We start from the raw sequence: 495,200 nt of genomic DNA, 5'->3' as shown, positions 1-495,200 counted from the left end.
CATCTGTAGCTGCCGTGCAGAGGGACCCCGTTTGGAGGCCGCGGCCACTGTCTTCTTCTTCCCTTGAGGGCGTATCATCAGGAAAACAAATTTCCTGGTTTTGGAGATGATCTTACTGCATTGTTTTGCAGTAATCAAAGAGATGGCGGCAGGTGGTGCTACCTCTGGTATCCTGAACAACTTATTTCCAAATGTAATAATAACAGCACGGGGCCTTGATTCATACACAGCATGTCGCTTCCACAAGTATGGTTGTCCTAGTAATACATCACAAACTTCAAGGGGAGCAATGTCACACAATACCTCATCCGTGAAGGGCTTGATGTTGTATGGAAGGTGACACTGCTGGCTCACGCGAAGATCTCGCCCTTGGTGAAGCCACCCAATGGTGTATGGTTGTGGATGTGTTGTGGTCGGTAAGCCCAACCGCTTCACGACCTCTGCCGAAATGAGGTTCTTTTGACTCCCGCTATCAACAATGAACTGTATCGGGGAGCCCTTTACCCACATCTGGGAGTGGAAGAGACGCTCCTCCTCCTCTGGATCTTCGGGTTCATTTTTCTGGATCTTTGCGGTAGCAACAGTGGTGCTTGGATCCGCATCGATGATCTGCTTCCCTTTTTCATACCCCTTATCGGGTTCTGACTCAGAGTCGGAACATGCATCTGATTCTGAAACCTTTAGCTCAGCCACCAGTGACTGCTTGGCCCGACACTCACTTGTGTTGTGAGTGGAGCTCTTATGGAACTCGCACCATTTTCCAGTGTCCTTTCTCGGCTTCGCGGCGTTGCTCTTTGCTTGCGGCTTCGGCTGGTTGTCTTGGGCTGTCCCGCCTTGGCTTTGTCCTTTGTTTTGTGGTTTAGGGGCACCTTTCCCCTGCTTTGGATTCGCAGATCCAAAGTCTCGCTTCTTTTGTTTAAACTTCTGCTCGACTTTGACGGCATACCGGTATGCTGCGCCGAGCGAGGGGATGTTTAGGAACTGTATTTCTTCCTGGATGTACTTGTGCAGGCAGCCACGGTATTTGAGTATCAAATGTTGCTCTGAATCCTTGATACCCAACTTTGTGCGAAGGGTATGGAAAAGATTGGTGAACTCTGGCACGTCTTGGTCCCTTCCCTGCCGCAGCGTGGTCCACTTTATGTATTCATCCTCATAGCTTCCGACAGGGTAGTACTGTTCCTTGATGGCATCCCGGAACGAATCCCATGTGGGTGCGGCTGAAAATAGTGAGCCATTACTTTCATCCTTCTGCTCGCAGTAGGTTTCCCACCAGTCCTTGACGTGGGGGGCTGCTTTGAGAAGAGCAAAAACAATCTTTTCCCGACTCGAAAATTCATGAACAGAAAAATAACCCTCTAGCAGATTTAACCATTTATCTACGGCATCGGCGTCTATCTGACCCTCGAATATGGGGATTTCAAAATTAACTTGTACCTTAAAGGGTGTGGCGTTTCCAGAGGAGCTCCTGGAAGCCGATGCACCGCTTCTGGGTAGTCGCTGAAGGATCTGCGCAAAGATGTCCATCATCGCGTTCCGTTGTCGCTCGAGCGCTTCTTCGAGCAAGATTTTGATGGGATCTCCTGCCCCCTCGTCTTTCTTCTCGTCCGCCATGGGAGGCCGTCGAGATTTGCGAGGCTGGTCTTGCAAAGGTTCAACCAGTTCAAGCCCTAACTCCTTATATCCCGACCTTGTTGGGGACATGCAAAGAAAAACAGAGAAAAAGCAGACCGCTCTTATACCACTGATCCGGATTTAAACAGGAACGCAACAAATTACAGAGATAACCATATACACAAAGATGCAGCGGAAATAATACTTCATTTCATTAATGGAAAATACTGAAATATGCTTACAAACAGAAATGGAAATAAACTAACTAGGGCGATGGTAGCTTATCTCTGAGAAGAGATGTGGTGGCTACATGCCTCTGAACTGTGTTACAATGAGGCTCGAAGGCCTATTTATTGTTGAGAAACAATGGAAAAACCCTTAACATTCCAAAACCTAACCCTAGGAGATGAAACGCCAAACTGTGGGCCCCGTTTGGGGGTAAGTTGGTACATCAACTTCCCGGGGTCGTAACTTTGGCATATGATCTCCGTTTGACGCGTACAATAGCTCATTAGAAAGATCTATCCGAGCACTATCATTGTTGGAACGGGCAACACCAGTCCATTCCATGGACTCGTGTTGCCCTCGGATTCCCCAAAAAATGTCGTTTAGGGCCTCAAAATGGCTTCGGAAGTTCAGGACCCGAAAAACTGCTAAAAATAGTAAGTTGTGCTACAATTAAGGAAACTGAAAATGCTGAGAAAGACAATGGTGGGGGTCCAGGTGGACTTGGCAGGTGGCCACCAATATCCACCTGGATCAAAAGGTGAAGTAAACTGAAGGGAAATTATTTGTTTGGTGGATGGGATGGTGATTTGTATGCAAACATAGGTATGGGATAGAAATTTTAAAGTTTGAAATGTCATAACTAACAAAACCCATCATTTGAACTAACTTTGTCGCATGGAATTTCACATAAACCCTAGATGAAGAAAACTCACATTTGCACTTATTTTGTCAAAGGAAAAAAGTGAGTTAGATGATGGTACTTACTTGTTGACCAGATTATAATAAAAAAAAGTAGGAATTCAAGCTCAAATTTTAATTTTGGGTGAGTTTTGGAAATTTTCAGGCTACTCTATCACAAGCGCAGCGCAGTTCACAGAATCGTAGCACAGTTCACAGAAGCGCAACACCAACTTGAAACCCACTTTTGGAGCCCTTAGACTGCTCTAAATTGTGAAATTGATATCTCGTTGGAAATATCTTCAAGCCTGCTACAAGATGGACACCTCAAGCATGTACTTTTGACACTATAGCAAGGAGAAAAATTTAGTTTCCCAAGGTCACTCCAAAAAAACGTGGTGTCTCTGACAAAAGCGCAGTGCCAACTTGCAGAGAACTTTTCACTGCCTTCCTAGAGTATTTTTGGGCTGAAAGTGGCATGGTTGGAAAGCTTATGATGTCTATTACACAATAGAGTCCTTAAGCACTGCCAACACCTGCTCCAAATCCCTGAAAAAAATGTCCTAATGTCAAGTTGTCTAGAAGTGGAGCAACTCTCCTGTAGCAAGTGTAGTTTGGGTATTTCTCTCAAATCATAATACATGTGCATAAACTGAAGGAGGTTTTTGTTCCTTGGACTATAATGGACAAAAACCTCTTTCACTTTTGTAAAATTCTTCTCCATTTGGTCAGAAACATATTTTGAAGAAAACATGTCCCTATGAGAAATGATGAGGCAAGGTAGTGTACTGCAACATTGTCTTATTTGAAATAAAACATTACCTTTACCTTTATTTTTCTTTCCCTAAGATGCTAACTCCCTTTACCCACTGAATCACATGATGGACATGTTTTTGTTTTGACATATGGTATCATGATGACACATGGAGTGAAACCCTAGACCATGACCTAAAATGAGGAATTTAACCATTTCATGACCCAAGACACTTAAATGAAGATATGATACCTCGAAGAAGAAAATGACCATGATGAGTGATGAAGACCATGAGTAAGTGAAGGGAGCAGCAGTGACCTAGACATCAATAGCCAGTGACCAAATTTTTATTTGAAGATTCATTGAAATGACAAAAATTTGACTTGACACCCTAACAACACCTTGTAAGAGCATATTTGATCATTGGTGACAAGCTGAACTAACTGACGCTAACAGAATGTTATGGCCTTGGTTTAGATTTTGGTTTCGAGTAGGGCCATCTCCTCCTCCCTCTAATTTTTGTTGTTGTGTCTGGTTTCCTTTCTATTTATTCTTTCCTTTTTTCTTCATATTATTGGAAGGGTTTCCAATATTGAAATGTCGAAACACATGTTGTTGTTGGGGGAAATAAGGTTGAACAAAGTTCACCCCTGCATTCTATTAAGGATGTGGGGGTTAGTTTTTTGTTGACCTTGGAAAGGGAAATATTGTTTTCCTTGTGTCATATTTCCATAGGAGGGTTGGGACGTTGACACGTCAAAATTACACATAAGGTAATTTGCCCCTACATGGGGTGGTTATTGACCTCAACACAAGCACTGTGTTAGTACCTTGTCATTGTGTTTGAGGGGATTGATGACATCCCACTTACTTTGGGGAATGATGAAGGTGGTCCATATGAACTTCCATGATATAGAATTTGATTCCTTTGTTGGTGTTGGTATTAGGTAATTAACCCAATTAGGCCATCAACAACGTTTGATGCCCTCAATTTTTCTTTGTTGAAATTTTGAGGTCGTGGAGAATTTGGGATTACCTTATAAATGTACCTTTACTATTATTAAATAAGATTAAATTGTTGAACCCTGCTTATGGCTTCTTCCTCATTTTGTGGCATGATAGTGGCAACGTCCTTTATTATTAGAAGCAATAGGGACTTGAGTATAAAATCTAAGAGAAGTTATTTAGGAACTTCGATTTTGAAAATGCTACAATGTCTACACTACTCATGGATATGGTCGATGATGTGAGTGGAAGATGCTTGACAAAAATCTGACAATAATTGTCAAAAATTTAATAATAATTCTAACCATGTCTCATGACGAACAGGGAGTTGGAAACATGTGAGAATGACTTGATTAGGGATTTGAATACATTGTGGAATCTCACCTTCTCACTCACGTACCATTTAGTCGAGGAACCAATTAGGATGCATTGGAAGAGCTTTAGTCAAACTAAGTCGCCAATGATGTTATTTGAGGAACACCATAGATGAAAGTTCACCACATGGTTTGTGAGATCCTCCCCAAGTTTCCCTTCAAAATTTGGTCTTTCTTGGGGAAATCTGGTAGGCATGGATTTCCATGTAACATCATGAGCTATGGGATCATTTTGTTAGGTAAACTTGACTCAGGATAGAGTCAAAGTTGACTAAGTTAAACAGTGATGGTTTTGGGGCACATGGTATTGTGCACCCATAGTATTCTGCCAGTGGTATTATATGTAATGGACCTGTTGGGTGTGGAGCCTGATTATCTTATATATTCAAAGGTATCGCCACATTGGACCCCAGTTCGAAACGTTGCCGCCCGTAAAATATTCGCTGTAGGGGGGGTCCAGGGGGGGCCGTTCATTAGGCGGATGATCTGATGGTAGAACTTATGTTTAGTTTAGGGCTTTTTGCCCTATAAGGCAACCCCTCTCTTTGTATGAGGGAATTATATTTGAGGCTGTGTAATAGATGTGTATTCTCTGAGCGAGAAACAGAGAGGTGAGACTGTGAGAGAAAATAGAGGATATTACAACGGATCTGCTGTAGGTTGTGTCTCTTCATTTTTCTGGATAATAGAAAGGAAGGACTGGCTGTTCGGGGTGGACGTAGCCCAAACTAGGTGAACCACGTATATCTGTGTCTCTCTTGTTTGTGCGTTTTCTATGTTTATATTTCTGCAATATTTTATGTGTTCCATTGCTCCGTAATATATAATTTTCTAACAACTGGTAACAGAGCCAAAGGTCTATTTGGCTGATAAACTCGCACGAAAGAAGGGTTCCTCGTTCGAGTGGGAGCAATGGCGGAAGATGGTAAGTTTAGGGTCGAGAAATTTAACGGCCAAAACTTCTCGCTATGGAAGATGCAGATGGAAGATTATATGTATCAAAAAGATCTGTACCTACCATTGAGCGGAAAAACAAAGAAGCCGATGGCTATGACAAATGAAGAATGGAACCTTCTCGATATAAACGCACTCGGAACAATACGGTTGCGCCTCGCAGCGTCGGTCACCTTCAACATTTCGAAGGAAACAACAAAAAAGGGTTTGATTAAGGCGTTGGAGAAACTATATGAAAAACCCTCGGCCTCAAACAAGGTATTTCTTATGAAACGGTTATTTAATATGAAGATGTCAGAAGGTGGATCTGTTGCAGATCATTTAAATGATTTTAATACTGTTACAAGTCAGCTATGTTCTGTAGCGGTAAACTTTGAAGATGAAGTTAGAGCTCTGTTATTCTTGTGCTCATTACTAGAAAGTTGGAATGGTTTGGTAATGGCCATTAGTAACTCTGTGTCTAGATCTAGCACTTTAAAGTTTGATGATGTTGTCGGTGCTATCCTTAGCGAGGAAATGCGACGGAAAAGCTCCGGTGAGACATCGGGAAATGTTTTGAGTGCAGAGTCTAGAGGAAGAAAAATGGAAAGAGGAAAGAGCTCAGGATATCGCAGTAAATCAAGGAAAGGCAGATCTAAGTCCAGATCGGGGATAGTGTTCTAGAAATGTGGAAAGAAAGGACACCTAAAGAAAGGCTGTAGATCTCAGAAGGGAAAAGAAGGAGATTCACAGCAAGAAAACAATCATGAAGCAAATGTGACAGGTGAGGTGTTACAAGATGCCTTGATTCTTTCTTTTGGAAATATTACTAATTCTTGGGTGGTAGATTCAGGGGCCTCATTCCATGCCACACCTGATAAGAAATACTTTCATGACTATGTTCAAGGAGATTTAGGAAAAGTTCGTTTGGGTGATGATAAACCCTGTAAAATTGTTAGAATGGGTAAGGTTCTTGTAAAACAAAAGAATGGAAACCAATGGCTACTAAAGGAGGTAAGGCATGTTCGAGATCTAAAGAAAAATCTGATTTCAACAGGGCAGTTAGGCAGTGAAGGTTGTGTGACAACTTTCACAGATAAACCTTGGAAGGTCACCAAAGGAGCCCTGGTAATAGCAAAAGGCGAAAAGGTTGGTACATTGTATTTATGCAATGGTATTTCTAACTATGTTAATGCTTTAACTTCCAAAGGAGTGGATGCAGCGTTATGGAATCATAGGCTCGGACACATGAGTGAAAAGGGGATGAAGATTCTTCACTCAAGGAATTTGTTGCCAGGTTTGAAGAATGTTGATTTGGACTTCTGTGAGAACTGCATTTATGGAAAACAGAAGAGAGTCAGATTTCTCAGAGTTGGGAAAGAAAAGAAGAGCGAAAAATTAGAGCTTGTGCATACAGATGTATGGGGACCTGCTCAAGTATCATCTCTCGGTGGCTCTCATTATTATGTTACCTTTATTGATGATGCAACTAGAAAACTTTGGATTTATTGTATTAAGAATAAATCTGATGTATTTGATACTTTCAAGAAATGCAAAGCTTTGGTTGAGATTGAGACAGGGAAGAAATTGAAGTGTCTTAAATCAGACAATGGAGGTGAATATTGCAGCAAAGAGTTTGATAGGTACTGTTCAGAGCATGGAATTCGTAAAGAGAAGACAGTTCCAAGAACACCACAAGAAAATGGTGTCAGAAAGGATGAACAGAACAATCATGGAGCGTGCAAGGTGCATGAGATTGCATGCAAGATTGCCTTTATAGTTTTGGGCAGATGCTATAGATACTGTTGTTTATCTAATAAACAGAGGGCCTTCAAGTTCCTTGGATGGTGGTGTTCCAGAGGAAGCATGGACAGGTAAAAAGGTAAACTACTCCTTTTTAAAGCCTTTTGGTTGTGAGGCCTTGGTCCATATTGATAAAGAAAATAGAACAAAGCTTGAGGCAAAGTCAAAGAAATGTACCTTTATTGGATATGGTGTTAATGATTTTGGTTATCGCTTATATGATTACGAAAATCACAAAATCATTAGGAGCAGAGATGTAATATTCAATGAAAATGTCTTGTGTAAGAATCAGTTGCAGGAAAAGAAACAGGAAAAAGAAAACAAGGAATACGCAGTTCTTGATGAAACCACTGAAAAAGTAAAGGTGCCTGAAAACAATAATAATCAACAACCACAACAACAGCAACCACCACAACAACAACAGGCACCCAAAACACCTGAAAGTGGTGTTAGAAGATCTACTAGGATAAGTAGACCCCCTGAACGATACTCTCCTTCATTGTATTATTTATTGTTGACTGATTCATGTGAACCTGAATGTTATGAAGAAGCAATGCAGGTTGAAAGCAGGAAGAAGTGGGAGGTAGCCATGAAAGAAGAGATGGACTCTTTAATGCATAACCAGACTTGGGACTTAGTCAGGTTGCCTGCAGGTAAAACTACATTGCAGAATAAATGGGTTTACAGGCTGAAGGAAGAAGATGGAGGAAAACAGAGGTACAAAGCTAGACTTGTGGTGAAGGGGTTTGCACAAAAGAAAGTTATTGATTTTGATGAAATATTTTCTCCTATTGTTAAAATGACTTCAATCAGAACTATTTTAAGTCTAGTGGCAGTTGAAGATTTGCATCTTGAGCAGTTAGATGTAAAGACAGCCTTTCTCCATGGGGATTTGGAGGAAGAGATATATATGCAGCAGCCACAAGGATATGAAGTAAAAGGGAAGGAGAAACTAATGTGAAAGTTGAAGAAGAGCTTGTATAGCTTAAAACAGGCTCCGAGGCAGTGGTATCTAAAATTTTACAAGTTTATGTCTGAACAAGGTTATACTAGATGTCACTCTGATCATTGTGTTTATCTGAAAAATCAAAATGATGGCAGCTATATTATATTGTTATTGTATGTAGATGACATGCTTGTTGCAGGATCCAACATGCAGGAAATAAATGTGCTCAAAAGAAAATTGGCAAATTCATTTGCAATGAAGGATTTGGGAGCTGTAAAACAAATCCTTGGTATGAGAATAACTAGAGACAGGAAAAACCGTAAATTAACATTGTCTCAGAATGAGTACATACAAAAGGTGTTGAAAAGATTTAACATGCACAATGCAAAACCAGTTAGTACACCTTTTGCTAGCCATTTCAATCTTAGCAAGGAAATGTACCCAAAGACCTAAGAAGACATGGATTATACGTCTAAAGTTCCATATGCATCAGCAGTTGGAAGCTTAATGTATGCAATGGTCTGCACAAGGCCTGATATTGCACATGCAGTGGGATTTGTAAGTAGGTACATGAACAATCCAAGAAAGGAACATTGGATGGCAGTGAAATGGATTCTCAGATATTTGAAAGGTACCACAAATCAAGCATTATGCTTTGGTGGTTCAAACATTTCCCTACAGGGATATGTTGATGCAGATATGGCAGGTGACAGAGATAATAGGAGGAGCACTACAGGATATGTATTTACTGTGGTGGAACAGCTGTCAGTTGGGTTTCAAAAATCCAAAGTGTTGTTGCACTTTCAACGACAGAAGCAGAGTATGTTGCTGCTACAGAGGCTAGTAAAGAAATGATTTGGTTACAAAGGTTTATGAGTGAATTGGGTAAGGAGCATGATATGGGCACACTATACAGTGATAGCCAAAGTGCCATTCATCTTGCAAAGAACTCAGCATTTCATTCCAGGACTAAACACATATAGCTCAAGTACCATTCCATACGATCAGTGTTGGAAGATGGAGAGTTGAAGCTGGAAAAGATACACACTAGCCAGAATCCTACAGATATGCTAACAAAAGTTGTAACCAGGGTGAAACTGAGAATATGCTCAGTTTCAATTGGTCTTCAAGGATGACGATGAAGATGAGAAACAATCAGGTCCAAAGAGGAGTCATTGTCCAGCAAATGGAGCAGCGGTGGAGTTGCTACAATCAGTCTCCAAGTGGGAGATTGTTGGGTGTAGAGCTTGATTATCTTCTATATTCAAAGGTATCGCCACATTGGACCCCACTGTAAAATATTCGCTGCAAGGGGGTCCAGGGGGCGGGGGGTCCAGGGGGCAGCGCCCCCGAAGCTAAAAACAGCTGTAAAATTGCCTTGTAAAAGTATAGTAATTTCTAGTCAATCTGGGCCGTTCATTAGGCGGATGATCTTACGGTAGAACTTATGTTTAGTTTAGGGTTTTTTGCCCTAGAAGGAAACCCCTCTCTTTGTATGAGGGCATTGTATTTGAGGCTGTGTAATAGATGTGTATTCTCTGAGCGAGAAATAGGGAGGTGAGACTGTGAGAGAAAACAGAGGATATTACAGCGGATCTATTGTAGGTTGTGTCTCTTCATTTTGCTGGATAATAGAAAGGAAGGACCGGCTGTTCGGGGTGGACGTAGCCCAAGCTCGGTGAACCACGTATATCTGTGTCTCTCTTGTTTTGTGCATTTTCTGTGTTTATATTTCTGCAATATTTTATGTGTTCCATTGCTCCGTAATATATAATTTTCTAACACATTTGTCAACTTCGAAATATCAAAGATATTTAGTGAAGATACAAATGGAAGGCTACATGTAAGGGTGGCCATACTTGTGTAACATGTGTGAGATGAAGGGTTGCTTTAAGGTAATTACATTCCTAATAATATGGAACCAAGGATGCAAGAGCCTAGAAAAGTTGGATCAAGAGGTGATATTTGAGGGGAAGGTCGAGTAGGTCAAGCTACAAGTCTTGGTACTCCTACCAAAGGTGGGAGGCCTTGAAGGCGTCTAGAGAAATGGGGTGCTAAGTGGTTTCCTTTAGTGCCCAAAGGGGTGTATGAATGATGAGGGGGATATCAAGTATGAAAATCAATGTATCAAAACATAAAACAAAGCAAAAAACAAAGGGTTAATTACCTTTAATGATGTTTAAATGTTCAAAACAATCTAATGTTTTTTACGTGGGGGTTTCGCGCATGAAATCTTAAAATATTTAACATCCTTATACTCATAAGTCACTATGCCTTTCGAAATTTTTTCAAAACTGGGGTATCAATCCTCTGAAAGAAAATAGAGAAGGTATGAAAGGAGGTTAATAAAGAAGGGTACTATACCACATCTTGAAGAAACTAGCGATGTTTCTAGTAGTTGTCCAAAATATCCACCTGGTGCAAGTACTCCTGCACCCACCTACTTTGGTAGGATGCCCTAATTTTTTGCTATTAAGCTACCTTTTCCCAATGCAGGAGAGAGAATCTTGGATTTTGGATATCAACTGTAGATACATAGCACCTACCAAGAGTCAATAGAGTCAAGTAGGCTTGCGATAATCTATCGTCTAAGCCTTTCCCCTTCACAAGTTTCTTCTCACCATTGGTTTGGTAACACTAGATTAAGGAGGATTTAAAGTTCCTTAAAAGACAACATTATATGTTTCAAATGAGAACGACCAAGGGGGCTTATTTAGATGCCTGACCCCTAGGTCCTAAATTTTAATATTTTTTTTTGTTACCCCACAATGGGCATGAATTAATGTGTTTAAGTTAGGTTGCTTTTAGGAGGTTGTGAGTTTAGGATGATGGCCCAAAACTCATGTGACTTAGGGTGTGAAAAATGGTGAATTTCAATTAATCTAAACTTGACATTTTGATTTCCCCCATATCACTTTGGGTGAAAGGGGAAGAGAATACTAATCAAGTAAGAATTAAGTGAAATTTGTGTGTCTGGGCTATAGTGGGTGCAAAGTGCCAAGTGAACATCACAAATGTTTATCAAATTGTAGATATGGACATCGTGGGATCCATCACTTTCCAATATAATTATGCTATGTTTGTTGTACCTTGCAAAAAAATAAAATATGTGCATATGATGAGACAATTACTTTCCTCCTATTACACTATGTGGTTTAACCTCTAATCCTATAAGGGGATGAAAATGGGTTTTCAAGATATTTTTTATTCCCCTAGATTGCTACATGTGAAAGGGGAAGAGAATACTCCAAAGTGACTAGCTTCACTTCTAGTCTTGATTCTACAATTTGTTTGCAAAAAGAAAGGTCATCCACATGGAAAAAGAATCAAATTCTTCTACACTAGTGGCTAACTAAAATGAAAAGAAGCCTAATTAAATTGCCAAAACATATAGGAGTGGGGGGAAGTCGTTAAGGTGTTGAACATGATTGTTATTGATGTCAAAGGTTGTCCAAAGGAAAGAAAAATTACATAGTCAAATAGCACATTCTGAGACCTGTTAGTGCCTAGATTTACCTTAGGTTGAAAAGGTAGGATCCAGGGCCAACATCAAACCACGCTCAGCCTCGTAGCTAGCCCTACGAGGATAGGAGAGGGATCTCTCCGGGTCAATCTCAGCAAAAGATGAACAATGGGGCTTGAGATAACTGAAATAAAACTAATTTTAGGCTAGGTATGAAGTACAAGGATTTGATTTGATTTTTTGGGGGTTTTGTTGGAATCAAGAGAAAAGAAAATTTTGGGGTGCGGGGATTGAGGCTCAGTTCTACAGAGATCTCGATGGGGCAAGGTAGGTGATATTTTTGGCACTTAAATTTTAATGAGATGGAGGGAAAAGACAGGTGAGATGTTGAAGATGGCAAGCTAAATGATGAATCCTCCTCAAACAGCTGAAAACATCAACAACTAAAGCAAAACTCAAGTAGAGCATTGCACTTTCAATGAATTCTACTTACACTCTTGTTTGTTTAGTTTAGAAGAAATAAGATAGATGATGGAATACATAAAAAAAATTCACAATTACAAAGAGAAGCACTGTACCAATACAAATTGCCACATGAATCCCAAAGAGTGCTGCAAATCTTGGTCTCAATTCCTTAGCCAAAATACTGAAAATGAATGTACAATGAAGCTCCAAGCTTTCTCAAGAGTCCAACCATGTTGATGACTGAAAAACAACATAATATAGACAAACATAGCTCATCCTTGCCTCTAGGGGTCGAGCTCATGAGTTTAGGAGCTGATCCAACTGATTCTAAACTAAGAACTAGAAACTAGGCAAGATAACAGTATGCCTCAAAAAACAAGGGAACTGATTCATTCAGTTTGAAACAATCTCTAAACTGATGAATCTACCTCTACAAGTGAAAATCAAACATATTTACATCATAATCCATCACTTTTCATAAAATTACATCATCAATTTTCCATTAGGAAAGTGAAAAAGTCAAACTAGGTGAAAAACATAGCAAAACTTTGTTGGGTCCCTATAATACTAGTGATTACCCCATTACTATTGTAGTTATACCCCTTATTTATATTGATGTACCCATGTAGTGCCCATATTGTTACTATTGTGCCACATAGAAGCCCACTATTGTTATTGTTGTGCCCTGCAATATTATTGTTATGTAGGCTTTGATTGTATTGGGACCACTTAGACTCCTATATATAGAAAGGAGGTATTTTCATTTGTAGCATCCAAGAATTGTTCATTTATGTAATGTAAAGGAGGTTGCCCCCTCGAAGAGGCTGAATTCTAAGGCGTGGATCTCTCTTTTCTATCTTTTTTTGAGCTGGTTTCATAACATTTGGTATCAGAGCTTTGGATTCTAGGGTTTCGCTGCTCCAAACAGGTCATCGTGGCATTTTCGCTATAACTTTTTTTTCTGTGACGTTTCAGAAGTCGCAAAAAAAAACCCATTTGAGAAGAAATCGCGCTGAACCTTGGGTCCGAATTTCAGAGTTTTTCGCGCGATATTTGCGGAGATATGATCTGAGGAAGTTGGTCTTTTTGCAGACTCTTGAATTACACTCAAAACAGGTGACCTAGGGAAAATCGTCATAACTTTTTTTCTGAGCATCGGATTGAAATTTCGTAAGAAGGTACAGAAAGAGGACGGACTGTAGTTTTCTTTTATATATTTTTCAGAGTCAAAGGTTGAAACAGTGACACGTGGCACGTCGTCCAAGTTCGCTCTACTGAACTAGTCTATAATCAAGTAACTGTGGGAGATTTCGCATAACTCTTCCTTGGAGAATCCAATTTGGGTCAGACTTGTGGCATTGGAAAGAGGACACAGAGGGCTACTACAGGTCACAAATTCAGAACTAGATAATCAGAAAGTATAAAGATACATCGGAGGCAATATCGAGCTCCTACAAAGTGAAAAAAGGTGTGTAGATTTTCTTTAATTTTTGCTTAAGCTTGGTTTGAAAATTTATTTTGAAGGTATTCAAAGGGAATATTAGAGAATTATTATCGGTAACTGATGCCACGAGGAAAGAAAATGCAAACACCTAGTAAGGAGCCTGAAAGCTCTAGCATGACTCATGAAGAAGAAGAAGAAATGCTATATGATATATCAAAATTACAAGAACAAGTGCAACAAGTGTCACTTGCACAAAAAGCAACAGAATCTAAAATGGATGGTTTAAGGAAAGATGTAGAAGCTAAGATGGATGGTTTAAAGAAAAATGTAGAAGCTAAGATGGATGGCATGGAAGCTAAAATTGATGGCATGGATGATAAGATGGATAAGTTGCTACAAGAAATAGTCACTAAGGGTGAAAGAGTACCAAAGGAAACTCATGATGAGAACAAAAGAAATGTTAATCATGATTCCATAGACTCTAATGTTGGATCGAAGACTCACCATGTTCCAAAAATCGATATGAGGAAGTTTGATGGCAAGGATCCCGCCACATGGATATTACAGATGGAGCAATTCTTCGATCTCAATAATGTGCAAAACACACAAAAGGTACGTATGGCAACTTTATATTTGGAACCAAATCAGTTTGTATGGTATCAATGGCTTTGTTCTCGTAAACAATTTATCACTTGGGCAATTTTTACGGAAGAATTGATAGCACATTATGAGGATACAAAAAGCAACACTTTTTTTAGCCAATTGATAAGTCTCAAACAAAAGGGTTCAATAATGGAGCACATTGAGGAGTTCCAAAAATTGAACATAAGGGTAAAAGATATTCCAGAGGAGCATAGGATTGATGTGTTCATAGGGTCTTTAAAGGATAATATCCAACATGATGTGCGCCTTTGGGAACCTGATTCATTAGAGAAGGCATTCAGGTTAGCAAGAAAAATGGAAAGCAAAATTATGGCAACTAGGAAGCATACCATTCACAACTATAAAGATGGAAGTGTTGTTGCCCATAGTCTTCCACAACCTACAAGGTTGACACCACAACAATTGGAAGAAAAAAGAGCAAAAGGGCTTTGTTACAATTGTGATAGCAAATACACAAAAGGTCATAAGTGTGCTGAGAAGAAATTATTCTACATAGATTGTGAAGAGGAAGAAGAAAAGGAGCAAGAAAGGTCAAAAGAAGAGGATATATTCCAGGAACAAAGCCTAGATGAAGAACAAATAAATCCGACCATATCTTGTAATGCATTGGCGGGAATTACCACTCCTCAAACCATCAAGATAGAAGGACAAATCAAGAAGAAAAAGGTAATAGTGTTGATTGATTCAGGAAGCACCCACAATTTTATTCATTGTAGGGTAGCAAAAGAATTGAATTGCTTCCTATATCCAGCACCAGAGTGTCAAGTGATGATTGCAAATGGAGGAACAATAAATTGCTCTGGAAAGTGCCATAATATCAAGCTATCCATGGGAGAATATGTATTGACTAGCCCAATGCTTTCCATTCCAATGGGAGGTGCTGATGTTGTACTAGGAGTCCAATGGCTACAATCCTTGGGTACAATAGCTTTTAATTTTCAAGAACTTTTCATGAAATTTTCTGTGGAAGGAAAGGAAGTTGAATTAAGGGGTATTGCAGGGAAACCAGGAAAGATAATCAGCTCTAATGGTATGACAAAGCTTCTAAAAAAGGAGCAAAGGGGTGTAATTGCACAATTATGTTCGCTAGATGTTTCCACATTGGAATCATCTATTTCTCCAGATCTCCAAAAAGTCCTGGACAATCATTCCAAGGTATTTGAGACTCCCAAAGGTCTCCCACCTATGCGTGATCATGATCATGCTATTCATCTGATTCCAGGAAGTGTTCCTCCAAACATCAGGCCGTACAGATATCCCTATGTCCAAAAAAGTGAAATTGAACGTATGGTTGCAGAAATGCTAGAGGCTGGTATAATTCAACCGAGTCAAAGTTCTTTCTCTGCTCCAGTAGTATTGGTGCACAAGAAGGATGGATCATGGCGCATGTGTCCGGATTATAGGGAGCTCAACAAGCTCACTATTAAAGATAAGTTCCCCATTCCTGTCATTGATGAATTACTGGATGAATTGCATGGATCAATTTACTTCACCAAGTTGGATCTTCGTTCAGGATATCATCAAATCAGAATGAAGATTGAAGACATTCCGAAAACGGCATTTAGAACTCATGAGGGTCATTATGAATTTTTGGTCATGCCTTTTGGCCTTACCAATGCACCTTCAACATTTCAAGGTTTGATGAATTCAATTTTCAAACCATTCCTTAGAAAATTTGTGTTAGTATTTTTTGATGATATACTAATCTACAGCAAGTCTTGGAAGGATCATGTTGAACATGTTGACAGGGTGCTACAACTATTGGAGGAGAAACAATTATATGCAAAAAGATCCAAATGTTTCTTTGGAGTCCAGGAGGTGGAATATTTGGGTCATATTGTATCTCATGAAGGAGTTAAGGTAGACCCTAGCAAAATTAAAGCCATTAAGGAATGGAAAATCCCCACATCCATAAAGCATCTGCGAGGATTTCTTGGGTTGACAGGGTATTATCGCAAGTTTGTTAAGAATTATGGGAGAATAGCAGCACCTCTAACAACATTATTGAAGAAAGATGCATTTTCATGGACTCAGGAAGCAACAAAGGCCTTTGAACATCTTAAAGAGGCAATGTGCCAAGCACCGGTCTTAGCTACACCGGACTTCACAAAAACCTTTATTGTGGAATGTGATGCTTCAGGAAATGGAATTGGTGCTGTTCTAATGCAAGATGAAAGACCCATTGCTTTTGAAAGTCGTCCAATCAAGGGAAAGTTTTTAAGAAAAGCTATTTATGAGAAGGAAATGTTGGCAATACTCCATGCACTTAAGAAATGGCGACCCTACCTAATGGGAAGACACTTCAAGGTAAAAACAGATCATGATAGCCTTAAATACTTTTTAGAACAAAGATTATCCTCTGAAGAGCAACAAAAGTGGGTCACAAAGATGTTGGGTTATGACTTTGAAATCATCTACAAAAAAGGGAAGCAAAATGTGGTGGCAGATGCACTCTCAAGAAAGGATGAGGATGTGGAAGCATTGTTGTGCGCCATTTCTATTATCCAACCAGATTGGATAAATGAAGCAAGGGAGGAATGGAAGAATGACGAAGAAGTGTGGGCACTTATTCGAAAGCTACAACAAGATTCCAGTACGTCTGATACATTTAGCTGGAAAAATGATTCGTTATGGTACAAAGATCGCTTATACCTCTGTAAGAATTCCCAGCTAAAACAAAAGATTCTTATGGAATTGCACACTTCTCCCTTAGGAGGGCACTCAGGATTTTTAAAAACTTACCACAGGGTTAAGAAGGAATTTTTTTGGGATGGCCTTAAATCAGATATTCAAAAGTTTGTGGCAGAATGTTTGGTTTGCCAACAAAATAAAGTTGAAACAATTAAGACACCGGGTCTATTACAACCTTTATCCATTCCAAGCCAACGTTGGGAGGAGGTTTCAATGGATTTTATCACAGGTTTACCCAAGTCTGAGGGAAAGAGTGTCATCATGGTGGTAGTTGACAGACTTACCAAGTATGCACACTTTTGTGCATTATCACATCCATTTAAAGCCAGTACAGTTTCTACTGCATTTATGGAAACAATTCAAAAGCTACATGGAAACCCAAAGATTATTGTAAGTGACAGAGATCCCATTTTCACTGGAAATTTTTGGACAGAATTATTTTCTTGTCTTGGTACTCAGTTAGCTCATAGCTCATCTTATCATCCTCAATCTGATGGGCAAACTGAGATAGTAAACAAATGTTTGGAAGGATATCTTCGTTGCTTTGTATCTGATAAACAGACACAATGGGTCAAATGGTTGCCTCTGGCTGAATGGTGGTATAACACTTCCTTCCATACAGCAACAAAAATGACCCCATTTATGGCACTTTATGGGTATCAACCACCATCCATCACATCATATTTAAGAGAAAATTCTAAGGTTCAGGCAGTGGAACATCACATCGAACATCAACAACAAGTCCTCCAACTCTTAAAGGATAACCTTGTGTTGGCACAGAATAGAATGAAACAACAGGCAGATCAACATCGCAGTGAAAGAAGTTTTGATGTAGGTGATTGGGTATTCCTACGGCTACAACCATATAAGCAAATGTCCCTCAAGCAAGCTAAGAAGGATAATAAATTATCACCAAAGTATTATGGTCCGTACAAGGTGTTGCAAAAGATTGGTACTATGGCATACAAATTGGAGCTTCCTGCAGCTTCTCGATTGCACCCAGTTTTCCATGTTTCATGCTTAAAGAAGGTTATAGGCGACAAGCTCCCAGTTCAAACAATATTGCCAGAACTTGACGAGGAAGGAAAAATTATATTGGAACCGGAAGCAGTTATAGAAACAAGAACTCGACAGCTACGAAATCGATCAATTTCAGAGTACCTTATCAAGTGGAAGAACTTATCCGCTGAAGATTCCACATGGGAGGATGAGAATTTTATGCAGAAGTATCCTGAACTACTCAAGCGTTGAGGACAACACTTTTTTGAAGGAGAGGGGCATGTTGGGTCCCTATAATACTAGTGATTACCCCATTACTATTGTAGTTATACCCCTTATTTATATTGTTGTACCCATGTAGTGTCCATATTGTTACTATTGTGCCACATAGAAGCCCACTATTGTTATTGTTGTGCCCTACAATATTATTGTTATGTAGGCTTTGATTGTATTGGGACCACTTAGACTCCTATATATAGAAAGGAGGTATTTTCATTTGTAGCATCCAAGAATTGTTCATTTATGTAATGTAAAGGAGGTTGCCCCCTCGAAGAGGCTGAATTCTAAGGCGTGGATCTCTCTTTTCTATCTTTTTTTGAGCTGGTTTCATAACAAACTTGGTCAAACTGGCAATTTTTCCTCTATGTGTAGCGCCTAATTCTCTATGCGTAGCACCTGTTTGGACCCACTTTTGAGGCCTTCCCAATGTCCAAATGAGCTCCAAGTGTGCTTGCTGGAAATTTATATCTCTCTACTTTCCAACCCAAGTGGAATTTTTCAATTTGGCCTCCATTTTCCCCTCCAAAAGTCCATTCTCCCAACACTGCTTCTTGTGTGTCAAAATAGGGGCAGTGAGGTCATTTTTTAGTGTTTTTTGACCTTTTGAGTGCCGAAAACCTGCCCAAATTTCTTGGCCATAGGTAGAAAAGTGTAATTTTGCATGCCAAATCCAAAAATGCAAAGTTTTTGTGATTTAGAGCCCCCTAGCAAAAGCGAGCGCCACGTGGCGCGGCGCATAGGGAGGAAAACCATGTGTTAAAAATTTCTGTGCGTAACGCCTTTTTGCAGACCCGTTTTGAGGGCCTTCCCAGTGTCCGAATTGGGTGAAAAATAGCTTGTTGGAAAGATTATTGAGTCTAATTTACAACCCAACTTGAATTTTTCAATTTGAAGTTCATTTTCCCTGTCAAAAAATCAAATCTCCCAAGACTAGTCAAAATGTGCAAAATGAGGTTGCCAAAAGACAGAGTGCTGTTGTAGTCAACTTTTTAAGGTCTTCCTCAACCCCAAATTGAGCTCATGATAGCTCATTGGAAAGATATTTGTGTCTACTTATCATTTTACTCATCAATCAAGTCATTTGGTCAACCAAGCTAGGAGAAAACTTGATTTTCCCAAGGTCACTACAGAGGTGCATCAATTCTCCCGAGGCAACTGTATTTTTGACATTTCTCTAAAACCATGACACCTGTGTAAAAAGTGAAGGATTTTTTTCTTCCTTGGCCTATTTTGGACAAAATCGACTCTCAGTTTTCCCAAATTCATCTTTTATTGCTCAGAAACATCATTGGAGTAAAACCTATCCCGATGTGTGGAACAGGGGATTTGTCGAAATGAAGTGAAATGAAGGGGATAAAGGGCTTCTAAATTCTTGAGAAAATTTTGGGAAGTAGGGAGGGATGCTAGGAAGTAGGGGAAAGTGGAATTTCAAAGATTGAGTGAGGGGAGGAGGTCCAAAAGGGCAAAACACAGGCCTAGTCTAGAAAATTGTCAAGTTGTAGCAAGAAACTAGGGTTTGTGCGAAAATGAGGAATTTGGGGGATCTTAGTGACGGGAAGTGTTTAATAAGGAACATTAAGGATAGGGGAAGGTGTATGAACATCAGGATACAAGTTTTGCTGATGATTTGACCATCCAAGAGAAATTAGCTTCAAAACCCTAGGAGAGAGAAATGAACCTTACCTAGGCACAACTGAAGCATGAACAAGGTGTAAAATGATCCAGTGGAACTTGACATGATGATTGAAACTCTCTGAATGATGGTACACTCAGCTGAATGGTGATATGAAGCTCTTGGGGCAACAATTAGGGTTTGGGGATTTGTAATTAGGATTTGGGAAAAATGGGAATTGGGGATAGGGATGATTGAATATGGAAGTTGGGGAATGGGTGGATAAGGTGAGAAAATAAATAGAGAAGTGAAAAGTGAGGGAGTGGTAGAATGAACTTGGCAGCCAAAATAACCAATGCAAACCCTAGGCAACAGTTTCTTGAGAAATGGCGAGGAAGTAGGGTTTGATTTTTCTTTTACATAACCACCATAGATTGTATGAAAAACTCCTTCACTAGCAAGGAAAAGGACTTAACTTACTTGCAAACTAGAAGACTTGAGTGATTTTGGCAATTTGAGGGAATTTTTAAGCAAATCGGGCTTTGCAGCTCTATGAGCCGTGCCTCAAACCCAACGCGCCGCGCCTCCTGTGTGCGTTGCGCCAGTGCAAATTTACACTAAGGAGTGAGGCCCTATGCGCCGCGCCTCTCACCCAATGCGCCGCGCCTCCCACCCAATGCGTCGCGCCTCCAAATTTGCACAGTTTTTCTCCAAACTTGCTTCCTTTGCTCAACACGACCTTCACTTTCCTCAATCTTTGTTATTTGAATGAAAATGAGCTTTTTGAATCATGAAAAGTGATTTATATACAAGAGCTTTTAATTTTTTATTCATGAAACTCACTTTTATAATGTTTGCATTGTAGCTTTACTTTTTCAACTCTGTTTTTTGGGCAATTTATTTTCTTTGTGCCTTTGATGAACTGAATGCTTTGATTTTTTGTTTGCCTTGTAGGGGATGGAGCAGCTGAAGCTTGGCAAGGTGACCGGGGTTGCCACTCAGCTGAAACTAGACACTCCAATATGACGAAAACAAAATATGACTCAAGACTTAACTGAAACAAGTACTTACAAAGCTTTTTAATGGCAACAGAGCATCGAGATTTGAGAGCTTCAAATCATGATGACAACCACCTGCCTACTGATGAAATATGTACAATCATGTGTAGTGAGCCTTCCAATGTAACCAATCCAGTAGATGTCTACTCAATGAAATTCTGCTCTCTCTTTCCTCGAGCAGGAAGAACAATGTACATGTAGGAAACTCGCAATAACAATTGAAACCAAGGCTTATGCTAACAAACCAGCCAACATTCATATTCTCTAGTGCTTGCAAAAGAATGCCGAAAGGATCTTAAAAATTCTGAAGCACTAGCTTGTCTTGAGATCCAGCAGCAAAAATACAAGTACTCCCTTCATTCTGATCTGAAAGAATAACTAGTTACTGAGTGATAGGAAGGCACAGAGAGGTATAATCTTCTGCCATCTCAGTGTTAGTTTTAAATTCCTTAACCGTAAGAAATTCTGGCATATTGTCTCTCTCAAGCTCATATTCCTCAACTTCATGGTCTAGTTCATTCTTAAAGAGAAAACAATCTTCAAGATTATCAAACATGACAGCCTTATCATCTTCATGAAAGAAAATATTATCTGTTTGCTGATCTATAAAGCTAATTACAAGACTATCATCATTTTCAAAAGAGGAAGAAGTTCCACCATCACATTCTTGACCATGTGCACACTGCAGATCTACATTAACTTGAGTTGTAACATGACCTTTCAGGAGTTGATCTATCTCATCTTCAGACAAGGAGATAAGACTTTTTGTTTCCTTTTGCTCAAGCAAGTATTGTCTTCTTGAAATAACATTTCTAAACATGAAAAACCTGAATGACAGTCCTCAATTCCTTGATCTTCTGAAATTTGAAAACATTGTTGATCATCTTCATATGACATGGCAATCAAATTATCATTTACCACTGAGTTATCGAAAGAGGATTTTTCACTTACTTGAACAAAGATCTCATCTTGTTTTTCATAAAATGACTGGATTACCTCCTCATGAAGGCTTTGTTCAATAACTCTGTCTTCTTCATTCCAGATGATCTCAACAGCAGAGCTCTCCTTCATGGGATTCAGAACAAGGTTGTCTTGATCATCACGATCTAAATCTAGATCTGAACTAGCCGACTTGACTTTATCACATTCTGAGATTGAAACTTGACTTTCCTGCATGTTGTCTTCTTCTATGGATAGATCTGAAATAACACCTTCTCTTTCATCATCTTCCATGGTAGTAAGATCTTGATCCAGCTACAAATTTTCCTTCGCATCTTGATAAATATCCTCTTTATGCTGCTAAAATGGATATTCATGTAGGGCTCCCATGATCTCGTCATCCATGAAGTCATCATCTTCATAAACTTTCTCAAGATTTTCAATAAAACTATAAGCATGTTTGCAACAGTTCTGAACTAGATTTAATGATGGATAAGATTCTTTGTACCTTTCAATGAACATGGTATGAAAATATTTCAAACAGTAAATACAAGCAGGCGGCAAACTTTCATACCAAGATCGAGCTTCACCTTCGAAAATGGCCATGAATATCTTCATCAAGCAATCTTCAGGAAAATCAACCTTCAACTTGCGAATATGTATGTGAAATCTAACCAGATGTAAAGCATCATCCTTCCTATCATCATCTTTAAACATAGGAAAATTCCTTTGCCAATCTACCTTAGGAATTTTATTTGGGAAACCTGGAATGTGATCTCGACTCATGGTAGCATACCTTCGATCCAGCGAAACCATTTTGATAACAATGAGTTGACCAAGAAATCCTTCACGCTAATGGTTCTTGAAGAGTAGAGTCACCATAACAATTCTGAACCTTGGGATTCTTCGACACTGGAGTCGCCAGGTGAATGATTTCAGCCTTCATATGTGTCTGACTGTTGTCCACCATCAACAATCAAATCTGAACTTGATTACATTTTACTGAGGAAATTTGCAATTCAAATGTTTCCGTTTATAAGACTAGACCGGAGATTGACTGAAGCAGCGTTTATCTACTTTCGCTAATGCAAAGCAAGAGCGTTTCGAAGGCTACCTGGCATAACTTCAGGCTCCGTCTGTAGTTTATAAAATAAATAACACTAACAAACAAATAAATTTTTCGTTCCCCAGTATGGTCGCCACTATGTTAGTGCCTAGATTTACCTCAGGCTGAAAAGGTAGGATCCAGGGCCAACATCAAACCACGCTCAGCCTCGTAGCTAGCCCTACGAGGACAGGAGAGGGCTCTCTTCGGGTCAATCTCAGCAAAATATAATCAATGGGGCTTGAGATGACTGAAATAAAACTAATTTTAGGCTAGGTATGAAGTACAAGGATTTGATTTGATTTTTTGGGGGTTTTGTTGGAATCAAGGGAAAAGCAAATTTTGGGGTGCGGGGATTGAGGCTCAGTTTTGCAGAGATCTCGATGGGGCAAGGTAGGCGATCGTTTTGGCACTTAAATTTTAATGAGATGGAGGGAAAAGACAGGTGAGGTGTTGAAGAGGGCAAGGGCAATCATGAATCCTCCTCAAACAGCTGAAAACATCAAACAACTAAAGCAAACCTCAAGTAGAGCATTGCACTTTCAATGAATTCTACTTACACTCTTGTTTGTTTAGTTCAGAAGAAATAAGATAGATGATGGCATACATAAACAAAATTCACAATTACAAAGAGAAGCACTGTACCAATACAAATTTCCACATGAATCCCAAAGAGTGCTGCAAATCCTGGTCTCAATTCCTTAGCCAAAATACTGAAAATGAATGTACAATGAAGCTCCAAGATTTCTCAAGAGTCCAACCATGCTGATGACTGAAAAAAAAAATATAATATAGACAAACATAGCTCATCCTTGCCTCTAGGGGCCGACCTCATGAGTTTAGGAGCTGATCCAACTGATTCTAAACTGAGAACTAGAAACTAGGCAAGATAACAGCGTCCCTCTAAAAACAAGGGAACCGATTCATTCAGTTTGAAACAACCTCTAAACTGATGAATCTACCTCTACAAGTGAAAATCAAACATATTTACATCATAATCCATCAATTTTCATCAAATTACATCATAAATTTTCCATTAGGAAAGTGAAAAAGTCAAACTAGGCGAAACTGGGCGAAAAACAGAGCAAAACTTGGTCAAACTGGCAATTTTTCCTCTATGCGTAGCGCCTGTTTGGACCCACTTTTGGAGGCCTTCCCGATGTCCAAATGATCTCCAAGTATTCTTTCTAGAAATTTTTGTCTGTCTACTTTCCAACCCAAGTGGAATTTTTCAATTTGGCCTCCATTTGCCCCTCCAAAAGTCCATTCTCTCAAAACTGCTTCCTGTGTGTCAAAATAAGGGCAATGAGGTCATTTTTGAGTGTTTTTTGACCTTTTGAGGGCTCCAAACCTGCCCAAATTTCTTGGCCATAGGTAGAAAAGTTTAATTTTGCATGCCAAATACAAAAATTCAAAGTTTTTTTGATTTAGAGCCCCCTAGAAAAAGCGAGCCCCATGTGGCGCGGCGCATAGGGAGGAAAACCCTGTGTTAAAAATTTCTGTGTGTAGCGCCTTTTTGCATACCGGTTTTGAGGGCCTTCCCGGTGTCCAAATTTGGTGAAAAATAGCTCGTTGGAAATATTATTGAGTCTAATTTACAACCAAACTTTAATTTTTCAATTTTAAGTTCATTTTCCCTGTCAAAAATCAAATCTCCCAAGACTGGTCAAAATGTGCAAAATGAGGCTGCCTAAAGGCAAAGTGCTGTTGTAGTCAACTTTTGAAGGTCTTCCTCAACCCCAAATTGAGCTCATGATAGCTCATTGGAAATATATTTGTGTCTAATTATCATTTGACTCATCAATCAAGTCATTTGGCCAACCAAGCTAGGAGAAAACTTGATTTTCCCAAGGTCACTTCAGAGGTGCATCAATTCTCCCGAGGCAACTGTATTTTTGACATTTCTCTAAAACCATGACACATGTGTAAACATTGAAGAAGTTTGTTCTTCCTTGGCCTATTTTGGACAAAAACCTCTCTTAGTTTTCCAAAATTCATCTTTTATTGCTCATAAACATCATTGGAGTAAAACCTATCCCGATGTGTGGAACAGGGGATTTGTCGAAATGAAGTGAAATGAAGGGGATAAAGGGCTTCTAAATTCTTGAGAAAATTTTTGGAAGTAGGGAGGGATGCTAGGAAGCAGGGGCAAGTGGAACTGAAAATATTGAGTGAGGGGAGGAGGTCCAAAAGGGAAAAACACAGGCCTAGTCTAGAAAATTATCAAGTTGTAGCAAGAAACTAGGGTTTGTGCGAAAATGAGGAATTTGGGGGATCTCAGTGATGGGAAGTGTTTAATAAGGTACATTAAGGATATGGGAAGGTGTATGAACATTAGGATACAAGTTTTGCTGATGATTTGACCATCCAAGAGAAATTAGCTTCAAAACCCTAGGAGAGGGAAATGAACCTTACCTGGGCACAACTAAAGCATGAACAAGGTGTAAAATGATCCAGTGGAACTTGACATGATGATTGAAACTCTCTGAATGATGGTACACTCAGCTAAATGGTGATATGAAGCTCTTGGGACAACAATTAGGGTTTGGGGATTTGTAATTAGGATTTGGGAAAAATGGGAATTGGGGATAGGGATGACTGAATATGGAAGTTGGGGAATGGGTGGATAAGGTGAGAAAATAAATGGAGAAGTGAAAAGTGAGGGAGTGGTAGAATGAACTTGGCAGCTAAAATAACCAATGCAAACCCTAGGCAACAGTTTCTTGAGAAATGGCAAGGAAGTAGGGTTTGATTTTTCTTTTACATAACCACCATAAATTGTATGAAAAACTCCTTCACTGGCAAGGAAGAGGGCTTAACTTATTTGCAAACTAGAAGACTTGAGTGATTTTGGAAATTTGAGGGAATTTTTAAGCAAATCGGGCTTGGCAGCTCTATGCGCTGTGCCTCAAACCCAACGTGTTGCGCCTCCTGTGTGCGTTGCGCCAGTACAAATTTACACTAAGGAGAGCGGCCCTATGCGTCGCACCTCTTGTATGCGCCGCGCCTCCAAATTTGCACAGTTTTTCTCCAAACTTGCTTCCTTTGCTCAACATGACCTTCACTTTGCTCAATCTTTCTTCTTTGAATGAAAATGAGCTTTTTGAATCATGAAAAGTGATTTATATACAAGAGCTTTTAATTTTTTATTCATGAAACTCACTTTTATAATGTTTGCATTGTAGCTTTACTTTTTCAACTCTGTTTTTTCGACAGTTTATTTTCTTTGTGCCTTTGATGAACTGAATGCTTTGATTTTTTGTTTGCCTTGTAGGGGATGGAGCAGCTGAAGCTTGGCAAGGTGACCAGGGTTGCCACTGAAGTGATTTACATACAAGAGAACTGAAATTACATGAATTTATACAACAAAAACCTAGAATACTCTGTTTTTCCTCAAAACAGAGTTTTGAGGAAAAATACATTGCTGAGAAATTCATTATGAACTTTATTGGTACTGGAACCTCCTCATGTGCCTACTGGCTGTTATTGGACATTTTGGAGACCTTTTTGATGAAACCCTAGACCTAATGCAACTGAAACCCTAAAAAAGGACTTTTGCAAATTCGAAGACAAAAAGTGACTGCATATGATTTTGATGAATGAAAAAGGGCCAGCAGGTAAAAGACATGAGGGAAAATGTACAACAAGCCACTACCGTCAGATGATCCATGCTCCTAATGGAATGCAGCTGACTGAGCGAGATACCTAATATGCAATGCAACAAGAGGATTTGATCTCTGACGGAGGGATGAAGATACCGACACTAACAAGACCTTTCCAATGGTATATGTTACTCCCTCTAATTCCATAGGAATGAGGAGATGTGAAATATTTTGTCAAGAAGACCCAACTAAAGTACGAGTAGGCCCCATTTGGATACCCTATCTTTGAAGGAATGTTTACTCCAATTACCTGGCTCAAATGGGAGCATAGGATATATGCCTGGAAAAATTATTCTAAGACCTTTCACATGACATATGGAATGCCTTCTAACTCCTCACAGTTGAGGAGAAGTTATTTTTTTAATATTCACTATACTTCTACCTATTGTACCAGTTGGCCCAGCCAGTGGACAAGTTGGCCCTAACCCAACGTGTAAACAAACTATAAATAGGTGTGAGAAGGAGCATTTCTACCCACTTCACTAAGGAATTTTTTTATGTGCTTAGAAGAGTGAAGGAGCAAGTCTGAAGTTCATATGCCATGAACTAAGAAGAATTGAAGTGAAGCCAAGTTGAAGCAACTTTCTCTGAAAGGGTTTTGGCACATTTTTTGAAGGGTTTTTGGCATTGTTCTTCAAAAGGGATTTTTGTATGTTTCAGGTCTATTTTTCAAGGTTAAGTACTTCCATTTTGAAGGCCAAGTTTCGATGGATAAGTTATGTTGTTAGAAGGTTGAGTTTTAGGGGACGAATTTTGTTGTTTGAAGGTTGAATTTCAAGGTTGACTTCTGTTATTTGAAGATCTAGTTAAGGCCAGATTTGAAGTCCATGTTATGGTGTATAGAAGGCTAAGTTCAGGTTAGATCCTACAAATATTGTAAGTTGGTTCTTACTAAGGATTCGTGTCCTCACAAGATATTGTAATAAAATAAAGATTGTTTTCAAGTATTTCTTCTTCAAATTTTGATTTTCACTTTAATCTTTGTGTTCATGTATTGTGGATGATTGATTATGTGATGTGAATCCAGTTTCAAGATTAACTAAGTGAAATTTTGTCCAAAGTAATGAAATATTTATTCACCACCCCTGTTAGTATTTCCAACAATTGGTATGAGAAAAATCTTCTTCAAGAATAATCTAACAACTAGAAGAAGATCTTCCAAGAGGCCATGGATAGTTGAGAAGCATCAACCATAATTCCTTTCTTTGATGGAACAAATTTTGTGTTTTGGAAGATAAGAATGAAAATGCACTTGATGTCTCTTGGTGTTGAAGTTTGGTGTTATATTATAGATGGATATCAGGTCTGATTCTCTCCTCCAAATGATCAAGATGGGAGAAAGGCTTATGCATTCAATGCAAAAGCTATGAACTCCATTTTAAGTGGCTTGTTAGATTTAAAATTTGTCAAAATTGTGCAGTGTGATTCAATTAAAGAGATTGGGACAAGCTTATAAGCAACTATGAAGGAGAATAAAGTAAATAAGGCAAAGCTTCAAACTTTCCAGAGGTAATTTGAAAGCCTTAAAATGAATGATGAAGAAGATATTGTTGCTTATTTTCTTTGAGTAGATTAAAGGGTTAATTCTCTCAAAGGATTTGACAAAGAAGTTAAATAAGCAACAATTGTTTAAAAAAAATGGAGGTCCCTTCCTTTGCATTTTGATGCCATTGTCTTCACCATAGAATAATTAAGAGATTTGGAGAATTTCAAAATGCACGACCTTCATGAAATTCTCAATGCATACAAAATTAGGATGAGAAAATCATCACATAAGGAAGAAACATTTAAATCATCTAAGAAAACAAAAAAATTCAAGTTTGGTGATTGTTCCAATGATGAATATGATACAAAAATGGCTTAGCTAGTCAGAAAACTAAAGAGAAAATTCAAATTCAAAGGTAATTTACCTCTCATATATTTTAAATATGGTGTGATAGGGCATTTTGTCATTATGTATCCTTATAGGGAAGATAGTGATAATGAAAAAGTACCTAGAAAAATGGTCTTCAAAGGGAAATCTCTAAAAAAAGAAAAATATATATTCCAAAGAGGATAATGAATTTTCGAAAGAAGAAGAATATGATTCCAATGATGATAGAAGAGAGATCATATTTTTAGGCACACATGAGGAACCCAGCATAGACAAATCAGAGGAAAAAAATAAAAGAAATAGAAGAATGATAAAGTGTTGAAGTCATAGAGGATCTTGAAGTAGAACTTATTAGTGCATTAGAAGTAATTAATAACCTTAGGAAGAAGAACAAGAGACCATCCAAAAAAAAAATCTTCATAAACACTCAAAAAGAGGAAGAAAAAAGAGTTGAAGAAGTTTTGAACAATTAGCTAAAAGAAAAGGAAGAAAATTGTGAAAAGCTTGAAGCAAAAATTGTCTCACTAAGGAAAGATCTAGATAATCTCAACAAAAACATGAAAATCTCTCAAACTCTCAATGCTATTCTCAGCAATCAAATATCACCATATGAAAAGACCGGTCTTGGTTATATGGGTGAGACCCCATACAAAGAAGATGCAAATACAAAGTCACCAGGTAAGGAAGTTAAAGAAAAACCTCAAAGCTCTGATCTCAGTAAGAGCAAGGACATCAGACGAGAGGAGTCTAGAAACACTTCTACACCAAAATGCTATGTTGATACTCTGAACGGGTCCATTCACAATGCATAAATCAATATGATAAGGGGAAAGGACTAGAAAAGATTTGTATTGTCTACAAAGCATATAAACTTTAGAACAACTATTCCATTGAGGCAACCATACTCAACCAGGTATCAACTATTTTTCTCGGTCATCGTTTTTCATGCAAAAATTGTGGTCATCAAGCAAGACATTATAAAGTTTGTGTGAAAAATGATTACGATAGTTCTCATAAAACCTCTAAAAAAAAGCTTTTATGCATCATAATTAGAGATACTAATGACAACATAATTCATAATTCATTTGCACCATTATTCAAGTATAGTATAGAGTGTTATAGATGCAACAATTTTGGACATGTGGCACGAGAATGTCCTACAAGATCAAGAGAATGGTTTTGGGAGATACACCAATAGAAGAATGTGGACTATTCATATATGCTGGAAACAATCAAAGTTAGTGGTTTGTTGATAGCAGGTGCTCTATACACATGACAAGAGATCAAAAGAAATTTATTAATTTAAAACAAGAAAAAAGGAGGAAATGTTTCTTTTGGGGAAAATGGATTTGTGATAATCATTGGAAGAGGTGTCATAAGACTTGAAAATGGTAGGAATAAAGTACAAAATGCTTTGTATTTTGAAGGAATCAAACATATTCTTTTAAGTGTCATCGAGATGTGTGATCAAGGTTATGATCTAACTTTTCACGCTAAAGATTGTGAAACAAGGAACAATAATTTGGAATAATTAATGGGAAGAGCACTAAGGACTCAAGGAAATGTATATATAATTTATAAAATTCAAGGAGAAAAATGTTACATTGGACAGACAAATGAAACTTGGTTATGGCATAAAAGATTAGGATCTTGATCTTTGACGATTTGGCAAAACGTAACAGAACACAAGCAGTAAGAGATATGCCCAAAATATCAAAACCAACAAGCACCATTTACGGATATTTCCAACATGGGAAATAAACAAGAGTGAGCTTCAAGTCAAAGGAGTGCTCGACATCAAGACCACTAGAGCTTGTTCACACAGATCTATACGAACCAACATGAACACGAACCCTGCAAAGTGAAAGGTACTTTATGATATTTATTGATGATTATACTAGAATGGTTTGGGTTTAATTTCTTAGAGAAAAATTAGAAGATCTAAATACTTTCAAATCATTTAAAGCCTCAATTAAAAATGAAACTGACCGAAGAATCAAATGTCTAAGATTAGATAGAGGTGGTGAATTTACCTCAAATGATTTTAATGATTTATGTGAGAAGTTTGGAATCAAGAGACAAATTTCAGTTGCAGGAACACCAAAATTGAATGGAGTTGTGGAAAGAAAGAATAGGTCAACGTAAGAAATATCAAGAACCATGTTATTAGCATGCCAAATTAACATATAAATTTTGGAGAAAGTAGCTTCTGCAACAATGTACATAATGAACAGGACACAACTCCAAGTTAACCATGAAAAGACACCATATGAGATAAGGAAAGGCAGGCCAACTTTAGATAAATATTTTAGAATTTTTGGAAGCAAATGTTACTTGAAGATAAATGATGATAAACCAGGAAAATCTGATTCTAGAATAGGCGAGGGATCTTCCTTGGATACTCAACAAGAAGTAAAGCTTACAAATGCTACAATGAAAGACTACACAATGTTGTGGAAAGTATTGATGTAATAATAGACGAAGCATGGCTAGAGAAAGAAGGAGAACAAACAAGTGAGAATTCAAAAGATACAATTTATGTGGACCAAGAAGAGATTACTACAAAGGAATGACAAGAAGAAGAAGCGCAATCTCCATCAAAAACAATTTTCGAATTTGTGCAAAAACATCACCCAGAGAAACAAATCATTGGAGATGATGATGCAGGGATACAAATCTAAAGAAGCATGACCAACACACTAGGAAAAGGCAATTTTGCTTTTCTATCCAAAACAAAGCCAAAGGATTTTGTAGAAGCTAGTAAGCACCAATAGTGGGTTGCTATGGAAGAAGAATTGAATTAGATCAAGAAAAATGGAAAATGGGAACTTGTTCCATGACCAAAAGATAAAAATGTAATTGGGACTAAGCGGGTATCCAAGAAAATGATGAATGAGGAAGGAAAAATTATTAAAAATAAGGCAAGGCTTGTAAGTAAGGGCTATGCACAAATTGAAGGAATTGACTTTGAACAAACTTTTTCTCCACTTGTAGACTGGAAGCAATAAGATTTATCTTGGCATTTGTATGGTCGAAAGGCTTCAAATTTTATCATATGGATGTTAAATCAACCTTTCTGAAAGGATATTTAATGGAAGAGGTATACATTTGTTGATAGTGTTGGACTCGCCAACATTCAGGGGATCTCCCCAATATGAAGTCCCAACTAGACCTCATACTGTTTGGAGTAGGAGTTCCCAGCAATGGGTGGTAATGTTATGCCTTGACTGTGAAAACGCATAGAGTGAAGTACGGTAACTTTTGTGAGAGCAAGTGTGTGACCCACCGAAAGGCAAGTGTGATGCATGAAGGTTCCAACACACGAAGGGAAAAGGAAGTGCACCCATTGGAAGCATGTAATAGTACGCAGCTTGCAAGGAACACACGAGCATAATGACACCACAAGCTAACATGCAAAATAGTCCACAAGTTAAGGTGACGAATCAATACAACAACACACATTCAACAAGATTCATACAAATGCAAATGAAATAGTTCATAAGCATAAGCGTAAGTTAAAAAGCATACATTGAAAATACAACAAGAATAGTGCTACTATATTCACAACATATGCATGCAAGTGTGTCGGCTCTGAGTTTTATTATAAGTGAAAGTTCCATTGATACACACACCATTGACGGACCACTAGCCCCAATAGTGGAACATTAAAGTCAATAACACCTACTCCTTCAAAGAAGTATACTCACTCTATGCTTACGGAGAAGTCAAGGCTCTCACAAAACTCCCAAGCTCTTCAAAAGCCTAAACCTAGCCAAAATATTGGCTCTCAAAAGCCCCTTTACATGAGTTGTGAGGTTCTATTTATAACAAGGGGGTGGGTAACCCTTCAACTCCCCTTTGTGAACTTTGGACAACCCTCGTGACTCTTTAACTTATTTCAAATGACTCATTACATTACATCATGACTCTTCACAGTCCAATATTGAGATTTGGAATTTCACTTTATAAAATATTTACAAATAATATTACATTTTACACTTGTACCCATATAAGACAAAATAGGGTAGAGACAACTTGATTGCCTAAAAAGACAAAATACTATGATGCTTGAGTTTTGGGAAACTCTAGCTCAACAACTTCCACTTGATGCTTCTTGCTCACATATTGGTGTCGAGCTTGGTACTGTGTGATGAAATCCCCAAATTGCGTGATGGTGTTTGGTTGGAAGCAGACTCTAGCCTCCATGGCATCTGGGTACAATGACTTGGAACCAGTTTCAACTTCCTCTGAAACATGAGCAACATTGTTCTAATTTGGACAAGAACACCAATGTAGTTCTGCATGTTTTGTCCCTTCAGCCCCAAATCTTCTTTGGTGGCAATCTGTGTCAGTTTCTTCAAGTACTCTTGATCTCCTGTCGGACCTGGTTCCTGGGTTTGGCTTTGGTGAGCGAGCCAACTGATGGGATATTGTGTGTTTTCACCAAGACATCCAAACTACTAAATAACCGTACATATGAGGCCTAAATTCTACCAATAAATGAGGCGAGTTGGTTGTTGTTCTAAATCAACATCTAAACTCTCGCTCTCTCCAGCTCTGCCTGTGGCTTCATTTTCTTCCCTAAGTCAAGTGGTGCCCCTTTGTATCGCATTGTCCATTCTTGCACATAGGTAATGGCAACTTGTATGTTCTTGAGATTTTTTAAAAAATCTTTGTTATGCTTCTTTAGGCCATGCAAACGGACCACTGTTTTATCTACTGTCACAAACTCCTCATAGAAGTTTCGCATGCTTTCTCCAAGTGTTGATATTTTAGCAAGTATCGTTTCTCTCATCCCCTCCATGTAGACATGTGCGGAAACTGTGTTAGGTGATGTCATAGAGTTGTTCTGCCTCTTGCCTGGCAGCCTCTAAGTTTTTTGCCAATTGCTCATTCTCGATCGTCAAATATTGAATGTTTGATCTTGTTGCACCTGCAAAGGCCAATTTGGCTTCGGCAATGGCATTTCGATTCTTCCTAGTGTCTACCACTATCACCCTTTCTCTAACGAATGCAGGTGATCTGTGATCATTTGGAAAATTCTTTCTCCGTGCTTGTACAATCTTATTTTGGAACTCATCAAATGATATATTGTACACATCCATTACTGGATCATCATCAATAGGAAAAACATCCCCTTCCTCGCTCAGGGTTGGCTTTGTTATTGGAGGTGGTGGAGGCTGAATGGTGACATGTGGTGCGCTCGACATCAGATCAACATCTTCATTTTGCGACTCTTGTTCCATCTCCATATTTGTAACTTCAATCAAGTGCTCAATCTGTTGAGTAAGCTCCCGATCCTACATCTGTTCACCTTCCTCCTCATCTACTGGATGGTTATATTCCTACTCTTCAACCTGTATTAGCATTATTTCTCCTGCCATTGCGCCTTGCCTTTCTTCTTCTTCCTGCTTCTGCTTCTCTTCTTGTTCTTTCCTCCTCTTCTCTCTTTGTTCCTTCGGATTCTATTTTGCTTCCTACAACTTCAACTTTTCTTCCTGTAACCTCTGGTTTTCTCTCTTCCTCTACTCTGCTCTTTATATCCTATGCTTCCTCTTCACTTCAACTGCTAAAGTTACTTTCATAAGAATAGGATTTTCTTTCATCTTACATCTTTGTTCTCCCCCTGAACTGTTGGTAATCTTTCTCTTTCCCTTTTCCTGCATGGGATTGTTGCCTTCTACTATTGTTTCTTCCGGTGTTGATGCCCTCTACAAAGTAGCTCGTGAATTCCCTGCTAAACTGACGAGCTCATGGAGTTTGGAGGCATTGTGGCAATTCCTCCATGGATCCTCCTATGGCTAATGAAAAGCCCCGCTGATCTACTAGAAGTGAATTCTCGCACAGTTGTCTTTGCAAACACTACGGGGATCATACAGATTAAAGTCTCGAGTATCGAATGCAAACTTCACTATCTACTTTCCCTCGATATCCGCGACTTTCAAGTTATTTATCTCGTATAATCCAAGTTTCAAAGGAAGAGTGTGCCATGGTGCTTTCTTCATTATGTGCAAAGCTGTTGACAACCCTGTGGCGAGATGATATGACACTTCTTGCATGACAAGCTTGTTGGTGGCATACCTTGGTAAAACATGTGCTAAATTCTCTCTGTCGAACACTCTAAGGAAGGTTCCACCTAGCGAGGCATACTAATTTGTGATCTCTGTTATTGCCTCCATTTCTCCTCATGACATGTAAGGTGGTTCTTCTTCAAAGATGAGCTTGTAGAGGGGGGTGATTAAATGGTCAGATTTTTTTTCCATTGCTCCTCGATGATTATAATCTGATAATAACTTGCAATAGATATGCATGATAGTTTCTCATGGTGTCCATGTCCAGTTCATGCCAGGAAACTGATGTTGTGCACAGATTGCATCCAATAAATATGCAGACATATAAAACCTTGCTTGCTCACCCTTGGGAGGACTCTGGGCCTATGCTACATGGGCTCTCAACTGTTGAGCCAACATATATGACCAGTTGAATGACTTCCCCTTGTTCACAACTTGGTTCAATAAGACTGCCCACCCTTCAGGAAAGGTCTTCGTGCTCTACTGACCATGGATCCTGCAAGCTAAGATAACCAAGAGATGGTAGGCCTTCTTGAGAGACTTTGTCTTGTATGAATGGGTGGGTGTATGTCGAAACTTCGATGGCTCTTTCACCCAGCCTTTAACAATATCTCTTGTGTTCACATAGTTGTTGGTGGCATATAAAAATGAGTCCATGAGCTTCACTGGCTCAGGCAAGTGATACATGCGCTAATAATCTTCTACCAGAAAGGTAGCAAGCTTATGTTCACTGGCATTACTCAATGTCATGGTCTTCTCATCAATGTGTGAAACAATCTAGCTGATGACATCTGCACATGGGAAGGTTGGATATCTGCATGCAACCCTGTGTAGTCCTAACTACCAGATACTGAGATAAACCTGTCATTCCTCTATATCCACCTCAAGGATCTTTGCTGAAAGAGCTTCATTAACTTTCTGCCATGTTAGTGTTGAGGCCTTTTCTATAAACAGTTGAGTGTCTGCATACACTAGAAAGTGTACTAGTGTTTGCTCAACTACTTCTCTAGTACTGCTTTCAGTGGTCTCTTTTGAAGCATCTTTCTTTGGTTCCATGGTAACAATGACTATTGGAGAGAAGTGCTTCACAAGTGTGCTACCTGTGGGACAAAAATGACATTCATGGCAAGGAAACATTAGCTTTTGCAAATCTACCTTCAAAGCATGATCAAGCAGTAAACCAGGAACTGGTGAGATGGATTGCGCATTTTTCATCAACAAGCAAGGGAGACTAACCGTGGGAACTGCGTATTTTGCAGTTCCAGTAGCCAAGTGTGAAGCATGACGCTTGAGACTGCGTAATGCGCATTTTAGCTTGGGCAGAGACTGGGATACATAGCGCATTGCATAGTTTCAGTGGCCATGGTAACAAGTTCAGCCCTGGAACTGTGTAATGCATAGTTGAGTTAGCCTGTACTGTGCACTGTGCAGTTCCAGAGGCCAAGCTCTCAGCTTGATCATTAGGATTGCATAGTTCCCAGTTGGGCAAGACAAAATTTGGCCAAGGAAAGTGTAGATATGCCCAGTGGAAGTATGGAAAACAAGTAAAACTAAGTGATGGCGTGACCTTGAGTGAAAAAATGACTAATTATGAGTAAATAAATGTAGATCAAGTACAGAAACTCGATAAACATAAGAAAAATTAAGTATGTGAGGAGAGTCGTCGCAACTACGACCATCAGTGCAAAAACAACAAAACCGATGTGACACTTGTGAAAGGAAAATGACAACTTAGAACAAAATGTTTACAAGGTAAAATAAGTTGAAACACCAGCAACCATGAAGAGAAATAAGAAAAACAACACCCACATAAGCAAAACGAAAAAAGCGAGAGAAAAGCGACAAAAGACGATAAAAGCGAAACTTACCCAGAAAAGCGGTGACGATTGCATTGAAGGTTCCTTGATCTCCTCAAGAATGAGATCCAATATCAAATGTTCAAATTAGATCTAGAGGTGTCGATTAAATAGATTTGAGTGAATGAGGGCTTATGACACGTATGCCTAAAATCAAGGAAAAAGCAACACTTAGCAGAAGTTTTTAAAAATAGTGAGTGTGCCTCCTTCCGGATACTAATAATGGATCCCTATTTTTTACGGATGTTTTTTTTTCTTTTTAGCTCTTTTGTTTTTTTTTTCAAGGAAACTTTCCATGCATGCTACTGGGAAATATTGTGCAATTCTGAGGAATTTGGCAACTTTTCGGCTTGGTGCACTTCGCCGTATCTGAGCTCAGTAAGGGATTGCACAGTTTCTGGGCTCAGTGTTGGGCTACCTTCCACGACTACGCAGTTTTTAAGCTCAAGGCCGACTATCATTTTGAACTGTGCAATTCCAAACATCAAGGTTGCTTCCCCTTAAGCATTGTGTAGTTTCTGGAGGCAATCCCAGAACTATTGTAAGACCAAGTCAGAAGATTAGCTTGTGAGTTAGAAATATCAGTTAAGAGTGGAAACAAGAAAAAGCAAGCACAAATGAAAAAGATAAGTCTCAATAGAAGCATGAATACTTGAATCAGTGCAAGATAAGCTCCCGTGGATAGAAAGGAAGGCTCCAAAATCAATGCATAGGCAAAATTTTGGACGGTGGTTGTAGTCGCTACAACACTAGAGACACACTGGTAGAACTCTAGTTCCCTGTATGGATATTGTCTCATGCAAAACATGTCTAACTCTTCTGTAAGTATTGTTCATTTCATTGATTTTCGTAGTTTCTTCGCTTAGCTTGAGTTAAAGATATATTCCCTACCATTCTATTCATCGGAAATACACATACCAAACCAAGTCAAAATGATTTGTTTTGATTGGGTATGAGGAGTATATAAATGCACAAGTAAAAGAAAATTCAGAGTCTTAGTTTTCATCTCTGGTGTTGCTCTACTGCCAATAGGCCTGGACGGTACCCTGGAAGAGTCACTTCAGGAACACAAACATTGTTCTATTGCCAGCGAGCTTGGAAAGTACCCCAGTTATAGTCACTTGCTTCACCCCTCTGCATAATAAGCCTCTCTTCTTTCGCCCTTTATTTCATTTTTTCATTTTTATTGTTCAAAGAACTATGAGCAGGCACTTATTTATTTCATGGGGGCAGAAGAGGGATCTTGACTTATTGAGAGCAAAAGAGGTTGTCACTCCAGAGAAGCATGTTTATATACACCTCTAACATACTTGTTAAGTTTTTCCTTCCCTCCTTTCTCTACTTGACTTAATTGACAAGGATTAACCAAAAAATAGAAAATTGATTAGAGTAAGTGGTACTAGTTAAAAGTGCAAGCATCGTGATTTCACTGTGACTATCTCCGAAAGGAACGTATTTTCCATCAAAGTATCGACTAAAAGAAATGCAAGGTTCACATAAAGAGAGGGAAAAATAGATAAACAAGTGTTGATAGCAGTACAACTTCCTCTTGGACTTCACCCTGCTTGTTTGAGAAGCCAAACATGGTCTCATGCGAAAGATATCCTATAACTGAAAGAAAACAAACAAAAGAAAAGTGTGGAGTGGAAAGTAAAAGAAATCAAATCACATAAACAAACAAGAAAAGCAACCAATTACTCCTACTCCTAACCTAACATTGAATAGGCCAAACTCACATGAAATGATACTTCCAATGTAGCCATTGGCACATTGGATGGCCTATGTACGCGAGGGAATGCATGTCAAGAAAGATATACAAGCATAACAATAAATAAAAAAATATATAGGACAATGCAAACCAAAACATTCAAAGTTTGGAAGTACACGTAGAAAAGTAAGAATGAAATGCACATGGAAGACATTTTGCGAATGCATTGTGGTGTCTAGACACACTACGACCTGAAGAGATGCAAGAACAAACTTCCAAACTATAGAAACGGGCGAACATAAAGAAAGAAGATTTTTTTTTTTTTGCAATTGTGCTCACGACGTATGACTCCTCTAATGACTAGGCTATAGTATCGTGTGATACAGATGGAGGATGTGAAAATTGTAAAACAGATTGATTTTCATTGTGTGAGATAGAATGATGAGGAGCCTTGAAAGATTCAAAGCTATTATGATCGGGAGTGGAACTGACCTCAAGACTACGAGAACCTGACATAACCATCAACTCGGGCTAAAGTGTGTCAACAACTTAGGGGATTTCTGATTCACCAGAAGATGGATCGTCGAAGATTGGTGGCTTAGAAAGATTGACATTGGAAAATTCAGAATTGTGATCAAATGAATCAATGTAATGATCACGACAACCACGATCAGAAAGTTCAAGAATACAAATAGAGGCATCCTCATGATCTGACGAATCATAATAAGGGGATGATGGAAAATGAAAAATTTCATCCTCTATATTTCTAGAAAAATAAGATGAGAGATTGGATAGATCAGGAAAAACAGATTTGTCCTCTCTTCGTTTAGATGAAAAACTGGAATTCCACTTGTTTTGAGAATGATCAGAAATTGATTTTTCATAAGATTTGATAGGGATGACAGGATCATGGAAAATGTCAGTATAATGAGGGAGAGGTGTGGAAGAAGAAGAATCATCCTTCATCGTTCATTCTTGTTCAACTATGGGCTCCCACACATAATCATCATAAATTATATCGCAAGTTGGTTGTTCAACACTAACTCCATCCAAAACTCGATCCTCATGAACATCAAAAGAAGGATTCAAAATAGGTGAACACAACAACTCACAATCTAAAGGATCAAAGGAACCAAAGGGTGGGGGACGAGAAGATAACACTTCATCATAGCCATCAGATTCATAGTCCAAACATACGTTGAAACTCTGAGTATGTGGGGTGGGAGAAGAAGGTGATAGATCAACAGGTGAATTCTCAACTTCTCCCACCTCAATCTATAGAATTAGAGTTGTTTGATGAGAAGGGGGTGGAGGGTCACTTGGAGTAACGACCTCATCCGTCACATATTTAGAAGCTCTAATATCGAGGTATGTTGGGAGAGGTTCAAAATATTAGAGCTCGTGCAGATTTTATGAAATTTGAACAAGACATAGGAATTTGTTAACCAAGAAAGAGAAATTAACATCATCTTCTGTAAATTCAAAGAAAAAATGAATAAACGATCGTGAAAATCCTAGATATATTCATTAGGTGATTTTCACAACTTCGGAATTTTCTTGCACATAGCTTTATGATCATACCTATCAAAGGCACGAAACAACTCTGTGACAAGGTGTTCGAAAGATAGTATGGAGTCATTAGGCAATGTGTTACACCATTCTTGTACGTTCCCTTTAAACGTGAGAATGAACAACCAACAACCAACATCCTCACAGTGGATATTGTGCTTCGTGTAGAAATGAAGAAAATGGGCAATGTGTTCAAATAAGGTTGTTTCACCCTCGCGATTGAATTTCAAATTTGACAAGTAAGCAATAATTCTCATTGACACTTACATATTTGTGTGTCTACAAAAACATTTCAGGGTTATGACTTAGGAAGAAGTCATTAAATGAGTGCATAAATTCAAAACAGACTTCAAGGGCTCAACTTGTCATTTGGCCCTCCTTCTAGTGCCAGAAATGTTGACGGTGCTCGACCCGCCAACATTCAGGCGATCTCGCCAATATGAAGTCCCAACTAGATCTCACACCGTTTGGACTAGGAGTCCCAGCAGTGGATGGTAATGTTATTCCTTAACTACGAAAAAGCGCAGAGTGAAGTACGATAACTTTGGTGAGAGAAAGTGTGTGACCCTGTGGAAAGTTAAGTGTGATGCATGAAGGTTCCAATACATAAAGGGAAAAGGAAGTGTGCCCCTTGGAAGCCTGTAATAGTACGCAGCTTGAAAGGAACACATGAGCATAATGAAATCACGAGCTAACATGCAAAATAGTCCACAAGTTAAGGTGTAGAATTAATACAACAACACACATTCAACAAGATTCATACAAATGCAAACAAAATAGTTAAATAAAACAAGACTATTCCTATTATATTCACAACATATGCATGAAAGTGTGACGGCCCTGAGTTTTATTATAAGCGAAAGTTCCATTCATACATACATCATTGACAGACCACTAGCCCCAATAGTGGAACATTAATGTCAAAAACACCTGCTCCTCCAAAGAAGTATACTCGCTCTACGCTTACGTAGAAGCCAAGGCTCTCACAAAACTCCCAAGCCCTTCTTAAGCATAAGCCTAGCTAAAATCTTGGCTCCCAAAAGCCTCTTTACATGAGTTATGAGGTTTTGTTTATAACAAGGGGGTAGATCACCCTTCAACTCCCCTTTGGGACCTTTGGACTACCCTCATGACTCTTCAACTTCTTTCAAATGACTCATTACATTACATCATGACTCTTCACATTCCAATATTGAGACTTGGAATTTCACTTTACAAAGTAATTATAGATAATATTACATTTTACACTTTTACCCATATAAGATAAAATAGGGTAGAGACAAATTGAAAGCCTAACAAGACAAAATACTATGATGCTTGAGTTTGGGGAAACTCTAGCTCAAAAACTTCCACTTGATACTTCTTGGTCACATATTGGTGCTAAGCTTGGTACTGTGCGACAACATCCCCAAACTACATGATGGTGTCTGGTTGGATGCAGACTCTAGCCTCCATGGCATCTAGGTACAATGACTTGGAACCAGTTTCAACTTTCCTCTAAAGCATGAGCAACATTGTTCTAAGTTGGACAGGACCATCGATGTAGTTTTGCATGTTCTTTATGTTAAGCTCCAAATCTTCCTTGGTGGCAATCTATCTCAGTTGCTCCAAGTACTCTTTGATCTCCTGTCGAACTTGGTTCCTGGGTTTTCTCTTTGATGAGTGAGCGAACTGATGGGATCTTGTGTGTTTCCACCAAGACATCCATACTACTGAGTAACTGTACATATGATTCCTTAATGCTACCAATAAATGAGGAGAGCTCCTTGTCATTGTGAATCAACATCTGAACTCTCACTCTCTCTAGCTCTGCATGTGGTTTCATTTTCTTCCCTAAGTAAAGTGGTGACCCTTTGTATCACACTGTCCATTATTCTCATAGGTAATGGCAACGTCTACATTCTTGAGAGTTTTAATAAATCTTTGCTCTGTTGTTGTAGGCCAAAACAGACAACTGCTTTATGTATGGTCACAAACTCCTCATAGAGGTTCAGCATGGTTTCTCCAAGTGTTGATACATCATCAAGTATCGTTGCTCTCATCTCCTTCAAGTAGACCTGCGTTCTGTGATGTTGCGCTCGTCCGAGTAGAAAATGGCATCAACCCATGGTATTCATCCACCCATGGAATTTACCCATGGTATTGTAAGTGACATCCACCCATGGAATTTACCCATGGTATTGTAAGTGACATCCACCCATGGTATTCATTCACCCATGGTATTTTCCCATGGTATTGTGACATCCACCCATGGTATTCATTCACCCATGGAATTAACCCGTGGTATTGTGACATCGACCCATGGTATTCATTCACCCATGGAATTGACCCGTGGTATTGTAACTCAAGAAGACTATAAGTAACAAGTCGCATTTTGTAAAAGGACAGATTGTCCGCCACAATGTAGCCTTGATAGTTATTATCAATTTTAATAAAAAGTTTCTTTGTGGTTTTATTTACTGTTTGTTTTGTCATTTTCTTTCTAGCACTGCAATTCATCAGATCTTGGGGGCCTCCCCCACAAGATCCATTTCAATCTTTTAGATCTTGGGGGCCTCCCCCCAAGATCCGGATCAATGGTATCATAGCAGGTTATGATTCCATGGGAATGAGGGTTTGATGCATATTTCAGTTTCAAATTTTGCAGCAATATTCAATAAACTTCAGGCATGTGCTACATCCTCTACAAAGCATTTTCTTGGGCCAAGCAGGAATAATTTTTCATTTTTTTCATTTTTTTTGCAGGAATGTTTTTGGGCGGCGCGTTTGCAGACCAGATCTGAAATTTTTGGTGCAAAATTTACAAAACAAAATAACATATCTAGATTCCTTGCGAAAAAAATACCCAAATTAAAAAAATAATAATAATAATAATAAATAATAAATAAATAAATAAAAATCGGCTGAATCGGAGTCCAGATGAGGGAGATATCACTGATTTAAAATCAGCTATGTTGTAGAAATGTTTCTGACGACAATTCGTGGACAGCGGCTCTCCTATCTTTCTTTTTTTTTTTGCAATTTTGGTGCAAAATTTCAGAAAAGTGATTGTATATCTGAGCTACTCTCAAAAAATTGCTCCATTTAAAAAAAAAAGAGGGTCAAATCGGAGTTTGGATGTGGAAGATATCGCTGATTTAAAATCAATGATTTTTTTTAAACTTTTGTGACGGCAGAAAAGTTGCAGCGCGAATATGAGATTCTAAAGTGTCCAAATAAGGATTTCCAACACATGGGAAGATGAAAAATGGTCATTTTGTTTCCAAAAATAGGTTATAATAAATATTCTGAGTTATATTGACCGAGTTATGTCCATTTTAATTCTGGAGCAGCATTCAGAGCAGGTTCCCTTTGGAGACGTGCCCTCCCATCCCACTTTAGTAGGCACCTGCTTCACATTCATCAGTTTCAGCATAGCAGCATTCGGCTTGGGTTCTTTGGAGACGTGCCCTCCCATCCCAAGCTATGTAGGCACCTGCTACTTCATCAACAACCAACATCACGGTTATGGGTCAACCGCACAAAATCCTTGTCATCGAAGTCCATTTGCTAGGCCGCACACTATTAGTATCACAGTTGGTCACAAACATTATAGGGTATCTCTATCCTTGGATCTTCATTTGTCATGGTTATGGGTCATCCACAAACCCACACTTCATCGAAGTCCATTTGCTAGGTCGCACACTGTCAGTATCACAGTTGGTCACAAGCATTACAGGGTATCTCTATCCTTGAATCTTTGTTCATAATGGTTATGGGTTAAACACATAAAACCCTTCTCTTCAATGGCTCTTCATATTCAACAAAGGCTTCGCAGGAGGGAACTTCACGCAATGGGGACCATTGCTTCTTAAGGAGGGAGGAATGATCTGAATAGAAAATGGTATCAACCCATGGTATTCATCCACCCATGGAATTTACCCATGGTATTATAAGTGACATCCACCCATGGTATTCATTCAGCCATGGTATTTTCCCATGGTATTGTGACATCCACCCATGGTATTCATTCACCCATGGAATTAAACCATGGTATTGTGACATCAACCCATGGTATTCATTCACCCATGGAATTGACCTGTGGTATTGTAACTGAAAAAGACTATAAGTAACAAGTCGCATTTTGTAAAAGGACTGATTGTCCGCCACAATGTAGCCTTTATAGTTATTATAGGTTTTAATAAAACGTTTCTTTGTGGTTTTATTTACTGTTTGTTTTGTCATTTTCTTTCTAGAATTGCAATTCTTCAGATCTTAGGGGCCTCCCCCACAAGCTCCATTTCAATCTTTTCGATCTTGGGGGCCTTCCCCCAAAATCCGAATCATGCGCAGAGTTGTTCTGCCTCTTACCTGGCATACTATAAGTTTTGTGCCAATTGCTCATTCTCGACCGTCAAATACTAAATGTTTGATCTTGTTGCGCCTGCAAAGGCCACGTTGGCTTTGAAAATGGCATTTGGATTCTTCCTGGTGTCCACCACTATCACCCTTTCTCTAATGAATGCAGGTGATGCGCGATCTTCCGGAAAATTCTTTCTTCGTACTTGTACAATCTTCTTTTGAAACTCATCAAATGGCAGATTCTTCACGTCCATTACTAGATCATCATCAAGAGGAACAACATCCCCTTCCTCACTCAAGGTTGGCTCTGTTTTTGGAGGTGGTGGAAACTAAATGGATGCGATCGACATTAGATCAACATCTTCATTTTGTGGCTCATGTTCCATCTCCATATATGTAACTCCAATAAAGTGTTCAATCTGTTGAGAAAGCTCCCGATCCTACATCTATTCACCTTCCTCCTTAGTTGTTGGTTGGTTTCGTTCTAGTTCTTCAACCTGCATCGGCTTTGTTTCTCCTGCCATTGTGCCTTGCCTTTCTTCTTCCCGCTTCTGCTTCTCTTCTTGTTCTTTCCTCCTCTGCTCCCATTCTTCCTTCAACTTTTGTTCTGCTTCCTGCACCTTCAGTCTACTTCTTGCATCCTCTGCTTTTCTCTATTCCTCCACTCTGCACTCTATATCCTATGCTTCCTCTTCACTTCAGTTGTTAAAGCTGCTTTCATAAGAAAAGGATTTGCTTTCATCTTGCAGTTTGTTCTCCCCTTGGATTGTCGACAATATTTCTCTTTCCCTTATCCTACATGGGATTGCTACCTTCCGTTGTTTTTTTCTTCTAGTGTTGTTGCCCTCTACGAAGTAGCCCTAGAAGTCCCTACTAAACTGAACAACTCATGGAATTTGCAGGCATTATTGAAATTCCTCCATGGATCCTCCTCTAGCCAATGAAAAGCCTCATTATCCATTGAAACTGAATTCTCACACGGTGATCTTTACAAACACTACAGGGATCATACAGATTAAAGTCTCAAGTACAAAATGAAAAATTCACTATCTCCTTTCCCTCGGTATTCACAAATTTCAAGTTCTTTATCTCGTATAATCCAATTTGCAAAGGAAGAGTGGGCTATGGTGCTTCCTTCTTCCTGTGCAAAGTTGCTGACAACCCTATGGTGAGATGATATGACACTTATTGCATGACAAGGTTGTCGGTGGCATACCTTGGTAAAAAATGCAGCGAATTCTCTCCGTCGAACACTCTAAGGAAGGTGCCACCCAGTGAGGCATACCAATCTGTGATCTTTGTTATTGCCTCCATTGATCCTTGTGAAATTCAAGGTTGTTCTTATTCAAAAATGAGCTTGTAGAGCGGGACGATGAAATGGTCAGTTAGTTGTTACATTAGTCTTCGATGACTATAATCCGATAACAACTTGCAATAGATATGCACGCTTGTTTCTCCTGGTGTCCATGTCCAATTCATGCCAAGAAACTGATGTTGTGCACATATTACATCCAGTAAATATGCAGACATATAAAACCTTGCTTGCTCACCCTTGGGAGGACTCTGGGCTTGTGCTACATGGGCTCTCAACTGTCGAGCCAACAGATCTGACCAGTTGAACGGATTCCCCTCATTCACAACCTAGTTCAATAAGACTTCCCACCCTTCAGGAAAGGTCTCTGTGCTCTACTAACCATGGATCCTGCAAGCTAAGATAACTAAGAGTTGGTAGGCCTTCCTGAGAGACTTTGTCTTGTATGAATGGGTGGGTGTCTGTCGAAACTTCGATGGCTCTTTCACCCAGCCTTTAAAAATATATCAGCCCTTGCAGAACACTCATCGAAGACCAAACATCATGTGTGTTTAGAAGACACCAAAATCATTGCAAGAGAGGATCATTATCAAAAGAGAAAAATCAGAGAGGCTATTGAAATTATGAAACTTCCTCAGAACCTTAACAGGGATAATGGGAGTGAGATTAGTGGAAATTGGCTCCCCCTGATTAGACAGAAAAATCCCTTCAAAACTTTAGAACCATAGTTTCAACCCAAAATTTTAAATTAATCAATTAATTAAAAATAATTAATAATAACTAAAATTAAAATTAAATAAGATTAATTAATTAATCTAATTAATTAGTTAATCAAATAAATTAAATTAAATAATTTATTAATTTATTAATTAATTATATTAATATATTAATTAATTATATTAATTAATTTATTGATTAATTATATTAAGTAATAAATTAATTTATTATATTAATTAGTTTATTAATTAATTAATTAATTTATTATTTTAGTATATTAATTAATTTATGAATTATTTATATTAATTAATTTATGAATTATTTATATTAATTAATTTATTATTATATCATATTAATTAATTAATTAATTAATATAATTAATTATTAATTAATTATATTAATTAAAATTAATTTAATTAATTAGATCATTTACTTCTCAGATAATTAGGTTTAATAGTAATAATAAAATTAATTAAAACAATAAAACTAATCTATAATCAATGGAATAAAATAGACTAAAACATTATATAAATTTATCTCATTACTTTAATTAGTTATAAGGGATTAATAATTAATTTATTTAACATTTAATCAAAATAATTAATTATATTAATTAATTTATTATTTTAGTATATTAATTTATGAATTATTTATATTAATTAATAAATTAATTATATTAATTAAAATTAATTAGATCATTTACTTCTCAGATAATTAGGTTTAATAGTAATAAGAAAATTAATTAAAACAATAAAACTAATCTATAATCAATGGAATAAAATCGACTAAAACATTATATAATAAATCCAATTTATTTTGTTGCTTTGTGGACTTTAGAAAGGCTTTCGATACGGTTCCTAGATACAAACTTTGGAATAGATTAGAAGAGCTAAATGTTCCTCTCGAGTTGAGAGTTGTCGCTATAATGGTTATACGAGAATGTAATTGCCAAGCTAAAGAGCAATGAAGGGTGGTCGAAAGATATTAAGTGTAACATCGGAGTTAAACAAGGTTGCCCCCTCTCCCCTACCCTATTTGGCATTTACATCGAAAAGCTCGAAGGCTATTTAGAGGAAGCAGGAAGTGATGGCACGATCTTAACTGGGATAGTCATCATCCTTCCTCTCTATGCTGACGATATTGTTCTTTTGGCAAGGTTCCCATCTGATCTTGATAAGCAACTCAGGCTTCTTAAGGATTTCTGCTCTACCATGGGTATGACTGTTAACACTGACAAAATAAAAGTTATGATTATCAAATCCAAGAAGGACACTTACGCTAATTTTATGTATGACAATAATAACTTGGAGGAAGTGTATTCTTACAAGTACCTGGGAATTGATATTCATCACAAGCTCAACTGCAACCATAGCATTGAGAAAAGGATTAATGGGGGGTGGAAAGCTTATTTTGGTCTTGAAAATAATTGTAAAACAACAAACCTCGTAATGTGGGATAAAAAGAAGTTCCTCTTTGAAACTTTAGTCACTCCTGTTATCTTATATGGCTGTGAGGTTTGGGGTTGCAGCATCTCTAGAGAATCATGGAGAAAGATTGAGCAAATCCAGAAGCGTTTTATAACTCATAACCTGAAAATTAAAAGTAATACACCCTATCCTATTCTCCTTATAGAAGTAGGTCTTTCCCCTATTGAGAGCCTAGCTATGATTAGGTTTCTGTTGTACAAGCACAAACTCAATAACATAGACGATCATAGACTTCCTAAGCTAGCTTTAAATTCCAGCCAAAACCACCTAAGCCTCAATCGGGGGCGGCATAAAGACACAAGGGCCTCGTTAAACTATTGGGAGATCAACGAGAATGATGCATTGCAAAACATAAATAACATTAAAGATATTGTTACTTCTAAGTTCAAAGAAAAAATGTGGTGTGAGAAAGATCTAGCGGCTAAAAGAAAATTAAGTTATTATAAGAAGGTCATCAACCCCACCCTAGAAGATCAAAAGTATCTCTCTATTTTAACTAGCTCAAAGAAGAAAATTAATATAGCAAAGATTAGAACGAATTCTCATGAGCTCCATAGTGAAATAGGTCATTGGGCAGTTCCTAAAACGCCATGGATGGAAAGGATATGCCATATATGTGAGAATAGAAACATCGAGGATGCAAACCACTTCCTCTTAGAATAATTAAAATAATTAATTTATTTTAAGTTTAATTACTTTCGTTATTAATTATTCTAATTTTAATTATTTGTTTTGATTAAATGTTAAATAAATTAATTATTAATCCCTTATAACTAATTAAAGTAATGAGATAAGTTTATGATGATGATGATGATGATGGTTAACGTCCGTTGAGACCAAACATTGGTCTATCGGACCTAAAGAATCAAATTATTTATTTTGATTTAAGATTTTATTCCTATGCTCAAAAAGCTTGGAGAGAAGCCTCCCGAGCTCACTATAATTTTGACATTGTAAAAGGCTAGGAAGGTCAGTATTGTAACAAAGATTATGAAACTGAGATCTAATGTGGTTGTACGCGGGGCACTCTAAGAGGAAGTGGTTTTCATCCTCGATGTTCCTATTCTCACATATATGGCATATCCTTTCCATCCATGGCATTTTAGGAACTGCCCAATGACCTGTTTCACTATGGAGCTCATTAGAATTCGTTCTAATCTTTGCTATATTAATTTTCTTCTTTGAGCTAGTTAAAATAGAGAGATACTTTTGATCTTCTATATGTAAGAGTCGGCTTCTATATAAAAAATTTCTAGGTTTTTATATATATACTATGGTCGGAAGATTCTTCTCTCAAAATAACTGTCATTCATATTTTATCAATTTTGGTCCTGATGATGGACCCTCTTTGGGGTTCGAAACGTCGACATAAGAAACATAATACTATGGATAATCCGGATCACGCTCCAAAAAACTACCACAGAAGCTTAAAGTTTAACAAAACAATATATCTTGTTTTCACATAACTATTGGTGGCATAGAAAAATGAGTCCATGAGCTTCACTAGCTCAGGCAAGTGATACATGCGCTAATAATCTTCTGCCAGAAAGTTAGCAAGCTTTTGTCCGCTGGCATTTCTCAATGTCATGGTCTTCTCATCAATATGTGAAACAATATAGTTGATGACATATGCACATGGGAAGGATGGATATCTCCATACAACCCTGTGTAGTCCTGACTATCATATACTAAGATAAACCTATCGGTCCTCTAGATTTTCCTTAAGGCTCTTTGCTGAAAGAGCTTCATGAACTTGTTGCTATGTTAGTGTTGACCCCTTTTCTATAAACAATTGAGTGTCCGCATACACTGGCAAGTCTATTGGTGTTTTCTCAACTGCTTCCCCAGTACTACTTTCATTGGTCTCTTTTGAAGCAACTCTCTTTGGTGCCATGGTAACAATGAATGTTGGAGAGAAGTGCTTCATAAGTGTGGTACCCATGGGACAAAAAGGACACTCATGGAAAGAAAACATTAGATTTTGCAAATCTACCTTCAAAGCATGATCAAGCATCAAACTGAGCAACTGATGAGAGGGATTGCGCAATTTTCATCAACAAGCAAGGGAGACTGACTGTGGGAAATGCGCACTGTGCAGTCCCAGTAGCCAAGGGTGGATCCTGAGGATTGAGATTGCGTAATGCGCAATTCAAACTAGGCAGGGACTAAGAGAGACTGCGCATTGCGCAGTCTCAGTGGCCAAGGTGACAGGTTGAGCCCTGGAACTGTACAATGCGCAGTTGGGTTAGCCTGTATTATGCACTGCGCAGCTTTAGAGGCCAAGCTCTTGGATTGAGCATTAGGATTATACAGTGCCCAGCTCGGAAAACAAAATTTGGCCAAGGAAATATGCCCGATGGAAGTGTGGAAAATGAGAATAACTAAGTGATGATGTGAGATTGAGTGAAAAACTGACAAGTATGAGTAAATCAATGTAGATCAAGTGTAGAAACTCAAAAAACAGAAGGAAAATTAAGTATGTGAGGAGAGTTGCCGCAACAACAACCATCGATGCAAAAACAATAAAATCGATGTGACACTTGTGAAAGGAAAACGACAAATTAGAAAAACACATATACAAGCTAAAATAAGTTAAAACACCAGCAACCATGAAGAGAAATAAGAAAAACAACACTCACACAAGCGAAACGACAAAAAGCGATAGAAAAAGAGGAAAAAGACAATAAAAGCGAAACTCACCAAAAAGCGACAACGACCGCAACGAAGGTTCCTTGATCTCCTTGGGAATACTAGAGCTCCAAAATCCTTGAGCGAATGAGGGTTTATGACGTGCATGTCTAAAATCAAGGAAAAAGCAACACTTGGCGGAAGTTTCTAAAAATAGCGAGTGTGCCTCCTTCGGGATACTAATAATGGATCCCTTTTTTATGGATTTTTTTGCTTTTTAGATTTTTTTTTTGCTTTTTTGGATTTTTGGGGAAACTTGCCATTCATGCTACCAATAAATATTGTGCAATTCTGTGAAATTGGGCAACTTTTTGGCTTATTGCACTGCGTAGTTTCTGAGCTCAATGAGGGATTGCGTAGTTTCTTGGCTTAGTGATGGGCTACCTTCCATGACTGTGCATTTTTTCAGCTCAAAGATGACTGGAAGTTTGTACTACAAAATGCTAATAATCAAAGTTGCTTTACCTTAAGTATTCAATAGTTTTTGGAGGCAAGCCCAAAACTGTTGTAAGACTAAGTCGGGAGATTAGCTTGTGAGTTAGAAAGATCAATTAGGAGTGGAAACAAGCAAACACAAGCACAAATGAAAAAGAAAAGTCTCAATCAAAGCATGAATACCTGTATCAGTGCAAGATAATCTCCTTTGGATAGGAAGGAAGGCTTCAAAATCAAAGCATAGGAAAAATTTTGGAGGGTGGTTGTAGCCGCTACAACAACATCAAACAACTAGAAGGCTTTCACTTGTCCAAAAATAAAGACTATGTGGGCAAATTGAAGAAAACTCTTTATGGATTAAAACAAGCCCCAAGAGCTTAGCATGCAAAGTTGGACCACTATCTTCAACAACAAGGCTTCAAAAGAGGGGTCGCTAACAATAATATCCACATCAAGATGGAAAATGACCAACTTACTAATTACACATGTATTTGTGGATGATCTCATTTTTGGAAGCAATAACGATGATATGAGTCATGGATTTGCTTAGGAAATGTCAATGATTGGAGAATTGTCCTTCTTCCTTCAATGGTATGTTTCTCAAAACAATGAAAGAATATTCATTGGCCAAACCAAATACCTAAAAGAGATGCTAAAGCGATTCAAAATGGAAGAACGTGCACTAGTTAGTACCCATATGATTATAAGATGCAAGTTAAGCAAGGATGATGAATCTCCTGAAGTCAATTCAACACTTTAGAGAACTATGATTAGGAGTCTACTATACTTTACAACTTTGAAACCAGACATTATGCAAGCAATTACAATGGTTGCAAGATTTCAACCAGCACCAAAGGAATCACGTATTCAACTAGTGAAAAGGATATTTTGATACTTAAATGGCACACTAGATTTTGGGCTTTCATATACCAAGAGTAAATTTTTTACATTAACATCACACAAAGATGTTGATTGGGTATGTAACATATGTGATAGAAAAATCGCTAGTAGGAGTGCATTTTTCTTGGGATATTTTCTTGTATCTTGGTCAAGCATAAAACAATCATGAATTTCTCTTTCTATAGTTGAAGTCAAATACATGGCAACAACAGAGCGTTGTACCCAATTTCTCTGGATGAAATAAACTTTACAGGACATCAAAGTGGAATATGATCAACCAAATTTTATTTTCTGTGACAATGCTAGTGCATTCAATTTCTCAAAAATCCTATCATGAAGCTCAAGAACAAATCATGTTCCAATCAAGTATCATTTCCTCGGGGAATAAGACATCGAGGAAAATTTCAAGATGGAAGATATTGGCACCAACGATCATATTGTTGACATCTTTACCAAACCTTTGCCAATAGCAATTTTTGAATATCTCGGGTAGAAGTTGGGAGTGATCTCTCTTTTATCTCAATAAAGGAAGCACAAACTTGGGGGAATCACCCTTTGATATTGATGTCAAAGGGGGAGAGAATGCAGATAGGGGGAGAAACTCACAAAAAGTATGAAGAGAATGAAAACATTGGAGTAAATGAAAAAATGTATGAAGAGAATGCAGACAAGGGAGCAACTTACAAAAAGTATGAAGAGAATGCAAACAGGGGGAACAACTGACGAAAGGTATAAATATAATCCAAACAGGGAAAGAAACCATTAGAGGAATCATATATCAAAGTATTTCCATCAATAAGAAAGGGGGATATTGTTGAAAATGGTTGTTATTAATGTCGAATATTGTCCAAATGAAAGAGGAAATCACATAGCCAAATAGCATATTCTGGGGCCTTTCCAACAATATATGGTACTCCCTCTAATTCCGTAGGAATGAGGAGATATGGAATATTTTGTCAAGATGACTCAACCAAAGTGCAAGAAGGCCCCATTTGGATACCCTAACTTTGAAGGCATTTTTCTCCAATTCGCTTGCTCAAATGGGAGCATAGGATATGCAGTTGGAAATCTTATTTCAAGATATTTCCAATGGTATATGTAACACCTTCTAACTCATGGTTAAGGAGAAATGTTTTTTATTAATATTCACTATACTTATACCTGTTGCACCAGTTAACCTAGCCAGGGGACAAGTCAACCCTAATTTAGAGTCCTGATGTACTATAAATGGGCATGAGAAGGAGTATTTCTAACCACTTGACTCAAAAATTGAGTTCTGTGTTTAGGTGAGTGATGGAAATGGTCTGAAGTCCATACCTCATGAACTAAGAAGAAATAAGGTCAAGTTGAATTGAATTAGTGTTCTATGAAAGGGTTTTGACACATCTTTTGAAGGGTTTTTGGCATTGTTATTGGGAAGGGTTTTTGGTATGTTTGAGGTTTATTTTCAAGGGTTGAGTATTGTTGTTTTCAAGGCCGAGTTTCAAGGGATGAGTTTTGTTGTTTGAAGGCCAAGTTTCAGGAGATGAATTCTACTATTTGAAGGCCAAGTTTAAGGGTTGAGTTCTGCTATTTGATGATGTATTTCATACCTAATTTGAAGTACATGTTATAGTGTATTAAAGGTTGAGTTTAGGTTGGAGCTTGCAATTATTGTAATTTGGTGCTTATGGAGGATTAGTGTCCTCATCTTCTTGACAGGTTAGAGCCAGAAATTTTTGTAAGTTGGTGCTTACATAGGATTGGTGTAGAAATTCTCACTGTAGATTAAACTGATTATGCAATGTACTAAAGCAAAATACTTAATCTACTTCTACTATCAAACTTGCGGAAGCTTAATCAATTTGAGCAAGATCAAACAGAACACATATAACAGAGAAGAAGAATCAATACTCTTGAAACACAAAAGAATACTCTGGGAAAGCCTCAGCTAAAAACCCCGCTATTTGTATTATCATACAAGTGGAAATATATCAGGATTACACAAAGCTTTAGCTATCACAGCTATCCAGCTCTCAGTACAATCCCTCACTACTGCTCATAGATAGAATAGACAACACATATGCCTTCTCCTTTGTCCTCCAAGCCTCCTATTTCCTTGTGCTGTTCCTCTGGGATGATTCACCTTCAACCAAGTGGAACACTGCTCTTACACACTGTAAAACTGTGCAATCCTCAAGGAATGAATTCCTTCTGCATGCAAGAGATTTTCTCATAGGAATATTCTTGCAACTGATAGTACATTGTCCCTGCCTTTAATCTCAATTGGGTCTTTGTTTGAACTGACATGCATGAGTTATTTATGAGAGAATATTCAGTTATCTGGAGTACACTAGTTGCATGCATGCATGCATTAACTGACTAAACTCACAATCAGTTCCACAAATTGTTTGGAACTAATCTAACTGGACTTAACTCGGTTAACTGAGCTAACTAATTACAACTCAAATACAACTCATCCTTATCTCCTTAATTAAGGGATAACTTCCTCAATCAAAGGGATAATTGTTGCATGTCTTCACAAAGACTTCATGTTTGAATTTCTCCAACTAATTAACTCAAGATGAATTAATTAATTATTTTTCAAATAGTTGGTGAGACTAAATTTGAATTTTAATTCTCAATTTTAATTCAAGGACAAATTAAAATTGGAATATATCCTAAAATGCTATCTATAGCAATGCTATTTTTAGCATTTCTTGTTGCTATTTTCAACACTCCCTCTCAACAAGAAAGGGATTATCTGCCACCCCGATCCTGTCTCTATGGAACTTGAATTTACACTTTGATAATGCCTTAGTCAAAATGTCAGCATCTTGCTCCTCGGTCGAAATATACTGCAACAACATGATCCTCCTCGCCACACAGTCTCTGAGATGATGATATCGAATGTCGATATGCTTGGACCTGTCATGAAATACTGGATTCTCAGAGAATTTGATACAAATCTGATTATCACAATAGATCACAGTTGGATCCATCCTCTGATCAAACAAACCAACTAGAATCTTCCGCATCCAAATGGCCTCACATGCTTCCTGACTTGCAACCATGTATTCAGCCTCTGCTGAGCTGAGTGCAACTGACCTATGTTTCATGTTGTACACAGAAAATGCAGCTGAACCAAGGTTGAAAATTCCTCCTGATGTGCTCTTCCAATCTGATCGACTCCCTGCCCAATCTGCATCTTTGAAGCCCTGTAGCTTCACTCCCTCTGATCGTCGGTACCATAATCCATATTGAGATTTGCCTCAGAGGTATCTCAAAACATGCTTAGCTGCCTTCAAAAACAGCTTGGTAGGCTAAACCATAGCTTGACTATGCTGGTTCACTGCATAGCACAAATTTGGTCGTGTGTTCACTAAGTACATCAGTGAACCCTCACGCTGACGATACACAGTAGCTTCTACTACTTCTCCTGAAGTAGCATCCTCCTTCCTCCAGTTACCTACTAGAGGAGTCTGCATGGGCTTTCACTTCTCCATGTGGAATCTCTTCAGTATCTCATTGGCATACTTGCCTTGAGACACAAACACTTCCCCATCCTTCTGCCAAACTTCCATGCCTAAAAAGTAGTGCATGAGACCCGTGTCTTTCATCTCGAACTCTCTTGCAAGGTCCTCCTTACAAGACATGATCAACTGATCATCACCTGTCAATATCACATCATCAACATAAAGAACAATGATCAATTGCTTACCTTCCACCATGATGTGGTACAAGTTCGTGTTCGCTTCACTCTTTGTGAAGCCCAACCCGGTGAAGTAGTTGTCGATCCTGGTGTGCCAAGCACGAGGTGCTTTCTTCGGCCCATACAAAGCTCTCTTGAGTCGGCACACATGAGACTCACAATTGAAGGCCTCAAAACCTTTTGGCTGCTCTATGTACACCTCTTCCTCAATCTTGCCATTGAGGAATGCAGTCTTCACATCCATCTGATGGATCTTCCAACCCATCTGTGCTGATAGTGCCAACATCGATCTGATAGATGAGTACCTTGCTACAGGAGCAAAAGTCTCATCATAGTTGATCCCCTCGACCTATGAGAAACCACGGGCAACAAATCTTTCCTTATGTTTCTCCACACTACCATCAGCAGCTTGCTTTACCTTGTAAAGCCAACGGGAACTCACAACTGACTTGTTCTCTAGTCTTGGAACCACATCCCAAACATTGTTCTGAACTATGGAGTCATACTCCTCCACCATAGCATCAACCCAAATCGGTTGTTGCACTGCTTCCTCAAAGGAAGATGGCTCGGTCTCAACACATTCCCCAATAAGGGCCATGTATCCAGTTTACCTATCACATGACCTCCTTTGTCTGCACTGAGAAGATGGTTCTCCCACATTCTCTCTTGCATCAAACAACAATCTGTCAGCTTCTCTCGTGCACTTCCGCCCATCTCTGGAAGACTCTGCATGAGTGGATGTCTCCACTCCTGGAACTTCTGCATGCGGCTGCTCCGCATCAGTCTGATGCTCCTCCTCCTTAGGAACCAAAAGTTCATCCACATCCTGTAGTTGGAGCTCCCTCTCAAGGGAAACTCGCATGGCCTTCTGCTCATCAAACTTAAGATCTCTCCGAACCACTATGTTCCAACTCGTAGGCAAATACACCCGATAGTTGTGAGGTGTATCAGTGTACCCCACAAGTATCCCCAACTCAGTTGTCGGCTCAAGTTTCTTCCAGGCATCCTTGGTCACATGGAAATATACTGATGAGCCAAAGATCCTGAAGTGACTCAAATCTAGTTCCTTCCCGGAGAAAGCTTCCTCTTGTGTCTTCATCCCAAGAATGCGATGCGAGCTTCTATTATGCAAATAGACTGTTGTGTTGCATGCCTCAACCCACAAATGAAGTGGTAGGCCTTGGTCATGCAACATCGCCCGAGCTACCCCCACAATCGTTCTGTTCTTCCTCTCGGCCACCCCATTCTGTTGTGGGTTATGAGGTGTCATCAACTCCTGTTTAATTCCTTCCACTGCATAGAAGTCCTTAAACTCTTGAGAGACATACTCTCCACCATTGTCGCTTCTCAAGGCCCTGATCTTCTTCCCTGATTCTTTCTCAACCAAATCTTTGAACTCACAAAACTTTGAGAAGGTTTGATCCTTCTTCTGCATGAAATAGATCCAGCATTTACGAGAAAAATCATCAATGAAAATCACATAATACCTTTTTTCAGCGGTGGAGGCTGTCGAGAATGGTTCACACAAATCTGTATGAACTCGCCCCAAGATTGCTTCAGCTCGACTGTCTCGATCATGAAAGGAAGATTTTGCATACTTTCCCAAGGTACAACCTTTGCATGTGTCCACTTGCTCAAGTTTACCTTTGGGAAGTCTGGTAGAAATCTGTTGCATTATCTTCAAGGCCCCATGATGCAAGTGGCCCAACCGCCTATGCCATAACTCGCCAATATCTTGGCTTTGCACCAATTCTGCTTTGGAACTCAATGCAACACAGTCATCTACCTCTAGCTTGTAGAGATTCTTCACTCGAATCCCAATCCTCTTGGTCTGACCCGTGGTTATGTGTCTTAGGAACGCCTTTCCTTTGTTGAAGACTACATCATAGCCTTTGTCTTCCAACATTGCGACCGATACCAAGTTCTTCTTCAGTCCAGGCACATACTTTACATCAGTCAGGGTGAGAGGAGCTCCATGCTCCCTCTGAAAAACAACCGTACCTTCACCTGAAACACGATACTTTCCATCATCGCCCATCTCTATGCGCATCTTGAGGTCTTTCTCCTCCAAGGTACTGAATAAACTCTTATCGTCGGTCATGTGGAATGAGGCTCCACTGTCCAGGTACCAAACACAACCCACCATCGATGAAACCATGCATGCGATGAGGGTAAAATCCAATTCGAACTGAGAGGCTAGTGCCTCACCTTCTGATCCTTTCGAGGATCCCTTCTTGGATTTCTTCAATGGACAATTAGTTGCATAATGGCCCACCTCATGACAATTAAAGCATCTCACTTTAGATTTGTCAATCTTCTTCCCACCATGGGAAGAACTCGATTTGGAATGGGAAGCCTTCCCTTTCCCTTTCCGCGCCTTACTTGCTAAGGCTAGATTTTCTTCATCATCATGCTTAGATGAAGAACCATCTCTGGTGCTTCTCTTGATCTCCTCCTGCATCAGATCCGACCACAGTCGTTCCCAATCTCGCAATTTCTCTCTTCCATTCATTGAGTCTTGGTAGCTATGCCAGCTCTTAGGAAGATTGAGGAGAGCAAGACTCACCATATCATCATTGACTATCATTATTCCTACACTTCCAAGCTCATCTCTGCAAGTGGTGAGCTTGTTCAGATATGTAGAAATCGTGTCGCCCTTTTCACACTTGATTTTCCGAAGCTTGTCCTTCAGCGCCAGTTTCCTCTGGTCGGTGTTGTTCTAATATAGATCCCTCAATGTCTTCCACATTGAAAACGGAGTCTCCTTCTCATGGAGACTCAGGACAATATGGTCTCTAACTCCCTCCAAAAGAATCCTCCTCGCCTTCGCCACACACTTCTTCCATTCCGCCAATTCTTGGGCATTAGTTGTGATCCAGGTCTGAGTGTGACAAAGGACCCTTCCAAGACCTTTTACTTTCGTGATGTGTTAAATTTCATTTTAAAAGAACATGAATGAATACATCTGCATGTTGTAAAGAAGAGGAACAAGACAATCATCAGCTCATGAAAACATAAGCCGTTGATAACGGAGTTCGTCCAGGAGGGCTTACATCTCCGGGCCTCGGTGTCAAGATGGTGTAGGCCGCTGCATTAAGTGCTATCAATAATGGTGATGTACACAAGAGATTATGTCGTGATCATACTAGGAAAAATTCCCTCACGCATGAGTGGCTCTAAGAGATGTTCCACAACAGGAACTCTCAATCAAAAGACTCCTATTAGTATGACAAAGAAACATGCATGATGAACATCCCGCCAACATGGCACAAAAGGGATCTCAATGCAAAATCATGCATGACGACAACAAGAGTATCCCAGCAACATACAACAAGGGATCTCAAAGCATAACATGATGAGTTATGACAACAAGTACATCACATAAAAGATTTTGCATCAAATCAAGCAAGGAACCATGACAACATGTAATAAACAAGATCCCGCATCAACATCAATCAAGGATCTGTACAGCATAATGCATAAAGAAGAAGTACATGAACACATCATATACCTCACAACCAAGGGCCATCTGAAGAAGTGGATTTCACACTACTGAAGTTGCTCGGACCATCGATCTCAAGGCATCAATCATATGAAGATGGCTGCTCGCACATGAATGTGGACATCTGCACTGGCACTTAGAAAAGTGACGAGAAGAATAAATGAGAGAATGACAAATATGAGTGTACCATTAGACTTGTGGCACTGAGTAGTGCTGAATCGACTGTCCAAAATCTGAATTCTGAGAAGTTGAGAATTCTAGGCTCGAGGAATCTTTTAGATTCCCCCGGGATTACTCAAAGATTCTACTCCATGGATGGACTGGAAATCTGCAACTCAAAGGGCGAATCTGATCTTGCCATTGCGATCCCTGCTGAAAACCATGAAAAACAAGTATAAACTTGACTATATTCTGAAATGTCAAAATTTTACCTCCTTGGAAAAATTTCATGGCTTATGGCTTTGCTCGCTATTTTCGCTGAAATCATGGTTCCATGTGCATTCTGAAAATAACTGAAAAATGTAGAACTCTGATGAAGAAATGGACAGCACAGTTGTTCTTTTGGCGAGGAGAGGTGTAGAATCCGTATAAAATTTGTCAAAATCTGACAAAGTGAAAATTTTGCCCTCTTGCAAAATTCATGGTCCCTGCATTAAAAAATAATTAATTTGTCTCAAAAAGCGTGCCCACTTCTAGTTCCTCCAACTGTCTCAAACTCTGTGCAATGGTAAAAATGTTGGGTTTATATAAAAAATCACCGGCAAAAATACCAATGTAATTAGTTGGTGCGTTGGTTAAAGTACTCGGTTAATAGGGAGGAGGTCGGGCTGTCAAACCCCAGCTCCTCCTTTTGTTACAGCAACATCGTTTTTTAAAACAAATTTTTGGGTGGTTGGGCCCACCTTGGGTGGCCCGCCCTCGTACCCTCCTTCGCATAGATGTTAGGCATATCATATTTAAGGTTGTATAACGTTTTAAGTTTTGGCGCATTTAATATATATTTGTTTGGTTTATGGTTCACGAGGCCGTCCAGTGGGCCGACTAACATGGCTGGGTGGGTTCAACTCTCGCCGGCCTCACTATTAATGGTACGTAGGTTGGCTGGGGGTGGTGGGGTTGGTGGCCCCCACCCCCTTAAAATATATTTTTTGTTTTAAATAATAATAATGCACTTTTTTAAAAAATTCATTTTTGACCGTAGGAGTCAAATTAACGACCCCACAATTTCACTCGGAATCCAGCCGGAGTTGGCCAGAATCAAGTGGTTGGGTTCGGTCCAAATTGTGGCCTCCTTAAGTTGCCCAGTCATCAAAAATTCAACCCAACTTTGACTGCTTCTAACTTTCGCATCCGGGCTCGGATTGATGAACTGTTCGCACCACCGCGATCAGGAAGACAAGATCTACGCTCTGGTCCTAGTTCAAGCATAATCCAAACACTTTTATTTTCAAGCGTTCATAAGCCCTCTTTGTCCTATGTGTCCCTCTGGAGCCACCTGGATCAATCCTCCCCACTGAGGAGCTTTTGGTCCTCCAAAAGAATGAATAATAACTTGCAACTTCTTTGTACCCTGTCTGCATCACAAGCATCTTGAAAAGGTCTTGCTTCCATCTCCTTCACCTTTGTTCTTCGGAGCCTTAAGCGACAAGCCGACACCTGCTACCTCTGCAACCTATAGTACATTGTTTGCAAATTACATGCTTGATTGACATGACCAACTAATGACCCAAACGTCCCACACTTGCCACGAGTTTATAACACATACTCGGTGGTCAAGTTTACATCAAGATGGACGCAATACCTCAGCTATGACAACAAGGCCAATCTATCATTGTTGCTTCAACAAGTGATGGAGAACACATTATCACTGCAACACATGATTTACAAACATAAGGCCAAACACTTTTGTTTCACAAGTGATGGAAACATAACATCACTTTCATAGTGTAAAATATGACTCAAAACATGACCAGACATCATTGTTGTTGGACAAGTGATGGAAAGCACATCATCACTTTTACATTTTAAAATGAAACAAATGATTTACAAAAGAACGACCATGAAACGACAACATGTCTAGAAACCATTTTTCACTTATCAAGGTGAATGGGTCACCTCCTTGAGGTCGTTTTGCTTGGCGAACAACCGCTCTTCTTGGTTCACACACCGACGTTTTGTCTTTAAGGCGCTACTCTGGATGGAGCCTCCAACAAGTGGCTCTTTGATGACCATTTCTGTTGCAATGACTACAATACATCTTCTTTCTCCATATCTGTTTAACTTGCTGTTGAGAGGGTCTTTCACGCCTCATCCTTTTGTGTGCTGCCATTCTTTTCCAACACTTGGAAAATGTATGGTTATGTAATCCACAAAAGGTGCATGTTTTTCGATGCCATGTTTTACGTTCATTATTATCAACATGATCATAATCGAAATGAACATTCGAATATCAAAAGTGGTTATACCTTCCCTTGTTGTCTCTGATGTCAGTATGGCAATGAGAGCTTGCCTCAGCTCTCTCCCTGCAATGGAAACTGCCATGGGATGATGGGGATGCTTTCCCATCATTCTCCTTCCTCGATGATTTCGATGATGCCTCAGACGAATCTGACACCTTCAAGCATTCTCCCTTAGTGTATCTCGAAAATCGATGTTCGTGCACAACCTCCAAAGGTTGAGTTATGCCTTGGTTATTAACACCAAGTTCTTCTTTCTCCTCGTGCCTCATCCTTGTAAGGAGCCTCACGTTTGTTCCTGTAATTGGGATCTCCAAATCTCCAACAAGCATCATATAATGTGATGACGAAACTGAAAGGAAATCAACATCTTTTACCTCCTCTGTCGACTTGGAAAGAACTAATGAGGATTTCTCATCATCTGTTGTTGGTGGTTCGCTAACAGTCTCAACGCCTTCCCCAACTTCTTTCCTAACATACTCAAGTCCTGCCTGACGGGGTAATTCCTCTACTTTGATGGGATTGACAATGCCTTGGCCATTAACGCCCAAGCCTTTTCCTTCATACCCCATTCTCTTCAATAGTTTAGAGTCAATTCCTGTGGTGTGATTTTCAAAAATAGCAAAATCATCATCAGGAAACATACATGAAGATGGAGAACTACTTTTTACCTCGCATGGGTCACGCTGCAGCTTTTCCAAGGCCTCGTCCTTTGCTTGCAGTTGTCGTAGCAAACTTTTTTTTTCCTCTTTCTCTTCATGTAGACGCATCTTCAATTCATCATTTTCTGTTTGAAGATTATGTTTTTTTTGCTTCAGTTCTTCCATGGCCTCTTCTGTGGCTTGCAACTAAAGTTGCAATCGCTCCTTTTCCTCTGTCTCTTTCTGTAGAGTTTCATACATGATTTCCACTCTTTTGGAAATGTTGACCATGGTCTCGTACATCGCTTTTTCATTCTTTGTCGTTGCACGTTCCATTGTTCACGCTGCAATTCACATACATGTAAAGACCGCTCTGATACCACTTGATCCAGGTCCGGGTGTGACGAAGGACCCTTCCAAGACCTTTTACTTTCGTGATGTGTTAAATTTCATTTTAAAAGAACATGAATGAATACATCTGCATGTTGTAAAGAAGAGGAACAAGACAATCATTAGCACATGAAAACATAAGCCGTTGATAACGGAGTTTGTCTAGGAGGGACTACGTCTCCGGGTCCCGGTGTCAAGATGGTGTAGGCTGCTGCATTAAGTGCTATCAATAATGGTGATGTACACAAGAGATGATGTCATGATCATACAAGGAAAAATGCCCTCACACAAGAGTGGCTCTAAGAGATGTTCCACAACAGGAACTCTCAATCAAAAGACTCCTATTAGTATGACAAATAAACATGCATGATGAACATCCCGCCAACATGGCACAAAAGGGATCTCAATGCAAAATCATGCATGATGACAACAAGAGTATCCTAGCAACATACAACAAGGGATCTCAAAGCATAACATGATAAGTTATGACAACAAGTACATCACATAAAAGATTCTGCATCAAATCAAGCAAGGAATCATGACAACATGTAATAAACAAGATCCTGCATCAACATCAATCAAGGATCTGTACAACATAATGCATAAAGAAGAAGTACATGAACACATCATATACCTCACAACCAAGGGCCATCTAAAGAAGTGGATGTCACACTACTGAAGCTGCTCGGACCATCAATCTCAAGACATCGATCGTATGAAGATGATTGCTCGCACATGAATGTGGACATCTGCACTGGCACTTAGAAAAGTGACGAGAAGAAGAAATGAGAGAATGAAAAATATAAGTGTACCATCAGACTTGTGGCGTCGAGTAGTGCTGAAATGAGAGAATGAAAAATATAAGTGTACCATCAGACTTGTGGCGTCGAGTAGTGCTGAATCGACTGTCCAAAATCTAAATTCTGAGAAGTTGAGAATTCTGGGCTCAAAGAATCTTTTAGATTCCCCTGAGATTCCTCAAAGATTCTGCTCCATGGATGGACTGGAAATCTGCAACTCAGATGGCGAATCTGATCTTGCCATTTCGATCCATGTGGAAAACCATGAAAAACAAGTATAAACTTGACTATATTCTGAAATGTCAAAATTTTACCTCCTTGGCCATGGCTCATGGTTCCGCTCCCTGTTTTTGCTGAAATCATGGTTCCACGTGCATTCTGACAATGACCAAAAAATGCAGAACTCTGATGAAGAAACGGAAAACACTGTTGTGTTCATGGCGACGAGAGGTGTAGAATCCATTTAAAATTTGTCAAAATCTAACAAAGTGAAAATTTTGCCCTCCTGCAAAATTCATGGTCCATGTATTAAAAAATAATTAATTTGCCTCAAAAAACATGCCTGCTCCTGTTTCCTCCTTCTTTCTCAAACTCCGTGCAATGGTAAAAACATTGGGTTTATATAAAAAATCACTGGCAAAAATACCAATGTAATTGGTTGGTGCATTGGTTAAAATTTCCGGTTAATAGGGAGGAGGTCGGGCAGTCAAACCCTGCCTTGTCCTTTTGTTACACCAAAATCGTTTTTTAAAACAAATTTTTGGGTGGCTAGGCCCGCCTTGGGCGGCCCGCCGCCGTACCTTCCTCCGCATATATGTTAGGCATATCATATTTAAGGTTGTATAACGTTTTAAGTTTGGGCGCGTTTAATATATATTTGTTTGGTTTATGGTTTACGAGGCCATCCGATGCGCCGACCTACGTGGCCAAGCGGGTTCAACTCCTGCTGGCCTCACTATTAATGGTACATAGGTTAGCTCGGGGTGGTGGGGTTGGTGGGCCCCACCACAATGCACTTTTTTAAAAAATTCATTTTTTGACCGTAGGAGTGAAATTAACGACCCCACAATTTTGTCCGGAATCCGGTGGCCGGATTCGGTCCAAATTGTGGCCTCCTTAAGCTGCCCAACATCAAAAAGTCAACCCAACTTTGACTGCTTCTAACTTTCGCATTCGGACTCGGATTGATGAACCGTTCACACCACTCCGATCAGGAAGACGAGATCTATGCTATGGTCCTAGTTCGAGCATAATCCAAACACTTTGTTTTTCAAGTGTTCATAAGCCCTCTTTGTCCTGTGTGTCTCTCTGGAGCCACCTGGATCTGCTGCTGGCTTGGGGATTTCTTGATCAATGAAATCCTTCAAACCATTGTCTTCTAATACTGCTTCCATGCGATCCTTCCATGCTATGTAATTCGAGCTGCCATCCAGGGCATACTCAAGTCTCAAGCCATTGAACACCATTGGTGAACTTTGAGGTGTGATAAGAAATCGATTTTGTACCTACAATCAAGAACTTCAAACTTCGAACTTTTCCCTTCTCAATATGTTGTTCACAGCTCTGATCACCTTTGCTCCGATACCATGTAAAAATTCTCACTGTAGATTAAACTGATTATGCAATGTACTAAAGCAAAATACTTAATCTACTTCTACTATCAAACTTGCAGAAGCTTAATCGATTTGAGCAAGATCAAACAGAACACATATAACAGAGAAGAAGAATCAATACACATGAAACACAAAAGAATACTATGGGAAAGCTTTAGCTAAAAACCCTGCTATTTGTATTATCATACAAGTGGAAACATCTTAGGATTACACAAAGCTTTAGCTCTCACAGCTATCCAGCTCTCAGTACAATCCCTCACTGCTGCTCATAGATAGAATAGACAACACATATGCCTTCTCCTCTGTCCTCCAAGCCTCCTATTTCCTTGCGTTGTTCCTCTGGGATGATTCACCTTCAACCAAGTGGAACACTGCTCTTACACACTGTAAAACTACGCAATCCTCAAGGAATGAATTCCTTCTGCATGCAAGAGATTTTCTCATAGGAATATTCTTGCAACTGATAGTACACTGTCCCTGCCTTTAATCTCAATTGGGTCTTTGTCTGAACTGACATGCATGAGTTATTTATGAGAGAATATTCAGTTATCTGGAGTACACTAGTTGCATGCATGCATGCATTAATTGACTGAACTCACAATCAGTTCCACAAACTGTTTGGAACTAATCTAACTGGACTTAACTCAGTTAACTGAGCTAACTAATTACAACTCATCCTTATCTCCTTAATTAAGGGATAACTTCCTCAATCACAAGGATAATTGTTGCATGTCTTCACAAAGACTTCATGTTTGAATTTCTCCAACTAATCAACTCAAGATGAATCAATTAATTATTTTTCAAACAGCTGGTGAGACTAAATTCGAATTTTAATTCTCAATTTTAATTCAAGGATAAATTAAAATTGGAATATATCCTGAAATGCTATTTATAGCAATGTTATTTTTAGCATTTCTTGTTGCTATTTTCAACAATTGGCATCCTCATAAGAGATTATAATACATTAAATAAATTTTTCAAGTATTTCTTCTTCAAATTTTAATCTACACTTTAATCTTTGTGTTCATACATTATGGATGATTGATTATGTCATGTGAATTTAGTTTCAAGATTAACTGAGTGACAATTTGTCAAAAGTAATGAAATATTGACTCACCCCCCCTCAGTATTTCCAACATAAGGGTTGCCACCCAACTCTGAAAAGAGGAGAAAATACAATGAATTGAAATTTTATAGACCCGTGTAGGTATTCTACTAGTAGTCATGGGGAAAATACCACAAATGTTTCTTCGATATCCTTGTGGTTTAACCTGAAAAATAAATAAAGTCAATTTTTGGTGTACACATGCCAAGAGGAGGCTTGAAATGATTGTAAAAGAAATTTACAAAGATGATAAATGAATTAGAGCTTAGAGGAGAACCTACAAACTGTAACAACCCTGGTTAAAATTCCATGTAAAATAATGTATAAGGCCACAATTGATGGGACATGTATTCCAAGCTGAATGGTGGGGGAAACATCCTAATGGGTGTTAATTCAGTTTATTATGGCTAAGGAAATTGGCAAAGGCAATGGCAAAGGATTTGGAAAGGCATGAGGCATTTATTGGCATTTTATTTATGAAAAATAATGGAAATTAGGAGAAAAGGAGGGTGAAAGGTCACAGGTTGCACTTGAGGAGGAAAATGAAGGAAACAATGGAAAATGAAGAAAATAGAGGCCTCATTAATAAAAAGGCTTCTGAGGATCAGTGGGCAAGGCTTGGTTAGTTCAGTATTTGAGCTCTATCGTTATTCTCTCTCTCTCTCATACTCTTGGACACTTAGAGTTTTCTTGGAGCACTCTTGGAGGGTGTGGCATACTTGGGTTTTTGGAGCAAGAAGGAAAAGGAAGAGCAGGAAAGTGCAAGAGGGCATCAATATCAACAACTACATCGGGTTTTTCTTTCAGGTATTGAGTTGCATGTATGTTTTCCTCACTAGTTTTGGCATGCATGTGGTTTCTTGGTCATGATTTGTCACTGGCATGGAGAATTGCCTGGATTGACAATGGATTTTCCTAGCCTTGCCATTTTCTAGATAGCCATGGTGTTGTGGGTTTATTTGCTTTGTTTTCTGGTTGGTTCTCATGTTTCCTTAGCTTGGGTTGAGTTATTAGTTCCTGGAGCCTTGGTTGGACAAACGTTTTGGAGCCTTGTAACAACTTGGGTTGAGTTAATAGTCTTGGAGCCTTGGTTGGAAAAACACTTTGGAGCCTTGTAACAGCTTGGGTTGAGCTACTAGTCCTGTAGCCTTGGTTGGACAAATGCTTTGGAGTTCTTGGTGGTTGAGTTGCTAGTCCTAGAGCCCTGGTTGGACAAACGCTCTGGAGCCCAATGAAAGTTGTGGGTTGAATTACTAGCCTTGGAGCCTTTGTTGGATAAATGCTCTGGAGCTCAGTAAAAATTGTGGGTTGAGTTACTAGTCCTGGAAGCTGAGTTGGAACAAACACTCTAGAGCCTTGGAAGGCTAGGATGGAGACTGACCTGATGTTGTTTTTGTGATGTCCAACCATGAGGTGGAATCACTATTTGATGGGTTCAGGTGGATGGTCCCTTGAATCCCTATATGAGTTTTGATTGATGTGTTCTATGAGATCCTACATTCATGCTTGGAAGATGGCACGGGGGTGAATGGATGAAGAGATATTTGGCGCAACCATTCTATGGTCGGGTGGAACGTGGAAGTCCCATCCCAGGTTTGGATTTTACATCATTAATGTAAGGATATTTCTCTTTGTATCTCTATGACCATTATGATGGATTATATGTGGTTTATATGCTATGATATCATTGGTATTTATGCTCCTATTATGCTAGTTATTTACATGTTTTATGATAGTAGCCATGAGTGGCTCTCATCATGTTCTTACTTGTTATTGAATGATCAATATATCTGTGACCTAATGGATGAAATAGCAATTAATGTGATAAGGATACAATGCTTCATAGTGAATCTCATATAAGTATGAGACCCCTATGCTCAGATATGTTATTTACACCTGTAGATTACACATTTGCAATATGTTTGACAAAATGCCTATCATGGATAGTAGGGGTCCAGTCAAGATCTTGAACAACTATTTTCTTTAGTACTATCATTTCCATGTTATTTTACCGATTTGAAGAGATGGTTCAATTATGGGAAGTGACCTGGGCTCTGGGCCTGAAAAAGTGGCTCAAATCTTGGAGTCGCTGGCATAGCACTGACAAGTTGGGTCTCTGGTCGCTGGCAGGAAAGCCTGTGAGAGAGAATTTAGGGTTACAGTCGCATGCATGCCTTGTCATCGGAGCAACTTTGGGTTTAATTCATCTAAATGCTAGGTTAACTCGAGGGTTGGGCACTTAGAGTGGTGAATTAGTTCCTGGGGGTCCTGGAGCACATGAGGGAGGTCCGTGTGTTGTGTTTTCGTCGATTCCATTTCCTTAAGGTCACCTAGGAGGTTGAATCATATCATAGTAGCCTCTCGTCACATGTTTACCCCGGCTGGTCGATTGCTTGGGTAGATGTGGGAGGAGGGTGTACCACAAACAATAAAAAGAATAAAGAAAATACAATGGAGTTGTCAATTGTTGTGTGCCTTTTGGAGTATGCATGTACTAAAATACACTCTATTATAAGGCTATTGTTCCCTACATAGAACCAACAAGAAAATGGTTAGAAAGAAAATCACATAAATAAATGAACAAAGCAGCTAAATCTATACAAGATTATTAATCATAATGTAATAATAAAGAAAATGAACAATGGAGGTCAGGAAGCAAGAATTCTCTTTATTTCTTGATGAAAAGAGTTACAAACTAATCCTAGAGACACTAAAGGGAGTTGATAGTGCAATGGATCCTGTGACTCTCGTAAAGGAAGGCCCCTTTTCCCTCTCCTTGCAATAATGATCTCTCCTCAAAGAAGTCCTATGGGAGCTCTCAAATGGTGAGCTCTATGAACACAATAAATGCTAGATTGCTATATAATTTGGTAACATATACTTGCTTGGGCTTCTCTCTTGTTTTGGTCGCAAATATAGTGATATTTATAGGCCAAAGCCCATGCCTTGCCTCTCCCTGGATCATTAATGAGATTTGATCTTTGACTGAGCCAGTGGGAGATAATGGGAGTCCTTTAGAGGCTCCTTGGTGACACTTCAATGGTGTAGTGGCTTAAGACTGAGCTATCAAACCTTGTCCTTTCACCCAATAGTTGCCAATTTAATTTAGCTTGGCCCACAGACTACTATGATGTCATTTATACATATCTACGCAACCCTTGAAGAAACAATCATGATTCGTGCACAAACATTGAGGTGGCTTTGAGTGGTTTGATTTTTGATGTTTTACAACAATCACTAGTGCATTTACACACACCATTCTTTAGTGTTAAGTGCCCTAGCTAGTGCAATTGAGTGCATGATTTTTTAGTGATAACAAAGGGCTTCTCACATAATGGAATATGATAGATATATGATGGGATTGTTGATTAGCAACACCATCATTCTTCATAGCAACTGCATATTATACATAGTATGCATTATATATACTTTTTTTTTTTTTGGCGGGGGGGGGGGGGTTCTTCCCACTAGGTTTTCCCTCTTTACCTCACCTTTTTTATATTGTGTTTTGCATAAATTATTTTGTACAATAGTACCTAACATGGTTGCAAATTGTTGGTACTCATATAATTTTTTTGTACTTGAGTACCTAACATGGCTAAAATTTGCCAGGATATTTTTCACATCCCAGTTGTGGTTCACGGGGGTGTTTGAGTACATGCACCTTTCCTACCTTTTAGGAGGAATGTTATTTATAGTATTTCTTATTTTTAATATGTTATTTTACCCCCTTGTAGTATCTAATATATTTGAAAGTCTCGGTAGGAACCTGGGGAAAGCTTGAGTGAATGGATAGTTGATGGGATTAAACATTGCTCGAAATGTAAAGTTGTAAATCATTCACAATTTGAAGATGATATTATCCTTCTGGGTGGGGCATCAAAAATATTTACAAAATGATTCAAGACCATCCTAGAAATATATCTTGATCTCTCAAGGGGAGTGGTGAATAAAAGGAAAATCCAATTGTATGGTTGGAATTGCACAAAAGCAATATTATGAAGAATACCAGCAATTTTAGACTTTTATGTGGAATTAAATTGGAAATCATTCAAATATTCGGGAGTTCCAATATCAATGGGCACTTCCAACTCAAAGTAATGGGATGAATTTATTCAGAAGATTAAAAAAAGAATTAAAGGGTGGGGGGCGAATTGGCTCAACACTATTGGGAAGGTGGTTCTAATCAAATTGGTTCTCTCTTCTATGTCGTTACATTTATGTTTTGGCCTCCTCACTCCTAAAAGTGTATTAAATCAAATAGGGGGTCTGATCATAAATTTTTTGTGGTATGGAGGTGAAAGTAATGAAAAGAAGTTTCATTTGGTACATTGGAATATAGTTCGCCTCCCAAAATCGTATGGAGGCTTGGGAATAAAGGATTAACAATTATGAACTTAGCTATGGGAGAAAAAAATGTTTAGACATTGCTCTCTGACACCAAGGAATGGCGAAAGCAATTTTTTTTTAGGAAAATTCCATAAAAGTAGGTTCCTCGGGGCTAAAAATGCTAACTAGACTGAGAAAGGGTCCATGATCTAGAAATTATATAATATGGCAGCTCCAATAATTTTAGAACACTTGGGATGGTGTATAGGAAACAAAGAAAGAATCAAATTGCAGAAAGATAAAATATCCACAGCTAAAAGTTTGGAAAAGAGGGAGGATGTCAAAGAATTAGCCAATTGGATGGCCAAAACAGGACAAGCCAGAGTTAAAGGTATTTCCCAGTGGGATGAGAATGGTGCATGGAAATGTTGGGTTTGCCTTGGGATACCTACACATATTCAAAAGAAATGAGAAACCTTAATTAATTCCTTGAAAGTATTCACACCCATATATACATCGTTTAGAGACCTTTTCTCGTGGATACCGGGAATTCAATAAAGACACTCAATCAACATTGGTTGTAACTTCTTAATGCGAAGGATCCCGCATCCTGCTCCTTCGAAGATATGGAAGAAGGTATGGCATAAGGATGTGATTCCAAAAGTCAATATCTTTTGCTAGACCCTCGATTCATGGAAAATACTTATAGACGGAGAATATAAAAATATGTAACATACAAGGCTCGTCGTGGTGAATATTATGCAAAACCGATGAAGAGAATATCCCTCGTCTTTTTCAACAATGCCCGTTCTCTTTATTTGTATGGCGAATGACATTTGATTTTTTTTATCAGTGGACTCCATCCTTGACAATTGGTCAAAAATGTTTGAAGCATGGAAAAACAAAATCCCTTGGGTTCATAAACCCTCTCATTATCCATGAGAGCTTGGGTGACTCCGCTTAAGTTCTTGTGTTGGGAAATTTGGCTAGCTCACAATGGAGTAATTTTCAACAGATACTAACCCCTTCCAGCTCAAGCAACAGGAAAAACATTAAATTTATTATTTGAAACTATATTAGAACAAGTCTTTAAGACCTCAAATCTAGAGGAACTATATCCTCTAGAAAAGACCTGGACTGAAGTGAATAAAGTTCCAAATCATGTTGTCAACTTCATTTCTTGTTCCGTCTTAAATAATATAATGAACATAAGGTTGGAAAATGAGGATTTTCACAATTAGCGACGAAGTAAGAGCATTTGTTCTTTGATGGTGCATTGAAAGGCAATCTCAGGTTGGCAAGAGCAGGAGGGGTCATTCTTCACCCCAATGATGAAAGAGTGATTCAATTCACCTAGTGATTGGTAGATCAACAAATAATCTGGTTGAATAATTAGCTCTTTGGAAAGGATTGGAATTAGAAATTACCAAAGGTATAAGGAGATTATTAGTTTTCAGAGACTCATTAATCGTAATAAAACAAGTCAACAAGCTAAAGTTGGGGTAGATGCCAATGTAGCAATACTCCAAAGGATTGCCTTATCGCTGAATAAATTTGAAGTGATAGAGCTATATAATGTATACAAATATTTGAATTCAGAAGCAGATAAGCTAGCTAATCAGGGAAAAATTATGGATCAAGACATAATGGAGCTAGATTATTCACAAATCGTATTTTCCCCTCTTACATGGGGAGTCCAAAGTGGTTTATGGTTTCCAAATATGGCCATTACAACCATAAAAAAATGTGAAACAATCCATCGAGAAGTGATTGGGGGGTCTGAAGAATTCAACACCATATATTCGAATTCTGGCCATTTTTTTGTTTAATGGTAGGCCTTGGTATTTAATATTGTATGCCAAGTATGTGTACAATAGGAGCCTTGATATTCACTACAGAAATTGAAGGGCGAGCCAAATGGCTAGGGAAAGGACATACCTGGAGAAGGGTAGTGAACATGCTACACTCTCCATTAATCACTTGGAACAAAGCCTTCAAAATTCGTGCATTGGATTTAAATTTCACCCAATTCAAAACATGTTGTGAATTGAATATCTTGGTAGGAATGGATTGCCCCGGTGGTGATTTGATTTGGGTAATTGTGGCAATAAATTCTTTTTGCAGGCAATGTTGACTCAAGCATCGATTTCGGTTTGTTTATATAACAAGTGTAACTATCAGTGTAGTTCAAGTTGCAGGAGGGAGTTGGCTCTTCATAATGTAAGGGGTATTGAGTTACATGTTGATGGGAATGGCTTCCACAGAGGAACATCTAAGTGTGCAAGACCAGGAATTTTGTGCCAATTCATTAAAAATCTCACAAATATGGTGATGTCGTTGATGGAATTAACAAACAAAAGCAGTTAAATGGCAAAGTAGGAGAAGGATGCAAATCTGGAACTATTAGAGAAAAAATTGAATAGTTTCAGAAAAAAAGTGGATAAGAAAATGACAATTATAAAGGCAAATATGGTAGTTCTTAAGCTTAGATTGAATGAAGTGGAAGCATCCTAAAACAAAGCAATTGCGCTCAAGCAGGAAGAGCTGGAACATAATGAAGACTACCTAAGGAAAAAAGTGAGACGACTAGATGCGCAAGGAGTAGCGGTGCACACAGTAGCGAAGGAAAAAATGGACACAACAAAACTTGTGGATGTACTAGAATTGTGAAGTCTATGGAAACACTAAAAGATGTAAAATGTTTTGGGCTTGAAACCAACCCTTACATACATACATACATACACACACACACACATAGATATATACAAACACACACATATAGATATATATAAAATGTTTGCATGTCGGATGACATGTGGTAGTGATTGGGCATTGACCAAGGAGTGACATAACACCTATAGCACATTTCCTTATCCTTATCGTCCTCCCACACAAGTGCACACTTCCTTTCCCATTTCTAGAGATAATATTATCCATCTACTTTATCCACTTATCCCTTTGTTCTTGGAAACCTTATCTCCTAATTTTTATTCCTATTTTTTGGGTTTATCTATACTTATGGGGCTACGAGTTGCATGTGCGAGTTCTTTTTTCAATTCTCACTTCTTTTTGGCTCATCTTACTCTTGCTTAAATATTTTATTGGCACTAACTCCATTTTGGGGCTAGTTAATTGATACTGGGAAGGAGTTGTTTTTTTTTTATAAATTTGTGCATGCACAAGAAACCACACCTACTACGCATTGATCCTTTCTCAAGAGAGTGTTATTTAATTATACTCTAGTTAAGCAATAACACACAATGAATTCAAATTGGTCATTTAGTCTCTTAGTCTAAAGAGTGATCTTTTATTCTCACTTCTCTCTTTTTGTCTTGCAATTAGTGTAGCTTTTTGTCGCAACTAAATTATTGTGTTTGTGCTTAAAATCCTACAGGTTCAAGTAAGTGTCATATGTTCATTTACACCATGCTTCACATATGTTATGCATTCACAACATAAGCTTGAATTGTTACCCACATGCCAAAATTTCACATTTAAAAAAGCATGTTTAAAGAAAATCACATAACTACCACATTAAGAACATAAAATGGTAAAATATTATATATTATCAACACATAATCAGATCAAATTTCCACACAACGATAGCATTTATCAGATACCAAGCAAATGAAATAATAAGATGTACCATAATATAATTCTAGTTGTTGAAAGAAAAAACTTAGGACATTATATATATGTTGTTCATATGAAAGGGTATGTGCATTGAATGGATGTTGGTAGTAGTTGTCTTCCCATAAATGACAATTGTCCATATACCATTCGTCACAAGCCTTCTCTAAATCACCCTAGCTCGATATATCTCTTGTATAGCCTTCTTCAATATGTTTCCAAAGTTCCATCCTTTGGATTGCTTCACATTCTTCTTGCGGTGTTTGTACTTGGTTATCCACGAGGAGTGGTTGCATACAAACTACTTCAAGATTTGCATAATGTGGGTGTGCCTTGTAAATTTCTTAAACTTCAAGAATCCACTTCTTCTAATGTTTCTCATACTCCAAAGCAAGTTGAAGAAAGCTTATAAGAAATGTTTATTCCACGTAAGTGTCATACTAACAACAATATGCCACAATGACGAGGGCTAATATATTGATGTTAAAAGCAATATTCCATTGTAAGTAGGAGACCTAAGGTTTTAAACCACAAATGAGAGAAAATTACATTCAATGGAGCTCCTTTGGTGATCATGGTTTCGTGGTTATAATTTATTAAGGGTTGTTGTGCATTGAATATTATTAAAAAGTTTAAATATAATATAACAAATCGAAGCCCCATAAGCCCTTAGTTAGAATGGTGTTGATGTTGTTGCAATCTTCATGCTTTTGCAAAAAGATCTTTGCTTTGTAATGCTCACGATTGTCACTGAAAAATGTTTAAGAAAATTTTTAGACTTTAATATGTAATTTGTTGAATGTTTGATTCAAGCATTTCTTTTTTTAAATTGTGTGTTTTTATGAGAGGATGATAGAGTAGTGGTTGGTTTTTTAAATTTTTATAGAAAAACACTCATAAACAAAATTAAATGCCATGGTTGTAATACAAAATCCCTAAAACAATATATTTTCAAAGTGTGATATCTCCTTTATCTTCTTTGTCCTACCTCTAATTTAAGCTTTTTCTCTATATTATTTGTTCAAATAATCTAGATATGTAATTAGTCTATGGAAATTCTGCATAGGAAGCTTTGGAAATCCACTAGATTGTTCCAATATCAAATTTGCAAGAGAGAGAGAGAGAGAGAGATAATTGAACCTTTTACATTGGAAACTGTTATAATACCACTTATTATGATTCTTAGCTCTCAAGAATGAATCACAAACAATATATCATAAATACTTAACACTTTATTCAACCTCGAAACCTTTGAATTAGGGTTACACCATATAACACTTTTATGGAAGGATCCTCCTATTTACTTGCTTATTTAAGGGGAAAATATCCCATTGAGCTAGGGTCCAATATACTAATATTCCATTACATGATCACATAAGGACTGTATCATTATTTATAGCTACCTAACAAAACTTGATCATCATCAAATTTATGCTACCTAGCAAAACTTGATCATAACCAAATTTATGCTACCTAGCAAACCTTAACCATAATCAAATGCTAACTACTTAGTTCACCTTCTCTAGTAAGATTGCATTACATTTATTTAGTATTAACTACTTACTCAGAGTTATTTAATAATGGGTTTAGTCTATATCACATTAATTGGCAACCTTACTTGTTTTAGTATCACTCTAATGGTCTATTACACCCATAGAGAGGATTCCACCAAAATTGACTTATGTAAGCCAACAAGGCTATCCATAAGTAAAAGGTTTCAAGTTCTACTACAACCTCTTAAATTTAAAGGTTATGACATAGACTAGTATAGGCTTCTTGTCCAACAAACATACAACACATGGTTTAAGGTACTCATCAATGCCAATTCACTAAATGAGTGTTGATGTCAACTAGTATGTTGTGTTGACCCCGTTTGCCTTGTTGTGTACATGTGGTCAATGCTTAAATTAATGGTTATGACATAGACTAGTCTAGGCTTCTTGTCCAACAAACATACAACACATGGTTTACACTCATTGCCTTACAAGTTGTCAGTTGTCCAGAATGCCTAACAACAGTGAAGTTGAAGCCATTTCCAATGCCACAAAATCTCCCAGAGATAAATCAGACCCTCTCCATTTCCTAGTGCTCGGAAAGAGATTTCCAACGGTATATGGAAGTCCAAAAATGGACTCATGGAGCAGAAGTTAGATCACGTTGAAGTTACCATTGTAAAGCCAAAAAAACAAAGAGAAATGACCAAGTATGAAGGCAAATCGCAATATCGGGGACCCGAGAGCGTATTGCAATCGCAAATCGGCTATCGAGGGGTCCCGGGCATAGGCTTACGGTTTATCGGTGGGTTATGCTACCGATCACCAATATTATAGTCCCGAATCATCGACACATTGGCATATTGGCGTATCAATGATCGATGGAGTCCTAACTTTAAAGTCTCATGGTGTTGCGATATTGTGTAACATCGCCGGGGGAGGCCGAAAATAGTTTATAAAGGAAATGTGGGAAAAAACCAAGGCAGGGCCTCCCCCTTCTCTCTCCTCCACGTGGCGGTATGACTTATCGATGAGCGGTGGTGGGCAGTCCCGCACATCGGCCATATCGCATTCCCACAGTCTCACATATCGGCCATGTCGCATTCCCGCATCTCGTAGTCTTGCATATTCGCAGTCCCGCAGCCCTACGATATCAACAATCGACGATTGATGGAGTAAAGGGGTTATCACTGTAAAAGCCTTGCGATCTGCCAATTTTGTGATCCAATGTAACATCATCGGGGGAGGCCGAAAGGGTTTACAAAGGAAATGCATGGAAAAATCAAGGTTGGGCGGACCCTTTCTCTCTCCTCCATGTGGCGGTACAGAAGGTGATGTAGCCGCACAGGGACACGTGTCACTCAGTTTCGGTGTTTTTAGGGATCCTATAGGGCCATTTCCGGGTGACACGTGTCACCATCCTCAGGTTGACACGTGGTAGTGATGACGTCACCCCACAGATCGACGATCGCATGAAGTAAAAGCTTATTCTTCCGTCGATACTCCTTCCTAGCCGGCGATTGCGATATGCGGGGGGATCCTCCCGAATGTGATATGTCATGGGTTATATTTTATAAGCATTTTGCGTCTGGGATATCGGCTAGCGTAGTAAAAGAAGTATCAAAGGCTTTCTATGTTATAAAGGAAATGCCCCCCTAGACAATAGTGGAAAACCTTAGCGCCTAAAGGGCTAAGCACTTGTTTCAAGCCCTTGATCATATGAAGGAAGTCATAGAAAGGGGCTGAAAGCATGAGGGCTTAAAGGGAAGTCAGAACTCGCCTGTTTCGTCTTATTTCTGTGTTAAAGGCCCACACCTGACAGACTGCTTGTTACATCATAAAACACATCCCCAGGTGTATCAAAGTGCCGAAAAGGATTGCGCAGAGCTTTAAAGGACGTATGGGTTGGCAACTGGGGTGTTGAATGGAAGTATGGAGCATTCAAGCCAAGTATGGGCGCATTCAAGATAAGTCCCTCTCGTAGCACGCATCCAGAGTTGGCGCCGAAGGCATTTAAGGGAGAATGGACAGTGAACCGCCTCAACAGCAGAAAAGAGCATGATGATAGAGACGTGGCTTGATTAAAAGCCTTCACAGGAACTACAAAGGACCTCTTCCTCCATCTTCCTCTTGTTTCTTATTATTTTATGTAGTTTCTTATTTCCAAGAAAGGGAGCAGATCTCGATTGTAATCTTTGGGCAACAGAGCCTTACATTGGCCGAGATATCTAGTCTAGTAGACAGCTGGAGCTCAGGCCAAGATATTTGTTTTAACTGTAACCCAAGCTCTTCCCCTCTTCTTATAAATAGGGGAAAGCAACATTATACAGAGGTTCCGAAATTTCTCACCCGATGGGTCTGAACTCTGTGATACCAATTTGGCTCATAAATCTGTAAGAGAATGGCTTTGATTTCAGACTATATTATTTTACACAGGCAGATCTTTCAGATTAAGAAAAGAAATGGTGGTGATTCCCCTTCTAAGTATTACAGTATGTTATCCTCCTGTTTAATTCCATTATGTTCATATTCTTCTCTGCATTCATGCTATAATAGCTGCTAGAAATGATTTCATGCTTCCTTGCAGATCCATGTGTGTTGATTTATTAATGCATATGCCTGAATGAAGGGCTGAAATTATATCTTTAAACTACTCTATATGAATCATAGCACCCATCCTCTCTTCAGTCCATTATCTCTGCTTGTAACTCAAACAAGTGTAGAATTTCCCATTGCTTGCAGCTCTATGTGTTCACTATAGAATTCTGGATGTTTTGGGCTCTATATGATGAGTTATGCTTTCTCCTAATCCTCTCTCATTTACTCAACAAAGCCTATTAAGTTGTAATCCCCTTTGAAGTAATCAACCTTCGCTGTTCTATGTGATACTTCTGGGAACTGTGTGTGTGAGGAAGTACCTGAAATACATAACTCATACCTTTGGAGGAATGAACCAAGCCCCCTTATTATCTTTCATTATGTGACAATTGGAGTGCTGCAAACCCCTCACATATAACCTTTCATGCACTCCTCTATTTAAGATGTCCTAGGCACTGGTCTACAATCAACCCAGAGGTTGTCTCTAGGAGGCTTTCTATCTCCCCTGCAGCACTTGTGCCATAGGGTGCTAGATTTAGCTACAACATCTTTCTGGCGTCATTGCCGAGGAACGAATTAGAATATTTTTCCCTGGGTACGACAAAATTTTACATTTCCTCTGTTAGGTGAGCAAGGGAAGTGTGGGTTGAAGATCTCTCACCTTGGCAACTCCACCGTTTCAATTTTATGGTAAACATCCTGGCGATTCCACTGTTTCAATTTTATGGTAAACATCCTGGCGACTCCACTATCCATATCTCTGTTTGATCATTCTGGCTTTCAAGCAACCCCATACTCACTCTGATGCTACAACAGTTGAAAAATTCCCCTACTTTTGAAATTGAAATCACTCATATAGGGAGGTTTTCAAGATGGCCCTTCCTGCATTTCTGGCCAACCAATTTGCCCCACTAGATTTCTCTTCTATTGTTGGTTATCCCAATCATGTCCCTGCGTTTCATGAGTGGAATACCTATTTTCCTAGATTCAGTGGGAACACAGAGAAGACCTGACCAACACCTCAAATACTTTCATGAATGCATGGAGCAACAAGGTATTCTTCTTGAAGATGTACAAATGAAGTTGTTCAAATTGTCTTTAGATGAGGATGCTAGAGTCTGGTACAGAACAATACCTCGTGGCAACATATCTTCCCTAAGAAGTTTTCATACAACGTTCAATCACTATTACAAAGGATTATATCCATTGAATGCTCTATTTAAAGATTGTTGCGCATATTTTAATGATGAAAACATTTATGGGGTTGATGACTCTATTAAAGATGGTTGTGGTTTTGGGTTGTGTTATATTCTTTCCACAACTAGCCCACGTAATGAACCAGGGGGTTAGAGGGGGGGCGGAGGCCCCCATTCGTTGCGCCGATTACGCAGCGGGGGGGTTTGAGGGGGGCAGGTAGCCCCCCTCTATGGGGTCTAGGGCAGCGCCCCGAGAATTTTTTTTTTGGACCCTATATTAGGTTGGGCAGACCTACCTATGGTTTTCGGTCCATGGTATTGGATGCTTCGGCATGTATAAATATGTATTGTAACATTGAAAGGAACATAATGAAAAATCAAGCTAGTAGTCCCGGTTTTTGGATCGAGGGGAAAATCTCTGTGTATATGTGTTTTATGTGTTATGCTCTCGCATTGTTTATTCTCTGTTCTTAGCATTCGTATGCAGGTAATTTCTGTACAGGGTTAAAACCTACATTTGGTATCAGAGCTGTTTTGGCTTCAAGTGGACGCCTTTGTTGCTGAGGGGTTTCGCTCGAGCCTATGGTAGACCCTGTTCAGTGGGAGATATGCGATATCAATTCTAGTGGTAAAAGAAGATGACGAGCAATGGAAAGATAGAGGTCGAGAAATTTTATGGTCAAAGTTTTGAGTTTTGGAAACTCAAGATGGAGGATCTATTGGTGGATAAAGATCAGTGGATCGCGGTAGATCTGGGTACTAAACCAACGAGAGTGACCGATGAAGAATGGAAGAAGTTGGATCGGAAGGCAAAGAGCACAATACAATTGTGTGTCTCAGATTCAGTATTGCTGAATGTATCAAGGGAAGCTACAACGAAGGCTTTGTGGGACAAATTAGGGACTTTGTACCAATCTAAGTCTCTGGTGAATAAACTATTCCTACGGAAAGAGTTGTATAACCTGAGGATGAAAGATGGAGACTCGGTGACAGAGCATCTGAATGCATTTAATACTGTGGTAAGTTAGTTATCGTTTGTTGATATCAAAATTTCAGACGAAGATAAGTGCATTAGTTTGTTGTGTTCTCTACTAGATTCGTGGGATAGTCTGATTATTGCAATAGGTAGCAATGCAACTGCCTTGCAGTTTGATGAAATAGTCTCATCCTTGCTGACGGAGGAGATGAGATGAAAAAATATGGAGAGTCAGAATGGTGATGCCTTGTCTATACAAGGACGGTCTCAGAACAGAAACAAAAATAAGTCATCGAGTGGGAGATCTAAATCTAGAGGGAGATCTAAATCTCCAGGAAAACCTGTAAAGGTGGTGTGCTGGAAATGCGGAAAGGAAGGGCACCACAAAAGGGATTGTAAATCTAAAGCTCCTGACAAAGGAAATGGATTTGATTATGCTCCTTTTGCAGAGGCGAAAACCACCTCAGATGAAGGTGGGGATGTGTACTTGGCTTCTTCAAGTACACATGTAGATCATGAGGCATGGTTGATTCACTCAGGTGCATCCTTTCACTTCACTCCCCATAGAGAGTGGTTCTTCGAGTATGAGAAATAAGATGGTGGTGATGTCTTCTAAGGGGATGATAGGAAGGCTAGAATCGTTGGTTGCGGAAAAGTAAAGTTGAAGTTGCAAGGTGGAAGGGTTAGAACACTTCCGGGTGTTCTACATATTCCTGCATTGGCCAGAAATTTGATTTCTGTAAGCAAGCTGGATGATTTAAGTATTGAGGGTCTTTCGAAGTGCATTATATTAGATAAGAGTGAAGGGAGCTCTACTTGAATGGTTCATGAGGCACAATACTTGCTAAGGTTTTGCAAATGGGGTAGTAAGCTAAGTGGGTTTGATTGTGGGTAAAACTCCACAGTTAAGCGCGCTTGAGCCAGAGGCGGTCTGGGATGGGTGACCTCCCGTGAAGTCCTGGTTACCGGGTGCAAGCCCCGGAAGTGATGATTGACGCTATGTGATTCATTTCACTAGTTTCAATCCCACTTCTTCACCCCTGTGAGCATCACCCGATGCAATGAGTGCTAAGTGGACTATTCAAAAATCGTGAGAAATAAGTCAGTTACGATTACCTCTCATGGAAATGGTCATAGATGAATGACTTTCTTAACGTAGTTGAATCCCAAAAAATGATATCTAAGCTGGATGATACAGGTGTAAAAACAGTGTTCGAGAAGGATACTTGCAAGATGGTTCAGGGAGCACTGGTATTGATGCGGGGAGTTCAGATTGGAACTCTATACAAGCTGCAAGGTAGCATTGTTGTTGACGGGTGCAACAGTTTTGTGGTTCCTGAAAGTGGAGCAGAAAATCTAGTGGTCTCTAGAGAGAAGACCATGTTGTGGCATCAAAGGCTTGGACATATTGGAGAGAAGGGCCTTCGAATACTTCATGGTAAAGGTATGGTAGAAGGTATAAGTAATAGTTCTCTGGATTTTGATTTCTGTGAAAATTGTGCATATGGGAAGCAAAATTGGGTGAGTTTCCCCTCTGGTGGTAAGAGGGCGAAACAGATATTAGAGCTTGTGCATAGTGATGTGTTTGGACCTGTGAAGGTTCCATCACTGGGTAAGTCTGTGTAGTATGTATCATTTATAGATGACATCTCAAGGAATACATGGATATTTTTTCTTAAGAAGAAATATGAAGTCTTTGACAGGTTTAAAGAATTTAAGGCTCTGGTGGAAAACCAGACAGAGAAGAAGATAAAGGTGTTGAGGATAGATAACAGTGGAGAGTTTTGCAGTAAGGAATTTGAAGAATTATGTAAGAAGTGTGGTATAGCACGACAAAAGACTACTCCAAATACACCTCAGCAAAGCGGAGTTGCAGAAGGAATGAACAAGACGTTGATGGAAAGGGCAAGAAGCATACTCAGTGGTGTCAGGTTAGGACAAGAATTATGGGCAGAGGCGATGGAGACAGCGTGTTACCTAGTCAACAGATCACCTTCATCAGCGTTGGAGGATAAGACTCCACAAGAGCTATGGACTGGTAAGGAACCCTCTCTTTCACATATGAGGGTATTTGGATGTGATGCATATGTACATGTTCCAAAGGAGAAACGAACCAAGTTGGATAGTAAATATGAAAAGTGCATCTTTATTGGGTATACGGATAGTTTAAAGGGTTATAAGCTTTGGAACCCAACAAAAAGGAAGGTTGTGTACAACCGAGATGTGGTGTTCAGAGAGGTGAAAGATGTTATTAAACATGAAGGCCAACCAAAGGAACCTGAGAAGATAGAGTTTGAGTTAAAGGAGGAAGAATCAGACTCTACAGCAGAGGAGGAATCAGAAGAAGAAGAGCCACAAACTCCGGGTGTAAGAAGATCAGTTCGAAAAAAAGGCAACCAGAAAGGTATAGTCCATCTACTTTCTGTTCAAATTTTGCTTTATCTATTACTGATGACGATCCCAGAACTATGAAGGAAGCAGTAGATTTAGAGGATGGAAAACTCTGGAAAGAGGCCATGGTTGATGAAATGGCATCTTTGCACAAAAATGAGGCTTGGTATCTGGTGGAGTTGCCGGCTGGAAGGAAACCCATTGGCAACAAATGGGTGTTCAAGAAGAAGACAAATGCAGAAGGAAAGGTGGAGAAATACAAAGCTCGGTTGGTAGCAAAAGGTTATTCTGAGGTGTCGGGAATTGATTTTGGTGATATTTTTTCTCTTGTTGCCAAGGTAACTTCTATTAGATTACTTTTATCTGTTGCTATTGCTTTTGATTTTGAGGTAGAACAGATGGATGTGAAGACAACATTTCTTCACGGGTATCTGGAAGAGGAGATCTACATGAAGCAACCTGAAGGCTTTGCGGTGAAGGGTAAGAAAGAACTGGTATGCAAGTTAAAGAAGTCTCTGTATGGGTTAAAATAGTCACCAAGGATGTGTTATTAGAAATTTGATACATTTATACGAGGACTTGGCTTCACTAGAAGCAAAGAAGATCACTATGTGTATTTTAAATTAGTTGGTGACCGTGTTATTTATCTGGTCTTGTATGTGGATGATATGTTGCTGGTTGGAAATGACAAAGAAATTATCCAGGATTTGAAGACCCATTTGTCCTCCAAATTTGACATGAAAGATCTTGGTGCTGCAAACTATATTTTGGGCATGGAAATTAAAAGAGATCGGACAAAGAGGAAGCTCTAGTTAAACCAGAGGAAGTATGTCGAGACAATATTGCAGAGGTTTAATATGCAGGATAGTAAACCAGTGAAGGTTCCTATTCCTGTAGGTGTAAAGTTATCTGCTAAACAGTGTCCCAAGACACAAGAAGAGGAAGAGGACATGTCCCGTGTTCCATATGCAAGTGCAGTCGGTAGCTTGATGTATGCGATGGTCTGTACTAGACCAGACATTGCACATGCAGTGGGAGTATTGAGCAGGTTTATGTCAAAACCAGGGAAGGAGCACTGGACAAAAGTGAAGTGGGTTTTCAGGTATTTGCGTGGCACTAGTGATTATGGTTTGTGCTACTAAGGAAGACCAGGAGTGGACAGGGTGTTGGATATTTGTGGCTTTGTTGATGTAGACTGGGCTGGAGATCTGGATTAGAGAAGATCTACAAGTGGGTATGTTTTTAACCTATTTGGAGGTGCAGTCAGCTGGATGAGTAAGAAACAATATATAGTGGCATTATCAACTAAAAAGGCAGAATACATGCCAGCCACTCATGCAAGCAAGGAAGCAGTTTGGTTGTAGAGATTGTGTTCAAGTATGGGGTTAGTACAGGGAGCTATAAGGATAGACTGTGACAACCAAAGTGCAATTTTCTTGGAAAAGAACCCTGCTTATCATTCAAAGACAAAGCACATTGATGTTCAGTATCACTTTGTGAGGGATATGCTAGAAGAAAAAAAGGTGTTGCTAGTAAAGGTGGACACTTTGAAGAATACTGCAGATGCATTGACAAAATCTGTGAGCTCTAAGAAGTTCTCTTGGTGTAGAGTAACAATGGGTGTTTTCAGGGCTGGATAAATGACTAAGCTCTCCTGTGGAAAGAGAACAACAAGTGGGAGAATGTTGGGTTGTGTTATATTCTTTCCACAACTAGCCCATGTAGTGAACCGGGGGTTAGAGGGGGGCGGGTAGCCCCCCTCTACGGGGTTCGGGGCAGCGCCCCGGGAAACAATTTTTTGGACCATATATTAGGTTGGGTGAACCTACCTATGGTTTTTGGTCCACGGTTTTGGACGCGATGGTTTTCAATCCATGGTATTGGATGCTTCAGCATGTATAAATATGTATTGTAACATTGAAAGGAACATAATGAAAAATCAAGCTGGTACTCCTGGTTTTGGGATCCAGGGGAAAATCTTTGTGTATATGTGTTTTATGTGTTAAGCTCTTGCATTGTTTATTTTTTGTTCTTAGAATTCGTATGCAGGTAATTTCTGTATAGGGTTAAAACCTACATGTGGAGCTCCACTCCAGGAAGACACCCTCTCGCATCAAGAAGCATCACCCACTGAGCAAGAAAAAGAAGAAGGGAATGTCATCGAGCTGCCAACAAACCCTCAGGGATCTGATTCAGCCGAATGTGATGTTTCCCCTTCTTATGATGAATACAACTTTGGTGAAGAGTCAAGTGATGCAGATCCACAACGCTTTTAGTTAGGGGAAGCTGCACAAGAAGAGGAAGCCCATCAGGAAGTTAGCAAAGAGCCTCCACTTTGCAATGCTCATCTTTCGCCTGGAGAACAAGACCAAGACCCTCCTCTAAAGCATGATTCGTATTATTCAGAGGAGGAAGAGATGGTCACTGGGGTACAAAAGGATATGTTTACCAACAAGTGGGGAGAAAGCTCGCAACAACAAGTTTTTCAAGAAGAACCCAAAGCTAAAAGACCACACAGAGTCTGTTGCTGCCTGTTGCAGCAAGATGTCTGCCAAGAATTCTCAATAGACCCTCCAATCTATGACTCTTATAGTTCAGACAGTGAAGAGTCTATTGCAGATTTCCAAGAGGGTTAGCTTATTGAAAAATGGGCAGTGAAAGATCAATGAGAAGTTTTCCTTGAAAAGGTTGAAGTTGAGGAGCTGGAAAGTGTTTGTGGCTTCCCTGGCCAAAAGGATATTGGCCAACAGATTGCTTATGAAATTAAGACAATTGCAAACTCTCCTTGTCTATTCCATGACCCCGTGGCTAAATACATGAGCCTATTCTTAAGTCAACAATAGAGGTTATGCTAGCAACATGCATCAAACTTTTCATTTGTAGATTTTTCATGTTGCATGCTTGTTTTAATTTTTAATTTACAACAGTATGAAGGCATAAGGTCCAGTACTCAAATGTTGGCCTAGCTCCATTGGAGGGTTGAACTCACCTAGGTGAATTAAGCTCTGGTGCATAAGTAGGAATGTACATAAATCAGATCACAAGATGAGCATTTTCTTTTCAGTTATTAGAATTTTTATTTCTGCGTTTTTTGATGAGGAAAGTCCCATGGAGATTTTGCTGGTTACAAAGTTCATATATTACTGACTCCATGCCCAATAGTGAAGGATGTTAGTTTGCAGGTTCTCAACACCTTGCTAGCAAGGCACTGTCCCCAGTTGGAGCCAATGTTGTCACTCACTGCTTTACAAGTTGTCAGCTCTACAGAATACCTAACAATAGTGAAGTTGAAGCCATTTCCAATGCCACAAAAGCTCCCAGAGATAAATCAAACCCTCTCCATTGCCTAGTTCTCAGAAAGAGATTTCCAACGGTATGTGGAAGTCCAAAAATGGACTCTTGGAGTAGAAGTTAGAGCACGTTGAAGTTAGCATTATAAAGCCCGGAAAACAAAGAGAAATGACCAAGTATGAAGGCAAATCGCAATATCGGGGACCCAAGAGCCTATCACAATTGCAAATCAGCTATCGGGGGGGTCCCGGGCACAGGTTTACAGTTTATCGGCGGGTTATGGTACCGATTGCCAATATCGCAGTCCCGCATCATCGACACATCGACATATCGGCAGGGTCCTAACTTTAAAGTCTCACGGTGTTGCGATTTTGCGATATAGTGTAACATCGCCGGGGGAGGTCGAAAATAGTTTATAAAGGAAATGTGAGAAAAAACTAAGGTAGGGTCGCCCCCTTCTCTCTCCTCCACCGGGCGGTACGACTTATAGACGATTGGTAGTGGGCAGTCCCGCATATCGGCCATATCGCATTCTCGTAGTCTCGTATATCGGCCATGTCGCATTCCCGTATCTCACAGTCCTGCATATTCACAGTCCCGCAGTCCTGCATATTCACAGTCCCGCAGTCTTGCATATCGGCCATGTCGCATTCCCGCATCTTACAGTCTTGCATATTTGCAGTCCCGTAGTCCTGCGATATCGACAATCGACAATCGATGGAGTAAAGGGGTTATCACTGTAAAAGCCTTGCGATCTGCCGATTTAGTGATCCAGTGTAACATCGTCAGGGGAGGCCAAAAAGGATTTACAAAGGAAATGCATGGAAAAACCAAGGTCGAGCGAACCCTTTCTCTCTCCTCCACGTGGCGGTACGGAAGGTGATGTGGTTGCACGAGGACACGTGTCACTCAATTTTAGCATTTTCAGGGATCCTATAGGGCCATTTCCGGGTGACACGTGTTACCACCCATAGGGTGACATGTGGCAGTGATGATGTCACCCCACGGATCGACGATCACATAAAGTAAAAGCTTATTCTTTCGCCGATACTCCTTCCCGGCCGGCGATTGCGATATGCAGGGGGATCCTCCCGATGTGATATGTCATGGGTTATATTTTATAAGCATTTTGCGTCTAGAATATCGACCAGTGTGGTAAAAGAAGTATCAAAGGCTTTTTGTGTTATAAAGGAAAGGGCCCCTCAGACAGTAGTGGAAAACCTTAGTGCATAAAGGGCTAAGCACTTGTTTCAAGCCCCCGGTCATATGAAGGAATTCGTAGAAAGGCGCTGAAAGCATGAGGGCTTAAAGGGAAGTTGGAACTCGCTTGTTTCGTCTTATTTCTGTGTTAAAGGCCCACACCCGAAAAACTACTTGTTACATCATAAAACGCATCCCCAGGTGTATCAGAGCGCCAAAAAGGATTGCGCAGAGCTTTAAAGGACGTATGGGTCGGTAACTGGGGTGTTGAATGGAAGTATGGAGCATTCAAGCCAAGTATGGGCGCCTTCAAGATAAGGCCCTATCGTAGCACGCTTCCAGAGTTGGCGCCGAAGGCATTTGAGGGAGAATGGACAATGAACTGCCTCAACAGCAGAAAAGAGCATGATGACAGAGACGTGGCTTGATCAGAAGCCTTCATCCATCTTCCTCATGTTTCTTATTATTTTATGTAGTTTCTTATTTCCAAGAAAGGGAGCAGATCCCGATTGTAATCTTTGGGCAACAAAGCCTTACACTGGTCGAGACAACTAGAGCTCAGGCCAAGATATTTGTTTTAACTGTAACCTAAGCTTTTCCCCTCTTCTTATAAATAGGGGAAAACAACATTATACAAAGGTTCCAGAATTTCTCATCCGATCAGTTTGAAATATGTGATACCAATTTGGCTCATAAATCTGTAAGAGAATGACTTGTATTTCAGACTGTATTACTTTACACAGGCAGATATTTCAGACTAAGCAAAGAAATGGTGGTGATTCCCCCTTCTAAGTATTACAATATGTTATCCTCCTATTTAATTCCATTATGTTCATATTCTTCTTTGCATTCATGCTATAATAGTTGCTAGAAATGACTTCATGCTTCTTTGCATATCCATGTGTGTTGATTTATTAATGCATATGCTTGAATGAAGGGCTGAAATTATATCTTTAAATTGATCTATATGAATCATAACACCCATCCTCTCTTCAGTCCATTACTTGTAACTCAAACAAGTGTATAATTTCCCATTGCTTGCAGCTCTATGTGTTCACTATAGAATTATGGATGTTTTGGGCTCTATATGATGAGTTATGCTTTCTCCTAATCCTCTCTCATTTACTCAACAAAGCCTATTAGGCTATAATCCACTTTGAAGTAATCGACCTCTGCTGTTCTATCTGATACTTCTGGGAACTGTGTGTGTGAGGAAGTACTTGAAATACATCTCATACCTTTGGAGGAATGAACCAAGCCCCCTTATTATCTTTCAGTACACGACAATTGGAGTGCTGCAAACCCCTCACATATAACCTTTCATGCACTCCTCTTTTTAAGATGTCCTAGGCACTGGTCTACAATCAACCTAGAGGCTATCTCTAAGAGGCTTTTTATCTCTCGTGCAACACTTGTGCCACAGAGTGTTAGATTTAGCTACAACAATACTCATTAATGCCAATTCACTAAATGAGTGTTGATGTCAACTAGTATGTTGTATTGACCTGGTTTGCCTTGTTGTGCACATATGCTCAATGCTTAAATTAATAGTTATGACATAGATCACTAAATGAGTATTGATGTTAACTAGTATGTTGTGTTAACGCTGTTTGCCTTGTCGTATACATATGCTCAATGCTTAAATTAGTGGTTATGGCATAGATTAGTCCAGACTTCTTGTCCAACAAACATACAACACATGGTTTAAAGTACTCATCAATTCACTAAACGAGCGTTGATTTCAACTAGTATGTTATGTTGAGGCCGTTTCCGTGGTTGTGTACAAGTGCTCAATGCTTTATCACTTTTCTCCATTAATTCCTCTATGCTAATCGCTAAACAATCTAGTATATAAAATATTTTGGATATTGAGCCGTTAATTAGGGAATTGTGAAAGATATTCATTGGGATTGCGGAAGAGAAAACCCATCCTCATAAAGGTGGAGGTGACGAAAAATATAGAAAAAAATATAATCTTATATATATTTAAAAAAATCTAAACATATTGTTGTTTATAAATAAGAGTATAATGTGAAACTAAAGGAAACTGTCTAATTTTATAACTTCTTTCATCATATTGCTAAACACGACCCTACAAAAAAATTGGACTTCCAATCAATTCATAAAATTCGATGAAACCCTGACATATTATTTCACTAACATAGAACATAAATCAGGGTGAAATGCCGATCATCGGTAACATTTTACTAAATTATCGTCAAATATGTGATTTCAAAAATATATTTTAATTGCAAAAATAACTTCAAATTTCAATTAAAATGTAAATAAATACTACGATTTAACAGATTCAAGCATGTCTGTTTTAACTTATTTTTTATTTAACATCGTTAATATTTACTTATAGTTACAGCTTGATACGGCGAAGGAACATGAATCGGATGGAAAACGGGAACGATCGATCGAGTCACTTCAAAGGAAACCGTTGACCAAATGACTACCCACTAATTGGATTACTGTGGAAGAATGAATAATTTCTTGACCAGGCTTCGGTATAAATTCCTCTGGACTCCGTCTGGTGATTTCATTCATTCAGCATTTAAAACCGGGGCCAAAGTTATTCGTGAAAATTGCGAAAGGAAAACAAGGTCGTTCATCTGTGATTGTGGGGGAGGGTTTGTAAACAATTTGTAACTGAAGAAGAACAGAAGTCGGAGGAGAATAAAGGGATAGGCGTCTGATGGCTGACGGAGATTCTTCCTCTTCTTCATCATCATTCCACGGGGATTTCAAAGCATTTCGCCAAGTCACACGCGAACGTAAGTTGTCTCCAATATCCCCAATTTCAATTTTATTTGATGCCTTTGGCTCCTGCTTCATCCACTGATGTTTCTTTCTGGAATCGATTTTGAATTTGCTTGCACAATGCCTTTGCGATATTTATCGACCAAGTTTCTCTATTTTAACCTCTAATTAGGTTGCTTCTCTCGTTAATTGTGCCAGCCCTGGAGGCTTCCCGGTAAAATAAGCCCCGATTTGGCCCTTTGCATAATATCTTCAGATCTCTTTGAATTGGGATCAAATTAGGTAGCTTAAATCCAAACATTGATCGGACGTTTATGTTTATGTTTACTTTCTAAATGACCAGCGAGACTACCTTTTCACTGAGAATCAAGGTGAAATAATGAAATTGATTAGAATTTAATAAGAACTTTGCTTAAGGGTGATGCTGTAGCATTTGGAAGCAAACGAGACACCAAAAAGATTCACAATAGGAAATAATATCAGGATTGGAATACTTTGCCACCTTGAGGGGGGAACCTGCCAATGCACAACAGCCATACTTAGCATGACTTCTGTTACATACATCTATGTTTTTGTAGTTGGAGGTAGATTGTGGTAGGTGACGCATTCATTCCCTTGGCATGACAAGCAGAGAGAGAACAAAAGTTATTACGGATAAGAGTCTAAGTGGAAAGTGCTAATAATATACCTAACCAGATCTACTAGTAAGATTGTTAAGCAGAAGAGTGGAAGGTGTTAGTAAGAAAGCGAACCTAAATAGAAAGAAAGAAAGTGGGGTGTAACACATGCATCATTAGAAGAAGATAATAAGTAGGCAGGGTGGGAAATATGTCTTAACAGATTGGAACATAAGAGTTTTGAAGATCTTATTGAGCTTTATGATTGATCACATCTGCCCTCCTTGTCGAATCAAAAGGCAACTCTAAATTTGTGTAAACCCACAATCTGGGTTGGTCTCTTTGCCATTTAATCCAAAAATTCCATAGCAACCTGCCTGCCCATGGAATTGAGGTTTTGTATGCCACTGAATTCAGTGATCTTGTATAAAATATCATGGTAATCTAGAATAAATAAAATCTACTGATGGGATCGTGGTTCAGCGGTGAAGATGATGGTGTGTCAGGCCATTCACCATGGTTAATTCCCTCAAAGCATGGAGAAGCAGATGGGGCCATGTACGATCCTTAGGTGATTTTGACAGAAGGCACCCCCTGTTGTGACAGTTCAGTCAAAGGAAAGTGCTTGTGATTTATTGTTCATCCTTTGAGGATTGTCTTGTCCATGAAAATTGGCTCTCATGCTGCTTGATATATCCAGGAGAATTGTAATGCTTCTGGAGTTTAATGGAACCACTCTCAAAAATCAGTTGTCGGGATTTTATTGTGGAACTTAGTATTGGACAATATATTACTTTAAGTTGAAATTCATATATAATGAAGGCACTGAAAATGCTTTTGTCTATATTAGTTTGTACAATTGTCCATCATATAGTTCACAGTTTGCAAAGTTGCACCAATTTTAGCATACAATCTAAAACATTCAAAGCACACCTTTGTCCACTGGATATGTCTTTAGCAATGGGGTGTAGGTTACCTACTGCATTTCTAGGACCTATAATGCATTTAATCTTGTCAACTATATGGCAAGTTTCCTCTTGCTAAAGACTAGGACATGCCTACTTGGTTTCTGTGAATATTTTATCCAATCTGTAGCCTGTGGCTAGTATGTACAAGACATGAAAAGCTCGTTCACAGTATGGTTTTTTGTTTTGAGTGTAGTAAATTGAACGGGGGGCTTTTTATCGCAATGGTCCTGGAAAAGCATTACATTTAACTGATTGCTTATTCAATGTTGAAGGTATGTACTATGAACACTGAAGATTTAGCTGCCATGTTTACAATATTGGTTCAATGATGTAAACTGACTGTCTTTCTTCATATGTTTCATACTGAAATCATGATTAACATAACCACCGTGGGAGTTCTCTCTTGGTTGACTAATTTTTACTTGACAACCAATGGTCATTACCTATCTTAGTTGAGAGTACAAGTCGAGTTATAGGAATTGTTACCCCCCAAACCTGCACTTCAAATATTGCGAAGTCTTTTAATAGAGTGCAATCCTAAGGGCACAGAGGAAGATTGTCAAATGTCGCCACAACAATTTTTCCTCTTACTTTAGGCCGGTTCTTTTTTGGCATAAGGGGGAGACCCTATCAAATACTATTTTCATGATGTTTTCTTTTGAATAAAATGGATGGTGGAATTTTCCAAGACCAATGCCTATCCAATTCGGCTATGGAGTCAAGATCAATGAACAAGCCTATCCAATTTGGCTATGGAGTCAAGATCAATGACAAGAGGATTTGAATACGATGAAGACTAGTTAGGCTATAAACAATACACTCTAACTAACCACTTGGATCTTTTGCAATACACATGAAATTAAAGGAGTGTTGTTCCAAAGATGCAATTTACAACATTTATAGAACAACCAAGTAATAATGTGCAACCATGAACAAGAAAGGGACAAATGATGGCTGGAAATTAATCTCGTAAATTACTTGTGTAATCATTGATGGCTGGAAATAAATCTCGTAAATTACTGGTGAGGAAGGTACAAATGATGACATGGCAAACATGTGGGAGGAAAGAGAAAGCCCTTAAGAGACTTTAAAATGTTGTAAATTCTTGCTCGAAGCTCGAATTTGAGCAAGAGTATAGTCATTGGAAAGATCTTTATGAATAGAATGCATCTATGATTTTATATATGGCTTTAGAGTGGTCCTTTGAAAGGATGATTTAAAGGAAAATTCGATTACCCGTCGTAATGATGCTTAGGGGGTTTGGTATGTGACATATGGATTGGAGAAGTTAGTTGGTCACATTTGGGGGTTGCAGAGAACGATTGAGGTGCCTTTGGGCATGAGTCGTTGCATACCACAATCGTGGTTACACTCGTTAGGCATACTCGATCATGTGTCCATCGGGTGTGCTTTTACCAAATGCCTTGGTGCACTTGAATAGACTCGGGTGGAGTGTGATAGCCAAATATGGCTCACAAACTAATAATCTAGAATATTTGGAATATGAAGACATCCACTTTAGGATAAATAACAATATATAATTGTATGAGAGAATTTATATGGTTCGGTTACAAAATGAGGGCCTTGTATATATATACTTAGGTGGGATGCCCTTTCATGAATAGTCATCTCTTTTCATAATTATTGATTATATTTAAATTAATTATTATTATTATTATTTATACACATTTATGTTTATAACATTGCCTTCCATTTTAGAAATGCTTTATCCTCAAAGCATATTTATGGAAAGGATTTACATCTTTGACTTTTGTTTGTAATAACTGCATTTGCTTCTTGTTTTTTGATGCTGTCAAGTTTGATGACAATAGATAATACACACATCTAAGAACTAAGCAGAATTGTCGAACTGTAACATGATCTAACCATCCTAATTTGATCCTTTGTGGAATGTTGTGCTTATAGGCTTCCCAATATGAATTTTTATCATGAGACTTGATACTATTGGTATCAATATTTTTCGAGAGATATGTTAATTGTTTTCCTTCTAATTGATGTTGATGCTCTAATTGGTTAATGCAGTGTTGCAAACATCTCAATTTTATTGCGATAAAATCCCAAAATATAGATTTTTTGGCCTAGCCGATGTGTGCCAATTTTTATCGATATTTTCTCGATTTTTACGATATTTTTGTTTTCTCGACCCTGCCGGATTTTATCCCGATGCCAATGTTTGCAACAATGGATTAATGTACTTTCTCTTGTGATTAGGATGTTAATAAAGTTTCTTAGTAGTGTTTCTTTGCTATGTTTCAGGAGTTTTATTTTCTCTATGCATTGATGTTGCATCATTAATTGTTGAGCTTTTATTAGTAGGTACACTCAGAATTTCTATCGTTTGAACTTTGTACTACAAAATCTGAGTATGTTTTTACTGCAACTAGTTTGACATTTTTTTGAGTTGTGATATTTATTGGATTTGTATTCATTCCCTTTTACTCAACTTCTATTTTCACTTTTGAATATTTCTATGCTTCCTTCTCAATAAGTTGTTGTACTTTGTTCTCCAATGGCTTCTTATCCTTTTTAAGATTCTTAATCTGCGTAAGTAATTTTTCACTGTGGTTCTTGAGGTGAGAAATTTCTTCATTTTTGTCTCTGACAATTTTGTCAATTTTTTTTGTTTGCATATTTTGCATTGACTTTTGATTTTCTTGAAGGATTACCTTTCAGATATCTTTGAAGTCCTTCAATGTTACTAAATTTGGCTCCAACTTAGTATCTTGTAATGCTATTTTTTCTTCTTATAGAAAAATGATAAGAACTTCTTCTTCATGTTTATGATGCTTCCATGCAGGGCGATCCTAGAACTATGTCACTATCATCACAAAATAAAGATTTAGCGATCAATTGTGAAATAAAAGTATAGTCTCCATTACTCATTGTAAATTGCTTATGTCATATTGTTTTTCATCCCTGTATATTGTTTCAATTCGATTCGACTTAAGAACCAATAATTGGTTAGCACATTTGGTACTAACATAATCGTTATCTTTAGTAGGAATTAGAGACAATAACATCCCTTCCTACACTTGTTCCTTTGGTTTTAAATAGTGCAAAAACAACTTTCCTAAAAGCTATAAGAAATCTTCCATTACTAGTCTCCATTTTGCGTTTTCAAAATTTCGTAATATTTCACTTAATCTTTGAACACTTTTGTGATTTGGGTATTATTGATATAATATGTTAATTTTAGGTATGTTCTATGCTTAGAGAAATTTATTTTAATTTTCACAGTTAGCTCAATATCTTTTCCAGATTAGCAATCACATCAGCGTAATAGTAAATTGCAGATAGAACATAAACATAAATCGCAAAAGACAAGCCAAGGGAAGAGGACACAAGATGTGGCGCTAGCCAGGGACAAACCCTAATGTGGGGAAACGCTTGATCAATTTTTCTTATATGTTCTTCAATAGTTCAGCAGAGAGAGAGAGATACTTTTACAACAAAAGTCAACACTTTGACTTATTTAAATAGGAGCATAGATCATCTCTAAGAAGATGATACATGAGGTAGCTGAACTCAGTTGAAGACATGCTGCTTCAACTGATTCTCCACGATGACTCCATCACCATGCTACACCTATCATTGTGTTGCACCTCATCATCATGCTGCACCTCATTGTGCTGCTCCATGCTGCACCCGTCATCACAATGCTGCATTTCATCATGCTTCGCTAATCATGACTGTACCCATCACTGTACTGCATCATGTACCTTTGCTGTCCCTTGTGCCATTGTTGCACCATGTTGCCACACTGCTGTCCCATGTGCCATTGCTGCACCATGCTGCCACACTGCTGTCCCTTGTGCCATTGCTGCACCATGCTGCTACACTGCGGTCCCATGTGCCATTGCTGCACCATGCTGTTAGGATACACACAAGGCTGCCATCAACATGTACAATGCTGATCTGTGTGTTATAGGAGCTTCTTCTCATCAAGATATTTGAAGAGACCTCTCCTATCAACCTGATCCAAAACAAGTCAAAGAAATGACCCAACACAAGTCACTAATGGAGAAGAATACATACTTCTGCACTTCTATTCATGGGCAGTGTTTTGGTCACTGGTTAGGGCTCCCACTGTAACCTACAACAACCCAACAATCATGCCCAAAAAACACCTTAAATTATGTGGCCTCCTCTCCTCTCCAAGTTAAGTGATCTCGTTATTAGAGGAGGCACCTACAACATGTTTGACCCTCAAAACAGTACCTACAGGCCTGCGGCCTAATCACAACAGGAAGGTCCCTTTACTCGGCCTGTTACAAGAGAATATCCCTGCGTTTTCTAGCCCAGAACAGTCCCTAGTTATAGCGGCCCTCCAGCAAGGTACTTTGGCCCTCCTTCCAGCACTCGGTCACTTGAAAATGTCCCTTCAAACCGTCGCTGGTCTGTCTTCCTAACTGGGGCTAGGGCAAGATACACCTGCGTATTTGGGCAGCGTGAATAGACCTTCTTCACTGTGCTATATCTCTCCTTTAGGCAGCGTAGAGGGCAGGTTGGGCAGCGTATAGAAGTAGGGGTCTCCTCCCTTGAACTGTGGCTAGACCATCCTCTTTAGGACTGCGGCTAGGGCAGCTTGTTTAGCCTCCTTTCCTCCTGCGTCTAGGGCTTCATCCTCCTAGATTTCTCTTCCACTAAAACCCAAAGCAAGTGGAGAGAAATCAAGAGTGAAGTGTGTCCAAATGACTCTCAAGTCACCTCCTTTTATACTAAAACGTGAGCATACGTGCGGGTGATTTGGTTGTTGGCCGACCTTGACGATTTGTCCAATAACACAAATAAATTCATATCTCCATGAATACTTATCGGAATCGGATGATCTTGAGATCAATCCTACACCTCTCGATGAGAGAGATCCAAGAAAAATATCAGCTGCCATAAATAAGATGACTCACATGGATTTTGGCCCTAGTTGCCAATTTTAACACTCCCTCTCAACTAGGGAGAACTCCATCTGCTGATCCATCTGCCAGAATGTACTATCTCTGCCATCAGTGCCCTGCCCTGCACTGCTCTGCTATGCTGAACTATGAAGAAGAAGAATTGATCGAGAATGTCTCATACCATTCTCTACTGACCTGAAGTCAGTCCCATATGAAGAGAGTGTGTCATACCACTCTTATTGATCCTAGATCAGTTCCAAAAGAGAGTGAGTTATATCACTCTTACTGACCCGAAGTCAGTTCCAATTGATCCTAGATCAATATCAAAAGAGTGTCTCAAACCACTCACACTGACTCGAAGTCAGTATCTTTGATCCCAGATCAATATCAAGAGCGTGTCTCAAACCATTCATACTGATCCCAGATCAATTCCAAGAGAGAGTGAGCTATATCACTCTTATTGACCTGAAGTCAGTTCGAATTGATCCCAGATCAATGTCGGTCATCCTAGCATAGGGAGTACGGTAGATACACGATGCGTCCATCAGTACTACTATGGTCCCTAACCCCATTTCCCTACTCATTGGCCAAATGAGAGGTACTTCCCATGAGTCCCAGATTGCATGGGTAGGATGCCTTGACAAAACCACTCATCCTGTCCATAAGTAGCCAAGGGGTATCACAGGGGAAGGCTGAACCATTTACCCTGTACACAGCGCATCACTAGGGGAGGGTGAGTCGCCCTATGGTCGCTTGTCGCTCCAAGAAGTACCCCAAGCCCCTCAGAGCTCCCAGAGCTCAATGCATGCATCATACAAGACCCTCATAAGAGGGTCTCTCAATGACTCCAAGTCATTTTGGAAAGTCACAAATTTGACCTTTCCCCGGGGCTTCGACAGAATGTCTGTGACCTGCACATCAGTCCCAATGCGATGGAGCCTTCTTGCTCATCGATGTACCATATCGCAGATAAAGTGGTACCTTATGTCTATATGCTGGAGCAATCATAGAATATAGGATTCGTCAATAATCGAATCCCCCTCTGGTTGACACAAAAGGTCATGTTGGTATCCATCATGTGTACAAACAACTCATTGAAGAGCTTCCACAACCAGGCAGCTTCACATGAGGTCATACTCGTAGCTATGTATTTGGTCTCAACGATGCTTAAAGCAACCGTCTTCTACTTCCTGCTCATCCAAGATATCGAAGCAGAACCCAAAGAGAACTAGCACTCAGAAGTGCTCTTGTGATCCTCCACACTGCCTGCCTAGTCAACATTCGAATAAGCATGCAGCTTCACATTTCTGGCAGTGTATCTCAATCCATGAGAGATTGTGCCCTGAAGATATCTTAGAAGATTCTTGGCACCAATCTAGTGAGGCTCAACCAAATATGAGCCCAACATGCTAACTGCAAAACATATATCCGGACGGAAGTTCACCAAGAACATCAATGCGAATGAGTTTATGAAACTTAGAGGCATTTCCCAAATCTGGTCCGACATCCCTACCACATAACTTCTAAAAGTTAAGCTCCATCGAGGTAGTCACGGGTTTGCAGTTCACCATTCCAAATCCGGAATCCAACTCCCTCTTACTTTTGCAAATGAGAGGGTTTGCACCTGTCAGAAAGAGGTCGTCCTCATAAGGTGCCAGTATGAGAGGTCTATCATCCACAACCTTCAAGCAATGGTTTGGATCGGCTTCACTCCTAGTGAATCTCAACTTCATAAGACGACTATCAATCCTCTCATATTAAGCCCAGGGTGTTTCTCTTCAAGTCATAGAGGGCTTTCTTCCACCTGCATTCATGAGATTCCCGATCATGAATCTCAAACCCCTTGGGTTGTTTCAAAACTGTGGTCCTGGTACATGAGGGGAATGGTCCCCTTGTAAGATTTTCCTTCGGTACATCTCAGACATGTACCTTCATGCTCTTCTTGAATTCAGGCATCCCTGTCACCATCTGACTCACATCTGGTAGGGCCCCATAATAAGTAGACCTCCGGTGCTATAGATGAGATGTCAACTGACATGGTCCCCAATGGACCATCCTGTAACTTGATACAAATTGCTAATCCTGATCAAACACGTACCTTTCCATCGATGAATGCCACCTTGAAACCTTTGATTTCCATTGCCGAAATGGACACCAGGTTCTTCTTGTGATCAGGTACATAAAGAGATTCTTATATGTAATATTCCTAATTAGCCATGGCTAATTGGAATATTCGATTTTGTTCAATTTTTGCCTTCTATAGTTATTTGTAAATAAAAAAGTGAGGACGGGAGACATAACTCACTTTTAGAATAAAAAGTCACTTCCTAGTAGCACAACGTTGTGACTTAGAGGGGAGCCAAGGGGGCCAAAGGGGGATGCAGAAATGGAGCCCACGCAGACACATGGAGGGACTGCGCAGGAGGGAAGAAACACGTGGCAAGAGAAGAATCACGCAGGGGGAGGTGAGCCTTGGGATTGAGAGAGGCAAAGGCTATAATGGAGAGAGGAGCCCCCTCATTTTGATCATTCGGTTATGAGCATTTGTGATAGTCATTTCGACTTAGAGCACGCTGGCTGTTTAGCTAGTCTGCAGCACTATTTAGTGCATTGAGTGTCTACGTTCGGAGATCTCACCCTTAGCCCTGGTGGACTTCGAGTGCCTACTCGGGCAAGGTATTTCCATTGGCATTCCAGCAGTAGCTTCGTCAGCATTTCAACAGCAGTTTCATCAACGTTTTGGAGGACTGTGCAGCACTGAAATGAGGACACAGTTCTTTCTAGCAGGAGTCTGGGTTGAGGGTTTGCAGGAGGATTTGTGCTGAGAGGTAGAGTAGGGGATCAACCCTTGCTTATTGGTGAGTTTTGGCAAGGGTTTCAGGCAAGTTTCTGGAGTGTTTCATCTAGTGGCAGCGCAGAGCATTGAGGGACTGCGCAGAACCCCAAGGGGGTGATTTTCGAGGGTCGGCCATTTCAGAAAATCTTTCTGGGCTTTTCTGGGTTTCTTGAGTAGAGTTCAATTCCAGAGTTTCAACCTTTTTTGAGGAGGGGAGCAGCCCCAAATCCTCGTTTGATTTCTAGCAGCAGCAATAGCACAACATTTCTCCAATAGCTTGGATGCAGTTCAGAGAGGGGCCATTCCTTTGCTATTCTGAGTGTATTTCTTCACTTGCCTTGTGCAAGTCGAGGTGCCATCTTCTTGATCACCTCCTGTACTCATTCTATTACTCAGTATAATAAAATGGCTTAGCATTCTCTCTGCATTTCTTGAGTATCTGCTTATGGTTTTATTGTTATACGTTGCATCATTGTTATTTGTATCTCTTTGAGCATTCTTGGCTATTATACCACTTGTGTGTTTCTCTTATACTCTTAGACAGAGTCTAAAAAGGGCCAGGTAGCCTCCAGATCTCGTCCTCTTTTCAGAGGTGGCATATCTGGTAAATGCCCTCCCAGTCCATCTCTGGTTGGAGTTTGCTTGTGTTTGAGGTATATTCCCGATAAGGGATATTACAGTGGTATCAGAGCATAGATCTGGCTCAACTTGTGGAGCTAGCAATTTATGACACCAGGGGAAAAACCCTATATCTGTTACAGAGGTTGAAGATACAGAGACACTGGGCGTAGGTTGGAGAACACTTACGGAGAGGGAGATTGTGTTCCGGTAGTGGACGCAGAACAGGAGCTTGTGGTGGACGCAGAACAGAGGGAGCTTGTGGTGGACGCAGAGCAGGAGGTTCCGATGGCAGATGATGACGGGAAGAGATTTGTGGATATGCTCCTCAAATCAGTGCAGGATCTGTCGAGGCAGATTGAGGTGATGGGGCAGAGATTCACGGCAGTAGAGGCTAGACAGCGTGAGAGCCCACGGTTTTTCCAGGTTGGTGAGGGATCGGGCACATCCCACCTTTTGCCAGAGCAGCGTGATACTGCGTAGCAGGTGGCCTCACATGCCCCTACACGTTCTACCATGCCCTCTTTCTTAGGAGCAGACATGGGTGCCATAGCCCAGCAAGAGGCAGAGCCCGGACATATGGGCGATTATTTTGCAGAGTACCAGGCCTATGGGTAGGAGTTCAGGGAAGCCCTCTCATTCAGAGATTTTGTTCAGCTCCAGCGGGATAGTAGACCCCGCGACCATCATAGAGGGTACCAGCATTACCATGATGGTGACACCCATCGTGCAGCGAGTAGATTCCACGTGCCTATGTTTGATGGTTCGTCAAACAGTTCGACAAAGTCTTGGGTGGAGAAGCTGGACACTTATTTCCAGCTTAACCAAATGTCGGAGACAGAGGCCATCAAGGTGGCAACATTGCATTTGGATGGTGAGGCCCAGGATTGGTGGTTTCATGGGATGGTTACACTCGGGCACTCTACAGTGACGACATATGCGGAGTTTACCAGGAGATTGATGGAGCGATTTGATCGGAGGGATCCAGAGCAGCATTTTGTTGAGTTGACGAGGCTCAAACAGATAGGGAGCCCAGAGACCTACATTGCAGATTTCTTGAGGGTCTCCGTGATGGTGCTAGACCTATCCACGGCACGGAGGGTCTATATGTATGTTGAGGGGTTAGCAGAGCCACTTCGGGGTCTAGTCCGATCCACTAGACCAGCCACACTCCAGGATGCTATCAGCAGGACCCGGGACTTACAGGATGTCTTACCCAGGACCCAGACACCTTACCCCCAGAGACAGACTTTTCAGTCTAAGGGGAAGGATGTGAGGATTCCACCTCCAAAGGGGAATCCAGGACGAGTACAGATTGATGACGATGTCAGGAGGGAGCTGAAGAAGAAGCGGTTGTGCTTCACATGTCAGGAGCCGTGGGCACCGGGACATAGATGTGCTGCTGGCAAAGCACATTTTATTGAGGTCTTCTCCGAGAGCAGTGGAGAAGAGGATGACGAGGATGATGTGGAGGCAGGAGATAGCCATGCCATACAGGGACCTTTGCCACCTCCACCGCCAGCAGCAGGTGGTGCATCTTTTGCACCCACCGGAGGGGCCCTTGCAGCATTGCGAGGAGTTCCCAAGTATCTGACGCTACGCGTACGAGGGACAGTACGTGGCCAGCGAGTATCAGTTTTGGTTGATAGTGGGGCGACCCACAACTTCATTGATGCACAGATGGTTGAGCGAAGAGGTATACAGACATAGAGCTTTGATGGGTTTTCAGTCTTGGTCCCAGGAGATCAGACCATGACATGTGCTCGTTATGTTCCAGAGCTTTCAACGACGATGGGCACCTACACATTGACTGACCACTTTTTCGTGGTCGATATTCCAGACACCAACATGATACTGGGTGTTTAGTGGCTTATCACTCTAGGGAATGTCACGACGGATTGGAAGACCCTAGAGATGGAGTGGGATGATGAGAAGACAGGGAGGCATGAGAAGATACGGGGACAACACACATATCCGCCTCAGACTGTTTTGGCTCATCGGATGGAGGCAATCTTCTGGAAGGGAGACATAGAGTGGGCAGTGGAGCTGCGTGCATCAAAGGCAGGGACTACAGTGCAGACGGTGCATCCAGAGATACAGTCCATCCTTGATCGGTATGCCATAGTGTTTGGGGAGATTCCACCAGGACAACCACCGGATCGGGGGTTTGAGCACACCATCGAGCTTGAGCAGGGCATACAGGCAGTGATCACCACCCCCTATAGGCACCCCAAGGCCTATCGGGATGAGATTGAGCAGGCTATCCAGGAGTTGCTGGCTCTTGGGCATATTTGACTGAGCACGAGTCCTTTTGCTTCTTCTGTGGTGTTCGTGAAGAAGGACGGTACCTTGAGGATGTGCATTGACTACAGGGCCCTGAACAAGAAGACCTTGAAGAACAGGTACCCCATACCCAGGATCGATGAGTTGATGGATGAGTTGAGAGGAGCATGGTTCTTCTCAAAGATTGATTTGAGATCTGGGTACCATCAGATTCGTGTGAGGGAGCAGGACATTCCCAAGACCGCTTTCAGGTGTCACTATGGGCACTTTGAGTTCTTGGTGATGCCTTTTGGGCTAACCAATGCCCCTGCTACATTTCAGTCCTGCATGAATCACATCTTCCGTAGTCATTTGAGGAAGTTTGTGTTGGTATTCTTTGATGATATTCTCATTTACAGCAGGACTTGGGAGGAGCATCTCCAACACATTGAGACAGTATTGCGTATCTTACAGGAGCAGCAGTTCTATGCCAAACTCTCCAAGTGTGAGTTTGGGTTGACGGAGATGTTGTATCTGGGACACATCATAGGGGTGGACGGAGTGAGAGTCCACGAGGAGAAGATCAGGGCCATCAGAGAATGGCCAGAGCCGAGAAATGTGACGGAACTTCGAGGATTCATTGGCATTTGTACTTACTACTGGAAGTTCGTCAAAGGTTTCTCACAGCTCGTTGCACCCTTGACAGATTTGACGAGGAAGGAGGCATTCAGTTGGTCGGATACAATGCAGCGAGCCTTTGACAGGCTCAAGGAGGTTATGAGCAGCTGCCCAGTGCTTGCGTTGCCAGATTTTACGCAGCCATTTGTTTTGGAGTGTGATGCGTCGGGAGAGGGGATCGACGCAGTATTGATGCAGGGAGGTCACCCTATAGCCTTTGAGAGCCAGAAGCTCCTTCCGCACGAGAGGTTGTATTCTATATATGACAAGGAGATGTTGGCCATCATGCATGCATTGGCTAAGTACCGACAGTATTTGGTGGGTAACAGGTTCGGGGTGAGGACTGATCACAACAACCTCAAGTTCTTTTTGGAGCAGAAGCAGCTACAAGAGAGGTGTCTAGTCAATTTAACGCCTTAAATTGCTCTACATAAATTATCAATCCGGGTATCGTAAACTGATGAAGTGTGGTGCACCATATGTGCTTAGTTAACCTTTTTCTTGCTTCGTTGTTTTATAGATTTTATTTTGTTTTGGGGTTTTGTTTTTGTTGGTTTCCTAAAGTGTCTAATGCAAATGGAAATCCTATTCTAAGGTCTTAAGAATACTTTTAAAGGACAAGTATGGATAGAGATTCTAAGACAAGGCCTAAGGCCTAAGTCCCTAATGGTAACTTCCAAAACTTTAGCACTTTAAAAGATCTCAAAACATGTTATTGGTGGAATTAGTACTTGAACAAAAGTGTAAATATGCAGCTACTTCAATGAAAATGGAATGCAACAACCAATCAATGAGCTAGTGACTATGAAACCCAGTATCATTGCTGCTGTATGAAAAAGAAAGTAAAAACTGAACTTAAAGCAACTCAAAGACTGAAAGCAAAGCAACTAATTCATCACACTACTTCAACTCTTCTGATCCTTTACCCTTCAGCTCAATCTACCTTATGGGAAGCAACCATGAACAAGTTAAGCAATATGATATCTAAATTGCAAGAAATTAAATTGCATAAAGGAAACTAATCACACTACTTCAACTCTTCTGATCCTTTACCCTTCAGCTCAATCTACCTTATGGGAAGCAATCATGAACAAGTTAAGTAATATGATATCTAAATTGCAGGAAAGTAAATGAGCAAAACAAAACTGATTGAAATAACAATGCTGGAATTAGAACTCAAAAAAAATAAATCAGCAGAAGGACAAGATGGTTCCGTCATGTCATTAGTCATTAAAAAGCTATGTGCATTACTAACCTACAATCAACCGGTTGAACACACTTGCATGAATTAAAATTGCATGAATGAAAAATCTAATCTATCAAACTTGAAAACAATCAAATGACATAATGAAATCAAAGCAAAATTTACAAAATGAAATCTACTCTACCGTACATTCTAATATGCTCCATGACATCTACTTCACATCTCCTTCCATGTTGAGAACATCAAAGCTTTATTCAAATTCTTCAAAATTACAAAGTACAACAAAGTTCTCCAAAGCTTTCAAAAGCCATCAAGGAAGAACTACAAACTCACAAGCTAAAAAGACTTAAGAACTCCAAACTCTAAGATAAAAAGGACTAACAAATGAAGGAGAGAGATCTCCTATTTATACAAAAAGATGAGAAGCCATCTCATTAATGAGAATCCATGAATCTCTCCCTCTACCTCTAGAGTCCTAATCAAAATAGGAACTGATAAGACACATGTCTTCTTAGAGTTACAATACAATTAGGAGATGTGACACATATCCTCATGATCCCATGATTCTTTCCACTCAAATTCGAATTTGGCCTTAGAGTGCCACATAAGAGTCTTCTAGAAGCCTCCTTCAACCTACACATGTCAACAATCTCAACCCATTTGTTAGGTATAAGCATATGCACATTATTTTCTAATGTTTAACCACAATTCACTTAAAAGGCTTAAAAATAATAAAGATTGGAAAAACATAAAGGTGGCCCAATGATAATGAAAGTGGGATGAATGTGGTGACATAGTAGTGAAATGGAGGTGATATAATGGACATAATAGTGAAAGTGTAATGGAAATGAATAACATTTTCAAGACTCAACAAGAGGCAACAGAAGTGGATCAGTAAGATCCAAGCATATGACTTTGACATTGAGTATGTCAAGGGTAAGAACAACGTGGTAGCAGATGCCCTTTCACGTAGACCAGCCACGTTGTCTCTTATGAGCTTGGATACAGACTGGAGGGCTCGACTCTTAGTAGAGTACTCCAAGGACAGGTTTGCATGTGAGGTTCTGGATGGGCAGGTGGCAGATGACAGGTACAAGGTGGTCAATGAGATCATCCATTACAGGGATCGGATCTTCTTGACTGAGGGGTCTCAGCTCAAGAAGAAGATACTCCAGGCATCACATGATTCACCATTGGCAGGACATCAGGGGTTTACCAAAACCTACAGGGCCATTAGAGAGAGGTTCTCATGGAAGGGCCTCAAGGAGGACGTACTCCAGCACATCCGGGAGTGTGATGTTTACCAGAGGAACAAGGGAGAGATGAGCCATCCCGCGGGTTTATTGTAGCCTCTTTCCATTCCGAAGGGGAAATGGGAGAGTATTTCGATGGACTTCATCACAGGGTTGCCCATGGTACAGGGCAAGGATTGTATCTTTGTCGTCGTTGATCGACTGATGAAGTATGCACATTTTTTTGCCATATCCGCACACTATACAGCAGCACAGGTGGCCGAGTTGTTCTTCAGAGAGATCTTCAGGCTACATGGTCTTCCTAAGACCATCGTCAGTGATAGGGACAGCCGTTTCATGGGCGGGTTTTGGCAGGAGCTTTTCCGGTTGGTGGGGACGGAGTTGACACCGAGTACCAGTTATCACCCACAGATGGATGGGCAGACAGAGATAGTTAACAAGTGGCTGGAGGGCTACTTGCGTAACTATGTCAGTGGGCAGCAGCGAGCATGGCTGAAGTGGCTGCATCTGGGGGAGTATTGCTACAATACTTCACATCACATGTCCATTGGTATGTCACCATTCTATGCCTTATATGGGTATCATCCTTTATCTTTTGCTGACGTGATGTTTGGTGATAGCAAGGCTCCTAGAGCCAAGATTTGGATCCAAGAGAGTCAGGATATCCTCCGAGCTCTCAAGGATAACATGGCTACAACGCAGAACCAGTAGAAGCTGTATGCCGACAGGGGTCGGGTGGAGAGACAGTTCGAGGTAGGGGACATGGTCTACCTACGATTACAGCCATACTGACAGTTGTCACTGAAGCAGAAGGGGGCTGAGAAGCTCAAGCCCCGCTTTTATGGGCCATATAGGGTGATACGCAGGATTGGACAGGTTGCATATGAGTTGGAGTTGCCCTAAGGCAGCAAGATTCATAACGTTTTTCATGTATCATGCCTGAAAAAGGCATTGGGGCAGCAGCTGACAGTGACAGATGAGCTACCACCCATGGATGATGAGGGGCATTTGGTATTGTAGCCGGAGGCCATCATTGATACTAGGGAGAGGCAGCTGCGGAGCAGGACGGTCCGGGAATTCTTGGTGAGGTGGAAGAATTTGCCGGATGAGGATGCCACTTGGGAGAGTGAGAAGATCTTGCAGCATCCATCACTTCAGTTGCTTGAGGACAAGCAACATTTTGCCGGGGGAGACTGTAATATTCCTAATTAGCCATGGCTAATTGGAATATTCGATTTTGTTCAATTTTTGCCTTCTATAGTTATTTGTAAATAAAAAAGTGAGGACGGGGGACATAACTCACTTTTAGAATAAAAAGTCACTTCCTAGTAGCACAACATTGTGACTTAGAGGGGAGCCAAGGGGGCCAAAGGGGGACACAGAAATGGAGCCCACGCAGACACATGGAGGGACTGCGCAGGAGGGAAGAAACACGTGGCAAGAGAAGAATCACGCAGGAGGAGGTGAGCCTTGGGATTGAGAGAGGCAAAGGCTATAAAGGAGAGAGGAGCCCCCTCATTTTGATCATTCGGTTATGAGCATTTGTGATAGTCATTTCGACTTAGAGCACACTGGCTGTTTAGCTAGTCTGCAGCACTGTTTAGTGCATTGAGTGTCTCCGTTCGGAGATCTCACCCTTAGCCCCGGGGGACTTCAAGTGCCTACTTGGGCAAGGTATTTCCATTGGCATTCACGCAGTAGCTTCATCAGCATTCAACAACAGTTTCATCAACGTTTTGGAGGACTGCGCAGCACTGAGAGGAGGATGCAGTTCTTTTTGGCAGGAGTCTGGGTTGAGGGTTTGCAGGAGGATTTGTGGTGAGAGGTAGAGCAGGGGATCAACCCTTGCATATTGGTGAGTTTTGGCAGGGGTTTCAGGCAGGTTTCTGGAGTGTTTCATCCAGTGGCAGTGCAGAGCATTGAGGGACTGCGCAGAACCCCAAGGGGGTGATTTTCGGGGGTCGGCCATTTCAGAAAAGCTTTCTGGGCTTTCTGGGTTTCTTGAGTAGAGTCTGATTCCAGAGTTTCAGCCTTTTCTGAGGAGGGGAGCAGCCCCAAATCCTCATTTGATTTCTAGCAGCAGCAGCAGCACAACAGTTCTCCAGCAGCTTGGACGCAGTTTAGAGAGGGGCCATTCCTTTGCTATTCTGAGTGTATTTCTTCACTTGCCTTGTGCAAGTCGAGGTGCCATCTTCCTGATCACCTCCTGTACTCATTCTATTACTCAGTATAATAAAATGGCTTAGCATTCTCTCTGCATTTCTTGAGTATCTGCTTATGGTTTTATTGTTATACGTTGCATCATTGTTATTTGTATCTCTTTGAGCATTCTCGGCTATTATACCACTTGTGTGTTTCTCTTATACTCTTAGACAGAGTCTGGAAAGGGCCAAGTAGCCTCCGGATCTCGTCCTCTTTTCAGAGGTGACATATCTGGTAAATGCCCTCCCTGTCCATCTCTGGTTGGAGTTTGCTTGTGTTTGAGGTATATTCCCGATAAGGGATATTACATTATAAATGAATCGAGTTACCCTCATTCAATTGAGGGGTAACATTCCTTACACCCTTTCCGGGATAGGTGGTATTGGCTCCAAGTATAATCCCATGATTGTTTCCATCTCTACCAAATTAGAGAGAGCACCCTTCTATCCGATGAAGTGCCTTGAAGCACTACAATCAATAAGCCAGAGTCCCAAAGAGTCTGAAGGAGAGGGCCAATATAAGATAATGCTTCTTTATCAGTAACAACATTTGATTCTTCATACCTGGGGTTCCTTGCTTTCTTTGAAGAGTTAGCTATTTCCTTGATGACCTGCATTACCTATCATTCCTCCGATCATTGAAGATGTCCCTGGAATGATTGTTATCATCATCAAGTGATGTGTCCCTACCATTTGGACACTCCTTCGCATAATGACTGAACTTATTACAAACAAGGCATCTACCTTTCCTTCTACCCTTAGATCCGGACTTCCCATTGAAGTGATCTTTAGGTGGGCCAATAGAAGCTTCTGCTGCGCCATTCTGATAATATTCTCTGCTTCGACTTCACCTTTCGTGAATTTGAAGAGGGATGAGGAAACCATTGAGCCTTTTGTCCTTTCCCAACTGTCTTCGGTGATTGCTCTTTCACACTTGCTTGGGCTTTGTCTTCACCTCAGCTCTGATACCATGTTAATTTTAGGTATGTTCTATGCTTAGAGCAATTTATTTCAATTTTCACAGTTAGCTCAATATCTTTTTCCAGATTAGCAATCACATCAGCATAATAGTAAATTGCAGATAGAACATAAACATAAATCGCAGAAGACAAGCCAAGACAAGAGGACACAATATGTGGCGCTAGCCAAGGACAAACCCCAATGTGGGAAACCCTTGATCAATTCTTCTTATATGTTCTTCAATAGTTCAACAGAGAGAGAGAGATACATTTACAACAGAAGTCAACACTTTGACTTATCTAAATAGGAGCATAGATCATCTCTAAGAAGATGATACATGAGGTAGTCGAACTCAGTTGAAGACATGCTGCTTCGACTGATTCTCCATGGTGACTCCATCACCATGCTACACTTATCATTGTGTTGCACCTCATCATCATGCTGCACCTCACCGTGCTGCACCATGCTGCACTCGTCATCATTATGCTGCATTTCATCATGCTTCACTAATCATGACTGTACCCATCACTGTACTGCATCATGTACCATTGTTGTCCCTTGTGCAATTGCTGCACCATGCTGCCACATTGTTGTCCCATGTGCCATTGCTGCACCATGTTGCCGCACTGCTGTCCCATGTGCCATTGCTGCACCATGCTGCCACACTGCTGTCCCTTGTGCCATTGCTGCACCATGCTGCCACACTGCTGTCCCATGTGCCATTGCTGCACCATGCTGCCACACTGCTGTCCCTTGTGCCATTGCTGCACCATGCTGTCACACTGCTGTACCATGTGCCATTGCTGCACCATGCTGTTAGGATACACACAAGGCTGCCATCAACATGTACAATGTTGATCTGTGTGTTATAGGGGCTTCCTCTCATCAAGATATCTGAAGAGATCTCTCCTATCAACCTGATCCAAAACAAGTCAAGCAATGACCCAACACAAGTCACTAATGGAGAAGAATACATACTTCTGCACTTTTATTCATGGGCAGTGTTGTGGTCACTGGTTAGGGCTCCCACTGTAACCTACAACAACCCAAAAATCATGCCCAAAACACACCTTAAATTAGAGGAGGCACCTACAACATGTTTGACCCTCAAAACAGTACCTACAGGCCTGCAACCTAATCACAATAGGAAGGTCCCTTTACTCGGCCTGTTACAAGAGAATATCCCTGCGTTTTCTAGCCTAGAACAGTCCCTAGTTATAGCGGGCCTCTAGCAAGGTACTTTGGCCCTCCTTCCAGCACTCGGTCACCTGAAAACGTCCCTTCAAACCCTCGTTGGTCTGTCTTCCTTACTGCGGCTAGGGCAGGATAGACCTGCGTATTTGGGAAACGTGGATAGGCCTTCCTCACCGTGCTATATCTCTCCTTTAGGCAACGTAGAGGGCAGGTTGGGCATCATATAAAAGTAGGGGTCTCCTCCCTTGAACTATGGCTAGACCATCCTCTTTAGGACTGCGGCTAGGACAACTTGTTTAGCCTCCTTTCCTCATGTGTCTAGGGATTCATCCTCCTGGATTTCTCTTCCACTAAAACCCAAAGCGAGTGGAGAGAAATCAAGAGTGAAGTGTGTCCAAATGACTCTCAAGTCACCTCCTTTTATACTAAAACGTTGAGCACACGTGTGGGTTATTTGGTTGCTGGCCGACCTTGACGATTTGTCCAATAACACATATAAATTCATATCTCCATGAAAACTTATCGAAATTGGATGATCTTTAGATCAATCCTACACCTCTTGATGAGAGGGATCCAAGAACAATATCAGCTGCCATAAACAAGATGACCCACATGGAGTTTGGCCCTAGTTGCCAATTTTAACATAATACCTTTTATCAATTTCAAAATAATTAATTTCACCCAAACTTTAGCCTCTTAATTGAAGAGTAACACCTTTTTGCACTTCAAATTTTTAATAATGACGAGTGTCCTTTTTTTGGCACTTGAACTTGTTACTTATAGCTTAAATATTACTTTTATAATACCCTTTTTTATATCTATACTTGGAGACTTTCTTTATACACCTTAATTCTGTTATCACAAAATCTAGCAGGCCTTAATGAGGGAAACTCTACAAGACAAAGAGCTAGACGAAGTGATAACAATGGGACAATGGCCCACTGTCACCACAGCTAAGGTCCCTTGTTCTTTATGGACTTTCACCGATGGGAGGAGTCCTGGTATGATTATGATCACCTATAATAGATATTCTAGGTTTGAAGGTACAAGGTGATGGAGCTAGAGCTCATTCAAAAGAGAGGCTCAATAAAGGTACATGGCTTCAAAGAAGCAAATCGCTCTCCAAGACAAGCCCTAGAAAAGAAGGCACAAGACCTAGGGTTTTAGGATTTTTCGATGGTGATAGGTATTCACAAGGTCAAGGCTTGAGAGAAAAGGCTTCTTGAGATATACTTCAACAAGTACTAAGCTCATACAACCTTCAAGGAAGTCCTCAAGTTGAGGGAGAAGAACCTAGGGTTTCCCTCTTGGAGCAATATCTAGGGGAAGATATTTTATGGATGAAACTCGAGTGGATGCCCACCAAACTTGGAGCAGAGGTAGCCTAGACCCTAAGCTTGATGTTTGGGCTCTCGAATTCCCAAAAAATCTCCTTCCTAAAATTCGTTGCAAGCCCTAAATTTTCACCCTAGCCTTAAAAGGACAAAATTTTGCCCTATCCTTAAAATGACTGAATTTTAAGAGGAAAAATTATGGCTGAAAAGTAGAGATGACCACCAAGGACTTGGATTAGTGCTTTGTCCTTCAGGCATATGGAGTCTTAGGATGTTCAAAAAAATGTTGTGAACATTGGCATCGGGATAAAATCGGCAAGGGTCCTTAAAACCAAAAAATCGTAAAAATTGGGAAAATATCTGTAAAAAATCGACAAACATCGGCAAAATTAAGATACCATAAAAATATTTTTAAAAATCGACAAACATCGGCTAGGCCAAAAAATCGTGATTTCGAGATAAAATTGGGATGTTATCGAGATGTTCGCAACACTGGTTCAAAATGAGCTAAATCGTCTCTAAGGAGGCTTAAAAATTATGCCCTAGGCACCATGTTTAACCATTTACCCACTTCAAAGATAATGGGATTTCATGGAGAGTTCAAGAATTTCCTCCACTACAAACATTCATTACCTGCCATACATTGAATAACATATAGAAAGTCTTCCAAAATTAATTTTCAATAATTAGGGCACAATTAGCACATTCTAGAAGCAACAATTCCATACATTAAACAAATTCAAGAGAAAAATTCCATCAACATTAAGCACTTACAAGATGACATGCAATATATCCATCCAAGATCCAAGAAATAGCTCCAAAGAAGAAATGCGAATTAGCTCCAAATGTCAAAATGCATTCCAAAAGATTCTCCAATAGCCAAAGAAACAAGTGTGAGTTCTTCTCAAGAGATCCAATCCAAGTGTGATGATGATGATAACTCAAATGAGCTCTCATATATTTACACGTGATCTAGCCTAGAAGCCCCTCAACATAATAAAATTGGGCAAGATACATCCCTGAAGAAATTCCAACCCCCACTCCGGTTATCAGTTTTCCTTATCACTCCATGCATTTAGTTTTAAATCCAAGCATGATAAAAATTCTAAAATCTGGAAATGATAATATTTTTCTGAAAACACAAATTTAGAGATTTCACAACTGCTGAAATTGCAGAAATAAAACACAGCAAAATTATGACAGCCACACACAGAAAATAACACAGTGATTTTTGGTCAATGTGACCTTGGAAAAACCCCCTACAACTCTTGGGGAAAACCAGTTTGAGACTCGTCTTTATTTCTGAAAATGATTTTACAGAGACTAAAATACACAGTAAAAATTCCAGCCACCACAAATTACAACTTATCTCGATTTTCGTGCTTGAACTCCACCTCGAAAATCGTGCTAATCAGCAAACAGCCAAAACAAAAATTTTTACAGCAATAAAACAACATTAAACGCTGTATGATCATCCTCGAAAAATGTGCACAAAACTTGTTGTCCCTCTTCCACGATTTCTGTGCTTTTCTCCTGCTGTACGATTTTTCCTTGGGATGCGTGCCAATAAACGCTGCTGCCCAGATTTGCTGAAATGTCTTCTTGCTGCTCTCCTTCACTTCCTCACTGCTCAGAAATTCTCTCCTTGCTCTCTCTTCTCTTTCTCTCAAATGCTCATGAAAGTATGAATTGATATTTTTCTCTTCTCTTCTCCTTTTATTCTCTAAATGACCTTTCGGGTTACCCTAAGATCTAATGGCTCAGATTCATTTAGATCTAGGGATGAGAATAAATATGCATTTAATTCTCACTTTCTATTTTTTTAACTCACCCGCTTAAATAAAGACCCACTTAGCCTTTTATTTCCATAGTCACTTTTTCACTTTCTAATTCTTCATTCGCTTTAATAAAGTCACCTTTAAAGTAGAATGTAACTTAACGCTTATAAAGTCACTTTTAAATTAGAATGTAACTTTACCACTTATAAAATCACTTTAAAATTAAATTGACTTTACCACTTATGAAGTCACTTTAGGAGAAAAGTAAAAAATAAATTTGGACACTTTTCCCTAGGCCAAAGATCAAAGCCTTAGGGAACCACTTGTCCTCTGGTACCCAAATTTTAACACTCCCTCTTATCGAGGAAAGTGTTCCTCACCACTCCCATCTTGTCTTTGAAGTATACATGCTTGCCCCGTGGTAAGGCTTTGGTGAAAATGTCTGCTACCTGCTCATTTGTAGAAATGTACTCAAGCTTACTCAAGCTTGACAACTCCCTTTTGGACATAGTCTCTAATGAAGTGATACTTGATCTCAATATGCTTTGACCTGTCATGAAAAACTGGATTCTCCGTGAGTTTTATGCAACTCTGATTATCATAGTAAATTACTGAAGGTCTCAATGCCCGACTAAATAAATCAAACAACATCTAGCGAAGCCATATGGCCTCACAACTAGCCAAACTAGTAGCCATATACTCTGCCTCAGCTGAGCTCAATGCAACTGACTGTTGTTTCCGGCTGATCCACGACACAACTGCCGAACCCAACCCAAAACAACACCCGGAAGTACTCTTCCTATCTGAAGCACAACCTGCCCAATCTGAATCTGTGTACCTTGCCAGTCTCACTCCATCACCCTGTCTATAATCCAAACCAAAATCCACAGTCCCCTGCAAGTAACGAAGAATGTGTTTTGCAGCTACCCAGTGCACTCTCCTGGGCTCACACATGAACTGACTCATAGTGTTAACTGCAAAACATATATTTGGTCAAGTGTTGACCAAATACATCAAACAACCAATCAACTGTCTGTATAGAGTAGGATCCACCAACTTGGAATCAGAAGCGTGAAGCTTAGGTGTAGACATGGGTTTGCAGTCCTCCATGTGAAATCTGCTAAGAATATCCACAATGTACTTCCCTTGTCCCAGGAATAAATGCCCCTCCTCCTGCGACACCTCCAACCCCAAAAAATAATGCATCAAGCAAGATCTCTCTTGTAGCCCTCAATGAGTCTCTCTGCACCAGTGATGATCAAGTCATCAACATACAACACCAGAATGAGAGGCTCCTCACCCACCACAATGAAGTATAGGTTCGGATCAGCCTCACTCTTTGTGAAACCCAACTGCTGCAAGTATGTATCAATCCTCGAGTACCAAGCTCTAGGAGCTTGCTTCAGGCCATAGAGTGCCTTTTTCAATCTGCATACATGGGACTCCTTCCCATGCACCTCAAAGCCCTGTGGCTGCTCAATATAAACCTCCTCCTGAATGAAGCCATTGAGAAATGCGGTCTTCACATCCATCTGGTGGATCTTCCAACCCATCTCTGCTGCAATCGATATAATGGAGCGAATAGATGTATACCGAGCTATGGGAGCGAAGGTCTCCTCATAGTCAACTCCCTCTACCTGTGAGAACCCTCTTGCCACAAATCGAGCCTTGAACTTCTCGATGCTGCCATCTACAACATGCTTTATCTTGTAGAGCCATCTGGAAGTAACAACTGATTTACCTTCAGGCCTCGGCACTACCTCCCAAACATCGTTCTTCATAATAGAAGAATACTCCTCCATCATGGCCTCTCTCCAGACCTGCTGGCTGGCTGCCTCCTCATAACTAGAAGGCTCAGAGTCAACAATGCTTGTTACCAATGCCATGTAACTACAGAACCGCTCAGGTGGTTTACTCTCTCTAACCTGTCTCTTTGGCCCAGCAACTAATGTGGCCTCGCGCAAGGTATCTTGAAGCCACTTGGGCTTCCTCTTCCCTGAGCATACTTCTCCCACTAGAGTGAAAGAATCCTCATCATCATCAGAAGCCTGAACTCCTAAAGGCCTGTCAACTGACCTCATGCCTGAACCTGTGCTTGTAGATGCTGAAGTACTGTGCGAACTGTCCATTAGTGGACTACCCTGTGAACTGCTCTACGGATTGCCCTGCATGCTGCCCGAAGAACCACCCACCTGACTTTGAGAGCCATTGCTCACTAATGGACCTGACACTGTAATCGACGTACCTCCTGATCCCTGACCACTGGATCCCTGTGACTGACTCAGCTACTCCTGAGGGTCTGGTGACTCTGGATACTCTAACTCCCGTGACCTCTTGAAAGCTCTCTCCTCCTCGAACTTCACATCCCGCCTGACAACCACTTTCCTTTGCGCAGGAATATAAATCCGATAAGCTTTCGAGGTCTCGCTATAACCCACAAAGATGCCCTTGTCTGCAGTGGGCTCTAGCTTGGTCCTGTTCTCCTTGGGGACATAGGAATATGTAAGGCACCCAAAGATACGAAAGTGCCCAACATTAGGCTTCTTCCCAGAAAAAGCCTCCTCTGGAGTCACATTCCCCAAGGCACGATGTGGACTCCTGTTCTGCAAGTACACAATAGTGTTGCAAGCCTCTGCCCACAAAAATAAAGGTAACCCTTGATCATGAAGCATGGCTTTGGCAGCCCTTGCAATGGATCTGTTCTTCCTCTCTGCAACCCCATTCTGCTGGGGGTAGTAAGGAACTGTGAACTCCCTCCTAATGCCTGCCTCAGCACAAAAATCAACAAACTCACCAAGGGTATACTCCCCTCCATTGTCCGACCTGAGGACCTTGATCTTCCTACCTGTCTAGGTCTCCACAAGAGCTTTGAACTCTTGAAACCGCTTGAAGACCTCACTCTTGGTCTTCAAGAAATAAATCCAGGTCTTCCTGGAGTGGTCATCAATGAATAAAACATAGTACTCATAGCCACTCAATGATACATGAGACATCCGACCACTCACATCGGTATGTATCAAGTCAAGGATCCTGGTCGCTCTGCTGTCACTGCTGGGAAAAGGGGATCTGGCAAACTTCCCCATAGCACATCCTCTGCATACATCAAGGTGATTAGAACTGAAATCTGGCACACCAGTGTTGATCTCCCACAATCTACTCAAGGCCCCATGATACATGTGCCCCATCCTGCGGTGCCAAATCTCACACAACTCTGAACTGCTAGATCTGCTGTCGGTTTTGTCTCGGGTGCTGCTACTGAATGCCATCAAGGGCTGGAATGAGAACTTGTACACCTTGGCATGGCGCACACCAATCTCTCTAGCTGAAGAAGCTGGAGTTCCCCTAGGATATATAAGCACCTGCCCTCTCCTGAACAACACATCATACCCTCTATCCTCAAGTGCTGAGACGGATATCAGGTTCTTCTTCATTCCAGGCACATATAGAACATCTGACACTTTCAAGGGAGGTTTGGGTCCCCTATCAAATGTCAATGTCCCCACACCGACTGCTCTAACAATGTTGTCATCACCAAGTACTACCTCCATATCAGTATCACCCTCTGAAAGCTCTGAGAAGTACTCTCTGACTCCTGTCATGTGGCGGGAAGCGCCACTGTCAACATACCAAATGCTAGAAGATGCTCTGCTAGTAGCGGGGAATGCACACTCCCTCTGAACCTGTATGGCAGGTGATCCTGCACTAGTGGCCTCACAAGCTATGAACCCAAACTCCCGATCAAATCTCTCTGAGAAGCTCTCTATCTCTGCAGAAGTTGCCATGGGTTTGTCTTTCCCTTTCTTGTTCTTCTTCTCCGACACACAACAACATAGTGTCCCAACTTTTGACAATTCCAACATTTGACTTTGGAATAGTCCTTCTCCTTGTTCTGCTGCTTGCCTTTACCTTTGCTTTTGCCTCCACTGTTGGAAGCTTGCTTCTTTGCTCTGCCCTTCTTGCCTCTTGCTAACAATGCCACATTGTCATCCTCCTCCACCTGTTTGGCTGCCCCAAGATGGTTCTTTCTGATCTCATTTTGAATGCAATCATCCCACAACCTCTCCCAATCGGGAAGGTTTTCCCGTGCAACAATGCCATCCACAAAATTCTCCCAAGTCTTGGGAAGACCATTCAAAGCAATTCTCACCAACTCAGTGGGTGCAATGATCTCACCTACGACTGCCAACTCATCTCTCACTGAAGTGATCTTTGTGAGGTATGCTGTAGCACTGTCAGTCTTATCCATTTTAATGGCCTTTAGTTTCTCTTTTAGGACCATTTTTCTGTTTTCATTTGAGCTCTAGTAAACACTGGTCAAGGTTGTCCACATTTCATGTCCATAAGTCTTTCCTCTCACATGAGGAATGACATGGTCTTTGATTCCTTCCAGAATCAACCTGTCTTCAACTCTCAAACCCAAAGACATGTTTCACTGTCCTACCAAATTGAAATTTTCAAATCTGTGGTAAAGGTTTCTGTTTTCTGTGTAAAAATCAGCTTGCTGTAATTTTCACTTTGCTGTCCCAAACTACACTTTTCAGCGAACCAAGCTCTGATATCATGAAGAAATTTCAACCCCCACTTCGGTTATCAGTTTTCCTTATCATTCCATGCATTTAGTTTTAAATCCAAGCATGATAAAAATTCTAAAATCTGGAAAGATAATATTTTTCTGAAAACACAAATTTGAGATTTCACAATTGCTGAAATTGCAGAAATAAAACACAACAAAATTATGACAGCCACACACAGAAAAGAACACAGTGATTTTTGGTCAATGTGACCCTGGAAAAACCCCCTACAACTCTCGGGGAAAACCAGTTTGAGAGCTCTTCTTTATTTCTGAAAATGATTTTACAGAGAAACTGAAATACACAGTAAAAATTCCAGCAACCACAAATTACAACTTATCTCGATTTTCGTGCTTGAACTTCACCTCGAAAATCGTGCCAATCAGTAAACAACCAAAACAGAAATTTTTACATCAATAAAACAACATTAAATGCTGTACGGCCAGCCTCGAAAAATGTGCCCAAAACTTGCTATCCCTCTTCCTCAATTTCTGTGCCTTTCTCCTGCTGTATGATTTTTCCTTGGGATGCGTGCCAATAAATGCTGCTGCCCAGATTTGCTGAAATGTATTCTTGCTGCTCTCCTTCACTTCCTCACTGCTCAGAAATTCTCTCCTTGCTCTCCCTTCTCTTTCTCTCAAATGCTCATGAAAGAATGAATTGATCTTTTCCTCTTCTCTTCTCCTTTTATTCTCTAAATGACCTTTTGGGTTACCCTAAGATCCAATGGCTGAGATTCATTTAGATCTAGGGGTGAGAATAAATGTGAATTTAATTCTCACTTTCTATTTTTTTAACTCACCCACTTAAATAAAGACCCACTTAGCCTTTTATTTCCATAGTCACTTTTTCACTTTCTAATTCTTCATTCACTTTAATAAAGTCACCTTTAAAGTAGAATGTAACTTACCACTTATAAAGTCACTTTTAAATTAGAATGTAACTTTACCACTTATAAAGTCACTTTAGGAGAAAAGTAAAAAATAAATTTGGACACTTTTCCCTAGGCCAAAGATCAAAGCCTTAGGGAACCATTTGTCCTCTGGGACCCAAATTTTAACAATCCCTTGGTCACAAGCTGATCAAGTAGCTTTACAAAAATATGAATTAGCCATCCAAATGCCTGCTGAAATGATGATGTCATGCTGATGTTGGGTTGTTGGAAGGCAATGTTGTCCTCTTTGTGCCAAAATGTGAGAGAGGGCTCCATAAATCTTGAACTAGAGGATGGACCCCAACTCTCCATGTAAGTCATCACGTGGGACCCAATTTTGTGTTTGGGGCACAAAAAATGGTCTCATGGGTTTCCTGATGATAAAATAGCCTGTAATGCTCCAATACTAAGGGCTATGACGATGGTGCTTGCCCTCCCATGTCTTAAGGTGTGAGACAAACCTCCTATGTGCCTTGGGTTAGCTGCCACACCATGTGAAAATTTCATCCATTGCAACAACTGGAAATTATTCTCCTAACTGTAAATTAAATTGTGCAGTTTATTTGATACGACGAATAATGAATAATATCACAATTGCAATTTTCACCATAAAAATACTGCGGAAAATAAAATATTGGAAACTGAGAAGTTCTAGTACACAAGAATTTTGACACAATTATTTTTGGACAATTGTCCCTGGAAAAACCCAATGTGGGAAAACCGGTGCAACAACGAGGGTTTTTATTATTATTTTTCAACAACAATTCTGAGTACAATGATTTAGATGCTCTATTGGCAATCTAATCTTAGGAAAATACTGACAAAATTATTGTGAGAATTTTCTCTCACCCCACAGTTAATTTCTGCCACCGAAATTGCCTCCCTAGCCACATGCTGAGCCTTCTGTGTCACCGTCTGCATAGTGCTTGCGCATAACTTCTTTGGAATTCAACCTTACTCTCATTGCTTCTTCCCAGGACTGGAATACTTCCTCCTAGGAATGATGCTACGCGCTCTGCCACCTGCTACTCACCCTCTGGCTCTATCTTCTTTGCTGAATCTCTACCTCTGAGAAAAATCGAATTGCCTCGGCAACTGAGTATCTACATTGCTGTCCGCTCCATCACCACATCAATCCCTTCTTATATCTTCCTGTTAGGACTCCAACGACCAAGATTAAATCTTAATCAATGGCTCAGATCCTTTCTGGATCGATCTGTGTGATTTTCTAGATGATTCTCACCTTAGCTCAATGAATACTGATTAATTAAGCATATTCCCTAAGTTTAGACTTAAGAAATATTTAAAAATCGGCTAAGAATCTAATTGAGACACTTCTAGGTGGATTTTCCAAAAGCGATTTCTGGGTTTTGGAGATCTCATGCATTCTAGCCTCTCCACTAAATTTCGTGGCTAGAGCACATCCGATGCTATAAAAAATAACACTCCCTCTTAGCGAGGAATGTGTTTTAGTGTTGCACACCCTGCCACAACACTCTTTTTCTGTATAATCTACTATCACGCTATTGATGTCTGGCTGCTGCTGCCCACCAACTATTGCGAGACTCTAATGCTGCATCTGTGCTACTGCTGATCCTGCCATATTGCTGCCAACATTGCATCTGCACTGCAACTCCCTCTCATCCGTTGCTGCTGCAACTACAACACCGCAACTGAAAATCTGTCCTTGCTAATGGAACGGGTTCTCCACCATACCCATATGTTCTTTGAAATAGATGAACTTAGCTCTCCTTAGAGCTTTTGTGAGTATGTCTACAACCTGCTCTTATGTGGGAACATACAGCTGGACTTACCCACACTGTACACAATCTTTGATGAAATGACGTCGTATATCTGTTGATTTGGGGTAGCATCGGATGTGCTCTAGCCACGAAATTTGGTGGAGAGGTTGGGGCACATGAGATCTCCAATACCCAGAAAGGGTTTGGGCAGATTCTAAACAGATAAGGAGATATTAAAATAATTAATATTTTTAATGGAGTGCCTAAGTCTAAACTTAGGGAAAATAAAATATTAATGTGTATTAATATGAATTTGTGTTAGAGTGGTCCAAAAGACATGGATCAAGCCAGATCTAATCTTAGCCGTTGATTAGGGACTTAATCTCAGCTGTTGAGATGTCAACAGGAAAAGTATAAGAGGAGGCTTGAGGGTCACTTGGAGAATACACCAGAGTGATCAATCATTCTATTCTCTAGAGCGGGGTTTGCTAAGAGAGATAGAATCAGTGATCGAGAGAGTAGTTGAGGGGCATTGAGTACAAAGAAACAGAGAAGGTAGAGATTGTGCCGGGAGAGCAGCGCAACATCCAAGGAGGGTGATGCAGAGCCAGCAAGGGCTCACGCAGGGCCACACAGAGGCAGCCAAGTGCTGTGCAGAGCACCAGAAGGGACAACGTAGCTGACGCAGGGCCTCCGGGGACATTGGTCCAAAAATAATGGTGTCATGTGGTGTGTTTGTTCTTGTTTCTTTTAGTTGCTGATCTGTAATATGTTGAGCATGCACTGGTGTTTATTTTCAGTATTTACTTTGTAAATTACTTGTTAAAGAAAAAGTAACAAGTAGGTAGGAATAAATCAGAAAAAGTGCATGAAAGGTTTCTAACTAAGTAAACTTAGAAACTTCAACATGGTATCAGAGCGTGATTGCAGATCACAGGAGGACAAAAAGACATCAGCCGAGCGGAGAAATAACAACTGTCGCGAGGTGACAGAAGCTGTTTCTAGCAGCACAAAAGCCAAGGAAGTGTGACGCAGAGCCAGCTAGAGCCATGCAGAAGAAGCCGGGAACTGCGCAGAGCCTCAGAGAGGCCAGCGTTGCTGACGCAGAGGGCTAGAGGGCTGACGCAAGGCATCCCAGGGCTGACGCAGACCCATCCGGGTTGATGCAGCGCCAACGTGAGGCAGAAAGGGGTTGACGCAGTTCACAGAGAGGTAGTTGCTGGGGTCTAGAAGGTTGCAGGAATATGCAGAGTGGAGCTAGTGAGGTTCTGCAGTCAGAACAGTACCTGACAAAGCAGCGCTAGAGGAGTCGTTACTGAGGGTTTCTAGCCGAGGAACCCGGATCAGCAGTGCAGTTGCACAAGACGATCAAAGTAGGGGGCATCTCGACAAGTGTCAGAAGGATTTCCAGGAGGGAAATCAGGACTCAGAGGGAGTTCAGAAGAGAACTTCCAGACGGGAAGTAGATACTTAGAGGAGTCGAACAGAGAACTTCTTGGAAGGAAGTAGAGGAGCGTCATGGCACTACACGGGGTAAGAGACCAGGATAGACTGGACGGAGCATCGAACTTTGCAGTCTGGAAGGCCAGAATCTTATCAGTGCTTGACAGGAATCGTGTCAAGAACTTTGCCTTGAAGGTTATAGCTATCCCAGTCGACTTCAATGATAATGACAAGTACGAGGAGGCAATGGCGAGGGTCAAGTGCATTATCCTTGACGATGTCAAGGATCATGTGGTACCACATATAACCGAGAAGGAAACGACAGTTGAGATGTGGGAGGCTCTCAAGAACCTGTACCAGCATACTTCTATGCAGAGAAGAACGTTGCTCAAGAACCAGATGAGGTCGTATTAGATGAAGAAGGGTCAATCGATTGACACCTTCCTCGGAGGACTGAATGAGATCCGCGACCAGTTGACTGCTGTAGAAGCGACATCGGATCAGGAGCTTCTGGTGAGGACAACCCTGAATGCTATCTCAGAAGATTAGGAAGTGTTTGTCCAGAGTATCCTGGGCAAAGGGACTCTCCCACCTTGTGACGAGATGTGGGCGGCTCTTTGTTAGGAAGAGATCAGACGGCAGTTGAAGACAGGTAGCAGCAGCAAAGGGATCAAGGTCAAGTAGGAGGAGGAGGAGGATGTGGCCCTAGCATCTGAGGGAAAGCAGGAGAAGCGGAAGAAGAAAGATCTCTGCAAGATCAAGTGCTCCCACTGTGGGGAGATGGGTCATTATGCGACTCAGTGCCCAAGAAGAAGAGTAAGGGAGAGTCTTTCGAGACTAAGGCAGCGCCAGCACGGGCAGAGAAGGAAGTTTTGACAGACGATGATTGTGCCATGAGTGCACACACGCCACTTGAGTGGAAGTGGGGAGACATCAAGCTGTAGTCAGGCAGACTATAGGCGATGTCTCCCCACTTCCGTTCAAGTGGCGTGTGTGCATTCATGGCACAATCATCGTCTGTTAGAACTTCCTCAAGATACCCAGCCTCTTGGATTAGACCTTGCTACGGGAGCCTCGATGAGGAGTAGCAGGACTGGTTGAGTGGGTAGAGACGGATGTGGATGGAGCGGTAGATAGAGCTACAGTGCAGGAGTCCCAAGACAGCACAGAGCTAGCAGGCTGCAGCAGTGCGAGAGGCACAGGAGTGTTGCACCAGTGCAGGAAGGCACAGAGAGGTGTGCAACGATGCGAGATGCAAGGAGTTGTTGCAGCAACGCAGAGGTCAGAGAGGGAGCACTTGTCAGCGGCAAAGGGAGCTTTAGCATCAGTGGGTGTTTCTAGCCCAATAGGGAGGTCAGTTACTTACTTCTGAGTAACTGAGTTGTAGTGCAGCAGTGGGCAACACGATGCAACATGATGAGAGGAGGTGCAGTGCGGATGCAATGCTGGGAGAAAGGACCAGCAACAACACGGATGCAGAGGGAGCTGTAGTACAGATGCAGCAGTGGCAGTCGCAGAACCATGAGCAACAATATAGGATGCAGCAGTGCAGAGGATGTTGGGCAGGGAGGCTTAGCATTAGCACAAGGACCAATGCCGGATGATGGGGGTGATACTCAGTGAGGAGTATTACTAGAGCACAATGCTCGCTAAGAGGGAGTGTTGATTTGGGGTAGCATCGAATGTGCTCTAGCCACGAAATTTGGTGGAGAGGTTGGGGCACATGAGATCTCCAATATCCAGAAAGGGTTTGGGCAGATTCTAAACAGATCAGGAGATATTAAAATAATTAATATTTTTAATGGAGTCCATAAGTTTAAACTTGGGGAAAATAAAATATTCATGTGTATTAATATGAATCTGTGTTAGAGTGGTCCAAAAGACATGGATCAAGTTAGATCTAATCTTAGCCGTTGATTAGGGACTTAATCTCGACCGTTGAGATGTCAACAGGAAAAGTATAAGAGGAGGCTTGAGGGTCATTTGGAGAATACACCATAGTGATCCGTCATTTTATTCTCTAGAGCGGGGTTTGCTAAGAGAGATAGAATCAGTGATCGGGAGAGCAACTGAGGGGCATTGAGTACAAAGAAACAGAGAAGGCAAAGATTGTGCTGAGAGAGCAGCGCAACAGCCAAGGAGGGTGATGCAGAGCCAGCAAGTTCTCACGCAGGGCCACGCAAAGGCAGCCAAGTGTTGCGCAGAGCACCAGAGGGGCCAACGTAGTGGACGCAGGGCCTCCTGGGGCTGACGCAGGCCAAGGAAGGCTGACACAGGGCTAGCGCTGGGCTAAGAGAGGCTGACGTAGTCTAGATTGGGCAGACGCTGGGGTTGCAGAGCAGTTTTGTGCTGAGGAACTGTCGGAAGGATTTTCCGGGGTTTCAGCCAGGAGATTTCTCTCAAATTGTGAGGTATAGCTGCTAAGGAAATTCTCTGTTGGGTAGGCCAGTTTTGGCACCCAGATTGTACTCTGATATTGCTTAATAAGAAAACCCTCAGATAGCTGCACCAGTTTTCCCGCATTGGGTTTTTCCGGGGACATTGGTCCAAAAATAATGGTGTCATGTGGTGTGTTTGTTCTTGTTTGTGTGTTTTGTCATGCACTGGAGTTTTTTTTCATTATTTACTTTGTAAATAACTTGTTAAAGAAAAAATAACAAGTAGGTAGGAATAAATAAAAAAAAGTGCATGAAGGGTTTCTAACTAAGTAAACTTAGAATCTTCAACAATATCTATGTGTTTCGACCTGTCATGAAACACTGGATTCTTAGAAAGCTTGATGCAACTCTGATTATCATAATAGACTTAGTCCCCTCCATGCTTTGCCTGAACAAGCTTACAAGCAGCTTTCGAAGCCATATAGATTTGCACATAGCTGTGCTTGTTGCCATGCACTCTGCTTCTGCAGAGCTCAGTGCTACTGACTTCTGCTTTCTGCTGCAACACGAAACCATCCCTGATCCAATGCTGAAGCAGTACTGGGAGGTACTTTTCTTGTTTATTGAATTGCTTGCCCAATCTGCATTTGTGAACCCACTCTTGACTGTGCTACACAAATACTTCAGAATATGCCTCACTGCTGCCCAATGTACGCTCTTCGACTCTACCATGAACTGACTGAGAGTATTAATAGCGAAGCAAATATCTGGCCTATTGTTGACTAGATACATGAGAGACCCAATAAGTTGTCTATACAAGGTGGGGTCGACATCCTTGTCATCTGATGCATCTATCTTCTTCCAGTTGGTGATCATGGGCATAGACATGGATCTACAATCTTGCATTCTGAACCTCTTCAGAATATCTGTAGCGTATCTTCCTCGCCCAAGGAAGATCTTCCCATCCTTCTGCCACACTTCCAATTCTAGAAAATAGTGCATCCACCCCAAGTCCTTTATATCAAACTTTGCTGCCAGGTTCCTCTTGCAATCCTCTATGGGCCCTGATGATCCTATCAGAAAAAGATCACCCACATACAAAACTTGGATGAGTGGCTCACCCTCTACCATTAAATAATAAAGTTTGGGATCTGTGTCACTCTTGACAAATCCCATTTGCTGCAAGTAGTTGCCAATCTGACCATACCATGCCCTGGGAGCTTGCCTGAGTCCGTATAGAGATTTCTTTAGTCTGCACACATGAGTGCACTTCTCATGAGCCTTGAAACCCTTTGGCCGTTCTATGTAGACCTCTTCCTCTATCACCCCGTTCAAGAAAGTTATCTTGAGGTCCATCTGGTGAGTTGACCATCCCATCTGAGCTGCTAAGGATATAACTGACCAGATATAGGTGTATTTGGAAACTGGGGTGAAGGTCTCTTCATAATATATCCCTTCCTTTTGTGCATACCCCTTTTCCACGAACCTAACCTTGTAATTTTCCACACTGCCGTTTGCAACATACTTGATCTTGTAGATCCATCTAGAACCTACAATTGACCTGTCTTCAGGCCTTGACACCACCTCCCAAACATTATTCGTCATGATAGAGCTATACTCTTCTACCATGGCGTCTACCCACACCTGATTCTGTGCAGCCTCCTGAAAGCTGGAAGGTTCTACAACCAGAGCCACCAATGCTGGGTACATGTCAGGCTGTTTGCGCTAATGTCTTAAAACTTTGACTCCGGTTCGGAAATGGTCGAGGGTCGGCTCCGACTCCAACTCCAACTCGGTATCGACTCGGTTGGTTTGATTTCAATGACTCGGTTGTTGTAAAAATACATTAAATATTTATTTTTTATAAAAAACATAATTTTGAAGATTTTCATTCATGTTTCCAAACTCAAAGCTTTAGAATATAGAGAGAAGACAACATATGATCAAAGTAGGCTCATGAATATATCCATTATATCAAAATGGCACCTAGTGCATTGTCCAATACAAAGTTCATACTTAGCCACCAATGCTGGGATTCGTTTCTGCCTCAGCCTAAGGACAATCACTAGACTACAACAAGAATAATACCAATTCTCTGCTCCTAATGAAGTCTCAAAACCCTTGATTTAATTCTAGTCAAGCTCCAGAACAATCAGAGGTAAATATGTATTTATTAGTCCATTGCTAGAATGTTTGCCTTTTTAAAAACATTGTATGGCTCAATGCATTGTTTCGGTTTTCTAATTCATGCCACTAGGATAACCATACTTCGGCCTTGTAATTTTCAAAACTTTCTCATAGTGTTAGATTACTTTAGGGCTATAAATATGCAATAAACAATAACCCAACCATTGATATGTAGGAGGCAGAACAACTTTTGACAAATGTGCTTTAGGTTTTTTGTCAAAAAGCCAAGTCGGCCGAGTTGTTACCGAGTCGGCCGAGTCACTACCGAGTTGGCTAAGTTGTTACCGAGTCGACCGAGTCAATGATTGGCTCGGTAACAACCCGGCTAGCCGTTCCGTTTCGGCCACTGAGCTGACCCGACCAGGCATTGGCTTGGTTTGACTCGGCCGAGTCGGAGTCGACTCGACCGTTTTTTAAAACAAACTTTGCATTCTCTTTTGTTGTTAAAATTGGAAACTAGAACCAAACTCCACATGGATCATCTTATTTATGGCAGTTGATATTTTTCTTGGATTCTTCTCTTTGAGAGGTGTAGGATTGATCTAAAGATCATCTGATTCCAACATGTACAAATAAAGATATGAATTTATTTATATTATGGTCAAATTGTCAAGGTCGGCCAACAAGCAAAACAAGCATTCAAACCCCCAACTCATCCTCAACGTTGCATATAAAAGGAGACCTCAAGTCATTTTATCATCTTCTCATCTTCACTCATCTCTCTCTCCTCATCTAATTGGGTACGCATATCTGGGCAGCTGTCTCTCACACGTGCGAAGGAAGAAGGACGAATTTTGTTGATTGCGTTGATTAGCGTTGACCGAGTTGTAGGATTGTTGTTTGATTGCGTTGACCTGTTTTGACTGTTGTTTGGGTGAGGTATCTCTGTCCTAGTAGGTCGCAGATTTGGGCACTGAAATCGAGGCAATCTGACCTCTCATTTGACCAACGTTGACTGCGTTAGGGCTGGCTGCAGTTTGACTTTTGTTGACCAGTTTTTGACTGGACTTTTTTGGACTGTTTTGGGTTGATTGGGCTTGTTGTTGGAGGTTGAAGCTGATTGGGTTTGACCGAGCTGATTAGAGGAAGAATTTTGCCCCGTTTGACCAACGTTGACCTTTCTGGTTAGGGCTTTTTTGCTGCTGTCATAAATTATGAGATTTGTAAATTGTCAAGGTCGACCAACAAGCAAAACAGGGATTCAAACCCCCAACTCATCCTCAACGTTGCATATAAAAGGAGGAGACCTCAAGTCATTTTATCATCATCTCATCTTCACTCACCTCTCTCTCTTCATTTGATTGGGTGCGCATATCTGGGCAGCTGTCTCTCACACGTGCGAAGGAAGAAGGATGAATTCTGTTGACTGCGTTGACCAACGTTGATCGAGCTGTAGGATTGCTGTTTGACTGCATTGACTTGTTTTGATTGCGGTTTGGGTGAGGTATCTCTGTCCTAGCAGGTCGCAGATCTGGTCACTGAAATCGAGGCAATCTGACCTCTCATTTGACCAACGTTGACTGCCCTAGGGTTGGTCGTAGTTTGACTTATGTTGACCAATTTTTGACTGGACTTTTTTGGATTGTTTTGTGCTAATTGGGCTTGTTGTTGGAGGCTGAAGTTGACTGGGTTTGACCGAGCTGATTAGAGGAAGAATTTTGCCTCGTTTGACCAGCATTGACTTTTCTGGTTAGGGATTTTTGCTGCTGTCATAACTTATCAGATTTGTAAATTGTACTATCTCTCTCTTTTCTAAACTATTGAAGAGTATAGAAGAATTGATCAAGGGTTTCCCCACATTGGGGTTTGTCCCTGGCTGGTGCCACATCTTGTGTCCTCTTTGTCTTGGCTTGTCTTCTACTATTTATGTTTATGTTCTATCTGCATTTTACTATCATGTTGATGTGATTGCTAAACTAGATATTGATATTGGGCTAATAAAGAAATTGAAGTAAAATTGCTCTTAAGCATAGAACATACCATTGTTACCTAAACTTAATAGTTCGTCCTAGGGGTTCCAATAAAGTCCTCTGCATCTCTCAATGTGTGACGAACTTCTCTGCTGGCTCGACCACTAGTGGTGGGAGGTTCAACTAGCTCCTCCTCATCCTTCCTCTACTGCTCCGTTTGTTGAGAACTCCCCACATCTCCTGCACCTGAGGAAATACTGGTACTAGTCATTGTACTCGATCCCTGTGATTGTCCTCCACTGGTCCCACTGGCTACCCTTGCACCTGCCCTTGCTGTTGGACCATGGGAGCTTCTATTGACTGATTTTGATCACCTGCAGGCATCTCACGAGATATCTTGAAAGCTCAGTCCTCCATGAACTTCATGTCTCGTCACACCACAATCTTCCTATTGCTAGGAATATAGATCTTGTATGCCTTTGAGGTTTTGCTATACCCAACGAGAAACCCCTTCTCTGCAGTCTGATCCGACGGCTCATTCTTTCCTCAGTATTATCCACACTTGATTCGTGGCTTAACACCCGATTAGTCCATGATCTTTGTTTAAAGAGCATGGAGGATCATTTGTTAGGTGACCATTCATGAGAGAAGCTTATGTAAATTTTCTTTCTTTTATATTAATAAATTGCCTGAAGTGGAGGTATTGGCTCAAGCCGTGGACTGTTTCCCTCTTTGAGGATTTGAACCACGTCAACAATACTGGTGTATTGATCTGTGATCTGTTTGTGAGCGGTGTCCTTTGGTGTTCTATTTTAGGAACTTACCCTGTAAATTCCTACATCTAAGCCGACTTGACTTGTGGATGACAAAATTGACTTTTTGACTTAATACAACATTCTTGTTCTTTTTTCTTCCAAGAAGTCCAAATGGGACTTTGACTCAATTATGTTTTTTTGAGTCATAATAAATTTTCTTTTACTCAAATGACCCTACAAGCATGAAGAACATGCCTTGACTAAAAGTGAAAACAATCATATAATAATTTTTTTTCTTCTTTTGATACAAGTACAATGATAATTCTGAAGACCAAACCTAGTTACATTTCCAACACCCATCACCCTTTAACATCAATAACAATTATTTATTTCAACACATTTGGGGCATCAATCTTCAAAAAATAATATCTCTCCAACCACAAGGACTCACAAAGCGCGCCACCTATCAAACGAAATGGCGTGACAAGGGCTACCAATGTAGAAGGTCTTTGTACCCAAATTCACTTGATTTGTGCACTCAAATCATCAAAACAAATGCTGGCCCATTCACTGTTTGACATAAATGACAATTTTTTCCAACAGTTTGAACTATTGCATTTACACACAATATAGTAGATGACAATGATAATAGAATACACGTTAAGAAGCTATGCTAGTGATGGGATGGACGTTCGAATAGCTTACGTCGCATCCTCTATCATGTTCAATATTCTTGCATTTTATTAAGGTCCCTACAATGTGCCTTGGGTGAGATCTTCTTGATAAACTAGGGATTTATATGTTGTCACTACACTACAATGCCTATGTTGGACACCTTAGTCAACCTTTGTTCTACATTTCAAGCCAACATTTGGTTTTGTTTCCAATACGCAACCATGCTTGGTTTATGTTTCACACTCTAGAGGAGAGACTGACTTACACAAACCTGCAAGATTGGTTTGATAAATAGATTGACCTCTTTGTGAAATATGAAGTTCTGTTGATTGGGTAGAACATGCGAAAGTTGAAAGATCTACTATTGGAAGATATCTATGAGATTTTCTAGGTGGCCATATATCTATCCAAAGTTTATTTCTTTCGACCTTGAATGACAGTGAGCCAGTGCCCAGTTCACCTCCCTGGCCATTGGTCATTAGACTCAGGAGCCCCTGACATCTTCAGCTCTATTGCTAGATCTTCCTATCTCACTCACTCTTTTTTTGGCAGGCTAGTGATTATCTTGTTTCGCGCTAAAGTCTTTTATATCTGTGTGACAACAAAACTACTGCTTGTTTCTTTCTTTCTTTATGTTATTTTCAGCATTTTCTAGGTGTTGCACTCTCACAATGTATTCATACTGATTGTACTCTGATTCAGTCCCGCTGACCTACTTTTGTGGTCGTTTGTTGGACATTCATAAAATTATCTATCTTATTATCCAGGTAGACTTGAAAGTCAATCTTTATGAATGGAGACAAAGAGAAGAGGAGAGCGCAATGTTTCCTAGGGAAAGGGAGGAACTATCATCTAGCATGATTGGAATCTGGTAGAGCTAGAGCAATGTGAGGAGAGTTGTATATTACTGGCTAAAGACCACCATATAGGGCTAGATCTTGGAATTTATAGTGGAAACAAGCCAATAATTCTTACGAGCTTCTAGAACTATAATGTAAACATTATTGGAGTTACCAGCTTGTTGAAGTCAATTAGGTTTCTGTTTTTGTCTTAAATTGTACATGTTTTCCTAGATACAATATTGGTTATATTTTGACATTAGAATGAATAGATAAGAAGTGGGATACTGAAGAATGTGTTAGTAGTAGTCAAGAGAAAACTAGATTTAACCAATGCTTGTTTGTTCTTCTTGTGAGTATCTTGTTTAGGTTCAAAAATATTTTACAGTTTAAAGGGAAAATCTGTGCAAAATTTAGTGGGAAATGATTTTTCGCTGTGTTATTTTCCGAATGGTCATTGGGTAAATATTTTCATGTCTACATGTTTGGTTGATACATTGTGTTTATTCAAATTGTTAGTGGTTGGCTGACTTGGGTGATTCATTTGTGATTCGATTGTTTGGGAGAGTGCAGGATTATTACATGAAATGCTTCGATCAACCAAGTCAAATGAATCAAAATCAAGTTGGAAGGTAGATTTTCAACCTTGTATTTACTATTTTTCAATATGTTTGTTCTTGACATATCTTTTGAGAGATTGCTTCTCTTCCAATAGCTAACTTTATCCTGTCCTTTAGTTTCACTAATTTAGATGGGTGAATGTGTGCCATTCAAAATGACATAACTATTAAAGTAATGCATACAATTTTTTCTCAAAACAGTTTGAATAAAATTCAAGAAGATGCAAACCCTTACATAATTCAATGATTCATGAATTTAGATGAATTACATGCATGGCACAATACAAGTTTAGGTGGTGTGTGTAGTGGACATACTTGTATATTTTTTTTATTAGCCGTGACACAAATAAAATATATAACTAACATTGAATAATAATAATAATTATAATTAAATAACCCAAGAGACACAACCCTTCAACCTTGTGATTAGTCAGTAGTATTTATACAATCATGAGAGGTCTTGTAGAACATCACATTCATTATTAATACTTTATGTCCAATATGGATATCTTTACATCATCCTAGTTATTTTGGATATTTAGTTGATGAACTAGTTTGGTCCATTACATTGGTATCAAAGCCTCTTTGATTTTAGCTTTTGGCCATGTATATTTTTTAGAGCCTGTTGTCGCACAAAGTGTCTAGGCACCGTGACAACGCTCAAAGTAAGGGCTGTCACTCTCGATCCTTACTCACTCCGTTTAAACTCTCTCCTAGGCAAGTCAAGGGGGTTAGTCCCTAAGGTAAATGGACGAGAAAGCCTATGGAACACAGGTTCTAGGAGACTTAAAGATGGAAAACATGACGAATGTAAATGAATCTTGATTAACTCAGATGAATAAATTAAACGCTAATGTAACCAAGACACGACCACACGTTAAAATTGACAACTAGGGCCAAAGTCCATGTGGATCACCTTATTTATGGCTTCTGATATTTTTCCTAGATTCCTCTCATCGAGAGGTGCAGGATTGATCTAACGATCATCCGATTCCGATAAGTATTTATGGAGATATGAATTTATTTTGATTATGGACAAATTGTCAAGGTCAGCCATCAAACTTATGTAGGCTCAGAAGCCCAACAGTCACGTCTATTCAACGTTTGCATATAAATACAAGGAGCCTTCTCCTCATTTGGACAATTCATTCACTCATCTTCTCTCTCTCTCTCTCCTACGCATAAAAGGAGCCTCTCTCTCTCTCACACGTGTGGCTGAAAGGAAGACGTCCTAGGGCAAGGAAGACGCAGAAAGAAGGACGCTAGGGCAACAGGTAATCTCTTTGACCAGCGTTGACTAGTTGTTGACCATCCAGAAGTGTGGATTGGGTGTGGTTGCCTCTCCTTGGCAGGCCGCAATTTTTGGCACGAAAACCGAGGTGATCTGACCTCTGGTTTCACCAGTGTTCACTGGCCTAGTTTAGGGCTGCAAGTTGACTTCAGAAATATGCAAATTGACTGTACTTTTGGGGTTGTTTCTTCAGGCTGTTCAAGGGCAAGTTGACTGGAAATTGACCTAGCATATTAGAGGTCAATTTCAACTAGTTTGACCAAGTTTGACTTTGTTGATCTAGGGTTTGCTGCTGATATAAAATTACAAAATTCAGATTTTGTACTATTTCTCTCTGTTGAACTATTGAAGATAAAAGAAGATTTGATCAAAGGGTTTCCCCACATTGGGGTTTGTCCCTGGCTAGCCGCCACATCTTGTGTCTCTTGTTTTGGTTTGTTTTCTGTTGATCATTTAATGTTCTATCTGCACTTTACTTAATGTATATGTGATTGCTAATCTGTGACTAATAAGAAGAAAAATAAGTAAACTGCTCTAAGCATAGAACATACCATAATTTAACATGGTATCGGAGCTGAGGTGAAGACAAAGCCCAAGCAAGAGCAAGAGCAAGAGCAATCACCGAAGAGAAGGATTGGCAGGCAATCTTAAAATCATGGGGTCCTCAACACACTTCCCTGCTGAAGACAAACTCCGTGAGAAGTCTGACTATCACGGATGGAAGATGTCTCTCGATCTAACATTAGAAGAGCAGGAAGTGTTGGACCATGTGAGAGGCAGAATTGTTGAGCCTCCATCAAATGCATCCGCTGCTGCTAGGAACAAATGGACCAAGGGAGAAGTCAAAGCAAGGAAGATCATCTGGGACTCTTGGTGGCCTATGTTTCCGAGTTGATGACCTCCAAGGAAATCTACGATAAACTGGTGAGTTTATTTAAAGTTAATGATGCAAATCAAGTCTTGTTTCTTAGAAATAAGCTGAAGGAAGTTAAGAAGGGCAAAGATGAGAGCATGCAAGCATATTTCTTAAGGATCACCGAGATCAAGAACGATCTCCTATCTATTGGGGAAGTAATTCTTGACAGGGAAATGACACTCACAACTCTTAGAGGACTGCAATCTGAATGGTATATATTTAGGACTACTCTTCTCAACAATAACGTAATTCCTGGATTTGAGGAATTGATGGCCAGATGCATTCAAGAAGAAACAAGGATGGAAGAGCAAGAAATGCCCATACTTAAAGGTCATCCCTATGCCTTTTCTTCTCATGCTAAAAGAAGAAACAATTCCGGGGCTAAATTCAAAGGAAAGGCTGGACCAAAGGGTGGAAGAAAAGGACGATGTTACAATTGCAATAAAACGGGTCACTATGCAAGGGAGTGCCCTGATAAAAAGGACTCACACCGGGACGATGATCAAAATCCCTCTCAAGGCAATCAAAGGAATGGCAGGTCAAATGGCAGAGGTAAAAGAAGTGCCGGAAATCAAGGAAGAGGACAACCATTCAAGAAGGCAAGAAATTCTAGGTATGAATCTAACATTGTTAACAATAAGCAAGATGAATATTATCTACCAGCAACTCTATCTACCACTGCTCCCCCGGACTCGCTGGGAAATTGGCTTATTGATAGTGGTGCCTCAAGGCACTTCACTGGTTACAAAGAAGCTCTCTATAATCTGATAGAGAAGGAAACAAACCTGGAAATTGTTCTTGGAGATAATTCAAAATATCTCGTGAAAGGCGTAGGAAATGTCACTCTTCAATTGAATCAGGGTAATACCATCCACTTACAAGATGTATTATATGTACCTAATCTAAAAAAGAACCTGGTGTCCATTTTGGCAATGGAAGACAAAGGCTACAAGGTGGCTTTCAACGATGGCAAGGTACGTGTATGGAAAAAGAAATTTAAAGATGCTTTTACTCTTGGGTTTCGAGTTGATTCATTATATTAGGTCGGAGGAAGTCTACTGGGTGTCATGTCTTGTGACACATCTCTTCAGTCCGAACTATGGCATCGGAGGTTTGCTCACCTTCATTATAAAGCTCTACCCGATGTAAGGAAAATGGTGACCGGGATGCCCGAGTTCAGATTAGAGCAAGAAGATGTATGTCCAGGATGTGCCAAAGGAAAGCTCAAAAGGGGACCATTCCCCTCAAGCCAAAGCAACACCTCCGATATATTGCAGTTGGTTCACTCAGACATATCCGGTATGATACCTGTGAACTCCTTGGGAGGATATTTATATTACCTCACTTTTACAGATGATTATTCTCGCAAGACTTGGATATACTTCTTGAAAAGGAAGGATGAAGTGTTCTCCTGGTTTCGACACTTAAAAGCCTTGATCGAGAATCAAACCGAAAAGAAGATTAAGACCTTAAGGACTGATAATGGGACTGAATATGAATCCAATGAGTTTCATGACTTTTGCAAAGAGGCTGGCATTAAGAGGAAGACTACTACAGCATATACTCCTGAGAAAAATAGTGTGGCGGAAAGGAAGAATCATACAATTGTGGAAGCTGTCCGTGCTATGCTCCATGATCAAAGACTTCCGAAGTTTCTATGGGCCGAAGCTGCAAATACCGCTGTATATGTACAAAACTGATGCCCTCATCAAGCATTGGGTTCCAAGACTCTCGAAGAAATGTTCACCGGTAAGAAACTTGGCGTATCTCATTTTAGAATTTTTGGAAGCCTTGTATATTTTCAAGTGCCTAAAGAGAAAAGGAATAAATTGGGTGCATCTGGAAAGAAAGGAATCTTCGTGGGCTATAGCGAAAATACTAAGGGCTATAGAATCTATGTAGCTGGTCAAAGGGAAGTCAAGATTAGTCATGATGTCACCTTTGACGAAGATATGGCTCTTAGCAAAATAGACAATCTTCCTACTTTAAGGGGATCTAAAGAAGCTGACACCGGGGAACCGAAGGAAAAGGAAGATGAGACGATGCCCGATGTGGAAGAACCTATGGATCCTATTAATCCTCCTTCGCAAGAGCCTTCCTCTTCTAGGAAGAGGCCTTCATGGCTTAGGGGGACACTTGATGATGCTGAAGGACACATTGCACCCAAAGGAACCTTCCATGAAAGTAAGAAGCCGAACAGGTATCAGGGATACTTGACCATCATGAGCACGATCATCCAAAATGAGCTTTCGTCATTCACAGATGCTGTCAAGCATCAAGTATGGAAGGATGCTATGACCGAGGAATATGAGTCCATTATGAAAAACGATGTTTGGGATGTGTTCCCCAGACCCCAGGACAAAGTAGTTGTCACTTCAAAATGGCTTTACAAGATAAAGCATGTAGTTGATGGAAGTGCGAAAAAGTATAAGGCTCGTTTTGTCGCTCGTGGCTTCTCCCAGAAGGAAAGTATAGACTATGACGAGATATTTGCACCTGTTGCCTGATATACCACCATCCACTTGATCATAGCCCTTGTTGCTTCGCAAGGATGGAACCTACATTAGATGGATGTCAAGACTGCGTTCTTACATGGTTCGATCAAAGAGGAGGTCTATGTGGAGCAACCCGAAGGATTTGAAATTTATGATCGAGAATCTCATGTGTGTAGGTTGAAGAAGGCCCTCTATGGGCTAACGCAAGCAGCCCGAGCATGGTATGAGAGGATCGATAGCTACTTGATGAAGCTGGGATTCACTAGGAGTGAAGCCAACCCTAACCTTTACTTTAAGGTTATAGATGACAAGCCTCTCATACTGGTGCTATATGTTGACGACCTCTTTCTAACAGGTGCAGACCCTCTCATTCACGAATGTAAGAGGGAGCTGGCTTCTGAGTTCGGGATGAAAGACCTAGGACTTATGCACTATTTCCCAGGACTGGAAGTTTGGCAAAAACCAGGGGAGATTTTCCTATCTCAAGGAAAATATGTGGTGAAGATATTGGAGAGATTCGGCATGGTGGACTGCAAGCCCGTAACTACCCCGATGGAGCTTGACTTCAAGAAGTTAAGCAGTAGTGCTGCTGGACTTGTTTTACGAAATGCTACCGATTATCGTCAACTCGTCAGAGCACTAATGTTCTTGGTGAACTCCCGTTCGGATATATGCTTTGCAGTCAACACATTGAGTCAACATATGGTTGAGCCTCACCACTCACATTGGGTTGGTGCCAAGAATCTGTTGAGATATCTTCATCGCACAATCACTCATGGGTTGAGATACACTGCCGGAGATGTGAGACTACTTGGGTATACTGATGCTGATTGGGAAGATAGTGTGGTGGACCGAAAGAGCACTTCCGGGTGCTGTTTCTCTTTGGGATTTGCCTCGATATCCTGGATGAGCAGGAAGCAAAAGTCGGTGGCTTTGAGCACCGCCGAGGCAGAGTACATTGCTGCTAACATGGCCTCCTGTGAGGTAGTCTGGTTGCGAAAGCTCTTCAGTGAGCTATTTGGATTTACATTGGATACCACCATGATCCTGTGTGACAACCAGAGTGGGATCCGTTTATCAGAGAATCCCGTCTTTCATGATCGCTCCAAGTATATCGATATCAGGTACCACTATATTTGGGATACGGTGCAGCGAGAAGCAATAAGGCTCCAACATATCGGTACAGATGAACAGGTCGCCGACATTTTGACAAAGCCCCTAGGAAAGGTCAAATTCCTGACTTTCCAAGAACGACTTGGTGTCATTCAGAGACCTTCTTATGAGGGTCGAGTATGATGTATTGAGCTCTTGGAGCTCCAGGGGGCGCGGGGTACTTCTTGGAGCGACATGTGACCACAGGGCGACTCACCATCCCCTGGTGGTGCACTATGTACAGGGTAAAGGTTCAACCTTCCCCTGTGACACCCTGTGGCGACTGTGGAACAGGATGATTAATTTCCTGTGGGCCAGGGTGATTCGTTCTCCGTGACGATTGTGGAGCAGGATGATTAGTTCTCCTGTAGGCCAGGATGATTAGTTCTCCTGTGGACAAGCTGATTAGTTCTCTGTGGAATCCATTGGATAGGATGATTCGTTCTCCTGTGGACAGGATGATTAGTTCTCCTGTCGAGGCATCCTACCCATGCAGTCTGGGACTCATGGGAAGTACCTCTCATCTGATCAATGAGCAGGGAAATGAGGATAGGGACCATAGTAGTACTATCTATGGACGCATCACTGTGCTAGGATGACCTCCATTGATCTAGGATCAATAATACTGATTTGGGATCAGTAAGAGTGTTTCACACTCTGAGATTGACTTCGGGTCGGTGGAGGATGGTATGATACATCCTCGATCATTTCTTCTTCTTCATAGTTCGAGCAGAGCAGAGCATAGCAGAGTGGGGTCAAGCTGTACAGGACATCGCATTTGATGGATGGATAGTAGTGACGGTTCGACGGATTGCAGATGAAGTTCTCCCTAGTTGAGAGGGAGTGTTAAAATTGACAACTAGGGCCAAACTCCATGTGGATCATCTTATTTATGGCTTCTGATATTTTCCTAGATTCCTCTCATCGAGAGGTGTAGGATTGATCTAAAGATCATTAGATTCCGATAAGTATTTATGGAGATATGAATTTATTTTGATTATGGACAAATTGTCAAGGTCAGCCAGCAAACTTATGTAGGCTCAGAAGCCCAACAGTCACGTCTATTCATCCTCAACGTTTGCATATAAATACAAGGAGCCTCCTCCTCATTTGGACAATTCATTCACTCATCTTCTCTCTCTCTCTCCTACGCATAAAAGGAGCCTCTCTCTCTCTCACACGTGTGGTTGAAAGGAAGACGTCCTAGGGCAAGGAAGACGCAGAAAGAAGGACGCTAGGGCAGCAGGTCATCTCTTTGACCAACGTTGACCAAGCGTTGACCATCCAGAAGTGCGGATTGGGTGTGGTTGCCTCTCCTAGGCAGGCCGCAATTTTTGGCATGAAAACTAAGGTGATCTGACTTCTGGTTTGACCGGTGTTGAGTGCCATAGTTTAGGGCTGCAAGTTGACTGGAAATTGACCTAGCATATTAGAGGTCAATTTCAACTAGTTTGACCAAGTTTGACTTTGCTGATCTAGGTTTTGCTGCTGCTGATATAGGATTTCGGGTCCGTCCAAATGGTTAATAGTCGATCTCTTTTTGGCCCGAAATCTGTTGGATGACTGAGGCCAAAAGAACCTGTGGACTGCGACCATTCAACTGGCGAACGGGTTAAGCAGAGATTTATTCCCGCATTTCTCTTGAGCACCGTCGGTCCATCCTGTCGATCTATCATTCTAGATCATTACCTTTGTTCCTGATCCACCCGTGTTTAGACTGAAATTCGTTATTCATTTTTGAAACCCTCCTGAAGCAGCTCATCCAGAACAACCCACTACCTCTGTTCAGCCAGGAACTATATAACCGCTTCCCTTCTTCGATCTTCTTTTCCTTGAGTTTTAATGATTGGGAGAGACCGCAACCCAAGGACCTCCTTTCTTCTCGCCTTTTTCTAGTCTTCCTCCTCTCTGTTGAAGGTCTGGAAGTGTTCCATATCTTTGGCAGCCTGATAGAGACAATCATCACACAGTTTACCTGGGGGTATCCACTCCCAAACGTGCCGAGTACCACTTCCCTTACTAATCACTCCTTCATTCGCCAGATGATCAGCCAACATATTTGCTTTTCTTTTCACATGGACAAAGTTGACGGTTCTTAAGGTTTGCAGGTGGGTGTGAATACGGTGAAAGACCTGCGATAGCCTCCAATGTTTCGACACTTTTTCCGGTGCCGTTCCATTGCACATTTTCTTGGCCGCTTTAATAATCAATTCCGAATCTGCTTCAATGATGACATTGTGTGAATTTAAATCCACCAGGATTTCCAGGCATTGCTCTAAGGCCATGAGTTCCACCATGTTATTAGTGGCCTTCCCCAAATGACTATAAAAGATCTCCTTTATGCGTCCCTGCTCATCTCTTGTAACACCCCCAAAACCAGCTAACCCTGGGTTGCCCTTGGACGCTCCGTCTATATTGACTTTTAAGAAGCCATGTGGAGGGGGCTTCCAAATATCCATACCTGCATTTGTTTGGCTCACACCCTTGTTTATGCCCTGTGGGACTATTGACTAGAGACCCAACTGTAGTAGTATACAGGCTTCCTAGGGCAGAGGAGGATTCTCCGGAAGTTTCCACAACAGACCTCTGATTGTGTCTTTGAGCTGTCGTAGAATTTGTGCAATTATGTGTTGGGGCGTGCTTGTCTTGCTCTTGAAAATCCTGCCATTGCGTTCTTTCCAAACATCCCAAATGACAAAGCCTGGAACCAGAATCCAAGCTTTATTGACGATTTCATTGCCTGAGAAGTTTTTCCTCCAATTCTTCAGAGTGTTGGTGATGCTAAGTCTGTCCCGATCAGTATGCCTGAAGATTGAGGCCACCCAATCCCACACGGTGGAGGTGAAAGGGCAGAGGTTGAGTAGGTGATTCATCGTCTCCTCTTGTAAGCCACATAGAGGGCATTTGGATGGGCCGACAAAACCCCTTTTCAGCATATTCTCCCAAGTTAGTATTTTCTTTTGTTGAACAAGCCAAACAAACAACTTTATTTTCATCCAGTGAGGGTTCTGCCAAAAGTTCTTCCATACCTGATCAGGGTTTTGGTCGTTAAACCATGTGACTATTCTTTTAGCTTCTTTGAGGTTAAAGTTTCCTTCGGTGTTCCTTCCCCATCTTAGTTGGTCAGACAAGGAGGACACCAAAATCTTCCTTTGCTCCAAATCCCGAGCAAGAGAATCTGCCTGGGCTTTCAAAGGACTGTCTTCACTGTGACCTAAATCCTTCCAAATTCTCCATTTACAATTGTTCCCTACCTGATCCCAGAAGTCACTTACCATAAGTAAACCTTTGTTGTCAGTATCATTTTTGAGAGCGGCTAATTCGTCCTTGAACAAATTGGGTTCCTGTTGCCAGTTATCCTCCCAAAATCGTGCTAGGTTCCCAGCTCGGATCTCCCAGAAACTATGCTGCTGGACAATACCTCTATTCTCCCAAGCAAGATTCCAAATGTGGGAGCCCTTAATGCACCCTGACATTCGGATGTGATCCCTCTCCTGCCAATTTTTTGCATATTTTTGTTTCCAGAGCTTGGCCCAAGGGGTTGTCGATTCCTTGAGCCACCTCCACCAAAGTTTCGCTCCTGAAACTTTGTTGAGGGTTTCAGGGTCATGAAGCCCCAAACCACCATGGGACTTGGGTTTGCAGATCTTGTCCCAAGCTACTAAAGCCCATTTCTTTTTCTCTTCCCCTCTGCCCCATAGAAAATCCCTTTGGATGCTTCTGATCTGTTGCAGAACTCCTTTAGGAGCCGGAAGAGTTGAGAACATGAAAAAGGGAATAGCCTGCAAGACAGCCTGTGTGAGCACAAGGCGTCCCGCCAAATTTAAAGCCCTACATGTCCATTTCCTGATCTTGTCCTGAAGCTTATTCATTATCGGCTCCCACACTCCCTTGCTTAGAGGTTTGTTTGTAAGAGGCATTCCCAGGTACTTGGAAGGTAACTGGTCCCTTTGAAACCCAAGAATTCTGGTAATGTTCCTCTGAATAGCAATGTCAGTGTTAAAGAAGAAAACTTTTGATTTGTTGAGGCTTACCTCTGTGCCAGCCGCCATTGCAAAGTCGTTTAGGATTTGTTTGATCGCTCTGGCTTCCTTGACTGTGGGTATACCCTGCAGCATCGTGTCATCCACAAATTGTTGGTGAGTATTTGCCGCTCCATCCAGGGTAAGTTTGAGACCTTGGATTCTTCCTTCAACATTTGCTGTTTTGATCGCTCTGCCTAGCCCTTCCATCATAAGAACAAAGAGGAAGGGAGAGAGCGGATCCCCTTGTTTGAGACCTCTAGAGGGCATGAAGGTTCTTGAAGGAGCGCCATTAAGCAAGATGGAAAAACTGACTATGGATACTAGTGCCATAACCCATCTTATCCAGTTGTGGTCGAAGCCATAAGCTCTTAGTACTGCCCTTATATAAGACCAACTTAGCTTATCATAAGCTTTCGCTAGGTCCAGCTGAATGATCATACCAGCTTGTTTATTGCTTTTGAGAGAGTGTACCACCTCATGAGCTTAGATGATGTTATTGAGAATCTGTCTTCCCTCCACATAGCCTGTTTGCTCCTCTGAGACGAGAGCTAGAAGAAGGGGTTTGAGTCTGTTGGCGATAACTTTGGAAATAATTTTATACACCACATTACATAAAGCTATGGGTCTGAAACCATCCAGAGTCATGGCTTTTTCCTGTTTTGGGATCAAAGCTATGAAGGAGGCATTAAGAGCCTTCAGAACCGATTTGGATCTTCTTGAGTCTTCCACAACCTCAAGGATATCCTGCTTGACTGTTCTCCAGCAAGCTTTGAAGAAGTCCACATTGAACCCATCCGAGCCTGGAGCTTTGCCATTTTGCATTTCATTGATCACATCACTGACCTCCTCTTCCGACACTGGCCTGTTGAGATTGTGGTTGTCTTCTCTGGTAACCAGCTGAGGGATGTACTTTGTGAAATTACTGATGAACCTAGATCTATCAACCAGAGGCTCCTCTGCTATGTTGAGGAAGTGTTGAACAAGGACAGATTCCATTTCTTTATGAGAGACGAGCTCTATCCCTTGAGAATCCTTGAGTTTTGTGATTCTGTTGTGTGCCCTGTGATCTATGGTAGATTTATGAAAGAACTTCGTGTTTCTTTCTCCCTCTCTAATCCACTGCACCCTCGATTTCTGTCTCCAGAAAATCTCCTCTTGCATGCATCTATCTTCCCATTCTTTCTACAGAGAATCAGCTAGATTTTTCCGCTCCTTAGTGAAGCCATCTGTGATGATAATCTGATTGATCTCCTGGAGTTTTTGCTCAACTTATTTTTTGGCTTTGAAAATATTACCAAACTCCTTTTTGTTCCAATCTTTAAGCCTGGATTTGATGTGTTTAAGTTTTTGCTGGAGCAAGAACATTTTAGTGCCTTGAATGTTCAGATCCTCCCTCCACCATGTGTCGATATTGTTGGTGAATTTAGGGTGAGAGAGCCATGCATTTTCAAACCTGAAAGGTCTGTTTCTAGGTGTGCCCATAAAAGTGGCTTCAAGCTGTACAGACCAATGGTTCGATCCTCCAAAGGGAAGAATAGAAGCTGACATGGCAGGGCTTGACAGAAAGAGGTCCTCTGAGATGAGAAATCTATCTAGCTTAGAGGCGACTTGAGAAGCCCCTCCCCTCTTATTGTTCCATGTAAAGGTGCCATTTGAAGCTTCAATGTCCACTAACCCCATGTTCATTATGAAGTTTTGGAAGGCAGTGGAGTCTCTGCCTAGTTGTCTGATACCCCCTTTTTTCTCTGTAAGAGATCTGATCATATTGAAATCCCTTGCAATAATCCAGGGCACATCAAGGTGTCTCACTCTTAGCTCCTCAAGGGAGGTGAGAAGCTTGAGCTTGTCTTCTTGCTTTTGAGGCCCATAGACGTTTGTGATCATGTAACTCTCCTGATCCCCTATAGGTTGACACACCAATGAAAGATAGTTCCTGGACGCTTCAACATCCAGGATTCCAAGTTTCTGGGGATCCCAGAGTGTAAGAATCCCCCCCGCCAAGTTGTTTGCTTTGACCTCTAGATACTCGTACTTGATTAACCATTTGTTATGTATTTCTCTGATTTTGTCCATCGAACATTTTGTTTTCTGAATAAAAACCATATCTGGTTTTTCTTCTTTTATTCTACTGTTCGGATTTCTTTGTTTCCTTCTACTTCTTAAACCTCTAATATTCTAGGTTGTAAGCTTCATTAAGAAAGATTTGTAAAGGAATAACTAGTGAGATCTCTTATCTTATCTGAGTTAATCATGAGTTTCCCACATTCGTTCAGTAGCTCATTCTGTCTTTTTCTTCCTCTCTTCCTACCCGGGTTCTTGGGAGATTGTATCTGTGAGTCCTCCACCGTTTTGACCCCCTTATGCTCCTGGCTTTCATGATTTCTTTTGACTCCAGAGCCCTTCGATTGTGATCTCCAGAGGAAGAGCTGTTGCACCCTATCAAAATCCTCCTTTGGCAGGGAATCCACTCCTCTGGTGATACCTTGTTCCAGAAACTTCTCTAGATCTAAATTCTCCCTTTCTAGAATCTCCTGCAGTTCATGGTCCTCCGTTCCAGCCTCACTTGGGGTCATCTCATGGTCCCTACTTATCTCCATACTGCTTGGCAGATCCTCCTTTTGCTAGCTGTTCTCTGTCATATCTTCCATGCTTGCATCCCTTTCCTTCTCAGTGGGAGTGATCTCCGATTCCTGGTTTGTTCCTTTGTTTTCAACTTCTTCTTCTGGGATCTTGAAACCATTTTGGCTCAGTTGTCTGTCCTCATCAATCTTCTTTTGCTGTCACTTCCCGCCTTTCCCTTTGCCCCCGACCTTGGTGAAACCCTCAGGATTTTTATTTGTGGTGATTTTGACGTTTCTTTCCATTTTGTTTGTTGGGCAATCTCTGTATAGATGCCCATGTTCATGGCATTTACGACACCTAAATGGGACATGTTCATAGTCCATCGCCTGCACCCATTCTTCGTCATACACTTCTAAAATGATCGCGTTCGGAAGTGCCCCAGATAAGTCCATTTCCACACATATCCGAGTGAAGGAGGTATATTTTCCTTTCAGAGTCGCATTTGAAATCTTTATAAAATGCCCCAGTTTGTTGCCTATTATCTTTAGAGACTCCGACAACCAATAATCCAGAGGAAGGGAGTAGAGTCTAATCCATACTGGTACCAATGTGAATGTTTCTTCTTCTGGGACAAAGTTCATCATCCACGGCCGCATGTAGAGGCTTGCGGCAACGTAGAAATAAGGTCCTCCCTCGAACACTCTGTCCTTATCCTCTAGGCTTGTAAATACCGTGAAGAAGCCCTTGGATCCGAGGTGGAGGTTTATCTCCCCTTGGGTTTCCAGTGGCTCCTTATCCATACGTGCAGCGCCTTCTCCGTCGGCCATATCCCCATGAATTTGCATATCACCGCATATTCCGTCATGTGATCTCTGTGCGCTTGTAGCGCTGGGTCGCTTAATATGACCTGAGGAATTATGGTCGACTTGGGTTTGCAAACCCCAGTTGTGCTCATGGGAGCAGTTTTCTGATTGCTGCCCCTTGTCTTCTTCTCCCTACTGGATTCCTGCTGATCCCCTTCTTGTTCATTAGGTCTGTTTTTTCCCAGTTTTTCCGTGTTAATGGCCTCTGTTGCCATCTCCATAGGTTTCTTAAAACGATGCTTTCCAGTGTCCTTGCTTCTGTCCGCCACTATTTGACTGTAGGAGGGAGCGACACCCCCCCTGCGCTTCCCGCCATGGTACCCAATGATACAACCCTAACGTCAACCCTAGATCAAGTTGCAGAGCTTGGTCTTCAAGCCCTAAATCGCCTAGTCCTTCATGTCCAGGAAATTCGATTTTTTCAATTAAATGCATTTTAATTAATTCAGAAAATTAAAATTTTGAATTAATTTCCCCAAAATTTTGACATTGACTTAACCCCAGGGCCAAAGGCCTAAAATTTAGCAAAATAATTAATTTACCTTAGTCTCTGGACCTCTTAAAATTTAATTTTTAAGGACCGACGAATTTTGCCTTTGGAGAATTTAAATTTACCTGAGACCTAGAATTAATTAAATTTCTGGTTTAGGATTTTAAATAATTTTGGCCAGAAAATTTAATTAATTAACCTATGAGGGGATAAATTATTTTTCCAACCCTCAAGGGACTTTACATCATAATTTCACATTTTTTACATCTCAAGGGGGAAAACTCGTTTGCCAAAAGACCCTTACAAACTACCATGTTCTGCGACACATATATAATCTAGCAGATCAAACAATTTGTAATAAAATAACCTAACCAAATAGTTAGGATTATTCCCAATTCACTTTTACATAGACTCGATCTAGAACACTAGGACTCCCCTAAGATCCCAGTGACAAAATCCATTCCGGCTTTGGGGTAAGGCTGAAGGAAAACTTTGCCGACCATTCGAGAATGGATCAGTGAGACAAAAAAACTCCTGGAATGTAAATCTTCACCAGAAAAGTAGGTTTACCTAGGTAATTACATACACGACACAGATTTGCTGAGATTATTTACATTATACACATGCAGAATGGGTTTACATTATAACATGATCCTCAGGGTGATAATGATAGCTGGATGGTAGGAGCACATCGGTCAGGCGCTATCCCTTTTGTGAAAAAAATGGGTGTACTGCTATGGGTTGTTGACACGTAGTGGTCAACATCTGGCTCTACTTGGGGACACGTTGCTGCACTGGAGGAATGTGAGAATCCAGAATCTGCATCCATGCAACACACAACAAAACATAAGTAGCATCCATCCAAAAATCATCATATAACGTTAAGCACAGGAAAGATATAAGCTCTTCATTTATTAACTAGTTTAACAACATGAAAAACCAAATCTAACTACAAAATGAAATACTGAAATAATAGGGCATAAGGTTAGAAATACAATACAAAGATGCCCCATGGCATCAGATGCGTTCAATATAGTGCATATTGAGCATTTGCCTGCTTTCAGGCAAATATGTCGGCTTTTTCTCGGATGTGCCTTGTCTAATTCTGCATATGGAAGGACTTTTTCCTGCCCAGAAATCAAGCTGTTCGCGACCATTTGATGCATCAAATTGCTTTCTCATTCTCTTTCTCTTGCTCTTTTTCTTTATTGCAGGTTGTATCACTGATGATGTCGAACATTCTGCTTCAAAATTCTCAGATGAAGTATGTAAGATATGCGTGACATGTCTCTCTTCATTCTGCATCTGCTCTGTCAAGAATGATGGATCAGTCTCACAGGTGTCATGAGTTATAACTTGATCTTCTATGACTGGTGGATTAACCATGTGAGCGTCAACCTGATTCTTATCAATTTCAATTTTATCCGGGTCACCTTCAATTAACCACTTTTCAATGGAACAAATGACCTCCTCATAATAAGATGGAGCTTGCTGCAGCAGATAAGCAAGCTTCTAATCTGTTGACGTTTCCTTGTTTCTTTCATCCTTTGACTGATGCTGAAATTTCTGTACTTGTATTGTTATGGCATCCATTTGGCTAGAGTGTTCAACCTTCATAGCACTGACTTCGTTGGCATGGTTTTCTTCCATGGTCAATAACTTATTCTGAAGACATATCTGACTAGCTTCCACATCTTTTATTACTTTTTCATTCTTTGCTTTGCATATAGTTTATCTCTTTCTTATGATTTGCTTGCATGGTAGCTAACTGATTATTATAATCGAATCTCATGATGGTCATTTCTTCATCCGTAGTTAATAACTTGCTTTGCATAGAACTGATTTCTCTGCCATGATTAGCTTTCATGGTTTGCATTTCCTTCTGCATGTTGGTCCTCATATCCTCCATATTCTGAGCACACTTTTCTACTACGGTGGTTACGTGATCAGAGTGTTTAATTTTCATGATTTCCATCTCCTCATCACGTTTTTCCAGTTGAGCGTATAAAGTTCTCATATCCTTGACGTAATCAGTTACGAATTTTTCTTGATTAAGCTCCATATTTTTAACTAGCTGCGTTTGATTGAACTGCATGTCTTTAACTAACTGTTGAAGTTTCTAAGTTTACTTAGTTTAGAAACCCTTCATGCACTTTTTCTGATTTATTCCTACCTACTTGTTATTTTTCTTTAATAAGTTATTTACAATGTAAATACTGAAAATAAACACCAGTGCATGCTCAACATATTACAGATCAGCAACTAAAAGAAACAAGAACAAACATACCACATGACACCATTATTTTTGGACCAATGTCCTCAGAAAAACCCAGTGTGGGAAAACCGGTGCAACTATCTGAGGGTTTTCTTATTAAGCAATATCAGAGTACAATCTGGGTGCTGAAACTGGCCTACTCAACAGAAAATTTCCTTAGCAGCTATACCTTACAGTTTGAGAGAAATCTCCTGGCTAAAACCCCGGAAAATCCTTCAGGCAGTTCCTCAGCACAAAATTGCTATGCAACCCTAGCGTCTACCCTATCTGGACTGCGTCAGCCTCTCCTACCCCAACGCTGGCGTTGCATCAACCTTCTTTGGCCTGCGTCAGCCCCAGGAAGCCCTGGGTCAGCTCTGGGAGCCTTTGCGTTAGCTACGTTGGCCCCTCTGGTGCTCTACGCAGCACTTGGCTGCCTCTGCGTGGCCCTGTGTGAGCCCTTGTTGGCTCTGCGTAACTCTCCTTGGCTGCTGCGCTGCTCTCCCGACACAATCTCTTCCTTCTCTGTTTCTTTATACTCAATGCCTCTCAGCTGCTCTCCCGATCACTGATTCTATCTCTCTTAGCAAACCCCGCTCTAGAGAATGGAATGACTGATCATCTGATATGTTCTCCAAATGGCCCTCAAGCCTCCTCTTATACTTTTCTTGTTGGTGCATCAACGACCGAGATTAAGTCCCTAATCAACGCCTAAGATTAGATCTGGCTTGATCCATGTCTTTTGGACCACTCTAACACAGATTCATATTAATACACATTAATATTTTATTTTACCTAAGTTTAGACTTAGGGACTCCATTAAAAATATTAATTATTTTAATCTGTTTACAATCTGCCCAAACCCTTTCTGGGTATTGGAGATCTTATGTGCCCCAACCTCTCCACCAAATTTCGTGGCTAGAGCACATCCGATGCTACCCCACATCAACACCCACTGCTTTAGTTCTTCTATAATTTGCTTGTCATTTTCCCTTTCATTGTTGACACTGATTTGACAACTTGTCCCTGTTTTTCCATTGTCATGGATTTGACTTGCAACGGTACAAGTGGATGGCACATTCTGATATGGAGAATTATCTTGAAATCTTTCATTGACAGCTGGATCCTTCACAAGATCACTTTGATTCTGTTGCATAATTTTAGGGGCACAAGCCGAGCTACTTTGATAACCATATCTATTTGTAAAAGCATTGACGTGTCTTGTAAAGAAGCGAAAGAATCTCCGGGACAATTATTAAACCAATTCAAAGCATCACCCTCTAAAGAAAAGGCAAATAGACGCATTTTGACATTTTCATGATCATATTGGGGAGAACTACAATATCTGAGTATTGCATGAGTAAACTTGCATAGATGCATTCTAACAACGACTGAATCAACACCCGAGAACAAAGACAATTTATGAATGGCCACTTCCGGAATATCATGGAGAAAATCAGTAAAATGACACGGGGTAAACGAATCATCCATGATGACTTGCCTGAAGGAATAATGAGGGACCAAATGGACGCTAGAGAGAGACCCCTTCTCATGATAATCAAGAGATCCACAAGAAGCAAGCCTCTAGTAGAAATTCTTGTAAGAAATGAAAGAAGTGGAGGCGCCACCTGAACATGAATCTAGCTCTAAGATCCAAAAGACAAACAATTGGATACAAGGGAGAGTTTCTTGTTTGAGAAATAATAAATGAAAGAAGTGGAGGCGCCACCTGAACATGAATCTAGCTTTAAGATCCAAAAGACAAACAACTGGCTACAAGGGAGTGTTTCTTGTTTGAGAAATAATAAATGAAAGAAGTTGAGTGGCCACCCAAACAGGAAACGAACCGAAATGTCCAGGTGCTAAAAGTGCAAATGAAACGATTAATGAGATGACGAAAGACAAGGCGATGAAAAGATCAAATGATGCCAAGAAATGTTGTGCTGATGGGATAAGAAATGATGAAAGATTAGATGAACGTCGCCAAAAAATGTTGTCGTTGCCGACTTAAATGAAAAGACGAGAAATGAGAAGAATGATGAGGAAATGTCATTGAAATGTTGAGAATAAAATGTTCCTGCAACAACGCCAAAAAATGTTGTCGCACCAAGTGTCTAGGCACCGCGACAATGCTCAGAGTAAGGTTTGTCACTCTCGATTCTTACTCACTCCGTTTAGACTCTCTCTTAGGCAAGTCAAGGGGGGTAGTCCCTAAGGTAAATGGATGAGAAAGCCTATGGGACACAGGCTCTAGAAGACTTAAAGATTGAAAACTCGACGAATGTAAATGAATCTTGATTAACTCAGATGAATAGATTAAACGCTAATGTAACCAAGACACGACCACATGATATAAATAATTATAGACCAGTGCTTTTAATATTTGAATTAACCATCAACTACATAAAACAAGTTATGCAGAACAATTTTCCAATATGTGACGAATAATGACAATCATGAATAATCAATATAAACACCCAAAACTTTAACATGCAAGAGATTTTAGATTTAAAATGATTTTCATTAATTTTCCAGATCTGGATTCAACTAACTTTCTCTAGCAATCTATATGATTTAAAACATTTATCGCACCTTGACCATAGAGAAGTATAAAAATGCATTTAATCACCAAATAGTACTAATAAAGAACTTTAGGCTTAAATTTTATTTATTCCTTAGGCCATAACTTAAATGTGAAACAAGTAAAATAAATCAAAGGGTTTAATGAATCGAATTTTCAATGGGCCGTAGGCATTAAAGGGTAATTCCTTTAATTTATTTTATTCCAAATTCTAAAGTCACCAAAAAAAAATTAAGATTTTTAGATTTTTTAAATGTTTTTTAAATCTTTAGGATTTTTTTTTTAATTTTTATGATTTTTTAAATTTCTTATAATTTTTAATGTTCAGATTTTTTTTAATGTTTTTTAGATTTTTTAAAGGTAAATAAAAATCAAAACCAAAATCCAAATTAAAAATAAAAAAATAAAAAATAAAAGATCAATTTTTTTTTAAGTTATTTTTTGAGATTTTATGGACAAAACACAACCAAACAAAATTCGAATCATTAACCAACCTAGACCTAGTCAAATAAATAAAAAGAAGTAACCTAAACTAATGCACAATCGGATAAAAATAAAGAAAAAAGGAAATGAAAACCGAAAGATAAAACCACATCAAAAGATCAATGAAAACAAAAAAATACTACACAAACTCTAAACTAATACATATGAATACAAAAAGAAAAGGACGAATAGAATGAAACTAACCCTAACTTAACCTATACATAATAAAAGAAAATCGATTTTTTTTTTTTTTTTTTTTTTTTTTTCATGTGAAGAAAGAAATGTGAGGAGCGGATGGCCGCGGGAGAGGGTTTGGAGCAGTGGATGAAGAATCGTAGGGAGGACGCAGGGATGCGAAAGGAGGCAATGAAATGAGGCTGCGAGGGTACACGCAGCAGGTAAAACGTGTGAAGGATGGAGGTGTAGGTGGGCAGCGTTGGAGAAGTTTGAGCTGCAGCGGATAAGGATGGAAGAGCAACTGCGTGGAGATGAGGGTGAATGATGAAAGTTGCGAGGATTGGAAAGGGTGTTAAGATGCAACAAAAGAAATAAACCAGGCCGCGAAAGGAATGGAGCTGCGGATTGAGGGAGAAAGGCAGCGTAGGGAGTTGCTTGAGCATGGAGGGAAAAGGCTGCATTAGGGTTTTTAGGCACAGAGAGAGGTTTAGTGGAACTGCTTGCTGGAGGAGGAGAAATTGTGGATCTGAGGGGCAGATAAGCTATGGCAGTGGCAGAGTGTTTTGAAGGTCACTGTTGGGAGTATAGATAGAAGAAAAAACGCAGGAAGAAACCCAAAATTTTCCAGATCTTAACATTTTTAAAGAAAAAACCCAAACTCAGACAATAAAAATAATTTCGAAATTTTCTAGAAAACGACAGTGAAAACAAATTCGAAATTTTCTACTTAGGAAACCCCAGGTAGCAGAGAAATTGCAGCCCAAGAACCGAAGAGAAATTTCCAGATTAAGATATTATACATCTGCTTAAGATTTACCAGTGAAACCCCGGTGAAATTACTTCCAGATTAAAAAGTTTTAAATTTGAAACCCTGAATTGCAAAATGTCTAAATAATACCTATGGAAAACGATTTTAATGAACCCCAAAGATCTAGATCTGGACTCTACACAGTTTTCTTCTTTAGATCTGTAGCTCCAAGACAACAATAAAACACCCAAACGATATATACATAAACTCAGAAAGACCCAAGTCAGAAAACCAAAAATATTTACAGATCTATTTTCATGAATGGCAAATTTATCAGATCTAGGGAGTGAGAGTCCAACTCCGCTCCCAGATCTGATAATCTGAGGCTCTCAATAGCCAGATCTATCGATTCAGCACAAAAAAATTTAAATTTTTTGAATTTTAAAGGAGGTACTGAGCTCAAAACCCTTCATGCATCACCCATAAAAAATATCTTATGATAAGCCCGAGATCAAATCTAAACTGGGCTCTTCAGAAAACACGGATCAGTGGTTGGATGGTTCAACCGAGAACTTCCCCGAACGCCCGATGATTTAGAAATCAAGGCTTTCCTGCAAAACTCAGTTCAACCATCAACATAGAGCGAGAAAATGATAATAAAATTCAGATTTAATAGAGATACTTGCTATTATATTCAAAACTTAAATTATTATTCAAACCCCAATGATTGAGCAAGATTCTTGTACTCAAATCAGACTTCAGAAAGCTATCATCAATGGCTAAAAAGAAATCTATGCATGAAAATGACACATCTTACAGTATTTCCACGAAGAGTAACACCAACAGAAATTAACTCCAATGTCTTTCTTTATTGCTCATAAAAAGATTACAAGAGAGCTTTTCGCTTAGTACACGATCCAAAGATCGGATGAACTGACTGACAAATGATCTCCTATTTAAAGATAAATCCTCCAATGGCTAGTTCGAGTGATCCTCGTTAAAGCAATCTCGACCGTTGATGAGGGTCAAAATTTCTTTTAATCTCATCCGTCGAAATTTCAAATTCTTGAGGAAATTTGAATTTTTCAATTAAATGCATTTTAATTAATTCAAAAATTAAAATTTTGAATCAATTTCTTCAAAATTTGGACTTTGACTTAACCCAGGGACGAAAGGCCTAAAATTTAGCAAAATAAATAATTTACCTTAGTCCCTGGACCTCTTAAAATTTAATTTTTAATGACCTATGAGGGGATACATTATTTTTCCAACCCTCAAGGCACTTTATATCATAATTTCACATTTTTTACATCTCAAGGGGGAAAACCAATTTGCCAAAAGACCCTTACAGACTACCCAGTTCTGCGACACAAATATAATCTAGTAGATCAAACAATTTGTAATTAAATAACCTAACCAAATAGTTAGGATTATTCCCAAATCACTTTTACATAGACTCAATCTAGAACACTAAGACTCCCCTAAGTTCCCAGTGACAAAATCCTTTCCGGCTTTGGGGTAAGGCTGAAGGAAAACTCTGCTGACCATTCGAGAATGGATCAGTGAGACAAAAAACCTCCCGGAATGTAGATCTTCACCAGAAAAGTAGGTTTACCTAGGTAATTACATACACGACATAGATCTGCTGAGATTATTTACATTATACACATGCATAATGGGTTTACATTATAACATGATCCTCAGGCTAATGATGATAGCTGGATGGCAGGAACACATCGATCAGGCGCTATCCCTTTTGTGAAAAAAGGGGGTGTACTGCTATGGGTCGTTGACACGTAGTGGTCAACATCTGGCTCTACTTGGGGACACGTTGCTGCAATGGAGGAATGTGAGAATCCAAAATCTGCATCCACGCAAGGCATAACAAAACATAAGTAGCGTCCATCCAAAAATCATCATATAACGTTAAACACAGGAAAGATATAAGCTCATCATTTATTAACTAGTCTAACAACATGAAAAACCAAATCTAACTACAAAATGAAATACTGAAATAACAGGGCATAAGGTTAGAAATACAATACAAAGATGCCCCATGGCATCAGATGCGTTCAATATAGTGCATATTGAGCATTTGCCTGCTTTCAGGCAAATCTGTTCGCTGTTTCTCGGATGTGCCTTGTCCGATTCTGCATACGGTAGGACTTTTTCTTGCTCGGAAATCAAACTGTTCGCGACCATTTAATGCATCAAATCGCTTTCTCATTCTCTTTCTCTTGCGCTTTTTCTTTGTGGCAGGTTGTATCACTGATGATGTGGAACATTCTGCTTCAAAATTCTCAGATGAAGTATGTAAGATATGTGTGACATGTCTCTCTTCATTCTGCATTTGCTCGGTCAAGAATGATGGATCAGTCTCACATGTGTCATGAGTTATAACTTGATCTCCTATGACTGGTGGATTAACCATGTGAGCGTGAACCTGATTCTTATCAATTTCAATTTTATCCGGGTCACCTTCAATTAACCACTTTTCAATGGAACAAATGACCTCCTCATAATAAGATGGAGCTTGTTGCAGCAAATAAGGAGGCTTCCGATCTGTTGACGTTTCCTTGTTTCTTTCATCCTTTGACCGATGCTAAAATTTTTGTACCTGTATTGTTATGGCATCCATCTGGCTAGAGTGTTCAACCTTCATAGCATTGACTTCCTTGGCATGGTTTTCTTCCATGGTCAATGACTTATTCTGAAGACATATCTGACCAACTTCAACATCTTTAATTACTTTTTCATTCTTTGCTTTCATGCCCATGAAACAGTTTTGCATATAGTTTATCTCTTTCTTATGATTTGCTTGCATGGTAGCTAACTGATTATTATAATCGAATCTCATGATGGCCATTTCTTCATCCATAGTTAATAACTTGCTTTGCATAGAACTAAGTTCTCTGCCATGATTAGCTTTCATGGTTTCCAATTCCTTTTGCATGTCGGTCCTCATATCCTCCATATTCTGAGCACACTTTTCTACTACGGTGGTTACGTGATCAGAGTGTTTAATTTTCATGATTTCCATCTACTCATCACGTTTTTCCAGTTGAGCGTATAAAGTTCTCATATCCTTGACGTAATCAATTACAAATTTTTCTTGATTAAGCTCCATATTTTTTACCAGCAGCGTTTGACTGAACTGCATGTCTTTAACCAACTGCTTTAGTTCTTCTATAATTTGCTTATCATTTTCCCTTTCATTGTTGACACTGATTTGACAAATTGTCCTTGTTTTTTCACTGTCATGGATTTGACTTGCAACGGCACAAGTGGATGGCACATTTTGATATGGAGAATTGTCTTGAAATCTTTCATTGACAGCTGGATCCTTCACAAGATCACATTCATTCTGTTGCATAATTTTAGGGGCACAAGGCGAGCTACCTTGATAACCATATCTATCGGTAAAAGCATTGACGATGTCTTGTAAAGAAGCGAAAGAATCTCCAGGACAATTATTAAACCAATTCAAAGCATCACCCTCTAAAGAAAATGTAAATAGACGCATTTTGACATCTTCACGATCATACTGGTGAGAAATACAATATCTGAGTATTGCATGAGTAAACCTGCATAGATGCTTTCTAACAGCGACTGAATAACCACCCGCGAACAAAGAAAATTTATGAATGGCCACTTCTGGAATATCATGGAGAAGATCAGTAAAATGACATGGGGTAAACGAATCATCCATGATGACTTGCCTGAAGGAATAATGAGGGACCAAATGGATGCTAGAGAGAGACCCCTGCACAAGAAAGTCAAGAGATCCATAAGAAGCAAGCCTCTAGTAGAAATTCTTGTAAGAAATGAAAGAAGTGGAGTTGCCACCTGAACATGAATCTAGCTCTAAGATCCAAAAGACAAACAACTGGATACAAGGGAGAGTTTCTTGTTTGAGAAATAATAAATGAAAGAAGTGGAGTCGTCACCTAAACAGGAAACGGACCAAAATGCCTAGGTGCTAAAAGTGTAGATGAAATGATTAATGAGATGACGAAAGACAAGGCGATGAAAATATCAAATGACGCCAGGAAAGGTTGTGCTGTTGGGATAAGAAATGATGAAAGATTAGATGAACGACGCCAAAAATTGTTGTCATAGCCGACTTAAATGAAAAAACGAGAAATGAGAAGAATGATGAGGAAATGTCATTGAAACGCCAAGAATAAAATGTCCCGGGCAACGACGCCAAAAAATGTTGTCGCACAAAGTGTCTAGGCACCGCGACAATGCTCAGAGTAAGAGTTGTCACTCTCGATCCTTATTCCGTTTAGACTCTCTCCTAGGCAAGTCAAGGGGAGTTGTCCCTAAAGTAAATGGATGAGAAAACCTATGGAACACAGGCTCTAGGAGACTTAAAGATGGAAAACCTGATGAATGTAATTGAATCTTGATTAACTCAGATGAATAGATTAAACGCTAATGTAACCAAGACACGACCACAAGATATAAATAATTATAGACCAGTGCCTTTAATATTTGAATTAACCATCAACTAAATAAAACAAGTTATCCAAAACAATTTTCCAATATGTGACGAATAATGACAATCATGAATAATCAATATAAACGCCCAAAACTTTAACATGCAAGAGATTCCATATTTAAAATGATTTTCATTAATTTCCCAGATTTGGATTCCACTAACTTTCTCTAACAATCTATATGATTTAAAACATTTATCGCACCTTGGCCATAGAGAAGTATAAAAATGCATTTACACCAAATAATACTAAGGAACTTTAGACAGTTAGGCTGGCATTTGAGAAATTGGTTTGATATGGAATCAACAGGGTAGTGATAGGAATTAGCGATGGAGCTACGACGACAGTTTGAAAACGGTTAGGGTTTCTGCAGTAAACTGCACCTCACCTGCACCTTACTTGTCATTATGTTTTCTCTGGATACTTACACCATGGCAGTTACCGTAACACGTCCTGGCTCTCCGTAATAGCCTTGTAACCCCCGTCTTATGCTATGTTTTACTGCCTACCTGCCTTCTACCTAACATAACATCGTGGCGACGGTTAAGATTGTCTCGGAGGCAGTTGGTGGAGATCTCCTCGGAACAATCATAGAGTTGGATATTGTAGATTATTCGGAGGATCCGTTGGAGGACGTCAACATCTGGACAACTCCATGCTCCGCCTCGGAAGATCTGCTCCCCTTCTGTTGCGATCTAACGACCACCATCGCAGGCCAACCCTCGATCTCGGGACCCTCCAGCTCCACGGTGACCTTTTCTGAGCCCCCTCCAGTCTGGTCGGTACCCTCCTCCCCTCCCCAGTCTCCCTCCGCATTTAACTTTGCGACTGACTGTATTAGCCCTAACCCTATAGCTGAACCCTCGCATTACCCTCCCCCTCCTCCGTTTGTCGGCTCCCTTAACATCCCTCCCCACAACCCCTCGAACCGGGTATAAGGGACTCCTCAGGAAAATTCATCAGCGGCACCTCCATCGGGCAGTTACACTGCAGTCCCCCAATTCTCGGAAGCTATCCCCGCGGACGCACATCTCAGCCCCGAAAATCCTCCTACAAACCCTACTCTGCTCGAGGAACGACCAGACTCCTCTAAAGCTGCTGCAAGGCCAAGCAAGAAGCGCAAGTGCTTCAAATCCAAAGGCGAAGACGTCATTATCAGGCTTGGGGAAGATATCCAGTGGGGCAACACCATGGACATGGCGGACCGCATTCTGGTTGGAAGGATCCGAGGCAGAAGCTACACAGTGGCTCGATTGAAGCTTTGGACCTCAGAGGTATGGGGGCAGCACCTGGCCGACCTACCTTTTGTACAAACTTTTGTTAGGGGTTGGTTCACTCTGCATTTTGCCAGAGCCGAGCACACGAATTGGGTCCTGTCCTCCTTCTGGCATTTTGAACAAGCACCTGTCCTTCTCCGCCATTGGAACCCTCTATTCGATCCGGAAAAAGAACAGATAGGAGTCGGGCCTATTTGGGTTCGGCTTCCGGGATTGCCCCTCCAATTCTGGTCGGAGGACATATTTCGGCGCATCGACAACACCCTAGGCACATACCTTGAGCACGATAGATCATACTTATCTACTGGAATCATGGCATATGCTAGGGTATTGGTACATCTAGACAGAAGGGGGGCCTCCAGGAGCACATCACATTACAATGGAGATCATTCTCTCGACAACAAACTCTGAATTACGAAGTGGTCCCGTTCTGTTGCAGACGGTGCCATAAGGTGGGACATCTATTCAAGGATTGCCCTATGAATAGGAAGGCGCGAGATGGAGAAAAGGATAAGGTCAATCTGCAAAAGAGCTCACATACACAGGGAAGCCCCCCCTCGGCTGAAGAGGCAGTAAACTTGGCACAGGCTGTTGCAGAGAAAGCACCCTCAAAGGAGGCCAGGAAGAAGCGTGGTAAAGCACCATTCAGGCCACCCTCTCCTCCTCTGACCAGAGCAAGGGCGACTGCTGAGGCTGCATTCTCCACGGGTATGTTGGATTCATCCTCCTCCTCTGCTTTTACTACTGCTTCATCATTTTGCATTGCATCGAATAATGTTCAGTACTCTGTCCCCTGCAATATACCTCCCATTACCCTGGCATGCCCCCTAAAACCCCCTTCTCCCTCCTTATCTTGCACCCCGCCATCTTTTCCTGAGGATCCCCCAGCCATCACTTCCATCCCTGTACCTGTCCCTCCATCTTCCAGATACCCTCTTCGATCCCGGACTCTATCTCAGGCTCCTGATTCCCTGGGAATTAGTCTGATTTCCTCCCCCCAACCTCTGAAACAACCTCGAGGCAGACCCTCCTCCTTATCAAAAGCCATTCTACAAGCTAGGGAAGAGATTGCAGCTGGCAGACAACATTCCATTGATTGGGTACTTAGAGCAGTGAATACCCTTGTGCACCCCCCTCCATGAAGATGCTATCCTTCAACTGTCGAGGGTTGGCTAAAAATTGAGATGATTGATGTCCTCTTTCTACAAGAAACCCTGGGTCAGGCTAGTGTTATCACACACCTACTCGAATCTTGGCTACCTGGGTGGATTTTTCACTCTCTTGATGCAATTGGTCGCTCAGGGGGTTTGGCCCTGGGGATAAACTCCCGTTCCATCAGAATCTGTAACATATGGGGAAGCTCTGGACACATCGGGGCAGACATCTACTCTTCTGAACTTGATACAGAGCTCAGGATCATTAATATTTATGGTCCCTGTCACAATAGGGAAGAATATTGGAACAGGTAGCTAAACTCTCAAATACTGCAACAGGATAAGCTCATTTGGGGGGGGACCTAAATTTTTCCATTGGCTTTGCGGAATCATGGGGGCATAATGCACAAAGGGACACCCTCTCGGAATTTTTTGAGAACATTCTGGAGGAACATAATCTTATTGATATCCCCTCATCCAAAATTCAACCTACTTGGAGAAACAACAGAACAGGAGAGGACAACCTATCCAGGAGACTCGATCGGTTCCTCATTAAGGAGCGTCTGCTGAACATGGGACATGGAATTAGATAGTGGGTTGGTTCAGGGGGCATATCGGATCATAGGCCTATTTACCTGGAAATAAGGGGAGGAATGAACAATTCTAGAGCCCCCTTCAAATTCAACTCTTCATGGCTAAGAGATGCAGACTACACCAGGCTAGTCACTGAATTTTGGAAGGCTCACCCCCCAGCGGCAAGAGGGAACATGACAGAAGGGTTTGCCCACAACCTGAGAGAACTGAAAAAACTTTCCAAAATATGGGCGCACAAGAAGTGAACCCTGGAGGACCTTATCCTCAAGACTACTGAAGAAGAAATAGAGGATTTTGAGAATGAACATGGAGGGATCTATTCCTCCCTAGAACACAAGGACAAAATTACATCCCTTCTGGCAAAAAGGAGTCAGATACTTAAGGATCGAGAGGAAAGTTGGCCACTGAGAAGCAGATCCATTTGGCTTATGGAAGGGGATGATAATACTAAATTCTACCACAAATTTGCGAATGGGCGCAAGGCTATTAATACAATTTGGCAGCTAACAGATGAGCAGGGAGAATCAGTGAATACCTTCCCAAGATTAGCTACCCTGGCTACATCTCCTTTAAGGAATATTTACAAGGCTCGTCAAAATGCTACTCTAGTAGAAGTTATGCAAACAACTCAGTTGTTTCCCAGGTTCGTCGACCAAGAGGATGCATTGGAACTGACAAAGGAAGTCACTTTGGGAGAGCTTGAAGCCACCCTAAAATGGTTCAAACGAGACAAAAGCCCAGGCCCGGATGGATGGAATGTGGAATTCTATCTGGCTTTTTTTGAAACTCTTGGAGGGGACCTCTTAAAAGTTATAGAGGAATGTAGATCCAACGAAAAGATGTATGAGGCCTACAACTCAACCTTCATCGCTCTCATCCCCAAAACTGACAATCCCACCTCCTTCAATGACTTTCGTCCCATCTCCTTGTGCAATTGTATATACAAGATCATAGCCAATCGCCTCCGGCCGATCCTGTCTAACCACATCTCAGCTGAACAATTCGTCGCCTTGCAAAACATACAAATCCATGAGGCTATCGGAACTACACAAGAAATCTTGCACTCCATCCAGACAAAGAAACTAAAAGGTATGGTCTTAAAAGTAGATCTCTCGAAAGCTTTTGACAGAGTAAATTGGCTCTACATTAGAATGCTTCTAACTCATTTAGGCTTTCCATACGAGTTCATAAAATGGATAATGTGCTGCATTACTAATGTATCATTCAATGTCCTTGTAAATGGGGCGGCATCACCTTTCTTTCACTCCGAGAGAGGTCTCAGGCAGGGATGCCCTCTGTCACCATACTCTTCTTACTCATCATGGAGGGTCTCAGCAGAATCATAAAAGAGGAACATCGACGGGGAAGGCTAAGAGGTATCAAGATCGCAGATAGGTGCACATTGACGCACTTACTCTTTGTAGACGATGTTCTGCTCTTCCTAAATGGGAGTATTGGTGATTTGACCTCACTACAAAACACTTTCTTTGTCTTCCTATCGGCCACAGGCATGATGGTAAATAATGCAAAGTCCACTATAACGGCTATTGGATGCTCCCCACACGAGATACAATATGCCTTGAATAGATTCCCTTATACCCTTTTGCAACTAGAGGAGGGACTTAAATATTTGGGCTACAGATTAAAGCCTCATGGATATAAAATCGCAGACTGGATTTGGCTCATTACCAAGATGGAAAAGTGGCTCAACATTTGGTACCACAAATATTTGTCGCGAGCAGGCAGGCTGATCCTCATCAAAGTAGTTTTGGAAGCCACACCAGTGTACTGGATGTCGCTAGCCTGGATACCAAGGGGTATCCTATCTAGAATACAAAATCTTTGTTGTAGATTCTTGTGGAAAGGGAAGCAGTCGGGGAAAATATTTGCATGGGCCAAATGGGAATCCCTAGCTCTTCCAAAGAAGTGGGGGGGTTGGGGAATCAAAAGGCTAGGAAATTTCTCTACTGCCTTGGCGGCCAAACTAGGATGGCAGCTAATCACCTCACACAACTTGTGGACAACGGTGGCCATCTCTAAATACATTGCTCCTCAAAGTCTCATGGATTGGCTCTGTCAACCACAGTGGAATTATGTTGGCATATCAATCATATGGAAAGCATTTACGTAATCAATGTCTCTTATTCGGGACGGACTCACATGGAGAATACATTCGGGAGCATCTGTCAGACTAGGGATAGACCCCTGGATCGGATGTGGAAATGCCCACAGGCTCCCTGAGGAGCTAAGGACCCATCTCTCTGCCAGGGGTATTACTCATATCAGACATATAGCAGATAGAGAACACTCTACTTTTACACAACAAGCCTGGAAATCTGGGTGGGCACTGCAGATCCCTCAACCATGGCAGCAGCATTGGAAGGAATACACGGAGGCCCTTACTGAATCACACATAAGAATTCTAGAAGGAGAGGATGAGCTTATATGGGCTCCAACAAAGCACGGGAGATACTCACCAAAAGAAGGCTATATAGTATTAATGGACTCTAAAAAGCCACCACTATGTGAAACTTGGTGGAGCAGTATATGGAAGTTAAAAGCACCACCCAGAATGAGGCTCCTCATGTGGACTATTCTGAGGAACAAGATACCCACAGGAGACAACTTAAGCAAAAGGTCTTTCCATGGACCCTTCTGGTGCAGTCTATGCAAATCTGATAACGAAACTGTGGATCATCTCTTCCTCATGTGCCTGGCTATAAAAGATCTATGGAGTTCTATACACTCACACCTACCCTCTCTCCCTTAATCGCAGGGCATGACAATATGAGAGGCCTGGGACTCATGGTGTCCACTGCCTCACACGCTGGGCTATCTAGATTGCCTGAAATCGATACATTTTTCAGAACTCTCCCCCCTACTGGTCGACTATCATGGCCCGCATTCTATCTGATTACCAAATCATTCCCGAGGATGAATCAATCTCTACTCCCAGACATATTATCCCTGAAAGCATAAATCATTCACATCCTTGGGCTTATTTTGATGGCTCAACACAAGACATTGGCTGTGGGGGTGGTGCCATACTACACCTTTCAAAATCTCATTCTTTCAAAATACAAATGGGACTGGGCAGGGGCACAAACAATTTTGCTGAGCTTATCACAGCCAAATATACCATACAATTTGCACTGGAAAAACATTGCAGAAACTTACAACTATATGGGGACTCAAAAATTGTATGCAATTGGATAAACAAAACTACAAATTGCAATGCATATTCACTGAGACATATTATGGATGAGGTTCATGAACTCATCAATATTTTTGACACTTCTGTTTGTCATTATATATACAGGGAGCGAAACACAATTGCTGATCTCCTATCCAAGGAAGCAGTGCACAGGCCTGTGGGGATATGGATGATCCTGGAGCAGAGGGATGGAACCTTCCATCAGCACTACCATAGACCTTATATAGACATTACAGATTAAGTAGCTTTGAAGGAGCCTGTCAATACTTTTTTGTTTATATAATTTTATTTATGCATAATGATACTAGACTTATATATGACAGTTTAATACTCTCTTCGTAGAGTTTTTTTGAAGCCTCAATGACAATGCAATGTCTCCCTGCGTGGAGTACACCATGATGGGCTTTATGCCTCACATACAACATATGCTTTTGCATCTACAAAATGTAATTTTCTTTGCTTAATGAAAATTAATTATTCCTTAGGCCATAACTTCAATGTGTAACAAGTAAAATAAATCAAAGGGTTTAATGAATCGAATTTTCAATGGGCCATAGGCGTTAAAGCGTAATTCCTTTAATTTATTTTATTCGGAATTCTGAAGTCACACAAAAAAAAATTTAAGATTTTTAGATTTTTTAAATCTTTAGGATTTTTTTTTAATTTTTATGATTTTTAAATTTCTTATAATTTTTAATGTTCAGATTTTTTTTTAATGTTTTTTGGATTTTTTAAAGGTAAATAAAAATGAAAACCAAAATCAAAATGAAAAATAAAAAAAATAAAAATAAAAGATCAATTTCTTTTTTTTTTGAGATTTTATGGACAAAACACAACCAAACAAAATTCGAATCATTAACCAACCTAGACCAAGTCAAATAAATAAGAAGAAGTAACCTAATGTAACGCACAATCGAATAAAAATAATGAAAAAAGGAAATGAAAATCGAAAAATAAAACCACATCAAAAGATCAATGAAAATAAAAAAAATATTACACAAACTCTAAACTAATACATACGAATACAAAAAGAAAAGGACGAGTAGAATGAAACTAACCCTAACTTAACCTATACATAATAAAAGAAATCGATTTTTATTTTTTTTTTATTTTTATGTGAACTGTGTGCAGGTGTGCGGAAGAAAGAAACGTGAGGATCAAATGGCCGCGGGAGAGGGTTTGGAGCAGCAGATGAAGAATCGTAGGGAGGACAAGGATGCGGAAGGAGGCAATGAAATGAGGCTGCGAGGGTACACGTAGCAGGTAAAACACGTGAAGGATGGAGGTGTAGGTGGGCAGTGTTGGAGAAGTTCGAGCTACAGCGGATAAGGACGGAAGAGCAACTGCGTGGAGATGAGGGTGAATGATGGGGGCTGTGAGGACTGGAAAGGGTGCTAAGATGAAGCAAAAGAAATAAACCTGGTCGGGGAAGGAATGGAGCTGCGGATTGAGGGAGAAAGGCTGCGTAGGGAGCTGCTTGAGTGTGGAGGGAAAAGGCTGCGTGAGGGTTTTCAGGCAGAGAGCGAGGTTTAGCGGATTTTCTTGCTGGAGGAGGAGAAATCGTGGATCTGAGGGGCAGATAAGCTATGGTAGCGGCAGAGGGTTTTGAAGGTCACTGCTGGGAGGATAGACAGAAGAAAAAACACAGGAAGAAACCCAAAATTTTCCAGATCTTAAATTTTTTTAAAGAAAAAACCCAAACTCAGACAACAAAAATAATTTCGAAATTTTCCAGAAAACTACAATGAAAACAAATTCGAAATTTTCTGCGTAGGAAACCCCAGGCAGTAGAGAAACTGTAGCCCAAGAACCAAAGAGAAATTTCCAGATTAAGATCTTATACCTCTGCTTAAGATTTACCAGTGAAACCTCGGTGAAATTACTTCCAAATTAAAAAGTTTTAAATTTGAAACCCTGAACTGCAAAATGTCTAAATAATACCCATGGAAAACGATTTTAATGAACCCTAGAGATCCAGATCTTACCCTCTAGGACCAAATCTGGACTCTACACAGTTTTCTTCTTCAGATTTGTAGCTACAAGACAACAATAAAACACCCAAACGATATATACAAAACCCAGAAATACCCAACTTAGAAATGTTGAAATTTGGTACCGGAGGATAGGTGGTTCCCTTAGGCTTTGATCTTTGGCCTAGGGAAAAGTGTCCAAAAGAATTTAATTTTTCTCCTAAAGTGACTTTATAATTTTATAAAGTTAAATCTAATTTAAAAGTGACTTTAAGTGATAAAGTTATTAAGTCTAATTTTAAAGTGACTTTTATAAAGTCATTGAAAAATTAGAAAGGAAAAGTGACTTTGGAAATAAATGACTAAGTGGGTCTTTATTAACGTGGGGTGAATTAAAAAATAGAAAGTGAGATTTAAATGAGCATTTAATCTCAACCATTGATCTAAATCTATTTTAGCCATTGGATTTAGAGATCACCCAAAAGTCACTTGGATCACCCAAAAGTCACTTGGAGTTATATTACAGGAGGAAAATGAGGAAAACGTCATTCATTCTTTCATGAGCAGATTGGGAGAAGGAGAGCAAGAGATATTTCTGAGCAGGGAGGAGAAGGAGACAGCAGCTTGGCACACATTCCAAGGCAGCAGTTGAGCAGATTTGTACAGCTGATTCAGCACATAGTGAAAGGCAGATTTTTGCACAAAAATTCAGGAGCAGTTTGCTGATTTTTCTGCACACAAAACGGAGGTCGTACAGCATTTATTGCTGTCCTGTTTGCTGTAATTTCCAGATTGCTGTGAGGCACGGGAAAGGAGATAAGTTGTAAATTTGCTTGCTGATTTTTTGCTGAATAATTATCACTGTAAAAAGGCAATTTTCAGAAATAAAGAAGAGCTCTCAAACTGGTTTTCCCCAAGAGTTGTAGGGGTTTTTCCAGGGTCAAGTTGACCAAAAATATCAGTGTTTTAATGTGTTTTAATGGCTGTTTTTAATTGCTGATTTTTATTTCTGCAATTTCCAGCATTCTGAAAAATTTCCAGAATTTGTGTTTTCAGCCATATTTATTTTTTTCAGTCTGTTAAATGTATGGTTATGGGAATGGGCATTTAACTACATGGGAGAAATAAGGTGAAACTGAAAACCGAGGTGGGAAAACAGAAATTTTTACATGGTATCAGAGGTTGAGTGCTGAAGGGCAGTTTGGGACAGCAAAAGGAAAAATTACAGTTGCTGATTTTTCACTCAGAAAATTCCAGCAAGCTGATTTTTTCATAAACAACAGTTTTATCTTTACTACAGCAGTGCTTTTTTTCAGTTTTAGGACAGCAGGATGTCATTGGGATTGAGGGTGGAGGATAGGCTGGATGGGCATATAAATTACAGCGTTTGGAAGGAGAGAATGCAGAGTATCTTTGAGGAGACAGAAGTCTGGGATATCATGGTGCATACCGCACAGAACCCTGTTGTTGTGCCCACTGATGTTACTCAGTTGGCTGAGTATAAAAAGAAGAACAATAAGGGTAAGAGGCTGATTCTAGACGGAATCAAAGACCATTGCATTCCTCATGTGAGAGGAAAGAGCAATGCCCATGAGATGTGGACAGCATTGTCCAATCTCTACCAGAGTACCAATGAGAACCGGAAGATGGTCCTGAAGGAGAAGCTGAAGAACATTAAGATGGGGAATGATAGTGCAGCTGGATATCTCACAAAGATTACCAATGTGAGAGATGAGTTGGCAGCGATTGGAGAGGCCATTCCATCCACTGAGTTGGTGCGTATTGCAGTGAATGGCCTCACCCTTCCCACATGGGAGAGGTTTTGGGATGATTGCATTCAGACAGAGATCAGGAAAGGACAGCTTGGGGCAGCCAAGCCAGTTGAGCAGGATGAGGATGTAGCACTGGTGGCAGGAGGCAAGAAAGGCAAAGGGAAGAAGCAGGCTTCCACAAGCGGTGGTGGGGGCAAAGGCAAAGGTAAAGGTAAACAGGGGAACACACAGAAGGACTATTCCAAGGTGAAGTGTTGGAATTGTCAAAAGATGGGACACTATGCAGTTGTGTGTCCGGAGAAGAAGAAGAAGAAGAAGGGGAAGAACCAGGACGTGGCAGCTTCAGCAGAGATTGAGGACTTTGCAGGTCGTTTTGACCGAGAGTTTGCGTTCACTACGTGTGAGTCCTCTCGTACAGGATCACCTGCCACACAGGTTCAGAGGGAGCATGCTTTTCCCTCGATTAGCTGAGCATCTACAGGTATCTGGTATGTGGACAGTGGGGCTTCACGTCACATGACAGGAGTCCGTGAGTACTTCTCAGAGCTTTCAGAGAGTGGCATTGATATTGAGGTAGTACTCGGTGATGACAGAGTTGTTAGAGCAATCGGGGTGGGGACAGTGACATTTCAGAGGGAGTCCAAACCTCCCTTGAAGGTGTCAGAGGTTCTTTATGTGCCAGGGATGAGGAAGAACCTCATATCCGTCTCAGCTTTGGAGGACAAAGGATATGAGGTACTGTTCAGGGGAGGACAGGTGTTGATGTATCCCAGGGACGCTCCAGCTGATTCAGCTAGAGTGATAGGTGTACGCCATGCAAAGGTGTACAAGTTTGCATTCCAGCCCCTTTTGGCATTGAGCAGTAGTACCAACAGCAGAGCTAGCAGTTCTGAGCTGTGTGAGATTTGGCATCGCAGGATGGGACATATGTATCATGGATCCTTGAGGACATTGCGGGAGATCACTACAGGTGTGCCAGATTTCAGTACTGATCACTTTGATACTTGCAGAGGTTGTGCGATGGGCAAGTTTGCCAAATCCCCTTTTCCCAGCAGTGACAGCAGAGCGACGGGGATACTTGATTTGATTCATTCCGATGTGAGCGGTCGGATGTCTCATGTTTCCTTGAGTGGATATGAGTACTATGTTTTATTCATTGATGATCACTCCAGGAGGACCTGGATTTATTTTTTGAAGACCAAGAGTGAGGTCTTCAAGCGGTTTCAGGAGTTCAGAGCTCTTGTGGAGACTCAGACAGGTCGAAAGATCAAGTCCCTGAGGTCGGACAATGGAGGAGAGTACACCCTTGGAGAGTTTGTTGATTATTGTGCGGAGGCAGGCATTAGGAGGGAGTTCACTGTTCCTTACAACCCCCAGCAGAACGGGGTTGCGGAGAGGAAGAACAGATCCATCATAGGGGCTGCCAAAGCCATGATATATGATCAGGGGTTTCCATTGTTATTGTGGGCAGAGGCCTGCAACACAGCTGTTTACTTGCAGAACAGGAGTCTGCATCGTGCCTTGGGGCACATGACTCCTGAGGAGGCTTTCTCTGGGAAGAAACCTGATCTTGGTCATCTTCATATCTTTGGATGCATTACATACTCCTATATACCCAAGGAGGAGAGGACCAAACTAGAGCCCACCGCAGAGAAGGGTATCTTTGTGGGCTACAGTGAGACCTCAAAGGCCTTTCGGATTTACATTCCTGCATAGAGGAGAGTTGTTGTCAGACGAGATGTGAAGTTCGAGGAGGACAGGGCCTTTAGGAGGTCACGGGAGTTAGAGTATCTGGATCAGCCAGACCCTCAGCAGCAGTTCAGTCAGTCGCAGGGATCCAGTGGGCAGGGATCAGGAGGATCCGGAGGTACATCTATGAGGATGTCAGGTCCATCAGTGAGCAGTGGCTCGCCGAGCCAGAGGGGTGGTGCTCCGGGCAGCATGCAGAGCAGTTCACAGAGCAGTTCACTAGGGAGTCCACTGATGGACAGTTCACACAGTACCTCAACTTCTACAGGTTCAGGTGCAGGCAGGAGGACAACAGACAGACAGTCAGGAGTTCAGGCTACTGATGATGATGAGGAGGAGGAGTTTCATTCTCCGGTGGGAGAAATGCACTCAGGGAAGAGGAAACCCAAGTGGCTTCAGGACACCGTGAGAGATGCCACATCTGTTGCTGAGCCGAAGAGGCCGGTCAGAGAGAGTAGACCACCTGAGAGGTTCTGTAGCTATATGGCGATGGTTACCAGCATCCTTGACTCTGAGCCTTCTAGCTATGAGGAGGCAGCTAGCCAGCAGGTCTGGAGAGAGGCCATGCAGGAGGAGTATTCTTCTATCATGAAGAATGATGTTTGGGAGGTGGTGCCGAGGCCTGAGGGCAAATCCGTGGTTACTTCCAGATGGCTTTACACGGTAAAGCATGTTGGAGATGGCAGCATTGAGAAATTCAAAGCGAGGTTTGTGGCTAGAGGGTTCTCCCAGGTAGAGGGAGTTGATTATGAGGAGACCTTCGCTCCCGTGGCTCGATATACTTCGATCCGCTCCATTATATCGATAGCAGCAGAGATGGGTTGGAAGATCCACCAGATGGATGTGAAGACCGCATTTCTCAATGGCTTCATACAGGAGGAGGTGTACATTGAGCAACCACAGGGCTTTGAGGTGCATGGGAAGGAGTCCCATGTGTGCAGATTGAAGAAGGCCCTTTATGGCCTGAAGCAAGCTCCCAGAGCTTGGTACTCCAGGATAGATGCATACTTGCAGGGGACGGGTTTCACAAAGAGTGAGGCAGATCCGAACCTTTACTTTATTGTGATTGGTGAGGAGCCTCTCATTCTGGTGCTGTATGTGGATGACTTGATCATTACAGGTGCAGAGAGACTCATAGAGCACTGCAAGAGAGATCTTGCGGCGGAGTTTGAGATGAAGGACATCGGCTTGATGCATTACTTTTTGGGTTTGGAGGTGTGGCAGGAGGAGGGGAATTTCTTCCTGGGGCAGGGGAAGTATATTGTGGACATCCTTAGCAGATTCCACATGGAGGATTGTAGACCCATGTCGACACCGATGATCACCAACTGGAAGAAGCTTCATGCTTCGGATTCCGAGTTGGTGGATCCCACATTGTACAGGCAGCTGATTGGTTCCTTGATGTATTTGGTCAACACTAGACCAGATATCTGTTTTGCAGTCAACACGATGAGTCAGTTTATGTGTGAGCCTAGGAAGGTTCACTGGGTGGCTGCAAAACACATTTTGCGGTACTTGCAGGGGACAGTGGATTATGGTCTGGACTACAGGAAGAGAGATGGAGTGAGATTGGCAGGATACACTGATTCTGATTGGGCAGGTTGTGCTTCTGATAGGAAGAGCACTTCAGGGTGTTGTTTTGGGTTGGGTTCAGTAGTAGTGTCATGGTTCAACCGGAAGCAGCAGTCAGTAGCACTGAGTTCAGCGGAAGCAGAGTATATGGCAGCCAGTCTAGTTAGTTGTGAGGCTATCTGGCTTCGCAAGATGTTGTTTGGCTTATTTGGTCAGCCGTTGAGACCTTCAGTGCTTTACTGTGATAATCAGAGTTGCATTAAACTCACGGAGAATCCAGTGTTTCATGACAGGTCAAAGCATATCGGGATCAGATATCATTTCATCAGAGACTATGTTCAGAAGGGAGCTGTGAAGCTTGAGTATATTTCCACTGATGAGCAGGTTGCAGATATCCTTACCAAAGCCTTACCACGGGGCAAGCATGTCTACTTCAGAGACAAGATGGGTGTGGTGAGGAACACCTTCCTCGGTAAGAGGGAGTGTTGAAATTTGGTACCGGAGGACAGGTGGTTCCCTTAGGCTTTGATCTTTGGCCTAGGGAAAAGTGTCCAAAAGAATTTAATTTTTCTCCTAAAGTGACTTTATAATTTTATAAAGTTAAATATAATTTAAAAGTGACTTTAAGTGATAAAGTTATTAAGTCTAATTTTAAAGTGACTTTTATAAAGTCAATGAAAAATTAGAAAGGAAAAGTGACTTTGGAAATAAATGACTAAGTGGGTCTTTATGAAAGTGGGGTGAATTAAAAAATAGAAAGTGAGATTTAAATGAGCATTTAATCTCAACCATTAATCTAAATCTATTTCAGCCATTGGATTTAGAGATCACCCAAAAGTCACTTGGATCACCCAAAAGTCACTTGGAGTTATATTAAAGGAGGAAAAGGAGGAAAAGGTTATTCATTATTTCATGAGCAGATTGGGAGAAGGAGAGCAAGAGAGAAAGAGATATTTCTGAGCAGGGAGGAGAAGGAGACAGCAGCTTGGCACACATTCTAAGGCAGCAGTTGAGCAGATTTGTACAGCTGATTCAGCACATAGTGAAAGACAGATTTTTGCACAAAAATCGAGGAGCAGTTTGCTGATTTTTCTGCACACAAAACGGAGGTCGTACAACGTTTATTGCTGTCCTGTTTGCTGTAATTTCCAGATTGCTGTGAGGCACGGGAAATGAGATAAGTTGTAAATTTGCTTGCTGATTTTTTGCTGAATAATTATCACTGTAAAAAGGCAATTTTCAGAAATAAAGAAGAGCTCTCAAACTGGTTTTCCCCAAAAGTTGTAGGGGTTTTTCCAGGGTCAAGTTGACCAAAAATATCAATGTTTTAATGTGTTTTAATGGCTGTTTTTAATTGCTGATATTTATTTCTGCAATTTCCAGCATTCTGAAAAATTTCCAGAATTTGTGTTTTCAGCCATATTTATTTTTTTCAGTCTGTTAAATGTATGGTTATGGGAATGAGCATTTAACTACATGGGAGAAATAAGGTGAAACTGAAAACCGGGGTGGGAAAACATAAATTTTTACAAGAAAACCAAAAATAATTACAGATCTATGTACATGAATGGCAGATCTATTAGATCTAGGGAGTGTGTGTCCGACTCCACTCCTAGATTTGATAATCTGAGGCTCTCAACAGCCAAATTTATCGATTCAGCACAGAAAAATTAAAATTTTAAAATTTTAAAGGAGGTACTGAGCTCAAAACCCTTCATGCATCACCCATAAAAAATATCTTATGATAAGCCCGGGATCAAATTTAAATTGGGCTCTTCAAAAAACACGGATCGAGAGTTGGCTGGTTCAATCAAGAACTCCCCCGAACGCCCGATGATTTAAAAATCAAGACCTTCCTGCAAAACTCAATTCAACCATCAACATAGAGCGAGAAAACGATAATAAAATTCAAATTTATAGAGATACCTGCTATTATATCCAAAACTTAAATTATCATTCAAACCCCAGTGACTGAGCAAGATACCTGTACTCAAATCACTCTTTAGAATGCTATCATCAATGGCTAAAAAGAAATGTATGCATAAAAATGACACATCTTATAGTATTTCCACAAAGAGTAACACCAACAGAAATTAACCCCAAAGTCTTTCTTTATTGCTCATAAAAAGATTACAAGAGAGCTTTTCGCTTAGTACACGATCCAGAGATCGGATGAATTGACTGACAAATGACCCCATATTTAAAGATAAATCCTCCAATGGCTAGTTTGAGTGATCCTCGTCAAAGCAATCTCGACTGTTGATGAGGATCAAAATTTATTTTAATCTCATCCGTCGAAATTTCAAATTCTTGAGGAAATTCGAATTTTTCAATTAAATGCATTTTAATTAATTCAAAAATTAAAATTTTGAATTAATTTCCTCAAAATTTGGACTTTGACTTAACCCCAGGGACAAAAGGCCTAAAATTTAGCAAAATAATTAATTTACCTTAGTCCTTGGACCTCTTAAAATTTAATTTTTAAGGATTGACAAATTTTGCCTTTGGAGAATTTAAATTTCCCTAGGACCTAGAATTAATTAAATTTCTGGTTTAGGATTTTAATTAATTTTGGCCAAAAAATTTAATTAATTAACCTATGAGGGGATAAATTATTTTTCCAACCCTCAAGACACTTTATATCATAATTTCACATTTTTTACATCTCAAGGGGGAAAACCCATTTGCCAAAAGACCCTTACAGACTACCCAGTTCTGCAACACATATAATCTAGTAGATCAAGCAATTTGTAATAAAATAGCCTAACCAAATAGTTAGGATTATTCCCAAATCACTTTTACATAGACTCGATCTAGAACACTAGGACTCCCCTAAGATCCCAGTGACAAAATCCATTTCGGATTTGGGGTAAGGCTGAAGGAAAACTCTGCCGACCATTCGAGAATGGATTGGTGAGTAAAAAAACCCCCCCGGAATGTAGATCTTCACTAGAAAAGTAGGTTTACCTAGGTAATTACATACACGACACGGATTCGCTGAGATTATTTACATTATACACATGCAGAATGGGTTTACATTATAACATGATCCTCAGGCTGATGATGATAGCTGGATGGCAGGAGCACATCGATCAGGCGCTATCCCTTTTGTGAAAAAAGGGGGTGTATTGCTATGGGTCGTTGACACATAGTGGTCAATAGAGCCTATTTGACCTTGGCATTGGCCACAACCTGACATTTGGCTTCAGTGTGTAGTTGACTTCTTCTAAGGTCTAATTCAAAAAATAAGAAAAGGGAAGAAAATAAGTAGTGATTTTTTTAGCCAAAAAATTGATTATCCTGTGAAAATTGTTTCATTGCTAGAAGAAGTTTGTCATTACGCTCATTTTTGTTAGCTTTTGGTTGCACTAAAAGTTTTTCCAGCTAGCTAGGAGAGTGCTTCCTGGCATGTGAAGGGCTTGTCATCTTCGAACCCCTTTGTTTATTTTTGACTTGCATTTAGAGAGCTTAGTTTGGGTGTATACTTGCCTGAGATCAATGTGAAGGAGGTGCACTTCTTAATGTGGTAATTACCACCTTCTAAAAGGGCATCCTTGTTGAGGAGGATGAGCGCTTGGCACATGCAGAGTAACGTTGGAGGGGCGTGTTAGGCACTTGGTCTTAGGAGCATGTAACCTGTAACGAATAAGGTTCGTATACTTAGAGGAATGCTCTGATACTAATGTAATGAACAAGGTTCTTATACTCAGAGGAATGCTCTGATACCAATGTAACGAACAAAGTTGGTATACACAACGAAATATTCTTCAAAAGACTTGGAAGACGTAAACATCCATAATAGGACAAGTAATTGTATATTGAGTAGTATATAAATAATTGATGTGATACTACAATTGAGAATGAGGCCTGCTTATATACCCTACGAAGGTACCTCTTCACAATGGTTATGTCCTTACGGACATACCTCTTCATTATTGTTAATTTTAGGTATGTTGTAGGGCAATTTATTTCAATTTTCACAGTTAGCTTAATATCTTTTCCAGATTAGCAATCACATCAACATTAAAGTAAACTGTAGATAGAACATAAACATAAATCGCAGAAGACAAGCCAAGACAAGAGGACACAAGGTGTGGCACTAGCCAGGGACAAACCCCAATGTGGGGAAACCCTTGATCAATTCTTATTATATGTTCTTCAATAGTTTAGCAGAGAAAGAGAGATAGAGATGGTAAATTTACAACAGAAGTCAACACTTTGACTTATCTAGATAAGAGCATAGATCATCTCTAGGAAGATGATACATGAGATCGATTGAAAACACATTGCTTCAACTGATTCTCCAAGGTGACTCCTTCACCTATCATTGTGCTGCATCTCGTCATCATGCTGCACCTCACCTTGCTGCACCTTGCCGCACCCATCATCACAATGCTGGACCTTATGCTACACTGCTGTACCTTGCTGCACCAAGTACCATACTATTGTCCTAATGTGCTTGCAGCGCTATGCTCACTGCACCTTGTTGTTGTTGTTGTCCTATAGTGCCACTGCTACACAATGTCATAGTTGTCTTAATCATTGTGCTGTCCCAATATGCTGCTGTCCCATCATTGTGTTGTCCAATGAGTTTGCAACACTATGAACCATTGTTGCTATGTACAACGACATTGCTATCCCAGTGTTGCTGGTTAGGGCATATTTGCCTGCTGTAATAACCCTTGATCAGGTACTAAAACAACCCTTCTAGACTATGGCTTAACCTTGGAGAAGTGGTGGCTCCCATTGCTGTTGTTTTGGGCATAGACAACCCCCAATACACCTTCACGTTGCCTTGTTTTGGAGTGGCTAGGCCTGCGGCCTACCACAGACCTCCACTGCCACCTACAACCCACTCAAACCACCATACGTTGCCCTCCAAACAGTTTGAAGGGCTGCGACTTACCCATAGCAGTCTACACTATCCTTTACCAAGTGTTGGGCACCTAAGAACTCCTCCACGCAAGCTGCAACAACCTTTCCTTGTCTCAGCCCTTTAGGGAGTAATCTCGGCCTCCCTTACGACAAATTCGGCCCTCCAAAAGATCATGAAACAAGCCTCTTCAACCACGTTGTTCAGCTCTCCTTTGCTGCGGCTAAGGTAGAGTTCCCTTGCCTCCAACTTAGGGCTATCTCCTTCACAACATGACTGCGTCTTCTTGGATTAGGGCAGATTGCGACTAGACATCCCTTAGGACTACGACTAGGGCATCCTCCTTGGGACTGCGTTTTCCTTGCTAGGGCATCATCTTCTAGGGCAACTCCCTTAGTCTTCTTTCCTCCAACGTCTAGGGCTTCCACTCCTAGATTTCTCTTCCACTAAAACCCAAGACAAGTTGAGAGAAATCAAGATAGAAGTGTGTGTGTAGAAGTGACTCTCAAGTGTGTGTCTAGAAAACGTTGAGCACATGTGGGGTTTATTTGGTTGCTAGCCGACCTTGACGTATTGTCTTATAACACAAATAAATTCATAACTCCATGAATACTTGTCGAAATCAGATGATCTTTTGATCAATCCTACACCTCTCGATGAGAGGGATCCAAGAAAAATATCAGCTGCCATAAATAAGATGGCCCACATGGAGTTTGGCCCTAGTTGCCAATTTTAACACTCCCTCTCAACTAGGGAGAACTCCATCCGCTGATCCATATGCCCGACTGTACTATCTCTGGCATCAGTGCCTTGCACTGCTCTGCTATGCTCTACTCTACTTTACTGTGCTCTGCTCTGCTAAACCATGAAGAAGAAGAATTGATTGAGAATGTCTCATACCATTCTCTACTGACCCAAAGTTAGTTCCATATGAAGAGAGTGTGTCATACCACTCTTACTGATCCTAGATCAGTTCCAAGAGGGTGAGTCATATTACTCTTACTGACCCGAAGTCAGTTTCATTGATCCCAGATCAATATCACAAGAGAGTGTCTCAAACCACTCAAACTGATCCCAGATCAATTTCATTGATCCCAGATCAATGGAGGTCATCCTAGCACAGGGGGTACGGTAGATACAACGATGCATCCATCGATAATACTACTATGGTCCCTAACCCCATTTCCTTGCTCATTGGCCAAATGAGAGGTACTTCCCATGAGTCCCAGATTGCATGGGTAGGATGCCTCGACAGGAGAACCATTCATCCTGTCCCTAAGTCGCCTTGGGGCATCACAGGGGAAGGCTGAGCCATTCACCCTGTACACAGCGCACCATTAGGGGAGAGTGAGTTGCTGTATGGTCGTGTGTTGCTCCAGTAAGTACCCCAAGCCCCCTGGAGCTCCCAGAGCTCAATGTAGGACCCCTATAAGAAGGTCTCTCAACGACTCCAAGTCGTTCGGGAAAGTCACAGATTTGACCTTTCCCCGGGGCTTTGACAAAATATCTGCGACTTGTACATCAGTCTCAATGCGATGGAGCCTCCTCGCTCATCGATGTACCATATCCTAGATAAGGTAGTATCTGATGTCTATCTGCTGGAGCAATCATCGAATACAGGATTCCTCAACAATCGAATCCCCCCTGGTTGACATAGAAAATCATAGTGGTATCCATCATGTGTACAAACAACACACTGAAGAGATTCCATAGCCAGGGAGCTTCATACGAGATCATACTCGTAGTTATGTATTCGGTCTCGGTGGTGCTTATAGCAATCGATTTCTGCTTCCTGCTCATCCATGATATTGAAGCAGAACCCAAAGAGAACCAGCACTGAGAAGTGCTGGTGTGATCCTCCACACTGCCTGCCCAGTCAACATTCGAATAATCATCCAGCTTCGTATTTTCGGTAGTGTATCTCAATCCATGAGAGATTGTGCCCCGAAGATATCTTAGAAGATTCTTGGCACCAATCTAGTGAGGATCAACCAAATATGAGGCCAACATGCTAACTGCAAAACATATATTTGGACGAAAGTTCACCAAAAACATCAAAGCGAATGAGTTTATGAAACTCAGAGGCATTTTCCAAATCTGGTTCGACATCACTACCACATAACTTCTGAAAGTTTAGCTCCATCGAGGTAGTCACGGGCTTGCAGTTCACCATTCCAAATCCGGAATCCAACTCCCTCTTATTTTTGCAAATGAGAAGGTCTGCACCTGTCAGAAAGAGGTCGTCCTCATAAGGTGCCAGTATGAGAGGTCTATCATCCACAACCTTCAAGCAATGGTTTGGATCGGCTTCACTCCTAGTGAATCTCAGCTTCATCAGACAACTATCAATCCTCTCATATTAAGCCGGGGTGTTTGCTTCAAGCCATAAAGGGCTTTCTTCCATTTGTATACATGTGATTCCCGATCATGAATCTCAAACTCCTCGGGTTGTTCCAAACCCGTGGACCTGCTACATAAGGGGAATGGTCCCCTTGTACGATTTTCCTTCGGTGCATCTCAGACATGTACCTTCATGCTCTTCTTGAATTCAGGCATCCCTGTCCCCATTTGACTCACATCGGGTAGGGCCCCATAAGTAGAACTCCGGTGTTATAGATGAGATATGTCAATTGACATGATCCCCCAATGGACCATCCTGCAACTTGATACAAATTTCTAACCCTGAACCCATGAAAAAAGCATCTTCGAAAACCTATTTTCAAACACTTACCTTTCCGAAATGGACACCAGGTTCTTCTTGTGTTCAGGTACATAAAGAGATTCTCGTAAATGAATTGAGTTACCCTCATTCAATTGAAGGATAACATTCCCTACACCCTTTCTGGGATAGGTGGCATTGACTCCAAGTATAACCTCACGATTGTTTCCATCTCTACCAGGTTAGAGAGCAACCTTCTATCCAATGAAGTGCCTTGAAGAACTTTAATCTATAAGCTAGATTCCCACAGAATCTGAAGGAGAGGGCCAATACAAGATAATGCTTCTTTATCTTATCATAAACAACATTTGATTCTTCATACCTGGGGTTCCTTGCTTTCTCTAAAGAGTTGGCCATTTCCTTGATGACTTGAATGATTGTTATCATCATCAAGTGATGTGTTCCTGCCATTCGGACACTCCTTCGCATAATGGCCAAACTTATTGCAAACAAGGCATCTACCTTTCCTTCTGCCCTGAGATCCGGTCTTCCCACTGAAGTGACCTTTAGGTAGGTCATCAGAAGCTTCTGATGCGCCATTCTGATAATATTCTTTGCTTCGATTTCACCCTTGGTGAATTTGAAGAGGGATGAGGAATCCATTGATCCTTTTGTCCTTTCCCAATTGTCTTCGGTGATTCTTTGTCACTCTTGCTTGGGCTTTGTCTTCACCTCAACTCTAATACCATGTTAATTTTTGTTATGTTCTATGCTTAGAGCAATTTATTTCAATTTTCACAGTTAGCTCAATATATTTTCCAGATTAGCAATCACATCAGCATTAAAGTAAACTGCAGATAGAACATAAACATAAATTGCGGAAGACAAGCCAAGACAAGAGGATACAAGGTGTGGCGCTAGCCAGGGACAAACCCCAATGTGGGGAAACCGTTGATCAATTCTTCTTATATGTTCTTCAATAGTTCAGTAGAGAGAGAGATAGAGATAATACATTTACAATAGAAGTCAACACTTTGACTTATCTAGATAAGAGCATAGATCATCTCTAGGAAGATGATACATGAGATCAGTTGAAGACATGCTGCTTGAACTGATTCTCCAAGGTGACTCCTTCACCTATCATTGTGTTGCATCTTGTCATCATGCTGCACCTCACCGTGCTACTCCATGCTGCACCCATCATCACAATGCTGGACCTTATGTTGCACTGCTGTCCCAGTTTTTAGCACTGTTGTACCTTGCTGCACCATGCTGTCACCCATGTGCTTAATGCACCATTGCTGCTTTGTGTACTCGCTGCACCTTGTTGTTATCGCTGTCCTATAGTGCCATTGCTGCATAATGTCATAGCTGTCTTAATCATTGTGCTGTCCTAATATGCTGCTGTCCAATGAGTTTGCAGCACCATGAAGCATTGCTGCTATGTACAATGACATTGCTGTCCCACTGTTGTTGGTTAGGGCATATTTGCCTACTGTAATAACCCTTGATTAGCTACTAAAACAACCCTTCTAGACTGCGGCTTAACCTTGGAGAAGTGGTGGCTCCCATTGCTGCTGTTCTGGGCATAGACAACCCCCAATACACCTTCACGTTGCCTTGTTTTGGAGTGGCTAGGTCTGCGGCCTACCACAGACCTTTGTTGCCACCTACAACCCACTCAAACCACCATACGTTGCCCTCCAAACAGTTCGTAGGGCTGCGGCTTACCCACAGCAGTCTACACTGCCCTTTACCAAGCGTTGGGCACCTAAGAACTCCTCCACGCAGGCTGCAACAACCTTTCCTTGTCTCGGCCCTTTAGGGAGTAATCTCGGCCTCCCTTATGACAAATTCGGCCCTCCAAAAGATCATGAAACATGGCCTTTCAACCACGTTTTTCAGCTCTCCTTTGTTGCGACTAAGGTAGAGTTCCCTTGCCTCCAACTTAGGGCTATCTCCTTCACAACATGACTGCGTCTTCTTGGATTAGGGCAGACTGCGGCTAGACATCCCTTAGGACTGCAACTAGGTCATCCTCCTTTGGACTGTGGCTAAGGCATCCTCCTTAGGATTGTGTTTTTCTTGCTAGGGCATCATCTGCTAGGGCAACTCCCTTATTCTTCCTTCCTCCAATGTCTAGGGCTTCCACTCCTAGATTTCTCTTCCACTAAAACCCAAGACAAGTGGAGAGAAATCAAGATAGAAGTGTGTGTGTAGAAATGACTCTTAAGTCATCTCCGTTTATACTAAAACGTTGAGCACATGTGGGGTTTATTTGGTTGCTGGTCGACCTTAACGAATTGTCTTATAACACATAAATTCATAACTACGTGAATACTTATCGGAATCGGATGATCTTTAGATCAATCCTACACCTCTCGATGAGAGGGATCCAGGAAAAATATTAGCTGCCATAAATAAGATGACCCACATGGAGTTTGGCCTTAGTTGCCAATTTTAACAATTATTAACTATTTCATTATTAATTGCTAGTTAATTAATTATTATTTTATTATCATTTACATTTTTATTAGTTTTACTATAAATTATATTCTTAACATTGCCTTCCTCTTCAAAAAGCTTTGTCTTCAAAGCTTACTGATCAGAGGCTTGATCTATTTTCTTGTTTCAAATATCTTCTCGTCTCAATACTTTCATCTTCGTTGATACAAGACGATATGATGCTTTGAGTGATAGACGAAATTGTCGGACTGTGAATGGATTGGACCATCCTAGATTAATCTTTTGTTGAACTTTCCAGTGATTGGAAATTTGTAGTGAATTGTTATCATGGGATTGAACTTTGCAAACTTCAGTATTCCTTGGAACATAAAGCTATTGTTTCCGTTTTGAATGGTTCAAATATGTAGGTTGACTTAGTTGTTTGCTCTTGTGATTCAGATGTTGATAAGGGATTCTTGCGGTTTGACTTTCCCTCATCATGTGTGTGGCAATTTCCTGATTTACCTCAGATACTTTCATTGAGTTGGTTATGAATCATCACTTGAAATTTCCATTGTTTGAACTGCAATATCTGAATTGGTTTTAACTTCTATAGGATTTTCTTCTTCTTGAGTTGTGATATTGACTGGATTGGTATTTATTCTTTATCTTCAACTTGGACTGAAATGATTGGAGACTTCAATACTTCTTCTTGCAGTTGTTCTAACTTGTCATTTAGTGACTTCTTGTCACTTTTAAGCTTCTTTATTTGCGTAAGAAGGCTTTGGTTATGATTCCTTAGACGTAAAAGCTCTTCCCTTCTGGATTGTTGTCCTTATGTTTAGTATCCTCCTCATCTTTTAAACTTTGGATTTGTTCTAATAATGTTTGATTAAGGTTCTTTAAACGTAAATTTTCTTGTTCTTGTTCTGATAAGCACTTCTTTAATTCCTTCTTTGTGGCCTTAGCTTTCTTGACTTGTTCGAGTAGCTTTTCATTGTGATCTCTGAGGTGCGAAATTTCTTTGTCTTTACTGGAGATTACTTCTTCGAGTTCTTTCTGCTTTTTTGGTATAGTTTTTTGATTATCTTGAAACATTAGTGTTAAAATATCCTTAAAGTCTTATGATGAAGGCAATATCGATTCTAACTTCATTGACATGTCTTGGAAGGTGATCATCTTTTTATTATAAGGAAACATCAAAATCTTTTTTTCTATGTTTAACTTGAATGTTCCTAATTCTTTTAACCAAGGTTGACAAAACATTATGTCAATCTTTGGGTTAAACATAGTTACGACACGAAATTGAGAGATGCAGTCATAGTGGTTAATTATTACTTTTAAATCATTAATTTCATACTTCTTGTTGCCTTTTTTTTTTTGCCACCTATGCTTGACTCTGGAATTAATAGTTAATTCGCCAAATTAACATTGATGTAATCTTTCTCGTCACTTGTGCTGATAGCGATATTAATCTCCTTCCATTGGGTATTTCATTTTAATGTAATTAATCTACAATCTGCAATTCGAGGACTTTATAGGAAAAAATTCCTTCCTTCCTTTCTAAATTAGAATCCATTCTTTTTTTGTCATTAATAGATTCCATTTTACTCTCAAATATTTAAAGATTGTTGAATTTTTTGTTTGTTTGTTTGCGTAAATATTTACCCTTTTTTATAAGTTTCAACTTTATTCCTTCCCATCTTTTTTGTTCAATAATTCTCGTTATTTTATATTCTTTTTTTTTCATAATACTTGATGAAAAATACTTTAATACTTTATTAAGTATTTCTTTTTAGTGCCCTTTTATACTATTTATATAACTTCCTTTTTCACTTTGATATACTTACTATTCCTCCTTCACTTATGATTTCACACAATTATATTCAAACTCTTTTTTTTTAACCACTTATCGTATACTTTCCCTAATGAAATCGATTTGCCTTTCAAAATTTAATAACCTATTTCCCTACGACTTTAGTTGCTTTTCACTTAATATAAACGTTGGTCTATTTATTAAATAAGCTATACGCTTACCCTTAGTGATTTGTGATTTGTGAAAGGCCAAACAGTGGTATTGTATCCGCACAATGAAATTGATCCACAAGATGGAGATAAGTCGGGTCAGTCGGCAATGATGGTAGATGCTATGAACAACAATTGCAGTTTAGGAGGCAAGCATAGGGTCGACTGTGGTAGTACTATGTTTTAATCGGCGACACGATAGAGGTGTTTTGATGGATGGCAGTCTACCACAATTGGACGATGGTGATAACAGTTGTGGCGGTTCAGGCGACTGCAACCGCAGTAAACGATGACTGCAATAAACGACGACTGCAGTAAACGATGGTAAAAAAATAGTTGCATTGGCTGGAAGTGTTGCCAGTGGAGGCCACAGCCTGATCGGTTAGTCAACGACGGACATAGCGAAAATGGTTGGCGTGGTGTGTGGGGCTCAACGAGCAGACGACAGAAATTGCAGCAATAACGACAGGGGCTGACAGCGTTACGACAGGTACAGTTATGGAAAACGGAGAAGCCAATTGCGGATGGCAGTAACAACTTTGTGGCATCTGACTAGTGGCGATGGAAGAGTGCATGGGGACGAAGGCTACGTGAGCATAGTCAGTGGCTCAGTGGCGGAGGCTTGCAGTAGGGTTTTCGGACAACATTGCAGGCAGCTGACCTTTTTTATTTTTATTCAATTTTTTTTTTGATGATTGGCGTTCTACGAGCACAATTAAATTTTTATTTTATCACCTTTGTTTTAATTTTTTAATTTTTCTATATATATACATTTTTTTTTGAATTTTCGGGTTTTTTTTAACCTTTTTTTTTTTTTTTTTTTTTTTAATTTGATTTTTCAATATAATTTTTTTCCTTTTTTTTATAATTTCTTTTTCTTAAATATATATATATATATATATATATATATTTTTAGCTCTTTTAATTTTATTTTCTTCTTTTAATTTTAATGGCCAAAGGCCTAGCAAAACAAAGAAACTCCAAATTTGGTGTAGTGAATGCTTCGATTGTGACGACAAAAAGGTTGACGAAGAGTTGATGGCCAAAGGTTGGGATCTCCCAATGTGTGGCTCTGATACTAATGTAACAAACAAGGTTTGTATACTCAGAGGAATGTTCAGATACCAATGTAACAAACAAGGTTCGTATACTCAGAGGAATGCGTTGATACGAATGTAACGAACAAAGTTCGATGTAACAAACAAAGTTCGTACACACAGCAGAATAATCTTCAAAAGATTTGGAAGACGTTAACATCCATAGTAGGACAAGTAATTGTATATTGAATAGTATATAAAGAATTGATGGGATATTATGAATGAGAATGAGGACTGCTTATATACCCTAGGAACGTACATCTTCACAATGGCTATGTCCTTAGGGACATACCTTTTCATTATTAACTACTGGTTAATTAATTATTATTGTTTACATTTTTATTATTTTTACTATAAATTATATTCATATCATAAACACTTTACACAATTTGAGGAGGAGCACTTGAATTGAGAAAACATTGATTGGAGGGCACACACTCTTGGAGTTGGACAAACCCTAGTGTGAGATGTGGACACGTTGCTTTGAGTACTCCATTTGGATGTGTGTGTGTTCTTTTAGCATAGGGTGGAATGTGGACTAAGTCCATGCTTTATTCTTTCTTCCCTCACCTTAGTTTATAGTATATACAATGGGAGGAGAGCATATTTTTTATTTACAACTACTTTGTATCTTAGAGATTGATAGTTGGTGTGATGGTAGCTATATGGAGAATTTAGGAACATCATGTATCACTCTTGTAACAAGGATTAGTGTTGTGGGATGCTGGTGTTATGGTTCTTTGGCTTGTGAGATGCAAGTTTGAGTATTGTAGCTTGTGGGATGCAAGTGTGTGAATCTTCTTGATATTATGTATGAGGAAAGTGAGAGATCTTGGTGTTTTACAGTTGTTGCGATGCTAGCTTGTTTGAGAGCTTCAAGGATTGACTTGTAGGGTTTGGTGGGATGCCTTGCTTGGCCTTTGTATTGCTGCTTAAGTTTGTAGTGATTGTGAATGTTGTTAGTTTTTGGTAGCATCAGATAGGTGTTATAGTCTCTATGGTGTCTATGAGGCTAAGGAACACATTTTCTCGAATACGCAGAAAAGGTTTCGCAAGAAGCACCTCAATTAGATTAATTATTCAATTATTATTTTTTTTTCCTAAGTCTAACATAGGAAAACTGGTTAATATAATCAGATTAATTGAGGAAAATCTTTTTTTTTTCTAGAGACTACTGGAAAAGTCATTTGATGGGGCCAAGATGATCTTATCCATTGATTGTGATTAGATCATGGCCATTGGTTGCTCAACGAGAGATTATAAGAGCAAGTTGATGGGACATTGGAGATCAATTCAAGCAGTTCGACTTACCCAGTTGCAGTGATTAGCAAGGGCGTAGTTGAAGTAGAATAGACACGAACAACAAGGGTTTCAACAAGAAGAATTGAGGAGTGATTGCCGAAGGAATTCTTCATGAGATTCTAGCATTCCAAGAGAAGGGAATAAAGGCCAAATTATTCTGCAGAGAGGCCACACTAGCCAGTGTGAGTTAGCCAGTGTATTACTTGATGAAGATAATAATAATATTAAGCCAACAAATACTCTTAAGTAACTATCAAGTTAAGAGAAATCATTATCATCTACTAGCTTATTGATTTCTCAACATTGTGATTGCAGGAGGTTCCTGTAGCTGCTGACTTTGCAAGTTAGTGACATCAGTAAATGTTTCTAATTAATATTTATAAACTAAAAAGAGGAAATTTCTCCACGAAGGATAATTACCTTTATTATGCCCTTTTCATGCGATTACTCTCATAAATCTGGTAAAAAGGAAGAGTTTTTGGTTGAAAGCTGAGGATAAAAAAGTTGAATAGGATGGTAAAAAGTTTCAAAATTAACATCCAACAGGCCACAGGTCTCGGTTCTTTGTACTTGCATCCATTTCCATTCAGAGAAAGAAGGAGCAGAGTAGCCTCACCTTCCAGCTGGGTTTTCTCTCATAAGGGTTTTCCAGATCATATCTTGTGTTATTATGGTTTTGAGTGCTTGTATTTTGGTCTGTTCTCTATTTTCCGCATTTTATATATTGCATGCATGAAAATAGTAACTTAATAAATCCAAGAGTCTAAGGAAAATAACCCTCCTAGTATAGATTTTGAATTTTAAGTTGTTATGAACTGTTCAGTGGAATATCCACGGTATTTTATGTATCATTCTTTCTTTGGTGTGATATCTTTGTTGGGTCAACTACCACCAATTTTAATCGACATCATTTGACATTTATGTTTTGCATTAGTGTTCATGTAATGTATTTGGTAGCTGATTAGTTTGCTTCGATTACTTCTTCAAATCGGAAGGACTTGCAGTTGTCTACCATTATACCATTTACTTGACTTTTTGAATTAATTCTAGGATCACATCATACATTCTTACCTACTTGTTATTACATTTTTATTGTAGCTTGATTTTCACACTCAAGTTTCATCTTATGAGTGGTTTGCAAACTGCTTTCCTATGTTATGTATTAAGGATGATTTCCTATGATGGCTATAATGTTGCATTTTGTTTTGTATGTCATGTAATTTTTTTGTCTCATGATGCACTAATTTGATCTTCGATGTAATATATGCAACATTCTTCAAACGAAAAAATGGTGCATTTTATTTTAACTATTAGTTGCAGCTCTACTATTTATTTTTGAATTTTTCTGTCTTGATAGTTTCATTTAGTGTCTAAATGAACTTTAGGGTTGATTATCATGTTGTTGATTGTACTTTCAGGTTCTTATCATGGACAAAGTAACAACCAAAGTGATGTCTTATACATGCAAAATGGCTGACATTACAGAGGAGGGCATCTCAGGTAAGATGACATACGTTTGTTTCTTCTAGATGCTTATATATTATTTTAACAAATAGAAGATTTAATAAAACTGAAAATTTACTGATCTCCAAACATGAAAAATATAAGTCAATCATACTTGAATATACAACTAGAATTAACAATTTAATAACAAAAGGAGAGTGCATGAGGTGTCTCAAACATTGAAAATAGATAAGGTAAGAAAAGATAAATATGTTAATATCCAACAAGGGACCACAAAGTAGGTCAATGGGATTGCTGAATAAAATGATATTGATACAAAGTAGGAGAACCAAAACATCTCCTATATAAATAACAAATATGGAGTGTATAGATGTTTCCCAAATGACAAAAGAAATTAAATCCAATATGAAGCAACAATAAAGTGTTAAAAATATAACCAACAAATAGAATAGAGCAAGGTAGGTAACCCTATAAACTGTTAAGAAACGACCATAAGAGTATGGTCTTGGCAAGTTGTGCTAGGAACCCAAATAAATATTTATAGCCATAACAAAGAAGCCAACCTTCGACAACCATTGTTAGCTATGCCATAAGCACAAACCATAAGTGAAAACAACTGTGAAAGCTTAAAGTAGCTGACATTAGGAATGTTTAACACACATGGATGTAACAGAGTAGGGAAATTTTTACACATGGATGTAACAGAGTAGGGAAATTTTTCTTTGCAATAAGATTTGTAGGGTTTCACAAAATTCTTATTTCAGTACATAATTAATCCATACCAGTAACATTTTTTCCAATAAACAATGTCTATTTACTTTGAGCAGAGTAGGGCAATGAATTTCACAGTAGTAAATCTTAGCAACACCAAGTATTGTGTGGAAGAGTGTAACTAGGTTCGGTCTTCATAATGGCATGTAACTGTGACTTTTTTAAATGATGTAAAGAAGGAAAATAAAATTATTATTGTAAGACTTGCTTCATGGGTGTTGTGAGCAAGGAATTTTATTTTAGATGGCTCTCATTGTGAGCCTTTAGGAATCGTCATAGAGTTAATGTTATGTATGGAAAGTATACAAGTCTACAGAGGTGTCTCGAAGCCCTCCAACGACAAGCTCTAGTCCTCTTCCTATGTTGGCCTCAAGATGAATCAAAACTCATGTCGGCTTGCCTCAAATAGACACACCTTTTCAGATAAGCATAGGTAGGCTTATTTATGGGACAAACCACTATATATGTGGGCAGACTCTTCACATTTCCACAGTGAAGCAATTCGGATATCTCTCTCTGAAGTTCGGACGAGGTTACAGTCAAGTTTGGATCTCTGAATTCGGGTGGACAATCACAGTCAGAATTTTGCATATGTCTCTAAGATTTTCGGATGGTAATTACAGTTAGAAATTCGGATGTCTTTCTGTGATTTCGGGAGAACAGTGGCAGTGAAGGAAGACTCAGATCTCTCCAAGTTCAGGTGTCAAAAGGAGCAGAGGCAAGTTCGAGTATATTGCAAGAGACAGGTCCACTATAGGAGATCGGATAAGGAGACAAGTTTACAGAGATAAGATCTATGCTATCTCTCAGTCAATAGATCAGGTTTATCTCTGAGATTCGGATGATAATGACAGTGACAAATTCGGTGTCACTATAGTTCGAAGCTGCCACAGTGAGGAAGAGTTTGAAGGGCTCACAGTTCGATTTCTTTTTGATGCTTCCACAGTGAGAAGGGTTTGCTGCCTCTTCGCTTTAGTACCATTATAGTTTATGCAGTGATGAAATTCTCGATGAAGTAGTAGGAAGAGGAATCATGAAGAAGAGGAAAGGAGTAGAAGACAGTCAAGAGAACTAGTGCCTTGGTCTTGGAGTGGCTAATAGGTCAACAGTCTTGGTCTTGGTATTCATCAATTAGAATCTCTATAAGAAGAATTTGTGCGGGTTTTCCTCTCAAAGAGTGAGAGGTTTTGGCCCTGGCTGATAGCCTGCATTCTGTGTCTCTCGTCTATTTATGTTCATGCATTGGTTATTGTTTGATGAAGAAGAACACTAACAATCTAAGAGGAAGAAGATCCTAATCTAAAGAAGTAAAAGCATTCACAAGCAGTCACTAATGGAAGAGAAATCACCTAATGCTAATGTAGGAATTCACAGGGTAAGTTCCTCAGAAAGAACACCAAAAGGACACCGCTCACAACCAGATCACAGATCAATACACCAGTATTTTTGATGTGGTTAAAAGTTAAAACCCTCAAAGAGGGAAACAGTCCACGGCCTGCGCCAACGTGGCTACTACAGGCAATTTATTAATCAAAGAATAAAAATTTACATAAGCTTCTCTCATGCACGGATTCCTAGAACAATGACCCTCCATGCGCTTTAAATAGAACTCATGGACCAATCGGGTGTCAAGCCACGGATCAAGTGTCGGTAATACCGAAGAGAGAGTGAACCGTCGGATCACTACATATCGTGACCGTCGGATTGTAAGTTACAAAATGTACAACGGTAAAGAAACACACTTTACCTAACTCTATACCTAACTCTATACTAGACCAAGTTGAACTTAACTATTTCCTATGTGTCGGAATATCCTAACATCCCCCCTTAAGAACAACTTGGGATAGGATTGAAGGATTTACAAATATGACACAATAGGAGAAGGAAGGAGGCACTAGAGCCTATCCCCCCTTAGTGACAACTTCCTGAACTCCAAGCATATATCGAAGTTTAGTGAACTTCGCCTTTGTGAGAGCCTTTGTGAAGATGTCTGCAACCTGATCATCTGTTGAACAATATCGCACTTCAAGAACATGGTCATGAATGAGCTTTCTGATGAAGTGCATGTGTAGTTCAATGTGTTTACTGCGCTGATGCTGGACTGGATCTTTGCATAGCTGAATGACACTTTGATTATCACACCAAAGTGTGGTTGGATGCTGCTGCTCAAAGCCAAACTCTGATAGGATCTGACGAAGCCACAAGGCTTCCTTACTAGCTTTCACGACACCACGATACTCTGCTTCTGCTGACGAAAGAGAAATGGCAGCCTGTTTCTTACAAGCCCATGTAATAGGTCCTGAACCAAGAGTGAAGACATAACCGGCAGTAGACTTCCGATCATCAGGGTCACTAGCCCAATCAGAATCAGTGAAACCAACTAATAGAGGAGCTTCTTTGGCACTGTAATGAATCCCAAACTGTACTGTACCTCGAACATAACGAAGTATTCTTTTGGCTGCTTTCCAATGACTTTCATGGGGGTTTTGCATAAAACAAGCAACAAGGCCAACAGCAAAGGAAAGATCAGTGAAACGAAAGGGGTTCCTCACTGGAACAGATGCTCCGAACGCAACAGAGCAGTCCTCTCGGCCCGAAAGCAGTCAGAAACAGCAGATCTAGGAAACGACAACCGCATGCAGTTCTACCGGCTTTAGATTTGGATCACCAACGGACGCGCCCCTCAAATAGCTCTGATACCATGTAGGAATTCACAGGGTAAGTTCCTCAGAAAGAACACCAAAAGGACACCGCTCACAACCAGATCACAGATCAATACACCAGTATTTTTGACGTGGTTAAAACCCTCAAAGAGGGAAACAGTCCACGGCCTGCGCCAACGTGGCTACTACAGGCAATTTATTAATCAAAGAATGAAAATTTACATAAGCTTCTCTCATGCATGGATTACCCGAACAATGACCCTCCATGCGCTTTAAATAGAACTCATGGACCAATCGGGTGTCAAGCCACGGATCAAGTGTCGGTAATACCGAGGAGAGAGTGAACCGTCGGATCACTACATATCGTGACCGTCGGATTGTAAGTTACAAAATGTACAACGGTAAAGAAACACACTTTACCTAACTCTATACCTAACTTTATACTAGACCAAGTTGAACTTAACTATTTCCTATGTGTCGGAATATCCTAACAGCTAATGCCCTAGATTTCTCAACATGGTATCAGAGCTAAGGTGACTAAGTCAAAGGAAGGGCATCTAATTAAAGAGACACTCAAGGATCGGGTTTCAAGAATGTCATCAAAACAAGTTGAAGGATATCAAAGCGAAAGTTCAAAGATCTACAATCAAACCCTAGATCAAAGAAGGAGGTCTACTTCAGAGGAATTCTTGGTATCATCAATCAAAATAATCAAGGCCAAAGCCTTATTTCTACTCAAGGCAAATATATCTACAAATCAAGGCAACTACAAGTCTACACCAACAAAAGTGTTGGATCCTATAGTCATCATCAAATGACCACAAAGACCCTCATCAAGTTGAAGAGATTTACAAAGAAAGGTAGCTCAAAGTATAGACATTCAAGAGAAGTATTTTAAGGACGAAGATCACATCATCTTGGAGAAAGTCGAAACCCTAGAAGCATTTCTGATCTATACTCATTCACTACCAAAGAAGTTGAAGTATTTTGAAGGCGAGAAGGCATTGTCATCATCTTCAAAAGCTATAAGACAAGTTCCCTCTCATTGAAGCAAGGATCCCCTCCTTATCCTTGAAGAAGATCATCCGAGGAAGCAACAAAACATCCTCATCAATCACCATCAACAAAGAGAGCTAGATCTAAAGGCGTTGCCATCATAAAAGGAGCAATCTCCTTTCATTGAAAAAGGGATTTTCATTTGGAAGATCATCCAAAAGGGCATTATTATATCTTCATCAATGACCATCAAAGGGATCAAGTTGAAGATCTTCACTTATCAAGTACCATTATAGTTTATGCAGTGATGAGATTCTCGATGAAGTAGTAGGAAGAGGAATCACGAAGAAGAGGAAAGGAGCAGAAGACAGTCAAGAGAACTAGTGCCTTGGTCTTGGAGTGGCTAATGGTCAAGTGTCTTGGTCTTGGTATTCATCAATTGGAATCTCTATAAGAAGAATTTGTGCGAGGTTTCCTCTCAAAGAGTGAGAGGTTTTGGCCCTGGCTGATAGCCTACATTCTGTGTCTTTTGTCTATTTATGTTCATGAATTGGTTATTGTTTGATGAAGAAGAACACTAATAATATAAGAAGAAGAAGATCTTAATCTAAAGAAGTAAAGAGCATTCACAAGCAGTCACTATTGGAAGAGAAATCACCTAATGCTAATGCCCTAGATTTCTCAACATATTGTTGACAGGTTCATCCAACGAGAGTAATACAATTCCACATTCAGTAATTGACACAACCCTAACCCAAAATTCAACTTCTATCAACTGCTAAATCCTAACTGAAACCTTGAACGTATAGTGATTTTGCCTCTGGTCAGGAGTAGTTCTCTGTCTTATTTATAAGATCCGTCCTACTGCTTTGTACTTTCTAGCCGCAGAATCCTTTTACAGGATCATTCCCATAACTACTTTAGTGAACAATCTAACGTTCATGAAAATGGTCACAGCGGGACCCACTTTTTAAATATGGAAAACTTGCTTCACTTAGCGAAGTCACTACAGGGACTTACCTGATTTCAATGATCCGATTTGCCAAGAATTAATTGTCTCGTGTGACCAGACGTATCCTTACTTGGTGCGTCTGCTTCAGTGCAGTCCGTCTATGCTCTAGATCAATTCGCAGGGTTGTGTAAACTAATTATTCACAGACGTGAGTTCCTTCCTATTTCATTTGTCATTAAGGACTTGGCGTCTAATAAGATTACTTTCGTAAGCCAGATGTTGTTGGTTGCGGATGCGGTTCTGCTGTTGTAACAAGATAGAAGCCCCGTGCTTCTTGAAAAAGGTTATTCCTGTTGCAGCACATTGAGTGGGTTTCATAAATTGGGCTGCCGTCAAATTAACCACCCGTTCTGCATAGACCTCAACCCCCAAAAGTATCGATTTGGACTAAGATGCTTCTCCATATCAGTGGTGCTGTTCAGAGAGGTCCGCCCAGATTTAGGTTGCCTTGCCACTGCTCAGATAGAATCGACTTGTGCTAGAAACAGGTTTTAATGAAACCTTTGCTATCTTGCCTTTTGGACGATGATCCTGTGCCCAAACGAACAACCAAAACGAACAGAGAGCACGCTGTCTTCCAGATAGTCTTCCTATGCCTAACAAAAATCAAAGTTAACAAAATTCACTGCCTTTCCAGATATCCTTGTGCCAAAACAAAGAAAGACCCACACTGCCTGAAGAAAATAGAAAGTGTCAACTAGGGTGGAATCTTTCACCACTGAAATTGACAATGATAGAAGGGGTCTTAAAACCCTCAGACCTAATGCTCAAAAACAACATCAAATGATCCACATTTGATGCTCCAAAATGAATTCAATCTTCTTCTATTTATAGATTTTCTAGAGGGGTTTCATCTTCTTAAACGATTGAGTAAACCTTACTCAAAACCTCAGTTTTGGGTTTTTTTCGCCCAACTGCCCCAAAACTTGCCCAACAATGTGTATTTTGGGGTTTTCCCCCCTTTATGGAGGACTATAGCCTACGGGGATGTATAGGCTAATAAGTCCCATTGGAAATTAATTTCCTTGAAACATTACAGTCCCCCCTTCCCGACATTTCTTGTCCTCAAGCAATGACAAGTTCCATTGCTGCTTTTGTCTGTCTTCCTTTCTATGCCCACTGTGTATGATTCCATTATCATGCACAGTGTCTGATTTTGATTTTCTATTTCCATGCACATGTTCCTTGTAGCATAAAAACAGGAAGATGATAATATCAATGAAGAAATTAAAAAAGATCAAGATGATGGTTCAGATGAAGTTGATGTTGAAAGTAAAGAAGAAGGAGTAGATACCGAGCCAATTAGGGAACTAAGTGATCAAGGTGATGATCACCATGTAACTCGTTCAACAGTAGATATGCATGATGTTTTTGGTTATTCTGGCAAGGAAGAACAACCCGAATATGCTTCTCAGCATAGTCCAGAGCAAAGTGCTGGTAGGGTTACTTCAGAGGAGGGAGGAAGTGAACAAAGGGGATTACATCAGGATGATATAATACATGATGAAGTGGATCAATATGAATCAGAAGAAGAACAACAATATGAGCAAAGGAAAAAGGAGAAACCTGTAGTCCCTCCCTTAGAGCTGGAGTTTCCATTATGCCCACCTCCAGGTCAGCTAGAACCAATGGATATTCCAGATGAGGAGAAAGAGAAGGCGACTCAGAAAGCAATGGCATAGAAAGAAAAGAAAGATTTGGGACAACGGGAAGATTTTGATCCAAAGTTGGCAGATGAAAGAGCGCTTGAAGAGGAGAAAGAAAACCTTGACAATGTGTCAAAATCACTAAAGAACCTTGAACTTCAAATCAAGGATAAAAAAGAGCAAGCTACATATCTCAAGGAGGTCTTGCTTTATGAAAGGAAGACATCAAGGAAAAAAGACACTAACCCAATTGCTTCTTTCAACGAAAGGCTGAAACACGAAGACTGATAGCTTGTAGACTTGAATGTAAAAATACACACATGTATTTAATAATAATAATTTATTATATATAAAATGTATAAGATTTATATGATGATTTGAATGTTACAATGAGGCCCTGCTTTTATACCTCAACAGTTGACCTTTCGTGAATGGGCATGTCTTTTAGACATGCCTTTTCACTTAACTTAATGACTATTTTAACCTAATTATTTAATCTTTATATCTATTTTATTTATTTAATTGTTATAAATATATTCATAACATAGCCTCTTCCTTCCGAAGCTTTGTCCTCAAAGCTTTAACGCTGGGGGTTTTCTTCTCTTAGTGTCTGTCGTCTCGTCATCGATTCGTCATGTAGCTTATCAGTACTCTTTCCTTGTATATATATATATATATTTTTTTTTTATAGCTCTATTTTTTTTAATATATATATATATATATATATATTTTATAACTTTAATTAATAATTTTTTAACACATATATATACCTATAATTTGATATATATATACGTATATGTTACCATTGGAATAACGCTCATTGTTACCACGGGAATACCATATATATATATATATCTAATTTAATATATATACATATACGTTACCACGGGAATACTGCACATCCACACTTTGTATCAATTTGTGGAAATCTCACTGTCGATTAAAAAAAAGAGACGTGAATATATATATACACACCGAGCCCACCACGCACCGCTCCAGGTCGAATCGATGTCGAACCCGTTGACGCTTGACCAACGGTCACGATGCTTGATTGCGTGGACAGATTCCTGTAAGTTGGTTGTCGACTGTCAGACAGCGAAGCACAGGTAGTATAGCGGGGTTTAGAACGAACGGACGTGGGTTTTATCGAGCAATGGGGCACAATCTGCGATCTGCAGGGGTTGTTGGGAAGGTGAGAAGGTAGAGCTACGAGACATAGAAGTCGGACAGTCGGGGAAAGGGTCGACTGATGTATGGATTTAGCCACAGATGCTACGTTGGGCACAAACCTGACGGAGTTTGTTGGGCTATCAGAAGGGTGAGAAGGTAGAGCAGCTGGACAGAGGAATCAGATGATATGTTGCCAATGAAAAACGCAGTGTAATGCGTGGAAGTTGAACACACAAAGGGTGGACATGGATGCGTTCAGTGGAAAGAGGGTTTTATTTATCCAACATATCAGAGCAGTTGTCTTTCCGCTAGCCTTTACTTCACTTTCAACCATATTCCCAATCCACGTTCGTGCTTGTTCACTGAAGAGACACAGTCTATCAAGAATTTTGACATTGATCGTTATTACTAGAATTTGACCAAACTCTCCTAGAGCCAATGAAGCTGATTCTTTGTCTGGATTTTTTTGCAGAATGCGTTCTCTAAAACAATTTAAGATTGTAGTAGACCAGGTTTCGTCAATCTCCCACCTGTCTTGCCATTTGGAAGGAAATTTATAACGTCCTATATCCATCGTTACTCTCTTAAGTTGATTAACAAGATATTGGAAACGACCTCTCAACTCCATTGATGGATATTTCTTGCACAAGTGACCCCAAAATGATGCTAGTGATTGTAACCAGTCTGACAAGTTAAGACCGTCTTCTTTCAGTTTTTCACGCCCTCCTTGAGCAAGGCGCTCTATTACAACGTAATCTACTACATCATTTTCAAGCTGTCAAATACTTAAAGGCATCCACAACAGGAGTAATCATATCCTTATAAGCTTCAATTTGATGCACTAAGGTACAGTTATCTGTTGACAACGATGGCTGCATGCCAGTCAATTCATATCTTGCAGGTTCATCATCAATGGCCAGTGCTTCAGTTAATTCTTTGGGTTTTATGGGAATAGAAATGTTTTTAGCAACAAATTCTGGTACTGATGGATCTGCTTTGACTTTCCTATTTTTACCATCTTTAACTTTATGTGGTTTCTGAGCACCAGTTACTCCATTGTTTGCAAGACGTCTCCTCTTGTTGGCTGGTTCAACAACAGGTGTGATCAATGTACTATGATGCACTTTGAAACCTGACATTGTCTGCATACCTGAAGGCTGTAGTCCAGTCATTTTAGGTGCAACGCAATCATCTGTTGACAACAATGGTTGCATCCCAATCAATTCATGTCTTGCAGACTTGTCTCCAATAGTCGGTGCTTCAATTGGTCTATTGGGTCCTCTGGAAATGGTAATGCTTTTAACACTGTATTCTGGGGATGTCAATAGATCTGCTTTAAAAGATTCATTGAAAGTTTGTGTAGTTGTGAAATCCTCATTTCTGACCACCATCTCTGAATCCTTATTATCGATTTCCTTTCGACACACTTTAACTTTTGCATATGATTTTTCTAAACGCTGAAATGCTTCTTGAATTTCACTAAACTGCTCAACGCATTCAGGATGTGAACGTAATGGCACATTGTGCGGCAAACTGCGTTCAAAGGCCCGCATGATTATATCGTGTGCCATGGCTCTAATACCACTGTAGCATAAAAACTATGCTGAAACACGAAGACTGATAGCTTGTAGACTTGAATGTAAAAATACACACAGGTATTTAATAATAATAATTTATTATATATAAAATGTATAAGATGTATATGATGATTTGAATGTTACAATGAGGCCCTGCTTTTATACCTCAACAGGTGACGTTTCGTGAATGGGCATGTCTTTTAGACATGCCTTTTCACTTAACTTAATGACTATTTTAACCTAATTATTTAATCTTTATATTTATTTTATTTATTTAATTGTTATGAATTATATTCATAACATTCCTGCAAATATTGACGTTCAACCATCAACTGCTGGACCTGCATATCTCCATATTCAAGATCCTTGTTATGGTTTCTAAAGCACTCTCCAATTCATTTGACTTGTCCGATTGCTGGAGAATTTGCTCTATAGCTATTGAGAAAATATTGATAGTTTCACCATGCCTTCCCATAAGCTCTTGAACCGGCGAAGGCTTATTTGTTTCTATCTGCTTCTCTTCTCCACCAATCAAACCAGATGCCCATTTTAGAAGTCCTTTGCTCCATCCCTTCTGCTTACCCCACTTTCCTTCCTGTGTGTGACCATCATCATCAACCTCATCTGCACTGATAAGTACTTGTTCCTTCTCTTTGCCTTTCCTTTTCACTACGTTGAGGTGAATCAAATGTATGCTTAAATTTTCAATTACTATCTTTTTGGTCTTGGGGGCCTCCTCTGTTCCTTCATGTGTCCCTGCTTAGGTGTAAAGGTTAGCAGATCTTCCTGGAGCAAGTTGTAGATTCCACACTCGAGGAGAAACTATTAGCTGCCAATAGCCCAAATTAGCCATCACAACAATATCAACTACGTGTGGCCTCTGTTTCGTCCCCAGAAGCAATTGAAGACCTCGAGGTGGCTCATGGATTTTTTCTAAGTAATGCCTAGTTAAAACAAGTGCTTCCAACTCAAAAACAACTGCTAATGTCCTTGCAACTCTGCGACTTTCAAGAACAGTATTGTCTAAATGCTGAGTTGCAATGATGGTCTGAACTAGCCATGGCTCAGGAACATCCAAATTCATGGTTAAAGTTTTAGCTAAGGGCATGTTTGAAAACCAAGCAGGAGGGTCAATCATTGATGCACAATTGGAACAAAAATTATCCTTCAATGGAGCAACATACCTGTAGAAGTTCTTCAGTGGAAGGTTGGCAAGAGAGCTCATGGTGTTCATAACAATGTGCAGGCTAGGTTGAAACCATCTCTGAAGAAGTGGAGCAAGCTTTTGACCAGAGGAGCTCAAAGGATCAATCATAATACCCATGTGTATATTGGCATTCTCTTCCTCCAGGATAATAGCTCTATATTTTGCATTTAGAATTTCAAAATGAGCATTATCAGTACCTCGGGAATGAATAGCCATTGCAAATGAAATCACCATTATTGCATCACTCAGAAAATCTTTTGTAAGGTCATCAGGATCTACTATTTCCCACTCAACTTGCTCAATTATAGTTGCTACCGATTTGATTCTTCTATCATATTCGATAGTTTCTAGAAGCTTCAAATCATCACGAACAAAATTGTCTTCCTTATGAAGGACCACGACCACCCTTCCATTTGTACTGACAACAGTATCACCTGATCCAAGTCCAAACTCTGACGATAAAAAGTCAGAAACCTGCAAAAATAGATCCTTCTTATAGGGTTTTACTCTTTGTTGTATCCAAGGTGGCAGAATTTCAAAACCTTTTGATGTTGCTCTCGGTTTCTCCTCTTCAAGCCGAGAGAGATGATTGGTCAAAATCTTATCTAAACTCTCAATACTACCCTCATCACTTTGGCATTGATTTCATTGAATCCTATGAAATGCCTCTTGTTCTGCTGTCATATTTTCATCCTTCTCTAGTTTAGGGACATGTTTCATCGAAACCTTATCTAAACTATCCTCATTCTTACCATGGCACTTACACTGGCCTTTTTGTTCCCTCTCAGATTCTTCTTGCTTTGCTTCTAATTTTGCTTTTTCTAGCTTAGAGATGTGTTTAACCAAGACATTTTCTAAACTCTCTCCAGTAACATCATGGTGTTTCAGACTTCTTTGCACTCCCTGCAATGATTCCTTTTCTGATGTTACTGCTGCCAGTTTGATATATGCTTGACCAATGAAGCGAACAAAGTTCCTTCTACAGATTAATTACTCCAAAACAATTGGAATATAAAGATATCCATGAGGATACAAATATTATATATTAAAATGTCTGAATAAGAATGATCTTACAATGAGAACGAGAGGCTTGCTTATATACCAAGTAGGTGTCTCTTCATGGGGAGTCATGTCTCATTTAGACATGCCTCTTCAACCTAATTACTAATTAACTAATAATTATTTATGATTATTGTCATTTACATTATTTCCTATATATTTATTCATAACATTGCCTTCCTCCTCAAAAAGCTTTGTCCTCAAAGCTTGTCAATGAAAAAGGCTTGATCTCTTTTTCGGCTTCGAATGTCTTTCTGTCTCGGAACTGTCATCTTTGTCGATACATGTTGATATGATCCTCTAAGTGACAAACAAAACTGTCACACTAAGAAGGGATCAGACCATCCTAGATTAATCTTCTGTGTAATATTCTGATCATTGGAATTTTGTAACGACTTGTCATCATAGGACTGGATTGAGGTTACATCACTCTTCTCTGGAACATCAATTTGTTGTTTCTGTTCTGAATGGTCCCGATATGTAGCATGGTTGAGTTGTCTACTCTCATGATTCAGATGTCGATAGGGAACTTTTTTGGTTTGACTTTCCCTTATTAAGTGTGTGATTTTTTTTATTATTTACTTTCGGTGATGATGTTGTTGAGTTGGTTACAAAACCTTCACTTGGGATGTTTATCATCTGAACTGCAACATCTAAGTGTGTCTTTTCTTCAACTGACTTGTTTTCTTCTTGAGTTGTCATATTCACTGGATCAATATTCGTTCCCTTATCTTCAACTTGGACTGTTACGTCTGGAGACTTTGATACTTGAGTAAGTTGCTCTAACTTGTCTTTAAGTGATGTCTTATCACATTTAAGCTTCTTTATTTGTGTAAGGAGGTTTTGGTTATGATTCCTTAGACGTAAAACCTCTTCGCTTTCTGGATTGTTGATTTTATTCTTAGTAGCCTCAACATCCTTTAAACTTCTGATTTGTTCTAATAATTTTTTATTAAGGTTCTTTAAACGTAAATTTTCCTCCTCTTGTTCGGATAGGTGCTTCTTGAGTTCCTTCTTTGTTACCTTAGTCTTCTTGACTTGTGCTATTAATTTTTCAACGTGGTCCTTGAGGCGAAAAATTTCTTCATCCTTTTCCATTACTTTTTTGTAATGCATATCCGCAAAGTCTTTATATTCCTGTTGTAACGCTTTCTTGTTTTGCCGAAGTTTGGTTATTTTGTCTTTCTCTTGATCTTCCAATTGCACTTTCTCGGTACAATGGATTACATCAGGACAAATGAGAAGGACGTTTCTTCAAAGAGATTTACAATTGATAATCTTTTCGAAACAAAGGACCTCGCCAACAGACAAGTGGATTCTCCTCCTCAAGATAGCTCACGAATTCTCCAAAGATCTGACCTCAAAAGCTTTCAATTTGTCAACAAGTTGATGACAATGATAAGGTTCTTGGCCTAGCAGAAGAAGAATGCAACTTTCTTCTGTCAAATACCAGTTATAAGATGCTTATGTCAACGCTGACTATCTGTGCAAAACAAAAATATCAGTCCTTGAAATGCCTTTATATTAGTGACAAAACGTTGCACGGCCATAAGAGAAATAAGTCTAAAACCCTCACTGCTGGCTCCCAGAAATTAATTAGATCTGAGTTGGATTTTAGTTAAATTTAAAGGGAATTTTTATAGGTTTCAAGGCTTCAAAATTTATGCAAGTGACTGAATTCTTCAGGCCTTTTCCACCAAGTAAATGAGATGAACTTATGCTCACGCCAAGAGGGAATTAGGCCTCCCAACGAAACCTTCTCGGATCTGTCAAGACAGCAAGGTTAGCCCAATGAACTCTATGCCAAAAATAGATGATAAACCCTCAAAAAACCAATGCAAAATCCCTGCAAAAAAAATTCAATGATCAGAGGCAAAAATTAACCCTTAAAGTCTGTTTGCAAAAGGTGATGATAGAAACCCTTGATGAATAGCTTCAGATCAGTGAAGCTTAATAATCTATATGCCTCACGGTAATGATAGACATAGGCCTTTTAGGGTCTGCATTTGCTCTCAAACCACTCGAAATGACCGACATTTGTAGGAGGCCACTCCTAGGCCCTAAAACAAGCGAATCAAACCCTCCTATGATGAATGCTATACCTGCACTTAAGAATATTAGCCTTGCAACCACAAACGTTAGTTATTAAATGAATTTTGCAATGATAGATAGGCGTAAAGAGCTTGCGGATGGCTGTTAGACAACACAGGAGGTTCTATGATGATGGGAACTTGATCCTTAGGCTTGAACCAAGTGATAAATGTCTTCTTATGGTGAGCGCTGGCCCTGCAACCAAAATCGTTAGCATACAAAAAGTATTGTATTGAAATTCTATGCTCAAAACCCTTGTGGCTAGTCCTAGAGGCTAGCGGATCACAAAAACTTGTTAATAACGCTTGGATCTATAAGATAATTGCTAGATCTACATTATTGAAGCAATCTACAAGAAACCTATCCTTCTATATACACAGTAGTCAACATATGGTGAATCCAAGAAGCATAGAAGTTGTGGGGTTGATATGAACTCCAATCTTTCTTTCGTACAAAGACCTTTAGTGCATGTGCTGGGAGCTGCTGCCAGAAGTTATTTTATATAGATCTATATCTATCTATATACATGTGATTTGTATTTTTGTGTGTTTATTATAAATTATTAAATTATAGAGATGTATATATCTGTATCATTTTGTATATATTAAATGTATTTTTAATTTTTTATAATGGCCATATCTAGATGTATCGTAAGTTTATGTAACTCTGCCATATCCATATCTGTATTTGTGTCTTGGTAGCTTAGCAGGAACACTTTTACTCAGGGCCATAAGGTTGTTCACACCAAAATTACCTTATATAAATATTATAGTCCATATATGTTGAATCCAAGAGGGATAGAAGCTGTCGAGTAGATATTATGATGAGGATGATATTTACTGTCTAAGACTGACAAGGTCTTTTGGACAAAGAAAGGGAATTGGAGTAAATATTCTTTAAAATGTCTTTTGTATATTGTGGAAACTAAAGTATCAAGGTTATTATGGTTTTCGTAAGCCAGGAGGTCCTGAAGAGTACATGTGCTGGGAGCTGCTAGAAGTTTTCCCTTTTTCTTTTGTGAAACGTAAGATTAGTGAACTTGAAAGTGATACCAATGGCTTACAAAAGCATAATGATATAAAAGAGAAGACGGATAGTTGATAATTGATTGTCTTTACTTTGTTAGTTGATTGACCTTGTGTCCATTTGTTAACAGTGGTGGAGGACCTCAACAGGCGGAGGCAACCATTCCCTGCAATGGAGGCTGTCTACTTTATTCAGCCGTCAAAGGAGAAGTAACCAATATCTCTACCTAGTTGAGTTTTTTTTTAGTTCAAAATCTTCTATTTTCCCACCTGAATGAAAAGTTTAAGATCCCTAACATATGAGAAATTGATCAACGATTTAGGTAAGGAAGCTCATACAAAGGAAGACTCTTTTGTCCGAACGAAGTTGAATCTTTTTCTTGGTATATATTAAATAGAGAGATTTGTGTATGAATAATCCACGGTGTTAACAAGTTTGGCTTGATTTTAATGGATAAGTGGTATGCTTCCATACAATCATTCATAAACCATTCTGTTGTAAGTTCAGTTGTGGTCAATTTCTCCTCACCATAATCCTAGAACGAGATACTGTGTTCAGAGCATTTTTCAGGCTAAACACACAAATTCCTTTTCTGCTGTGCTATATTAACTGAACAAAATGGTTCTTATTTCTTGAAGGAAAATTTCTGTACAGTGAAACAGTTTTTATGTCTAAGCTAAGCTAGAGGACTGAATACATATCGACAGTGATGGAAATGCTTCTGTAGCTTGCATTCTTTGCACTGTCTTACAGACCATAATTATTTTCTTTCTAATTTTGTAGGTGTTTTCATTACTGTCGTTGAAAACATATATCCACAGAATATGATTTTTTCACATTTCTCTAATCCATGTCTTTTATGTAGGTTACCTTTCGAATGCTCAAGTGTTCTCACCTTTCTGTTTGCATAAATTTTAGGGTTGTGAACTTTTGGTTTTGCTATTCAGTCAGATTGATCATCCAGAAGTGCTCTAAAAAATTATGCTGCATTTTGATGTAGTATTCATTTTTTCTTTCCTCCTCTTTTCTTCTAAAAATTTAGATGACAGGTCAAGGTTTGACTCCGTTGTTAGTTTTTGTAGCATCGGATGTGTTATAGCCATGGAATTTGGTGGAGATGTTAGAATACATAAGGTTTCCAAAACCCAAAAATCGTTTCTAGAAATTCTGCCTAGAATTGTCTCAATTAGATTATTAACGGTTTTTTAAATATTTCCCAAGTCTGAACTTAGGGAATATGGTTAATTAATCAATATTAATTGAGATAAGGTGAGAATCATCTAGAAACTCACACGGATCGATCCCGAGATGATCCTAGCCGTTGATTAAGTTTTAATCTTGGTCGTTGGTGCTCCAATGAATTATAAGAGGAGATCGATGTGGTGATGGAGAATACACCAGTGCAGATACTTAGTTGCTCAGGTAGTAACTCAGCAAAGAAGATAGAGTCTGAGGGTGAGTAGCAAGTGGAAGAGGAGGGTAGCAACATTCTGGGAGGAAGGTTTCCAGTTCCAGGAAGAGGCAAAGGAAGGAAGACCGATATCCTCACAGGGTCAGCGTAAACTCTGCGCAGAGGGTGAGGTAGGAAGCACAACATAGAGGCTAGGGAGTTAATTTCGGAGGCATAAATTAGCTATGGGGTGAGAGAAAATTCTCACAATAATTTTGCTAGTATTTTCTTCAGATTAGATTGCCAGTTGAGCATCTAAATTATTGTACTTCAGAATTGCTGCTGAAGAATAATAATAAAACCCTCATCTGCTGCACCGATTTTCCCACATTGGCTTTTTCCGGGGACAATTCTCCAAAAATAGTTGTGTCAAAATTCTTGTGTGTGTGCTATAATTTCTTAGTTTTTAGTGTTTTATTTTCCGCAGTATTTTTATGGTGAAAATTGCAGTTGTGATTTTATTCATTGTTTGCCGTAGCAAATAAACTGCAGAATTAAATTTAGAGTTAGAAGAATAATTTCTAGTTACTGCGATAGATAAAAAATTTCACATCGTATCAGAGCACGGTTGATTAGTTGCAGAGCTCAGAAATGAAGGAAAGGAATTCTTTGCTCAACAGGCCAAAATTGCCAAGGGTAGCGCAGTGTTTTTGCTAGGAGGTTGAGTTGCTTGAGGAAGTTCGATTTTTCTGAGAAAGGGGTAGAAAAATTCGGTTCTTCCAGTTCGAGTGATTCCAGAGGCGGAAGGAGCAACTCAGTTATTTTGTTGGGCAGATCTCTAGCGAGACACAAAAGGTTTTGTAGCAGATTGCTAGTGCAGAACCAATGTCGGGTGAAAGAGGAATAACGCACTAGAAATTCTTTAGCATAACCATGGACAGACGTGACATTCAAGAGACTTCAGATTTGTCTTCCAGGTTGGAGGACAAATTTGCTTTCTTATCAGGATCAACTTCATAGGGTGTCTGGTATATAAACTGTGGAGCATCAACTCACATGACAAAGGTTAGAGAATATTTATCTAGCTACAAGGAGGAGCAGGTGGACTTCCAGATTATTATGGGAAACATGATGAAATGTACTCCAGTGGGAGAGGTACCATGGATTTTCAAAGGGAGTCAGGAGAAAGCACCGACGCTACAGATGTATTGCATGTGCCAGGATTGGGTATGAACTTGATTCCAGTATCCCCCTTACAGGATAAGGGGTATGATATTCACTTCGTAGGGAAGAAAGTGTATGTCAAACACCCAAGCTGGAAAAAGGTAAGGCAGATTGGAGTTCGAAGTAACAGATTGTACTGGTTACAAATTGAATCTCCAATTGCACTAATAGGCAGTGACAGTAGTAGTGGGAAGGAGCTGAATGAGTTATGACATAGGAGAATGGGATATCTACACCATGGAGCACTCAGGATGCTAAGAGAAACTATAATGGGGGTTCCAAAACTTAGCACGAAACACGATGATGTGTGCAGAGGATGCGTATTTGGGAAGTATGCTAAGGAAACATTTCCAAGAAGTGACAACGGAGCTGATGGCGTGTTAGGGCTCATACATTCAGATATTTGTGGCCCGATGTCCACTAGAGCTCTCAGCAATGCCGAATATTTCGTCACCTTCATTGATGACCATTGCAGGAAGACTTGGATCTACTTCTTGAAGACCAAAGATGAGGTCTTTGATTGTTTCAAAGAGTTTAAAGCTCTCGTGGAGAATGCGACAGGGAAGAAGATCAAAGTGCTTCGCTCAGATACTGGTGGAGAATATATTGAAAAAGACTTCACATATTTCTGTGCGAAGGAAGGTATAAGAGAGAATGGACAACTCCATATAATCTATAGCAGAATGGTATAGCGAAGTGAAAAAAAAAAGCCATTGTTGGAGTTGCAAAGACTATGTTACATGACCAGGATTTACCCAGATTTCTATGGGCAGAGGCATGTAACACGACAGTATATATTCAAAACAGGACTCCTCATAGAGCATTGGGGAAGAAAATGCCAGAAGAATTCTTCATAGGGAAGAAGCCAAAAGTTGGTCACTTCAGAATTTTTGGCAGCATTGCTTATTGTCACGTGCCAGATGAGAAACGTACGAAACTGGATCAGACTGCAGAGAAGGGGTTCTTCATTGGGTACAACGAAACCTCAAAGGCATACATGATCTACATTCCTAGCAATATGAAGATTGTAGTAAGGCGAGACGTGAAGTTCATGGAGGACCGAGCTTTCAGGAGATCTCGTGAGATGCCTGTAGGTGATCAGAATTAGTCAGCGGAAGCTCCTTTGGTCTAGCAGCAGGGGTAGTCAGAGGGACAGACAGGAGGACAGTCACAAGGATCGAGTATTGTGACCAGTATCAGTATTTCCTCAAGTGTAGGAAATCCGGGGAGTTCTCAACAGATGGAGCAGTAGAGAAAGGACGAGGAGGGGCTAGTTGAACCTCCCACGACTAGTGGTCAAGCCAATAGAGAGGTTCGTCAAACATTGAGTGATGCAGAGGAGTTTATTGGAACTCCTAGAATGAACAAAAGACAACGTAGACAACCTGACAGGTACCAAGCATTGGTGGCTCAGGTTGCAAAACCTTGCAGCTTTCAGGAGGCTGCTCAACATCAAGTATGGGTAGATGCCATAGTAGAAGAGTATAGCTTTATCATGACGAATGATGTTGGGAGGTAGTGCCAAGGCTGGAAGACAGATCAGTTGTAGGTTCTAGATGGATCGAATATGTTGCAGACAGTAGTGTCCAAAAATACAAGGTTAGGTTTGTGGCAAAGGGGTATGCACAGAAAGAAGGGATAGATTATGAGGAGACCTTCGCCCTAGTTGCCAGATATACTTCTATTCGGTCAGTTATATCCCTAGTAGCTCAGATGGGATGGCAGATTCACCAAATGGACGTCAAGACAACTTTCTTGAATGGGGTGATAAAGGAAGAAGTGTACATAGAACAACTAGAGGGCTTTGAGATTCATGAAAGGCGCACTCGTGTGTAGAGTCTAGACTGAAGAAAGCTCTATATGGACTCAAGCAGGCCCCAGGGCATCGTATGGTAGGATTGACAGCTACTTGCAGCAGATGGGATTCGTCAAGAGTGACACAGATCCCAACCTTTACTATTTGATGGTAGAGGGTGAGCCACTCATCCTAGTTTTATATGTGGATGATCTCCTTTTGACAGGATCATCATGGCTCATAAAAGACTGCAAGAGGAATCTGGCAGCAGAGTTCGACATGACGGATTTGGGGTTGATGCACTATTTCCCAGGATTGGACGCAGAAGACTGGGGAGATCTTCCTTGGGCAAGGAAGATACACTACAAATATTCTGAAGAGATTCAAAGTGTAGGATTGCAGATCCATGTCCACGACCATGGTCACCATCTGGAAGAAGATAGATGCATCAGCTGACAGGGATGTCGACCCCACCTTATATAGATAACTTATTGGATCTCCCATGTATCTAGCCAATACTAGGCCAAATATTTGCTTCGCAGTCAATACCCTTAGTTAGTTCATGGTAGAGTCGAAGAGGGTACATTGGGCATCAACAAGGCACATTCTGAGGTATGTGCATGGCACAGTCAAGTATGGGTTGAGATATACTCAAGGAGATGATGCCAGATTATGTGGATTCACAGGTGAAAATTGGGCAGGCAGTTTAGTGGATAGGAAAAGTACCTCTGGGTACTGCTTCGGTGTTGGATCAGGGATGGTTTCTTGGTGTAGTAGGAAATAGAAGTCAGTAGCACTGAGCTCTGCAGAAGCAGAAGTCAGTAGCACTGAGCTCTGCAAAAACACAACTACGTGCGTAGCTATATGGCTTCGGAAGCTGCTAGTGAGATTGTTCAGGCAGAAGATGGAGGTGACCAGTGTGTAATGTGATAATCAAAGATGCATAAAGCTCTCTGAGAATCCAGTGTTTCATGACAGGTCGAAACACATAGATATTCGATGTCATTTCATCAGAGATTGTGTACAACGTGGAGTAGTCCAGCTACAGTATGTTCCCACAGAAGTGCAGGTTGCAGATATACTCACGAAAGCTCTAGGAAGAGCTAAGTTCGTCTATTTCAGAGAACAAATGGGTATGGTGGAGAACCTGTTTCAGTAGCAAAGGAAAATTACCTTGGATGATTCTTAGCTGCAACAACAAAAGATGAGAGGCAGTTGCAGTGCAGATGCAACGTCAGCAGCAACACAAATGCAATGTATATCATAGTTGCGTAGTGGTAGGTGGGCAGTATGGGTAGACATCAACATCGTCATAGGAGATGACGCAGAGACATGGTGTTGTGGCAGGAAGTGCAGCTCTAAAACACATTCCTCGCTAAGAGGGAGTGTTAGTTTTTGTAGCATCGGATGTGTTCTAGCCACAAAATTTGGTGGAGAGGCTAGAATACATAAGATGTCCAAAACTCAGAAATCGTTTCTGGAAATTCTGCCTAGAAGTGTCTCAATTAGATTATTAACCATTTTTAAAATATTTCCTAAGTTTAAACTTAGGAAATATGATTAATTAATTAGTATTAATTGAGATAAGGTGAGAATCATCCAAAAACTCACATAGATCGATCCAGAGATGATCCTAGCCATTGATTAAGTTTTAATCTTGGCCGTTGGTGCTCTAATAGTGGATTATAAGAGGAGATCGATGTGGTGATGGAGAATACACTAGTGTAGATACTCAGTTGCCCAGGTAGTTTGATTTTCTTAGTGGTGGTAACTCAACAAAGAAGATAGAGCCAGAGGGTGAGTAGCAGGTGGAAGAGGAGGGTAGCAATATTTTAGGAGGAAGGTTTCCAGTTCCAGGAAGAGGCAAAGGAAAGATGGCTGAAATCCTCACAGGGTTAGCGTAAGCTCTGCATAGAGGGTGAAGCAGGGGCGCAACGTAGAGGCTAGGAGGTAATTTCGGAGGCATAAATTAGCTGTGGGGTGAGAGAAAATTCTCACGATAATTTTGCCAGTATTTTCCTCAGATTAGATTGCCAGTTGAGCATCTAAATTATTGCACTCAGAATTGTTGCTGAAGAATAATAATAAAACCCTCATCTGCTGCACCGGTTTTCCCACATTGGGTTTTTTTGGGGACAATGGTAATTGTGTCAAAATTCTTGTGTGTGTGTTATAATTTCTTAGTTTTCAGTGTTTTATTTTTTGCAGTATTTTTATGGTGAAAATTGTATTTGTGATTTTATTCGTTGTTTGCTGTAGAAAGTAAACTGCAAAATCAAATTTACAGTTAGAAGAATAATTTCTAGTTACTGCAATAAATAAAAAGTTTCAGATCCATCTCATACATCATGTTCAAGCTCAATAGAAGGTAATGGAATTTGCAGTGTGGTTATCTTGTGTTTATAAGTAGTTGTTCTTGGAAGTCTTTAATTATCTTGGATATAATGACTTCATAAAAAGAAAGCAACACATATAGGAATGCCATAAACAAGTTTAATCTCTTAGTGATTTTAGCTTCATCGCATTTTCTGGAAAGCAATTGTCTAAGATGCTCTTGAATGATATTCATATTAACATAATAGGCATGAGAGGCCCTTATGCCAAACTTCTACTTCAATGAAATGAGATGCCAAAACCTTTTCCTTCCTTGATGTTAATGGTCCTTCTATCGCTGGAGCAATGTGCTCAAGAATAAAGGGGTAGATGTTATCCTTGATTTAGTCACTATCAATGTTTTTAAATTCAGATTCGAACTTGGTGTGACAAATAGAGCTCGTTCACAAACAAATATATTTAGAATATTTAGAATATGAGAATATCCATCATAGGATGAATAATATTTATATATAAATGTTTGAATGTAGGATTGATATAATTGAATACAATGAGGGCCTCATATATATGGCTAGGCGGGAGTGCCTTTGCATAAGGAATCATGTCTTTTGGGACATGCTCTTTTATGTACTCATTATTAATTATGCTTGTTAATCATTATTTATCATTACTATTTATAAAATTTTATACATAGTTATGTTCGTAACATTGCCTTCCCCTTTTGAAATGCTTTGTCCTCAAAGTATATCGTTGAAAAGGTTTGTTATCTTTTTCTTTGTCTTGTAATGTTGTCACAATTTTTGCAATTCTTCGATCTGTCATTTGTTGAAGTTGTAACTAGTGTCAGTCTTCATAATGTAATATAATCTATCATTGATGTATTTATTATATTCATTATTATATTTTTATTTTGGTCAAAGCATGTTCTTCATGCTTATAGAGTAAAAAATAGTCAAGAAGAATTTAGTATGAGTCAAAGAAAAATGTACTTGCGTCATGTCCCATTCGAACAGTTGTAGAAATTTGATTTTTATGTTGAGTCATTAGTCCACAAAATGTCAAGTCGGCCCTCCTTGGAACAAGTTGGCCTAACCCTCTAGAGGGCACCCATTTGACCTCCTGGATAGATATATATAGAAAGGAGTTCGACTCACTTGAGAGATCATCCAAACGCACAAAAAGAACATCTGAACCGTGCGAAGAAGAACAAGGAGCATAAGTCAAAGGAGAGAGAAAGTCAAGGTAAAACAAGAAGAATATCCATTTTTGTTGACCAAATTTCTGATGTGGACAACTTGCACGTGTGAGGACAAAATTCTATGAACAAGCCGAAATTTTTTGTGCTACTGCAGGCCCAAAATTTCAGGATGACCAGAATTGGACCAGGTTTGACCTGCGTTGACTTTGACTCTTGGAGGTGACCTGGAGGAGGCTTGGACTTGGCATTCTTGGTGGCAGTTTTGTCTTGGTCTTGGATATCTCATTTTGATCTGATTCTATAAGAGAAGGATTGTTGGGTTTTCCCTCGTGAGGTTTTGCCTTGGCTTGGAGCCTAATTTTGGATTTTATAACAATGGCCCTTGTGCTCCCTCATTGTGTTGATACTATAATACGTAGCAGTACAACTGACCTATTTGTGGTCGTTTGTTGGACATTAATAAAATATCTTATCTAACCACAAGTGAGTTTATTTAGACTTTGAATAATCAAATTTGTTAATTTTCCTGCAAACTTAGCACCTGGCAATTCATTAGCCTAGCAGATTGCATATCTACTAAATCAAAGTGTTGCACCAAAATCTAGCTGACCTAGAAAGGGGAAGCTTTACTATGCAAACACTAGACGAGGATACACCAATGGGGTAGTGGTTGGACTTGGCATTCTTGGTTGCAGTTTTGTCTTGGTCTTAGATATCTCATTTTGATCAGATTCTATAAGAGAAGGATTGTTGGTTTTTGCCTTGGCTTGGAGCCTAATTTTGGTGTCTCTTGTCTCTTTACGACCTAGGATAAACCCAATTAACAAAAAAACATTTTCTAGCTTTTAGAGTTTAGTAATTAGATTAGATATAATTTTGGATTTTATAATAGTAGCCCTTGTGCTCCCTCATTGTGTTGATACTATAGTACGTAGCAACGCAATTGACCTATTTGTGGTCGTTTGTTGGACATTAATTAAAAATATCTTATCTAACCAACACTGAGAGTCTATTTAGATTTTGAATAATCAAATTTGTTTATTTTCCTGCAAACTTAACACCTATCAATTCATTAGCCTAGCAGATTGCATATTCGCTGAATCAAAGTGTTGCTCCAAAATCTAGCAGACCTAGAAAGTGGAAGCTTTACTAAGCAAACACTAGACGAGCATACAACAATGGAGTAGTGGTCTGTTATCCACCATCAATAGGTGACCACTATAGGAGAACTTTTCTCCTAGATTTGTTTTCAGCCGGTAGCCAATAGGCCCTTGCAGCCACCAGATAGCTCGATGTGCCACCATTCTCCGCCACCTGAGCCAACTATTATGTGTCCTCGCCCATCTGCTATGATCGTATGTTTTAAGGTTTGCCTTCCAACCCTGAAGGTATGACTTTTCATTATGTGATGGGTGTTTATGCTTGGTTCCCTTGGATACATTTAGACATGGATTAGTGGGGGGATTTAGCAGAAACAATGGACTTGGATTGTACCCTGGTTCCCTTGTCACAACTTGGTGGTTAATCTTGTATCCTAGTCCCGTGGGATCTCCTCTGTTGCCAACTAGCTTTAGGAATGACACTACATGAGAAAACCCGATTTTGGTTGCATGGTCCTGCTTCTTGACACCATACATCTCGATCCCCTCCGCTTGTTATACCCCCTTTTCACACCTTTCCTGTCCGGGTCCACATTTTTCCATTGGGTATGTTACCCACCATTTTGTGGGTGATATCCCTATGAGATTTTTTTTTCTCCATGATGGTCCTCAGTCGACTGCCAACAGCCCCTTGTAGCCACCAACTAGTTCATTGTGCCATTTTTCCGCCACCTGAGCCAACCATGTGGTTCCTCGCCCATCTGCCATGATCGTATGTTTGAAGGTGCACCTCCCGAACCTAAAGGTATGCCTTGTCATTTGGTAATTGAGTATTGTAGTTTGCTTACCATGGACACTTCTAGGCATGGATTAATGGGGGGATTCGGCGGAAAGAATAGGTTAGGTCCGTGTTCTTGTCCCGTATACCCCTCTTGGATATTAACCTTGGATTCTAGTCCCGTGGGATCTATTTTACTGACCATTTAGATTTAGGGATGGTATTACACGGTAAACCCCGATTTTGGTTGCGTGGTCCCGCTCCCTTATTTGCTTATATTACCTCTTTTCTACTCATTATTTCTCATTCACCATTTCTCCTACCTAGGTCCACATTCCTCCACTGGGTCCACATAGGGTTAGCTCACCCCTTCCCCTTGCCAACACCTTGGGTAAAGCTTGGAATGATTTCTCGGAGGTTGATGCAACTAAAAAGAAAGACAAAAGCATATTTGGCCACATTCAACAGGAATATGTACCACAGAATGCAAAAGATGGCTAGGACAAACACATTTAGCACGTGGGCAAAAGCCAATACATGAGCTCTACCCTATCATCATGGCCATCACCCTGGTTCCTACAGGTTCTATGAGCCTCCTTCATCATATAGGAACCCATGATTGTCCCAACCCTTGGTGGGCAATGAACCGCCCCACCTTAAAAGGGGGTATTCACTGCTATATCTTATGCATCATGCTCTTACCCCTTGAGCCCCGAGCAGTTAATCAAAGAAAATCATAAAAAGGCAAAAGGCATATAAAGAAGGGTGGAAAAATCAAGGTCGGGGCACCTCATGTACCACGATTTCTCCCTCCTATACATTATAAACCCAAGTGTGGGCTTCCCTCTTATTAGCTACCCTTGTACCCCAACATGTGGCGTAGTGTTGCCCCTTCTCATCCCCTACTTCATTCACCTATCTGTCACATGCCACCACCTTTTGAAGGATGTACCTTGAACATATTATCCCCTTTAGAAGTAGAAACCACCTAATAGGATACTTGGTTAACCCCATTTGGAGTTTAGGAGACATTGGCACATCCCGAAGCCCATTATGGAAGGGCAGGCCATTATGAAGTCCCCACCTGTGGTCCATGGTTGGTAAGCTCATTTACTCGATTTCCCTAATGACTTGTTGTATTGGAAGGCTAGGGGATGCATTGGATCTTATGCAGGATTGCAGATGGTTTCCATCTTGGGTTTGGTCTCCCTATACGGGGTCCTAATCCTCCAGAGGGCTACATTGGCACATGTAGGGTGTGTGTTGAGAGCCATGGGCCTCCATAGTAGTAGACAACACTCCATGGATCCTCGAGGATGGTTAGAGATGCTCGAGATACTCCCATTGGATGAGGAAGATGCACCTGGTTCACTTATGCCTAGCCGGCCCCACAGATGTACCATGCACTTGGCAGCTGACCCAAGACTTGTAGGACGATGTGGCATCCCCTACACCATCATCAGAGCCCTTGCAGACGATCTACAGGCATCTTCGACTCATTTGGAGACCCATGAGGTTATTATTGTGCCCCCACACCCATTGGGAGCACCATAGGTTTATTGTTTGGAGAACAAGGGGCCAACCCCTTGTCCATCACTTTTGAGGGTCCTACTCTTCATTATGGCACCCATGGACCTCATCAAGCCTCTTAGAGGGCCCTACGACATGCATAGATTATTATTTGACCTCTTGAGAGGCTTATTCTTTCATTTGTGAGTTAGTTTGGTGGGCTTGTCACGAAAAGTTAGATTATTAGCACATTATATTATTTTTGGGGCTTACGTAGGTCAAGGAGACTAATTTGAACTCCTCTTTAGTGTATAAATACAAGTGAGATGAGTTCATTTGCTCATCATCACTTTGGATTGGATCACTTTTCTCTCTTGCGAATTTTGCACTTTTTCTTAGTGGATGAATTGGAGCTTTATGGATGAATTTTGATGTGTGAATTTGGTCTATCTTATCTTGGAGCTTCTCTCTTGTCAAATGAAGGCTAACAAAGTAGTTTTGAGGCCTCCTTGACCAAGAACCAAAGGTCCTCACTCATATTCATCATAGACTCCATTCTCCAAGACTAAGGCACTGATCTACCAATAGGTGGTCACCTTAAACCAACTTCTTTCAACTTTTCCTGGGTCTAGCAAAGTTGGGTCACCTAGGGCATCATTTTCCCGGTGAACTAGCCCTCCAAAAAGTTTGATCTCCTAGCCCCTCTTGCGTTGGTGTTTCTTGAAGACCTCCTCCAAATTTGAGGCCATTCCGACGGTGGAGTTGTGAGAAAAGCCAAGCCCTATCTTTGAGATCAAACTTTGCCCTAACATCCCCAAAGGCTAGTACCTTATTGGATCAATTCAACACCTTTAAGTGAATATTCTTTCTTTGATCCTTTCCCTTACCTTGTTTAGGCTAAGGACATCATTGCTTGCTAAACTCCTTCCTCCTGACCTAGACTAGGTCCCACTTTGGTCCCGTTCCTTTGAAAAGGAAATTCTTCAAGAACCATCCAGGGTCCCAATTTCAACAAGGATTTTTAGGGTTTGGGAACTCTTGCACAAGTCATATCCCATAAACCTAACCCTCAAATCCTCCCTCCCTTTTCCTAGAAGACATTGTACCTTACTTAGAAAGCAAGCAAGTTCTATCTTTCATACTCTTCTGGAAAGGGATTATATTGGGTCACTCCACATCCATTCATTTATTTATCCTTCATCAGTGACTACATAATATACCGGGTCTCCTCCCATCGATGAAAGTCCGTAAATAGAAGGGAGCCTTAGCTAAGGTGACAATGGGCTAAGTCTCCATTTGTTGCCCTTGGTCTAGCATTTGCCCTTTAGGGATTCCCTTTAGGTCCCTTGCTAGTTTGAGCGGTAACAGGGTCCACAAGGAGTTAGCCTCCCCCCTCCCTTGTCCACACTTTGGATAGGGATTGGAACGATGCCCCAGAGGTTGATGCAGCTAAAAAGAAAGTTACAAGCATAATTTGGTCACTTACAACAGGAAATTTACCATAAAATGAAAAATATGGCCGGGACATAAAAATATAGTACGTTGGCAAAAGCTAAGCATGAGCTCTACCCCTATCCCTATGGCCATCACCCTGGTTCCTAGGGCCCCTATGTGTGCCCCTTGCATCATTAAGGAACCCATGATTGTCCCAACCCCTGGTGGGCGATGAACTGCCCAACCTTAAGGGGGTAATCACTGCTTTATCATACACATCATGCTCTCATTCCCTGGAGCCCCGAGCAGTTTAAAGAAAGAAAAATCAATAAAAGGCAAAAGGCATATGAAGAAGGGTGGAAAAACAAAGGTTGGGGTAACTCATGCACCACTATTGCTCCCTGCTATATTCATACACCTATGTGTGGGCTTCCCTCATTATAGCTGCCCTTGTACCATGGCATGTGGCCTGGAGGCTTCCCTGTTGCCTCACCCCACTCCACCATCATTTCACATGACACCTGCCATTTGATGGATGTACCATGGACTTGTCACTCCCTTAGAGGTTGAAACCACCTAATAGGGTCCTTTATTAACCTCTCTTGTTGAGCAAGGAAACACTTGTACCTTCTAAAGCCCATTTGGAAGGGCATGCCACTATGAAGTGTCCACTTTTGCCCCTGGTTTGCAAGTTTATTTACTCAATTGCACTAATGAATTGTTGTATTGGAAAGTGAGGAGACACATTGGATCTTATATAGGACTGTAGGTGGGTCTCCTTTTGGGTTTGGTCTCCCTATACGGGCTCTAAGCCCTCTAGAGGGTCATAATGGCACTTGTAGGGTGAGCGTTGAGAGCCATGGGCCTCCACCACAACAGAGCATTGATTTCCACACCATGGGCTTCTTCAGCACCACATATTACTTGTTCATGCCCCAACCATACAGAGATGATGACGCACTTGGACCACGTTGCCCAACCAACCACACATTTGCACGACACTTGGCAGCTGATCCAGGGCCCAGATGGGGTGTTGTATGATCCAAAGAGACATGGGAGAGCATGTGTCATCATTATAGCCCTTATTTATGGAGCATCGGCATGTTTAACCCAATTGGAGACCCATGAGACCCTTGATCATGCCTCACAACCACTTTGGGGCACCACAGATGTTTTGCTTGGAAACCAAGGGGCCACGCCCTTGGTCATCATTTTTTGAGCCCTTCTCTTCGTCATGGCACATGGAGGACTTTTTTTGGCCTTCCAACGAACCTTTACACCATGATTTTATCATTTCGGCCTCAATAGGAAGGCTTTTTTATATTTTTGAGCTATTTGGTGGGCTTGTCACCAATAGGGTTGTTATTTGCACATTAAAGTTATTTTTAGGGGCTTATTGGGCTATTTAGACCAAATCGAACTCCTAAAGGCTCATATAAATTAAAGAAGAGCCTCATTTGTGACTCTCAATCATTTGGATTGGGATTTCTCTCATAAAAAGAATTCATACCTGCAATTGATGGATGAAATTGGATGTTATTAATGCATTTTGATGTTTGGGATTTTCGCTATCTTATCTTGGAGCTTCTAAATGCAATTGTGATGGATGGATGTACTTGCATTTCCTTGTGTGTTTTTTATGCTATATCTTTACGTTATTACATGTCTAATGTATGGGATATCTTGTCATAATCTTGTTTGTGACCTAAGTTAATTCATGAAAAGCACTAGATTAGTGAAAGTATTGTATGCGTTACTCATTAATGAATGAATGTTCCTAGAGGCTTGTTAATCTTGTATCCTCAAAACTCCATCCTTTCTTGCCCAACGAAGTATAAGTTCCTTTTTGTAGTCAAGTCGCTGCCTGCTAGGGTTAGCGAAAGCTACATAAGACTCCTTGGTAGAGCAAAGTTCTTTCATCAAAGCTAATCTTGATTCTATTTCTCCCAATTGTCTAGGCACAGGTCCTAATCCTAGTTGTTCAATCCTAAGCCATCCTCTTTTCCTCTCTTTACAAATTTTATACCCTAACCGTAGAAGGTCACCTAGGGCATAGTGCAAATTACTTTAGGAGGTGTGTCTTTAAGAGTGAGTTGTTAGGAAATTGCGTTGGTGAGTCCTCAACTTTCCCTCTAAATTCGAGGCAATTCCTGTGGCTAGTTGAGGAGAAATCCTAAGCCCTACTTCCAACATCAATTTTACCCTTAAGCTTCTTTGGTTAGCAACATTCCAAAGGTCATTTTCTCTTGAGAACTTGGAGGAAGTTAATCCTTCGTTGTCCTTTTTCCATCCTCTTGCTTGACCTAGATATCTCCCTGAAGATCATCTTTTAGCCCTGAGCCTCGCTTGGATTCCCTATAGGTTTCTCTTGTGGTCCTTTATATGGTTGTCATCTTACATAACCCTAAGAAAGACCTCGCTTCCTTAGGAAACCTTTGGTCTAGGAATATCCATTGAGATTGAATAATCCGTCCTCTTAGGTCTAGGTCTCGTCATAAGCCTTTCTTGGAGAGCCATTAGCTTCTTTTTGATGCAATTTAGCCATTATTTGAGCCTTTCCTCTGAATGGGCCTTGGAAATCACACCATACCTAGCTATTGATTCTATCATGCTAGTGATTTCCCTTATACCGGGACTCATCATCTGTGAAAGTCTGTAAAGTGCAGGGGGCATTGATTGAGGTGACAATGGGCCTTTGTCTTGTTACCCACCACTAGTGGGTGACCCCTATAGGAGAAAATTTCTCCTAGATTTGTCTTCAGCCGACAGCCAACAGCCCCTTACATCCACCAGATAGCTTGATGTGCTAGCATTCTCTGTCACTTGAGCCAACTATTGTATGCCCTTGCCCATTTGTTATGATCGTATGTTTGAAGGTGGGCCTTCCAACCCCAAAGGTATGGATCTTCATTATGTAATTGGGTTTTTTTGCTTGCTTATCATGGACACTTTTGGACATGGATTAGTGAGGGGATTCGGTGGAAAAAGGGGCTTGGTCTGTACTCTTGTTCCCTTAGTCCCAACTTGGTGGTTAGTCTTGTATCCTAGTCTCGTGGGATCTCCTCTTTGGCTACTAGCTTTAGGAGTGGCACTGCATGGGAAACCCCGATTTTGGCTGCATGGTCTCGCTACCAACACCACATATATCACTCCCCTCCGTTCATTATAACCCCTTTCCACATATTTCCTATTGTTAGTTTTTGTAGCATCAGATGGTGTTCTTGTCTCGAAACTTTGTGGAGAGGCTAAAACACATGAGCTCTCCAAAACCCAGAAATCGTTTTTGGGAATTTCACCTAGAGATGGCTCAATTAATTTAATTGACCATAACTAAAAATTTCCTAAGTCTAACTTAGGAAAAATGGTTAATTAATAATAATTAGTTGAGAAAGGTGAGAATTCTCTAGAAACTCACATAGATCGACTTAGAGACGATCTCAACCACCGATTAAGTTTTAATTGTGGCCCTTGGAGTCCCAACTGGAGATTATAAGAAGAGGTTGATGGGTAGATGGAGAACACACCAGTGCAGATACTCAGTTGCATAGGCGGTTTGAATTCTCAGTAGTAAGACTGATTCAACAGTGGAGATCGAGCCAGTGGGTGAGTAGCAGGTGGTAGAGGAGCAACATAGCAGTATTCCGAAAGAGTTTCCAGTTCCGGAGAGTAAGAAAGAGGAGACAAAAATTATTCTCTAGGAAGCAGCGCAAGGACTACACAGTTGCTTTTGCAAAGCAGTTCGATTGGGTTGAAGGGAAGGTCATTTTCAGTTCCAAAGGCCAGGAAGATTTTCTAGAGTGCTAGAGAGACAGTTTCCCAGTCAGCAGCAGACAAAACAACTTGATTGGTAGCAGTTCTAGGCTAAGCGTGAGAGGGTTTGCGCAAAGGTGATAATGCCTGCATAGAGGGTTGGACGACTAGCTTTTCAGACGCAGTTAGGTGCCGGGATTGCTCGGAGAGAGGGTGAATCACTCAGTATATTTTCGCCAGTATTTCTTTTGGTTAGAATCACCAATTTGGTGACATTTTATTGTGCTCAAAAATTCTGCTGCTGTATAATAATAAAAATCCTCACTGCTGCACCAATTTTCCCACATTGGTTTTTTAGGGGACATTTGTACAAAAAAAAACGGTGTCAAAATTTGTGTGCGTGCTAGCTTTTCTCAATTTCCAACATTTTTATTTCCGCAATGTTTATTTTTATTTGTGAAGAAATTGCAGTGTGATTGGAAAATTAATAAATTGAATAATTAGTTAGGAGAATTAATTCCAGTTGCTGTATTTCAAGGAATATTCACATGGTATCAAAGCTCATTTGATCAGACAGGAAGCTCAGTGGCGGAAGAAGGAAATTGTCCAGATTCAGAGGGAGTCTGGTAGTTTGATTTCCAGATTTGCACATACGCTGGCTAGGTAGTTCAAACTACTGGGTAGAGGGTTCGATTTTTTTAGTGCAGGTGGCAAAAAAATTCGCAGAGCCCAGTAGTAGTTATAGCAGGCTGTGGTGAAGTCGGGAAGCAATTTCGGTAAAGTAGATCAGTATTTTCGCTGAGCAGATTTCTTGTCTGGGTGCAAAAGGGTTTTGCAGCAGATTGCTAGAGTAGAATTAGCGTCGGGTGGAAGAGAAAGTGCACACAAAGAGGGAGATTTCTCTTAGAGGGTTTCTAGTTCAGAAATCCAATATTTCTAGTTGCAGTAGGCAGTAACAATAGGAAGGGGGTGCGAATAATAGAGCTAGCAGCCGAAAGAGGGAGATTTCCATCCCAGTTTGAGTTTTTTGCAGAGATGGCCACAATTGGGCTTAGAGATCAGGACAAGTTGGAGGGAGCTTCCAACTATATCATCTGGAAGGCTAGGATGTCCTTCCTGCTAGATGAGCAAGGCTTGAAAACCTATGTAGATAATGTTGTGGCAATACCTACTGATGCAAATCAGCTGAAAGAATACAGGAAGGAAATGGCCAAGGTGAAGCAGATGATATTGGATGGAATTCGGGACCATAGAGTCTCACACATATTGGCCAAGCATATGGCCAAAGAGATGTGGGATGCTCTCGCAGGGTTATATTAGAATCCTTCTGAGCAGCAGAAGATGTTCTTGAAGGAAAAGCTGAGGAACACTAGGATGCAGAAGGGTGAAGGCATTGATCCCTTTCTCAGCAGAGTACAGGATATCCGAGATGAGCTTGCAACCATTGGAGAAGCGCCTCAGGATATAGAGTTAGTATGTTTGGCTTTGAACAATGTCTTTGAGGAATGGGAAGTCTTCGTCCAAGGAAATTTGCGACGAGATACATTACCAGGATGGGACAGGATGTAGTCAAACCTGCAATACGAAGGGATGAGGCGAACACTAGTAAAGGTCTCCATCAGTGGCATCAACAACAAGGGATCGAAAGGTGCGAAGGAGGAAAGACAATGTGACCCTTGCATCAAAGGGGAAGGAAAAAGGTCCTAGTCAGGGACAAGGCTTGTAGGGCTATGTTGCACGAAACTTCTAGGAACCCAGCATTTCGGGCCGTACCTGTACCCGAAACTCCGAAACTTGATTGAAACTCGGCCGAAACTCCACCATCATGTAATCATCTATGAGAGATAATATAGACTTGTTTTTCCTTCTAAATTGTCATCTATGGGTCTTATTCCTTTTTCTTGCAAAGATATTGTGTTATTCACTTATTTATTTATATATATATTTTTATATATGCATATATGATGTTTTGGATGACGTTTCGACTGACGTTTCCATTTTTGGGAGGTGACGTTTCTAAATGTACCCGTTTCGGAAACTTCGAAATGTTTCGGCGTTTCGTGCAACTTAGTTGCAGAGAGAGAAGAAGAAGAACAAGGATCTATGTAAGATCAAGTGCTTCAGGGGTGGCGAGTTTGGCCACTACAATACTCAGTGTCCTAAAAGAAAGGACACGCATGAGAAGCAGGATTAGGCGGCAACATCTGCAGATATAGACAAGTTTTCCTCCAAGTTGGAGGAAGATTTTCCCCATGTTTGCAGCTATACTTCCAGGATTGAGGTGGGGCGATATGGAGCTATAGTCCTAGAGTTGCTCAAAGATTTGGGCAGGGTCTAGTGAGGCGAGCATCGGATGGTGTTTCATTGTGGATCATTACCTTGCTACAGGGGCCCACAACATTCAGTAGCAGGAGGATCAATGTCAGTTGCTGTAGTGAGATTTCTCAGTGGAAAGTGCAGAAGCTAGTAGCAGTCATATACTCAGGCATCACAACACAAATCACATCATCTTCATTTGGTTCATACACTTCTGAAATTGTAGGCTCAAGTCAACACGTGCGAAGGAGAGAGAGGAGATTTCTGTTGACTGTGTTTACTTTCTGTTTTGGCATCTTTGACTAGCCTTTACTTTGGGTGATTTATCTTGGTTTGACTAATTTTTGGATTTGTTTTGGAAGGCTGAATTCAGGGAGAAGAACATCCAACTTTTTTGGGAACTTTGACCATCTTTGACTGTAGACCTAAGGCTATGGTTGACCATAGGTCAACTATTTACTTTGACTGAGTTGTGGAGGGAAAATTGGATCTGTTTTGATAGAGTTTGAATGAGCAAAAGAGGCTGCATTCTTTGATTGGTTGACTGAACTTTTGGAGCTGTTTTGATCGTTGACTTGGACTGGTTAATGCTGCGTTCATTGTTGTTAACTTTGACTTTGACAGGGCTGAAAAATTGCAGCATTGGTATTTGACTAGATTTGACTTTTATGCTCATCTTTAATTGGATATTGGATTGTTGAATTGGATAGTCACGACTTTGACCTTTGACTTGTTGGATGTACTTGGACTATGTATCTCTGCTGAACATTTGAACATCTAATAGAAGAAGAATCTGGTTGGGTTTTACCCCTTGTGGGGTTTTCCCCTAGTCTTCGACATAAATCTCTGTGTCTCATTGATCTTGGTTGTCTTCTATTGTGCATATTGTTTATTGTTCTATCTACAATTGCTTACTGTTATTGGATGATTGAAATTAATTGGAAAAAATGATTGCTACTGAAAGAAGAAATTGTTAAAGTGATTGTGTTGATTTAGGGTAGCATCGGATGTGCTCTAGCCACGAAAATTGGTGGAGAGGCTAAAGCACATTAGATCTCCAAGACCCAGAAATGGTTTGGGTAGATTCTAAACAGTTTGGGAGATATTAAAATAATTAATATTTTTAATGGAGTTCCTTAGTCTAAACTTAGGAAAAATAAAATATTAATGGGTATTAATATAAAACTGTGTTAGAAGGGTCCAAAAGTCATGGATCAAGCCAAATCTAATCTTCGCTGTTGATTAGAAATTAATCTCGACCGTTGATGGACCAACAAGAAAAGTATAAGAAGAGGCTTGAGGGTCAGTTGGAAGATACACTGAGGGAGACCAGTTAGTTCGATTTTTGGAGCGGGGTTGGCTGAGAAATTCGAACTAGTGGTTTGGAGAGCAGCAGGAGGCAACAAGTACGGAACAAAGAGTCGAGATCAACAACAGAAGACCAGCGCAGAGGCAGGAGGGGCAGATGCAGAGCCATTCAGGCAGACGCAAAGGCAGTAGGAGACTGCACAGTCACTAAAGGGTCTGTGTGGGTGATGCAGAGAGGCCCAGGGATGACGCAGACAAGCAGGGTCTGACGCAGAGTGTCTGGGAGCTACGCAGAGGTCAACCATGTTGACGCTGGGACTGGGAGAAGTGTTGGAGAATTTTTCTCTCTGATGGGTAAGCCAGTTTGGCACCCGGTTGTACTGAAGAATTGTTGAATAATAAAATCCTCCCTTGCTGCACCAGTTTTCCCACATTGGGTTTTCTCGGGGACTGTTGCCCAAAATATCTTTGTCGATGTGTTGATTCTTGTGCATGTGTTTGGTTCTGTATTATTGTGTGATATCTGCAACAAAATTTATTTTAATGTTTATTGAAGGAATTTCATAAATAACTTATTGGAAATAAGTAGGCAAAGTAAATCAGGGGTTGCAGTGATAGAATTTTCACATGGTATCAGAGCAAGTAATCAGAGACAGGAAGGGAAAATCAGTTATGGGTCGAGACCATGATGTAGAGGCATCCACGTTAGGGGACTCCAACAAATTTTCAGAAAATTGCACTAGAGAAAGAGATTTCGATTTCTCTATGTTGGCTTCCATGCTGGAAGAAGAAGTGGCTTGTATGACTAGTTCTGTATCATCAGAAGTATGGTATATAGACAATGGAGCCTCTTGGCATATGACAGGAATCAGGGAATGTTTCTCAGAGTATCGAGAAGAGAAGATGAACTTTCATATCACCATGGGGAACAAGGCAAAGTGTACTCCAGTAGGGAAGGGTACCATAGTTTTTCAAACAGAATCGGGATAACAGTTCCGTGCTACAAATGTGCTGCATGTACTAGGATTGGGGATGAACTTACTTTCCGTGTCGCAAGTTCAAGGCAAGGGCTATGACGTCTACTTCATCAAGGAGAAGGTATACGTCAAACACCCGAGCTGGAAAAAGATTACAACTAGAAGGTATACGTCAAACACCCGAGCTGGATCAAAAGTAACATGTTGTATAGATTACAACTAGAATCACCAATGGCACTAATAGGCAGTCATGGAGACAAGGACTTGAACGAACTATGGCACAGAAGAATGTGACATTCGCACCATGGGGCTCTGAGAATTCTTAGGAGCACTGTAACAGGTGTTCTGGATCTTAGTACGGAATGAGATAATGTATGCAGAGGATGTGCTCTAGGAAAGTATGCAAAGGCAAAATTTCCTAGGAGTAAACACAAGGTCAAGAGTGTACTAGGATTGATACACTCAGATATCTGCGGACCTATGTCCACCAAAGCTCTTAGTGGTGCTGAGTATTTCCTTACCTTCATTCATGACCACTCAAGGAAAACTTGGTTTTATTTTTTGAAAACCAAGGACGAGGTTTTCTATCGATTCAAAGAGTTCAAGGCTCTGGTGGAGAATCTGACTTGGAAGAAAATAAAAGTTTTGCATTCAGATAATGGTGGAGTGTATGTCGATAAGGACTTCACTGATTTTTGTGCTAAGGAGAGCATCAGAAGAGAGTGGACAACTCCTTACAATCCAGAGTAGAATGGAGTAGCAGAAAGGAAGAACAGGACTATTGTAGAAGCAGCTAGGGCCATGATGTATGATCAGGGTATGCCAAAATTCCTGTGGGCAAAAGTATGCAACACAACAATCTATGTTCAGACCAAGACTCCTCATCGGGCGTTGGGCAAGATTACTCCAAAGAAAGTTTTCTCAGGGAAGACGCCTGAAGTTAGTCATTTCAAGATATTTGGGAGTTTAGCATATTGCCGCATACCCGAGGAAAAGAGGAAAAAGCTGGATCAAACTGTGGAAAGAGGATATCTAGTGGGATATAACGAGAACGCTAAGGCATACAGGATCTATCTTCCAGGGAGGAGGAAGGTAGTGGTTCGACGAGATGTAAAGTTCATGGAGGACAGGGTTTTCAGAAAATCTCGTGAGATGCCTTCCGAGGAGCAGTTAAAAGAAGAGCCGTTGGTTAAACCTCTTCAACCAACATAATTAAAGAATTCTTCCACGGATTAGGAAGATTTTCACAGGATGAGGAGGAACTAACAGAAGCACCCGCTGGCAGAGGAAGAACTAGCAGGGAACTTCGTCAAATTCTGCGAGATGCAGAGGACTTCATCGGTGCGCCAAGAAAAAATAAGAGGGAGCGAAAATAGCCAGATAGATATCAGGCATTAGTAGCTCAGGATGGGGAGCTTGCCAGTTTCCAGGAGGCAGCTCAACATCAGGTTTGGCTAGATGCGATGGTAGAGGAGTACAACTCCATATTGGTGAACGATGTCTGGGAGGTAGTGTCAAGGCCTCAAGACAGATCAGTGGTAGGTGCGAGATGGATCTACAAGATCAAATGCGCTGCAAACGACAGTGTTGAGAAATACAAGGCCAGGTTTGTGGCTAAGGGGTATGCTCAAAAGGAAGGAATTGACTATGAGGAGACCTTCGCCCTAGTAGCTAGGTATACATTTATTAGGACCGTGATATCTCTTGCAGCACAAATGGGGTGGGAGAGTCATGAGATGGATGTCAAAATGGCTTTTTTGAACGGGGTAATAGAAGAAGAGGTATACATTGAACAACCAAAGAGACACATGAGAAGAAGTCTCATTTATACAGATTGAAGTCTTGTATGGGCTGAAACAGGCACCTAGAGCATGGTATGGTCTAACCAATGGCTACTTGAAGAAGAGGATTTGTCAAGAGTGACACGGATCCGAATCTCTACTATGTGGTTGTAGAGAATGAGCCGCTAATCTTAGTATTGTATGTGGATGATCTCTTTCTGACAGGATCATCCAGGCTCATTGTGGATTGCAAGAAGAATCTAGCCACATAATTCGATGTGAAGGATTTGGGACGAATGCATTACTTCCTAGGGTTGGAAGTTTGGCAGTAGAAGGGAGAGATCTTCCTTGGGCAAGGGAGGTATGGTACAAAAATCTTGAAAAGATTTAGGATGGAGGACTATAGACCCATGGCTACCCCAATTATCACCAACTGGAAGAATATTGATGCATCAGAAGACAAGGATGTTGATCCCACCCTATACAGGCAGCTCGTAGGGTCCTTGATGTATCTGGTCAATACCAGGCCAGACATTTGCTACGCTGTCAACACCCTCTGTTAGTTCATGGTGGAACCGAAGAGGGCGCGCTGGGCAGCAACCAAACACGTTCTCAGGTATATACAGGGAACAGTCAATTATGGACTCTGGTACACCAGGGGTAAGGATATCAGATTGAGTGGGTTTACTAATGAAGATTGGGAAAGAAGTTCAGTGGATCGGAAAAGTACCTCTGGGTACTGTTTCAAGTTTCAACATTGGATCATGAATGACTTCCTGGTGCAGTAAGAAACAAAAGTCCGTGGCACTGAGCTCATCTGAGGCAGAATATATGGCAGCGAGCACAACTTTGTGTGAGGCCATATGGCTTAGAAAACTGCTTGCGAACCTATTCAGAAGAAAATGGAGGCGACCAGGATCATGTGTGATAATCAGAGTTGCATGAAGCTCTCTGAGAATCCAGTGTTTCATGATCTGTCAAAGCATATTGATATCCGGTGTCACATTGGCAGAGACTGTGTCCAACGAGGAGCTGTATAGTTGAGTTACACTCTACAGGAGAACAGGTGGCGGACATCCTCACCAAGGCCCTTGGAAGGACAAAGTTTGATTACTTCAGGGAAAAGATGGGGGTGATTAAGAACCCATTTAGGTAGCAGAAATGGGGGTGATAGCAGTGTGGATGCAGAGGGAGTTGCAGTGCAGATGTAGTGTTGGGAGAAAGGACCAGCAGCAACACGGATGCAGAGGGAGCTGCCCTACAAATGCAACGGTGGCAGTAGCATAGCCATGGGCAGCGGTACAAGATGCAACAGTGCAGAGGATGTTGGGCAGGGAGGCTTAGCATCAGCACAGGTACCGATGCTGGATGATTAGGGTGATACTCAGTGAGGAGTATTACTAGAGCACAACCCTTGCTAAGAGGGAGTGTTGATTTGGGGTAGCCTCAGATGTGCTTTGACCACGAAAATTGGTGGAGAGGCTAAAGCACATGAGATTTCCAAGACCTAGAAATGGTTTGGGCAGATTCTAAACAGTTTGGGAGATATTAAAATAATTAATATTTTTAATGGAGTTCCTAAGTCTAAACTTAGGAAAAATAAAATATTAATGGGTATTAATATAAAACTGTGTTAGAAGGGTCCAAAAGTCATGGATCAAGCCAAATCTAATCTTAGCCGTTGATTAGAGATTTAATCTCGGTCGTTGATGTAGCAACGAGAAAAGTATAAGAGGCTTGAAAGTCAGCTGGATGATACACCGAGGGAGACCAGTCAGTTCGATTTTTGGAGCGGGGTTAGTTGAGAAATTCAAACTAGTGGTCTGGAGAGTAGCAGGAGGCAGCAAGTACGAAACAGAGAGATAGGATCAGCAACAGAAGACTAGTGCAGAGGTAGGAGAGGCAACAGGAGACTGCGCAGTCACTAGAGGGTCTGCGTGGGTGACGCAGAGAGGCCTAGGGTTGACGCAGACAAGTAGGGGCTGATGTAGAGTGTCTGGGAGCTACGTAGAGGTCATCCAGGCTGGCGCTGGGACTCAGAGAAGTGTTGGAGAATTTTTCTCTTTTTTGGGTAAGCCAGTTTGGCACTCGGTTGTACTGAAGAATTACTGAATAATAAAATCCTCCCTTGCTGCACCGATTTTCCCACATTGGGTTTTTCCGGGGACTGTTGTCCAAAATATCTGTGTCGATGTGTTGATTCTTGTGCATGTGTTTGTTTCTGTATTATTGTGTGATATCTGCAACATAATTTATTTTAATGTTTATTGAAGGAATTTCATAAATAGCTTATTGGAAATAAGTAGGCAAAGTAAATAAGATGTTGCAGTGATAGAATTTTCACAGATTGTTACAACATAGAACATTGAAAAATTAACATCAAGGTGTTGAGGAAATTCTTCAATTTCATGGCTCCCAAGGGATTCATTAAGAGGGGCATCAGGCTCTTCTTGGATACTAGTGACACCATGATTATTTGATTGAGGTTCATTATTATGAAACATGTAGAATAGGCCCTTTCAGTGAGCCATGTTAAACCTTCATAATATTTAAATGTAGAGTTGCGAGGCGAATTTAAAATGCCTTGAGAAATGCTTGTTTCACCCTACAAGCATTGAATTTGAGGTTCAATGAAGAACAAGGCCTTTGTTCTTCCAATGGAGTCACCATAAAAGGATATATCTTGTCGTTATAGATGAAGCTAAATGTTGGTAGATTCGCTTCGTCCTCGACAACGACGCCAAGGATGTTGTTGCAGAATCTAGCATATGCCTAGAAAGGGGAAGCTTTGCTAAGTAAACACTAGACAAGGAGACAACAATGGGATAGTGGTTGACTATCTAGTATCACCACAACCGAAACTCCTTGCTCTTTATGGATTTTCACCGATGGGAGGAGTACCGCTATATGAGGAGGTCACCTAATGGATTTTCAAGAGTTAAGGTGTAAGGTGACTTTGTTAGACCTTCTACAAGGAAGGCACCATTTAGGTTCAAGGCTCCAGTAGGAGGCATTCTCTTTCTTGACAGAGGCCTACTTGATGAGGCACAAGACCTAGGGTTTGATTACTGAATTGAGTGTTGGTGTAACCAAAGGTCAAGGCTAGGATAAAAAGTTTCGAATAATGTATATTGGCAAGTCCAAGGCTCATGAAACCTTCAAAGACGCCCTTAAGTTGAAACAAACTAGACTAGGGTTCTCCCTTAGGGCAAACAACTAGGGCAAGAAAGTTACGGGAAAAATTGAGGTGGTTGCCCTTCAAAAAGATAGATTTTGTGTCAAATACAATCCCGTTGATGTTTAGGTTCTCTACTCCCACAAACTCACGTTGCCTAGGGATTTGCACCAAGCCCTAGTTAGCTTGCTTGGCCTTAAAGGGGGTTGAATTTAGAAAGAGAAATTATGGATTAAAAGAAAGCTTGATCACCAACCAAATGGACTAGTCCCTTGTCCCTTGGGAGTATGGAGTCTAGGATGAGGTAGATCAGGCAATAAGTTTCCAAGGAGGTCGAAATTTTGATGCCCTAGCAACAAGATTTCGAGCAATTACCTATGCAATGGAAAATAGAATTTTCATGGGAGAGCTACAAAGAGTTCACCAATAGGACATTCACGAACATGTTATGTATGAGTAATGCACACAATAAATAATCTAGATAACATTAAATATGTCTTCAACAAGTTAGGGCACAATTAGCATAAACCAGAATCAACATTATTCCAGACACTAGACATGAAGAAAATAGATTATCAACAATTAAGTACACTTACAAGATAACATGCAAATATTACATCCATTAAACCAAAGAATAGCTCCAAAGATAAGCAAAATCAACTCCAAAAATTGAAATGCATCTGCAACATCCAAATCTTCCACAAGAGAACAAGTTCAAATTCAAATTCAACTAACTAGGCCGAAAGTCCAACTATATTGTAAAAAAACTGTGTAAGAAACACCCTATGTCACAAGCCGACCTAATAGCCTATGAAGATCATAACAAATCTCCATATGTGAGGGCCAAATTGTTGACGTCATGCTAGCATGTGCCCTTCTAGGGTTGACGTTGAGGACTATGAGTGCCATCATGAGTGTAGAAACCCTCTAAAATCATTCTTTAAGGATTGGCCCCCAGATCTCTTACAATTTCCCTATGTGGACCCCAGTCTTGGCTTTGGGGCACAAAAGTGGCCTTATGGGTCTCCAAGTGGCTAAAATGCTTGTCTTTGCTATAACGTTGAGGGGCCTCAAGGTGTTGCTAGTGATCCCATGTCCCAATGTGTGAGACGATCCTCATATGGGCCTTGGATTGGCTACCATCCTATCTGTTTAGTGCTAAGCTGGCTAGGGGCATGCTGGTCTAGGTGCATTATCCCATAAAATCAACAATATGGGGCAAAGTGTTGGAATGTTGTTGGTGCTGGAGGTGCCCACAGATGTAAGTGATGCTCTACAACTGTTTGGAGTCCCATGGCTCTCAATGCCTCACGTGTGGGTGCCAATATGTTCCTCTAGAGTACCTAGACCCCAATTAAGTTGCCCAAACCTATAGATGGAACCACCTACCAATTACACACACTATCCAGTGTTGCAACTTTTACCATTAGGTTCATTTAATCATTGTTGCATGTAAGTGAACCAAGCTTGAAAGTAATGGGCAAATTAACACTTTATACAAGGCTTCCCTATGGTCAAAGGTACTAGCTATGATGGGCTCGTCATCTTGAGTGTATAATGTTAGGTGTGAGTTATATTCTTTCCACAACTAGTCGTACATGTAGGGGGGCGATAGCCCCCCGTGTTCGTTGCACTAGGCGCTGTAGCGGGGGGGGGGGGTTACAAGGGGGGCGCAGCCCCCTTGTTGGGGGGTTTTAGGGGGGCGGTAGCTCCCCTGCACGTGGTTCGAGGTAGCACCCCGGGAAATTTTTTTTGGACCCTATATTAGGTGGCCGGACCTACCTATGGTTTTGTGCATGGGTTTTGCATATGGTTTTGGGCATGATGGTTTTCTGTCCATGGTATTTTGTAGGTTCGGTCAGGGGAACTACGATTATGTTCTAATCCAAGGTTAATGGATTGGGGTTTATGAATGCTTCGACATGTATATATATATGGATTGTAACATTGAAAGGAACATAATGAAAAATCAATCTGGTAGTCCCGGTTTTGGGATCCAAAGGAAAATCCTTGTATATTTGTTTTGTGTTTCTTGCCATTATATATTTTATGTTTTTTAGGAATTCGTTTGCAAGTAATTTTTGTATAGGGTTAAAACCTACATATAGATGTGGGGAGGGAGCAATCGTGGATGCATGAGTTACCAACTCAGCCTTTGTTTTTCCACCCCTCTTGTGCGCCTTTTACTTTTTCTTGATTTTTCTTTGTATTATTTCTCATAGGTCAAGGGTTAGAGCTTGCTTTGTATGATGTATAGCAATGACTACCCCATTAAGGGTGTGGCAACGCATTGCCCACTAGGCGTTGGGACATGCAAGGGTTCCTTCTCATAATATGAAGAGCAACATGTGCTGAGGAACCGAGTGATGGCCATAATGAGTGAGGTATAGCTCATGCTAGGCTTTTGCTCATGGGATGTTGTGTATGTCCCGACCATTTTTTGCATTTTGATTCTTCTTTTGTTTTGATTGTGGCCATCATATGCTCTTTTTGTTTCTTTTCGCTGCATCAACCTCCCAAGGCATATTTCCGGGCCCTAATCATGTATGAGGATGTGTGAGTGCCGAATCCCAGTGAACCAATGGTCAATTGAACACGAAGAATGGAGGTGGAATGGGGCTTGTAATGTAATATGTAAATTGGTAAGTATGTAATAGGGAGAGATGGAGCTACGCAATATCAATCATCGCTTCCCAAGTAGTGCCCCTCCTATACCCATTGAACTATTAGGGGAGGTCCCATTGGACTAGGATTGAAAATTAACCCCCCATTTAAGGTGAGGGAACATGATCACAACCAAGACCCTTCTTTCTTTCAAGTTATCCCATAATCCATGTCAAATGCCCAAATACAAACATGCATAAGCAATCAATTGCAAGATGAATAAAGTACCTTTTGATCAAAAACCCACCTTCCAACATGTGCTCTTGCTAGGTGGGCGAGGAAGCATATGACTAATGCAATGGCGGAGATGTGAATGGCATGTCGTCATCGGCTACTAGTGGCTGTCAGGCGCTATTGGCTGGCCGACTAAAGAGATGATTGGAGAAGAAATTCTCCTATGCGGTCACCCACTTTTGGTGGGTAATGTATACCACAACTAAGTTCTTAACTTAATTTGCGGAAGCAAATTTCAAACGACCAATCTCAATCACAATGAGTCAAATAGATTCTACCCAATCAACTTTTCTTTATTCATATTCAAAGCTTACTTGGACTCCTAACTTAGGATAATGGCCCAACTGATAAAAATTACTGATACAAAAATGTCTTGGAACTGATCCAACAAATTAGGCCCTAGATTGGTTGTTTCTCCCCTTGGCTGATTTCAATCTCCAAGATGTCCTTTTGCACTTCCTCGAACCTGGCACTGTAGTCTATCACACTCCTCATTGAGATGCCTCTTTCATTGTCTTGTGTTGCTATATGGTGTGTCTTCTCCTCTCCTTAGCCTTGCTTTTTTAATTTTACATTGAGTTAAATCCCTAACCCTCATTTCCAAAGTGATTGACAACCGAGATTAAATCTCGCCTCACATTAGATCAAGGGCTGAGATTTAAACATAATTGTTGAAGTAGTTTACTTTACTTTTCCTAATTTTATTTTAGCTCAATTAGGCAACATAATAAGTATGTGCTTTTCCTAAGTTGGAAATTTAGGCTAAGTTACATTAGCAACTTGCTCACACTTGAGCTAGTGTTCTAAGTAGATCTTGGGCAACTTCTGCACGCCTAGACACTTAGGCTCGAGCTACAAACATCAACAAGAATTTCAATATGGTTAGGAGCCAAAATTGAAGAGATAATTAAAGTTATAATCCAAGAAGATCCATTTGAGACCTCTGTCAACAAACAATCCTAGAAACAATCAACCTAGGATGGATTGGTCTTTCTGCCATGCAATAATATTGTTTAAAATTCTGAATATCTCTGTCTCGTTTCTAATTCTTTGAGGAGGGGTGACATGTAATGAACGTAATTACGCTTATATTTAGTCTATGGGTATGCCCCTTAAGTGTGGTTGTATCTCTTAGGCACTAATACAAGCAGTCTTGTTGTATTTCCGTTTTCCTGACATTTATGGGCTCACGTTCCAGTTTTTTGTGATGGCTATGGTAATCAACCTTTTGGTTAGATTTAGTGTAAGGGGATGCCCTTAGCGTGGTTGTATTTCCACTCTCCTGACATTTATGGGCTCATACTCCAGTTTTCTGTGATGGCCCTTGTAATGAACCATTTGGTTGATTACAGGTCGTCTCTTCTGGGCATTCTGGTTTGACTCTTCTGCAAAATATGTCTAATTTTTTTTTGTGTTTTGGTCTGCTCTGTTTCCTTGCATTCTGGGTTTTTTATTCTGCGAGCGCATGCATCTGCCATGTACACTTGTCATGTCTGATGTTACTGTTTTAATGGCTTAACAGATATGAAAACATCTTGTCTGTATCGTCTCTATCTGCAAATGATACATGCACTGTGTGGAAGTAATTCTGTAAAAAATGTTTTGTGTGCTGCTGACATCATTTAATTTTAAACTGATCTTAACTGCCACTGGACATAATTTTTTGTATACTCCACAGGTCTAAATTTTTTATTGGCATCTTCCTTTGTCACGTCTTCCAAGTTTGATGGCTCGCTAGTTGAAGATAATGTAGAGATGGGGTTGATGGCTCCCCAGGGATCAATATTAGTATTTACCTTTACAAAAAAGGATTTAGTTCAAAATTCGTATTAGAATATGGATTCTGATGTAGATTGCACAGGTTGCTAGTTATGGATTAATCCTTCAAACCACAGCTGTCTAATATGCTGCAACATGTCTTATCTCTCTAAACTAGGATCAAGACTTGTTTGAGATTTTATTTTAAGTTTAAACAAAACATGTTTCATGTCACCTAAATGCAGGTCTAAACTATGGGAAATTGACACAGCTGATTCAGAATATGTGATACTCAATAAAATCTTGATTGGATTTGGTGTATCACGTTGTTTATATTTTCAAATTGCAACTGCGAAACACACATTGTACATTGCACATTTCAATTCTGACTCGTAGATTCTTTCCGCAGTTTCAGAATCTCAGTCTTAGGACATATTTTTTTAGTATCAAACCAATCATTGGTCGAAAATATATTGATTATGATGCTTGTATTTTTTTATTTGGTCACCTATATATATGTGTGTGTGAACATGAAAGATGATTTTACTTAATCATATTAAAACTTGAAATGTTTTTTATAACTGGTTTATCATGCTATAGTGTTTGGAATTGGTATAGGAATATTTGGAATCTCGTTTTCTGCAGTGTGATTATGTTCATGTCTGATATGTAAGGAAAGTATGTGTGTGTGTGTGTTATTTTTTTTTTCTTTCCCTATAGATGTGAGTGAACAGGGAAGATGATTTGTACTTTATCATATTAAAACTTAAAATGTTTTTCATAAGTGGTTTATTGTGCCATAATTTTGGAAATGGTACAAAAATATTTCGGATCTCTTTAACTTTATTATTGTTTTCTGCAGTGTGATCACGTTCATGTCTGATATGTCAGGAAATTCTCCTTTATACAAAAAGTACGTAGATGTCTTTGATCCTTTTTCTTTGTTAAAGGGTTTTTATTTTTTTATTTTTTTTCTCATTTCTCTAACTACAATTCCAATCAGAAATTGAGGTCATATAGATGTTGTTACCATTGTTCCACAATAACGGAGTTTTCTGGTTTCTTTGTGAAGTAATGAGCTCTATTATCTTCTTTGGCCCATCTCTTCAACTTCCTGACAGGAAAGTTTTCTCAGGGCCTATGTTTTCTTCAGTTCGCCTATCCCTAAAGATCTGGTTGGCCATATTAAAAGGGATATAAGTATTCTATCACGAATAGCTGCTTTAAGAGAGGTATTTTTATTTAGCATTACTTATCCCTTTTTGGGAGTATCTTCTATTTCATATTTTATATTTTTGTGCTGTGATATTCACAAGATATTCAATACCAGTAGGCATTCTTTACATCATAGCCAAGTTTGACGTTACATCAGTAACTAAAACATTTCTTGGTAAAATTATGGGCAGATGAACTTGGAGTACTTTTGTATTGATTCACAGGTATTGAGTTATATTTCAAAATTTCACTCTTTTGTAGAACATATCAGGTGCATTATAGTTATAGTCATGCTTAAGTGGCTTATAGTTATATAATGGACTTCAGAGTTTAGATACTCTGGCATTTGGTAATTTTTTTCTTTTTCTTTTTGTGTTTATACTATTTGAATACTTACACACTTCTTGAATCATAACTTTCCAAGTTGTAAGGTTTTCAAACATTTTGTCAACTCAGTATCAAGATTCATCTTTGTAATATACACCACAGGGATTTTCTACAGATCATGAGATGGCATTGGAACAACTTTTTGGAGAGCACAATGAGAATAGTCGAGATTATGAAGTTTGTCTTAATACTATGGCTTCTCGACTTGCGACAGTTTTTGCATCTCAAAAGGTTTTCTCTTTCACTACTATCTTAAAATTTCACACTCCAATCTGTTGAAACTTTTTCCTGTCAGAGCATTTGAAATTATTGCATGGATATTCATGCCACTAATTTGTTGGACTTGAGTAGAATTTTGGACTGTATATACTGTGTTTTAATGTTTATTTTGGTTGTTACAAACAAACACGTTCGATAACTATAAAAACATCCAATCCAATTAGGAGAGGGAAAGGAAATCCATATAGGCTAGAATAAATGCTTGTAATGATGAATATTATGATTTACAAGACCTCTTGTGATGCTATAGATATCTTTATTGGTCAGAAGGGTGAAAGGTTATGATCTTTGGTGTTTAATTATTATGCAAGGTATATAATATATTTATGTACAACATAGTCACCTGGTTCGTGTTTGTGTTCGAATTTGACACCTAAGAAATTAAAAAAAAATCAGTACTTCAAAAAATTTGAGTTTATATATATATATCTAATCATTTTTTTAGATTATAAAGTTATATATAATTATAGGTTATATAATATATGCTATAAATATAAATATGTTATGTAAAAATTGAACCTTAATATATTCATTATATATATTTTTATTTTTATATTTACCTTTTTTATATGTTATTATATTTTAATTTTTGTATTTATTAAACCTTTCATATATATATATATATATATATATTTTTTTTTTTTTTTAAATTTTTACATAACATATTTACATACATATTTATATTTATAACATATATTATATAAATTATTATATAATCTATAATTATATATAACTTTATAATCTAAAAAAATGATTATATAATTTTATAATTAAAAAATGATAAATTTCATTTGTTAAAGATATGTTTACTTATGGATATAAGTTCTATTCTATTGTAAATACTAGATATTTGCAAAAAATTCCCTAAGATGTAGGAATATGAACAGTTCAATCACTGGCTGGTCTTTACACGGGAGTGAGATTGGGGATGACAAGAAACAAATAAAAGGTGACCAAGCAACTGCAGAACCATGCTTATTGGATCCATTCTTCATCGCTTTTCTGAGAATTGACCTCTAAATTAGAAAACCCAGTGAAACACCAGAATTTTGTTATAATTAAAAAAAAAAACTGACAAGCTTTAAACTTAAAGATTTAAAGACATGTTTTCCGAGATTGGGATGACAAGAAACAAATAAAAGGTGACCAAGCAACTGCAGAAGCATGCTTATTGGATCCATTCTTCATCGCCTTTCTCAGAATGACCTCTAAATTAGAAAACCCAGTGAAACACCAGAATTTTGTTATAATTAAAAAAACTGACAAGCTTTAAATATTTAAAGACATGTTTTCCGAGATTAACTGGGATATACATTTATCAGAATTTAATTGACATACAATTTACCAGAATTTGGGAATTTACTGGAGAGCTTTTGTAATACATGTAATATACACTGTATAGTAATATGTGTTTAAGGTCCCTGACTCCCTGCCAACATGTTGAAAGAGCAGTAGGTGTTTCGTGTCCTGGATTCCTTGCGAACAAGTGGATTGTTGAAAACTCCTGTGTCGATTTCATACAAAAGTTTGGCAAATTTAATGTGGTATTTTAAGATTCACCTGAATTTGAACTCCATTCTTGAAATTCGATGAACATGGTGATTTTGTTGTAGATCACATGTCTGCTGTCTTCAAGGATGCTTTGTCCTCAAAGCATAGTTAGGAGAAGTGTATGTCTTTTCTTCAGCTTGAAGTTTCTGCTGGAAATACTGAGAGGTGGGGTGAATCATTATTTATTATTACAATTAGTATTTATTAATTTTCAAAGCATTTACAACTAAGTTACCAGGATTCAGATCCGGATATGGATACTGATCCGGATTCGGATACGGATACACCAACTTTTTGAAAAGCCAGGATCCGGATATGACAAGGAAATGGCAAATATAAAATATTTTATAACTATTAAATTTAAATTTATATAAAAATAAAAAATAAAAAATAGAAACACATTTTTTTAAATATATAAATTTTAGTACTTATCAAAATAATTATTACAAGAATAATATCAAAATTAATGTATCATTTATAAATATAATTTAATTATATAAAAATATTTAAATTTTAAATATATATATTTTTATATAGTTTTTTTAAAAAATTATTAATTTAATCAAAATTAATGTATCATTTATAAATATAATTTAATTATATAAAATAATTAAATTTTAAGTATATATATTTTTAAATTTTTTATTAATTTAATAATATTAAAATTAATACATCGTTTATAAATATTTAAACTTGAATTTATAGTTATTATATTTATATTAAATGGTTATGAAACTTCATTTATAAAAGTTACTTTTTTACACTTCAAAAAAACTTTAAAATTTAATTAAAATATCTAAATAAATGTTTGGTGGCTTACCATATATGCATTAAAGCTTATAATAAGGAAAAACTTAAAAGTAACTAGCGGCAAACTAGAATAATCTATTATTCGCACCTTTGATTTTTTTCATTTTTGTTGACGCTCAATTTTCTAGTTTCACTAATACTCGTTAATAATTCATTTCTTAACCATAATCCATTTCTTAACCCGATAATGGCTTATTATTCCCTTTTCTGATTTTTTTTCATTTTAGTTGACGTTGAATTATCTAGTTTCGCTTACACAAGTTGAAATTCATTTATTGACACATATTAGTGGGTTATCCATTAACTTGTCCGCATATTTTTTTTGATGTTTGCGATGACGTCTGCTTTAGAATTTTGCGTTGACGTTTGCTTTAGAATTTTGCGCTAACGTCTGACAAATTAACCCACCCACCGATGTTGGGGCCAGATCTCCTCAGATCCGGATCCGAGTCCGTCTGTGATCCAGGGATCCGCGGATCTAGCCCTTTGCCTTGGCGGATCCGGTAACAAAGAAAAATTCAACACATCAAAAGAACAATGTACAAGAAATTTTTAAATGGAAACCCTTCTGGGAGAAAAACCACCAAACGTTTTTCTAATGTAGTTTATGAGTACAATGCTTCAGCTTTAACTGAAATGGAAGCCCTATGAAAAGTCGGTTACCTGATTCCTACTGCAACAACTGATGCTAATTCTTCTAATTATTTATTTGATTAAACAATTTACTTGCTGTGTGCTACGACAAATATCGAATTAAATACACTACAACCTACACAAATATACAGATCAAGTATTGAAAATAATTGAGATAATCATGCAAAAGACACTTATTTTTAGACTAAACGTCCCTGGAAAAACCCAATGCGGGAAAACGGGTGCAACAACTCTGAGGGTTTTCTATTTATTAAGCAGAAGTTCTGAATACAAATGCTGGTTGCCCTCCCGGCAAACCAGGGACAGAAATATACTGGCGAAAAATATGAGTGAGTTTTACCTCACTTCACCCTGCAGATTCCGACTGATCCGACAGCAAAACTGGCTAGCCCCAGCTACAACTGTGCTGCACCTTCGCAGTAACTGCGTGGAGCTCTCTGAGGCTCTCTGTCAGCTCTTTTGCCCACTACGTCAACTTTCTCGGCTGTTTTGGCAGTTCCCGATACTCTGCGTGGAAGGCAACTCTCCCCCTCTGTGCTGGCCCTTTTGGCCCTGTGTCACAGCTGTATGGGCCCAAACTGGCCCAACGTCAACTCTCCTAGCTCCTGCGTTGCCTCCACATGCTTCTCTTCACCTCTCTGTTTGTATTCCCGAACTATCATTGCCCCTTAGCTACAAGATCTCCCCAATTGATTTCCCTCCTGAGAACTTCTCACCTCAGAAAATCAATTTCCTCAATCTCTCTATGTGTCTTCTCCAACTGACCCCAAGCCTCCATTTATACTTTTCCTGTTGAGAGATCAATGACCGAGATTAAGTCTCTAATCAATGGCTAAGATTAAATTAGACTTGATCCTCGTCTCTTAGAAGCTTCTCACCCATATTTTCATTAATACCTATTAATAATTTAATTTTCCCAAGTTTAGACTTAGGAACCCCATTAAAAATATTAATTATTTTAATAAAATACAATCTAGGTGGAATTTCACCAAACAATTTCTGGGTCTTGGAGATTTCATGTGTTCTAGCCCCTCCACAAAATTTCGGAGCTAGAGCACATCTGATGCTACCCAAAAATCAACACCCCTTCTTAGCGAGGAATGTTCTCTAGCAATACTTCCTAGCAGAAGTATCACACTGATCCACGACATTGGTCCTCTGCGCTACTGATGCTCGGCTAGCTGCCCTTCATCCACTGCGTTGCTGCAATTTGTACTGCTGCCCATGACACTGCCACTGTAATTGCTGCGTCTGTACTACAATTCCCTCTCAATATGCTGCATCAGGCTGCCCATAGCACTGCCACTACTAACTATTACACTGCAGCTCAGTTGCTGAGAAGTAAGCAACTGAAAAGCCACCCAAAAATTGACATGTTGGTCAGTCTGGATACCTTGTGATGCTGAAGCTACCTCTACGACTAATCTGTGCTGACCCTCGGATGCTACTGTGCTGCTGTTGTCTCTCTGCCTCCCACACTGCTGCAACACTCCACTGCGCTGCTTCAAAGTTTGGCACTCCAGCTCTACCACTGTTGCTCCATCATCCCTCATACCAACTGACTCCCATCATTTTGCTTCTGTCATTAAGGGCTCCTGTAGCCGTATGTGATCCAAGAGTTTGGGCACATCAAGGATCTTGCCCCTTACTGTAGTCCTCCTCCATATTGCCCACCTCTTTTCTAGAGGTGCATGAGCACTCATGGCGCAATCGTCATCATCGTCCTCTCTGTCAACTTTCACTGGAGCAACCTTTGAGTCAGACTTCTCTTCTTTACCCTTCTTCTGAGGGCACTGAGTGGCAAAATGATCTAGTTCTCCACATCTGAATCATCTGACTTTGGATATATCTTTCTTCTTCCGTTTCTGCTGCCTTTGCTGTCATGCTAATGCGAGAGCTACATCCTCCTCTTCCTCCTTCTTGACTCTGATCCCTTTGCTGCTGCTTCCCGCCTTGGTCAACCGTCTGATCTCTTCCTGTCGAAGAGCTGCCCACATCTCCTCCCAATTGGGAAGAGAAGCCCTGCCCAAGATGCTTTGGACAAAGGTTTCCCAGTCTTCAGTGACTGCATTTAGGGCAGTCCTGACCATGAATTCAAGATCTGGTGTAGCCCCTACGGAAGTTAGCTGGTCATGGATCCTTTGCAACCTGAGAAGGAAGGGATCGATTTCTTCTCCCTTTTGCATCTGAAACTGTCTTAGCTAACTCTCAAGCAACATCTTCCGCTGAACGAAAGTTCCCTCGTACAATGTGGTCAAGGCCTCCCACATTTCTCTTGCTATGTCCTTCTCAACAATATGTGGGATCACATGATCCTTGACCCCATCCAAGATAATGCACTTTGCATTAGCCTGAGCCTCCTCGTACTTCTTGAGAGGATTAGCATCGACTGGACCAACAACCGTCCTCAAGGCATAATCCTTGATGCAATTTTTATCCAAAACTGCCAGGATCCTGGCCTTCTAGATGACAAATTTGGATGCTCCATCCCACTTGTCCTGATCCCTCAGTCCATTAACGACCATCTTTGCTCAAAAGAATGTCAAACTGGTTCTCTTCTTCCTCTTTTGCTGCTGCCCCAACAAAACTTGGATCTGGATTTCTTTAGCGCTAGAAATCCTCTAAGGAACGAGCTCCCTCTGAATTTTGATTTCCTTCACGAAAATCCTTCTGCCAACCACTGTCGAGGCACCCCTCTCTAATCTCTCTTTGCTGCTGCTCAACACTGTATCTAGATTTCTCGACAAGAAATCTTATGAGGAACTGGTTCCCTCTACTTTTCTTCTGCTCCACTAGGCACTGTTTTGCACCAACATAATCAACATCCCACCAACAACTCTAGATGAAATCTGCGTTGCTCCTCTAGCCACGGAAACTGGAAAATGAGACTCAACAATCTTCACGTTGGCCCCAACAACCACTGCGCTATCCTCTGCAACCACAATGTCACCCAAACAGGCTGATGCAGGCTCTGTGTGAGCCTCCCTTGGTGACTGCGTCACCCCTCCTCTATTCTCTCGGCCAGAAACTGCGTTGTCACTCGGGACAACTGCTTTCACACACAATTTATTTTGTCCTTTCGCAAATGGCTTCAGTCCTCCTTGATCTGCAATTTCTCTAATACCATGTGAAAATCGGTTAAGCGATTCCTACTGCAGCAACTGATGTTAATTCTTCTAATTATTTATTCGATTAAACAATTTACTTGCTGTGTGCTACGACAAATATCAAATTAAATACACTGCAACCTACAAAAATATACAGATCAAGTACTAAAAAATAATTGAGATAACGCAAAGGACACTTATTTTTCGACTAAACGTCCCCGGAAAAAACCCAATGTGTGAAAACCGGTGCAGCAGCGCTGAAGGTTTTCTATTTTTAAGCAGAAGTTTTGAATACAAATGCTGGTTGCCCTCCTGGCAAACTACTGACAGAGAAATATCCTGGCGAAAAATCTGAGTGAGTTTTACCTCAATTCACCTTGCAGATTCCGGCTGATCTAGTAACAAAATTGGCTAGCCCTGGCTGCAACTGCGCTGCCCCTTCGCAGTAACTGCGTGGGCTTGTGTGGAGCTCTCTGAGGCTTTGCGTCAGCTCTCCTGCCCACTGCGTCAACGTTCCTAGCTGTTCCGGCACTCTGCGTGGAAGGCAACTCTCTCCCTCTGCGTTGGCCCTTCTGGCTCTGCGTCAAGGCTGCGTGGGCCCAGACTTGCCCAACATCAGCTCCCCTGGCTCCTACGCTGCCTCCCCAAGCTTCTCTCTGCCTCTCTGTCTGTATTCCCGAACTATCACTGCCCCTCAATTGTAAGATCTCCCCAATCAATTTCCCTCCTGAGAACTTCTCAACTCAAAAAATCGATTTCCTCAATCTCTGTGTGTCTTCTCCAACTGATCCCAAGCCTCCATTTTTACTTTTTCCTATTGAGAGATCAACGGCTGAGATTAAGTCTCTAATCAACGGATAAGATTAAATTAGACTTGATCCTTGTCTCTTAGAAGCTTCTCACCCATATTTTCATTAGTTCCTATTAATATTTTAATTTTCCTAAGTTTAGACTTAGGAACCCCATTAAAAATATTAATTATTTTAATAAAATACAATTCGGGTGGAATTTAACCAAACGATTGCTGGGTCTTGGAGATCTCACGTGTTCTAGCCCTGTAAGAACCGAAAAACTGAAATGCAGATACAGTAAGAACCGAAAAACTGAAATACAGATACAATAAGAATTTTAAAGCAGGTACCTACCTGAACTGCTACAGATGATGTTGCCTGCGGCTATGCTGCTCTAATTACCGGGAAACCAATTCCACCCAGCCAGACTGAGCAGAGCCTGACTGCTCAATCCAGTAAGCTTCTCAACAGAAGCTCACTGTCCCCCATGCCCAGAACCTCAGAATGTGCTTAAAGCTCTTCCAATGGTCAATTTTCTTCCTCCTGGTTTGTCCTCCTGGTTTTCTCCTAATTTCTGTCCCCCCCTTCTCAGCCCATTATCTGCGGTTTATAGCCTGCGTTTAGCGGTGGCCGCCCTGCACACCAGCGACTCCACCGCTTTCTCTCGTGGTGACAGCATTCCTCATGAGCGTGAGTCACACTCCCGTTACAGGTGTTTATATGTAGCATTAAGGTATTTAACGTTTAAACCTTATATATGTGTTATTGTCATTATAACACTATCACGCCTCATTATAACCATATAGCGTATCCTTTATAACTTTATAACAGTTATATGTACTTTATCATATTTGTTTGTCATTTAACTTTATGATATTCATATATACTTTTGTTTTATTTATATTTGTTTTTAATATAAACTTTATTTATATTTGTTTTTAATATAAACTTTATAACTTTATATTAATTAATTATTGATACTAATACTTAATCCTTATTCTATTTTATTAATATGATTTTTTTTAATATTCTGGAGTGTATAATATATGTATTTAGAGATGGGTCGTTACAAGCCCCTCCACAAAATTTCGGAGCTAGAGCACATTCGCTGCCAAAAATCAACAAGCCCCAACTCCCTAGTACTCTAGAAAAACATTCAAGTTTTATTAGGGAGCTTCGACTCCAGAAAAGATGCTCCTACACTCTGTTTTACCAGAGTCTACTGGAAGGATGCTCTAATGCCTTGCAAGATCTAACTTGCCCTAGCACCACCCTGCCACCCTGAAGTATTTTCAGGCTACAACCTGAAGGAGACTTCACTCTCTGACCTTACACTACTTAACCACCCTTGAAATTTAAAGAAGAAGAAATAAACTGTGGATTCCCGTACCACGTATCATGACCCACTTACAAAGATGTTTTTATTACCTGCTGATAGTTGTACAACGCTGCCCAACTTTAGAGCTAATCAAACTGTTGATGTGCAAACAATTATAGAACTGCTCTTAGGAAACAAGTCATACCTTAAATGCCACTTCTGCTGGTTGCCAAGAATGTGCAATACAGATCTGCCCTTTACTGATGACCTTGCCTTGAAGATGTATCTTTGTCACTATTGTGCTTGTAGATGTCTACATAATTTGTCAGTTGCTTGGAGTCTCTGAAAGATGCTCTTCTTCACTCTTCTCTGTTGGAATCTCTTTGTAAGAAAGTAAAAGGAATATAATTCATACAACCCTTTGGTGATACCCTACTTTGTCCACTGTGACAAGCTTCAATTCTACCTTTAATACTTGTTGAAGTTTCTAAATTTACTTAGTTTAGAAACCCTTCATGCACTTTTACTGATTTATTCCTACCTACTTGTTATTTTTCTTTAACAAGTTATTTACAAAGTAAATACTGAAAATAAACACCAGTGCATGCTCAACATATTACAGATCAACAACTAAAAGAAACAAGAACAAACACACCACATGACACCATTATTTTTGGACCAATGTCCCCGGAAAAACCCAATGCGGGAAAACTGGTGCAACTATCTGAGGGTTTTCTTATTAAGCAATATCAGAGTACAATCTGGGTGTCGAAACTAGCCTACCCAACAGAGAATTTCCTTAGCAGCTATACCTCACAGTTTGAGAGAAATCTCCTGGCTGAAACCCCGGAAAATCCTTCCGGCAGTTCCTCAACACAACACTGCTCTGCAACCCCAGCGTCTGCCCAATCTGGACTATGTCAGCCTCTCCTAGCCCAGCGCTGGCCCTGCGTCAGCCTTCCTTGGCCTGCATCAGCCTCAGGAGGCCCTGTGTCAGCTCTGGGAGCCTCTGCGTCAGCTGCGCTGGCCCCTCTGGTGCTCTGCGCAACACTTGGCTGCCTTGCGTGAGCCCTTGTTGGCTCTGCGTCACTCTCCTTGGCTGCCGCGCTGCTCTCCTGGCACACTCTCTGCCTTCTATGTTTCTCTGTACTCAATGCCCCTCAGCTGCCGTCCCGATCACTGATTCTATCTCTATCAGCAAACCCTGCTCTAGAGAATAGAATGACTGATCATCTGGTGTATTCTCCAAGTGACCCTCAAGCCTCCTCTTATACTTTTCTTGTTGACATATCAACGGCCGAGATTAAGTCCCTAATCAACGGCTAAGATTAGATCTGGCTTGATCCATGTCTTTTGGACCACTCTAACACAGATTCATATTAATACACATCAATATTTTATTTTTTCTAAGTTTAGACTTAGGGACTCCATTAAAAATATTAATTATTTTAATATCTCTTGATCTGTTTAGAATCTGCCCAAACCCTTTCTGGGTATTGGAGATCTCATGTGCCCCAACCTCTCCACCAATTTTCGTGGCTAGAGCACATCCGATGCTACCACAAATCAACACTCCCTCTTATTGAGGACTGTGCTTTAGCAATACTCCTCACTAAATCTTACTCTGATCATTCGGCATCGGTACCTTTGCTGATGCTAGGCCTTCCTGCCCACCATCCTCTGCACTGCTGCCTCCTGTACTGCTGCCCATGGTTCTGCCATTGCCACTGCTACATCTGTACGACAACTCCCTCTGCATCCGTGCTGCTGCTAGTCCTTTCTCCCAGCACTGCATCTGCATTGCAACTCCCTCTGCATCTGTGCTGTTGTTGGTCCTTTCTCCCAACACTACATCTACACTGCACCTCCTCTCATCATGTTGCATCGTGCTACCCACTGTTGCACTACAAATCAGCTACTGAGAAGTAACTGATCTCCCAACTGACCTCCCTGTTGGGCTAGAAACACCCTCTGATGTTGAAGCTCCCTCTGCCGCTGACGAGTGCTCCCTCTCTCTGACCTCTGCGTTGCTGCAACAACTCCCTGCATCTCACATCGTTGCACACCTCTCTGTGCCTTCCTGCACTGGTGCAACACTCCTGTGCCTCTCACACTGATGCAGCTTGCTAGCTCTACGCTGTCTCGGGACTCCTGCACTGTAGCTCTCTCTGTCGCTCCATCCGCATTCGTCTCTACCCACTCAGCCAGTCCTGCTACTCCTCGTCGGGGCTCCCGTAGCAAAGTCTAATCCAAGTGGCTGGGTACCTCAAGGATCCTGCCCCTCTTCGCCTGTAGTCCATCTGACTACAACTCGATGTCTCCTCACGTCCACTCAAGTGGTGCATGTGCACTCATGGCACAATCATCGTTTGTCAAAACTTCCTTCTCTGCCCGTGTTGGCGCTGCCTTAGTCTCGGAAGACTCTCCCTTACTCTTCTTTCTTGGGCACTGGGTCACATAATGACCCATCTCCCCATAGTGGACGCACTTGATCTTGGAGAGATCTTTCTTCTTCTACTTCTCCTGCTTTCCCTCAGATGCTAGGGCCACATCCTCCTCCTCTTGCTGAACCTTGATCCCTTTGCTGCTACCTGTCTTTGATTGCCTTCTGATCTCTTCCTGGCGAAGAGCTGCCCACATCTCGTCCTAAGGTAGGAGAGTCCCTCTGCCCAGGATACTCTGGACAAACACTTCCCAATCTTCTGAGACAACATTCAGGGTTGTCCTCACCATAAGCTCCTGATCCGGTGTCGCTCCTATAGCAGTGAACTGGTCTTGGATCTCATTCAGTCCTCCGAGGAAGGTGTCAATCGATTGACCCTTCTTCATCTGATACGGCCTCATCTGGTTCTCAAGCAACATTCTTCTCTGCATAGAAGTATGCTGGTACATGTTCTTGAGAGCCTCCCACATCTCAATTGCTGTTTCCTTCTCGGCTATATGTGGTACCACATGATCCTTGACCCCATCAAGGATAATGCACTTGGCCCTCGCCATCGCCTCTTCGTACTTGTCATTATCATTTGGGTCGACTGGGATAGCTATCGTCTTCAAGGAGAAGTTATTGACACGATTCCTGTCTAGCACTGATAAGATTCTGGCCTTCCAGACTGCGAAGTTCGATGGTCCGTCCAGTCTATCCTGGTCTCTTACCCCATGAAGTGCCATGACGCTTCTCTACTTCCCTCCTGGAAGTTCTCTGTTCGACTCCTATGAGTCTCTACTTCCCGTCTGGAAGTTCTCTTCTGGACTCCTTCTGGGTCCTGATTTCCCTCTTTGAAATCCTTCTGCCACTTGTCGAGATGCCCCCTACCCCGATTGTCTTGTGCTACTGCACTGCTGATCCAGGTTCCTCAGCTACCTCGGTAACAACTCCTCTGGCCCTGCTGTGTCAGGTACTGTTCTGACTACAGTACCTCACCAGCTCTACTCTGCAATATCTCTACAGCCTTCTAGACTCCAGCAACTGCCTCTCTGTGAACTGCGTCAACCCCTCTCTGCCTCACGTTGGCTCTGCATCACCCTAGATGGGTCTGCGTTAGCCCTGGGATGCCCTGCGTCAGCCCCCTGGCCCTCTGCGTCAGCAACGTTGGCCTCTCTGAGGCTCTGCGTAGCTCCCGAATTCTTCTCTGTGGCTCTGGCTGGCTATGCGTCACATTTTTTGGCTTCTGCGCTGCTAGAAACAACTTTTGTCACCTCGAGACAATTGTTTTCCGCTGCTACTGCTCTGCTCGGCTGATGTCTTTTAGTCCTTCTGTGATCTGCAACCTCACTCTGATACCATGTTGAAGTTTCTAAGTTTACTTAGTTTAGAAACCCTTCATGCACTTTTTCTGCTTTATTTCTACCTACTTGTTATTTTTCTTTAACAAGTTATTTACAAAGTAAATACTGGAAATAAACACCTGTGCATGCTCAACATATTACAGATCAACAACTAAAAGAAACAAAAACAAACACACCACACGACACCATTATTTTTGGACCAATGTCCTCGAAAAACCCAGTGTGGGAAAACCGGTGCAACTATCTGAGGGTTTTCTTATTAAGCAATATCAGAGTACAATCTGGGTGCTGAATCCAATGCGGGAAAACCGTTGCATCTATCTTTGGGCTTCCTTATTAAGCAATATCAGAGTACAATCTGGGTGCCGTAACTGGCCTACCCAACAGAGAATTTCCTTAGTAGCTATACCTCACAGTTTGAGAGAAATCTTCTGGCTGAAACCCCGGAAAATCCTTCCAGCAGTTCCCCAACACAAAACTGCTCAGCAACCCCAGCGTCTGCCCAATATGGACTGCGTTAGCCTCTCCTAGCCCAGCGCTGGCCCTGCGTCAGCCTTCCTTGGCCTGCGTCAGCCCCAGGAGGCCCTGCGTCAGCTCTGGGAGCCTCTGCGTCAGCTGCGCTAGCCCCTCTGGTGCTCTGCGCAACACTTGGCTGCCTCTGCGTGGCCCAATGTTTTAAAAATCTGACTCCGACTCTGACTCGGCCGAGGGTCGACTCCGACTCGGTATCGACTCGGTCGGCTCGATTTCAATGACTGGGTCGTTGTAAAAAATACATTAAATATTTGTTTTTTTTTATAAAAAGGACATAATTTTAAAGATTTTCATTCATGTTTCCAAACACACAGCATTAGAATATAGATAGAAGACGACAGATGATCAAAGTAGGCTCATGAATATATCCATTATATCAAAATGGCACCTAGTGCACTGTCCAATACATACATGATGATGATATAGAGATCAAAACAAAAATACATAACCAAGGAGGTTAGAAATGGCGTTACCCTCCAAAATAGATTGTAAGTCATCAAGGAACTAATACAAGGGTCCAAGGGTGTTCCTCACTCCAAGAAAGTCCCAAAGTGCATGTGTACATCTTCAAAAGGTGCATCCTCCACCATGATGTCATCTAGGAGAGACCCTATGTCACCCTTTTCAAGCATGTGAGTGACATGGCACCCCTAAGGGTAAGCATTGGCATCAAAGAGGGATGTGCTAGCCCTCCTAAGTCATCTCAATGATAACCATCCTCATATGTGCTTTGGAAGAAGGCACCATCCACCAAAACAAGGTTAAGGCCAGCCAGGGGGCATGTTTAGTCCATTTGGGCATATCATCAAATAGTCCAATGTCCAAGCTTTTAAGTTTAGTGTTTTAGCATTTGGAGGCTCATCAAGGGGTGTAGCATCACGTGGAATCAACTCAAGGCTCGATGCTCATCTTTGGAGGGCCAAGGTTGGGGCCACAAAGTTAGGTTTGCTTTAAGAAAGGGGCAAAGAACCTATTGGAAGGTTTTGAAGAAGAATGAAGCTATCCCTTAAGGAATCTCTATTACATATGTGATACCACCTAAGCAAACCTCTCAAGATAAAGTGAGATAAATTTATCTAGGGACAAAAAACCATTAAAGTATCATAGTGAAAACTTTGGAGTCCCCCAAAAGCAAAAAAATAAAAAAAATTGTTGTTTTTTAGTTCACAGGCCGCTATCATCCAACCCGGTCGAGTAGGCTCGGACTCGGCCGAGCCGACCGGGTTAGTTATTACTGAGCCGGCCGAGTTGTTAGACAACTTGGCCGGCTTGGTAATAACCTGGTCAGCCGAACCGGTTCATTGGCCAAGTCGACTCGGTGAGGCCTTGACTCAGACCAACTCAGCTGAGTCGGTTCCGAGCCGACCAAATCTTAAAACACTGGCGTGGCCCTGCTTGAGCCCTTGCTGGCTCTACGTCACTCTCCGTGGTTACTGCGTTGCTCTCCTGACACACTCTCTGCCTTCTCAGTTTCTCTGTACTCAATGCCCCTCAGCTACTCTCCTGATCACTTATTCTGTCTCTCTTAGCAAACCCTGCTCTAGAGAATAGAATTACTGATCATCTGGTGTATTCTCCAAGTGATCCTCAAGCCTCCTCTTATACTTTTCCTGTTGACATCTCAACGACCGAGATTAAGTCCCTAATCAACGGCTAAGATTGGATCTGGCTTGATCCATGTCTTTTGGACCACTCTAACACAAATTCATTTTAATACACATTAATATTTTATTTTCCTTAAGTTTAGACTTAGGGACTCCATTAAAAATATTAATTATTTTAATATCTCCTGATCTGTTTAGAATCTCCCCAAACCCTTTCTGGGTATTGGAGATCTCATGTGCCCTAACCTCTCCACCAATTTTCATGGCTAGAGCACATCCGATGCTACCCCAAATCAACAATACTTTCCACAGATTATCTTAGATCAGCTATCAAGATAGTTATAGTTAATGCTACTTTTAAAACCTTTACAACAAAATATAGAGACTTCAACCAGTTGGGGTTTTCTTCTTATATATGCCAGGACATGTGTCTCAATCTTCTATGAACAAGGCTGTATTATAAACTTTTGCAACAAGGATTGAACTACTGTTAAAATTGGCAACTAGGGCCAAACTCCTTGTGGGTCATCTTATTCATGGCTGATAATATTTTTATTAGATTCCTCTCGTCGAGAGGTGTAGGATTGATCTAAAGATCATCCGATTCCGATAAGTATTTATGGAGATATGAATTTATTTTGATTATGGACTAATTGTCTAAGTCGGCCAGCAACTTATGTAGGCTCAGAAGCCCAATAGTCGCATCTATTCAACCCCAATGTTTTCATACAAATACAGAAGGTCTCCTCCTCATTTGGACACGCACATCTCATCACATCTCTCTCTCTCTTGCGCAAAAAAGAGTCTCTTCTCTCTCCTGCGCAGTAAGGACTCTTCTCTCACACATGTGGAAGGAAGGACGCAAAATTTAGGGCTGCAACTGCAGATCGGAGGTTTTACCAGCGTTGACCATCATTCTCTCTCTCAGAATTGCGTTGTAGGTGAACCTGATTCTCTGTGGAAGGCCGCATTTTTTGGTGAAGGAATCAAGCCAATCCAACGGCCGGTTTGCAAGATATTGACTGCCCTAGTTTAGGGCTGATCTAGGGTTTGCTGCTGCTGATGTAAATTAGATTTCTGTACTATTTCTCTCTGCTGAATTATTGAAGATAAAGGAAGATTTGATCAAAGGGTTTCCCCATATTGGGGTTTGTCCTTGGCTAGCCACCACATCTTGTGTCTCTTGTCTTGGCTTGTTTTCTGTCGATCGTTTAATGTTCTATCTGCACTTTACTTAATGTACATGTGATTGCTAATCTGTGGATAATAATAAGAAAAAGAAGTAAACTGCTCTAAGCATAGAACATACCATAACTTAACAACTACAATCTAGGGTCAGATTAGAGAGGATGTATGGTAACCCAATATAATACCCTCGAATCAATCTCTGCTGAAGTGAATAGAAGCTATCAGAATAGCCCGAATACAAATCTTTAGGAATGTATTGATTTTGTCCTTGATGGGAGGCCTAGAAATCCCAAGAACACCCAGCACAGCCTTTGCTGCAAATGCTTAGGGTTTGAATGTTATGTAAAATTTGTAACTCATAATTATAGTTAAATTAGGGAAAGGGCACGATCAAAAGATCACGCTCTTTCACAAAAAGGCACCCGAGGCCGTATATAAGCCAGGGCTCTCTATGTAAAATAACAGTGTACAATAAATTTTTAGGTGGAAACCCTTCCGAGAGAAAAACCACCGAATGCTTTTCTATTATAGTTTATGAGTACAATGCTTCAGCTTCAACTGCAAGTGAAGCCCTAACCTCCCGGCTCCAATCAACTCGTGCTGTCAAACACCGATTTCCACACTTGTCAAAAACGCTACGCTGTCCATCTGTTGACATTTTTCCCATGATCATTTCGCTGTTCTTTTCTTCTCCACTGTAAAGTCACGTTGAGCGATACATCATTCCGTTTCATAGTTTAAACATAGGTTAAATAATAAATCATATATATATATATATATTATTTAATTACCATTTTAATTAATTAATAGTCATATAAATAGTTAATTATAAAATTAATTATTTATATAATAAAATTAATTAATTAAAAAAATGTTATTATCATATTATGAAAAAATATTTAGTTTCAGGTGAAGACTCGAGTTAAACTGGATTGTTATACACCACGACACACTCGATCAATGTCGGCAATGTTGATGAGCGAATTGAGTAAAAAGTTGACAGAACTTGAGAATACGGTCAAAGGAAATGTCGAGGACATTAAGCAGCTCAAGGATACAACAAAAAGCATGAAGAACCATCTCCAACAAGATTTTGATGGCCTTCGAAGGGACCACACAACCCTTTCAAATAAAGTTGATCAGAATCACACTCAAGAAATGGGGTTGTTGACCTTGATCTGTCAAAAATTTAATATCCCAGTTGATCTGCAACATCAGAATAATGAAGCAACTCAACAACCAGATTCTTTAAATACATATAATCCATCAGACTCACCTCGTATCCCTGAATCTCCACATACATCTTCCATTCCCAATCCACAAAATAGTAACACCAAATTTTCAAAATATGCAGATATCGACTCAATTTCCCTTCTTCGCTCCACTGATTGCCTCATATCAAATAAGAGTAAAACTTGAGCTTTCCAAATTTGACGATAACAAAAAAAATGTTACATGGTTCAATAAACCCGAGGAGTATTTTAATATTTACGGTATTGACAATGATGATGAAAAAATTGAGCATGCATCCATGCAAATGGAAGGTGAAGCTTATAATTGGTATATGCGGTGGAAGAAAATGACACATGCTATCAGGTGGAGGAAATTAAAAAATGCTTTCTTTATGAGGTTCCAAGGTGTCAAAGAAGAGGAGCACCAAGGTACAACAAAAAGGAGATGTGGACGAATATATTAGAGAATGGGAAACTCTAGCTACACGAATACCTGGGTTATTAGAAACGCCCCTTATTCAATCATATGTCACGAGGCTTAAGCCACATCTCCAAGATGAGCCTAAGCTTCATGACATCACCTCTATAGAAGAAGCAAGACATAAAGAAAAAGCCATAGAAAAGAAGCTTGAAAGAATATAACTGCCAAAAGTTGAAAGAGTATATTCGAGACAAAGGTTTCCCCAAACTTCTAACGTGGAGGATACAAAGTATGTCCTGCCACAACTACGAGGAGGAAAAAGTAATTTGGAAGTGCAAAGAATGAAAGAGTGCAAGTGCAAACTTTGCGGCAAAAATGGGATTCTAGACATAAATGTGTTAAAGGAAAAGAGACCAAGAACCTGTATACATTGAAGCAACTAATAATTCAAATAGTGAAGATTTAGATAGAAAAAGTTGAAGATTCTCCACAATTTTCCCCAAAATCAGACAACGAAAATATTCCAAAAGTATCATTATCAGCTATGACAGGGATATCCCAGTCCTAGACCTTGAAGTTAAAAGGACATATCAAGAAGAACAATGTAATGGTTCTAATATATACATGAAGAACTAACAATTTTTTCGACTCAAATATTGCGAAAAGGCTTAACATCTTCACATACCCAATGCCTAATATGAAAGTAATGGTAGCATATGGAAAGAAAATTGAAAAATTAGGGAAATGCCATAAATTCAAATCGAAGATTTAGGACTACAATCTAGAATCTTTATTTTACACTGTACCACTAGGAGGAGTGGATGTGGTCCTAGGTATCCAATGGTTACAAACTCTAGGAACTTACTTTGCCAACCATCAAAAGCAATTTATAAAGTTTAGATGGGAGGGGTAGAAATATAAGTTATATGGTTTTTAACCTCCTCAAAATCAAATTGTACCATCCTACCAGAAGAAGAAGCCTCTTGGGAGATGGAAGCGTTTTGTCAACAACACCCATCGTTACGTATGGTTTGAGGACAAAGCATCCTTTCGAGAGGAAGGAAATGTTATGTAAAATTTGTGACTTGTAATTATAGCTAGATTAGGGAAAGGGCACGATCAGAAGATCATGTCCTTTCACGAAAAGGCACCCAAGGCCGTATATAAGCAGGGGCCCTCTATGTAAAAAGCATCATTCATTGTTTATATATATATATCTGTCAATTGCAGAATAAAAATTGTCTGTGCTCCATTGAAAATATTCAGCAGTCTTCAAAAGGCACAAACAACTTGTATTATGTTCTGGATTAGGCCTCAAAAGGCTTCATCATTCACACATTGCCTTAAATGACTGTACTGGAACATGCTTCATTTTCAGATATACCACTGTGTGGATACCCTTGTCTTGGATTAGTCTCTAAACGCTTGCTTCAAACTTGATGGATGCAAACGTATCAAGGGTTGACTGTGCACAGCACAAAGCCTAAAAGGATCCACCAACAATTTGTCAAACATAACACAAGGTTTGTTTCTGAGACAGGCTGCAGAGATGCCCTACCACAGGGCCGAAAATCCTCCTTTGATTGGTCCTTAACGAATCATGCAAAATGGGTCCAAACTTTGCTGAGAAAATCACAACAAGTATGTACACCGGGCAACAAAGATTTGCTTCAGATTTATGCCAAAAACAACCTTCAATTGGATCGGATCTGCCTCAGGAAGAAGGCTGAAAATATTTTGCAGCTGCCTTCAGGACCTTTTCTCAAGGAGGGCAAGAGACTAGTGTCGTTTAGTCACAGAGAATGACTGCAATTCCATCAAGTTGATCTTAGGCCTGTTCTTACTTTGACATGCAAAGAGACTTGATTTATAAAATTCTTCTGCAACAAGAGCTCTCAAGGCCAGCGAATAACCACAGTCTGGAAGTTAAGAAGATTAGCCCAAGATCCTTCGATTCTACCCTTCAAGAGGGGCTGAGATGTCTCAGAAAACTTTTAGAAATTACTTGCCCAAAACCATAACCCAAACTGAAACCATAAGCCCAGAAACTTCTCAAGAAATTCGACCTCCTCCACAAGATGTTCAGGACTACTCAAGGGCCGCAAATGCTTAGAGAAATATCAATGCATAAGATGCCTTTGGAGGACTAAAGTGCATTTGTATATATACAAATTTGTGGAGGCATTTTAGGAGAGGCCAACTTGCATTTTAGGAGGGAAAATTGAATTTAAAATTATATTTCGAAGCCAAAATTTTGATACCAAAATTAAAATGTGACAAATCCCTCAATAAAATTACTTTATCCACAAGGTATTTAATTTGATTTTCTTAAATAAAATCCCTCTTGGACTTTATGATTCTAGTCAATGATAAGCTGCCACATCATCAACTTTTGGGGACTTTGACCACAAGAAGGGGGGGGGGGCACCAACCTTGATTGGGCATATCTCTCAACCCGTGAGGAGTCTCTTGATGAGCCATATACCGTTGGAATTGACATGTCGAAGGCTATCTAATGATGATGGTCATGAGCCCAAGAGACTTGAATTTCCCAGCCATTTTTATCCTTGAAAGTGGGGCTTTTTCTAGCTGCTGCATGGGTTGACATCAATGACAACTGTTATGTAAAAAATTAAAAATTAGTTAATATTATGTAAAAATTAGTTAGTGCAGTTTATTCCAAGAGGCACCTAAGGCGATATATAGCCCGGGCCTCTCACAAAATGTAAACATCATCATTCAATTATTAATAAATATTTATTTAATTCTGTTTATTACGGAAGTTGTTACATCATCTGGTATTAGAGCACGTTCGCTCCTCGGGCTCTATTGATCTACTGCCATCGGTTTCCTTACCCTCTGCCGCATCGACTTCCATCTCATCGCATTCACATTTCACGCCCGCATATTCTGCTCTGCCACGCTGCCCATACAATCTGTGTTATCGTCGTCGTACTTGTTAAACACACTCAGCCGCATTCAGAGTTTCCGTGACCTTCGCTTCTCCATCCTCCGCTGAAGTGGGCCACCACTGAAAGTTGGCACACTGCTATCGGATCAAACGCGACTCCCCCACGTGCGACTCCTCGCACTGTGTCAACATCTTCCCGAAACCCTGCCTCTGCACCGCTCGTTTGACGTCCCTAGTGCACTCAGTCCTCGTGTCTAAATTCCCGCTGCTGCCTGCTATCCCCCACACCATCCACGTGTTCCACCCTGTCACTCACTACACAACTCTGTCTCACCCTCGCACTAACTCCGTCTTGGCCCACTGATTGGTTCCTTCAGGCCACTCCCTTGTTCCATGTCCATGACATCCACTTTCGTTTTTTTGTTTTCTCCCACGGGTCAGTGAATAATGGTTGGTCAAACAATGTAGCGTTTCATTTTTCATTTCATTAAACTGTTATATTTCAGAACTATATATTACATATAGTTACAATATTATTTAATTATTTACTATATAGTTTAAAAAAAAATAATTTAATTTAATTATATATAAAAAAAATTAAGCTCGCAGACAAATTTACACTCCCACAAACTCGCTCAATGTCAATGTCAATGGCCGATTTCAATAAAAGATTGATTGAATTGGAGAATAGGATTACTAGCCACTCCGATGATTTCAATAAAAAATTAATCGATTTTGAGAATAAGTTTAATGGGCATTTTGACGATATCAAGAGGCTTCAGGATACGACAAATCGAATAGAACTACAGATGGGGCAAAACCATATCCAAACCAAATTGAATAAAAAACAGACATTGGCATTGCTGAACCACTTGTGTAAAAAGCATGATATTACACCCGAACAACTACTCCAAGAAGATGGAGAAAATCAAGAGCACAATCCATCAGACTCAACAAAATCAACAGATTCTCAAGAAAAAGTTGAATCTCCAAAAAAATCGCGACTTTTTCATTTCAGGACTATATATTACATATAGTTACAATATTATTTAATTAATTACTATATAGTTAAAAAAAATCAAAATTTAATTTAATTATATAAAAAAAATTAAGCTGGCAGACAAATTTACACCCCCACAAACTCGCTCAATGTCAATGTCAATGGCCGATTTCAATAAAAGATTGATTGAATTGGAGAATATGATTACTAGCCACTCTGATGATTTCAATAAAAAATTAATCGATTTTGAGAATAAGTTTAATGGGCATTCTGACGATATCAAGAGGCTTCGGGATACGACAAATCGAATAGAACTACAGATGAGGCAGAACCATATCCACAAACCGAATTGAATCACAAACTGACCTTGGCATTGCTGAACCACTTGTGTAAAAAGCATGATATTACACCCGAACAGCTACTCCAAGAAGATGGAGAAAATCAAGAGCACAATTCATCAGACTCAACAAAATCAACAGATTCTCAAGAAAAAGTTGAATCTCCAAAAAAATCAGTGATGCCCCACTAAGAAAATAGTAACGCGACTTTTTCATTTCAGGACTATATATTACATATAGTTACAATATTATTTAATTAATTACTATATAGTTTAAAAAAAGTAATAATTTAATTTAATTATATAAAAAAAAAATTAAGCTGGCAGACAAATTTACACCCCCCAAGCTCGCTCAATGTCAATGTCAATGGCCGATTTCAATAAAAGATTGATTGAATTGGAGAATAGGATTACTAGCCACTCTGATGATTTCAATAAAAAATTAATCGATTTCGAGAATAAGTTTAATGGGCATTCTGATGATATCAAGAGGCTTCAGGATACGACAAATCGAATAGAACTACAGATGGGGCAGAACCATATCCAAACCGAATTGAATCAAAAACTGACCTTGGCATTGATGAACCACCTGTGTAAAAAGCATGATATTACACCCGAACAACTACTCCAAGAAGATGGAGAAAATCAAGAGCACAATTCATCAGACTAAACAAAATCAACAGGTTCTCAAGAAAAAGTTGAATCTCCAAAAAAATCAGTGACGCCCCATTAAAAACATAGTAACGCGACTTTTTCAAATAAGCAACTTTGGGATACATTTACCAATCAACATCCTTTTTTTGCTCAACCATTAGCGACATATCAGAGAAGGGAAAAAGTCGAGATGCCTAAATTCGATGGAAACGAAAAATACAATGTTGCATGGATAAATAAAGCAGAAGAATACTTCGAGATTTATGACATCAACGATGATGACGAAAGGCTTAGGCACGCATCCATGAAAATGGAAGGAGAAGCATATAATTGGTATATGTGGTGGAAGAAGACGACAATCGCCATCAGTTGGAGGAAATTTAAAGATGCATTCTTTAAAAGATTCCAAGGTGTAAGGGAAGAAGAGTTTTTTTCATCACTCATCAAATTACGACAAAAAGGAAGTGTGGATGAGTACACTCAAGAATGGGAGACCTTAGTGACACGAGTACCTGGGTTATCAGAGTCTCGTCTAGTTCAATCATACATCTCCGGACTTAAAACTCATTTACAAGTAGAACTTGACCTTCATGACATTAAGTCAATAGAAGTAGCAAGACGAAAAGCAAAAACTGCTGAAAAGAAATTTGAACAAATACTGTGGTCAAAACTGGAAAAAGTATATTCAAGACGAAGAGTGCCCCAGTCTGTGGATTCAAATAATACAAGATATGTTCCACCACATCGTCGTGAAGGTGAAAAATCTAATGTGGAAATACAAAGGATAAAAGAAGGCAAATGCAAATGCTGTGGTGAGAAGTGGGACCCCAAACATAGGTGTGCTAAGGGAAAAGAACCAAAGAACCTATATAATTGTGAAGCAACTAATGATTCAAACAGTGAGGATTCTGACATAGAAGAAACAGAAGATGCCCCAAAATTCTCACCAGAATTAGATGATGGAAGTATTCCGCAAGTGTCACTATCAGCTATGACAGGTATATCACAACCTCAGACCATAAAGTTGAAAGGACACATAAAGAAGAACAACGTGGTGGTTCTCATCGACTCTGGTAGCACACACAATTTTTTAGATGCAATCGTGGCAAAGAGACTCAATATTTTTTCATTTCCCTTACCAAACATGAAGGTGATGGTAGTTGACGGTAAGAAGATTGAAAAGGTAGGGAAATGACATAAGGTCAAATTGCAGATTAAAGACTTTAATTTAGAATCTCCGTTCTTCACTGTGCCATTAGGTGGAGTAGATGTAGTCTTAGGTATCCAATGGTTACGAACTCTAGGCACTTATGCTGCCAACCATCAAGTACAATTCATAAGATTTAAATGGGGAGGTCAAAGGTACAAATTACACGGATTCCAAGCACTAGAGAATCAAATTGTATCATCATCTTAGATGATGAAGATGATTCGAAAAGGAGCACCCGCTTATGTAGTACAATGTCACCAATTAGAATTGTTATCTGCAAATATGATCAGTGAAGAGTCACCAGAGATACAAGATCTATTTCAGAAGCATGAAAAAGTATGAAAATGCCTCCTAACAGGGAAATTGGGCATAGAATAGAAGTCAAAGCAGGGTCAAACCCCGTCAACATCAAGCCATACTGATATCCACATCACCAAAAAACGGAAATTGAGAGGTTAATCCAAGACCTTTTAAAGTGCGGGATCATCTCGAAAAGTAAAAGTCCATATGCTGCTCCAGTGGTATTGGTAAGGAAGAAGGATGGTTCATTCAGGCTATGCATTGATTATAGAGGATTAAACAAATAACAATTAAAAACAAGTTCCCATTTCCCTTTATTGACGAAATGTTGGATGAGCTACATGGCACAAAATACTTCTCAAAATTGGACTTAAGGTCAGGCTATTATCAAATCAAAATCAGGCTGGAAGACATACCAAAAATGGCATTCCGAACACACGAAGGTCACTATGAATTTAAAGTAATGCCGTTTGGGTTAACCAATGCACCAGCGACGTTTCAAGCAACTATGAACGAATTATTTCGTCCACATCTTAGGAAGTTTGTATTAGTATTCTTTGACGATATCTTAATTTACAGTAAAATTTGGAAGGAGCACTTACAACATCTGGATAAAGTTCTTACACTACTAAAAGAGCATCAGCTTTATGCGATAAAATCCAAATGTACCTTCGGAAAGGAAGAAGTAGAATACCTTGGACACATTATATCCCATGAAGGCGTAAAGGTGGACCCTAATAAAATCAAAGCTCTAAAGGAATGGACCAAACCAGTTAATGTATCCAAGCTAAGAGGGTTCTTAGGTTTGAATGGGTATTACCGAAGTTTTATTAAAAACTATGCACATATAACTGCACCTGTGACAAACCTTTTAAAGAATAATTCATTTCTATGGGATGAGGAAGCAGGAAGGTGTTTTGAAAAATTAAAGGAAGTTATGTCTAATGCCCCGGTATTGGCAACACCAGATTTTTCTAAACCATTTATCATCGAGTGTGATGCTTCTGGATTCGGTATAGGTGCAGTGTTAATGCAAGAAGGGCATCCAATAGCTTTTGAAAGCAGGAAGCTCAATAAAAGAGAACGCCTCAAGTCCACATACAATAAAGAAATGCTCGCTATTATGCACGCACTAGCTAAGTGGAGGCAATATCTTTTGGGAAGTAAGTTCTCCATTCGAACATACCATAACAGTCTCCAGCACCTCCTTCAACAAAAAACACTTTCCAAAGAACAACAAAAATGGATTGAAAAAATTGTCGCCTTCGACATGGAAATACTACATAAAAGGGGAAAAGACAATTTAGTAGCAGATGCCCTATCCAGGAAAGACGAAGAACCAACACTACTTGCAGTTTCGGTTGTTGTTCCTGAATGGCTTAACGAGATTCGAAGTGAGTATGCCAAGGATCCAGTATTAACAGAGATAATCAATAACCTTCCCAACAACTCAAAGTTTGAATGGAAGAATGATATTCTATGGTACAAGGGAAGAATTTATCTAAATGCAAATTCCAAGTTTAAATTTAAGATACTCAAGGAGTCACATGATTCACCGTCAGCCGGACATGTAGGATTCTTTAAGACTTACTACAATGCACGTCAATCATTCTTTTGGAAAGGAATGAGTTGTGATATTTAGAAGTATGTAGTAGAGTGTGACACATGTCAAAGGAATAAAAGTGAAAATATTATGACACTTGGATTACTTCACCCTTTAAACATTCCAAATCAGAAATGGGAAGAAATTTCGATGGACTTTATTGAAGGATTACCCGTATCTGAAGGCAAGGACAAGATTTTCGTAGTGGTCGACAGACTCACCAAATATGCTCACTTTATGGCAATAAAGAAATCATACTCAACTAAACAAATCGCTGAAATATTTTGCAAAAATATATATAAATTACACAGTTTTCCGAAAGTCATTGTGAGTGATAGAGATGCCAAATTCAAGGGTAATTTCTGGAAGGAGTTGTTCAACCACATAGGAACCTACCTAAATATGAGTTCCGCTTATCACCCTCAAACAAATGGACAAACAGGGATTGTCAATAAATGTTTGGAGGCCTACCTACGTTGTTACGCTACAGAAAAACAAAATAAGTGGGCTCAATGGTTGCATTTCGCTGAATGGTGGTATAATTCTACTTATCATATGTTAGCAAAAATGACGCCATTTCAAGCTTTGTATGGATATGAGCCACCACCAAAATGGAAGGATCTAGTTGTTGTCCGACAAATCTACCTGCTGTTAAAAATCAACTAGAAGAAACCCAAAAAATCGTCCAAATACTGAAAGAAAACTTGAATAATGCGAGGAATCGTATGAAGCAACATGCAGACTGAAACAGGACCGAAAGAGAATTTGAAGTCGGAGAATGGGTGTTTGTCAAGCTCCAACGATACAAACAATTGTCCTTAAAACAAAAAGGAAAAAATAAATTGGCACCAATGTTCTATGGACCTTATCAGATCAACAAAAAGATCAGCCAAGTTGCGTATGGTTTAAACCTTCCAGAGAAAAGTCGTGTTCACAACGTCTTCCATGTCTCCTGCCTTAAAAGTGCATTAGGCGACCATCAATCAGCGCAAACAACGCTTCCCTCTCTGGATGATGAAGGAAGGGTCATTTTAGAACCAAAAGGTATTTTATCTACTAGAGAAAGAAAGCTTCGACGTCGTACAATCAAGGAATACTTGATCAAGTGGAAGGACTTACGCGAAGAAGAAGCTTCTTGGAAGTTGGAAGCATTTTGTCCTCAAAGCATACGTTAATTCATCACTTCTTCATTGTTGTTTTATTGGTTGAAGAAACAAGTTGGTAAGATCTTTGAAACTTTGAATAATATTGTCTCATTGAAAATGGGTCAATCCATCTTAAGTTGATCTTCTTTGGTACTATATGATAAGAGTTATAACTTATAAGACATTTGATTGGGAAAATTTTGATTGCATTTCTTTGTATACCTCTGTAAATAATACAGATTAGTGTCCTAATATGTAGGAATGTGGAACGAGTTTTGTTTCAGACATTGTTAATTGTTGCATGTGACAATTTCTATGAGTAGGGTAATGATAAGGTCTAATAGTTGAACTTCATTTTGATATATTGAGATTGGAACTGGTTTTTGTATTTATTGATTTGTTGATCCCTTTGGGTTGACCACAACTTCTGTATATATATGAAATAATAATAATAATAATAATAATTATTATTATTATTATGATTGTTATTATAATAATCAATAATTAGTGAAGAGACATCCTAATGAAAGGATATGTTTCTACTAAGGGACATGACTCTTAATGAAATGGCACTCCCGCCTAGGTATTTATATGGAGCCCTCATCTGTAATGGATTTCTTTATATTCCAAATATTTTGGATATTTAATTGGTGAGCCATATTGGTTGTCACATTTGGTATCAGGGCTTCCTTTTCTAATCCTGGCCTTTGGACATTCTCTTGTTAGTGTCATTCTGATTCGACCTTTGGCCGTATAAAATTTCAAAATTTCTTTGATCTACAAGTCATTTACCATTGTTACTCACCATATTGTGGGTAACGGTATAACCCTTAGGGAAATTTTTTCCCTTATTTGATCTAGGAAGCCAACCAACAACCCCACATTGATCCACATGTAACCATCTTCTTTTTCCTCTCAGCAACTCTCTAATCTGTTACCCCTCTTTCAGCAGGGGTACTCCAGAACTTTTGGCCATGCGATATAAACCCAAATGATGTGCCTTGTAGCCTTGTAAATCCATGTGGGTGTGTGTTACCTTATGAAAGTGACTCTTAGATCCCTGTTGGTGTGTACAGCCATGGCTGTTCTTGGCATTGTTTGTTTCATGATATGTTTGCCCTAATGGCATTGCCGACTTCCCCCTGGTGGGCGGTAACTCCTTGCTTTGATGGATATTCTTATATCTTGGGATGGTGTGCGGGTATCATGGAGTACACATTGTTAGGAATCATGGTTTAAGGGAGCACTTGCTTCAGTAAAGCCTTGTAAGGGTGATCACCATATGTACTTTTCCTTGACACTATCCCTTTGAACCCGATGCACCCCCTTTCCCACATGTGCCATGTATCGTATGTATTTTACATTCCCCTTTGGCCTTGGTTTTGCATCTTGATAGTCTCTTAGTTTCCAATGCATTTGCATCTCCCAAGGCATCATGCTACAGGTTTCGAGGCACAAAAGGTGTCCATTTGATTCTCTATTTGTAGATTAAACACTTGTCTTTTGAAGGAGTTGGATCCTCCTCATAGAACTCTCGTTATAGTAGTATACCCAGTTTTGGGGCAAGTGGGCTTTCCATGTGGCAGAGCAAGAAACATAATTTTGAAGCTAGGTGATGAAATGGACAAGGAAGATGAGGCATGAAGACAACTTGTACAAGTCAAATCAGCTCAATGCTCAAGCCAAATTAGCTCAATCCAAGCACTTGTACCACGTGTGCCATGGCATCATCTTCTTTGCGGTCATTTTGATGTAGTAAAGAAAGAACATGAGGCTAGTATTGGAACGTTGGAGCTGAAGGTGTAAATTTGGAGCCCCCAAGGGCTAATTATCAAGCATGAAGTGTAATCTACTCCAAGAAAGGGCAGTATCCTCCCAATCAAGCTAGCCGTTAGCATTCGAAGCAAGATGGGCAAGCGAAATTCATAGAACAAAGCCACAAGGGTCCTTCCAAGGTGGGCGTTGTAGCAATTGGTGAACACGCAAGCCCCCAACGGCTAATACCACCTAATCAAGGGGCCATTACAAGTGCAAAAATCAGGCATAACAATGAATTAAGGCAGCCATTGGAGTCGTTCAAGGTCAAAGAAGGGAGGTCAAGTTCTCTTGAAGGAAGGATTAGTCCACATAAAGCAATGTTAAGGAAGCATATTCATGAAGTAAGCTCCCCAAGGGCATTTCAATGTCAAGAAGCTAATTTTAAGGCCTATTTTCAAGTAAATGTCACCTCAATCAGCTAGCCGTTAGCAAGAAGAGAGGCCGAGTCCTCAATTTTGGAGCAAAGAAGGTCAAGTGAGCCAAGCAAAGAATAATGGAGTCTTCCCCAAGCCAAGAAAAGGGTCTTCAAGCAAAGAAGGACAACATTCAAGGCAAAATTTGTCAAAAAGCAAGATACGGTCACCAAGGAAGCCGTAGGCATTCGCCCACATATGTCTGAATGCACAAGGTCTAGAATCCCCTATGATCTACTGTCACTCCTTGGAAAAGTTGTTTTCACAAACTTCCCCAAGACACATCCTATGAATACATCGTCATGCTCTGTGCTCACCTCCGGAACACCTGTCACAGTCTCACGAAGCAGGCTAAATGCTCCATGATGAATATGGCCCATCCTCCTATGCCTTAGCTCCCCCCTGGTCTCTTGGATTACTATTGACAATGTTGGCATTGATGTCAAATGGTCATGGTCATTATGTTGATGAGTTATGTTAATGTTAAGGATGTGTGTTGATGAGTTTGCTGCATGTTGAAGAGGTAGTTTGCTTGTTAAGGCTGATTGTGTTGAGGCTTGATGTGCAAAGGCTGATCAAAGTAATGTGCAATAAAAGGCTGATTAAGTGATGTGCAAAGGAAGGTATTGTAGGAAAATGTCCATAACAGATGGAGAAAATCCTGTCCAGTTATAATGATTATTATCCTTACATTCTGATTTAGATAGCAACCATGGCTTGTGTCCAAGTCTTCAATGTATATTTAATGAATGGGCTTTGGCTTTTGATTACATAGTGGTTCATTTTCATATAAGTGTCTCATATTAGTAAGTCTCTGTGTGTGTATGTGTATCTACACACACACATTAAGCTACTCAACATCAAGTGTTTCTGAAAGGATATATTTCATTTTAAGCAACCCTTTACATATAATCATGACACTTTTTATTTTTTAGTCATTTTGTCTTGTAACCTCTTACTCTTGTAATTTTTTTGTGTCTTATATTAAGGATGGCGTGTGAAGCAATCAAACTTTTTTCTGATTGTCAGTTCTATTTCTTCCTAAATTTTACAATATTTCAGGAGTTTCCAGTTGTAAGATTTCGTGCTGCCAGGTCAGCCATGGATGCAACAACAACAACTACCTTTCGGGATTTAATGCCAACAAAACTTGCAGCAGCACTCTGGGATTGTCTTGTCAAGTATAGATCAACAGTACCAAAGTTTCCTCAGACAGAAACTTGTGATTTGCTCATTGTTGACAGATCAATTGATCAAGTTTGTTATCCTTTCCTTGTTTCCTGAGTGGATTATGTTGACTTTTCTATGATGCATCATTGGCAATAAAAAGTTGCATTTCTAATTTATCAGAAAGATTTCACTTCTGCTTTTTGTTTGTTTTGCTGCCTTATTGGAAAATTAAAAAAAAATTGCACGTGAATGTCTTAGATTGCTCCAGTGATACATGAATGGACATATGATGCAATGTGCCACGACTTACTGAACATGGAAGGCAACAAGTATGTTTATGAGGTACATTTTTTGTAATATTTTTCAGTTAGAATGTTTGCTTAATGCATGTTTATGTTTTTCCTTTTGAGTTGTCCAGTGTTTCTATATTGTAATAGTTATGCATCCCCAATTGATTAAAAATGATAACTTTGACCAATCTGTTGATGTTCGAATGACAAAACCTCCTGCGGGGATGCGTTCCAGATTGGTAGTAAGAGGGTTTCATATCCAAGATTCTTATGGCCTTAGAAAAGATAAAAATAAGAGCATGGCTTATCTCTCTGCAATAGTTCAGTGCCTTGACATCATAATAGTTTTTTCATTGTACTTTGGTCATTTTCTATCTGGAATAGCAATGCACATTTCCTTCCTGTTGATAAAATTCTCTTTGGATGTGATTAATGGTTTTGCTCATGGGCAGATTACAACACAGTCAGGAAAAATGGAAAAGAAGGAGGTTCTTTTAGAGGAGCATGACCCAGTCTGGTCTGAACTGCGTGACCTACATTTTGGAGATGTAAGGTTTTTGTCATTTTACAGGAGAATTATCCATGTTAATGTGCCATAATTCATTTCAGAGAGTTTTCCTTATATTGTGATTCTTACCTTGTTAGGCAAGCATGCGATTGCACGATAAAATGTCTCAATTTGGGTCGAAGAACAAAGCTGCTCAAATTCGCCTTGGAAGGTGTGCTAAATATATCCATTTTTCTTACCTTCATAACAGTTTGTCATTTTAGACTTCAATTGTTTTGTAACATGATGGAAATCAAATATCAAGATATGCTGGAAAGCTCTATCATTTCATTACCCTTGTTTTTGGACTTAATCCTCATATTTTTAGGATATCAACGAAGAACACATTTTTCTAGCTGTCATAGAATTGGCTTGGGATGAAAGTTTTTGTTTTTTATACTTTATTCACACTGAGTAGTGTGTTGAATTTTCTTATACTAGAAACTGATTTTTTAATCTGATAATTACGAATGTTCCACCAAGACTCCGAGATGGGGGGACGTGGGTTCGAGGAGACGCACAGGGGGGACATGTGGGAGTACCCTCAAATTTTAGGGAAATTTGGGGGAGATGGGGAGATGTCGGGCTATATAATTTCTTTTTAATATATATATATATATATATATATTCAATAATGAAAGCATAAATATATTGATCCATACATAATTGAATTAAATAATGAAATACACTGATCCATATTCATCGTTCATACTAGTACATACATCATTCATCCATACACCACGAGATTCAATAATGAAATACATTGATCCATATTCATCATTCATCATTCTAGAATCAACATTGATTTAAAAATTAAATTTATCACTCATCATTTTAGAATGTAAATTGATTTAAAATTTAAATTCATCATTCTAGAATCTAATTAGTACTAAGCAAAATAGGCTATAGTAGATACCAGTGTTATTGAAACTAAACTGGTGATCGAACCAAAAAACCCTCAGAACCGAGAACTAGTTGAAACAACTGGAATCAATAAAAAACCAGACTAAAAAATTGGTTGACCAAAACCACCTAAAATATTCAAATTTTAAAGAAAAACATATATATTCATGTGCATCCATATGAATCCAAACCATTTATACCCAAATAAGTAAAACTTCTCATTTACATAGCATGTAACTTTGTAATGTTGAAAAATGTAGCTTCGGTTGGTACTTTCATTGGCATATTATTGGAGACAATTAATTTTTTATTTTTTTATTTTTTATTTTGGTCAAGTCGGATTCTTAAAGATTAGGTCGGCTCCATGGTCAAAAGGTGGCTTTTCAAGGGTCGCGACCCTTCGCATTGACCACTATAAATAAAGCCCCATTGGAGGTCATTTGACATCGAATTATCACATCAAAAACAACATGGTATCAAAGCTATGGTTTGAAGGAGGCCTAAAGATCAATCTGTTGGCAGTGTTTGTGACAAGTTTGTAAAGCATATTCATGAGTCCTCTATGGTGAATTTCAGATATATGTGGTAGATGAAATTCAATCTTCTTCTTTGTAACTAGACAAATTGTTAAAAGGCTTCTCTCTATGATTGGATAGGTTGGATGTTATGCGAGCTTCTGTAATATTTCTCTGTGATAGAATGCGAGCCGCCTATGGTGGTTTTTCGAAGATTGTATGCTAACTATTGTGGAACTCTTTTCTTAGTATGCAAGTTGTTGTGGAGTCTTGTGAGCCAATTATGGTGAATCCTTGTGATGTCTTATGATGGGACCTATGGACATATCTGTGAACGTTGAAGTGGTCTAAGACTCTGATTGAAGAGGCCTGCAAAATGATTTACTGTATGGTTTGCACATTGTACAATATTGTTCGAATATATATAATTAGAACAACTCATATTGGTGGATCGTTCTTTTCTTTATGGCTTGCCCTCCTTTGTGGTTAGCATCATTGGCATGCCATGAGATGGTATTTAATCAACGAAGGCTCGGATCTATTTTTGGAGAAGTGTAATTGCTGTAAATATGTTGGCGAACTCGCATTATAGTGCGACCGTGCATCTGTTTCAAAGACTTACATCTGAGGTTCGTATTTTCTGTGTGTGGAGGCTCGTATCGATGGCTTGCCTTTTGTGACTCTCTTCTTGTTCGACTCGCTATCACTATACTCAATATCCAATATGGGTCGATATCTCTATGGTTCGAATATATATCTTTCTGAGAATCACTTTCATTACATGGCTCATAGATGGCCCATCCCTCTTTCAAGCACGCTATATTCTCTAAGGTCGTTACAATTCTTTATGGATCATAGTAATTTGCTTATTAATCTTTACGTAATGTGGCATGTACTATTCGCTCTATGACACACATGATCTTATGTGACATCGCAATGTTATAAAAGTAATGGCTGATATATACAATGTGTGACAGACTCTGTGGTATTGTTATGCGACTCGCATCTTCTATGTGTGTCATATGCTCTTCTCTATATATCACAATATGACTCTATGACCAGCAGAGCAATGTCTTTGTGACTTCAATATATAGCAACTATGTCATTGAAAACTACACTTGAAAGATGAATGAATCACTACATAAAGCCAACCCATTTGTTTGCATTGTCTCTATGACTCCGTGGCCTACAAACTTGAGATAAGAAAAATTATATACATGAAATAATAATGATCATAATGATGATGGATGATGAGTATTCTTTAATGATGATGTTAGCACTCTGTGATATCCCTAGGCTGAAAAAAGGAATCCCAGAGGTAACCACAAGCCGCTTTAGGTTAGAATCTAGCCCTTCTAGCCTGGAGAGGGCTCTCTCACTTAGGTTACACATCAAATATGATTTTAGGCTAGGTAATAAGCTCAACAAAGTTTGATTTTTAGAGGTCTGTTGATGAGAAAAGGGGTAGATCCATTGGGCAATGGGGTCATGTCAAATCTGATTTTTGTCCAGTGAGATGAGGGAAAAAGAAAGGGTTTTTTCCACAGGGGAAAGGTAGGCAATTTTGGTGGTGGATTTATATCAAATTGCTGTAGGAGGTGAATGTAGAAAGGGTGAAAGACAAACACATTAGAGCATCAAACCATGGATGAATTCTAAAGTGCTGCTTTAAGCTGAAAACATTGATAACTTGGCAAACTAAAACATAACATCATTAAAGATGAATTCTGAAATAAACATTTGGTGTTCCAAGCAAGAAGATGCACATTAATAAGATGTAAACACATAGATAACTTATAAGATCAAAGGAGCACAAAACCACCAAAATTCTGACTCAGGAATCCCTGCAAATCACCTTCTATTTCATTCATTCATTGGCAAAGTTTCTCAAAATACAATGCACAAAGGTCTTCTTCTCAAATCTCAACCAACAAAACATACTACATTGTTTTTGATCTCTTGATATACATCATTAGGTTCATTTTTCCACTCTATGTGGTCGAAGTCATTGAAAGCAACCAAATTCTAACAAAAAACATCAAAATTTAGCTCACATGCTTAAAAATAGGGTTGGTTTCACCTATTACCAATCACTGCCTAATGTATCATTGACTCTAAATATTTGCAATTAAGCCTTAACAACACCTTCTAAAACAGTATGCCATCTATCCACATGATCTAACTACTTCTAGGAGCCAAAATTCGAAATTTGAAACAAAATGGAGTTGACTGTCTAGACTCGCAGAGCATTAGGCAGACTCACAGCGCATTAGGCTGGCTTCCATGCTCTGTACGATTGCAGCCCCTGTCTGTCAAAAAGAAGCAAATGGGTATGCTTCAAATACCCCTGTGATGGTGCTGGACATCCTAAACAAGATTCAAAACGCCTGCAATCATCCCTTTGACCTATTCCCCACTTTTGCAACACTGATTGTTTTCGTAACACCTCCAAAAACTGAACACATGGTGACTTTTCCTTAGTGTGAAATGTTGGAAACATCAAAACGGATGCTGGAACCTTCATAGAACTCCCTGATGACAGAAAAACGTGCAAATTCACTATCTCACAATTATCAAAATTTATATATGAAAAGCGCAACAAGCCCCTTGCTACGTTTTTGCAAGTTTCATCAAAATTTTACCTTTCTGATCTCTTGAGCCAAAAACAAAGTTTCAGAGTTGGGTTGAGGTTTCCTGCTGGAGATTCACCTTTGTACTAGCCTCTACAAGTAAGTCCAACTTACCTCTCTTCCTCTTCCTTCCAACTTCCTTGACTTCAGTGAGCTTCTTCTTCACCAACCTGAGTCTTCTTTTTAGGACCAAGTTTTGTACATATAATTTTTTCACTTGCCTATGCAGAGGCAAGTTCCACTTCAGTTTATACTTAGCCCTGTCAAGGACTGGTATAACAACCTCTACCTCTCTAAACAAGGCCAACTTATCCCTATGATATTTCTCTGCAAGTTGATCTACTTGATGTTGTATTCCTTCAAGTTGTTCTAGTAGCTTCTCGAATTCCTTCTGCTCATCAAAAACCATAGGCTGAACAATCTCCTTTACTTGCATATGCACCTTGGCAGCAAACCTAGTCCTAGGTCTCCTTGAATACTCAACTGGCTCCTTCAGCTCTTCGACATCAATGACCATTTTACCTTTTCCTTTGGCAACATGTGCCAATGTTTCCTTTGATGGCTCTTCTCTTCTAGGCTGGATAGTTTCTTGAGACACTTTATGCCTAAGCTCCCTATTCTCCTGCTGCAAGTAAGCTATTGTCACATGGGCCTTGTCCAACTGATCTTGTAACTCCCCAATTTTTTGGTCCTTTTCATCAATTTCCACTTCTCTTTGTGTGCTCTCTGATTCCATAACTTGAATTGGTGATGATGGAGGAACCATAGGTAATCTCTTGGCTGCAACTCTTGTTCTTGGCACCCTTACCACCTTTTCTACCTCAAGGGAAAATTGTAGCTTCTTAGCACTTTTGTTACCAACCAATTTGCTTTTAGTCAAAGGTTTCTTGACCAAGCTTGCTTCTGCAGGTGAAGCTTCTTCAACTACAACTGAAGGAGTGTCTTTCTTAGTCCTTTGACTGTTTGAAGATTGTGCTGCCCATCCTGAAGAAACCAAGAACTCCTGCCATGTTTGCTCCTCCTTCTCAAGCTCCATCATTACCAGCAATTTAGTTAATGAAAACTGAAATAAACTAGCCCCAACTTGAATTCCTCTTGTTTGAACTTGGTCAACCGTCTTACATAGACTCCTAAACAGATAATAGGGAAGATTAAAAGTTTCATGCCAGTGAAATGCATTAAGAGGCTAATGTGATAGTGATATACCCTACTGAATCTCCCCTCACATGTGAAGTATCTTTGAATGATCTCCAACAATTTGCTATGATGATCTTGTAAATAACACCTTGGAATAGATGAACCATACTCCTTCCTATGTTTTGGCTTGAGAAAGTGTTATGAATATAATTCATAACAAAATAAATAAAAATAAATAAATAAATAGTAAATACTAAGTAATCAAGTAGTGATTATGTTAAGAAGTCATTAGTTAACTAAAAAGGCATGTCTAAAAGACATGCCTAATCGTGAAAGGTCACTTGCTTAGGTATAAAAGCAAGGTCTCATTGTAACATTTAAATCATCTTATATCATCTTGTACATTATATATAATAAATTATTATTATTAAATACCTGTGTGTATTTTAACATATCAAGTCTACAGTCTATTAGTTTTCTTGCTTCAACCATAGTTTTTATGCTACAGTGGTATCAGAGCCATGGCACATGATATAATCATGCGCGTTTTTGAACGTTGTTCGCTGCACAATGTGCCATTACGTTCACCATTACGTTCACGTCCTGAATGCGTTGAGAAGTTTAGTGAAATTCAAGAAGCATTTCAGCGCTTAGAAAAATCATATGCAAAAGTTGAAGTGTGTCGAAAGGAAATCGATAATAAGGATTCAAAGATGGTGGTCAGAAATGAGGATTTCACAACTACACAAACTTTCAATGAATCTTTTAAAGAAGATCTATTGACATCCCCAGAATACAGTGCTAAAATCATTACCATTTCCAGAGGACCCAATAGACCAATTGAAGCACCGGCTATTGGAGACAAGTCTGCAAGACATGAATTGATTGCGATGCAACCATTGTTGTCAACAGATGACTGCGTTGCACCTAAAATGATTGGACTACAACCTTCAGGTATGCAGACAATGTCAGGTTTCAAAGTGCATCATAGTACATTGATCACACTTGCTGTTGAACCAGCCAACAAGAGGAGACGTCTTGCAAACAATGGAGTAACTGGTGCTTAGAAACCACATAAAGATAAAGATGGTAAAAATAAGAAAGTCAAAGATCCATCAGTACCAGAATTTACTGCTAAAAACATTTCTATTCCCATAAAACCCAAAGAATTAACTGAAGCACTGGCTATTGATGATGAACCTGCAAGATATGAATTGACTGGCATGCAGCCATCGTTGTCAACAGATAACTGTACCATGCCTGTAATGACTGGACTACAACCATCAGCTATGAGGGTAATGAGAGGTTCCATAGTACCTCCTGGGTCATTCGTCACACGTGTTGAACCAACTAACAAAAAGAGACCTCTTGAAGATAATTGACTTGTTGGTGCTCAGAAGCCACCTAAATGTCCAAGTACACCACCAAAAAATCCAGTTAGCACACAGGCGGAAGTTGAACATAAACTGCGAGAAGAGAGTGGGGTTACTGGTTACCGCGTGAATTATTTTTCACAGATTCCAGATTATTATTCGGAAGTTTCTCACTTTGGAGAACGAGGGTTTATTGATACGTATCACCCCACTATTGGAACTGTCTCGGGTCATTGATTCGAGAAAGACAATGTGATGCTCGGGGTGATCGGAAAAGAGACCTTTTCCAGCGTATACGAAGATATGAACAGAGTAGAAGGTTTCTATTATGCCCCGAAGGAAGTGCACTGTGATCCAAATGGAGATGTAATATCCCTTATTAGGGGAATCCCTCAAACACAAGCAAACTCCAACTAGAGAAATAATAGTAGTGCAACATACAATAATGTATACATGGAATATAAGCAGATACTTGAAAAATGTAGAGAGAAATGCTAAGCCATTTTATTATACTGAGTAATGGAAAGAGTACAAGAGGTGATAAAAAAGATAGCACCTCGACTTGTACAAGGCAAGTGAAGATATACACTCAGAATGGTAAGGAAATGGCCTCTCTCTGAACTGCGTCCAAGCTGCCGGGGAACTGTTGTGCTGCTGCTACTGCTGGAATCAAGTGAGGATTTGGGGCTGTTCCCCTCAGAAAATGCTGAAACTCTGGAATCAACCTCTACTCAATAAACCCAGAAAAGCCCAGAAAGCTTTTCTAAAATAGCCAACCCTCGAAAATCACCCCCTTGAGGATCTACGCTATCCCTCAAGGCTCTGCGCTGCTGCTGAAGAGAATCCTCCAAAACTCTACCCGAAACTCTGCCAAAATCCTCCAATATGGAAGGGCTGATCCCTTGCTCAATCTCCAAGCTGAAATCCTCCACACAAACCCAATCCGGAGCTTCTACCAAAAGAGACTGCGTCCTCCCTCTTAAGACCGCGCAGTCATCAAAATGCTCGGTTCCTCCTCAACTCCAGAAATCGCTCCTCCTGCAAAATATTGCTGAAACTACCTTGCCCGAGCAGGCACTCGAAGTCCCCCGGGGCTAAGGGTGAGACCTCCAAACGGAGACACTCGATGCACTAAGCAGTGCTGCAGACAGGCTAAACAGCCAACGTGCTCTAAGTCGAAATGACTAGCTCAAATGCAACATAATCGATCAAAATGAGGAGGCTCCTCTCTCCTTTATAGCGTTGGCCTCTCTCAAACCCTAAGGCCCACCTCCTCCAACGTAGCCCCTCTCTTGCCATGTGTTCCTTCTCCATTTGCGCAGTCTCTCCAAGTGTCTACATGGGCCCCTTCTCTACGTGGTCCTTGGGCCCCCTTAGCTCCCCTTTTAAGTTACAACGTTGTGCTACTAGGGAGTGACTTGGCCCCCCTTCCTCGTCAGATTTGTCAGGGGTGCAACAAGCTGTGAGAAACTCTTGACAAACTTCCAGTAGTAAGTACAAATGCCAATGAATCCCCGGAGTTCTGTCACGTTCCTCGGCTCCAACCAATCTTTGATGGCCCTGATCTTCTCCTCGTGGACTCTCACTCTGTCCACCCCTATGATGTGTCCCAAGTACAACATCTCTGTCAACCCAAACTCACACTTGGAGAGCTTGGCATAGAACTGCTGCTCCTCCAAGATGCGCAACACTGTCTCAATGTGCTGGAGATGCTCCTCCCATGTCCTGCTGTAAATGAGAATGTCATCAAAGAACACCAACACAAACTTCCTGAAGTGATTGCGGAAGATGTGATTCATGCAGGACTGGAATGTCGCTGGGGCGTTGGTTAGCCCGACGGGCATCACCAAAAACTCAAAGTGCCCATAGTGACGCCTGAAGGCGGTCTTGGGAATGTCCTGCTCCCTCACGCGAATCTGATGGTACCCAGATCTCAAATCAATCTTTGAGAAGAACCATGCTCCTCTCAACTCATCCATCAACTCATCGATCCTGGGTATGGGGTACCTGTTCTTCAGGGTCTTCTTGTTCAGGGCCCTGTAGTCAATGCACATCCTCAATGTGCCGTCCTTCTTCTTCACCAACACCACGGAAGAAGCAAAAGGACTCGTGCTCGGTCGAATGTGCCCAAGAGCCAGCAACTCCTGAATGGCCCGCTCAATCTCATCCCGATAGGCCTTGGGATGCCTATAGGGGGTAGTAATCACTGCCTGTATGCCCTGCTCAAGCTCAATGGTGTGCTCAAACCCCCGGTCCGGTGGCTGTCCCGGCGGAATCTCCCCAAACACTGTGGCATACTGGTCAAGGATGGACTGTATCTCTGGGTGCACCGTCTACCCTGTAGTCCCTGCCTCTGATGCACGCAGCTCCACTGCCCACTCTACGTCTCCCTTCCGGAAGACTGCCTCCATCCGATGAGCTGAAACAGTCTGAGGCGGATATGTGTGCTATCCCCGTATCTTCTCATGCCTCCCTGTTTTCTCATTATCCCACTCCATCTCTAGGGCCTTCCAATCTGTCGTGACCTTCCCTAGAGTGATAAGCCAATGAATACCCAGTATCATGTTGGTGTCCGGAATATCGACCACGAAAAAGTGGTCAGTCAGTGTGTAGGTGCCCATCGTCACTGATAACTCTGGACCATAACGAGCACACACCATGGTCTGATCTCATGGGACCAAAACTGAAAATCCATCGAAGCTCTCTTTCTGTATACCTCTCTGCTCAACCATCTGTGCATCGATGAAGTTGTGGGTTGCCCCACTGTCAACCAAAACTGGTACTCGCTGGCCACGTACTGCCCCTTGTACGCTCAACGCCAAATACTTGGGAACTCCTCGCAATGCTGCAAGGGCCCCTCTGGTAGGTGCAAAAGCTGCACCACCTGCTGCTGCTGGTGGAGGTGGCAAAGGATCCTGCGCAACATGGCTATCTCCTGCCTCCACATCATCCTCCTCATCCTCTTCCCTTCTGCTCTCGGAGAAAACCTCAATAAAATGTGCTTTGCTAGCAGCACATCTATGTCACGGTGCCCACGACTCTTGACAGGTAAAGCACAACCGCTTCTTCTTCAGCCCCCTCCTGGCATCATCATCAATTTGTGCTCGTCCTGGATTCCCCTTTGGAGGCGGAATCCTCACATCCTTCCCCTTAGGCTGGAAACCTGTCTTTGGGGGTAAGGTGTCCGGGTCTTGGGTAAGGCATCCTGTAAGTCCCGAGTCTTGCTAATAGCATCCTGGAGTGTGGGTGGTCTAGTGGATCTAACTAGACCCCGAAGTGGCTTTGCTAATCCCTCAACAAACATGTAGATCCTCCGTGCCGCGGATAGATCTGGCACCATCACTGAAACCCTCAATAAGTCTGCAATTTAGGTCTCTAGGTTCTCGGTCTGTTTGAGCCTCGTGAGCTCAACAAAGTGTTGTTCCGGATCCCTCCGGTCAAACCTCTCTATTAGTCTCCTGGTGAGCTCGTCATATGTCGTCACTGTGGAGTGTTCGAGTGTAACCAACCCATGGAACCACCAGTCCTGGGCCTCACCATCCAAATGTAATGTCGCCACCTTGATGGCCTCTGTCTCTGACATCTGGTTAAGCTGGAAATAGATGTCCAGCTTCTCCACCCAAGATTTTGCCGAACTGTTTGATGAGCCATCAAACGTAGGCAAGTGGAATCTACTAGCCGTGCGGAGGGTGTCTCCATCATGATAATGCCGATTCCCTCTGTGATGGTCGCGGGGTCTACTATCCTGCTGGAGCTGAACAAAGTCTCTGAATGAGAGAGCATCCCTGAACTCCTGCCCGTAGGCTTGGTACTCTGCAAAATAATTGCCCATATGACCGGGCTCTGCCTCCTGCTGGGTTCCCGCCCCGGTGTCGGCTCCTAGGAAAGTGGGAATGGTAGAGCATGTAGGGGCATGTGAGGCCATCTGCTGGGTAGTATCATGCTGAGTGGCACCCTGCTCTGGCAAATGGTGGGATGTACTCGATCCCTCACCAACCTGGAAAACCCGTGGGTTCTCATGCTGTCTAGCCTCCACCGCCGTGAATCTCTGCCCCATCACCTCGATCTGCCTCGACAGATCCTGCACTGATTTGAGGAGCATGTTCGCAAATCTCTTCCCGTCCTTATCTGCTATCGGATCCTCCTGCTCTGCGTCCACCATAGGCTCCTCCTGTTCTATGTTCACCACAGGCTCCTCCTGTTCTGTGTTCACCACCCGAACACAGTCTCCCTCTCTGTAGGTGTTCTCCAACCTACGCTCAATATCTCTGTATTTCCTACCTCTGTAACAGATGTAGGGCTTCTCCCTCGGTGTCATAGACTGCTAGCTCCATAGGCTGAGCCAGATCTATGCTCTGATACCACTGTAATATCCCTTATCAGGGGAATCCCTCAAACACAAGCAAACTCCAACCAGAGAAATAACAGTAGTGCAACATACAATAATGTATACATGGAATATAAGCAGATACTCGAAAAATGCAGAGAGAAATGCTAAGCCATTTTATTATACTGAGTAATGGAAAGAGTACAAGAGGTGATCAGAAAGATAGCACCTCGACTTGCACAAGGCAAATGAAAAAATACACTCAGAATGGTAAGGAAATGGCCTCTCTCTGAACTGCATCTAAGCTGCCGGAGAACTGCCGTGCTGCTGCTACTGCTGGAATCAAGTGAGGATCTGGGGCTGTTCCCCTCCTCAGAAAATGCCGAAACTCTGGAATCAGCCTCTACTCAATAAACCTAGAAAAGCCCAGAAAGCTTTTCCAAAATAGCTAACCCCCGAAAATCACCCCCTTGAGGATCTACGCTATCCCTCAAGGCTCTGCACTGCTGCTGAAGAGAATCCTCCAAAACTCTACCCGAAACTCTGCCAAAATCCTCCAATATGCAAGGGCTGATCCCTTGCTCAATCTCCAAGCTGAAATCCTCCACACAAACCCAATCCGGAGCTCCTACCAAAAGAGACTGCGTCCTCCCTCTCAAGATTGCGTAGTCATCAAAATGCTCGGTTCCTCCTCAACTCCAGAAATCGCTCTTCCTGCAAAATACTGCTGAAACTACCTTGCCCGAGAAGGCACTCGAAGTCCCCCGGGGCTAAGGGTGAGATCTCCGAACGGAGACACTTGATGCACTAAACAGTGTTGCAGACAGGCTAAACAGCCAGCGTGCTCTAAGTCGAAATGACTAGCTCAAATGCAACATAATCGAATGATCAAAATGAGGAGGCTCCTCTCTCCTTTATAGCGTTGGCCTCTCTCAAACCCTAAGGCCCACCTCCTCCAACGTAGCCTCTCTCTTGCCACGTGTTCCTTCTCCATTTGCGTAGTCCCTCCAAGTGTCTACGTGGGCCCCTTCTCTACGTGGTCCTTGGGCCCCCTTGGCTCCCCTTTTAAGTTACAACGTTGTGCTACTAGGGAGTGACTTTATTCATAAAGTGAGTTATGCCCCCCTTTCCTCACCTTTTTATTTATAAATAACTATAGAAGGCAAAATTGAGCAAAATCGAATATTCTAATTAGCCATGGCTAATTAGGAATATTACAGGAGATTGCCAGCCGACACATTCCGGCAAGGGTTCAGTTACATCAGCCTTTTATTTTCATCTGTCGTGGGTGAATGGATCAGTCGATCAGATCAAAGCGACATGGGTTTTGTTCCAAGTTCCAATCGTCGTTGTTATTCAAGGCCACGCGGGTTCCATGGTCAAACGGCAACTGATTCGAATAAACATGTCGCTAATCAAACGTTATGGCCATCAATCGTTGCAATCAATCTGGTTCCTCAAGCTGCCGGTTATGGCCAGGATCAAACACCTGAGGGAAATACTTATTCGTTTGTAGCTCAGTCGACTTGACTCGTTTCTCAGTCGTACTCGAATGGGCTGGCGCAAGGTAGTCCTTATACCTCTTCGAATCAGTGTCCACAACAGCGCAATCTCCAGCACTAAACGCTGAAACTATTGATGGGCCGGCGAATGATGAGGGCTTGCAAGAAAGTTTGTGGGGTTAATCCCGCGTTCTCTTTCTCGACTTCCCTTCCAGCTAATACATAAATTCGAATGCCTAACTGAAATATCTGTATAATTCCGGAATAATTGCGTAATTTACCGCTTTTAGATGTGATGTGCTATATCACAAATTAATCAATTTGATCATAGAATTAGAGTATATATATATTTATATGGTATAGTATTATAGTTAGTTTAACTAATTAAAAAAAAACAATATAAAAAAATTATTATTAAGATAAAAAATTATTATTAAAAAAAAAAACTAAAAAAAAATATAATAGAGTTTAAAAAATAAAAATAAAATTAGAGTTAAAAAAAAATTCGATAACCCTGGACTCAAATCAGAGTTACCAGCGAATCATAGAAGATGACGCAGTGAAATGAAGAAAGTATTAGCGGTCAAGTGAAAAGAAGACATTCATGGCAGATAAGAGATCAAGTCCTTTCATTAACAAGCTTTGAGGACAAAGCTTCTGAAGGAAGGGGCTATGTTATGAATATAATTCATAACAAAATAAATAAATAAATAATATAAATACTAAGTAATCAAGTAGTGATTATGTTAAGAAGTCATTAGTTAATTGAAAAGGCATGTCTAAAAGACATGCATAATCGTGAAAGGTCACCTGCTTAGGTATAAAAGCAGGGCCTCATTATAACATTTAAATCATCTTATATCATCTTATACATTATATATATAATAAATTATTATTATTAAATACCTGTGTGTATTTTAACATATCAAGTCTACAAGCTATCAGTTTTCTTGCTTCAGCCATAGTTTTTATGCTACAGAAAGTCCTTGAAATCAACCAAATCAAAATCCATTCCTTTGAACCATTCGTCTTCGCTAAAAGAGATCTCAGTGGCCTCAACTATTGATTGAGCTAAGACTGTAAAAGTCATACTTCCCACCTTTTCTTGTACACCACCAAAACCTTTAGCAAATTCCTTGGTCAATTGTAAATGATACCCCTAAATTTTCTCACAGAATCTCATACACCCTACTTGTTCAAAAGCCATTATGATGGCTGGATTTGCATTGGTGGCTGTAATGTCATGTGGTTCAAAACGTACAATGGCTCCCCCTTTGTATTTTTTTGTCTTCTGGAGTTGACATAGTTTCACTTTTGCAACAATGGATATTTTAAGGTTATGAACAACTTGTTTAGGAAACAATAGTGGTGTTATGGCATTCAAATCTTGTGACAATGTCTTAAGATACAACCCAACAATTACACCAAGACTGACAACTGCAAGCTTCTCAGGAAAACCCTAAAGACCTCGGAATTTTGTAACTGTTGGCAAGAAATTAAACTAGGGATAGTTGCAGCGCACAAGCCAGAAACGCTGCGCACAAGCCATAATGCAACGCTAAAGAAATTTAATCTCTAAAATACATCTTAGCATAAATTTTAAGGGAAAAACTTTGGTACAGTCTTTAGACCAAGGCAACAATTTGCATGCAAAGGCTCACATAGCGAAAAGGCAAATTGGCAGTGAGAAATAAATCCATACGAAGACCCTTTTCCTTCTCTTCATATCTACAAGAAACAAAGAAGAAAAGCCCCAAATCTATGTCGATACAAGATGAACAAAATTATATACAAGGGTTAAAAGAAAAATATATACAAGATCTATTTACAAATTTATAATAACTAGCTCAAAGAATATGATTTCCTTGATTAGCAAAATAATGGCTCTTAATAGCAGATTTATTTAATTAAAATGCAATAGATAGAAAGAGTAAATGAGGTAAATATATTTTAGATAAGAAATAGCCAAGAAACCCTGCAAAATAATTCGTTAGATAGTTCTTTGAAACCAAACAAGGTAGGATCTTGAATTCTATGTGTTGGGAGTTGGTTGGTCCAAAAAAGATGTCCCATAATGCCCAAGATTTGATTCACTGATTGATCTCTACATCTTAAGATAAAATTGTTAGATCATGAGGAGTTAGATAACACAATGAAATAAAAGATATAGAGATACTTGCTAGATTGATTAAATCCACAAATCTTTTTCTAACTCAAGAACTAATGCAAGATACCTGTGCAAATAATTAATCCACAACTGGCTAGTGAAATAACAATTGTTAAATTTAAACCCAGTAGAGAATTAAGAACAATATTCAGAAAGAGTTTACCATAGAAAATAGAAGAAGAACACCACCATGAATTAACCCCAAAGACTTTATTATTCCAGAAAAGTATTACAGACCAGCAGAGCTTCCCTGACTTAGAGCTCGGTTACAATGTTCATCATGTGTTACAAATGAGGAGCAAGAGCTTCCTTATATAGAAAATGAGAGAGCTAGAACCCTCTATGTGGAAAAAACGACTAGCTTGACTTGATCCATGGCTAGATGCTTCCAAAAAATTTCGATCCCTTGATTTGCTGGCCCAGATCCAAAGGAAAATTTCGTTGGCCTTGATGGATGAGTTGGATTGACCATTATTTGACTTTGGAGTGCTTTTGGACCACTGGATTATCTTCAAAAATATTTTCCTCAAAATTTTCTCATTCAAAATAACCTCATGGATAAAAAATTTCGATTTTCCTTGAGAAATATTTTTCTTTTGGCCAAATGAATTTTTTGTGGGACTTTTTTCTGCCTTGGAAATGGGACTTCTCTCATTTTTGATTTGATTCCTTTTTTGGGTAAGTCCTCATCCCTATTTAATTATTTTTCCACTTGGAGAGAATTTTATTTTCTCTCATTTTAATTTTTTGACCAATTTTCGGCTAATTATTTTGCCCTTTTTATCGGAAAATAAAAATAATGACTCTAGAGGGGTTTAAACATGTTTTTTCCACCCTCATAGTGTGTCTAGATAGAAAGTTTAGGAGTTGAGGTATAATTTTAAGTTCTCATGCCTCCTATAACTTCTATAGACAACATTTTTTTACAGATTTACATCAAATATTACATAGAAATCCAATTCAGAAGGGGAATTAAAAATTGACCTCTAGACATAACCAAATTTTGTGACATTTTAGAAATGATCTAGTATGATAATTTACATAGACTCTATACACTAGGGCTGACCTAAGACTTCACCATCAAACCCCACTCTAGCTTTGGGGTATATTCGGGAGAAAAACTTAACTAATTATTAAGTGTTGTAAAACACAGATAATTAGCCGAGGAAAACAAATCCTTAGAGTGAAACTCTCTAGCAAAAATCGTAATCTACCTAGATGTTTTACATGGCTTTATAAACATACTGGAATCATTTTTACATAATTTCCCATAGGGCTGCAAAATTTGGATTTAATTGAAGACAAGAAGCTGCATGATGATGATGACTTTTGAAAAAATTATGATTGCTCTGAAATGTGCTCTACTCATGGGGTAGTTGACATTTGAGTGGTCAATAGACACCACACTCAGTCACTACAGTATATTCTTGTAGAAAGAACAACATTATTGCAAAACTAACAAGGAAGGATTATACTGTTATATATGTTGCACATCTTGAGCTGTCACAAAGGTCTGTATGCTACATTGACTGTAATGTGCATAAGGTGCTTGTAACAATTTGTGGGAAAACTAAGTGTCTAGAGTTATGATAATAATAGAAATTGTCAAAGAAACCTAGAGAAAATAAAGGGTTAAATAAGATTACAAAACATGTCAGACTATTGTAACTTGATTGATGTGGTTTGGTATTGCCACTGATATCAGTATTGCTGTTTAAGGAGAATTTTTTTGATGAGCTAAGGATTGGAAGACTGCCACTAGGCTTGAGCAATGGAAGCTACAGTGGCTGAAGTTGAAGTTCAACTAATGAGTGCAGAATTTATCAGTGACATGTCGTTGAGAAGACTTGGCTAGGGTTTTGAACAAAGGTAGGATTGTTTATGACATTTGACCTAGTAGGCAGAAGACGTAAAGCGGTCTGAAGCAGAATTGTACATGACAAAGAACCTTGATGTAATAGTAACCCTTGATGTGGCAAGAAACCTAGTATGGTAGTGACCTGAAGGCATGAATACAATCTATATGACATTGATCTTAATAGTGATGCTGTTATCTAACAGTGACTTTGCTATATAACGGTGACCTTGATATAAACGAGTGACAATACCTATGGTAGCAATCCTTGCTAAGTAAGCGGATTCGTCCATATAGCCCGGCGAACCCGAATCCTACGTGTCCGATACGATTCTCCTGAAAATCGTATCCTAAACTCGGATTCGACGTGTCCTATTAGGATTCGTACGAATCCTGTACGAATCCCGTGATTGGCCAGCGAATCACGATTTCAGGATTCGTATCCTAGAAAAGTGACTGCCGCGGGTTAAAAAAGGCCGCATTTCTTCATTTCTTTCACGCTGTTTGTCATTTGGGTCTGCATTGTTTGAGCTGTTTGCAAGGAGAGAAGGGTTTGGAGCAAGGAGCTAAGGGAGTAGAGCGTTCGGCAAGGAGATTCAAGCACCAGGTAAGTGCATTTCAGCTCCATTTTTTTGCATTTCTTATTCTATTACAGCAATTTGTATATGATTTTTTGTTTACAAATTTGTGCATGTTTTGTTAATTTCTTTTACAGTATTCATGGCTTAATCAAAGGCAGCAGTTAGGGGGCAATGGAAGGGCAAGAATGTCTCCATTGGAGATGCCTCTCCTCCCCCAATATCATCAGAGTCTGCTGCAAGTAATGTTGATGGAAGAGGAGGACCTAGAGACAACATTGATAAATATCCATTGTGGAAATATGTCACAAGAGAGGATGGGACAAGCACCAAGGGGAAGGGAGGAGGCAATGTGCAATGGAGATGCAACTTTTGTCACATTGCTTTCAAAAGCACATATTTCCGTGTGAAAGCACATTTGTTGGCTTTACCGGGTTGTGGGATTGGAGCTTGTAAAGCTGTTCCTTTACAAAAGAGAAAAGAATTGGAAAAGGAGTCCACTGTTGGTATGGAAAATGTGGCTTCAAAATCAAGAAAACCCAAGAATGAAGACCCCCTTCCATTTTTGAGGAAAGCCACCACCAAATTTCCATTTGAGAGTTCTATTGGGGGACAAGCAACAAAAAGAAGAGCAATTGCACTTGGTCCAATGGACAAGATTTTCCAAAAAGAGAGATGGGAAGAGCTTGATCTCACCATTGCCTTCTTCTTCTATCAAAACTTCATATCATTTAATGTTGCACGCTCACCTCTATTTATTGAGATGTGCCGAGCTCTAACTCAAGGGGCTCCATCAGGGTATGTGCCTCCTGGGTTAGAGAAGCTGAGAACCACATTGTTGACGAAGGCAAAAAAAGTGGTGCAAAAAATGCTTGAGCCTATTGTAGCATCATGGCCAACATCTGGGGTTAGCATTGTTTCTGATGGATGGACAGATCTAGCACGACACCCAATCATCAACTTCATGGTGTCTTCCTTGACTGGTCCAGTTTTCATGAAAGCAGTGGATACACTTGGAGAATACAAGGATGCACAATTTATTGGTGAGTTATTTATTAAAGTTATTGAAGATGTAGGTGTTGATTCTTGTGTGCAAATCATTACAGATAATGCACCTGTTTGCAAGGTTGCTGGCATGATTGTGGAAGCTAAATATCCACAAGTGTTTTGGACACCTTGCATTGTCCATTCATTGAACTTAGCACTGAAATCCATTGCTTCTGATGTGCTTTGGATTGGTAACATTATTGAGGATGCAAGACATATCTGTAACTTTGTGCAAAATCATACAAATGCCCTCACTATCTACAAGGAGTACACCAATCTATCATTGTTGAAGATCGTTGATACACAGTTTGCCTCTTCATTCATGATGTTGAAGAGGTTGAGGGAGGTCAAGACTGCTCTTGGGTCCATGGTTATTTCTGAGTTTTGGTCTTTTTGGAGAAAGACAAATCAGGTAGCCTCTAAAAGAGTGAAGGACACAATGCTAGATGATGCTTGGTGGGAGAGGGTAGATCTAATTATTCGGATCATGGACCCTATCATTTCTTTGCTTCGATTTGCAGATACAGACAAACCCATCCTAGGAGAGGTTTATGAGGGATGGGATTCCATGATTGAGTCTGTGAGGAGCATTATTCTACAGAGTGAGTGCCTCGAGTATGAGACATCACCAGAGGCCTTCTGTGATACTATACAAAATATTCTTGTCAGCAGATGGGACAAGAATTGTACACCTTTACATTGTTTGGCTCACTCATTGAACCCCAAATACTACAGCCATGAGTGGCTGAATGGTGGACCTTCCCGCAGATTCCCTCCTCACATGGATGGTGAAATCTCACAGGGGAGGAAAGAGGCATTCAGGCGGATTTTTCAGGATAGTGCATTGCTTGATGAGGTGGAGGATGCCTTTGCAGAGTTTTCCACTGGCAATGGTCGATTTGGAGGTTATGATGTGATTAGAGGGAGGGGGGTTAAGAAGCCCTATTCTTGGTGGGCAAATCATGGGGCAACAAGCCCTCCTCTTCAGCAGTTAGCCATGAGGCTCCTCTCTCAAGTGACTTCATCCTCTTGTTGCGAGAGGAATTGGAGCACATATGGGAATTTGTATAGTGTGAAGAAGAGCAGGCTTGAGCAGTCCAGGGCAGAGACAATGGTGTATGTGCACACCAACCTTCGTCTTATTTACAGGCAGAGGGAAGAGTGGTTGAGGGGAAAGACAAAGATGTGGGATGTCTTTCCTGATGATATGGGTCTGGACACCAGTGTTGAGTTGGCATTGGCCAACATGGATCTCAATGATCCAGTGCTAGAGCCTGTTAGATTTGATGACTTAGAGGGGTCATTCTCCACAATAGCAGATGCAGAGGTGACTATGGATACAGGGGAGGAGGAGGATGCAGAGGAGAGCAGTGGGGACCATGATGATGAGGACATTGATGCTGATTCTGATGCTGATGATGAGGATTGATGCCTTGAGGCTTGTATACTTGTAGTTGTTTTATATTTTCTATTTCTATTTGCCATTGGCATTGCACCAGCACTACCTATGTAACACATTTTGATTTGATGACTTAATGAGAAAACTACAGTTGTCAGTGTGTTTATCTTACTATCTTGTAGTTGTAAGTTGTCTTTCATTTATGAATTATGAATCATGATTTATGTGACCACTGACATGTATTTGAATTTTGTATGTACTATGCATGCTATAGATGAAGATCTATGTTTGAAATCAATAAATTTGTATCATTAATTAAAATTTGTGTATGAAATATCTAATTTTTAATATATATATATATATATATATATATATTTTTTTTTTTAAATATATATATATATATATTTTAATAAAATAATATATAACGAATCGTACGTGTCCTGTTCCAGGGGGTCAACGTGTTCGAATCCGACATTACGAATCCCGAATCCTTGTGTCAGGTGACTTAGAATCCTTGATATGACAGTGAACTATTTTGTAATGGTAGGGCTGAGATATTGACAACAATCTTGATGAAAACATCAACAATAATCTTGATGGCAATGTGGTGTCTATAGTAAGGGCATCTATTTGATTGTTGGCTTGTCTGTGATAGTGAGGGCAACTAATACATATCAGAGCTTGCAAAGCAGTTATGTGCAACGAATTTGAGTAGCAGGCAATGTAAAAAGAATTGGTGTAACAATGGTAGCAACAGTGGATAGTTGTGGTAACAGTGAACAATAGTGGCAACAATGAACAACAATGGGCAGCAGTGGATAGTAGTGGTAGCAGTGAACAACAATGGACAATAGTGGGCAATAGTGGATAGTAGTGGCAGATGTGGACAACAGTGATAATGAAGTGCAACAACTGAGGCAACAACTTGTAGTTGGGTCATTGTCCCTGGTACGGGAACCCAAACTCCTTCAGGGAGCATTTGCTTCCTTCCAACTTGCTTGTAAAACCCCTTGGTGAGTCTTGTACTTCCTTCCAGTTCAACTGGTAAATTTGTATGTAAACCATACATAAGCAAAGTTTGTTGGGAAAAATCTCTTTTTCACTGATGTCGTGATGTTTTCATGTTTCTATTGATGCTCTGAATATTTAAAGAACTAACCAATTGTGAAAAATTAAGGGAAACACTGATTCACCCCCGTCTCAGTGTTTCCAACACCATTTTGGTGGACCTTTCTGTGGTGGCCTGGGTTGTTCTGTTGACTAAGATGGTGCTTAATCAAGATTTAGCCTTCCAATTCTCTCAATCACATCACTTAAAGTGTCTTCTTGATTAGTGGCTGGAGCTTCATGAGGGGGAGAGAATGCTTGAGAAGGAGATTCCACATATGGATCTAGGATAGGGATCCCCCCTTTGAGATCCAGAATCTCATTATCAAATTCCTTAAAAAGATTTTGCATGTTCGAATCTGTCTAGGCAATCAAGCTGAGGCTCAACAACATTGTCAGTCTCGAAAGATTTAAGAAAAATTACATCTCTAGACAATATAAAATTCTTATTTACTTCATCATGGAGACGATATATGTTGGAGGTATTTGAGTACCTCAAGAAGATACATTTTTGACTCCTTGCACCAAGTTTGTTTCTTTGTTCCTTAGATATCAAGGCATAGCAGGTTGAACCAGAAACGCTAAAATGCCTCATCGAAGGAATGTGGCCATACCACATTTCATAGGGAGTCTTGTTTTTGAGAGCATGAGATGGACATCTGTTTTTAATATAAATTGCACATAGAATTGCATCAACCTAGAACATTAGCTTAACATTTTTGAAAAACATCATTGAACACACCATATTTAAGATTGTCTTGTTCATTCTTTCAGCTACACCATTATGTTGAGGATTATAAGGAGCAATTGTTTGATGCTGGAACTTATGCCGACTAAGATAGTTTCAAATTCATTTGAATTATGTTCTTTTCCATTATCAGCATGAATAGAACCAATATAAGATTGTGTATTATTTTCAATTCATGGATGAAAGTTTTTGAAAGTTTCAAAAGCTTCAGATTTGTTCTTCAACATATATGCCCAACACATTTTGGTGTAGTCATCAATAAAAGTCATCATGTATCTATTTCCATTTGCAGAAGGAATAGGCATAGGACCACACAAGTTAGAATGAATCAGTTCAAACTTTTTGTGCGCTCTAGAATGAAAATCATGAAATGACTGTTTATTGTGTTTTCCTTGTTGGAAAATCACAAAGGCAGAAAGATTTTCTCTTGTTGATAATTACTTGTGATTTCCTTGAGTTATTATTATCTTTCTTATGTTTTTCTTTTATCTTAGTTCATAAAGCAATTACCTAAAACATAACTCGAAGATCAAAGACACCAGATGTAGGCGCACAACGGGGAAAAAATCCCTAGATAGGGGAAAACCCAGTCAAGAACTCTTCCTTCAGTAGATTCATATGACAATGAGACAACCAATACCCTAGACCAACAAACCTTCATCCTCCACTAAGTCATACCTTTCTCCTTGTAAATGTCAGCGCTTCAAAGTGCAGCTACAATCCAGAACTTCGATCTAGCAACAAAATTTTCGGCCCAACTACTCCAGAATTTTGACCTCCCTAGCAACTGTAGAATTTCAACCTCCCCAAGAACTGCAGAATTTCGACCTTCCAGCAGAACTCCAGAACTCTGCATGTGTGAGATAATAGAGAGAGAAATCCTTCATTCTTGGAATTCGTACACCCTTTATTGCATCCAACGATTGTAATTCACTGCAAATTGAACTTGCTTGACTTTTACTGCAAATGAGGTCGAGTTGCTCCAATATATAGGCTTCTTGTGAGGTCGAATTACCCTGTTTGAGGCCGACTTGTCCTTTGTTAACGCTGACTTGGTGGAGGAGGCCTAGAAGACCTAAAATACAACAGAATAAATTTCTTCTTTGACAAATAAATCCCAAGAAGGGTTCTTTACATTGTGACATGGACACGGACACTTGACATAAACCCTAAAAGTCTTTAGTGGAGACTTTGACCTTAACACAATTGACCCAAGCATAGAACCCATGCTTTAATAACTCAATTTGTTTAATAATATTTTTTTCTTTCTTTCTTTTGATAAATATATTTCATTATGACTCAAGTACAATTATGAAGACTGACACTAGTTACATTCTTCAACCCTCCCTCTTAACTAGGGAGGGATTCATAATTACATATATCTATAGAGGTACATAGGAGATCTCCAAAATGAACTACGAAGAGTTTTGGCACACTCAGTGCCACGGACTAGATTCCTAACCAGGGTAATCTATCTGGGTGGGACTAAGATGGACTAAAGCTTTTAGCTAGTCTAGGTACCATCAAGCTTACTAACTAACCATCAACCCATGAATCTAGGTGCGTATCCAAGGTCAGAGCTCCAAGAACAACGCTACCCTCCCTCTTCAGGATCTAGACATGAACACATAGGCCGACTAGATGTCCTCCCAAGCATCCACAATTAGATGCTTCAACTCTCCATATCAAACTAGATATGTCCATTTGTTCAAGCATGTTTCCAGAGTGTTCAACCTGTTTACGGAGAGACAAACACACACCCCAATCAACAATAAACTTTCAAACATACATATAAGTAAACACAAACCTTCGGGGTCTTCAATCATCTTGATTCCACTCATATCAAGTTATTCATATGCAACTAGTCAGAAACGTTTCTTCTTCTTCTTTCATTTCTTCAGCAACACCAAATACATTCTCAGTACTTCTCAGGTCTTGTTCACGAACATTCCTCTCTAGTATTCATTGTCATAATGTGCCCTCCCTCTCAATTGGGGAGATATACCCTTTCTTTTATCCAGGCTCCATCTTAACTTAGGGGGATCAACTACTTTCTATAACACTGAAGATTCTTTCATGGATTCTTTCCTTCTTATGGTATCAAGGTCATCTTGATCATTATCATCCTTGTAGCTTTCTTCATCATGCTTATACAAACATCTTCATTATCTTGAAGGTTGTGTACCTGCAAAACTTTAATAGCAAGTACAACCAAATACATATATAGAAGCATGAAGTTAACTATATCAAAATCATGTTAATACAATAATGGAAGCATTAGACTTTAGACATCAAATACCTAAACCTAGTTAGGTTCATAATCAACAATAGGCACATACTTCTATACTTCAACTTCTTGCTAGGGTTTTTGTTACAGACCTTAGACTACAACGTAAAGCAATTTAATCAGTCTCGTTCTATCTAGGGACTCAATATTATTTTCAGAGATGTATGACATATTCTACTATGATTTACTACAAACCATAGATTCCAACTTCAAGACCCAAAGCCTTAGATATCAATGATTTAATTAGATAATAATTCTACTATACATGTTATATTCTACTAGGGTTTGTTGCAAACACTAGACAATATCATCATATCCTAGAATATCAAAATTCTACTAGGGCTTTGTTACAAACCCTAGAATTTACAAACTATGAGCATCAACAATTAGGTTAACATATAAACATCTCTAGGATTTTAGGACGATGCACAACAATATCTACTAGGTAAACCCAAGACACAGACATCAGAGCATCGAAGACAAATATACAACAATTTCATTTAGACTAGGGTTTCGATCATACAAACGAATATACATCTAGGGTTTCATTCCTAGAAGCTTACTATAGATATTACAAGGGTTTTGCTCATAAGTCCCAATTTACCAAACCCTAACGATCGAGGACTTAAATACATAACTTAGATATTAACAACAAACCCTAAAGGACTAGGGTTTCCATATTAGCATCGACATACCCTTAGGTTAGGGTTTTATGGTGAACCTTTTTAGGGTTCCACCTGAATAATAATATAATGAGGGTAGATTCAATCTAATGATCAATCACCCTAACAAGAATCTTTGTGATTCAAAATCCTAGACATAACAATGTTAGTAATGTAAATGAAATTTTAAGAAGGAATGAATATACCTTTATTATGAAGAGAACAAAGCTTATGGTCTAAGACATACCTTTGAGTTGTTTCTTAACAAACCTTGTAGGACATCAATTCTTGAAGAAATTTCTTTTTGCCATGCTTCAGGTTTATCCTTTGAGGTTTCCTCCATAACCCTTGAGCATTCAACCAACTTTGCTAACACGGAGAAATACAAAGAGAAGGGTTATTAGCATATAATACAAACACATCTTGATAAGAGAGGAAGCCAAACCTAATAAGATGAAACAAAGAACATAATACTTATCTTTTGGTAAATTGGTGGAGGCTCCGTTCCTCTTAGTCCAATCTTGAGGGAAACCTAAAAATTTATCAAAACAATTCAAAAAAAATTTCTAACAAGGAATGTTAGACCTACAAGATCTAGAAATCAAAACATAAAGGAAAACAATTCAAAACTTAGAATAGAAAGATATGTAAGGGATAGTGTCCCTAAGAGTCCTTCACAGATAAGTCTTTGACTTCATATTCTTCCATCTTGTTCTTCTTTAGTGAACCTTCATCGACAATATTTACTTGATCCCTATCTCTCCTTTTATTCATTGGATTCTTAGGACAATGGCTTTTATAATGACCCATCTTGTGACAATTGTAACATTCAATCTTGGATAGGTCCATTTTCTTTCTTCGTCCTTTGAACTTCTTAAAGGTTCCCTTATTCTTGTGATAAGGGGAATTGGCATTTTAGATGTTCTCCTCGTCATCCTTTTTTTGCTTACTAACAATATGATGGCTTCTTCTTGACAACATTCATTCCATATTTGTTCAAATGTTGGAGTATCCTTCCAATTGTTGATTCATGATGCAAAGACACTCCATGATGTTGGTAGTCCTAGAAGGGCAGTGATCATGAGCTCCTTTTCTGGTACAATTTCATGTATTGCCTGGAGTTCATCTCTGATTCTAGATATCCTTATAAAGAAGGATGCCACAGTATCGTCTTTTGTCATCTTCATAGTTCTTAGTTCATTTTTGACACTTGCAATTTGACCAATGTTCTTGATTGTGAATAATTTGGATAGGGCCTCATACATTTCTTGAGCATAATCTATGTTGTATATATATGGAATGAGGTTGTCCTTTATTCCATCCAATATTAGGCTCATGGCCAATATTTTTGTTTCTCTGAACTTTTCTTTCTCTGCTTCACTTGATTCATCTGTAGGCTTCTTGGCTTTTGCTCAGATTAGATCCAAAACTTTTTTCTTCTCGAGGATGAGATCTATTTGTTGATTTGAGGTAGCATCGGATGTGCTCTAGCTACCAAAATTGGTGGTGAGACTAAAGCACATGAGATCTCCAATACCCAGAAAGGGTTTGGGCAGATTCTAAACAGTTTGGGAGATATTAAAATAATTAATATTTTTAATGAAGTCCCTAAGTTTAAACTTAGGGAAAATAAAATCTTAATGTGAATTAATATAAAACTGTGTTAGAATGGTCGAAAAGTCATGGATCAAGCGAGATCTAATCTTAGCCGTTGATTAGGGACTTAATCTCGGCCGTTGATTTGTCAACGAGAAAAGTATAAGAGAAGGCTTGAGGGTCACTTGGAGAACGCACTGAGGGAGACTAGTCAGTTCAATTTCTGGAGTGGGGTTAGCTGAGAAATTGAACCAGTGGTCTGGTGAGCAGTCAGGTGGTACCAAGTATGGAACAAAGAGATGGGATTAGCCACTAGAGATTAGCGTTGAGGCAGGAGAGGCAGACGCAGGGCATTTTAGGTAGACGCAGAGGCAGCAGGAGACTACGCAGTCACTAACTGGGCCTGCGTGGGTGACGCAGAGACGTCCAGGGCTGACGCAGTCAATCGGGGGCTGACGCAGTCAAGTAGGGGCTGACACAGAGGGTCTGAGAGCCACGCAGAGGTTAGCTAAGCTGATGCTGGAATTGGGAGAAGTGTTGGCGAATTTTTTTCTCTCTGTAGGTAAGCCAGTTTGGCACCTTGTTGTACCGAAGAATTGCTAAATAATAAAAACCTCCCTTGATGCACCGGTTTTCCCACATTGGGTTTTTCCGAGCACTGTTGTCCAAAATAACTGTGTCAATGTGTTGATTCTTGTGCATATGTTTGTTTTTGTATTAGGTGTGATATCTGCAGCAATATTATTTTAATGTTTATTGAAGTAATTTCATAAATAATTTATTGTGGAATAAGTAGGAAAAGTAAATCAGTTGCTGCAGTGATATAATTTTCACATGGTATCAGAGGGAGTAATCAGAGATAGGAAGGGAAAATCATTTATGGGTCGAGAACACAATGCAGAGGCATCCACATCAGGGGACTCACACAGATTTTCAGCAGTTTGCACAAGGGAAAGAGATTTCAATTTCTCTATGTTAGCTTTCAGGTTGGATGAAGAAGTGGCATGTATGACTAGTGCTGCACCATCAAAAGTATGGTATATAGACAGTGGAGCCTCGTGGCATATGACGTGAATCAGGGAGTGTTTCTCAGAATATCGAGAAGAGAAGATGAACTTTCAAATCACCATGGGGAACAAGGCAAAGTGTACTCCAGTAGGGAAGGGTACTATAGTCTTTCAAACAGAATCAGGAGAATGGTTCCGTGCTTCAAATGTGCTGAATGTACCAGGATTGGGGATGAACTTACTTTCCGTGTCGCAACTACAAGGCAAGGGCTATGACGTCTACTTCATCAAGGAGAAAGTATACGTCAAACACTCGAGCTGGAAAAAGAAAGTGCAGATCGGGATCAAAAGTAATTGGTTGTATAGATTGCAACTAGAATCACTAATGGCACTAATAGGTAGTCATGTAGAAAAGGACTTGAACGAACTATGGCACAGAAGAATGGGTCACTTGCACCATGGAGCTCTGAGAATTCTCAGGAGCACTGTAACAGTAGTTCCGGATCTGAGTACGGAACGAGATGATGTATGCAGGGGATGTGCTCTAGGAAAGTATGCCAAGGCAGCGTTTGCTAGGAGTAAACACAGGGCCAAGAGTGTACTAGGATTGATACACTCAGATATCTGCGGACCTATGTCCGTCAAAGCTCTCAGTGGTGCCCAGTATATCCTTACCTTCATTGATGAACACTCAAGGAAAACTTGGATTTATTTTCTGGAAACCAAGGATGAGGTTTTTTGTTGATTCAAGGAGTTCAAGGCTCTGGTGGAGAATCTGAATGGGAAGAAAATAAAAGTTTTGCGCTCAGATAATGGTGGAGAATATGTCGATAAGGACTTCACCGATTTTTGCACTAAGGAGGGCATCATAAGAGAGTGGACAACTCCCTACAATCTGAAGCAGAATGGGGTAGCAGAAAGAAGGAACAGGGCTATTGTAGAAGTAGCTAGGGCCATGATGTATGATTAGGATATGTCAAAATTCTTGTGGGCGGAAGCATGCAACACAACAATCTATGTTCAGAACAGGACTCATCATCAGGCATTGGGCAAGATTACTCTAGAGAAAGTCTTCACAGGGAAGATACCTGAAGTCAGTCATTTCAGGATATTTGGGAGTTTAGCATAAAGTTATCACAGGGAAGATACCTGAAGTCAGTCATTTCAGGATATTTGGGAGTTTACAATATTGTCGCATACCCGAAGAAAAGAGGAAGAAGCTGGGTCAGACTGCAGAAAAGGGATATCTGGTGGGATATAGCGAGAATGCTAAGGCATACAAAATCTATCTTCCAGGGAGCAAGAAGGTGGTAGTACGACGAGATGTAAAGTTCATGGAGGACAAGGCTTTTAGAAGATCTCGCGAAATGCCTTCCGAGGAGTAGTCGAAAGAGGAGCTGTTGGTTAAGCCTCTTCAACCAACAAAAGTAAAGAATTCTTCCTCAGGACAGGAAGATTCTCCAAATGAGGAGGAGCGAAGAGAAGCACCTGCTGGTAGAGAAAGAACTAGCAGGGAACTTCGTTAGATTCTGCGAGATGCAGAGGACTTCATCGGTGCACTAAGAAACAATAAGAGGGAGCGAAAACAACCAGATATCAGGCATTAGTAGCTCAGGATGGAGTGCCTGCCAGTTTCAAGGAGGCAGCTCAACATTAGGTTTGGCTAGATGTGATAGTAGAGGAATACAACTCCATAATGGTAAACGATGTCTAGGAGGTGGTGCCAACTTCCAAGGCCTCAAGACAGATCAGTGGTAGGTTCAAGATGGATATACAAGATCAAATACGCTGCAGATAACAGTGTTGAGAAATACAAGGCCAAGTTTGTGGCTAAGGGGTATGCTTAAAAGGAAGGGATTGACTATGAGGAGACCTTCGCCTTGGTAGCCAGGTATACATCTATTAGGACCGTGATATCTTGCAACCGAGATCGGATGGGAGATCCATCTGATGGATGTCAAAACGACATTTCTGAACGAGGTAATAGAAGAGGAGGTATACATTGAACAACCAGAGGGCTTTGAAACTCATGAGAAGAAGTCTCATGTATGCAGATTGAAGAAAGCCTTGTATGGGCTGAAACAGGGATCGAGAGCATGGTATGGCTGAATAGATGGCTACTTGCAGAAGATGGGATTTGTTAAAAGTGACGCGGATCTGAATCTCTACTATCTGGTTGTAGAGAACGAGCCACTAATCTTAGTATTGTATGTGGATGATCTCTTTTTGACAAGATCATCCAGACTCATTGGGGACTGCAAGAAGAATCTAGCCACATAATTTGATATGAAGGATTTAAGACGAATGCACTACTTCTTAGGGTTGGAAGTTTGGCAGCAGAAGGGAGAAATCTTCCTTGGGAAAGGGAGGTATGCTCTACAGAAATCCTGAAAAGATTTGGGATGGAGGACTGTAGACCTATGGCTATGCCAATGATCACAAACTGGAAGAAGATTGATGCATCAAAAGACAAGGATGTCGATCCCTTCCTACAGGTAGCTCATAGGGTCCCTGATGTATCTGGTCAATACCAGGCCGGACATTTGCTACGCTGTAAACATCCTTAGTCAGTTCATGGTGGAACCAAAGAGGGCACACTGGGCAACAACCAAACAAGTTCTCAGGTATTTACAGGGAACAATTGATTATGGGCTCTTGTACACTAAAGGTAAGGATATCAGTTTGAGTCGATTTACTAATGCAGATTGGGCAGGAAGTTCAGTGGATCGGAAAGGTAGCTCTGGGTACTGTTTCAACATTCGATCAGGAATGACCTCCTAGTGCAGTAGGAAACATAAGTCCGTGGCTTTGAGCTCATCCGAGGCAGAATATATGGCAGCAAGCACAACTTCGTGTGTGGCCATATGGCTTGGAAAACTGTTGGTGAACCTATTCAGAAAGAATATGGAGGTGACCAGGATCATGTGCGACAATCAGAGTTGCATCAAGCTCTCTGAGAATCCAGTGTTTCATGATAGGTCGAAGCATATTGATATCCAGTGTCACTTTGTCAGAGACTGTGTCCAACGAGGAGCTGTACAGTTGAGCTACACTCCTACAGGAGAACAGGTGGCGGACATCCTCACCAAGGCCCTTGGAAGGACAAAGTTTGACTACTTCAGGGAAAAGATGGGGATGGTGAAGAACTCGTTTCAGAAGCAGAAATGGGAGTGATAGCAACACGGATGCAGAGGGAGTTGCAGTGCGGATGCAGTGTTGGGAGAAAGGACCAACAACAACACAGATGCAGAGGGAGTTGTTGTATAGATGTAGCAGTGGCAGTGGCAGTGGCAGAGCCATGGGCAGCAGTACAGGATGCAACAATGCAGAGGATGATGGGCAGCAGGCCTAGCATCAGCACAGGGAACGACGCCAGATGATCAGGGTGATGCTTAGTAAGGAGTATTGCTAGAGCACAGTCCTCGCTAAGAGGGAGTGTTGATTTGAGATAGCATTGAATGTGCTCTAGCCACGAAAATTGGTGGAGAGGCTAAAGCACATGAGATCTCTAATACCCAGAAAGGGTTTGGGCAGATTCTAAACAGTTTGGAAGATATTAAAATAATTAATATTTTTAATGAAGTCCCTATGTCTAAACTTAGGGAAAATAAAATATTAATGTGAATTAATATAAAACTGTGTTAGAATGGTACAAAAGTCATGGATCAAGCGAGATCTAATCTTAGCCATTGATTAGGGACTTAATCTCGGCTGTTGATTTGTCAACGAGAAAAGTATAAGAGAAGGCTTGAGGGTCACTTGGAGAACATACTGAGGGAGACCAGTTAGTTCAATTTATAGAGCGGGGTTAGCTGAGAAATTGAACCAGTGGTTTGGTGAGCAGTCAGGAGGCAACAAGTACGGAATAGAGAGACGGGATCAACCACTAGAGATTAGCGCTGAGGCAGGAGAGGCAGACATAGGGCATTTTAGGCAGATGCAGAGGCAGCAGGAGATTGTGCAGTCACTAACTGGGCCTATGTGGGTGACGCAGAGAGGCCCAAGGCTGACACAGTCAAGCAGGGGCTGACGCAGAGGGTCTGAGAGCCACGCAGAGGTCAGCTGGGCTGATGCTGGGATTGGGAGAAGTGCTGGAGAATTTTTTTTCTCTTTGTGGGTAAGCCAGTTTGGCACCCTGTTGTACTGAAGAATCGCTGAATAATAAAAACCTCCCTTGTCACATCGGTTTTCCCACATTGGGTTTTTCTGGGGACTATTGTCCAAAATAACTGTGTCAATGTGTTGATTCTTGTGCATATGTTTGTTTCTGTATTACAGTGTGATATCTACAACAATATTTATTTTAATGTTTATTGAAGTAATTTTATAAATAACTTATTGTGGAATAAGTAGGAAAAGTAAATCAGTTGCTGCAGTGATAGAATTTTCACACTATCCTCTTTTTTCAAGCCCTGTAGTTGGAGTCTCCTTCTAGTTTGTTTTCTCCCTTCAATGAGTTAGACATAGTTCTTGTAGATAGTAGGCTTATCCCTTTATATGCTCCCTTTACTTGATAACCCTTATTCAACTTCTTAAGACTCCTTATTCTCCTTTTAGTAGATCTTCAAGCTTCCTTTTTCCTTCTCCTTCAACTTAGCTTTGATACCATGTTGGAAAAATCAGAAAGGCAAAAATATTTTCTCTTATTGATAATTACTTGTGATTTCCTTGAGTTATTATTATCTTTCTTATGTTCTTCTTTTATCTTAGTTCATCAAGCAATTATCTAAAACATAACACGAAGATCAAAGACGCAAGATGTAGGTGTATAGCCAAGAGAAACCACTAGATAGGGGAAAACCTTGTCACAAAGTCTTCCCTCAGTAGATTCATATGACAGTGAGACAACCAAGACACTAGACCAACAAACCTTCTTCCTCCACCAAGTTAGCCCTTTCTCCTTGTAAATGTTAGCCCTTCAAAGTGCACTACAATCTAGAACTTCGATCCAACAACAAAATTTTCGGCTCAACTGCTCTAGTATTTCGGCCTCCCAACAACTACAGAATTTTGGCCTTCCAACAAAACTCTAGAACTTCACATGTGTGAGATAATAGAGAGAGAAATCGACTTCCTTAGCAAGATAATCACCGTCTTCTCCTTCACTAGCCCTTTTCTTCTTCTTTCCTGGAATTCGTACACTTTACTGCATCCATCTATTGCAATTCACCTCAAATCGAACTTGCTTGACTTCCACTGCAAATGAGGTAGAGTTGCTCCAATATATAGGCTTCTTGTGAGGTCGAATTACCCTATTTGAGGCCGACTTGGTGGAGGAGGCCTAGAAGACCTAAAATACAACAAAATAAATTTCTTATTGGACAAATAAATCCCAAGAAGGGTTCCTTACATTGTGACATGGACAATAACACTTGACATAAACCCTAGAAGTCTTCAATGGAGACTTTGACCTGAAAGCAATTGACCAAAGCATGAAACCCATGATTTAATAAGTCAATTTATTTAATAATCAAATTTCTTTTTCTTTCTTTTGATAAATATATTTCATTATGACTCAAGTACAATTATGAAGACCGACACTAGTTACTTTCTTCAACATTCCTAAGATACAAGCATCACATTGCTTAAGCTTTCTAGGAATGGTGGGTAAAAACCAGTAACACCATCTTTCTAAAGTAAACGAAGACTGTCATAGTTCAAATGTCCAAATCTAGCATGCCATAAGAGACTGGATTGTAGTGTACCTTTAGCATACTGAGAACTGTATGCAACGTTTTATGCACGAGAAGAGGTTCCTTGAAGCTTCAAGAGTGTTTTTCCTTCTGTCCTAGCCATGACGCGTGAGTTTGATGCTTTTCTCACCTCATCCTTTCCATCAAACATGTGAATGGAGTGCCCTTGCTGGCGGATTTGAACTAGGGACAAGAAGTTTTTCCGCAACTCTGGGAGGTAGAGAACATCATGTAGAAGAAATTCAAGGAGACCAGGCAGTTTGAGCCTAATGGTGCCAAGTCTGGATGGCTTGAGTTTTGACTTGTCTGCAAAGTAGACTGCTCCATCTACATTGTCATTGAATTCTTCAAAGAAATCTCTTTGAAAGGTCATGTGGTAGGTTGCTCCTGAATCAAGCAACCATGCATCTTTCCACAAAGCAAGTGAAGCATTAAACAAGTCTTCAGTTACTCCAATATTGCAATGTGCCACAATATAATGAGTGGATTTAGGTGCTTTACCTTTCCCTGGATCTAGTGATTTGCCTTTCTCTTCATTTCTTTCTTGTTTGATTATGTCCCAAGAGAGCTTGCATGTGGAAGCATCATGTCCATTTCTGTTGTAGCATATACAATGAAGATCAGGTCTTCCTCGATTATTTTTGCCACCTGCCTCTGTTATTCTTCTTTCACCAGCTCTTCCTCTAGAAGAATCTTGTGTCTGATTCTTCTCTTTCTGTGCAAGGCACATAACTTCTTTAGAACACTGAGCAACTATCTTCTTCTTCCCAAAAGATTTCTCTTTTTCTGCAAACTTCTCCACAAGGGAGTCGAAGAAATCTCCTTAAGTTTGCGACTTTGCCACTAGCTTGTAATGATTCAAGATAATGAGAATAAGTGGGATATAGTGCCTTGATGAAAGCTCTGAGAGGAATATCCATTTTAACTTTGGTAGCTTCTATATCAGGCATAATAGTTCCGACTTCAAAGGGTAGGGCAAGGGGACCATCATCTCTGAATTCAGGATTGAAGAGTTTGATCATAAGTTGGACTTCTTCAAGCTCAAAGTGTGAGTCATATAAGTCTTTGAACTTCTTTAAAGCATCAACGACGTTTGTAAATGGTGCAATGTGATGACTTGCCTCTTTATTTATTGATGCAGCAATCAAGGCATACGCCTTGCTATTCTTGTTGTCTCATATGGTGAGGTCTTTGCATGAGGTAGGTTTTTTTGGTGGATTCCTAACTTCTCCTTCACATACTCCTTTCCACAATTCATTGAAAATGAGGGTATGCTTTATCTTTTTGGACCATTCATGGTAGTTCTCTTTGCCAGATAGAACTACTCCCACTGTTAGTGCTTGAAATTTCACCTCAGGCTGAGAAAGGTAAACCTCAAGGCAACATCAAACCACTTTGCCTCGTAGCTAGCCCTACGGGGCGGGAGAGGGCTCTCTCCGGTCTATCTCGGTGAAATCTTCAATGGATGAGATGACCAATAGGGTAACACTGATTTTAGGCTAGTAAACTGATCAAAAAGGGTTGATTTAAGGTTTTTGGTGGCAAATTGAGGGGATGGCAATTTTGGGTGCGGGGATTGGACACAGTTTCTGCAGGGGGTTCTTTGGGGCGAGGTAGGAGACAATATTGATGCCTTTGATTGAGGTGGATGGTCAGGAATGACAGGTGAGGAGCTAAGGAGAGCAAACATTAACTTTGAATTCTCCTTAAACAGTAGAAAACATCGAAATTAAACAAACTTAAAAGAAGAGCATGACAGTCATGAATTCTTACTTTAACACTTCGTTTGCTTAATGTGCAGAAGGAAAAGAAAGGAAATGATTCACATAACACACTTACAAGTACATAGAGAAACACACCATCAATACATGTAGCCACAAGAATCCCAAAAAGGACTGCAAAACCCTGGTCTTCCTAAGCCAAAAATTGCAGAGATACAGTGAATAATACAATGATAACTTTTCCCTCAAGAGTCCAACCATGAAAATGAGCAAGAAAGTACATAATATAGATCATCTAACCTCTTTCCCTGCCTCCATGGGTCGAGCTCACTATCATAGGAGCTGTTTCAACCACTTCTAAACTAAGCACTACAAACTAGGCAGTCAAAACAACTTGCCTCTATAAACTAGGAAACCAATTCATTCATTTAATTTTCACTTTTTTCATGAATGAATCTTCTAGAAGAGGTACATAAGAGTAAAAGTGTCATAAAAGTACATTAATTACATCAAATAGGATAATAATCCACCCCAAAAAGTCAAACAGGATCAAACTGCGTTTTTCTGAGCTGTACACTGAAATTTGGAGAAGTTTGCCTGACGGGTCGCGCGCCTTTGAGACCACATTTGGGGCACTTCCAGGTGTCCAAATTGAGCAAGAGTAGGCTTGTTGGAAAGGGCCGTGAGTCTACTTTCCAACCCAACTGGAATTTCTGAATTTGGTGGTCATTTGCCCCTCCAAAATTGCAATCTTCCAAGATTGCTTTCTGTGTCTCAAAAATGTGGCAGAAAGTCATTTTTTGCTTGTTTTTTGACTTTCTGGAGGCCCAAAACTTCATAAAATCTCTTGTCCATGGATGAGCATATGTAACTTCTCATGAAAAATCTGGAAATGCTGAGTTTTTGCAAAATGGAGTTGTCAAGATGAAGGGTCGCGCGGGGGGTGAGACCCATTAATGGACAAAACCTGTAAATTGCCTGAAAAAACCAAAATTGACCCAAAATGTTCAAAATTTCTTGGGATTTGTGTTGTGAGTCCCTAATCAAGTACCATGCTCATTCAAAGAGGCTTTGGCCAAAATTTGGAGTGGATCGGGCCTTTTCCGTCGTTTTAGTGCCTTGGCCAACCTCCTTGGATCTGGCGATTGCAATTTTGACATTTCTCTAAAACCATGACACCTGTGCAAAAAGTGAAGGAGGTTTTTCTTCTTTGGCATGTTATGGACAAAAACCTCTCTCAGTTTTCCAAAATTCATCTTTTATTGCTCTGGAACATCATTTGAGTGCGACTTGTCCCGATGTGTGAAACAAGGAATTTTGTCGAAATGAAGCGAAATGAAGGGGATAGGGGGCTTCTAAATTCTTGGGGAAATTTTTGGGAGTGGGGAGGGATGTTAGGAAGTAGGGGAAAGTGGAATCTCAGAGATTGAGTGAGGGGAAGGGGTCCAAAATGGCAAAACACAGGCCAAACCTAGAAAATTGCCAGGTTGTAGCTAGAAACTAGGGTTTGTGCAAAAATGAGGAATTTGGCGGATCTAAGGGATGGGAAGTGTTTGATAAGGTACTTTAAGGATAGGGGAAGGTGTATGAACATCATGATACAAGTTTTGCCGATGATTTGACCGTCCAAGAGATATTGTCGTCAAAACCCTAGGAGAGGGAGATGACCTTGCCTAGGTGCAACTGAAGCATGAACAAGATGTAAAACGACTCATTAGACACTGACATGATAATGACAACCCTATGAATGATGATAGACTCAGCTGAATAGTGACATAGACCGACATTTGGACAACTTTAGAAGGAGTGAAAGCAAACCCTAGACCTAATGCCTAGTGACCAAATTTTGCTTGAAGACTCACTGAAATGACAAAATTTGACCTTGACACTTCAAAATCACTTTGTAAGAGCACGTTTGATCACTGGAGGAAGGCTGGAAAGACTGACACTAACACCAACTATGGAGATGAGTGAATGCATTATGGAATTCTGAATTGTGCTGTGAATAGTCAAAAATTTAATATATGTCTCTTACAAAAAATAGACTACCATACAACTTTGTCTTCAAAGAGTCATTAAAAATCGATAAGAATAGTACAGTGATGTGTGGTTCACCGGTAAGTCTACTTGGGCGAAACTGAAGAGACCGTGGTTCAAATCTCATTGAGTACATGACCTGCTATGGTGGCGGCTCAAGAGCAGATTCCCCACCTTGCGTGAGTCTCGCTTTGCTAAAACCATAGGATCTTAGTATATCGACTTGCGGGTAGTTGGATGTACTCTTGGTGTTATAATGGCAGCTACGAGGATTGATCCTAGGTCTCCCATAGATTAGGACTGGCAGTTACCGATTCACCATGTCGTTAAGAAAAGAAATAAAAAAATCGACAAGAATATCTCAAAATCAATAATCACAACGCATCACAACACATAAATGAACGACACCCTTGCACAAACAACGTAACTCAGATTTGTGCTCTCCAATCATGTAATACAATGTAGAGTAATAAAGCAGCAATAACTGAATCTTAACAATGGAACGAACCTCTTAAAACTTCATATATATATATATAATTCAACACAAAGCTTCAATGCATATATACCAGTTTCAATTTAATATATACCATCATATGAATAATAACCAACGCAAGTCAGACGAGCGCACATTACAATAATGTATGCACATATAAATTTCAACACATATATAGCTATATAACATAAACGCACAATACTTTAATCAACGAATGCAGAGAGAATACTTCAATCCATGAAGAGGGACCGACCTTCAATGCTTCAAACAATGATTCAACTCACTGTTCATTCATTCCAGGCAGCTTCACAACTTGGACACAACTCTTTGGTTGTTGCTCTTTAGTTTGGACTAGAGTTCATAACCAACAACTTACATGTCTCAGGGTTCAATGTAAATAAGCAGTCATTCAACACTCGTTTGTTTGTCAAATACCAAAGTTCATAATCAACAACTTACATGTCTCACAGTTCAATGAAAATAAGCAATCATTCAATAGTCATTTGTTTGTCAAATACCAAAGTTCAGAACTAGCACAGGGAATAAATGCACAAACACAAACTTCAAATAAATGTTCAAAGAATATACACCAACGCACAAAGAATGTTAGTTTTTTGTAGCATCGGTAACGCTCTAGCCTTGAAAATTGGTGGAGAGGCTAAGACACATGAGTTCTAAAGAACCCAAAAACCGTTTGGTTAAATTCCTCCCGGATTGTATTTTATTAAAATAATTAATATTTTTAATGGGGTTCCTAAGTCTAAACTTAGGAAAATTAAAATATTAATGGGTATTAATCAAAATATGGGTGAGAATGATCTAGAAGGCAGATCAAGTCATGTTTTAATCTTACTTAGGAAAATTAAAATATTAATGGGTATTAATCAAAATATGGGTGAGAATGATCTAGAAGGCAGATCAAGTCATGTTTTAATCTTAACTGTTGATTAGAGACTTAATCTAGGCTGTTGAAGTCTCAACAGGAAAAATATAAGGAGGCTTGGGGTTCATTTAGAAACACACAGAGAGATTGAGGAAATGGATTTTCTGAGGTGAGAGGTTCTCAGGAGGAAAATCGATTGGGGAGATCTTGCAACAGAGGGGCAGTGAGAATTCGGGAGAAGGAATTTTCGGAGAATGCAACGCAAAGAAAGGACAAAAAGACGTCCAGAGGAGAGCTGACACTGGCCTACGCAGTGCTGACGCAGAGGCAACGTAGACAGTGAGGGGAATTCGATTTTCTGTAAAGGGAATTCGAATTTCAGTTGCTAGAAGCTAGGTTGTGAGATTGGAGACATGAAAGTCGATTTCTCACCCAGCAGAAGATCCAGAGGAGAGAGGTAGTGTAATACCCAAGAGGGGTGACGCAGAAGCTGCCCAGGGTGGCGCAGAGGCCATCGGAAGGTGACGTAGAGCCTCCCAGAGCTGAGGATCAGTCACTGATTCTCCAGTGACAGGGTGAGATCGTTTCACTAGTCTTTTGTCCAGTATTTTCTCTGTAAAGGATTGCTAGTTGAGCATCCTACATTTGTATTCAGAATTTTTTCCTACATAGTAATAAACCAGGGACAAACCCCAATGTGGGGAAACCCTTGACCAAATCTTCTTATATGTTCTTCAATGGTTCAACAGAGAGAGAGATAGTACATATACAGTAGAAGTCAACACTTTGACATGTCTAAATAAGAGAATAGATCATCTCTAAGTAGATGATACATGAGGTAGCTGAACTTAGTTGAAGACAAGCTGCTTCAACTGATTCTCCCAGGGGACTCCATCACCATGCTGCACCTGTCATTGTGTTGCTACTCATCATTATGCTGCACCTCACTGTGCTGCACCATGCTGCATCTCATCATGCTTCATCATGATTGTACCCATCACTATATTGCATCATGTACTTGCTGTCCCATGTGCCATTGTTGCACCATTCTGTCACACTGCTTGTCCCAATGTTTGCTGCACCAAGCACCATTGCCTAGCTGTCCCCTTTACCATGCTCCAACAAGCATCATTGTTTAGCTGTCCCATTCACCATGCTGTACCTTGCTGCTGTCCTAATGAGTTTGCAGCACCATGCTAATGCTGCTGTCCCATTGTAGCCTTGCTGTACCATGTCATAGCTTGCTGTCCTATTGCTTTCTCCACCAAGTATCATAGCCTTGCTGTCCCATTTGCTTTCTCCACCAAGTGACCTTGCTGTCCCATGTATCTAGCTGCCAACACACCATACAAATGCTGCTCCAAATAGTTTATATACTGCTGTTCGTGACTGTTCTGGTTAGGGCACTAGGGCAACCCTAAACTCCACACAGTCCTTGAACAACCCTCTGGAAAACTGCGACACACCCTCATGAGACACCTCCCCTAGCATGCTGTTGTTTTGGGCATGTTTGATCCCTCAACCTCTCCATGCTGTCCTTGTTTTGAGGTGGTTAGGACTGCGGCCTACCACACTGCCACGCTGTCACCTACAGCCCACTCAAAACAAGCTTCCCTTACCTTTTTGCTGCCCCAAACAGACCTGTGATCACCCTTCTTCAACTCGGCCTCCAAGCTCATCTCCTCGGCCCTCTAATAGCAGCTCGGCTAGCCTTGAACCAGACCTTAACTTCCTCGCTGCCTTGGCCTCTTCTTGTAGCATCATACGCTGCCCTTTCTTGCACCCAAGACACCTCAATAGACCTGCGTCTAGGGCTTGAACAGACCTACGGTTAGGGCTGGGCAAACCTGCGGTTAGGGCAGATTAAGGATAGTGTTAGGGCTGCTTTAGGACTGCGGCTAGGGCTTGTTAAGGGCTCCTCCATAACTAAGTTAAACTTCTTCCATGAGCTCCTTTAGGTAACCGTAGATCCCTTCCATAGCTTCGCTGGCCTGTCTTCTTTGCTGCGGCTAGGGAAGCCTCCTTTCCTCCAATGGCTAGGGCTTCTACTCCTTGATCTCTCTTCCACTGAAACCCAAAACAAGTGGAGAAAAATCAAGAGTGAAGTGTGTGTGAAATGACTCTCAAGTCATCTCCTTTTATACTAAAACATTGAGAACATGTGGGGGTTATTTGGTTGCTAGTCGACTTTGACGAATTGTCTGATAACACAAATAAATTAATAACTCCATGAATACTTATCGGAATCGGATGATCTTTAGATCAATCCTAGACCTCTCGATGAGAGGGATCCAAGAAAAATATCAACTGCAATAAATAAGATGACCCACATGGAGTTTGGCCCTAGTTGCCGATTTTAACACCTTGTTTCATGCAAATGAAATTTAAAGTAGTGTAGGCTGTAGAAGTAATTTGCTTAAGTATTTAGAAGAATAACTTGATGAATGTAATTAAAATCAAGGAGGTGAAGTAGATTTAGATTCGCTGTAGTAGGGGTTCCTTGAGGACTAGGAATTTTCACAGATAATTCAATGCTAGATTCAAGCACAGTGACCGATGCTCCATTCAAACGCACAAAGCCTACGAAGAGATGAGTCAACATACACTCAACCAGCCCCAAGAAAGTCCAGCAGACGAGCGTAACTAGCAGACTGATAGACCTGCAATGGTAGCAGGATTGAAGCAAATAAGTTACGGGGCCAACGTGCCAAATTTAGAACCGGAGACTTGTGCTTTGATACCATGACAAGCTAGGCATTGGTAACTCCACAAATTAATGATTTCCATTAAGAAAAATCATTAATATAGCAAAGGAGTTGCAGGGGTAGAGAGCCAAATTTAGAACCTGAGACTTGTGCTCTAATACCGTGTCAAGCCAAGCATTGGTAACTCCCCAAATTGATGATTTCAATTAAGAAAAATAATTAATATATACAAGGAGAGGGAGATCCTTGGAATTCATATTCCAGTGTCTCTTCGTTGCAAAAATTCTGAAACCCAGAATCCTACTGCAACAACTGATAATATTACTTCTATTTGTTAAATTAGTTAAACAAACTATTTTTGCAGTTTCCTACGACAAATATTGAAACATATACACTGCAACCTTCACAAAACAAATACCATGGAAGAAAAATAAATGGTGGAAAATTAGAGAAATTCTAGCACACACATAAAGATATTGACACAGTTACTTTTTGACAATTTTCCCCGGAAAAACCCAATGTGGAAAAACTGGTGCAGCAGACGAGGGTTTCTTTATTAATTTTTCAGTAGTAATTCAAGTACAAGAGTTCAAACAGCAAAACATAAGAGTAACACTGAGAGAAATTTAGTAATAAATTTCTCATTCTCCACAGCAACTCCCTGACCCCGAGATGGACCCTTTGCCCATACGTTGGTGTCTCTGTGTCACCCTCTGCATAGTGACTGCACAATGCTCTAGTGGACTGTGTCTCTCCTCATGTTGTCTCTTCCTGAATTCGTCCTGCTCTTCCCGGACCACTTTTGATACGCTCTCTCTCTCTTCCCTGCAACTCACCCTCTGGCTTTATCTCCTCTGTTGAACTTCAACCATTGAGAAAATCGATCTGCCTAGGCAACAAAGTAACTGCACTAGGGTCCTCTCCATCTACCCATTGACTTCTTATAATTTTTTGTTCGAGCACCAACGACCAAGATTAAAACAAAATCGATGGCCCAGATTATTTCCCTGTCGATTCGTGTGAGTTTCTAAAACATTCACAACATGACTTAATTAATTCTGATTAATTAGTCATATTCCCTAAGTTTAGACTTAGGAAATATTATAAAAACGACTAATAATCTAATTAAGTCACTTCTAGGTGGAATTTCTAAAAACGATTTTTGGGTTTTGGAGATCTCATGTATTCTAGCCTCTCCATAAAATTTCGTGGCTAGAACATGTTGATTTGGGGTAGCAACGGATGTGCTCTAGCCATGAAAATTGATGGAGAGGCTAAACCACATGAGATCTCCAAGACCCAGAAATGGTTTGGGCAGATCCGAACTGGTTTGGGATATATTAAAATAACTAATATTTTTAATTGATTTCCTAAGTCTAAACGTAGGAAAAATAAAATATTAATGGGTATTAATATAAAACTGGGTTAGAAGGGTCCAAAAGTCATGGATCAAGCCAAATCTAGTCTTAGCTGTTGATTAGAGATTTAATCTTGGCCGTTGATGGACCAACGAGAAAAGTATAAGAGGAGGCTTGAGGGTCAGTTGGAGAGGTTGACGTAGAGGCAGCGGGAGGCTACGCAAAGGCAGCCAAGAGCTGCGCAGAGCTAGGAGAGGCCAACGTGTGAGACACAGAGGGTCTAGGCGCTGACGTAGAAGCTCCAGAAGCTGACGCAGAGGCTAGCAGAGCTGACACAGGGCCAAGAAGCAGCGCTGGGAGGATTTCGTGGGACAGACTGGGAGCTGGTGAGCCGTCTAGGGTGAGCCGTAAAGTTTTGTAGATGTTCTATGCTAAGAGCAATTTCACTTTTCTCACAGCAATCATACAAGTAGATAAGCAAAATGCAGATAGAACATATAAGCAGATCTTACAGAAGACAAATCAGAAACAAGAAAATGAATGTGTTCGTTTCGGCGGTCAACAGGATGCTTCAACCAACAAAGTCTCCTTTGGTTAGCCAGCCCAGCATGTGTCACAACAACCCTCCTGGTAGCTCGTACTTTTAGGATGAGAGAGGAAGATGTGAGTTGAGTTGTGTTCAAATTCTCTCCAACTTTTCCTGTATATATATCCATCAATGAGGGTGTGTGACACATCTGTTGGGCATGTGAGCCTACATTACAAAACTGGCTGACCTTGCACATATAATTTATTAAGAATAATAAATTCAAAATATAAGTTCTGCTCATCGGATTAAGACTATTTTTATATGGATTTTACACCTCTCAGAAAGAGGAATCCAACAAAAATATTAGCCTCTTAATCTGAGCATCAGAACATGGAGTTTGGACCTAGTTGTCCAATTTTAACACTCTCTCTCAACTAGGGAGAACTCCATCTATTAGTGCAATTAACATCGTGAGTCATCCCGCCGAAACTTGCTTTGCTGGCTTCTTTATTTCAGAACAGAAGTGGGTTAGTCACAAAGACATCATTCCCCGACTGACATAATCAGTCCAGAGGTCCCAGACCTCACAAATCTTGATCCCAGATCAAGTGGTTGGACCATGCCATCCTAGATAGAGAGTACGGCAATCTCTGATGCGTCCATCAGTCTTTGCTAATAGTCTCTAGCTTTTCCACACCTCATTGGCCAAATGAGAGGTACTTCCCATGAGCCCTGAACTCAATGGGTAGGATGCATACGGGGCACAGATTAAATGAGTGGCGAACCAGCTCAATAATCACAAGGGTGGGGCAGAAGCATTATGAGTGCTTATAGCTCCGAGAAGCTATCCCCAAAGCCCCCCAGAGCTCCCAGAGCTCATCGTCCAACAGGACCCACATCATAGGGTCTTTCCACGACACCAAGACTCTCATGGAAGGTTAGGAACTTGACCTTCCCCAGGGGCTTAGTGAGAATATCTGCGACCTGCTCATCAGTTCCTATATGATCGAGCCTTACGGCGCCTCGCTGTACCATATCCCGGATAAAGTGGTACCTGATATCAATATACTTGGATCGGTCGTGGAACACAGGATTCTCAGTCATACGAATCCCACTCTGATTATCACAGAGTATTACAGTGGTATCTAGCACAAGTTGGAACAGCTCACTAAAGAGCTTCCTCAACCAAACTGCTTCACAACAGGCCATACTAGCAGCAAAGTATTCGGCCTCCGCGGTGCTCAAAGCCACCGACTTCTGCTTCCTGCTCATCCATGAGATCGAAGCAGAACCAAGATTGAAACAGCATCCAGATGTGCTTTTACGATCCACCACACTGCCAGCCCAATCGGCATCAGTATATCCCCGGAGTATCACACTCCCGGCAGTGTATCTCAGCCCATGGTTTATCGTGCCCCGAAGATATCTCAAAAGATTCTTGGCACCAACCCAGTGAAAATGATGAGGCTCAACCATCTGTTGGCTCAAAGTATTCACTGCAAAACATATGTCCGGACGGGTGTTCACTAAGAACATCAAAGCTCCTATGAGTTGACGATACTCAGTAGGATTGGCCAAGATAGGCCCTGCAGCGCTGCCACTCAACTTCTTAAAGTTGAGTTCCATTGGTGTCGACACGGACTTACAGTCCACCTTCCCAAATTTTTCCAGAAGCTTCACAATATACTTTCCTTGAGAAAGGAGAATCTCTCCAGGTCTCTGCCAGACCTCCAGGCCTAGGAAATAGTGCATCAGTCCTAGGTCTTTCATCTCGAACTCAGCAGCAAGCTCCCTCTTACATTGATGAATGAGAGGGTCATCACCTGTCAGGAAGAGGTCGTCCACATATAGCACTAGAATGAGAGGCTTTCCTTCCTCAACCTTAAAGTAAAGGTTTGGATCAGCATTGCTTCGAGTGAAGCCCAGCTTCATCAAGTAACTATCCATCCTCTCATACCAAGCTCTGGGTGCTTGCTTTAACCCATAGAGGGCTTTCTTCAACCTGCAGACATAAGTGTCTCGATCTTGAACTTCAAATCCCAGAGGTTGTTCTATATACACCTCTTCCTTTATTGCACCATGCAGAAGAGCGGTCTTGACATCCATCTGATGAAGACTCCATCCTTGCGTAGCAGCAAGGGCTATGATGGATCGGATGGTGGTATATCGAGCCACAGGTGCAAATATATCGTCATAGTCAATTCCTTCCTTTTGAGAGAAGCCACGGGCAACAAATCTTGCCTTAAACTTTTCAGCACTCCCATCAGATCCATGTTTAATCTTGTAGAGCCATTTAGCGGTGACAACAGATTTGTCCTTCGGTCTCGGGACCACATCCCAGACATCATTCTTCATAATAGCCTCATATTCTTCATGCATAGCATCCTTCCAGACTTGATGCTTGATGGCTTCCTCAAAAGATCCAGGTTCAGATTGTATAATAGTACTCATGGCAGCTAGATACCCTTGGTATCTACACGGCTTCTTGCTTTCTCGGAATGTTCCCCTTGGGGCAGCATGACCCTCAGCATCTTCGAGGGTGTCCCTGAGCCATGATGGCCTCTTTCCTAGAGAAGGGGAAGGATCAATAGGGTCCATTGGCCCTTCAACATCAGGCATAGTCTCATCCTGGGGTTCTTCCAGATTTCCAGGTCTTTCTTCATGGTTTTCTTCAGATCTAGGAAGATCTACTACTTTCTTCAGGGAAGCATCTTCGTCAAAAGTGACATCATGGCTTATCTCTACTTCCCTTTGACCAGGTACAGACTCTATATGCCTTAGAAGTCTCACTGTAGCCCACAAACATTCCTTTCTTCCCAGTAGCATCCAGCTTACTTCTCTTTTCTTTCGGCACATGAAAATAGACAGGACATCCAAAAATTCTAAAATGTGAGACATCAGGTTTCTTACCAGAGAAAAACTCTTCCGGAGTTTTGGAGTCCAAAGCGGAATGAGGGCATCGGTTTTGAATGTACACAGCAGTATTTGCAGCTTCTCCCCACAGAAACTTTGGAAGACCTTGGTCACATAGCATGGCACGGGCAGCTTCCACAATAGTCCTATTCTTGCGTTCAACAACACCATTCTGCTCAGGAGTATATGCAGTGGTAGTCTCCCTCTTAATGCCAGCTTCTCTGCAAAAGTCTTTGAACTCATTTGACTCATATTCAGTGCCATTGTCAGTCCTCAAAATCTTGATCTTCTTTCCGGTCATATTTTCCACCAAGGCTTTGAAGGTACGGAACCACATGAAAGCCTCATCCTTTTTCTTCAAGAAGTATATCCAGGTTTTGCGAGAGAAGTCATCAGTAAATGTCATATAGTAAGAACATCCCCCCAGGGATGTTACAGGCAACATACCGGAAAGATCAGAATGGACCAGTTGCAATATCTCAGATGTCTTTGTGACACTTGAGGGGAAAGGTCACAGCCCTGTACTACTGTACTTGTTATGCTTATGCCGAGGCTGTGACATGGGCTGTGACAGGGCTGTGACAGGGCTGCTCATTATTTATCCTGCCCACTGTGCTACATCTTCCGTCATCATGTTGTTTCATTCATCATCATTCATCTCTTAATGAGAGGATTATACACCATGACTGTTCCGAGAGGCTGAGATGATCTTTGTACCTTCATATTAATGTCACTAAGATCAAGTTTGCAAGATCATCTTCTATACCACCATTCACTGAGTTATGAGAGTTATATCGAGATCAAGTCATGATCCTATAACTATTATAAGACTGTAATTAATAACATATCACAGAGATCATTCCTTACCATCAATATATACATTGGTCACCAAGTATAAGTAATCATATGTACATTAATATCCTTATAGATCTGACTGGGACATGATCTTCTATACTAAGATCTGCCAAGAATGTGCCTCTGTTTACTCATGCGAAGATCTCAGTGATTGTCTGCGTTGGAGGTGTCTTTAATCCGTCTATCCTTATACACATCCGAGGTGGAGATATACTCTTAAGCACTTGCCCTAATGCGGATATGCTTCTGGGTTCTATCCCTTCTTGTTTGTGGGTCCTGGCATTCATATTCACATGAAATTTCAGAGATGAAACTTCTCTGTCAGCGTGAACAGGTTTCCTGTGAACAGGTCTTTCTTTTGACTGCATTCTCATTTATCTGAATATTAGTGTTATCATGTACAACGCATATGAGACTCATTGATCTGTGTAATAGTGTCAACATGTACAGCGTGAATATTGACTACGTGAATATCTCCGATGACAGTGTGAACGATGACTATGTGAATATCTCCCATGACTGCTGAGGCTGCTAGGATACACAGTGATACATATGTAATTCACCTGAGTTTATGACTGCTATAGCGGTGCAGTCAAACCCTTGACTGTGGCTCTATTTATGACAGCGGCTGAGTGTGCTTTTATGCTTGCGTGCTTTAGCAGCTTCCACTATATTAATTCACTGCGGCTTCCACCACGTTAATATGAACCTGCGTGTTGTCACTGCGGCTTCTATGAACCTACGAGCTTCATTACGTTGTCACTGCGGCTTCTATGAACCTGCGTGCTTCATTATGTTGTCACTGCGGCTTCTATGAACCTACGTGCTTCATTACGTTGTCACTGCGGCTTCTATGAATCTGTGTGCTTCATTACGTTATCACTGCATGCTTTATTATGTTAATATCAGCCTGTTCCTTCATGCATGAGTTTCCATGCGAGTTCTTGTGAGATCACCGCGTCTAGATGACAGTGGCACCCTAGACTGCGGCTCCACTGCGGCTTCATTCCCTTAACAGTGGACAGAGTTCCGACATTTATCATGTAACTATTCTTCAAAATATCAGAAGTATCGGAGTTCATATGACTGTCTCCGTGACTGCACATAGGTTTTCATTGCGGCTTCATTAACTGTGCGTATATATGTATGGACTGCGTCTTCATTCCAATGTATAATCTCTACCATACTGTGCATATATATATATATATATATATATATATATATATATATATATAGCCTTCATTACAGCGTATGGACTGCGTCTTTATTCCAGCATATAATCTTTACCGTGCTGTGCGTATATATACATGGCCTTCATTACAGCGTATGGACTGCATGTTCATTTCAGCGTATATATTGCCTGCTTAGCGTATAGGAACTGCGTGGGTGTTTTCAATGTCTACGGGATTATGACTTTTGTTGATGCGAACATATATATCTTCATTGCACTGCCAGAATGACTGCGTATGTATATGTCCATATGTCTCTTAAACTACGCTGCCAGATTTAGGGCCTGCATGATATGGTTATTGACTACGGTTAGGTCAACGTATTTTATTCCTTCACGACTGCATATAGATCCTTAAACCACGCTGCTAGATCCTGCGTTGTTATGACAGATCCATTAGGGCAACATCTGCCTGAGAGCTAGGGCATCATCTAGGCCAGCGTATTCTATGATCTCTCCTTCTCCAAAAACCCAAGACGTGGAGAGGAGGAGATCACTCAAGAATCCATTTTCTTCGATGATGATTGCTATAGATAGAGTTTGTCTTCACCTCAGCTCTGATACCATGTAAAGTTTTGTAGATGTTCTATGCTAAGAGCAATTTCACTTTTCTCACAGCAATCATACAAGTAGATAAGCAAAATGCAGATAGAACATATAAGCAGATCTTACAGAAGACAAATCAGAAACAAGAAAAATGAATGTGTTCGTTTCGGCGGTCAACAGGATGCTTCAACCAGCAAAGTCTCCTTTGGTCAGCCAGCCCAGCATGTGTCACAACAACCCTCCTGGTAGCTCGTACTTTTAGGATGAGAGAGGAAGATGTGAGTTGAGTTGTGTTCAAATTCTCTCCAACTTTTCCTGTATATATATCCATCAATGAGGGTGTGTGACACATCTGTTGGGCATGTGAGCCTACATTACAAAACTGGCTGACCTTGCACATATAATTTATTAAGAATAATAAATTCAAAATATAAGTTCTGCTCATCGGATTAAGACTATTTTTATATGGATTTTACACCTCTCAGAAAGAGGAATCCAACAAAAATATTAGCCTCTTAATCTGAGCATCAGAACATGGAGTTTGGACCTAGTTGTCCAATTTTAACAGAAATATTATAAAAACGACTAATAATCTAATTAAGTCACTTCTAGGTGGAATTTCTAAAAACGATTTTTGGGTTTGGAGATCTCATGTATTCTAGCCTCTCCATAAAATTTCGTGGCTAGAACATGTTGATTTGGGGTAGCAACGGATGTGCTCTAGCCATGAAAATTGATGGAGAGGCTAAACCACATGAGATCTCCAAGACCCAGAAATGGTTTGGGCAGATCCGAACTGGTTTGGGAGATATTAAAATAACTAATATTATTAATTGATTTCCTAAGTCTAAACGTAGGAAAAATAAAATATTAAGGGGTATTAATATAAAACTGGGTTAGAAGGGTCCAAAAGTCATGGATCAAGCCAAATCTAGTCTTAGCTGTTGATTAGAGATTTAATCTTGGCCGTTGATGGACCAACGAGAAAAGTATAAGAGGAGGCTTGAGGGTCAGTTGGAGAGGTTGACGTAGAGGCAGCGGGAGGCTACGCAAAGGCAGCCAAGAGCTGCGCAGAGCTAGGAGAGGCCAACGTGTGAGACACAGAGGGTCTAGGCGCTGACGCAGAAGCTCCAGAAGCTGACGCAGAGGCTAGTAGAGCTGACACAGGGCCAAGAAGCAGCGCTGGGAGGATTTCGTGGGACAGACTGGGAGCTGGTGAGCCGTCTAGGGTGACGTAGTGTAAGCCTCTAAATGATTTAACCAGATATTTACTCTAAACATGAAACTTGCTTTAAATTTTAACCAGAATTCATAATATCAGAATTTGATGTGGAGTACCTACTTGGGTTTCTGTGGTTGAAGATGCTTCAGAATTGCTCCAGCGACCGCTCCCATTACTGAAAGACCAAAACCTCCCAGCCAAACTAGGTACAACCTAGGTACTCAATTCTAGAATGCTTCTCAATAAATGCAATCTGGTCCCCCGTGCCCAAAAACTTCAACAACAACAAGGCTCTGTCCTCATTGTCTCTAACTTTTTGTTAGAATTTTTCTGTTTTCTTTTCCCAGTAATTTTCCTCCTCCCAACACTGTGCTCCCCAAAACAGAAATGATCCCTTTTCAGTTGCAGTCCCTTCTCCTTTTATTTTTTAGAACCTCCGTTCATTCATTCTTCATCGCCTTGGTTGAGTGCCCCTTGTCTATTACGTGGCTCCTCACAGTGAATTAAAGAGGTAGTCACGCTTTATTTTGACACTCATCACTTTATAAGGTTTTAGGTGATATCAAACTATATTACATAGTCCCTTTTTTTTATTAAGATTTATTTAATATTTTATTATATAATACCTCTTTTAAAGTTTAACCTTTAGTTAAGAGTTACTTCTTTTATGACAATATAGCTCCCTTTTATACTTTAAATAATTCAATTTATTTTTTTTGGATAATATTCTATGGTTACTTATTATGATGACGATACATGCTACAATACATATTCCAATATATTTTTGCGAGTTAGATAATTATGTAGTATCTTCAACATTTACGTCTTTTATCCTACACTTGGAATCTCTTCATAATTTAACATGACTACTAGTGTAGTGCAGGCGACGCATGCATATGTAGCTATCATATGCATGTCTCATATGCATACTAATAATTCACATTTCGTTTGTACTGGTAGATGGGTCATTACAGGTAGTCCCTATCAGAGTGAAACAGAGCAGTGGAAGCTGCAATTGTTGCTGTGGAATCGTTCATTCGGTGATTTATCAGTCGGAATATCTGTCTCCGAGGAGAGGTGCTATTTACGAGGGCATTTTCTGTTGGGTGAGCCATTTTTGGCACCCTGGTTGTATTATGAAAATTGCATAATAATAAAACCCTCTGAATCGCTGCACCAGTTTTCCTGCATTGGGTTTATTCTAGGACATTGGTCCAAAAATAAGGGTTTCACTTGTGTGCTTGTTTTCTTTCAGTTGATGATCTGTAGATGTTGATACTGTACTTGTGTTTATTTTCAGTATTTACATGGTAAATAACTTGTTAAGTAATTGAACAAGTAGGAAGAAATAAACCAGATAGTACAAGAAGAATTTCTAATGGGTTAAACTTAGAAATTCCAACATGGTATTAGAGCATGGTCGCAGATCACAAGATAACTGAAGGCATCAGCTAGTAGAGCAGTGGCAGCAGAAATAACTGTCCCAAGTGACAGAAGCTGTTCTTAGCAGAAAGTAGCAAGGAAGGGGTGACGTAGAGGGCCTGCGTCCTCAGTTCGAGCCAGGGGGAGGATCAATGCAGAGGCAAAAGGGAGCAGACCTGGCCTACGCAGTGCTCGATCATCTTTCTCAGTCAGGGAGGATCGATGCTGTGGCCAGGAGGTGTAGATTTTGTCAGTGCGGGAATTCCTTCAATCGCTGGGGCATAGGAGACTGTGGATAATTTGTGGAGCGAATATGGTGGGGTATTGTGGTCAGAACAATACCTAATAGGGCAAGAACAAGGTGGAGGGAGTTGTTGCCGAGGCAGATTTCTAGCCAAGGAATCCAGATTAGTGTTGTAGTTGCACAGACGATCGAAGTGGGACAACTCGACGTTGGCAAAGGGATTTCCAGAAGGGAAATCGAGACTCAGAGGGAGTCAAACCGAAAACTTCCAGACAGGAAGTTGAGAGACTCAGCAGGAGTCGAATAGAGGACTTCTAGGAGGGAAGTAGAGAGACTTGAAGGAGTCGACAGAAGAGCAACGAGATGGCTGCGAATGGGCTGAGAGATCAGGATAAGCTGGACGGAGCGTCCAACTTTGTGGTCTGGAAGGCTAGGATCTTGTCCATTCTAGACAGATATCACATCAAGGACTTCGCCTTGAAAATAATAGTGATCCTAGCTAACCCAACTGAAAATGAGAAGTACGAGGAGGCAATGGCCAGGGCAAAATGCATCATCCTTAATGGGGTCAAGGATCATGTGGTGCCGCATATTGCCGAAAATGATACAACAAATGAGATGTGGGAGGCCTTGAAGAAATTGTACTAGCATACTTCTGTGCAGAGGAAGATGTTACTTGAAAATCGGTTGCGGTCATACCAGATGCAGAAGGGAGAGCAGATAGATGTCTTCCTTGGTCGATTCAAGGAGATCCGTGACCATCTAACTTCCATAGGGGCCACGCCGGATGAGGAATTGATGGTGAGGACCACACTGAACCTAGTTTTCAAGGATTGTGAAGTGTTTGTCCAGAGCATACTAGGCAGTTCGAAGCTTCTAGATTGGGAAGAATTGTGGGCGACTCTTCGTCAAGAAGAGATCAAACGACTGACCAAGGCGGGGAGTAGAGGTAAAGGGGTCAGAATCAAGGAGGAAGAAGAGGATGTGGCACTAGCATCTGCGGGAAAGCAGGAGAGGTAGAAGAAGAAGTACCTCTCCAAGGTCAAGTGCTTCCATTGTGGGGAACTGGGTCATTTTGTGAACCAGTGTTCTAAGAAGAAAAGCAAGGGAGAGGCTTCTGAGACCAAGTCAGTGCCAGCGAGGGCGGAGAAAGAAGTTGAGGAGGATGACGATTGTGCCATGAGTGCTCATGTGCCACTTGAGAAGAAGTGGGGAGACATCGTGCTGTAGTCAGGAGGACTAAAGGCGATGAGGGGAAGGATCCTTGAGGTACCCAACCTCTTGGATTATACCTTGCTACGGGAGCCCCGAGGAGGAGTAGCAGGACTAGCGATTGTAAGCAGAGACAGATGCGGATGGAGTGGCAGAGAGTTCTACACTGCAGGAGTCCCGAGATAGCACGAGGGTAGCAGGCTGCAACACTGTGAGAGGCATGAGAGTGTTGCACCAGTGCAAGATGGCATAGAGAGGTGTGCAACGATGCGAGATGCAGGGAGTTGTTGTAGCAACGCAGAGGTCAGTAGAGGGAGCACTTGTTAGCGGCAGAGGGAGCTTCAACATCGGGAGTGTTTCTAGCCTGACAGGGATGTCAGATGTTGGGTGGATCAGTTACTTCTCAGTAACTGAGTTGTAGTGCAGTAGCACGATGCAACATGAGGAGAAGGGGATGCACTACAGATGCAGTGCTGGGTATATGGACCAACAACAACACGGATGTAGAGGGAGCTGCCGTACGGATGCATCAGTGGCAGTGATAGGGCCATCGGCAACAGTACAGGATGCAACAGTGCAAAGGATGTTGGGCGGGGAGGCCTAGCATCAGCACAGGGACTGGTGCCAGATGATCAGTGTGATACTCAGTGAGGAGTATTACTAGAACACAGTCTTTGCTAAGAGGGAGTGTTGATTTGGGGTAGCATCATATGTGCTCTAGCCATGAAAATTCGTGGAGAGGCTAAAGCACATGAGATCTTCAAGACTCAGAAATGGTTTGGGCAGATTTTAACCGGTTTGAGAGATATTAAAATAATTAATATTTTTAATGGAGTTCCTAAGTCTAAACCTTGGAAAAATAAAATATTAATGGGTATTAATATAAAACTGGGTTAGAAGGGTCCAAAAGTCATGGATCAAGCCAAATTTAATCTTAGCCATTGATTAGAGATTTAATCTTGGTCGTTGATGGACCAACGAGAAAAGTTTAAGAGGAGGCTTGAGGTCAGTTGGAGAACACACCAGAGTGATTAGTTATTCTATTCTCTAGAGCGGGGTTTGCTAAGAGAGATAGAATCAGTGATCAGCAGCGAGGTGCAGTGAATACATAGCAGAGAGGCAGAGTTGGTACTAGAGAGACAATGCAAAGCCTGGAGAGGTTGACGTAGAGGTAGCTGGAGGCTACGCAGAGGCAGCCAGGAGCTGCGCAGAGCCAAGAGAGGCCAGCGTGTGAGACGCAGAGGGTCTAGGGGTTGATGCAGAAGCTCCAAAAGCTGATGCAAAGGCTAGCAGAGCTGACACATGGCCAAGAAGCAGCGCTGGGAGGATTTCGTGGGACAAATTGGGAGCTGGTGAGCCGTCTAGGGTGACGCAGTGTAAGGCTCTAAATAATTTAACCAGATATTTACTCTAAACATGAAACTTGCTTTAAATTTTAACCAAAATTCATAATATCAAAATTTGATGTGGAGTACCTACCTGGGTTTCTGTGGTTGAAGATGCTTCAGAATTTCTCCCGCTATCGCTTCCATTACAAAAAGACCAAAACCTCCGAGCCAAACTGGGTAGAACCTAGGTACTCAGTTCTGGAATGCTTCTCAACAAATGCAATCTGGTCCCTCGTGCCCAAAAACTTCAAGAACAACAAGGCTCCATCCTTACTGTCTCTAACTTTCTGTTAGAAATTTTCTGATTTCTTTTCCCAGTAATTTTCGTCCTCCGAACACCGTGCTCCCCAAAACAGAAAAGATCCCTTTTCAGTTGCACTCCCTTCTCCTCTTATTTCTTAGAACCTCCGTTCATTCATTCTCCATCGCCTTGGTTGAGTGCCCCCTGTCTTTTACGTGGCTCCTCACAGTGAATTAACGAGGTAGTCACGCTTTATTTTGACACTCATCACTTTATAAGGTTTTAGGTGATATCAAACTATATTACATAGTCCCTTTTTTATTAAGATTTATTTAATATTTTATTATATTATACCTCTTTTAAAGTTTAACCTGTAGTTAAGAGTTACTTGTTTTATGACAATATAGCTCCCTTTGATACTTTATATTATTTAATTTAAATCTCTTGGATAATATTCTATGGTTACCTATTATGGTGATGACACATACTACAATACATATTCCAATATATTTTTGCGAGTTAGATATTTATTTAATATCTTCAACAATTACGTCTTTTATCTTACATTTGGAATCTCTTCATAATTTAATATGACTACTAGTGCAGTGCAGGCGACGCATGCATATGTAGCTATCATATGCATGCTAATAATTCACATTTCGTTTGTACTGGTAGATGGGTCATTACATACAACCCTCCTTCAGAAAACTTTGTTTTGAAGTTAAGGTTTATATAGTATACCAGTGATTATATAGTGTATTATTATTTTAGTAAATAATATAATTATATAAGGATTATGTTCTGTGATTAAATACTTATTTAATGTGATCACATTTTAAAATTTGTTTTTTGAACATTGATAGGTTTATAATTTTAATAGTTAAGCCTAGCCTCGGCTAGACTCCCAAATTATTCTAGAATCACCCTATTCTTTTTAATCTCTTTCGCTCCCATCCTATCCGTCCTCTTCTGGAATATGCCATGGTGTCAGCTATACTGATCTAGCCATTCATAACCTCAAGGGTGATAGCGTTGATTACATCGGCCCTAAGTTGCAGGAAACGTTGGAGAAGGGTCCGTTTCCGGCCAGAAACGAAATGGAAACGAGGAAACTCATACTGTATGGTCTGGAAATGCGTTTCCAGCCGTATTGGCCCGTTTCTCGAGGAGGAAACGTGGCCAGTATGGCCGGAAACGCGTTTCCAGGCCGTACGACAGAGTTTCCTCTTCTAATTTGACTTTTTCTTGTATTTTTTTTTATTTTTTCGTTTCTAATTTTTTATTGGGCAACTAAAATATCTGCTAGATGCCTCTCAAGTTACAAAAAAGAGGATTTTTTTGAGTGGGGTAGTCTATGGCCCTAGTGTTGATATGTAGTTCATGGTAATGTTAAATTCTTAAAGTAAAAGTGACATTCTCCTTTATTTTTCATTTTCATCATTTTACTTAAATTTTTAACATTACCATGAAATGACTCAGGATGTTTGAGAGTGGTTTCGCGCTCATTGGATTTCATATGGAGAAAGTAGAATTTTAGATCTCACTCAAAATCCAACAGACTTATCTGTTTTTCAGGATTTCAGGATTGGGGGAATTGCAATGTTTCCATTGGATTTTGTCATATATTACTTATTAGGGTATGGAACTTGTATTTAATCAAGAGAACCAAGCCCTCTATGCAGGGGAGACTCCCAATAATCAAGAGCACGTAGGATACTAGGGTATGGAACTTGTATTTAATCAAGAGCACTAAGGTCGTTCGACTATGTAGGAGGAGACTCCCAATCAAGCACGAGAGAAGAACTTCGAAATTTCTCGTGGCTGATTTTGGATATTGCTATTTTCATTATGTGATCATTCATGAGTAAATGTGATGTAAATTTAGAGACTTATAGTTTATGCATTGACAATTGACAATTTAATCATAATGTAATAAATTAGAATGTATCATATATGCTTTATGATTGCACATATTTCTTAAATGTCTTAATATATATATATATATATATATATATATATATATTGCGTTTCCCCGTTTCCAAAATTTGTGGGGGTCACGTTTCGTACCCATGTCCGTTTCGGAAACTCGTACCCGTTTCCCCGTTTCATGCAACTTAGCATTGGCCTAATTTTCCAGTAGGCTTCTTGTAATCATCATCACACGTCTAGGGGAGCGTGACTCGCACAATCCTCCCATGACTCCAGGTTTTGGAGGATAAACGGTGGGTAATACCTCCACCCCTCCTAGTGGAGCCAGGGTCAATGCCTTATCATAGAATCTCATTGAGCCTTAATTGTTCTTGAAGTTTTTGTCATCACGTGGTCATTTTAGTAACGATGCTATCTGCAACATAAACACTTGTCCATACATTATAACATATGCATCAATATATATAAAATAAACAGTTTATGTATAGTTCATACATGTTGTTATCTACGATATAACATATTTGGCCATATCCAGTTCATGTTATTAGCTTTCATATTAAAATGTAATCATTCTTTTATTTCTATCTCATCAATCATATCGATGTGCATAATTGAAACAAAATTATAGATATATTAATTGATAACATAATTCATTATTTAGATTTTATAGCAAGGTTAATCAAATATTAAACTTCATCATGGTATCCATAATTCAGTAAGGTTAATTTAAATAAAATATTTCATATTAGTATCCACATACCAGTGGAATTAAACAAATATCATATATCATTTTCTAGTAACATAAAAATTTCATTTTTACATGTGATTATCTCAAAATTGTTTTAAGTATCTGATTTAAAGTAAAGTAAATATATACAAAATATGGTTTTTACTTCCTCAAATTTAACACAAGTTGGAGTATTTCTGACATATGCTCTCTGTATCTTGCTAGGTAGCCGATCCAGGGCTATACTTGTCCTATTGGACCTTTATTTGGTCTATTAGACGATTCCTGAGTTGTCGAACCCTATATTCTAGTATACGTAATGGTTCAAACAAAATCGTTCCCTTGTCCGATACCTGTAGTTCCTTCCATTGAAGGTTATGAGATTTGTCAGCTATGTAATGTCTTAATACAGATACATAAAATATATTATGAACTTTATGCAAGTGGGGTGACAGTGCAAGACAATATGCGATAGGTTCAACTTTTTCCAGAACTTTGAATGGCCCAATAAATCGAGGTGATACCTTTGTTCTTTTTCCAAACTGGATGGTGCTTTTGTTTGATCTGATGCGGATGAAAATCTGATCTCCTACTTTGTAATTTCTATCTGTCCTATGCGCATCAGCATAATTCTTTTGTCTATCTTGTGCCTCTTTCAATCGTTGCCTAATTTGTTTCACCTGTTCTTCCATTTCTTGAATTAATTCCGGTCTCACTATCACTCGATCTTCTAACCTGTCCCAACTTAACGGTGTCCTGCAAGGTCTGTCGCACAATACCTCAAATAGAGGCATTCCAATTGAACTGTGGTAACTGTTATTGTATGCAAATTTGACTAAGGGAAAATACTTTTCCCAGTGAGTTTGTTGGTCCATAACATACATCCTTATCATATCTTCTAGTACTTAGTTCACCTTTTCTATGTGTCCATCAGTCTCGGGATCATGGGTTGTACTCTAATTTAGCTGAGTTCCAAGGCTGACTGTATACTAGTCCAAAATCTTGAAGTAAATCGTGAACCTATATCTGATATGATCTTCTTAGGTACTCCATGAAATCTAATAATTTCATTTATAAATACCTGAGCTATGTCAGCAACTTCAGAAGTATCTCCTATGAGAATAAAATGGGTGTTTTTTGTTAATTTATCCACTACAACTAGAATGACATTGTTCCTTTGTGGAGTAAGAGGTAGCCCGACGATAAAATCGATAGAAATTATCTCCCATTTAGTCATAGGAATGTCGTGAAGTTGCAGGAGACCTGCTGGGTGAAAATGATCAACTTTCAGTCGCTGACATTCAAGACTTTTTGCAACGAACTGAACAATATCGTGTTTCACGCTTGCCCAAAAGAAGAGTTTCTTTGTATCAACATACATTTTCTTTACACCAGGATGTGCACAATACAATGCTTTGTGGGCTTCCTTGAGGATGGTGTCTTGTGGATCCCCGTTATCAGTGATGTACATACTTCCATGGAATCGTAAAATTTCATCGTTTTCTAGTTCATATCCCTCAAACTTATGTTCTTTTGGATTTTTACTATTGAGTTCAGATTTTACTTTTAAATACCAACTGTCTGTCAAGAGATGTTCTAGTACTTGTTGCCTCAAGTCTACCTTGATAGGTATGAGGGAACAAATCCTTGGCCTTCTACTTAGAGCATCTTCCACTACATTCTCTTTCCCTTTTATGTATGAAATTCCAAAATCACACTCACTTAGGAATTCACTCCATCGTCTTTGCCTAGCATTCAAGTTTCTTTGAGTAAACAAATATTGTAGACTTGGATGGTCGTTTTTGAGCATAAAGCTTCTCCCTACTAGATAGTGTCTCCATATCTTTAAAGTTAGCGCTACCGCGGCTAACTCTAAATCGTGCGTGGCGTAGAGTTCTTCATGAGGCTTTAATTTCTTTGAGGCATATGCTATTACGCCTCTATCCTGCATTAATACTGCACATAATCCTTGGTTGGATGCATCAGAACACATAGTAAAATCTTTGTCCATATCATGTACTCGCAAGATTGGTGCACTGGTCAACAATCTTTTAAATTCAAAGAATGTTCTATGACATTCTTCAGTCCATTCATACCTAACTCCTTTACGCTGGAGGGTTGTGATAGGTTTTTGTAATTTTGGAGAATCCTTCTACAAACCTTCGGTAGTAGTTGTCTAAACCCATAAAACTTCAGACTTCATGTGCATTTTTTGGTATCGACCATTCCATGATTGTGTTTACTTTCTCAGGATCTACTAAGATCCCTTCACCAGATATAATATGACCCAAGTAATGAATTTTTTTTCTGAAAGAAAGAATATTTAATTTTACATATAATTGGTGTTCTTTGAGGCAAGATAATACTATCTGTAAATGTTCTTCATGCTCTTTCTCATTTTTGTAGTAGATAAGAATATCATCTAAGAAGACTTGTATAAATTAATCGAGATTTTTGCTTAAAACACTGTTCATAAGGTTCATGAACACAGCTGGTCCATTGGTCAGTGCAAATGGTTTAATTCTTAATTGATGATAACCTGATTTTAGATTGATTTTTGAATTTTAGCTCAATTTAAGTCTTGATAGTCTATGCATAGCCGTAAGGAACCATCTTTCTTCTTGACAAAATTTATAGGAACACCCGAAGGTGAAATACTGGGTATGTTGTGTCCTATGTCCAATAGTTCCTTCAACGGAATTTGTAATTTTTTAAATTCTAGAGCCATCATTTTGTAGTGTTTTTTGTTTGTAGAGATTGGTTTTGTACCAAGTTTTAATTCTATTGTGAGATCAAGCTCCCTCTTAGGAGGTAATTCTGGTAGTTCCTTTGGAAAAACATCTCAAAATTCAGACAACATTGGATATTGCTCTAGGGATGGCTCTTTTTCCTTGCTTACTTCCTTAATTGCATATATTTAACAACATTTTCTTAGGTAATGCTTCATTTGCATTGCGGAAATGAAGCATAAAGATACCTTCCTATTAATACCTTGGATTTGGATTGACTTTCCTCTGTCATTTATGCAAAGAATTCTTTTCCATAACAGTCTACCCATGCTTGATGGGTTTCCAACCAATCCATCCCTATGACTACTACCCTTGTTCTAAATTGAAGGGCAATATGTTCTGATATGCAAGAATGCGTAAAAATACTTACCCTGCTATGTCGGTCTTTAGGATTCATCAAGGTGCGTGTAAGCCATAGTATATGTATTCATAATCGATTTTTGATAATATTGATGTGCTCTAACCAAGGTAATAAAGACACAATATATATATATATATACACACACCATAATGTAAGGATCTAACCGCCCTAAGATAATCCAATATATATATTAGAATTTATCTTTGCATATAGAAATTTTGGTGGGAATCATCTCGACTGAGTGACACACCTAAGTACATGAGAATACAGGTATAAACTCCAATCAACTTGTAAACAAATGCTTATATTGAATTCATATCAACTTGTAAACAAATGCTTATATTGAATTCATATTTATGGGTAGATAATAGTTGCAGGTATATGTAATAGAATACTAGGTTTCATCATTGTATTTCAAATATATATATATATATATATATATATATATCAGATTTCGTAATGCGGAAGGGTGAATACTTTTTGCTATGATAAGTATTTTACCTACTTTTAACGATGATAAGAATACCAAAGTTCAAGAAAGATATGTAACATTAAACAAATCCTTTAAAATTCTCTATATATAGTAAAGAATACTAATTGATAATGGTTTATTTTCGTTAAAATGAAGTATCAATAACCATGTAAAAACATTAATTAACATTAACAAACACATCCACTTTTATGTGAAATAAACAATTAATCTTATTGGAAATTTCTTTAAATGGACTGTAATGGAGAGATTTGTTTTGGTTTTTTTTTTTAAACTGTAATACTAATCCCCTTTGGCTAGAATGTGTCTGAAATATATTCAAATCTATTCCCTAGAATTACCAATGTAAAGAAGACTGAAATAAAAATAACTCCTAACAACTACTATGTCTGCCTCCAATTCAGATAAGGAACACAATTTAGCTCATGAATACTTCCTTTTCTAATTAAATATTTCAGATCACAACTATTACAAAGTGTTAAATAAACGATTTAGTAATGTTGAGTAGAACTTATTAAGCTAATACGTCTAGTGGAATACCATGGAACATTTAATTTATAACTTTAAAAAATTAAAATACTCAATTCTAATAATAATAATAATAAATAAAAGTACATTCATCACAATAAATTTATCTTAATTTAAAAGTATATATTTTAAACATTCAAAAATTTGTTTAATTAATTTTTATTTTTATTTTTATACTTTTTATTAAATGAAAATGAAAATTATTTTATATATGTGATAAAAAAAAAAAACATTCCAATCTAAAGATGTTAATGGTAAAAAAATTGAACGAACATATATGTATTTTTTGTATTGTAAAACTTACAAATTACATTTCCAACTTTTGGTCACCCCTCACGACTTTCCAATGAATGCTTCATTGTCTGTTCCACTTAGCAAACGAAACTGGTAAATTAATAAAGAAAAGGTGGGGCCTGTCTTTCCGGTACTACTTGGGAACCTCATGCAATTCCTACTTGGAAATAGTATAGAAATCAGACTTTGAATCTGCCCTGGAAAATTCCTTGGGAACAGTTCGAAAATAATGTACCCTCTTAATCTTTTGACTTCGGCATATGCCTGCTTCTCGATTAATGAGTATTAAAAAAAAACATCTTTCTTTCACCACCTCGCTCATAAAAGCAATGGAGGTATCTTGTCTGGACTCATTCTTTTGCAATAACACTGCGACTATAGCATGCTCCGATGCAAATGAAAAGACTAGTTCGGTTTTATTGCTGCGCAGAGAACCTAGCCACGATCCACCACCTCCTCACCGCACTGGTCCATTAAACTGGCGTGGACACACACCCCTAAAATATATAAATCGTATGCACAACCAAATTCACTTGCATTTTGATAAAGGAAAATTGGACGTAATTAAAGAATCTTCGATCCTACGTGGATGCACTTGGCGTTTAAAATTTATCTCAATATGGTTGGGGCATAGTATATGAATTTATAAAATTTAATGTTGATTTTTTTTTTAAATTTCCACGGAGGTGATTGGCGTGTCAGCAGAAGGCCAAAGCCTATCGACTTGTGGATAGAGATTCGAACTACATGCTGATCATTTTATTCTGTTGACGTTTGGGTGCTTTTTCCTGTGATGAGAAGTAGAGTGCGTGGTGCCTTATTATATCCCCCTCGTGGCTCTTTGCTTGGCTTGGCACTTGTGTTGGACGCTAACTTGGCTTGTAGCGAAATTTGTCAAGTGGCTTGTCACTTTGATACTGTGTGTAGAACATTATATCAATGTGGAAAAAGTCGAAATCGGGATTAAATCGGCAAGGGTCCAGAAATTGAAAAAGTCGTTAAAGTCGAGAGTTTCTTGAAAAAGTCGGCAAAAAGTCGACAAAATTAAAAAAATACAAAAATATTTACTTTTAAAAAAATCCCGACTTTTTCAAAAAATTCCTGATTTAAAAAAAAAAAATTAAAAAATCATTAAAGAAACTACCTCATTCACGATTTTTTGGAAAAAGTCCCGATTTAATCCCGACTTTTTCAACTGGGAAAAAATCGGCAAAAAATCAGCCGATTTAATCGGCCAGCCAAAAAAATCGCATTTTGGGGATTTAATCCCGATTTTTTCCAGACTTTTTCCACACTGATATATATATATATATATATATTCCTTCTTTCGATTTTGGCAATTTGAACAGCCATCAAAACGACTTTGAAATTTGCCTGTTGTTTTCCATTGATTATTGATATTGCAAGTCCAGAGCTTTTCATAAATAGTGAAAATGAAGCTCTCTGCCCATTTTGTGCCCCGTCGAGGCAGTGCTCTGATCTATTGATGTGTCGTAGGATATTAACAGCGTTCGGACTTTTTCGATTTGTTTGTCTTCTCGAATTGAAGTATTGAGCCGGAGATTCGAAACCCCGAAAATTTGCATGTTCTTGCCAATCATAATTTTAGACGTTTGTTTACAAGTTCATTTTGCCGTAAATGACCCTAAAAATAGAGACATCTAGATTTGGGTGAGCGACTGGACAAAGTCAGAGATTTCCTGGATTGATGCTCTGAGTCCACAGAGGGTTCGTTGGGAGTTTTCTTGAGTTCATTTGTGTTATAGTTTTGGCTTCTAAAAGATTATATTGGCAGAGTTTTTCTCTTCATCATTGGTACCCGCATCTTGAACACTACCTCTTCTGTGTTTGTGATAAGCGGTTTAGAATAGTCAATCATAATTGAATCAACAAGTTGAATTTGGAGAAGAGTTTGACTTTTATCTTGATTATAGTTGTTTTTAGAGGTTTTGAGGTAGAATCTGACATAAAGGATGCATTCTAAGAAAGAGGGAGGAAGAATATTGAACTGGTGGAGTACTTACCTTATTTCCCGAAATAAAATAGTAGGCATGGGCATCTGTCATCAATATTGTGTATAACTATAATATATATTTTTTCCTCTTCTAGTCATGTGCTTCATGTTATCACTTGACTATTGATTTGATCTACTAAGCAAAATATTGGAAGCTTTATCCCTGATATTTCTCCTTGTGGGCCATTTGAACTATGCCATTTGCAAACTTTAGGTTTACAGCTGGGGTTCATTGTGTTATCAAGTGAGCTTTGGATTGATATGGACTCTATGGGAGCATACCATGCAATTGCGTCAAGTTGAAAGTTCATTTAAAATGATCAATATTTTTTTTTTTTTTCTGGCACATATGCAGGAATTCTATCCAATAGACTATTTTTATAAGTTGATTGTTTAACCCTTATATTTTCAATCATTTCATCTCAAAGATCTTGGAATACAGTGTCATTTTTCAATTTTATGGTTGTGACGAGGCTCAGTTATCAGGAGAAAATATTTTATGTTTATGGTTGTATCTTGATTTATGTTTATGGTTTGTTGTTGAATCTGAAGCTCACTCTAATTGTTAGGAAAGGGAAACCCTCTCGACTAATTGACCATCCAGCTGTGCCATGTTCATGTTGCTAGGCAAGCAAGTAAGCAAGATAAGCAAGGGTCTTAGTTCATCTATTGAATCCGGAGTCATGCATAGGATAACAACTAATGCTACTCTTTCGACGATTTAAGGAATTAGAAAAGACAACCCTGGAAACTCTAGGTATAGCAAGCCTAAAATTAAGGAATTCTCATTCAGTAGTACCAATAAAAAGGGAATTGGGATCAATTATCCATCCGTCATTAGTAGGCAGGTAGCAAGGAGTATGGTTTAATGGACCTTTAGGATCCCAAGGGTTTAAGAACCAGCTCTGATACCATAATGTAAGGCTCTAAATAATTTAACCAAATATTTACTCTAAACATGAAACTTGCTTTAAATTTTAACCAGAATTCGTAATATCAGAATTTGATGTGGAGTACCTCCTTGGGTTTCTGGGATGAAAATGCTTTAGAATTGCTCCCGCTACCGCTCCCGTTACCAAAAGACCAAAACCTCCCAGCCAAACTGGATACAACTTAGGTACTCAGTTCCAGAATGCTTCTCAACAAATAAAATCTGGTCCCCTGTGCCCAAAAACTTCAAGAACAACAAGGCTCCGTCCTTACTATCCCTAACTTTCTGTTAGAAATTTTCTGTTTTCTTTCCCAGTAATTTTCCTCCTCCCAACACCGTGCTCCCCAAAACAGAAAAGATCCCTTTTCAGTTGCACTCCATTCTCCTTTTATTTCTTAGAACCTACATTCATTCATTCTCCATTGCCTTGGTTGAGTGCCCCCTGTCTATTACGTGGCTCCTCACAGTGAATTAAAGAGGTAGTCACGCTTTATTTTGACACTCATCACTTTATAAGGTTTTAGGTGATATCAAACTATATTACATAGTCCCTTTTTTATTAAGATTTATTTAATATTTTGTTATATTATACCTCTTTTAAAGTTTAACCTTTAGTTAAGAGTTACTTGTTTTATGACAATATAGCTCCCTTTTATACTTCAAATAATTTAATTTAAATCTTTTGGATAATAGTCTATGGTTACCTATTATGATGATGACACATACTACAATACATATTCTGATATATTTTTGCGAGTTAGATATTTATTTAGTATCTTCAACAATTACGTCTTTTATCCTACACTTGGAATCTCTTCATAATTTAATATGACTATTGCAGTGCAGGCGACACATGCATATGTAGCTATCATATGCATGTCTCTTATGCATGCTAATAATTCACATTTCGTTTGCACTGGTAGATGGTTCATTACACGCAGTCCCTATCAGAGTGACGCAGAGCAGTGGAAGCTGCAATTGTTGCTGTGGGATCATTCATTCAGTGATTTATCAGCCGGAATATCTGTCTCCGAGGAGAGGTGCTACTGCCGAGGGCATTCTTTGTTGGGTGAGCCATTTCTGGCACCCTGGTTGTATTCTGAAAATTGCATAATAATAAAACCCTCTGAATAGCTGCATTGGTTTCCCTGCATTGTGTTTTTCCAGGGACATTGGTCCAAAAATAAGGGTTTCACTTGTGTGCTTGTTTTCTTTCAGTTGATGATCTGTAGACGTTGATACTGTACTTGTGTTTATTTTCAGCATTTACATGGTAAATAACTTGTTAAGTAATTGAACAAGTAGGAAGAAATAAACCAGATAGTACAGGAAGAATTTCTAACTGTTAAACTTAGAAATTCCAACATGATATCAGAGCATGGTTGCAGATCACAGGATAACTGAAGGCATTAGCTAGTAGAGCAGTAGCAACAGAAACAATTGTCCCGAGTGACAAAAGTTGTTCCTTGCAGAAAGTAGCAAGGAAAGGGTGACGCAGAGGGCTTGTGTCATTAGTGTGAGCCAGGAGGAGGATCAACGCAGAGGCAAAGAGGAGCAGACCTGGCCTACGCAGTGCCCGATCATCTTTCTCAGTCAGGAAGGATCGACATTGTGGCCAGGAGGTGCAGATTTTGTCGGTGCCAAGATTGCGCAGAGCCTGGAGGCTCAGTCCTTCAGTTGTTGGGGCATAGGAGGCTGTGGGTAACTTGTGGAGCGAAGTTGGTGGGGTATTGTGGTCAGAACAGTACCTAACAGGGCAAGACCAAGGTGGAGGGAGTTGCTGCCTAGACAAATTTCTAGCCAAGGAATCCAGACTAGTGTTTCAGTTGCACAAACGATCGAAGTGGGGCAACTCGATGTTCGCAGAGGGATTTCCAGAAGGGAAATCAAGACTCAGAGTGAGTCAAACCGAGAACTTCTAGACGGGAAGTTGAGAGACTCAGCATGAGTTGAACAGAGGACTTCCAGGAGGGAAGTAGAGAGACTCGAAGGAGTTGACAGAAGAGCAGCGAGATGGCCGTGAATGGGCTGAGAGATCAGGATAGGTTGGACAGAGCGTCCAACTTTGTGGTCTGGAAGGCTAGGATCTTGTCCATTCTAGACAGATATAGCATCAAGGACTTCGCCTTGAAAATAATAGCGATCCCAGTTGACCCAGCTGAAAATGAGAAGTACGAGGAGGCAATGGCTAGGGAAAAATGCATCATCCTTGATGGGGTCAAGGATCATGTGGTGCCGCATATTGCCGAAATGGATACGACAAATGAGATGTGGGAGGCCTTGAAGAAATTGTACTAGCATACTTCCGTGTAGAGGAAGATGTTACTTGAAAATCGGTTGCGGTCATACCAGATGCAGAAGGGAGAGCAGATAGATGACTTCCTCGGTCAATTCAAGGAGATCCGTGACCATCTAACTTCCATAGGGGCCACACCGGATTTGGAATTGATGGTGAGGACTGCATTGAACCCAGTTTCCGAGGATTGGGAAGTGTTTGTCCAGAGCATACTAGGCAGTTCGAAGCTTCTAGATTGGGAAGAATTGTGGGCGATTCTTCGTCAAGAAGAGATCAAACCGCTGACCAAGGCGGGGAGTAGTGGTGAAGGGGCCAGAATCAAGGAGGAGGAAGAAGAGGATGCGGCACTAGCATCTGCGGGAAAGTAGGAGAAGCGGAAGAAGAAGGACCTCTCCAAGGTCAAGTGCTTCCATTGTGGGGAATTGGGTCATTTTGCTAACTAGTGTCCTAGGAAGAAAAGCAAGGGAGAGGCTTCTGAGATCAAGGCAGCGCCAGCGAGGGCGAAGAAAGAAGTTGAGGAGGATGACGATTGTGCCATGAGTGCTCATGTGCCACTTGAGAAGAAGTGGGGAGACATCAAGCTGTAGCTAAGAGGACTATAGGCGATGAGGGGCAGGATCCTTGAGGTACCCAACCTCTTGGATTATACCTTGCTATGGGAGCCCCAAAGAGGAGTAGCAGGACTGGTGGATGTTAGCAGAGACAGATGGGGATGGAGTGGTAGGGAGTGCTACAGTGCAAGAGTCCCAAGACAGCACAAGGCTAGCTGGTTGCAACAGTGCAAGAGGCACGAGATTGTTGCACTAGTGCAGGATGGCACAAAGAGGTGTGCAATAATGCGAGATGCAGGGAGTTGTTGTAGCAGCACAGAGGTCAGTAGAGGGAGCACTTGTTAGTGGCAGAGGGAGCTTCAACATTGGGAGTGTTTCTAGCCTGACAGGGATTTTCGAGGTTCGGTGGATCAGTTACTTACTTCTCAGTAACTGAGTTGCAGTGTAGTAGCACGATGCAACATGAGGAGAAGGGGATGCAGTGCTGGGTATATGGACCAACAACAACACAGATGCAGAGGGAGCTGGCGTTTGCTAAGAGAGATAGAATCAATGATCAACAACGAGGGGCAATGAATACATAGCAGAGAGGCAAAGTTGGTATCAAAGAGACGATGCAGAGCCCGGAGAGGTTGATGTAGAGGCAGCGAGAGGCTACGCAGAGGCAGCTAGGAGCTGCGCAGAGGCAGGAGAGGCCAACGTGTGAGACGCAGAGGGTCTAGGGGCTGACACAAAAGCTCCAGAAGTTGACGCAGAGGCTAGCAAAGCTGACATTGGGCCAAGAGGCAGCACTAGGAGGATTTCGTGGGATAGACTAGGAGCTGGTGAGCCGGATAGGGTGACACAGTCCTTATCAGAGTGACGCAGAGTAGTGGAAGCTGCAATTGTTGCTGTTGGATCGTTCATCCGATGATTTATCAGCTAGAATATCTGTCTCTGAGGAGAGGTACTACTGCCAAGGGCATTCCCCGTTAGGTGAGCCATTTTTGGCACCCTGGTTGTATTCTGAAAACTGCATAATAATAAAACCCTCTGAATAGCTGCGCCGATTTTCCCGCATTGGGTTTTTTTGGGGACATTGGTCCATAAATAACGGTGTCACTTGTGTGCTTGTTTTCTTTCAGTGGATGATTTGTAGATGTTGAAATTGTACTTGTGTTTATTTTCAGTGTTTACATGGTAAATAACTTGTTAAGTAATTGAACAAGTAGGAAGAAAAAAACCAGATAGTACAACGAGAATTTCTAACGGGTTAAACTTAGAAATGCCAACAGAACACATCCGATGCTACAAAAACTAACATTTGTGAGGATAAATATATAATGTGGATTCCTAGTCAGGGTTCATAAGAAAGAAAAACATTTGGATTTCAAAAACATGAATTTTTCCTCCAAAATGTAAAGTTGGCTCCTCCATTTGTCAAGATGGCTTGAGTGAAGGGGCATACCCATTTGGGCTCTTGAAATGCCTATATATAGGCCATTTTTCCTCCTCAACAAAACATGAATTCAGAGCACTTCTGAGGCAGAACTCAGATCATCATAAGGAAGAATCCGAGGTTGAATCTGAGGTAAGAAGAGGATGAAATTCGAGGCATAAAGAAGGTCGAATTTGAGGCCTAATCTAGGGTTGAAAAGAAGAACGAAATTTTTGAGGCTTAAGTTGGAGACTATGCTTATGTTGGTTGACTAGGTTTGACCTGGGTTTGATTATGATTTTTTTGTTTCATATTTGACTGGAAAGAACAAATGTATTGCTTTTTGAATTGAATAATTTCTCTAAGGAAAAGGTTGCTGAGTTTTTCCCCCATGTGGGTTTTCCCAGGGTAAAATATTTGTGTCAATTCATGATCGTATTGATGTTTCTACTGTTAATGTATTTTGTGTAATTGATTAATGATGAATAAGAATATGAAAATGAATTAAGTCATTAGAAGTAATTATCAGTTTAGAAGACCTATGAAAAGTCAACATTGGGCATCTCCAAAAAATTGTTTTTGTTTTTGTTTTTTTTTCTCGCAGAGACTCAACTATTTCGTCCTAGAGTTTTGTGAATGAGCATGTCATTTGGTCCAGGAAAGGTCTCAGGGACGCACAATGTCAAGCACTTCGCAGCTCAAGCTTTTGACTGGCAACTTTCATGGCGTTCTATGCTTGTATTGCGTTACTTCAACTCATTGCTACATGGAAAACCAATGCCACCATCATGGATTCTCCTTGTAGCTTGCCAGCCTGTGCGGACAACAATATTGCCCCGCTCACTGCATTCACTCTCTCAGCATTGCTTCTAAATCTGTCTTTCAAGCACTTCCATATCTGCTGGGACACTGCCCACCATTGCCAACGCATTCATTCTGGCTTAGAGAGATTGATAATGGGACATGTGGCACTCTTCCCCCACATGGCTCTATGCTTGGACTGCTATTGGCTCTGATACCAAATGTTAAAAATTATAGCGAGAGAAAAATCAACATAGCAACATAACACATAACATAAACACAATGCACACATTATTTACCCTGGGAAAACTCCAACTCTGAGAAAAAACCCAACAAATAGAATTCCATTAGTTTCTTGGCCAATACACGACCAAGCTGGCCAAGTGAGCCTTGATCGCTCACATCCCTTAGCCCATTACAATAGAATCTTCACCTAGCCTTTTGAAATGCTTTGTTACATGAATCATCGGGTGCAAAACTATGGGAAACCAAAAAGCCATGGGCCCAAAACCATTCCTGTTGACCTAGTCAAGTTTGACTCTTTCCTCGAGTCAAGTTTACGTAACATGAGAGAGGGTTGTCTAAGTTGAAATGGTCACTGATTTGCACTAACAGTCTGTTGATTTTGCTTATTCTTCTCGAATCTGATCATTTTATTGCTTAGCTCATATAAATCAATGGATCTTGTAAGCACCTCATTCATTTTTTGGCTCTTGAGACGACTCCATTGTGGATCAAATTATCTAGAGAGGGGAGGTTGGAGCTTCTTTGTTTCCATAAGGTTCTCCTTGATCTTGAGAGCAACAACTAGAGCAATGTCCAAATTTTGAATGTCCTGCGTGAGCAAGAAACCAAGACTTATCAAATGCTTCAAAATAATAAGGGAAATTCTAGCATTTGGATGAATGTGTTGAGTAATTCTAAGATAATGTTTAGAAAAGCAAGCATTGAACTTTGATATAGTCTCATTTTCATTCTTGTGGATGGATGCCAATTTTGTTAGCAAGAAGGTGTTGTCATTCTTGTAACCCCACTTTTTTGTAGACTTGTGATTGAACGATTCCCATCCACAATGGAGGTGGCAGGGAGAGATTTGTACCAAGCTCATGCATCCCTTTCATGGGTCTGCACACATCATGACGAAATCCTCATAGTCAACCTTTAAGTCATCCACGAACTTCAAAAACACATTCATGTGATCCTCAACTATGATTGCACTATTTCTTGCAAATTTGGGAAGATTTATTGAGGTTAGGTTGATCTTTTGGAGATAGAAGGAATCTTTAGATCTATTGCGGAGCAAAAGCTGCCTGTCCCTATTACATGTATTAGGATTCATTGGAATCTTGTAGGAGGATGTCCTCCTTGATGATTGCATACTAAACTATATTATTGTATAGGTTTAGATAAGTATCCTTTTTTGAATCCCTTTGTAAGGCATAATTTGAGGATGTGGGGTGGTAACTAGCAGACTGCAATGTGAATGTCCTTGCGAAGGGTGGCCATATCGTTGATCTAGTCCTACATGAATCAAGTCAAATTTGTGAAAATTATCACTGCAACATCTGATTTACTTTGCCTACTTATTTTCAAGAAGTTATTTATGAAATTCCTTCAATAAACATTAAAATATATTTTGCTGTATATATCACACGGTACACCATAATACAGAAATAGACATATGCACAAGAATCAAAACACCGACACAGATATTTTGGACAACAGTCCCCAGAAAAACCCAATGTGGAAAAACTGGTGTAGCAAGGGAGTATTTTATTATTCAGCAATTCTTTAGTACAACAGGGTGCCAAATTGGCTTACCCAACAGAGAGAAAAATTCTCCAGCACTTCTCCCAGCCCCAGCGTCAGCCTGGGTGACCTCTGCGTAGCTCCTAGACACTTTGCATTAGTCCTTGCTTGTTTGCGTTAGCCCTGGGCCTCTCTGCGTCACCCACACAGGCCCTCTAGTGACTGCACAGTCTCTTGTTTCCTCTGCTTCTGCCTCTCCTGCCTCTGGGTTGGTCTTCTGTTGCTGATCCCAACTCTCTGTTCCGTACTTCCTGCCTCCTGCTGCTCTCTAGACCACTAGTTCGAATTTCTTAGCTAACCCCCTCCAGAAATCGAACTGACTGGTCTCCCTTAGTGTATTTTCCAACTGACCCTCAAGCCTCCTCTTATACTTTTCCTCTTGGTCCGTCAACGGCCGAGATTAAATCCCTAATCAATGGCTAAGATTAGATTTGGCTTGATCCATGACTTTTGGAACCTTCTAAACCAGTTTTATATTAATACCCATTAATATTTTATTTTTCCTAAGTTTAGACTTAGGAACTCCATTAAAAATATTAGTTATTTTAATATCTTCCAAATCGTTTAGAATCTGCCCAAACCATTTCTGGGTCTTGGAGATCTCATGTTCTTTAGCCTCTCTACCAATTTTCATGGCTAGAGCACATTCGATGCTACCCCAAATCAACACTCCCTCTTAGCGAGGACTGTGCTCTAGTAGTACTCCACACTGAGCATTACTCTGATCATATGGCACCAGTACCTGTGTTGATGCTCAATCTCTCTGCCCAACATCCTCTGCACTGTTAAATCCTGTACTGCTGCCCATGGCTCTATCACTGCCACTGGTACCTCTGTACTGCAACTCCCTCTGCATTTGTGCTGCTGCTAGTCCATCTTCCCAACACTGCATCTGCACTGCAATATCATACCCATTTCTGCTACTAAAATGGATTCTTTATCATCCCCATCTTCTCCCTGAAATAATCAAACTTGGTTCTTCCAAGGGCCTTGGTAAGGATGTCTGCCACCTGTTCTCTTGTAGGAGTGTAGCTCAACTGTACAACTCCTCGTTGGACACAGTCTCTGACAAAATGACACCGGATATCAATATTCTTTGATCGATCATGAAACACTGGATTCTCAGAGAGCTTGATGCAACTCTGATTATCGCACATGGTGCTGGTCACCTCCATTTTCCTTTTGAATAGGTTCACAAGCAGTTTTCTAAGCCATATGGCCTCACACGAAGCTGTGCTTGCCACCATATATTCTGCCTTGGATGACCTCAGGGCCACAAACTTCTGTTTCCTACTGCACTAGGAAGTTATTCCTGATCCAATGTTGAAACAGTACCCAGAGGTACTTTTCCTATCCACTGAATTTCCTGTCCAATCTGCATCAATAAATCCACTCAATCTCATATCTTTACTCCTGGTGTACAGGAGTCCATAATTGATTGTTTCTTGTAAATACCTGAGAACATGTTTAGTTGCTGCCCAGTTGTTATAGACATTTTTGGGCACTGCAACCCCAAGCATAAAATGTTCATAAACCAAGGGCTCCTAAGTCCCTAAAAGTGTTGTTCTAACCCCTAAAGGAGCAAGGTCAACTAATTACGGCTTCTCCCAGAAGTTCTCCATGAAAAACTGCTCAGAATTAGTCAAAACAGGATCATTTCAGCTGCTCCATAGGCAAAGTGCGTTGCATCTCACCTAAACACACTGTGTGGGTGCGTTGCATTTCAAAAAGCCCTTCTATGGGGTGCGATGGGCGAGAAATGACAAATGGCAGTGTCATTCCGTGAGGTGGAGAGGCAATGGAAGCTTCCAGAAACTTCTCCTGTGACACTTGCCTCTCTGAATTCGACCAAGGATGAGTAAGAGATCATCAATCTATATATGGATCCCTCATCCCAGAGATCCAGAGGCTGGAATTTTGCATATTGTAAGGAATTGCTGTTGGTTTCTTGAGAGAAAACATCAGATTGTTGGGTGATCTAAGCTTTGTATGAGGTGAAGAGGGGCTTCCTTGCTGAGAGGATGATGCTGGGTCAGAACAACTGGTTGTAACTCCCCTTGGCTCTTTCTTGTTTATCAATAAAAGCTATTCAAGTTTTCCTCCATACTCTTGTGTCATTTATGTTTGCTGCATTTGTATGGTCAATTTACATCTGATCCTAGATTGTTTATGATTATAGATCCATGTTCTTGTATAGTGCTATGCTACTGTGATCTTACAGGTACTCTGTGAAGCTGGGCGTGCAAGGGAACAAGTAGCGAAAGACTATCAAGAAAGAGAGGAATCGAATCAGGAGATTAGCGCAAGACAGAGGTTGGTCTTCTTTGTTCTTCTCTATCTATACTTCATAAAGGAAAAACAAAAGTAGCTTTACTTTGTTTGTTTCTAAGGCATCTATCACACCTTAGTGGGATAAGTAGTTCTAAGTAGACACTTTTCTCTGTAACACCAGTGCACCCTGTTCGGTTCCACCATGGACTGACTGAGGGTGTTGACAGCGTAGCAAATGTCTGGCTTGGTATTGACCAGATACATCAGGGACCCTATGAGCTGCCTGTATAAGGTGGGATCAACATCCTGGTCTTCTGATGCATCAATCTTCTTCCAGTTGGTGATCACTGGAGTAGCCATGGGTCTACAGTTCTCCATCCTGAATCTTTTTAGGATATCTGTAGTATACCTCCCTTGCCCAACGAAGATCTTTCCCTCTTGCTGCCAAACTTCCAACCCTAGGAAATAGTGCATTTGTCCCAAATCCTTCATATCGAATTCTGTGGCTAGATTCTTCTTGCAGTCCCCAATGAGCCTGGATGATCCTGTCAAAAAAAGATCATCCACATACAATACTAAGATCAACGACTAATTCTCTACAACCAGATAGTAGAGATTTGGATCTGCGTCACTCTTGACAAATCCCATCTTCTAGCATACCATGCTCTAGGTGCATGTTCCAGTGCATACAAGGCTTTCTTCAACCTGCATACATGAGACTTCTTCTCATGTGTCTCAAATCCCTCCGGTTGTTCAATGTATACCTCTTCTTCTATTACCCCGTTCAGAAAAGCCGTTTTGACATCCATCTGATGAATCTACCACCCCATCTGAGCTGCAAGAGATATCACGGTTCTAATAGATGTATATCTGCCTATCGGGGCGAAGGTCTCCTCGTAGTCAATTTCTTGCTTCTGAGCATATCCGTTAGCCACAAACCTGGCCTTATGTTTCTCAAGACTACCGTCTGTAGCGTATTTGATCTTGTAGATCCATCTCGAACCTACCACTGATTTGACTTGAGGTCTTGGCACTACCTTCGAGACATCGTTCACCATAATGGAGTTGTACTCCTCTACCATCGCATCTAGCCAAACCTAATGTTGAGCTGCCTCCTGGAAACTGGCAGGCTCCCCATCTTGAGCTACTAATGCCTAATATGTATTTGGCTGTTTTTGCTCCCTCTTATTGTTTCTTGGTGCACCGATGAAGTCCTTTGCATCTCGCAGAATTTGATGAAGTTCCTTGCTAGTTATTTGATTCGGATTTAAACATAAACGCAACAAATTACAGAGATAACCATAAACACAGAGATGCAGCGGAAATAATACTTCATTTCATTAATGAAAAACACTGAAATATGCTTACAAACAATAATGGAAATGAACCGGCTAGGGTGATGGTCGCTTTTCTCTGAGAAGAGATGTGGCGGCTACATGCCTTTGAACTCTGTTACAATGAGGCTCGAAGGCCTATTTATTGTTGAGAAACAATGGAAAACCCTCAATATCCAAAAACCTAACCCTGAAAGATGAAACGCCAAATTGTGGGCCCCGTTTGGGTAAATTGGTACATCAACTTCCCGGGGTTGTACTTTGGCATATGATCCCGTTTGACGCGTACAATATCTCATTAGAAAGATCTATCCGAGCACCATTGCTCCCAGATTTCCCAAAAAACGTCGTTTAGGGCCTCAAAATGGCTCTAGAAGTTCAGGACTCGAAAAATTGCTAAAAATAGTAAACTGTGCTACAATTTAGGAAACTGAAAAACTGAAAGAGACAGTTGTGGGGGTCCAAATGGGATAGGTGGGTGGCCACCAACATCCACTTGGATCATTCCTCCCCCCTTAGGAAGCAACGGTCCCCATTGCGTTGAGTTCCTCCATGAGATGAGGAAGCTGCTGCTGAACTTGATCCATGGTGAGCTGTTCTGCAATCTCTGACGTGTCCAGTAATGGTGGGAAGCATGGTCGACGACGGTCCACATTGAACACTCGGTGGAAGCGAAGGAATGGGGGAATGTTGTGCTCTAGAGCATTGTTTCCCACAACCTTGGTAATGGTGTAAGGACCATGTCGGAGTGGTCAGAGCTTCTGATGGGCTCTTGTAAGACATTCTTTCTACAGATGCAACCAGACTGTGGTACCCTTGTGGGTGAGGAGAAGATGTTCTTATTTTCTGTCATGACCATATCCCTCTACTGTTGCTGCTTGGAGGAACCCTTCGCAGGGCTCATGGATGTGGTTACGATCTTCCCCTTACTTTCGGAGCGAACCAGACAGAAAATGAATTTCCTAGTCTGGGAGACGATCTTGCTGCATTTCTTAGTAGAGATCAAAGAGGTGGCGGTAGGTGGGGCTACCTCTAGTATCCTGTATAATGAATTACCCAAAGTAATAATAACAGCGCGAGGCCTTGACTCATACACAACATGTCGCCTCCACAAGTATGGCTGGCCAAATAGTACATCACAAACATCCAGAGGTGCAACATCACACAATACCTCGTCTGTGAAGGGTTTGATGCTGTAGGGAAGGCGGCATTGTTGGCGAACTTGAAGATCTTGTCCTTGGTGAAGCCACCCAATACTGTACGGCTGCGGGTGTGGTGTAGTTGGTAGGCCCAACCGCTTCACGACCTCTGCTGAAATGAGGTTCTTTTGGCTGCCATTATTGACAATGAATTGTAGCGGTGAACCCTTCACCCACATTTGTGAGTGGAAAAGTCGCTCCCCCTCCTCTCGGTCGTCGGGTTCATTCTTCTGGATCTTGGCGGTGGCAACAGTGACGCTTGGCTCCGCATCAATGATCTACTTCCCTTTGCCATTCCCCTTGTTGGGTTCTGACTCAGGGTCGGAACATGCATCTGATTTTGAAGCCTTCAACTCGGCCACCAGCGACTGCTTGGTCCGACACTCACTTGTGTTGTGAGTGGGGCTCTTATGGAACTCACACCACTTTCCTGTGTCCTTCTTTGACTTCGTGGTGTTGTTCTTTTCCTGCAGCTTCAACGGGTTGTCTTGGGTTGCCCCGTCTTGGCTTGGTCCTTGGTTGTGTGATTTGGGGAAGCCTTTCCCTTGCTTCGGATTTGCAGATCCAAAGTCCCGCTTCTTCTGTTTAAACTGTATGAGATATGATCTGCTAGGTATCATTTGAATAAATCCTGAATGCTGAAAATGCTTTTAAGTATGCTGAAAGATGAAAAAACTTGAAATTATACTTTCTATTTTTGTTGTTCTTTTCATAATCCTTTTTAACCATTTTCTATTTGAAACATGGGTTACAAGGGTTGGAACGTTTACATTCTTTGAAATGTTTCATGATTTTCTTGGAAGCTCCGGATTGCTGGTTAATGACGAGTTTGAAGGATGTAGTTGATGATTGACGATGTGAATACTCTGACTGAATTTCAATTGGAAATACCATTCCACACATCATATTCAATGTTTGATTCTATAACACTATTCTACAGTATATTGAATGTTGATTACCATGAATTTCAAATTTGCAAATACCATGAGACAAACATTCTAGATTCTAAATATCATCATACCATAATCAAATAACTAGTGTTTGCACTTCTTTGTGGCTCATGGTGTGTATAAGATATGGGCTACTAGGTATCATTTTGCATAAAATCCTGTATGCTGAAAATGCTTTTTAAGTATGCTGAAAGATGAAAAATACATGAAATTATACTTTCTAATTATGTTGCTCTTTTCATATGTTTTCCTCCCATTTTCCATTGGAAACATGGTTTATAGGGGGTTGAAACATTTATATTTTGTTGAAATGTTTCATGATTTTCATAGAAACTTCAGATTCATATTTCGATTGGCTGGTTCTATGTTTCCAAAATTTGGATAGGATGAGGAAATGTTTGATCGGCCTTTCCATGCCATATCTCCCCGTATTCTGCATTTGAAACATCAAATGATGTTTTGGTGTTAGTATGTACACATTTCTAGTAACATACAGTGGAACTTCAGTTCATAAATGAAGTGGGTAGGAATTTAAAGAGAATACTAGATGCCTAGTTTGTAACCATGAGAATGAGTGATCTGTAATGAAGATCAACAAAAGCTTAACTAGATATATAAGGTTCTTATCATCAATCTGATGCATTATATTCTTAGTTTTGTGATTTGTGTTGTCCTTTTTCCTCATTGATAATAGTGTTTCAAATAATTGTACTCTTGTTTTTGAATTAGCGTCTTCATAAATGATATTAATCACATGGTGGAAACAATATTTCTTGCATATGTCCTGAGATGTCCCATAGTTGCTATATACAATTAATTTGCAGTTTGCCATCTATTTTCTTAAAAAAATATGCAATATTATTTTAGAAAAAATCGATGCAAGAGTTTCTTTGATATATTAATGGTTTAGAAAATAAATCCTACTTGTTTTTCATAATTAAGTTCCCTTCCTCCTATTTTCCTCTCTTTCCAATTGTATTTACTAACAATGTTTATTTGGGAATTATTATTTTTGGTTATGAAGAGACGGAAATGAATTGTCAACTAGAGACATGCAAAAGATGGTTCAAGCTCTACCACAGTACAGTGACCAACTTGACAAACTTAGTCTTCATGTTGATGTGAGTGGCTTTGTACAACTTAGTCTTGTGTTATGTTCCTCTTTTTCAAGAAATCTCATTTTTTATTTTTATTTTTTAATTCTAAAAGTTGTGTTATTTTTCATTTTTAATATTGCTGTGAAAGAAAGAAAGAAGGCAAGGAACAAGTTATATCAATGTCGTCCATAAAAGTTCAAATTAGGTCAATAGGACTTGAAAGTACAAGTTACAACTTACAACGGTGATGCGGGAATGCACATGACATCTCTAGAGATGTAGAATCGAGATTAATAAAGAATCAGCACAAAATATAATAACAATACAAAAATATAATAATAATAATGCAAGTGCGTAAAGTCTATGTTAGTTTTTGGGTTGCTAATTGTTATGTTATATTATTGGGTTGCTTTATAGGTGTTTGCACCATGCTAGGGGTGCATTCATGTGATTTGAGTTGCATGGTGAAACCCTATTCTTCTAGTTCTATCTTAAACATTTTGGTTGAAGACATTTGGAAGGATATCTATTGGCAGTAGCATTGCCTTGGACTTGGTGTTAGATGTGGCTTAGTCCTTGATGAGGTTGTTCTCTTATGTGGCACTGATATCTTCTACATGGTGGGTGTGTTGAGGAGGATGGTTGCTTGCATAGGTGTTGGATCTACCTCGTAGGAGTGCCTAGGCACTAGGAAGGAGGGTGCTTACTTGAGCAGTGTTTGGACAACCTAACATGTCTTACTTGGATGAGTACCTAACTAGAGGATGCTTAGGTTGAAAGTGCATTGCCCGGGGTTGTATGTAGACCTAGGGCAGATATATCAAGGAGTGTTGGAGCATTGGATTCCCGTCTTGAAAAATGAAGAGTCTTGTGATGAGCAATGCTTCACACTTGGAGCCTATGCTTGGAAAACGCAACACTTGAGGAGCCTTCTCTTCGCGCGTACACTTTGGAGAGTGAGCACTTCACTTGAAGACTTTATTTCGAATATTAGATTAGGTAACTTGAGGACATGGCCCACTTTACTGTTGTTGGATTTCCTCACCTATTGTATATAAGCAGAGCAAAGAGTCTTTACTTATAGTGAGTAGAATTCATTAGATCATTGTATATTAAAGATAAATTTGTCTTGAGTTTTTGTATTTGGCTTCTTGCAAAGAAAGAAGGCTCTAGGGTTTGTGTGAAGCAAAACCTAGGCGACAATTGAAGTGTTAGTCTTGAAGCCTTTGTGTTGGATGACCCAAGGTTTTTGGTAAAGAAACCTTAGAGAAGACTTGAAGTTTGTTTCTTGGAGAGCTATGTGTTTTAATTTTCCTGCGAACCAAGCACCCGCCAGACCATTAACGTAGTAGATTATTGATTTACAAATTGAATGCATAGCTAGGTTGTTAACATTAATTATGGGAAGCAAAAAACATAACCAATCTCAAAAGTTGACACAACAGATTCTGCTCAATCAAACTAGTTCATCATTAAAATATTCAGAACATACTTGGGCTCTCGCCTTGGGATAATGGCTCAATTGAGGATGCATATCATCACATTCACCTGCATTTCTCTTCATGGAAAGTGCAAACATTATCATAATTCCATAATCTCATCTTCACGGATAGATTAAATTCTAGGTTGCACCTGTTGAGGAGGAAGAGAAGATGAGATATCTTGCCATTGAGACTTGCTAGTTTTAATGCTAACTTGTGTAGGATCCTTGGTGGAGCTAGGGTTTTCATTGCTTTCCTAATCTAGGTTTTTGGAGAGCTAGAGGATTCTACCAGCTTTGAGATGTATCTATGTATGTACATGAAATTCATCACATATATGAAGTTTTCAATCGTCCAAAATTGTCTCTATTAGATTTGATTTTCAGTTACCTTTATCTTCATGATTTGTAATTTCTAGCACCTATATTTCTTGCTAATTTGATATAAGTAATGATGCAAGTCTCCAGGCTTAAACATTAATCTTGAAGAAGATAGGGCAGATTTACTACCGTAATTCTTGTTATCAAAGTAATTTTGAGTTCTGGTTATGCATGATAAGATTGCCCTAGAGGGCTGAAATTTGTTAGCACACTTCTGGTATCTTTTCTCTTCGATTGCCTTGTTGATTAGGGTTGACTAATAAGTGAAATATTGTTCGTTATAGCTTCTGTTTTATGATATTTCATAATATCCATAAGGATGTGAATTCAGAGGGTTAAGATCCAAGAAAACTCCTTGTGAGTTGAATTTATGTTCAACATCAAAAGTGAAATAATGCAAAAATTTCTACAAGGTATTAGCACTATTTTTGCTGAGGTCACTGCAGGTGAAAGAGGGGGTTAGTATTTCAACTATGATGTACTTGAGAGAAGTGCATGCCCTAGTTTAGGTTGTTGGGTGTAGTGTTTTCGAGATTGGACTGGAATCAACTATTTCGACTGGTTTTGGCATTGTATTGGTTTGGATATGTGGTCGCCTAAAGTGTACACCTAAGGCGCAACGCTTAGAGTAGGGGCTGTCACTCTGATTCCTACTCACTCCGTTCTATCTCTCTCCTAGACAAGCTAAGGGGGGTAGTCCCTAAAGATGGACGGACGGGGGAAAACTTGTTGAAGCAACAAGTCCTAGGAGATCAAAGTGTAAGATCACTACCTCTCTAGACAACTTGAATTGAGATTAATTAGCAAGTGTGTATTGAATGAGCAAAGTATGTCTTAACAAGATTAATATCAAGATTATCAAATAGAGACCAGTGCCTAATGAACAATGCTCAAAATATATTATATCACTTGCACAAATATGAAAAGCTTCAAGTTACTAGACAAGTAGTGCTGCAAGAAGGATGTTAGTAGGATAGATCATGACAACCAGAAATATGAGCAATAAACAGTTTAAGAACAATTTGCAAGTGATTATGATTTACAAAAGAGTACAACAAGTTGCAATTATAAAATAAGCCAAGAATTATAGTTATAATGATCAAATGCAAATGAGATGCTAAGTGTCAAGGCAATGCTTCAATGAGAGAAATGTTATTCTACCTATGATTACCTTGAAGCCCAAAATTGCAAGATTAATGAAGCATATGATGTTGCTGCAAGTTAAAAAAATGCAGGTGTTAATGCCTAGATCTTAAGTTAGCAAGAGTTAGTGGGTTAGCTCTCCCTTCTAAATAAGGAGCAAGGATGCTTTAGAAATGAATTCCAAGCTCCCTCAAGAGAAGAGATGATTTAATTAATGAGGGTTACAAAGAGGAAAAGAGGGAGAGGCTCTTTCTTAAAGGAGAATGAAAAGGTTTTACAAAGATAAATCTTTCCCTGGAATGATAGGTTGATCCCTTTATGGTCTGACTGCAATTTTCTCTAAAGCAGTGGATCAAGACTCCATTTGTTGCCTTTGCCGAGACTGAAAATTTATCAAGATTTTAGCTGAAATTTATTAGGATGTGAAGGCCATCTAATCAATGCTTGATGCTTGATCACTTCCAAAGATCAATGAAGCTTTTAGGTTGAGTGAATCTCTTAACCCTGTGGTCTAAAAGCTGCTGCAAACACAAGTTATATCAGCATAAAAAAAACCTTACAAGAAATGATGTTGAGTCTCTGCAAAAGCAAGTAAAGATCAGTTTATCTCTCCAAAACCAAAATAAGCCAGCAATCAAGAATGATGCAAATACTACAAGAACAGATCCAGACCAGTCACCAAATAATGTTCACAGTCTTTACAATCGGCCCAGAAATAGACCAAAATTTAAGTTTCAAACTCAATATAAAATTGCTATGATGACTTTGTAGCATTTCAAGGCTCAAATGTCTTCTAAAAAATACTGAATATCTCGTTCTGAGATGACTGAATAATGCTCCTCTGCAGAGAAATATATCAGACCCTGAGAATATCTACAAGCACTAATGACTAAAAGGGTTAGTTACAGCCAAGAAAATTAAGCCAATCCCCACAAATTAAAAAAATTTCGATTAGATCTGAATTAGATTTTTATTAAATGTTAAGGGACTTTATCAATTTTCAAAGGCTTGAGGCATCTTCTTGATGAATGTTGTAAAGCCAAGCTCCAATAAATTGGTCCCGACAACAGCGCCAAAAAATGTTGTGCTGCTTGACGGGCTAATGAATGGCGGAAAAGATTAGATGATTAGAAAAATGTCGTGAGGACCAAGGATAGAAAAACTCTATCCCGAGCAACGGCGCCATAAAATGTTGTCGCCTAAAGTGTGCACCTAAGGTGCAACGCTCAGAGTAGGTGCTGTCACCTTTATCCCTACTCGCTCCGTTCTAGCTCTCTCCTAGACAAGCTAAGGGGGGTAGTCCCTAAAGATGGATGGAAGGGGAACAACTTGTTGAAGCAAAAAGTCCTAGGAGATGAAAGGGCAAGATCACTACCTCTCTAGACAACTTGAATTGAGATTAATTAGCAAGTGTGTTTATTGAATGAGCAAAGTATGTTTTAACAAGATTAAACAAATTGAGATCAATGAGACAATATCAAGATTATCGAATAGAGACCAGTGCCTCATGAACAATGCTCAAAATATATTATATCACTTGCACAAATATGGAAAGCTTCAAGTTACTAGACAAGTAGTGCTGCAAGAAGGATGTTAGTAGGATAGATCACGACAACCAGAAATATGAGCAATAAACAGTTTAAGAACAATTTGCAAGTGATTATGATTTACAAAAGAGTACAACAAGCTTGCAATTATAAAATAAGCCCAGAATTCTAGTTATAATGATCAAATGCAAGATGAGATGCAAAATGTCAATGCAATGCTTCAATGAGAGAAATGTTATTCTACTTATGATTACTTTTAAGCCCAAAATTGCAAGATTAATGAAGCATATAATGTTGCTGCAAGTTAAAAAAATGCAGGTTTTAATGCCTAGGTCTTAAGTTAGCAAGAGTTAGTGGGTTAACTCTCCCTTCTAAATAAGGAGCAAGGATGCTTTAGAAATGAATTCCAAGCTCCCTCAAGAGAAGAGGTAATTTTATTAATGAGGGTTACAAAGAGGAAAAGAGGGAGAGACTCTTTCTTAAAGGAGAATGAAAAGATTTTACAAAGAAAAATCTTTCCCTGGAATGCTCGGTTGATCCCTTTATGGTCTGACTGCAATTTTCTCTAAAGCAGTGGATCAAGACTCCATTTGTTGCCTTTGCCGAGACTGAAAATTTATCAAGATTTTAGCTGAAATTTATTAGGATTTGAAGGCCATCTAATCAATGCTTGATGCTTGATCACTTCCAAACATCAATGAAGCTTTTAGGTTGAATGAATCTCTTAACCATGTGATCTAAAAGCTGCTGCAAACACAAGTTATATCAGCATAAAAAAAACCTTACAAGAAATGATGTTGAGTCTCTGCAAAAGCAAGTAAAGATCAGTTTATCTCTCCAAAACCAAAATAAGCCAGCAATCAAGAATGGTGCAAATATTACAAGAACAGATCTAGATGAGTCACCAAATAATGTATAGTTAATCACACCTTAATCACACCTTAGTGTGCTTCACCTTATCTTCTCTCTGCCACTTACTATAGAATCAGGGTCAATATAGAAAGGATCGAAGGGTTAAAACTTTGATAGGCATTTAACTAAAATTAATCAAGATTCTTGCATCTCACATTAGTTTCAGGATCTGCATTTCATATAAGATAGTTGTTCATCCAAGTAGCAGTTGCTCATCGATTACTTGGTCCTAAATTTCCTAGCAAGATAGTTGACTCCATAAGGCACTGGTATCAATCGTCTAAATCTAATCAAATCTTGTAAGTCTTGCTAAATCTAAAACAAGTATTTGGTTGCTTAATTGTGTCTCCCGAACTGGTTGGTTCCCAACTAGTTCTCCTTCATTCCATTTTTGTAGGGTCTGTTGTCGCACGGATTGTCACGACAACGCTCAGACCGGGGGCTGTCACCCTGATCCCAGATCTCTCCGTTTAAGCCTGTCTCCTGCGGCTAAGGGGGGTAGACCCTATGGGACAATGGATGACCAACTGTGGACCAGTTGGGTTGGAGACACGAGGGGAAACAAGCACTCAATTGATTTTATTAAGCTAATAGACCAGTGCCTAATAAAAAAATGATTTAAACAATTATTTATCAAATGTTGCAGGAATATGCGCTCATTAACAATCGTTAACCATCAAACAATTCAAACAAAGCCTAACTTTTTTATCAAATGCGAGATAATCAATAAATGCTTAATGGCTTAATGATACTCCAACAATTAAAATTTCGAAGGATAAAGTGCTTTAAACAACCACGTAAAGCGCTAACCAAAGATCACATTCATGTAGTTAATATTCAAATGAACATTTAAGCATGTTAAACATTAATTCCCACCTCAAAATTGTAGCCTCAGCAGAAAAGATAAAACATAAGAAATTCCTGTGCGAAGATTAAAATTGGCAAAAAATTTCCCAAAATATTTTTATATTTTTCAAATAAAACAAAATTCAAAATAAAAAATCTAAATAATATTAAAATCTAAACTAAATAAAAGAAACCCTTTTTGCTTTTTATAATTTTTTAATGAATTTTTAATAAAATAAAATTTGACTAAACTATAACAAAAACTAAATTTAAATCCTAAAATAAAACTTAAACTCTAATCTAACACATAATTAATATAAAATAAAAATTGAAATTATTTTTATTTTTTTATTTTTTTTGAAATTAAAACAAAGCTAAACTTTTAAAAATTCTAAATATTAAAACTAAGGCAAATTGAATAGGTACAAAACCTCCATATATCTAAACTAAATTAAAAAAAAGGAAACCTACGCTAAATCTTTACATATATCTAAACTAAATAAAAAGAGGAACCTACGCTAAAGTGAAAATGAGTTCATAAAATCTTAAGAAACGTAGGCATTAATGCATATAACAAAACCATGCTAACCCTAGCCCAGAAATAAGCCACTGTACGCATAAAAAAAACTTACGATTAAACCTGTTATCAAATAGATGAGCGCGTGTTAGTGCAGCTGAGTCGCAGGCTTGGACGTTTTGATGCCAGATTTGATTGCAGATTTCTGCGTGGAGGAGATACGCTGTACAAGGATGCTGCTACAGGTCGATTGATGGCAAAGCTTGATTGAACAGCAAAAAACAGCACGCAGGAGGAATATGGCAGTCGCTTGTGGAATGGAAACTCGGGGCTGCGAGTTGAGCGTGGAAAAATGAATGCGTGAGGACGACTGAATGACTGCGCGGATTTGGTTTTCTGGTTTGCTCAGCAGCTGAATGGATCAATGAGTTTGTTGATGTGCAGGTTCGATAGCAGCTAAATATCGTGTGCAGGTACGCGTGGAACCATGGCAGCTGCGTGGAGGTGGAAAGAAGAAAGCTACATGAGTTTTCTCAGTTGTGCGGGACGGAGAAATGAGCGGCAGAGGGTTGTGGAAAGGTAGCTGCACACAGGGAGTTGGCATTCAGATAGAGGTTGCGTGGATAGGAGAATGAAATGCCTGGCGAAAGCGCTGCATAGGGAGAAGGAAGGTCGATAATGGGCAGAGATATGGTAGTATGCAGATAGATGGATAGGCAGGACGCTGGAGGAAATGGAGGCTGCAGAAAAAGCACGCTGATTATGGCAACAATGAGACTGCGTGAGGGAAAGAAAGTGATCACGTGGACAACGTGTGAGGGTCTTGAAAACTGCATAGGCAGAAGACAAAATGCTACAGCAGATGGTTTGATGCAGGAAACATGCAGATCTGGCAGCGATGGCAGCTTGTGTCAGTAGCTCCGAGGGGATGAATGGCAGTGCTTGGGTGTTGCTGAAATATATATAAAACAAAATGTAGACTCGCCTCAAAACGTTCTTGCGACACAATGAAGCCCTGAACAATAGCAAGAAAAGATCAAACCCTCAAATTTTTTTCGGAAAACCCTGCAAGTACTAATTCTGAAACCAGAAACAGAAAACCCAGAAATGATATGTGCAAAAAACAAAACTGAAACCCTAAATCAGCTAAATAATTACAATATTCACAAACTGCAGGCTCTAAAATAGCCAATTTCTCGTTATGTGACATAAATATTTTCAGAATTTTAATTTAATATGGGATGCTTCAGAAAAACGCTGCGTGCATTCATAATTTTTTTTTTCAGATGATAAGCCCGGGATTAAAAACTAGCTGGGCTCTTTCAGAAAACACAATCCGGGAGTTGGCTGGTTCAGCAGAGAACTTCCTTTAACACCCGATAAACTCAAAACTAAGATTTCCTGCACATCTTAAAATCAACCATTAACATAGAGGGAGAAAACAATAGTGAAACCCAAATCAAATGGAGATACCTGCCATTATATTTCAAAATCTAAACTATCATTCAAACCCCAGAGATCAGGCAAGATACCTGTGCCTGAATCAATCTTCATCAAGCTATTATCGATGACTGAAAATAAAACTATGCAGAAAAATAAAACAATCTTACAACATTTCCAGAAGAGTAACACCAACAAGATTTTTAACCCCGAAGTCTTTCTTTATTGCACAAAAAATGACTACAAGAGAGCTTCCTTTAGCACTAGACTCTAAGATCCAATCTGATCTCAAATGATCCCTAACACCCTATTTAAAGGAAAAATTCCCAGCAACTAGTTCGAGTGATCCATGTCAAACTAATCTCGACTGTCGATGAGGATCAAGATTTCTTTTAATCTCATTCGTCGAATTTTTAAATGCATTTTAATATATTAAAAAATTAAAATTCTGCATATATTTACTCAAAAATTTGACTTATTATTATTTTATTATTTATTTTTTAAATTTTATTTTATTTTATTTTTTATTTTTTAAATTTTATTATTATTTTTATCTATTTTTTTTTAATTAATTAATTTTTTTTTTTTAATTTTTATTTTTGGATCCTCGAACTTAGCCTTTGGAAAAATCACCTAGGACCTAGGACTTAGGACTTATGAGGGGATTAAAGCATTTTCTAACCCTCAAGACACTTTACATCATGACTTTTACAATTTTACAGCTCAAAGGGGAAAACCCATTTGATATAGACCCTCATAGACCACCCAGTTTTGCGACCAAATATAATCTAGTAGATCAACACACTAGGATTCCTCTAAGATTCTAATGACAAAATTCATTCCAGCTTTGGGGTTAGGTTGAAGGAAAACTGTGCCGATCATGGATCGGTGAGACAAAAAACCTTCCGGAACGTAGATTATCACTAGAAAATTAGGTCCACCTAGGCAATTTACATACATGACTCAACTCTGCTAAGATTATTTACAATTCACACATGCAGACTGGGTTTACAACATAAATTGATCAAGTCGACGATGACTGTCGAATGGCACAGACACGTCAATCAAGCGCTATCCCTTTTGCGAAGAAAAGGGGGTGTACTGCTATGGGAAGTTGACACGTAGTGGTCAACATCTGGCTCCACTTGGGGACACGTTGCTGCACTGCAGGAATGTGAGAATCCAGAATCTGCATCCACGCAATACACAATAAAACATAAGTAGCGTCCATCCAAAAATCATCATATAACATTAAGCACATCAAAGATATAAGCTCTTCATTTATTAACTACCTGGAAAAGTAAATCTAATCCTAAAACAAAAATGAAATGCTGAAATGACAAGGAGTAGGGTTAGAAATACAATACAAAGGATGCCCCATGGCATCAAATGTGTTCAATATAGTGTCTATTGAGCATTTGCCTGCTTTCATGCAAATCGGTCGGCTGCTTGTTGGATGTGCCATGTCTAATTCTACATATGGTAGGACTTTTTCCTATCCGAAAATCAAGCTGCTCGCTGCCGTTTGATGCATCAAATCTTCTTCTCATTTTCTTCCTCTTGCGCTTTTTCTTCTTGGTAGGCTGTATTATTGATGACGTGGAACTTTTTGCTTCAAAGCTATCAGATGAAGTATGTAAGATATGCGTGACATGTCTTTCTTCATCCGGTATTTGCCCTGTCAAAGATGATGGACCAATCTCACAGGTGTCATGAGTTATAACTTGATCTTCAATGACTAGCGGATTAACCGTGTGCGCATCAACCTGATTATTAATTTCCCTTTTATCCAAGTCATCTTTAATTATCCACTTTTCAATGGAACAAAGGACCTCATAATATGATGGAGCTTGCTGTAACAGATAAGGGGGCTCCTGATCTATTGACGTTCCCTGGTTTCTCTCATCCTCTGACCATTGTTGAAACTTCTGAACCTGTATTTTAATGGCATCTATTTGACTAGAGTGTTCAACCTTTATAGCACTGATTTGCCTGGCATGGTCTTCTTCCATATCTTTTATTACTTTATCGTTCTTTTCTTTTATGGTCATCAAGCAATGCTGCATAGAGTTTTTCTCTTCCTTATGATTTGCTTGCATGGTAGCCAACTGATTATTATGATCGAACGTCATGATAGTCATTTCTTCATCCGTAGTTAATAACTTGTTTTGCATAGAATTAATTTCCCTATCATGATTAGTTTTCATGGTCGTCATATTTTCCTCTAAGCTTGATAACTTGCTTTGCATAAAACTAATTTCTGTGTCATGATTAGTCTTCATGGCCTCAATTTCCTTAGTATGCTGATTTTGCATGATCTCCATCTCCCTATTATGTTTTTCCAAGTGGGTGCATAAAGTTCTCACATCATTGACATAATTAGCTTGATTGATCTCCATGTTTTTTACCAGCAGCATTAGTTCTTGTATAATTTGCTTCTGATCTTCCTTTTCATTGTTAACACTGTTTTTACACTGTCCCTGCTTTTCCACTATCATGGATTTGATCTGCAATAGTACAGGTGGATGGCACATTCTGATATGAAGCATCGTCTTGGAATCTTTCACCGACAGCTGAACCTTTCATAAGATTACTTTCATTCTGTTGCACAATTTTAGGGGCACGAGGCGAGCTATCTGGATTACCATATCTATCTTTAAAAGCATTGACAATGTCTTGTAAAGAAGTGAAAGAATCCTTAGTAAAATTGTTAAACCAATTCAAAGCATCACCCTCTAAAGAGAAGACAAAAATACGCATTTTGACATCTTCATGATTATACTCAGGGGGTTTACAATATATGATCATTATACCAGTAAACAAGCGTAGATGTCTTTTAACAGTGACTGAATCACCACTTGAGAACAAAGGTAATTTAGAAATGGCCACTTCCGGAATATCATGGAGATCTTCAGTAAAATGACATGGTTTAAACGAATAATCCGTGATGAATAACGAGGGACCAAATGGATGATAGAAAGAGATCTCTGCTCAAGAAAATCAAGAGATGAAATAAGTGGAGTCACCACTTGAACAATGAATCTAATTCTAGGATCGAAAAAGCAACCAACAAGCAGATATGAGGGAGGCTTCTTGCCTGGGAAAAATAAAAGAAATGGAATGGAGTCGCCACCCAGACAAGAAATGAACCGAAGAGTAGGTACCGATATGACGAAAGATAAGATCCAAATGATGCCAAAAAATATTGAATCTGCCAGCTCAAATGAGAGATGAGAAAGATGAAAGAGTGATTAAAAGTCGTTGAAACACCGAGAATAAAGTATCCCTGACAATGGCGCCAAAAAATGTTGGCGTTGCCGGGCCAGATGAAAAGATAAAAAATGAGAAGGATGATTGTCGTTGAAATGCCGAAAAAAAAATGTCCCTGGCAACGGCGCCAAAAAATGTTGTCGCACGGATTGTCACGACAACGCTCAGACCGGGGGTTGTCACCCTGATCCCCGATCTCTCCGTTTAAGCCTGTCTCCCGCGGCCAAGGGGGTAGACCCTATGGGACAATGGATGGCCAACTGTGGACCAGTTGGGTTGGGAGACACGAGGGGAAACAAGCACTCCATTGATTTTATTAAGCTAATAGACAATCAAAAAAATGATTTAAACAATTATTTATCAAATGTTGCAGGAATATGGGCTCATTAACAATCGTGAACCATCAAACAATTCAAACAAAGCCTAACTTTTTTACCAAATGCGAGATAATCAATAAATGCTTAATGGCTTAATGATACTCCAACAATCAAAATTTCGAAAGATAAAGAGCTTTAAACAACCACGTAAAGCGCTAACCAGAGATCACATTCATGTAGTTAATCTTCAAATGAACATTTAAGCATGTTAAACATTAATTCCCACATCAAAATTTTAGCCTCAACAGAAAAGATAAAACATAAGAAATTCCTGAGCCAAGACTGAAATTGGCAAAAAATTTCCCAAAATATTTTTATATTTTTCAAATAAAACAAAATTCAAAATCAAAAATCTAAATAATATTAAAATCTAAACTAAATAAAAGAAACCCTTTTTGCTTTTTATAATTTTATAATTTTTTTATGAATTTTTATAAAATAAAATTTAACTAAACTATAACAAAAACTAAATTTAAATCCTAAAATAAAACTTAAACTCTAATCTAACACATAATTAATATAAAATAAAAATTGAAATTATTTTTATTTTTTTTGAAATTAAAACAAAGTCAAACTTTTAAAAATTCTAAATATTAAAACTAAGGCAAATTGAATAGGTACAAAACTTCCATATATCTAAACTAAATTAAAAAAAAGGAAACCTACGCTAAATCTTTACATATATCTAAACTAAATAAAAAGAGGAACCTACGCTAAAGTGAAAATGAGTTCATAAAATCTTAAGAAACGTAGGCATCAACACATATAACGAAACCACGCTAACCCTAGCCCATAAATAAGCCACCGTACGCATAAAAAACTTACGATTAAACCTGTTATCAAAGAGATGAGTGCGTGTTAGTGCAGCTGAGCCGCAGGCCTGGATGTTTTGATGCCGGATTTGATTGCAGATTTCCGCGTGGAGGAGATACGCTGTACAGAGGACGCTGCTACAGGTCGATTGATGGCAGAGCTTGATTGAACAACAAAAAACAACACGCAGGAGGAATATGGCAGCCGCTTGTGGAATGGAAACTCGGGGCTGCGAGTTGAGCGTGGAAAAATGAATGCGTGAGGACGACTGAAAGACTGCGCGGATTTGGTTTTCTGGTTTGCTTAGCAGCTGAATGGATCGATGAGTTTGTTGATGTGCAGGTTTGATAGCAGCTAAAGATCGTGTGCAGGTACGTGTGGAACCGCGGCAGCTGCGTGGAGGTGGAAAGAAGAAAGCTGCGTGAGTTTTTGAGTTGCGCGGGACGGAGAAATGAGCGGCAGAGGGGTGTGGAAAGGTAGCTGCACACAGGGAGCTGGCATTCAGATAGAGGTTGCGTGGATAGGAGAATGAAATGCCTGGAGAAAGCGCTGCATAGGGAGAAGGAATGTTGATAGTGGGCAGAGATATGGCCGTATGCAGGTAGATGGATAGGCAGAACGCTGGAGGAAATGAAGGCTGCAGAAAAAGCACGCTGGTTATGGCAGCAATGAGACTGCGTGAGGGAAAGAAAGTGATCATGTGGACAACGTGTGAGGGTCTTGAAAACTGCGTAGGCAGAAGACAGAATGCTGTAGCAGATGGTTTGATGCAGGAAACATGCAGATCTGCCAGCGATGGCAGCTTGTGTCAACAGCTCCAAGGGGATGAATGGCAGCGCTTGGGTGCTGCTGAAATATATATAAAACAAAATGTAGACTCGCCTCAAAACGTTCTTGCAACACAATGAAGCCCTGAACAATAGCAAGAAAAGATCAAACCCTGCAAGTCATAATTCTGAAACCAGATTTTTCCCTCTGGCCTAGATCTGGCTTTCAAACGAAAATTGTTTTCTCAAACCTGTAACCTGCAATAGCAAAAATAGAAAACCTAGAAATGATATGTGCAGAAAACAAAACTGACACCCTAAATCAGCGAAATAATTACAATATTCACAAACTGCAGGCTCTAAAATAGCCAGATTTCTCGTTATTCCACATAAATAATTTCAGAATTTTAATTTAATATGAGATGCTTCAGGAAAACCCTGCATGCATTCATAAAAAAAAAATTTCAGATGATAAGCCCGGGATTAAAAGCTAGCTGGGCTCTTTCAGAAAACACAATCCAAGAGTTGGCTGGTTCAGCCGAGAATTTCCCCTAACGCCCGGTAAACTCAAAACTAAGATTTTCTGCACAACTTAAAATCAACCATTAACATAGAGGGAGAAAACAATAGTGAAACCCAGATCAAATGGAGATACCTACCATTATATTTCAGAATCTAAACTATCATTCAAACCCCAGAGATTAGGCAAGATACCTGTGACTGAATCAATCTTCATCAAGCTATTATCGATGATTGAAAATAAAACTATGCAGAAAAATAAAACAATCTTACAACATTTCCAGAAGAATAACACCAGCAAGATTTTTAACCCCAAAGTCTTTCTTTATTGCACAAAAAATGACTACAAGAGAGCTTCCTTTAGCACCAGACTCTAAGATCCAATCTGTTCTCAAATGACCCCTAGCACTCTATTTAAAGGAAAAATTCCCAACAACTAGTTTGAGTGATCCATGTCAAACTAATCTCGACCGTCGATGATGATCAAGATTTCTTTTAATCTCATTCGTAGAATTTTTAAATGCATTTTAATATATTAAAGACTAAGATTCTGCATTTATTTACTGAAAAATTTGACTTATTATTATTTTATTATTTTATAATTTTATAATTTATTTTTTAAATTTTATTTTATTTTTTAATTATTTTTAAAATTTTATTATTATTTTTATCTATTTTTTTAATTAATTTTTTTTTTTTTAATTTTTATTTTTGGATCCTCGAACTTAGCCTTTGGAAAAATAACCTAGGACTTAGGACTTATGAGGGGATTAAAACATTTTCTAACCCTCAAGACACTTTACATCATGACTTTTACAATTTTACATCTCAAAGGGGAAAACCCATTTGACATAGACCCTCATAGACCACCCAGTTCTGCGATCAAATATAATCTAGCAGATTAACACACTAGGATTCCTCTAAGATTCTAATGACAAAATTCATTTCGGCTTTGGGGTTAGGCTGAAGGAAAACTCTGCAGATCATGGATTGGTGAGACAAAAAACCTTCCGGAACGTAGATTATCACTAGAAAATTAGGTCCACCTAGGCAATTTACATACATGACTCAACTTTGTTAAGATTATTTACAATTCACACATGCAGACTGGGTTTACAACATAAATTGATCAAGTCGACGATGACTGTCGACTAGCATGGACACGTCAATCAAGCACTATCCCTTTTGCGAAGAAAAGGGGGTGTACTGCTATGGGAAGTTGACACGTAGTGGTCAACAGGGTTTACCCCCCTTAGTCTGCTATTGGGAGACAACTTAAATGGAGAGATTGGGGATCACGGTGACAACCCTTGATCCGAACCGTTGTCACGGTGCCTAGACATTTTGTGCGACAACAAGGCGTTTTCGGCACCATACTAGCCTGATTCGGTGGTGCAAACCAATTAAGGCTTGTTCCATATGGAATTGGCCTTAAGGCTTCAAATTCGTCGGTTTCATACTGAATTGGCTAATTTGGTATATTGTTGTATGACGTGGATAAAGACCACCAAATCTTAATTTTTTTATTTAAAAGTTACTTAAAAAGGAAAGAAATATAACTAACCCTAAGGCCCTGTCACCCCATAGATCAACAATTTTGCAATGGTCCGACAAGATGTTATAGCAACACTAGATATTAAAAGTGCTCATTGTCATTGTTACCCACCACCTGTGGGTGACACCCATAGGAGAAATATTTCTCCTAGATTGTCTTCAGTTGGCGACCAACAACCCCTTACAACCACTAGATAGCTCGATGTGCCATCATCACCTGAGCCGACCATTATGCACCCTCACCCATATGTCATGATCGCATGTTTGAAGGTCGACCTTCCAACCCCGAAGGTATGGCTTTCATTATGTAGTTGGGTATTTTTGTTTACTTATCATGGACACTTTGGGGCATGGATTAGTAGGGGGATTCAACGGAAATAATGGGCTTGGTTTGTACTCTTTCCCCCTTGTTCAACTTGCTGGTTAACCCTGTATCCTAGTCCTGGGGGATCTCCTCTTTTGGCACTGGATTTAGGAGTGGCACTACATGGGAAACTTCGATTTTGGTTGCGTGGTCCCGCTTCTTGACATCACATACATCACTCCCCCTCCACTCATTATAACCCCTTTTCACATATTTCCCATCCAGGTCCACATTTGTCCATTGGGTCGATAAGGAGTTAGCCTCCCCTTCCCCTTGTCCACACTTTGGGTCGGGCTTGGAATGATGCCCTAGAGGTTGATGTAGCTAAAACGAAAGTTAAAAGAATAATTTGGCCACTTACAATGGGAAATGTACCATAAAATGCAAAAGATGGCCGAGACATAAAAATTTACCACGTGGGCAAAAGCCAAACATGAGCTCTAGTGCTTATCATGGCCATCACCCTGGTTCCTAGGGCCCCTGTATGAGCCCCCTACTTCATTAAGGAACCCATGATTGTCCCAACCCCCGATAGGTGATGAACTGCCCAACCTTAAGGGGGTATTCACTGCTATATCATTCACATCATGCTCTCATTCCTTGGAGCCCCGAGTAGTTAAAGAAAGAAAAATCAATAAAAGACAAAAGGCATATGAAGGAGGGTGGAAAAATAAAGGCTGGAGTAACTCATGTACCACAATTGCTGCCTCCTACATCTATACACCCATGTGCGGGCTTCCCTCCTTATAGCTACCCATGTACCATGGCATGTGGCTTGGAGCCTTCCCTATTACCCCACTTTGTTTCATCATTATTTCACAGGACACTTGCCATTTGACGGATGTACCATGGACTTGCCATTCCCTTAGAAGTTGAAACCACTTGATAGGGTCCTTGATTAACCTCCCTCTTGAGCCTGGGGAAACCTGTACATTCTAAAGCCCATTATGGAAGGGCATGCAACTATGAAATGCCCATTTGGTTGCATGATCTGTAGGCTCATTTGCGCAATTGCACTTATGAATTGTTGTACTGGAAGGTGAGGGGACACAGTGGATCTTATACAGGATTGCAGGTGGGTATTCGTCTTGGGGATTGGTCTAAAATGGGCTTCCTAAGGAATATTATTAAATAATAGTGGAAATAATAACATAAGATTAGATTACATCATCAAATTTTAGAGGGAAAAAAGAAAAAACTACTTTTTCAACTCATATTTTGAACTTATTCGTACGGTTTTACTCAAATTTCGAGCGTGAGCACTGGTTGGAAGAAAAATTTAATTCCTCATCCAAGGAGTACCCATGTTGCATACTTTCAATGGACCATGCTACATGAAAAAATGTGATTGCAATCGAAAGTATGCAACATGGGTACTCCTTGGATGAGGAATTGAATTCTACGTCCAACCAGTGCTCTCGCTCGAAATTTTCAATCACGTTTTTCATGTATTTCTCATTTTTAGTTTAGCATGGTCCATTGAAAGTATGCAACATGGGTACTCCTTGGATGTGGAATTAAATTCTGCGTCTAACTATTGCCCCTCCTCGAAATTTAAGTAAAACCGAAGGGAGATAAGTTGAAAATATGAGTCGAAAAAATAGTTTTTTAACTTTTTTAATTCTTTTTACTTTTTTACTCCAAAAATGGTGAATCATCCCCCGTGGTTGACATCATCATCTTAAATCCTATTGGTTCTTATAAAGTTGATTTTGGTTGTACATTTTTGTTTTGAAGCCCATTTTTGACGTCAATTTCTCTAATGGTTGCTTGCTCGTGTCCCACTTGTTCTATGATGATGATGCACCTAGACCACCTTGCCCAACCAAATACATACTTGCACCACACACTTGGCAGTTGATCTAATGCCCATATGGGGTTTTGTCTCTGCTAGGGAGACAAGGGAGGGCTTGCATCATTGTTCAAACCCTTACAAATGGAGCACATGCTTGTTCGATTTAGTTGGAGACCCATGAGGATATTCTTTGTGTTGAAAATAACAACATTCAAAATGGCCACACCGACGCTAGCTAGGGAAGATTTGGAGAATCAATAAATCCTGTGAGTCACTGCAAAAGTCAAAGTGAAGGTAGAAGCCTTGTGATCTTTGACAAGAGCCAGGATGGAGGAGCTGCTAGTGGATGCCTAGTGAGGCATGTGCAAAATGCAAGGCAATGTCTTCTGAGCTCTTTGAACAACAATCAAGACTAAGTCTAGCAAGAGTCAGGACGAATGAAAAAGTCCTGTGAGCTAGTACTGGCATGTGTGATGGACTCCTTGGCTTGTTGTGATGTGACTACCTAGAACCTGGCCCCTCCTAGGCTTACTCCAACAAGTGTCCAAGTTGTAGTACTAAATGATCACATGGAAAAGACCTTCTTCTTATTGTTATCTTGAACATAAGTACTTAAATGTAATTGCAGGTGAATGGACCATGCTAGTTGAGAGAGTGATAAAATGTCTATGTAAAAGCCTTGAGTCATGTAAAAGTGTTTGTCATGTAAACTCCTAGTCCTAGTGACTAGTTGAGATGTTATAATGTAATGTTATGATGTAAAGGCTAAAAGCCTAAGTTTGCCTAAGTTTATAAAGGCATTATTATATTAGAAGAGGGGGGCACACTTTATTAGATGTTATTGTAAAATTAGAAGAGAGGGGGGCGCACTTGTGTCTAGGGAGAACAACTTAAGTTGATAACACCTCTCCTATGGAGTCTTCTAGAAGGATCATGAAGCTTATTCAATGTCAATTCAAGATTAGGTATGGGCGCTCCATTCTAGCCAAGAGAAATGATAAAAGGACCAATAGAAAGCAATTCACTATACAAGTTCTTTTTTCTGCAGTTTTTCATCTACTCTCCAAGGCACACCTATCCCTCTTGAGTGCCCATGGTTTCAAGTTCTCAGTTGTTAGATATAAACATTCAAAATTCAGTAGTCATTTTGCCCAGATCTGGTCTATTTTTCTGCAGTTCGCCCAAGTAATCTTCAGATCTACTTCATACAAGCTCAGATCTAGTTCGGGTTGCTTTAGATCTGACATCTTTGGATCAAGGCGAGTTGATCTAAGTCATTTGCACTTGCATGCAAGAAGTTTCAACTCAGTTAAGGCTTCATTTGTCTCCAGTCGTCCTCTCTCCCAACAAACTGTGTTGTAGCGCCCTCAAGAAGGGTTTTGTACTTGCAAATTTGTTCAAGAGAAATAAAGTAAGAAGGTTTTTGCTGGGGTTTTCTCCCTTATTGGGTTTCCCAGGGTAAATCTTGTGTATTGATGTGTTTGATTATTTTTAATAGTTCATTTCAATTACTTATGCATGTTGATATTTAGATCTAAAGAATTTAAAGTACTCACATTCATATCCAACAGTTAGATCTATCAGTTAGAGATATATGTGGTTACTATTTGTTAGAGGCTGAAACTTTAGTGACTACTATTTGTTGAAAAGGGTCGAAACTTTGTGATATCTCTTTGCTGTTAAGATTGAAATTTATGTTAGAGAATCTAGGGCAAAGTAGTGTAAAGTGATTCTCCGTTGCTTGATAACAATTTGTGATGTACTTTTACAATTTATCTTCTTCTTCTTATTAGTGTGTGTTTGATCAAACTGCTATCAAAAGAAAATAACAAGAACACAAAGTTTGGCTCTCTAGCAGGGACAAACCCTCTCCACTCTTGAGAGGGAAACCCTTTGTAAGATTTCTCTTATTGAAGTTTCTTATTTGAACAATAAGATTTTTCTTATTGAAGTTTCTTATTTGAACAACTTCCAAACCCTAGTCCCTTGACTAGGATATCCTCCAAGCATGAGTCAAATCCTTCCTCTTTCGGCATTGTCACTTCTGACACATCTTCCTGCTCTTCTTCTGGTACTTCATCTTCCAACACTTTGTCTTCTAAGTTTGGAAACCCTAGAACATTAGGGCTTCTTTACATCATTATAGAGATAACCTTCTTCGCTTTTCTTGGGATACCTTGTAGACCTAAATGCACATCCGAATTAGGCTTCTTATGTTGCTGCCCTTAACTGCTGCACGTGTGAACATAAACCCTAAAACAACCTTCTTCTACTCACCGTCTTTTCCCTCTTCTTTGCTGGTTGGGGAGGCCTTATAGTGCTTGTTCCTTAGCCCAAAAACCAAGATACTTGTTACTGCTGTAATGATCGCAGGGAGCCTCCTTTACCTTCACACATGTGGCTACAGAAGCCCTAGAAAACTTCTGTTTTCCTTCGCTGTTCTTTCTCTTTGTTTGCTGCCCTTGTAAACCCTTTTAACTTGGCTTTCTTCGTCCTTCTTGTTGCCTCTTGCCTTCGCTTATTTAAGAGATGATTCGTTGCTCTTTTGAGGAGTGGACAACCTCTATAAATAGAGGTCTGTCCCTCCTATTCAAGCCGACATGACTGTTATTTAGGCCGATTTGACAGATTGCTCTTGAATTCAATTATTACCCATCGTTTTGCTGCTTGTAGACTTCGCTGGTTGTTAATTTTAGGTATGTTCTATGCTTAGAACAATTTATTTCAAATTTCATAGTTAGCTCAATACCTTTTCCAGATTAGCAATCACATCAGCATTAAAGTAAATTGCAGATAGAACATAAACATAAATTGCAGAAGACAAGCCAAGACAAGAGGACACAAGATGTGGCGCTAGCCAGGGACAAAAACCCAATGTGGGGAAACCCTTGATCAATTCTTCTTATATGTTGTTCAATAGTTCAGCAGAGAGAGAGATAGTACATTTACAACAGAAGTCATCACTTTGACTTATCTAGATCAGAGCATAGATCATCTTCTTGGATGATGATACATGAGCTTAGTTGAAGACATGCCGCTTCAACTGATTCTCCAAGGTGACTCCTTCACCCATCATTGTGCTGCATCTCGTCATCATGTTGCACTTCATGACTGTACCCATCACTATACTGCATCTCCTCATGCTGCACCATGCTGAGCTCTTCATTGCACTAAGCTGCATCCAAATGCATGCTGCAATACCTCATCATCCTGCTGCACACATCATGCTGCTGCACCATATCATCATGCTGTTGCACTAGCTGTCACCTACAGCCAACCAAATCAGCTTTTTCCCTTACCTTAAAACTGCCCACACAGTCCTGTGTCCTTTCTTCAAACTCGGGCTAGCTGTAGCATTTAACAACCCTCCACGCAGTCATTAAGAAATCCTTGCTATGATGCTATGGCCTATGGCCTAGCACATAGCAACTCTGAAGTAAATAAATGCAGCAACACAAAGGAGCAGACTTCAACACTTTCCTTCACTGTATAACTGTGGCTTAATGTCTATATCAGCTTCCTTTAACACTCAGTCACCTACAACAAACATCGCTGCGTTTGTTGCTGAATTAGGACTTTATTGACAGTGAATGAGTGCTCCCTTAGGACTGCAGATAAGGGCTATTTCAGGCAGCGTATTAGGGCCTATGTTAACAACATATTAAGGCTCCTTCTGGACTGCGTATGATTTTCTCTTGGACAGCGTATTAGGACCTTTCCTAACTGCAGATCAGGGCCTCCACTTGGCTTCATATAGGGCTCCCTCTTTTACTACGGATTAGGGACTCCACATGGCTCCGTATAAGGCTCCTTAGATCTGCGGATTAGGGCTGCCTTGCTGCGTGTAGAAGTTCCCCTAAACAGTGGGTAGATCTCCCTTCTTTGCTGCGGCTAAGAAGCCTCTTTTGACTGCGGTTTAGGGCATCCTTTAGGCAACATATTAGGGCAGGTTTGGGTAGCGTATTTGAGCCTCTTTACTGCGGCCAGATCTCCTTCATGACTGCAGCTAGGCTTCTCTGGACAACGTATTAGCTAGGGCATCCTCATCGTCTTCATGTTTGCGTTTTAGGCCTTCTTTACCATGACAGCCTTAGCATAGAGCATCTTTGCACTAGGGCAGCGTAGATTCTTGGTGATGTCTCCTTCCACCAAAACCTAGATGAGTGGAGAGGAGAGATCTCAAGAGTGTCTAAATGGCTATCATGCTACCTCCTTTTATACTAAAACATTGAGCACAAGAGGGGGTTATTTCGTTGCTGGCCGACCTTGACGAATTGTCCCATAACACAAATAAATTCATATCTCCATGAATTCTTTCGGAACTGAATGATCTTTAGATCAATCCTACACCTCCGATGAGAGAGATCCAAGAAAAATATTAGCGACCATTAATAAGATGACCCACATGGAGTTTGGCCCTAGTTGCCAATTTTAACGCTCCCTCTCAACCAGGGAGAGCTCAATCCGCTGATCCATATGTATGACTGTACTATCTCTGCCATCAGTGCCCTGTACTGCTCTGCTGAACCATGAAGAAGAAGAATTGATCGAGAATGTCTCATACCATTCTCTACTGATCCGAAGTCAGTTTTATTGATCCTAGATCAATATCACAAGAGTGTCTCAAACCACTCATACTGATCCCAGATCAGTTTCATTGATCCTAGATCAATGTCACAAGAGAGTGTCTCAAACCACTCATACTGATCCCAGATCAGTTTCATTGATCCCAGATCAGTTTCATTGATCCCAGATCAATGGAGGCATCCTAGCATAGGGAGTACAGTAGATACAACAATGCGTCCATCGATTGTACTACTATGGTCCCTAACCCCATTTCCTTGCTCATTGATCATATGAGAGGTACTTCCCATGAGTCCCAGACTGCATGGGTAGGATGCCTCAACAGGGGAACTAATCATCCTTTCCATAGGAGAACGAATCATCCTGTCCCATAGTTGCCACGGGAGAACTAATCATCTTGACCCATAGGAGAACTAATCATCCTGTTCCATAGTTGCCACGGGAGAACTAATCATCCCGACCCATACGAGAACCAATCATCCTGTTCCATAATTGCCACGAGGCATCACAAGGAAAGTTTGAACCTGTCACCCTGTACATATCGCACCACCAGGGGAGGGTGAGTTGCCCTGTGGTCGTATGTTGCTCCAGTAAATACCCCAAGCCCCCTAGAGCTCCCAGAGCTCAATGCATGCAACAAGCATGACCCTTATACGAAGGTCTCTCAACGACTCCAAGTCGTTCGGGAAAATCACAGATTTGACCTTTCTCCGGGGCTTTGACAAAGTGCTGCGACTTGTACATCAGCCTCAATGCGATGGAGCCTCCTCGCTCATCGACTTATCATATCCCAGATAAGGTAGTATCTGATGTCTATCTGTTGGAGCAATCATCGAACATGGGATTCCTCAATAATCGAATCCCCCCCTGGTTGTCACAAAGAATCATAGTGGTATTCATCATGTGTACAAACCAGTGTTGTTAAAATCGCGATAAAATCGCGATTTTATCGTAAAAGCGCGATTTTTTCATTTACCCGATTCAAATCGCGATTTTTATGCATAAAAATCGCCACTTTTTTTTATAACGATTTTTATCGAAAAAATCGCGAGTTTTTGAAAATATCGCGATTTTTTCGAAAAAATCGCGATTTTAAAGGAAAAAATCGCAGGCCGTTGGGGCAGCGGGCTTTTTATATGCAAAATCGATTTTTTTATGTCATTTTGCTGTTTGCGCGCGGAGGAGGAGGAGAAGAGGTGAGGGAGAGGAGCTGAAGGGTTTCCGTCGGATTTGGGAGCGTTTTTAAGAGGAATCCAAGCCTAGATCACCAATTTGTCCATAAAAGAGGTATGTAGATTAATTTTTTTTGGTTTTGCTTCTATAAAAACTTTGGTTTTCATTGTTTTTAAATAATTTTTTGAAATTTTTCATTGATTTGGGATGGGTAATTTGTTATGACTATGAGAACCAATTTGTTATTTTTATTTTCTCATTTTTTTTAAACATTGTTTATTTTTTTTGAATTTTCATTGTTTTTTGGCATTTGGTTGGGTAACTTGGGTTTAGAAATTGGGATTTTGGAAATAATTAGCTTGTAATTTTGCAAATACTAAATTGTAATTTGTATTTACTATTATCATTTATGTAATCCTAAATTCCTATTTCCTAATCCTTATTTTTCCATAGGTTTGCAAATTCAAAATTCAAAAACAAACATGCCAAGGAAATTGGATCCTTTCTGGGAATATGGTGACCCTAAAACTCCGAATGATAGACAAAACTTGTATTGCAAGTTGTGTGGAAAGGAAATATTCGGGGGGGTGTACAGGTTGAAGTTCCACCTTGCACAAATCCCTGGACGTGATGTGGGGCCCTGTCTAAAGACAAATGCTGAAATTATCCAAAAAGCCATGAGAGCATTGGGAGAATTAGAGCACACTAGAGACGCCAAAGAAGAACTCAAAAGGCAACTAAAAAGGTCAGCTGAAGGAAGTGGGCCAAGTGGCACAGGTTCTACTGCAGCGTCAGTCAATCCGGTAGCTGTATCATCATATTTTGTTCCTCGAACCACACCTGGTTCACAACCAACTATTGGTTCAATGCTAAAAAGAACTGAAAAAGAAAAAGCTGACAAGTTGATGACAAAATTTCTCCTCTGGAGTGATATTCCTTTCAGCATTATAAGGAATAATCCATTTTTCCAACCTACTGTTGATGCTATTGCCAGTGTTGGCCCGGGGTACAAACTCCCTTCTCTTCATGATTTCAGAGGCCGGCTTCTTCAAGATGAAAAGCGTGACTGCACCCAAAGATTGGAGGATTTTAGGGCATCATGGGCACAAACAGGATGCACTGTTATGTCAGATGGTTGGACTGACCAAAAGGGGAGAACCCTTATAAACTTCTTGGTTAGTTGTCCCAAGGGGACTATGTTTATCAAATCTGTTGATGCAACTCATCAAATCAAAGATGCAAGAACTTTATGTGATTTGCTGGATGTGTTTATTTTGGAGGTGGGTGCAGAAAATGTTGTCCAAGTCATAACGGACAATGCTGCAAATTATGTTGCTGCTGGTAGAATGCTTATGGACAGGCATTCTGCTTTATTTTGGACACCTTGTGCTGCCCATTGTATTGATTTGATGTTAGAGGACATTGGGAAAATTCCCTTTGTCAAAGAGGTTGTTGACTCATCAAAAAGCATCACAAAATTTATTTACAATCACACATCTATGCTTAGCTTGATGAGAAAATGCACCAACAACAAAGAGTTGGTGCGCCCCGCCATTACACGGTTTGCGACGAGTTTCATATCTCTTCAATCCCTCTTGAATTCTATGTGGGATTTAAAGAGAATGTTTCTTTCAGAGGAGTGGCGTGCTTCGTCAATGAGCCGCAAACCAGAAGGAGAGGCCGTCTGCAGACTAGTTTCATACCAGGAAGACTTCTGGGCGGGAGTGCAGGAGGTGTGCGCTGTTACAGAACCTTTGGTAAAGGTTCTTCGGTTGGTTGATGCTGAGAAGCCCGCAATGGGCTATTTGTATGAAGCCATGGACAGGGCCAAAGAAGCCATTCGGTCCTACTATGATGACAAGGGAGATGATGGGTTCCAGAGACAACTCCTTCTATGGAACGTCATTGATGAGCGATGGAACAACACACTCCATCGTCCCATTCATGCTGCTGGGCTTTTCCTAAACCCTGCATTTTCTTATGCATGTGGGTTTAATTTTGATGTTGAGGTCGTGGAAGGATTATTAACCTGTGTCCAGAAGATGGTGAGAACTCCAGAAGAACGTATGGAGGTCTCTAGACAAATTGAGCAATATAAGTTGTCAGGTGGCACATTTGGCTTTGAGATGGCTGTCATTGATAGGACGGTTAAAATGCCAGGTATTTTTTAGTTTGTAGTATGTACTTTGTAACTTTGTTTCAAATTTCATTGTTTCTTCAAATTCCATTTTTTTCTTATGTTTATTTAAAATTTTCTTTGTAATTTTGTTGTAGACGCATGGTGGAAGATGTATGGTGGCAGAGTACCCCTTTTGCAAAATCTTGCCGTACGCATCCTCAGCCAAACATGCAGCTCCTCGGGATGTGAGCGCAATTGGAGTGTATTTGAAAACATACACAACAAGAAGCGCAATAGGTTAACACTTAAACATTTAAAATATTGCAAATTTCCAAATAAATTTTTGAATTCATTAAAGTTTTAAACAATATTTTTTTTATAATATTAATTATTAATTATTAATTTATTATTTCATGAACTTTGTACAGGTTGGAGTCCCATAGACTTAATGACATGGTCTATGTCTACTACAATCTTCGATTGTGGGTGAAACAACTAGAGAAGACACCTGATACGGAAGCCATCTCATTGGATGGGATTGACACCACTGCTGAATGGAGGGTTGAGACCGAGAGGTCTCTCATGGATCCCACTGAGGATTGGTTAGTGCAGGATGAGGGGGAGGAGGAGAGGGAGGAGGAGGAGGAGGAGGAGGAGCAGGAGCAGGAGGAGGAGGAGTTGGAGGAGCAGGAGGAGGAGGTGACACCGCCTACCCGGGCTACCCGGGCTACCACTACCACCAGTAGAGGACGTGGTCTCCGTCCACCTCAGCCTCCTGTAGCTGCTACTACTAGTTCTTCAGCTTCTAGAGCACGTCACACTCCACTGCCATTTCCACCACCACAGGCACCAGCTTCTACATCTAGAGGGAAAGAGAAAGTTGTGCCATTTTCTCGCAAGAGGGGCAGAGGAAATCAATAGGATTAGACTTTCATTTTATTGTATATGACATTATGACATGATGAGATACATTATCATATTTTTTGTTGATATTTTGAGGCTGAGTTGGACTTGGGACTCAAGACTTACTATTCAGGACATGATTCAATGTTATGTGTGATTTTAGCGCTAGAAATGATATTAAACATCTTATATATTAGTTTTTTTATCATATTTATGTGTCAATGTATTTATTTTATGTTGTAGATGGTTTAGATATTAAAAAAATTGAAAAAAATTGAAAAAAAATGAATATTTTTGTGCCAAACGATTTTTTCCCGCTTTTTTCCGATTTTTTCCCGATTTTAACGTTTTTTTCCGCTTTTTTCCCGGCGCCGATTAAATCCCGATCGCGATGTGTGCAACACTGGTACAAACAACTCACCGAAGAGCTTTCACAACTAGGCAACTTCACATGAGATCATACTCGTAGCTGTGTATTCGGTCTCGGCGGTGCTTATAGCAACGACTTCTTCTTCCTGCTCATCCATGATATCGAAGCAGAATCCAGAGAGGACCAGCACTAAGAAGTGCTCTAGTGATCCTCCACAGTGCCTGCCCAGTCAGCATTCGAATAATCATGCAGCTTCATATTTCCGGCAGTGTATCTCAATCCATGAGAGATTGTGCCCTGAAGATATCTTAGAAGATTCTTGGCACCAATCTAGTGAGGCTCAACCAAATATGAGCTCACCATGCTAACTGCAAAGCATATATACGGATGAAAGTTCACCAAGAACATCAATGCCGATGAGTTTATGAAACTCAAAGGCATTTCCCAAATCTGGTTCGGCATCACCACCATATAACTTCTGAAAGTTAAGATCCTTGAGGTAGTCATGGGCTTGCAGTTTACCCTTCCATATCTTGGAATCCAACTCCTTCTTACTTCTGCAATTGAGAGGGTTTGCACCTGTCAGAAATAGGTCGTTTCTTAGAAGGTGTTGGTATGAGAGGTCTATCATCCACAACCTTCAAATAATGGTTTGGATCGGCTTCACTTTTAGTGAATCTCAGCTTCATCAGACAACTATCAATCCTCTCATCTTAGGCTCGGGGTGTTTTACTTCAAGCCATAGAGGGCTTTCTTCCACCTGTATACATGAGATTCCCAATCATGAATCTCAAAACTCCTTGGGTTGTTCCAAACCTGTGGACCTGCTACATGAGGGGAATGGTTCCCTTGTGAGATTTTCCTTCGGTACATCTTAGACATGTACCTTCATGCTCCTTTTGAATTCAGGCATCCCAGTGATCATCTGACTCACATCGGGTAGGGCCCCATAAGTAGACCTCTAGTGCTATAGGTCAAATGTGTCAACTGATATGGTCCCCAATGGACCATCCTGCAACTTGATACAAATTGCCAACCCTAAACTCAAAATCATCTTAGAAAATTTTATTTTTTAAACCCGTACCTTTCCATCGATGAATGCCACCTTGAAACCTTTGACTTCCATTGCCGAAATGGACACCAAGTTCTTCTTGCAATCAGGTACATAAAAGAGATTCTGTAAGTGAATCGAGTTACTCTCATTCAATTGAGGGGTAACATTCCCTACACCCTTTCTAGAATCGGTGGCATCGGCTCCAAGTATAATCCCACGATTGTTTCCATCTCTACCAAATTAGAGAGAGCACCCTTGTATCCGATGGAGTGCCTTGAAGCACTACAATCAATAAGCCAGATTCCCAAAGAATCTGAAGGAGAGGGCCAGTCACTTCTTTATCTTATCAGAAACAACATTTGATTCTTCATACCTGGGGTTCCTTGCTTTCTTGAAGAGTCAGCCATTACCTTGATGACTTGCATTGTCATTCCTCTGATCATTGAAGATGTCCTTGGAATGATTGTCATCATCATCACATGATGTTTCCTTGCCATTCAGACACTCCTTCGCATAATGGCCGAACTTATTATAACCAAGGCATCTGCCTTTCCTTCCACCCTTAGATCCAGACTTCTCATTGAAGTGATCTTTAGGTAGGCTATCAGAAGCTTCCTCTACACCATTCTGATAATATTCTCTGCTTCGATTTCACCCTTGGTGAATTTGAAGAGGGATGAGGAATCCATTGATCCTTTTGTCCTTTCCCAACTGTCTTCAGCGATTACTCTTTCACTCTTTCTTGGGCATTGTCTTCACCTCAGCTCTGATACCATGTTAATTTTAGGTATGTTCTATCCTTAGAGCAATTTATTTCAATTTTCATAGTTAGCTCAATACCTTTTCCAGATTAGCAATCACATCAGCATTAAGGTAAACTGCAGATAGAACATAAACATAAATCACAGAAGACAAACCAAGACAAGAGGACACAAGATGTGGCGCTAGCCAGGGACAAAACCCGAATGTGGGGAAACGCTTGATCAATTCTTCTTATATGTTCTTCAATATTTTAGCAGAGAGAGAGAGATATTACATTTACAACAGAGGTCATCACTTTGACTTATCTAGATCAGAGCATAGATCATCTCTTAGGATGATGATACATGAGATCAGTTGAAGACATGCTGCTTCAACTGATTCTCCAATGTGACTCCTTCACCCATCATTGTGCTGCATCTCGTCATCATGCTACACTTCATGATTGTACCCATCACTGTACTGCATCTTCTCATGGTGCACCATGCTGAGCTCTTCATTGCACTAAGCTGCATCCAAATGCATGCTGCAATACCTCATCATGCTGCTGCACCATATCATCATGCTGCTGCACTAGCTGTCACCTACAGCCAACCAAATCAGCTTTTTCCCTTACCTTAAAACTGCCCACACAGACCTGCGTCCTTCTTTCTTCAAACTCGGCCTAGCTGTAGCATTTAACAACCCTCCACGCAGTCATTAAGAAACGCTTGCTATGATGCTATGGCCTATGGCCTAGCACATAGCAACTCTGAAGTAAATAAATGCAGCAACACAAAGGAGCAGACTTCAACACTTTCCTTCATTGTATAACTGTGGCTTAATGTCTATATCAGCTTCCTTTAACACTCAGTCACCTACAACAAACATTGCTACGTTTGTTGTTGAATTAGGACTTTATTGACAATGAATGAGTGCTCCCTTAGGATTGCGGATAAGGGCTATTTCAAGCAGAGTATTAGGGCCTACGTTAACAACATATTAATACTCCTTCTGGACTGCGTATGAGTTTCTCTTGGATAACGTATTAGGACCTTTCCTAACTACAGATTAGGGCCTCCACTTGGCTACATATAGGGCTCCCTCTTTTACTGCGGATTAGGGCCTCCACTTGGTTGTGTATAGGGCTCCCTCTTTTACTGCGGATTAGGGCCTCCACTTGGCTGCATATAGGGCTCCTTAGATCTGTAGATTAGGGCTACCTTGCTGCGTGTAGAAGTTCCCCAAAACAATGGGTAGATCTCCCTTCTTTGCTGCAGCTAAGAAGCCTCTTTTGACTGCGGTTTAGGGCATCCTTTAAGCAACATATTAGGGCAGGTTTGGGTAGCGTATTTGAGCCTCTTTACTACGGCCAGATCTCCTTCATGACAGTGGCTAGGCTTCTCTGGACAATGTATTAGCTAGGGCATCCTCATCGTCTTCATGTCTGCGTTTTAGGCCTTTTACCATGACAACCTTAGCGTAGAGCATCTTTGCATTAGGGCAGCGTAGATTCTTGGTGATGTCTCCTTCCATCAAAACCTAGACGAGTGGAGAGGAGAGATCTCAAGAGTGTCTAGATGGCTATCATGCCACCTCCTTTTATACTAAAACGTTGAGCACAAGAGGGGGTTATTTGGTTGCTGGCCGACCTTGACGAATTGTCCCATAATACAAATAAATTCATATCTCCATGAATACTTGTCGGAATCAGATGATCTTTAGACCAATCCTACACCTCTCAATGAGAGGGATCCAAGAAAAATATCAACTGCCATTAATAAGATGACCCACATGGAGTTTGGCCTTAGTTGCCAATTTTAACATTGGTGCTAGGAGAGGATTTGACCTGCTTGGAGGTGTTCCCTTGACCTTGTATGATGTTATACATGATGTAACATGCCCTCAAAGGGTCTTATCATAATTACATTTTGACTTTGACTCTCTAGAAGCACTTCAAAATGTGCTTGACCTATTTTCAATGAGCAAGAAACTCATTGACAAATAATACAAAAATAATTTCTCTTTTCTTGAATAAGTACAAATATCAAAATTACATCTATGAAGACCTAGCCTAGTTACATTTACTTCAACACTTTAGACCTATGTTTTAGATCCCTTGACCGAGGTGGGTAAGGCAGATTGTAAGGGATTTTGGTGGATAGTATTGTTGACCTTGACCTAGCTGTGTAAGGAGGATTCTTGTGGACAAGTGAAGGAGGTTGGAACTGGTATCTTGTTGGTTGTCTTGTGGAAGCATCTCCCTGGTTAGTGTGACCATAAGCATTGACTTTGATGTATCTCTAGTTAAACTGAATATTTCTCTAAGAAGAAGGTTGTTGGGTTTTGCCAAAGTGGGTTTTCCAACGGTAAATCTTGTTTCTCTTTTGTGCATTATGATATCTACTGCTTCATTGTCTCCTACCCAACGCTAGATTCCCCTCGCTCCATTTCTGATTTGAATATTTAATTTTCTGAAGCTGATCATTGGTGGGTTTTTGCAGAAAATTTGGTAAAAATTTGTGTTTCAGGTATTGAAATTTTTTTGGCAACTTGGGCAAGTGATCTTTAAGGCCTAGGGCCTAAGGGTTTGATCTCTAAACCATATTTCTCCCCACTGTTTGCTACAACAGTGATATACCTTTATAATAGTGGTGAAAAACACTTCTAAGTGGTTTGAAATTAACTAAAAAAATTGCTAAATACATTAATAAGTCATTTATGTTTGATGTGTATCAAGAATTTGGCCTAGATCTACATTTTGGGTGACTGTTATCTCAAAATAATTCTGTTTCTGAAGTCTGAAATATAACAGTGGCAAAATTTCATGTGGGTTAGCCTAAAATTAGTTCCTAAGTTGTTTAATACATTAATTAATTAATTCCTTGAGTTGGGCCTTCATCATTAGGCTTATTTCACGTTTTAATTGTTCACTGTAATAAGTATATCAGATCTGATATAATTCTGGAAATCACATCATGATTCATAACAGGCTGATTTTTTTTTATAATTCACGTGGGTAAGTTTGGAAACTTTTCAGTAAATTTTTGGCATAAAGATACCATTGATAGCTTACTGTTTTCATTGTCATATTGCTATTGTCATAAAGTTTTTGTTACTGCTGTCCTAAAAACTAATTTCTGAAAATTAAGTACTCTGTCATGGAGTTGTAATAAAATGCATATCTTTTGTTTCATAAAATGAGTATTTTTTGAGCATCTGTTGACATTGATTGCAAAGAAGTTTTTGTTCTCTTTGAGCTATAATTGTATCAAAAAATATTTGAAATAAGCTTGTGGTTTAATTGTAATATTTTCATATTGCTGTATTCCAAGGGATCGGAAACTCTCTAGGCCGCTTTCTAGACACAGACACTTCTAGAGGGGAAAAGGGCCTATACACCTTTGCCAGAATCTGTGCAGAAATAGACATGAGCAAAGGTCTCCCTGACAAGATCAATCTCAAAATTGGAGACTTCCATTGGACTCAGAACCTGGATTACGAGAACACAGCCTTCCGCTACCGCAACTGCCATCACACAGGGCACCTTCAGAGCTCTTGTCCCTCGATGCCTGCCCAAAAGAAGAAAGCCAATCCTAAGCAGAAATCCAAAAGCTGGAAGCCTCATGACCCTCCCCCCATGGACGATTTTGATTTCAGCTCGGATGAAGAGGAGGAGAGTGAGGAAGGAGTGGCAGCAAAGATGGCACAGGATCCGCCCTCGGCTGAGCCTGAAAATTTGTCCGTCCAGCCAATCTCTCAGAAAAGAAATCATGAATCCTCTACCTCAGATTCAGACAAGGAAACCTCTCAGTCAGCGCAGCTCAGTTTGCAAATCATGCCAGCTCAGCAGTGCCCTCCTGAATGGGTCAAAGTTGGTAAAAAGAAAGGGAAAAAATGCCGCATAGTTGACTCTTCCCATGTTGGGTAGAATCCTATGCTTTGCTTCTGCTCCCCTGTTCTTCCAGTTACTTCCTGCTCAACTCTACTTTCTTCTCTCTTCTTCTAGGAGCCGAGGTGGAAAGCCTATCCTTTCCAGCTGCCTGTGTTCTTGCTTCTCTTGGCTGTAACTTCTTGCTGTATTATACTTTCTCTTAATAGATTTAGTTTTTACCGAGAAAAAAAAATTGTAATATTTTCATGGGTTTATTTTTAAGTCTTCATCCAATAAAGCGAGCAATTTATTTTGGTGATTAAGGGCTTTTGTGACACAAGTGTTTCTAATCCTCGAGTCTAACTTCTTCTCATCATCTGGTGCATTCACATATAAGTTAGCTTTGCGTGAATAAAATTTACTTCCAAGCATAAGATTGGTCGATAGAGAGATAGGTATCCATCCATCTTTGCTTGAGAAACCTGCTTTTTATAGTACTTAAAACGGTGACCTTGCAGTTGTCAGAGCCACAACTCTCTGCAACGCCGGAGGCACCTAGTATGTTAGATTTTCAGGAGAGGTATCATTAATCACACCTTACAGTGCTTTGCCTTATTTTCTCTTTACTAATTACTGCGAAATTAGGCTCAACACATAAAGGATCAAAGGATTCACATTTAAGTAGGCATTTAACTAAAATTAACCAAGATTCTTGCATCTCACATTAGTTTTAGGATCTGCATTTCATATAAGATAGTCATTCATCTAAGCAACAATTGCTAATCAATTACTTGGTCTTAATTTCCTTAGCAAGATCGTTGACCCCATAAGGCACTAGTATCAATAATCTAAAATCTAATAAAATCCTATATGTTTTGCTAAATCTTAATCAAGTACTTGATCGCTTCACCGTGTCTCCCGAACTGGTTGGTTCCCAACTAGTTCTTCTTCATTCCATGTTTCCATAGGTCTACCCCCTTAGCCTGCTGTAGGGAGACAACTTAAATGGAGAGATTGGGGATCAGGGTGACAGCCCCCGATTTGAGCCATTGTCGCGGTGCCTAGACATTCTATGCGACAACAAGGCCAAAAAGAGAAAAGTGACTTAAAAGACTCGCTTAATTAAAATAAAAGGGAAAAGCTTCTAGACTGAAAATAAAATAATAAAATTAATGTGTTTCTCTAAGGTTGAAGAGAGATCCACTAGATCTTTTAAAGGGGGGGAAGCAATTCATTTTGCATCATCTTGCGTTTGGCATATTTTCTCTTGAAGTGTTTTGAGAACTTGGTATTCAGGGTCGGAGAGCCCTAGAATGAAAACCCTTGGGTTTCTTGGTGTGTTGGACAAAACCCCAACTCACTATTGTGGAGATTTCATTTTGAAATCTCATCGGGCTTAATCAGCATCAGTTGGTGAGCAAATCTGGAGCAGATCTGTGGGTTGAAGTGGGGTTCACCCAAATCTCCAATTTGGGCTTCATTTCCAGTTACAATTTCGGGAGGCCAAAATCAATATTGCAACAGTTATTTTGGAGGAAATCAACTCACCGATTCTCCCACCCGACATGCCATTTAGAAGGAGCTATTGATCATTTGTATTGGCATGTAATCATCTTTCAATTAATAAAAAGAAAGCTGAGTCTGCTACTATTTATTGTGTTAGCTTTGAGTTGCAAAATTTCTGGATTTTCATATTGCCAAATTTTGTTGTGTTGATAAATCCATGATGCAATTTGTGAAATTTGATTGAGTTTTAAATAAAGAGATTTATGGTGTGAATTTCAATGTTGCGAACATCAACATTGGGATAAAATCGACAAGGGTTCGGAAAACCAAATAATCAGGAAAATTGGGAAAATATCGGTAAAAAATTGGCAAACATCGGCAAAATTAAGATACCATAAAAATATCTTTAAAAATCGGCAAACATTGGCTAGGCCAAAAAATCGCGATTTCGAGATAAAATCAGGATGTTATCGAGATGTTTGCATCACTGGTTAATTTTGAAGCAAATTTCTGGAAAAAATTGTCAAACTATTTTTCGGAACATTACATATGAGGGTATTGTTAATCTAGGTTATCATTGATGTCAAATATGGAAGTGTTTGTGATGGAAAATTCTTGTGACATGTGTGGTTTCCCATTGATGCCCATTAATCATAACACTGCTCATGGAGGATCCAAGAACTGAATACATACATAATAGAAACAGTGGAACCAAGGAGGAAAGATATTGGAAGCCATCATAAGAGAAAGAGAAAGAGTAAAGAGGAGAAGCCATGAAGCCAAAGAATAAGAGGAAGAGTTCATCAGAAGCCATCAAGGAAGCAGGTTATCGCATATGCCCAAGGGTAAGTGCTATCAAAAGAACAAAGAGAAACAACAATATCAGAGGAGTAAAGAAGAAGACATTAGAGGAGCCATATTGGAAGTATCACATGTAATATATGCCCAAGAAGAACCGATAGGAAGAAAACAACGGAGGAGCATAAACAAAGTTATCGGAGAAATTGTATCAACAGTATATAATATCAGCATTTTCTATTATATGCCATTGCTCAAAATCCGCCGATTGCGATATAAGTTGCAGACCCGATGGTCCCATTACAACACACCCTAATTAATATTGCATCTACCGTATCAGAACTTTCATTTCGCAAGTTATAAAGGGATGCCACATTAAAAACTGTGATTGCGATATTATTGCGGACCCGACTACAACACTATAACATAACTTAATGTAATATCGCATCTGTTGAATCACAAGTTTCAAAGGGATGACGTGTAAAACCTCCGAATGTGATAATATTGTGGACTCGATGGATTCATTAAAAACAGTTCATTGAATATCGCATCCGCTCCATCGGAAGATAGAGCATGTGCACACTTGTAAACCCTCTGATTTTTATGAAGTTGTGATTGCGTGATTAAAGGAATGACCCCGATTCTCATGAAATTGCGATTGCGGGATTAAAGGTGATGACGTGGCATGTAGGACCTCCATGTGGGTATAGCCGCTCTTATGTGGTTTCCGTGAATAATCAAGTCTATGGAATCATGGATAAAAGACTCTCCGATATATATTTTTAATATACAATTCGGCCTCCCTCCAATAGACGTGTCCTTTGGTCATGGGTGAAACTTGTATAAAAATGAGTTAAAACGCTTTAGTTCTGAGTATCAATCTCGGGCATCTAACAGAGAGAAGAAGGAACAGTTCACAACTCATGAACTTGAAGGAACAGAGGAAGCCGAAGGTCAAGCGACTCTGCTGAATGGGTTAATCTTTGAAAGGCTTGAACCTGTGATGAATAAATGGGAGAAGTACAGATCGTAACTCCAAGAGCAATTCAGTGAAGCGAAATAAGGTTTGATCTGCCATCATTTGAAGGGAGCAATAAACTACACCAGTATTGAAGTATTTGTGAGTATGATCCTTGGAAGTAAGATATCGCGACACTTAGAACAGTGAGAAGCAGTCACTCCTGAAGCACTTACCGCGACAGATAGAACAACGGGTTGAAACTAAAAATTGTCTTTTGTGTAGACATTGAGGCTTAGCGCAACTTATCAAAGATATCTTGTTGAAAAGCATCAACAGATCTTGGAGACATTATTGGAGATCATGATGGCTATTTGAAATCATCATGAGGTAACTTTGCAGACTCTGTGTGGGCAATATGAAGAGTTGTGAAGACTCCATATGAAGATAGGTTGTCATTGATGATGTAGCATGGAGACTACAATGAAGCTGTAGATTAACAGAACATAGTGAAGAAGATTTTGAGAGCAGTGTAATACAATCAAAAAAATTCTTGACAAAGCAAAACTATAGGGTCGGAGACCTTGGGGTTGGTGCCTCAGAATTGGAAGGATTGGTGTCCTTGGAGTTGGTGCTCCTAAATCCAAGGTTGGAGCCTTGACAAGATAGGGTCAGAGCCCTTGGGGTTGGTGCCTCAGAATTGGAAGGATTGGTGTCCTTGGAGTTGGTGCTCCTAAATCCAAGGTTGGAGCCTTGACAAGATAGGGTCAAAGCCCTTGGGGTTGGTGCCTCAGAATTGGAAGGATTGGTGTCCTTGGAGTTGGTGCTCCTAAATCTAAGGTTGGTGCCTTGACAAGACAAGGTTGGTGCCCTAGAGGTTGGAGCCTCACAAAAAGTCCAAGTTGGTGCTTGGCAACAGGTTGGAGCCCTATATATGTTGCACTTGATTTATTGTAAAGATTATATGAATAAATTCATTTATTCCTATTGTTCATTTTCTGTTCTAAATATAAATGATTTAACTGGTAAAAAATAACAATTGAAAAGGAATACTGATTCACCCCCCCTTCAGTATTTCCAACAGGTATGGAACTGACATTTAATCATGAACGCCAAGCCCACTATGTACCTTGATGTTGGTGACATTGATTGTTGAACTCCTTTGTCATGACACTAGTGTCTCCATGGCTTGAGTGAAGGGTACATTTTAACTAAAGTTATGACAGAGCAGTTCAATAATCAATGCAACGATGACCGAGCACTAGTACCATATGAACATATTGTAGAGTCTAGAGTGTAGACTCTAGACTATGTCACTACAGTTACTCATTATTATTATGCTTATTTTTGGACTCTAGAGGCCATAAGAACCTCTTTGTTTATGTATTTTGTGTCAAAGATGCATTGCACTTGGTGCTATTTTCATTATATGCACTCTTATTTGCTATGTAAATGAGAAACTTTGCATATTTGTGTATAAATGGTTTTGATTCATATCGATGCACATGAATATATATGTTTAACTTCAAAATTTGAATATTTATCTATTTTTTGCTCGATTTTTGTTTTGTTTTGTTTTCCAGTTTTGGTTCAGTTCACATTTTTATGTTCTACTGGTTTGATGACCAGTCCATTTCAGATAACATTGGTTGGGTGTGAAACCCCAAGTCACTTGGAAGAAATAGTTGAACCCTAGAAAGAGTTTTGTTTGCTAATCACTTACTAGTTGTAATGATGTATCTTATAGTTTAAGGCAAATGATTTTTTCCTTAATTTTGAGCTCACATAATTTCTGCATTAGTTGTGTCACTGTGTGTCTGATATGTTTTGTAACCATATGCAATTAGTTTAATAAATCATTATCTCATTCAAATCTTGTTTTGACAATAAAGCTCGATGTTAGTTAATAAGAGTAGAAGTTATCATCATGTGATCTTTTTTCTTCATTTTATAAAGCAATAATTGGTTTTTAACATACATGAAAATTGTACAAATTTCAATATTGTAGGTGTCCCTTTTCTTTAATCTTAACGATGCATTTCCTTAGATAGCTATTGTTCTTTTCTTGGTGCAGATAGCTGCAAAATTAAATCAAAAGATCAAGGAGCAAGGATTAAGTGATATTGGCCACTTAGAGCAAGATTTGGTTTTTGGGGATGCAGGGGCCAAGGAATTGATCAATATGTTAAAGACAAAGGAGGTGCACTTTCTTACAATATCAAATCCTAAATATCCAACATGAGAAAATCTTTGGTTTGTTGTACTAATTATTGATCTATTGACAAAACAATAATTAGTTGTGTTATCTTTTGTTACACAGGATATGACTGCTGAGAACAAGTTACGTTTACTGATGATTTATGCTGCAATCCACCCAGAAAAAATTGATGGTGTGAAATCCCTTCAGTGGACGCAGGTTGGCAATTTTTTCTCTCTTTTTGTGGTTTAATGGTTGTTGAAATCATTATTGCACCAGGGGCATGTCCTCATGTCTAGGAACACATCCACAATGTTATCCCATGCATAAGGAATGAGAGGTAGTGAGACACACACCCCACAACCTTACTTGGGATGTTCTCTCCCGTTTATCAGATGCTTGGGATATACCAACCTGTTCAGGGAATACTAGACATCCTTGAAATGTCAGAAAAATGTATGGTTTCTCCTGTCTAAACCAGTCCCACCAAGGCTCTGAAAAATGGATGAAAAGGAGAAAACTATTAAGTCCAAACTCCTTAGGCATTGAAACAACTCGATCAAATTAGTCCAAACCAGATACTCTTAAGCACAAACAATATTCGGAATTTTAAATATCAAGCCAATCAAACTGCATCCACAACTTTTTCACACTTGTTGAAAATAACAGAGAAAATTGACTTTAACTCATTGGCAACATAAGTAAAATTCCAATTGAAAAGCACCCATTTCTCATATGTTATGACTTTCTAACATTTGATCTTACATTCTAGTCAATAACAACAATAACTGAATCGTTAGAATTTCTTTGCATGTTGGCAGAGTTCCATAAAATAATGATGTGATACATAAGAAAATATGTATATAGATGCTTAGCAATTTTATCATACTTGACATATTTTAGATTCTGCTAACAATTAAAATTAGATTTTTAAGATTGGAGATGGCTAGCAACTCTATATAACCAAAGCTCATAGATTTAGATGGGACATGCATCAAGATAATTTTGGAGCTTTACAATTATTGTATAGCAGTTGAACAACTAAAATTGGAGATGATGTGCATTCTGTAAGATAGTGGCATACCCAAAATTCACATATTTACAATGTTCTTTTAAAGTCTCCCAATTCCCTGCCTCACACCCCGTCCCCAAACAAAAGTTGGGTGGTGTCTTTGAATCATTTGGAAACATCATCCCTTATTCCCGAAGCTAAGTGCAACATAGTTTGCAAAAGATAAATATATTGTCTAGTCTTCATTGCTTTGGTTAGTTTTCTTTAAAGTTGTTTTGTTTTCTCTTTCATATGCTTGCTGTCACTATTCTACCATTCAGCTTATGTAGTTTCTTAATTTTATCATTTCCTTTTCTAATATTGTTGAGATTCATATGTATTACTTTGTGCCATTGTTATACTTGATGTGGTAACTATTGTGGAAATTATGCTGCAGTGATTGATTCATCTCTCCTACTTATTTACAATGATAAGTTATTTGCCAATGCTTCAGTAAATATCAAAATAAATTTAGCTGCAGACTTCACAAATTATGAACTGAGAAAAGCAAGAGAAAACACTAGCACATGGACAATCACATTGACACACTTGTTTTGGGACAATAGTCCCCGGAAAAACCCAATGCGGGAAAACCGGTGCAGCAGATCTGAGGGTTTATATTATTGGCAGTGAATTTTTGAATACAAACTAGATGCCCCAGAGAAATGGCAATCCACTCAGAGAAGAGAAAGATAGTGGGAATTTTCTCACACTGAATCTGGCGATTTTGCACTGGCCTCAGCTCTTGGATGACCCACTGCACAGTCTCTGCGTTAGCCTATGTAGTCATTGCGTGACTTCTGCGTGGAGACTCCCTCTGACTGCGTCACCCTTGTTGCCGCTGCGTCTGTTGCTGGGAAATTGAGATTTCATCTGTCAATCACCCATAGTGATTCCTGACAGTGATCTTTGTTATTCCCCTAGCAGTTCTGCGTCAACCTCCTCCAGTTGCTGCGCTGTCTCTCGTTGGCACTGCGTTGCCTCTTTGATCCTTCACTGTCTTCTCTAAAGTATATTCACTAGAACAAGAAATCACTTCCTTCCAATACTGCCTCTGATCCTCACTGCTTGATCACTTGTTCAAATTCCTTAGCCAACCCTGCCCTAGGAATATCGAACTTACTGATCAACTCTCTATGTGTTCTCAAATGAACCCCAAGCCTCCTACTTTTGTTGTTTAGACTTAAACGACCAAGATTAAGTCTCTAATCAACGGCTAAGATTAAAACTTGACTTGATCTCCGTTCTAGAACATTCTCACCTATATTTTGATTAATACCCATTAATACTTTAATTTTCTTAAGTTTGGACTTAGGAACCCCATTAAAAATATTAATTATTTTAATAAATACAGTTCGGGTGGAATTTCACGAAACGGTTTCTGGATTCTTTAGAACCTAAGTTGCAAGAAACATGGGTCTAGGGTCCGTTTCCTTACGGAAACGAAATGGAAACGGGGAAACTCGTATGATACAGCTCAAAAAATTGTTTCCGACCGTACTAGCCCATTTCTTGAGGAGGAAACGTGGCCAGTACGGCCGGAAATGAGTTTCCAGGCCGTATGGCGGAGTTTCCCCACGCAGATTGACTTTTTTTATTTTTTATTTTTTATTTTTTTATTTTGTTTTCTATTTTTTAATTGGATGATTAAAGTGGCTTCTAGGTGCTTCTAGATGCCTCTCTCAAGTTATAAAAGTGACCTTCGCCTCATTCTCTCATCACACAATTGAGCAAGTCGTTTCTCTTGGAGACTGGCGATTTTAGCAAAGGAGAAGAGAGGAAGAGAGCAGTGGTTTCAGCTAGGGTGTTTTCAACAGTGAGCAAAGGAGATTTCAGTAGCAAGAGAAAGAGATTTCAGCAGCAGATTTGGAGTGCAGAGTTTCTGGCTACGACATTCTTGGCTTTTTGGCTCAGCTACAACCATATTTCTCGTCTTTTCTGGCATTTTGGGGTAGCTTCAGCTACAGAAAATTAATTTGGGTAAGCAACATTCATTTTCTTAGTTTTTTCCTACTATTTCTTCAATTTTTTGAGGGTTTATGCTGCCAAAAATATGAAAAACGTTTTTTATTTACAAATTTGTTTTATTTATTTATTTATTTTTGCAGCAATGGCTTCCAACCAAAGTGCAGCTGCAAGTTCAAGCCCTAGGGCCAACCCAAGGGCTGAATATTATCCTCTTTGGAGGCATGTTCAGAAGCTTCAAAAATGTGGAGGTGGTGGCTCATGGGAATGGCGATGTAATCTTTGCAATAATTCGTACAAGGGCTCCTACCCAAGAGTGAAGGCACATCTTTTGCATGGAGGAGGACAGGGGGTTGTAGGTTGCACAAAAACAACAGACCCATTGGCAAGGAGGGCATATCAAAGAGAGCAAGATGAGGCGGATGTTATTAAGAGAAGGCATGATGAGCTTACTCAAGCTACTCCTCAAGCTCCATCTAACATTGAGCCAAGGATTGTAGTTGAAGCAAGAAAGAGGAGAGCCGGTGCCACTCAACAACATGAACAACCAACACCCAAAAATACCAGAGGGGCATCCCCTTCAGTTCAGATTAGCAGAATTGTTAAATTGGTGAATGTGCAAGCGAGAGAAGAAACTGATTTCAGAGCGGCTAGGTGCATTTATGCATGTGGTATCCCATTCAATGTTGTTCGCTCTCCTTACTGGCAAGATATGATAAGGGCAATTAACAAAGCTCCTCAAGGGTACAAGGGACCCAACTATGAGAAAGTCAGAACTCATCTTCTCAAAAATGAGAAGGAGCTTGTGGAGGATATTTTATCACCAATTCGTTTTTCCTGGAGTAGCTCTGGGGTTACCATAGTCTCAGGTGGATGCACAGATACAAGGCACAGACCATTGACAAATATCATTGCCACTTCCCCCAAAGGAGCGATGTTTATCGACGTGGAAGACTGCTCAGAAGAGGTAAAAGATGCACATTTCATTGCTGATGTTATTATAAAAGCTATTGAACAAATAGGGCCTGTTCACCACTACGTGTCAACGACCCATAACAGTACACCCCCTTTTTTCACAAGAGGGATAACGCCTGATCGATGTGTCCGTGCCGTCTAGCTTTCGTCATCAACCTGATTGTCATGTTATAATGTAAACCCATTCTACATGTATATGATGTAAATAATCTCAGCAGATCTGTGTCATGTATGTAATTACCTAGGTAAACCTATTTTCCTGGTGACGATCTACATTCCAGGAGGTTATTTGTCTCACTGATCCATTCTTGGATGGACGATAGAGTTTTCCTTTAGCCTTACCCCAAAGCCGGAATGAATTTTGTCACCGAGATCTTAGGCGAGTCCTAGTTTTATAGATCAAGTCTATGTAAAAGTGATTTGGGAATAATCCTAACTATTTGGTTAGGTTATTTTATTACAAATTGCTTAGTCTGCTGGATTATATTTGTGTCGCAGAAATGGGTAGTCTGTGAGGAGTCTATTTCAGATGGGTTTTACCCATAGTTTTAAAAACCATTCACAAAAACCGGTAACCGGTCAAACCGGCCGGTTAGATAGCTGGCCGGTCCGAACCGGCCTAAAAAACCCGGTCAGCTCCCTCCTGTGCCCGAAATCTGGCCCTAACCGGTAAAAACCGGCCGGTTTAGGACGGAACCGGCCGGTTTGTATCAAACCGGCCGGTTCCGTCCTAAACCGGCCGGTTTATGGACAGCCCACCGATTAATGACAAAAAGCGCAGCTGTTTTGTGGTTTAGGGGTTTTGGGGGGGAGGGAAAGGTATTTTCCCTCCAAAAACACCCTCACACTTGCTATAAGAGACCCCTCTCACTCTCATTTGTCTCACACAACTGATTTGGAGTGTTTGTGAGTGTTTGTGAGTTTGTTTGTGAGCTTGGAGAGTGTGGAGTTTTTGCTGAAGTAGTCATCTTGGAGTTGGAGTTGGAGCTATTTTGGAGATAGTGTGTAGCTGTCAGTGGAGTTGCCATCTTCAAGAGGAGGCTAAGGGAGCTAGTTTGCATTTCTAGGTAAGGATTTGCACTTGATAATTCCTCATTTGAGTCTGCTGTCCATGAATTTTTTTTTAATGTGTTATACTTATAAACTTCTCAGTCTCACTTCTATGATCTATCATGTATGCTATAAACTCTCTAGCTATATGCTATCAAATTTTGTAGCTTGAGCCTTGCATGTGCATTTGTTTTCCTACATTTATCTTTGGTTTTCCATTTTTCTTAGCTGCAATTTTTTTTTAAATGGCAGATTTCTTTGCAAATTGTTATTATTTCAAGCAAACATGGCTCCAAAAGGAAAGGACAGTGCATGGGTTCATTGTGATGTAATTGAGGAAAAAATGATATGAAAATTATGCCATAAATCTATTGGAGGTGGGGGTATTCTTAGGTTGAAACAACACTTGGCTGGGGTAAGAGGCCAAGTAAAGCCATGTGATGCAGCAAAAGAACTGTTAGGTCCTATTAGGGCAGAATACATTGCCAAGCTTGAAAAATTTTATGAGGATAAGGCTAGGGAGAAGGCCATCCAAGATGAAATTGCAAGGAAGAGGGAATTAATAGAAGCCATGAAAGAGAGTGGGTATGATGATTATGAGATTCAAGACTCCACTTCTATCCCTTCCACCAATGACCCCTTTCACTATGTTCATCCTTCTGTTGGAGTTGGCCAATCATCAAAAGGAACAAAGAGAGCAAACATCCAAAGTTATTTCTCATCTTCTACCAACATTGCCTCTTCTAAATCTAATCCCACTTCCTCCCAGCCAAGTTCTCAACCCACTTTGGATCATCATTGGAAAAAACAATGCAAAGAAACTTCTCACCAATACATTGCTAGATGGTGGTATGATTCAGATATCCCATTTAATGCTGCTCGCTCACCTTATTACCAAGCTATGTGGGACTCTGTTATAGCTGCAGGAAAGGGCTTCAAAGGCCCTAGTATGCATGACTTGAGGGGAGCTCTTTTGCAAAAAGAGATATCTTCCATTGATGAGTATTTGGTTGAGTTTAAAGAGTCATGGCTCAAAACAGGTTGTTCCATTATGTCAGATGGATGGACCGATGGAAAGAACCGCACTATCATTAATTTCCTTGTTTCTTGCCCTCAAGGAACCATGTTTTTGAAATCAGTTGATGCATCTGATAAGATAAAGGATGCAATCCTTCTATTTGAGCTTTTGGATAACGTTATTCAGGAAGTTGGGGAGCAGCATGTTGTGCAGGTCATCACTGATAATGCCTCAAACTATGTTGTTGCTGGAAAGATGCTTGAGGCCAAATATAAGACCATATTTTGGACTCCATGTGCTGCACATTGCATAGACCTCATGCTTGAGGATATAGGCAAAGTGGAGTGGGTAAAAAACACTGTAGAGCATGCCAAGTGCATTACAAAATACATTTACAACCACTCATGGGTATTGAACCTAATGAGGAAACACACTGGAGGCAAAGAGCTTGTTAGGCCTGCAATTACGAGATTTGCAGCTCACTTCCTCACGTTGCAATGTCTCAATGGTCAACATAAAAACTTGCAGAAAATGTTTTCCTCTGAAGAATTGTCTGAATCTCGGTGGGCTCGTAGACCAGATGGAAAAGACACCAAAAAGAAAGTGTTTGACACTTATTTTTGGAAAAGGTCTGTAGAGCTTGTGAAAATTACCGAGCCCCTTGTTAAGGTGCTAAGGTTGGTGGATGGGGAAAGATTGGCCATGGGCTACATTTATGAAGCTATGGATCAGGCAAAGGAGCAGATACGGGCAGCTTACAAGGACAGGTTAGCTAAATATGGCCGTATATGGGAGATCATTGATAACATATGGAACAGTCAACTCCATCGTCCTATACATGCAGTCGGGTATTTTTTGAACCCAAGGTATCACTATAAAAATCGGCTAGGAGATCAGCATGATGGGGAGGTCAGAGCTGGATTGATTGATTTCTTGGAGTGCATGGTCCCTAACCATGTAGACCAGTTGGAAATACATAGACAGCTTACTATTTTCAATATGGCAAGTGGTACTTTTGGCAAAAACTTGGCAAAGATGGCAAGAGATGTGGACCAACCAGGTAAGCAATTCCAATTTCCATTTTGTTTTTCATTTCAAGTTAAAATTGTTTACGTTCTTTACAATTCAAATTATAAACTAAGTTCCTATTATTGTCTTTTTCTTTGCAGCACATTGGTGGGAGTCATTTGGTGGCCAGTGCCCTCAATTGCAAAGGTTTGCAATTAGAGTCATCAGTCAAACTTGCAGTGCTTCAGGTTGTGAGCACAATTGGTCTGTTTTTGAGCGCATACACACGAAGAAGAGAAACCGTTTGGAACAAAAACGATTAAATGATCTTGTTTTTGTGCAATACAACCTGAGGAGGAACCGAATGATGAGCAAATAACCTGATCTAGATCCCATTGTGTTGGACGATATTGATCCAACATCAGAATGGGTGGAGGAGACTGAAGATCCTGTGTTTGAGGCTGATTTTGATATCGACATGGCTTTAGCGGGGGATGAGGCAGATTATGTGGCGGCATCAGAACCAGGATCAGTAGCGGCATCAAGGAAAGGCAAGGAACCAATGGAAGGCACTAGTCGTGCAGGTCGACAAACTCGTGCTTCCATTAGGTCCACTTCTATTGTCATTGGTGGCATTGATACTGATGTTGCAGATCAGGCTGAGACATCCTCAGACTCTGAACCAGATGATGTCTATGTAGCTCCTGATGATGATCCTGTGTCTAGTAGTGGTGATGGACTTGATGATTGATCATGTGTACACTGTAGACTTGTAGTAGGCCAATGGCCTCATAGCTTGCAGCATTGTTTTTGGACTTTATAGGCCATTTAGAGCCTCATTTCGTATGTATTTTGCTATTTTGTCGATGATATGTATTGCACTCGGTGCCATTTTGATATATTCACCTTTGCATGGTATATAAATGAGCAAACTTTTCATATTTTGTCTCTATTGGCTTGGAATCATGGTTTTACATCTTAAAAATAGTTTTGTTTCATTAAAAATTAATTATTTAATGTACTTTTTAAAAACTGGTTCGTTTAGACCAAACCAGTCCCGGTTAGACCGGTTCCGATCGGTAAACCAGTTCATTAGGTGGACCGGTCTGGTCACCGGTTCCGGTTTTAAAAACATTGGTTTTACCCCTTGTGATGTAAAAGATATGAAAATGATGATGTAAAGTGCCTTGAGGGTTGGGAAAATAATTTATCCCTTCATAGGTTAATTAATTAAATCTTTTGGCAAAAAATTAATTAAAATCCTAAGCCAAAATGGCTCAAAAATACAAAACAAGCCTTGCTAATGAGGCCGAAATGATATAATCATGGTGCAAAGGGCCATTGGAAGGCCAATATATGTCCCTCATGTGCCAAAATGAAGAAGAGGGCTCTCAAAATCATAACCGAAGGGTTGGCTCCTTGGTTTCTAAGAAAAACATCTGTGGTGCTCCCAAGTGGCAATGGGGGCACATTGATGGTCTCATGGGTCTCCAAATTGTATCAACATGTCGATACTCCATCCATAAGGGCAAGAATGACGATACAAGCCCTCCCATGTCTCCTTAGGTGAGACAAAACCCCATCCGTGTGAAAATTTCCAAACTGAAATTCTGCAACTAATATATTTCACCTACTTATTATTCACAATAAGTTATTTACGAAATCCGTTCAGCAAATATTAAAATAAATTCTACTACAGTTATCACACAATTACCCAGAGAAAAATACATGCACAAGAACCAATCACATCAACACAGTTGTTTTTGGACAATTGTTCCCGGAAAAACCCAATGCGAGAAAACCGGTGCAGCAGATGAGGGCTTTATTAATCTTCAGCAGCATTTGCTTTTACAAGGAATGATTTTACAGAGCAACTGAAAGAAAACACCTAAGACTTTCCCTTTGAGACTTTCTGACATTTTGGAGAACCTGCGTGGCTCTGCGTCCCTCTGTGTCAGGTTTAGACTTAGGGACCCATTAAAAATATTAATTATTTTAATAACTCCTCATCTAGGTGGTATTTCTCAAAACGATTTCCGGGTCTTGGAGATCTCATGTGCCTTAGCCTCTCCTTCAAATTCAAGGCTAGAGCACATCCGATGCTACCAAAAATCAACAATCCGGGCCCTGGATCATAAGGCAAGTGTCTGGTGGCCGACTAGGCATAAGTGGAGTATAAGCAAGCCAAATGTGGTGCTGAAGAATCCCATGGCGTGGCAATCAATGCTTTGCTATGGAGGAGGCCCATGGCTCTCAATGCTAACCCACAAGTGCCATCATGACCCCTTGGAGGGTGTGGATCTCGTATAGGGAGGCCAAGCCCAAGATGAAGACCCACTTGCAATCTTGTATAAGATCCATTGCATCTCTTCAACTTCCAATACAATAATTCATTAGTGCAATTGAGTAAATAGGCTTACAAATCAAGGACCAGAGTGGACACTTCACAGTGGCATGCCCTTTCGATAATGGGCTTTAGAATGTATAGGTGTCTCCAGGCTCAAAAGGGAGGTTAATAAAGGTTCTTATGAGGTGTTTTCAACCTATAAGGGAGTGATCGGTCCATGGTACATATGTTAAATGGCAGGTGTCATGTGAAATAATGATGGAACAAAATGGGGCAATAGGGAAGGCTCCAAGCCACATGCCATCGTACAAGGGTAGCTATAATGGGGAAAACACACACATGGGTGTATAGATGTAGGAGGGAGAAATCGTGGTACATGAGTTACCCCCACCTTTGTTTTTCCACCCTTCTTCGTATGCCTTTTGCCTTTTATTGATTTTTCTTTTAATAACTGCTCGGGGTTGCAAGGAATGAGAGCATGATGTGGATGATATGAAATAATGATGGAACAAAATGGGGCAATAGCGAAGGCTCCAAGCCACATCCCATCATACAAGGGTAGCTATAATGGGGAAAACACACACATGGGTGTATAGATGTAGGAGGGAGAAATCGTGGTACACGAGTTACCCCCACCTTTGTTTTTCCACCCTTCTTCATATGCCTTTTGCCTTTTATTGATTTTTGTTTCAATAACTGCTCGGGGCTGCAAGGAATGAGAGCATGATGTGGATGATATAGCAGTGAATACCCCCTTAATGGTTGGGGCCATTGGGCAGTTCATCGCCCACTAGTGGTTGGCACAATCATGGATTCTTTAATGATGTGGGGGGCTCTCATAGGGGCCCTAGGAACTAGGGTGATGGCCATAATGATAGGAGTCAAACTCATGTTTGGCTTTTGACCACATGCTAAATTTTTATGCCCCGACCATCTTTTGCATTTTATGGTATATTTTCTGTTGTAATTGGCCAAATTATGCTTGACCCAAAGTGTGGACAAGGGGAGGGGGAGGCTATTTCCTTGTGGACCCAATGGACAAATGTGGACTAGGAAATATGTGAAAGAGGTTATAATGACCAAAATCAAGGTTTTCCATGTAGTGTCACTCTGTTATGAAACCAGCTCACAAAAAGATAGAAAAGAGAGATCCACGCCTTAGAATTCAGCCTCTTCGAGGGGGCAACCTCCTTTACATTACATAAATGAACAATTCTTGGATGATACAAATGACAAAACCTCCTTTCTATATATAGGAGTCTAAGGAGTCACAATATAATCCAGCCGACCTAACAATAATAATATAAAGCCACAAAAATAACAATAGAGGGATTCTATGGGGCACAGAAATAACAATATGGGGGTAATAGGGGCACAACAATATAAATAAGGGGTATAACTACAATAGTAATGGGGTAATCACTAGTATTATAGGGACCCAACATGCCCCTCTCCTTCAAAAAAGTGTTGTCCTCAACGCTTGAGTAGTTCTGGATACTTCTGCATAAAATTCTCATCCTCCCATGTGGAATCTTCAGCGGATAAGTTCTTCCACTTGATAAGATACTCTGAAATTGATCGATTTCGTAGCTGTCGAGTTCTTGTTTCTGTGACTGCTTCCGGTTCCAATATAATTTTTCCTTCCTCGTCAAGTTCTGGCAATATTGTTTGAACTGGGAGCTTGTCGCCTATAACCTTCTTTAAACATGAAACATGGAAAACTGGGTGCAATCGAGAAGCTGCAGGAAGCTCCAATTTGTATGCCATAGTACCAATCTTTTGCAACACCTTGTACGGACCATAATACTTTGGTGATAATTTATTATCCTTCTTAGCTTGCTTTAGGGACATTTGCTTATATGGTTGTAGCCGTAGGAATACCCAATCACCTACATCAAAACTTCTTTCACTGCGATGTTGATCTGCCTGTTGTTTCATTCTATTTTGTGCCAACACGAGGTTATCCTTTAAGAGTTGGAGGACTTGTTGTTGATGTTCGATGTGATGTTCCACTGCCTGAACCTTAGAATTTTCTCTTAAATATGATGTGATGGATGGTGGTTGATACCCATAAAGTGCCATAAATGGGGTCATTTTTGTTGCTGTATGGAAGGAAGTGTTATACCACCATTCAGCCAGAGGCAACCATTTGACCCATTGTGTCTGTTTATCAGATACAAAGCAACGAAGATATCCTTCCAAACATTTGTTTACTATCTCAGTTTGCCCATCAGATTGAGGATGATAAGATGAGCTATGAGCTAACTGAGTACCAAGACAAGAAAATAATTCTGTCCAAAAATTTCCAGTGAAAATGGGATCTCTGTCACTTACAATAATCTTTGGGTTTCCATGTAGCTTTTGAACTGTTTCCATAAATGCAGTAGAAACTGTACTGGCTTTAAATGGATGTGATAATGCACAAAAGTGTGCATACTTGGTAAGTCTGTCAACTACCACCATGATGACACTCTTTCCCTCAGACTTGGGTAAACCTGTGATAAAATCCATTGAAACCTCCTCCCAACGTTGGCTTGGAATGGATAAAGGTTGTAATAGACCCGGTGTCTTAATTGTTTCAACTTTATTTTGTTGGCAAACCAAACATTCCGCCACAAACTTTTGAATATCTGATTTAAGGCCATCCCAAAAAAATTCCTTCTTAACCCTGTGGTAAGTTTTTAAAAATCCTGAGTGCCCTCCTAAGGGAGAAGTGTGCAATTCCATAAGAATCTTTTGTTTTAGCTGGGAATTCTTACAGAGGTATAAGCGATCTTTGTACCATAACGAATCATTTTGCCAGCTAAATGTATCAGAAGTACTGGAATCTTGTTGTAGCTTTCGAATAAGTGCCCACACTTCTTCGTCATTCTTCCATTCCTCCCTTGCTTCGTTTATCCAATCTGGTTGGATAATAGAAATGGCACACAACAATGCTTCCACATCCTCATCCTTTCTTGAGAGTGCATCTGCCACCACATTTTGCTTCCCTTTTTTGTAGATGATTTCAAAGTCATAACCCAACATCTTTGTGACCCACTTTTGTTGCTCTTCAGAGGATAATCTTTGTTCTAAAAAGTATTTAAGGCTATCATGATCCGTTTTTACCTTGAAGTGTCTTCCCATTAGGTAGGGTCGCCATTTCTTAAGTGCATGGAGTATTGCCAACATTTCCTTCTCATAAATAGCTTTGCTTAAAAACTTTCCCTTGATTGGACGACTTTCAAAAGCAATGGGTCTTTCATCTTGCATTAGAACAACACCAATTCCATTTCCTGAAGCATCACATTCCACAATAAAGGTTTTTGTGAAGTCCGGTGTAGCTAAGACCGGTGCTTGGCACATTGCCTCTTTAAGATGTTCAAAGGCCTTTGTTGCTTCCGGAGTCCATGAAAATGAATCTTTCTTCAATAATGTTGTTAGAGGTGCTGCTATTCTCCCATAATTCTTAACAAACTTGCGATAATACCCTGTCAACCCAAGAAATCCTCGCAGATGCTTTATGGATGTGGGGATTTTCCATTCCTTAATGGCTTTAATTTTGCTAGGGTCTACCTTAACTCCTTCATGAGATACAATATGACCCAAATATTCCACCTCCTGGACTCCAAAGAAACATTTGGATCTTTTTGCATATAATTGTTTCTCCTCCAATAGTTGTAGCACCCTGTCAACATGTTCAACATGATCCTTCCAAGACTTGCTGTAGATTAGTATATCATCAAAAAATACTAACACAAATTTTCTAAGGAATGGTTTGAAAATTGAATTCATCAAACCTTGAAATGTTGAAGGTGCATTGGTAAGGCCAAAAGGCATGACCAAAAATTCATAATGACCCTCATGAGTTCTAAATGCCGTTTTCGGAATGTCTTCAATCTTCATTCTGATTTGATGATATCCCGAACGAAGATCCAACTTGGTGAAGTAAATTGATCCATGCAATTCATCCAGTAATTCATCAATGACAGGAATGGGGAACTTATCTTTAATAGTGAGCTTGTTGAGCTCCCTATAATCTGGACACATGCGCCATGATCCATCCTTCTTGTGCACCAATACTACTGGAGCTGAGAAAGAACTTTGACTCGGTTGAATTATACCAGCCTCTAGCATTTCTGCAACCATACGTTCAATTTCACTTTTTTGGACATAGGGATATCTGTACGGCCTGATGTTTGGAGGAACACTTCCTGGAATCAGATGAATAGCATGATCATGATCACGCATAGGTGGGAGACCTTTGGGAGTCTCAAATACCTTGGAATGATTGTCCAGGACTTTTTGGAGATCTGGAGAAATAGATGATTCCAATGTGGAAACATCTAGCGAACATAATTGTGCAATTACACCTCTTTGCTCCTTTTTTAGAAGCTTTGTCATGCCATTAGAGCTGATTATCTTTCCTGGTTTCCCTGCAATACCCCTTAATTCAACTTCCTTTCCTTCCACAGAAAATTTCATGAAAAGTTCTTGAAAATTAAAAGCTATTGTACCCAAGGATTGTAGCCATTGGACTCCTAGTACAACATCAGCACCTCCCATTGGAATGGAAAGCATTGGGCTAGTCAATACATATTCTCCCATGGATAGCTTGATATTATGGCACTTTCCAGAGCAATTTATTGTTCCTCCATTTGCAATCATCACTTGACACTCTGGTGCTGGATATAGGAAGCAATTCAATTCTTTTGCTACCCTACAATGAATAAAATTGTGGGTGCTTCCTGAATCAATCAACACTATTACCTTTTTCTTCTTGATTTGTCCTTCTATCTTGATGGTTTGAGGAGTGGTAATTCCCGCCAATGCATTACAAGATATGGTCGGATTTATTTGTTCTTCATCTAGGCTTTGTTCCTGGAGTATATCCTCTTCTTTTGACCTTTCTTGCTCCTTTTCTTCTTCCTCTTCACAATCTATGTAGAATAATTTCTTCTCAGCACACTTATGACCTTTTGTGTATTTGCTATCACAATTGTAACAAAGCCCTTTTGCTCTTTTTTCTTCCAATTGTTGTGGTGTCAACCTTGTAGGTTGTGGAAGACTATGGGCAACAACACTTCCGTCTTTATAGTTGTGAGTGGTATGCTTCCTAGTTGCCATAATTTTGCTTTCCATTTTTCTTGCTAACCTGAATGCCTTCTCTAATGAATCAGGTTCCCAAAGGCGAACATCATGTTGGATATTATCCTTTAAAGACCCTATGAACACATCAATCCTATGCTCCTCTGGAATATCTTTTACCCTTATGTTCAATTTTTGGAACTCCTCAATGTGCTCCATTATTGAACCCTTTTGTTTGAGACTTATCAATTGGCTAAAAAAAGTGTTGCTTTTTGTATCTTTATAATGTGCTATCAATTCTTCCGTAAAAATTGCCCAAGTGATAAATTTTTTACGAGCAAAGCCATTGATACCATACAAACTGATTTGGTTCCAAATATAAAGTTGCCATACGTACCTTTTGTGTGTTTTGCACATTATTGAGATCGAAGAATTGCTCCATCTGTAATATCCATGTGCGGGATCCTTGCCATCAAACTTCCTCATATCGATTTTTGGAATATGGTGGGTCTTCGATCCAACATTAGCGTCTATGGAATCATGATTAACATTTCTTTTGTTCTCATCATGAGTTTCCTTTACTACCTTTTCACCATTAGTAAGTATTTCTTGTAGAAAATTTGTCAAATCTGTCTTCCAATCTGCCATGTCTGTCTTCAAATCTGTCTTCAAATCTGCCATGTCTCTCTTCAAATCTATCTTCGAATCATCCATCTTAGCTTCCATGCCCTTTATCTTAGATTCCACGCCACTTATCTTAGCTTCTGTTAGCTTTTGTGAGCGTGACATTTGTTGCACTTGTTCTTGTAATTTTGATATATCATGTAGCATTTCTTCCTCTTCTTCATGAGTCATGCTAGAGCTTTCAGGTTCCTTACTAGGTGTTTGCATTTTCTTTCCTCGGGGCATCAGTTACCGATAATAATGCTTTACTATGCCCTTTGAATTCTGTTAAACCAAGCTTACACAAAAAATAAAAAAAAAAACTACACACCTTTTTTCACTTTATAGAAGCCTGATATTGAATCTGATGTATCTCTGTAATTTCGGATCATCCAGTTCTGAAATTGCTACCTGTAGTAGCCTTCTGTGTCCTCTTTCCAATGCCACAAGTCTGAGCCAAATTGGATTCTCCAAGGAAGAGTTATGTGAAATCTCCCACAGTGACTTGCTTTTAGACTGGTTCAGTAGAGCGAACTTGTACGACGTGCCACGAGTCACTGTTTCAACCTTTGAATCTGAAACACACACACAAGAAACTACAGTCCGTCCTCTTTCTGTACCTTTTTACGAAATTTCAATCCGATCCTCAGAGAGAAAGTTATGACGATTTTCCCCAGGTCACCTGTTTTGAATGTAATTCAGGAGTCTGCAAAAAGACCAACTTCCTCAGATCATATCTCCGAAAATATCGCGCGAAAAGCTCTGAAATTCGGACCCAAGGTTCAGCGCCAATTCTTCTCAAATGGGTTTTTTTTGCGACTTCTGAAACGTCACAGAAAAAAAAGTTATAGCGAAAATGCCACGATGACCTGTTTGGAGCAGCGAAACCCTAGAATCCAAAGCTCTGATACCAAATGTTATGAAACCAGCTCACAAAAAGATAGAAAAGAGAGATCCACGCCTTAGAATTCAGCCTCTTCGAGGGGGCAACCTCCTTTACATTACATAAATGAACAATTCTTGGATGATACAAATGACAAAACCTCCTTTCTATATATAGGAGTCTAAGGAGTCACAATATAATCCAGCCGACCTAACAATAATAATATAAAGCCACAAAAATAACAATAGAGGGATTCTATGGGGCACAAAAATAACAATATGGGGGTAATAGGGGCACAACAATATAAATAAGGGGTATAACTACAATAGTAATGGGGTAATTACTAGTATTATAGGGACCCAACACACTCCTAAAGCTAGTACGCAATAAAGGAGATCCCATGGGACTAGGATACAAGACTAACCACCAAATTGGACAAGGGACAGTAGTACAGACTAAGCCCATTCTTTCCGCTGAATCCCCCAATAATCCATGTTTAGATGTGTCCATGATAAGTAAGCAAATCTACCCAATTACATAATGGAAAGTCATACCTTCGGGGTTAGAAAGCCCACCTTCAAACATATGATCATAACAGATGGGTGAGGGCACATAATAGCTGGCTCAGGTGGCAGAGAATGGTGGCACATCGAGCTATCTGGTGACTCCAAGGGGCTAATGGCTGCCGACTGAAGACAAAACTAGGAGAAAACTTCTCCTATGGGTGTCACCGACTGGTGGTGGGTAACACAACTTACCAGTGAGGGCCATATTCTCTTAATCATAATTCTTCTTTTGAAGATCCTCGTCCCGAAGTTCTACCAAGATGGAATCATCGCGTAGCTTGTTCCAATCTGGTAGTTTCCCTCGAGAGACTATTCCTTTGATAAATGGCTTCCATTCCTTGAAGAAGCTCTTCAAGGTAGTCCTCACTAAGTCATTTTCTAGGATAATATCACCAATGGCAGTAAGATCATCAAGGACATGCTGAATCCTCATTAGAGACGAAGTCACACTCTCTCCATCTGTCATCTTGGTTGCCTCGAGCTTCTCTCTCAAGACCATCTATTAATTCTTGTTATTGTTCAGGAACAAACGTTGAAGAGCCTTCCACATCACATATGCGGTGGTATTCCCTGAGAGATGAGGTATCAAGTGATCCTTAACTCCATCAAGAATGATCAACTTGACCTTTGCATCTGACTTCCCATGCTTTGCCAAATCAGCGGGATCTGTTGGTTTGACAATACTCTTTTCAACAAATTCCCATTTTTGATTAACCAACAACACGAGCTTGATCCTTTCCTTCCAAAAACAGTAGTTGGACAGCCCATCCAACCTGTCCTCATACCTCAAGCCAACAATCCCTCATACCTCAAGCCAACAATCATCTTTGACATGCTATTTGTCCTTCAACTACAAGCCAACCAGCTCCCTCTTAAGCTGTTTCTTGTGCACGCTCTGATCCACCTTCCCTTCAAAGTAGCTCTAATACCATGTTGAGATTCCTTATACCCTAGGTCTGGTCTATGTCTAGACTAGAACATAAAGACGTTGAAGATAGTCAACCATGAAGCACTTTGCACAGTTGAAATATAGTAGCAGTAAAATCAACAAAAGTACACAAGATTTATAGGTCCAAAGTTTTTCTTATCAGTCCATCAGCAAGAAATCATATGGCCTGCATACCAGTGATCATGGCCCTTCATAAAACCTTGATACAAATGCTATGATACAAATGTACAACTAGGACTTGAGGCATTATCCTTCAGGCCTTCAACTGCCCACAAACACAAAGACATAAATAACTTGACTTGCTGACGTAATCCTTCACAAGAAGCCCTTTCAGTTCTCCTTTGTCCTCTGTACTTCAAATTTAAGGAGATGCCTGCAATGCCTCTATGCAGCCAAAATGAGGTGTACAATTAAATCTCTGTTGGGCACTTCCTTTACAACTTTCTTCCATACACATTTAGCCTCTTTGAAATATAAAGCTTCCACGTATTCCCATAGGCCTTCCACACTTTATTGCTTGTCATAGAAATGATCAACCACATGCACTCTACAAAGCCATCTTCTTCCAATGTCCCATCTGTAGAAATTTTGAATAATTTAATGCATATTCAATGGAGATTATCCTGATCATGTACTAATGCGGAAAACATACACAATACATAAGCTCCTCTACGTTGATCAAGAATATAGCAGCATCAATAACAATAAAACATCAAGAGCATTCACACATTAACACAGTATGTATCACGGGGAAAGCATCTCGCTAAAAACCCCACACTATCTATATATTAATGATTGAGTCATGTAACATTACACAGCATAATACTTCTCACAAGTATCTCCACCTCTGTTACACACAATACAGCTCAGATCTGATCTCCAAATCTCTTCCACTGCTTGCCTGCCTCCACTGCTCAATACCTGCTCAAGAACTGATGAGAATAGCTTCCCAAACTCGATTTTCACCTGCAAAATAGTGACTCACTCTTTGTGGACGTGAACAAAGGCTAAAATGCGGGCCAAATACGTGAGCAAACTCATTGGCATACTCAATCCCTTGATTGTGCAAGATCTGGTGCACAACTATAGTCACAACTGATAGCAATCTGATTCTCTACCACCTGTCCCTGTTGAACTGAACATGCACTGACATGCAACTGAGTTAACTGATGTATTCTTTAGTTGTATTATGAGTTAATAATTAATTTAACAACTCATCATTAGTCTATCTGCAGTTAGACTAACTACAACCAGTTTAACTAAGTTAAACTGAACACAACTCCATCAACTGTACCTCCAGTCCACTAAACTCAACTCACTTGAGTTCTAACTGAAGTCATGCATGCAACAACTCAACTGACTCATAAGAAAAACGAATTTCCTTCTGACAGCTGCATGTGCCACTTCCGTAGCTCAAACTGAAGTGCTCCAAGAGAATAAGATTAAGTTTATAGTCCAAATATTATTGTGAGATAATAATATTTGACTTTTCTATTTTTGACAGCCAGTCTAAAAATAGACTTGATCACTCACACTGTGATCACTCACACTTTCTTCAAAAATAGAAGTCCATCTATTTTTCCCAACTTGATCAATCATCCATAAACATAGACATGATCCATATGTCTAAAAATAGACATAGTCTAAAAATAGACTTGCGCCAAAAATAGCCTGCGGGCCCACTTAGTGAAGGCGACTCTTTTCACTAAGCTCCATCATCTTGTTGCAATCTCAACACTCCCTCTCGACAAGATATGGATTATCAGCAACCCCTATCCTACCTCGGTGGTACTCGAATTTGCTCCTGGTGAGAGCCTTCGTCAGAATATCAGCATCCTGATCCTCCGTTGGAATGTACGAAAGTAACATGATCCTCCGCTGCACACAATCTCTGATATGATGGTACCTGATGTCAATATGTTTAGATCTATCATGAAATACAGGATTAGCCGAGAGTTTAATGCAACTATGGTTATCACAGTAAATCACAGTAGGATCCAAATGAGAACCGAACAAACCAACCAGGATCTTCCTCATCCATATAGCCTCGCATGCAGCCAAACTTGCTGCCATATACTCGGCCTCCGCTGAACTGAGTGCCACGGATCTCTGCTTCCTGCTGTACTAAGAAACTGCTGTCGATCCGATACTGAAGACCCCTCCTGATGTGCTCTTTCTGTCTGTTGGGCTCCCTGCCCAATCTGCATCCGTGAAGCCACATAGCTTCACCTCATCCTCCTGTCTGTACCACAAACCATATCCCGATGTGCCTCTCAAGTAGCGCAATACATGCTTGCCCGCCTTCCAGAAGAGCTTGGTAGGCTTAACCATAGCTTGTGAAAGTTGGTTAACTGCATAGCATATATCAGGTCGTGTATTGACCAAATACATCAGCGACCCCACCAACTGTCGATAAACAGTGGCATCCACTTCTTCTCCCGAAGTGGCATCCTCCTTCCTCCAACCTCCAGGAAGAGGAGTATCAACAGGCTTGCAGCCATGCATGTTGAACTTCTCCAGTATCTCCCGAGCATACTTGCCCTGAGAAACAAACAGTCCACCACTGCGCTGCCATATTTCCAATCCTAGGAAATAGTGAAGGAGGCCCAAGTCCTTCATCTCAAACTCTGTAGCAAGATCCTTCTTGCATGACAGTATCAACAGCTCATCACCCGTTAGAATCAAATCATCAACATACAGTACAATGATAAGCAACTTACCCTCCACCACAATCTGGTATAGGTTCGGATCCGCCTCGCTCTTGGAGAATCCAAGTCCTGTGAAATAGCTGTCTATCCGTGTGTACCAAGCACGTGGTGCTTGCTTCAACCCATACAGCGCTCTCTTGAGCCTGCACACATGCGACTCGCTGCTGAAGACTTCAAAGCCTTCGGGTTGCTCAATGTACACCTCCTCCTCAATGAATCCGTTGAGGAACGCAGTCTTCACATCCATCTGATGAATGTGCCATCCCATCTGCGCTGAGAGAGCAAGAATCGTCCGTATGGAAGAATACCTTGCGACAGGTGCAAAGGTCTCCTCATAATCGATCCCCTCAATCTGTGAAAAGCCTCGGGCAACAAATCTTGCCTTGTACTTCTCCACACTCCCGTCAGCTGCCTGCTTAACTTTGTAGATCCATCTCAAACCCACCACTGATTTCCCTTCCGGTCTAGGAACAATCTCCCATGCACTGTTTCTGACAATAGAATCATACTCTTCCACCATGGCGTCTACCCATGCGGGATCCTCCACAGCTTCCTCGAAAGAGGATGGCTCAGTCACAACACACTTGCTCATAAGAGCCATGTATCCAGTGTACCGATCAGGTGACTGTCTCTGCCTGCGTTGGGCTGTAGGTGGTCCTACAACTTTCTCTGCATCTTGAGCCAGTCGCTCAGCTTCTGTCAAGCGCTTTCGCCCTCTGATGGTTGGCGCTGCATGAGTGGTCTCTTCCACTCCATGAACCTCGTCCTGTGGCTGATCCACGTCCTGAAGCTCATCCTTAGGAACTAATAGCTCCTCATCTGCATGCAAGTGTAGCTCCCTCTCAAGCGAACACTTCATGGCTTTCTCCTCCTGAAATTTTATATCCCGTCGCACAACAGTTTTACCACTGTCTGGCAAATACACACGATATTTGTGGGGCGTATCAGTGTACCCCACAAATATCCCAACCTCTGCAGTCGGCTCCAACTTCTTTCTGGCATCCTTCGTCACATGCATGTAAACGTTAGCACCAAAAATCCTCAAATGAGAAAGATCAGGCTTCTTACCAGAATAAGCCTCCTCGGGTGTACTCATGCCAAGTATCCTATGAGGACAACGGTTCTGCACATAAACTGCTGTATTGCATGCTTCTGCCCACAAGTGAAGGGGTAGGCCCTGATCATGCAACATTGCCCATGCAGCACCCACAATCGTTCTGTTCTTTCGCTCAGCTACCCCGTTCTGCTGTGGGTTATGGGGAGCTATGAGCTCTCTACGAATCCCTTCTGCCTTGCAGAAATCCTTGAACTCGTCCGAGATGTATTCACCACCATTATCGCTCCTAAGAGCCTTCACCTTCTTCCCTGACTCCTTCTCGACCAGTGCTTTGAATTCACAGAACTTTGAATATGTCTCGCTCTTCTTCTGCATGAAGAAGATCCAGCACTTACGAGAGAAATCATCAACAAAAATCACATAATACCTGTGTTTTGCTGTCGAAGCAACTGAGAAAGGTCCACACACATCTGTGTGAATTCTTTCAAGGATCGTCGTGGCGCAACTATCCTTCTCGTGAAAGGTGGCTTTCACAAACTTCCCCAAAGTACACCCCTTGCATTGACCTGACTGCACAAGTGTGCCTTTAGGAAGCCCTGTAGTGATCTGCTGCAGTATCTTCAAGGCTCCATGGTGAAGGTGACCCAATCTCCTGTGCCACAACTCGCCATCATCCCGGCTCACCAATCCTTCTGCCTTGCCTGCCATTGCTGCGCATCCATCTACATGCAACTGATAAAGGTTCCTCACTCGAACCCCTATCTTCCGGGTCTCACCAGTTGTCTTGCTGCGCAGGAAGGCCTTTCCCTCGCTGAAAACAACATCATACCCCTTGTCTTCTAACATCGCCACTGAGATGAGATTCTTCTTCAATCCTGGAACATGCATGACTTCCTTCAATACAAAGGGTTTACCAGACTCCCTCTCAAAGGAAATGGTACCGATACCGGTCGCACTGTATCTACCATCATCGCCCATCTCGATGTGCACTCCAAGATCTTTGTCCTCTAGATCAGAGAACAAATCTCTATCTCCCGTCATGTGAAAAGACGCACCACTGTCCAGAAACCACACTGATCCCATCACACTTGAAACCAAGCATGCGATCAATGAAAAATCAAGCTCAAACTGAGAAGCTAAAGCCTCTCCCCCTGCAGATCCAGCAACTTGCTTGTTCTTCTTCTTCTGCGGACAATTTGTGGCATAGTGTCCATGCTGGTGACAGTGAAAACACTTCACCTTGGACATATCCTGCTTCTTGCCTTTCGCACCAGACTGAGAAGCTTTCTTGTTCTTCCCCTTCTTTGCTTTGGCAGCCAAAGCACAATTCTCTTCATCAGATACCTTTGATGAAGATCCATTCTCACCTTTATTGTTACTGAGTTTATCCTTGAGCGCCAGGTCGCTCTTGCTTTGGAATAACATTTGCAATCCGTTGAAAGACATTTCAACAACACTGCTGCAAATTCGATTTTCCACCAGCTCCAAACTCAACCGCCTCCGATCTAGAATTCGTGAGAACACAATATTTCTTGTACAGAGATTGACTGTATGGGCATTCACCGGATATCTCACCTTCCAAAGGAAGGATGAATCCTGGAATGAAAACTTCCAGATAACAGAAATAGATATATAAAAATACTTTATTGATAAAATGAATAACAGTTGATGCTGTTTACAGTGGGGATGCCTGGCTTATATATCGCCATGGACACCCTTTCGGAAAGGGCATGATCTTATGATCGTGCCCTTTCGCCTAACTAAACCTAAATTAAATAATAAACCTAAAATTAACTATTTTTTTTCATAACATTGCCTTCCTCTCGAAAGAATGCTTTGTCCTCAAAGCATACGTAACGACGGATGTTGTTGACAAAATGCTTCATTCTCCCAAGAAGCTTCTTCTTCGGGCAAGTCCTTCCACTTGATCAGATATTCCTTGATAGTACGATAACGAAGCTTTCTTTCTCTAGTAGACAAAATACCTTCTGGTTCTAAAATAACTCTTCCCTCATCATCTAGGGATGGGAGTGTTGTTTGCGCTGTTTGATTGTTACCTAGGGCCCTTTTAAGGCAAGATACGTGGAAAACGTTGTGAACACGACTTGTCTCTGGAAGGCTTAAACCATATGCAACTTGGCTAATCTTTTTGTTGATCTGATAAGGTCCATAAAACTTTGGTGCCAATTTGTTTTTTCCTTTCTGTTTTAAGGATAATTGTTTGTATGGTTGGAGCTTAACAAATACCCATTCTCCAACTTCAAACTCTCTTTCGGTTCTGTTACGATCTGCTTGTTGCTTCATACGATTCCTTGCATTATTTAGATTTTCTTTTAATATTTGGACGATTTTCTGGGTTTCTTCTAGTTGATCTTTAACAGCAGGTAGATTTGTTTGGACCATAGCTAGATCTTTCCATTTCGGGGGTTCATATCCATATAGGGCTTGGAATGGCGTCATTTTCGCTGACGTATGATAGGTGGAGTTATACCACCATTCAGCAAGGTGTAACCATTGAGCCCATTTATTTTGTTTTTCTGTAGCGTAACAACGTAGGTAGGCCTCCAAACATTTATTAACAACCTCTGTTTGGCCATCTGTTTGCGGGTGATAAGCGGAACTCATATTTAAGTAAGTTCCTACATGGTTGAACAATTCCTTCCAGAAATTACCTTTGAACTTGGCATCTCTATCACTTACAATGACTTTTGGAAAACCGTGCAACTTATATATATTTTTGCAAAATATTTCAGCGATTTCTTTTGCTGAGTATGACTTCTTTATTGCCATAAAGTGAGCATATTTGGTGAGTCTGTCGACTACTACAAAAATCTTGTCCTTGCCTTCAGATACTGGTAATCCTTCAATAAAGTCCATCGAGATCTCCTCCCACTTCTGATTTGGAATGTTTAAGGGGTGAAGTAATCCTGGTGTCGTAATATTTTCGCTTTTATTCCTTTGACATGTGTCACATTCTGCTACATACTTCTGAATATCACGATTCATTCCCTTCCAAAAGAAGGATTGACGTGCATTGTAGTAAGTCTTAAAGAATCCTACGTGTCCAGCTGACGGTGAGTCATGTAATTCTTTGAGTATCTTAAACTTAAACTTGGAATTTGTACTTAGATATATTCTTCCTTTATACCATAGGATATCATTCTTCCACTCAAATCTTGAGTTATTGGGAAGGTTATTGATTATTGCTGTTACTTCTGGATCCTTGGCATACTCACTTCGAATTTCGTTAAGCCACTCAGGAACAACAACCGACATTGCAAGTAATGTTGGTTCTTCATCTTTCCTGGATAAGGCATCGGCTACTACATTGTCTTTACCTCTTTTATGTAGTATTTCCAAGTCAAAAGCGGCAATTTTTTCAATCCATTTTTGTTGTTCTTCGGAAAGCGTTTTTTGTTGAAGGAGATGTTGGAGACTGTTATGGTCTGTTCGAATAGAAAACTTACTTCCCAAAAGATATTGCCTCCACTTAGCTAGTGCGTGCATGATAGCTAGCATTTCTTTGTTGTATGTGGATTTGAGGCGCTCTCTTTTATTGAGCTTCCTACTTTCAAAAGCTATGGGATGTCCTTGTTGCATTAATACTGCACCTATACCGAATCCAAAAGCATCACACTCAATGATAAATGGTTTAGAAAAATCTGGTGTTGCTAATATGGGAGCATTAGACATAATTTCTTTTAATTTTTCAAAACACCTTCCTGCTTCCTCATCCCATAGAAACGAGTTCTTCTTTAAAAGATTTGTTAGAGGTGCAGTTATATGTGCATAGTTTTTAATAAACCTTCGGTAATATCCTGTCAAACCTAAGAACCCTCTTAGCTTGGATATATTAACGGGTTTGGTCCATTCTTTTATGGCTTTGATTTTATTAGGGTCCACCTTTACACCTTCATGGGATATAATGTGTCCAAGGTATTCTACTTCTTCCTTTCCAAAGGTACATTTGGACTTTTTTGCGTAAAATTGGTGTTCTTTAAGTAGTGTAAGAACCTTATCCAAATGTTGCAAGTGCTCCTTCCAAGTTTTACTGTAAATTAGAATATCATCAAAGAATACTAATACAAACTTTCTGAGGTGTGGGCGAAATAATTCATTCATAGTTGCTTGAAACGTTGCTGGTGCATTGGTTAATCCAAATGGCATTACTTTAAATTCATAATGACCTTCATGTGTTCGGAATGCGGTTTTTGGTATGTCTTCTAATCTTATTCTAATTTGGTAGTAACCTGATCTTAGATCCAATTTTGAGAAATACCTTGCGCCATGTAACTCATCCAACATTTCGTCGATAAAGGGAATGGGAAACTTATTTTTAATTGTTATTTTGTTTAATCCCCTATAGTCAATACATAGCCTGAATGACCCATCTTTCTTCCTTACCAACACCACTGGAGCAGCGTAAGGACTTTTACTTTTCGAGATGATTCCACACCTTAAGAGGTCTTGGATTAATCTCTCGATTTCTGTTTTTTGGTGATGTGGATATCGGTATGGCTTGATGTTAACCGGGTCTGACCCTGCCTTGACTTCTATTGTATGCTCAATTTCCCTATTAGGCGGCATCTTTAGAGGTAGATCTTGAAATACTTCTTCATGTTTCTTAATTAAATCTTGTATCTCTGGTGACTCTTCACTCGTCATATTTGCGGATAACATTTCTAACTGATGACATTGTACTACATAAGCAGGTGCTCCTTTTCGAATCATCTTCATCATCTGAGATGATGATACAATTTGATTTTCCGGTGCTTGGAACCCATGTAATTTGTACTTTTGACCTCCCCATTTGAATTTTATAAATTGTATTTGGTGGTTAGCGGCATAAGTACCTAAGGTTCGCAACCATTGGACACCTAAAACTACATCTACTCCTCCTAATGGTACTGTGAAAAATGACGATTCTAAACTGAAGTCTTGAATTTGTAATTTAACCTTATGGCATTTTCCCACCTTTTCAATCTTTTTACCTTTCATGTTTGGTAAGGGAAATGAAAATATATTGAGTCTCTTTGCCACGGTTGCATCTAGAAAATTGTGTGTGCTTCCAGAGTCGACGAGAACCACTACGTTGTTCTTCTTTATGTGTCCTTTTAATTTTAAGGTCTGAGGTTGTGATATACCTGTCATAGCTGATAATGATACTTGTGGAATACTTTCGTCATCTATTTCTGGTGAGAATTCTGGGGCATCTTCTGTTTCTTCAATATCAGACTCTTCACTGTTTGAATCATTGGTTGCTTCACAATTATATAGGTTCTTTGGTTCCTTTCCTTTAACACACCTATGTTTGGGGTCCCACTTCTCACCACAGCGTTTACATTTACCCTCTTTTATCCTTTGCTTTTCCACATTAGATTTTTCATCTTCACGACGATGTGGGGGAACATATCTTGTCTTATTTGAGTCCATATACTGGGGTATCCTTCGTCTTGCATAAGCTTTTTCCGTTGTTGACCAAAATATTGGTTCGGATTTCTTTTCAGCTGTTTTTGCTTTTCGTCTTGCTTCTTCTATAGATGTAATATCATGCATCTCAAGTTCTGCTTGTAAATGGGTTTTGAGTCCCGAGATGTATGACTGAATTAGACGAGATTCTGATAACCCTGGTACTCGTGTTACTAAAGTCTCCCATTCTTGAGTGTATTCATCCACACTCCCTTTTTGTCGTAATTTAATGAGTTTTGAAAAGAACTCTTCTTCCCTCACACCTTGGAATCTTTTGAAGAATGCATCTTTAAATCTCCTCCAGCTAATGACGTGTGTTGTCTTTTTCCACCACATGTACCAGTTATATGCTTCTCCCTCCATTTTCATGGATGCATGTCTGAGCTTTTCGTCATCGTCAGTGATGTCATATATTTCAAAGTATTCTTCTGCTTTATTTATCCATGCCACATTGTTTTTTTCGTTCCCATCGAATTTAGGCATCTCAACCTTTACCCTCTTCTGGTATGTGGCTAATGGTTGAGCAAAAAGAGGGTGTTGATTAGTAAGGGTATCCCAAAGTTGCTTGTTTGTGAAGGCAGTGTTACTTGCTTCTTGGTGGTGTGTCGTTGATTTTTTTGGGGATTCAACCTTGTCATGAGAGTCTGTGGACTTAGTTGACTCTGGTGAAATGTGTTCTTGATTCTCTTCACCTTCTTTCAATAGCTCTTCGGGTGTACAATTCGACTTTTTACACAGACTTTTCAGCATTGTTAAGACTTCTCTGAAGTTTACTCCTGTTTGGACATGTTGACTTTCCATTTTTATCTCTATTCGATTTGTCGTATCTTCAAGATTTTTTATTTTGTCTGCTTGCTCCCCAAGCTTGCTCTCGACGTCATTTAATCTCTTACTGACTTCGTCGTGGTTGTTATTTATCCTTTGCTCTGCATCCAACAACCTTTTCTGGAAATCCGCCATTGTCATTGTCGACATTGAGCGGGTCTGCGGAGGCGTGTATTTATTTGCCAGCTAAAAAAAAATTTCCTTTCCCCTCTTTTTTTTTTTTTTTTTTTTTTTTAAATAATTAAATTAAATTAATTTAATAATTTAATTTAATTAATTAATAAATATATATTTTAAATTAAATTAATTTAATAATTTAATTTAATTAATATAAATATATATTTATTTAATTATAAATTATAATAATTATTAATTATTATAAATATATATATATATAATTTAAAGTTATAAATTATATAACTTTTTAATTAAATTATATATATAATATATATAATTAAAATATGATATATATATAACTATATCACGTTATAAATTATAATTATAGTTTTTATATATCATAAACTTCTTGAACCGTCACGTTGATTAACTAACCCCTTGACTTTTCCAAAAAAAACTATCGAATATTACCGCAGTTTATCCAGCGGACCGATTGCCACGTTTACCGGTGAGTGGGAAATTTATTTGGAATGACGGCTGGTCGAATTGGAGTCGAGTCAGCCAAGAGGGAAGGCGGAAATCAAGGATAGAAGACGTCTGCGGGGGAGCACGTCCGCGGGGAGATGATGTGGGGGACAGCGGAATTACGGTTGGAGATTTGATTTGCGAGATAGAGATTTGATTTGTGCGGCAGTGGAATGGTGCGGCTGCTACAGCGGGGGTAGATGAAACGATGGCTTGGAACAGCGACTGATGTGGGTACAGTGAGCACAGGATGTGGGTACAGTGAGCACAACGAACGGTGAGGAACAGTGAGCACAGCGAACAGTGAGGGACTTGCGTCAGTCGAATGATCCAGCGAGCAACAGCGTAGTGTGGAGGATGCAAACCTGCTCTGATACCAGATGGAATGAAAACTTCCAGATAACAGAAATAGATATATAAAAATACTTTATTGATAAAATGAATAACAGTTGATGCTGTTTACAGTGGGGATGCCTGGCTTATATATCGCCATGGACACCCTTTCGGAAAGGGCATGATCTTATGATCGTGCCCTTTCGCCTAACTAAACCTAAATTAAATAATAAACCTAAAATTAACTATTTTTTTCATAACAAATCCAGAGGCTACCTGGCCTGATTACAGACTCTGCCTGAAGAAATAGAACGTAAACACTTCCTGAATAGTAGATCTGATGATCAATCCTCGCTTGATATCCTGTAAAAATCTCTTCTACAAATCAAGCAGCTCCGATACCATGTAGAAACTTTTTCTACAATTATCTAGCTCTGATACCATGTAGAAATTTTGAATAATTTAACGCATATTCAATGGAGATTATCCTGATCATGTACTAATGCGGAAAACATACACAATACATAAGCTCCTCTACGTTGATCAAGAATATAGCAGCATCAATAACAATAAAACATCAAGAGCATTCACACATTAACACAGTATGTATCACGGGGAAAGCATCTCGCTAAAAACCCCACACTATTTGTATATTAATGATTGAGTCATGTAACATTACACTGCATAATACTTCTCACAAGTATCTCCACCTCTGTTACACACAATACAGCTCAGATCTGATCTCCAAATCTCTTCCACTGCTTGGCTGCCTCCACTGCTCAATACTTGCTCAAGAACTGATGAGAATAGCTTCCCAAACTCGATTTTCACCTGCAAAATAGTCACTCACTCTTTGTGGACGTGAGCAAAGGCTAAAATGCGGGCCAAATACGTGAGCAAACTCATTGGCATACTCAATCCCTTGATTGTGCAAGATCTGGTGCACAACTAGTCACAACTGATAGCAATCTGATTCTCTACCACCTGTCCCTGTTGAACTGAACATGCACTGACATGCAACTGAGTTAACTGATGTATTCTTTAGTTGTATTATGAGTTAATAATTAATTTAACAACTCATCATTAGTCTATCTGCAGTTAGACTAACTACAACCAGTTTAACTAAGTTAAACTGAACACAACTCCATCAACTGTACCTCCAGTCCACTAAACTCAACTCACTTGAGTTCTAACTGAAGTCATGCATGCAACAACTCAACTGACTCATAAGAAAAACGAATTTCCTTCTGACAGCTGCATGTGCCACTTCCGTAGCTCAAACTGAAGTGCTCCAAGAGAATAAGATTAAGTTTATAGTCCAAATATTATTGTGAGATAATAATATTTGACTTTTCTATTTTTGATAGCCAGTCTAAAAATAGACTTGATCACTCACACTTTCATCAAAAATAGAAGTCCATCTATTTTTCCCAACTTGATCAATCATCCATAAACATAGACATGATCCATATGTCTAAAAATAGACTTGCGCCAAAAATAGCCTGCGGGCCCACTTAGTGAAGGCGACTCTTTTCACTAAGCTCCATCATCTTGTTGCAATCTCAACACCATCCTTCATAAGGCTAGAGTTACCATGTCAGATTGCAAATCACTGAGTAAATGTCACACATGCAGCTGTCATACAGAATAGTGGATAACAGGCTTATATTCCTCCCTCATACCTAACAAGATATCTCTGTCTCCCTTCTAAGTTGAGAGCTTCCTTGAATAACACATAGAATTGATATGACCATCTATCATACACATTTTTCTATTCTGTTTTCTTACTTCAATATAGAAAACAGTTTTATGCTATTTTCTTTCTATGCACACAACCTAATATTTGTATCGCAGTAGTTATGACTGAACTACAAGTATTTTATGTGAAGGATAGGAGTAGCTAATAACAGTATAGAAAAATCACAAGGAAATTGATGGCATTACTTTCTCAATGCTAATTTTCTATCACAAGTTTGCAGATGTAATAGCGTCTTTTGAAACAACCAAACTAGGCAAGTACATTTTTTTTTGGTTTATTAAAGCTAGTGAATAATGTGCTTATATAAGATGGTGTTTTGATTCTGGGTTTGTGCATGGCTTATAATGGAATGTTTGCTAGCAATGGCATTAAGTGAGCCACTTTGATTTAATGCTTTGTTATATAGTTATGTCCTTTCTATTTTGAGAAAAAGGGTAATTTCTCGTATTTAATAACTTTGAGTATTCTTTTGTACAGCTTGCACGGCTCTCCTCAGATGACATGAATGCAGTGAAAAATATGGAATATATAGGTGCTCCCATATCCAAAAAACAATCTGGAGGATTCTCCCTTAAATTTGGGACCCATAAGGTATTTTTTCCTAGTTAATCATTCTAACTAGCTTTTATATGTTTCTAGCATGTGCTTAACATTTTGATATCAATTTTTCTACAATGGCTTCAGCACTCATAAGATGTCTGGTTGTGATGATTAGAAAAAACATGGAATTAGAAAGGAGAGAAACCAGGACGAGGAAGCTTGGCAATTGTCACGTTTCTATCCAATGATTGAGGTACATTCTCTAATCTTTAGTCCTAATATTACTCAATGTGCTTTCAGATCATAAGAAAATAGAGATTGCATCTTTAGTAATTTGGAACTAGGATGTCACTTACTATTTCTGTAAACAAAGGGGTATATCAATGGAACTAAATTTTATGGTACTCAACCAAAAACTATTTCTTTGTATGTGTGTATTACCTAGATGCCAGAGGTAGCTAGATTTGAACACACATGAACTATAACACTATTGATCTGTTTTTCTGGTGAGAGAGATTCTTCAGCACATCAGAAGCATTACTGCTTACCAATATTATTATTATTGCTTATTTCTTATTGTAGAAAATTCTTGGTCCTGTAGCCCCACCCGGTTTCAATTTGTTTAGCATACAAGTTGAATGCCCAACCCCATAGCTCATTGCATATTTAAACATGAATACAAATTGCAATCAAAACACTGCTAGGCTACCACTATTCTTTCACTTTCAGTTTCAGCTGATAAGAAAATTTAGCAAGCACACACACAAATTTTATACACTTATTTTTGGTCAATCACAGACCTTGGAAAAACCACTGTGGGGAAAACCAGTTTGAACGAGGATTTTATTTGCTTATCTCAGAGAAAATGTACAGCATTAAATACACGTCAAGGGAACTTATCTCTCCCTTGAAAATTGTTAGGGTCCAACCCTAATCCCCTTATTTATGTAATAGGGTCGATTCATAGTTATAGTTAAGTAAAGAGTCAATAAAGACCATATTAATAATTGTAAGTGGTTGACCCACATTTAAAGAAAGGACCACAGTTAGTTGCAAATGGGCCATGGTATTAGATAGATGGTATTAATAAGAACCAGGGTATTGACCCATGGTATTGCATGTATGAATCCTATATAAAGGATAGAGACTCCCCTCGAGGAGCATCGTGTCTTATTTTGTAATTGAGCCCAGCTCTATTGGAGGTTGCCCCCTCGAAGAGGCAAGTGAACATTGCTTTCCTTTCTGAATAATAAAATACATGCTGTTATTTCTTATTGTTCTGTGTTCTGGGTATATTCCTTCGCATATTTGGTATTCGTGTATCTTCTCACAAGTCAAGAGCATAACAAGTGGTATTAGAGCACTTTCTAGGGCCGGTGGGATCTCCATTTTTAGCAGATTTTTTTTTTTGGCTAGAGGCGTGTTCTGGCGTCTTTAAACCACGAGATCTGTCGTTGAGCACATAAACCTGTGGATTTGGGGAAGCATGCACGCAGGAAATACAAGAGGTGGTCACGCTTGTTGGACTCCCTTGTAATCGCTGTGGGTACCCCTTCGAGTAGTAGCGCATTAGACAGAACCGCGCACAGACTGTCTTCCAAGTACCCTTTGGGTATATCAGAAGCCCCCTAGGCTCTCTTGAAACCTCGCCATAGATAAACCGTCGACCGTCTTGCTGCCACAGTACACTGAGAACATCACTCTGGGAGATTACTCGCGCATACAATAGGGTAGTCGGGTTGTACAGCTAAGGGTACGATTGATCCTCCTTGGTTAGTGCCCTGAAAGATTGGGCCGAGTACTACTGTCAGACCCTTATGTATATTGCGATTTGTAGCACCTGACACTCCTTGAGACCATAGTTCCCTTGTTTCTCTCTAGATCAAGCATCATCTTTGCCAGATCAGATCTAGTAGGTGGGGTCCGGTCGCAGCCGCAACAATCAGTTCCGCCATTCAGATCTCTCAGATCCGCCATTCAGATCTATCAGATCCGCTAATCAGATCTATTAGATCCGCCGTACAGATCTAGCTGTTGGGTTCTGTAGCAGTCGCCACAATCAGATCTGCCATTCAGATCTAGCAGCAGGGGTTCGATCACTGCCACATTCCTACTCATACTCTGCAGTTGAGGGTTCGCCGACAGATCTGACTATTTGTGTGGGCCCCTATACCTGGGCGTGATTCTCGCAGGACATTGGGCAGAATTTACTTTTTTGGGATTCGGCTACTGCAGTATTCCTAAGCGAGGAGTAAAACTCCACAGGACAATGAAAGATGGCAATGGTGGCAGTGGCATCAACGCTGCTATGGAAGGCCCGTGACTTGGCAGGTATTCGCAAAAGCCCTCACAGATCACTTCGTCCATGAATCTAATTTTTTGGGTCGTCTTACTAAGCTTCGATAGACAGGAACAATGCAAGAATATATTACAGCCTTTGAAGCCTTAGCCTTCCGCACAAGAGGTCTACAAGATGAGTTCTACTTGGAATGTTTTGTCAACGGTCTCAAAGAAGCCATACAAGCCCACGTCCGACTGCAACACCCAATCTCATGGCTGGATGCTTGCAAGATAGCTCGTGAAGTAGAACATGCGTTAGTGGCTCAATCGACTCGTCCAAATTTCATAGCCAAGGGTCGCCCCACCCAGGCTCCAAGCACTACCCAAACACTTAAGGTTCAAAAGGTGTCACTAGCGGAAATGGCGAAAAGAAGAAAGCAAGGATTGTGTTACTGCTGTGATGAGAAATACTCCCCGGGGCATAAATGCAAGGAAACCAAATTCTTTCAAATTTATGCTACTGATCACAGTTCATCAGAGGAAGCCCCACCATTTGAGGAACCAGAGGAGGAAGATGAGGACAATCAGCCGGACAATGTGCTCCCAGCTACACCTGACGAACCAGTTATCTCACTTCATGCTTTGGCAGGGATTTCTTCTCCCCAAATTCTCAAAATCATAGGTTTTATTAAGCATCGCCCTGTAGTAGTCTTAATTGATAGTGGCAGTACGCATAACTTTATCCATCAAAGAGTCACTGAAGTCGTGCGTTGTTTTGTCAGAGTAGTCTCTAATTTCCAGGTGCAAATTGCTGATGGGGGGCCAATGAAATGTGAAGACCGCTGTGAAAATGTCAAACTTCAAATGGGGGATTATCAGTTAAAGACCCACATGTTTGCCATACACATGGGAGGGTGTGACATTGTCTTGGGTGCTGAATGGCTCCGCACACTTGGCCCAATCACAATGGATTTCCAAGAGTTATATATGAGCTTTAAGCAGAACAACCACACACATACCCTTCGCAGACTCCAGGCGGGTGCTCCCTCTATCATCAGCTCGCATAGGATGGAAAAATTGTTAAAAAAGGGCCACCATGGAGTTATAGCCCAATTTAATGCCATCCAGCCCTTCGAACCCACTTCTCTTCATATTCATCCTAAGGTGCAGCAGATCTTAAACAACCATCTACTGGTCTTTGACAAGCCTCATGAACTTCCACCCTCGAGAGGGGAACATGATCATAGCATTACTTTGGTCCTAGGGGCCCAACCACTAAATGTGCGCCCATATAGATATCCGTTCGCCCAAAAGAATGAAATTGAAAAAATTGTCAAGGAACTCCTGGAAGCAGGCGTCATTTGTCCTAGTATTAGTCCTTATTCATCGCCTGTGGTCATGGTGCTCAAGAAAGATGGGGAACGACGTATGTGTCCAGACTTCAGGGCCCTCAACAAGTTGACGGTCAAAGATAAATTTCCCATCCCGATTGTCGATGATTTGCTGGATGAACTAAATGGGGCTCAATTCTTTACTAAGCTCGACCTTTGCTCGGGCTATCACCAAATTTGCATGAAAGAAGTAGACATTCCAAAGATTGCTTTCCAAACTCATGAAGGCCATTATGAATTCTTGGTCATGCCATTTGGTCTTTGTAATGCCCCATCCACTTTTTAGAGCCTCATGAACCACCTGCTCAAACCATATCTCAGAAAATTTGTTCTTGTTTTCTTTGATGACATCCTAATCTACAGCCGCACCTGGGCCACACATCTTCAACATGTAGATCTGCTCTTGCAACTGCTCCGGAAGCATAAATTATTTGTTAAGATGTCCAAGTGCTCTTTTGGCATGGAAGAAGTTGAGGATTTGGGCCACATTGTGGGGCGTGAAGGTATCAGGGTGGACCCCAAAAAGATCCAGACAATGTAGGATTGGCCTCAACCAAAGACCTTGAAGAGCTTGAGAGGATTTTTGGGTCTCACGGGCTAGTATCGCAAATTTGTCCGCAATTATGGTCGCATTGCTAGACCCCTCACTCACCTTCTCAAGAAAAAATCATTTCTCTGGAATGATGAAGCGCAACAGGCATTTATAGCTCTCAAACATGCCATGTGTTCCACTCCCGTATTAGCACTACCCGACTTCACCAAATATTTTGTGATTGAATGTGATGCTTCAGGTACGGGTATTGGGGTGGTCTTAATGCAGGAAGGTCGACCCTTGGCCTTCACTAGCCAACAACTAAGTGGGACAAATCTGGGACAATCTACCTATGAGAAGGAGATGATGGCCATCTTACATGTAGTAGATACCTGGCAACCATACTTATTGGGGCGGCGTTTCCAAATCTGCACAGACCATCAAAGCCTTAAATATTTTTTGGAGCAACGCCTATCCTTGCCACAACAAAATAAATGGCTTGCCAAAATGTTGGGATATGATTATGAGATAATTTACAAGAAAGGGCGCAAAAATGTCGTAGCAGATGCATTATCACGCCAATTTGAGGAGGAAAGCACCCTGCTTGCAATCTCCCTTCCCATTCCAGAATGGATTGAAGAGGCTCGCAAGGAATGGTTTTCACATCCTTTGCTCTCCCAACTCATTAATAAATTGCAGGCGGATCCAAATTCCATAGCGGGCTACTCTTGGCAGGATGAGATTCTTCGCTACAAGGACATAGTCGTGATATCACCAACATCCACCCTCAAAAGTCGCATTTTGGCGGAGTTGCACTCATCTCCCACTGTAGGCCATTTAGGCTTTCAGAAGACTTATGCTCGCACTCGACGTTCATTCTTTTGGACAGGCATGAAAAAGGACATTCTTACTTTTGTAGCTGAGTGCGACGTATGTCAGCGCCACAAAGGAGAAACAGTCAAATCCCCAGGCACATTACAGCCATTGCCCATCCCAGCCTCAATTTGGACAGAGGTTTCTATGGACTTCATTACGGGTCTTCCGAAGTGAGGAAACAAATCAATCATCATGGTGGTTGTGTACAGAGTTTCTAAGTATGCTCATTTTTGCGCCCTACCCCACCCTTTTACACCGACCTTGGTGGCTCAATCTTTCATGGACCGGATCTTCAAATTGCATGGCATGCCCACTTCCACTGTGTCTGATCGTGACCCAATGTTCACCAATAACTTTTGGCAGGAACTCTTCAGGCTACAAGGTACCCAACTACAACTCAATACTTCCTATCATCCCCAAACTGATGGTCAAACTGAAGCAGTCAACAAATGTTTGGAGACCTACCTTAGGTGTTTCACTTCAGAAAAGCAACATCTATGGGTACAGTGGTTACCTCTAGCCGAATGGTGGTATAACACTAACTATCATGCCACCACCAAAATGACTCCATATGAAGCAGTTTATGGTCAACTCCCTCCTTCACCTACTTCTTATATCCAGGGATGCTCGAAGGTACAAGCAGTGGATCAACTCCTACAGAACCGCACAACCATGCTGGCCCACCTCAGAGAGAATCTCCATCAAGCTCAAAACCGCATGAAGCAACAGGCAGATCAACATCGTTCAGAACACAAATTTCAAGAAGGGGATCAGGTATTTTTGAGGCTGCAACCATATAAGCAAACATCACTCAAAGACAAGGGTTGTCAGAAATTATCTCCAAAATTCTACGGACCGTATCAAGTACTTCAACGCATCAGAGAAGTAGCCTACAAGCTAGCTTTGCCACCCACTGCAAAAATCCATCCAGTCTTCCATGTCTCATGCCTCAAGAAAGTGATTGGGAACCATTGCCGAATTCAAACTAGTCTACCAAAATTAGATGAAGAAGGTTCAATCTGGCTCCAACCTGAACAGGTTCTTGACACGCGAGAACGGCACCTGCGCGACCGCACGATCAAGGAAGTCCTCGTCAAGTGGAAAGACACCTCTCCGGAAGATGCGACCTGGGAACCAGCCACTGTCCTTCAGCAGTTTCCATAGCTTCAGCCTTGAGGACAAGGCTATTTTTATGGGGGAGGGCATGTTAGGGTCCAACCCTAACCCCCTTATTTATGTAATAGGGTCGAGTCATAGTTATAGTTAAGTAAAGAGTCAATAAAGCCCATATTAATAATTGTAAGTGGTTGACCCGCATTTAAAGAAGGGACCACAGTTAGTTGCAAATGGGCCATGGTATTAGATAGATGGTATTAATAAGAACCATGGTATTGACCCATGGTATTGCATGTATGAATCCTATATAAAGGATAGAGACTCCCCTCGAGGAGCATCGTGTCTTATTTTGTAATTGAGCCCAGCTCTATTGGAGGTTGCCCCCTCGAAGAGGTAAGTGAACATTGCTTTCCTTTCTGAATAATAAAGTACATGCTGTTATTTCTTATTGTTCTGTGTTCTTGGTATATTCCTTCGCATATTTGGTAATTTGGTGACTTCTTGCAGGTCAAGAGCATAACAAAAATCATGCCAGTCTTCCTAGAAACTTGTGCCACAGTTTTGGAAAGTCGTGCCACTGTTCTGGACCTCTGACTGCCTTGGAATTTGGACCACAGTCAGAGTTTCTTTGCTCAGAAAATCGACCTCTGTTCAGCACATTCCTCCTCAAATTCTCCCTCAAATTTGGTGCAGTCAGACTGCTTACTCAACTTCGTACTGCATGTTGTCAGTCTTCACAAATCTCCTCGATTTGCAAGCCAGTCTGACTAAGATTTTTGCCTGGAAATGCATGCTTCTTACAACACTTGACCTGTGCAAAAATCACGTTGAGACTACCTCTCAACCCCTTGAAAACTACACTGGAGATGACAGATGTGACCCTCTCAGTGTGCATGCCACCTCCTTGTTTCTCCTTGGACTCCGTGCTACAACACTACCTAGGGATTCAGACCTGTTCCCCTTTATGTAAATTCTCTCCTCTTGAAAACAATGGCTGTCTCAGCCTCTCCTCTTCTCTTCTTCTCTCATTACGTCTCCAACATTTGCACATGAAGAATGAATGAGACCTTTGGCTTTTTCCTCCATTTTAGTCTCCTTAATGATGGGAAACCCTATCCCTAAGATCAAGGGCTGAGATTAGATCTCAGCTCTCCTTGATCAAGGGTGGAGATCTAATCTCCCATTGACCCCCTCTAATGTCTCTCAGCTCTCCTTGATCAAGGGTGGAGATCTAATCTCCCATTGACCCCCTCTAATGTCTCCCCCTTCATTAGTGACCCTCCCTAGTCACTTTAATGTCTTTTTGTACCTCATAAAGTGACGTAAAAGTCACATGACTTTAATAGCTCGTAAAGTCATACTAAAAAGTGGGTCTCATGTGTTTTCCTAGGCCAAAGGCAAAAAGCACTAGGAAATTATAGGCTAATTATAGGCAAAAGGCCATGATAAGAAGACCATGCCCTTTCGCCAAGAGGCATCCGTGCCAATATATAAGCCAAGGGCCCTTCTATGTAAAAATCATTAACTCATCAATACAAATATATATTTATGTCTAATATGAGTTTATTCACTCCATCTAGTATCATAACATTCGTTCTTGGCCAACAATCGCTTCTAGCTGTTGTTCCTCATTGTTGTGCTCCCATTGTTTTGTTTTTGTCGTCCTCATTCTTTGTGTACTCTCAGTGATCAATCATCGTCACTGAATTCCATCTCCCTGGCACCGAAACTTCCACTGTCAAATCGCACTTCCTGCCACCACTGTTCATCGCTTCCATTTTCTCGACAACCTAGTCCCTTGTTCGCTGAACACTGTTCCCTTGTTCGTTGTTTCCAGCGATCTTTTCCAACCAACCATTGAGCACGCCAGCCATCGTCCATGTGAAAATTCTGATACTGCAACAACTTTTTTATTTTACCTACTTATTTTCCAATAAGTTATTTACAAAATCCCTTCAGTAAATATTAAAACAAATTCTACTGCAGATCTCACACCATTATACATAAACAAATACATGCACAAGAATCAAACACATCAACACAGTTATTTTTGGACAATTGTCCCCGGAAAAACCCAATGCAGGAAAACGTGTGCAGCAGAGGAGGATTTTATTGATCGACTTTTCTTCAGTACAACTAGGTTGCCAAACTGGCTCACCCAACAGAGATAACCACACGACAATAATACCATAAAAACCTTCGGCGCTTCCCCTAAGCTCAGCGTCAGTCCAGCTTACCTCTACGCAGCTCCCAGACCCTTTGCGTTAGCACTCTGCCTCACTGCGTCAGCACTTTGCCTCTCTGCGTCACCTACGTAGGCACTCTAGTCATTGCACAATCCAGTTGCCTCTACGTTTGCCTCTCTGATCTCTGCGCTGGTCCTCCGGCACTATTCCTGCCTCTCTGTTATGTACTCGCTGCCTCTCACTTCAATGCACACCTCTAGTTCGAATTTCTCAGCAAACCCCACTCCAAAAATTGAACTCACTAGTCTCCCTCAGGGGTGTCTCCAACTGACCTTCAAGTCTTCTCTTATACTTTTCTTGTTGATGAATCAATGGTCGAGATTACGTCCCTAATCAACAGCTAAGATTAAAATAGACTTGATCCTTATCTCTTAGAAGCTTCTCATCCTTATCTTTATGAATACCCATTAATATTTTTATTTTCCTAAGTTTAGACTTAGGAACTCATTAAAAATATTAATTATTTTAATAACTCCTTATCCGGATGGAATTTTCCAAAACGATTTTTGGGTCTTGGAAATCTCATGTGCTTTAGTCTGTCCACCAATTTTCATGGTTAGAGCATATCCGATGCTACCCCAAATCAACACTCCCTCTTAGCGAGGAATGTGCTCTAGTAATGCTCCACCACTGAACATCACCCAGATCATCCTGCACCAGTACCTGTGTTGATGCTCGACCTGCTGCCCAACATCCTCTGCACTGCTGCCTCCTGTATTGCTGCCCATGGCTCTGCCACTGCCACTGCTACATCTGTACTGCATCTCCCTCTGCATCCGTACTGCTGCTGATCCTTCTTCCCAACGCTGCATCTGCACTGCAACTCTCTTTCAAATGCTGCATCATGCTGCTCATAGCACTGCAACTCCTGACACTTATCCATTTCTGCTACTGAAATGGATTCTTTACCATCCCCATCTTCTCCCTGAAATAAGCGAACTTGGTTCTTCCAAGGGCTTTGGTAAGGATGTCTGCCATCTATTCTCCTGTAAGAGTGTAGCTCAACTGCACGACTCCTCATTCGACACAGTCTCTGACAAAGTGACACCGAATATCAATGTGCTTTGACCAATCATGAAATACTGGATTCTTAGAGAGCTTGATGCAACTCTAATTGTCACACATGATCCTGGTCGCCTCCATCCTTCTTCTGAGTAGGTTTACAAGCAATTTTCTAAGCCATATGGTTTCGCATGAAGCTGTGCTAGCGGCCATATATTCCGCTTTGGTTGAGCTCAAAGCTACAGAGTTTTGTTTCCTACTGCACTAGGAGGTCATCCCCGATCCAATGTTGAAACAGTACCCAGAGATACTTTTCCGATCTACTGAACTTCTAGCGCAATTTGCATTAGTAAACCCACTCACCCTGATATGATTGCTTCTGGTGTATAAGAGTCCATACTCGACTGTTCCCTGTATATATCTGAGAACATGTTTGGCTGCTACCCAGTGCGCCCTCTACGGTTCCACCATGAACTAACTGAGGGTGCTGATAGCGTGACAAATGTCTGGCTTGGTATTGACCAGATACATCAGGGACTCTATGAGCTGCCTATATAAGGTGGGATCAACATCCTTGTCTTCTGATGCATCAATTTTCTTCCAGTTGGTGATCATTGGAGTAGCCATAGGCCTACAGTCCTACATCTTGAATCTCTTCAGAATTTCTGTAGCATATCTCCCTTGTCCAAGGAAGATCTCCCCCTTTTGCTGTTGAACTTCCAACCCCAGGAAATAATGCATCTGTCCCAAATCCTTCATGTCGAATTCTGTGGCTAGATTCTTCTTGCAGTCCTCAATGAGCCTGGATGATCCTGTCAGGAAGAGATCATCCACATATAATACTAGGATTAGAGGCTCATTCTCTACAACCAGATAGTAGAGATTTGGATCTGCGTCACTCTTGACGAACCCCATCTTCTGCAAGTAGCCATCAATTCGACCATACCATGCTCTAGGTGCCTGTTTGAGCCCTGTTGACTAGTACGTGTCAACGACCATAGCAGTATACCCCATTTTCTTCGCAAAAGGGACAACGCATGATCGACGTGTCCTTACCATCCAATTATCATCATCAGCCTGATCATCATGTTATAATGTAAACCCATTCTACATGTGTATAATGTAAATAATCTCAGCAAATCGGTGTCGTGTATGTAATTGCCTATGTAAACCTACTTTTCTTTGATGATCTACATTCCGGGAGGTTTTTTGTTTCACCGATCCATTCTCGAATGGTCAGTAGAGTTTTCCTTCAGCCTTACCCCAAAGCCGGAATGGATTTTGTCACTAGGATCTTAGGCAAGTCCTAGTGTTATAGATCGAGTCTATGTAAAAGTAATTTGGGAATAATCCTAACTATTTGGTTAGGTTATTTTATTACAAATTACTTGGTCTGTTGGATTATATTTGTGTCGCAGAAATGGGTAGTCTGTGAGGGTCTATTTCAAATGGGTTTTTTTCCTTATGATGTAAAAGGTTATGAAAATCATGATGTAAAGTGTCTTGAGGGTTGGAAAAATAATTTATCCCCTCATAGGTTAATTAATTAAATTTTCTGGCAAAAAATTAATTAAAATTCTAAGTCAGAAATTTAATTAATTCTAGTTCTCCGAAGGAAAAATTCGTCGGTCCTTAAAAATTAAATTTTAAGAGGTCTAGGGATTAAGGTAAATTGATTATTTTGCTAAATTTTAAGCCTTTGGTCCTTGGGGTTAAGTCAAAGTCAAAATTTTGAGGAAATTAATTCAAAATTTTAATTTTTGAATTAATTAAAATGCATTTAATTGAAAAATTCGAATTTCTTCAAAAATTTAATATTTCGACGGATGAGATTAAAAGAAATTTTAATTCTCATCGACGGTCAAGATTGCTTTGACAAGGATCACTCGAACTAGCCATTGGAAGATTTATCTTTAAATAGGAAGTCATTTGTCAGTTGATGGATCCAATCTTTTGATCGTGTGCTAAGTGAAAAGCTCTTCTGTAATCTTTTTCGGATAATAAAGAAAGACTTTGGGGTTAATTTTCGCTAGTGTTACTTTTCTTGGAATTACTGTAAGATGTGTTATTTTCATGCGTAAATTTTTTTTTAGCCATTGATAATAGCTTTTGAAGAGTGATTTGAGTACAGGTATCTTGCTCAGTCGCTGGGTTTTGAATAATAATCTAAATTCTGAACGTAATAGCAGGTATCTCTATTTGTCTGAGTTTTATTATTGTTTTCTCGCTCTATGTGGATGGTTGAATTGAGTTTTGCAGGAAAGTCTTGATTTTTGGATCGTCGGGCGTTCGGGGAAGTCTTCAGTTGGACCAGCCAACTCTCGATCTGTGTTTTCTGAAGAGCCCAGCTCAATTTGATTCCGGGCTTATCATATGATATTTTTCACTGGAGATGCATAAAGAGTTTTGATCTCAACACCTCCTTTAAACTTTAAAAATTTAATTTTTTTCTGTGCTAAATTGATAAATCTGGCTGTTAGGAGCCGTAGATTATCAAATCTGGGAGCAGAGCTAGACTCACACTCGCCAGATCTGATAGATCTACCATTCCTGTGCATAGATCTGTAAGTTATTTTCGATTTTCTGAGTTGGGCTTTTCTAGGTTTTTGTATATATCGTTTTGGTGTTTTATTGTTGTCTTGCAGCTACAGATCTGAAGAAGAAAATTGTTTAGAGTCCAAATCTAGGCCCTGGAGGGTAAGATCTAGATTTCTGGTGTTCATCAGCATAATTTTGCAGGGAGATTATTCAATTAATTTTGCAGTCTAAGGGTTTAAAGAGTTTTAAATCTGAAAAATCTTATAAGATCTGGAAATTTCGTGAGGGTTTCATGGTTAGATCTGAAGCAGGTGGATTCAAAATTTTAATTAAAATTTCCAGAAAGCTTTCAAAGGGTTTCTGGGATTTGTTCCTTGGTTTTTGGGTTTCATTTTGCAATTTCGAATTTTTTTTTATCCTCTCATCCATCAAACTCCTATCTTCTTTCTCTCTTGGTTGTTCACTGCCATTCTTTTGCATATCCAACAGTCCCATTCACCTGATCTGCATTCCATTCGTCCAATAGCTCTTCCACCGCTGCCTGCTGCATCTGGGTCCCATCGTTCATCCCCCAAATTTGTCTGCTTGATCTACCTTCACTGCTTATTGCCTCAAACCCTCCGCAGCTCCCATAGCTACGCCCTTCATCCTCCCACAGCCATCACCGTCCCTCTGCAGCCTGCATCCTCCTTTCTCCTTAACCCTGCGACTCCTTACCTCTCTCGCTGCTACGTCTATCTTTTCCCCTCGATGCCCTCCTCGACGTATTTTTGTTCGCAGCCATTCCTCTTCCCTGCCGATTCCCCTTATCTGCTGCAACTCCATTTGACTGCATCATCCTTCCTTACCCATAGTTGCTGCTCTCCTTGCATCTATCTCCTCGCAGCTAACTCATTCGAGCTCCATCTCTTTCGTCTCTGTTCCTGTTGAACCGTTTCCATCGTCCAACCTGCACACACACAACAACAAACACTCAAAGCTTTACCCTTTTTTATTTATTCGATTGTGTTTTAGTTAGGGTTAGCGATTGCATTTTTTTTTTAATTTCATTTAATTTCGACTTAGGTTTGATTTCTAAGGGTTAGTTCTTTTTTTTAAGAATTCAAATTTCTTTTTGGGCTTTTGTTTTTCGATTTTTTCTTTATTAATGATTTGGTTTTATTTTGTTTTAACTTTTGATTTTTGGTTTTGACTTTATTATTTTCACAAAAAAACAATAAAAAAGCCTAAAAATAAAAAAATCTAAAACATTTAGAAAATCATTAAAATTTTTAAAATCTAAAATCCAAAAAAATTAAAAAATCCTAAATATTTAAAAAAATCTAAAAATAAAATAAAAATAAAAATTTAAGGTATTTGCGCATTAACATTAGAAATTTTAATGTGGCCTATGGCCCATTAAAATTTTAATTTATTAACCCTTTGATTTATTTTACTTCTTTAAATTGCCTAAGGAATAATTAAAGTGTTAATTTAAAATTCCTTGGTGTTTCTGGTATTAAATGCTATGTTTCAAATTTTCATGATTCTTCTATGGTCAAGATGCGATAAATGTTTTAAGTTATATTGGCGGTAGGAGAAAGTTAATTGTTCTAGATCTGAATTCCTAATAAAAATTATTTTAAATCTAGAATCTCTTGCATATTGCAATTTTGGGCGTTTATATTGATCATTCATGATTGTCACTATTCATCACATATTGGAAAATTATTTTGGATGACATGTTTTCCTACTTAATCTATGGTTAATTCAAATTAGAGGCACTGGGCTATAATCATCTCTATCTGGTGGTCGTGTCTTGGTTACATTAGCGTTTAATCTATTCATCTGAGTAAATCGAGATTCATTTAAATTCATTAAATTGTCCATCATTAAAATCTCCCAGACCCTATGTTTCACAGGCTATCTTCATCCATTTAACTTAGGGACTACCCCCCTTGACTTGTCTAGGAGAGAGTCTAAATGGAGTGAGTAAGGATTAGAGTGACAACCCTTACTCTGAGCGTTGTCGCCGTACCTAGACACTTTGTGCGACAACAAGCCCATACAAGGCTTCTCTGCATACATGAGACTTCTTCTCATGTGTCTCAAAGCCTTCTGGTTGTTCAATGTATACTTCCTCTTCTATCACTCCGTTCAAGAATGCCGTTTTGACATCCATCTGATGAATCTCCCATCCCATCTGTGCTGCAAGAGATATCACGGTTCTAATAGATGTATACCTGGCTACTGGGGCGAAGGTTTCTTTGTAGTCTATTCTTTCCCTCTAAGCATACCCCTTAGCCACAAACGTGGATTTGTATTTTTCCACACTGTCGTCTGTAGCATATTTAATCTTGAAGTGTTGAAGTTTCTAAGTTTACTTAATTTAGGAACCCTTCATGCACTTTTTTTGATTTATTCCTACCTACTTGTTATTTTTCTTTAACAAGTTATTTACAAAGTAAATATTGGAAATAAACACCAGTGCATGCTCAACATTTTACAGATCAACAACTAAAAGAAACAAGAACAAACACACCACATGACACCATTATTTTTGGAACAATGTCCCCGGAAAATCCCAATGCGGGAAAACCGGTGTAGCTATCTAAGGGTTTTCTTATCAAGAAATATCAGAGTACAATCTGGGTGCCGTAACTGGCCTACCCAACAGAGAATTTCCTTAGCATCTATACCTCATAGTTTGAGAGAAATCTCCTAGCTGAAACCCCGGAAAACCCTTCCGGCAGCTCCTCAGCACAAAACTGCTCCTCCAACCCCAACGTCTGCCCAATCTGGACTGCATCAACCCCTCTCTGTCTCACGCTGGCCCTGCGTCAGCTCTGGGAGCCTCTGCGTCAGCTACGCTGGCCCCTCTGGTGCTCTGCGCAACACTTCGCTGCCTCTGCATGGCCCTGCGTGAGCCCTTTCTAGCTCTGCGTCACCCTCCTTGGCTGCGGCGCTGCTCTCCCGACACAATCTCTGCCTTCTTTGTTCCTATGTACTCAATACCCCTCAGCTGCTCTCCCAATCACTAATTCTATCTCTCTTAGCAAACCACGCTCTAGAGAATAGAATGACTGATCATCTGGTGTACCTCTCCAAGTGACCCTCATGCCTCCTCTTATACTTTTCCTGTTGACGATTAAACGACCGAGATTAAGTCCCTAATCAACGACTAAGATTAGATCTGGCTTGATCCATGTCTTTTGGACCATTCTAACACAGATTCATATTAATACACATTAATATTTTATTTTCCCTAAGTTTAGACTCAGGGACTTGATTAAAAATATTAATTATTTTAATATCTCCTGATCTGTTTAGAATCTACCCAAACCCTTTCTGGGTATTGGAGATCTCATGTGCCACAACCTCTCCACCAAATTTCGTGACTGGAGCACATCCGATGCTACCCCAAATCAACACTCCCTCTTAGTGAGGACTGTGCTCTAGCAATACTCCTCATTGAGTATTACTCAGATCATCCGGCATTGGTACCTATGCTGATGCTAGGCCCTCCTGCCCAACATCCTCTGCACTGCTGCCTCCTGTACTGCTGCCCATGGTACTGCCACTGCCATTGCTGCATCTATACGATAGCTCCCTCTGCATCCGTGTTGCTACTGGTCCTTTCTCCCAGCACTGCACCTCCTCTCATGATGATGCATCACGCTGCCCACTGCTGCACTACAACTTAGTTACTAAGAAGTCAGTAACTGATCTCCCAACTGACCTCCCTGTTGGGCTAGAGACACCCACTGATGTTGAAGCTCCCTCTACCGTTGACAAATGCTCCCTCTTTGACCTCTGCGCTGCTGCAACAAATCCCTGCATCTCGCACCGTTGCACACCTCTTTGTGCCTTCCTGCACTGGTGCAACACTCCTGTGCCTCTCGCATTGCTACAGCCTGCTAGCTCTGCGCTGTCTCGAGACTCCTGCACTGTAGCTCTCTCTGCTGCTCCATCCACATCCGTCTCTACCCACCCAACCAGTCCTGCTACTCCTCGTCGGGGCTCCCATAGCAAGGTCTAATCCAAGAGGCTAGGTACCTCGAGGATCCTGCCCCTCATCGCCTGTAGTCCATCTGACTATAGCTCGATGTCTCCCCACTTCCGCTCAAGTGGCGTGTGTGCACTCATGGCACAGTCATCGTCTATCAAAACTTCCTTCTCTGCCCGTGCTGGCACTGCCTTAGTCTCGGAAGACTCTCCCTTACTCTTCTTCCTTGGACACTGGGTCGCATAATGACCCATCTCCCCACAGTGGAAGCACTTGATCTTGGAGAGATCTTTCTTCTTCCGCTTCTCCTGCTTTCCCTCAGATGCTAGGGCCACATCTTCCTCCTCCTGCTTGACTTTGATCCCCTTGCTACTGCTACCTGTCTTTGACTGCCGTCTGATCTCTTCCTGGCGAAGAGCTGCCCACATCTCGTCCCAAGGTGGAAGTGTCCCTCTGCCCAGTATACTCTAGACAAATACTTCCCATTCTTCTGAGACAACATTCAGGGTTGTCCTCACCATCAGCTCCTGATCCGGTGTCGCCTCTATAGCAGTCAACTGATCTCGGATCTCATTCAGTCCTCCGAGGAAGGTGTCAATCGGTTCTCCCTTCTTCATCTGATACGACCTCAACTGATTCTCAAGTAGCATTCTTCTCTACACAGAAGTATGCTGGTACAATTTCTTGAGGGCCTCCCACATCTCATATGTCGTTTCCTTCTCGGCAATGTGTGGAACTACATGGTCCTTGACCCCATCAAGGATGATGCACTTGGCCCTCGCCATTGCCTCTTCGTACCTGTCATTATCATTGGGGTCGACTGGGATAGCTATTATCTTCAAGGTGAAGTTCTTGACACGATTCTTGTCAAGCACTGATAAGATTCTGGCCTTCCAGACTGCGAAGTTCGATTCTCCGTCCAGTCTATCCTTGTCTCTTACCCCGTGTAGTGCCATGATGCTCCTCTACTTCCCTCTTGGAAGTTCTCTGTTTGATTCCTCTGAGTCTCTACTTCTCGTTTGGAAGTTCTCTTCTAGACTCCCTCTGAGTCTTGATTTCCCTCCTGGAAATCCTTCTGCCGCTTGTCGAGATGCCCCCTACTCTGATCGTCTTGTGCAACTGCACTGCTGATCTGGGTTCCTCGACTAGAAAGCCTTGGTAACAACTCCTCTAGCCTTGCTCTGTCAGGTACTGTTCTGACTACAGTACCTCACCAACTCCACTCTGCAATATTCTTGTACCCTTCTAGACCCTAGCAACTGCCTCTCTGTGAACTGCGTCAGCCCCTCTCTGCCTCACGCTGGATCTGCATCACCCTGGATGGGTCTACGTCAGCCCTCTAGCCCTCTGTGTTAGCAATGATGGCCTCTCTGAGGCTCTGCGCAGTTCCCGACTTCTTCTGTGTGGCGCTGGCTGGCTCTGCGTCACACTTCCTTGGCTTTTGCGCTGCTATAAACAGCTTCTGTCGCCTCAAGACAACTGTTTTTGTTGCTATTGCTCCGCTCGGCTGATGTCTTCTAGTCCTCCTATGATTTGCAATCACGCTCTGAAACCATGTTGAAGTTTCTAAGTTTACTTAATTTAGAAACCCTTCATGCACTTTTTCTTATTTATTCCTACCTACTTGTTATTTTTTCTTTAACAAGTTATTTACAAAGTAAATACTGAAAATAAACACCAGTGCATGCTCAACATATTACAGATCAGCAACTAAAAGTAACAAGAACAAACACACCACATGACACCATTATTTTTGGACCAATGTCCCCGGAAAAACCCAATGCGGGAAAACCGGTGCAACTATCTGAGGCTTTTCTTATTAAGCAATATCAAAGTACAATCTGGGTGCCGTAACTGGCCTACCCAATAGAGAATTTCCTTAGCAGCTATACCTCACAGTTTGAGAAATCTCTTGGCTGAAGCTTCGGAAAACCCTTCCGGCAGCTCCTCAGCACAAAACTGCTCCTGGAACCGCAACGTCTGCCCAATCTGGACTGCATCAACCCCTCTCTGTCACACGCTGGCTCTTCGTCAGCCCTAGGAGGCCCTGTGTAAGCTCTGGGAGCCTCTGCATCAGCTACGTTGGCCTCTCTGGTGCTCTGCGCAGCACTTCGCTGCCTCTGCGTGGCCTTGCGTGAGCCCTTTCTGGCTCTGCGTCACCCTCCTTGGCTGCTGCGTTGCTCTCCCGGAACAATCTTTGCCTTCTCTGTTCCTCTGTACTCAATGCCCCTCAACTACTCTCCCAATCACTAATTCTATCTCTCTTAGCAAACCCTGCTCTAGAGAATAGAATGAGTAATCATCTGGTATGCCTCTCCAAGTGACCCTCAAGCCTCCTCTTATACTTTTCCTGTTGATGATTCAACAACCGAGATTAAGTCCCTAATCAATGGCTAAGATTAGATATGGCTTGATCCATGTCTTTTGGACCATTCTAACACAGATTCATATTAATACACATTAATATTTTCTTTTCCCGAAGTTTAAACTTAGGGACTCCATTAAAAATATTAATTATTTTAATATCTCTTGTGCCCGATCCTCTCCACCAAATTTCGTGGCTAGAGCACATCCAATGCTACCCCAAACCAACATGTAGATCCATCTCGAACCTACCACTGATCTGTCCTGAGGCGTAAGCACTACTTCCCAAACATCGTTCACCATTATAGAGCTGTACTCCTTTATCATCACATCCATCCAAACTTGATGTTGAGCGGCTTCCTGAAAACTGGAAGGTTCCCGATCCTGAGCTACTAAGGCTTGATACCTATCTAGCTGTTTTCACTCCCTTTTATCTTTTCTCGGTGCATCGATGAAATCTTCTCCATTCCGCAGAATTTGTCGGAGTTCCCTACTCGTTTTTCCTCTGGTAGCAGGTGCATCTGTTAACTCCTCCTCTTCCTGTGATTCTTCCTGTTCTGAAGGAAAATTCTTGGCTTCCGCTGGTTGAAGTGGTTTGACCAACGACTCATCTTTTGACTGCTCCTCGGAAGGCATTTCTTGAGATTTTCTGAAGGCCCTTCTTCCATGAACTTTACATCTCGTCGAACTACTACTTTCTTGTTCCCTGTAAGATAGATTCTATATGCCTTAGCATTCTCGCTATATCCCACTAGATATCCTTTCTCTGTAGTTTGATCCAACTTCTTCCTCTTCTCCTCGGGTATACGACAATATGTTAAACTCCCAAATATCCTGAAATGACTGACTTCAGGTGTCTTCCCAGTTAAGACTTTCTCCAAAGTAATCTTGCCCAATGACATATGAAGAGTTCTATTTTGGACATAGACTGTCATGTTGTATGCTTCCGCCCACAGGAATTTTAGCATATCCTGATCATACATCATGGTCCTAGCTGCTTCCACGATAGTCCTGTTCTTTCTTTTTGCTACTCTGTTATCACTGAAAATGCTGTTGTCAAAATTTTTTAGTCTAGCTTAAAGTCAGGGTGTTTTCGCAGCGCCTGAATATTGTTTAGCAGTTTCGCAGCGCCAGAATTCTTTTAGCAGTTTCGCAGCGCTATCTGTTTTAGTGATTTCGTAGTAAAAACACTGACCTTGCACTGGCTGCGCTGCGAAATTGGGAAATGACGGATATTTAAAGTGAATTGATGGAAACACTGCAGGAAATGAGGTTTGTCAAGCTGTTTTGTGTGGGCTTGTACTTCATTGAAGGGGAACATTCCAGTGGTAATTTTGCTTTGCGCTCATAGTTGTTGTGGCAGGTTCTCATGATCACCAACGAAGTTCCATCAAAACCCTGTTTCATACTCAAGTCTCAAAACCGTGGTCCTTTTTAAAATCAATGCTTGATCAGAATCGGTTATGAGAAGGCTTCTGTTCGTTGACTTATTCCAAGTTATCATTACCTTGTGTCAGTTGAAGGATTTTAATGAATGTTTGACTCAGTAAAAGGAATCTGGGCTGCAGTTTGATGGTATAGTCTATATTTTATCATCTCGTTCAGCACAAGAGGAGTTGAGTGAAAGATGTTTTTCATTTTGCAATGGGAAACTCAATATGTTGATTAATAATGTCGGTATAAATATGAAGATTTCGCATTTCTTATGTCTATCAACGTTGAATCAGCTTATCATATGTCTCAGCTGTCACATTCTCTACCAAAAGCATTAAAAAGGGGAAGCATTGTTTTCATTTCATCGGTTGTTGGTGTTGTAGATATTTTCTGGTACCATGTATGTGGCCAGCAAAGGAGTAATGAGCCAACTCACAAAAAGTCTTACATGTGGGTGAAACCGATTATGGACAAGTGACAACATACGTGTTAACTGTATGACACATGGCCTCTACAACAGCGCGCTGGATTTTGGGATTGTGTTTGTGGAATTGCTGGATGTTATAGATCATTATGTTCATGCGCAAATGGAGGAAGACAAATTTCAGCCATTGACTCAAGGTCCTGTCATCATGATATTGAAACAAGGCATATTTCTCTGTTTTAAGCAGTCAACTTCCGGGAGGTATTTAGAGCAGCTGAAAGAATATTTTAGAAAACTGAAAGAGGCTTTTATTCCTAACATACTGAACTAGAAAAACCTCTTTCAGTTTCCTCAAATCCGTTACGAGCTGAGAGAATCGAATGACTAAAGTTGCGCTACAAAACTGCTGTAGATGACTGGTTATGTTAAAAACTTGAGTTTGAATGCTGAGGTCAGCAAATATTTAAAGAGATGACTTAATGTCAGCATGGAGGTTATAGAAGGTCAGTCAGATATTTAAAAAAGGTTGCCAGGTGTAAATATTCGAAGAAAAGGTGAAGTTTTGTTTCTTATTGAAAGTTTCACTTTATGTCCGAGTTTTTAGGGTTGTGATAGAGCTGCTGAGGTGTTAAGTGATACACTTGTCTAGTTATGGGATGGCCAGATCATGAGTTTTCTTCAGTCACACGGGACTATCCAAGGATTAAATGGCTTGAAACTGGATCATTAATACATGAACACCGATGGGAGGCAGCAACCGAGAATATAGGCTTCATTTTCTTATTGGTTGATGAATCATCTATGCATCAGGTATCCGGAGTTGTCCATACATTGAATCTGCTTTCAGTTTGGGTTTGGTTATTATTGTAATGCTACAGGTGGTAAGCTCTGAGAACGCAGCAAAGTATACGAGGAGAAAGACTTAAAGTGCCAATGTGACAGAGTCCTCTGTTTTCGTAGCACCATATCTCTTGTAATCAATTAGTTTGTTTATGATATAGTTAAGGTCATTAATGTCAAAATTCCGAGCTCCCTTCATGCTTGTTGAGGAGTCTCGTGCAGTAGTGTTTTGATTGGCTATATATAGGAATAACTTTTATGTAAAAAAGGTTGGATACTTTATAGAAAAACAGTGTTGTTTTGGGCCATTATAAGACCTTTTTGACAGTAATAGTAAAACAAAGTTATTCTCTTCTCAAGATTCTCGAAGGATTGTCATGTTCAAATGTAGTGATGGTGTTTTATACTTTATGTTATTTTATAGTCTTGTTGTATGCAATCACTCAGAATTCATAATTATATGCTCTGACTTCCTGTGTATTCAGCAAGCTATGTTTTGGTGGAGTATGTTTGACATGTAATGCTAAGAGCCTTGATTTCCATGAGATCACTGTGTTTTCCTTGTTTACTTAATATTATAGACTCCATAGCCCAATGAGAGCCAGTTTGATGTGTTTCCAACCAGTTATGCTTTCATAAGTGAATAAAGAGTTAGCCATCTAGTGTTTGAAGGATTTTATCAAGAGTTGTGAGAGAGCCCTCTCTGATTAGGAAGGCTAATTCCTAATCTAAAGTATGGTCTGAAACAGTTACATGAAACTTTGCTTGGTTGCAGCCCCTAGTACTGGTTTTGTGATAACATTTTGGTGCGTCTGCCGGGAGCTTAAGATTGAATTTCTGAAGGTAGCAGGAGTTCAAATGATTTTCAAGGCTGCAAAACTACCTTGGCGACTCCACACATCAAAGAACAAATTAGAAGGTGACTCCACTGCTAGAAGATCAGTAGCTTGATGAAGTTTCAAGATGGATTCCACTGCAAGAAAGAATGCCAGGTATGCTCCTATGAATCGGTCTCATATCCCTGGTTTTCCAAATCCTATGCCAAAGGTTGATTGGTTGGATGATCTTCCAATATTCAAAGATGAAAAGAAGGATGATGCTGCTCTCCATTTGGTTAAGTTTCACATACATGTACGCAGTCTTAAGGTTCATTTCCCTGAAGATTGTCTCATGAGGATGTTTATGGCTACTTTAGAAGGAGAAGCATGGTCTTGGTATAAAAGTTTGGAAAATGGTTCATTATCTTCTCTTGCTGATTTCCATGATGTGTTCTGTGAAATGTTTAAAGAATGTTATCCTTCTTTGTTGCTGCTCAAAGATTGCTGTAGGCATTCTTTGAATCTTATTCAGTGCTTGGAGGATTATTATGGTGATGATGAATTTACAGATGAAGAAATTTTAGAGGCTCTTCATGACAATGTTTTTCAGCACCAAGAAGAAGGTATAACACTCCATGAAGCGCCGCATGAAGAGCAACAAGAGTTTACCTGTGAAAACCATGTTTTATCCTTTGATATTGATGTAGAGATGCAGCAAATTTGTCAGGCTTCAGATCATAATGAAGACGAAATTAATTGCACCCAGCAAGAAGAAATATTGGAGGAAATTTTCTATGACCCTCAGGCAGAGGAAAAGCTTGCTCAATTTTGTAATTCCTTGCAGCAGCTTACTCCAAATAATAGTCATAATAGTGAGGAAAATTCCATTGTTTGTTGGAATGATTCAGAAAGGCAGTTGGAAAACTTGTCAAATAGAAAAGTGGATAGCACATCAGAGGAACCTTGTGTGGTTGTGAATCAGTTGTCTAAAGATGTGGAATATTATGACGATCATCAACATAACCATGTCTTCTTGGACCCTGTAAGTGAATATATGGACAAGCTTTGCACTCCGGTCTTTCATTTTCATTTGCATTATGAAGATCAAGTATATTATGAGTTGAGTTGGTCATCCCACTACCATGGTTATGTTGAGGTTGAATGCAGTCAAGAGCCTCCCATATCAAAAAAGACAATTGATTGGCTTTATTGGAAATATCATGTTGCTTGAGCTACAAGTGAAGTTTGAATTGTTAGGGTAGGTAGGTAGGTAAATGCAAAATAAGCTCAAGGTCAACTGAGCACTTCTCAGTAGATATAGTTTTCTTTTTCCTACAGCCATGCTTGTCAAGCAAATTTTAGTTTGTCAAAAATGGATAAGGCACTGGAGCTGCATGTTCTTAGTGTACCACAGGGGCACACTATCCCTAGTGGAGCCACTGTTATCACTGAAAACGCTGTTGTCAAAATTTTTTAGTCTAGCTTAAAGTCAGGGTGTTTTCGCAGCGCCTGAATTTTGTTTAGCAGTTTCGCAGCGCCAGAATTCTTTTAGCAGTTTCGCAGCGCTATCTGTTTTAGTGATTTCGTAGTAAAAACACTGACCTTGCACTGGCTGCGCTGCGAAATTGGGAAATGACGGATATTTAAAGTGAATTGATGGAAACACTGCAGGAAATGAGGTTTGTCAAGCTGTTTTGTGTGGGCTTGTACTTCATTGAAGGGGAACATTCCAGTGGTAATTTTGCTTTGCGCTCATAGTTGTTGTGGCAGGTTCTCATGATCACCAACGAAGTTCCATCAAAACCCTGTTTCATACTCAAGTCTCAAAACCGTGGTCCTTTTTAAAATCAATGCTTGATCAGAATCGGTTATGAGAAGGCTTCTGTTCGTTGACTTATTCCAAGTTATCATTACCTTGTGTCAGTTGAAGGATTTTAATGAATGTTTGACTCAGTAAAAGGAATCTGGGCTGCAGTTTGATGGTATAGTCTATATTTTATCATCTCGTTCAGCACAAGAGGAGTTGAGTGAAAGATGTTTTTCATTTTGCAATGGGAAACTCAATATGTTGATTAATAATGTCGGTATAAATATGAAGATTTCGCATTTCTTATGTCTATCAACGTTGAATCAGCTTATCATATGTCTCAGCTGTCACATTCTCTACCAAAAGCATTAAAAAGGGGAAGCATTGTTTTCATTTCATCGGTTGTTGGTGTTGTAGATATTTTCTGGTACCATGTATGTGGCCAGCAAAGGAGTAATGAGCCAACTCACAAAAAGTCTTACATGTGGGTGAAACCGATTATGGACAAGTGACAACATACGTGTTAACTGTATGACACATGGCCTCTACAACAGCGCGCTGGATTTTGGGATTGTGTTTGTGGAATTGCTGGATGTTATAGATCATTATGTTCATGCGCAAATGGAGGAAGACAAATTTCAGCCATTGACTCAAGGTCCTGTCATCATGATATTGAAACAAGGCATATTTCTCTGTTTTAAGCAGTCAACTTCCGGGAGGTATTTAGAGCAGCTGAAAGAATATTTTAGAAAACTGAAAGAGGCTTTTATTCCTAACATACTGAACTAGAAAAACCTCTTTCAGTTTCCTCAAATCCGTTACGAGCTGAGAGAATCGAATGACTAAAGTTGCGCTACGAAACTGCTGTAGATGACTGGTTATGTTAAAAACTTGAGTTTGAATGCTGAGGTCAGCAAATATTTAAAGAGATGACTTAATGTCAGCATGGAGGTTATAGAAGGTCAGTCAGATATTTAAAAAAGGTTGCCAGGTGTAAATATTCGAAGAAAAGGTGAAGTTTTGTTTCTTATTGAAAGTTTCACTTTATGTCCGAGTTTTTAGGGTTGTGATAGAGCTGCTGAGGTGTTAAGTGATACACTTGTCTAGTTATGGGATGGCCAGATCATGAGTTTTCTTCAGTCACACGGGACTATCCAAGGATTAAATGGCTTGAAACTGGATCATTAATACATGAACACCGATGGGAGGTAGCAACCGAGAATATAGGCTTCATTTTCTTATTGGTTGATGAATCATCTATGCATCAGGTATCCGGAGTTGTCCATACATTGAATCTGCTTTCAGTTTGGGTTTGGTTATTATTGTAATGCTACAGGTGGCAAGCTCTGAGAACGCAGCAAAGTATACGAGGAGAAAGACTTAAAGTGCCAATGTGACAGAGTCCTCTGTTTTCGTAGCACCATATCTCTTGTAATCAATTAGTTTGTTTATGATATAGTTAAGGTCATTAATGTCAAAATTCCGAGCTCCCTTCATGCTTGTTGAGGAGTCTCGTGCAGTAGTGTTTTGATTGGCTATATATAGGAATAACTTTTATGTAAAAAAGGTTGGATACTTTATAGAAAAACAGTGTTGTTTTGGGCCATTATAAGACCTTTTTGACAGTAATAGTAAAACAGAGTTATTCTCTTCTCAAGATTCTCGAAGGATTGTCATGTTCAAATGTAGTGATGGTGTTTTATACTTTATGTTATTTTATAGTCTTGTTGTATGCAATCACTCAGAATTCATAATTATATGCTCTGACTTCCTGTGTATTCAGCAAGCTATGTTTTGGTGGAGTATGTTTGACATGTAATGCTAAGAGCCTTGATTTCCATGAGATCACTGTGTTTTCCTTGTTTACTTAATATTATAGACTCCATAGCCCAATGAGAGCCAGTTTGATGTGTTTCCAACCAGTTATGCTTTCATAAGTGAATAAAGAGTTAGCCATCTAGTGTTTGAAGGATTTTATCAAGAGTTGTGAGAGAGCCCTCTTTGATTAGGAAGGCTAATTCCTAATCTAAAGTATGGTCTGAAACAGTTACATGAAACTTTGCTTGGTTGCAGCCCCTAGTACTGGTTTTGTGATAACATTTTGGTGCGTCTGCCGGGAGCTTAAGATTGAATTTCTGAAGGTAGCAGGAGTTCAAATGATTTTCAAGGCTGCAAAACTACCTTGGCGACTCCACACATCAAAGAACAAATTAGAAGGTGACTCCACTGCTAGAAGATCAGTAGCTTGATGAAGTTTCAAGATGGATTCCACTGCAAGAAAGAATGCCAGGTATGCTCCTATGAATCGGTCTCATATCCCTGGTTTTCCAAATCCTATGCCAAAGGTTGATTGGTTGGATGATCTTCCAATATTCAAAGATGAAAAGAAGGATGATGCTGCTCTCCATTTGGTTAAGTTTCACATACATGTACGCAGTCTTAAGGTTCATTTCCCTGAAGATTGTCTCATGAGGATGTTTATGGCTACTTTAGAAGGAGAAGCATGGTCTTGGTATAAAAGTTTGGAAAATGGTTCATTATCTTCTCTTGCTGATTTCCATGATGTGTTCTGTGAAATGTTTAAAGAATGTTATCCTTCTTTGTTGCTGCTCAAAGATTGCTGTAGGCATTCTTTGAATCTTATTCAGTGCTTGGAGGATTATTATGGTGATGATGAATTTACAGATGAAGAAATTTTAGAGGCTCTTCATGACAATGTTTTTCAGCACCAAGAAGAAGGTATAACACTCCATGAAGCGCCGCATGAAGAGCAACAAGAGTTTACCTGTGAAAACCATGTTTTATCCTTTGATATTGATGTAGAGATGCAGCAAATTTGTCAGGCTTCAGATCATAATGAAGACGAAATTAATTGCACCCAGCAAGAAGAAATATTGGAGGAAATTTTCTATGACCCTCAGGCAGAGGAAAAGCTTGCTCAATTTTGTAATTCCTTGCAGCAGCTTACTCCAAATAATAGTCATAATAGTGAGGAAAATTCCATTGTTTGTTGGAATGATTCAGAAAGGCAGTTGGAAAACTTGTCAAATAGAAAAGTGGATAGCACATCAGAGGAACCTTGTGTGGTTGTGAATCAGTTGTCTAAAGATGTGGAATATTATGACGATCATCAACATAACCATGTCTTCTTGGACCCTGTAAGTGAATATATGGACAAGCTTTGCACTCCGGTCTTTCATTTTCATTTGCATTATGAAGATCAAGTATATTATGAGTTGAGTTGGTCATCCCACTACCATGGTTATGTTGAGGTTGAATGCAGTCAAGAGCCTCCCATATCAGAAAAGACAATTGATTGGCTTTATTGGAAATATCATGTTGCTTGAGCTACAAGTGAAGTTTGAATTGTTAGGGTAGGTAGGTAGGTAAATGCAAAATAAGCTCAAGGTCAACTGAGCACTTCTCAGTAGATATAGTTTTCTTTTTCCTACAGCCATGCTTGTCAAGCAAATTTTAGTTTGTCAAAAATGGATAAGGCACTGGAGCTGCATGTTCTTAGTGTACCACAGGGGCACACTATCCCTAGTGGAGCCACTGTTATCACTGAAAACGCTGTTGTCAAAATTTTTTAGTCTAGCTTAAAGTCAGGGTGTTTTCGCAGCGCCTGAATTTTGTTTAGCAGTTTCGCAGCGCCAGAATTCTTTTAGCAGTTTCGCAGCGCTATCTGTTTTAGTGATTTCGTAGTAAAAACACTGACCTTGCACTGGCTGCGCTGCGAAATTGGGAAATGACGGATATTTAAAGTGAATTGATGGAAACACTGCAGGAAATGAGGTTTGTCAAGCTGTTTTGTGTGGGCTTGTACTTCATTGAAGGGGAACATTCCAGTGGTAATTTTGCTTTGCGCTCATAGTTGTTGTGGCAGGTTCTCATGATCACCAACGAAGTTCCATCAAAACCCTGTTTCATACTCAAGTCTCAAAACCGTGGTCCTTTTTAAAATCAATGCTTGATCAGAATCGGTTATGAGAAGGCTTCTGTTCGTTGACTTATTCCAAGTTATCATTACCTTGTGTCAGTTGAAGGATTTTAATGAATGTTTGACTCAGTAAAAGGAATCTGGGCTGCAGTTTGATGGTATAGTCTATATTTTATCATCTCGTTCAGCACAAGAGGAGTTGAGTGAAAGATGTTTTTCATTTTGCAATGGGAAACTCAATATGTTGATTAATAATGTCGGTATAAATATGAAGATTTCGCATTTCTTATGTCTATCAACGTTGAATCAGCTTATCATATGTCTCAGCTGTCACATTCTCTACCAAAAGCATTAAAAAGGGGAAGCATTGTTTTCATTTCATCGGTTGTTGGTGTTGTAGATATTTTCTGGTACCATGTATGTGGCCAGCAAAGGAGTAATGAGCCAACTCACAAAAAGTCTTACATGTGGGTGAAACCGATTATGGACAAGTGACAACATACGTGTTAACTGTATGACACATGGCCTCTACAACAGCGCGCTGGATTTTGGGATTGTGTTTGTGGAATTGCTGGATGTTATAGATCATTATGTTCATGCGCAAATGGAGGAAGACAAATTTCAGCCATTGACTCAAGGTCCTGTCATCATGATATTGAAACAAGGCATATTTCTCTGTTTTAAGCAGTCAACTTCCGGGAGGTATTTAGAGCAGCTGAAAGAATATTTTAGAAAACTGAAAGAGGCTTTTATTCCTAACATACTGAACTAGAAAAACCTCTTTCAGTTTCCTCAAATCCGTTACGAGCTGAGAGAATCGAATGACTAAAGTTGCGCTACGAAACTGCTGTAGATGACTGGTTATGTTAAAAACTTGAGTTTGAATGCTGAGGTCAGCAAATATTTAAAGAGATGACTTAATGTCAGCATGGAGGTTATAGAAGGTCAGTCAGATATTTAAAAAAGGTTGCCAGGTGTAAATATTCGAAGAAAAGGTGAAGTTTTGTTTCTTATTGAAAGTTTCACTTTATGTCCGAGTTTTTAGGGTTGTGATAGAGCTGCTGAGGTGTTAAGTGATACACTTGTCTAGTTATGGGATGGCCAGATCATGAGTTTTCTTCAGTCACACGGGACTATCCAAGGATTAAATGGCTTGAAACTGGATCATTAATACATGAACACCGATGGGAGGTAGCAACCGAGAATATAGGCTTCATTTTCTTATTGGTTGATGAATCATCTATGCATCAGGTATCCGGAGTTGTCCATACATTGAATCTGCTTTCAGTTTGGGTTTGGTTATTATTGTAATGCTACAGGTGGCAAGCTCTGAGAACGCAGCAAAGTATACGAGGAGAAAGACTTAAAGTGCCAATGTGACAGAGTCCTCTGTTTTCGTAGCACCATATCTCTTGTAATCAATTAGTTTGTTTATGATATAGTTAAGGTCATTAATGTCAAAATTCCGAGCTCCCTTCATGCTTGTTGAGGAGTCTCGTGCAGTAGTGTTTTGATTGGCTATATATAGGAATAACTTTTATGTAAAAAAGGTTGGATACTTTATAGAAAAACAGTGTTGTTTTGGGCCATTATAAGACCTTTTTGACAGTAATAGTAAAACAGAGTTATTCTCTTCTCAAGATTCTCGAAGGATTGTCATGTTCAAATGTAGTGATGGTGTTTTATACTTTATGTTATTTTATAGTCTTGTTGTATGCAATCACTCAGAATTCATAATTATATGCTCTGACTTCCTGTGTATTCAGCAAGCTATGTTTTGGTGGAGTATGTTTGACATGTAATGCTAAGAGCCTTGATTTCCATGAGATCACTGTGTTTTCCTTGTTTACTTAATATTATAGACTCCATAGCCCAATGAGAGCCAGTTTGATGTGTTTCCAACCAGTTATGCTTTCATAAGTGAATAAAGAGTTAGCCATCTAGTGTTTGAAGGATTTTATCAAGAGTTGTGAGAGAGCCCTCTCTGATTAGGAAGGCTAATTCCTAATCTAAAGTATGGTCTGAAACAGTTACATGAAACTTTGCTTGGTTGCAGCCCCTAGTACTGGTTTTGTGATAACATTTTGGTGCGTTTGCCGGGAGCTTAAGATTGAATTTCTGAAGGTAGCAGGAGTTCAAATGATTTTCAAGGCTGCAAAACTACCTTGGCGACTCCACACATCAAAGAACAAATTAGAAGGTGACTCCACTGCTAGAAGATCAGTAGCTTGATGAAGTTTCAAGATGGATTCCACTGCAAGAAAGAATGCCAGGTATGCTCCTATGAATCGGTCTCATATCCCTGGTTTTCCAAATCCTATGCCAAAGGTTGATTGGTTGGATGATCTTCCAATATTCAAAGATGAAAAGAAGGATGATGCTGCTCTCCATTTGGTTAAGTTTCACATACATGTACGCAGTCTTAAGGTTCATTTCCCTGAAGATTGTCTCATGAGGATGTTTATGGCTACTTTAGAAGGAGAAGCATGGTCTTGGTATAAAAGTTTGGAAAATGGTTCATTATCTTCTCTTGCTGATTTCCATGATGTGTTCTGTGAAATGTTTAAAGAATGTTATCCTTCTTTGTTGCTGCTCAAAGATTGCTGTAGGCATTCTTTGAATCTTATTCAGTGCTTGGAGGATTATTATGGTGATGATGAATTTACAGATGAAGAAATTTTAGAGGCTCTTCATGACAATGTTTTTCAGCACCAAGAAGAAGGTATAACACTCCATGAAGCGCCGCATGAAGAGCAACAAGAGTTTACCTGTGAAAACCATGTTTTATCCTTTGATATTGATGTAGAGATGCAGCAAATTTGTCAGGCTTCAGATCATAATGAAGACGAAATTAATTGCACCCAGCAAGAAGAAATATTGGAGGAAATTTTCTATGACCCTCAGGCAGAGGAAAAGCTTGCTCAATTTTGTAATTCCTTGCAGCAGCTTACTCCAAATAATAGTCATAATAGTGAGGAAAATTCCATTGTTTGTTGGAATGATTCAGAAAGGCAGTTGGAAAACTTGTCAAATAGAAAAGTGGATAGCACATCAGAGGAACCTTGTGTGGTTGTGAATCAGTTGTCTAAAGATGTGGAATATTATGACGATCATCAACATAACCATGTCTTCTTGGACCCTGTAAGTGAATATATGGACAAGCTTTGCACTCCGGTCTTTCATTTTCATTTGCATTATGAAGATCAAGTATATTATGAGTTGAGTTGGTCATCCCACTACCATGGTTATGTTGAGGTTGAATGCAGTCAAGAGCCTCCCATATCAGAAAAGACAATTGATTGGCTTTATTGGAAATATCATGTTGCTTGAGCTACAAGTGAAGTTTGAATTGTTAGGGTAGGTAGGTAGGTAAATGCAAAATAAGCTCAAGGTCAACTGAGCACTTCTCAGTAGATATAGTTTTCTTTTTCCTACAGCCATGCTTGTCAAGCAAATTTTAGTTTGCGCAAAAATTGGTGAAGTCCTTATCGACATATTCTCCTCCATTGCCTGAGCGCAAAAATTTTATTTTCTTTCCTGTTAGATTCTCCGCCAGAGCTTTGAACTCTTTGAATTGATAGAAAACCTCGTCCTTGGTTTTCAGAAAATAAATCTAAGATTTCCTAGAGTGGTCATCGTTGAAGGTGACCAAATATTCGACGCCACTAAGAGCTTTAGTGGACATTGGTCCGTAGATATCTGAGTGTATTAATCCTAGCACACTCTTGGCCCTGTTTTTACTTCTAGGAAATGTTGCTTTGGCATACTTGCCCAGAACACATCCTCTGCATACATCATCTCGTTTTGTACTAAGATCTGGAACTCTTGTTATAGTTTTACTGAGAATTCTCAGAGCCCCATGGTGCAAATGTCCCATTCTTCTGTGCCATAGTTCATTGAAATCCTTGTCTCCATTATTGCCTATTAGTGCCATTGGCGATTCTTGCTGTAACTTGTACAACTTGTTATTTTTGATTCCCATCTGCACTTTCTTTTTCCAACTCGGCTGTTTGATGTATACTTTCTCCTTAATGAAGAAAACGTCAAAGCCCTTGCTTTGAAGTTGTGATATGGAAAGTAAGTTCATCCCAGTCCTAGCACATGCAGCACATTGGTAGTTCGGAACTGCTCTCTTGTTTCGGTTTGAAAAACTATGGTACCCTTCCTTACTGGAGTACACTTTGCCTTATTCCCCATGGTGATTTGAAAATTCATCCTTTCCTCCTCATAGTCTGAGAAACATTCCCATATTCCTGTCATATGCCAGGATGCTCCACTGTCTATATACCATACCTCTGATGATGCAGAGCTTGTTACACAAGCAACTTCATCTTCCAATCTGGAAGCGAACATAGAGAAATCGAAATTTCTATCTGTTGTGCAATTTTTTGAAAATCTGCACGAGTCTCCTAATGTAGATGCCTCAACATCTTGATCTTGACCCATAATTGATTTTCCCTTCCTGTCTCTGATTCTTTGCTCTGATACCATGTGAAAATTCTGATACTGCAACCACTGATTTATTTTACCTACTTATTTCCCAATAAGTTATTTACGAAATCCCTTTAGTAAATTTTAAAACAAATTCTACTGCAGATCTCACACCATTATACAAAAACAAATACATGCACAAGAATCAAACACATCAACACAGTTATTTTTGGACAATTGTCCCCAGAAAAACCCAATGCGGGAAAACCGGTGCAGCAGAGGAGGATTTTATTAATCAACTTTTCTTGAGTACAACTAGGGTGCCAAATTGGCTCACCCAACAGAGATAACCACACGGCAGTAATACCATAAAAACCTCTGGTGCTTCCCCTAAGCTCAGCGTTAGTCTAGCTGGCCTCTGCGCAGCTCCCAGACCCTCTGCATCAGCACTCTGCCTCACTGCGTCAGCACTTGGCCTCTCTGCGTCACCCACGCAGGCCCTCCAGTCACTGCACAATCCAGCTGCCTCTGCGTCTTTCTAATTGGCTCTGCGTCTGCCTCTCTAATCTCTGCATTGGTCCTCCGACACTATCCCTGCCTCTCTGTTATGTATTCGCTTCCTCTCACTACAATCTAGACCTTTAGTTCGAATTTATCAGCAAACCCCACTCCAGAAATCGAACTGACTGGTCTCCCTTAGGTGTGTCTCCAACTGACCCTCAAGTCTTCTCTTATACTTTTCCTGTTGATGAATCAACGACTGAGATTAAGTCCCTAATCAATGGCTAAGATTAAAATAGACTTGATCTTTATCTCTTAGAAGCTTCTCATCCTTATCTTTATTAATACCCATTAATATTTTTATTCTCCTAAGTTTAGACTTAGGAACTCATTAAAAATATTAATTATTTTAATAACTCCTTATCCGGATGGAATTTTCAGAAACAATTTCTGGGTCTTGGAGATCTCATGTGCTTTAGCCTCTCCACCAGTTTTCATGGCTAGAGTATATCTGATGCTACCCCAAATCAACAGTCCATTCTTCTCCCTGCCTTTGATTCCTTCGTCGAGCCGTAGTTGTTTGTCCTGTCATTCACCCTGCTTGTGCATTGTACGACTTCTTTAACCACTAGTCCAAGCTGCAATTCGTGCAACACCTCTGCCGCAATTTGTCCAACACCAACCTTATTTCATAACCTAAGTCACATGACACGAGGACACGAGACACGGAGGACACATAAATACGAGTATTCAATACGAAACGCAACAACCTGGAAACAAGACACGGGGGACACTTTTTATATATATTTAATATATACATATATATATATATATATACCGAAATATAGTTTTTTATCCATGTTAAATTGCAGGTTGCAGCTTATCTAATCAAATTAAAATATAATTACTTCTCAAAGTTCATAGTTCACTTTAAAAAAATAAATAGAATCAAAATTTACTATTTAGAAATTAGAATGTGATATGCTTGGTCTTGATTCTTGAATATTCAATGTTCATTGTTCATGTACAACTTACAAGCACATAAGAAAATAACTAAAGTCTAATCCTATTGATTTCCTCTGCCCCTCTTGCGAGAAAATGCCACAGCTTTCCCTTTCCCTCTAGATGTAGATGCTGGTGCTGGTGGAGTTGGCAGTGGAGTTTGCTATGCTCTAGAAGTTGAAGAACTAGAAGTAGGAGCTATAGGAGGTAGACCACATCCTCTACTGGTGGCAGGGGTAGCCCGGGCAGGTGGTGTCACCTGGAAACATTACAATCTCCCAATCTTGAAATCCTGAAAAGCTGATAAGTCTGCTGCATTTTGAATGAAATCTAAAATTCTACTTTCTTCATATGAAATCCAATGAGGCCGGAACCACTCTCAATCATCCTGAGTCATTTCATGGTAATGTTAAAAATTGAAGTAAAAGGATGAAAATGAAGATTAAGGAGAATGTCACTTTTACTTTAAGAATTTAACATTACCATGAATAGCATATCAATACTAGGGCCTAGACTTGATCATTAAGCTGCCCCACTCAAAAATTATTTGTTTCTTTCAAAAAAAATGGCAGCTTATGCAAGCAACGTTTTCTATCAACGAAATACGCGTTTTCCAGATGCAGGACACGACGAAAAATGGCGAATACGTTTTACATTTTACAGGACACAATGAAAAACGTTTTCGACACATTTTAGGGCCGTTTTCGTGTCCGACACGTAAAATATGGGACACGGGACCTTGGAGGATGTGTCATGTGACTTAGTTCATAACGTTGTCCCTTTAACCATCAACCATCACACTTTTCTGTCCGGTTATATATTTATAGTTATATCATTATAACTATAGTTATAGTTATATAACTTATTATATAATTGTTATGTAGTTGATATATAATTAATATATTTTAAATTAAAATAATAATAATATTTAATTAAAAATAATAATTTAGGGTCAAGTTAAGAAAATCGATTAGACTAGATAAGTATACTCCACCACATACCCGTTCAATGTCTTCATCAATGTTGATGGCCAATTTTAGTAAAAAATTGATAGATCTTGAGAATAAGGTTAGCAGACATTCTCATGAAATCAAGGAACTCTAGGATACAATGAAGAGAATAGAGAATCAACTTGAGCAAAATCATAACGAATTTAAAAAGGATCATGTGATACTTTCAAATAAGGTGGACCGAAATCATAATGAAGCATCAATAGCTCATGATCAAGCAATGGTGATATTGACCTGTATTTGCGACAAGTTGAAGATTACACCTGATCAAATACCCCAGAATAGTGGAGCTACTCAACATCTCAATTCTCTGGAGACATCAAACTCATTAGATTCACATGAGACCCCTGAGTCTCCAAAAGCATCTTCTAAGGCCGATCAACAAAATAGTAACACGAATTTTCAAAATATGCCACTTTGGAATCTATACTCAAATCAATACCCTTTCTTCACTCAACCAGTGGCTACATTTCAACGAAGAGAAAAACTAGAGCTCTCTAGATTTGACGGTAACGAGAAATGCAATGTCGCATGGTTCAATACAACAGAAGAATATTTTGATATTTACGGTATTGATAATGATGATGAAAATATCAAGCATGCATCTATGCAAATGGAAGGCGAAGCATATAATTGGTATATGTGATGGAAGAAGATGACACTTGCTATCAGTTAGAAGAAATTCAAAAATGCATTCTTTAAGAGGTTCCAAGGTGTCAAGGAAGAAGAGTTCTTCTCAACACTTACTAGACTGCAACAAAAAGGAGATGTGGACGAATACACTCGAGAATGGGAAACCTTAGCTACACGAGTACCTAGATTATCAGAAACTCGTCTCATTCAATCATACATCACGAGACTTAAACCCCATCTCCAGGCGGAGCTTGAGCTTCATGACATCACTTCTATAGAAGAAGCAAGACAAAAGGTAAAAGCTGCTGAAAAGAAGCATGAAAAGGTGTAGTGGCCAAAAGTTGAAAGAGTATATTCGAGATGAAGATTTCCCCAAACTGCGAACATGGATAATCAAAATATGTTCCACCACATCTTCGTGAAGGAGACAAAACTGATTTGGAAATGCAAAGAATGGAAGAAAGTAAGTGAAAACGTTGTGGCGAAAAATGGGACCTCAAACATAAATGTGCTAAGGGAAAAGAAATTAAGAACCTGTATACATGTGAAGCAACTAATGATTCAGACAGTAATGAATCAGACGTAGAAGTCGAAGATTCTCCACAATTTTCTCCAGAAACAGATAACAAGAATATACCGCAAGTGTCATTATCGGCCATGACAGGTATATCTCAGCCCCAGATATTAAAATTAAAAGGACATATGAATAAGAGCAACGTAATGGTTCTAATTGATACTGGTAGCATCCACAAATTTTTGGCCTCAACTATGGCAAAAAGGCTCAACATTTTCATGTTCCCTATGCCCAACATGAAAGTTATCGTAGTTGACAGAAAGAAAATTGAAAAAGTGGGGAAATGCCATAAAGTCAAATTACATATCCAATGGCTACAAACCCTAGGCACTTACTCTGCCAACCATCAAAAACAATTTATAAAATTTAAATGGGAAGGGCAGAAATACAAGTTATATGGGTTCCAACCCCATGAGAATCAAATTGTATCATCATCCCAGATGATGAAAATGATCTGAAAGGAAGCACCGACTTATTTAGTGCAGTGTCATCAATTAGAGCTGCTAACTCCAAATCTAGTTAAGGAAGAGTCACCTGAAATTCAAGAACTAATTCAAAAGCACAGAAAAGTGTTCTAAGACCTTCTAATGAAGATACCTCCTAAAAGAGAAATTGAGCACACAATCGAAGTCAAATCAGGATCAAATCCCGTCAACATCAAACTGTACTGATATCCACAATATCAAAATACCGAAATCAAGAGATTAGTCGAGGATCTTTTAAAATGTGGTATTATCACAAAAAGTAGAAGTCAATATGCTGCTCCAGTTGTATTAGTTCGAAAAAAATATGGATGGTTTAGATTATGTGTAGACTATCGAGGGCTAAACAAGATAACAATTAAGAACAAATTTCCAATTCCCTTTAGTGATGAAATGTTGGATGAACTACATGGAGCTAAATACTTTTCAAATCCAGATTTGAGATCAGGGTACTACTAAATAAGGATAAGGTTGGAAGATATAGCAAAAAGCTACTTTTCGAACACATGAAAGTCATTATGAATTTAAGGTAATGCCCTTCAGATTAATTAATGCCCCGACGACCTTCCAAGGCACCATGAATGAGGTATTTTGCCCGTATCTAAGGAAGTTTGTGTGAGTGTTATTTGACGATATTCTAATCTATAGCAAAACATGGAGGGAGCATCTACAACATCTAGAGCAAGTTCTCACTATATTAGAGGAACATCAATTCTATGCAAAGGTGTCCAAGTGCACTTTTGAGAAGGAAGAAGTAGAGTACCTCAAACACATAATATCTAAGGAAGGAATAAAAGTAGATCCTAATAAGGTCAAGGCTATAAAAGAATGGCCTAAACCAGTTAACATCTCCAAGTTAAGAGGATTCTTAGGATTGACTAGGTACTATCGAAGGTTTATTAAAAACTATGCCCATGTAACCGCACCCCTAATGAACCTTCTAAAGAAGAACTCATTTCGATGGGATGATGAAGCAGAAAGGTGCTTTGAAGATTTGAAGGAAATTATGTATTAGCAACTCTAGATTTTTCAAAGTCGTTTGTAATTGAATGTGATGCTTTAGGTTTTGGCATAGGAGTAGTATTAATGCAGGAAGGTCACCCAATCACGTTTGAAAGCAGGAAGCTCAACAAGAAAGAATGTCTCAAGTCTACATATAACAAAGAAATGCTTGCCATTATGCACACATTAGCCAAGTGGAGACAATATCTCTTGGGAAGTAAGTTCTTAATACGAACATACCATAATAGTCTTCAACACCTCCTCTAGCAGAAAACACTATCTACAAAACAACAAAAGTGGATTGAAAAAATTGCCACCTTCGACATGGATATATTACATAAGAAAGGGAAGGACAACGTAGTAGCTGATGCTCTGTTTAGAAAAGACGAAGAATCGTCATTATTGGAAATTTTAGTTGCTATCCCATAATGGCTTAGTGAAATTTGAAGTGAGTATGCAAAATATCCAGAAACAAGTGTTGAATCAATAACCTTCGTCAAAATTCAAGATTTTAATGGAAAAACGATATTCTGTGGTACAAGGGGAGAATACTTAAGTCCAAATTCTAAATTTAAAGCCAAAATTCTCAAAGAGTCCCATAACTCATTGTCAGCCGGACATGTAGGGTTCTTTAAAACCTAATATAACGCACGTCCGTCTTTTTTCTGAAAGAGAATGAATATGTTGGTATCAGAGTTGGAAGGACGCTAGAAAGAATTGTTAATCAAGGGATTGGAAGCTCTGAAGGCCTAAATGCAGAAGATTGTCTCTTGAAGGGATCTGGTTAAAGACTCATTGATAGAAGGCCTATTAATCTAAGGTGTCTACAACATCAATCTTGCAAGTAGGGTGTTGATATCGCAAAGAAGTGTACTTGGAAGGCATCAATATTGGAAGCTGTTCTAGGGAACATCCTTCAAGAAAAATCTCCTCAAGGATCTTGAAGACATCAAGAAGGTTAAAGATACTATCATCAAGAAGAGTTGTGATATTCAAGTATCACAGTATTTCATAATGGTTGAATCTTGAAGAATGTAGGTTCTTTCTGCAAGGAGAGCAATAAGCTCATCGGGGCTTCAAACTATCTAGCATGGAAGAAAAGGATTGACTTGATACTCAGAGAGAAAAATGTAATGGGATATGTTATTGGAGAAGTTACTAAACCTGAAAAAGATAAGACACAAGAACTTACAAGGTACAAGAAAGGGGGAGTAAGAGCTCAAAGGATCATAGTTGAATCAATTAAGGATTCTCTTGTTCCATTTGTTGGAAGTATGAAGACTTCCAAGGCCATGTACGACAACCTAGTAAATTTGTACTTTGTAAGTACAACAGGTAAAAAAATGTCATTGCAGAGCAAGCTATATAGAATGAAGAAATCGAAGGATGAGGATATGGCATCCTTCTTCATGAGAGTCTCTCAGCTAAGAGAACCAATCATTGATTCTGAGGTGACCATATGTGTTCTAAATGCATTCCCACCAGAATGGAGCAACTTTGCAACCAATATCTACTCCAAGAAGGATTCAACTCCCTTTGATGAGTTGTGGACACAATGCATACTGGAAGAATCAAGGATCAAGGTCAGTGATGACATTGGATCAGATGAGCAATCTCAAGCCTTTCTAGCCCGAGTCAGGAAGATGAAGAAGGGAAAGTTTGGCAAGTCCAAGAAGAAAGATATTCCCAAGGTACAATGCTTCAAGGGCAATGAGTTTGGACACTGCAAGAGGGATTGTCGAAATCAACAAAACAATAAGTGAAAAGATAGAAGTGAAGCTCATGTAGCCGGAGCAGTGGGAGAACCTGAGAAGAAGGCAAAGAAGGAAGAAGTGAGGGATCTTTACTGTTGAAGAAGGTTCATTGAATTCTAGGTTCTTTCTGAATGTTGGTCTTTCTTTTAGATGATATGTTTTACACAAGCATCATAGGATAGAAGCATATGATTGTAGCATGTCTAGAATTTACATGATTAAGTTGCTTAGTAGAGATCATCTAGGATATAATGTTAGACCATTTTGCATATTGTTCATCCAAGATATTATCTAGCATTATGTTAGAGGTTGTCATCTTGCTAAAATGGATCATTGTGATCCGGGAAGGACCATCATTTTGGAAAGTCCTTGGAAAAAACATCATGACAAGAATAGTATGTATTCTATGTAATGTGGAAACATACTGGAAAAAAAGGGATGAAGGGTTGCAATGGGTCAAGATACAAACTTTTTGTGAGATATATGGATATCTAGATGATTGGATGAAAGCATAGGAATGTATGTTGAAAAGTAAACTTTAGATAAGATTCATATGTGCAAGAATCTTATGAAATGAAGTTGGTTATAAAGATATGCTTAAGTACTAATGATGTTGGAAAAGAATAGAATTTGACTTACTTAAGAATGTATAGAATATTAGGACTTTCTCTAGAATATGTAAGATGATAATTAAACATCCAAGTATAATCTCCAGAAGAAAAGGTTGTAACTTGGTAATCAAGTTCAATCCTTGGGCACTTTGATACATGAAGGAAGTATCAAGTGGAGATGGTCAATATGGATGTTGATGGTACGAGTCACCATGGTGAGATAAGTCTATTTCATTTATAGTTTGGTTATCTGGCTATCATTATTTTTGGCTACCGAGAAAAGGATGTTGCAGGATTACGTGATGACAGTTGGGGCAAGTTCAACTGTATGGATGAAGAATGTTGAGAGCTCAATGTCTGGTACCTAGCAACTTTAAAGTCAAGATGAAGTCCATCGTGGGATTGAAAGGGTAGTTGTACGACAATATTACTTGAAGGTCAAGGAAGTTAACTTTCATGATCAGATTGAAGATCGGGAAGGCCCAATTCAAAGCCTTCTTATCGAAGAAGAAAGTGATGAGCAAGAGAAGTGACTTGGATCTTGTCACAAGAACGAATATGGATCCATGATACCTCAAAAGAAGCAGGCTCGATGCAAGAGATGTAAAGGAAAGAGGGAGCCATGTAGCTATGGAGAACTAGTAGCTGATACTCTGATGAAGACAAGCTATAAGGCTTATGGTGTTGGCTTCCATTATTGGAAGTAGTGTTGATAATGGTGTTGGCTTCCATTATTGGAAGCAGTGTTGATAATGGTATTGGCTTCCATTATTGGAAGTAGTGTTGATAATATTGGCGATATTTTCAGTCAAACGATATTTCGGCAGGTAATTATTGCGATATTTTCAGATTTGAAAATATTGCGATATTTTGAAAATCTTAGCTATATATCGCGACATTTTGAAAATATCAATTAAATATCATCATATTTTGAAAATATCGGCTAAATATCATTATTTCTTTATATGTTTACAAATCTGAAAAAATTGATTTTTTATGTTTGCCAATATTTTTCGATATTTTGCCCATATTTTTGCCGAAATTGCCGATAAGATGTTTTCAGGACCCTCGCTGTTATTTTGCCGATACTGATATTTTCAGCATTGATTGGAAGGAAGTCTGGAATCTCCTCTGGTTCTAAGAGGAAGTAAAGGAATCTCCTTGATTAGGAGCAAGGTTCTATTCTCAAGATTAAAGGAGAATAGGGATGTCCTCTCGGTTTGAGGGGGGTGATATTGGACATCACATATGCATTCTCCTCTTCAAGTGATGAAGAGAGAATGGTGGAGGATTGGATAAGAATTTTGGTTTCCTTGAGGATATAACATCCAAGAAAGGAAAGCGATTGGCACTCTTTGAGGATGTGACAGGTATCTAAGAGAAGAGTGCTCGAAGAGGACCAACAATCTTGAAAGACTCAAGTACGAAGATCCAAGATAAGAATAGTCCTAAAAGGACATACCTTGTGGACATCTGGATGGGGTATGTACCTTAGAGAGGTAGTGTGGCATCACACATGAAGCATGTAAAAATTAGTTAGATTAGGTTTATTATTTAATTTTCAGTTAAATTAGACGAAAGGGCACGATCATAAGATCATGCCCTTTCCCCAAAGGGTGTCCATGGCGGTATATAAGCCAGGAACCCCATTTGTAATCATCATCATTTGTAATTCATCTTTAAATAAAATATTTATACATATATTACTGTTTTTTCAAGAATTTTCTGCATTAGCTGGTATCAGAGCAAGGTTGCTCCTCGATTTAGTGCTGCACAGATCAATTTCCGACACCGTCATTGCACTCCGCATATCCGATACCCTGTCTTCCTCTACCGCCGATCTTGCTACCCACTCTGACGTCCACTTCCATTGACTTCCATCATGTTGTTTGAATCGTAGTGTTAAAACTGTTGTTCGTACGGTGTGCGGTGATCTCTGCGGGATATCTGCACCAAAAGAGTCGACGGTTAAAACTATTCCGACTGCTCAAAAAGATGTAACTGTGGCAGGGGATGTAACGGTCCGTACGATATATATATGTATGTATGTATGTATGTATATATATATGTATGTATGTATATATATACATATATATAAGTTTTATATATATATATATATATATATATAAATTTAATTTAATTAATTAAATTTATTTTAATAAAAAAAAAACAAAAACAAAAACTTAAACTTATGTCATATAATTAAATTAATTAATTTAATTTAATTATTTAAAAAAAATAAATTATTTAAGCTGGCAGATAAATACACGTCCCCGCAAACCCACTCAATGTCGACAATGACAATGGCAGATTTCCAAAAAAAGTTGTTGGACTTGGAGCATAAGATAAATAACAACCACGATGAGGTCAATGAAAGATTAGATGAATTCAAGATCAAGCTCGAGGGGCAGGCTGACAATATCAAAAAACAAGCTGACAATATAAAAAATCGGGATGACAAAATAAAAAAATTTCAGGATACGACAAGTCAAATAGAAATAAAGATGGAAAATCAACATGCCCAAACAAAAGTAGACATCAGAGAGGCCTTAACAATGCTGAAAATTCTGTGTAAAAGGTTGAATTGTACACCTGAACAACTACTAAAAGAAAGTGAAGAGAATCAAGAACACATCTCATTAGATTCTACAAAGTCAACAGATTCTCACGAAAAAGTTGAATCCCCAAAAAAATCAGCGACACCCCACCAAGAAGTGAGTAACATAGCCTTTACAAACAAACAACTCTGGGATAATTTTACCAATCAACACCTTTTTTCGCTCAACCATTAGCAACATACCAGCGAAGGGCAAAAGTCAAGATGCTTAAATTCAATGGAAACGAAAAAAACAATGTTGCATGGATAAATAAAGCAGAAGAATACTTTGAGATATATGACATCAATGACGATGACGAAAAGCTCAGGCATGCATCCATGAATATGGAAGGAGAAGCATATAACTGGTATATGTGGTGGAAAAAAACAACTCACGTCATTAGCTGGAGAAAATTTAAAGATGCCTTCTTTAAAAGATTCCAAGGTGTAAGAGAAGAAGAGTTCTTTTCAAAACTCATCAAGTTATGACAAAAAGGAAGTGTGGACGAATACACTCAAGAATGGGAGACCTTAGTAACACGAGTACTTGGGTTATCAAAATCTCGTTTGATTCAATCATACATCTCAGGACTCAAAACCCATTTACAAGTAGAACTTGAGATGCATGACATTTCATCAATAGAAGTAGCAAGACGAAAAAGAAAAACAACCGAAAAGAAATTCGAACAAATATTTTGGTTAAAATCCGAAAAAACATATTCAAGACGAAGAACACCTTAGTATGCAGACGCAAAAAATATAAGATATGTTCCACCACATTGACGTGAAGATGAAAAATCTAATGTGGAAACGCAAAGGATAAAAGAGGGTAAATGCAAGCGCTGTGGTGAGAAGTGGGACCCCAAGCATAGGTGTGCTAAAGGAAAAGAACCAAAGAACCTATATAATTGTGAAGCAACCAATGATTCAAATTTCAAACAATGAAGATTTTGACATAGAAGAAACAGAAGATGCCCCAGAATTCTCACCAGAATTAGATGACGAAAGTATTTCGCAAGTGTCATTATCAGCCATGACTGGTATATCACAACCTCAGACCTTAAAGTTAAAAGGACACATAAAGAAGAACAACGTAGTGGTTCTCATCGACTCTGGTAGCACACACAATTTTTTAGATGCAACTGTGGCAAAGAGACTCAATATTTTTTCATTTCCCTTACCAAACATGAAGGTGATGGTAGTTGACGGTAAGAAGATTGAAAAGGTGGGGAAATGCCATAAGGTTAAATTGCAGATTCAAGACTTTAGTTTAGAGTCTTCGTTTTTCACAGTACCATTAGGAGGAGTGGATTTAGTCTTAGGTATCCAATGGTTACGAACTTTAGGTACTTATGCCGCCAACCACCAAGTACAATTTATAGAATTCAAATGGGGAGGTCAGAAGTACAAATTACATCGCAGATGATGAAGATGATTCGAAAGGGAGCACCTGCTTATGTAGTACAATGTCATCAGTTAGAAATGTTATCTGCAAATATGACCAGTGAAGAGTCACCAAAGATACAAGATCTAATTAGGAAACATGAAAAAGTATTTCAAGACCTACCTATGAAGATGCCGCCTAATAAGGAAATTGAGCATACAATAGAAGTCAAGGCAGGATCAGACCCGGTCAACATCAAGCCATACCGATATCCACATCACCAAAAAACAGAAATCGACAGATTAATCCAAGACCTCTTAAAGTGTGGAATCATCTCGAAAAGTAAAAGTCCTTACGCTGCTCCAGTGGTGTTGGTAAGGAAGAAAGATGGGTCATTCAAGCTATGTATTGACTATAGGGGATTAAACAAAATAACAATTAAAAACAAGTTCCCAATCCCCTTTATCGACGAAATGTTGGATGAGCTACATGGCGCAAGGTATTTCTCAAAATTGGACTTAAGATCAGGCTACTATCAAATTAGAATCAGATTAGAGGACATACCAAAAACGACATTCCGAACACACGAAGGTCACTATGAATTTAAAGTAATGTCGTTTAGATTAACCAATGCACTAGCAACGTTTCAAGCAACTATGAACCAATTATTTCGCCCACATCTTAGAAAGTTTTATTAATATTTTTTGACGATATTCTAATTTATAGTAAAACTTGGAAGGAGCACTTGCAACCAATGTTGCACAAAGCGGGGACTTTTTTGGAAGCGGGGATGCGGAAGCATTTGCTATATATATATATATATATTTATATTTTTTTGCATTTATACTCAAAACAAACATCCCAAATACCAAATTAATTGTAGAAGACATGAAAACATGCATATTTTTGCATAAATCAAGATAGATATAACATCCATTGTACATTAATGATTAATTATTCGAGCATCAACCATTTAGATGCATCAACCATCTAGAATCTAGATTCTTCTCCTCTTGTCTAACCTTTGCCTCTACCTCGATTGTCTAGGGATATTAGTCAACATTGCCCAATTTTGATCAAACTACCTAATTCAAGTCTTAAAATGTGGTAGAAAAAGCTTAACATGCTTGATCGATGATTTTGACTTGATTGAAAGGTAAGTTTTTGCTAAGGGCGTGCCACGTGACAAAGGAGTTCAACAATTAACACCACCAACACTAGGGTACATATAGGGCTTGGTCCTCTTGATTAAATGCTAATCGCATACCTTCATACTTGATATAATCTAATGAAATGCCACAATCCCATTGATCCTGAATTCCTAAAAACTGTTAAGTCTGCTGAATTTTGAATAGGATATGAAATTCTATTTTCTCCATATGAAGTCCAGTGAGGCTGTAACCACTCTCAAACATCCTGAGTCATTTCATGGTAATGTTAAAAATTTAAGTAAAAGGATGAAATTGAAAAATAAAGGAGAATGTCACTTTTACTTTAAGAATTTAACATTACCATGAGGGAACATCTGCTATATTTATATTTTTTTTGCCTTCATTCGTCACCCTAACCCAAGGTGGACCCACCCCCAACAAGCAAACTCACCTAAAATTAAAAAAAAAAAATTGAAAAAAAACGATTTTCTAAACGCTTTTCCGGAAGCTTTTCTGGAAGCGTACGCTTCCTCCTTCGAAGCGCCACGCTTCCGACGCTTGAAGCGCCGTACGAAGTGTGCTTCCGAGCCTCGCTTTCGAAAAGTCCAGGAAGCGGCAAAAAAAATCGGAAGCGCACTTCCGGCGAAGCTTCCTAGGCGCTTCCGCACGGGACGCGCTTCCAGGCTTGGAACCGGGGGGGGGGGGCGCTTCGTGAAAAATTTGGACAAAGTTCTTACACTACTTAAAGAACAACAATTTTACGCAAAAAAATCCAAATGCACCTTCAAAAAGGAAGAAGTAGAATACCTTTATATCCCATGAAGGCGTAAAGGTGGACCCTAACAAAATCAAAGCTATAAAAGAATGGACCAAACCTGCTAATATATCCAAGCTAAGAGGGTTCTTATGTTTGACAGGATATTATCGAAGATTTATTAAAAACTATGCACATATAACTGAACCTCTAACAAATCTTTTAAAGAAGAATTCGTTTCTATGGGATGAGGAAGCAGGAAGGTGTTTTGAAAAATTAAAGGAAATTATGTCTAATGCTCCCGTATTAGCAACACCAGATTTTTCTAAACCATTTATCATTGAGTGTGATGCTTCCGGATTCGGTATAGGTGCAGTATTAATGCAACAAGGACATCCAATAGCTTTTGAAAGTAGGAAGCTCAACAAAAGAGAACGCCTCAAATCCACATACAACAAAGAAATGCTCGCTATCATGCACGCACTGGCCAAGTGGATCCAATATCTTTTGGGAAGTAAGTTTTCTATTCGAACAGACCATAACAGTCTCCAGCATCTCCTTCAACAAAAAACACTTTCCGAAGAATAACAAAGATGGATTGAAAAAATTGCCGCTTTTGACTTGGAAATACTACATAAAAGAGGTAAAGACAATGTAGTAGCAGATGCCTTATCTAGGAAAGATGAAGAACCAACACTACTTGCAATTTCGGTTGTTGTCCCTGAGTGGCTTAACGAAATTCAAAGTGAGTATGCCAAGGATCCAGAAATAACGACAATAATCAATAACCTTCCCAACAACTCAAAATTTGAGTGGAAGAATGATATCCTATGGTATAAGGGAAGAATCTATCTAAATACAAATTCCAAGTTTAAGTTTAAGATACTCAAGGAATTACATGACTCACCGTCAGCTAGACATGTAGGATTTTTTAAGACTTACTACAATGCACGTCAATCCTTCTTTTGGAAGGGAATGAATCGTGATATTCGGAAATATGTAGCAAAATGTGACACATGTCAAAGGAATAAAAGTGAAAATATTACGACACCAGGATTACTTCACCCTTTAAACATTCCAAATCAGAAATGGGAAGAAATCTCGATGGACTTTATCGAAGGATTACCAGTATCTGAAGGCAAGGACAAGATTTTCGTAGTAGTCGACAGACTCACCAAATATGCTCACTTTATGGCAATAAAGAAGTCATACTCAGCAAAAGAAATCGCTGAAATATTTTGCAAAAATATATATAAGTTACATGGTTTTCCGAAAGTCATTGTGAGTGATAGAGATGCCAAGTTCAAAGGTAATTTCTAGAAGGAATTGTTCAGCCATATAGGAACCTACCTAAATATGAGTTCCTCTTATCAGCCTCAAATAGATGGCTAAACAGAGGTTGTCAATAAGTGTTTGGAGGCCTACCTACGTTGCTACGCTACAGAAAAACAAAATAAGTGGGCTCAATGGTTACATCTTGCTGAGTGGTGGTATAATTCCACTTATCATACATCAGCAAAAATGACGCCATTTCAAGCTCTATATGTGTATGAATCCCAGAAATGGAAGGATCTAGCTATTGTCCAAACAAATCTACTCGCTGTTAAAGATCAACTAGAAGAAACCCAAAAAATCGTCCAAATATTAAAAGAAAACCTGAATAATGCAAGGAATCGTATGAAGCAACAAGCAGACCGTAACAGAACTGAAAGAGAGTTTGAAGTTGGAGAATGGGTATTTGTTAAGCTCCAACTATACAAACAGTTATCCTTAAAACAAAAAGGAAAAAACAAATTGGCACCAAAGTTTTATGGACCTTATCAGATCAACAAAAAGATTAGCCAAGTTGCGTATGGTTTAAGCCTTCCAGAGACAAGTCGTGTTCACAACGTCTTCCACGTATCTTGCCTTAAAAGGGCACTAGGTAACAATCAAACAACGCAAACAACACTTCCATCCCTAGATGATGAGGGAAGAGTCATTTTAGAACCAGAAGGTATTCTGTCTACTAGAGAAAGAAAGCTTCAATATCGTACTATCAAGGAATATCTGATCAAGTGGAAGGACTTACCCGAAGAAGAAGCTTCTTGGGAGAATGAAGCATTTTGTCAACAACATCCGTCATTACGTATGCTTTGATGACAAAGCATTTTTTCGAGAGGAAGGCAATGTTATGTAAAAATTAGTTAGATTAGGTTTATTATTTAATTTTTAGTTAAATTAGACGAAAGGGCACGATCATAAGATCATGCCCTTTCCCCAAAGGGTGTCCATGGCGGTATATAAGCCAAGAACCCCATTTGTAATTATCATCATTTGTAATTCATCTTTTAATAAAATATTTATACATATATTACTGTTTTTTCAAGAATTTTCCGCATTACCTCCCAACATAATGCTCTTGATTAAAGTAAAGCTTGTCCAGTTAGACCTTAGGGACTGTTGACACCTAATCTTCATGATTGGGGAATTTGTAAAATAAATAAATCAGGAATGTGAACAGTCATCGGAAGATGAACTGAAAAATCACTCCTAATGTATAAAACAATAACATACCTATGGAATAAACACACCAATCATTTTTTCTGCCCTTGGAGAGTTACTACCTGGACTGACATGGTATCAGAGCCAGTCCTAAGAATAGTCATAACTCCCTTCATCTCTGCCACTGCCTCTGTCTAGAAATGATGATGCACTGCACTGCTCTGCCTCTGTCGCTGCCCAGAAATGATGATGCACTGCACTGCTCTGCCTCTGTCGCTGCCCAGAGATGCGTTGGACCCAACGCTCATTGAGGCACAATGTAACGTCCTCCCACCGTCGATGCACCAAGCTGGATCGGATTTTGCATCACACAACAATTCATAGCACGCCTCGCATGCCGCCCCTTCCTTGAACATAATGCTGCTCACTGCCGTGTTGCTTACCCCATACCCAGCTGTGTAGATATCATCATATCCGCATGCTCCTCCTGCAATATCTTCCAACATGAACCAAATTATTAAAATTAGAAGGACTGTACATGGACGCACCAGCTTGTCTCTATCAACCCAAATCAAGAAAATAATATAGGAGATTCTGTCTTAATCAGATGATGTTGACGTGACACAACTTACCCATTGTTGATATTCCATTAGTGTCTCCATAACTTGTTGCTTGAACTTTAATTACATTGTTTTGAGCCGCATTTTCATTTCCATTTGTGGACTCCTCCCTTCGGCTCGGTTCTTGTTACGTTGAGCGTTGGCTTGTGAGACGGTAGCTGGTTACTGCCTGGACTTTAGCACTCGACAAGGCAGAGACTCCACATGAAAAGGCTTCGCATTTGTCTTCTGTGAGGAGGTATAATGTGTCCCTTAAGCTTGAGAATGCCGATAAATGACAAGAGCGTTGATTTTAATTCCAGTGTATATTTATGATGGCGGTTCTGGTATAGTGTTGCGCAGTTGATTTTAATTCCAGTGTATATTTATGATGGCGGTTCTGGTATAGTGTTGAGCAGTTGAGTCAAAGTGTATATCATTCAAAACGTTTGTTGAATTCATGGTATTATACAGTTTATATCATTCAAAGCGTTTATATATCATTCAAAGTATTGCGCTGTTTTCAAAGTGGTTTATATATCAAAGCATTTGTGGTATTGCGCGTTTTATATATCATTCAAAACATAGTAGTATTGCACAGTTTTTTTATCATTTGAATGGTAAAAAAAAGGCATTAAAGTGATATATTGAAGTGATATGTACAATGAAATGCTGATGCTTCTATCAAACATTAGAGGGATTTGAAGAAAATATAGTGCATAAGGCTGTAACGTAAGGAATTTTTTTTCAGCAGAAGTATTTTTTACAGAATGCATTCAATCATCTCTATGGTAGGAATAGTTCTCACTAGCAAGGAGAACTATCCTGAATGGTCCCGGATGATAAAACACACCCTCATCTTCAATGAGTTGTGGAAGGGAGTGTGTGTCGGAGAAGGAGACAATGACCCAGTACAGCCTACATCAGACAAAGAGCTCGTCATTTGGGATAACAAGAACAGCAAAGCATATGCATTAATCGCAGCATATGTAAATGAAGAAGTAAGTCGCCATATTTCATCATATTCAACTGCCTTTGAAGCTCTACAAAAGCTCAAAGAACTCTATGACTCACATTCTGCACTTGAAGTTGTTCAGCTCACGATTAAACTCTTCACTCTTGAACCAAAAAATAATGATCCTCTTGCTCTTGCATCTGAAGTAAAATCCATAATGCATGATATCAAAGCCACTAAGGTTGAGCTGGATATCCCTCTTATTGCTTTTCTCAAGGCACTCTATCCTACTTACTCCAATTATCTTGAGTCTTTACAAGCAAATGGAAATCTTAAAGATATAACCTTTGACTCTCTTGTGAAAAAGTTTGCTGAAAGAGAGAAAGCCTTTGGAAAGAAGACAGTCCCTGAATCTTCTGAAGAGACTGTTTGCTTTGCTCATAAAGAAAAGCATCCTGCTCAAGATTCTACAAGAGGAAGAGGTGGACGAAGAGGAAGAGGAAGATACTTCAGAGGCAGGGGGGCAGACATTCTCAAGGAGAAAAAGCAGATCTGCGTTGCATTCGCTGCAAATGAAATGGATCACATGATGCTTCTACATGCAAGCTACCATGGGACAAAATTGAGCAGAAAAGAAACCAGCAAAAAGGTAAAACTGATGATACAGACAAAGGTAAAGCACCTGAATCCGCTCACTATATTGAGGCACAATGTAACATTGGAGTAAATGAAGACTTGTTTAATGCTTCACTTGCTTCTTCGAAAAATGATTGGTTGCTTGATTCAGGAGCAACCTGTCATATGACTCATAGGAAAGATTTTTTTGAAGATTTCACTGACAATGTTGATGGAGCAGTATACTTTGCAGATCAGTCAAAAATCAAGCCATCAGGGCTTGGCACAATCAGGCTTAAACTGCCTGGTCTTCCAGACTTTCTTCTAGATCATGTTCTATATCTCCCACAGCTCAAGAGAAACTTGCTGTCCTTGGTCCACATCCGCCAGCAAGGTCACTCCATTCATATATTTGATGGCAAACTTGAGGTAAGAAAAGCATCTGACCACTCACTTGTCATGAGGGGAATAGAAGAAGAAAGACTCCTCAAACTGCAAGGAACCTCTGCTCATGCACAACATTTCTCATATATTTCTCATCATGAAGAAGATACACTTCCATCAAGTTTATTATGGCATGCTAGATTTGGACATTTAAACTATGACAGTCTCCGCTTATTGAAGAAAAATGGTGTCGCTGGTTTGCCTACAATTCCTAGGAAACATAAGCAATGTGATGCTTGCATTCTAGGAAAGCATAGCAAACAATGTTTTCATGATTCACATTCAAGAGCACATAGGAAGCTTGAACTCATTCATTCAGATTTATGTGGTCCAATGCCTGTTCTTTTTGCAAATGGAAATAAATATATCATGACATTTATTGATGATTACACCAGAATGTGTTGGGTTTATTTATTGAAGAACAAATCTGATGTTTTTCAAACATTCAAGAATTTTCATAAATGGATTGAAAATGATGCACAATCTCATATTGGGTCTATTCGCACTGATAATGGAAAAGAATATACATCAAATGAATTTGAAAACTATCTTCGCCAACATGGGATCAAACATCAAACAAATGTACCTTATAATCCCCAACAGAATGGTGTAGCAGAAAGAATGAATAGAACAATTTTGAATATGGTACGATCCATGCTTTTCTTCAAAAATGTAAAGATAATGTTTTGGGCTGATGCTGTTCTATGTGCTGCATATATAAAGAATAGATGTCCATCTAATGCTATAAGAAACAAGACTCCTTATGAATTGTGGTATGGACATGTTCCTTCGGTAAAACATCTCAGGATCTTTGGTTCCACCTGTTATGCTTTGATACCAAATGTACATAGAAACAAACTTGGTGCTAGAAGTCGTAAGTGTATCTTCCTGGGGTATTCAAACACCTCTAAAGCATACCGCCTCTATGATGAAGTAAATAAAAAGTTTGTTGTATCTAGAGATGTCATTTTTCTTGAATCATCCAAATCTGACAATTTTGTTGAGCGGCAACTTGATCGCTTGGATAGATTCGCAAAAACGAAATCATTTCAAGAATTTGATAATCAGATTCCACATCTTGAAGGGGTGATTCCTATACTAGATCAACATGTGGAATCTTCTTCTGAAGAACAATCTCCCCTGCATGAAACTCCAACAACGGATGATGCTTTAAGTGATGTAATTGATAGAATTGGGAGACTCAATCTTGATTCAGTCCCAACTCAATCAACAGAGTAGTCTGGACCATCTCAGAAAGGTCCCCCAAAGTGGCTGACAAAGACACTTGAAAGTGTTCATCCTGATGAAATTGGAAAAACAGGAACCAGAAATTCAAACCGACAAAATGGAGGTGATATAGATAACTGAAATTCTCCTTTGAAGTTTGAATGATCGTCACTCTACCACACAATCTTCATATTTTACCCTTCTACCTTGATTACAGCCACTTGGCCCGTACACTGCAATTCTCTGCTCTTCAACTTTGACTTAGCTCATCAGACTTGTTCTGCAATACATCTACTCTCTATCTCTGATCAAGAAGGGGTCTGTTCATGTGGTAACTAATACTCATCACTGAAGCTTCTTTTCTGCAATTAGGGATTCCTTCAAAAGACTGCTACAGCCCTCCACACAAGCCTCTAATAGTCCTTCCTGTATCTGTGGTTACCTTCACACAACTGCATGTAATATTTTTTAATCACAATTCTACAACCAAAGAAATAGCCCTGTTTTTCCCTTACCACATAGACCTGCTTCTTTTATAGGATTCAACTCCCTTTATCTGCAGATATATTACAGCAATTTACACATTTTTTTAAGCCTTCAACCTAACTCTTTTAGTACCTTTAATTCACTAAGGGTTCAGCACACTTCAAAAACTCCCCACGCTAAAATGATATCCCTTCAGCTCAGTTTTGATTCTTTCTTAGACTCAGTTTTGATTCCTTCTTGATTCAGTTCACAAAGGTTCTTCAGCTGCTCGGTTCACCTCACAGGTCTCTTGCAAAAACAATCTTTTCCTGCCACAGATAAACCCAGAAAGTAGGCTTGGGTCTTTAACACAGGATACCCACAGGAATAGGCATAGCTTGGATTTGTCGCAAGTTCTTATAGTCTTCCACAGTCAGCTCATATTCCTGTTACAGACTTCAGCCACAGATTCAGACTTCAAACATCAGCCACGTATTCAAATTTTAGCCACAGATTCGTCACAGGTTCTGCCCCAGTCCAGCTTGGTTGTTTTCCTGAACTCTGGTGTTTGTCTGTCCTTTATGCCCCCTTGAAAAGGTCTGAAATTCACCTTTGAAACAAGTCTGAAATCACCCTTGAACAGCTCCAAAATCTCCTTTGAAACAGGTCTGAAGTCCACTTTGAAATAGTTCAAAATCTTCTTGAAGCAGGTCCGAAATCTTCTTGAAACAGGTCCAAAGATCACCCAAAAACAAGGAAAACAATGCCTCCAACAGGCAGCAGATTCTATTTCAACCTCAGCCTAGCTAACATGTTTTTCCTTGCCTAGTTCATGAGAGATGAACCCTTGTGCCTTCTTAATCAGACCTGAACTGCCCAGCACAGATAATTGTGACAAATGAGAGCACATCTGCCTATAAATAGAGGACTTTGGAATGATGGGGTGTGACTCTTCAATTTTTGTGGGCCCTGTTACCCACCACTTGTGGGTGATGCCCATAGGAGAATTTTCTTCTCCTAGATTGTCTTCAGCCAGCAGCCAGCAGCCCCAGATAGCTCGATTTGCCACCATCTCCTCCACCTAAGCAAGCCATTATGCACCCTCGCCAATTTGTCATGATCGTATGTTTGAAAGTGGGCCTTCCAACCCCGCAGGTATGGCTTTCATTATGTAGTTGGGTATTTTTGCTTACTTATCATGGACACTTCTAGGCATGGATTAGTGGGGGGATTCAACAGAAAGAATGGACTTGGTTTGTACCGTTGTGTCCTAGTCCCATGGGATCTCCTTAGCTTTAGCAGTGGCACTACATGGGAAATCTGGATTTTTCTTGTGTGGTCCCGCTCCCTGACACCACATACATCACTCCCCTCCACTCATTATAACCACTTTTCACATATTTCCCATCTGGGTCCACATTTTGTTAAAAAATGATAAAGTAGCAGCGTATTAAACTTATTTTCTTTGACCTTGATACTTGCTTGTGAACCTTAGTTATCAAGAAGCAATAACAACAAAATAGGACAGAGATGTAGGCTCTCAGCGAGGGCAAAACCTCTCCAAGGGGAAGACACGGAAACTATTCTCTTCTTAGAAACTACAAATGAGATACAACGACCCAATCCCTAGACCAAGTCCTTCTCCCAGTACCAATTCAGCCCTACAGTCCTTGATTTGCACCAAACAGCTACACACTGCAACTTCGACCTGCCAGCTACAACATTGCTATTCGACCTACAACTTCGGCCTTGCAGCTCCTGAAGAAACCCTAATGCAGCCTCCTTCTGGGAACTTCCAAGAGCAAGACAACTCTTCCTAAGGGCAGTGAGGTCTAGGCAGAGTTTCCTTCCTCCTAGCTACAAGCTTTTGCACTTCGTCCTACTGCAACTCGAACCTGCAACTACACCTTCTTCCTGCAACCCAGAAACCCTAGAATTCGCACATGTGAGAGAGATGGAGCCCAAAAACCAAGAAATTTTGTCCTTCGTCCTTCTTCTTGACCTTCACTGTTCTTGCAGCTACCCAATTAAAGATTGAACCTTTTCTTAGGATATCGAGCTTGTGAGAGAGTGTCTCCAAATGAAGTCAAACTACTCTTTATATAGCCTTTTCAAGGGGTTGGATTCCCTCCTTTAAGCCAAATTGAGGATCCCAAGGCCGACTTGTACTCTTGGAGATTCCAAGACTTTCTAAACTAAAAAGTAATTCCTGTTACAATTACAAATTGCCCAAAAGGGTCTTATAAACATGATGTTGACTCCCTTGACTCATGACAATAAATCCTAAGACTTAACAAACCCTAGAAGCCCGAAAAACATGCTTTTACTTAGAAGACCATCAATAATGAGCATGAAAACCATGCTTTAATAATAATAATATTTTTTCTTTCTTTTCTTGTTTGTTACATAGGATACATATTGAAATGAGTACAACAATTATGAAGACCAAAACTAGTTACATTTCTCAACACTCCCTCTTAAATAGGGAGGTATTCATAAATGTACAACCAATACAACATCATATCTCAAACTGAAGAATTTTCAAGAAGAGTCGGATTAATTATTAGAATAATGCTATTTTAGTGTTTAATGCTCATTTATGTATTTTATTCAGATAAGATCGTCTGCTAGGAAACCGGATTCATCCTAAACCCCCTGCGAATCCCGAATCCGGCGAATCCGACACGATTCGGTCTGGATTTGTGTCCAAATCACAGGACACGTCGTGTCCGAGGGCGTGTCGCGATTTTCAAGGGCGTGTCGCGATTTTAGGAAAAGTGTCCGGTTTCCAGGACCCGCTAAGCTCAGCGCGGGTATGAAAAGGGCGTGTTTGCTCATTAATATTTTCATTTGGTAAGTGATTTGTGCTGTTGCAGCAAGGAGTAGAGCATTTTGGCAGCTTCATAATCAAGTCTAGGCCCTAGTATTGATATGCTATTCATGGTAATGTTAAATTCTTAAAGTAAAAGTGACATTCTCCTTAATCTTCATTTTCATCCTTTTACTTATTTTTAACATTACCATGAAATGACTCAGGATGTTTGAGAGTGGTTCCGGCCTCATTGGATTTCATATGGAGAAAGTAGAATTTTAGATTTCATTCAAAATCCAGCAGACTTATCAGTTTTTCAGGATTTTAGGATTGGGGGATTTCAATGTTTCCATTGAATTTTGTCATGTATTAGGGTATGGAACTCGTATTTAATCAAGAGCACCAAACCAAGAGCTTCTGAATATGTCGCTCCCGCTCCCGTTTTCACTCCCACTCCCCGCTTTCGCTCCCGCTCCCAAGTAACATTGTTCCTGATGATATGGGTCTGGACACCATTGTTGAGTTGGCATTGGCCAACATGGATCTCAATGATCCAGTGCTAGAGCCTGTTAGATTGATGACTTAGAGGGGTCAGTCTCCATACCAGCAGATGCAAAGGCGACTATGGATACAGGGGAGGAGGAGGATGTAGAGGAGAGCAGTGGGGACCATGATGATGGGGACAGTGATGCTGATTGATGCCTTGAGGCTTGTATACCTGTAGTTGTTTTATATTTTCTATTTCTATTTGCCATTGGCATTGCACCAACACTACCTATGTAACACATTTTGATTTGATGACTTAATGAGAAAACTACAGTTGTCAATGTGTTTATCTTACTATCTTGTAGTTGTAAGTTGTCTTTCAATTATGAATTATGAATCATGATTTAAATTTTTAATAGATTTATCATTTATGTGACCAGTACCAACATTTATTTGAATTTTGTATGTACTATGCATGCTAATAGCTATAGATGAAGATCTATGTTTGAAATCAATAAATTTGTATCATTAATTAAAATTTGTGTAAGAAATATGATAATATCTAATTGTTAAGATATATATATATATATATATATATATATATATATATATGTCAATAAAATAATATATAACGTGTCCTAACGTGTCCTGTTCCGGGGGGTCAGCGTGTCCCGAATCCGACACCACGAATCCCGAATCCTACGTGTCCCGAATCCCTGTGTCAGGTGACTTAGAGAATTTGTTGAGGACCTGAAGTTATTGACAACAGAACCAAAGTACAACTTGAAGCTGAGTTGGTGCTCAGCTGGGGGATTGGTGTCTCTCGTAAGTTGGTGCCTACAAATTCATTGAGTTGGTGCTTAGTTGGGGGATTGGTGTCTCCTGTAGGTTGGTGCCTACAAAAGTTGTAAGTTGGTGCTTACAGAGGATTGGTGTCCTCTTTGTGACATTGTATCAAATTGAAATTATTAAAGAAAAATTTTGAAGAAAATCTTTGTGTTCATATATTGTTGATTGATACTTCTATGTGATTGTTGTTCAAGAAGAAAAATAAGTTAATAATTGGTGTGATACTGATTCACCCTCCCTCTCAGTATCACTATGTGTTCCTAAGAGGTTAGATAATATTTTTTGAGCAGATTGCAGCAAAGGACTTCCATTATCCTCCCACCTTCTGGATCTGAACAGTTGCTTCCGCCATTGCACATCATCAGACTTATTGTAGCCTGTCATATGTTTGCCATTATGATTTATTTCAATCTTTTGAATAATACACAGCTTGGTTTCAACTATGCCATGTTTATGGCTTTTTGAATCTCTTCGTTGAATACTTGTTGAATTTTATTGCAGTTGTTTGTTTGCATTCAGTGCACTTATTTTGAATCTTTCTTTCACTTAGGGTGCACGTTGTTTCTTTCCATTCATTTGAACATGGCTGTCATTTTGTTAATAAATTTAAATTTGATCTCAACCCTCTTTGATTTAATTCTTTTTTAGTCAGTGTTCTTGTATACTTTTGGGCATTTTGACGGCAGTTTTGGTGTACTGATTTCTTTCAAGTTTACGTTCAGATTCCTTCATCAAAGGACATCATACGCAAACCCCAGGGACACCCCTCCCAAGACTGGAAAAGCACCAGTCCAGACTCCAAACAGAGAGGCATCTCACAGTGACAGAGCCAAATTGGCTATAAATTATAATTATTACAGAGGTCTGATGGTGTAGATTTGCATGATAACAGAGCAACAACTTCATAAACTCATGGTGGCCTTTTCTACAACTTCATTCACTACAGTTCTTTGTGGCCAATCTTTCTTGAACTTAATTTAGGACAAAAACTTAGTTAAACAGCCTGATACCTAAACTGATTGTTGTACCTATGTGCCGATACCTACATCTGGACCAACATCTTCACCTAGAGGAAATTACATTTCAATGAAACCACACTTTGAATGCAAGTGACAACTTTTGGCGAATTTGACTAACGATGTTTGAAATTTGTCAAATCTCAAGGCAAACTGTAGATGAATCTCAACATGAATTTAAAAAAATCTATTTTTTTAATCATTCAATATGTTTTTTAATGGAAAAAAGTACACATTTCATTATATATATATATATATATATATATAATTTGAAATATGTATACGGGTGAACCTAGCAGTGAATCTTATCCTAATCTCATCGATAAATCCAAATGCAAACCAATTTTAATTGTTGCTGAACGCAAACTCAAACCTGAACTCTGACCTGAGCCATGGATTTATCTTCTAAGTAAAGTTACGAGACAAGTTTTTGTATTGTAACAATTGGAAAAGATCAATCGGACTCTTCTTTATGATTGAAGATGACTTTTAGTTCAGCTAGAGACGTAGCTTTGCAAAGTGTTGCTTCATTCACAATTCATTAAGGATTAGAATGCATTGTGTCCATTTCAGTTCGGGGACAGAGCTTGCTTTGTAAAGTGTTAATTCTTAACACACAACCTTCAGGATTAGAGTGCTTAGTGTTTTTCATTTCTCTTTATACTGGTATTAATTGAATTACTATATCATATTTGGCAAAAAGTTGAATTCATTATTAAATATTTTTCTTTTGATAAATTTCAAGTTTAGATATTTGATTTGAAAATTCTGGTCCCAACATTCTCGAATAAATGATTCCAGGAATTAATTGAAAGCCTGCACAATGGTGAATTATCAAAAGAGGAGTATCCATGTATGAATGAACCAGGCTCTACTTTTCAGTCTAATGGGACAAATGGTGCAAGTGTGCGGTCCACCAACTCATTGGTCCACTCTGTGAGAACATCAAAGCCAGCTTCTACATGGGCTAGACCTCGCCATTCTGATGATGGTTATTCAAGGTAACAATTTTGTAGGGTATATTAGGCTGATAATGGAAATCAAATTAGAACATAAGTCGAGAAATTATTTTGTATAATCTTTATGCACTTGGGAAAAACAAATATGAAAGCTAAACTTACATCCAGAAGCGATAAGAGTCGGTATGCATAGATGGTTTTTAGATCTTTCTTTTCATGTATTTGGTAATAACTAGTTATGTGGATGCATCTAAAAGCAAAAACTATCACTCTAAAATTAAATTCACATATGAAATAGTGCTAAGATTATCCCTTTTACAATAAAATTGTTTCTCTAGTTAAAAGAGTATAACCAGGTTGAAGGTGCTCAGCTAGGGTATGATTCATGTTTTCTAGAAGATTTCTCCACAAAATTTGTTTTGGTAGTAAATTTGACCAATTATTACCAGACATCTGTGTAAGACCTCATTGTGAGGCTGATGTATTGTTGAAAATATTCATCCTCAAGTTGAGGTACTGCCTTCTCAAACATTGAGACTTTTTTGGTGTACTTAACTCCAGAAATGCAGAACAATCACATCGAAAAAGCAAAGAACACGAGAAAATAGATAAACATTGAGAAAGATATCTTGTATTAATCATATTCAAAATAAAGAGCTATGTTCACTTGCCCCTTCAAGCGGACAACCTCCTAGAATGAAGCTCCAAACTAAGTAACAAGTATTGACAAAACATTACATAAGCTTCTACTCAATATACAACTATCAAAAGAAATATTAACTACTTGATTCTCAATATATAGCATATTTTGTCTCTAACGGTTTGAAATCTTAAAAAGTTGTTATTAAAATTTTAAGTGTATTCCTTTTAGTAACCCGAGTCATAAAATTCAAACTAGTTCGAGTCAGTGCAAGTCTTAGTTGACCCTCGGCCAATTCTAAGTCCAGGTTCGAGTTTTGAACCATTGGTTATTCAAAACGGCACTGATTTATACTTCTTGCTATTTTCTTTGAATGGATTCATCAACGAAGTTGTGAAGTGATTATAAGAAGTGATTATTTCTTTATCCATATAAAACATCAATAGATATTAGAAACATAAAGTGCCAATATTTATCAATGGGTGAAAATTGAAATTGGCAAGGCCAAGTTGTTCCCAAGGGTATAAATTGTTTTTGAGGTCTAATATGTTGAGATTTTATGGCTAATCTTCAATAATGGCCATGTGCCAACTGCCAACCCACTATCTAGGGTATTGAAAACCTTAATGAGCCAAATCTTCAGTAATGGCCATGTGCCCACTGCCAACCCACTCTCTATGGTATTGAAAACCTTAATGAGACAAACTTTCGGTAGTTAATCCATCCATTACACTTAATTGCATTTTTGTTTATGTTTACTCTATTTGGACTGCTACCCCCTCACATCTAGGGGTAACTAGAGGAGGTCAAAGCCTAGTAATTTGGAGGCTTTGGAGGCAATCACTAATCATGAATCTGAGGGGTAATATATATAGGCCTTCTCCTCTTTGACAAGGCAGTCCTTTTTCAACCATATTTTGAGTCTTGACTATGGGGAAATGAATGTTATCGGAGAGAGTACACTGGAGAGAAGGTGAGCAAGTCTCTTTGGTCAACAAGGCCCATATTACACAAAGCGAGGATGTAGAAGTGTCATTTACCAAAAATCTAGGAAGCGAAGCATCTCGAAAGCGTCTACTATATATATTATATTTTTTGCATTTATATTAAATAAAAACATCCAAAATACCAAATTAGTTGTAGAAGACATGAAAACATGCATATATTTACATTAATCAAAATAGATATGGCATCCATGATTCCATTGTGTAATGACCCATCATTAATCTAGAGAGCTCGAGAATATTAGCATGCATACGATGCATGCATATGATAGCTACATATGCATGTATCGCATGCACTGCACTAGTAGCTATATTCTAAGTTACCTAAAATAATAAATATCCTGACACTCCTCCGTATAGAAAAAATCGCATTCACCCATTAGCACATATTACTTAAATTAATGAGTGCTTACCAATGTTATTAAGTTTAAAAGTGTAAAGTAAAAGGGTTATAAAGAAAATAAATGAAAAGAATTATGTAAATTCTTAAAAATCCGGTTATATAATTATCTATTTTGAACAATTTTTAAATAAAGTATGTGAATGGATTATTAAAGAGATAAATTAAATCAAATAAAGCCCTATGTATGAACTTAGGACTTTTAATTTAAAAATATAAAAATCTTAATCAAAGTTAAGTGACTCATATCAAAATATCCTGAAGGAGAGATACGAAACTGCACATTGAGCAGGTGTCATTGAGAAGGGAAGCGGTGGACTCATAGATGGAGAGAGAACCACCGCTTATAATGGGTACATAAGAAGAGGCCGGGGGGGAAGAAAGGGAGTCCGGGGTGTTCTTGGCCTTGGCGGCTATTTGCTGAGAGTGGGAAGAACTGATTCGGGTGCTGTTGGAGGAGGAAGGAGAAATTTATACATACTGGTTATGATTCGGAACTATTGAGCCTTGATTGTTTTGGAAGTTTCTGGGCACGGGGGAACGGTATGCATCGGTCGAGAAGCATACTGGATCGAGTATCTAGGTATATTCGGTTTGGCTGGGTGGTTTTGGTTATTCGGTAATGAGACCGCTGGAGCAGTTCTGAAGCACCCTCACCGCAACAGCGGTAGCAGGCCAGGTAAGTACTTCATCAATTCAATAATACCATTTCAAACAGTTCAGTAATTTTTACAGTTTCACAGTTCAGTAATCGTTACAGGTTTACAGTTTAGTTAATGACTCTTTAATTTAGCACAGTCATTACATATGGTATCAGAGCCTCGTTCAAACCTTGCGACCTCACAGTTCCTACGCTTGTGTAAATTTTGTGGTTAAAATCTGCTGGGTAAAATTGGCCGTTGTGAAGCTGATTTTGTGAAATTTCTAACCTAATTGGTACTGGTATCGCTCCCGTGATGCAATTTTCCCCCTCCATTTTGCCAATTTTCATGGCGGGAGGCCTCGTACGTTCAAATTATGAACAGCCACATCCAAATCTCGCCGAATCGACCCCGAATTTGGCGGATTCGGCAAAAACTGCAGTCAATTCGAGTCTGTGGACCTAAATTTAGACGCATCTAGGGCTTCTTGTGCTCAGGCTTTTCTCAGCGCTTCCAGAAGAAGTTTTTCAACCACGGGAAACCCTCAGTGAGGGAAGCACTCATGGAATATGACAGAACGATGTACGATTTACGTTGAGCTCGAAACAGGGCGTTTTCGATACGCGAAATCTTCTGATATAGATGGATCAGATCCGCTCCCATGAGTGGAAGAGTTACTACTGGAAACGATTTCTGGTTCGTCGGTACGCTTAATGATACTGAAGGATTCACCCCTTGTAAGATATTGACGATGCCAAGCCATCTGAATGACGAGCACTCCGTGAAAGCTTTGAATCACATGAATTGGATGGAACATGCTTAGAAGCAGCAGATGCTGATATTCCGCATTATCAGAGTTTCCCAAACTGCTTCCACGACTAGTAGGCTCAGGGGAAGTTAAAATTTCTGTCCAGTCATCATTTCCCAGGACCGGCAACGGCTTAGCAACCTTAGGCAACGATCTCCCAAGTTCCTCTTGGATTGTTGCTTCAGGCTGTGAGGCAATTGAACTTGAAGTGGATTTCTTAAGGCCATGGAGATGTCGGGTCCGTGAATGCTTTTCACCACGAATATTTTTTATGTGCGATTTATTCAAAAGTTCAGGGGTCTCCTGTGACTTCTTATTGAATTGATCTTGCAAATGAGGAATTCCATTCGGCTTGCCAAAGCCGATGTCGAGTTCACTGGATCGAGGTTTGTCTTGCTTTCCAAGCGATTCCGTAGCTTGCTGGTCAATCTGCTCAAGTAAACTCTGGGCCACCTGAAGCTTTGAAAAAATCCATCCAGCCATTTTTGTGAAGCAGATCCAGGATGCTCAACCTTCCATCTTTCGAATATCCAACTAGACTTTTTGTGAAAATCCTTGAACCTGGTTCGATTTGAGTATTTTCAGTGCGTAAAACTGTGTGTCGGGGGCAGTAAGGAATCTTCTGATCATGAATACGAATACGTATAGGCTGTCGAATATTACGTATTCAGAGGTTACGCCGTGTTTGTTGTTGCCAAATTTGCCGATATACTTAGGAGCCAGCAGCCAGGATAATTCTTTGTTCGAAGATGTGAACGCCGGTGCAGGCAACAGCTCGGCCGTGCTATCACAGGCCGGGAAAATAGCAGAGTTGCTGAAAATTACGGACATTAGCTACTTAAAGGTTTATTGAGATAGATAGCCCAGGGCTTCAACAACAAATGCGCAGGTCTCAGGCGCATTGAATCAAGGGGTTTCGCATGAATGGAAGACTGTTATGCGACGTGGAGGCAAGATTGAGGTTTCGGTGAAGGGCGGTAGTTCGGATGTGTGATCTTGCTGGTCGATGGGTATGTTCGGGCCGCAGCAGATGAAACATACGTAACAGGCCGAGTTTATTGCCAGAGGTAGTTCGAACGACGGCTGTAGACGTGTAAGCGCGAGGATCACGTAAACGTTTGGTGTTCCGGTGATCTCGTGAAGGACACATGTTCACAGCAGACGGTTCTGGTAGTTGGCGTATTGCGCAGATCTGTTAAGGGTCGTTTACGTGGCAGAACGCAGTAAACGGACACATACAGAACAGCGCAAACATATTATTGACGTGAGGTGGACTGTTATATATATACGGCGTTATATATATGTCTGTCGGTGCTTTCGAAGTTAAAGCGAAGGGAACGCCGCGTGGAGGATCGATATATATGAACACGGGTTTATATATGCTAAGGCGTTGATACAATCAGCAAAGGAGAACTAATACGCAGCGAGTAGTGGGGTTGCGGAAGTGACACATGGTCAGATATCAGGTGTTGGTGATAGTCTGACGTGTGGACTGATATATATATAAGCGCAGATTTATATATATGATCATAAGTGTGTTGATATTTGACGCGTGGAGGACTGGTACAGATATATAGATCTGTATATATATGGGGCCGACGCGTTCGAGGAAACAGTAATGAGAAGTTGAAGTAACGTGTGGATGGTGGTGTATAAACACGGGTTTATATACAGAGACAGGTGTACAAACAGGGCGATGGGTTGTTGAGGGCTGTCACGTGGACAAGTCCAAGAACAACCACGCGGCATATGTATTCACGTTGAATCTGTACACAGAGGTGCTGGAGGAATAACGTGAATGCGCAAGAAGACAGTGTATATACTTCGCTGGTTTATACATGCTCGGGGAAGTTGAATAAACAGCGCAAATGAAGTATGCGGGGGTCAGTATATGAGGTGTTCTTACAAGTTTATGGTCAGACAAACAGTTGCAGGCAGACGTGATTCTCCCTTTCAAAGGTATGACATTCAAATCTTACAGGCATTCCCTTAAATTAATAGAAGCCTTTGCTTCTTTCATGGAAAAGAAAAAAGAAGAAAACTCTGTTGGAAATCTATAAAATATCTCCCACACAATGAATCCCTTCCTTTTACAACATAAGGAATAGAAGTGGCATCCATGTCCAAAAAAATTAAAAGGTTAGATTTTGATTTCACATATTGAACTGTATATGCACGACTCTCTACATGTGATTTTGGCAGTTCATTTTGTTCTTCTGAATGCGCTATAGTGTGTAAAAAAAAAAAAAAGGTTTGTTCTAGTGTAAAATAGTCTATTTCCGATTTGTTGCATGTACTCATATGATTGTGTTTGTAAGACAATTTTATCCCCAACTCCTCTATACTGCAAGAGACCAATCTAATTCTTTTCCTTAAACCATTGAATGTGTAACATGATTAATATAAAGATTCCAAAGTTATGAGAGTGGTCCAGGGCAGGCCATAATCCTACAATCTAGAACAAGAATAAACAACAGTGGCTTACAAAAGTAGCAGCCCACTAAATTCTCCAATGTACGAAGGAATTTCACCAGAAATCATGTTGTTTCTTAGCACTCTGCACAGGATGTGAAATGTTATAAATCTTGTCGTTCAGAAGACAAGCAGCAAAGTCAAGTGGCTTGCATTAAGTTAAAGTTTATAATTACAAGAGGTTATTTCACTTACAGATGAGTCAATTTTGTCAAGTTTTGTAAGAATGAAGCCTTCCAGGGTAAGTTTCAGAAAGATTGTGACACTCGTCTTTAAGTAGTTATGATTTAAATGAGCTACCATATAATTTTGTTTTCTGTTAGTATATGGTTTCTCTGTATTGGGGCTAAATGGAATACTGTAAAGGCAATTTTTCTGTTGTAACTTTGTAGTGATGCTTCATCATTTGCTTAAGTTTGTTTTTTTTTCATGTTGCTGTATAAAGCTTTAGTTTTCATTCGAGGTTTGCTTATCTAGTCAGGTTTTGGTAGCATAAGTTATGTCTTTTGACTTCTTGCCAAACATCATAATGGTTACTTTTGAGTTTGCTGTGTGAGTATAACTCTATAATTTCTTGGGCTGTTCTCCAGCATTTAGGGCTGCTATTACAGTTAGAATATTATTTTGATATACAGATTTTAGTTGTTTCTGCATTTGTTATTAACATTACTGGTATTGTTTAGGAAGGTGAGAATGTTGTGCTTTTATCAAAACATGTTCTGCTTGTGTAGATATTGTCTTTTCAGTATAAATGTGCTGTATAATTTGTTTTTCCACTGCATTGGTTTACTTCTTCATGTATAGATTTTCCATTTCATAATTTAAACAGTATTCTTCTATGTGTGCCATTTTATACAAATATGTGATACTTGGTTGGCTTTTGACTATTGTCTGAAATTTTGAACTTTGAATGGTGTACCTGTTCCAGTAGGGTAAGACCAATCTTTCCTGGTTTTGATAGAATAATTAGGATCAAGGCTCAACATTTGCTTGCATTGTAACCTTAGTATATGATACTCTGCTTGAAGCAGAAACTTAATCTTCTAGTTGAAATAGTACCATCTAGGGCTTTGGCTTTGTTGTCTTCAGCATGTGAGGCTTAAAATTGCCGTTTGGATGTTCATATTCCGACCATTGTTAATAAATGATAAGATGAAGTACTATGTGTCTAGTCACAGTAATTATTTTGCTAAATGAGCAGATTTTCTCCTGATCTAAATGATCCTTCCAATCAACTTGTTCAAATCTTATCCTCATTTGGAGTTCCTGTTCTCATCATACATGAAGCAAGGAATGATAATAAGAATCATAGCATGCATTTAAAGTTGTCAGCAATCCATGCAAAATAATTAACATGTCCCCGATTCTATGAAAATGGGCCCTCTGGAGTCTGAATAATTAACGTGTATGACAGAACTAAAATGAATCTTCTATGTGTGAGGCTTCTGGCAGGAATGTTGTTCAATATACTCTGTGTCCAAAGAATTTTAGTTTGAAGCTTACGGACATCTTTATATAAATTATATAAGATCTGGATTGCCTTGGATAACTATTTAAGTGAGATGGTATGCTCCTCATGGTTTTGGACCATTATCTGTTGTTGTTTATAGTCTAATCTAGCCTTTCTCTGGTCTTCTAATTTTAATGTTTGGGTCTATCAGCTACCTTAGTGTGTATCTCTAAATTGATAAGGTGACTATTACTCTGTCCCTTCCGGTTCCTTGGGATAATTGTAGTTTTGATTCTGCCAGAATTCTGCAGTTACCTCTGTGAATTGCTTATACCTGGAAACCTTTTTCTTTTAATATATGGTTATGCCACTTAGCTTTTATCTAAAAATCCGTTGAAAAATTTGATTCATCTTCTATCAAGCGGAAATGTCCTTGAAAATTAGACATGTTCTTTACCTATCTTATTTTGGATCATGTTGAAAACATTAAGGTGAATGTAACTTCATTAGGGGAATATTTTGATTTGATTTGAGTTGTCAACATTTTCATTCCCTGATAATTTTTACGAGTTTCCTAAGTCCTTACAGTCCCTGGGTGATGTAAGCACCTACATGATATTTGCAACATTGTATGATATACTTGAAATTATTCAAAGGCATAGATTTAAAGCAGATGCTACTTAAAGTTGTGAATTCCTTGATGATATGATATGGACTCCTTGATGCTGTGAATTCCTTGAGGATATGGACTTCCTGATGATGATAATATGGACGAGATTAACTCCTTGAAGAATTGAACAAAAGGAGTTGACATATTCTCTAGAGATAAGTACCTTCTTGAATATTTTGATGTTATTCTCTTGTATTGGTATACTTTGCTTGGATGGATTCGTTTTATTATTATTTATGCTCCTATGACAAACAATGGGTAATGATGTTTATATTCTTACGATCTTCTAGATATTCATTTTAATGTTTAGTCATCCTCCTTTATAATTACCAGGGGACTCACTCCTCTGTACCTGTCAACAGCGAAGATATTTCTCTTTGACTTCTCGACATAGGAGATGTATTTGAGTTTGTATAAATTATTCTATGAGACCTTTCTTCAAGTTGTATGAAAACTTCTGTAGGTGTTTTCTTAATAGTTTTTACTTCAGAAAATATATACAGTGGACAAATAACATTCAAAAGAGACCTCTAAAGAGTCACATATAATATCTTCCCTACTCAAAATTACCCCAAGTGACTGTGTACCTGTTAATTGGTTTCTGAACTAATCAAATTCTTTTTACATTTAACCTTTATTTCTTGCTCCTTATTTATGATCGCATTTTTACCTACTAATTCATCCTTGAAATCCCTTATCTTATTATCCTTTATAGAAAGCATCTTTTGAGATTATCAAATTCTTGATATTAATGCTCAGTCGTGACAAAGTCTCTGCTAACTTCTCTGATGGATCCCCCTCTGTAGTCGTTGCTTCAGCAGTGATTGCTGCACATATATGCTCACTCTTCTCTTTTACTTAACTTTTGATCCTGTTTTCATACCTGTTTATTTTGGTCGATAATCAGGGATAGCAATTGTTGTTTCTCTTTCTGTACTGTCTCTGGTGTTTGAACATGCGCTAGAGCTGATATTTTGAGTTTTCTCCTGAGCACTTGAATATCTGTAACTCTTGATCTAATCAAGGCTTGTATTGATGAGGAATCATGTGGATTTGCACCCAATTTGATTACAACCTGCTCCAAATTATCTATTCTCATCTGTTTTGTTTTCGTGGAAATTCCTTCTTATTTCAGCTGGCTGGTCCTTTGGTTAACATATTTTCTAATTTTAAAGCATTAGTAGCTGTTTTAGCTAAGCTTTTGCGTAACAATCAGACCTAATTTAGCAAATAGATAAGTGATGAATACAACCTGAGCAAAGGTTCCATGAGCATAAATTCAACCCATAGGGCCAAGGTATTGAAAGAGTACTACTATTTAAACATAGAGCAATGTTCGGTGTATTATGGTTAAAGGAAATGTTCAGTTCAAAATATGTTCCCCAAACGTGTTGCATACCATACTTGAGCTAGGTATTTCAATCAATTTATATATAAAAGAACACAACAAGTAACAGTATTGTTAAAAAGAAGGAATTGAGATTTGTCTTCGCTAATGACTATCCATATGATGCATTTTGTTACCAAGTAAGACAATAACCCAATGAGTTGTTACTGGAGCAAACACATTCAGATCAATGAAAGTTTGGAACATAACGATATGTGTTCGTAAGATCAAAAATCAAGTGTCAGTTAACAAATTTAAAGTCATGAGTTTTATGCACAAACAATACACGAAAGAATGATTATATTATGAATATGAAAGCTAATGACATGAATAGATTATGGCAAGGTATGTTATACTTTAGATAACATGTATGAAATATACATAAGCTATGTGTTTTTGAAAATATTAATGCACATGTTATAAATGCATGGACAAGTGTTTATGATTGCAGATAAAATCTCATTACCGAAATGACCACGTGATGACAGAAACTTCAGAACAATTAAGGCTCAAAGAGATTCCATGATAGGGTATTAACCCTGATTCTACTGGGAGGGGTGGAGGTGTTGCCCACCGTTTATCCTCCGAACCCTGGAGTCATGGGAGGACTGTGCGAGTCACGCTCCCCTAGACGTGTGATGATGACTGCCAGATGCCTACTAGGGATCAGGTCGGTATAGCCAACGCTGTCACCCTTGGAGTTTATGAATGGTAAGGTCAGTATAACTGACGCCATGGCATACTCCAGTAGAGGACGGATAGGATGGGAGCGGAAGAGATTAGGAAGGATAGGATGATGTAGTGATAGCCTGGGGGGCCTGATGAAGTAAAACATGATCATTAAGTTATAAACCTAAAAGTATTCAAAACGCCAATTTTATAGTGTTCTCTCATTAAGTAAAAATTTAACCTCAATACTCAATCCGAGCAAGAATGTACTAATCACTATTATAAGTATTGAACTCTAACTTCGGGACGAAGTTTTCTGAAGGAGGGGTGTATGTAATGACCCATCATTAATCTAGAGAGCTCGAGAATATTAGCATGCATACGATGCATGCATATGATAGCTACATATGCATGTATCGCATGCACTGCACTAGTAGCTATATTCTAAGTTACCTAAAATAATAAATATCCTGACACTCCTCCGTATAGAAAAAATCGCATTCACCCATTAGCACATATTACTTAAATTAATGAGTGCTTACCAATGTTATTAAGTTTAAAAGTGTAAAGTAAAAGGGTTATAAAGAAAATAAATGAAAAGAATTATGTAAATTCTTAAAAATCCGGTTATATAATTATCTATTTTGAGCAATTTTTAAATAAAGTATGAATGGATTATTAAAGAGATAAATTAAATCAAATAAAGCCCTATGTATGAACTTAGGACTTTTAATTTAAAAATATAAAAATCTTAATCAAAGTAAAGTGACTCATATCAAAATATCCTGAAGGAGAGATACGAAACGGCACATTGAGCAGGTGTCGTTGAGAAGGGAAGCGGTGGACTCATAGATGGAGAGAGAACCACCGCTTATAATGGGTACATAAGAAGAGGCCGAGGGGGAAGAAAGGGAGTCCGGGGGTGTTCTTGGCCTTGGCGGCTATTTGCTGAGAGTGGGAAGAACTGATTCGGGTGCTGTTGGAGGAGGAAGGAGAAATTTATACATACTGGTTATGATTCGGAACTATTGAGCCTTGATTGTTTTGGAAGTTTCTGGGCACGGGGGAACGGTATGCATCGGTCGAGAAGCATACTGGATCGAGTATCTAGGTATATTCGGTTTGGCTGGGTGGTTTTGGTTATTCGGTAATGAGACCGCTGGAGCAGTTCTGAAGCACCCTCACCGCAACAGCGGTAGCAGGCCAGGTAAGTACTTCATCAATTCAATAATACCATTTCAAACAGTTCAGTAATTTTTACAGTTTCACAGTTCAGTAATCGTTACAGGTTTACAGTTTAGTTAATGACTCTTTAATTTAGCACAGTCATTACACATTGTACATCAATTATTAATTATTTGAGCATCAACCATCTAGATTCTAGCAATTACAAACATACATCAAATTTTTAAGCATATCATAAAGCATAAAACATTTAGAAAATAAAATCATCAAACATTCAAGTAACTTATCTAGTAAGTGACCAACTTCTGAACTTAGGCTTCTGTGATCCATAACTAGATTGAAAAAAAATCTTTCGGTGATAATCACATTGGAGAAAATATTGTCGATGCGTTTCGAACCAACTAGTGTGGCTCATCTTTAGGACAAGATGAGGAACCAAATCATGGCATCAAATAAATACATGTAGAGATAAGTTTACTAGCTGTTACAACTAGTTTTGACTGAAGGAATCTTATTTGTAGTAAATATATTTGAAATAAAGAAACAGCTGATAAATAGCTAATGAATAAATCTAAAATTATTATTCTTAATAAATTGTTTTAGTCAAAGGAAGGACCTAAACTAAAATAATGATAAGGAAAATTTGAATTAGAATGCAATAAATAAAATGAATCACTATAAAAACCAAATCTAAAAATATATAACATAAATTAAAAATAATGGGGGAAATTATTTTTATTATTACTAGTAATATTATTAATAAAAATAACAAAGAAAATTGATTTTATTATTAAATTAAAAAGAAAGGTCTTCTTAACTTGAATAAAAATGATATAGTCAAACTTAAATTGATATGAAAAATTAAAATATAAAATAAATAAATAAATAAATCAGTTAAAAAAATAAAAATAAAACCAACCTAGGAAGACAGGGTAGGGATCCAACACCTTCTAATTCTCCAACCATTGTCTCTATTCAGATTTATAGGCCTCCTTTCAATTTCCAAGGCCTCCCTAAACTTACGGTGATGAAACTGATCAATCCTTGGAATGACCCTAGCCTCTTCAATGCAGATGTGATGATTTGTCTTTTCCGCATGTTCTACCAAAGCGGAGGAGTGAGACCTTCTATGTTTTAAGTCGGCAGTGTGCTCATAAATCCTCTGATTAATTGATCGACCAGTTTCACCAAGGTACAAAGTCTCACAAGAGCATGGGATGATGTAAACACCTTTCCCCTCTCTCAAAGTGAGCAACTGTCAAGATGAGTCATGTCCAAAATTCAAATAATAATGTTTACAAAATAGGCCACTTGGCCACCAAGAAGACTCAAGTACACACTGAACTAGGAAGAGTGTTAAAATTGGACAACTAGGTCCAAACTCCATGTTCTGATGCTCAGATTAAGAGGCTAATATTTTTGTTAGATTCCTCTTTCTGAGAGGTGTAAAATCCATATAAAAATAGTCTTAATCCGATGAGCAGAACTTATATTTTGAATTTATTATTCTTAATAAATTATATGTGCAAGGTCAGCCAGTTTTGTAATGTAGGCTCACATGCCCAACAGATGTGTCACACACCCTCATTGATGGATATATATACAGGAAAAGTTGGAGAGAATTTAAACACAACACAACTCACATCTTCTCATCTACTGGTTGGAGGGTTGTTGTGACACATGCTGGGCTGGTTGACCAAAGGAGACTTTGCTGGTTGAAGCATCCTGTTGACCGCCGAAACGAACACATTCATTTTTCTTGTTTCTGATTTGTCTTCTGTAAGATCTGCTTATATGTTCTATCTGCATTTTGCTTATCTACTTGTATGATCGCTGTGAGAAAAGTGAAATTGCTCTTAGCATAGAACATCTACAAAACTTTACATGGTATCAGAGCTGAGGTGAAGACAAACTCTATCTATAGCAATCATCATCGAAGAAAATGGATTCTTGAGTGATCTCCTCTCCACGTCTGGGTTTTTGGAAGGAGAGAACCAACAGATACGCTGGCCCTAGGGTGATGCCCTAACCGCAGGAAGCCGCAGTCATATAAGGAAAAACCGCTGTAAGGTTAAAGGTTAACGTGTGTTCATATAAGGGACAACCGCAGTAAGGCTAACGTAGCTGAAGTCAAGCCGCAGTCATGTCTTACAAGGAGGTCTGGACGCAGTGCAAAAGGAGACCTGTAGTTGTCAAGAGGAGTACTAATACGCAGTTGAAGAAATAATGAAGCCGCATATAAGTAAACATAGGACATAAAGAACAGTTATGATACGCTGTTCATATATCCAATGTTGTTTATGTTGTATACGCAATATGGAACCACTTTATACGCTGGGAATGGTTATACGCAGTCAGAGCCGCAGTCCATACAATATATACGCTGGAATAATGAAGCCGCAGTCCATACATATATACGCTGGAATAATGAAGCCGCAGTCCTTATATATATACGCACAGTTAATATAGCCGCAATCTTTGGAATGAAGACGCAGTCCATACATATATACGCACAGTTAATATAGCCGCAATCTTTGGAATGAAGACGCAATCCATACATATATACGCACAGTTAATGAAGCCGCAGTGAAAACCTATGTGCAGTCACGGAGACAGTCATATGAACTCCGATACTTCTGATATTTTGAAGAACAGTTACATGATAAATGTCGGAACTCTGTCCACTATAATAATCATACTATTAAGGGAATGAAGCAGTAGTGGAGCCGCAGTCTAGAACGCAGAAATCACACATGCTAAATCTCGCATGGAGAAGCAGGCCCGCATTAGGGTATGACTACACCTCGACCGGGGTATTAGGTACAGTCATGACCAGAACTCGAAGGTATGATGAGGAATGCAGACATGGAGACATTGATGCGATGTAATGAGATACATGGAGACATATACGGTGTCCATAGTTCATGAAGAGATACATGGAGACATGTACGCTGTCCGGAAGACATACATCCACGCAGTCTACGCTATCATGAAGTCAATATACGCTCAGGTATGGAAAACCTATACGGTGGGCAAGAAATGAAGAAATCCACGATGGATCCGTTGTCACATCACATCCAATGTGATGCCTGAAACATCAGCAGCCCTAAATTGGATCTGTTGGAATCATTACACGCAGCGAATGTGATGCCTGGAACAACTGCTGTCATAAATTCATAACACACAGTTAATAAAGGGTCCATACGCAGTCATGAAGATACCCTTACACACAGTTCATATATATGGTGTTCAACGTTGCTCATGTTATTACACGCTGTTCATATGTATATACGTTGTTCATGTTATGCACAGAGATATCCATATGCAGTCATAACAACTATCAAGGCAGAAGGACGTATTATCATTAGGATGCAGCTATGATATAATGATGCATGGGCAGTATGAGAAGTATGATGCATATGGGTAGTATGAAGCAGCATAAGGCATATATCATGTGCATCATAATGAATTAGATCATGTGTATGGGTAGAACAATGATGCATGGAGCATGAACAACATCATAGTAAATATAATCATGAGAATGGTACAATTGTGATGAATGATGCAACGGGCAGCATCATGATGGTGCTTCACAGTTAAAGGCAGCACATGATGAGCAGCACTATGAGATCATGTGGATGGCAGGACAAATGATACATGTGTATGTAAGGGCTGTGCTGAAGGAAAACATACAAGGGGACCTTTCCCCTCAAGTGTCACAAAGACATCTGAGATATTGCAACTGGTCCATTCTGATCTTTCCGGTATGTTGCCTGTAACATCCCTGGGGGGATGTTCTTACTATATGACATTTACTGATGACTTCTCTCGCAAAACCTGGATATACTTCTTGAAGAAGAAGGATGAGGCTTTCATGTGGTTCCGTACCTTCAAAGCCTTGGTGGAAAATATGACCGGAAAGAAGATCAAGATTTTGAGGACTGACAATGGCACTGAATATGAGTCAAATGAGTTCAAAGACTTTTGCAGAGAAGCTGGCATTAAGAGGGAGACTACCACTGCATATACTCCTGAGCAGAATGGTGTTGCTGAACGCAAGAAGAGGACTATTGTGGAAGCTGCCCGTGCCATGCTATGTGACCAGGGTCTTCCAAAGTTTCTGTGGGGAGAAGCTGCAAATACTGCTGTGTACATTCAAAACCGATGCCCTCATTCCGCTTTGGACTCCAAAACTCCCGAAGAGTTTTTCTCTGGTAAGAAACCTGATGTCTCACATTTTAGAATTTTTGGATGTCCTGTCTATTTTCATGTGCCGAAAGAAAAGAGAAGTAAGCTGGATGCTACTGGGAAGAAAGGAATGTTTGTGGGCTACAGTGAGACTTCTAAGGCATATAGAGTCTATGTACCTGGTCAAAGGGAAGTAGAGATAAGCCATGATGTCACTTTTGACAAAGATGCTTCCCTGAAGAAAGTAGTAGATCTTCCTAGATCTGAAGAAAACCATGAAGAAAGACCTGGAAATCTGGAAGAACCCCAGGATGAGACTATGCCTGATGTTGAAGGGCAAATGGACCCTATTGATCCTTCCCCTTCTCTAGGAAAGAGGCCATCATAGCTCAGGGACACCCTCGAAGATGCTGAGGGTCATGCTGCCCCAAGGGGAACATTTCGAGAAAGCAAGAAGCCGTGTAGATACCAAGGGTATCTAGCTGCCATGAGTACTATTATACAATCTGAACCTGGATCTGTTGAGGAAGCCATCAAGCATCAAGTCTGGAAGGATGCTCTGCATGAAGAATATGAGGCTATTATGAAGAATGATGTCTGGGATGTGGTCCCGAGACCGAAGGACAAATCTGTTGTCACCGCTAAATGGCTCTACAAGATTAAACATGGATCTGATGGGTGTGCTGAAAAGTTTAAGGCAAGATTTGTTGCCCGTGGCTTCGCTCAAAAGGAAGGAATTGACTATGACGATATATTTGCACCTGTGGCTCGATATACCACCATCCGATCCATCACAGCCCTTGCTGCTACGCAAGGATGGAGTCTTCATTAGATGGATGTCAAGACCGCTTTTCTGCATGGTGCAATAAAGGAAGAGGTGTATGTAGAACAACCTCTGGGATTTGAAGTTCAAGATCGAGACACTTATGTCTGCAGGTTGAAGAAAGCCCTCTATGGGTTAAAGCAAGTACCCAGAGCTTGGTATGAGAGGATGGATAGTTACTTGATGAAGCTGGGCTTCACTCGAAGCAATGCTGATCCAAACCTTTACTTTAAGGTTGAGGAAGGAAAGCCTCTCATTCTAGTGCTGTATGTGGACGACCTCTTCCTGACAGGTGATGACCCTCTCATTCATCAATGTAAGAGGGAGCTTGCTGCTGAGTTCGAGATGAAAGACCTAGGACTGATGCACTATTTCCTAGGCCTGGAGGTCTGGCAGAGACCTGGAGAGATTTTCCTTTCTCAAGGAAAGTATATTGTGAAGCTTCTAGAAAGATTTGGGATGGTGGACTGTAAGTCCGTGTCGACACCAATGGAACTCAACTTTAAGAAGTTGAGTGGCAGCGCTGCAGGGCCTATCTTGGCCAATCCTACTGAGTATCGTCAACTCATAGGAGCTTTGATGTTCTTAGTGAACACCCGTCCGGACATATGTTTTGCAGTGAATACTTTGAGTCAACAGATGGTTGAGCCTCATCATTTTCACTGGGTTGGTGCCAAGAATCTTTTGAGATATCTTCGGGGCACGATAAACCATGGGCTGAGATACACTGCCGGGAGTGTGATACTCCGGGGATATACTGATGCCGATTGGGCTGGCAGTGTGGTGGATCGTAAGAGCACATCTGGATGCTGTTTCAATCTTGGTTCTGCTTCGATCTCATGGATGAGCAGGAAGCAGAAGTCGGTGGCCTTGAGCACCACGGAGGCCGAATACATTGCTGCTAGTATGGCCTGTTGTGAAGCAGTTTGGTTGAGGAAGCTCTTTAGTGAGCTGTTCCAACATGTGCTAGACACCACTGTAATACTCTGTGATAATCAGAGTGGGAGTCGTATGACTGAGAATCCTGTGTTCCACGACCGATCCAAGCATATAGATATCAGGTACCACTTTATCCGGGATATGGTACAGCGAGGCGCCGTAAGGCTCGATCATATAGGAACTGATGAGCAGGTCGCGGATATTCTCACTAAGCCCCTGGGGAAGGTCAAGTTCCTAACCTTCCGTGAGAGTCTTGGTGTCGTGGAAAGACCCTATGATGTGGGTCCTGTTGGACGATGAGCTCTGGGAGCTCTGGGGGGCTTTGGGGATAGCTTCTCGGAGCTATAAGCACTCATAATGCTTCTGCCCCACCCTTGTGATTATTGAGCTGGTTCGCCACTCATTTAATCTGTGCCCCGTATGCATCCTACCCATTGAGTTCAGGGCTCATGGGAAGTACCTCTCATTTGGCCAATGAGGTGTGGAAAAGCTAGAGACTATTAGCAAAGACTGATGGACGCATCAGAGATTGCCGTACTCTCTATCTAGGATGGCATGGTCCAACCACTTGATCTGGGATCAAGATTTGTGAGGTCTGGGACCTCTGGACTGATTATGTCAGTCAGGGAATGATGTCTTTGTGACTGACCCACTTCTGTTCTGAAATAAAGAAGCCAGCAAAGCAAGTTTCGGCGGGATGACTCACGATGTTAATTGCACTAATAGATGGAGTTCTCCCTAGTTGAGAGGGAGTGTTAAAATTGGACAGCTAGGTCCAAACTCCATGTTCTGATGCTCAGATTAAGAGGCTAATATTTTTGTTGGATTCCTCTTTCTGAGAGGTGTAAAATCCACATAAAAATAGTCTTAATCCGATGAGCAGAACTTATATTTTGAATTTATTATTCTTAATAAATTATATGTGCAAGGTCAGCCAGTTTTGTAATGTAGGCTCACATGCCCAACAGATGTGTCACACACCCTCATTGATGGATATATATACAGGAAAAGTTGGAGAGAATTTAAACACAACACAACTCACATCTTCTCATCTACTGGTTGGAGGGTTGTTGTGACACATGCTGGGCTGGCTGACCAAAGGAGACTTTGCTGGTTGAAGCATCCTGTTGACCGCCGAAACGAACACATTCATTTTTCTTGTTTCTGATTTGTCTTCTGTAAGATCTGCTTATATGTTCTATCTGCATTTTGCTTATCTACTTGTATGATTGCTGTGAGAAAAGTGAAATTGCTCTTAGCATAGAACATCTACAAAACTTTACAAAGAGTAAGACAGAAAAGTTCAAATTCACAACAAGATTACAAGTCTAATCTATGACAAAAGTAGTAAACTGTGAATATATCTACTAATCTCTCCTCTGTTATGAATAAAATATAGATATAATAGTGTAAATATAAATAATAATAACACATCATAAATAATGATTAATTAGTGATTAGTTAGTGAAGAGCTTTGTCCCTAAGGACATGACCGTTCATAAAGGGACACCTGCCTGGGTATATAAAACAGACCCTCATTGTAACATTCATACTCTTGTACATTTCATCTTATTAATAAAAATATTACTTACAATACATTGTGTATTTACATTTGAAGCACAAACAACTATTTACATTTGAAGCACAAACAACTATAAGTTTTGTCGCTTTAATGATATCAAAACAATTTGAGCCTTTGGACATTATCTACTGCACAATTTTCCATTAAATCTTAGGTCTTGAAAATCATGGAATTAAGTGAATATCATAAATCTAAACTGTTAAATGAAATTGGAGAAGCATTACAACAAATAAAAAAATACTTTGCAGAATCATTAAAGGCTTTCAAAACACCAAATTTAATACCTACAATAGAAGCTGACATTAATGTCAAAGAGGATGAGTTTGAGCCAAGAGTTTTGACAGAGAAAAATATGACAGCTAGGGAAGAAAGCAGGGAGGAAAAAATGATTCTACATAAATTATTCAAGAAGAATCACTACATTTTGCAGAAGATCAGGAAGAGGTTATGTCAATTTCAGATTATGATGAGAATGAAGATGATATTAAAGATGAAGATAACCTTGAAACATTTAAAGGCAATTCAGAAATTGACTCTTGCAATGATGATGTAATGATGATGTAATGATGAAAGTTCTTGTTGTTTCTCTGGGTGGGAATGACAATGGTCTTAATGAGCTAAAAACTGCTATTTTGTTGGAAAAAGAGAAACCAATATTCTTGGGTGTCAACAGTGGTTGTGGTAAGAAGAAGCCCTATATAGAGTTGGAAAGGGAGGATCATGTTTCCTCAGGCTACATTCATGGGCAGAAAACAATGTTGCCTAAGTTGGTTGATGATGAAACCACATCTTGATGCCAATGTGGAAAAAATTCATCTTGTCTACTTAGCTATTGGAGAGAGATCATTCAACAAAGATCCACCAACCCTACAAAGTTGCTACATCAGATCATATATTTCAAATGGTCATGAGACATGTACGACCCAAACAAGAACCTTCGAGAGAGAAATTTAACATCTGTCTTAGTCAAGGCAGCTACATCAAACTCAGAGAACAAGGTGGTCAGTGGAGAATCACCACACTCAGAGAACGAGGAATTTATACCAGATTCGACAGGTGGTCAAGCAAAGATGATGCCTTTGGAAAAATACATGGAGAAGAGAAACCAAAGTGCAAAGGATGTTGATACTCCAAATCTATCAATGTTTAGTATGTCTTCTTATGGTTCTTTGCGGACCCACTCTGGCATTGGTACCTTTTTTAATTTGCGGGATGACATCGGCATTACGTTGATTATCACCCAACGTTGGCTCGTGTTGTTGCCAATAGGTTAAGGTTGGAATATGTGGTTGCTGTTGAAGGGCTTGTAAGATATTGACCAGAGGAAGCTCGGAATCTTGCAATGAAAAACGACAAAATTGAGGTTGCTGCAAATAGTATTCACTTACTCAATCCTATACGTTTCGCATTGCCATTTTTAGTTACTAGTGTAGATGATGCACATGATATTATAACAGAGGAGGTTCGCTTAAGGTATCGTTACCTTGATCTACGGTGTCAACAAATGAATTGTTGAAAAGTGTAACTAGGTTTGGTCTTCATAATGACATGTCAGCTTCACCTAAAATGGAGACACAATTGTTCAAACTATCATGTCGGCTAATATACATGGACAAATACTATAAATAGGCAGCGCAGCCTATTTCACAGTCAAGCAGTTCAGATCACCTCTAAAATTCAGATGGCTAATTGTAGAGACAAGTTTGGTGAAGGAGCTTGGATAAGGGTATAGGAACTCGGGCTAATTGCAGAGGCAAGTTCAGATAGGATTGCAGAGATAATTTCGATAATCACAGTAAGCAAACTTCAGTGTTATCATAGTGATATGATCTCACAACAACAAGGAGAATTCAGTGCTCTCTTATAGTTAAGGGCAATCTCTGTGTCGGTGTCACAACAACAAGGAGATTTCGTTGCCACAATAGTAAGAAGGTATCGATGTCATCACAGTAGGAGGATCTTGGTACTACCACAGTAAGAAGACCTCAGAAAGAAGGTCTCATTGTTGTAACATCTCAGTGATAATACAAGAAAGAGACATTGGTGTCATGACAATGGTGATAATGTCTCATTGCTAAGAAGGTCAAAATGGAAGAGGACTTGTGTCTTGGTCTTGGAGTGGCAAATAGGTCAAGGGTCTTGGTTATGGTATTCCTCAATTGGAATCTCTATAAGAAGAATTTGTGGGGGTTTTCCTCTCAAAGACTGAGAGGTTTTGGCCCTGGCCGATAGCCTATATTTTGTGTCTCTTATCTTTTTATGGTTTATGCATTAATAGTTGTTTGACGAAGAAGAACACTAATAACCTAAGTAAAAGAAGATCCTGATCTAAAGAAGTAAAAAGTACTCACAAGGAGTTACCAATTGAAGAGAAATCAATTAATTGCTATGTCCTAGATTTCTCAAAATGATATCAGAGCTAAGGTGACTATATCAAGGAAGGGCATCTTATCAAGAGATACATAAGGATCAAATCTCAAGGAAACATCAAAACCCTAAATCAAAGAAGTCTACAAAGAAGAATTAAAATCATCAAGAAAAGAAGGCCAAAACCCTACGTCTTCTCAAGTTGAAAGGATCTACAAATCAAGTTGAAGTGTTTTGAAGTCTATTCATCCGAAGGAAGCTAGAGGCGTTATCAAGACTCTAAGGCGATCTCTCTCATGCAAGATCCCTACCATTGAAGATGTCATCATCATCAAATGTCCAAGGGATCTCCCTCTCTGTGGGTTTAAGGATCATCATTGAAGAAAACTATCTTGATCAAAAGGAAGTTTTCTATCCTCTATATCATCAACATCAAGGAAGTAGCAAGGAGAAAGGAGCATCCTATCAAGTAAGTATATGACCTTACGTGAATCTGTCAAAATGTCTTTTTGTAAGGAAAACAACAAATTGGTTGGGGCTTCAAATTATCTTGCATGGATGAAAAGGATAGATCTAAATCTCATTGAAAATGAGGTCATGAATCATGTCAAAGGATCTATCACAAAACCAGGAGATCTAAATCTCATTAAAAATGAGGTCATGAATCATGTCAAAGGATCTATCACAAAACCAGGAGATCTAAATCTCATTGAAGATGAGGTCATGAATCATGTCAAAGGATCTATCACAAAACCAGGAGATCTAAATCTCATTGAAGATGAGGTCATGAATCATGTCAAAGGATCTATCACAAAACCAAGAGATGAAGATGCTTAAGGTCTTGCCAAGTATATGAAAGGGGAAGTTAGGGCTCAAAGGATTCTCATAGAATCCATCAAGGATCCCCTCATCCCATATGTATCTAAACTTGCAACTTCAAAAAAAATCTATGACGAACGGGTAGAGTTGTATTCCGTAAGCACTGTTGGAGAAGTCATATGATTAAGGCAAGAACTCTATAAGCTGAAAATGTCTAAGGAAGATGGAATAGCCTCATACTTTATGAGGATATTTGAGATTTGAGATCAACTACAAGAACTGCGAGAAGTCATGTTTGATAGTGAAATGACTACAATTGTATTAAAATTTTAAATGACTACCAAAGGAGTGGGGTAACTTTACTTTAAGTATTTATAGGAAGAAAGAAGCTACTCCATTCTAGGATCTATGGTCCCTATGCAAGATTGAAGAATTCAAGTTAAAGGCAAAATCAGTTTTGGGATTAGGTGAGAAGAATCAAGCTTATGCTGCAATGACAAGAAGAATGGGACAATTTGGCAAGTTTGGTCCTCAGAAAAAGAAAAAGAACATGGCCAATATCCAATGCTATGGGTGTCAAGAATATGGACACTATAAAAGAGACTATCCCAAGACCAAGAAGGAAAATAACAAAAGAAGAAGAGAAGAAGCTCATATCATTGAAGAAGTAGAGGAAGCTGGTTTGAAGAAGTCCAAGATAGAGGAAGTAAGAGATTTCTACTATGATTGGGATAGTCTTCCTCACCCTAGTTCTTTTCAAAATCCTAAGTCTTCTATTGTAAGAAATGGCTATCATGATTCACTAAATGGGATGCATCAAGGCATCATAGAAGCATTGGGAACAAGAGCTCGGGACATCATCATAGAGAAGCATGAAAGATGGTTAGAATCTATGGAAGTCAAGGATATAGCTCTTGGGAATCTCATTGGGAACACAAGTGGCAAGGTCATCTAGTACAAGGTTCATCATACATCTGTCAAAAGGAAACATCTACTGATGGGGATACTTTAGATCCTCAAGAATCTCTGATGGAATCTTCATTGAAAGGTTCACCGATCATGAGGGGAAGCAAGTGTTTCATCAAGAATTTAAAACTTGTGGAATTCATGGGATAATGGTATGATGACATAAAAATGTAGTTCAAGGGATTGAAGCTCTTTCAATCAAGGAAGCTATTGCAGGAAGTCTGGATGACCCAAAGGAAAAATGAGGTATGTATGCTTACATTTGATATTGTGGAAGTCATGTCATATGGTTGCAGGTAACATGGATCAATGCTCTATCTTGAGAGTATGATCAAAAGTAACGATCTCCTCCCTCAAAGGAATGCATGAATGCATGGGTCACATATTCACTAGATGAAATCAACATAATTGTCCTCATATGAAGTATGAGGTAGTTGACTACAATTGAGGAACTTTGATTGGAAGCTCCTGGGAATGTAATGTGCGAAGAAAGGAAGGAAGAGATCATGGAATATACAACCATGGTAAAGGAAATCAACATCTGAAAAACCAAGAAGATTTGACTAGGATATCTCCATGAAAGATCTGAAGACTCTGATGAAGTCTGAAAGGAAAAGAGACCCTTGACAATATATATCTTTGGGAGACGTGTTGATATGTGTGTAGGACGTTGATGCAAACTAGGGGATGTCATGATGAAAGACCATCACAAAGGTAATATTGATTTTAATGGTCATTCCTTTATTTTATATCGGATGGGTTTATGCAGGGTTGTCAAGGGAAGATTTATCGATGTCTTCCACCACCGATGCAGATGTAGTAGGATGAAAGATCCTTAAGTAAACATGGCATGAAGAAGGCAACATGGCATGAAGGAAGGCCAGATATGGATCCATTATGGACTAATGGATCACTTTTTGATGATATGGCTGACTCATGGATGAAAGTGATGGATGGTTGGTGCCCTATGTAGAAGTCCCAAACATGAAGACTCCTAGATAACGAAAAGAAATTCATGACATCATGAAGAAGAGTTCTTCAAGCAGCTGGTTGTCCCATCATCTCCACTTGAGGAGTTGTTGTAGGTCCCTAATTAAGAGGGAGCCTGGAAACAAGTTTCTTACTTGGAAGAAACTTGGAAATTCCTAAGCCAAGAGGGAGCTTAGGTACATTCCTTCTGTAGGAATGAGTACATTCCTTTATTGGAATAGATATGTCCTCCTTAATTAAGAGGGAGAGATAGATACATCATTCTTGTCTTCACTTGGGAAGACATAATGGAGGATTGGGTAAACATTTGGCATCCGATACTCTTTGAGGATGAGTTAGGGCATCCAAGATAAGAGTAGTTGTAAAGGACCAATATTCTTTGAGGACTGGGAATCCAAGATAAGAATAGTCTTGGTGGAACACACCCTGAGAACTCGGGTGGGGTATGTTTTGAGAGAGACAATGATGAAGGTGTTAATATATCATTGGTCTCGCTAGCATTGTGCTTAGATCTCATGGAGAGATAGAGCTGTTAGTCAAGGCCTTGCTATATGGCAATGTTGGTTGATATGATGATATATAGATGGATTACCAATCTGATTCTTCTTATGAGAAATTCTTCATATTGAGAATGACCAAGTACCATTATCAATACCTCCCTAGTTAAGAGGTTGAAAAGTGTAACTAGGTTCGATCTTCATAATGACATGTAATTGTGATTTTTATGTAAATGATGTAAAGGAAGAAAAATAAAATTATTATTGTAATGCTTGCCTCATAGGTTTCATGAGAAAGGAATTTTATTCTTAGTGATGGCTCCCATTGTGAGCCTTTAGGATTTGTCATTTAGTCATAAAAGTCAAAGAGAGTCAATATCATATATGAAAATCCTTCCTGGGCATGTTACAAATGTATATGAATCTATAGGATTGTCGAGTAGCCCTCCAAGACAAGCAAAAACTATTCCTCTTCAAGTCGGCCTCAAGATGAAATGAAGAACTCATGTCGGCTTCACCTAAAATGGAGACACAATTATTCAAACTATCATGTTGGCTAATATACATGGACAAACTACTATAAATAGGCAGCTCAACCTATTTCACAGTCAAGTAGTTCAGATCACCTCTGAAATTCGGATGGCTAATTGCAGAGATAAGTTTGGTGAAGGAGCTTGGATAAGGGTACAAGAACTTGGGCTAATTGCAGAGGCAAGTTCAGATAGGATTGTAAAGATAATTTCGGTAATCACAGTAAGCAAACTCCAGTCTTATCACAGTGATATATTCTCACAACAACAAGGAGAATTCGGTGCTATCTTACAGTCAATGGCAATCTTTGTCTCGGTGTCACAATAGCAAGGAGAATTCGGTGCCACCACAGTAAGAAGGTTTCGGTGTCATCACAATAGGAGGATCTCGGTACTACCACAGTAAGAAGATCTCAGAAAGAAGGTCTCGGTGTTGTAACATCTCAGTGATAATACAGGAAGGAGACCTTGGTGTCATGACAATGGTGATAATGTCTCATTGCTAAGAAGATCAAAGTGGAAGAGGACTTGTGTCTTGGTCTCAGAGTGACAAATAGGTTAAGGGCCTTGGTCTTGGTATTCATCAATTGGAATGTCTACAAGAAGAATTTGAGTGGGTTTTCCTCTTAAAGAGTGAGAGGTTTTGGCCCTGGCTGATAGCCTATATTTTGTGTCTCTTATCTCCTTATGGTTTATGGATTGGTAGTTGTTTGATGAAGAAGAACACTAATAACCTAAGTAAAAGAAGATCCTAATCTAAAGGAGTAAAAATTACTCACAATAAATTACTAATTGAAGAGAAATCATTTAATTTCTATGCCCTAGATTTCTTAACATGAATGACAATCTAAGGCTCTGACACAAAGTTTCTAACGTTATAGGATGATATGTAGAAGATGTCCATGGCTTTGTGGATATTGAAACACCGATTTTGTCTAAGTCTACATTCGAAGGTGCCCGTGACTTCAGAAGAGCCGCAAACGTTGCCAGTGCAAGTTTTTTTCGCAGGCTCACAATATGCAGAGATTGGTTGAAGGGCAATTGCCCGGAGAGTAACCACACATGTATGAAGGGTATTCATCAATAAGACCTTTTTCGAATGCCCATGTGCCCTTCCTTTAAGAAAAAGGAAATGTGCCCCACTAGGGCTCGCCATTGCAAACACCACTGCCCAATAGAGTGCATCATGTTCAAGATGGGCTTTTCTCATAATGGACCCAATTGTTTATTCACCTACGGTTCCCCACCTTCTGTGGCCGATTTGATCGATTTCTGCCTCCAAGCTGCCCACCGACTCCTAGCACCCCAATCTCAGCGTGGACCACAAATACAAGAACCTGCAACATTCTTGTACGCCAGGCCACATTTTCAGAATGCACGTCCTCTGCAACAATACCTCCTCGGGTCACACTCTAAGAATGAACAATCTTTAGAAAAATTTTCACTAGTCCCACAGGCTTCAGAGGGTCAGCGCAGAGACTAGCAACAGTCAGAACTCCAACAACAGATGCATCATGCTGAACACCTGTTTAGTGATTTTGGATTCTTTTCCGTTGCTAATGCAGTAGCAACAGTTGTTGGAGAAGGTTGCAGTGTTGGCAGTGCCAGTGCCAGTAGCATCACAAATGTAGAACTTATGAGGGTTGCAGTACAGATGCAGAGTTGGCAGTGGTGTTGATTTTGGGTAGCATTGGATGTGCTCTAGTTCCGAAATTTGGTGGAGGGGCTAGAACACATGAGATCTCCAGAACCCAGAAATCGTTTGGAGAAATTCCACCTGGATGAGGAGTTATTAAAATAATTAATATTTTTTAATGGGTTCCTAAGTCCAAACATAGGAAAATAAAAATGTTAATGTGTATTAATAAGAATATGGGTGAGAAGGTTCTAAGTGACGTGGATCAAGCCTGTTTTAATCTTAGCTATCGATTAGAGATTAGATCATGTTTTAATCTTAGCTATCGATTAGAGATTAGATCATGATCGTTGATTCATCAACATGAAAAGTATAAGAGGAGGCTTGAGGGTCAGTTGGAGATACACCAAGAGATCAAAGAGTTCGATCTTTTTGGGGCGTGGTTTGCTGAGAAAGTCGAGCTAAGTGATCTGAGTTGCAGTGAGGGGCAGTTCGGCAGAGGGACTTCAGTCTAAGGTCGAGGATACATAGTAGAGAGGCAGAGAAGCAGCAGGAGAGACAACGCAGCTCTAGAGAGGGTGACGCAAACCCTTAGATGCAGCGCTGGGGTTTTCTATGGGCTAGAGAGAACAGCAGTTCAGCATATCGACTTCTGAGCAAGGGAGGCTAACTAGGAGGGTGACGCAACTCGTAGAGGAGGTGACGTAGTTCCAGAGTAGAGCTTGGAGCAGCCATTGCTGCCCAACACTAGGAACAACATTTGTCATCTGTGGGGTTTGATCATCCAGTTGCTGGATTCCCCAAAATATCTGTCTCCAGATAGAGATACTTCTGCCAAGGTTATTCTCTGTTGGGTGAGTTGCATTTGGCAACCTAGTTGTATTCAAGAATCTGCTTAATAATACAAACCCTCTATATGCCGTACCGATTTTCCCAAATTGGGTTTTTCCGAGGACAATTGTCCAAAAATAACGATGTCCCTTGTGTAATTGTCTCAATTTATTTCAGTTCACGATCTGTATGTATGTGTAGGCTGCAATAGTGTTTTTCATCGTTGTTTAAGTAATTAAATAACTTGTTGAATGTAAAGAACGAGTAGGAGATGATAAACCAATGATTGCAGTAGGATTTCTGATGTGTAGATTCAGAAATTCTCACATGGTATCAGAGCAGTGAAGATCATTGGAGACTGAAGACACCAGCCGAGAAGATCTAGAGAATTTGCTGCAGAGAAGCAGCTGTCCCGAGTGACAACGTTGTTTTAGAGGCAGAGAAGCAACTGCAGGAGTGAGGTAGAGGCTCACACAGTGCTTACGTTAGGATTCAAGCTTGTAGAGGGTGACAGCCAGAGAGGAGCCCACGCAGTGACTGCATTAGGTCTCTCGGCCAAGCTTGAGAGGCTCAATTCAGTCAATTGTCGGGGCT

At 39.9% G+C, this 495,200-nt stretch overlaps 1 protein-coding gene across 3 annotated transcripts; it reads left to right on the top strand.

The window, feature by feature from the left end:
* Positions 1–89,331: 89,331 nt before the first annotated feature.
* Positions 89,332–467,175, top strand: LOC149198913 (SNARE-interacting protein KEULE-like). 3 transcript variants are annotated; one of them, XM_089402211.1, is made up of 18 exons: positions 89,332–89,751; positions 130,561–130,619; positions 184,268–184,349; positions 199,662–199,740; positions 231,119–231,169; positions 231,392–231,488; positions 231,663–231,695; positions 231,961–232,089; positions 261,587–261,781; positions 261,953–262,036; positions 262,437–262,532; positions 262,630–262,703; positions 339,777–339,873; positions 377,726–377,851; positions 377,972–378,067; positions 408,661–408,774; positions 408,899–408,976; positions 466,955–467,175. In XM_089402211.1, exons 1-18 carry the CDS (start codon positions 89,673–89,675, stop codon positions 467,156–467,158), a joined length of 1,773 nt encoding a protein of 590 aa, XP_089258337.1. In that variant the 5' UTR covers positions 89,332–89,672; the 3' UTR covers positions 467,159–467,175. The 3 variants fall into 3 exon arrangements, with proteins under 3 accessions (XP_089258337.1, XP_089258339.1, XP_089258338.1); XM_089402213.1 differs by having other exon boundaries at positions 89,333–89,751; positions 231,974–232,089; positions 261,619–261,781; XM_089402212.1 differs by lacking the exon at positions 231,663–231,695 and having other exon boundaries at positions 89,333–89,751.
* Positions 467,176–495,200: the final 28,025 nt, after the last annotated feature.

This window comes from Pinus tabuliformis, chromosome 2_1, assembly GCF_031772625.1.
Source record: "Pinus tabuliformis cultivar Carrire ecotype Pingquan chromosome 2_1, CPIR1, whole genome shotgun sequence".
Classification (NCBI taxonomy): domain Eukaryota; kingdom Viridiplantae; phylum Streptophyta; class Pinopsida; order Pinales; family Pinaceae; genus Pinus; species Pinus tabuliformis.
This window is presented reverse-complemented; position numbering and strand designations above follow the sequence as displayed.

Excerpts from the sequence above, each read along its gene's own strand:
- LOC149198913 (XM_089402211.1), top strand. The coding sequence starts at position 89,673 with ATGGCTGACGGAGATTCTTCCTCTTCTTCATCATCATTCCACGGGGAT. Across the intron at positions 231,170-231,391 it reads AATTCTCCTTTATACAAAAA|GGCCTATGTTTTCTTCAGTT; the intron begins GTACGTAGATGT and ends AAGTTTTCTCAG. Across the intron at positions 231,489-231,662 it reads GAATAGCTGCTTTAAGAGAG|ATGAACTTGGAGTACTTTTG; the intron begins GTATTTTTATTT and ends AATTATGGGCAG.